This window comes from Saimiri boliviensis, chromosome 2 (assembly GCF_048565385.1).
Source record: "Saimiri boliviensis isolate mSaiBol1 chromosome 2, mSaiBol1.pri, whole genome shotgun sequence".
NCBI classification, from domain to species: domain Eukaryota; kingdom Metazoa; phylum Chordata; class Mammalia; order Primates; family Cebidae; genus Saimiri; species Saimiri boliviensis.
In genome coordinates, this window is record NC_133450.1 from 41,630,714 (window position 1) to 42,128,109 (window position 497,396).

Sequence of the window (497,396 nt, forward strand, 5' to 3'; positions counted from 1 at the left end):
ATTTGAACTGATACATGTTGATTTGTATATGTTCACCATACAAGCCTACAGCACCCTGAAACCAAATAGTTCTAATATATATGTCTGCAGTTGGTATGGTTTTGAAGTTAATGGTTTTTGTATATACTAAAATAAGCAATATCATTCAGGCCCATAAAATTTGCATGTTGATGCTGCAAAACTGTATCTTTTTTTAACATAAAAAATTTTCACACATGTACATATAAGCCATCTGCTAAAACTTTATTGATAAAACCAGTAGCAGCAGTTTTACAAAATTGGAATGATTTTCAGTTTTCATGAACTATCATGAATTCAGTTGCAGCAGACATTTTATACAAACTGGGGCTAATGCTTCTTCTATGTTTCTGTTTTAAACAAAAAGCAATTAGAATTTATCCTCATGCATTTAAATATCTAATACAGAAATAGTGTTTAGACTGCATAAAATATGCTTTCCAAAATCACTGTGAGACTGAACATCTGCCTTAAGTATTATTTGCACAAGAAACACAGCATAATTCTTCTAATCATGAATTTATTCTTTGTCACAGGTAAAGTTTTACATTTTCTAACATTTTCAAAGGGTGTTTCTAACAAAGTATTGACGTTAAATATTTCACTGATTGATCTTGTTTAAACACAATACATAATAGAATAGTAATACATTAAAACCATTGTTATGAAATATTGAAGAATACAAAAGGTAGAAACGTATTCTAGTTTTTAACAATTAAAAAATTTCCACACCTTTTCTTATACACAAATTATCCACTGATAGAAGTAAATTTAGAAATGGGATGGGTCATTACATTCTACAGCTGTTTGTTCTGGTAACAGCTAGAGATACATTCGTGCTTCCTTAATAAGAGACAGCATGAATCAATAAGTCATACTATGAGAAACACAAGGACACCCACATGGAATGTTCTGAAGATTGACGGAAGTTTCTGAAACAAAGGTTCAATTCTTTTGAGAGAGAAAAAAAAATTTTTTCTCTCTCTTGAACCTCTGGACCACATAGGAATTCTCTACTGGAAAACTGGAGGAGGAACTATAATAGAATCCAGCTCTAAAAATGCCAACGAAACACTGGGAGAGGTTCGGGATGGCTTCTACCTTATCACAGAACTGGCCTTCAACAATCAATTTGTCAAGAAATTCTTCTAGTGACCTAGAAATCTACAGGAAGACCAGATTTTATACTAAACCGTGTTATACTTAACTATCCGCCAAAGTGAAATTTATGAAATTAACTACCTTTGACAACCACCAAAACTCAGCAGTCTAGTACATATAAATAATGTATTAAAGTAAGCATAGAATAGAAAAAGTGCATGTTTACAATGTTAATCACATCTGCAGCAGCCAGCTGTGAGGAGAATAGTAATACAAAGCACATTCCCTGCTAAGAACAGTGTACTCCATGTAGGGTAAAATCTCCTGAAAATCTCCTGAAATAGCTACATATGTTCAAAATGAATGAATCATTCACATTTACATTTTTTTCATGAAAGTTCTTCAAGGACACCCATCAAAAGTTGAGATATAAAGGAAAACCAATAAAATATTTTAAAACAACAGAGCTGCACACAGTATGCATATGGTGAAACGTAAATGTGTGAATGTGAACAACTGTTTCAGATGCCATATGAAGACCAAAAAAAAAAAAAATTGAGAAAGAGTCAGATTCATCTTGCACTGTGAACACAAATAAAATATTGCTATGAAATCTTGGATGTACCTTAAAAATGATTTTTTAAATCTTTACTTTTTTCTGGTGATAATAAAAGGGCATTTATACAGAAAATAATTAAGTGAGTGAGGAAAGTCACTTGGGAGGAGAGAGATGGGCAAGACTGATTCTTAAAAAGAAAAACAACAAAGTAGATTGAAGGACTTTTTTGGCAGGGTAAGAATTTTTCTAAGTACTGTATTCAAATCCACTTTGTGGGGTAGGAAAAGCTATTCCATTGAATACTTTGCCTGCACTCAAAGTTAGATTGTTCTAAAGAAAGGTTTGCATTCAACTCAAAGGTTGGTAAACCTACTGAAAACATGGATTTACAATTTGTTGTATGATCAGTGTTTGAAAAAAAAATTAGGACCTAATACTTTATTTCTATCTTCTCAGAAACCGAACAGCTAAAGACCATTATACTATAACTTAAATTCAGACAAATTACTGACAGTCTATAAAAATGGGCCATTGATTGGCAGAGCTCTAAAAGTGTCAATTACTTTGATATGTCAACATAAAGAGTTGATATGACCTTAATATAAAAATAACAAACTATCCTGTAGTCTTCAAAAACACTGTAAGTCTTTAAAAGTTCTGCAAAATGTCTTTCCATCTATCACCCTGTCATACTTATGGCACTGATATGTAGTGGGGTCTCAAAGTGTTCTTTATATTAATGAAGGAATGAATGAATCCTGTTCCTACAACCACCTGGTAAAAATAGGTACAAGAGTATTACTATTCCCATCTAACAGATGCAACAATGAAGGTTTGAAGAAATTGTGACTTGACATTTATTTTAGAGCTCATTAGTGGAAGACTTGATATCAGAACACAGGCCTCATCTATCTTAATCCAATATTCTTTACACAACTAACTATACCTTCAATAATACCAGGTTCTGCAAGTTGTTGCAGCTACAAAGCAAAGGGTAGTCCGAAGACATACAAATGATCTCAAAATGTTTCTAAGATACTGATCATTGGTTAGGCCTCCCCACTCACCCAGTATGACTATCGGTGCTATCTTTCCAACACCCATCTAGTTTTTCATGCAACCTATACATGGGTTATCTTTTCATTCAGAATTCAGAGCTGCTGTGTGATCTATATGCTTACATACCATTTTTAATTGATTTGTACAATTGACTATGACGGGGCACAATCACAAAGCTTCCATTTCTCTTGGCAGGAGTGGTAAATGTAAAGTCATATAAACTAGCAACAGACGATGATTTTCTATCACGGTAATAACATAATCAGCACTTTTTATCAATAGATATTTAACTCATTCCTCAACAAAAGAAGACACAGAGAATCACTAAATTTGGGATCACAAATTTAGTAACCTTCAGAACTTTCTGTTTAGATTCCAATGGAGGGCAACGCTCATAGATAAGGTAACATAAATTAAGAAATTATGAGATTTTTTTCATAATCTTCTCCTCCAATGTAAAACAAGCTCAGTATTACATAGGTCAAGTTTATTCTAGACTAGAAGTTGCCACATTTTGTTTGATGGATCATATAAAGTACATGAAGCTTCTCCTGAGAGCACACACATTAATAAAATTTGCCATAGCAACTGAAACTAGAAAGAAAAGCAAATAGGTCATAAACAATGATATAACCAGACAATGAAATATTATTCATCACTTAAAATAAATGAACTATCAAGCTATAAAAAGACAGGAAAACTTACAAGACCATCCCTAAGTGAAAAACAGCCAATCTGAAAAGACTACATAACTATATGACACTCTGGAAAAGGCAAAACTATGGGGACAGTACGAGGACCAGGGGTTGCCAGGGCTTCGGTGGGAGGGAGGAACAAATAGGCAGAGCAGTGAAAATCCTCTGTATGATACTACACTAACGGATATGTGTCACTGTACATTGGTCAACACCCGTAAAATATACAACACCAGGAGTGAACCTTAATATGAACTATGCACTTTGGGTGATAACGATATTCAGCGGAGGTGCATCAACTGTAACGAATACACCAGTGTGGTGCTCAAATGTTCATGGGAGACAGCGCTGTGTGTGGAGTATAATGAGAACTCTCTATATTTTATGATCAGTTTTGTTGTGAACTTAAAACTCCAAAAGATAAAATTTATTAATTTCTTAAAAAGTGGATCTCAAAGACCAGCTTTTACCTGAAAATGCAGGTCAAATCTTATCCCAATACTATAACAGAATATGTTATAAGACAAACCTCTGTCATAAGAAGGTATGCAAATCCTAATTTCTTGTTCACAAACTTAAAATCTATATTGAAATTAAGTTTTAAAATTCTGGAAAGGACTGTGTATTTCACAATAAAATTGAATTTGCAGCTGCATTTGTATGGTGGCATAATAAAAAACTGTATTATAATTTGGTAGAGTTGTGAATTAATAAAGATTATTATAACCCAAAAGGATATGTGGCAAAATTAGTAAGCTTTGGTCAAGGCATTGGCTATAAGGAACTTGACAAAGAAATACTCTCAACAAAGAAACATGGCCCTAAAATGCAACTATCTTAAAATATCTTTTAATATACATGTTCCTCAATCAGAGTTTTTACTGGCAGACTTCTGATATTCTCAAACATCAAGGTCTTTATTAAACAGGATATGTACACTTTTTTATTATAGACTATGAACTGGGAAACACTAAAAACTTGCTTTCGGTAAGAATTTTTAGGCCATCAAAGATTTTGAGTTAATTTGCATGGACTAAGACATGTTTAGTAGACTTATAAGCAATAAATCCATTGGAAAACTCCTGCTTTAAAAATTGGCTAAGTCTGGAGAAAAAGTATTGCTCCATCTGCCAAGGTAGGGACACTCCCAGTGTTGACCTTTACCTGTTTCATAAGGATGCCCCAAATGTACTCCATTTTTAAGACTAGTTGTAGTCACAGAGAGGTAAGCAGGGCTCTTTGTTTAGATTGTCACCTCTTTATCTAGCAGCTACTGTTTCCATTTCACTCTTTCAAAAAGCAAAGGGTAGCAATGCCTTTGACTATTAAAACACAGAGCTTGGAAGAAATGTGTCAAGTTTGTACAGACTTAGCATTCCAGGTTCTAACTTACTGACTTGCAAACAGCATTCAGTATTTAATTATAAAAGTCAAGAATACTAAATATCCCATTTGATGCTATAACTCTTTTCACTGCTGAAATGGAACACTGCATTTCTTCCCCAGATACTGTATGCACTTATTTTGAATGGAAGCATAGACTGACAAACAAGTGTCAGTCTATTTCTTAATTAGAGACAGGGCAATAACTTTCACCTTCCCTAAATCCTCTGCCTGTCAAAGTGGGAAAGAGACAGTTACCGAAATACATTAAGCCAAAAATTCAAGGTTAATAAAAGATTGTTTACCTGGATTTCTTATCAGAATCTAGTTTTTAAATAGAATATTTAGAAACAAAAAAAAAGTATTGTTGAACTTAAACTGTTTTATCCATCTGCCCTTCTCCAACCCAAGTCTGAAACATTAACACTTAATAAAGTTCTTGTTTTCTTTTTGTTTGGTTGGTTGGTTTTTTTGTTTGTTTTGAGACAGTCTCACTCTGCTATCCAGGCTGAATGCAGTGGCATGATCATAGCTCACTGCAGCCTTGACCTCACAAGTTCAAGTGATCCTCCCACCTCAGCCTCCTGAGTAGCTGGAACTATAGGTGCACATCACCGCACCCGGCAAATTTTTTATATTTTGTAGAGATGAGATCTCACTATGTTGCCCAAGCTGGTCTAGAAGTCCTGGGCACAAGCTGTTCTCCCATCTTGGCCTCTCAGAGTGCTGAGATTCCAGGTGTGAGCCACCACGCTCAACCTAGAAAGGTCTTTTTGAATGAATAAATTTTGCATAAACTAAAACAAAAAAACAGCAACCAGATACTTCCAGGAGGGAAATGAAGTAAACAAAAGTAATGCATAAATATGGTAATACGATGGGAAGTCAGCCTTCTCATCATCCTCAAAACAGTTAACACTGTCACTCAAAGGCATGAAGTATAAACTCTCCCAGAGAAACCTTAAGGCAGCATTAGTGGAAAGCAGTCAGCGATTGAGCAGCTTCATTCTAAGAAGGGCCTCAGACCTCCATGTCTGTCTATGAGCTTGTTCCATAAAGCCTCGAGCTGTTTCACAGGTTCCACAGTGGATATAAATAAGGTAATTATTGTCTATGTGTCCAGGATACTGTTTTGTGGCCCAAGGGAAACAAAAACAGTGGAAGCACCATGGGAGAGGAAACTCCTCCTGAGCCTGCAGGCATCCCCAACGCCCTAAACAAAACCGAAACTGGAACTCCTCAGAGAAAACTTTCTATGATGCAGAGAAAAATCAATGTGGAAAAAATGTCCACAATGGAAGAGGACAGGCCTGGAGTGTTATTCTTGTTGATTCCTTTTTAATGTTACACATAAATATTAGACTTAGAAGGTACTTTATAAAGGTTATATTCCGGGGTGTCCTCCCATTCTTCTTTAGACAGAACCAAGATTCAAGCACAAATTTCTACTTTAAAAAATTTCCAAAGATGATGATTCTGTGACCCCCCTACCCTCATCCCCACCTTGGCAATTGCCCCTATAATGCAACCAAGGCTCACTGCCAGTCCAAGACTTCCTAGACACTTGCCCCAATAAATTCAGCCAACATGTTTCACCTTCTTCCAATACTCATAATAAGGAACTCTACTTTTTATGGCATATAGTTAGACTAACTTAACAATTGTATATTGGTAAGCATTCTTGTATAATGATGACTAACGGCTTCAGCATGTACTCATAACACTCCATAGAGATTTTCAGTTCTGTGTCGGCCCAAACAGCATAGCTCTAGACAATGAATACATTTTGAATTAATGAGAAACAACCTTGACATAATTCTCTAGACTCAATGTAGGGGGATGCTCTGAAATCTATCTGAAATCTATGATTTTTAAGTTCTGTGCCACCCCAAATAGCATAGTGCTAGACAGTGAATACAATTTGAATTAATGAGAAACAACCTTGACATAATTCTCCAGACTCGATTTAGGGGGATGCTCTGAAATCTATCCGCGTGGTCAAAAAGAGAAAGTGTGCACCATCCCCCTGGTTAGAACTTCTGAATCATTGTTACCAGAAATCACTCCACAGCCTTCTCCCCTCCCATCTAACTCCTTCACCTTCCCTACATCTTTAATTATTCTCTACTAAAAGCCCTAGGCTAAAGCGATTCTTCAATGTCTTCATGTTTCTCCTTAAATGGGATACCTAGGACTCAAAACAGTACTTTGGCAATCTGACGATATTAGGAGTGCAGCCTCGCACTTCCCAATCCCAGAATCGTGTTTTGTTTAAAACCACAAGTAGCACATGGCTGATTCATGGCACCTGGTTACATTAAACTGGAAGTGTTTTGCTCCTGAGACTTCTCTAGATTAAATGTCAACAAAGATTTTTCTAAATTCTCCAGAAACTCTCCTCTTTACTCAAGGTTTAAATCACTTGAGAACAAGTGAACATGCTATTATATCAACAAGCCACTCTTAAAAACCATTTTAAAAAGAAGTATCAACTGATGGAATTTCTTTCATTATGATCTCATAAGGGTGATAAGATCTCATAAACAGTGATAAGTCATTTGTTCTGAATAGAGCATTCCAGTCAGATAAGTTTGAGAGCTGTGTTATTAGACTATTTTTAAATGTTTGCCTATCGGGATATAAAATGGATATATAATGTAGGTTTTAAAGAAAGTGTTAGCCATTTTTTAAAGAGTGTCAGTATAATATCACATCATTTATGTTACTTTTTTGGATCAAAGTTGAAATATGTAGTCAAACTGCCATTATCACCCACTCTTTTGATGACGGCAACAAGGTGCCTTGTCCATGTATGAATAGGAGAGCTGGGGACAAGGAGAGGCCTTGTGTGTGATCAAGCAAGAGGTACACACAAACCACCAAGGTTTTGCACTCCCTCCAAACAAAGGCGATAAATGCAAAGACTTGGTTATACCACAGCTGGACACTATTAAGGCTGTTTCCTCCACATACCAGGCTTATCTCTGATTAGGCTGTCCTGATGAAGCCTCTTTATTTACAAATCCAGCCTGGGTTCTTGAGCCTGTCCTTTTTACAGTTATCTGAAAATTGGTTTTCATTTTCTCTCGTGTTATAATAACTTTTGCTAGAAAGAGAAGATACACCTTCAGTATTTTTTTCTTTTTTTTTTTTTTTTTTTTTTGAGACGGAGTTTCGCTCTTGTTACCCAGGCTGGAGTGCAATGGCGCCATCTCGGCTCACCGCAACCTCCGCCTCCTGGGTTCAGGCAATTCTCCTGCCTCAGCCTCCTGAGTAGCTGGGATTACAGGCACGCGCCACCATGCCCAGCTAATTTTTTTTGTATTTTTAGTAGAGACGGGGTTTCACCATGTTGACCAGGATGGTCTCGATCTCTCGACCTCGTGATCCACCCGCCTCGGCCTCCCAAAGTGCTGGGATTACAGGCTTGAGCCACCGCGCCCGGCAGTATTTTCTTTTTCAAGCATGACTGTGAGGAGGAACTATGGAATGCTAACGACACGCCAGGCTCTACGGTAGGCACATGACATCTGTGATTTCGCTGATATCTTTTAAGACACCTAATGAGGTAGGTATTATTTCCATTTTCCAGTTGAAGAAACCAGGACACAGGCTGGCTAAGTAATTTTCTTAAGGCCACACAGCAGTGTTTCATGTAAACCCAGGCTAAGATCACAGTTTGTGCCAACTTCACTGCACTATGCCAATCTCATTGTTTTAGAACAGTTTCATTTCTTTCATCTTTAAATATTTTTCAGAATTCTACAATTTTTAGAAATGTGATAGCTAGTTGAAATGTCTTTTGGCTTATTAGTTCACTCTCCTTGCATACTACTCCCTGGAGGATGCTAAATGCATCCAACACATTTATTTATTATTTAATTTTTCCACTGGCATGCCATATAACCTTTTGGTTTTTATTCTGTTATAAATGGCTTTGCCTAAATGCATAATCTTTGAGACAAAAATACTTTTGCCATTTCAGGATTATCTATCATTTGCTTTGGTCTTAAATAGAATGGAATGTTCTTTAACCATAGTTTCCTCAAAAGTAAAAGGAGACACCACATGCGTGTTCTAATCCTGTTTCTTTATCAGTAAAGAATATGCCTCCATCTGGTTTTATGACATTTACAAATAATCCTTTCCTACTTACTTTTCTGCTTTTAATATACTAAGTCCTCTGCTGCAAAAGGATAGCCAGGTTTTTAGGAAGCCCGCAGAGATGTCCACACTGAATCATCGATTAAATCAAATTGGTGGATATCAGAGAAGCACTTTTATTTAACCTGATGCTAGTTTCTACTTAAATAGTACTTCATCTGGAAAGACAAGAATTTTGGTTCTCCGATAAGATCATCTAAAGCACAGTGACTGCCCAAGAGGTAACAATAATTCGTAAAATATTATGAAATCTACACATTGAAAAGCCAGAAGCTGTGTTTAGGCCTCACTAGCACCTAAGACTATGGAGAATATTGACATTTGATGTCAGTTAATTGTCAGTGAAGGATGTCAGAATTAATAGTGCCTAAAGTGAATGACTATGCAATACCATACTCTTTTCCCTCTCACAAACATGGTGATGATTCTTTCCCAGATTTCATGCGGGTGGAATGCCGAGTATAATACATCCAAAGGCATTACAAATTCTTCTTACGTTAGGGAAGGCAAGACACCCCCACCTCCAACAGTTATGCAGCATCAGCTAAAACAGAGTCCAAAACAACTATGCATCACACTGGGAGCCAGTGAAGGAGAGGGACGGAGAGCAGGTGTTTGGCTGCCTGCTGAATGGTCCATTTAAAAATTCAACAATAGTCAGAGAGGAGCAGGGAGTACAACAGCCACCACCATAATTGGTGAAACCAGCGTTTCTCAATTCAGTGTAAACTCACACCAGAAAAGAAGGCACACTATAAAGCAGATTTCCATAAACCCAGCGCATCATTTAACAATATTATTTTGAAAGCATGCTCTTCAGGCAAAATCGCTGAAAGACCTACTCATGCAACAAAAACCAGTGCTGCGTCAACGTCAAATCTCCCAATGAGATATTAATCATTAGCTAGAAGAAACAGGCAAAAGCAGGCTTTTTTCACTGCAGAACCAACTGATTATCTTTCATAACTCTTTTGAAAACCAAATGTAAAAGCTCAAGTGAAAAACATGTTAAATGCATTTATGTCTAGACTTTGCCAAGAAAATAAGGGAGTGTAAGTGCACAAAATCAAAAGATCTTACTAAACTAGAATTTCAAATCAAGGTAAAAAAATCAGCCACATATTATAATGTATCTTGTCTTCAGTATTTTAGATTTATACAATCAGCTGAGGGTGAATACTGATGTATATTCAAGATGTACATGCATCCTATTTGGTGAGTAGCACCAACACAGTAAAATTATAAAAATTTAAAAAAAAAAGCGTTTCAGGCATTCCTTCCCTTAAAATGCTGCACCTTTCCGTAAACTGTATCATAAGCAGACCATTGGAAGGTAGATGAGGCACACCAATATATTCATTATACCAGCAGAAAACCTTAAGAATGGGTGGGTCTTGGGAACAGAAAATGAAGTATAGGTGATTATTGGGTATCATGAAACAAGGATAAAATTCAGGGCTGTCTGTACAATATATACAGATTTTTTTCAAATGTAAATTTTAAAATGAATGCTGCTATTATGTCACTGCATAAAGGAAGGCATAGCGAGGCTGTTCTACTTCCCTTTAAACACAAGGCATAAAGAGTAAGAGATGTGAAAAGCCGATTCTTTGTGCCGCTACTTAATCGCACTCAGTTCTACTCAATGACTTAGCCACGCTGCAAAGACCACTCAGCAGTTAATGGATATAATGCTGGAAAAGCACTCTGAGGTCTTCCAAAGAAAGGTAGGGTAAAAAACCCACAGGAGCATGGTTTTATTACTTATTCCTAATAACTGAGCAGTCGTATATATGAAACTCCCATGACCTGAAAAGTATTTAAGGTATTAATTTATTTGGAATATTCTCATTCTTCCGTATGAAATCATTTCATTCAAAGACTGAACCCTGAAAGCATAGTAGAGTTACCCTGTGCCCTAGTCTGGTCTTGTCAGGATAACCATTACACACTGTAAGGAATAAATATGTTCTTCAAGTGTTACAGCCTACGCTTACAATCTGTCAAAACGTGGAGCTGAGGAGGAGTTATGTGTTTTTAACTGTACACAGCCATCACTAGCTATCACTCTTCCCACAGACAGGAAAAAGTCCACAATGAAACACAGAAACTAAAAATAAGTGACTGAGCAATTGCTCAGAAGAGCTGCACATTGAGCACAGGGTTAAATGTACATATATTCTTTCCCTATTTTTTATTAATGTCAATTGTAAGTAATTGAAATTAAGGGCCCAGGTCTAAGAATAAGGAAAATAAACATGCACTGCATAAATACTTAAAAGTAAGTAGTAAGTAAAATCCCATGCTCATAACCATACAAGATCAGTGTTCTCAATGGCACATGCCCAGATTGCAACTAGTGACTAATATATGTTGCTGCAAATGCCATAAAAAGTGACAGTTATAGGCACTTCAAATGCTCAAAGAAAAATTTTATGTCATTCCACACAAACTGAAAATAATTCTTCACTCACAGGTGTCATAATATGTTCACTTGGAAGAGTCAGTCAAATCGATATTTATTAAAGACCCACTGTGTGCAATTTACTATGCTCTAGTGATGGAAAATACTCAATTTAAAAACAGCATGGTTTACATGCAGTACATTCAAAATATTAATATATGAGTATATATAATTGAACATAGAAAAAGTATAATCCAAAAGAACACCAGAATCAGAAAAATCAATAAATCTATGACTGAAATAGTTTTGTTTTGTTTTTTTTGTGTGTGTGTTTTCTTCGTATTCTGTAAGAACTTATTGGCTGAGAAAGACAGCATAAAAACCTTAAAAGTTACAAGTTTGAAATTTTACATATTCAAAAGGAGATAAGTTGTCTTAAAACACAGTTTCCAAACTCTTTTCTTGCTTCAAAATGATTCATTTAGCCAAATCTCATAGAAACCATAAAATATAAGATAAAAGAGGTATTTAATTAATACAAATTTATTTTATAAGTGCAAGTTTATAATATTTACTTGTTAGGTAAATAAGTGACTGAGCAATTGCTCAGGTTTCTTTGATAAAGAGAAAAATGTGAAATAAGAGTTTATGGATTAAAGTTAGATTCTTCTATGAGCCTCAGCATCTGATTCATTTCTATATTTTGGAGTTTTTTTTAGTACCATATTAAGAAAATTCTGATTCATCCACGTAAATGGTTGCAAATGGTAACATTTAACAGCTCCCTTGCAATCTCAGGTACTCTTCAAGCAAACAAAGACAGCAGGAGAAGCTTCACCCCATGCCCTGAACCAAAACTTGATCATCTATTGGCACAAATTAACTCATCAGTGGTCTTCACTGTGGTATAACCCTTTCCATATGGACACTTCACTGCGTATATAGGTTTTTAAAATTACAATATTTAAATCCAAATCAAACCACTGAGAAACCCGAAACTCCCACTTGCAATGTCCTAGGGGTCAGTGGATTCTGTTTTTGAAAGCCTGAAACCCTTGCCAGGACACACTGACTTGGTGTCAGTAGACAGCAACACAGGTAACCAAGGTGGACACAGCACACAAATGCAGGTAAGCAAACCTAGGATTCCAGCAAAGCGTGCCATCTGCAGATCTGCTGGCCTTTGGTTTCCTTCATCTCCTCCCAATGATCTTGCTCCTCCTCTCCACTGCTGTTCTGGCCCAGGGCAATCCAGCCAATCATCTCTTTACGCTTCATAGTACGCCTGTTATAAACGGAAATCATCAACGTGACATCAGACAGCTGAAAGAGGGCCACCTGGAAAACAAAGGTCTCCTTATAGACGGGATTGGGTTGACCACGCCGAATGGATGTCTTGCAGCGGGACATCTCTTGACCCACAGAATTGAGGAGAAAGAGTTTTCCGTATGTATCTAAGACAAAAAAAAAGGGGGGGAGTGGGGGGAAGATGAGAAACATTAGTGCTCTGTGTCGGCTAGATTAGTTGTAACATTTATATGGGTTACAAATTTCTCTTTTCAACATACGGATCAGTATCCTTAAGCCTGGTTCCTGCTGTTGGGCACACATCTTGTGGGAATTATTAAGGAAGGGAATTATTACCTTGAATGTCCAATGTTTCATGTGGCTCACTGTCCAACACCCATTGCTGATGTTCACTAGCACCTCTCCATGCACAGCATGTATACATAAGCGCACAGGCATATGTGCAATGGTGTTTGTGGGCAGGCACAGTTCTTCATCTGCGTTTATTTATGTAATAAGATAAATATACACATTTTGCTCTACATGGTTTTTTTCATAGTCAAATTGCTATTTTATGCCTACATTGGAGAAATCTCTTCTCATTCTCTACATATTCATGTGTACGGGGGAGGGAGAGGGAGAGAGACAGACAGACAGGGTCTTGCTCTGTTGCCCATCTGTACAGTGGCATGTTCACAGCTCACTCCAGCCTTGACTTCTGGGGCCAAAGTGATCCTCCCCCATCAGCCTCCTGAGTAGGTGGAACCACAGGCGTGTATCACTATGCCCAGCTAATTTAAAAAATTTTTTTGGAGAAATAGGGTCTCCCTGTGTTGCCCAGGCTGTCTACATACGTATCCTTTGGACCATCTCATCCACTCCCATAGTTTCAGTGACATCTACCAAGTTCATAGGTCTGGCCTAGACTGCTCTCCCAAACTCAAGATCCAACTGAATACTGCACTTCTCTTGAAATCCTACACACATCTCACACTCAATACGTCCCCAACTCTAAACATTTGCTGTTCAAGTGTTCCCCATCCCTGTGAATAGTACCATCATTTACCCAATTATCCAAGTCAGAAATCAGAACCTCATTTTTCACAAGACTCACTTTCTCATTCCCAGTCCACCCAATCAGTCACCAAGTTCTGTTGATTCTACCTCCCAAACAGCTCCCAAACCTCCCCGCTTCACCCCATCCCCAGTGCCTCTGAACTCTGTGTACACTTAAGCTCAGGTCACCAGCATTTCCCACCTATATTACCGCACATTTTCTCACTGACCTTCTAGTCAGGGGGTTGCCAGAGTGATCTCTGTACAATGCAGATCTGGCCACGTCACTCTCACCGATAAACATAAACTAAATCTTCAATGCTTTCCACTAGTCTCAGGATAAAAGCTCAATTTCTTGGTGTAGACTCTCTTCTTTGGCCCTATCTTCTAGTTTCATTGCTTACCACTGCCGCCATTATACACTGCATTCTACTATACCAAACTTCCTGCTTTCCTCCAGCCCAGTTTGTTCTCTTTCCCTTTCTCATCTGTATATGCTCCCCATGCTCTGACATCCCAACTGATGCTCAGCCTCCTATGACTTTTGTTCATTAAGTTCAGTTTGGATATCACTTTATCTGGGAATACATGCTGACCTTTCTGACCTTTTTCCTTCAGTCCCACCAGTTCCGATAACCATCCCACAGTCTCCATTAAAACCTAGTTTTAGCCTGTCTCAGCACGTATCACCAGTATTATCACTGCCTATTTACTCATCTGCAAAGACACAGTTTCCCAATGGTAGAGAGAGGGATTGCCTTATTAACTATTGTACCTCTGATGCCTAGCTCATGCCTACCATGCACTAGACCTGCAATAAATATTTTATAATGAATGTTCATGCCTAGTCAGGCAGCTCAACTTTCTTTTTCTTTCCATCTCAAGTTTTCAAACTTGTACAATGAAGCTAAACCTCCTCATTGTATAACCCCTTCACTAGAATGCCAGAAAACAGTGACTGGCCTTATTATATAAAGGAAAGAAAACAAACAAATTTTACCAACATGATCTCCTTTTGCTAAAATTTCTGAATGGAACCATCATAAAATAATTATCTCCTCAATTACATTTTTATTAAAATCAATTTATAAATGTCCTGACCTTTATCTACAAATTTTACTATTGACATGTGCATACTATTCTCTTAAAAATCAAAATGTTAGGGTGTTTCCCAAATTCAGTCATTCTGTACATTCTGTTCAATGCAGGCAGCAAGCTGATTAGTGTTTACTGCTCATTTTTCCACGTAATGACCAGTCAAACTTTTTAAAGCATAAACACAGATCTCTGTAATTTACTGTTCTCTCCAAGAGCATTGTAAGATAGGAAACAAATTGCAACCTGCAGTTTTCTATGTTGATCTTTTTCTATTCCAGTTCGATGTGTTATTTTATGCACTTATCTGCTGAGAAACACAAGGTGTGAAATTACACATCAGATGTGAAAACACTTCTCTGTCTCGGAAACAGGGCTCTCTACTCTTCAAACTGTTCTACAGAAAAGCTGTCAGAAAACCAGCAATGAGGGAGTGGATTTGTGTTTCTGAAGCTGCATAGCTACATGATTCCTGTAGAAAAAGTTCAATCCAGTCACCAAACTGATTGGGCAATTCTGCTGCCAGGTATAGCAGTGGGAATTGGGTTAATCTTGCAAGCAAAAGCATGTTCATTTCACAAAGAGAGCCATTTTAAGCTTTATCCTGTCATAAGATTATTTTCTAATTATGAGAAAGGCTACTTACTTACTACCAAACCACTATCACTGAAGTTGGATTGCATGTGTATAACTCAGAAAAACAATAATAATAATCTTATAAGCAATCCAGTCTGAAGACACCAGACCAAAGGAAGGAAAATGTTCATTTTTCTACTTCAAAAGGGAAACTTCTATTAACACTAATAATGCACTTACTTCTTAACTTCCAGAGCAGAGGCTGTGCCCAGGAAATTCTTCTTCTATGGAATAGTTGGAGAACATGGCCAGGGTCTTTTGGGGTTCAGTGACTTACTCTGGTGAACACCAGTCAGAATGAATGAAGAAAGACTCTAGCTAAGTAAATATGCCATTTAAATAAGCTCTGTTTTTATCTTTGGAAACTGCTAACAGTGGCTACAAAACAATGCTGAGCAGTATTTTCACTTCTGCTGATGATTCAGAAAGCTTTACAGTATCTTTAGTAACTCACAACCATTAGCCAAACATTGAATGGGTCATAATCCTTTGACAGCCTTGTCAACTACTTTACTAGTCACTTGCCTTTTTCTTGTTAAAGGAAGATGCCACTTGTACTAAAATATTTATAATAGTACATAATCACTAAATTATTATGGCACAAAATATGTTATTTGGAACTCAGAAGGCATTTTTTCCAAAGAAACAACATGGTACCCAGTAGTTAGTTACATAGCCTACACAAAATACCTACCTATTTGCAGCATAATTTTCTACCAATTGCTGAGCTGAGCCTTCGCCTAGGGGTCAGAAGAACTATGATTCTCTGGGATACAGGGCAAGGGAATCAAATTTGACCATTTAACCTTCCCTTCTCTTTTATTAATATGTATAAAGGATTTTAAACATATATGAAAAAAATATCACACATAGTGACAGGATATTTCAAATTTGTCATATATGCTACTAATCTTTCTGCTTGATTTTTAAGAAATAAAACATTGCAATTAAAGGCCCTTTAGTTTCCCTCTTTGATCCTGTCCAACTTCTTTTCTCACCAAAGGTAACTACTATCTTGGATTTGGAATTTTTCATTTTCATGTATGTTTTTAAAATTTTACTATATAAATAGATGCAAATACAGGTGTCTAAAATATCTTTAATAGAATTTTTCACATTAGAAAAATTTAACATTGTGGTTTATGTCTTTCCAAAAATTATTTAATTTTCCATTATTTTATATTATCTCTATGTATACATGTATGTGATTAATTCATTTTACCTTCTGTGTGTAATATTCCAGTGTGTTAATAAATTATAATTCATTTTTCCATTCTCTGAATTAATGGACATTTAACTGTTTATAATTACCAAAAATTTAAAAGATTTCAGTGAACATTTTTCTCTATTTTGCATTATGCGAATACGCAAAAATTTCTCTAAGATATACTAGGAATGAATGGCTGTGCTCTTTACAAATTCTAGACACAAATCTTTGCTAGTTATATTAATTGCAAATAACTTCTACCTGCCTTTCAGCTTCATTTATAGTCACTTGCAGTGCAAATGTTTTAAATTTTGTGGAGTCAGGTTTATTGGTGTCTTCTTTTAAGTTGATGCTTTTTTAAAGAAACCCTACCCAAACTCAGCAGTCTCCCATATTATCTTCTGAATCTTAAGATCTTGTTTTTCACATCTGATTTTTAATACAGCTGTAAATGAGCTTTGCATGTGGTGTGAGGTAGGGATCTAATTTTTTTTCTATATGGGAAGGATTATTCATTAAATAATCTATTGTCTCCTCACTAAGTTGTAATGGCATGTCTGTCAAATATCAAGTTTCCAAGCTTCGGTGTCTTTCACTAAGTCTGAGAATATTTATTATCGTCATTTTATAATATGTCTTGATATCTGCTAGGAATAATCCCTCTGTCATCTTTTTAAAATCTATTTTAGTTATTCTAATCCCTTGCTGGGTTTAATTGGCCGTTGCATATGAATTTTAGACTGAGCTTGCCACGTTCTATAAAAAACAAAACAAGATTAAAAAAACAAATTACCGCAAAAATACTAAGAAACACTTAGGATTCAGATTGTTACTGTAATGGACATATAGATTAATTTGAAAAAAAATTTTGTTTTTACAATATGGCTTGTTCTTGCTAATGAACATAGTATATATAGATGTGTGCATGTGTCTGTGTGTATTTGTATAGTTTCCCTTTGTATCTTTCATAAAGTTGTTTTTTTCTATAATTTTCATATTCATCTTTTATTATCTTTTGGTATCTTAGATGTTTTGTTGCTATTATACATAGTAATGTTTTAAAGCTCCACTTTCTGATTGTTGTTGATGTATTATAACACAACTGATTTTATATAAGAAATATTATTTTACAGATTTTTGTTTATTTTTAATGTTGATAATCATTTTCTGTAAATAATGGCAGCTTCATTTCTTCCTTTAAATCTTTAAATGTATATTTATTTTTCTTTTTCTACTGAACTGCCTCAAGCGTCCAGTATAATATTAAACAAAACTGCTGGTGGGAATGCTTATTTTGCTTCTGACTATAAAGGGATTTGAGGATTAAGAATGATAATTGGTAAAGACTTCCTTAAAATATCCACTGTCAATTTGAGCAAGTTCTTCTCTGTGCCACATTATTAGTTACTGATATTTACTACCACATCCACCATTCTAATATCTTTCCTGGGTGAAAGATATAAATCCTTAAAACTACATTCCCCTAAATCTCTTATCATTAAGGTTCCACTAATGAAAGCTATTTGCAAGAGACAGGAAAGTGGAAGGAAAGAGAGTCCCAGTTCCCTAGAAACAGTTGCAGGTATGTGTAGGCATTAGTAAATGATAACAGAAAAATTTTGCCCATAGTTATCATGAGTAGATGAGAATGGAAAAATTTTGCCTATAGTGATCAACAATCCCTATAAGAATCACCTGTTTTGTATGCACACAGTTTAGAGCCTATTGACATCTTTCCTGTTATGCCTTGTACTCCTCAGCTTCCAGAAAACAGTCTTCTTGATCTTTATTCCCTTGTCTTCCAATGTTTAAACCCAATAATAGCTTCTGACCAAGCTTACCTAGAATATTTGGTATTTCCTGAAAATGTGTGACTGATACAGTAATTGGTAACCTGAACTGGAATGCTGCTATCATAAAAATAAAATAAGAATGGGGATTGGCCTAGAAGTTGGGTGTCAGGTAATGAAGAAACTAACAGCAAAGGATGTAACAGTGATATCATAATCCTTATTATGAGATGGTAAAACTGCCACCGGCTATAACTTAGAATAAAGAACATGTGCCTAATGAGTTTGTTGCTTTTGAAAAAGAAATTGAAAAACAGACTGTTAAAAGTATGTATTCAGTACTACTGGCAGCATTTAGGGGGAAAAGGGGAAAAGTTAAGCTTAGGAAAGAACTGACCAGTATGCATGAAAAAAGAGAAAATACAGAAATTCAGACGTTTTGTGGCTGGAAGAATTTAATGATTCCACATCTCTAAAGAAAGAGATTTTAAAAGGCTTTGAGCCACAAAGGCCCAATAAACTGTCTTAGGTGAATAATGTGATATTGAATTCAGGTCAAATATCAAATTAAGGGTGTGGTCTTTACACCAGATTTGAATTATCTAAGCCATGTGACTGAGTTCTGAAAAATGGAATATGAGAATTGATAAATGTCACCTTCCCACCCAAGCAAGAAATCTCCCATGCTGTCTCTTCCCTTTCCATGGCAAAAATGGAGGCCACATTTTGAATATCATCACCTTAGTAAATAGGGAGTGCCTATATTCCCGAGTTACAGCTTAGGGAAGAGTCACATGACTACTTTGGACTGTAATGCAAAGGAGAAATAAGCATTTGCTGTGTGAAGCCTCTGAAATAGCAGGGTTTCATCGTCACTGCATCATAGCCTAGTCCAGGCATCCCCAAACTTTTTACACAGGGGGCCAGTTCACTGTCCCTCAGACCATTGGAGGGCCGCCACATACTGTGCTCCTCTCACTGACCACCAATGAAAGAGGTGCCCCTTCCTGAAGTGCAACAGGAGGCTGGATAAATGGCCTCAGGGAGCCACATGCAGCCCACGGGCAGTAGTTTGGGGACGCCTGGCCTAGTCTATATTAATACACATCTGCTAAGATTTTTGTCAGTAATGAAAAGTGCATTTTGCCAAAAGTAACTTTTTGTATTTACTGAGATAATCATAATTTCTTTCAAAAATTTTATTTTTTAATCAAAAGCTTTTATTTGCATCTACTGAGATCATCATAAGTCTTTCTCGTAAACCAGTTAATATGGTGAATTACAGTGGCAGATTTTCCTGATATTAAATCGTTCTTGCATTCCTGAGCTAAGCCCAATTTGTTGATAATTAATGGTTTTCTTACTTATATATTATAAAGCTAGGTGGACCCAGTATAAATTGCAATGTGTTTATACTATAAAGTGGTATGAGGAAAGGGGACAGGGAAAGACTGGGAAAAATAGAGAGATCTTAATCTTTTATCTATCTTTTACATAGGAATTTTTGTCCCTTTATATTTATTATGACTACTGATATATTTTGATTTATGTTTATTGTTCAGTTTGTGCTATTTATCGTGCATATTGTATGCTTTAATAAATATTTTCTCTGCTTTCTACTGAATTGATTTGCTTTATTCTCATTTATTCCCCCTATTGGTTTAAAAGATTAAAATTTTTAATATGTTCACTTGGTTTAATGTCTAAAATTAATCAAAATCTCTACTCTCTTCTATTTTTAAATCTCTTAATTTTTTAAATAGACTTTATATTTGAGAACAGTTTTAGTTTCTTAACAAAACTGAGCAGAAGGTACAGAGATTTCCCATAAACTCCCTGCTCCCACATACATACAGCCTCCTAATCTCTTCATTGTAATTCTAGCATTTCTTTTCCTTGAAGCATCATCACTCTAAACACCCAGCTGTCATATGTCTTACTCACAACCTGGGTTTGCAATATCCTCTGATCTCTCCCCAGTGTATTTTTAAAATTTTTTTTAAATTGTGTTAAAATACACATAACAAAATTTACCATTTTAACATATTTAAGTGTACATTTCAGTAGTATTAAATACATTCATAATGTCATACAACCATCCCCATCATCCATCTCCAGAACTCTTTTCATCTTGTAAAAGCTGAAACTCCATAATATCCATTAAATAACTCCCCATTTTCCTCTCCTCCACCCCCTGGCAACCACTATTTTACTGGCTTTTATGATTTTTTTTTTCTACTCTAAGTACCTCATATAAGTGGAATCATAAAGTGTTTGCCTTTTTGTGACTGGCTTATTTCACTTAGCATAAGTGAACCTCAAGGTTCATCCATATTGCAGCATATGTCAGAATTTTTTTCCTTTTTAAGGCTGAATAATATTCCTCATTTGTATATACCACATTTTGCTCACACATTAATCCCTTAATGAACACTTAGGTTGATTCCACATTTTAGCTATAGTGAATAATGTTGCTATGAACATGAGTGTACAAATTTCTCTTTAAGATCCTGCTTTCAATTCCTTGGAGTATATACCCACAAATGGATTTGCTGGGGTATATGGTAATTTTATTTTTCATATTTCAGGAACTGTCATACTGTTTTCCACAGGAGCTGTACCATTTTATATTGCTACCAGTAATAGACAAGGGCTCCAATTTCTCCACATTCTCGTTAACACTTGTTGTCTCTGTGTGTGTGTGTGTGTGTGTGTGTGTGTGTGTGTGTGTGTGTGTGTCTGTGTGTCTGTGTGTGTGCGCGTGTGCATGTTATAGTAGCCAGCCTAATGGGTGTGAGGTGGTAACTCACTGTAGTTTCTATTTGAATTTTCCTGATTAATGATTTTGAGAATCTTTTCATATTTCTATTGATCATTTGTATATCAACTTTGGAGGAATGTCTATGTAAGTCTTTAATCAGATTTTTAAAATCACATTGTTTAGTTATTGTTGAGTTTTAGGAGTTCTCTATATAGTCTGGATATTAGTTTGTTATCCAGTATATGATTTGCAAATATTTTTTCCCATTCTATGGGTGATCTATTTGCTATCTTTTGATGCACAAAATTTTTGAACTTTTATGAAGTCCAATTGTCTATTTTTAATTTTGTTGCCTATATGTTTGCTGTTATATCTAAGAAATCACTGCCAAATCCAGTGTCATAAAGGTTTTCCCTGTTTTCTTCAAAGAGTTTTATAGTTTTAGGTCTTACATTTAGGTCGTTCATCCATTTTGAGTTCATTTTTATGTATGGTGTTGGGTAAGGATCCAACTTCATTCTTTTGCAGGTTGATATTCACTTTTTCCAGCATCACTGGTTGAACAGACTATTCTTTTCCCTTTGGATGGTCTCGGCAGCCTTGTCAAACATCATATGGAGTCTCTCTGCCTTTCCCATATTTATGCAATTTCTGCCTAGAATTTTATTGCCACTTTGTGACTGTACTCCCAATATTAGTCATTTTTACTACCGCTCCTGTTTTTGCTTTATGCAATCCATGCAGGCTTCTATTTACTTAAATGTTAACCAATTTATATGTTCATTTTTCCTTATTGCTTCTTGTTATTTCCAATTGCAATTTCTTTCTTCCTGAAATACATCATTTAGTTGTTTTTTCTAATGAAATATTCTTTCAAATCTGGTGAAAAATATTTTTATTTTTCCTTCACTCAGGGAACAAAATGCTAAGCTGAGTATTACTCTCCCAATGCTTCAATATTCTTTTCACGTTGTCCTCTGGTTTCTATTAATGTCAAAAAGTCTGTCCTCAGTCTTACTGTGATTCCTCTGTAGATAACTGGGTTTTTTTTTAACATCTTCATTGCAATATAATTGACATACCATGTAATATGGTTTGGCTATGTCCCCACCCAAATCTCATCTTGAATTGTAGTTTCCACGATTCCCACATGTTGCAGGAGGTAACTGAATCATGGGGACAGATCTCTCCCATGCTATTCTCATGAAAGTGAATAAATCTCATAAGATCTGATGGTTTCATAAAGGGGAGTTTCCCTGCACAAGTTGTTTCTTGTCTGCTGCCATGTAAGACACGCCTTTCATCTTCCATCATGATTGTGAGGTCTTCCAGCCACGTGGAACTGTGAGTCCATTAAACCTCTTTTTTTTTTTTTTTTTTTTTTTTTTAGATGGAGTTTCACTCTTGTTACCCAGGCTGGAGTGCAATGGCACAATCTCGGCTCACCGCAACCTCCGCCTCCTGGGTTCAGGCAATTCTCCTGCCTCAGCCTCCTGAGTAGATGAGATTACAGGCATGCACCACCATGCCCAGCTAATTTTTTGTATTTTTAGTAGAGACGGGGTTTCACCATGTTGACCAGGATGGTCTCGATCTCTTGACCTCGTGATCCACCCGCCTCGGCCTCCCAAAGTGCTGGGATTACAGGCTTGAGCCACCGCGCCTGGCCCCTCTTTTTTCTTTATAAATTACCCAATCTCAGGTATGTCTTTATTTAAACAGCATAAAAACAAACTAATACACTGTGGTAACTATCTTTTCTTTCCTATTGTGGTTAATATTTTTTTAACTTTGATATCATTGTGAGAATTAAATGAGTTAATACAGAAAAAGGAATATCACCTATCCACTCAAAAAGTTAGTGCCTCATCTAAATTTTCATATAAAATTGCCATGATTCTCAGCAGCAGTGGCTCTTCATACACTATATTTAACAAAAACTGGACCACGATTTTAAAAGAAGGTCATATGTCTCATATCTGTTCATTTTCATTGAGTCTTTTTTTTTTTCCTGCACTCCATTTGTAGAGTGCACTTTCTGAATTCCATTTGTTCTTCACACAAAACATGAGGGAGCTTGATTTGCTTGTTTTTCTTTCCTCTAGTCTCTGCTATTGTGAGTGCCTAACAAGGTTAATATGCTGCCGCTGCTGCTGTTATTATCATTTGAGGTGTAATTATCATGTGTGGCTAATCATGCACATGCTGAGAAGCTGGGGAAGTTGTTTTTAACTGGAGGGAACATCTTAATGATAGTTTTGACGAGGACCATTATACGTGTACATATATGCACAATGCAGAAGGAGACACAGCAAAGATGAAAATGGAGAAAGAGAACCTGTCAACACAATAGCTAACTTTTAAAAAACGTAGCAGTGTATCTGTAACACTAGCTTGTTAACCTCATTTAATAAAGGAAATGTAATTCAGAGGTTAAATCAAATGTTGAGGCCATGCAGCAATTGGCTAGCACGCCTAGGCTAAGAACAGAAAAGAGCTGCTAAATTATTACTGAATTGCTTTCCCATGAAGCCAAATTCAAAAAATAATCAAATGTTTCTCTTACTGCTGACTTTTCCAAAAGCATTTCCAAATGCACATCAGGATTTCAGATGTCTGCTAGACACTATACACTGCTTTTTCACCCAGATCATTAGCCAGGGACAAACCTGGAGATTATCATTTCCCATCAGAAGATTTGTAGACTAGCCTATACCATCTTAATAGCAGTAATAATTTTGAACACTGACCACATGTACTAAATAAGACATGACCTTGAAAATGGCTGGAGTGATATCTGGCACACTGTTACTTGATTTGCACTAAGATAAGTTCATGCTGCTACTGCACTTATATATCGTTTATAAATAGGCTATATATGCTAGTTACAGTAATTTTCAAATGGTCTATTTTATCTTCCTTGGCCTTCCTAATTGATATTTTTTAAATCACAACACTTTATAACATGGGCATTTTCACCAAAATATGATTGCCAGATAGATAAATATATAGAAATGAACTTAGAAAAGAAGAGATGATCCTCCAAATACTTTCCCTTGTGATAGATGTGGTTTATGGAGGACACTACAAAAGATGCCTTCTGGTTCAGATGCTTGGTACTCTTTTTCTTTTTTTTCACTCTGTCACCCAGGCTGGAGTGCAGTGGCACAATCTTGGCACACTGCAACCTCTGCCTCCCGGGTTCCAGCTATTCTCCTGCCTCAGCCTCCCAAGTAGCTGTAATTACAGGCATCCACCACCATGCCCGGCTAATTTTTTGTATTTTTAGAAGAGATGGGGTTTTGCCGTTTTGACCAGGTTGGTCTCGAACTCCTGACCTCGGGTGATGTGCCTGCCTTGGCCTCCCAAAGTGCTGGGATTACAGACATGAGCCACCATGCCTGGCAGTTTCCCCATCTTTCTGATCCAAGGTTGATCCAGGGGAATAGAGTGACATCTTGAGATGTCACATTAATTTTGAAAAAAGTATTACCAACCAAAGAAGTCCCTATCCATGGCTAAGATTCATATTTTATTTTTACCATCTTGACCCAGCTGATCTACTTCAGACCACATTAGACTGTATTCCCCAGTATTTTATGTCTAAAATTTAAAACATATAGAACATTTGAAATAATTGTACAGTGGAGGCCCATATACCCACCACCTTGAGTCAAACTGTTTTATTTTCTCGCCTATCTGTGCCTCTATTCGTTCATTAATCCATTTTAATTGTAACCATTGTTGCTTTTCACCCCTAAACATTTCAGCATGCATTTCATTAGCTAGAGTTGAATACTTTATAGTTTTTTTTTAAGGTAAAAATTACCTATAGTGAAGTGTACAAAGCTCAGTGCCACTCACTGAATTCTGACAAATGCATACATCCATTTAACTCACATCCCTATCAATGCATAGAATAAAAAATTAAAAATTAAAAAATACAGAATATTCCCATCACCCCAGAACATTTCCTCATGTCCCTACCTAGTATATCCTAGCACCAATACCATTCCTGATGCAGCCCCTCCTTTGCTTTTTTTCCCACTACAGTTTTGCTTACTGTAGAATTTCCTATCAATGGAATCAAGCAGCAGATCACGCAGTAAGTTTGTGAGATTCCTCCATGCTGTTGAATGCCTATGTTTAATTTTATTACATTTTATTGCTGAACAGTATTCCATTATATAAGTATAACTTAATTTGCTTATTTACTCTTCTCTAGATGGACATGAGGACTGATGAGTTTTTGCCATTATGAATAAAGCTGCTAGAAACATTCTTGTATGGGTCTTTCTTTTTTCTTTTTTAACCTATAGGTTCATGCCTAACAATGTAACTGCTAGATTCTCAGTGCCTGTTTAGTTTTATAAAAAAAAAAACTTCTATGCCTTTTCCCAAAGGTTGTTCCATTTTACACTCCCACCAAGAATGTATTCTCCACATTTTCACCAATAGTTGGTGCAAATTTTTAGTTTAAGTCATGCTGGTGGCTGTGCAGTGGAGACTGTGGTCGGGGCTGGTGGAGACTCACATTTCTATTACTGCCCCCACTAGCTCCTGTTTTTCACAGTAATGAGCCCTCTCGCCCAGGGATTTTATCTCAGAAGGGGAGAGGGTTTCTAATTCCATGGCTTAGTTCTTTGAAGACCCCAACAGCCGAGAAGAACTTCATTTACTATTTCTTCAATTCCTCTGTCTTGCTTAGGAGGGAAAGTTTTAAAAATATTCAATCATCAAACTAGATCAGGTTGATTAATTCAAAGTTGCATTTTGTTTCATGATATATTTTGAGGCAAAAAAAAAAAAAAAAAAAAAAAAAGAATCTCTAAATGTTAGCCACTGTCTATCTTTCCAGCAACATGTAAAACCTTAACATTATTCAAGAGAAGAAAAGTTCCCAATACTCAGACTCAACCTATTTTCCTTCCCACTCCCCTAAGAACCGCTCTTTAGGTGATCATGACCACCTTGTCAGGCAGGATTGAGGTCATGGAGAAGGTAACTGCGCCTGAGCTGAGAGTCCCCAACACAGGATGTCGCGATACAAGTTTCCCTGGCAGGCGGCGACCGTGTGGGGGACCCTGAAGCAGGGCTCAGGCTGCCTCCGGCTCTCCCTCTGCTTGCAGCTTCCGCCCTTTCCCACTCACAGCTCCATTCCTCGCCTGGCTCCTGTCCTCTCTCCTTCTCCCCCTCTTCCTTCCAACTCTTCTCAGTTACCTCATAAAACTCGTGTCTCCTCATTCTTTCTCTCTCTTGTTCTCTTCCATATGGGAACTAAAAATGTATCCCAAGCTTGCCACGTAACTGTCAAAGTAGTGCGAGTGCCATAATGAAGCGAGACATAATGAAAAACCAAGGCCATCGACATCTAAAGCCCTTGAAAGTCCCAAGAGGTCCCTTTCAGAAGCTCCACAAAGGAACCTTCTACTTTCTCATCCCTTCCTAATTAAACTGGCTTTTCCTCAAGTACCAGCATTCTACAGAGACAAAAAACTTTTGTCTTCACTATTGGGTTTCTGTTTTAATTAATAGCATCACAGCAGCATTGCTTTCTATTACTCCGGTTGCAAAGATACAACATGTCAGTTACATTTTAAGTTATATTGTAATGCTATGCCTATGGCAAACCACGTACTAAATGCCAAACAGACTTAAACTCATGGAATAAAATCAATTTCTAAATTAAGACTTGCCTTTTTTTCCTATTTGGCTTTAAATATTTGTTACCAGAATTTCATCTTTAGCATATTTTCTTTTATATAGATATTTACTAAGACGTAATAGTTCAGTCCTCAACATCACAGTTTTGCATGTATTATAGGTATATAAACATAAAGGATACACTATACTGACTCCCTTTTTATAGATGAGGAAACTGAGCTTGAGAAAAGTTTCATAACTCACAGCTCTTTTTTTTTTTTTTTTTTTTTTTTGAGACAGTGTCTCTCTCTGTCACCCAAGCTGGAGTGTAGTGGTGCGATCTTGGCTCACTGAAACCTCCATCTCCTGGGTTCAAGTGATTCTCCAGCCTCAGCCTCCCAAGAGGATGGGATTACAGGTGTGCACCACAGAGCTTGGCTAATTTTTGTTATTTTCAGTAGAGATGGGTTTTCACCATGTTGGCCAGGCTGGTCTTGAACCCCTGACCTGAGGTGATCCACCTACCTCAGCCTTCCAAAGCGCTGGGATTACAGGCATGAGCCACCACGCCCAGTCAGTAATTTGCAACTATTATAGTAAATGGCAGAGCCTGAGTTCACACCTTCGTTTTTTGGCCTCCAGTTGGTATTTTCTCAAGCACTATGCTGCACCTCTCCTCTGTATTGCCTGGTACCACCCAATATACAAAATAAAGCTTCCTAGCATGGGCTTGAATAGACCAGGACTGTGTGATTCACATCCTCATCGTTCTCTGCATCTCCACCATATTCCTAAAAATTGTTCAGACTTTACCTGATCTCAGAAGGACAGGAAAAGGTTGCCAAAAGTACGGAAGGCAAAGTAGTAAATCCAGACAGATCTCTAGTAAATTCAGAGCTATTTTGGAAAATAAGTTGGTATCCAGCAAAAAGACTCTAGCTATGCAATTAATAACAAGCACCTATTATACATTCTAAATAGCTCTCACCTGGCTCTGAGGGTCAACACAGAATATGGCTGATAAATCCAGTTTATTCTGTTATCCAAAGTGCTGGGGCATTCCTAACTCATTTGCCCTAATGGTTATAATACAAGTTGACTAACCATATTCCCCCATTCAGCAGAGCCTTTGTGGGCTGCAGCACAGTTCAGGGCAAATAAAGAGTGAGAGCCCAAATTTGGTTGTAGGAGCTGACTCTTTTCCAGTGGTGCTCCTAGTTCTGCAGCTGCTGCTGACACATTAGGCCTGAGTCCACTGCCTCTTTCAAACTGCCACAAATTGGATTTCATCCTTCTTTCAATAACAGTTTGGTGTCCATGGTGGGCAGGTTCCCTAGCCCTCCAATCTACTCCCTTCCAGTTTACCTTCCAGACTTGAAAGACTAGAAATTCAACAACATTTTCAGACTCTCTTGCAGCTAGCATTCCAGATACAAATTATATCCTCCAATTAGGTGTATTTGCATGAGGTCCAGAAGGCAGAAGCAAAAGAGAAACCATATTTCTTCCCCCCTTTCAAGCTTTTTTGCTGAAAAACAAGATCATAAAAAGGTAAGCTAACTTTTTAACAGCATGCTCCTAATGCTCAATCTCTAACTTCCTAGATGATTAGAGGCTGTTGAGGCAACTGAAAACAGCAGCTTTTTGAGTCTGGCTTTCTGAACCTTGGACTGCAGCTCTGGGGTCCACCTTGAACTCCTCTTTCCAGGCTCATCTCAGAAGTGGTAGTTCCCCTGGTGAGCCAGCCCTGCATTGCTCCAGGTCTGCCTCCTTTACTTCCTTCCTCTGTCACCACCACAACCATTAACATTTCTTGTGTGTTCACTATGTGGTAGGCACTGTACTAAATGCTTTAAATAAATCATTTTATTTAAGCTCCAGAACAACTCCATCAGGAAGGTACTATTAATATCTTTTTTTTTTTTTTCAGATGAGTTAGCTGCACTCTGAAAAGGGATAAATTACACAGAATTAGATCAAAGCTAGTGGTTAAGTAGCAGGTAATGCTGGAATTCAATCCCAGATCTGCCTTGCTCCAAAGCCAGAGCTCTTTTTCTTTAAAGCTAGAGGGCCTATGACATATTAGCAGGTTTTAATTGCCCACATACATTATGTCGCTAAAAATGCTGTCCATTCTTTTCCTTTAAACAGTATAGACGCACAGACCAGTCTACTTCATGTCCAGATATATCTAGATAGCAAAGAAGTCTGATTCAATAGAGAGCCATTTAAAAATCCAGAGGTATCTCTTTGTGAAAGCTTGCCTAAGCCATAACAAGATCATTTTTACAGTAAAAATTAAAGAACGAACGAAGATGAAAGCAGACAGGGCTTTCCACTTGCCTCTGGAAGGACCAGAGCTAGGAGAACAAACTCACACTTACCAGGTGCTCGGTTAAGAGCGAGGTTTCGGAAATGGCTGCCTTTGATCATTTCCACAGATAATCGCCCCGTTGTGGCATTGTACGAGAGCCCCACCAGCAGCTCTGGCGCCCCTCCATGAGACAGCGACTGCGTGGATGAAGTGCTATCACTGTGAGAAACCGCAGATGGGCTGAGCGGAGACCCTCCACTCTGGAGGGGAAGAACAACAAAGAGTCCATTGGCCCACGATGCACTACTCTCTTTTAGAGAAAGCCGATATTATGTTTGGTGAAACTGTGACCCAATCCCCAACGACTGCCAAAGATGACTAAGGGTGCACTCGGCATGAATGACAATGCTCCCGGGGGGCACAGTAATGGATGAGATCCCTGCATTAGGAGCTGACATATTTGTTTCAAGAGCTGTCTCCATTCAATATTTCCCCTCTAAAGACAAAACGGACAAAGATGTTATTACTAGTGTAAATTAAAGCCTCTAAGATACACGGAGAGCTAATAATACATTTAATATAGACTCAAATTCCCTCCTGTGTAATCTGTGCTTGGATGTTTCTAAGGAACCCCTCCACTCCAGGCCCGAGGTTTGTTTCTGTTCTCTGCAGCTCCTTGATGAATGCAACAATACAGGATATTCTGTGTCTAAACTATGAAAGAAATGACCACTGGACGTCTACCCCCACATAGAACATTTGGCTCCTAGTTATGCTTAAGGCTGTTAAGTATATGCCAGGTGCCAAATTTTGCCTTTTAAAGAAATAACTTACATTACAAATGAGCACTTTCACAACTGTTTGAGAAAAAAGCCAACGCATAGTTGTGGATCTCAGCGACTTGACAGGCACCAAGTGAGCCCGGGAGAACCTGACCTTTCCGTCATGTTTATTCATGGGCACACTTCTCCTGAGCACCTACCCTACCCCACCAGGCACGGGCACTTTGGGAGGAGGAGAGCAAACCTGAGCAGGACACTGATTGTCACTCGAGACATGGGGGTAGGAATCAGCTCTGAAACACCACCTCCTCCACCAGAAACAAGGGCATTAGACTCGGCTTAAACCTTTCTTCTCAATGTCTGAAATCATTTCTTCAAACTTCTGACCAGAAACTCAATAATTAGAACCAAGAAAAGCAATCAAATATTCTGCCCATCTGCAGCAAAGTATCCTGTTTACCAAACCACAGATACGTCTGCAGACCACCCCCACCCGCCCCCAGGCTTTTATGGAACACAATTTGTAAATGGCAGGGCTAGGTGGTTGTGATAGATGCCTTACAGACCCTGCTGTCCAGAAAATACAAATTCAACAATGAAATATTTGCTTACTTCCAAGTGAGACTCACTCCCACTCCTGTGCTTCTGTAAAAGCTTCCCACTGTGGCACCTGTCACTCACTGCTTAACTGTCACTCACTGCTTGCCTCTCCCATCGGATTCTGAATCCGTCCATATAAATCTCTCAGTCCCTGGTGCATCACTTAATGTCTGGCATATAACTATGCTCACCAAGTAACTGGTGAATGAAAGATTTTCACCTGCAAAGTTATTTTCCACTAGCTTATTTTCCACATTCAACTCTGTGCCACCAGCATACCGCACAGGTCCTGGTAAGGAGAAATACGGGTGTTTCATCCCTGTTCCCAAGCTCTATCATGCAGGATCCTTTCTGACCTCCTGTGCATTCTGTTCTCCATCACTTCAAATGTGCTTTATTTGGATATTAAGAAAAAGGGAGACTTCAGCAGAGATGAGACATCATCTGGCTTATGCTTTAAAAGGCTCATTCTGCTCCCATGTCCAGAAGAGTCCATAGACGCAAAAGGAGGAGTGTAAAGACCACCGCTGTGCGGCTATTTCAGTAATCCAGCGGAGAGCCAGGTTCTGGTTATACCTGAAGATACAGCCAATAGGATTTCAGGTGGAAAACAGAAAAGTCGCAGATGACTTCTAAGATTTTTGACCCTAGCAATTGGAAGAATGAAACTGCCTTTAAGCAAGATGGGGAAGACTGCAGGTGGAATAGATTTAGGGAGGCAAAAGTCAGGATATCAAGCTTGAAGATGTTAACTTTGAGACATCATTAGGCATTTAAGTAGACGGATCTGCTACCACTACACTCCAGCCTTTCTGGCTCCTTCGATCTTCCTCAGACATGGCAACCCCCCATCTCCCACACCCTGACTGCTTGCATGTGCTGTTCCCTCATCTGGAACCCTCATCTTCCACGTCACCAGCCTTGCTCCCTTGATGCCATGAGTTCTGGCATTTTATCGCCATCTCAAAGAAACTGTCTCTGACCCTCTAAACAAGCAGCAGCCTCTGTCGCTCTCCTTTCCTACTTGGCCACCACTAGACTGCAGGCTCTCCCGGGACAGAGGCACCACCTGCTTAGTGGTTTCCTGCATCCACTTTTGCCTCCACCATCACTGACAGTAAACATCTCTGAATGAATGAATGACTGGCCCCTAAGCCTCGATGGCTCCCTGATCTTTTTATATGGTTTTCTCAAAGGAGATCTGCATGCTAAATGGCATATAACCCACAGCAGTAGTGGGCTGCCATCCTGTAGACATGCAAATTATGACACCTTTCCTTGAAACCCTGAGGCAAGCAGGGAAATGGGGTATGTGGGAAGAGTATGGGAATATAAATGAAAGGTTTCAGAAGCAGCTGGACTTCCAGGCTGCTATCTCAGTCTGCCTCACCATACCTGTTAAGAACCTTGCCCAGAAAGTCCCACCTCTGAGATTCATCATGAAGCAAAGTAGGGGCAGGAGAATGGATCACTTATCCACAAACCAGAAGGCCAAGCCACCTTCCCTGTTTTTTTCCGGGCCCTCTACTTAACACTGCTGCTGTCTTGTCCTAAAATGGACAGGGCATTTATCCATCAGGTTATCCAGAAGACAGGCATGAAAGACCCATTGTACCATGAAGTGCAAATCACGGCTTACAAGGGTGAGGAGAGCCAAATGGAAAATTAAATTAAGGTCTCTGAATTCACAGACTGAATGTACTAAATCAAGGGCTGACAACCCCAGGTCTTCGAACACACCACATCATTAGCAGCACCATTTAACATACTCACGCTTATATTACTTCTTGGCTCCAGAACCAGAGTCACTTTCATTTCCCCTTCTGGGTGCAGGTGGCTGAGATAGAACAGTTTCTCTCCCATCATTCTCTCTCGGGTCATCTTACGGGCTGCGTACAGGCGGAAGCGAACAGCACAGGCAGCCACATCTCTGGGCTCCAGCTTGGCAAAGGTGACCTTCTCCCTGAAGACGGGGTTGGGCCCTCTCTGTATGTTCGTCCTGCCCCTCTGTTTCTTACCAGGCAGCAGCACTACATGAACTTGCCAGGAGTTGACACCACTTCGGTCCTTATCTGGGAGGCCCTGTGCTCTCATGATGGTCACTGTGAGCTTCTGGCTGGCAGCTCTATATTCAAAGATGACATCTAGTTCACCACACTTTGAGATGGGCTCTGTGACCCCAGATGGCACCTGCAAATTGGTCCTGTCCTGTTCCTGTTGCAGTCAGAGGAAACAATTAGAAATGGAAATGTTGATACCCAATTACATTTGGCCCATTGGTGCCCATTGTATTCCTTCAGAATCCCTGCTTTCTGACTGCCGGTGTATTCCCTCTATATCAGATAGGTCTCTCTATTGGTCTATCTCTGCATTAAACTGTGAATTCGTTGACAGCACAGTGCCTAGCATACAGTGCGCCTTCCTGGGTGTTTTTGGAATGGATAACTAAAGCTTTTATATTTTGCAAAGTGTTTTTATATACACTGCCTCTCAAAAAACACAATTGCCGAGATCATTGAAACCAACTGAGATGCTATACCTAAAATTAGGTCAACAGGCAATTATCCATAGGCAACTTCTCCTTGTGTCCCCAAATACAGATGGTCGAGCCTGAGCCTGTTCTCTACAGGCAAGAGCATTCTACAGACAGGAATACTGATGGGGGTCTCAGGAAGGTGATGCTTGAGTATATTTTCAATCTGTGTGGGAGAAAAGGCTTAGGGCTGAGATTCTCAAACTTTCATGTAGACCTGAATCATCGAAAGATTCTGATTCAGTAGGTCTGGGGTGGAGCTTGAGATTCTACCATTTCTGGGATGTGCGCAAAAGATGTTGATGCTGCTAGCCTCGGCTCTCACTTTGAGCAACAAGGGTTTAGGAGGACACCCCTGCAGCCCTTTAGTAAACGGCAACATTGAGCCTGGAGCCAGCACACGTAGATTAAAATCATAACTCTACCACTGACTAGCTCTTTCACCCTGGTCAAATAGACCATCCTCTCTGTGTATTCTAGCTTTAAAATGCACATGAATATGCCTACTTGCTGGTGTGTTGTTGTGAGGTTTTAATTGATGTGAAAATACCTGGCTCAGACCGGACTCAATAAATATCTATTCCCACCACCGGACTGGCGCTACCAATTCTCAAACACACATCTCTCTACATGAAATGTCACCCTTGGGCAGCAATTTACTTGCAGCCACTCAGATCTGATGACCTTACTGGGAAAACTGAGCTGAACTACGTTTATTATAATGAACCACCTGACCAACAAATGATAAATAATGTCAGTAATAATTTCGTTTTTCCGCTGAAGGCACGATCCTTACCTGTAACTAAACCTTAAACGGATTCTTATTGCAAATAAGTTCTTATTTATGCAATTGAATACCAGACCTTGCTAATTTAGAGATCTCCTCATTTCAAAATCTTAACAAAATGCCTCAAAATGTGTATCCATCAATGAAACTTTCCCACAAAGTCCAGGCAAAAGTTCATGTTCTCTGGGTTCATACATCCTTAGGAAGCCCAGGCCTACTGCTTACTAGCTCAATGACACTAAGCAAGTCATTCAATTCTTTCCTCTTCTATGTTCCTCAACTGTAAGATGGAGATGGTACTTTCTGTGTAGGGATGTTGTAAAAAGTAGAGGACTTGACAGATAGTAGACATCTAATAAATACCCTTTTCTTTTAAGATTCAACTTAGCCTACAAGAAAATTTAGATTTCTTGTAAAATAAGGGAAGCTTCTTATATCTTTCCCTCTGAGCATGCAATCATGCGTGAGTGTTTCTATTCAGAGGTACTTAGTTTAAAGTGATAAAAGTGGTTGCTATAGAGACTTTTGAATACAACTGACTAGTGTATATATATATATATATATATATATATATATATATATATATATATTAGAAGCAAGTCTCCAAGGATTTAGGCCAACTCAAAAATCAAGTCAGAATCTTCTCTCAAACTCCCTTGTCTCTTCCTAAAATTCCCATCTATTTTAACCTACTCTTGATTATCTCTGTATTGCACGTCTGGCCATAAGTAATAATAGCCAACATCTACTAAGCCATTTTCTTATGCCAAGTGCCATCTCAAATCCTACATAGACTATAAAAACTGGCTCTCATACACTTCAGATCTTCTTGGCCTTACCCCATGTTCCATCTTCCCCTAAGGCACAGCCTCTCTGGGCTCTAAGTAGTTTCAGCCTGGAACAACTCAATAAAGTCTTACCTTCTACGCATACAATATAATTCTCATCTCTTATCATTGGTCCCTCTGCTGACACCAAGGCTTAGACAGTTGCAGAATCCTGCTTGACACCAATAAATGTAAAGTCTACTCTGCCCCGTGGTCGAATTTCTTACCAGTTCATACAGCTTCTTGGAGTGTGGTCACACAAGATCAAGTAAAGCCATCCTGAGTGGTGCCGATTCAACTGTGTGTTCTCATACTGGGTCTCCCTTCTTTCCGTTCTCATTCTTACTTCCCTTGTCTCCTACTTTTGTTCCCTGGGGTTGCACTCCCCAAGTAGGGAACAGAGTCTTTACTTAGACTCTGCTTTTTTGAGGAACCCAACTAAGAAACATTATCTTTTTGAATATTTAAATTAATGTTATGAGTATTTTAATATCCACATTTTATGAAGGAGGAAACCAAAGCTTAGAAAGACTGAACAACTAACACACTCCTTCAAGCCCAGATCATATTCCCAGACAAGATTACCCAGGACTCATTCCCTGGCAGTTTGAGTCCAGGGCCTGCCTTAACTGGTATTCAATACTCAAAATCCCAAACCTGATTTTGAACCAGAAGATCTCCTTTCTTCTTCCCCAAACCTTTAGGCATAATTATTTACATATATACATTGAGTGTACAAGATGAAGCGGGGAGAATACGGAAGGTGGGGGTTGGAATCACACTCTCTGTGATTTTCACATCCTTTTAGGCCCCTGCTCCTAATGTTAGTTAATAGCTCTTAGTTTTGCCAGCTTCAATGCCAAGATAAAAATATTTTAGTGAATGAGGATCTCCCTCCAAGTATGCATCAGGCTATCTCTTCAGATAAATGCTCACTCCACCTGCAGTTTTCTGGAGGAGCCTGGGCAGAGTTCCTGACCGTCCTAAGAACTCCTCTGAATAAGGCACAGCTCTGGCCAATGGCTGGGGCTTTGGATGGGCCAGTTCAAGCTGCTTCGCATGAAAACTGGGCTTCGTGGCCGCTCCCTGGGTTGATTTGAGAAAAAATTTGTGAATGTTGGTATTTTCAAAGCAATTAATTATTTCGACACACTTGACGACTGAAGGAGCCCCTCGTGTGGGTACTGTTAATACCACTAATCCATCTGACCTTCCTGCAAGGTAAAAATCTCTTCATTCTTATCCCCATTTGGCAGATTTTAATTAACTTCTCAAGGCCAACCAATTAATCAGTGGAAAGCAGAGATGAAAAGTGGGACACCTGTCTCCCTGTGTGCTCAAAATCACCAGTCACACTCCCATTGTCTTTCCTGCCAAGTCCTGGGTCTGCAGGAAAAAGCCAAAGGCCTTTGCCAGCAGAGAAGAGCAGAGCTCAAAAATCCATCAGCCTAACAGGTAGTCACACTGCACCACCGGTTTCCTTCTGAGACAAAATAAATGATTCCTTGAGCTCTAATATCCTGGACTTTTCTTTAAGATGAGAATACTTGTGTCAAATTGTCAAAACCCATGTAGGTTTAAAGATTTTCTGTCAAATTGAAAGCCTTTCTGTTTTAGTAAGATAGTGTTGATGTCATCTGTGTGGCCTAAAGTAAACAGACCTACAATATGTTCCTGATGCCAGATACACAGGGGAAGACAGAGTTCTCAATACAGCTAAGAGGCAAATAAATCAATTCTTAAAAGGCAAGCTAAGCCTGCAAAGCAGGCAGTTACGGGAACTGCGTCCGAGTTGGATTTGAGGTTCTACTGTGGGAGCACCAAATTACAGTTTTTTCTCAAAATAGACAGGAAGTTGAATGGAGCACACAGAGATGTCTGGGTATTTTTGGAGTCTGAGAACATTTAGTACCCACAGTACTGAGTCTTCTATTAAAGCTCCAGCAGGCAGGTACATGGGAGGTGACCTAGAGAAGGCACCTCCAAGCCTCATGGCACAATCATCAAAGGGGACAGAGCATCACTAGGCAGGCAAATGGTTTGGTCTGTTTTGTTTTGGGGTGAGAGATTCAAAGTATTTTTTAAATGTTAGTGTGTGGGATTTGATATGGCTCAGTAGTAAACTAATCGGTAAGCAGAGTTTTTTTCTTTTCTTAAATGTTTATAAAGTTAATGGCCTTGGGTGGCTCTATATGAAGGGCTGCTTTTTAATAAGCCACAAACCACATATGTGAGCTATCATGTCTGGTCCTCAGCAGAGACACCTACACAGGGGCACAGATGTGCATGCGCACCCCTCCTTAGACACTACCTGTATTATACCAATGTGTTAGCCGTAAGGCTTGGAAACAAGATTTTCTGTGACTTTTTTTTTTACCTTGAGCATTTAAGGTATGTGACATTCCAAGTCCTAATAAGAGATTCATCCTGTTTACTTTCTCAAACGGATGCTAATAAAATCCATTCACCCTCCCAAATTCCTTCCCCTATCCTTGCAAATTATATTGAAGGTTTATATATGTTATGTGACTTATTTCATCAAAATTAATTTCAAATTAGGTATTAAACACCATTCCTGAATGCCTTCCAATGTCACAGAATCATGATAGGAGTGATCTCTCTAATGGAAAAATAACTGTAAAGCCCTGTAAAATGAAACAATTTTGTAAAATCCTTATCACAGTGCCTGGCGTATACTAACTGCTCAATAAATGGTAGCTACTACCATCATCACCTGCAGTCATATCTCTGGATTGATTGTTAGGTTTATTCTGGACTAAGCTTTACTTGAAAAAGAACTTTGAAAATATCCTTTTTCAGAGATTTACTCCAAAAAGCAATGTCAATGGCCAGAGGGCCATTACTGATCAATGCTGTCTCCCAGGCCTTCAATTTAATTCAAAGCTAACAAATATATTCACACTGCAAGATCCACATCATCATACCTTGCATAATTTCACTTGGAAGGCCATTTCATTTTAGTTTAACTTTCAAATAATTTTCATATTCAACTACTCATAACTTAAGATTTGGGGTAAATAAAAATAGACTTCACTTAACTGATACCATGAAGTAAATAAACCAGTCGCCTTAAAGAACTGAAAATTCCATTATTTAAAATTAAGCCTGTAAAAAGCCTTTATATAAAATAAAGGCCTGACTGTTCCTGAATCCATTCTGCGACCATTCTTATTCTTCTTTACTTTTTTTTTTTTCACCATTTTCCCTTTTTTCTTTTTTCCATTTTGAGAGAAATTTATGATTCTTTCATTGACATGTATGGGATTTTGGTCATCTGGAAAAAAATTTATCTCAGCTAAAGGTAATGCTTCCTTTCTGGATTTTGTTTTGTGTTTTGTGTTTTGTTTTGTTTTGTTTTGTTTTGTTTTTTAGTGAAATGATGACAAAGGAGAGTGGGAAGAGGCGGAATCAATGAAAGAATGAAAAACAAATAACTTGCCTCTGGACTCCACATGGAGGAGCTGTCAGTGGCATAGGAATCTTCAAATCCCCGGCTATTAAAAGCTCTCTCCATCTCCAAGCTGCCCTCTGTGGATTGGCGCCTGAGGCTTTGGATCACACTGGACTCTGGGTGAGATGTGCTATGGTGCTTGGCATCCCCCCTCTCACAGGGAGACTGTGAATGAGCAGGGATGTGGTCATCTTCACCATAGGAAAGATTCTCAGAATAACTCCGTTGGCTGGCTCCATCCAAATCTAAATTTGCAATAAGAAAACTATTTCAAATGCATTATTTTTAACAGTTTTTTACCTAGAGAAGTTGAGCAATTGCAGTCACAACAATCGAGACTGCAAAACAGAACCCATACCAAAAACACCTGCAGAAACATACTATCAATACAGTAACAAAATATCCATATAGTATATCCATACAGTATATCCATACAGTGAAGAAACTTGATCCATAAAGTGAAAAAGAACATTATCTCATTAGGTGGGGTATCGGAAGGTTTAATACTTTTTACATGAGTGTAGATAATGTATATTTATGTCAAAAGGATAAATTAGACACAGCACTTTGCTGGAGCTAACCACAAGACTTCTACAATGGATCTAGAAAGCAAAAAGTCATCTAATTTGGAGATCATATGGTCTCCTGACTCTACCATGCTTCTTTTTCTCTTCAATGTCTACTATATCATCCTCTGCTCAAAAAGCTTCAGTGACCCTACCAAGTAAAAGTTTCTCTCCTTGGTCCATGGTCTTGGATTGATATGACCTGAGTTTAAATCCTGCCTCTGTCTTAAGAACTTGGACAATATTCAAATTCTCTGAATCTTTGCTTCTTTATCTAAAAAATGATAAAAGCCATCAGAGGGTCACTGTGAACACATGAAATAACATTCACCTGGCAGCCAGCAGGCCTTCCAGAAATATTAGCCTACTTATCTGCCTGGCCTGAACTGGCCTCATCCAACCCATCCAACCTCATTTTCCACTGCTTCCCAAGTGACCATCGCCTCATTCCTCTGGTCTCACTAGTTTATGAAAATGCTAGCTGTGCATTTCTGCTTACAGTGCCCTCCCAGCATCCTCGCCTCCCTGCCCATACAAAGTGCCACCAACTCCTGAGCCTTCCCTGCCTCCTTCAGCCTCCACACTTCTCTGTTTCAGCACCCCTCACCCCCATTCATCCCTTTCCACTTCTTCCTACATGTCAAGGTTGTCCTCACATGGTCAGGAAAACCTGGAAGGGTCTTCCTGATAAATAGCTGCTCCCACTATTTGCCCCCCACACCCAAAGAGCAGCTGAAGATCTCTTATCTCTTTGGTCTCTTTTCTCCTCCAGCAGCCCCCATCCCCAGATGAAAGGAAATTGCAGATTTAGACAGGACAAGGGAATTGGATGGCAGAGTCTATGTCATAAAGCTCTTACATGTACACTGTATGGTAGTAACTGTTTTCTCTCATTAATTATATATCCACTATTAATAGAATGTAAGCTCCTAGACGGTACTAAGCCACATACATCTACTGCATAGTCTTTAACTGTCAGTGGGTTATCACTAAACCTTCAGAGAACTTTAAAGTCTAGGTAGTTAACAAATATTTACAGCAGCCAGGTATGCAGCAATATGAGTGGTGGCAACAGGGGTTTACCAGAGTACATGACCCATGTATAGTAAGCATTTAAACTTTAAAAATATATTATCAACTAGACCATATAAAAACATCTTCAAGCAGATCCTCGGGGCAGAACTTTAGACTCCTGATTTGGGGTTTTGCAAAATCACAGCAGGCCATTGAGAAAGCCCCCTATCTGCCTTGTTATCCTTAATTATTCAGTCAGACCCCTTGGAAACACTCTCGTAGGCTATCACAAAATTTTTACATCCAGACTTATGGTTATTTGGAAAACATACTAAAAACGGGCCACACAAAATGACAGAACAAGGAAAGATCCACATGCAAAAACCTACAACACAAAGCAGAATTTTCTTCTAAGTCTCTAATTAGCACACCCACTCCTCACATATACAAAGAGTAAGATGTTCTATTAAACAGTGGGTCATCCACCAACATATGTAGAGCCCAGCAGGATTTCAGTGCAAAATTTCACTTTGCCAAGAAATTACCCCCATAAAATTCTCAGGACTTTAAATCCTATGGTGATAATACTAAGATCAGTAATAAGGGAATTTCAAAAGCTACATTAAGCCTTGAAAAGCTATTCATAACTGAAAAACATAAGAACGATATTAATGTAACAAACCATTTTCCATGACAGACAAGCAAGGAATGAATTAGAGAAGCAAATCTGGGGTACAAGTACAGTTGCAAGGAAGAGGAAAGGGAAAGGTGATTCACCTTTCCATAAAGCAGCCTTTCCGTGCCTTGAAATTAAAGAAGATCATGTCACCTTCAGTGCGCGCACAAAAGTAATTGCCTGTTGTCAGAGAAATGTATCCTGGCTTCTTAGAAATTATAGGCCATAACTATGTCACATCAACCAAATTTATTTTAACAGAGAAATTCTTCCACTTGCTTAGTCCATATCCCAAGTTGATGGAATAAAACCCTATCATTCAAATACTTTTTTTCATACTACCAAACCTGTCTCCCCAATCACTACCCAAATACAAAGACTTCTGCTTACCATCTGTGGCGGTAAGTTTTGTGTGTCACTTGGCTAGACTACAGGTGCCAATTAGTCAATCAAACACTAAATCTAGGTATTGCTGTGAAGGTATTTCACGGATGTGATTAACACCTAAAATCAGTTGACTTTAAGTAAAGGAGATTATCCTACGTAAGCAGTCAGTTGAAAGACCTTCAGAGAACTAAGTTTCCCCTGGAGAAGAAATTCAACCGAAGAAATACAGCTTTAGTTCATGCCTGAGAGTTTCAGCCTACCTTTCCCAACAACCTGTCCTGCAAATTTGGGAGCTTTGTATTTCTGCTACCTAGCCAGCCACCACCTTCATATAAGCCAATTCTTTGCAATGAATCTCTTAGGGTACATACACACACACACACACACACACACACACACACACACACACACACCCCTGTATGCACATGTGTCTGTATGCACATGTACATTATGTATACATAAACATGTAATCCTGCTGGTTCTATTTCTCTGATTGAACCACGACAGATATACCATGTGAAACAAAACTAAGTACATATTCTGGAAATAATTGAGCTGGTTTTGATGATACCAAGTTAGTAATATGTAGCTTGTAAGAAATATCCTCAGAATTACTATTCCATAAGCAAAAATAAGGTTACTGCTAGAAAAAAAGAAAAAAAGCCCCAGTAAACGGATTATTATTCTGCAGCTAACCTTTCATGCCTAAAGACCTCAAAGACAGGTCTCCAATCCAGACCACTTAGACCAAAAACCCTATTTAACATTGTCAGGAATGCAGTGACAATTAGCATGTAATAACACTAAATCAGATACACAGGACAAAAGAGAACCTGCCTAGAATATGATTCTAAATAGCCTCACCATGAAACCTAGAATGAGGGAACTCACTTAAGATGACATATGAGACTAACTACCAATAGCTCATTAATGCTTCAGATTTTACTTAGATCTGGCCTTTTAATTTCCGGTCTAACACTTTCGAATGCATTTTTAAAGTGGAAGAACTGTTTCTACAACTAAATTCGATCACACAAAACAAAGTTTTCAGTTGAAAAAAATAGCTAAATAGAGAATAGGCACACCAAAAAACTGCCAGTATTCCTCTCTGGGGTATATGCTTAATCTTTTCATTATGTTTTACCACTGAAAAAAAAATCCACTGATATAAATGAACAGAAAGAAATCAAGCAATAAAAACCATGTAAACATTTCCATGACATTTGGTAACCTAAAATTTGGCCTGTGGCTATTTCTATGAAAACGTTGCTGATTTTCTTCAAAATCTACAGGTATTTCATTCAATGTAGTAGATTTTTTCCTCTTTAACTTTTTCTACCACTATCTGTCTAAAATTCAAAATTACCAGTTAGGACAAGAGATAATTTGTTGCTCATTCCAGGAAGGATAAGGGTTAGAATCGTTGTCAGAACTCTCAGAACATCAGCCATTTGTGTAAATCAGAAGCCAGACACTTGGCCTTTTGGGAAATGGGGCCATTAGCTTTAGGATTAAACAAGCTGTTCTCAGGGAATCAACAGCTATTAACTTTCATTAGCTAACATTTGCCCTCTCAATGGAGAGAAAGGAATGCTGTGATGTAACGTCAGAGAAAGAGAAAAGCCAAGAGAGAGGTTGGGGAGATGACAGTGTCAGCGTCCACTGATGTTGTGGTTTGGTTATATAAGCCCTTTATTTATTAATTTACCTTGGGCTAAAAAGAATGGCAAAAAAAAAAAATTATGTTGGCTTATGTCGGTAAGTCAAACTACATGACGAATAGCAAGTTATTCCTGCTGAAAATTAGAGGTCTTTTTGGTAATTTTACCTTTTTAGTCCTTTATTCTGACTCCTAGTCCTGTGCTCATCCTCAAATCAAAATTTCTGCTCTTTTATCTTCTCTCAGTGTGTGATCCCTCCTTTTTCTCTGCCTGGGTTTGAAAACATGGACCATCTATCACTATGCCCCCATCTGACTGACCACATTCCCAAAAGGAAAGAAGAAAGGGTGAGAGAGCTCAGGTAACTGAGACCAGTCATGAAGGTGGATGGCATAACGTTTTCTCTTGTTTTTTTTGTTTTTTTTTTTTTTTCCAAATACACTTCACAGACTGTTCCCTGTTACAATGGCTGTGCCTACTCAGGGCTCTGGGCATAAAAGAGTCAGACAGATACCTTGACCTTTGCTTGGAAAAGCACAAAAAAAATAGCATACTGTTCTGTTTGCATCCTCTCTCCAGGTTACTTTGGGTCTATGTTAGGGGGCAAGAAGGGCCTGTAACAAGGTCTGCCCACCATCCCGAGCTGGCCACCCTACTTTGAGTATCCCCTCCCCTTTGTGAAGGGTAAACTCAGGATGACGATGCTGGAGAATGATAGAAGACTCTCCGCTTACCCAGTAATTCTCATGCAGGTGGGCTTGTCAAAAACTACAAGGACTGAGGGTAAGGATTCAGGGACATGTGGTGTTTGAAAAAGGTTATTTAACATTATTACACTGCATATTTTTTATTTGGCAGATAAAAATACCTATTCCTTTCATAATACAAACTAACTAGAAGAAAAGCTTCAAAAGATCTTCTGGAGTTATATAGATATATGGAAAACTTATTGTATGATTTTAAATGGGATAATGGCACAGACTCTCAATGTCAGTGGACAGGTATGTGAAAATTTTGTATTTATCAAAAGGAAACAAGATTTGATAAAGCTCAATAAATACCATTCTAAATTTAGGAAGAAGTGGCCAGTAGGGAAGAAAGGGCTCCCACAAACTAGTATCAAGACCCACCCTCTTCTGATCCATTCCCTATCTGAACCTCCAGCAAGGCAGTGCCTTGGGAGGTTTAAAGCAGCCCCTTTGCTCCATCCCACGTGCTGCATCCTGTCTCATTTTCTTCTCCTCTCTGGATTCTCAGACGCAGAGTGCGGAGGATGACTAACTCAGGTGCACTCTTACCACTGGTCATCCCTGGTCTAGATAAAGAAAGGGTGTGAGGCAAAGGATACCTTCACAGGCAGATACTTCTGTGCCATCTTCTTCGTGCGTCGACAGCAAATGGCTGAATTTCGGTTTCTGCTCCAATCCTGTCTGCTTTCCTTTCTCAGATGTCACTGAACGGAAACTCTGGGACCGGGACACGGAAATCTCAAATTGTTTGATCACCTCCTCGTCACTGTCAGAAGATGTGGACAGGTCTTCATCATCGCCAAAGCTGTTGACTGGAAGTAACCAAGAGCCATGAGTTTCCTGTGTGGCCTATGTGCTCAAATACAGAGACAGACTCTCCAGGGAAACGGAAGAGAAGAACATGAACAATGAGTTTGAACGAAGGCACGCTCGAACTGGATAGAAAAAAATTTAAAACACTTTGCAACACGAATTTGAGTCCAAAGAAAAGAATGCTCATGAGGTAATTAGAAATAGAGTATATATATACCTAGAACCCAAGAGAAATCATTGGGGCACCCATAATCATCATAACAAGCCCTCATGTTGAGCCAGGCAGCCCTGCTGATTTGTTATGTTGCTGAAATGTGTTCATAACTGGAAACAGAATGTGTATCAGCTCATTTGCCTTCTATGCAGTTCTAGTCAATGACCCCGGGACATACGCTCTTTATCTCATCTCATTTGTTAAAACACACGTAGCCAATCCCCACTTCGGAGAAGAAATATCTACAACCATGATTTTCCAAAAGCTTTCTAGTTTTGAAAAGAGACTCCACCAGCCACAGTGGCTCACACCCGTAATCCCAGCACTTTGGGAGGCTGAGGCATGTGAATCACTTGAGGTCAGAAGTTTCAGACTAGCCTGGACAACATGGAGAAAACCTGTCTCTACAAAAAATACAAAAATTAGCCAGGCACGGTGTCAGGTGTCTGTAACCCCAGCTGCTAGGAAGGCTGAGGCAGGAGAATCACTTGAACTCAGGAAGTGGAGGTTACAGTGAGCTGTTTGCACCACTGCACTCCAGCCTCGGTGACAGAGTAAAACTCCATCTCAAAAAAAGAAAAGAGACTGTGTGTGTGTGTGTGTGTGTGTGTGTGTGTGTGTGTGTGTGTGTGTTTGTTTGTTTTAACTCATTTAGAAATTTTCTGAATCTTTCTCAGCATCAACAACCCAAATATCCTTCTTTGAATTACTGGTTTTTAAAAAGAAGTTGTATTTTACATATATTTGAGGTTTATTGCATGATGGCTTGGGATACATACAGATAGTAAAATGGTTCCTATAGTGAAGCAAATTAACCTATCTGTCACCTCACATAGTTACTTTTTGGTGAAACAATCGCAGCTGAAATCTACTTATGCAACCAAAGTCCCTAATAAAATAGTTTTATTAGCTATAATCTGCATCTTATAGGTTAGATCCATAGGCTCATTCATCTTGCAAATCTGCTTTGTATACTTTGACGTGCATCCCTATTCCTGCCCACTGCCCCCTGGCAACAGTTTTATTCTGTTTCTGTATGTTTGACCTTTTTCTTTTCTTTTCTTTTTTTTTTTTTTTTGATTACACACACAAGTGAAATCATGCAATATGTCTCTTTCTGTGTCTGGCTTATTTTATTTAGCATAATGTCCTCCTGTTCCATCCATGTTAGGGCAAATGGCAGATCTACTTTTGAATTTTTTTTTCATTGTAAATATAAAAATCTCCTTCCTTTCTAAGGCATATTTATGTACCAGGATTTCTTCATCCATTCGTCCATTGACAGACACTGAGGTTGTTTTCATATCTTGGCTAATGTGAATAATGCTGCAGTAAATGTGGGAGTGCAGGTATCTTTATGAGGTAGTGATTCCACCTCCTTTAGGCATATACCCAGAAGATGGACTTCTGGATCATACGGTAGCATATTGTTCATTTCTTTTCTCTCTTTTCTTTGAGACAGATTCTCACTCTGTCACCCAGGCTGGAATGCAGTGGCGTGATCTTAGCTCACTGCAACCTCTGCCTCCTAGGTTCAAGCAATTCTTGTGCCTCAGCCACCAGAGTAGCTGGGATTACAGGTCTGCACCACCATACCTAGCCTTTTTTTTTTTTTTTTTCCTATTTTAGTAAGACAAGAGTTTCACCATGTTGGCCAGGCTGGTCTCAAACTCCTGGCCTCAGGTAATCCACCTGGGCCTCCCAAGGTGCTGGGATTATGGGCATGAGCCAACATGCCCAGTCTATTGTTAATTTACTTAGGAGCCTCTACAGTGCTTTCCATAACAGCTGCAACAGTGTACATTCCCATCAACAGTGGGCTAGAGTTCCCTTTTCTCCATACTCTCACCAATACGTGTCATCTTTTGTCTTTTTGCTAATACCCTCCTAATGAAACACCCTGTGAATTATTCACTTTCTCCACACCCTCAATACACAAGCACACTGGCCCTCTTTCAATTTCTCCAACAAGCCGAGGCTGCTCCTGCTGTCGAGCTCTTTGACTTTGTTGTTCCTTCTGCCTCCCCCAGTGTTTACATGTCTGGCTCCTTCACATTGCAGGTCTCAGCCTGACTGGCACTTCATTGTACAGTCCTCCCTGAACATCCTCCCTTAAGCAGCTGTCTTCATAGCACTAAGCTTCAGTTCTCTGTTCTCCCCTGTAAATTCCGTGAAAATAAGGATATTACTTATTTTGTTAACTGATGTCTCTTAAGATGTAAAACAATGCCGGTTTCACAGTTAGTAGTTCCTAAACACTTGTTAAATATTGAATGAATTGGTGAATACCCAGTGTTCTAAACCTAAGTGTGTATGCGTATGTGCACACGCACACACACACACACACACACACACACACACACACACGGTTCCCTGTGCTTGCAATACTCTTCTCCAGCCCCTATATAGACTAGTCAGAAATCTAATTCATCACTGAGGTCTCAGTCTAGACATCACTTCTTCCAGAAAGTCCTTCCCTGACCTCTTACATCAGGTTACAGGTTCCTTGCATGTGCTTTAAAACAATTTTCTGTTCCCTCTTGTCAGTGCTCCCTCCCATGCCATAGCATTACCTATCTAACTACAAATCACCACACCTAACCTGCACATACCATGCGGATGAGGAGCACGTCAGACCCCCCACCTTTGCATCCAGGCCCTGTCTCCAGGTCAGGTACACAGCAGACTACTCTGTAAATACTTGCTGAATGTGAATTGGAAACTATAAATAATGGGGAATAATTTTTAATCATTTTATATCCCAAAGTCTCATGGTGATTCCAGAAAAGAATATGATTGTTCATTCACAAATAGGTCCTGAAGATGACTTCTGAATCAGAAGCCAGGAAGGAATAAAAAGCCACACTTCAAGTGAGAGAAAATACTTTTGAACACCAGCCTGGTCAAAATATGTATTCTCTGGCTTGTCTAAGAGCTGACATTCCTGAGGTTCTTTAAAAGACTAGCAATAATAACACACTTACTGAGTGCTCGTTATGTGCCAGGCACTGTCATAAGTGCCTCACACAGAAAACCGCTACAATTATTTCCATTTTTCCAAGTAAGAAAATTGACGCAGAGAGAAGTACACAGCTGGCAGAAGACCACACTGCCAATAAAGAGCAGAACCAATATCTGATTCAAAGAAGCCAGTCGCTAGCACCCATATTTCTAATCAAAGTGCTGGAGAATCAGAGAGAGGTGGTAGAAAGAACTCTCACTCTGTGTACTCACATTAACTAGGGGAGCGCCTGTGGCCAAGTCTCTTAACCTCTCTTATGCCTTGTTTTTGAATCATTTTAAAGGTCTAGAAAGCTCTTTTCTAGCTCTAAAATTCTCCAACTTCAAACTTCCTGCTGGACACGCATCAACATTCAATTTGTTTTTCACGGATCTTCTCTTTTACGGAGCAGCTTCTCCAAGAGTACATCTTTGTCATCTCACTTAATTCTACTGGCTGCATCTAGCACGACAGTAGGACCTGAAAACCTAAGAGTCAGAAGAGACGAGATTTCCCAGCATTACTCCAATAAGCTATTCAAATACCATTCCACCAGAAAACCACCGTGTGCTGGGCATAGCACTCTAGGGTGGGATGGATCACTGCGTCTGGAAAGATCCAGGGACACCAGGAACAAAATGGAACTACTTCCACCTTTAGAGTACAGGACCAGCTAAGTACCTGGGGAGATATATGCACGTGAGGAGTGTTTGGATTAGACATCAATCGGAGTGCTTTCCAACTCTGAGATTCTATTCTAGTGTATATTTCTAGGCCAATTTTTAAAATTTAAGTATTCATAAGTCATCCATTTCAAATGAGTTAGCCAATGCATGAATATTTTTCCACCAATAAAATTAACAATTGCAACTAATAGACTAATAGACGGTCCTTGATTTTTTTTCCAGTGAGCCACTGATCATTCACAGAGCAAAATTCTCTTTGCCTGATATAATAATCATACAGTAGTTACAACATTTCCCATATACTAAACATATATGCCAGCTACCTTCTTGGGACTTTGCATCTATCTATTCCATGAAGTAAGAATTATAATTCTGATCATGAAGTAGGAATCATAATTCTGATCATATAAATAGGGAAAAAAAAGGCAGAGAAAAGTAACTTGTCATAAGGCAACAAATTTCAGAAATTACTAAAGTTGGGACTTGAGCATAGCATCTGTGTCCCTAACCACATTGCATTGCATATCATCAGATTTCATTGCATTGGGAAGCTAGAGCTTTATCTAGCTTACTCTTCATAGTAAGGTTTTGCAGAGGGCTCTCCTGCTTCCACCCTGAAATCTGCCAAGAGTCTGCTTTCTTTGTGACGGATAAAGGAAGAGCAGAGCAGTGAGAAGGGCAGTAGTAGTGTGGACGTGAATGCATAGAGGCTTACTGCTCCTTGTGGGGTTATAAATACATGTGCACGTGCTATTCCAAGCCTCACTCCCCAAGGACCTCAGGGAATTCTCAGTCTAAAAAAGAAACCTGCGATGTCTTCCAAAGGCCACTGAGCAGCAATAGAAGTTAATGGTGGCACTGTGACAGGAATAAAAGCAATCCTTTATGCAGCATTTATCACATGCCAGGAATTGTTCTACTGCCCTGACATGTATTAACTTATTTACCCCTCACAACAACCCAGGGAAGTAGGTATTATTATTATCCTCAGACTATGAATGAAGAAACTAAGACACAATGAGGTTAGTAACTTACCATAGTCATAACAGTCTATAAGCAGTGGGCCAAGATTCAAATCCAAGCTGTCTTGCTCCAAAGTCCATGTTATTAATAGTCCATTATGCTCCCTCTACCATCTGTTTCCCCATGGAAAAAACTTAAATTCTGGACAAAATGGATGCAACTATGTTTCATCACTAGGAAAATAAAATCACATATGTTGGGCTGGAAAAGATTTTTATGAGCATCTATTCCCTCTATTTCACATAGGAAAACCAAAGGCAAAAAGGTGAAGTGATTTGCCCATCATCAAACTAAACCAGGACCAATCTAAAGTCCCCGTGTTCCAAGTCAATGATTTTCCCATAGCATTTTCCAATCTCTCCCCATTAGGTCTTTTTTTCTCATTTAAATTTTGACTCTTGTCTATCTGCAAGATCGCAGCTACTTGCCTTTTAATGTGTTTATGTTAACAACTACGTAGCTGATGTGGGTTTCATTTAACTCTATCTTGAAAATCACAAGGTCTCATCTAAGTTGTGACACTTATTTCAGCAATAAAATGTATTTTCTGAAGGATCGTGTAAATATCAAGTTCAAATCCCTTTCAAGCTAAGTACCAAGGAAATATTACAGTAGAAATTTTTATGAAAATCTTTACCTCTTCATCCAATTAACTTGCTAATGTAACACAAAAGAAGTTACACAATTATCATAAATGTGGATACACGCTGAAGCTGAAAGACTGTTCATTTTCCTCAATCACAGAATTCAGACAGATCTCAGATACCATCTAAACTTCTGCCACCAAAGAGAAGCCTGACTCTCCTGCAATCTTTCTGATACATGTACTCTAGCTTCATCCCTTTATTAACAAACGATCAAGGTGCTACTGTGGACTTGATGCACTGGCAGGCAGTTCATGACAGTTCACTGGCAGGCAGAGAGGTATCTAAAAATGGCCCATTAATATCAAGTTCCTACTGCAATGAAGCCAGAGTGTTCCTCTCTAATTTTTAACCAATTTTTTTCCCAGTTTAAGGAATGGCAGAGGAAATTCCATCTTCATCTTCCAAAGACACAGGATCATAGGGTCTCGGTATGACAGAAACTGGCTGTTGGGTGTAGTATCAGCCATGGCTATAGTGATTAAGAATGCAGAATGTAGAGCCAAGTTGACAGAGTTTAAAACTGGGAGATTACATTTGCGAGTTTGGGGCCTAAGCAAGTTTCTTTAATCTCTCTAAACTTCAGGGTCCTCATATTGATATCCCTTACCTCTTAAAATTGTTGAGAGGACTAAATGAGATAAGCCATGTAAAGGCACTTAGCATAGGTCTGGCATATGATATGCTTTTTAAATGTTTAACTATGATTGCTATGCTCGTCATCCTCATCAGCATCCCCCATCATGTCATTGCCCTTTGTGGAAATCCTTTTCTCCAGCCTGGCATTTATATGCGAAGGAAAGCACGTGTCCTCTCCCAGGGTCTGAATTTGAGAACTCACCATTAGGGTTGTTGCAGTGGAAGGGTGGAAAAAAAGACTCGGGCAGGGGAGACTAAGCTGATAGTGTGGGTTGCACTTCCCACCTTACCTTATGATCTTTCTTCCCAAGCCTGGAGGTGGAGTGCTCTGTAGGAGCTAACAACACTGCCTGGAAGTGGGAAGTGCCCAACACCTGCTCATTTTGTTGCTTCTTTTAAGGAAACAAAATTACCAACTGGCGATGCAAAGAGAGGATTTCTTGAGCCTGTCTGCTGCTACTTTACAGATGGAGAAAAAAATTATAAATGATCAGAGCAGCTCCAAGCTTCTTAATTCCTTCTCTCCCACATAGGAGCAATTAGGTAGAGGCAGGTACTGCTCACATCTTGTATAGACAGGAAGTAGAGACAGGCACGGGTAGATTGTGCTCAGTGGTACGGTCCCTGCGTGCTACTTTCAACTACAATTTCAGAAAATCCCTTAGATACGAGATGTCTCCAATATCCACAGCAAATGGCTGCCCATGTTGGTTGGATAAGGATAGAAATAAGGATAAGAAAAAGCAGAAGGAAGATTGAAGACGACAACCGCCCACATTAGACCCTAGGGAAAATGGCCACATTTCTAAAAGCACAATCTGGCCATGCCTGGACTCAAACAGGTTGGCAAAGAGTTTTATAAATTACCTAGTCTTGCTTTTTTTCTGACTATTCCCTGAGGAAGTCTAAGGTTTCCCAAAGGAGCTTCAATGCCGAGGTAGACGTGGAGGTGTGTAGGGATGCAGTGTACAGGTCAGGCTCTGCACCTTCTTCCATCTGGGCTATTTTGTTTTAATATGCTTTATATTTTTATAATATTATGCTTGGGGGAGAAGGAAGAATCTGTCTGGCACATTTATTAAGCTTAAAAACATTGATATAAACCAACTCCTTCATTCTCCCTCATCCCCCCTCAAACAGAAAAACTAAGGCTGAGACTACTTGAGAGACTTGGGTATGATCAAACAGCTAGTAAGTGGCAGAAAAAAGATCAACATCTGGGCCTCCTACAAACATCTGTTTTGTCACCCAAACCTTGTATGAGATGTTTCGACAACTCCATTTCATATATGAACAAAGAGATGGCACTTTGTAATAGTTAAATGTGAGTGAGTCAACTGGAAAATCTTCCATTACAGTTAGTAAAATACAAAGCACTATACTAGGAAACCAGTTACAATATTGAAAATTTCAGTTCTGATAATGGCAGAGTAATTCAAACTAACCCCTCTACAAGTGAAAATTACAAATTCACAACAACATTTTTTAAGCCAACTATCTGAAGGCATGGTGAGCAAGAGCAGGCAGAAATTGGCAGAGATCCCATTTCTGAAAGATGGGAACACAGATACACATATATATATATTCTACTGATTTTTTCATTGCTCTAGCAGCTACTGAGAAAGAGGTGTTAAAATGTCTAACTTTTATTTTGAAATTTTATTTCTTCTTTTAGTTTATTACTTTTACCTTCATGTATTTTGAAGCCCTTAATAGGTGCATACAAACTTATAATTTTGTGTCTTTTTGATGAATTGACCACTTTGTCACTATAAATTATACTTCCTTATTTTGCCTAATACTCCTTGTCTTGAAGTCTACTTTGTCTGATATCAACATAACTGTACTAGCTTCCTTATGCTTACAGTTTGCATAACTCTTATTTTTTAATTCTTTCATTTTCAACTTGTCTGTGTTTATATTTAATGTATGCTTCTTCTAGCTATAATGTAGTTGGGTCTTGCTTTTTTCAACTGAACAATCTGTACTTTCCAGTGGGATATTTATTTAATTTGCATTTAATGTATGAACATTGTTGGGTTTAAGTATGTCATTTTGCTGTTTTCGGTTTGTTGCATCTATTTTTCATCTTCAGTTTCTCTTACTACTTCAAGTATGTGTTAATAACCTATTTGCTTAGAATTCAATTTTAATTTGTCTATTAAGTTCTTTGGCTATACCTATTTGCATTTTCTTTTGACAGTGATTGTTCTAGGGATTGTGTTCTAAGTGAATCACAGCCTATTTTAACACAGTGTTATATCAATTTACAAAATGAATATGTTGCATTATACAATATTATACACTTTACAATGATTTGTACTTTGCAACAGTATAAACAATTTATTTATACTCTCCTTTGTGTTATTGTCATCTCACATTTAACTTCACACTTTATCAACCCCACAATACAATATACCTTGTATTATCTGTACCTTGACATGTAGTTAATCATAATGATGTGCACTTGAAAAAGAGTGTTCTGCAGTTTTTAGACACAGAGTTCAATAAATGTCAAATAATACTAATCTCTACACAACTCTTACAGAAAGAACATTTCTCAACCCATTTTATGAGGCCAGCATAATCCTAATATAAACACCTTTTAACAAAGACATCACACATATAGAAAACCATATACCAATATCTCTTATAATTATAGTTATAAATAATCCTCAGCAATATAATAAAAAATAAAATCCAGTCATGTATTTAAAGGATTATATATTATGACCACATAAGTTTTATCCTAAAAACGCAAGGTTGGTTTATGATACTAAAATTGATGTAATTCACCAAATTAACACAATAAAAAGAAAAACCAAATAATCATCTCAACACCTACAAAAAGCAATGCTTTTTTGTAAGAATTTATTGTCAATTTCGGATAAAAAATAAAACAAAACAAAACATTTCAGCATACTAGGGATATTTCTCAACCTTGAAAGAAAAGAAGTGTAAGGATCTACTAAAACCCTATAGCTAAAATCAACTATGAGAACTACTTAGTGAATTTGGAAAGGTCATTATATAAAAATCAATTCTATTTTTATATTCTAGTAACAAATTGCAAATGAAATTTTTTAAAAGTTCCATTTAGAAACACCATCAAAATGCACTAATACTTAGAAATAAATTTAACAAAAGGCATTCAAAGCTCTCACACTAAAAGCAATAAAATATTATTGAGAGAAAACAGAAGACTCCATATTAAGATGCTGCTTTCCCTCAACCAGTATAATGATTTAATGCAATCCAAACAAAAACCCAAACAGATACTTTTATTGTCAGATTTGACAGGCAGACTCTAAAGTGCTTAAGAAAACATAAAGGACCTAGAATAGTCAAAATTATTTTTAAGAACAAAGTAGGGGGACCAACATATCTGATTTTAAGACTTGTTACATAGCTACATTAAATAAAGACAACTTGCTATTGGCAAAAGGATAGATCAATAAATGAATGAAGCAGAATCGAGAGTCCAGAAATAGCACCTCACAAATATGGTCTATTATTTTTTCACAATAGTGCCAACATAATTCAATAGGGAAATAAAAGTCTTCTCAAAAACTGATGCTTGAGCATATGGACATCTATAGGGCAAAAGGAACATCAACCCTCCTATCTCACATTGATCATGTGTATGTGTGTGTTTACACACACATACACATATATATGATTTTGATTAATTTATACCTGTATATATATATATACACACACACACACATATATATAAATTAATCATAAATCTAATTTTAAGACTTCAAACTATAGAACGCCCAGGGAAAAATTTCAGAGTAATCTTTGTAACCCTAGGATATACAAAAGCATGAGCCATACCAAGCATGAGCCATACCAGAAAAAATATTGCTAGGTTGGACTTCATCAAAATTAAAAACTTTTTCTCTTTGAATAATATCATTAACAAAAAGGCAAACCATAGACTGAGGGAAAATAAAGGACTTCTATCTAGAATATATAAAGACCCTTTACAACTCATAAATAACACAACCAACAAAATTAAAAACTCCAGATACTTCATAAATTAATGTGTCCAAATGGCCTATAAACAAATGAAAGATGTCCCGCATCAGTAATCATCAGGGTAAGATATAGTAAAACCCTATGTGATATCAATAAATTGGGGACCATTAAAAAATTTTTTTTTTTATTTTTAAGTTCAGGGATACACGTGCAGGTTTGTTACATAGGTAAACTGTGTCATGGGGATTATTTTATCACCCGATATGAAGCCTAGTACCCACTGGTTATTTTTCCTGATCCTCTTCCTCCTCCCACCCTTCATCCTCCCAAGGTTCCCAGTGTGTGTTGTTCCCCTCTTCACGTCCATGTGTTCTCATCATTTAGCTCCTACTTATAAGTAAGAACATGCAGTGTTTAATTTTCTGTCCCTGTGTTAGTTTGCTAAGGATAACGGCCTTCAGCTCCATCCATATTCCTGGTGAAAATGTAAAAATGATAAAAATCCTTTTTAACACTGTTTGGCAGTTTCTTAAGAACGTAGGCCAGATGTGGTGGCTCATGCCTGTAATCCCAGCACTTTGGGAAGCCAAGGCAGGCGGATCACCTAAGGTCAGAGATTGAGACCAGCCTGGCCAACATGGTGAAACCCCATCTCTACTAAAAATACAAAAATTATCTGGGCATGGTGGTGCACACATATAATCCCAGCTACTCGGAAGGCTGAAGCCGAAGAATCACTTGAACCCAGGAGGCAGAGGTTGCAGTGAGCCAAGATTGTACCACTGCACTCCAGCCTGGGCGACAGAGCGAGATTCCATCTCAAAAAAACAGTAACAATAATTTAAACAACCTTTAGCCATATAACCCAGCCACCCTACTCCCAGATATTTTCCCAAGAAAAACAAAGACACATGTTCACACAAAGACTTACAAATGTTCACAGAAGCTTCATGTGTAATAGTCAAAATCTGGAAGCATCCCAAAAGTCTAGAAACAGATGACAGATAAACAAATTGTGGTATATCAATACAATAGAATACTACTCAGAAATCAGAAGGAAGAAACTATTTATACCTGCAACAACATGAATGAATTTCAAAAAGCATTAAACTGACTGGGGGAAAATGGCCAAAAAAAATGTGCATTATATAACTCCATTTATATAATAATCTAAAAATTCAAAATAATATATAGTGACAGAAAACAGATCCATGGTTGCTGGGGGTGAGGTTAGAGAAAGATTACAAAGAAGTTGGAGGACATTTTTGGAGTGATGTAAATACATGTTTTGTTGACTGTGGTATTTGTTTCACAAGTACAATATGTCAAAACTCAACAACTTGTGTACTTTCTGTATGTGTAGTTTATTTTACTTCAATTGTGCCTCAATAGAGTTTTTTTAAAGGTGGCTTAAAAGAAATTCTATATCTCATAGCAGCCCTACCTCTTCCCATGGCGAGACAGAGAAGACCTCCCCTGAGTGACTCGAATATTCCCATCATTAAGTCATTGCTGCATAATTGAGAAAGCTCAACTCCATAGGCCATGAGCCAATAAGCACTTGTCTTCCTGCTGTAAACTAGGAGAGAAGGCTCAGTACCCATGAAACATAGCATTTCTCTACTCCCTACTATATTTACCTGGGAAGTTCTTCTGGCATTCCTATTTATATTGTGAGTTCCTAGATAATGCTTTAAATCCAGCCCACAGCTTACTTGTGTGACCCCACTCTCATATTTCTAGTTATTGGACCCTCTTCCCTATGCCAACAGCCACTTACTAAGGTCAAAACCAACTAACCCTGAATACAGACAATGATATTACAACCTGGGACCTTCTGGTGCCATATTCAGCCCACTGTATTTATGCACATGAGAAAAAGTGTTTACCTATTGTGATGGTTAATATTGAGTGTCAACCTGATTGGACTGAAGGATGCAAGGTATTGTTGCTGGGTATATCTCTCAGGGTTTTGCCAAAGGAGATTTAACATTTGAATCAGTGAGCTGGGAAACGCAGACCCACCCTTAATCTGAGTGGGCACCATCTAATCAGCTTCCACCGTGGCCAGGATAAAAAGCAGGCAGAAGAACATGGAAAATGAGTCTTCTGGTCTCCATCTCTCTCCTGTGCTGGATGCCTCCTGCCCTTGAACATTGGACTCCAAGTTCTACAGCTCTGGGACTCTTGAACCTGGGACCACAGATTAAAGGCTGCACTGTCAGCTTCACTACTTTTGAGATTTGAGGACTCGAACTGGCTACCTTGCTCCTCAGCTTGCAGACAGCCTATTATGGGACTTCACCCTGTGATCGCGTGAGTCAATACTTAATAAACTCCCCGTCATATATACATCCGTCCTATTAGCTTTGTCCCTCTAGAGAACCCTGACTAATACATCTATGTCAGCCCCAACTTGTCTTTGCAACTTTGAGCAGGGATTTGTGTTGCTGATATTCACCTAAGGGATCCACCCTATATCAAAGGCTCCTATAGCCTCTTTGAAGCTTATTTTCTTTCCCCACCAGGCCAAACCCATTCAAGATAAAAGAGCTATCATGAAAGTACTGAGAGGTAAGAAGATTGATTCTCACATAGGGATCACAAAACCCTCAACTGCAGATAGTATTCTAAACAGATCCATGACTGTAGATAGATTCATTGGGCCCTCCTTTCTCACTGCAAGGACTCTCTCAAGTACCAATGTTTTCAGAACATTTGGCTTTGAAGATTACTCTAAGCTGTTTCATCACTGCAACAAGAATTCACCTAGACAAAAGCCAGTGTGAAACTACCAGCCTCTCTGACTCTTTTAAGCTCTGCTCTCTCATTTGTATGCCTACTACAAGGGAATTGCTTGATAGGACCCAAGTGTTGTGTTGTTTTCTTACTATGGTGGCATTTGCATACAAATTAATGGCCAAGACTGTAATTTACTCTGCTGAGAACTGAGGTGACCTGATAATTAAATTCCTGCACATGCAGAGAAAACACAAAACCAAACGGTTGTTCTTGCTTTCTTTCCCCAAACCTCCAATATTTCTCTGTCACTCCAATGAATCCTTACAAGCAAATGTTGAGTCAACATTTTAATTTACAAATTCTCTGATTCGAATGGTTTTTTTTTTTTTAATCCCATTGCCATAGATACTAAAATGAAGGGCCTGGGGTGTGTAAACAGGTTGAAAAAGACCATGAATGGCTCTTGGAATTTTCGGGTGTTGTGAGTTTTTGACTTTCTAGCTGTTCAGTTCATTACCAGTCTTCCCATCCCATGCTGTAAATCACCCTCAAGGCAATTTCTAAAGTTATTGTTTTAGCTCACAATAGAGCCAAGTCAAGCTACAGAGATAATTTCTCTGAGGCAGTTACAAAGTCTCCTCAGCATTGACTCTATAGTCAATACATCCAAATATATCACAACAACTGAAAAGAAATAGACTATTAAGAATAGACTCACTGGCCAGGCTCAATGGCTCATGCCTGTAATCCCAGCACTTTGGAAGGCCAAGGCAGGCACATCACCTGAGCACAGGAGTTTGAAACCATCCTGTGCAATATGGGGAAACTCTGCCTATACAAAAAACACAAAAATTAGCTGAGCGTGGTGGCACATACCTGTAGTCCCAGCTACTAGTAAGGCTGAGGTGGGAGGATCGCTTGAGCCTGAGAGGTTGAGGCTGCAGTGAGCCATGATCATGCCACTGCACTCCAGCCTGGCTGACAGAGTGAGACCCTATCTTTAAAAAAGACTCACTTAACTAAGTAACAGCTTTTTAAAAAGCCATATTGCAAAAAACATCATACAATCTTTAGATCAGCTATTCAGTGGTGGTGTGCGTATACTAGAATAGCAGCTCCCAAATGATTCCCCAATAAAATCTAATAATAAATAACTTTTCTCCGTTTGAAAAAAAAAAACAAGAGGAAAAGGTTTTCTAAATGTGCACTTTTCCCGTAACACTTCCATGCTGTGGATGCCTGTTATCACACACATGCTGACAAGAACAAGCAGGTAATAAAACAAATGAATATTAACAAAGAAACTTGGAAATAGCTAATCATGTTTCTTTCTCCAGCTTGTTTTGTCATGGATATGCACATTCACGGCTGTGACCGTTAAATGGCTTCCATAATCTAGTCATACTTTCCACTGGTAAAACGATTCCTGATTCATGATGAAAATAAATCCATTAAAATTTCATGGGGTTCCACAAAAAGCACCTTGAGTTTTTAGGCATTCAACCACCTAAACAAGCCTGGCACCATTGAACAAAAAATCACCCTAGGTATAATAATGCTCTTTGCTTCATTCATTTTCATAATTGTCATACAGAGTTTACCCTCTATTATTTTCTTATGCACATTTTCTAAGGTTTACGTAGTTGTGACTTCCCTAACATTTCTGAGGAATTTGCAGTCTTAATTCATATTTCTCTAGTGTCCGCCCTTAGCATCTATTATATTGTTAGGAATAAAGCACATTTTTCAATGGTGAATGAACAAAGGAATTTAAAAATGAGTACAATACTGTATTAGGGTTCTGCAGAGAAATAGAACCAGTGGGATATAAATGTGTATAGAAAGATTTGTTTTAAGAGATTAGCTTATGCAATCATGGGACCTGAGAAGTGCCAAGGTCTGCAGTCAGCATGCTGGAAACCCAAGAAAGCCAGTGATGTTATTTCAGTCTGACTTTGAAGGTCTGAGAACCAGGGGAACCAACAGTGTAAGTTCCGGTCAGAGTCCGAAGATCTAAGAATCAGAAGAGCCAATGAGGTAAGTTTCAACCTGAGGGCAGGAGAAGGCTAATGTTCTTGAGAAAGGATCCCCTTTCCTCTACTGTCCAAAAACACCTTTTTCATTTCCATTTGAGATTACATCAGAAGGGACCTTAATGTCCACATTTCTGCCAACAATCAGGATGTGATTATTTAGGTATTCTCTTAGAAGATAGGAGTTTTCTCTGGAGCTCTCCTCTTTTCTTTCTGAACCCTTACCAGAATCACCTTTAAAAGTTCCTTCATGACAATCTTGGCATCTTCTAGCATATACCTCAAAACCTTCCAGCCTCTACCCGTTACCCAGTTCCAAAGCTGCTTTTACACTTTTAGATACTTATTATAGCAGCACCCTACTGCTCAGAACCAATTTAATTATTTCATGCAGCTATAAAAAAGTATCATAGACTGAGTGATTTATAAACAACAGAAACATTTCTTATAGTTCTCGAAGTCTGAAACCAGAATGGCAGCATGCTTAGGGTCTGGGGAGGGGCCTCTTCTGGGCTGCAGATAGCTGACTTCTCCTTTTATCCTCACAGGACAGAAAGAGAGCTCACTAGCTCTCCTGCCTTATCAAGGCACTAATCCCATTCATCAGGGCTCCACCTCCATGACCTAATTACTTCCCAAAGACTCTACTTCTAAGTACCAACTCATCAGGATTAGGGTTTTAACAAATGAGTTTTTGGGGGATGTAAACATTTAGTGCATAACACCCCACAAACACACAGAAGATAATACATTAGAGGGATTAAACTAGCTTAAGGAGGGATGGAACACAAAGAATACACAGTAATCTCATGCATACGTGAAGATCTACAAAACTTAGCCCTGTATTAGGCCATGAGCACAGAAGAAGCTTCAGAACTACAATTAGACCACATTCTAATTTCAACACCATTCAAAATGTCTCCTAAAAATGCTTTTGGAAACCAGAAACCACATTTTTAAATAATTGATGGGTCAAAGAAGAAGCCCTAATTGGAATAATAAAATATTTATAACTGAAAAATAATGAACACATCACATATCATACACTTGTGGGATATAGTTAAAGTGGTACTTAAAGGAAAATCATGGATTAATTTAATGCATATATTAGAAAGCAAAAAAAAGATTGAAAAATTAATATGATAAATGGTCAACTTAAGATGTTATCAATAAATAGTTTAAGCCAAAGCAAAATACAAGGAAGAAATATAAAAGATAAAAGCAGGTATTAATAAAAATATTAATATAAAGAAAACATAACGAAATCAGAGGAGATAAAAACTGCATTTTCTTTTTTTCAGACAGGGTCTTTCTCTATCTCCCAGGCTAGAGTGCACAGCTCACTGCAGCCTCAGCCACCCAGGCTCAAGCAATCCTCCCCCATCAGCCTCCCAAGTAACTGAGACTACAGGCACATGCCACCACACCCAGCTAATTTTCTAATTTTTTTTTTATAAAGACAGTTTCAGCAGGTTGCCCACACTGATGTCAAACTCCTCGGCTTACATGATCCACCCTGCCTCAGCCTCCCAAAGTGCTAAGAATATAGGCACGAACCACCACGCCCAACCAAAAACTGCATGTTTTAATGATAAGCCACTAACAAGATTGAGATATAAAGCTGTATATACAGTAGACCTTCAAAAATCATAAGAGAAAAAAGTTTAAGCAACTCAGCAACTTTAAAAAGAAAAACATAAAACATATAAACCAGTAACCATTATACGGAATATTTAGAAAAAAATTCCAAAGACACCCAGATGGTTTTATACACCTTTTTCCAACATTCAAAGAATAGGTGACTGCTCTTTTATATAAGCTGTTTTAGAAGGAAACCCCCCCCCATATAATTATATGAGTATAATGTAAACTCAAGGAAGATAATTTATGTAATAGATCAATCTCACTTATGATTCTAGGAGCAAATATCCTAAACTACATAGCAGCAAACACAATTTATTTATTTATTTATTTTTATTTATTTAGAGACGGAGTCTCACTCTGTCACCCAGGCTGAAGGCAGTGGAACAACCTCAGCTCACTGCAACCTCTATCTCCTAGATTCAAGCAATTCTCATGCCTCAGCTTCCTGAGTAGCTGGGATGATAGGCATGTGTCACCACACCCGGCTAATTTTTTTTGAGACAGAGTTTTGCTCTTGTTGCCCAGGCTGGAGTGCAATGGCACAATCTCAGCTCACCACAATGTCCACCTCCTGAGTTCAAGCAATTCTCCTGCTTCAGCCTCCCAGGTAGCTGGAATAACAGGTATGTGCCACCATGCCCAGCTAATTTTGTATTTTTCATAGAGATGGGGTTTCTCCACATTGGCCAGCCTGGTCTCAAACTCCTAACCTCAGGTGATCCACCCACCCAACATGCTGGGATTACAGGTGTGAGCCACTGCACCCAGGCTAATTTTTGTATTTTTAGTACAGATGGGGTTTCTCCATGTTGGCCGGGCTGGTCATGAATTCCTGACCTCGTGATCTGCCCTCCTTGGCCTCCCAAAGTACTGGGATTACAGGCATGAGCCACCATGCCCAGCCACAAAATTAATAATGTATTAAAAATAGTTGTCCTTGGCATATACAGAGGATTGGTTCTAAACCACAACCCCCACACACATATATCAGCACTTACTGAAGCCCAGCAATTAGCCCAGCAGAACCCACAAAGACTTGGAACCAACTCAAATGCTCATAAATGATAGACTGGATAAAGAAAATGTGGCACATATACACAATGGAATACTATGCAGCCATAAAAAAAGAACAAGTTCTTGTCCTTTGCAGGGACATGGATGAAGCTGGAAACCATCATTCTCAGTAAACTAACACAGGAACAGAAAACCAAACACCACATGTTCTCACTCATAAATGGGAGTTGAACAATGAGAACACATGGACACAGGGAGGAGAACATCACACACCGGGGCCTATCAAGTGGGGTGGGACAAGGGGAAGGAGAGCATTAGAACAAATACCTAATGCATGTGGGGCTTAAAATGTAGATGACACGTTGACAGGTGCAGCAAACCACCATGGCACATGTATACCTATGTCACAAAACGGCACACTCTGTACATGTATCCAAAACTTAAAGTAAATTTTCTAAAAAAAGAGAGAAAAAAGATAAGTCAACCTTCCATTTAGGGAAGTTTTGAATCCCAGGAATACTATAATTTCTCTTTTCTGACCTATTTTTTTTTTTTTTTGAAATACAGGGTCTTGCTCTGTCACCCAGGCTGCAGTGCAGTGGTATAATCACAGCTCACTGCAGCCTCAAACTTCTGCTGAAATGATCCTCCCTCTTCAGCCTCCAAGCTGTGTACTTTTGATCCATGTGTGACTGAAAAAAACCCCATAAAAATGGACCTGTGCAGTTCAAACCTATGTTATTCAAGGGTCAATGGTACATTAAGAATAAGAGCATACAGCATAGGCCAGGCATGGTGGTTCATGCCTTTTATCCCAGCACTTTGGGAGGATGAGGTGGGAGGATGAGGTAGCAGGATTGCTTCAGGCCAGGAGTTCTAGACTAGCCTGGGTAACATAGCAAGATGCTGTCTCTACAAAGAGTTTATAGCAGTCATACAAAGAAGTTTAAGTATCACGAAAGTCCCTTAAATATAATTAATCTCATTGACAGGTTAGGGATGAAAAACATAATCATCTTAATAGATGTGGAAAATCATTTTCACTCATTCCTAATTTAAAAAACAAAAAACAAGTCTTAACAAACTAGGAATAGAAGATAACTTTCTTAACTAGAAACAGAAAATCTATCAAGCATCACCGTCAACAGTAAAACTTTCGCATTCCTCACAGATAATTCAAGACTAGAATACTTGTTCTCATCGCTTCCTTTTGAGGGGGTACTGGAGGTCTTAGAAGTATTATAGGACAAGAAAAATAAATGAAGTACATGAATAGGAAAGCAAGAAATGAAATTTCTAAAACAGAACTTTCCAAATAAAAAAATCAAGAGAAATCAAAGGCAACCTATAAAACTATGAAGAATTTATCAAGGACACTTCTGTTTCTGATCCAGATGAAGTAACAAGTACCAAATTTACCACCACAGAGACATAAAGCAGGCAAAGATGGGGGCATAAACAATAGTTCTCAAGATACTGAACTCTAGACAACAAAAAACAGGAATGCCTGAGAGGTGAGAAATGAGAAAGGTTAAGTCCTGTGATTGATCAAGCTGGCTGCCTAGAGAAAATTACCAGGCCACAGCTCAGAGAAGAAGACTCAAGAGAAAGCTGGTGGTCTCCCTAATTTGAGAAGATGGAGTTGGATGTTCAGGGAGGTCAAGGATGTACGAGCTCACAAACACAGTATTAAAGAGGAAATCTACCAAGAGAAAGAAGTCTTGAGATACACAGTATTTGAGTGTTTAGCTGAATACTGATCAATACATGCATGTGAGGATTCAGAATCATGGAAAGAATCACTTGAAATGATTGGCAAAAACAGTACACAGGGCGCACTGAGAGCCACGAATAGTGGCTGTTCCAACTAGAATGGAAACATCATTTTTAACAGTGCATCGGATAAACTTTTCAAAAAGATTTGTCCTCAGTGACAAGGAACAATTCGCCCTAGGTAGACCACTACTTTAGCCCTTCCTAACAAAGCTTAAAGCAAGTTCTGAAATGATTGAAGAGTGACCATATAACTTAGCAACCTCCTGGAAGAAAGCTCAAAAATATTTACATATATCTTGCATGCAACAAGGTAAAATTCACAATGTGTGATATCCGATCAAAAATTGGGGGGCTGGGCATGGTGGCTCATGCCTGCAATCCTTTCACTTTGGGAGGTTGAGATGGGAGGATCACTTGAGGCCAGGAGTTCAAGACTAGCCTGGTCAACATAGTGAGACCACACTCAAAAAAAAAGAAAAAGAAAAAAAAAGTTAGGTATGCAGAAAGGCAAGAAAATACACCCATAATGAGTTAAAAGTCAATCAATTAACATGGAGCTGGAAATTACATAGATAATAGTGGGAAAGGACATATTAAGAGTCCTTTAGTTAGTTATAGTCCTATTGTTATAGTTAGTTATAGCCCTATAGTTAGTAGGAAAGGATAATTAGTAGGAAAGGAATATATTGCTATATTCCATATATTCAACAAACTAGATAACAGATTGAACCTGACAAAGAGATGAAAAATTCAAATGAAACTTACAGAGATAAAAATTAAACGCTGTAAAATATACTGATTGGGACTGATGGCAGAACTGGGCAATGCATAATAAAAGACTAGTGAGCTTGAAAACATAGCAATAGAAACCATCCAAAATGAAACACAGAGAAAAATAATCAAAGTAAGAAACATGAAGAAAGCACCAGTGAGCTGTGGGACAATGTCAGGCAGCACAATACATATGTACTAGGAGACCCTGAAGGAGAGAGGGGGCAGAAAAAAAATCTAAAAAACAATGGCCCATATGGTGAAACCCCATCTCTACTAAAAATATTTTAAAAATTAGCCAGGTGTAGTGGTACTCACTCATAGGCCCAGCTATTAGGGAGGATGAGGCAGGAAAATTGCCTGAACCTGGGAGGCAGAGGTTGCAGTAAGCAGAGATCATGCCACGGTACTCCAGCAAAACTCCATCTCAAAAAACATAAAATGGCTCAGAGTTTTCTTATTTGATGAAAATGATAAGCCCACCAATTCAACAGGCTCAACACAGTCTAAGCCTGAGAAAAATGGTGAAAACTCTGTCAAGGTATATAATAAATTCCTTAAAATCAATTAAAAGTAGCCAGGAACAGAACACAAAGAGTGAACACTAATGTCAACTATGGGCTTTTGTTAATAATAAGTATGATGATTAATACTGAATGTCAACTTGACTGGATTCAAGGATGCAAAAGTATTGTTCCTGGGTGTGTTTGTGAGAGTGTGGCCAAAGGAGATTAATATTTAAGTCAGTGGACTGGGAAAGGCAGACCCACTCTTAATCTGGGTAGACACAATCTAATCTGAATAAAAGCAGGCAGAAGAACATGAAAACACTAGACTGGCTTAGCCTCCCAGCCTATATCTTTCACCCATGCTTGATGCTTCCTGTCCTTGAATATTGGACTCTCAAGTTCTTCAGTTTTGGGACTGGGTCTGGTTTCCTTCCTCCTCAGCTTGCAGACAGCCTATTGTGGGACCTTGTGACTGTGTGAGTTAATACTCCTTAACAGACTTCCCTTTATATATACATCTATCCTATTAGTTCTGTCCCTCTAGAGAACTCTAATACAATAAGGTATCAATATCAGTTCATCAGTTGTAACAAATGTACCACAACACTCTAAGATGTTAATAGGGGAATGAGGGCAGGAAGAGGTAAGAGTACATGGGACCTCTTGGTACTTTCCGCTCACTGTTTCCATAAACCTAAAATTGCTCCAAAAATAAATCCAGTTTTTAAAAGCAGAGGACAAAAGGATGTTTTACGTACAGAGGAACATGGATAAGGATGACAGCAGAATTCTCATTTTGCAATCTCACAGTGAAACAATATTTCTTAAATTCAGAAAGAAAAAAACTGACAGAATTCTATACTTAGACAAAATATCTTTCAAAAACGAAGGCAAAATAAACTTTTCAGAAAGAATTCATCACTGTCAGACCTGCAAAAGAGGAAATGTTAAAGGCAGTCCTGCAAGCAAAAGAAAAATACCAAATATAAATCTGGACCTAGCCACCTGAAATCACTATGTGGATAGATACATAAAGATTTAGGTTCTTGTAAAGCATTCCAACAAAGGGTTTTAATGTAGATTTTTTTTTCTTTCTTTCTTTTTTTTTTTTTTTTGCACCCATGCTGTTGATTGCTAAATGTAATAGTCTGATCCCGACCCTGAATAAATGTCTTTAAAAAAAAAAAAAAGACTTAGGTTCTTATTATTTAAATACTTTTTAAACGTCCCAAGTTGTATGTATATGTTGTAGCAAACATATGCTAACTTTGACCTTCTAGTATCTTTCTGTTTTAGTAACAATATCCTGATTTTCTTTTAGAAAACAATCCCTCTCCATATCTCTATGAGGTTTGCAGGAGACTGATCCCACATTCCTTCTTTTACGCTAGGCAAAAGACTCAACTCTGGCCAGTGATAACCAGCCTCGGGACTTTGCCTGAAATGTTAAGAGCGAGCTTCCCCATTCCCATAGCTGCAGCGGATAAACAAGTAGAACATAAACTGGTATCTGCCATCATCTGGGGAAAGTCTGCCTAAGAAATAAGCCAACACAGTGGGAAAAAAAAAAAAAAAAAGTAGAACCAAGATTGCTAGATTACTGCTTTCAACACTCTCCGTGAACTGGAGCAAATCATTCTTGTATCTAGCAATCACTGGACACACTTTTCCAGCACATCACTTTTCACTAATGTGAGCCAGTAAAATCTAGTGTGTGTATGTGCATGCTTAAGCTCCTCTGAATTTGGCTTCTGTCACTTGAGCCCAGATGAATTATCATATAGTAGTGAAGCGCAAAAGTACTTATAGGTGAGAGTTCAGAGATCTCTGTTCAAGATCTGCCTCTGTCAACACATAATTGTGAAATCTGGGCCAAAGAACTTTATATTGCTCTCTCCTCTGAATTCTTGCAAGAAATGCTGTCTCTATTTTTAATGCATTAAAAATGTATTAAATTCATTAAGCATATAAATATATACCGCCTTGTGATGTCTTCTATCTTGACTAGCTATTTAAATCTTTATTAACATTTTATTCACTTAATGCCTTATTTCTTCAGATTGCACGTCCTGTGTTCTCACACGTAGCTAATGCACCCCCTCTTAACCCAACATACACCTAACACACAAAGTATGTGGAAGTGAATTTTTAGGAACTTCTCAGCTTAGAATACTTCATGAATCTATAAGAATATCATAGCCCCATATGTCATTTGTTACTTCTCCCTGATTTCACGGCATTCTGTTCATAATGACGAAGGCACCTTATGCCTTGTTTTTTCAACATTGTAAGTTCCTTGCAGCAAGGTCTGCCTTAGGTCTCCACAACCCCAAGATGGATCACTGTTAGCACACTGAAAGCATTGGCTGAATTAAACTAAACTAGATCAAAATTTCCCTTGACAGCCAGAAATTTTTTTCTTCACTGAAGAAGAACAGAAGTGAAGAGTAAAGGATTTGGAATTTTAAAAACCCAAGTCATGGTCCTAGTTCTGCCACTTGTTAGCCGTGTCACTTACCATTTGTCACTGTACTTCTCTGAGCTTCCATTTCTTCATACACAAATGGGAATAATAATACCTGCCTTGCCTTACAAGGTTGTGTTGAACAAAAGAAATCATCGTAGGCACAAAAGAACTCTAGGCAATGTTTATTAGACATTGTGATATGTTCATCATGTTACATACAATACCCCATTTAAAACTTATCAGAGAAAGCTATATCATTATTCAACAGATGAAGTTACTGAAGCCCAGAAAAACTAAGTAACATGTGGGTGAGCTCTTTCTGACTCTCAAGTACATATTCCTTACATCACACTATCCTGCATGGTCAACACAAAGTATAAATGCCAGGTGTTCCTTTCCTCGGGTTCCAGGGAACTGGACCTCAAAACCAAAATGACTCAAAACAAGTAAGTCTTGGGACCCAAGGAGTCCTTGCTTATCCACAGTAGCCAGGATCAACACAATCATGGAATATGTGCCACTACAATTTTTCCCTTCTATATCAAATGTAGAGGTTGTGAATTGATCACGGCACTCTATCCTGAGTGTGGCCTCGGAATCCAATCCATAAACTATACTCTAGCAGCAGCAAAACCCATCAGAGATCCCTACAAGATGAAACTAGCCACTATGCATGGGTCCTGGAAAAACACCTGTCTATGTCCTGTTTAGAGCTGGCAGAGTGGAGCTATAACCAAGCCCAGAAGCAGGATAGGAAAAGAAAAGGGAATTCTGGGAAAATCACTATGTACAAATCCATCTGCTTAATCCACAGTATTGACTCTATGACATGCCAGGCTCAAGCCTGATGCAGACGTACAACAGTAATCATGAAAAGATCTCTGCCCATGTCTGGCTACAGGTTACCAACATACAATTACAATACCACCAACTCTCTCTTCTATAACACTGAAAGGCTCAGGGGGGCCACAAAGCAGGAAGGAAAGTCAGATTCACTTAAGAAATCAGAAATATCCCAGATGAGTCACTAGTTTAGACACGCCAAGTCCATTGTTGGGACAATTGTGACCAGATATATTTCAGAATTCAGGTTCTTTTGGAATTTAAAAAGACAATATGGTACATGTAACATATATTATTTAATATCCCAGTGGAGTCTGAGGAAACACCTTGTAATAAAATACATTAATAATTAAAACATGATTATTCAAACTAACAGAGATAAGGAAACACTCTAAATGTCCTCATCTCAATTAAAACAATACTAGCAACATGAGAAACATTCCAGTTTTGGATGGTCTGGTTTTTAGAATTCCAGATAAAGGTTTGTGCACCTGCATGAAGGATAATGTTGAAACCATCAATTTAAGACACAAGATAATTATGTGTATCTGATTTCTAGAAAAGACATCCCAAACCATATGTTGATATTTAATAAAGACATGTAAACTTTTCCCCTAAGAGATTATTGGTATTTCAATATAAGATGCAGGATAGAGTCTGGAGATGACAGAGTATGCAAGAAAGTTACCTAAACACAAAGAAAACACAACAAAACGACAGGACCTTGTAAACAGGGGTCCTGCCATGACTAAGCCAAAGGGGTGGAAAAAAAAGCTCACGCTTCTGAAATTCATTTCAAGTGGGGATCAGATTCTCAGAGCATCTGAGACCTGACTGCAGCTCAGAGGAAAAGTATCTAAGAAATACAATAACTTGTTCTTAGTTGTTACATACAATGAAGACTTTTCAGTCCTCATTTGCCATCCTCTGAGCAGAACAGGAAGCCACTGACCAAGTTCCTTTCCTTGTCCTCTATGACAGCACAGCCTCATTTTCCTTTGTTCTCTTTGCTCATCTCAGCCACTGAAGCCAACTCAATTTTTCTGCCATGTCTTGGTATCAGCACTCCTCAGGAATCTACTGTGAGCACTTTGCTCACTGATATGGTGTGACTGTGTCCCCACCCAAATCTTATCTTGACTTGTAGCTTCCCTAATCCCCATGGGAGGGAGCTAGTGGGAGGTAATTGAAAGAGGGTGGGTTTCTCCCATGCTTTTCTCATGATAGTGAATAAGTCTCATGAGAGATAATGGTTTCATAAAGGACAGCTCCCCTGCACAGGCTGTCTTGACTGCCACCATGTAAGACATGCCTTTGCTCCTCCTTTGCCTTCCACCATGATTGTGAAGACTCTCTAGCCATGTCAAACTGTGAGTCTATTAAACCACTCTTTCCTTAATAAATAACCCAGTCTCAGGTATGTCTTTATTAGCAGCATGAAAATGGACTAACCCACTGAGTTTACATGCTCTTCCTGCAAATCTTAACCCACAGCTCCAACTACTACCTCCACAATGATGACCAACAGAGCAGATTCTCCATCCCTCTTTCCTGCACTCTTGACACATGTATTCAATATCACCTCTAGCCTCAGCTTTCTCCATGTCCCCACCCTGCCCATCTCTGCTTCCAGCTATACCCAACCAATTTATGGTTACCTTTTTTGTTTCTTCAGGTCCTCATATCTCTATGCCCAGGATGTCTCTGCTCCTATACTCTCATTTCTAACTTTAACTTCATTCTTCAAAATGCTGTAAGCTTTACCTGCTTTGGGATCTATTCTTCACCTCCCACAGAAAACAAATCTGAGCTTGGGTTCCTTCCCTCATTTTCATTCCTCCTACACTCTGTGCTTACCCCTGTGGAAGCACTTACCAAAATAATCTGAAGCTCTCCCTTTATTTGTATATTCCCCCCACCAGACTGATAGCTCCTTAAAAGTGGAAGCAGGATCCTTCTCTCAGCATCCTCAGAGCCTACATAGCTTGCGTAGTGTTAGCCCAACAGCAGCTGCTTGATAAATATTTCTTGAATGAAGGTGGTAATTAATTAGCCCCATCCTACTATAGTTGGAGTAGGAATTCTAAAAGCATCTAACATGGAAAAGCATCTATCACCATAACCAGAACAGAATGGGTGCTTAACACAGATCTGTTGATTAAATCAGTTATGTATTTCATTAGTCTTTATAAGACTCTTCATTTTGTATGTCATACATACATGGATTAAATGGGCTTTTGTACCCCGGATTTTAGCCCCAATTTTTATAAGGGTGTGTCTTTCAAGTTCCAAATAGCTTACAAAGCTATGCTTGGAACAACACCATTGGTAAGCAGGAGCTGTGTGCACAACAGTGAAACACTGTTTATCAAATTAGTTTCCATTAATTTATTTTCACTTCTTTTCCCCAAGCCTGGAAATTGATATCTGTATCTTTAATAGAATTAAACATATATTTCTTCATTATTTTCTTCCTATTTGTATCCTTCCTTTATCTTCACATTCTTTTTCTCTTAAGTAGATTCAACATCTTAAGAGCTATTATAATATGATAAAAAGATGACCGGAATAGTCTGATGAAATAATTAGGACAAAGTAAAAGTCAAAGCAGTAATACAGCACAAAGAAAGAATTTATACTTTCAAAAATAAGATACTAAATATCTGGGCTACATGTCCTTGAACTACTGCATGCTGAGTTCTGGAATATATGTTAAAACTGGTCATGATCCACGCTGGATTAAGTGGGGGCCAGCAACATGTAAAAGAACCTTCATACAAGAACCTAACAGAGCTCTTGAAGCAAGCTGTGCCCAAAAGATTTGACCCTTCATACTCAAAAACTAACCTTCCTTTTTTTAAAGTTGCATTTTAGGTTTTGGGGTACATGTGAAGAAAGAACATGTAAGATGGTTGCAATAGGTACACACATGGCAGTGTGATTTGCTGCCTTCCTCCCCATCACCTATATCTGGCATTTCTCCCCATGCTCTCTCTCCCCAACTCCCTGCCCCCTGCTGTCCCTCCCCTATTTCTCCCCCACAGGCCCCCAGTGATGTTCCCCTCCCTGTGTCCATGTGTTCTCATTGTTCAACACCCACCTATGAGTGAGAACATGAGGTGTTTGATTTTCTGTTCTTGTGTCAGTTTGCTGATAATGATGGTTTCCAGGTTCATCCACGTCCCTACGAAGGACACGAACTCATCGTTTTTTATGGCTGCATAACAGACGACATACATGAATACTCAAGGTCACTTCAAAGACAGTACTGTCATACCCATCAAAGCCATGAGGCAAACTAAGAAGCTTTTGGGGTAGGACAGTCAACCCTCAGAACAAAAAAAAAACTTTTGTAATTTTCTGGAAGAAAATCCACCCTCAGAACAACAAAAAAAAATTGTAATTTTCTGGAAGACTATCAGTTGGGACAGTTTTTGTTTTGCTTGTGAGGAAGCCTTTTTTAAAAAAACAGCCTTATTGATATATAATCAAGTGACAAAACAATTCACCAATTTTAAGTATACAGTTCAATGTTGTACAGACATATGCAATCATCATAATCAATTTTAGTACATTTTCATCACCTTAAAAGGAAACCTTGTGTCTATTGCCCATCACCAACCATTTCTCCCCCACCCCTGGAATCCCCCTCATCCCCGAGTTCTAGTCAGCATAATCTACTTTGTCTGTATGGAATGGCCTACTGTGCACATTGCATATAAAAAGAGTCATATAATATATGGCCTTTTGTTACTGACTTCTTTCGCATGTTTCCAAGCTTCAGCTGTGTTGTAGCATATGTTGGTAGTTCATTCTTTTTTATAGCCAAGTAATATTCCATTAGATGAATAGACTACATTTTGTTTATGCATTCATCAGTTGATGGACATTTGGGTTATTTTCATTTTTCAGCTATTAGGAATGATGGCACTATGAATATTCATGTACAGGATTTTATTTGAACGTATTTTCATTTCTCATTAATTTATGCCTAGGAGTGGCACTGCTGGGTCGTATGGTAACTCTGTTTAATTTGTTGATGAACTGCTATACTGTTTTCCAAAGAGGCTAAACAATTTAACATTCCCACCAGCAGTATATTAAGGTCCCATTTTTTCCACATCCTCTCCAACACTTGTTATTATCTCTTTTTTATTATAGCCATGCTAGTGGGTACAAGGTGGCACCTCAGTGTGGTTTCAATCTGTTTTTCTCTGATAGCCAAGAATGTTGAGTATTTTTTCATGTGCTTATTGGATATTTGTATATCTTCCCCAGAAAAGTAGACATATTCAAGTCCTCTGCCCATTTTAATTGGGCTTTCTTTTTTCTTTTTTTTTTTATTGCATTTTAGGTTTTGGGGTACATGTGAATAACATGCAAGATTGTTGCATAGGTACACACGTGGCAGTGTGATTTGCTGCCTTCCTCCCCCTCACCTATATCTGGCATTTCTCCCCATGCCATCCCCCGCAACTCCCCACCCCCCACTGTCCCTCCCCTATTTCTCTCCAACAGGCTTTTTATTTTTGAGTTGTAATAACTCTTTATATATTCTTGATGCATGTCCCTTACTAGATATAAAATTTGCAAGTGATTTCTCTCATTCTTCAGGTTGTCTTTTCACTTTGCTGGTCATATCATTTTCAGCACAAAAATTCTGAATTGCAATAAAATCCAATATATCTACTTTTTTGTTTTGTCACTTATGCTTTTAGTGTTATATCTAATATGGTTTTGCATAACCCAAAGTCATGAAGATTTACTCTCAGTTTTTTTTCTAAGTTTTATTCTTTTAACTTTTACATTTATGTCTATGGGTCCATCTGAGTTTATCATATGTATGGTATAAGGGGGCTGTTTCTTCACTGGATATTAATTATATATTCACGAATTACACAGCAGCTCTCACGTCTTTCAGTATCCTATGGGGAACTAACTCAATCCCTGCCCTCACTGCCTCACTCATGCCCTCATATACTCTCTTTCTTCACATTGGCTCATAAACCTGTCAAATAACTCCATTGATTCATGATTGCTAAATTTCTTCCAGAATATGTATTCTTGCTTTGAAAATTTAAAAGTGAGGTATGCTTTTTTTATAGCCAGTAATATTCCCTTTGATGGATAGACTACGTTTTGCCAGTTTCTGTGCTTTGGGCATTAGGCTGGGGAGGAAAGATGTCCCTCATATAATAACTAAGATTTATACATCTATCAGTAATATTATCAAACATTTTATGTTCACTTTGACCTTCAAGAGAAAAAAAATGCAGTTGATATCATTCATAACACAATCTGAAGGTACCCATTCTTATCCTTGATTTATAAAATATTTACACACTTACATTTCAACTGTCCTATGGTTTTTAAGATGTACTCTTGCCTTAATATTTAAAATTAAATAAAATATTTGGTCATTTATTATTTTCTGTGTATTTTTCTGAAATATTTACAAATATTTTTCCTTAAGTTTAGTATGCTAACTAAACTTCAGCGATACCTTAATTTCACAAAATGCTTTTCAAGGTTTATTAAACTGTAATTTATGATCTAGTATTAGATTTGCATTTAATAGTTTGTATATTTCTAAAGTTAGAATTTAAAATGAACCAATTCAGATGGATTTACATCCAAAACAATTAGGGATACAAATTTCTTTCACTTATTGCAATGACACTTCCATTAGCTAAATGGGTCGTAACACAAAAAAAGACTGTGTTTACCAAAATATTTTAGTCCTGAAACAACCACAAGCCATTTCTACCTCCAATCTGATTAAATGATTTTTTTAAATTTGTTGAATTTTCCATAATTGTTTTTAACTAACTGTAGAAGTTCCACAATCTGTCAGTATTGTGTTTAATCAGATCTCCAAAACTTCCGGATGAGAGTTTTGCTTGCAAAACTAATTAGGCATTTAGAGCTAAAAGATCATTGTCATTATTCGGTATCATTATCCTATGTGAATTCATTTTTATAAGCTCAAATAACTAATATATTCATAAATTTAAATAAGGATTTTCTGTGTATTAGGTACACAAAACCATCCTAAAGTAATGAACATTACCAAATAATAGATTCAAAATTGCCACTACCTGCAGGAATCAAGTAAATGATCGTTGATTCTTTCAAATGTCATAGACTAACAGACCTTCAGGATGGTATGCTATTCTAATTCCTATCTTATTGAGAAAGGAATTAAAAACCACAAAGACTAAGTGGTTTTGCCATAGTGAAGAAAATGACAAAATTACTCTAACAGCATCCTACATTTCTATGGAATATTAAATTTTATTAAGATGTTCAGTTGCTAGCAATAATGTCAACATTCTCCCTCTTTCCTTTTAAGCTTCTACTCTTCTTTTGTAACTTGAGTTTCTTTCAGTGTCACATGCTTTTTTTTCACTCAACTTACTGGGTCATTTAATTCAGCATTCCCATTTTAGTCATCCAAGCCACTGAATTTCCTTGTACCCTCTCTAGCCATTGTCAAGGCAATTCACCTGATATTCTGTACTCCATTAAATTCCCTTCCATTTTTATAGCCTGCAAATTGTGCTGCTGCCTTTCTTAGATTTTAGTGTCTACAGCCTCTTGCTTTTCAGGTTCAGATGAAATCCATCTTCCCTGCAGAGGCCCTCCCTCATTCCAACAGTCTTTCAATAGTAGAAATACCTAAAGCCTTCCTCTTTGGGCGAAACTCTGATACAGACACCACCTACTATTAATTCCAGTACAAGGCTTGTTTCCCTGGTGTCAAGGACCAATCAATTGTAAGTTATCATCTTATAAAGATGTTTTAATTTACCCAGAAAGGTGAATTTATGTTGAGTTATTGCATGAATCATAATGTATATTCCCTGTCACCACCTATTCACGTGATTTAGAGCAAGTTCACTATTATATATTCTCCAAATCCCAGTTTCCTCGACACTAAGGAGGGGACTCTCCTGGATTTTCATGTACTTTTAGCTTTAAAACGTGATGATTCTTCTCACATCCAGGCTCACATTTGCCCTTCTTGTTTTAATGATTAGTAGAACTGAAAACACGCCCAAAAGTTCAACTACCTGTTCCCATAGATTAGTAGCTATTTGCCTTTCAAATGAGGTTGAACTATTTTCTTCTACCTTTAAAATATACTGTGAACATCATCTCCATTTCTGAATAGCTCCACAGTGTTTTTCTAACTATAGTGTTTGTGCTAAATGTGAATAGACCTGCAAATTAATGCAGTTTAGCTCATTCGAAATCCAGATTGGCAAGTCTCTTTCTCTGAACTCAACCAAATAGGAGTTAGCTTTGAAGGCATGGTTGCATTTCATATAAAAAGAGGCTTGTATTTATTTGTGCACTGTGGTCTTTCATTTTTTTAACACATGGCATATATTTTCAAAGAGACTTTAAAGCAAACTCACAAAATACTAAAGCAGATTTTAACAGTTCAAAAAAGCCTATGCCGTATAGTTTATGTGCTTTACAAACATCTTATGTAATTCTCACAGCAATACTATGAGGCAGGCACTATTATTTCCCCATTTTATGGATAAAGAAACTGAGGCAGCTAAGTTAGCATGCTCAATGTCACATACGCTTCAATCCCAGATAGTCTAGAGCACATTATTCAACTTGAAATCAAATGATACAGCATCTCTGGTGCTTATAACCAAATGCAACAGATAAATAATGGCTTTGATTTCCTTTCTTTGCAGCTTTTCATTTTATAAATACAAAAGGCCACTGTATGAAAACTCATTTTGTTTCATCAATGCTTGAATTCAATCAATGATAATACACTCATGCCTAATTGAGAGAAAGGTTAAAACCACCTTTGAATGTGATTAACAACCAAATGAAAAATGAAAAGCTTTATACTGTGTAGCAGACTGATCAGAGCTACATTATGCTCCTGGCAAGAAGTGAAACAGGTAGTTCAACTGCACTTGTATGAAAGATAAAGTGATAATAATAAACAAAATGTATAGCACAAATCTAGATGGGATTTGGACTGGTGTAGAGCTGGCCTCTATGTATCTCTCATTTCCCAACAAATTAAGGTAAATTGAGGCCACACTTATCTCTGTACCACTCATCATTCAAAGACATTTCAAAACGATTTCCAGCAGAGGATCCATTGCATTACATCAACATCACAATGGTTGCATTTTCAATATTCTCTAAGTAAGTTCTGTTTATAACACTTTCGAAACTAATTTTTTTTCCTGGCAGGACAATATAAGTCGACACAACTAGCATGCTATTGAAAAGGAATTGATCAAAATAAGGAGTCAGAAAAAGATAGGCCAAATGGCTTTAATCTGAGCAGAAAGATACATTTCACTTTGGCTTTCTATTGAATATTTTCAATAACGGTCAAATTTTCCTGCTGTCCTAACCTCTTTAACAAAGCTAAACATCTCATAGCTTATCTGCGCTATCTCGCAATGCCTCTTTGTGGAAGAAGGTGGGAGGAATGGGTGGTGGAGGGTGGTCAGCTACCAGCTGCTATTGAAATCTGTCAACTGGCAAGTGAAGCCTCCTGATTTGTGAGCAATTTCCAGAAGAAAAAAAAATCAGAACTACCATCTGGGAAGTAGGAAGAAGATACCACTTGGCAAAAATGTTTCAGAAAACACAGGCAAACACAGAAACACACACAAACATATCAATGTGTACACACATATATACACAGAGAAAGGCAATGGACTCAGCTGATAAAACCGTCAATCCCCTCCTACTACATTTTTTTTCCAACTAGACTAATATTAAAAGGGAGGTGGGAGGGTGAGTGACAGAACAACTGGATTCTATTGATAGCCCCACTGCTGACTCACTACTCGGCTTCAAGCAAACCACCTGTTATGAATTTAGGGCATAGTTTATCAATTTGCAAAGCAGGTGTGTGCATTCTCACCTTCCACAAGTCAAGAAGCTCATTTAAATGAGGATTTCAAAGAACTGTGCTATTCTGGGAATAGAACTCCCGAAAGGAAGTGTAACATATCATTTTTAGAGTTCCACATGATCTCCATACACTCATCAAGAATCTTCACAATAAAACGAAAACCACCAGCGGGCATCGCTATTTGCTCACACAGATGCAGTGGAAAAGCCCAACGCCTGTTTCCATGCATTTGCTCACACAGATGCATGGAAAAGCCCATGCTTCAGTGAGAAGCATGGCTGCCCCCAGTACTGGAAGAACATGATTTCCTTTCTATCTCCTTTTCCTCTCACATTTACTCAAGACTTTGCTCAAAAGGGACCACTTCAAAGCCAGGTGTGGTGGTGGATGCCTGTAATCCCAGCTACTTGGGAGGCTGAGGCAGGAGAATCACCTGAACTGGGGAAGCAGAGGTTGCAGTGAGCTGAGATCATGCCACTGCACTCCAGCCTGGATGACAGAGTGAGACTCTGTCTCAAAGGGGGGAAAAAAAGAACCATTTCATTCTGTGATGCTCAGGCTGGCCCTATGGGAACCATTCAGATGAAAAGTAGTTATGCAAAGCTTGCCACTCTGGCCTTATACTGAATTTTGCACAGAGAGATAGAATAGCAACTTTCAGTTTTAAGAAATAGTTCCTAGAATTTAATGTTAAAATATTCCACATTTGTCTTTGATTTCATCTGATAGATTCCACTCAGTTTCTCCTACTTTTTCCGAAAATACACTTCGAGGTACTGTCATTATGCACAGTACTTTCAAGTTCATAGTTATAAATTAATTGTAAATTTTCCTTTACAATTATCTTTTTAGTTCAATTAAAAATAGTATGGGGTTTACTTTTTTAAAAAAAGAATATTTCAGCACTAGTTGTACAAGAGAATGAAATAAGACTTCAGTCTTTCAGAATGGTAACATTTTAATGTCTTCTCCCATTCAATCATAAACCTGTTCTTCTTCTTCAGCCTTTTCAAGTAAAGCTTAATCCTACTTTGACAATTAACACAGAAATTAATATACAAATTTTTCCAACTCACCTAAAAGTTTAAATGAACAGAGGGATTTCATGGTTAATTATGTATAGAGACAGCATAACATTGTAGTTAAGAGACAAGCTGCCTATATTCAAATCTTGTTCTGTCAAACATCAGCTGTGTGATCCTGAGTTTAAATTCTCTGTGCCTCAGTTTCCACTTCTGTAAAACTGAGTTAATGATAGTACTTATAGAATTGTTGGGAGGATTCAATGATTTAATGTACATAAAGCACTTAGAACTCATACAGTAAGCAGGCTTTCAGGAAGTGATAGTGATGATAATCATTGTCATCCCCACCACAACACTGTCCAATACAACCTAGTAAATGCACAACCCACTGTGTTTGAGCCTCTAATCAAAATGTTGCAAGACAATCAATTAAAGGTAGAAGCAGAACATAAATGACTAGTCAGCACATCATATAAAGGCATAATACAACTGAGCAAATTCTGCATTCCAAAACCCAGCCAGGCCAGGAAGGACACAGAGATGTCTTCTCAATATACAGAACCTCAGATGGAATATCACAGCCTTCAGTGACAAGAAGGATAAGGGTAATAACTCTTTCTGGTGTATGAAACTCAGAGGTTTATACTTCCTAAGGAATCAAATCCCACATTTGGCACAACCCCCAGCAGTGAAGAAGTCTGCAATAAAAATGAGCAACATTTCAGAAACATACCGCCTGCACAAAATATAAAGTTCTCTCTGAAATAAAAAGGCTCTTTTCAAGCAGTTTAGGGAAGGCCAAAAAAAAAAAAAAATATATGAGAGAGAACAGAAGACTCAAATTAAACATGGCTGACTAGAGACTTCTGAGATGTGTTTCCAGTCATTCAATGGGCAGGTCAATGACAGTGAAACTTCCAACATAACATAAAACATGCAAGGTCATGGTACTGCAGGAACCAAAGGACAGTGATCAGTGATGTGTCACCTCTGAGAGTATTACCGCAGTACATGGAAGGCTGGATTGAAATACAATGAACAGCCAACTCATGCTTCAGTATCAAAAATGGAATAATCTAGTGAAAGAAGGATAATATTAAACATTTTTATTTTTTATTTTATTATTTTTTATTTTTATTTATTTATTTTTTTTTTTTTTGGAGACGGAGTTTCGCTCTTGTTACCCAGGCTGGAGTGCAATGGCGCTATCTTGGCTCACCGCAACCTCCACCTCCTGGGCTCAGGCAATTCTCCTGTCTCAGCCTCTTGAGTAGCTGGGATTACAGGCACACACCACCATGCCCAGCTAATTTTTTGTATTTTTAGTAGAGACGGGGTTTCACCTTGTTGACCAGGATGGTCTCGATCTCTCGACCTCATGATCCACCTGCCTCAGCCTCCCAAAGTGCTGGGATTACAGGCTTGAGCCACCGCGCCCGGCCAACATTTTTAACAGTCAATGAAACACAGGTAACAACCAATCAGAATATCATCTGGATGTAAAAGTTTTGCTTATACCCACCCCTTTCATGTGCCCTTATATACAACTAGGTCTAGAGCTACCAGCCAGGAAGTGAGGTTCCCCTGCCTCCCCCTTCTTGGGCTCTACTTCTGAAATGGCTACAGCCATTCTCTTTCTTGGTCCTACATTGACACCATTGGATCTATATTCATTTTGGAAAGCATGGCTATCAGAGACGTAACCCGGTCAAGGCTGAATTAGGATGGGAAGCCATATACTGCAGTCACAGATGCTAAGGAGAGAAAACAGGAAAAGTAAGAAGCTCAATGTGCTCTCATGGAACTTTCTCTCATTTTCCCACATATTTTTAATGAAATAATGTAAAGGCTAATTTCAGAAAAAGATAAATTTAAGGCAAAGAGCATTAAATAACAGAGAAGTTAGCTTTACAAATAATAAAAGACAAAATTCTCATTGAAGACATCAGCATCATAAACAATTTTGCAAAGACACAGCAGTGAAATGAGTAAAAAATATTTAAGATATACATGAGAAAAACACTTCTAAGTCTCTGAAAGATCAAGTAGGCAAAAAAAAAAAAAAAGAGAAGTTGAAAATAAAAATGTAACTAAAAGCTTCAGGTACATAAAACTTCATCCCATAAAAGGAAAAAGGACACCTAATTTTAAAGTGTCAAAGTATTTATAACATACTTAGTCTTAAAGGAAAACCAATAAATTACTAGAAGGAGAAGCTGTTTTTCATTTATTCTCAGGTATTCTCTGAGCACCTTCTACATGCTATGCTGTATACTGGCTCTGATGTTACAGTAGTAACCAAAACAGACATGCTGCTGCCTCTACAAAGCTTAGGAAATAGCAAATAAAAGAGAAAAGAAAATGGGTGCTATGATTTGACTGTGTCTCCTCCAAAATCCAGGGGTTGCCAAAGTGGTAGTAGTAAGAGGTAGTGACTTTAAGAGACAATTAGGCCATGAGTACTCCTCCTTAGTGAAGAGGAGTAAGACGCTTACAGAAAAGGTTTCATGTAGTATTCCGTGAGCATGCTCTCTTGCCCTTCCACCTTCTACCAGTGAAGATGGAGCAAGAAGACCCTCACCATACACCAGACACCAGATACCAGTGCCTTGATCTTGATTACCCAACCTCCAGAACGGTGAGAAATAAATGTCTCTTCTTTATAAATTACTCAGTCTCAGGTATTTTGTTATGGCAACACAAACAGATTAAGACAATGGGTAATTGCAACATAGTTTGAAATATACTTTGATATGATAGTTATACGGATCATGGGAGATATTCCTCCCACCCATTGTGATCCATGTGATACTTAAGAAAAAGGGCAGGTGGCTAATCAAAAAAAAAAAAAAAAAAAAAAAAAAGACAGGGACAAAGAGTTACTCCAAACTTTGAGGACTCAGATACTACATGACACGTAATAATTATAAGGACTATAAAAGAAAAGCTGTCTACATTTGTTAATGAAGATAGCAAAGTGTAGCAAAATTGGAGAATCACCACACATAACCAAATAAGGTTTATCTCAAGAATTCAAGGATAGTTTAATATTAGTAATTAGTAGATATCATTTGATCCAATAGAAAAATGTAATTAGAGAAACATTTTTATTGTTATTTCTTTAAAAACAATTTGCAAGTGAGTATGGCAAAGGTGCAGAGTACAAGCTTAATATACAAAAGTCAACTGCTTTCCTATATATTACAACAATAAAACTAAAATAGACCAGCAATACATTTGAAATTTAAAATAGAATACCATTTACATTAGCACTCCCAAATATGAAACACTTAGAAATTTTTTTGACATTTGGGACTGGATAACATAAAAATACACACAAAAAAATGAAAAACTAAAGAAATAAATATTTCACCAAAGGCACAAATCCATGAAATAAATAATAAATTGGACTTCATTAAATTTGAAACTTCTGCTCTGCAAAAGACACTGTCAAAAAAATCATAAAACATGCCACAAACTCAGAAGAAATATTTATGAAAGATATATCTGATAAAGGATTGTTTTACAAAGTATACAGACAACTCTTAAAACTCAATAGTAAGAAATGAACAACCCAATTAAAAATGGGCAGAATGTTTGACCAGATAACCCATCAAAGAAGATATACTGATGGTAAATAAGCATATGAAAATATACTCACCCTCATATGTCATTCAGAAGCTACAAATTAAAACACCAATAAGATACCACTACATACTTATTAGAATGGTAAATACTGGCAAGGATGTCAAGCAACAGGAACTTTCATTCATTGCTGGAGGAAATGGAGCATGGCACAGCCACTTTGGAAGACAGTTTGGCAGTCTCTTACAAAACTAAGATTTTACTGTATGATACATCAGTTGCATATTTGTCCAAAAGAATTGAAAACACATCCACACAAAAACCTGTAGGTGGATATTTACAGTAGCAGCTTTATTCATAATTACCAAAATTTAGAAGCAACCAAGATGTCCTTCAGTAAGTGAATGGATATAAAAAATGGTACATCTAGAGAATGGAGTATTACACAGCCCTGAAAAGAAATGAGTTCTCAAGCCATGAAAAGATATGGAGAAATCTTAAATACATATTACTAGGTGAAAAAAGTCAATATCAAAAGCCTACATACTACATGAGTACAACTATATAATATTCTGGTAAAGACAAAATTAAAGAAACAGTAAAAAGATCAGTGGTTGCCAGGGATTAATGAGGAGGGAGTTATGAATAAGCAGAGCACGAAGGATTTTTTAAAGCAGTGAAAATATTATGTATGATACTATAATGGTGGATACATATTATTACACACTTGTCAAAAATCATAGAATATACAACACCAAGAACAAACCCTAATATAAACTCTAGACTTTGGGTGATAACGATGTTTCAGTGCAGGCTTACTAATGGTAATAGATCTACCACTCTGGCGGAGGAGAATGATGGTTGGGGGGAAAAGATGAAACACAGGGTACATGGGAACTATGTACTTTCTGACCAATTTTACTGTGAAGTTCAAATTGCTCTAAAAGTCTATTAGCTAAAAAGCTGTTTTCTGTAATTTCTATTTTCAGGATAATACACATACATCATGTTTCTTAAATCAAAGAGTAATCGGTAATAAAAATAGCAATTCTTTGTCCCACCTCTCAATTTTGCTCCTCTGTGGCCAACACTTTAAACTCTCAGAGCTGCTTCTTCTGGTATTTACCTTCATTTTTCTAAGTATATTTACACTACTACTTTTCACTTATCAAGTTTGGATATTACAGAATTCCTGTGGTAGAGAAAACTCTAGCTATTTTGCACTACTTCCATTCTCTTCCTTTGTCCAAATATTATATATAAAATTTTTCATTAGTCAACTATGACCATAAAGATATTGTTCATATTAGAGGTGCTTTATTAATATTTTTAAAAGAGTAACAGGAAAAGTTTCAGAAAAATTCCACATTCCTAAGTGGAAAGGCATATTTTTAAAGACAACATTTCTTCCTCTACTTTTTACATAGGATTAACACAATATGGTTTTTATGGGAATTTGATAAAACATTTTCCCATATAAACTTTGGAATAAAACAGCCAAGGCTAATACGTGTTTGAAAATGAATATAGTACCAATCTTTGGTTGAAGATAGAATAAACAGGACATGCTTTGCAAGGTAGCAAAACTATACAATTACAAAATTAAGGATGGAGTAACTTTTATCATCACAACCATCCCACAAAAGCCACCTATAAAAGCTGAATTTAAAAATATACACGACAATTGTTTGAACAAAATTTTGAAGCTATTCAGGAACAACTGACATAGGTAGGTCTTAAGAATCTATGATCTTTGGGAGAAGAAAAGCAATGAAAGTAAACTACGCATTCACCTAAACTATTTCCTTGGGACCATTTTTCAAAATCCCAGCATGAGGAACTAGAGATAAAGAGAACAAGGTAAAGGTTTAGACCAGCCAAAGCAGCTGGCGTAAAATTCTTGGGAGCAGGTAAGCAAAAAAGAGAGAACCCAAAAATCTGAGTAAAAATTTCCCTCAAATTGTTGGCCAATTCCTAAGCTGGCAGCTGGGAAACTAAAAAGCTAAGCAGAGTTTTTATCACCTGTATGTTTTGCGGAAGTCAGAGATTGGAGGTCAAATTTTACTAAGGTGGAGTACACTTGATAAATACTTGGACTTTCATTGAGATCTCCGAGGCACTACATGTTAGTAATAAGAGCCATGCCTATGAATAAAGGCATGACTGCAATAAACCTATCCAAACAAAGCCTAAAATAAGCCCTTTCCAGGTAATCCACTGGTATTCTAACTCCCAGCCAGCAGAAAAAAAAAAAATGGCCTTTTTTCAGAAGGAAGGAAAAATCATCAAGAGTCTCAACAATTTTTGATCCACAATGTTTGCAATTCAGTAACAAATTACTGAGCTTACTGAAAAAACAGCACCAAATGACATAAAACCAAAGAGAAAATCAATCAATGGAAAAATAACCACAAGTGATTCTAACAATGGAGTTATCAGACAAAGACTTTAAAATTATTAAGATTAATATGGTTTTAAAATTTTTTAAGTATATTTAAATAGAAATGTAGAATCTGTTTACAAAGGGAGTCAAATGAAAAATCTTAGAATTTAAGAGTATTCTATAACTAAAATTAAGAATCCAAATGATAGCTCTGCACAGTGGCAGTATCACAGCCAATGAAGTTTATCCAAGGCAGGCAATTCTTGCTAATTGAAAGAATCCAATTGATGAGCCCCATAGCAGATTAGACAAAGCAAAGCAGAAGATAAATAAACTGAAAATGCCTACATAGAAGTATATTTTTTAAAACTATATGGTAAGAAAGAAAAAAGCACAAATAATATCAGAGATATATATGTGTAACAGAAATTCTAGGAGCAAAGGGAATGTGACACAAGCAATAACTGAAGAAATAGGGGCCAAAAATTCTCCAAAATGGATGAAACATCAAACACAAAATCAAGATAAATAAAAAGCAGACCACACCTAAATACAACATGGTAAAACTGCTTAAGAAAACAAAGAGAACTCACAGAAACAGCCAGTGCAGAACAGCATATTACCTTCAAAAGAACAACAGTGAGGCTGAGTTCTAAGTATTCAACAAAAAAATGTCAAAGCTGGAAGACAATGCAATGGTATATTTAAAGTGCTGAAATAAGAAAAGAACTACCAATTCAGAATTTTACTTCAAAAATAAAAGAAAATACATTTCAAACGCATATATGCTAAGAAATTCATAACCAGCTGACTGGCATTACAAGAAGTACAAAATGGAATTTCTGAAGCTAAAGGAAAACAGTCTCATATAGAACAATGAAAGTATGGAAGGGAAGATTGAGTATGTGTGTAGGTAGATATAAAATACTGACTCTTTAACAAGAATTATAATACTCTTCCCATTGGAAAACATCATCTCCTACTCCTAAAAAAAAATAAAAAATTAAAAAATTAAAAAAAGGAAGAAAGGAAAAGAAAAGATTTGCAAAATGACAACTCTTATTGAACCCATTAGAGAGCACTTAGCTTTTAGGGCAATCAAAATAACCCAAAACCTAAGAATAGACAGGAGCCTCCAAAGAGAGACAAGATACTAGAATTTGCTTCCTGAGACAAACACTGGACCCTTGACAAGCCATTAGGAAGAATTTCAGCTAAAAGTTTTAACAGACTGCTAAAGACCAAATATGAGTTAGTGCTGAGAGCACAAAACTTCTAGGAGCTGCAGACAAAATAGAAATGTACACCCACTCACAGACTCTTCTCAACCACCTTCACTGGATGCTAATGAGAAAGACTGGGGGCTGAGGGAGAGACGAGAGAAAGCCTCCCTTTTAGTCCATTCTTCGTAGAGGGAAACAGCAAGCACTGTGGAAAATGACATTACATCTACATTCTTGTCCACCTTTCCTAGGAAACAAAAGATTTAAGCCACTGGGGGAAAGACAGAAAATCCCATTGGCTTTTAGGCACGGCTGAAGACCTCTGCAACTAGGGAAAGGGAATAGGAAAAAAAAATTTTAATAACCTCTACCTCTAACACTGTAGGGTGGCAGGAATAGAGCCTCGGTCCAGGTCATGCGCTATCTCCTACATCTGAGAAAGGCAGGATTAATGAGAAGCCACACCTATGAGAGTCAAGGAGGTAACATCCACCTAAGTCCAAACTTGCACCAGAACAACAGAGACCACTATGCCATTCTACCCACTAGACAAATTCCAAGCAATGCCTTAGAAAACGCTATATAATTGATTTTGGATTTTACTCTTGCCTTCTGGAGTGATTGTCACCATAAAAGCAATGGAATAATCATCCCCTCAAAATGATCAACTCACACTATGTAAATATATAAAAGCATATTTAGAAAAATATTTGCAAGACATGACAGAAACCCTGAATCGGTATTATAATACAAGACGTGTTTTTAGGAGAGGAATTAAGAAGAAAATTTCCAACACAGAAAAAAACTATGAGCAGGGCACCTACATGGACAGCAGGTGAATAGGTTTTTTAAAATCAGAAACAGCTCACACTCCAAGAAAGAATAAAATGTCACCACTTATGAGTGTGAACCTTTACAACTTTGCTCTTTCTCAAGCCACCTGCATCCTGAGGAGCCAGAGGACTGTGGCTGCATGGATCATGCCTCTGGTCACTGCCAAGCAACACAGGTGTGTGTGCCAACGCTGGGGACATGCGGTGCCCCAACCACCACAATGGTCATGCTCGCTTAGAAATGTCTGGCTCGATCCTAGGTGCTCACCAGGAATTTTAGCTAAGCTTTGTCAAGATTCTGTGAGTTTACTCAAAGTCAGGACCAGGTGGACAGAGTCCACTGCTGGCTGGTGAAAACAAATTGGAGAGAGGGAAATGAAAACACGAATACCTCTTTGAGAGTTGAAAGGGAATCTCCATTACCTTCTGTCCCCCTCCTCCCTAAGAAAACGTGGAAAAGTTTGAAACTGAACCCTCCAAAATCGGTTCAACATTTCCAGTGAAAACATATGGGTAACTTTAGGAACTATCCAAAGATCTATAAAAGAATAAAGATGGAGAGAAAGAGACAGAAAGAGAGAGAGGGAGAGGTGTATGTGGTAGGATCACATCTGCTTTCCTAAAATTAGGTGACAAGGGTGGATATTATCATTTACTATATTATGCAAGATACAAACACACACAGTAAATTTGAGTGGGGTGGCTTTTTATTTTTTTTAAATAGTACTTTTACTATTTACTGTGGATGGAAAAGAAATTCTTTAAGAAAATGAAATAATTGAGGCTTTTAAACATTTTAGAATCACTAAAGTTCTTTCCATCCCACTGAAATAAGGTATCACAAAATAAGGGATCAGAATTCAACATGAGGGCTCCATCAAGACTGTCAGGCAAATTTCTTCAGGAACCATTACATGTGAATTATGAAGTGACCCAGATAAGATCAAATTCCTTCATGAATTTAAACCTATCTTTAACTAGTAAGTTGGGAAAAACCTGAAAGTATTTCTTTATTTAAAAAAAAAAAATTCCCTTGACTAAATCTCACTGCCACCTATCTCCAAGGCTTCTGGCAGCATTACTAGTGTTTGATGGGACTGAAGTCAGGCCACCATTTAGAATCAGGTGTCAGATCAGCACTTTTAAATGATGTAGTAGGTAGCTCATCTTCACAGGAGCCTCAGAAGGGGCTACTGCCCGCTCCACTACAACCACGCCTCACAGAGTGCAGTAGGGACTTCCCACGACTTCTATTACACTCTGCTTATTGTCTGATAATACAGCTGGCTAACAAAAGAGGTCTCGCTGTGTTTGCAAATGTATCGCATGAAGAAGCACACACCTGGAAGCATCTCCTTTGATTCTAGACCAAGCTTCACATTTCAAAAGACCATACAGATTAAAAAAAAAAAGTGCAGCAAAATGTGAAAAAAGAAAAATGTGCTTGTTTCACCCTAATTCTGTCCCTAGGTTTGCATAAGTTCTCACATTTAATTAGATGCCATTATCCTCATGTTTCAGATCAGAAAAGAGAGCCTCTTTAAGTAACCTTCCCACAGGTACACAACAAGAAAGTAGCAATGTCAGCATTTGAACTCAGATAGCTCCAAAGACCAGGGTCTTCACACGCATGCTCACTGTGATAAGTCAGAAAATGGGACAGACACGTTTCATGAAAAACCATATCAAATATCTTCATTTCCGTGTTTAGTTCCACATTCCCCAATTCCAAGAAACAGGTACATTCTAATTCTTCTTGACAATCTGCTAAAATGTAAGCTTCAAAATACGATCTTCCATATTACTACAGTGTTGTTCCTTCTGTTCAAGCTTTGGCCTACTCCTTTCTAAGGCACTGTGAAGAAAAACTTCACTTTTCCTTACAGGTCAATAGCTTAAAATTCCACTGATTACAAAGCTAAAAATGTCTCTCTGTAAATTTGTGAATGCTGCCAGAATGAACTATTTGGAAACAGAGTATGCCAAATTTTTTTTAAGTATTCATTCATTTATTCCACAAAGATATGTTACCACCATGAGGGAAGTGCAGATGCAGGGGCAACACCAGTGAAAGGGGTGGATGGAAAGGGAAGTAAAGCAGGTCTAATAGTAAGAAGTACCGTAGAGTGAAAAATAAGGCATGGAAAGGGGATGGGGACCGGTGGGGAGTGGAGGGAGATACCGTTTACATTCATGTCGTCAGGGAGGCTTCTGAGGGGGCACGTTGGAGCAAAGACCCAATGGATGTGAGTAAGCCAGCCCTGGGATAAGTGGAGTTTGGATATTCCAGGAAGGGGAAACAGCTAGTACAAAAGCACAACTAGTGTTTTAGAAGAAGACCCAAAGGTAGGCCAGGCATGGTGGCTCACGGCTGTAATCCCAGCACTTTGGGAGGCTGAGGTAGGCGGATCACCCAAGGTCGGGAGTTCGAGACCAGCCTGGCCAGCATGGTGAAACCCCCTCTACTAAAAATACAAAAAATCAGTCAAGTGTGGTGTGGGGGTGGGTACCTATAATCCCAGTTACTTCGGAGGCTGAGGCAGGAGAATCGTTTGATCCTGGGAGGTGGAGGTTGCAGTGAGCTGAGATTATGCCATTGTACTCCAGCCTGGGTGACAAGAGCGAGACTCAGTCTCAAAAAAAAAAAAAATGAAGAAGAAGAAGATAGCCCAAGGGGACCAGAGTTGCTAAAGCAGAGTGAACAAGGAGAAAGGAACTGAATGAGGTCAGAGAGGTGACAGAGCTAGACGACAAAGGGCCTTATAGCCACTACAGGGGCTCTGACTTTTACTCTAAATGCTTTGGAAATTATTGACAGCAAAGGAATGGCATGCTTTGATGTAGTTCAAAGGGAATGCACTATGTCAACAATAGACCACATGAGAGAGATAGGTGGATACAGAGAAATCAGTTAGGAGGTAAGTTCAATAATACAGGGCTAGGTGGCTCATACCTATAATCCCAGCACTTTGAGAAGTTGAGGCCAGAGGACTGCTTTAGGCCACGAATTCAAGACTAGCCTGGCCAACGTAGTGAGACACTGTCTCTACAAACAAATGAAAAAAACAGCCAGGCATCATGGTGTGCACCTGCAGTCCTAGCTACTCAGGAGGCTAAGGTCAGGGGATCACCTGAACACAGGAGCTCAAGGCTGCCATGAGCTATGATCGCACCACTGCACTCCAGCCTGGGTAACAGCACAAGGCCCTGTTTCAAAAACAAAACACACTCAGAGAATAATGGTTTCTTTTTTTTTGAGACGGAGTTTCACTCTTGTTACCCAGGCTGGAGTGCAATGGCGCGATCTCGGCTCACCGCAACCTCTGCCTCCTGCGTTCAGGCAATTCTCCTGCCTCAGCCTCCTGAGTAGCTGGGAATACAGGCACGTGCCACCATGCCCAGCTAATTTTTGTATTTTTAGTAGAGACGAGGTTTCACCATGTTGACCGGGATGGTCTCGATCTCCTGACCTCGTGATCCACCCGTCTCGGCCTCCCAAAGTGCTGGGATTACAGGCTTGAGCCACCGCGCCCGGCCGAGAATAATGGTTTCTTAAAGCACCGTGATAGCAGTGATGGTAGGAAGATGTAGCCTGAGTCTAGATATATCATTATAATAGAGCCAGCCAGATTTGCTGACGGATTACACTCACAAATACACGGAAGAGGTATGAATAACTCCATGATTTTTAACCTGAGAAACTGGAAAAATAAAGTTGCTATTTAAAGGTAAGCCCAATTGTGGAAAGTATAGGATTTTGAGAGGCGATCAGAAATTCAGATTTGGACACACTAAGTTTGATATATTATCCTTAGACATCCAAGCAGAGTTGCAAGCATGCACTTGGATAATTCGAGCACAGTTTATACACTTGTCAGCATGTGAATGAGATTAGGATGTGATGATATTAGGAAGAGAGATCAATCCTAAGGCTGAGCCCCAGATCATGGTAACATTTAGAAGTCAGGGAGGCACTGGAGATGAAGCAAAGGAGACTAAGAGAAAATGCCCAGGTAAGTAGGAGAAAGAATTTGTTTCCTACACCAACAACAAAACTTTGGATCTCTACAGAATTATTAATAAAACCAGTATTTGATGAATATCAGCTTTCACAAATTTTCTGTTTTTAAATTCCCTAATTCAAAAATTCCTTAAAACAGAGCAGGCCAAAAGGGCAGGCCACTAAGATTCTTTTGGCATGTCCTCCTCAAGTCTTCTACTTTGCCTGACAAAGTTATGGCAGAATCTCAGCAAAATTTAACCTTCCCTCTAACGTAAGTTGTGAAATATTTATTATGAATCTAGCACAGGCAAATCACAGTACTAAACACAGTGGTGATGGGATACAGGGATGGGTAATAATACATAATCCCTGTTCTAAAGAGTCCACAGTTTAGCAGGAGAGCTCAAATATGTACATCACTAATAATGGCATAAAGTTAACGTAGATGAAATCATAGCAGTTACAAAAGCATATTTAGGGGTCAAATACTTATAGATTGACAAGAATCTCATAATCAATGCCACAACTCTAAAGCAAAAATGTATTTGAATTATTTCGGACTCAAATCATGACGACCTTATTAAATATTCTTCAGCAGTAATATTGAATAATACTGCCTCTCTGGTATGTATAACATCTCTCTCATCTTTGCAAAAAAATTTTTTAACAGGAGGACACCTCTTGTGAAAAAGACTTGGGGCTGTGCCATGGAAACCGAAACATCATGACTTCATTTCCACAGCTGGAGTGCCAAAGAAAAGCTCCCTTCATCTTTGGTTCCTGGAGCACGCTCAGGAGGTGTTGCCAGAACACATCAGGAGACACTGCAATAGTTTCACTATTGACAAGTTTTCTGAAAGAGGTTAGTTCACTGCTGCTCTGTACGGTGACACCAGGTTAGCCACACCTGTGCAACCAGAGCTCCAGGACCATCCCAGGGGAAGGACTCGGGTGTCTTGCCTCATATCTCAGAGAAACAATTAACAACTAAAAGTGAAGGCTGACACAATAAAAGTCAAAATGTATTTTCACTTATTTTAGTTCGTTCAGGCTGCAATAACAAAATACCATGAACTGAGTGGCTCACGAACAATAGAAATTTATTTCTCACAGTTCTGGAGGCTGGGAAGTTCAAGATCAAGGTGTCAGCAGATTCAGTGTCTCATGGGCCAACTTCTGAGACAAAGTCTTCTCACTGTGTCCTCATGTGGTAGAAGAGGCAAGGCAGCTCTCTGGGGCCTCTTTTATGAAGGCACTCATACCATTCATGAGGGCTCTGCCTTTGTGATCTGATCATCTCCCAGAGGTCGCACCTCCTAATATCATCACACGGGATTATGGTTTAACATGTGAATTTGTGGAGGAGACACAAGAACCTTCAGATCATAGCACTTGTTTTTTAAGACCTCATTAATGTTGGGAGGAGGTCAAGTCAAGTCTTAGGATGCTGTCTTTTTGCCTTACATCTTCATATGCCAAACACAGAGTGTCAAAAATGTTAAGAACTTTGGCCACATTATTCTAAAATCTGTAATCTAAAAGTGTTTGTAGGATATTTACACTGGTCGTTTTTCAGAAGATGATGAAATACAGTGGTGACAGCTAAGATCAGGTTTATGTTCTTTCATTAAGCCATTCTTTTTCTTCATTCATGAAATTTATGCTATGCTACATACTGGCAATGTAAAGATTATTCTAAAAGCATAAACCCTTCAGAGTCTACAGATCTGAGTGGGTTACTTATACAAAAGTTTAGATACAATATAAAATCTATTTTATTGAGAAATGTAGCATGCTATTGGAACACAGAGGAGGAAGAAGCTAACTGCTAGAAAAAGGCAGGGAAGGGAATGTGCAGAATGCAACAGAAGCTGGAGAAAGAAGACAAGGAAGGCTTCCTAGAGAAAATGCTGCTTGAGATGACTCTCGAGAGATGAGCAGTTTTCACCAGGAAGGCACACATTTGGGGAGAGGAAACCAAAGGTTTTGGTATGAAGTGTACTTAGAATTTTAGGATGCTAGAAGATGGTAGATGTAAATCATTGAAGGCTATGTATCTTTCAAAGGAAGTTGTACTGGAAGGCTTTTTGTACAAGAAGATATGAAATCTGATGCAGAGTTTAAAATGAACATTCTGAGGAGGAAACTCAAGAATGAATAAAAGATGGAAATAACATAAAAATAGAGAAACCAGCTGGGCACAGTGGCTCATGCCTGTAATCCCAGCCCTTTGGGAGGAGGCCAAGGCAGGCAGATCACCTGAGATCAGGAGTTTGAGTCCAACCTGGCCAACATGGTGAAACCCTGTCTCCACTGAAAACATAAAAATTAGCCAGGGATGGTGGTGAGTGCCTGTAATCCCAGCTACTCAGGAGGCTAAGGCAGGAGAATTGCTTGAACCCAAGAGGCAGAGGTGGCAGTGAGCTGAGATCATGCCATTATACTCCGGACATTAATGGAAAAGACCAAGCAGAAAAGGATGCAAAGCTGAATTAAGGTAATAGGGACAGGGAGGAGTTGGACAGCTACAAGTAGCAAAGCCAGAATCACAGGAGCTGTGAAGGATAAGAGATTGAGACGGAGCTGTATCTTACTTTAAAAACAGGATTTCCATAACTGAAATAAGAAAGGAAAATGATTAGTTATGTTTGTAAACATGTATGGGACAGCTATCATCCATGTGAAGGCAGCTGGATCTATGAGCCCGTGGTTTGAAAGAAGTCCAAATTAGAGATGAAGATTTGTCATTGAAGTCATGGAAGGATGCATAAGAGGGAACCAAATTTTTAAGGGACAGGCAGGGGAAGGAGAACGAAAAGGAATGACCAAGTGTGGCAGGGAGAAAACCAGGAACAAGTGGAGTCTACAACCCAGGTGAGGAAAGAGTTTCATGGGGGGAATAGTCAACAATTTTTTTTGTTTGTTTTGGAGATGGAATCTTGCTCTGTCACCCAGGTTGAAGTGCAGTGGCATAATCTTGGCTCACTGCAACCTCCACCTCCCAGGTTCAAGAGACTCTTCTGCCTCAGCCTCCCAAGTAGCTGGGACTCTAGGGACCTATCACGACGCCTGGCTAATTTTTGAATTTTTAGTAGAGAAGGGGTTTCACCATATTGGCCAGGCTGGTCTCAAATTCCTGTCCTTGTGATCCACCCACCTCAGCCTCCTGAAGTGCTGGGTTTACAGGTGTGAGCCACCATACCTGGCTGAATAGTCAACCATTCTAACTGTCAAAATAAGTCAGGTAAAGCTGGAGGAAGAGGGGTGGAAGACCGGTTTTATGCTAAGCCATTCAGGAGGTCACTGGCAATCCAAAAAAAAAAAAAACTATGACCATGGGAGTGATAGAATAGAAGCTAAACTGCAGTGAATGAAGAAGAAGGCAGGAGAAAGTGGAGACTGTAAAATACAGCCTATTTTCCCATAAACTCCTTAAACTCAACCTAGTAATGTCTCAGTCCACTCTCAGAAAGCATAACACCCAGGAATTTTTTCATTGACAGTAACTGCTGAGCTGAATTTCTTGTAGCAAAGGCATGGGATGAAAGTGGAGGCATGCCAACCCCCTTTGGGACAACCACCACAATGAGGAGAATGCCTTGATGTTTTAAGTCAGACACATGTGGTTTTAAAATCCAGCTTCTTTGCCAACTAGTAGCACTGAACAAGCTACTTAACCTCCCTAAAACAATTACCTTTTATTTAAAAATAAGAATAATAATCTAGCCAGGCGCGGTGGCTCAAGCCTGTAATCCCAGCACTTTGGGAGGCCGAGGTGGGTGGATCACAAGGTCAAGAGATCGAGACCATCCTGGTCAACAAGGTGAAACCCCGTCTCTACTAAAAATACAAAAAATTAGCTGGGCATGGTGGTGCGTGCCTGTAATCCCAGCTACTCAGGAGGCTGAGGCAGGAGAATTGCCTGAACCCAGGAGGCAGAGGTTGCAGTGAGCCGAGATCGTGCCATTGCACTCTAGCCTGGGTAACAAGAGCAAAAACTCCGTCTCAAAAAAAAAAAAAAAAAAAAAAAAAAAAAAAAAAAAAAAAAGAATAATAATCTGCCACCACTCTAGATACACTTGATAATATTTCAATGATGATGTACATAAAAGGTCTACCATAAGTTAAGGTTGCAATGTTAACTACCATATATAGATAACCACTATAGTTAAGGTTGTTAAATACCTGTTACTGTATATTTATTATTACTACCATTCGCTATTGAGAAGTTCTTCACCTGAAGTGAGTTACAAAATCAATAAGGACTCTTGGCAAGTCTCTTGTCTTAGGCACTTTCTGTGAGAAAGCACATGCTAGTGTGAGTTTTCCTGCCGACTCTGCAGTCCTTTTACTCTCTTCACAATTTCAAAATCAATTCAAGTATATAGATTTAGTTTGTAACCAAAATCTTCATAAGAACACTTCCTGGACTCACCATTTGCAGAACAGCCAAGGTAAAGTAAAAGTTGTCTTTTAAGACAAAAATATAACTTCCTCATTTAAAAAAAAATCTGTAAGGGTAAATAACTCATATGAAGGCATGTAAGTAGCTCCCACCTTTTTTGAAATTTCTCTATTTATTTAAATGCATGATATAGACTCCTGTGGTAAGGAGATGCTAAAGAAGTCCCCCCCGAGCCCCACATTCTAGTGCCCATGCCTTTGGTGCCCCTCCCCCTTCAGTGTTGACGGCACTTGTGCTTCTAACCAGTAGAATATAGCAGAGGTGATAAGATATCACACCACAATTACATTGCATGAGATTCCTTTTGCTATCAGACTCTAGCTTGATGAAGCAAGCAGACATGCTGGAGAAGGCCATGTGGCAAGGTGGCCTCTGGGACCCCAGGCCACTTCCAGGGTTTGAGGGTGGCCTCTAACCAACAGCCAGCAAGAAGCTGGGGCCCTCAGTCCTATAACTACAAAGAAATCAATTCTGCCAACAACCTGAGAGAGTTTAGAAGTGGACTTTCCCCAGTCAGACTTTCAGATGAGGATGCAGCCCAGCTGATACTTTGATTGTAGCCATGTGAGACCCTAAGCGAGGGATTCAGTTAACACATGCCTGGATTCCTAATCCATAGAAACTGTGAAATAATAAAATGTGTTTTGTTTTAGGCCACTAATTTGTAGTAATACATTATGCAGGAATAGATAACTAATACAGATCCTATAGGTTGATGCGTCTAAAAAGGTATATTAGAGAGATTTTTTTTTAACATGCAGGAGAAAAGCCATAATCTAAATCAGCAATGACAGATGATGAAAAAAGAATCTATTGTGTTCTCTGACTTGTGGCAGACATGGGTACATAAGCACTGAGAAACAGGTGTTTGGGGTCATATGGTGATACATGATATATGTGGTAAAACAAAAAAAAAAATCTAAGCTTTTCCTTGAAACAGGCTTGTAACTAGCATTCAGTGTCAAAGCAGTGGAGAGGTCTATGAATGGCATTGACTCCTCACTGTGGTTTTTTTTGACACCAGTATCTATTCTTTCCATTTTTGGAATCTCCATTGTCTTCTAGTAAATCACCTTTCCTCCACTATCAGGTCGTTTCTGGTAAAGTTCTCTACCCCAAACACCAGAAGTAGCAGGTGACTTAGGCCTGGCCAATCAGAACATCACATTTCCCTGGCTTCAGTGATTGCTAAAGTTTGTCACATAGTTCAAGTCAAGCCACATGAATCAAGCCAATTAGTGCTAATTCCAGAATTTTCTTCTCATTGCCAGAAAGTGGGTTTTTTTTTTCCTCCACTGGATAATAACCTAGTAGGATATAAACCTGGAGGTTCTGGCAACCATCTGAGTATGCATGGAGCTTGAGAATTGAGCCAGCCCAGATGAAGTAGAGATTAGAAACTGGGGATGAAGGGGAGAAACCAGGTCCCAAAGAACATTTGCACTTCTGCATAGAACTCCTCATGAGCCAGATTTACTCCCAGATTCATCCATTACTTGAGCTCATGCCTTACTTTATCTTTGCTTGTCAGAAACCAAGAAATTCCTAATTTGAGATTAGTCCAGTTGTGTAAATAGCATCATTTCAGGGACATAAGCAATATTGCCTCTACATCACTTTACGGCTAAGAATAAATCCAACTTTGTAAAGGCAAATATTAAGGGTAAGAAATCGTGGTTTATGTCCAAACTGATTTAGCAGACTCCAACAGAAGTAACTGCTGGTCATTATGCATCTAAATGCTGAAGAACAGTTTTCTAGATTTCTGAACATGGGTTTTACAGTGGCTACTTTTTGTGAGATCAAAACAGAGTAAAAACTAAGTAGTCCTAGAAGAACCTAAAGTTCTTATTTTGGTTTGGAAATAAGCTCTGATATCACAGCTTAAGAAGATAATGCCTGACGTTTCAACTTTGTTTATCCTCAAAAAATTGAGATAAATAAAAGTTCTCAAAATCATTCCATGAACAACAATATCTCCTATGATGATTCTATACCTGACATCCTTTAGTAAAAATTTATTAAACATTAGGAATTTTCTAGGATAGCAGAAATTCCAGAGTAACAACTGGATGGTATTACCAATGACCAGATGCTAATAAGCACGGGCTTATTAATCAATCAAACACCCAAACACTCCTCACTCCATCCCAGGGCATGTCCACTTATTTTTCTTTATACTCAGAATTCTCTTCTCTCAAATATTTGCACAGCTCTCATCTTCACTTCATTCAGGTCTCTGTTTATGTGCTGTCTCCTCAGAGAGGTCATCCTATAAAATATAGGACCACCCTATTAAGGTAGCATTCATCCAATTAACTTGTATCCCCTTTTCCTGCTTTATTTTTCTGCATGGCACTTTTCATCACCTGACATGTTACATTTATTTGTTTGGCTGATGAATATCAGATATGGGTAAGACATAGATGTCTGCTTCACCAGTTACCTATAATTTCCATAAAGTCTCAGTTTACCTGCAGAATCTAGGTTTTGTGCAATTAAAATAGACTATTTTAAAGATCTATACAAATGCTTAGACAATACTTTCCTTACACTATTGGTCAAATTTTAGGGAAGAAGAAATTATTTCAACAGAGGCAACTTAACACGGAATTGGTTTTACAGGTATTGGAAATCAAATGAATAGGAAGAAGAAGAGGGAAATAGGCCAGAGATCAGCCGCATAAAGCAGTTACCACCCAGAGGGCTGAGGAACCAACAGTGAAGCAGTCAAATTATCAGAAATCGGAAGTGCCACAGAATTGGGCTCAGACATCTGAGGAAGAGAAACTGTCTGACCGGTGTTGTTCCTCTGAGTGCGTTGCAATGGGCTGGTTTTGGATCACTGAAAGAAGTCACAAACTAGAATCCAAACTGCTGAGAGCAGAGTGAAGGGCTGTGCTGGAGCACCCCAATAGGGACAGTGAGTAAAACAGGAATAAAGAAGTCCCGTCTCTAGGGCCGGGTGCAGTGGCTCAAGCCTGTAATCCCAGCACTTTGGGAGGCTGAGGCGGGTGGAACACAAGGTCGAGAGATCGAGACCATCCTGGTCAACATAGTGAAACCCCGTCTCTACTAAAAATACAAAAATTAGCTGGGCATGGTGGCGCGTGCCTGTAATCCCAGCTACTCAGGAGGCTGAGGCAGGAGAATTGCCTGAACCCAGGAGGCGGAGGTTCTGGTGAGCCGAGATCGTGCCATTGCACTCTAGCCTGGGTAACAAGAGCGAAACTCCGTCTCAAAAAAAAAAAAAAAAAAAAGAAGTCCCGTCCCGTCTCACCTTCTCCCATCTTTCAGTGTCTTTTTACTGTTTGGGCATAGAAGAACCTAAGAGAATCCTAGCAACAAAAGAGAATGGTGGTTTGCAGAATTCTAAATGCAACATCCAAAGCAGAATCTAGAAGAATGGATTTGAGCTGAGAGATACTAGTTTGAGAACCAGCACAGATTCCAATGCATTTCTCCAATTTTATCTTCTAGAAAAGCCAAATTGAAAATGAATGGTACAGTGATTGACTCCTGACTATATTATTACTAGTTTCATCTTGTACACTTGGTTAACTTTAATCTGGATGAAATTCAGGCAGTCCATGAACCCATCAAATGTCACTATCAATTTTTTTTTATGTCACGATGTCAATTTCTGCCTAAATAACTTTGTAACTTTCATTAAGGTTTCAAAGGAGCCTGTAATCCTCCTAAAATCTGGAATCACTTCCCCTGTTCTCATTGATTCATTATTTAAACTTGCTATTTAAACACACAGACAGCTTATAATACTTAGATTCTTTTAATGCCTTAAGTTCTCTATTGACTATGACTCTCATGGTGACAGGGAAAAGAAGCCAATCTGAACCACCTAAATATAAAGCAGGGGAAGGGAAGGAAATTTATTCAAGAGACCTTGACCAGGGAAGAAACTATGTAGTTTAAGAAAGAGTGTGGAAGACTGTCTGTCTTCATATATACCACCTAAATAAACTACAGTATATGTGCTCAAAGAGATATTTATATTGCAGAATTATTTTTAATAGTGGAAGTTTAGAAATAAACTAAATGTTCATTAGCTTAAGGATGGAAAAATGGTATATTAATTACTACAATTGACGACCATGTAGCAGTAAAAATAAAACAACTCTACATGTATCTGCATAATTCAAAAATGTAACATTGAGAGGGAAGGAAAAAGGTTGCAAAATAATATGTTTAGCATTATATCAGTTGTATAAAACATGCATGTTTTAAAACATGCAAAATTATGTTGTAGGTAGTTTATGGATACATATGCTTGCAGCAAAAGAACAGAACACAATGGGAATCATAATTTCCAAATTTAGATTTGTTTTACCCCGGTGAGTAGAGAAAAGAAAGAAAACAAAAAGGGCGTCTCGGGAGATTTCAGTTCCCTCTGTCCTGGATGACTTCCTTAAAATAAATCTGAATTAAAGATGACAAAATGCTAAGATTTAGCAAAGTGGTGATTTATGACTCTGTTTTATGACTCTATATTTTAAAACATTTCATAAACTTAAAAACTAGGAAATGTAAAGGGCACTAAGAGCTCCATTAGCAATGACCTAGACCACCCCTTAGCAGAATTAACATGAGGTCAAAGAGATGAAGAACTTATAACAACATTTCAGAAACTCCTCCCACTATAAGGCTCCTTTCAGAAACAAGACTCACTCTCCTCAGGGGGGGATATGGGAAGAGGATACCAGGGGAAAAAGAAAAAGGACTTACCAAAGAAAAAGGAATGGAAGAGGGAAGAAGAGGATAATATCTCCATGGTATTTTTATAAAGAAATACATAAACAACACACAAATACACAGGTAAGAATCTTCCTCAGGAAGAATAAATAAGATAAATGAGGAAAGATCTTATTAAGTTTATAGTTCCTGCCTAGCTCTGACTTCTTCCCCTTTAGTCTGGGTAATTGAAAAAAAAAAGATATCCCTGCTCTTACTTTTTATAGGGCAAGGAAAACTTCTGAGCTTTAAAAAAAATTGTTATTGAATGATTCCACTAAGAAAGAAATTTTTTTTATTCCTTGAGAATTGTTAAAATGGAATTTAAGCTTATCTGGAGGATAACTTGCTTCTAATTCCTCTAATCCATTCCTAATTATGGTACGAATGGTGAAAAAAAAAAAAAAAAAGACTTAATTTTCTTATTTTGAATCTGTCCTTCAAAATGTTCCCCCATTCTTTCATAACAACATCCAGAAGTCAAAATAAAAATTGAATCCACAGTCTGATCATTTATATCCTACGTATTCTAACTTCTGTCCACAGAGGACAGAAGTGATATGCCTGAAATTTCCTCCGAAAATGGCACAAAACTGCAAAATAAGTAACAATGGGAATAATCATCTTCTCACCTTAAACATCAAGGCTTTGAAAACTGCACGTCAGCTGCTAACATGTTCATTAATAACTACCTTTGCTAAAACATGCAAATCAAAATATCAAGAAAATTAACTTTATAAAGCCTGTAGAAAACAGATTCTGAAGCAGTCACAGAATATTAAAACTTTCTCCCTGTACAGTTCTGAATAACCAAGAAACATGATGGCAAATACTATCAAATGAAGGACTAACAAATAAATTTAACTAGGCATGGGCTTACTTTCAACAAAGCACCTACGCAATGAAAAAGCGAAGTTCCAGTATTGTATTGCAAAGGAAGGAAAGGTGGATTGCAATGTTTCACATGCAATAGCATATCCTGTAGAAAAGATAAGGCCTGTGATTTGTGGATCAGCTGCATTATATTATCTGATACCATTTGGTCTCAACTGCCACAAGCAATCCCAGGAATATTGACAGAAGAAAATACCTCCCAGCTAACTGCTTGTTTAAAAAAAAATAAAAAGAAAAGAAAATACCTTCAATCTACAAAGGGTTGAAATCAACCAGCAACTAAGAACACTGTAGGATTTTCCCTTGCATGTGACACTAGCCTGACAGAGTAATGTGGTTGAAAAGTCAAATATCACCATGATTTCAAAGCCTATTGTTCTATATTTTAAGTCATTCTGAGATTGTTTCTAAAGTTCTATATGCCAATGTGCTTGGAACACATTAATTCCATTAGCTGGCTATTTCAGGAAATGGTGAGCATATTTCTTGGAAACAAATATATGTGGTTAAAAAACAGCTTCAAAAAAGCATGAGGTGAAAAACTGAAAACAAAGATGATTTTTAAATGCAATTAGAACTCTTTCCCATCACATATCAAAGGTGCCATAGCTGCTTCTCTACTGAGAAGGTGGTGTTTTGGATTTGAGTCTTTAAACCAAAAAGCCTATCTTGGAATGACACTCTAAGTAGTCTCTCTGCCTCTTAATCATCAGCAACTGCTAAATGAAGTGTATCTATTTTCTCTGTTACATTACTATTGGCAATCAGGTCCTCAGTAAGTGCCCAGAAATGTTTCCATGGTTACAAAAAGCATTCAGCATCCCTCTTGTTTTGGGCCAATTTAGCTTAAAATCTATTGTGGAGAAAAATATGGCACATTCAGAAACATAAAATCAAGATACAACATTATGAAAAGAATTCAAGGTTAAATGGGAAAAGTTAGCTTGACAAGGCTTTTTAAGACGTGCACATAAATCGCTGATTAAAATGCTGCTTTTCCCTAGCGTATCTCCTAATACCTCTCTTCAGCAGACTGCAGAGCAGCCATGTACTATGGCTTACATCACCCCATGGTATAAAGGAACAAATGAGTGCAGGAGGAGTCTTTGAGACTGTTAACCCATCAGTAAAATCCAAAAACAAACCAAAAAAAAAAAAAAAAAACAAAACAGGTGTTTTAATCTCCATACAGCTGAGAGTCCAGTCATATATCCTAGTTTTATAGGGTCCTCAGGGTATTTAAATATTTTGAGGAAAGAGAAATAAGAGCTTTTGTTCAATGGCTAAAAGGCATTTGAAGTAAATTAGTGGGCTATATCACATCATTGAGAGAGAGAGAAATGGAAGTTCCCTACAGGCAATTTAGGCAAGCTCCTCCATCTATAAAGTTGTGAGTGAATTGGGCCGAGGCTGTCTCTTTCTAAGCCCATGCTGCATTCCCAATTCCCACTGCCACCACAGAGCCAGGGCACTAAAAACATTTTTGCATCCTCTGGAAGAGAATAAACAAGTGATACAGGCTTCTGTACAGTCTGAAGGAGACGCCTGTGGCTTACACATGTATATACTTATCTGTTCCCCACAGTGCTTTGTACATGGTAGGAGTTCAATACATATTTGATTGGTTAAAAGGGGCCATAGTATAACACCTCTCTTTATAGAGAAATGCTCCTCCTCATAGCTACTTATACACCCACACCACTCTTTATCATTTTCTACGGCTCTTATTTTCCCTGTGAAATGGAAAGAAGTGGGTGGAATTCAAAGTCATAATACTGTTTTAGGACTAATGTGAAGACTTCCAGGAAGATAAAGTGAGCATACTCTTCCCTCTTCTCTCCTCTAAGTACCACCCTAAACCCTACACCAGGGGTCTCCAAACTTTTTACACAGGGGGCCAGTTCACTGTCCCTCACACCGTCGGAGGGCCGGACTATGCAAGGTGTGACACCCTTCACAGCCAGCGCTGCTGCCTCCACTATCCCAGACAGCGGTATACAGTGTCACAGGCCCAGCAGCGCCTCCAGTGCTGTATACAGGGATGGCGGTGATCAGCCTGTGACACTGTGTATACAGCGTCCTGGACATCTGCAGCAGCGGTGGGCCTCTTCTGTGGGAAGCCCACTGCTGCATGTTTCCCCTATGACAAGACACCTCCTAAAAATAAGACAGCCCCCGTCTTTTGTGGGTAAAATTAATATAAGACAGGGTCTTATAATAGGGGAAACATGGTGTGTAGTAATGTGGGGGGAGACTTTAGGCAAAGGGAGGTTATAGGGGCCATTATGTTGTTGTACATTTGGGGGAGTATGGGGGCCATTGTACTGTGTAGTAATGGTTATAGTGCTTTGCCCTTCTTCCTACTTCTGCTGTTATTTCACACTGCTTCCGGTGATGTGGGGCACCGCAGCCGCAGACCGGATATGCGTCACTTTGTGGCGCCACCACATACTGTGCTCCTCTCACTGACCACCAATGAAAGAGGTGCCCCTTCCTGAAGTGCGGCGGGGCGCTGGATAAATGGCCTCAGGGGGCCGCATGCGGCCCGTGGGCGGTAGTTTGGGGACCCCTGACCTAGACCTTGTCTATAAAACAGATATCAGAAGACTGCAAAGTACAGAGAAGCAGCAGAATGGACAGGAACCTTAGAACTCAAGGAACAACGCAGTTGTGAGCTCCCTGCGTTTTTTTTTACCTCATATATCCCAGACTGAAGCTGAAGAAGCTGGCAACACAAAAATGCCAATGTACACTGACCAAAACAGAAGTCTCAATAAAGGCTTGCTCTCTCTGCCCAAGGACTAGGAAAGGGGCAGCCTAGTAAGACAGAAAATGTTTAGGTAGGAACGGCTTTACTCCAGCCAAACAGCACAGAAAAAAATCGTGTCCTCATCGTCACCCATAACAACAAGACCACATAGGGAACCTAGACTTCCATCCTCACCAATCTGTAACGAGACACCGCAATATTCTCACAAGGCATACCAGACAAGACCAAGCTAGGAACAGGGACTTTCATCCCTGATGCCAAAGGTGAGTATCTCCCACCGGAACAGTGTCACTGGACCATCTGGGAAATCTTGTCTTCCACCCCACCTGGAAGTCATGAGGCATGCCCCCCCTCCCCAATCATGATGTCAGAGGAGGTCTAGTAGAGACCCAAGACTTTCACCAGTACCCAGTGGTAACAAGGCCACCTGCACCTTGGGGTCAGTGAAAACCATATGAGGAGATGGAACTCCCAACCTAACTCAGCATCCATGAGGAGCACCACTTCAAGGGTCAAAGGGGCCAAGAGGCGAACCTGGTCTTCCCCCTCTACTGTAATGAGGTAGTACCCCATTGCATGCCAGAGCCACGTCAAAGACTCTCTTTATGAGATGTCTTTTTCGCAGAGCAATGGCAAAATAATAATTTCTCTTTATATGTTCGTATTCTCTCACACAGGTTCCTTCTTACAAACTACTATAATAGTTCCCCAACACATATTCTCTTCCCCCAGTTTAGCTTCCAAACTGATGCTAAAGTTATCCTTCTATATCAGAGTTCTTTGGGTATCACCCTTGATTAAGATCTTCCTAAGATTTCCAACCATTTACAGGATGGCAGTTTGGCTCCATGTCCCCACTCAAATCTCATCTTGAATTGTAACTCCCATGTGTGGAGGGAGGGAGCTGGTGGGACGTGGCTGGGTCATGGGAGCAGTTTCCCCTATGTTGGTCTCGTGATAGTGAGGGAAAACTCACAAGATTTAATGGCTTAAAAGTGGCACTTCCCTTTTCCATTTTCTCTTTCCCTCTCTCTCCTGCTCTCCCTCTCTCCTTTTGCCAAGTAAGACATGACTTGTTTCCCCTTCACCTTCTGCCATAATTGTAAGTTTCCTCAGGCCTCCCCAGCCATGCAGAACTGTGAGTCAGTTAAAGATTTTTCTTTAGAAATGATCCCGTCTCAGGGATCTCTTTATAGCAGTGTGAAAATGGACTAATGCACAGGATGAAGGCTAAATTCTTAAAACAAAAAAACAAAGACCTTCCCAATCATAGCCTTAGCTCTAGCCTGATGTTTCATCCCTGAAAATGTCAGGTTTGTTCACATTCAGCATTCATGACATTTCCTCCAGTTGGAATGCTTTTCTCCTTCCATTCACCTAGTAAATTCTGACTCATCCTCACAAGAACCTTATCTGATCACCTCTGACAAAATCATCTCAAAAGTTATCACATACATAAGTATAAATTCTCACAAACTTTTTTATAGGATTTGTTACATATATCTTACACATTACAGAACTATTTAATGGAAGACCAATATGTTATTTACCCAATTATCCCTCAGCCCACACATGCTACCCAGTTTAATAAGAATGTCCAATTCAATTTCACAGTGTAAAGTATATAAACTCTATTTTCCAGCTTCCACTTAAGATATAGACAGTTGGAAATAATGCTCCCACTCTTTAAACAACAATAAAATTTAGATGATTTGTAAAATGACATATTTTCTTAAACTTATTAGACAGCTGAAGTCATAAAGCACCCAACTAATCCAAAGTTAAAAAGAGGCAACTTATTTCAAGGAGAAAAAGAACACAAGCACCTGCTTGCAAGGCACAGAAACTAGATTCAAACAAGCTGGTAAGAATCAAACTAATACTTTCTAGTTATTTCTAAAGGCCAAGTGGACTAGCACGGAAGTACAGAACCCATGGGAGTCACAAACCAAAGGGAAATTCAAGCCCACTTAGAAGGTCTTCACAGAGCTCGCCAGGTACTCACAAGAAACACGAGGCACGAGGTGGAGAGTAGGAACAGAGAAAGCTGCTGTCATGATATAGTCATCAGGGAGAGGAACAATAGCTACTACAGGCAAAGTAAGAAGCCCTACCAATATTCTGCTCTTGAATTTCCACTATGAAACAAGAGCCTTAGGCCACTTGGGGAACGGTAGCTAATATGGTTTGACTGATTCCCCACCCAAATCTCATCTTGATTTCAGTTCCCATAATCCCCATGCATAGTGGGAGGGATCTAGTGGGAGGTAATTGAATCATGGGAGCAGTTTCCCCCATGCTATTCTCATAATAGTAAGTTCTTACCAGATCTGATGGCTTTAAAAGGGACTTTCTCCCTTTACTCAGCTCTCATTCTTCTTGCTGCCACCATGTGAAGAAGGACGTGCTTGCTTGCCCATCTGCCATGATTTTAAGTTTCTTGAGGCCTCTCCAGCCCTGTGGAACTATGCGTCAATTAAATATCTTTTGTTTTTAAATTACCCAGTCTCAGGCAGTTCTTTACAGCAGCATGAAAATAGACTAACAAAATAGCAAATCCTGTTGCTTTCAGACCACAGATAAAGACACATTAAGGTGAGTAAACAGAACAGAATTAACACTTCTATCCCTGGAGACGGGGCAAGAAAAAGTCCTGGGGTCAGACCACTAGAGATTCCCCTGTCTCTGGGGAGAGAGGCAGGATTCCTGAGAATGTCCTAACCCCAAGACATAGGAACACAGCAACTGTCTAAGATGGAGGGCACTCTAGATCAGCAGAAAATACAACCTCCAACTCAACCACATCACACTAGCAAACAATAAGTAATGCATACTAACAGACTTTTCCTGGGAAAGGGAAAAAAAGCCTGAAAAGAGAGACACTCTCTGATGCATAGGCAAAAAGAAGAGACAATGTTAAAGATGGAGGCAATATTGACAAAATCATGTAACGTACAAGCCCCTACCCTAAACACAAAGCAGTAATAGAGAATTTTGAAGCCTGTATTGCACTTAGATGAACAATAACAACAAAACAAAAACCCAACTCAAATGCTGACTAAACTGACTCAACCCCCTCACACTAAACACCTTGCATTAGAAAAGACTTGCTCACTTCCAGGCAAAAAATATCACATACTTTTCCTACACATGATGTTCTATTTTCAGTCATAAATTACAAGACAAACAAAAAAGAAACAAACAAAAAAAAGCACCCTGTCAAGAGACAAAACCGTCAAGAAAGCCAAACTCAAGTATGACTCAGATATTGGAACTTTCAGACAAGGAATTTAAAAATATGTGTGGTAAATATGTTAAAAGCCATAATGGAAAGGGGGCAATGTGCATGAATTGAGGAATTTCAGCAGAGGGACTGAAACTATTTTAAAATGCAATCAAATCAAAATGCTAGAAATGAAACACATGGTAACAGAAATAAAACATGCTTTTGTAGACTTGATGCTGTCAAAGAAAATATTAGTAAACTTGAAGATGATATGTTAGTAGGTGCTACCCAAACTGAAATACAAAGAAGAAGAAAAAAGCAATGAAACAAAGACAGACATCTGAGAGCTATGGGATAATATCAAACAATCTAATATTTGTATAACCAAAATAAATATTTAAAGAGATGATCACCAAAACTTTTTCAAAAGTTATGAAAGTCACTAAACCCAAAGACCTCATAAGCTTAGAAAACACAAGAAAAACAAATACCAAAACATACACATGCATGCATGTACACGCATAAACACTCCTATACACATTCTGCTGAAAACCAAAGATAAAGACAAAATCTTGAAAGCACCAAGTGAAAGAAACACACATACATGCAGAAAAATAAAGGAAAAAATTATAGCAGATTTTCTCATATGAAAATTATGCAAGCCATAAGATGGTGAAATGGCAATCTTGAAGTGCTGAAAGAAAATGATTGTTAACCAAAAATCCATACCTAGCTAAAATATTTTTCAAATAATTGAGAAAATTTTTTCAGACAAACAAAAGCTGACATAATTCATTAGCAGCATATACACAATATAAGAAATGTTAAAATGAAGAATGTTTCAAATTGAATAAATGAAGGTAATAAATAAAAATACCTAAAATATTTTCAAATATAAATGTCAAATATTTTTCAAAGAAAAGTTGAGATAATTCATTCATGGCATATATACACAAAGTTAAAGAGTGTTTCATATGGCATAAATGAGGTAAATATAATCTTTTCTCTTTTAAAATTTTGTGTGGTTTTGAGGAGGGTTTTTTAAAAATTATTTTTAGAGATGGGGTCTCACTCTCATACCTAGGCTGGAGTGTAGTGGCACAATCACAGTTCACTGCAGCCTTGAACTCCTGGGCTCAAGCAATCCTGCCACCTCAGCCTTTTTTTTTTTTTTTTGGTCTTATTTTAAACATTCTAAGAGATAACCAATAGTCTAGAGCAAAGCAGTATCAGTGTATTATATGTTTATTGCATGTATAAAAGTAAAATATGTGACATCAATAAAACAAAGAATAAGCAGGAATAATTGAGAGTATACTGTTGCAACACTATCAAACTATATATGAAATAGTACAGTATTATTTCAAGATAGACTGAAGTTAATTAAAGATACATGCATTAGGGATCCTTGGATGACCATTAAGCTTTTTTTAACATGAGACTAGAGTGAATATATAATGAAATCACAAAAATACTCAATACAAAGAAAGCAGAAAAAATTAGGATGAAGAAAACAAAGAACAGATGGAATAAACAGAAATGAATCTAGAAAGAAGATATATTTTAATTCAGCAATATCAATAATTATATTAAATACAGTTAAAATACATCAATTAAAAGTGGAAGCTTGTCAGATTGAATTATAAAGTATGAATCAATTATATGCTATGTAATAAAAACGCACTATATAAAATAGGTTTAAAGTTAAAGAATGGAAAAGAATATATCATGTCAACACTAATCAAAAGAAAATTGGAGTATCTGTATTAATATCAAAGTACAGTTCAGGACAAGAAATATTACCAGAGGTAAAAATGGTATATTATATAATGACAAAGAGGTCAATTCACCAAGAAGATATATATTTCTAATATGTGTATGTACTTAACAAGAGAGCTTGAAACTATGTAAAGCAAAAACTGATAGAAATTTTTAAAATTGCCAAATCCACAATCAGAATTAGAGACTTCAATAGGCCTCTCCTCCCTTAGTGATCAACAGAACAAAATCAGTAGGAAAAAAAAAATTGAGAGAACAAAATCAATAGCAAAAAAAAAATAGAGAGACAAGGTAAGCATTAGAAAATCTTCAAAGCAGCCTCAAACAACTCACAATTTATAGAATACTCTCTCTCCAATAACAGAATATACAACCTTTTCAAGTGCACGTGAATTTTAGGACAGGGTAATAAAACAAATCTTAATTTTTAAAAACTAAAATAATAGAAAGTATGTGTCCAAGCCATAATATAATGAAACTAGAACTCAACAACAGGAAAAGATATCAAATATTCCCAATATTTGGAACTTAACCAACACACTTTTAAACAATCAATGCAGTGAAGTAACAAGGGAAATTAGAAAACATTTTTAATCAAATGAAAATAAAACAAAAGATATTAATATTAGATGCAGCTAAAGCACTGCTGAGAGGGAAGTTTATACATCATAAAAGGAAAGAAGAAAGAACAAATTATTTCCAAAGCAAGAAAAACAAATAACAGAAATCAATGAAATTAAGAACAGAAAAACAACAGAGAAAAATTAATGAAACAAAAAATGAGGTATTTGGAAAAAAACACAAATAGATAGGTAGGTGGATAGACAGATAGATAATCCTCTAGCCAGACAGATCAACAACAAAAAAAGACACTAAATAACAATATCAGGAAATAAAGGGAGAAATTACTGTAAATCCTAACAACATTTAAAAAGTAGTAATTATTATGTCCATAAATTCAACAACATAGATGAAATGAAAAAAATTCTTGAAAAACCCAAAGTGTCAAAAAATCACTTAAGAAAAAAACAAATAACTAGGTTACTCTTATATCTATTAAATAAATTGAAGTTTTGTTTCGAAATCTTCCCACAAAGAACAATCCCAGGATCAGAAGACTTCGCTGAGAAAGTCTAACCAACATCAAAAAATAATGATAATAATTGTATATAAATTTCTTAAAAACCTATAGAAAAGCAGAAACACTTCACAACTCATTTTATGAAGTCAACATTACCCAGAACCAAAGATATTCCAAGGGAAACAACAGACCAATATCCCTAATAAAAACAAATGGAGAAAAATCTTCAGCAAAAGACTAACAAATCAAACCCAGTAATACATTAAAAGAATACCATAACATGACCAAGTGGATTTTATACAAGCTATGCAAAATTGGTTCAACTTTCAAAACATTGTGTAATTTCAACATACTAAACAAGAAAAGTCATACGATCATCTCAATAGATGTAAAACAGCATTTGACAGAATTTAACATCCTTTTTTGTTAAAAACTCCCAAGAAGTTAGAATACAAGGGAACTTCTTCACCATAATAAAGAGCATCTACAGAAGCCTGCATCTAACTGCTAAGTAATAGTGAAAGGCTGAAAGCATTTACACTGTTTAAAATTGGGCAAGGATATTCACTCTCACTAGTCTTTTTTAACATGATAGTAGAAGTCCTATCCAGTGTAATCAGTCAGGAAAAAGAAATAATAGACATTTGATATTGGATATAAGTAAAACTAGAGACAACTGAAATATTCCTCAGCTGATCAATCAACAAAATGGTGCATTCATTCAATGGAATATGATTCAGCAATTAAAAAGGGAAAACTACTGAAACACACAACAACATGGATGAATCTCAAATGCGTTATGATAGGTGAAAGAAGTTGGACTCAAAAGACAACAAACTGTGTAATTCCATTTACATGACATTCTGAAACAGATAAAACAACAGAAACTAAAAATGTATTCACATGTGCCTGGGGCTGGAGTAGGGAAAGGATTGACTAAAAAGGAATGTAGGAGAATTATCTGACATAACAAAACCATTTTATGCTTTGATTGTGGTGGTTACAAGACTGTGTTTATTGTCAAAAAGCACAGAACTATACACTAAGGATGAATTTTGTTACAGTAAATTATACCTTTAAAAAGGAAAAAAGAGACTATGTGTACGTATAAATTTTAGAATGAGATTGCTTCTTCCTATAATAAATGTGGATATTGGGTAGGTTCTCAAACTCTCTCACCATCAATTTTCTCAACTGTAAAGTGAGAATAATATTATCTACCTCTTAACGTTGTTAGCTCTTCTTGTTGCTGTTCCATCTCCTACCCAACACTGTGCTCATTGTTAAAAAAACAGAGATGATCTATGGCATGGTCCCTGCCTTCCTGAAGGCTCCAATCTAGTGCATAAGCATTTCTTGAAGAGTCAAATAAACACAATTGTTTTACTGCCATTAGATTTTATAATTACAAAAATTAGCAAAATCAGTGGTAAGCCAAATTCACATTAATTTCAAATATAGTTCAACCTTTTCAAGAATTTTCTAAAACAGAAATCAAAATTTCAATTCAAATCTAAGAAATTCTACTGCTGGCCCAGATATTTCTAGAATATCTCTACAGACAATTTTAAAAGACTCCAAATTGCAATTATCCATAGTTTATCAGGTTCAGAAAGAATATCAGCTTACCTTATTTTTACCAATTTATTCTAGCATTTCAATGTTACCTTAATTTGAATAAGAATATCAAGAAAGCATTATAAGAATGTGAAATTGCTTCCCGGTATGCCAAGATTTCATATATCTGGATAAAACTTCTCCCTAAAAAGACAAAGCTAATAGGAATCCCGGAAAATGAATGAACTATGAGGTACTCAGAAAAGTCTGCTCTCTCCAACAAGAAGGACATTAATAACCTTGTATCACATAAATGATTCACCAATCTGTGTGACTTATGTGTGCATTACAACTACACATCACGCACCCATACCCAACTCCCTTCTGTCCGTATCATTTAACTCTGTCCCTTATCCAGGTGGAATGTCCTTACTTCAAGGTTGGAGTATTAGAGGCATGAGAAATTCATGCTGGGACACACTACCGCTACTGTAGAGTCAATTACATTTTTTAACATATTCATTATACATTTATTGAAGACCCAACATGTGCTCAGTTCTCGCAGCATAAATCTTTATAGGCAGTTTTTATTAAATGTGTCCTTACCATTCAGAGCTAAAAGAAAATCAAGCTATTCTTATTTCAAAGATTTCCTATCCACTGTCATCTCACATCACGGCTCAGTGAAACACTGTGAGAAGTGTTCTTGGAGTGTTATCAACTAAAAATTCTGCAATAAGTATGGCTTTTTGCACAGGATTTCACACTGAATAATATAGTAACATCTAGAAATTCCTAACCTAGAAGAAAAAAAGAACATTTTACAAGATATTTTTAAAAGCATGACATGTGCACAAGGGGCTTCTCAAACAGAATCCACAGACTCGTTTTCACCATTTCACTTGCTCAGAACTATTGTTTTGAAATATGGAACTCCCAAACATGGATCTTCCAAAGTTTTATATATTGCAAATATTCCTAAGGATTATATCTCTTAACCAGAAGCCAGTATGTGGGAAGGTATAAGAGAGAAAAAAAATAAAATCCATGTAACTAAAAACAAGTCAAAATAAAATAAGTAGAAATGCTCTTTGGGGGAACCCAGAGAAAATGATGACTGGCTAGCTTACCTTGCTTTTTTCCATTAACAGTTTCTAATGTACCAGGGAGCTGGCTGTCAAAGCCATGTTGAAGGCCACTTCTTTGCTTTTCAAGGTGATGCTCTTCCTCAGCAATAGAAGAAAGCACGTGTGGTGACTTGTGGTCATCACTGGCCTGATTGGGCCACTGGGACATTGTGCAACATGAGTCCTTTGCATGTTGGCTAAGCCTGGGGCTTGAACCTTGGGCAGAGTCCTGCAAATCACTATTACAACATGAGAAATGATCCACTTCCAGAAACAAGGAAGTTGCATCCTCTTGACTCCAATCATTTTCTCGTTCTTCATCTTCAAAGTACGTTTCCTGAATCTGAATATCATTTAAGTCCTGATCTAGCTTGTCACTCAATTTAGAGTCTTGTTTGCTTATGTTAACCAGCGAAGCAGATAACATATCTCCTGCTTGCTGGAGAGCTTCATAAACCCGAGATATCCAGGAAGAGAAAGGCTGGAAGAAGTTCTGAGCATCCTGAGATGCCATGGCCAACACCATGGCCAGCTAACTGATGTCTACAGTGTCCACTTGTTCAGTTCCTCCAGTGCTCTGGATTGAATGTGAACTATAGAATAAGTATGTTGAGAAATTAAATTGGAGGTCTCTTAATGGCTGTGAATATTTCACTCTCAAAACTTCCAGCTGAAACAGAGGAAAGAAATACTTACACCTGTTAAAGTTACAACCTCAGACCCATCACCAGATACCTGCAGACAATGTCAAACAGCATTTGGTCAAAAAAAGAGATTATCATGGAAATCTTAGAATAGTTAAATAAAAATGACTATGAAAGTCTAGATGTAGATTATTTCAATGCCTATTCACCTCCATGGCCACGTGGAAAACTTCCATTAGCGGTAATGGGTTATGTTTATGTGGACTGAGATAATTCTATCCCCCACAGATCACCCTTAACAGTGTGAAAAGGATAAATGAATCTTCATTAAGATCCCATTGGGCATGACATTTCAACATACAAAAAAGATCGGATGTTTCATCTACGAATCTGCAGATCCCAGAGAGCTGACTAATAAGCATCTCTCCTTTATGACACTAAAGTTTATACTTTCAAAAGAAATGTGTGTCTGGAATTAAAAAGCTTTAAACAAATCTTAAAATAGGATTTTATATTTTTATGCGATCTCTAGAAGTCATATCTATTCTTGGGGAGCAATCGCTGAAAAACTGAAGGTGGCAAATGGATTATCTAGCTTACTGGAGACATGTCCCTGGAATCTCATTGCTTTTGTCTATGTTCCAACCTCCTGAGGATAGATTGCTCTCTACAACCTTTGAGACTCCTGTGACACACTTCATCCCACAAGATTTGCAGACTGAAGGAAGCAGCTCCAGAACATTAACAGAACCACAGAACACTATGAAAACCCTAGAGCTAAATATTCACACTTTTACATGTGTACATGCATACAAGGTACACATATGCATATGTGCGTATATTAGATGTGTTTATATCTTATTGCTATTACAGTGCTCATCAACAGCTCAAGATGAATGTCACAAATGACTAGAGGGCCTAAGCTCACTGCTTAAACTTAATTACCCAATATTTTGCATAGCAGTAACTTCCTCTGACTAAATCTACTAGCTATCCCTTAGGTTTTAAGTCTCTTGACCTCAGCCACTGCATGTGTTATGACTACTTACCTTCTAAAAATTTCTTATTAGCCATTCATGGATGCATTGACTTATGCAATAAACAAATACTGGTTGTCTGTTACATGCTGGGCACAATGTCAGTGATAAGGTAATCCTGAGGGCTTTGTCTCCATAGAGCCCACCTTTCAGTTCAAGGGAAACTGAGCTTTCTGCATTTTCTCCATATGCTGAATAATTCGTGTGTCCCTCTTTCAGGCTCCTCCTTGTCTTCCCACCACCTACATGTATACAACCAAATCTTGTCCTATGGCTTCCCTTCCTTATTATATTCACCAGCTGGGAGAGTAGGCCCATCCCTACATTTCAATTAATACCTTTTTGAAACTCCAAAATATACATCTCTAGTCTTTGCTCAATTTTTCTTTCCAGACTTTTATCTGTGGCTGTCTAAGCTAGTGATTCTCAAATACTGGTGTGTCAGAACCACCCACTGAGCTAATAAAGAATACGAAGGCCCAGGCTAGTTGGAGGAAAAGGGCCTGGTCTGAACCTTGGGATTTTTGACAAGTACTCCAAGTGAGTCTGACACCCACGAAAGTTTGAGAAATACTGATAGACTCGGATGTCTCACTAAAATCTCAAATTCAGTTCATTCAAACCTAGCGGATCACTTTGCTGCAAGCATTCATCACTCTAGACTCATAACACGGGTGATTTTGAATTTCTCTCATCAACACTCCCTTCTTCCATTCCAAATTCGGTTAGCTTTTGGTCTCCAAAGACTGTCTTTCAACATGTTTTGTACAGTTACCACATTTCCCACACTCTAGTTCCCTCAGATACTACATACCTAGTTCATTTCACACTCTATTCTTTCCCAGACTCAATTTATTCTCCGTTTGCTCTCCATAACCTGATTTTATATAAGGTTTATGCCTGTCTCCTCCTCTAGAATGGAGGCTCCATGGATGGCAGGCATTGTCTTTTTTGTTCTTTATTTTATCCCCAGTCCCTAGAAATGTGCTGAGCACATAGTAAATTCTTGACAACAAATTTCACTAAAAATCATGCATAAAACACCACCTAACACATAGTATGTACTCAGTAACTTTGCTAATGGATAAATCCTATCCAGAAGTGCTAAAAAGATGTTAAATGATGTTACCATGTGAGTTCCCTGCAGAGTAACAACAGTAAGCATCCTTTTGCCATTTGTTCCATCCCATTTCACTACCCAAAGGTTTTTGAGGTTTTTTTCTCTCAAAGTATTTTGTATAAATTACTAAACTACAGTGCATCACAGATTTACAAGTTTCCCTCTGAGATTTCAGTGGCTTTAGCACCCACTACTCTCTTTTTGGTAAATGAAAATTTTTAAGCCAGAAACGACACGTTTTCCTTAATCATTCTTTCCATCATTCTATTATACACAGAAAACTTTGTTGTTGTTGTTATATTGAATTTTTTTATTATTATTTAAGTTCTGGGATACATGTGCAGAACATACAAGTTTGTTACGTAGGTATACATGTGCCATGGTGGTTTGCTGTACCTATCAACTCATCATCTAGGTTTTAAGCCTCACATGCAATAGGTATTTGTCCTAATGCTCTCCCTCCCCTTGCCCCCAACCCCCTGACAGGCCCTGGTGTGTGATGTTCCCCTCCCCGTGTCCATGGGTTCTCATTGTTCAACTCCCACTTTTGAGTGAGAACATGTAGTGTTTGGTAGAAGACTTTGTTTTCATATGCAACCCAACATCTCTGAATTTGGGCCAGCAACTTCTTGTTCAAATCTTCAAATCAGTACAGCCCATATTCTCTGCCTCATATCCCCTTGATCTCTATAATTATATTCATCAAAACAAAAATGAAAAAATTCATTTTTTACCAAAATTGCCATTTTGATGAGCTGGCAATTTTTATAAAAAATGAATTTTGATCACTCTCCTAGTTTTAAAGAAAAAAAGCCATTATGGTTACCTATTACTTAAACTGCAAAGTTGGAGCACCGGAGCTGTCAAAATCACTACTTATTCATGTTTGCTGATACAGTGTTTTTTCAAAATTACTTTGAATCCTTCCAACTTAATATAATCTTCACCTTTCCCTGTTGTTTACAATCCACTTGCTTCACTCATTTCTATGTGGCCAGCTTGACTCCTGGATGCATTTGAATTTCCAAGCCCTACCCTATCAGATAAAGTTCAAATTCTTTACAGTGGCATACAAGAAGAGAAATACTCAAAAAAAAAAAAATTAACAATCAGCACCATCCAACTGGGCTTAGTGCTGGGGGGATCCTAAAGGCCTCCTCCAAAATGTAAATGCTTTAATTCCTGAATCGCTGGGCCTGAGGTGGTCTAGAGGTGCAATAGGACACTGAAAGGGGCTTCAGATCGGTGGCGACTTATCAACCAGCTTGGAACTAATTTCGGGACAACAGCAACTCACAGAGGACCTTTTGTCCTCACTGAATACCCAGCTATGTCTGAGCTATCCCCAGTAATGCTGCCACACTATGAGAACTCAACCTTTCCTTATCACTCCTCACTGTAAAGTCCTATGTGCCAGTCTCACTGACATACTAAGCATTTTCCAAAGTGACTGTGCTCTTTCCTGACTTCTGTTTGTTTTGCCCAGGATGACTTTTCTCCCTAAACTACCTGATACTCATTTTTTATGAGGAAATGTTTATTGCTTCCTCTGGCAACTCTTCATCTACAATCAAAGGTGTGGCCTCAGAATGCTTCAAATGTGCCTTTATGATACAGTGTTTCCCTTGGTATGATGAATATTTGTCAGTCTTCCTCTTCCAGTGGACTGGGAGCCCACAAGTGCTGGGGCTATGGTTATACATTATAGCTGCAGAATCCACACAGGGCAGGGGCTCTGCATATTCCATGAATGAATGAATGAATGAATGAAGTTACCAGTGAAAACATTTGAAGCTAAGTAAACCTGATTCCTTTCTATTTCTTCATCTCTAAAGTGGCATTAATGCACTGGATGACGTCTAACACTTCCTTTCTGCTCTGAAATCCAGGAATTTGCCATTGTGTTGCCACAAAGCATTGTAATGTTGAGGCCGATACAACCAGAAGCAAGATGGCTTTTCATGAAATAGTTCTGTACTTTTTTGTCAACAACTATTGTTAGATGATCCCAGAATAATTGGAAAGAAGTCAAATCTCAGTCTCTATATAAAGAGTGCCCAGTTGTTATACTCTAAAATACTCAAAAAGGAATGAAACTTACAGATAGAATCTGAAAAATTACCTAGTTAGCAACACCAGAGACCTTTCATTTTACACTAAATTAGCCTAAAGCCATAGGGGCTCAGCAATGGCAGAGTAACCACGGAGATATCTTGGTGGCTTAGGTAAATTTAAACTTGATTGGTAGAGCACACCAAGGATAATAATGCCAGATATAGACTGTATCCTACTTCTCTGGTGGCTTTCTTACAGCTAACAAGAAGACAAAGTGGTTTCTGGTATTTTAGAAAATACACACACACACACACACACACACACACACACACACACACACACATAGTCAAAAAGTCTAGTTACCTGGGTTAGAAGGAAAAATACATTTAAGGTCTTGTAATATCTGAGAAAAGCCATTTTTTTTGGAAACAATCATGGAAATGGTTCATGATTTCTCATTATTATGAAAGTGTAAAATGAGACAAAAAAGATGTGGTGTGTGTATGTGTATGTGTTTAACACATAAACTTCTATCACAAACATGAGCTGGGAAGATTTACAACATCTTTGAAGTACTCATAATAAACTGGCAATCTAAGAAATAACCAGTAGCAATTGATAAAATAAAGCCATAAATATATTCTTAAAGACTACTTTTAAAAATTTTTGGTTTAATCAGAATTATATTTTAATTAAGATCACTTTATACATAGGAAATGGCTAAGCAGTAAATATTAAAGAGTTGTGTTTCTATAGAAAGAAAAACTATCCAATTCCTGAGCCACATGTTTTATTAAATATTTTCATTGTTCTCACAGAAGCTAATTGTGAAGACAGAAGTATTTCATACCAGATTAACAATGCTCATAATTCTTTAAGGGCTGTTAGTTAAATCTTTCTAACCGTATTTTCTATCTGATGACAGTTGCTTGCAAGGTGGGGGGACGGTTATAACCTAAGAAGAAATACCAGATTCTATAAGCTGTGCCTTAAAAATCTATGTTATTTCGGTGAAAGCTAACGTGGAAGCCTGTAGGCCTGTGTGATTTTCAAAGGATTCTCAGCTCCTGGAGAGAGTCAGACACATTCTGAGAGACAAGAACATGTTTCCAATAATATGGTCCCCAGGTAACCAAACACCAAATCAAAATTTTATACAAGTTCATCTACTGAAGTAGATGATGTTCATCATTTTTTGAAGGAGAAATCACTTGGAAAAATACACTCTTCTCATTCTTGACCAAAACTCATAGGTCAGCCATAATTAAAAGTTAAGAACCCTGGGTTTATTTCAAGTGTCTTCTCATAGCTGTTAACTTTCTTGTGCTACCTGTAAAACGTTGGTTATTTATTACTGACTTACTAGAGTAGTCATAAAGCTAATTATTTTTATGACAATTATCATGCCTTTTGGAAAAAGACATTTTGCATAGACCTGGTATGAATAAGAAAGCTTAGGAAGATGAATAATGCATGGAGTCAAAATAAGAACTATAAAATAGGCTGCAATTCATCTTCGACATGATTCAAAGGAGTCTACAGGTGTTTTCTGTTAAGAGAAAATTTCTTATGTGAGTTGGAATATGTGTCATTGAAATGAAATCTCTTCTGCAGCATTTGTCCAAAACGTGTTCTAAATGTTGGCATCTCAAAAAATATAAACAGGGACTACTGAAGCTCTCTATGGCAACAATATGGATAAAGTACAGCCATATTGTCACTGCCGGGGCATGAGCAATCCAATAGACCTTTTTACACCGGACTTCAGGGAGGCAGTTAATATAAAATGAAATGTGAAGCTGCCCTTATTCAAAATATACTTTGATCATTAGACACAGAAAAATGAGACAAAATAAAGGAAAGAAATATTAATAGCTTTAGAATCACACAAAACAAGGCTGTCTTGAATTTGCTTCTCACTTACTCCATAGCACAAGGCAAATCATATTAGCTGAGTGGATCTAAATGTTCTCGTCTAGGAAGATGAGATCCTAATAGGATCTCGGGGGGATCACTACTCCCTGTCCTGCAACTCGCCATCGAAATCAAATTAGGCAATGTTTTTAAAGCATCTATGACAGAGCCCAGTATTAAAAGGCACTCAACATCAGGTATTCAATATTAATCCAAAATTCATGTTATTTCAAAAGGTAAAAATATATTAAACTCCTATCATCTTTTCCCTAATGAGCTAATACCACAAGAAAAAAAAATGGCACTACCATTATATCAAGCATTTTCCAAACACTGTACAGTATCCAATGCGTTTGACAACTTATATCAATAAATACTCTTTGTGAAAGATATTGGCCTTCCCATATTATAGTTGAAAAAAGCTGAGGCTCAGAAAGGGTAGGTGACTTGCCCCAGGTTTGTATCTATAACACACGTGAAACCAGTATTTCAATCCTTCTTTAAGTCATCGAAAAAATGCCCTAGATAGTGAAAAAACACTAGAAATAAAAAAGGTGAAGTGATTTTCCTAGTAAATGTGAAGTGTGGTGTTCAAATCCAGGTTTGTCTGGTTCTAAGTTAATTCTGTTTCTAGTGTACCACAGTTGACTGTTTCACTAATGAAACTCTTTTTAAAAATGTTGGCTGGGTGCGGTGCCTCAAGCCTGTAATCCCAGCACTTTGGGAGGCCGAGGCGGGTGGATCACGAGGTCAAGAGATTGAGACCATCCTGGTCAACATGGTGAAACCCCATCTCTACTAAAAATATAAAAAATTAGCTGGGCATGGCGGCGCGTGCCTATAATCCCAGCTACTCAGGAGGCTGAGACAGGAGAATTGCCTGAACCCAGGAGGCGGAGGTTGCGGTGAGCCAAGATCACGCCATTGCACTCCAGCCTGGGTAACAAGAGCGAAACTCCATCTCAAAAAAAAAAAAAAAAAAAAAAAAATGTAAAGTGTTGCAGTTACTTTTCTAAAATAAGTATAATGAAGTTTTTAAAAATTATAAACTCCCACTTAAGTCAAGTAAAAGTTATATTTAAATATATTTTTAAACTCTACCCAACAGACAGCTTTGTATTTGAGCATGATGATTTCAAACAAACTAGGACTGGCTCAATAAGAGTTTTATATTGCTCAAGGTTTATGACATTACAGCAATAGCACATTGTAAGTATTCCTTAGCTTTCATAAGCCCATTGAGTATTTTTGAGTATTTACTATATCCAAGGCAGGGATTTAAACATGCTCTGCAAATACTCAGTGGTTATATAAACACATACAGTCTTCAGCATTTCCAGAGGGAGTATTTAACATGGCTTTAATGATATGATATTTTTAAAGAGACTATCACTGCTCTTGCACAGAAACCCACTTTCAGATACACACATAATAAAATTTTTATGAAAAAAGAATGAGTTCTATTTAACTATATTTGCCTTTTTAAAACCCCAACTAAAATGAGGAAGAATCTCATTTCCATCCAATCTAAAGCAATCACTACAGACCTTTTCCAAGAGGGCATCTGTGTTCCAGGGCCATCAGCATACATCCACTGGCCCCCGGTAGAGGAGATTCTGAATCTCAAATAACATCCACAGTATGAAGCAATATAATTAGGAAGTAATGTAATAAAATCGAAGAAGGCAACATGCAGGCACAATTAATAGGAATTACTACCAGACTATAAGATATACCAGATTACTGATTTTTGTCCCCAAAGCACAGATGGAAACATTATTTGTATCACTTGAAAAGGGACTAGGCTCAAAAATAGGCCAAAAATGATAAAACTAAGGTCACTGTAACTCTCTTGAGATAGATTGAAGAATATTCTAAACATCAGCAATCATTCAGTGTTTGTTAAAGCTTTTTTCTTTTTTACTAATTATAAAAGTTATATCAGCCTTATCAAAATTGGGTTAAAAAGGAAAAAATCGCCTGGTGCCCTGGCTCAAGCCTGTAATCCCAGCACTTTGGGAGGCCGAGGCGGGTGGATCACGAGGTCAAGAGGTCGAGACCATCCTGGTCAACATGGTGAAACCCTGTCTCTACTCAAAATACAAAAATTAGCTGGGCATGGTGGCACGTGCCTGTAATCCCAGCTACTCAGGAGGCTGAGGCAGGAGAATTGCCTGAACCCAGGAGGCAGAGGTTGCGGTGAGCCGAGATCGCGCCATTGCACTCCAGCCTGGGTAACAAGAGTGAAACTCCATCTCAAAAAAAAAAAAAAGGAAAAAAATCATTCACAATCCCTCTACCTTAACACAACTCCAATTATTTTTGCAGATTTCTTTTATCAATTTCCTTGTAATTTGCATAGTTATCATTGTGTCCATTCATCTCCTTTCAGGTCCCAGGTTACACTTCACTTCTCAGAATGTTTCCCCCCTGCCATAATCCACACTAAATGATGCTGCTTAAATATTCTTTCATAAAACCTCTTATTTCTTAACACTTACTGTAATTATAGATTATTGATGACTTATAAAATTATTTCTTTTAATATGTATCGTTCTTACTAAAGAATTTGTATGAGATCAGGGAGTAAGCAAGCTAATTGTCTTTGCCATGTTGTCAGCATCAAGCAGAGTAACTGACTACCACACAACAGGCCGTCAATATTTCTGAATATTTGAATACATAGCTCCACATATGCACACAAACACAAACATTACATACTGCTTCTTTCAGGAAACATTTTAAACACATTTTGCATGTTTCTATAGTCTTTTACGTTCATCGTTTTAAATGATTTCATATTTTTAAAACTAGAGTTTCAATTCGGGCCTCATTATCTTTTCCCAAATTCAAATCTATGAAAGTAACTGTTCTATTAATCATATCCAATTCTTCATATCTCAATAAAAAATATCCAGTATTCTCCATCAGAATGAGCATGTATATAACTTATAATAATTCAGACAAAATAAATTTGGCATTTATTAGTTTTTGATAGGAGCTATGCTAAAGCTTACTTCTGTATTTTCTATTTTTAAAAAATCTATAGCTGGCCAAACAACTTAATAATAAATAACAATAACAATCAGGGGTCTGTTTAGCTCATAATAACTTTTATTTTTTCCATTAAGAGATTAGGTAGACAATGGAATGACACTAAAATAGGTATCAGGCACCAGGAGCCAGTTTCACCTCTGCACTATTTATGAACTCAAAAAGGATGTTTTATCTCCTGGGCTTCCATTATTTCATCTGCAAAACGACAGAATTACACTTGGTAAGTTGTCAGTGTTCTCTGAAATAACATTCTAAAGCAGGATCTTGGGGAGCTACCCTTAGCCACCTCCATTGTTCTCATTACTACTGTTGGTAGCCAAGACACATTTAATTCATTGTGCTTCAAACATGTCTATGATATAGACATATCACAAATTCTAGCACCTAGCAGCCATGTCTAGCACATAGAAGTCACTCAAGATATATTTGTATTGAATCAATTAGAACTCAATTCAGACTGGCCTCCATAAATTAGATTTGCTTAATCAGAAGGCTCACCTACAAAATCCAGGAATGGTTTTCATAAATTTTAAACTATTTGCAAAATGTCAAATGAAAGAGCTTTTTCCTGGGGATCATTTTCCTACCTTTTTCAGAGTCTTAAACGGATCTCTGTTAACCAGTGTCACTTCTATAAACATCACAGATTGCTGAGACTGGTCTGTCTCTGAAAGATACTCTACAACCAACAATCACACAACAGGTTTTAATCTGGTCCCCACTCTGGGATGAGGAAAATATCAATCTTTCTCTAATGAAAGTTTTGTTGATAGGCAGAAACCCATTCCATCACAAATTACTAATTCATTGCAAATGTTTCTTCTAGACCCTAGGACACAGCCTCACATCCTCATTATACTGGCCCCCTCCTATGAATGAACACATCAGCACTCATAAATTGAAAGTATCTACCTAAATCAGTGCTAACAACTGTTTGATATTTTCCTTATATTCTCTCCTCAATTGTTTACACAAGCTTCAAACTAAACAGGTAGTAAAACTGTTCATTACTGAAGTGACTATTGCTACACATTTTATCTTCTTCATTAGTGGTTATCAAAATGAGGTCTCCTGGGGTCCTTGATGACTGGGCTGTTAGAATAGTAATGCTAATAATATGACATTGTCAATGCTTCCGTGTCTGGCAAACATTAATAATCACATCCTCTTGGGATCCCATCAAAAACAGCAGCCTTAATGGGATCTTTGTGGTTGCAAACATAAGTAGGTTACGTGAATGGTACATGATGTCTCTCAGGTCAACCCAGCCAAAGTGACCCCAATCAAAGAGTATTTGAAAACACTCCTTTTACACTTCCCTTTCTACTGGCAGGAAATTTCACATTAGAACTGGAAAGCACTGTTTTCTAGGCATGATAGTGGAGCCAAATGTTTCTTAACTAATTTTACATACATGTGTGACCTATTTTATAGCATTATATATAGTTATACAGATTGTATCTGTTCAGTTAAACCAAAATGCTAGTTATATTTCTATTTTAAGCCAACAATGCTTGTCTGTTGCTTTTCCTTCTCTTCCTCCTTCAATCCTTCCCGTTTCTCACTAAAAGACGTGGAATCTTGCCAAGGAACAGCAGATACCTTGCAGTCTTCTGTTAGCATAGCTCAGTTCATATTCAACTAAGATTTACTATCACCCATAGTGAGTAAGATTCTACTTTCTGATAGAAAAATACTAAAATTTCATTCCAAAAAGAATTTTAATATAAATATGAGTCCTGCAATAGAACAGCTAATGGAAAGGAAAATCTTCCAAGTGATAGGAAAATGACATTTCACATTGGTTTCCCTGTCTAAGCACAGTCCCACATAAGATACATATCTGATTCATTTCAGCTTCTTCGGAGAAATTCTAAGTGGAATTCTTGCCCTAAAATTGTTCTTAAAATTAATACCAGTTTGGTCTTCAACCACAAAACCAAAATAAGAAAAACAAAAATTCAAAAGGACTCTGACATCTTTCCAACATAGACTAATGAGGCACCAAGTATAGTTTTAACAGGCATCAATTGTTTAGGGGCAGAAAGGGATGGAAGGATTTGGGAAGATCAAACACAAACCTTTAAAAAATCTATCTGTTAAACAGTCAAGGTAAGACATTGAAAGCTTCACATACTTTCTGAAGGCATATGCCTTGTAATGTCATGGTTTGGATTTTGAAAAGAAATATTCAAAGGTTTAATGCCCTAAAGCAGGCATCCCCAAACTTTTTACACAGGGGGCCAGTTCACTGTCCCTCAGACCGTTGGAGGGCCGCCACATACTGTGCTCCTCTCACTGACCACCAATGAAAGAGGTGCCCCTTCCTGAAGTGCGGCGGGGAGCCGGATAAACAGCCTCAGGGGGCCACATGCGGCCCGCGGGCCATAGTTTGGGGACACCTGCCCTAAAGGTAGCTTCTCTCCATCACGCTTATTCCCATCAAATGTTCTGCACCTTTGTGGAATGAGAACTATAAATTACTGCTCTGTAGTCAATGCTCACTGGGGAAAAACAAAAAAGATAAACAGTTTTCAATCACATAGCAATTTCATTCAATAAATCTGATATTAAGCCAGGAGCAGTAGCTCACACCTGTTATCCCTGGACTTTGAATGGCCAAAGTGGGAAGACTCCTTGAGGCCAGGAGTTTGAAACCAGCCCAGGCAACATAGTGAGACCCTATCTCTAGAAAATATAGAAAAATTAACTTGGTATGGTAGCTTGCAACTGAAGTCTAAGCTACTTAGGAAACCTGAGTAGCTGAATGATGGCTTGAGCCCAGGAAGTTGAGATTATAGTGAGCTATGGTCATACCACTGCACTCTAGCCTGGATGACATTGAAAGATCCTATCTCTAAAAAACATAAACAAACAAAACTGAAATTATTTGTTCATATGTATCAAGAACTTTTTAAGAGATCCAGAGTAGAAAATCTAAGAAAATAAGATTCAAAGTGTTTTTCAAATTTCAAAATTCATACACTAAATAATACCTGTCATCTTTTCATTAAACCTCAATCAAAAAGTCTGAACTAACAGGATTGACATTATTATGAGAGCTTTTATGAATAAGGTGTTTGCTCCTTAAGTAGGTTTTAGAGGAATATGTATATTTTTAATGGAAGTATATAAATACAGACATGCTTTTTCTTTTCCTTCTTTTAATCTGTAAGACTAAGAAAAGTGATGAAATTTTAAACCTATTACTCCAATAACTAGTTTAAAACAGATCACTCAAATAATTAGTTAAGCGTATAAACTCACAGACACCCACTTCAATATACAAACAGTCATCTGTGTTAACTCATTCTATTCAAACAACACAAAAATCTCTTTTCTTTGCTTCCCACCCATCAACTAATTACGTTTTTAATTTAAGGCATATGTCTCTTTAAAGTGTAATAAACATTATGGGCTTGCTGACAAGAGAAGCACAAAACCCCAATATTCATCTGATAAAAGCAACTTTTACCACCTATGGTACCCTCCAAACAGGATGTATCTTGGAGAGATATTTCTCTGGATGATGCCACCAAGAGAACAGATGTTGTTAATGATGCCAATCTTCAGCACGTGCAGACAAGCACACAGCTTTAAACTTACAAGAAATTTCCTGATCTATAATTGAAAATGATATATTCAACTTCACTACATCAAAAAATCCTTCAAAACTTCCCATAAAGAAGCAGGGAGATAGTTTCACTGTCTCCAGCAAGATGTGAATTTCAGGCCTTCAGAGATCATCCTGAAAACCTTTTGATATGGTTTGGCTGTGTCCCCACCCAAATCTCATCTTGAATTGTAGCTCCCATAATTCCCATGTGTTATGGGAGGGGCCTGGTGAAAGATAATTGAATCTTGGGGGCTGTTTCTCCCATACTGTTCTTGTGGCGGTGAATAAGTCTCACGAGATCTGGGTTTTATAATGGGAAAGCCAACTCTTTCACTTGACTCTCATTCTATCTTGCTTGCTGCAATGTAAGATGTGCCTTTCACCTTCTACCATGATTATGAGGCCTCTCCAGCCACATGGAACTATGAGTTTATAAAACTTCTTTTTCTTTATAAATTATCCAGTCTCAGGTATATCTTCATCAGCAGTGTGAAAACATACTAATACACCCATGCTGCAAGACTGAAGAAACAACTTCTATCAACCAAGTAAAGAGCATTTACTGAGTGTTCCTATGTGGACTACCAAGGTTTACTGAGGGCTGTCTAGAATTCTCAGCCATAAAATTCCATGCTATGACTATTTCAAACATAGAACGGCTCCAGAGTTTCTACTAAAAATAAGACTCAAAACTATATATGTTAAATATATATACCCATATGTTACAGTCTTTGGTAAAGTGAAAAAGCATGAAGGAAATATTCTGCAGCTTTTGAAATAGTGATGTGTGTTTAGGGAGCTCTCAAACTTAGGTGTTAAACATTTCCACAGCAATTCATGCTTAAAGAGAGCTTCAGATTTGTTTTTATTACCATCCTAGCATCACAGAGGAAGCTCAAATGCCCCAAGAAGAATCTGTTTCTAAGGAAACTCACCATGCACCCTTATGTAAATAACTCAGAAAGCAAGGCTGCTCATATTCCAACTGTAAATGTGCATGAATCTGTCAAATGACTTCTAGTTCCTACCCAACGTTGAATCTAATGCTTCCATCCCCAGCAATCAGCTAGCTGTGTAACATGTTAATCTGCAGGGTCAAATTCTCGAGCAGGAGACAATAACCCATTGTCTAGGTTGCAAGAAAACAAATAGTACAGGATAGAGATTTTAAAGGGATGTTCTCTGAGCCAGGGAAACAAGAAAATGGAGACAAGAGGGTATCATTGGAAATGAATTGTCTTTGTTAATAATTTTTCAAGCTGTGTGATGGACATATGGGGTTCATTATATGATTTTATCTCTACTTTCTTGTATGTTTGAACGTTTCCATAATAAGTTTTTTTAGTGAAGATTTTCTTTTCCCAGCCACCCAACCTTAATATAATGAAGGAAACAAAAATACAAATACAGATGGATGGAATGTAAGATCCTATGATGGCTAATTTTATGCAACAATGTGGCAAAGCCATGCTACCCAGATATTCAGTCAAATGTTACTCTGGATGTTTCTGTGTGAATATTATTGCAAATGAGATCAATAATGAAATCAGTGGAGTCTATGCAAAGCAGATTGCACTCCATAACATGGGTGGGCGTCATACAATCCACTGAAGGCCTTACTGGTACAAAAACTGACCTCCCACAAGCAACAAGGAATTGTGCAGCAGACAGTCTTCAGACTGCGAGTGCAAAATTAGCTGTTCCCTGAATCTCTGGTCTACCAACTCACCTTGCAGATTTTAGACTTGTCAGCTTCCATAATCATGTGAGCTAGTTCCTTAAAATCTCTCTTTCTTTCCCTCTCTACACACAACCACACACACACACACACACACACACACACAGAGAGACACATACTGTCGGTTCTGTTTCTGTGGAAGACTGTCCCTAAAATCTCCCTATGGCTATTACAGAACTTTCAGTTTTTCTGCCCAGCAATGAGCAAGATGGTCTCAGCCCTATCTAAAGTGCATTCCCCTATAATGTCCATTAGTCTTTTTTACACCCTTACCATGTTTATAACAATCTATAATTATTTTATTTATTTGCCTCTTTACTTTTGGTTTTGTTTTTCCCTGTCTTCACCAAAAGCACGCAATTTCCAAGAGAGTAGAGACTACATCTCTCTTTTTCACCATTTTATTTCTAGCACTCAGCACAATGTGTGACATGACATAGATTCACAATGAATAATGTTGAATGGGTGAATAAATATTCTCAAACCAAATTTTTCAGCTGGGTTTTTTGGAATTTGCACCCACCAAACAGGTAATGGGCCCATCTGAATTATTACAAGCCTATGAATTTTTTAAAAGCAAAATATAAGATTGATATCAGTTCTTGATTATTCGTGCCTTAATCCAGTCACCAAAGCCAGTTAACACTGCACTGCAATGAGATATATCAAGGCTTGTCCTGATGTTCAAGTAAACATTTATAGTTCCTCAATTTTGAAATGTTTAATGTTATATATTAGGTTGAACCACATGAAACTTCACACCTACAAAAACAGCAATTTCATTGTGCAACATAATGTAACCCATAGTGAGAGAAATGTACACATTATGCAAATAAAGATATTAAAATCAGAAGAGAAAATACCTTGCAACTTGAATTACTCACAAGTGTGCTTCCCACACTAGGTACCACCTTGGGTCTTGTTTTGCATGTGTCCCAGTGGAGAAGGGTGACACAAGAAGCATAAAGGGGATATTTTATTATTATTTCAGGACAAAAAAATATAAAAGTGGAGAGTTTGGGGGATGTAGAGGATATCAGTTTCCTAAAGAGCATTCAATCCTTCATTCTAAAACTTACTTGAGAATTAAGGATTGAAAACTTAATTCTAAAACTAATAGTGCAATTCTAAAGTTTGTAGACTGTCAAAAAGTATCCCGGTAGAATTTACTTTTAATCATCTAATTAAAAAGAAAAGAAGGGGAATATGCACTCTTTTTTTAATTTCAAGATACTTGATTCATTTAAGATTCATCTGAGTAGCACATGCCTAAAAGGAAGCCACTGCACAGACCTGCAGGTGAAGGAACCTCAACTTCAGGTACAGGTAAAAGAAAATTCAGTGCTAAAGAAGACAACAGAATGCCCCATGAAAGAAGACTGTGAATTGTGCTGATTTTATGTTATCCTGAAAAATGGCTTTCTCTGCCTATATTTAATTCATGAACAGTACTAAATACGAAGTATGAAGAAGCTGACGATGGTTATTTACAACTATAAGATGAACACATGGCTAAATGTTGCTCTCCATCTCAAGGAGCCAAAAATAATAATAATAATAAGACCACTCCTACATCCCTATATCAGGCCACTATACTATCTATTTTTATTTTTACATCTGTTTCAGATCCTGATTCACACCATTTTACAAAATTTGTCATTATTCTTCCTTATATGGGCATAAAAGGAAAACAAAATGTTATCCAAATGATTAAGAGAATACTGCAAGACACAGATACGGGACAGTCAGACTCTTCTGTTTTGGCCAAGTTCACCAAAAACTCATAAAAGTCTTGAAATCTTGAATTTAAATTAAAGTTGGTTATAATTTGACAACCTTGAATAATCTTTAGACACCTTTCCTAAATAACTTATTTTTTATTCCCTGTGCAGAAGTCAACTGCTGGTGGTATCACAATATATCTCGGCCAGTGGGGAGGAAAAGCATCATGAAGGAAAAACCTTGCTTGCTCACAAGGTGGACTAAAGGGGCAGAGTTGCCAAAGACCATGGGAACCCACCACATGCATCAGTGTGACCTGGATGTGAGACATGGAGTCAAAGGAGATCATTTAAGAGCTTTAAGATTTGACTGCCCCACTGGATTTTGGACTTGCATGGGGCCTGTAGACCCTTTATTTTGGCCAACTTCTCCCATTTGGAACAGTTGTATTTACCCAATGCCTGTACCTATATTGTATCTTGGAAGTAACTAACTTGCTTTTGATTTTACAGGCTCATAGGTGGAAGAGGCTTGCCTTGTCTCAGATGAGACTTAGGACTTGGACTTTTGAGTTAATGCTGAAATGAGTTAAGTCTTTTGGGGGACTGTTGGGAAGGCATGATCAGTTTGAAGTGTGAAAGAGACATGAGATTTGGCAGAATACAGTTAGGCTTTGTGTCCCCACCCAAATCTCATCTTGAATTATAATCCCCAGAGCTAGAGGAGAAGTTGCTATGGTAACCCTAAGAACCAAACAGGATCCCCATAATCCCCACATGTCAAGGGAGAAACTAGGCAGAGGTAACAGAATCATGGGAATGGTTTCCCTTACGCTGTTTTCATGACAGTGAGTGAGTTACAAAATCTGATGGTTTTATAAGCAGCTCTTCTCCCTCACTCAGCACGTCTCCTTCCTGCTGCCTTGTGAAGAAGGCCTCCCACTCGCCTCCTACCATGATTAAGTTTCCTGAAGTCCCTCCAGCCATGCTGAACCATGAGTCAATTAAAACTTTTTTCTTTATAAATTACCCAGTCTCAGGCAGTTCTTTATAGCCCTATGAAAATGGATTAATACATGAAGAAATTAAGATACTGGTCACTGGAATCAGGCAATTTTTAGTCTGAGTCCTAGCCTTCCCACTTAATAGCTTGAAAAACAAATTCATCTCTCTCATTCTCAGTTTTCTCATCTATAAAATGGAGATTCGCACCTGTTTGTTAAATTGTGAGTGGGAAAGGTACACAGATGGCCCCCAACTTACGATGGCTCAACATATGATTCTTTGACTTTATCTGATGTTCTCAATTTATGATGGGTTTATCCAGAATTAATCCTATTGTAAGTGGAAGAGTGCCTGTTCTTGAATACACTCTCACCTAAATGCAGAAATGAAATGAAAAATATTTGATAACAGCAGTCATTATGGCCCAAGTGTAAAGAATACGGCCCTACCTGCTGGGGTAGCTGAGAAGCCCCTGCTGAATCAGAAGGTAGTTGTTTTTTTGCAGGTAGAGAGAAGAGGGTAATCTTGTGGGGGCACAGGTCAGTTGGGCCTTTCTAACCAACTGATAAAGAGAAACTGCCACATTTTAGCAACCATCCTTCTGAGCTCCAGCTGAGCACCAGCTTTGCCTCAATGTACAAAACCTGTTTCCTTACTTACTCTTAGTACCCATCTTTCTCTGGAGAATCCTTCACCTTCCCATGCTTACTGCTAAGAAACGAAACTTGCCTATTCAAAGTAACTCAGTCCATTTCATTTTGGATTCTTGCCTATTCAAAGTAACTCAGTCCATTTCATTTTGGATAAAGTATCAGTCTTTAGGATTTCCACTCCCACCTTCATGTTCCCTTATATATAGCAGGGAGTGTCTGGGCACTGGTGTGAGTTTATTTAACATGATGTGCTGTTCCTGCTGACTCATACTGACTCCAGGGAAATCAACCTCTGCCTTATAACATTCCACAGCAGGAGTACCTCTTGGTGATGACCCTAGGGAGCACAAGCTATATAATTTGTAAGACAGTGCAAAATGAAAATGCAGGGCTCTTGAAAATCACTAAGAATTTCAAGACTGCAACAGCACATCACTAAGCCAAGGACATGGGCCCTTCTAAGTGCAGGCTTTGTGCAGTAGTGCAGTTGCATGCCCATGAAACCAGGTCTGACTACAAAAGGCCTTGAGTTGTTCACCCTCCAGCCTCCAATGCAGGCCCACCTCATTGCAAACCACAGTATCTCCCAGGCAGGCACACTGACTCATTCCTCTGCAATCTTCTCTGTCCCTGCTCGCACCACCAGGGTCAGGCAAAAATTTCTAAAACAAGGGTTCTCCTGCTCACCAGAGGAACTGGAGCAGCGGCATCTTCTCAAGTTCTCTCTCCTCCAGTACCACCAGTATACTAGCCCTCACCACAGCCCCCGAGGCCAACATGGGACACCAGTGAGACAGTCTCCTGCCACAATTTAAAAAGAAGCAAGCGGCACTCTCCTTTCCGACTCCCTCGGGCGTTTGAATTCCGACCTTCTTATCACAACCGGCCGGACTGAGTCCCACATCTGCCCTTTTTCTCCAAGTCTAGGAAAACACTTCAAAGTCTCCAAGCCTCTTTGTTTTCACTTTTTCAAGTCATGGTCTTCCCTTTCCAGAAGAGGAAAGCAGTTGTTCTTCCCTTCCCTGCCTGGGAGGAAATGTCTCCGTAGCACATTGTCTATCCTTTCTACATGATGCCTCTTAAAATGAAACTGTTTGAGCCAACTCCTAAATTTTGCTTTTCTAATATAAAGTGTTTTTTTGTGGGAGGGCAGCAAACAAAAAAAACAACCAAAATATTTCTCTCTCTCTCTCTCTCTCTCTCTCTCTCTCTCTCTCTCTCCACTCTCCTTCTCCCAAAGCTGAGCTTCTTTTAAAAACTGTTATCTCACTGTGACATTCTTATTTTTAATCATTTTTTCATATCAAAGCTGAGTATTGGCTTTTTTGTTACAACTGGTATCCATCCTTCCCCCAAAGCAATCACTGCCAATGAACAACACAAGAACTTTACATAAAGAAATCAAATAATGCACGTAAAATACTTAGCAGTAACAATGCATGTAAAATACTCAGCAATAGTAAATGCTAAATGAATGACAGATACAAATGATCATTATCTGTGTCATTATTATTATTACTATTACCTATATTGTCAGGAAAACACCATTCCAGTTTCTTTGTCCCCTTGCCTAAAATCAGACAGAATGACGTGTGTAAATTCTTTAAACTTTAAAATATATACAGCCTAAAGGAAAGCAAGGTATTTTTGTCAAGTAAATTATTTTGCATAGTAGGTTTGGAAAACAGCCACTTCTGCCTCTCTGATATTACCACATAATCAAAAAGAATTATTTTATTTTTCAGAACCTCACATATATTAGAGTAAAATGATTAATTCGGTTTCTGATACTCTTACCATTTTTTGATCAACAAAAATGGCAATCTCATATGGTTTAGTCTAAGAGTAGGATGGTCTTATTTGTATTAGGTCTCTTCCATTCATAGACTGAAAGCTAGAGAAGAAGTTGCTATGGTAACCCTAAGAACCAAACAGGATCACAGAATGAGAAGGGGAAAGCGTAGTCCAGACTCATCCATTTGCAAATGAAGACTTAAAGCTCAGAGAGGTGAAGTGAGTTTCCCAAAATACCGTGGCCAATTAGTGGCAAAACTAAGCTCTGTCTGTCTGTACTGGGCTTCTTCCCACCACACCAGGCTGCCTGCCTGCCTGCCTTCTTGATGTTTGTCAAAATATGTTAAGAACATCCCAGCTTCACTGAGAAATCAGTACCCTGAGGATAAGTAAGGCAAATATCAAAGGTTAGACACAATCCAGGGTAGAAGCATGTTTTTCAAAGACTTTTGGTAACAATAATTAAACTTGTAAAAGGAGAAATGTCAAAATTAAGGTGTTTGCTTTTTAGACATTACAATTTGGAGATTTTCCCGAAGAAACTATTTTTAAAGCTCCCTTTACATGACCCCACTCTGAATTTGAGACATGTATTTTTCAGTGTTTCTTGAGCGAACGGCTTTTTTCATGCTTTATTGTTATTGTTTCAACATTATCTTAAAATCTCAACTTATTTGCAAGTATAATTCATAAGTGTCTCTAAAATATTCAGATAAAATGTCAAACAAGACAAAAAGGAAACGTTTTAAATAGCTCTAACCTCAGTTCCTCATACCCATTATAGTTTGCAAAGGAGAAAACATCACCAACTTTAATCTCCCAATTTAAGTAATAAATACAACGCATTAATGAGTGATGTCACTCCTAGCAGCCATCACTGTGACTTGCTATTGCTGTTATGTTGCTATAGGCACTATACTGGTGTCTCTACAAAATTAATTCATTTGATCTAGGTTGACCCTGCAAGAGATTTACTGATAATCCCAATATGCAAAGGAGGAAACTGAAGTTCAGAATGGTTCCATAATTTGCCAAGGTCATATAACTAGTGAAGGGAGAGAAATAGAATCATGATGAATTCTACCTCCATACTACCCCATGACCAAACAGACATCTGTTCATCTCATTCACTTATGTCGCAGCTGGGACAGTAGCATCTAAACCATTCATAAGTCCCAGCTTTTGCATGGCAAGCTCTATTTTAAATATTCCATTCTATTTTCAGAATAAGTCATATGTCCCATGGGAAGTTCAAAAAATGGGGCCACTGCAGCAGCAGGAATGCCAGAGCAATTGCCAAATCTGCAATTTACACCTCTCTTATTATTATTATCTCCCATAGGGATTTAAAAATATGTCTGCACACTCTTTCTTTGATACTCCTCCTCAAAAAGTAGAACTGAATGTCCCAACTTTGAGCCTGAGCTGTGCTCAATGAATAAACAGAATGTGATAAAAGTGGCATCGTAAGACTTCCCAGACTAGGGCATAAAAAGAACAGTGACTCCTCTTTGCTTTCTCATGGATCTCTTACTCCAGGGAAAGCCAGCTGCCACATCATAAAGCACTCAAGTAGCCTTGTGGAGGGTTCCACATGGATAGGATCTGAGGTCATTTGCCATCCTAAGGGTGACCCCACCAGCCACAGTCCAGCCTTCAGATGACATTCTAACTGAAGCCTTCAGATGTTAGACATTCTAACTGCAGCCTTACAACAGACCCTGGTCTAGAACCATCCAGTTAAGCCACTTCTCAATTTCTGAACTTCAAAAACTGTGAGATAATGAATTTGTGTTGTTTTAAGCTACTAAGTTTTGGGATAATTTGTTATAAGCAATATATCACATGCCTTTATTCCTACATTATACCCTTCCTTATAACACGGCAAAAAAAAAGCTGATCTATGGCTACAAAGGCTGCCATATCAATAAGCCAAATATCCTCCTTGGTCCAGGCATACTTATAACACACCAAGACCACAGGATTCCTGGAGGGTACTCTCCTCAAGACTTTTGCTTCACTCAAAAAAGAAAATGTAAGGTTGCTCCTTGACCAGTTATATCATGCCCCATACCTTGTGAGGTATGGAAAAGGAGAGAAATAATCAGATTGCTAAAAAAAGAGCAAAGTTATTATCTGTAAGATAAGAGTACTCTCTTTAAACGCCCTGTGGGATAACCATCCTTCTGTGAGAACATCCTGTATCACAAAGTTCTAAGCTTCAGCAGTTGAAAATAGAATATGTCCTTTAAGAGCAGGAAATCAATTATTTCTTTAAGTGTATTATTTTCCCCCATCAAACTGAAGGTAGTTCAGTTTGAGTAAACAACATAGTATACTCAGTGAGCTTAAAGAATAAAAACCTCCCTTGGGAAAGGGAACATTGCCATGCAAGGTGGGACATGGTCCTGAGCACTGAAAAATCTCAAAAACAGCTAACAAGTGAAATGTCCACATCGTTCCAACATCATGAGACTAAAACACATCAAAGTTCTTGTCAAACAGAACACATTGTTTTTCTTCAAGCATTCCTTACAGGAAAACTCAACAGAGACTTCTAAAGAGCTAAGAAGATGGGAAGTGATGGCCAGAGCCTCTTCCCATCTGCTCCTCCTCGGAGGAGGAGAACATTACTTTCATAAAGATAACATATTCTTTAGTAAAGTCCATTCATCACGTCCACCCTGACCCAGACCACAGCAAGCTGCCAAGCCCAGGAGAATTTGAAGTGTTCACGCTTACCCAGCCCCTTGTGGGTCCCAGTCTTGTCTTTAGAGTGTTTTCTTTTCCCTCGATGTTCCAGGAAAGGAAGGCCTCCTATTGTTTCAAAACACAGCTTCTTGTTGATGAAGAGGAATAGGACGGCCAGAAGAACAATAAAGACCCCAACAGCAGACAAAAAGCCAATGGCTTCAGGCGTGACTGGTGAAAGAACACAAAGGGAAAAAAAAATATCACAATTAGAGTGACCTTAGTTTCGGTTCTAACAAATTATGATCAATGCTACTCAGAATCTTTACTTTTATTAATGAGAAATGACAAATACTCTACAAGTCCTGACTCTGGCTGACATCCCCCAAGACTGTGTACAGGGGAAGAAAAGGACCGTTCACCAGTACGTCCTGCTATGCTGGCCCCTCAGATGAGAGAACTCTCTGCCTTCGAATGTGCAGTTTCTTCTATGTGGAGCACAACTTTTCTTGCTCATATCCTCAGCCCAGTATTCAACTTCAGACACACAAACCACAAAAAAGAGTTCAATCAAATGGATTTATTTTGCATATTTGATGCAAATCTCCAAAAATACAGCTGCCTAAAGCTTACACAATCATCACTTGAGACAAATTTTCAGATGGATATTTCCATCAATATTAGCGATTGGAGGGAAAGTCACTTCCTGGATACATTTTTGCATATCCAGCTGTGTAACAATTTGATCATGGTTATCAACAGCAATAAGAAAATTACTAATTCATGCCATCCATACAAGAAATACAAATTATAGTTTTTACTACTAATATTTTAGAATTTTGGAAGATGAAATTCCATTTCTTCCTTCATCTCCTTCTTCTCCTCCTCATCATCAACAGTGTCAAAAAACTCAGCCCTTTAACTGGCCTAGGTAATACCCAGTATGCCTCAAAGAGTCCTAGCCATTGCTTTCAGCTATGAGTATATATAACAGGGAGACCAGAGCTAGTTCAGAGGTTAGGGAAGAATCCTCTAAGGAAGTAACATATGAGCTAAAATAACATTCAGTAAAGACATCCAGAAATTAACTTGTATAGCAGAGTTAGATTACAGAACAAATGTCATTAAGAATCACTCAAGGGAACTGGGTATATGTGAATGCTTATGAAAAGGAATCTCCTTAGAGCACCTTTAATCACTGGACAGGTTTAATACACGATTTAATAACACAAAGCCTTAATAATATGAAGGGATAATACTCACCTAAACCTACTATCCAGATAAATAGAGAAAAGATGAATAAAACCAATCCTAATACCTTGAAAAGATAAAGAAATATGTGATACCACCTTACTGAATCAAACCTAGTGGCAAGCCAATATAAGAACTAACGAAACAAAAATAGCAGGCAAGATAACAGCTTTATATCTTGTGAAATAATAGCAGTGTCCGCTATCAAAACCAACACATACCATGAAAAATTAATTACATGCACACTGACTATGCCCTCTCCCTTCAGAAGCAGTACCCGGTAGTAGTAGTTATAGGCAAGGGATCAGCAGTCACAGTGCTGGGTTGAAATGACACTACCACTTACTATCTGTGTGACCTTCAACAAATTATTTAACCTCTTTGTGCTCCAGTTTGCTAAACTGTAAAATGAGAAAATAAATACAGCCACATCAAAGATAAAAAGAGGTAACACATGGAAAGTAATCGGTGTGGCACTTGACAGAGTCCTTAAACAGGAGTAAACCATCTTTCTCAACATCACTAACCAACTTCCCAGGGCTACTAAAATATCTAGAAATGGTGAACTATGGGATGGATCAGCTGCTTTGTACTCAATGGGAGCTCTGGATCCCATCCGCCTCTCCTCTCTAGCTTTTAGCCTGTCACTCCTGTACTGTCAGTCACCTTCCCTTGTGGATGCAGCATCTTCCTCATTTGCATGAAAAATGCACCAAGTGTCTCCCATCCTTCAAAATTCCTTCCTTACCACCACATGCTCCACAACCACACCCCTTTATCATCTTCTTTCCACAATCAACCACTTAAAAGTATTTTCTACACTCATCACCATTTGTTTTTTTCTGAAACAGAGTCTTACTCTGGCACTCAGGCTAGAGTGCAGTGGCGCCATCTCAGCTCACTGCAACCTCTGCCTCCCAGGTTTAAGCGATTCTCATGCCTCAGCCTCTTAAGTAGCTGGGATTTCAGGCATATGCCACTACGCCCAGCTAATTTTTGTATTTTTAGTAGAAATAGGGTTTTGGTATGTTGCCCAGGCTGGTCTTGAACTCCTGACCTCAAGTGATCCACCCGCCTCAGCCTCCCAAAGTGTTAGGATTACAGGTGTGAGCCACCACGCCCAGCCTCATCTCTACTTTCTTACCTCTAAAGTCACTGGTATTTACCACTGACCTCCCTGTTTCTAGTCTTGCCCCCTCTGAGGTCCGTTCTCACACAGTAGCCAGAACAATCCTTTCGAAATGTGTAAGTCACTTCATTTGTAAGTTTGTTCAGTTGCCCTTCTAAAGCTTTCTGTAGCAGGTTGAACTGTGGCCTCAAGGACATACGTTCACCACAAGTCTCAGAAGATGATCCTATTTGGAATAAAGGTCTTTGAAGGGGTAATTAGGGTAAGGATTTTGAAACGAGTTCATCCCAGATTAGGGTGGTATGTAAATTCAATGATGAGTGCCCTTATGAGCAAAAAAAGAAGGCACTGAGAGATGAAAGCCCAAGACAGAGATTCGAGTTTTGCAACCTCGAGTTAAGGGTGTGAAGGGTGGCCAGCAGTCACCAGGAGCTAAAAGACAGGCATGGAACAGTTTCTCCCTCGGAGCCTCCAGGGAACCAACCTGCCAACCCCCTGATTTTGAACTACTGGCCTCCAAAACTGTGACAGTAGATTTCTGTTGTCTGAAGCCACCAAGTTTGTGGTAATTTGTTGCAGTAACCCTAGGAAACAAATACACCATCCAATGGCTTCCCATTACCCAAAGGAAAATCCGAATTCCCTAACTCAGTGTATAAGGCCCTTCATGACCTGGATACTGATTCCAGCCTTTATCACTCATTAATCCCCAACACCAAACTCTTTCTTGTCACTGTGTTCACCTATTTCTGGTTCCCTAAACGCAGGTCATACCTCCAGATCATGGCATATTTTAACTCCCTGGGACAATTCCTCCTCTGGCTACTCTGACACCGTGCTTCCTTTGAAAACGTTTCCTGTTCTACTAGACAAGGCTGGATACTTCCACAGTGTATTGCCACCTACTGAACCCTTGACAGCTTCTTGAACCAATTTCAAATGTTAAATTTTAAACTCACAACAACAGGAAGTATGTCTGAGTTACTCATTGTACTCTCAGCAGCTAGCATACGGTAAATATTCAATAGATAGATATACAAGTACGTGATGAGGAAAGACGTTCCTTCTTTGCTGCGTTTACTGCGAGAATGAAGACCATTCTCAGCAATCAGACTGTCGACATTCCAGAAAATGTCGACATTACTCTGAAGGGACGCACAGTTATCGTGAAGGGCCCCAGAGGAACCCTGCGGAGGGACTTCAATCACATCAATGTAGAACTCAGTCTTCTTGGAAAGAAAAAAAAGAGGCTCCGGGTTGACAAATGGTGGGGTAACCGAAAGGAACTGGCTACTGTTCGGACTATTTGTAGTCATGTACAGAACATGATCAAGGGTGTTACGCCGGGCTTCCGTTACAAGATGAGGTCTGTGTATGCTCACTTCCCCATCAACGTCGTTATCCAGGAGAATGGGTCTCTTGTTGAAATCCGAAATTTCTTGGGTGAAAAATACATCCGCAGGGTTCGAATGAGACCAGGTGTTGCTTGTTCAGTATCTCAAGCCCAGAAAGATGAATTAATCCTTGAAGGAAATGACATTGAGCTTGTTTCAAATTCAGCGGCTTTGATTCAGCAAGCTAGTTAAAAACAAGGATATCCGGAAATTTTTGGATGGTATCTATGTCTCTGAAAAAGGAACTGTTCAGCAGGCTGACGAGTAAGACCTTAGAGTTGTCCAGCTACAGAAACAAGATGCCTATCATACCTAAGACTTACTTGTGATACTTCAATGATGCAATAAAAGACCTACTCATTTGGAAAAAAAAAAAAAAATTCAATAGATAATTTGTTGCCTGAATAAATATTGGAACTCTTCTATGTTACAACACGTTGGCAAATGTGCCTATCAGCGAAAACTCTTGGAAAGATATATCTCAAGGGGTCAGTAAAACTCCCAACATGGGATATGATCTATGTTAAGAAAGGTCTTAGGAAAAAGAACATTCATATATAAGCAGAAACATTTGCATTCATAATGTCATTAATTAATGAAACTGTTTATTTTTAAATAAAGTATCTTTTTCCATCATAAAAGCAGTATGAAACTCACTACATAAAATCTGCAAAATATGGAAAAAGACAAAACAACACTACTAAGATTTTGTGTGCTTCCTTTCAGTCACAGCTACTTGGCAAATATAAAATTGTAAAGACTTCACTATTTTGGCTTATAAATATTTTTACTGATTAGAAAGTTTTAATTATTTTTAAAGAAAGTAAAGAAAAATAAATCATGTGTACAGTAGAATGTTTGGAAAATATTAGAAAATATTTAAATGATGATAATGGTCAATCTTAACACCCGTCACTGTTAAGATTTTAGCTTGGTAAATAATTTTTTCTTAACTACTTTTTGTCGTAACTGAGATACTACTGTATATGCTTATATTAATAAATTTAACATAAAAACATTCCCAGATTGAAGGTAATATGAAGAGATTATTCTATATAATCTCCAGAGACACAAGAAAAAGTCTAGAAAATGGCCCTTATGTTACTCAAAATAACTGCTTTTTTGGAGAAGAAACATTTTTGTTAATAACAATTCTTGTAGCAATGGCTTAACTATGGATGGGTAAAAAATGTTTAGGTAAGTCCCAATTTTTTTTTTCATGGAATTATATAGACATTGCTCCATAAATAAGTGTGGTGCTACAGCTTACTTTTTGTTACTGTATGGGCAACGGAATTTTTCAGTCTGTATGCTCCTAGAACTTTTTCCTTTATAACACAAAAATTTTACCAGAATGTATCTTTCTATTAGTCTCTTTTGCTCATTTTTCCTGGAAGACAGATTTCGTCACATATCCACAGTTTTTTTCAAGCTTAGGAGAGTTTTCTTTGATTGCATCTTTGATAATTTCTTCTATTTCAACTGCTCTTGCTCTGTATTAAACAATGTTACTATTTATTCAGCTACAAACTTTCATTTTTCTCAATTTTTTTCCTCTACAATCTGACAGATCTTAAACATTCCCTACACCTATTCATTAAATTAAAGAAGTTAAAATATGCTCATAACCACTCTGCCATAAGCACTATTATGACCTTTTAATATCTAAGTCATAGACAAACAGTGAAGATATGGTCTTTTTCCATCCTTTCAGGCTGGGGCAGGGGTGACGGGTGGGGAACATTAGAAATAAGTTCAAGTCTAGCTAAGGAGAGAAAAAGTTTAGTTCAGTTAGATAAAGGCAAGTTTGGTTATCTCAAAAGAGTTCATGTTTCTTCCAGAATCTGTTAATGTCAATTTAATCTTTTTCTGTGCTTATGAGTACTTAGTGGGAAGTCTAAAGAGGTACATGAAGGACTGCTAGCCATAGCTATGTTAAACTGTAGATTAGATTACGTGCTTTCTAAATAAGTAGAGTGTCATAAAAATGACTCAGAAGGCGGCAGCAACACAAGACTTATACAGGATTGCCAAATCAGGGTTGCACAAAAACTGCCCTGTTTAGACATGCTTAAAATTCCAAATATAATTCAGCAATTCCACTCCTAGGTATGCACCCAAGAGAACTGAAAACGCAGTCATACCTTGGATATGGCACAGATTTAGCTCCAGACCATCACAATAAAGCAAATATCACAATAAAGCAAGACACACAATTTTTTTTTGCTTCCCAGTGCACATAAAAGTTATATTTACACTACACTGTAGTGTATTAAATACACAATAGCAGGATGTCTTTAAAAATCATGTATATAACTTAATTAAAAATACTTTATTTCTAAAATTCACTGATCCCTCAATGAAACATCATCTTTTTGTGTACAGTGGTTTGTCTCAATGTCAATGGCTGTTGAATGATCAGGGTGGGTGGCTGCTGAAGGTTAGGGTGGTTGTTATCTTAAAATAAGACAACAGTGAGATTTGCCTCATTGATTGACTTTACCTTTCATGAAAGATTTCTCTGTAGCATATGATGCTGTTTGAGAGCATTTTATCCACAGCAGAACTTTTCAAAGTCCTCTCAAACTTTTCCACTGCTATAGCAACTAAGTTTATGCAACATCCTAAATCCTTTGTTGTCATTTCAACAATGTTTATAGCATCTTCACCTGGAGTAGATTTTATTTCAAGAAACCACTTTCTTTGCTCATCTATAAGAAGGCGACTTTTCATCTGTTCAAGTTTGAGCATGAGATTGCAGCAATCCAGTCATGTCTTTAGGCTGCACTTCTAATTCTAGTTTGCTGGCTATTTCCATCACATTTGCAGTTACTTCGTCAACTGAAATCTTGAGCACTAGAAAGTCATCCAAGAGGGTTGGAATGAACTTCTTCCAAATTCCTGTTAATATTGATATTTTGATCTCCCATGAATCATAAATGTCCTTAATACCATCTAGAGTGGTAAACCTTTCCAAATGTTTTCAATTTTCTTTGGCCATATAAGTGAGAGGAATCACTATCTGTGGAAACTGTAGCCTTACAAAACTTATTTACTAAAGAACTTGAAAGTTGAACTTACTCCAACGTGGATGTTGTGGTAGCAGGCATGTAAACAACATTTATCTCTTTGTACATCTCCATCAGGGCTCTTGCATGACCAGTTGCACTGTCAGTGAGCAATAATATTTTGGAAAGGAGTCTTCTTTTTCTGAGCAGTAGGTCTCAACAGCAGGCTTACAATATTCAGTAAACCATTCTATAAACAGCTGCACTGTCATCCAGGCTTTGTAGTTCCATTTCTAAAGCACAGGCAGACTACACTGAGCATGATTCTTAAGGGTTCTGGAATTTTTGGAATGGTTAACGAGCATTGGCTTCAACTTAAAGTCACCAGCTACATTAGCCCTTACCAAGAGGGTCAGCTTGTTCTTTGAAACTTTGAAGCTAAGGATTGACGCTCCTCTCTAGTTATGAAAATTCTAGATGGCATCTTCTTCCAATAGAAGACTGTTTGGTCTACATTGAAAATCTGACCTTAGATAGACCATCTGTATAACTTGCTGCTGCTACATCAGTACTTGCTGCTTCACTTTGCACTTTTATGTAACAAAGACAGCTTTTTTCCTTGAACTTCATGAATCAACTTCTTCTGGCTTCAAGCTTTTCTTCTGCAGCTTCCTGACCTCTCTCAACCTTCATAGAATCAAAGAAAGTTAAGGTTTTACTCTGGATGCATTGCCTTAAGGAAATGCAGTAGCTGGTTTGATTTTCTATCCAGACCACCAAAACCTTCACCAAATCAGCAATAAGGCTGTTTTGCTTTCTTATCATTTGTGAGCTCACTAGAGTAGCAATTTTCATTTTCTTCAAGGACTTTTCCTTTGCTTCCACCATTTGGCTAACTATTTGGTATAAGAGATCTAGCTTTTGGCTTATCTTGGCTTTGGACATGTCTTGCTCATGACCTATAATAATTTTCAGCTTTTGATTTAAAGTGAGAGACTCTTCCTTCCACTTGAACACTTAGAGGCCATTGGAGGGTTGTTAATTGGCCTAATTTTAACATTGTTGTGTCTCAAGGAATAGGAAGGTGTAAGGAGAGGAAGAGAAATGGAGGAACAACTGGTTGGTGGGGCACTCAGAACTTACACAATATTTATTAAGTTTAGCGTCTTCCAGGAAACCTAATGCAGCTCTAGAAACTGACACTAAGGAAATGGAGATACATAAACTGCTTGACAAATACATCAAAATAACCATCTTTAAAATGCTCAGTGAGTCACCAGAAAAACAAATAAACTGATGACATCAGGAAAACAATACGTGATCAAAATGAAAAGTACAATTAAGAAATAGAAGCCACAAGAAAGAAGCAAACACTGGAATTGAAGATACAATGTCTGAAGAGAGAGCTTCAACGTAATCAAGAAGAATAAACAATGAGTGAACTCAAAGACAAGTCATTTGAAATTATACAGTCAGAAAAACAGAAAGAAAAGAATGAAAAGAGTAAAGAAAGTCTGTAAGACTCATGAGACACTGTCAGGTGAACCAATATATGCATTATGAAAGTCCAAGAAGGCAAATACAGAAAAGGGCAAAAGCATACTTAAGAAAATAATCACCAAAACTTCCTAAATACTGGGAGGAACATAGACATCCAGATTCACGAATCCCAAAACTCCCTAAATAGATTGCACGCAAAAAAAATCTAAACTGAGTCACATTCGAATTAAATTGCCAAAAGTCAAAGAGAAAGAAAGAATTTTGAAAGAATTGAGAGAAAAGACACATGTCACATTCAAAGGACCCCCAAACAGACTATCAATTAATTTCCCAGCAGAAATCTTGCAGGACAGAAGACAATAGGATGATGTAAGTACTGGGGAAAAAAACTGCAAAACAAAACTATTTACCTGGCAAGACTGCTTTTAACTTTTAAGTTTAGGGCTATATAAGCAGGTTTGTTATATAGGTAAATTGGATGTCACAGGGGTTTGGTGTATAGATTATTTATCACCCAGATAATAAGCATAGTATCCAATAAGCAGTTTTTCAAATCTCACCCTCCTCCCATTCTCTGTCCTTAAGTAGGCCCTGGTGTCTGTTGTTCCCTTCTTTGTGTCCATATGTTCTCAATGTTTAGCTCCCACTTATAAGTGAGAATATGTGGTATTTAGTTTTCTGTTCTGTTAGTTCACTTAGGATAATGGTCTGCAGCTCCATCCATGTTGTTGCAAAGGACATAATCTCATTCTTTTTTATGGCTCTGTTTTATTCCACAGTATACATGTACCACATTTTCTTTATCAAGTCTACCATTGATGGGCTTTTAGGTTGATTCCATGACTTTGCTATTGTGAATGGTACTGCAGTGAACATACACATGCAGGTGTCTTTATGATAGAATAATTTCTATTCCTTTGGCTATATAATCACTAATGGGAATGGTGGGTTGAATGGTAATTCTGTTTTAAATTATTTCAGAAATCACTATCCTGCTTTCCACAATAGCTAAACTAATTTACATTCCCACCAGCAGTGTATAAGTGTTCTCTTTTCTCCACAACATTACCAGTCTGTTATTTTTTGACTTTTTAATAATATTCATTGTGACTAGTGTAAGATAGTGTCAACTTGTGGTTTTGATTTGCATTTATATAATGATTGGTGACATTGAGCATTTCTTCACATACTTGTTGGCCCATGTATGTCTTTTGAAAAGTGTCTGTTCATGTCCTTTTCCCACTCTTTAATGAGGTTGCTCATTTTTGCTTGTAAATTGAAGTTTCTTATAGATTCTTAATATTAGACCTTTGATGGATGCATATTTTGTAAATAGTTTCTCCCATTCTGTAGGTTGTTAGTTTACTCTGTTGATGTGCAGAAGTTCTTTCATTTTAATTAGGTCTCATGTGTCAGTTTTTGTCATTGTTGCAATTGCTTTTGGCATCTTTGTCATAAAATCTTTGCCAGGATTGATGTCTAGAATGGTATGTCCTAAGTTATCTTCCAGGGTTTTTATAGTTTTAGGTTTTACATTTAAATGTTTGATCCATTTTGAGTTAATTTTTTGTATATGGTATAAGAAAGGTGCCCAGTTTTAATTTTCCACATATGGCTAGCCAGTTATCCCAGCACCATTTATTGAATAGGCAGTCTTTTCCTCATCATTTGTTTTTGTTGACTTTGTCAAATATCAGACGATTGTAGGTGTGTGGCATTACTTCTGGGCTCTCTATTTTGTTCCACTGGTCTATGTATCTGTTTCTGTACTAATACCATGCTGTTTTGGTTACTGTAGCCTTGTAGGGTATTTTGAATTCAAGAAATATGATGCCTCCCAGCTCTGTTCCAACATCATACTGAATGGGCAAAAGCTGGAAGCATTCCCCTTGAAAAACAGCACAAGACAAGGATGGCCTCTCTCATCATTCCTATTCAACATAGTATTGGAAGTCATGGCCAGAGCAATCAGGTAAGAGAAAAAGAGTATTCAAATAGGAAGAGAGGAAGTCAAACTATCTATGTTTGTAGACGATATTATTCTATACCTAGAAAACCCCATAGTCTCTTCCCAAAAGCTCCTTGATCTGATAAATAACTTTAGCAAAGTTTCAGGATACAAAATAAATGTATGAAAATCACTGGCATTCCTATACACTAATAACATCCAGGCTGAGAACCAATCAAGAACACAATACCATTCACAATAGTCACAAAAAGAATAAAATACCTCAAAATACAGCTAACCAGGAAAGTGAAGGATCTCTACAATGAAAACTACAAAACACTGCTCAAAGAAATTAGAGATGACACCAACAGGAAAACAGTCCATGCTCATGGGTAGGAAGAAGCAATATTTTTTAAATGGCCATACTGCCCAAAGCAATTTATGGGTTCTATGCTATTTCTATCAAACTACCAGTGACATTCTTCACACGATTAGAAAAAACTACTTTAAAATTCTTATGTTAGCAAAAAAGAGCCTGAATGAAGAAGGCAATCCTATGCAAAAACTAATGTAGTACATCACCATCAGACCTGCCTTACAAGAGGTGCTCGAGGGAATTCTACAAATGGAAATGAAAAGATCCTAAGGAACACAAAAGCATAGAAAAATATAAAACTAACTACTAAAGGTAAATATAAAGATAAACACAGAATACTGTGCTACTGTGATGGCAGTGCATAAATCTCATTTAACACCAGAATGCAAATTAAAAGAAAAGATAGTAAGAATAAATACAACCACAGAAATTTGTTCATAGAAACATAACATAGCAAGAAGCAAAATATGACATCAGTTGCACAAAGTATTGGGGAAGACATAAAGGCTCATACATCAAGACCAAGTGAGATTTATCCCTGGGATGCAAGGATGGTTTCACATACACAAATCAATCAATGAAATATGCCCCATCAACATAATGAACAATAAAAATCACATAATCATCTCAATAGATGCAGAAAAAGCATTTGACAAAATTCAACATTGTCTCATGATATTAAAAAACTCTCAATAAGTACAGAAGGAATTTACTTCAACAAAATAAAGGCCATTTAAGCAAAGCCTGCAGGTAACATAATTTCAACAAAGAAAAGTGGAAAGCTTCCCTCTAAGACCCAAAATAAGACAAGGATGCCCATACTTCTGTCTCCAAAAGTGCTCTCCAATATAGTCCTGAAAGTCCTAGCCAGAGAGATTAGGCAAGAAAAAGAAATAAAAGGCATCCAAATGAGAATGAAAGCAGTAAAACCATTTCTGTATGCAGATGCCATGAGCTTATATGTAGAAAACCCTAAAGACTCTAAAAAAAAAAATTGTTAAAACTAATCGGAGAATTCAGTAGTGCTGTGGGATTTAAAATTAACATAAAAATCAATTGTGCTTCTATACACTAACAATGACCTATACAAACAAGTAATGAGAAAATAATTGCACTTATGATATCAAAAACAATACTTAGGAATAAACTTAATCAAGGAGGTGAAAGATTTATATGTTGAAAACTACAAACGTTGATGAAAGAAATGTTAAAAGATACAAATAAATGGAAAGACATCCCATGATAATGAATTGGAATAATAAATACTGCTAAAATGTCTATACTTCTAAAGCAATCTATAGATTTAATACAATCCCTGTCAAAATTCCAATAGCATGTTTTAAAACAATAGAAAAAAAAATCCTAAAACTCATTTGAAATCATAAAAAACTCTTAATAGCCAAAGCAATACTGAGCAAGAAAAACAAAGCTAGAGGCAGCACACTCCCTGACTACAAAACATATTGCAAAGCTATAGTAATCAAAACAGCATGGCACTCACATAAAAACAGAGAGATAGGCCAATGGAACAGAATAAAGAGCCCAGAGATAAAAAGATACAAATGTGGTCAACTGATCTTTGACGAGGGTGTCAACAGTACACAATTGGGAAAGAACAGTCTTTCCTACAAATGGTTCAGTAAAACTGGATATCCACATGCAAAACAATGAAATTGGACCCTTATCTCATAACATATACAAAAATCAACTTGAAATGGATTAAAGATTTAAACATAAGACCTGAAACAATAAAACTTTTAGAAGAAAATTTAGTTTTAAAAGCTTCCAAATATTGAACTAGGCAAACGAATTCTTAGATATGCCACCAAAAGCACAGACAACAAAAGCAAAAATAAACAAATGGGATTACATCAAGCTAAAAAGTTTCTGCACAGCAAAAACAAACAAACAAACAAATAAACAAATAAAAAAGTAATCTATGGAATGAGAAAAAAATATTTTCAGACCATATATCTGTTAAGAGATTAATATTAAATATATATAAGGACCTTCTAAAACTCAACAGCAAACGTATTAAATAACCCAATTAATAAATGGGCAAAGGACCTAAAAAAATATTTCTCCAAAGAAGGCATGTAAATGAGCAACAAGTACTCAACATCACTAGTCATCAGGAAAATGCAAATCAAAACCACAGTGAGATATCACCTCCCACCTGTTAGAATGACTATTATGAAAGAAAGAGAAAGAACAAGAGGAAGAGGAAGAGGAAGAGGTAGAGGGCGAGGAACAGAAAAAGGGAGAGGAACAAGTGTTGGGGAGAATATGAAGAAAAGGGAACCCTTTTACACTGCTGATCGGAATGTAAATTGGTACAGACATTATGAAAACCAAGATGGATATTCCTTAAAAAATTAATAGTGGAATTACCACTTTATCCAGCAATCTCACTTGTACATACATTTGTAAAGGAATTGAAATCTTGATCTCAAAAAGGTATCTGCACTCCCATGTTCATTGAAGTATTATTCACAAGAGCCAAGATATGGAATCAACCTATTTATCCATCAATGGATAAGTGGATAAAGAAAATGTGGCATATACATATGACAAAATATTATTCAGCCTTTAAGAAGTAAATCCTGCCATTTGTGACAACATGAATGAACCTGAAGAACACTATGCTAAGTAAAATACACACAGAGAAAGATAAATACAGTACTACATGATCTCATATATGTAATACATTTATAATGATCAAACACATAGAAGCAGAGAGAATGGTAGTCGCCAGCAGCTGGAGCAGAAAATGGGGAGTTGTAGTTCAACAAATATGAAGTTTCAGCTACACAAACTAAATAAGATCTGGAGATCTACTATACAATATAGGGCCTATGATTGACAATACTGTATTGTATATGTAAAAAAAAAGTTCCTAAGAGGGTAGACCGTAAGTACTCTTGACTTCATCCCCCAAATAGTGGGGAGGACGGTATGAAACTTTTAGAGGCAATGAACAAGTTTATATCATTGACAGTGATGATGGCTTGATCATTTCACAGGTGTAAACTTATCACCAAACACATGAAGTTGTCTACACTAAACACCCACAGCTTTTATATGTTAATCATACCTTGATAAATCAGTTAAGTACTGTATACCATCCTGCTATGGTAACAACTGAAAAAATTAAGTACTAATACATGCTACATCATGAGAAAACCTTGAAAACATTATTAAAAGGGTCTGAATTTTACATGTGAATTTTATCTCAAAAAAAGTTTTAAATTCCAAATATATTATTTTAATAAGGAAATTAAATAAGAAAAAAATATATTTTTTAAAATTGTAATAATTTTCTTAGATTTTGAGAGTTATTTTCTTCATATTTAAACATTCTGTAATTTATTCAACGTTTAAAATTAAAAATAAAGTTTACATATTATAGGTCATGGGAATTGTAGTCAGCACAATGTAGCAATTAATATGTAACTCTGAACAAAGTAAGCCAACTGCTCTATCAGTACAAGCCACGGTGGCATTTGAGTCTAAACAAAATTAGAGATTCTGACAGGGGAGCTTTAAAGGCATTTTACATCCATATATACAAATGCTATAGTGAAGAAAAGTATCATATATATCATCGGCTATAGATGACAAGGGCACATATGTCAAGAAACTTAAGTGCCATCTGCAGAGTAACTCATCTAATTATTCCAGTAATTACTAAATTGGAAATCAGACGGCTGTGAAGTTTGGTCACATAGTTCATGCTAAAAACTTCCTCAAAGTTAACTGTATCTCTGGCGTGCCACTGAATAGCCCCATCTGTTGATTTTCAAGCAATGGCTCAAGGAGAAGGCACAGCATATACTGACATAAATAGAGACGCTTCCGCATGTCACAGTCACTAGATGTTTGTAAATTTCATTCTATGGTTGGTGAAAGGGTTAAAAAAAAAAGGCTAACCAATTACAGCCATCTGACTCACAACAAGAACTAGAAATACGATGAAAGAATTAAACAGGACTGTGGAGACATGCTGAAAATTTATTTAACAAAATAGTAAGGAGAGAACCAGATAACTGAGCAAAAACATTACAAACAATTAAAAAGTAAAGATTTAATTTCACAGGTATTGTAAACTTTCTGCCACCACTTTGGGAAGTGTGAGGAATCTCATTAAAAACGTGAGAAAAGCCTCAAGTAAATCTCAAATGCCATTTACAGATCCCTCCCATTTTTCAGTATCCATTAACCTGAAAGTTCTCCTTCCAATGAAATAACCTCAATTTCACTCATCCATTTAGAAAGCAGCAAAAGTTTGAAACATTCTATGATGTTTGCAAACAGTCATGCAGTAGAAGTCCCTGACTTAAACCTAGGCTTTGTCTGGATTCTGGTATTTCTTGAGCATGCCTACATCCACATCTAGGAAGCCACATCCCTAAGGACCACAGCGCCTCCCAGGAGAGGCAGTGAACAAGGTCAGAGTAGAGGTGACCGGGGTACAGCACATGTGTCTACCACTCAGGTTGACCCAAGCCCTGACTCCTTTGGTCCCAGGATAAGGAAGTGATGATAAAAGGTATAGCATTAGGTATCAGCAGCTTTTGCAAAACGAGATGTTTCAAAGGCCATTTCAGCAGCAGTAAGAGGTGAGGCCCTAGACCTCAGAATTCAACAGGACAGTGAAGACATCAGTTGGCTACTTTCAGTGTCATCAACAATTTAGGAGGTCACCATGGGGAACCAAAGAGAGAGAGCAAGCAAATGGTGTGAACAAAAGGCTTTGTCTACAGGGTACAACAGAGAGGTTCCCTCAAGACCTCTAGAACTACTCAGCGGGTATTATATGGAGGTTGAAGTTTTCAAAGAGGAAATTAAAAAAAAAATTGGACCATTTCTCTTGCTTTCACCGGCATAACCATAGATACTACAGTTTATGTTGAGATTTTCTTTGCAATGAAAAAAAAGAAGGGGCGGTAAGAAATTACCAACCTTTAAGGACTGACCACCAATGGGTCTGTCTTCTATACAGAGCAACTGAGGACACAAATTCAAAATATCTGCACAATTAGACTCATTTATATATTAGTTGTTTATATAATCAACAAAATTAAATAAGCCACTTAAAAATTAATACAGAACAAGTTACACTGAGAGCTTTAATATTCCTTTTTTGCTATGTGATGCTTCTAGAACTAAAAGAAGAGAAGAATGAAATCTCTGATACTTCACAGCATATTATTTTTCCAGTGTCCTAAATCTAGAGCTAGTTAGGCATTATAAGCACAATAATATTCATAGATATTCATTTTTCTAAACATCTCTGAAACTGTGAAATTATATATATATTTTTTTAAGGAAAATGGGTGGTTCCACTTAAATGTTCTTCCTATTTAATAACTAACAAAGATATGTTAACTACATGTTAAAACAAATTCTTTGGAAAGAAAAAACAGACCTTTCAAAAATAGGAAACAAAGTGGCTTAATGAAACCTAAGTGAGATTTTACCATGTTCCAAAATAAAACATAGCAACATATGGAGTCACTAGCAACCAATCATTCTTCAAAACACTTGAGAACACAACATTTGGGGGTATACATGGGGTGCTATCTTTAATATAATAAAATATGTGTGCTGAAATATGTCCATCATCTGAGAATTAAGTCACCTATCTGCCTTACATGTTTAAAATACATTCTCTCTTGGCATTAACATACACACATACACTTCCAGAAGCCAAAAATTATCAGCAAACTTGCTCTCCTTTCCTTAATACTCAGGTATAGGCTCAGAAGTAGCATTTAATGATGAAAACGGCTGAGATGCACCCAGAATCCATGGAGTCAGTCTCTGAGGCGTCCTCACTTGCCTGAGTTTTTCTGCACACTTCAGCTATTCTTCACTCTCTGCAGACCTCTCCGTTTTCTTTTATCTTCCCAGATGGGGAAGAGAATAGAAAACCAGCAAAAGGTGATTTGTCAGTTAATAAGGCCACACACAGTCAACATTTCTGGATGGCTGGGTTTTCAATGGCATGCTTATGTTGCTGAATTTAATTAAGCAATATAGGAGCCTTGTACGATTTACGTCATTTGCCAAAAAAAAAAAAAAAAAAAAAATTAATCAGTTAGCATGACTATCACTGTATCACTTCAACATTGTTGAACTTAATGACCTGGCACAGTGGCTCATGCCTGTAATCCCAACACTTTGTGAGGCTGAGGCAGAAGGATCCTTGAGCCCGGGAGTTCAAAACCAGTCTGGGTAACACGGCGAAACTTCTCTACTAAAAATACAAAAATTAGCTGGGCATGGTGGCACCTACCTGTAGTTCCAGCTACTCAGGAGGCCACGGTAGGGGGATCACTTGAGCCCAGGAGGTTGAGGCTGCAGTGACCCATGATCATACCACTGCACTTCATCCTGGGCAACAGAGTGAGACCCTATCTTTAAAAACAGAAATACCAAACATAATTCTAGAAATAATTAGGAACATATGCCCAAATAAAAGCATGTTATGTTGAAATATCACAGAATATTCAATCACATTATTTTGAGGGATTGGTTATTGAATCAATGGGGCAATTTAACTTTCACATAAAAAGAGAATATTTTTATAAATGAGAGAAATTGAGAGGTAAGTCTACTTCAGACAGGCAAAAAAAATCTTGGAAGAAAGACATCCGACTTTCTTCAACTCTCCAAAATAAATGCATTTGGAAAACATTTGGAGTGAAATAAAATTTTATTTGTTTGTAACTTTATTTTTCAACTCACAGAAGACTGCCTACACAGTGAGACTAAAACTTGAACAGAATTGTTTGTCACTAATCCAATACCCTTAAAAAGACATACCATTTTCTTGCAGCCTAAAACAAATATTTTTTAAAAGATGATTATAAAACTCTTCCCATTTTAACTCTTGACCCCAAAGTAAGATGTAGAACTGTGTGCTCAAGGACTTGCCTGAGTAGCATATGGGACATCTAGAAATAAGAATATGGAAACACCTATTAAATCCCACACTTCTCAGACAACACGTTTTCTTGCATTCAAAGGTTATCTATGCACAGATATAAGTTCGCCCTCTTATTAAGAATTTGTTTGTTGGGGGCATTCAAAATCTGCAGATAGTTCAGGTGAGAACAAAAATGCATAGCCCTACCAGTCAAACCAATTATCTAGTGTTAGTGTCCCTTTCTAAAGCTCAGGCCACAAACAACCATTTAGGTAACAACCACCAAACAAAACTGTCATATATTCAAATAAAATTGGCATCCTTTATTCAAGTTCCTTAGTAGGAACCTCTTCCTAAGAGGAAGCTTCTCTAGAGTTAATTTCTGGGGACCAAATTAAAAAAAAAAAAAAGTTTTCCAAAACAGATGGGATTCTAATCGATTTTCAGATTTCTCTACTGGAAGTATTTACTGGTTCTTTTTAATTACAAAAAAAGACACCATAAATTGTCTGTTTTACTGTCTGTGCTAATTTCATTTCATTATATACTTGGAGAAAGCTATTATTTTCCCACTGGTTCCCATGGTATTTTTCATTATCAGCTGCTAATTGTCTAGCATTCACATAAGACTGTGAACCAAGTAGGCTGCCGCGTGGGCTGACGTTCTAGAGGAAGCTGAACAGCAATGGGATTCGGCATTGTTATTATTGTGACACATTAGAAAATTTCCACCCACTTGCGTGCCCACATCACTCTGCTGCACATCATTTGCACCCAGAGGGGCTGTGCACTGAAGCATGGGAGGCCATCTGTACCAGGCATTCCACTTGGTGATTATCACTGCACATCAAGGGAAGATTACATGGGGCCAAAGGGTTGCAGCTGTGAAAGCCAGAGGTCTGGCTCCATATGGCAAGCATGAGTGTTGAGCTTAAAACACAGCTATTACAGGTCCATCTAAAAGAGTCCTTTATTTCCAACCTTGAGCACAAGTACCTGACTCAGCCCAATTATTCCCTCAAACTTCCCCCATTTACCTTTCCAGAATCAAGGCCAATTTAGAGACGTAAACAATTTTTGAAAGATGTAAAGAGGTTGGAGGCTTTTAAATAGAATGTAAGATGTATTGCTCCTTGAAATTATTCCCAGTGGGGATGTGGATATCTGGGGCTAATTACATTTGACCTTATAAATTCAGAAAGGGCCAAACAAACACTGTTAGAACAGCCCAAACAACATGAAACATTTTACACATTTAGGTCAAGAGGGAGTTGTGAAAGCTCTTAATTCGCAAGGCAGACAAGGACTATAAAACGGGGACTTTGAGGCACAGAAGGTGGTGCTTTTATTCTTGTGCTTTGCAGGCACCGTGTTACGTCTTGCAAAACAAAGCTCGGGTTTCATAGCAAGCTATGTGCTGATCCCTTCTGCCAGAAAAGTGTGCCTCCATAGGGAACATCCCCTAAGGGTACGGAGGTATCCTCACCAGATTGGAATCACAGGGGGCTAAATTACTCATATGGGTTAAACAAGATCATTCGAATGTTATAAAAAGTGAATGATACAGGATGACTTTAAGCTGAGCCTCACTTATTGCTGCATCTAATAACACTATCACAGTCTAAATTCTATTCTAGGACTTTGCTGGTTAAGAATACAAGAATCAGCTCAGTGTGGTGTGGTGAGCACCTGTAGGCTCAGCTACTCGGGAGGCTGAGGTGGAAGGATTGCTTTGAGCACAGGAGTTGGAGGCTTTAGTGCACTATGATCTTTACCTGTGAATAGCCACTGCACTCCAGCCTGGGCAACATAGCAAACTCCATTTCTTTTTAAAAATGGAAAACAGGCCGGGCACAGCGGCTCAAGCCTGTAGTCCCAGCACTTTGGGAGGCCGAGGCGGGCGGATCACAAAGTCAAGAGATTGAGACCATCCTGGCCAACATGGTGAAACCCCATCTCTACTAAATACACACACACACACAAATTAGCTGGGCATGGTGGCGTGCACCTGTAGTCCCAGCTCCCCGGGAGGCTGAGGCAGTAGAATTGCTTGAACCCGAGAGGCAGAGGTTGCAGTGAGCCGAGATCACACCACTGTACTCCAGCCTGACGCCTGGCAACAGAGCAAGACTCTGTCCGAAAGAAAGAAAGAAAGAAAAGAAAAGAAAGAAGGAAGGAAGGAAGGAAAGAAAGAAAAGGAAAACAAAAGAAAGAAAAAATATATAAGAGAGTTAAAGTTCACACAGAGATGCTCAGTCTCTGTGGACTGGTTCATTCTAACTAAAATAGCCAAAAGCTGAAAGGCAGAGAAGCATAGTGGATATAAAAAGAGTGCTTGGCCGTGAGGAGATTCTGGTCTGGTACACTAACTATAACCAGGGTGATATGAGGTGCTGAGGAAAGGGTTGTGTCTTGCCTTGGAGATGTCAATGTGCTTTCACATAGATGTGTGATAAATCCGAACGCCAACTTTTATACTATAATGATTATTCCTGGACAGGGAACTAGAACCAATCTTGTATCTGGGGGTGGATTCACTTAAGATGAAGTTACAGATCAAAAGATTGCTTGGTGAGCAATGAGTAAGAGCAAGAAAAGCTAGATCTTCTCAAGGTCTATTTCCATCCATCTACTTGGTAGATGACTCAGCTGTCTCCTTCTAAGGACTCTCACTCAGATTCCAGAATGGCCTTTTGAAATTAGAAGACCCAAACCTCTGGGCAGAGCTAAAACTCACATCACACATCCTTATTCTTCAACTTTACTTTCTATATGCCTAAGTCATCATCAGAGTCTCCTGGTTTAGGGTTCTCTTCTATCACTTCAACCACTTTCTCAAAGTTCCACCTCTCTGCTCACCTTGTGGAGTTTTTATGTTCTTCAAGATTCTAAGCATGGTACTGTTCCCACTTTAACAAGGATTCCTTCACATATTTTATGCATTCTTATGGCTTTAGCTGTCACTGAGGGCTACCAAATACGTCACATCTCTAATCTGGCACGTATATCTTCTACCAGGATGTCCTGCAGGATTCCTAACCTTATCAAGCCTGAGACTTCACTCACTCCCCTCTTCAAAAGTGCTCTGAAACATCCCAAATATGCACCATTTCATTCTTCATGCATTGCTTCAGTCAGACCCTTACCATTCAGAGGCTGAATTTCCACAAAAGACTCTAGTTTGAGATTGTCTTCCTCTCCTTCCCCCTAGATTTTTTTTTTTTTTTTAGTTTTTTTAAAAGCCTAGTCTAAGTTTTCAGCTCTTTAACTGCTCAGAAATATAAATTGAGTTTCTGATAGAGAGGACTTAGCCGGACTAAGCTACTTGATAACCTTACAGGATAGTGAGGTTCAGATAGAGATGATTTCACGAACATGGCTGAACACTGATTATTTTACACATATACACTTATGCAGGACGCTGCCAGATCCCTCACAACTCTAATCTATTCTACTAACTCCTAATAGAATTAGATACGTGAGCCACAGGTATGGTTATACATGAAAGCTTCTAGGGCTCTCCACTAAAATTTAAAGCTCAGAATATTATAACATTCAAGACCCTCTAAACCAGCCCCAAACCATCTTTCCAGTTTGGTTACCAAGCACACCTCACAGATACTTTATGCTTAGCCCACTTTTTCTAAACACATCAAGTTCTTCCAAACTTTGGTGCATTTCCTCACGATAATCCCTGTCCCTGGAATAAACTTTCCCCACAGGTTAAGTCCCACTCATGTTGTTAGGACCCTCTGGAAAGTCAATCCCTCTACAAAGCCTATCCAAGTCCCATCTGGCAGAAGGGATGAAAGTACCCTTTGCACAGTGCTTTTTTAAGGTCATTTCATTGCATCACTGTTAGTTTAATCCAGATGTTATCCCCTCTAGACTGTAGTTTATTGAAGCCAGAGATGCCATCTTATTATTCATCATCATAGTCCTGATGCCTTGGTCATAATAGATTTATATGTTACTTTAGTTGAATAAAAAAAATGATAACCTCCAAGATTACATTTTGCTTTAAATTATTTTATGTACAATAACCCTGTCAGTAAACTGTCACTGAATAACAATATGGAATGAGATAAATCTCTGGAAGATTCCACGAGAAAGTTAATTCCATATGTAGTGTCCCTTCTTGGTGGCTCTAACAAGCATGTGGCTCTGCTGCCCTTGCCCCACTATGGTTTAGGTGCCTCACTGGTTCTGGGGCTGTGCTAACTATCAAATGCGTAGGCTGAGAAAGTGATTATCTTAAAGCTGTTCATTTAGAAGGAACCCTGGAGGACTCTGACGCAACCCTTCATTTTACACACACACACACACACACACACAGAGAGAGAGAGAGAGAGAGAGAGAGAGAGAGAGAGAGAGAGAGAGAGTGAGTACTAAAGTCAGAGGCCAAAAGATTTGCCCAAAATACCCAGCAATTCTGCAGCAGAGCTGAAACCAGAGCCCAGGATTCCTCATGCATTCTGACAGTGCTGGCTTTACCATACTCTGCTGCTGCTTCTCCCTGGGATCCTCTTGTACAGAATCACAGCATCCAGTCTTTGCAGCAGTAGTGCTCTCCTCCCGACCAAGAACCTCCAACAACTCACCAAATGAAGAACCTCACTGTATACCACCCTGACTGACAACCATCAGCATCTGCTTGAATACTTCTGATGACTGGGAAGCTCACAGCTCTGCCAAGCAGTCCAGTCCTTCTTTGTCCATATCTTCTGTTTAGACATTCTTTCTCACAGACAAAGCCAGCATCGATCCTGCAAATAGCTAAAGACAGCTCTATGCCTCTCAAATTTTTTCTATAACTTAACAATTGTAGTTTCTTCAATCGTTTCACAAAACATACGGTTGTGACTCCCAATTTTACTAGTTGCCCTCCTTGGCCCATAGACCTAGTCCTAAACAGTCATGTCCTTTACCCACTTTTTGATAGTATTGTTTGTTTTTTTCCTTATAAATTTGTTTAACTCCTGTAGATTTTGGATATTAGCCCTTTGTCAGATGGATAGATTGCAAAAATTTTCTCCCATTCTGTAGGTTACCTGTTTACTCTGATGCTAGTTTCTTTTGCGGTACAGAAGCAATTTAGTTTAATTAGATCCTATTTGTCAATTTTGGCTTTTGTTGTCATTGCTTTTGGTGTTTTAGTCATGAAGCCTTTGCCCATGCCTGCCCTGAATGGTATTGCCTAGGGTTTCTCCTAGGGTTTTTATGCTTTTAGGTCTTATGTTTAAGTCATTCATCCATCTTGAGTTAATTTTTGTATTTGAGTATATTTTTGTATAAGGTGTAAGGAAGGGGTCCAGTTTCAGTTTTCTGTATATGGCTAGCCAGTTTTCCCAACACCATTTATTAAATTAGAAATCCTTTCCCCATTGCTTGTTTTTGTCAGGTTTGTCAAAGATCAGATGATTGTAGATGTGTGGTGTTATTTCTGAGGTCTCTGTTCTGTTTCATTGGTCTATAGATCTGGTTTGATACCAGTACCATGCTATTTTGGTTACTATAGCCTTATAATATAGTTTGAAGTCAGACAGTGTGATGCCTCCAGCTTTGTTCTTTTTGCTTAGGACTGTCTTGGCTATATGGGCTCTTTTTTGGTTCCATATGAAATTTAAAGTAGTTTTTTCTAATTCTGTGAAGAAAGTCAATAGCAGCTTGATGGGAATAGCATTGAATCTATAAATTACTTTGGGCAGTATGGCCATTTTCACAATATTGATTCTTCCCCTCCACGAGCATGGAATGTTTTTCCATTTGTTTGTGTCCTCTCTTATTTCCTTGAGCAGTTTTGTAGTTCTTTAAGTTCTCCTTGATCAGGTTTGCAGTTCTCCTTTAAGAGATTTGGGGCTGAGATGATGGGGTTTTCTAAATATACAATCATGTCATCTGCAAACAGATACAATTTAACTTCTCCTCTTCCTATTAGAATACCGTTATTTCTTTCTCTTGTCTTATTGCCTTGGCCAGAACTTCCAATGCTATGTTGAATAGGAGTGGTGAGAGACGGCCTCCTTATCTTGTGCCAGTTTTCAAAGGGAGGGCTTCCAGCTTTTGCCCATTCAGTATGATACAGGGTGTGGGTTTGTCATAAATAGTTCTTATTATTTTGAGATACCTTCCATCAATACCTAGTTTATTGAGAGTTTTTAGCATGAAGGGTGTTGAATTTTGTCAAAGGCCTTCTCTGCATCTATTGAGATAAGCACGTGGTTTTTGTCATTGGTTTTGTTTATGTGATGGATTACGTTTATTGATTTTCGTATGCTGAACCAGCCTTGCATCCCAGGGATGAAGCTGACTTGATGGTGGTGGAAAAGCTTTTTGATGTGCTGCTTAATTCGGTTTGCCAGCATTTTATTGAGGATTTTCATGTCGATGTTCATCAGAGGTATTGGCCTGAAATTTTCTTTTTTTGTTGTGTCTCTGCCAGGTTTTGGTATCAAAATAATGCTGGCCTCATAAAATTAATGAGGGAAGAGTCCCTTTTTTTCTGTTGTTTAGAATAGTTTCAGAAGGAATAGTACCAGCTCCTCTTTGTAACTCTGATAGAATTCAGCTGTGAACCCATCTGGACCTCGACTTTTCTTGGTTGGTAGGCTATTAATTACTGCCTTAATTTCAGAATTTGTTATTGGTCTATTCAAGGATTCTACTTCTTCCTGGTTTAGTCTTGGGAGGGTGGTTGTGTCCAGGAATTTATCCATTTCTTCTAGATTTTTTGGTTTATTTGTGGAAAGGTGTTTATAGCATTCTCTGATGATAGTTTGTATTTCTGTGGATTCAGTGGTGATCTCCCCTTTATCATTTTTATAATGTCTATTTGATTCCCTCTTTTCTTCCTTATTAGTCTGGCTAGTGTTCTATCTATTTTGTTAACCGTTAAAAAAAAAAAAAGTTCCTGGATTCATTGATTTTTTTGAAGGGTTTTTCATGTCTCTATCTTCTTTGGTTCTGCTCTGATCTTTGTTATGAATATGTTGTTTTTTAACTGATTTATATTTGATAGAAACCTAAGGAGGGTAAACTATTAAATGAAAATACCGAACAAAAAAATTTAGGGCCAGAATACCCTAGAACACAAGCAAATCAAACTAAAATTTTGAATTAAAACATTTCAAGACATTCTTTCCTGTTTTTCTCCTTTCAACTCCCATCTTTAGTCTAGGAAAGCACTCACTAAAATACCAATTCAAAATCAAAAACATTCAGTACATATCATTGACAGGATCACAGTCATCTAAACTCCTGCGGAGATTCTGTTTCAAAATCCCACTGTGAGTAGAAAAACAGAAGAAATATATTTCTCAGTTTATCTGACATCTCTCCGAGCTAAACTTTCATTATTTAAACCTAATGGAGTCCCATTTTGATAACACCACTGGTATTTTTACTAAAGAGACTGATGATTGAATATAGCCTGTTCTCCAATATGGTAAACTAACCTGACGCCACTCCATCAATAATTTAACTGTTTACTGAGCAGCCATTCATGACTGGAACTTGATTTATAACTTCAAGAAGCTTAATAAGTATTCTCAAGGAAGCCTCTATGTGTGGGAAATTTATTCCACACAGAACAAAACTTGAAAAAGGGACTATAACGATCTACTATTATAAAATAAGAAATGGTTTTAAAGGAGGCTTAGTGACTTAGCAAGAATCACTCCAACAACTTGATGGAAAAACATCCCATTATCTACATCTATAAGCAATGCCTTATCTAAAATAAGACCAACTTCTGAAACTGATAATTTATATAATATTCATTGTCCATTTGCAGAAAAGCAGTATATTCTGCCAATTTCTGAACATCTTTCATATTCATAAATAAATCTGCTTGATCGATGAGTAATATTTCTTTATATGTGGCCCAAAAAGCCATGCCAGGCAAAGGCAAGAAATGTCTTCTACCTTTTGATGAATTTCATCTGGCTCCAGATACTTTCCAAAAAGCTTGTTGACTTATATTTAAGATAAATCATTTCAATTGTCCACAAACTAGAAATTGAGATCCTGCCCCCTCTCCACCCCACTTCATTGAGAACTTGTAGTGGAAAGGGTACCTTTGCAGCTGTGGTCATAACAATGGGGTTTGTCCTTTTGGGAAAGGGATGGGGACTGTGGAGGAAGCACTAAAGGGAGCTGCGGAGCTAAGAAGAAAAGAGAGATTCCTTTTGACCAGATAAGGAGAAAAAATGAGTGGACTTTGATGCTGCAGGCAGGTATACGGGAAGATAGAATGAGAAGTATTGAGCAGAAGGCTTGATCTCCTGGAGGACAGGATTGTGCTGGAAAAGGGAAAAGGAGCAAGAATGTCTCACAAAAGTCACTACAGATTCCAAGAAGAGTCCCAGATTGCAGGAAAGAATGAGAGGGCTAAGAATGAAGATTTAGAAAAAAAAAAACATTTGAAACTTGCACCTTTCCCCAAGGCAAAGAATAGCCCCAAAGAGTGAGGACACTGGTATAGACCTGAATTATTACTGGTTTATATAGCTGATGCCTGGATGGTAGAGCTGTGAATCTGAGCCCCTGGAGTCCTTGGATGATGAAGTATTTAACGAGGCATCACTAAGGGTTAGCTAGTGACTGGTAAAGTTCTGGCAGTGGCTGATCCAAGGCAGGCCACAGGCACAGGGAAAGAGGCTGGCGTTTGTGCAACGTGGCTGTGATCACGCACAGGCCTGTTTAACCCCAGAGAGGCAGAGAACCTCACCTTCAACACAGGTAGGCATGTTTGTCTGTAGATCCCAAACTAACACAACAAAAAGAGCACTACCCCTCCCCATGCCCATCCAAACTTTCCCTTAGATCGTAATTCCTGATTCCAAATAAGTGCTCCTTCTGCCCGGGAAAGGGGCAAATATCAGGGTCGCCTCCAAGGTCCAGGAAAATATTCAGTACATTTCATTTCAGTGGAATCTGGAAGGGAAGGCGAAATCTTTCTGTGACCGTTCAGGTGGATCTGCCCCCCAGGCAAGCAAAACATACACACCTTATCAACCATTCTGAATCTCGGTCTGATCTAGGAATAGCCTGTCTGAAGAGCATTCCAGGGAGGCCTGCCCCTATGTGGGTGACAAAAGGGAAACCTGAGAGGAAAGGAAATGGAGAAGGGACCAAGCAAGATCTGAATCTCCAGGGAATCTACTCAGAAAAAAGGCAAGCAGAATAATCATCATTATATTATACTTACATGGCATTTACTATGTGCCAGGCACTTTATGCTTATTTAAATCTGATAAGGGTCCTAAGACATTGAAATTATTGTCACTTAACAGATGAGAAATAGACTGAGGTTTGGAGAATGAGTGATTTATCCGAAGTTGCAGAATGTTGTGTCCAAGCCAGAATTTTACCCTGGCAGTCCGGCTCAAGTCCCCATTTTAATCACTCTGCTATCCTGCCTTACCATAGGTTCTGAGGGCATTTTGTTTTGTTTTTTTGAGGCTAGAATGCAACAGACACTGTCAATAGGGGTTCAGTGGCCGTGAGGAGAGCCAGTTAGCCTGAAAGCAAAGAGAGTGGAATGAAAATTTAGAATCAATAACATGAGGACCTTTAAGCATCAGCCTGAGCCAGTAGATGGAAACAGAAAAAACTAGAAATAAAAGGAATGTCACCTCAAAAACTGAAGTTAAAGAATTCAAAAATATGTGCTAACCCCATTAAAAGGACAATAATGAAAACTATGTAGCTGCAACTTAATGCATCTGTTTAAAATCTGTTTATTCTGTTCATCCTCGGAGATTTCCTCCCATCCTTATAAAAATTATCATGCACATAAACAGTTGACTGCAATAAATATGGTAAGAAACTAGCAATGCCAGAATTTTTTTTTTGTTTTTTTTGGGTTTTTTGTTTTGTTTTTTTTTAAGGAGAAAGACTGCTAAGTCTAAGATTGGGAGTTGAAAAGCCCCCAGATGACATCAGCCTAAATTCTCCTAGAAAAGAATGACAGGAAGCTGGCTCAGGGAACTTTCTCTACGGAGGTGACCCATTTTACCACCAGAGATAGGACTGAGGTGTACAGCAAGGGTCTGGGATGAGGGGCCAGCGGAGGTGCTTGGCCTCTGTCCTTCCGTTCATCCTTTTTCCTCCTCAGACACTGCAATGGACTGAATTCTGTTTCCCACAAAATGCATAGATTGAAGTCCTAACCCCTGCTACTTCAGCATGTCACTGAATTTAGAGATAAGGTCTTAGGAGAGAAGCTAAAATGAGGTCTTAAATGTGAGCCCAGATCCAACATGACTGGCATCATCCTAACGGGAGGAAATCTGACCACAGGCCGGATTTCACGTACACACGTGAAGGAAAGATCGCACTAAGACAGAAGGAGATGGCTGTCTAGAGCCCAGGCAAAGAAGCCTCAGAATGGAACCAACCATGCAGACACCGCGATCTCAGACTTCTGTCTTCCCAGGGCTGTGAGAAAATAGACCTCTGCCGTTTAGGCTTTGCAGTTGCTGGCATTTGTGAAGGCAGTGGACTGATACAGTGTCTTTCGTGAATTGTAGGTATACACAGGAGGATTATTAGCTAGCTGTCTCGCTGAATAAACATGTGCTTCCTGGCCCTAAAACAGACTGCCAGTCAGTGCTTTGGGGGGATTTTAATCCACCAAGAACAGGAGGAGAAAATAGTTAAAGGTCCTCTAGACTTCTATAGCAAAGTTCCCAGGCACCATCTTCCCCTAGTTAATGTCCTTTTTTCATGGTGGTGGTGGTGATGGTGGTGTTGAAACCAAGTCTCCCTCTCTCTGTTGCCTAGGCTAGAGTGCAGAGGTACAATCTCAGCTCATTACAGCCTCTGCCTCCCGGGTTCAAGGGATTCTCTTACCTCAGCCTCCTGACTAGCTGGGAGGCACCCGCCACCACGCCCGGCTAATTTCTGTGTTTTTAGTAGAGATGGGGTTTCACCATGTTGGTCAGGCTGGTCTTGGACGCCTGACCTCAAGTGACCCACCTGCCTCGGCCTCCCAAAGTTCTGAGATTACAGGCGTGAGCCACTGCGCCCAGCCTCATGTTCTTTTCATATCCTTTAGGAATTACCACAAAATCTCTTTAGATTCTATTTCCATGCTCCCTCTGTCCCTTAAATTCATCCTTCTCAGCACCAAGCAAAATTCATCTTCACCTGCTTTTTTCCCATGTCAGTCCCCACTTAACTGGTGTTAATGGTTTCTCCTTAGCTACAATATAAAACCCAAATTCTTTTGCTTGTCGCTTAAAGTCAACCCCAGGTGTATCCCGCTGTGCCCCCATGGGAAGCCTTCTAGTTCAACAGAGTTAACAACCTCCGTGCATTGCCCTGGAGAGAGTGGTATTTATTAATTTCTAGACCTCTGGACCTTAATCCAAACCCCTCCCCAAGAATGCCTTCCTAGTTAAGCTCCCTCCCACCCAATCAACCCTGAAGGTGAACTGTATGGCATTCCCATACTACTTACCTGGCAAATATTTCATATCTGGCAAGCTGGGCAGCTCTTTTCTCCTTTGTGAAGCCCTTGAAGGCCCATGTCTAATGTTGCTTGTCCCCTCCCCACTCATCTCATACAGTGTCTATCTCAGGGTTTTGGGTACGGTGTCATTTAGTCAACACCAGGGAAGCAGATAAGGAGGAAAAGGTGTGAAAACAGAGCTTGCAGCAATCCCCACCCTGTCTGAGCATCTCATTTCTTGAAAAGTTCATTATCCTTAGGTAATTAATTGAGAAATTAAACTAAATTTATAGTCTAGATATGTGGTCTCATTCTTCAAGTCTCCTGTCTGAAACACTGTGTGTGTGTTTTGAGGAGAAGAGGCCTCAGATGTGCGTTAAAATGGATACTCTTCAATGGACTGTAAGCTCCTCGAAGGAGGACACGCTTGGTCATTTTCTCCCTTAGACTTGTGCAAGTGGGTATTCCGTCAATATGTGTGACTGACACATAGACAAATGGATGAATTCTAAGCCTGACCGTAAGCATGGGAGTCCCTGGGGTTTCCCACTGCCACAGTAGCGAGAGGTTTCCGTCCTTCCTCTTCCCTCTAGCTCTCTAACCCAACAAAGCCAAATGCCACATCAGTCTGGGCAGTCTAGCACCTAATGCTGACTTCCATTTCTGCCACTGTAACAACAAAAATAATAATCTCTTATTGAAAATTGTCCCAACAATCTCCAGATCTGCATGGAAAGGCGAGTGGGGCTTCCTTCCCATCCACAGTGGCTGTATGTCAAGAAACTACCCTGACTGGTCCTGAGATCATTAGACACCTTGTCAGCAAATGCTTCAGTAATTTTAACTGAAAAGGCAAAGAAGCAGTGGAGATTGAGCACAGGGAGGAACTGGCAAGTGATAAATAAAATCTAAAAGCTAAGTAGGTCTCAGAGCTCTTATGCACCTTACTTTCAAAAGAATTCCCCTCACAATTGGCAAGGTAAGGAGGTTAATCTTTCCCCAGGGCAAAGGATGGCCTTGTCTTTTCAAGAACTCACTAAACCACTCAACTCTGTTAAACAAGGAGAGAAAAAATGTCAAACTGCAAGGCATGGTTGCCATAATGCTGGGCTTGCTCCAGCAATTACAAATGATAACCAACTTTAAAAATCATGACAGACTACCCCGCTTCAAAGCAAAATCAGTTTAAAGCAAATGTAAACTTTGAAGCTCTTGGAAATAGAATCACAGAGACATCACCACCCACTGGGAAATCCCTGCTCCAGCCAGTCCAGCCTCCACTGAAGCGGGTGATAGCACTGTTCCTGGCACAGTCTTTTTTTGCTGGCTTTTGTTGTCTGTAAGACAAGTTCATGCTTATGCTGGACAGCTGATGAGGAGGATTTTTGGTCCTTCTAACAATTCACCAGTGAGAACAACATGTTCAGATTTCACAAAACAAGGATGCACGGGTAACCCCTTGCGACATGAGGTATAAATGTTGCATTTTTAGAAAACCTGAAAACAGGTTGAATTGTTCAAGAAAGGGAACATGCCAGGCCCAGCAGCCTTGGGCTGACAAAAAGTTGCCCAGGATGGTACCCGGGCTTGTGACCCTCTCTCTGGAAACCTCAAGAGCTAAGGCAATCATGCCAAGGAACATGGCTATAGAGGCAGACATAGAACAGAAGAGGGGACAGGTGGGACAGGGAGCAGAGAGGAAGGCCAGGGGGATGTGGAAAATGAAGAGAAAAGGGACAGAGAAGGTACAACAACATTACATTCTAAAATGCAAACTCTCCAAGGAATCTCAGGGACAATTATGGCAGGACCTCTTCCCTGTTTAATGCCTAATCAAAATAAGAAATGCATTTCTCTGCCATTGCCACTGATGTTTAGTCAACTCATTAGCTGCCTTGTGGCACCAGGAGTCAGTCACCTCTAGCTGATAGAATAATGCTCTGTCCTAGCTCTCCCCTAGTAGCCAGAACAAATTTAGAATGATCTACTATCAACTTTTTCATTTCTACTAAACCATAGTTACCAGTACTTTTTTCTTTGCTGGGAAATCAAGGCAGAAAATGATGACTCCTCATGCATTGCTATGGAAACCCTAAAACTTCCTCTAGAAACCCTCAAAAAGAGGCAGCGCATAACCCCACTCTGACTTTCAATCACGATTCTCTCCAAGGAAGAAAACTGAAAATCAGATGGATTCATTCCGAGTTCCTTTTTCCAATCAAACAGATGGGATTTAGATAAGCTCTTAAAGCAAATTGTGATTCATATATAATAATATGTAAACTTATCTCCAATCTCAGAGGTTTTTTTTTAAAGAAGATTCCAATAATTAAAGCAGTGTCATACAACTGAAATTCCATTAAAGCAATATAGTTAGACAAAAGTTTCTCTGAGCTAAAATATTTACCAACCCCTGGCTGAAGGGTCAGAATACTTGCACCCTTTACTCAACGCATTGATGATTATTTTTAAAACGTACCATTGAAACTTATATGACAAAATTTTTTATGTCCTTATTTAATGATTTCTAAAAAGTGTTCAAAAGAACCTCCTATGTGCTTACCACAGTGCAAAGCAAGATCAAGAACAAACTAACCACAATTAGTAACAAAACATCCTTCTAAGTCTGTCAACTTAGAGCCCACATGGGACACATCCAGATGAAGGCCCTAAAATCACAGGCCAACCACTTTCCCAACAAAATTCTAGGTTGAAGGAAAACTACCATTTGTCAACCCTGTGCTTGGTCAGTTTCACCACCCCAACAACTAGATCTGCTTTCTTACCCTCACTGATATAGATCAGGACACATCAGCTTAGAAAATGACCAAGCTGCCCATTGATCACAAAGCCCCAGTTAGATGAAGAACCAGGCTAGGCCAGCACCAGTGACCAAGGCTTGAGACTTTTCTACCGCAGGCAGCAGAATGGCTCTGGCTAAAAAATGAAACCAAAATACAGTGAAAAGATATGCAAAGACCACAAGGTAGAAAGAAAAGGGAACAAATAAGACATGAAAAGGGCCAGAATGAGGACAGTGTGGGCATCTGCGTAGGAAAAATTAATGGGAGCCATTGTCAGCATGAATCAGCTTCAGTCACTGCAGGGCTTTGAGTTCCTCTATTGAAAGGTCATGCTGACCTCTTGGTTGGAGGAGCAAGGCCATCTGATTGACAGCACCATCCAAACTGCCTGCAATGGAAAGTAGTGCTACCCCCAAGTAAAATTAGGGGGGAAGAGGGAATGGCCAAAAAGAGCTAACTATGGAAGGTGTTGGATATATTAATTTGCTTACCTGTGACAATTATTTTCCTATGTATATCAAAATATCATGTTGTATACCTTAAATTGATGCAATAAATAAATAAATTTTGAAAATAGGAAAGAATAAAAATACTCTTTCGCAAAACTGTACTGAGTTCACTATAATAAAATTGCCATCATGTACCCAAGCCACAAAGTTTTAAACTCTAGGAAGTGTATTGCAAGTCTACTTTGTTTTCAGTACAGGTTACAAACGAATTATACAGAGTAGAGTCATCTTCAAATAATAGGATTTTAGATCTGAAAGGAACCTCAGCGGTCAACTAGAACACTTCTATCACTTGGCAGGTAAGGAAACAGGATTTATCCCAGGTTCCACAAGCTACTGAGTGGCAGAACTAGAATGGAGCTTGCCTCAGTCCAGACCAATCTCTGCCCCCTATGCTGCATCCAACGCTTCTGGATCACCACAATAAAATCTCAATGCAGTGAAATAACTTAATCATCTCCTTAGCACTGGCTATAATGCCATTTAATACATCTAAGCACACGCTACCCACCAGTGCAACTCCAGACCACATCATTTCTTCCCAAAGTTTCCTTTGCATAAGAATGCTTCAATTCTGGTGTTACATGTCAGTTTAGGATTTACACATTCATAAAGCATTTGACATTTTTCGTCATACAAAGGTTTTTTCACAGTGAATCACCGCTTTAACAATAAAAAAGAAACTTTAGATGATTAACATTTAATGGGGACTTGTTGACATGCCATCTACTTTTTAAGCCATTTACATATAGGTACAAAAAGTGTAAGTACAGAATTATTTGAAGAAATAGAAAATAGAAATAAACTAAATGTCAAATGAAAGAAGGATTGAATCAAATGAGAGTTTATATGATTCAAAAAGTAAACAAAAAGTTTACACAATCATGAATGTTATAAGCATAGAAATATCTCACAAACTGGTTGAATGAAAAATTTATATAAAAAAAAGTACATGCAACAAAATCTTTATTTCCACTAAACAATAGCAATATATGAATGCATGTGTGCAAATATATGAGAATGTATATTTATACATACAGACACATACACTTGCATATAAATATACAAATGTGCATGTGTATGGGTGTACATATGTGCATATATACACATATATACAATTTGTGTTAAAATGTTAATTTGGAGAATAGGGAAATAGAACACAGGTGATTTTTAAATATTCTTATTTTCTATTCTTCTATAGATTTTTTTTCTTAAGTAGAAAATAACTTATTTTGTAAATGTCCAAACACTTTGCCATCTAGACAATATTCCACTGTGTCTGATAACCTAACCCTCACTATCCACCCTGAGCCATCTGACTAATGGGAACAGTGCTGGCCTCTGCACACAACTAGCCCTTTAGCTGGGAAGGGGCCACATTCTGAGTGTACAGTCTCCCAGAGACAAGGGCAAGAGAAGGTAAATGTTGAACAGGATACCTTTGCTTTGTTTCTCCTGGCACCTCTTTTGTTTAAGAGTTCATGGGTTGACTAAAACAGCTCTTCACCCTTGGACTTTTGAGAGAAAAATCACATAATTGTTCTAAACAATTCAGGGGTGAGTATAGGGTAGATAGAGGCTGGGAAAACAGGATGAAAGAGTCAGGTTTGGTTGTTCCAACTTTCACACATGCACACATATATTGCTATTGTTTTTGTTGAAATAAAGATTTTGCTGCATATACTTTTTTTGGTATAAATTTTTCATTCAACCAGTTGGTGAGATATTTCTATGCTTATATTTCGTAATTTTTAAGTGAGACCTCTTGCTTCAGATTCAGATACCTTCTTCCCAAAGCCAGAATCTTTGTGAAAGCAGACAGTGGGAAAGGAGCTCGGTGGCTGTCCCTTCCCATCCTCCCCGCTCTCATCTCTGACAGGCAGCACGGTGATTCAACTGTCAGACACTAAGTGGCACATCTTCTTTCAAGGGGCTCCACAGACCACTCCATAAACCGACAGAAGAATATAACAGACAAGTGCCTGAAAGCTTTTGCATTGCCATGGCAACTAGCCTGGCTTTCCCAAACTCACAGGGTCAAAGACATTCCACCAAATAAGAGAGTGTAGCCAACAACACATCTATTACCTTATTAATGCTTTTGTCTATACCTGATCAATGTTTTTACAAAATCAGCCAGTCAAACCTAACTATGACCATGTCACAACTACTACACTGGACTTGGAAGCCTGGGTAGCAAGTTTTTACTCTTAATTTTGAGTGAGCAGAGATGTCAGGCTGGCCCATTCAACAGGCATTTATGGAAATCAATTTCCCCCCATATAAAATGCAGCACCTACATACATGAGGCATGAGCAGTTTCACCTCATAAGTAGATAAGGTCTGGAGCAAGGATGGGGAAGGGGTGTGCGGGAGAGGAGAAGATCTGTGTGCCCCATTTCAAGTCTCCTTTCAGACTCTGATATGGTTTGGCTCTGTGTCCCTACCCAAATCTCATCTCTAATTGTAATCTCCATAATCACTGCATGTTGAGAGAAGGACCTAATAGGAGGTAACTGGGTCATAGGGGTGTATTCCCCATGCTGTTCTCATGATAATGAGTGAGTTTTCATGAGATCTGACAGTTTCATGAGATTTAACAGTTACTCCTTCACACACTCTCTCTCAACTGCCACCATGTAAGATATGCCCACTTCCCCTTCCACCATGATTCTAAGTTTCCTGAGGCCTTTCCAGCCATGTGGAACTGTGAGAAATTAAACCTCTTTTCTTTATAAATTACCCAGTCTCAGGCAGTTCTTGATAGCATGTGAAAACAGACCAACACAGACTCCTAACAGAAATCAGAAGCCTGTAAATGCTGAAGGGGCCACGGGTCCACACTTGGTTTCCAGCATTTGGTGTAGTCAGAAAGGTGAGGACAACCCTGAGCCTTTTCTGAGTAGCAATAGTACCAGTACTCTGGTGGGATGGTAAGAGGGTATCTTAGTTATGAAGGAGCTGAGTGTGCTGGCTGCTGGTCATAGTGCCCAGTGTGTGTTCACCTGGTTAAAGCAGTGTCCACTTCCAAAGTAAAATTATCCTCTGGTCACCACTGACATCAAGCTCTCTAGTCCTCCCATTAATTCAAAAGACACAGGAGCAGCAAGGTCAACTTAAGAAAAGGACACTGTTGGTGGTAGTGCAAACTGGTACAATTTTCCTTGAGGGCAGTTTTCTAATACATATCAAACACCATTAACATTCCAGAGTCTTTGGCCCAGCTATCACACTTAAAGAATTTATTCTAAAGAAAGGATCCTAGATGTATACAGGGATATAGCAAAGATATTAATTGCAGGGCTGTTCACAATAGGGCAACATTGCAGACAACCTGAAAGTTCAATATGAGACAGGCCTTAAGTTTTAGTACAGTCACACGGAGGAATTTCATGCAGCCATTAAAAGGGCTGTAGGAAAACTTTTAAACTACTATACTAAGTGAAGAGTGGGTTTTTAAACATAAAATATAAATGTAGGCATATGAATAGCTAGAAGGCTATACATCCAAATAACAAAAATCATCTCTGAGTGGCTTTGTTGTGGACGTTTTTTTCATTTATCAAGTTGGCTACAATAAAATGCTATTACATAATTTAAAAAATAAGGGAAGCTTTTTAAAAAAGAAATACGAGAAAGAACATATATTGGCTCCATCCTGTTCCCAGAAAAGTATATGCAAATATAAAATAACCAATCGACTTTTAATCTATCTCCTCAAAGAAAGAGTCATGAATTGGACTAACACGCTGGAAAATGGGCTGTTTTCATTCATTCATTCAGTATTTACGAATTTCCTCCTATTTACAACACTGAGGTGCTGCACAGACAGTGTGGAGGTAGGGGAGCCACTGAAAGCCTTGGAGGCAAGAAAGTAACATGAGACCTGCATGTGCATTGGAATGCGCACTCCAGAGGCAGGAAGACAAGTATATTCACTTTCTATTGCTGCTGTAGCAAATTATCACCAACTTAGTAGCTTAAAATGGTACACATTTATTATCTTATAGTTCTGTAGGTCAGAAGTCCAAAATGGGTCTCACCGGGCTAAGAACAAGGTGTCAGCCAGGCTGCATTCCATTCTGGAGGCACTAAAAGATAAGGCATTTCCTTATCTTTTCCTGCCTCTACAAGTGGCTCAAATTCCTCGGTTCACAGTCCCTTTCTCTGTGTTCAAAGCCAGCAGCAACAGCTAGTAGAGTTCTTAGATCACGTTACTCTGACCTCCACGTCTGCTTCCCTCTTCCACTTGCATAGACACTTGTAATTTTATTGGTCACACCTGGACAACCCAGCATGCTCTCCCTATTTAAAGACCAGTTGATCAGCAACGTTAATTACTCATTGTCATGTAACTAACATATTCACAGGTCCTGGGGATTAGGATGTGAACATCTTGGAGGGATGTGGGGCACTATTTGGCCTACTAGAACCAGTCAAAAATCATTACAGTGATCCAGATGAGAGCTAGAAGGATGGCAATGGCAAAAGGGAAGGGGTGGAGAAGGCAGTTCCATCAGATATCAAGGTTGAAACTTCTAGGACTTGGTGGTGGTCAGATGGCGCAGCCTAGCTGCCAGGTGACAGCTGTTACCACTCACAGAGACTTGGAACACAGGCCAAGGACCAGGTGAGGGAGAGAGAGAATGTGATACACATGCAGAACTGGAGGTGCTCCTGGGACATCTGGGTAGACATGGCTCTGTGAACAGGTGGTCTGGAGGGAGGTCTGGCTGGAGAAAAAGAAACAGGAGACAGCGGCATAAAACTCATGGATAAAGTGAGAGATATGAGCAGATCAAGCTGTCTGCTCTGATATGAATCACATGGAAAGAACAGAAAAGCCTGTCTTTATGAATATAAGCATCTTGTACTCAGTATCCACAGGCTTAGAAGCCCTAGATAAGATGTGAGCACCACATGGGTCAGGAAGGATAATTCTCAAGGTGGATTAAGCAAGCTGGCCCCTTCCTTGCTCAATTAAAACCATAGGGGAAAGTGCCTTATGTTTCCACAGCTTTAAAGTACTTCTGTAACTAATCACACCATGTAACTGCCTTATATATAAATCGACCGAGTAAACTATATTATGCAAAGGCTACACTGTATTTCAGCAGTCTTACCTACTTTTTCAGCTTTTTTTAAAAAGGCAATTGAGCAACATTTAAAAGCATATTGAAGCCATCAAAAGTTTTCAGTCACTCTGATAACCAATTTTGAAACTCCTTTGCTATATTACCCTTTTAGAAACACGCATGGAGAAAAATAAGAAAACCAATTTGATCACCCAAACTCAGCTTCTCACAACACATTCTCCAGAGAAATCAATGCTCCAGCAATGCTCCAGCAACACAGTAGAAACAAACACCTAAGATATCTCAGACATGCCTTCACTGTAAATTCAAGGATCAAAGGCAAAAGAAAAAAGTTGTATCAATTTTGGTTTTGCCCAACTACTGCTTCAACAAGTATTCTTTCCTGAAACATTTACAGTCCAGAAACAGGGGGGTAGGAGGTGCTAGGAACGACCCCCAGGTTAATAGCCCTTACACAGCCCTTCGTGAATCTCCCCTCCTCACCTGACGTATACGCATCCTCCCTTACAAACAACATAAACACTTTTCTCTGTTCCTGTCCATCTCTCTGTGTGAAGCTTTATAAACACTTAGAATTTTATTTCAGAACCGTAATTCAAACCTCCAGCGACTCCAACAGGGTTTTTCTGGTCTGCCAAACCTGAGAGGTTAGTGAGCAGGCTTGACCAACACATTTCACACAAGCTGTTCCACCAGCTGTTACCGAGATGCACTGAGACTAGCTAGAAGAACTGACTACGTAAAAATAGCCTGACTGTCTTTACTAGTAATCCGTGGATCACTCTTCCTTTGGGCCTCAGAATGGAAAGAAAAACTGAACTAAGCCAGTGCTAAAGAGGTGAACCAGCAAAAATGTGTTTAGCCTGAGGATTTTTTATAGATATTTAGCAATGTTCCTGCTCCATGGTACAAAGTGAATTTTCCCCTCCACACACAGGTTGTCACTAATGACTATGCACACAAGAAGTGTCAGGCTTATGCCTACTAAATCACCTTTCTTCCTGCAGGAGATGGTGCTTTGGGACGTGCTTTTTTCCATATTTATGTACTTAGCCTCGTTATCGTGCTCCTGATAACAAGCTGTGTGTTATGCCCTAGCCTCAAAAGGAAATAATGCTCAGTTCTTAACCCAGGTTATTTAAAAAATAACCAGACGCCTCAAGTGTGCTTGTGAACAGAAAGGTAGCCAACATCTACAGACTTAAGTCCCTCTAATAGCAAAGAAGCAAGCTCTGCAAAGGAGAACAAAATGTAATTGCCACTACCTGTTTCTGCCAATCCCAGAAGACTGGGCTTCTCACCTAGGTGTAAAAAATCAGGTAGCCATAAATGCCAGATCATGTTGCCATGAGATTTCTGGTGACTAGAGATCACTAATCCTACTACACCCTCTCTTCACTAGGTATTCACACACACAGAAAGGAGGCTGTACATAGGCTTACTTAGCTCAAAGATGTATGCTAAGGTCAAGACTACGTGAAAAGCTGAAAACAAGCACAAGAGATCAAAATTTTGGTTATAGCCTTTTTTCCTGCCAATTGCTCCTCAGCAAACAGATTTCTAGCACCACCTACTTTCTTCAAGCAAATGCCCCTGATGTCCGTTCCTATCTCTTAAGAGGACAAAGCAAATCAATTCCACTGCAGCTCCAGTCAATCCCTTCCTCTCCTTCCCACCTTCAGACTCTGTCTGGCTCTGCCTTTCAACCCCTCCATTTCTTATAACGCTCGGGCGAACAGACCCATAAAGAGGTTTGAACTTGCAACAACAGGAGTCTCAAATTAAGAGAAAATAAAGAGGTTAAATATCAGACTTACACCTATTACAGTTCTTATACTATTTTCAAGGTAAACTAGCTCCTTCCCTCAGAACACCAAAGTTAGCCTGACAATTGTTCAGAACAAGCAACTTACCCAGCTCTCTGTAATTTTCATAACAGCAAAGCAAGTTAAACCAGGCGTGATAGTTCCTTGAGAAAGCTGATTCAATTGAGGCTACCTAATATTTCCCAGAAAAGCACCTCCACCTCCCCTTCTGACACTAGGTTATTAATTTTTTCTAACTCCAGGTCATAATGACTTCTTGCCCTCCTTGGAGTTAATAATATGCACCCCAACTGTGCAAAACAGCAGTCCCACCTAGCAGGGGTCAAGGAAAGCCAGTTGCTTACTTGAATGTGAAACTCGCCAAAGGAATGTTTGCTAAAGAGGAGGTAGAGAAACTGGTCTGACTCACCGTGATAGCTATTAAAACCTTCTGCCTTAATAATTTAATCATTTTTTAAAAAATACACAACCACCTGTTCAATGGCTTTATTAGTTTTGTCTTTATGGGAAAAAAATATCATCCTGATAAATTTGCTGCAAATTATTATTCAATCGTTATCAAACTGTAAGTAATTATTCCCTTTAGGGAACAGATATAATTTGCTACCCTGACTAAACTGTGACTCTGGCCATAAATATTTGGGTTAATCAAAAGAGTTCTTTCTCTTATTTGCGCCTACAGCTCCTACAATGTAACACAAGGATCACAGCTGGGATGCTGATGAAAACAAAATGCCTTGTCTCCTGTGAATATCGTAACCTGGAATAAAAATGCATTACTTCCCAAGTATTCATCATTCATTTTTTCACTGAATAGCTTTACAGAGCCTCAGGCTGAGATGCAGTCATGCTTCCTGGAATTCAAAACCAAGAGGGTCACAGAAGCTAAAAAGCACTAAGCTTTTGCATAGGTAAAACTGTGAAGCCAGAGGCAATAGCTGGGCTGTTACTTTGTGAAAACCAAAAATGTGAAATTATATGGAATGAAAGACCACTGTTGCTGAGTTGTAACAGATATTTAATTCCCCTGCTTCATACAGGCGGAGTCATATAATTACAGCTGAGACATTGTTATAGGATGTCTAATTAGTCTATTTTACCTAAGTAAAAAAATACTAGTATTTTATTTCTATACATTAAAAATAAAAGCATAGAAACTCAGAGTTATAGAAGACCCCACAATAGTAGTTTTTATCTCTGGAGCTAAGAACACTCTCTAATTGAAAGCCCTAAACCCTCTCCTGGGGGGGTGGGGAAGGGAACACACAAACAAAATCTTATAAACATATTCATAGCATATGAATCATGCCCCCTTAAAATTTATCTAAAAAGGCTTCTGAGGTCCTCAAAATCCAGTTAAGAATTTCCACTTCAGAGGTAATATCTGGCCACTGCCTCAGTCCAATTCTCCAACCAGGCCAATATAGAAAAACAGTACCTATTTCACATTATGGCTCTTTAAAGAGTAGAAGGTGCTATCCTTGCAACTGACATTGATTAGACACGATTTTTACATTCTTATTCTCCTGATCATCTGAGTCTCTTCCCAAAGCATGGAAGAATGTTCTGGAAAGTGAAAGAGCATGCCTCGAATTGAATTCTCCTATCACTTATCCCCCGTATCTATATGACTGAACGCTCACCAGCTAGGGGTGTGGTAGAGAAGATGCAAGAATCCAGAGGGCAACTGGCATAAGTGGCCTTCCAAAGCCCTCTGGATCATTCACCACTCCAATCTCAGATATCGTGACTAAATTATATTCCATTGTCTGTCTATGTCCTCTACAGGGGTGGCACTAAAAACTAAACACCGTTTCCCATGAGTTTCAATCAGGCAGAGCACATATTCTGTGACTCTTCACATTAATTTGGGCTGAGTAAACCTTATTTTTAGCCCCAAGAAAGCAAATTTTTTCTAGCATCTAATGTCTAGATTTTTTAGCAGTCACAACTAGACTCCTATTGAGTTGTGAAACCCCGATATCTCCTACACATCTGCTGCTAAGTCAGTCTATGAAACCCCAATATCTCCTACACATCTGCTGCTAAGTCAGTCTATGAAACCCCGATATCTCCTACACATCTGCTGCTAAATCCCAGCACTCGCCATTCCTGGTGACTCATTTATTCATTTAGACCGTATATTTTTATTGACAGCATGCCATGTCCCAAGCATATTCCAGACACATGGCCAGGATTAAGGCAGAAGTCCCTGCCTCATAGAGTTTACACAGTGGTCTTACACAATCTGAACCATGACCCTGGTGCTAGATTTTCCAAGTTTTCCTTTGATTTTACATTCTTGTGAAATCTCCACCTTTTCCTTGAGGGAAAAATACCACCAGTTGTGTGTAGGCCTCACACAGCTTTTAGATAATTCTTTCAGGAATTATCTCTTGCCTTCAAGGTAAGAGATCCTGACTTATTCAATTTGTGTAAAAAGGGAGAGGAACATAATGATTGCATCATAAGATGTTAGAAGAAAATAAGGCAAAAACATAAAATATGGTCAAAATAAAGCCTAACCATGAAATCTTAATAAGAGAATGCATGTTCTCGGCACACATGTTCTCTGTACAAGGAAAACTGTGTAATTAAGCATTTCTAAAAATCTTAGAGAAGAAGAAACCCCCTTTTTTTGTACATTAATTACAATGACTAAGCAATGCTAAATAGTTTCTGAAGTAATCTTGAAAAGTATTTGTTTTCCACATTTTAATGCTAAGAATATAATTAGCTACTTAAAAGCAAATGCTAATACATCATTTTGTGTCCACATTGAACACTCTTTGCACAACACATGATTTGATAGTAATCTATGCCAAGATTTTCTTCTACAATCACAAATTAACTAAAACTGGCCACAGGAATTCCTTTCTTACTGCCAGAAAGCTCTCTTTTCAGGCTTAACACTTTCCAACCTGAGCATAAAGACCCATCCCAGGTGTTAGTAGCTGAAAGGAGGGAAAGAGGGAAGGAAGAGAGTTGAAAAAGCAATTTGAAGAAATGTCTTACTATCAGAATCTATGCTAGGTTACCATGCCGGAGACTGCCCCCCAGTGTTTATTACTTCTTTCTTCCTTAGGAATAGAACCACCAGCATTTAACTAGGCCAATGGCTGTGCCAAATCGAAACGGCGCTTCCCAGCACCTCTAACTGGATGAAACCTTATAACTAAGGATTGGCAAATGAGACGTAAGTGTACATTTCATAGGCAACTTTGAGATGTGTTAAAGATGGTGAAGCAACGAGACAGAAGCAGCCTGGGTCCCTAAGGATCAAGAAGCTAACACAGTGACCCAAAACTCAAGTGCCTGTGGACTTTGCTTACATGATGGAGAAATAAACTAACTTGTTAAAGGCACCGTAATTTGGGATTTTCTGTCATTTGTGGTTGAATTTTGTCTAACTGATAGAGCAAATTTATTTAATCCATACACTATTTCTATCATTTTTCATAATAAGAAACGGAGGAATATTTCTGCTAGGTCTCTCATAAGCAAGAGGGTTCCCTGCAGCGAAAGAAAAACATGGTAGTATAAGAAAAAAAAAAGCACAACTTGGTGCAATATGTAGACAATAGCACCAACTAGATAGTCATAAAGGTTTTTTTTATAGAATTTGGAGGGTCAAATGAATATTCAAACCAAGATTTCATTCAGGTACTTGATTTAATAATGAAAAGGAAATACACCCTAGATGTGAATGCATAACACACTAGTTGGTTAGATCCTCCATTGCTGCTGCTGCTGCTACAAACACTTCTACTCTCCAGTTAAACTGCGATGAAGTCTCCAAGCCTTGATTAACAATTTCATCTGAAAGACTAAACTTTACATGACATAATATGGTGACACCCAGGGATTTCTTTGGTTCTGATGTCTCATATACCCTCAAATAATCTCAACGACCTCCAAATCATTGGAGGCTCTGAGGTGATTTGTTTTAATAATCTCAATAAATAAACTTCACCCAATTTAACCCCACCTTTTGTATTTCTCCATGACCCCTAGCACAGGATTAGGCATAACCAAGGTCATCAAAAACAGTGATTTAAAGAGATTGTCTACTATGCAAGACTCACCACTTCAACTATGTCAAAATAACATCAGTGTCTCCATGTCTCTTTCCTTTCATCCTGATTCAGCATAGACAGTGATCTTTCATGTATAGCACTTTGTAAGTATTAACTTTGCCTGAGATTTACCTTTTAAGGGAAACTATTCATTTCTACAAACAAAAAAGACTGAGGCAGTCACAAAATACATTCGTCATGATCTTAATGAAGAATGTAGTCTTATAACCATTTTTGTCAACACGGTTTTAAAGTGAGGTCAAATTCCTATTAAAAAGTTGGTTTTGAATCTTTATGAAGACATGACAGCGTGATTCCCAAGAACTTTTAAAAAATATATACTGGATAATTAAGTTGTAACAGTCAAACCCTTAAACTCAAAATTCATTTCCATTTGTCTCACATAGACATTTAGCTGTACTGTGTCCCCATGACTTCAGTAGGATGTTTAGAGGCTAACAATAAAGTTTACCTCCAGATATTACTAGGGCACCTATTCAGAAACAACTGTAAAATAAACGGCTTGAAATGTTTCCTCTCGCTCACTGGCCAAAACACAGGAAGGGATTGTCATCTAGTGGTGAGGTCAGGAAATAAGAGATTTGGGGAAGAGAGATTTGAGTTCCCGGAATGGTTGCCTAATTCTGTAATAAACCAAGGAATAGAAATCAATACAATTTATCACCCAGAACAATGCAAGTCAAGCCACATGGCTGCATTTAGTCCTAACTGATACAGTGAATTTATTTAACCTATACACTATTTATATTAGGTAGTGTTCATTGCCATTTTACATAATAGGAAAGTGAAGAATCATTCTGCTAAAAAAGGTAGAGAGAGAGAGAGTTGGTAAGTTGTACTGATATACTTCTTATGAATGAGTTTGGTGCCATAGTTCCATAATTTATAACCCAAATAATTGGAATATTCTTGTGTTGCCCTAATTACCTTCTACATAATATTCCTAAGGGCCATTCTCTTCCAGCCTTCCATGATGAGCAGAAAGAATGTTTTACAAATAGTATACTTCTTTCTAACACTAGTTTCATTGCCACCCATGCAAATTTATCAATCTTTTTCAAGGTAGGTAAATGCAAGTCACAAGGGTTTACTGCACATACTATTTTGTCACTCAGGTACTAAGCCTAGTACCCAACAATTATTTTTTCTGATCCTCTCCCTCCTCCTACTCTCTACCCTCAAGTGGGTTCCAGTATCTGTTGTTCCCCTCTTTGTGTCCATGAGTTCTCATTATTTATCTCCCACTTATAAGCAAGAAGATGCAGCATTTGGTTGTCTGTTCCTGAGTTAATTTACTAAGGATAATAGACTTCAGCTCAATCTATGTTCCTGCAAAAGACATAATCTCATTATTTTTATGGCTGCATAGTATTCCACATTGTATACGAACCATATTTTTTTATCCAATCTGCCACTGATGGGCATTTAGGTTGATTCCATGTCTTTGCTATTGTTAATAGTGTTGCAGTGAACAGACGCATGCATATGACTTTATGGTAGAATGATTTATATTTCTTTGGGTATCTCTTTACACAAGGCACTAAGTTGAGCCCTAAGTATGCTCTTTGAGACTGTAGCATTGACAATTAAATATGTGCCAGATAGTCTCATTTTAGACATAAGAACCCTGGGCCCATTTTAAAGCCAATGAAAAAGTTCATAGAAGAATTTCCTTGGGGTAAAACAGCTAGTATTTTATTGAAGCTAAGACTTGAAACCTGGTCTGTCCGCTGCAAAATTCTTTCTCTTAGTCACTGCACTATGACTGGCTCTTTCATCCCACTTGCAACAGGACATGTGCTTTGAGGTGGTTGCCCCATAGGTGACAGCCTGCTACCTGTCCACTCTCTCTTGCTGGGTTCCCCATGTGACTAATGACAACTAGCAGAGTACCTGGCTTGAGTTAAAGATCATTGAAACAGAAGAGGCCAAACAAAATGGTTCTTCTGCAGCTCCTGAGCCCTTTACTCTAGTCAGCAAAGCTACCAGGGCTCAGAGCAAGAGCTCACAACCCAAGCTGACACCAGTCAATATGGAATACAGACATCTAAGGAAAGAACTGAGAATGAATACATAGACAGGGCAGACCCGAAATTAAATATTGACACTGCCTCCAGAGCAAAGGTTATGAATATAACAGAAACACAGAAGTTTCCTGCTACAGAGAATGAGACTGGGAAAATGGTCCCTTCGCTTATGATGAGTAACAGAAGGCTCCTGGAAGGATAATTTCAGGTACTGTCAGGATGAGGAAGTGGCTCATGGCCTTTGCAATAAAGAGCAACGGAGTTAGACCTGATTTAAAAGGCAATGTGACATCCTGAGCAGGAGGAGAAGGTTCCAAGAAAACCCACTGCTGTAGGAACATGAGTTATATAACAATAATTAAGCAAAACAGGAGCATTTATTCAGTCCAGCTCTAAGTTTTTGAAGGCTTTCTGTGCCAGGTTCTGTGCTAGATGCTGAAGGAACAAAGATGAAGAAGTTAGTGCATATTAGCCAGAGCAGGCAAGAGACAAAAGTAGGTTTAATCATTACATGTTAACTACTAAGCTGGAAGCGGGCACAGAGAACTGGGGGACACGGGGAGGGTTTCTTCTGTCAGCCTGGAAGTCTGAGAAGAGTTAAATGAAAATAATCCTGAGGATCTTTAGTTGCTTAACCTAGTAGTTACGAGCATCTGGAGTCAGACTGTAAAGGGTCACATCCTGTTTCTACCACTAACTGCTTTTTAATTTAGACAATACTGCTACTTAAACTTTGTGGACCTCAATTTCTTCATCTGCAAAATGGAAACAGAATAGCATCTACTTAATGAGGGTGTTATAAAGATTAAAGCTTAAAGGGGAGTCTGACACATCCAGTAAATAATCAAGAAGTCACCTATTTGTATTGCTGAACAGAAAAATAGACATTCATTCAAAAATGAATGAATTCAACAATTTGGGGGTGAGGGAAATCAAGAGGAAGTCATTGTGTTGAAATGGCATTGTCTCAAATGTCTACAGTGCTGACGAGAGATGCCAGTAAATGTTTCTAAAGACAGGCCTGGACCTAGAGATGTAAATTTCAGAATCATCACATGGTTGTAGTCACGGAAATGGATGAGATCATCTAAGAAGAGAGAGGACAGAGAGAAAGGTTAAAACCAAGTTCTTCATCACACACTGGGGCCTGTCGGGGGGGTAGGGGACAAGGGGAGGGAGAGGATTAGTACAAATACCTAATGCGTGCAGGGCTTAAAACCTAGATGACAGTTGATAAGTGAGGGGTAGCAAAGCACCATGGCACATGTAAACCTATTAACAAACCTGCATGTTCTGCACATGTAACCCAGAACTTAAGGTAAAACACATTTTTTAAAAACCAAGTTCTTAACACCTGAAACACTTATAATTCAGGACAGGAAGGGAAACAGCAAAGGACAATAAAAAGGTAGGAGGAAGCAACCAACAAAGTCAGAAGAAAAACAGGTGCACGGTAACCAGATGAATAAGAGGCCAAAGGACCAGCATCAGCAAGGTACAGGCGTGTGAAACAGCATTGTGTGTATGTCGGGGTCCTGGAGCATGCAGAAAGGTCCAGCAGTTCAATACTGTCTGATTATAAATTGAGAGGCAGTGGGAAATGACAACTGAGATATAAGGAAAGCAGAGGGTGATAAAATGTGTATCAAGGATTTGAGATGACTAAATCATCTCAGAGGCCTGGGGAGGTTTTCACCAGGATAGAGTTCTGGCCAAGTTCTGGCATGTCAGACTGCTTTTTCTAGCAGCTATCTGGATGATGTCTATGGGAAGCAAAATAATGTCCCTTCTCCCCATATGTCTATGTCCTAATCCCTGGAACCCATGGCTATGATAGGTTACATGGCAGGGGAATAGTGCAAGTGGAATTGAGGTTGCTAATCAGATGACCTTAAAATAGGGAAATTATACTGAATTATCCAGATGGGTCCAATGGAATCACAAGGGTTCTTAAAACAGGGAGAGGAAATCAGATAAAAAGAACCAGTGAAATGGCAGTATGAGAACTCAACCCACTATTGCTAACTTTGATGGTAGAGGAAGAGGCCAGGAGCCAAGGAAGGTGGGTAGCCTCTAGAAGCCAGAAATGGCAAGAAAACAGATTCTTTCCTAGAGCCTCCAGAGATGACTGCCATTCTGCTGACACCTTGATTTTATCCCAGGGAGAGGAGGACTGCCATGATTTTATCCTAGGGAACTTTGAACTTGACCACTGACACCTTGATTTTATCCCAGGGAACTTTTGAACCACAAACTGCATGATAATAAATTTGTATGCTTTTGCACCATAAGATTCTGGTAATTTGTTACATCAGCAATAAGAAACTAGCACAATGTCCTTACGAAGTAAAACACTAGAAGCAGAGAGCCCAACTAAGAGGCTGCTACATTCGTGATGAAGATCTGTCTTAGGAAAATGGGACAGGGTAGAGTGTCTACTGTTTAACTGTTCTTGTGCTCAGCAACATATCTCTATCACATTTCTATCAGGTCTATTAATGGAACACAGGTATTGCAGCCAAGTTAAAATATATCCCTGTTGGAGAAATACCTACCTAATGAATTGAATTGGAAGCTACTGCAAAGGCAGGTTAAAAGAGTCATGAACCTTTAAGACTGCACCCCGGACCTGTCTCTTCTATGAATCCTCCCCATATGTTGCGTTTAGTCTTAAATCATTTCCAAAAGTTAGGAAAATGTTTTTCTAACTCCTGATTCTCTCCTCTACATTTCCCTGACACCTAGAAATGCTTTGCCTACATGCTTGCAGCACTAATAATTTTCTCTCAGGAGGTACCTTCTGCTTCTGTTTTTCCACACAAGTAATTCATATTCATTGTAGAAAAATCAGAACACAAACAAGAATGTAAATCATCCATGATTCCCACCCCACCCCCCAGAGATAACCATTTTTTTGTATTTTCAGAGCTATCTTTGAGAATGTTATATTAATATTTATACATATTCATGTATTTTATTTTTAAAAGTAGAATCATACTCTTATGAAACATCATGCTTTTCTTGCCAGGCAATATATTATGAATCCTTTCATGAATATAAATAAACATTTAAAATATAATTCTTAAAGGCTACTAAATACTTTCAACATAAGAATATAGCATCATTTATTCACTCAGTTCCCTCATCACTGGACATTTGGCTTTATTTTTTCTTTATTCCCCCATCTTCTGTATTCTCTCTTTTTCTTCCAGGTGCTTGCAGCCATCAGCACCTGTTGCCTTTAGGGCAGCCATGCTACAGTATATGGCTCCTACCCCCATGGTTGCTCTGGGCAGATGCTTTGGTTCCAGGCTGCTATATTCCCCCCCACCCCCCATATGATTGATTACTGAGATCTCCAGGTCCTTCTAACCAGGACACTGGATAATGACACAAAAGTATGTTTAAAACAGAACAACAAACTTGATCTTTGTTAATGTTAATACTGGCCAGCAAGATATATCAATTTGAAAATGCCTTCTTGCCAAAGCTCTGGTTACTAAGACTAAAAGTTCCATACCTTATGATTCCTGATACAGGTTGACCATCTCTAATTCAAAAATCTGAAATGCTCCAAAATTCAAAACTCTTTGAACACCGACAGGACACCAGATAGGTGGCTGAGATAGTGACACCCTTGCTTTCTGATTGTTCTATATACACAAACTTCATTTCATGCACAAAAGTATTAAAAATATTGTTTACGATTACCTTCAGATTAGGTATATAAAGCATATATGAAACATAAATGAATTTCATGTTTAGACTTGGGTCCCATCCCCAAAATGTCTCATTATGTATATGCAAACATTCCAAAAGCCAAAACACTCTGCTCCCAAGCACTTCAGGTAAGGAATACTCAACCTATAGTTTATAGTTCTGTGTTTGTTTATAATTAGAACAGTGTTGCTACATCGTAGTTCTGATCTCATTTGCAAGTGACAAAAATTTCCAACTCAAGTCCCTTTAAGCAACAAAAGTTGTTTCACACAACTTACAATCAGATATAATCAGATCTAGAAGCACACACAGTATCAAGAAGCTGCCGTCTTTGACTTCCTGACTCTGCTTTCAATTGCACTGGCTTTACATTCTAGTAGGAAACACTTCCCCTTAAGGGGTAACTAGGGTTCTATGATCCTAGCTCCAAGTGTAGTAGAAGACAGCTTCCTTCCTCAATATGCTCCCCCTAAAAAAATCTTAGAACTGGCTCTTATTGGACCAGTAGGCTTATTTACTTGTCTCTGAACCAGTCAATCCCTGTGGCCTAGAGAATGAATAGGCCATTGATTTGATTCATCACAAGCCTCCCATGCTGTGTACTAAGTATGGCCAAAGAGACAAGGTACAATTACCAGGAGGGAAATAGATGCTCTGTAAACAAAGCAATAGATATCCATGCAAGGATGGAACTCTCCAAGACAGTGATCTTCAGGAGATCACAAACCCATCTGAGAATCTCAGTATTGAGGTTCTTCAAAAAACTAAACATAAACCTACCATATGATTCAGCAATCCCACTGCTGGATATATATACAAAGGAAAGCAAATCAGTATGTTGAAGAGATAGCTGCATTCTCATGTTTATTGTAACACTATTCATAATAGTCGAAATATGAAATCAACCTAAGTGTCCATCAACAGATGAATGGATAAAGAAAATGTGTCATATATACACAACAAAGACAAATATTTCATGTTCTCACTCATACGTGGGAGCTAAAAAAAAAAAAAAAAAAAAAAAAAGTGGATCTCATGGAGGTAGAGAGTAGAATGTTGGTTACCAGAGGCTGGGAAGGGTAGGGACAAGGAGATGAAGAGAGGCAGATTAATGAGTCCAATACAGTTAGATAAAAGGAATAGGTTCTACTGTTTAATAGCACAGTAGGGTTGCTATTGTTATCAATAATTTATTGCACATTTCAAAACAGCTAGAAGATTTGGAAGGTTCCTAACACAAAGAAATGATAAATGTTTGAGGTGATGGATATCCTATTTTTGAGGTGATGAGTATTTCATCATTATACACAGTATGCATGTATCCAAATATCACATGTGCCCCTAAATATTTGCAACTATTACTTATCAATAAAAAAATAAATCTCAGGGGGAAAAAGCCTTCTGAGAATCTAATATAAGCTCTCCATGGAGGAAAATGAGCACACGGAAACACAAAAGATTGCACATACAATGCATTTGTGAACTACACACTTATTTTCTCCACCTAGGCAGAATATAAAAGCAGCCTTTAAAAGGCATGTTTCTCACTCATTTTTCATGAAAAAAATTAATGGGTATTTCCTGAACAAAGATTGAAATAAATCCAAATTTTGCTCCACAAAAGAAAATCTGCTCAAAGCTAAATTTCAATGAGAAAATTAAAGTTGTATGATTTGGAATTATAAAATGGTTTTCAAATAGAATGCAAGTCATCTTTAATATTTAAACAACTTTGCATTTTGATAGCAACTAGTCCTGCAAAAGAATAATGCTTAAAGACACGCAGCAGCAAAGAATCAAAGTATGTCTTTCACCTTGACAGACAGAAAACACTGTATCAAGGAACACAAGAATGCTCCAAGATGTCGGCTGAATTCATATTGTACTGTTTCTTTTGTCCTCAAACTCATGAGATCATCTTTGGCAAAGACCATATCACGGATGCCCTGATGTCAGCAGTGAAAGGATTAATTATCCATGCTTTAATGTAAAGGCCTTCTAAGTAGAAGCAACCTTCAAATGAGTTCTTCAGCATTTCCAGATGTCTGGAGATTTCTGACCACAGAAAGATCAATTGACCAAGCATAGTCACAATGAACACCAACACACAAGAACAATTTTTTCAGCAGTGAACCTCATATAGCTATCTATTTCCTTTAGAATAGAAATCTTTTCAAAAACAATTGTCCGTCACAGTATGTGTTGAGAAGTAAAAATGTAGACCTAATAAATGTATGTATACACATACATGCAGGTCTAAAACAGAAACCAATGAAGAATTAACTCTTCACTCCCAAATGACTTCAAATGGGTTATTGCTTTAAAAAAATTGTCCTAAACTTGTTCCTATAGTTCAAAATTCAATGTTTCAAAGATTTGATGTCTGTAAACTCAAAGAATTTCTGGCAGTAGGGCGTTTTTTATGTTTCAAATTCATGGCTATGTTATGTATGTACATATCTATATTATATATTATATCAAGTATATGGATGTGTGTGCTGTTTTTAAAAATATGTATTCAATCTTCTTCAAATATAAGTACCTTGAGAACAGGGTCTTCGTTGCCATCACTGCTATATCTTTCTTGGCCAAAAATGTAAAGCCACATTCATCTATCCACTTTACCACCCAAAAAAAGGCAAATGTATTTTGTTCACCATCTGGCTATCCTCATTGTCCTTATGAAACTCAGAACATGACAGGAAAAGAGAGGTATCATGTACTGTTACCCCAAAACTACAAATCTATGAAAAAAATGAGTGGGTTGAGGCATGGAGAGTGACAGGAGCTGTTCTTATAGACTATGTGATTAGGAGCCCAGTAGATACGGCAGGAGTTGGAGGAGATGAGGCTGGAGAAGAAAATGTACATCCTATGGGACATGGTAAGAATTTGGATCTGATTCTAGGTATAATTAGAAACTAGCAGAGGGTATTAAGCCATAGTGTAACAAGGCCTAATTTACAGCATTAAAGGCTTAGTTTGCTGCTGTCTAGAGAACAGGCTAAAAGGGGCGAAGCTGGAAGAAGGGAAATTGCTTAGAAGCCTCCCTCAGTAGTTCAAGAGAAAGATAATGGTGGCTTATAACTGGGTGAAAGCAATGGATGTGGATATGTTTTTGAAATCAACCTGTTGGTATGACTTCCAGACTGGATATAGAGCATGAAGAAAATTAAAGAGTCAAAGATAACCCCAAGGTTTTTGGTAAAGAGTCAAAGGCCAATAACCCCAAGGTTTTTGGCCTCAGCAAACAGATGGTGCCACTTTACACAGCTGGGGAACATCGGAGGAGGAGCAGGTGGTAGGGAGGAATCTGGTGGTGGGGAGTCTGTCCTGAACATGCTCAATTAGAGAGGCTTACTGGACACTTAAGTGAAGATGTTGATTGGATAAATGAGTCTGGATTTCAGGTCAACACTGGAGGTAAAAATAGGGGTCCTAAGAGTGTGCCAAAATGGTATGCATGGGACTGAATGAGATCCCTTCATGTAGACACCATGATTCAGCCACAACATGTGGAGGTTTTGCTTCGCCAAAACAGCAAAAATAGATAGTGTGTCATCTGTGCTTCACTGGACTTCAGAGACCAAGCTCTTCCTTTCATGGGAGTTTTGCCTAGCAAAGAAACTTTGCTTGGTTCTGAGCTTCAGAGGTCATGAAGCTTCTCCAATTCCAAAGTGATTCAACAAAATATTACAGAGAAATTAATGCTATCCCAAACTGAACAAATTGTAACTTTCTATACCCTTTCAAAGATGTCAATAGCTTTCAAATGTTCTTAAAGGGGTTTAAAGAATAGGAAAAATAGGAAAGGCTATCCTGAGAAATCCCAATAATTTCACCCATTTGAATGCTAAAGAAACATGACCTGATTTCTCCAAGACCTGCTTCAAAATGTGAGACTGGCCAGTAAATCTGGAGCTTCTCCAATGGTGTATGGATTATTTTCCTTTGCACTGCAAAAAGAAAGCTTGCAGACCAGGCTGCTGAAAAATCCAAGTTGAGGCCCAGGCTTTTAAACTGGACAAGTCTTTTTCTTATGAAGATCCGTCTTGCCTGGTGTATTTTCAAAATTCATATGCAAGTTTCTCCATGTAACTTTATTTTCTTAAAGTTTTATTTGACCAAAATTAAATAAATACAAACACACACACATACAAAGACCCAAAGAAGAATGATCTTATTTTCTTCTCTTTATCATTTTCAGTTGAGGCTAAAGCTGGTGTAAATACAGGCCACCGTCCATAATCACAACAGAGTATATTTTCTTTAATTTCCACCAATGGGAAATTGTTTAACTTCAAAACATGAAAAGGACAGTAAGTGTATGTCACCTCTCAGTATGCACTAGCATTCTATGTCCCTTACTCCTAATGCCTTACATGATGTTAATTTTTCTTAAGGGCAGTCTTTAAAGATGTAGAATGAAAAACAATTTAGAAAAATGTTTGTGGCCAGCCACCAATCTCCTCCAGTTTACAGACTATAGTCTTTAAAGTATAAAGTAGTCCTCACGTTTCCATGGTGGCAAAAAGTGTATTTCCACAACCCATCATTCATTCATCCTTTCCACAAATACTGTGTGGAACATGTGCTATGTCTGGGCACTGCAGCTCTGGGAACACCGCCACCTGTTGGACAAAATCCCCACACTCATGAGTACACATTTGAATGGCAGAAATAGACAAATTAATAAACAAATATATGGTATATTTGCACAGAGTGACAAAATGCTAAGAAGAAAAAGATGGTTAGGCAAGGAGATAAAGACAGATTTGTCCACAGGGTGGGGATACGGAGGAGGGAAAATTTCTAAGGAATGTCACATTGAGCAAAATCTGGATGAAATGAAGGAGGACCAAGACTCCAGATTCTCTAATAGAATTCATCACCTACCACTCTCTACCTCATGTTCCTATTACACTTTATATCTTTATTCATTTATTCATCCTTGAATGCCTACCACATCCGTGGCACTATTCCTGGAGCTCTATTGTAACTTTAGTTCATTCCGTTTCTGTCTATTCCTGTCAAGAGATCACAGTGATAGGGACTAGATCATCTTCATTCTTGTAGTCCTTTAGTGCTTGTATGTTGGGGAATGATATGTTTGATGGGAAGATGAATGGATAGATAAATGGACTGACAGCCTAAAACCAAAGTACTTCCAGAAGTCAAAACTATTATTCTCCTTGCTACTTCCTGAGTCAATATACATCTTCTCTCGGGAGAAAACCGAGGTTACACAGACTCCTCGTAGAGCACTCAACACAATAAATCAGGTTAGGTCTACTGGGAAATAAAGGATTAGAATAAAAGGAAATCTTTGATTTAAAATGTGGTTCATTATTCAACACCCTTTGCTAGACAGCAAACATAAAGACCATAAACCTTGCCTTAGCTCAATAATTCAAAGAGCTTCCAAACATAGGATAATACAAATTGACTCTTTTGAAATCATACTCAACAAATGACTCATTGGTCATAAGTATACACAACGTCACATTTGTATGAAATGCTGTCAGTGCAACAAAAGTAAGCAAAATAAAAATGAGTTTAGTAATCCTATCCTATCCTCTGATTTTTTAAAGAAGCCCACATACTCCCCTTTTTTCATGCATAATTCTGTTTCTCAGTGCTTAGCAAAGTCTTTTCAAATTAGAGGCAAGGTTTGAAAAATTCTTAGTCCCCCAGCATGGGACACGTACCCAGAGAAGTAACATCAAATATTAACTAGTAATCAAAATTCATTATGAAATGGCATTAACACTTAAAGACACATCACTCATGATGTTAAAAAATTTGCAATTGAATTTCTGCCAGCCTGTCTTGTAAGGTACATGCCAAATGCCTTCCCAACAATTATCTACCTCTATAATCATTTCGTAAATTATGGCAATAATACATTTGTTTCCCCCAACTGCACTTTTTGCACCATGCAGATAATATTCTTCATGCAAACCCGTTTCTGTTATTTTAAAGACCAAACATCCTTTCACCTGAGAAGCGCAGAGGAGCTGGTTTCCTTGGCAACCATAATTTGCTTCCAGTTCAATGGAACATCGAGTTCTTTTTCACAGGTTCACTGCAATGAGTGGCCGATCATAGCTCAGACAGCCCCACTTCCTTTGCAAAGCACTATTTAAAAGTCTGTTGCTAAGGTGTTTTTGTTATGGTTAAATGAACCTCTTAGATATTGATTTTAATACTTTCAATTTTTTAAGCTGCTGTGGTGTTCAGCTTTTTCTTAAACACATAGGACACAGCTCCTCCAAGCCTCTTTTTCATCCACCTTGGCTCTTTCATTTCAACAATGCAAATCCACTGGCATCTTCTTTTGTACATTTTTCAACGGAAAACAACAATTGCCTGGCTGAATGAGGATGGGCTTGGGACAGCACCTGCTTTTCCAACTCTGGTGTGATATAATCCAGAACTTTAACAATGTGAATGCCCCTCTAAATTGGCCAAACTATTACTTTAGACCTACAATACTTAAAACTACCTAAATCGGGGCTGAAGTTCCATTAAAGGAGAGTGCCTGGTTCTGTTTTAGAAGTTCCACTTAGAAAGTAAAGTTCCATTTTAGAAAGTGCCTGGTTCTGACAGTAGATCTTCGAGCCTAGTTAGGTTCTAGTCTATGGCCAGTCCTTCAAAATTCAACCTCTGCAACCATTTCAGGGTTATCTAGTTACCTAGTGGGAATCCTAGGAAATACTTGTCCATCAGGATAAAAAAAGATCTGTGTGAGGAAATGCCCTACAAATTTTAGTCATAAAAATTCAAGAGTGTACATTCAAAGCATTACCTTCAAGTCAGTCAATAGGCAAGAAATTGTTCAATAGCAAGATCCCAATAAAACCACCTGCTGTTGTCAGACAACGAGGAGCAGCTCAGGGGAACATCTGAAAATGAAACACTGAAAGCAAATACAGTATAGGAAAACAACTTCAGAAAGATGGTGGGAAGTCATTCAATACCTAGCATGGAGGTTTATTACCTTGCCTCATCAGTGCTAGTTTCAAGTTTTGGAACAAATTTAAAGACAGCATATGGCCGGGCATGGTGCCTCACACCTATAATCCCAGCACTTTGGGTAGATCATTTGAGGTCAGAAGTTCAAGACTACCCTGGCAAACATAGTGAAACCCCATCTCTACTAAAAATATAAGAATTAGCAGGGCATGGTGGTGCATGCCTGCAATCCCAGCTACTTGGGAGGCTGAGCCAGGACAATCTTAGAACCCGGGAGGTAGAGGTTGTGGCGAGCCGAGGTTGTGCCACTGCACTCCAGGCTGGGTGGCAGAGCGAGACCCCATCTCAAAACAGAAACAAAACAACAAAACAAAACAAAAAAAGAAGACAGCATATATTTTGTAGAAATTAAGATAATATGATGTCACATTTGAAAAAAATAACAGTTAGAAAGCATATATTTATATGGATATGAATGATAGCAAGTAGGAGTCGAAATAGCTATCATAATGGAAACATACTTGTCAAATTTGGAGCAGACAGCTTCTGTTCCATAAGACTGACTTTTAAATGAATGCAAACAGAAACTGAGGACTCACTCAAATTGTACAACAGCCTCTCGATTAAAAAAGCAACAAAACCAGTGTGATGCATGGTTTGGCATGGAGCATGACTAAGGACAACGCACAGCAGAGAATGGTCCAGAGGCAGCTTAGGAAACAAGACACACAGGGACGGAAAGACCGAGGACATCACTAAGTGCTGTCATAACCACTTAATTAAAGGCTCCACAAATATTCTGGTAACAAAAAATTCCTGGCTTACTCAGGCCATTACGAGCTATATTACGTATAATTTGCTTCCAGTTTTACAGTAGTATGGTAAGCTGAATGGTGGCGCCCAAAAAGATACCTCCACACCCTAACACTCAGAACCTGTGACTACAAACGAGAAAAGGGGGTCTTTGAATATGTAATTAGGTTAAGCATCTTGAGATAAGATTATCCCAATGAGTCCCAAATCCAGTGACAAGTATCCGTCCAAGAGTCATACAGGAGAGACACAGAAAGGAAAGAGGAAGACCACGTGAAGATAGAGGTAGAGACCGAAATTACAAAGCCAGGAGTCAAGAAACGCCTGGAGCCATCAGAGGAGGCAAAGACTGATTCTCTCCCTAGAGCCTTTGTGGGGGAGTATGGCCCTGCCAATACTTTCATTTCAGACCTGACTCTAGAACTGTGAGATAACACATTTCTGTTCTTCTGAACCACCAAGTTGTGATAATTTGTTATGGTGGCCACAGAAAATAAGTAGTATGTACACTATATATGATGGAATAGTATCTTTGTGGAGTTTTAAAATGAGAACATGAAGTAAAGGTTGCATGCAGTCTAAAGCACCTTGAAAACCCCTCCTATCACTCTGAAAGTACTCACAAAATTATCCATTATGGCTCATTTTGACTTTTGGGCTTAAAATGACTTGATGGGGCCAGGCAGAGTGGCTCACATCTGTAATCCCAGCACTTTGGGAGGCTGATGTAGGATAATTGCTTAAGGCCAGGAGTTCAAGATCAGCCTGGACAATACAGAGAGCACCCCCACACCTCTACAAAAAATAAAAAAGTTTGCCAGGTGTAGCGGCATGTGCCTGTAGTTCCAGCTACTTCGGAAGATGAGTTGGAAAGATTGCTTGAGTCCAGGAGTTCAAGGCTACAGTGAACCATAATAATGCCACTGCACTCCTGCCTGGGTGACAGAGAAAGACTCTGTCAAATAAAAGAAAGGAAAGAAAGGAAAAAAGACATAAATTGCTGCTTTTGAGTTGAGCCATAGGCACCAGATGTAGAAGCTAGCCTACATTTCAGGAACACTTACCAAAAAAATCCTGTACTCTCAACATTAGATTTTCAATCAGAAAAAGGTGTTCATGACCCAAAGGTACCATGGACCTCAGATTACCAAGAAAGCAATACAGATTTTCCTTCCATCCCTGCTCAGTTTGGAGCAAATATTCATCAAGAAAAATTAGAAAATGAAACTGCCCACTTATCAAAATTGTTTCCTCCGTTTTATTTCAAATTAAATGACCCCATTAAGGTGGATGTTCATCTAATTCCTATCCCCAAAGTGATATAATCTAGTGTTTTCTCATCTTACGGAACCTAAAAAAACACCTGAAATGACTTTAAAAAAACAAACACAAGTTTCCCTCTCCACAGGAGATTCTGATACAATAGGTCTAGGAAAATCTGAGAATCTGCATTTCTAATGAGTGGCAGGTAATTCTTATGATCAGATAAATTCACGAATCACAGATTTAGTCCATGCCATATGTTTGATTCTCCTCAATCTGGCTTGTTGTCTTTTAAGTCTCAAAGGAACACCTTATGAATTCGTCAAGCAGCTAAACCTGGTACACCCAAACCAACTTTGCAGTCAGCACACTGGAAAGAAATTGAGAAAAGAGGAAAGACAGGTAAACAGCAGCCTTTAAAGGCCAAAGGCTGGTCTTGTCCTACAGGGGTGTCCCACCACCTTACTTAGGTGAGGACTGTGAAGTACAGCGATACCCACATTAAATGATCAACAGGCTCTTAAGCTGCAAGAGTGTGGCTGCATACATGCCTCCACCTCAGCACACACACAGTCTCTCATCCTCTGTATTCTTTGTGTATGGTCCTAAAGGTCCTGTGGGCCTGAATCTCTTTGTAGGAACATGACATAAGCTCACTGTCTTCAAGTGATATTTCTAAGAGTTTAAAAAAAAAAAATTATGGAGAAAGGATATTATGGTAGCCAGTCAGCCTTGGATGGAACCCTCTGGGGTTCCCATCCTTCTGTAATCTCTCCTTTTATTGTGCCAGGGTTACCTGTGTGATTCGTAGAATGTGGAAAAATTCATGGCATGTCATTTCCGAGGTAAGCCATAAGGAATACTGCGGCTTCTGCCTCACTCTCTTCTGGATCCCACACTCTGCAGAAATTAACAGCCATATTACGAGAAGCCCTGTGGAGAGGCCCACATGGTGAGCAACTATGGCCTCCAGCCAACAGCTACGTGTGTCTGCTTCCAAGCGGATCCTCCAACCCCAGTGGAGGGTCGAACTGCAGCCTCAGACAGACCCAGAGCCAGAATCACATAGCTAACTCACTTCTAAATGCCTGATACCAAAACCTGTGAAATAATAAAAGTTATTTTAAGCTGCCAACTTGTGGGATAATTTGTTACATGGCAAAAGATAATTAATGCAGATTTTATTAATGAAGTGAATTTTCATTGGCTATAATCACTCATAAGAACATCGTCTTATGTGTATAGTTAATATACACATCTCACTCAGGAAACACAAGCAGGTGTTTTACTGAAAATACTCAAAGCAACCGTAATCCAGAATAAAATGGTCAAATATTTAAAAGCCATTTGCATGATACACTTGAATTCAAGTTTCCATGAACGAAGCAGCTATTGAATGAACTAAATCACTCTGCTCAGCTCACCTCACCTTCAGAGCGGTTCTTTTAGATGTAATGACAAAGGGGACTTGTCTCTGCCTCGACTAGGCTTTTGGAGCAGTAATTCCATGTATTTTTGATATCCATCATAACTTCAAGCACAGGGTATGAATAATAGGCATTTAAAATAGTAATTCACTTCTAAGATGATTTCTAATTTTTAGAATGTGAGCTCCGTGAGGCACAATGTGCTGTGTGTCTCATTTATCATTGTGTCTTCAGTGTCTAGTGGAGCTCCTGGCACATGATAGGCAGAGAGTAGGAGTACTGGGATGGAGGGATGGATGGATGGATGGGAGGGAGGAGGGAGGGAGGGAGGGAGGGAGGGAGGGAACATCCTGAGTTATTTGGTGTAGCTGTTTATTTATATCATTTTGGAATTTTCATATGGGAGCTAGGGGCAAGAAGAAACTAAAACTGCATACTCTAATGCTTAAGAAAGTACTGAACATATAGGAGATGATTTACAAATATTTGCTTCAGGCCATGGAAATAAGAGAAGGAAAACTACACTAAAAAAAAGCTGAAGAGTGAGAAAAGAATCTGAAATAATAAATCAGTGAAAAATCCTTTTTAGCCAATACGCTACAAACAGTATAGAGCCCTAACAAGAATATACATATATACTCGGAAGGCTGAGATGGGAGGATGGCTTGAATTCAGGCATTTGAGGCTACTGCAAGCCATGATTGCACCACTGCACTGCAGCCTGGTTGACAGAGAAAGACTCTGATACTAAAAAAAAGACAGTAAAGAATAATTAAGTGCGGAAATGTACTTTATGGTCCATTGCTTGTCATTCTAAAACGCTCCCGCATTCACCGGTAGATACAGCCCTCTCCTCTTTTCTGAGGAAACTGGCTGTCTCAATTTTTTCAAAGAGTTTTACTTCTTTATTAGCTAGGGAAGCACTAGGTATGGTAATAGACAAACTCCAATTTTCAGTGGCTTAACATAAGAGAAGTCCATGGCCAGGCAGGGTGGCTCACGCCTGTAATCCCAGCACTTTGGGAGGCTGAGATGGGCAGATCACAAGGTCAAGAGATGGAGACCATCCTGGTCAACATGGTGAAACCCCATCTCTACTAAAAATACAAAAATTACCTGGGTGTGATGGCGCACGCTTGTAGTCCCAGCTACTCGGGAGGCTGAGGCAGGAGAATCACTTGAACCTGGGAGGCAGAGGTTGCAGTGAGCCAAGATCACGCCACTGCACTCCAGCCTGGCAACAGAGCAAGACTCCATCTCAAAAAAAAAAAAAAAAAAAAAAAGAAGTCCAGTTGCAAGAGAAGGTAGAAGTGAAGGGGATCTGTGTCACATAGTTTTTCAGGGGCTACACTGATAGAGACCCTGCTGTCTTCAACCCTTAACTTTCAAAGAGACCCAGGGTGTGGACAGTCAGCCAGCAGGTGTAAGAAAAGGGCAAGGCAAGCAGATAATTACACAGAAGGCTGTCATAGGCTGGGCTTGGAAGCAGCTTACAACGCTTCCATCCACACTCCACTGGCCAAAACTCAGTAATATGGCCCTAGATGCAAGAAGATCTGGGAAGTGTAGTTCCTGCCTAGACAGCCACTTCCCAGCAACAACTCCACAATATAATAGTTTGGTGCAAAAGTAATTATGGTTTTGGGGTTTTGCACCAGCCTAATAAAGAGAGAGCATGAACTCTGGAGGACAGCTAACATCCTTGTCCATGAATATTCGTTCGCACAAAGGTTTCTTTTTATTTTATTATACTTCAAGTTCTGGGGTACATATGCAGAACGTGCAGGTTTGTTACATAGTTATAAACGTGCCATGGAGGTTTGCTGCATCCATCACCCCATCATCTACATTAGGTATTTCTCCTAATACTATCCCTACCCTAGGCTCCCATCCCCCAACAGGCCCCAGTGTGTGATGTTCCCCTCCCTGTGTCCATGTGTTCAACTCCTGTTTATGAGTAAGAACATGCACACACAAAGGTTTTAATTCTTTTTTTTTTTTTGAGACAGTCTTACTCTGTCGCCAGGCGCCAAGCTGGAGTGCAGTGGCACAATCTCGGCTCACTGCAACCTCCGCCTCCTGGGTTCAAGCAATTCTTCTGCCTCAGCCTCCCAAGCATCTGGGACTACAGGCGCACGCCACCACGCCCAGCTAATTTTTTTATTTTTAGTAGAGACGGGGTTTCACCATGTTGGCCAGGATGGTCTCGATCTCTTGACCTTGTGATCCGCCCACCTCGGCCTCCCAAAGTGCTGGGATTACAGGCTTGAGCCACCGCGCCCGGCCAGGTTTTAATTCTCGATAATAGCTTAAGTCTTCACAGAGAAGATTGTTCACAGAAATCATGATTTTAAGCTAAAAGAATGATTCGGTTGGAATTTCAGGCATCTGAGAATAGTACTGGGTTTCACTCATCTTTATGGCCCTAGGGCATAAGTCAGTACAGGTAGCTCCTAGAAATCAGGTTATGGAAGGAACAAGGAAGAAATGTAAGGGAGAGGTTTTCGAAGTGGGATCTAAGTAAATACATGATATGCTATTCCGACCCCAACTGTAACAGAAGCAATTAGATGGCAACACAAGTTTCAGGCCACATAAGCGAATGTGTTCACGATTATTCCTTCACCTCCTTTGAGTAGATTTTAATGACCTCCCTCTTTTCATAATTGCTGTGTTTCTAACCTCCCAGAGGTCCTGCAGGTTCAAGTGAAGTATGATTGGGAGCTGCTAATTATAGTAATGAGATATAGGGAAGAATAGACAAAGGGAAAATTCATAAATGTTATATACGTGACAAAAGTGGGCCAAAGCCTTCGTCGGTCTGCCTTCGGAGGCCCAGTGAGAAGAGTGCACTATGTCAATGAGCTTTCTCAAAGCCTTAACTTGTTCCAGCTGTTCAGGCACCGTCACTTTGGTGACTAGAAAGTCAGTGTTCAAGGACACACAGATTGACTCTTTCTCGGTAGCTCCCCTTTATCTGAAATCATTACAACCACTGGCTTCACACACATCATTTCCAAGACTCAAGACTCAAACCAGGGAAAGCCAGCACTCACAGCTCTTCCTAAAAGTTTAGCCTACATGTGAAGTGACTGTTAACAAACGCAGCCTCATAGCATCACGGGAATGCAGAGCAGGCCTCCAAGGTATGGCCAATCCCAGGACTGCATTTCACATTACACTGCACTGCTCCTGTTCAGGCCCTAGAAGGAAGCTGGCGTCTACCTCTGTGGTATGCAGAAGCCAACCCCATATCTAAGGAAAAGAATTCCAGCTGGGAGGCAGGAAGTGAAGGAAACAAGGTAAATTTTGACTTCCTCAGCGTTGATAGTCCTAAATCAAGTCCCACATGTGGCATCATAGAGGGCATTGAAAATTCCACAGAAGGGGGAGACCCAGGGAGAAGCCAAGGATGGATAGTTCCGGTAGTCTCAAGCCATTATTGGCTAATGACAGGGAGTGCATAGGATTTGGCCAAGCATCCAGTTTGAGCAGTATACAGGAGAAAAGTTGGGGTTCAGTCTCCTGTGACTGGCAGTTTGTAGGAATAGACTGAAAAACAGGGCCAACTTCTCTCAGGAATTACTGGCATTCCCTCATGTGGATATCCTTTAAGGACATGAGGAAGCCCACAAAGTCTTCAGGAGGATGCTGATCTACAGGCAGGAAAACCAAATGCCGACACCTTCAGCATCCCAGCACTGGTTACCTTTATGCCAAGCTCCTGCCACTGGCTGGCAGCTAGCAAGAATCATGTTTACATGTTAAAGCTTGTGAATTTATCTAAACAACCACAACAAAGATCTGGCCAGGACAGAGACCAATAAAATGTTGCCAAAATTACCTATAATCCACTTCCCATAATCTTAATCCACTCATTCCACAGTTTCCATCCCAATCAAAAAAATTAATATTTTGTAAATACTTATTAAGAACCTATTTAATATTGATTAAATCCAGCCATGTTCTAAGCACTAAGAATATATTAGTTAACCAAACAGGCAGAGTTGCTGCTCTTGTGGAACTTACATGATATTGAAAAGAAATCCTAATCTACCTTCTCCTTCATCCATAGCCTAATTTAAAAAACACAATCCCCTTCTTTTCTTTCACAAGTTACTACCTAATGGAGGGAGACAGACATTTACCATTGAATGAGGGCCAACTGTGGGACAGAGCAAGCAACATAAAGATGAATAAGGCAGGAGCCACAGTCTACTGGGGGAGACCACAAATTTACAAAATAGCCAGGGTTACAGGTTGAATTGTGCCCAACCCTGAAAAAAAAGACATAATGAAGTCCTAACCCCCATTAACTCAAAATGTGGCCTTATTTGGAAATAATGTCATTGCAAATAGTGAAGATAAGGTCCTATTGGAGCAAGGTGGGCCCCTAATCCAGTATGGCTGGTGTCCTTATAAGAAGATGGTCACATGAAGATAGAGCCACCAGGGAGAACACTGTATGACTACAAAAGCGGATACTGGAGTTCTGCAGCTGCAAGTCAAGGAATGCCAAATGTTGTTGGTAAGAACTGATGTGATTTGACTGTGTCCCCACCCAAATTTCATCTTGAATCATAGCTCCCATAATTCCCACGTGTTGTGGGAGCAATTCTGTAAGAGAGAATTGAATCATGGGGCGGTTTCCCCCATACTGTTCTCGTGGTAGTTAAGTCTCACGAGATCTGATGGCTTTGTAAGGGGAAACCCCCTTCCACTTGGCTCTTATTCTCCCTTGCTGCTGCCATGTAAAAAGCACCTTTCACCTTCCACCATGATTGTGAGGCCTCTCCAGCCACGTGGAACTGTGAGTCCATTAAACCTTTTTCTTTATAAATTACCCAATCTTGGGAATGTCTTTATCAGAAGCATGAAAATGGACTAATACAACAACCAAGCCACCAAAAGCCAAGTTTCGGAGGAAGCGTGACCCTGGAACACCTTGATTTAGTACTCCCAGCTCCCCGAACTGTGAGAAAACAAATTTCTATTGCTTTAAGCCACCCGGTTGTGGTGCTTTGTTATGAGAGTCCTAGGAAATGAACGCCAGTTAAGTGTTATAGCATAGCTAAAAACAGACTTTGATGGGAACACAGAGGAGGAAATCACTTAACTGTACCTGGAATGGGTGGGGAAGGTTTCCCACAGGAGATGCTATTTGCACAGGATCTTGAAATATAATCAGGACTTTTATCAGGCATAGGGGAGAATTCGAACATAAAGGTCTGTTAGGCTGTGCCAAGGATGAAAAGATACGGCCTGTTGAGAGAATGGCAAGTAATTTGGAGGAGCTGCCAAATTATAAAGCACTTGATATGCTCTAGGCAATTTCCTAAGGGGCACACAGAGAAGGAACGGAGGTAGAGGACTACAGAAAAAAGTATAAAGAGTGGACCATACAACTGGGAAGTAAAATCAGATCCAGATTATGTTGGCACAGCAGGTAATAGGAGACTTTTCAACAATTATAAGCAGTCCAGGCATGGTGGCTCATGCCTATAGTCCCAATAATTTGGGAGGCATAGGAGGGTGGATCACCTGAGGTCAGGAGTTTGAGACCAGCCTGGCCAACATAGCAAAACCCCGTCTCTACTAAAAATAGAAAAATTAGCTGGGAGTGGTGGAGTGTGCCTGTAATCCCAGCTACTCTGGAGGCAGAGACAGGAGAATCCCTTGAACCCAGGAGGTGGAGGCTGCAATGAGCTGAGATTGGGCCACTGCACTCCAGCCTGGGTGACAGAGCAAGACCCCATCTCAAAAAATTATTATAAGCAGATGAACACTATGATCATGTTCCATTTTCTGATAAGATATTTCTGACAGTGGTGTGCTAAATACACTTGAAGGATGAAGACCAGTTACGATGCTGCTCAAACAGATCAGGCAGGCTCAACTAACATGTGGGATACAGGGGGAACCTGGAATTATTAAGTTAAGAGGTAGGACAGACATCTAATGAGTGTGTAGGGTGTAAGAGACATGAAATAAAGTCAAGACTACTTAAGGGTACAGACTGCTACCCAGAATGCAGAGTTCCAAAGCTGTCTCAGCCACTCACCAGGTGTTTGAGCTTGGACAAGTTGTTTAACTTCCCTCTCCATTTCCTCACCTATAAAATGGAGATACTATCAGCAAAGGATGGCTGGGAGGATTCAATGAGTAAACATAGAAAGCACATAGAAAAGCCTTCGCACATATTAAGTGCTTTGTATCTGCTGCAGTAGCAGCAGCCACAGGGACACAGGGAGTTCTTGGGCCAGGAAGATAAGGATTGTACTAACATTTCCAAAACAAAACATTTTAAGAGAGCACAGAGGAAGAGATTCATTCCTGAAGGCAAACTAGTATTAGAGCAGACAGAGCAAAGACACACCAGTCAGAAAGGGAAGGATAGATTCGTTCGATGCTGAGGGAGCCTGAAAGTGTCTGGATCATGAGGAGCTATCACAGGGAAATCAGAGGGAAATCAGAAGGCAGGATCACAGAACCCTTCCAAGACCATGCCAAGGAACCTACGCTGCAGGCAACTGGGCTTCAGGAAGCAGAGCCCTTTCAACCAAGGAATTTATGCGGCCCCCTGGCAGCCAGTTCACCTTCTTTTGGTAAGAAGCCTCACACACCTATTGCCTTGATGAGTTGCCTCTTCTCCATTAGATGTCTTTGTAACTTAAATCAAGAGGGCTTGCCTTCCCCTGACCAGGGAGTGGGTACATAGTTCATGCCAGAGAGGCCCTCCCTCCTTCCTGGAATGGACCTGGGAAAAGAGTGATGGAAAGACCATGCAAGGCTGGCCTTCACTGGCCCCAGTGAACGACTGAGCAATTCCTGCCTCAAGACCTTCAGTGCTACCTGATCCCTGCTTTTTCAGAGCTGCTTCCTTCTCCTGCAGGCCCTCCTCTGTTGTTCTAGTAAATTTTTTGATCCAAATTAACAAAAGCTAGTGTCTGTTACAAACCACAAAAGATCCCTTACATCCTAATATAACTCCAATAAATGGGCCTTTCTGGAAATTTGTTTTCAGAATAGAAGGACCAATAAGAAAATAGTTGCCAGGTGTGGTGGCTCACACCTGTAATTCCAACACTTTGGGATGTTGAGGCAGGTAGATCACCTGAGGTCAGGAGTTTGAAGCCAGCCTGGCCAACATGGCAAAGCCCTGTCGCTACTAAAAAATACAAAAATTAGGTGGGCGTGGTGGCAGGTGCCTGTAATCCCAGCTACTCAGAAGGCTGAGGCAGGAGAATCGCTTGAACCCGAAGGCAGAGGTTGCAGTGAGCCAAGACTGTGCTATTGCACTCTAGCCTGGGTGGCAGAGCAAGACTCCACCTCAAAAAAAGAAAAAGAAAAAAGAAACAGAAAAAGAAAAGAGCAGAAATTTAGAGGATGATGCTTTCTGCCTAGCAATCAAAGTCACTGTCTGTGGGTTGCCCAAGGTATGAGGTTGGAACTAGCTCTTTCTTCTATCGCTAACAGAAACTTGAAGCCTGCTTTTATTAATGTATCCTGTATTCAACAGAGTGTGTGATATGCGATAACAGAAATTGTAATACGACCTAGATTTCTTGCCTCATGTCAGTCATTTTATTATACCCCTTTTTTGTGTTTTGGATAGACACCAAGAAACGAGCACTTTTTGGGAAGTGAGCGCTCCCTTCTGAACACAGTTCCACCCTGGGAGATTCACTGATTGATTTCCCTCATCAGTACCACACCATTGATGTTAAGAATAAAGAAACTTCCTCACATTAGCTCATCTGTCTTTCTGCTCTGAGCCCAATAGCTCCCCAGGGCTTTGTTCATCTAGGATTCAGTTTCCAACCAACAGGCCTTCCGGCACTGCCTAAAACAGAGACCATTCTGAAGTCAAATCTGTATTTCCACCAGAATCAGTCATCTGATTCTTTCAGTCTCTTTCTGTGAGCATGGCTGCAATGCTCATGATGCTACATTTGAAATTAGACAAAGACATTCTTCCCCTTACACTGATTCTTTGTACCTTTCAAATTAATTCACTCAACCAGCCCATACTGAGTACCTTCCATGTGTTAGGAACAAATGTAGGCAGACTGTTAGATCCCTGGAGGGAAGTGAATATTATTCATTATGTATCCCATGCCTAGCAATGCACCTGGCACATGAAAAGAGACTCAAAAATGTTTTATTGTCAAAGGAAAAGTTTGCTTCTTCAACAACCATGGGTAAAGTAGATTTTGACAGTCTGTCATAGGGCCCTATCTGACCCTCAAGTATCAGGGTATGTGGAGCGAATGGGGCTCTGGAGTCATACTTCCTGGACTGAAATCCTACCCTACTCTTCTGACTAGGTTACCTAGGGCTAATCACTGCACCTGTGAAAGCCTCAGTTTCTTCTGCAGAATGGAATTAGTAATATGTGCCTCACAAAGTTATTAAAAGAATTAAGTTGGCAGAATACCCAACACAAAATATAAAATAAATGTGACTGCATCTGGACACATGTTATAATCATAAATTCCAGTGTGCAAGAAACATAACTTATTTTCTATAACTCAATTTAGTTTCTGACTTTGAGCCTCCATTCTTCCCAATATGAAAAATAAAACTCGATTACATAGAAAAACAAAGTCTTCTTCATAGCTGTGTTATCTGGAGTTGTCCCCAGTGGGATCCTGTGCAGGCCTCATCCTGTGCTGGGCAGGGACACAACTTATCTCATCCAGTCCCTGGTGCAGACAAAAGGCTTCTTGAATAGCTCCCTGGAGATGTTGGCACACTGAGCAGAGACTGTCCCTGTCACATCTTTCCAAAACACATCCCCCTGTGCTGGCTGGAAGACCCTTTGAGGCAGGGGTCCCCAAACTACGGCCTGCGGGCCACATGCGGCCCCCTGAGGCCATTTATCTGGCCCCCACCGCACTTCAGGAAGGGGCACCTCTTTCATTGGTGGTCAGTGAGAGGAGCACAGGATGCATCCACTTCCTGTGCTCCTGGAGTACTGTATGTGGCGGCATCGCAAAGCGCGGCATCGCTCACGTACAGTACTACTTCTGGTGACACGGGATGCACACATCACGGCTCCAGAAGCATGTCATATGATGCACATCTGGTCTGCAGCTGCGGCGCCCCACATCACCGGAAGCAGTGTGAAATAACAGCAGAAGTAGGAAGAAAGGCAAAGCACTATAACCATTACTACACAGTACAATGGCCCCCATACTCCCCCAAATGTACAACAACATAATGGCCCCTATAACCTCCCTTTGCCCAAAAGTCTCCCCCCACATTACTACACACTGTGTTTCCCCTATTATAAGACCCTGTCTTATATTAATTTTACCCCCAAAAGATGGGGGCTGTCTTATTTTTAGGAGGTGTCTTATCATAGGGGAAACATGCAGCAGTGGGCTTCCCACAGAAGAGGCCCACCGCTGCTGCAGATGTCCAGGACACTGTATACACAGTGTCACAGGCTGATCACTGCCATCCCTGTATACAGCACTGGAGGCGGTGCTGGGCCTGTGACACTGTATACCACTGTCTGGGATAGTGGAGGCAGCAGCGCTGGCTGTGAAGGGTGTCACACCTTGCAACAGTCTGAGGGACAGTGAACTGGCCCCCTGTGTAAAAAGTTTGGGGATCCCTGCTTTGAGATTTCAAGTGTATACTCTCAGCTGGTGTCTGTGCCCACTGGAGGGAGTCACAGGAACTTTGGATGCTCTGCAGTTCCAATCTGCAGAGATCTTCAGGGCTTGCCCCAGCCTAGACACACCTCACTGCTATTACTACCACATGGCAGTACCACCACAGCCCCAGGATCTCCTCCATGAGATCTGACATCTCCCTGAACCTCACCCAGGATGCCATACACAAATCTTCTCTACTCTCATATTTCTAAATCAAATGGGGTGGAACGGATTATATTCCCATGACCCCAGGACTCAGCTTGAGACAGAAATTAAGAAGAGCAGGAAACACACACAGGGAGAGAGGTCTCTCTTGCATGCCTTGTCTACCTCTCTTCTCTCTTTTCCTGGTCAGAAGGTCTATATCTACTCAAAGAGGAAAACCAGGATGAGGTAGGAGTGGGGGGAGGTGGTGAATTACAGGGAAGAATTCAATCATAGAGAAGTATTCTGACTGATCACATTTATTTCCTCAACCTTTGTTTCACTCTTCTATTTTGCATTTAGAAGCTAAGAATTGGCACATTTTCTGCAATTTGCTCCTGACAACTCCTTTGTGGGTAACTGGCAGCTAGAGATGGTTAGGGAAAAATAAAAAGAACCAGAATATTAATCCAGTCATTAACCTCTGACATTATTAAGACAAAAGCACTGAAAAGTTGGAACTTGGGTCCAGGTGTAGAAATCCTCCTTTGATTTAAGGATCTACAGGAAAAACCACGTGTCCAGCAAGTGCAGCCCTAAGAGATGTGGAGCTCCATGACTTTCAAGCAAAGCCTGCCAGGCTCTAGAAGGACAGAAGACCGAGGAGGACCAGAGGGCAGGGAATTCCGAATGAGAGGACAAGCTCTGACCCAGTCCCTGAGCCAAGTGTGTCTATGGGTTCCAAATGGCTTTCATTTTTATTTTACCTCCCAGATGGCTTCTGCTTGCCTCCCTCATCTTACAAATACTGAAATTTCTTTGGTACCTTCTCAACTTGGGGAGCAAATCAGCTGTGCGTGTCTTTTGCTGTGCAGTAGCTCCCTGAATCACATATTCCAGGACTGTTCACTGCTATTTATTTTTCATCTACAGATGGCTTCATAAAAGCCATTCTCCTTATTCTGAATAAAGTCCAAGTGGTAGTTAGATATTAATTTAAGATGCAAATCAGGTTATGCAGGTGGCATAAAATAACAGCAGGCTTTAAGAACCGCAAGTGAGGGGTGGAGCTGACACAGCACCATGCACTGGTTGATGGAAGCACAACTTCCCCCACCCGCTTTCCACAAGACCCACACCTCCACTGTGAGGCCATTTTGCTCTTACCAGTAGACAGTGTAAAGAAAATTCTAAACACAATGCTAGCTCCTTAAATTCCTCTTTATTTCATGCTTCATCCACATCCTAGTGCAAGAGTCAGCAAACTTTTTCTGGAAAGGGTCAAATAGTAAGTATTTTCCGTGTAGGCCATATGGTCTCTGTCGCAACTCCTCATCTCTGCCTGTGTAGTGTGAAAGTAGCCACAGACGATACACAAACAAGCAAGCATGGCTGTGTTCCAATAAAACTTTACAGACATTGAAACTTGAATTCACATAATGTTCACATGAAATCTTCTTTTTTTTTCCCCCAACCATTTGAAACTGTAAAAACTATTCTTTGCTCTTCTTACAAAGCAGTCAGTGGAACAAAGCTTAGAGGCCATAGTCTATTGATCTCTGTCTTAGATTATCAAAACTTAATCAGATAAATCTCAGTTCTAACAAACAACTAATTCTGGTCCCAAGTAATACATAAAAGGAAACTTCATTAACGATTTCTTTTTGAGCATTTGATATGAGAGGAGGGGGATAGAGTTTACATATTTCTTTATAAATAACGCAAAATTATAAAATTCTTTGAGCATCTAAAATGCACAAAGCAAAGTTTTTTAAAAATATTTTTTATTGTACTTTAGGTTCTGGGGTACATGTGCACATCATGCAACATTGTTGCATAGGTGCATACATGGCAGTGTGGTTTGCTGTCTCCATCCCCCTGTTACCTTTATCAAAGCAAAGTATTTTTAAGCATAACATATATAAGTGAAGACACTACTATATGCTCATTTTTTAAAGTGTGACAAGGTCCCTGTTTGGCATATTTTACTGGCCTATGTTGAATGGGCCTGTATTCAGTCCAAAAAACTCTATTTCTTTGTGTAGTCTATAACCCACATCTTTCATTAACTCATTGTGGCCTGATCACCACCACCCATTTTTGGTCTGAATGGGTAGGTGGCCACAGCCAAGTATTTTGTTCCAGAGCAACTGTTAAGGCACAGCTTCATAGTTGACAATATACTTGAGTCTTCAACTTGTCCTCTCTGTGTTATGACTTTAGAAGCATTTCTCAAGGACACTCTATCCTCTTCCCAAAACTCTTTTCATTATGAGTAGGAACATGGAGATGAAGTAGGCAATTATGTGATTAGACCTCACTTCAGTTTGGGGACTCCAGGACAAAGGAGTTTGTACATTACTTCCCAGGGTATAGCCCAGGGAGCCTGTACACCTTGCAGGAAGACCTCTGGTCCAACGTGGTCCTCACAGCAAGGAATGAGTGATGTTCAGGGGCAAGAAACCTTAGCCAAGCCTCACAAAGTCCAAGGCCAGAGAAGATCTGGAAAATTCTCACTGGTTTCTACCCATCCCATCCTCCACACCCACCAAGTCTTTAAAAAATGGCTCCAAAGAGACCAGCTGAGATCTCAGACATGTGTAAGGACAAAAGCAAAGAACAAACTGCAGGAATGCTAAGATAGCCCAGTGCAGACAGAGGGAAATAGTAAACCACACTGTCCCCACCCTCACTGCCAGGCTGGAGGTCAGCTCATCCTCTGAGGAGAAGAGAAGTGGTCAAAGAAAAAAATTCCCAAATTAATATTTACCTAAAAATGCAAAATAAATATATCTTAAATTGGTATGATTAATTTTTTTTTCAATTCAGGGCAATAAAGACTCAAAAATCCAATTACATCAGAATAGTAGGAGTAACATTGATAGTAATGCAAGAGTAGTAGCAGTAGTAACAACAATATAGTAGTAATACATAGTAGCAGCAGCAACAGCAGCAGCAGTGGTGAGGTAGTATTATGCAACAGTAGTTAGTAATGGGGGTAGCAGTAATAGTGAAATGCAGCTAATATTCGTTGAGTACTTTCTATTCGGTAGGCCCTATTTTAAGCATTTTACATAAAAGTACTCATTTAATCATTACAACAACCCTGGGATACAAGTATTTATCTTCATTTCGCAGATGAGAAAACTTAAACACAAAAAGGAACGGCTTGAACCAGAAAAAGATTCAATGAATATTTGCTGAGCTGAAAAGTAAACACATTTATGAAATCAAACATAAGCAGAAAGTGGTTCCCACACAAAATCAGCAAGGTGTGGGCATCCCAAAGTCACCGAAAAAGTTTCTGGGTGCTCTAGATTTGGAAGCCAGAGGGGTGAGCCTTAGAGTGAGAACTTTTTTTTTTTTTTTTAAATAATTTAACTAAACAACAGAGACAAGGATGGGAAATCATCAGGGGCTAAACTTGTTATCAACCCACCTTTGTGATCTAATCATTTCCTCCATTCCTTCACACTAGTTCACAATGGATTCCTTCATTCTTCCTCTGATATAATACTATTAATTATATCAACTTCCACAAATGAGGCTTCTAGAGCCTGTGTTGTTTCTGCCATTCTGCACTGCAAGCAGTGCCCAGGGTTGCAGACTGAGGCAGCCTGCAGGGAGCAAATGTCCTTGTGCCCAGATGGGCCAGTGCTTGGAGAGAGTGTTGGAACCCACAGCTACTCCTGGGCCAGAAACTGCTCCCCAACAAGCCATGACCCCATCTCTTTGGTGATTTGACATCCTGTCATTTGACTGCTTTTTCTTCACGCAAGAGTCCTTAGCGGTAAATATTTATTTTATAATTAAAGTGATTTTAAGTTTTAAAAACATGGTGGTTTCCCACTTAGCCACAGGGAAGATCTGTCATCCCAGTTAGGAAATGAAGTGATTCAAGCGCACAGAATCCAGCCTCTCCCTGAGAAGACCCTGGGCCCTAGATAATCACGCCACCTAGCGGCACGCTTGTTCTTCTGAGAACCTCCCTCAATCTGAAATGAGGGTGCCTCGCCATCAGTTAATTATTCCATCTCACAGACTATGAATTTCAATAAATATACCATCTGTTCACCTTCTGTGTGGGAGTTCAATCATCTTCTTGGCAGCAGGATTATTCTACAGCAATTACCTATGCCTTTATCACCTCTCATTGAGCTGCAGCAGCCATCTCTGTAAAACCAACAAGTTTTAAACCACAGGCTCTGTAGATACCACGGTCTTATATCTAGAACACAGAAAAGATGTCTACACTTAATATGGAGCAGGGGGTGTGGAGAGAGAACCCAGAACCTAATGAACAGGCTTTTTCTTTTCTTTTTTTTAATTTCAAGATGGAGTTTCATTCTTGCTCAGGCTAGAGCGCAACGGCCCGATCTCGGCTCACCACAACCTCCGCCTCCCAGGTTCAAGCGATTCTCCTCCAGCCACCACACCCAGCTAATTTTGTGTATTTTTAGTAGAAATGGGGTTTCACCATGTTGGCTAGGCTGGTCTCGAACACCTGACCTCGGGTGATCCACCCGCCTTGCCTCCCAAAGTGCTGGGATTACAGGCGTGAGCCACCACACCTGACAGGCTTTTTTTTTTTTTTTTCTGAGCTGTGTGGTAGAACTGAGGTGCCTTCACTTTAGGCTTCCAGGTTTTGTGTTAAGGTAACACGATTTGAAAAAAAAAAAAAAAAAGGCCACAGCTGAGAGAGGAGCCACAGGCTATCAGAGGCAGAATCAGGAGATGCAGAATTGGGGGGGGCATGGGACCTACCTCTAGCTCTGCCACTGTGTGACTCTGTGCGCAATCAGGTGGCCTCTCTGAGCCTCAGTTTCCTCTTCTGTAAAATGGGTAGGCTGGAATGGTGACCACTGAACTTCCCTTTGGCTCTGAACTTGTAAGATTCTAGTGGATAGAGAATGGGAGCCTACAGCACAGCCCACGCCCAGATGTACCACTGATTTGCTGAGCTTCACTGAGTTGCTAAGTAAAATTACAGCTAAAAAAAGAAAACATCACAAGCACTCAAGTGGTTTGAATGCTTTTTAAATCTGGATTATTATGAATGATTTTTTTTTTTTTGCACAGTATATGAGAGGATGAAACAAAGGCTTAGGGAGGTTGATTTGCTCCAGGCCACCTCCTAGAAAACGGGGAAGCTGAAACTTAACTCACGCCATTTGGTTCCAGAGTCCAAGCACTTATACGGTGCCTTGGAGGGCTTCGTGGAAAAGCAGAATTTTAGGACAAGGTCTAGAATCAAAGAAAGGATGAAAGGCATTTCAGAGGAAAGCATATGCATACATCTCATAAATGCCCAGCGCTAACTTTACGCTGCTTGAGTTGCAGCTTCTTGTCATCCAATTATGTATCCACACAGCCTGACTATGGCCACGACAATGCTGTATGCTCCCCAAACCACGTTCACTTTCTTTTAGGACACATAAGAACACTAAATTTCCCAGTGTCTTTTTGGGAAGATCAAGAATAGGAACTGGGTTCCAGCTAATGGGAAGTGAGTAGAAATTCTCTACACCATGTGAGTGTCACAATAAAGGCCTGTTTTATACTCTTTTCCTCCTATTCATGCCCTGGACGTGAAGGACTCCAGTACAGCAGGAGCTCACCGGAGTCACCGCACTGCGGAAGGCTTGTGGAAGGCGGCCCCACCTGCACTGCACCATGGCAAAGTGAAGAAAAAAAAAAAAAAAAAAAAAAAAAAAACCCTTTATTTTGTATTCTACTGAGATGTGGGGGTTGTTTATCACAGCAACTGCCAACCAACAGCCTGGCCGATGGGAACAGTAATGGCGCCTTGGTTTTTGTGCTGGCCTGGTATCTAATCCCCTTCCTTCTGAAGGCAGTCCTCAGTTCCCCTTCTCCAGCACTTTGCTGCATCTGAACTTTAGTCCACATGGTTCAGAAAGGGATGTCACCACCTTTCCTCGGCTCTAAAGCCTCTCGGCCCCCACATCAGTCAAACGAGAGTCAGTCCTGAGACTTTTTGCTGAAACTATTGCGAAAGGGAAACCCTTTTTCTACTGAGAAAGCCAAGCTGGGGATCCAAGTCTGGAGCAGCAGGGAGGACACCATGGAGGACAGTCGGCCCTAAAACAAAATTAGCACAGGGAGCAACAGAACCATGAGAGGGCTGGGGAGAGGGAATAAGGAGTGGAGGAAGGAAAAAGAGTGGAAGGCAGAACAGGAGAGAAAAAGGAAGCCACGAGTGGCCAGGGGAGCAGCAGGGACAAAGTGAGGGCAGACAGAGAAAGGAGCATGAGGTGTGAAGGTGAAGAGGCAGATGAGGAGAGAGTAGCAGCTAGGCGTGGAGGGAGAGAGAAATCACAGTGATGAAAACAGAGATTAGCAAGCAATAGCGAGAGGAGCCCAGCATGGGGTGAAGAGGGTGGTCAGAGAGAGGGAGAGTGGGGGGGGGGGGAGGACGCGAGGAAGAAGCAAGAGAGAGGGGAGGAAGCGGAGACGTTTATGGCTGCAGGGTGAAGAAGAAGGGGCAGAGATGCAGAAAGAGGAGCAACTGGAGAGAAAAGGAGAAAAGGAAGGGAAGGAGTGAGACAGGGCAGTGAGATCTTCCTTTGAGTACTTCAGTCCAGCCAAACCCAGACAGCCTCGCCCATGGATGAGTCCATAAATTTTCCATTTATCATTTTAATTGGTGTCCTGCCATTTGCTGTGGATTTTTTTTATATTTTCCAAAACAACCTTAAAAATAGAGGAAAGCAACGTATGTGTCAAAACATGGAGACATAATTATATAACACAGCCAGCAAGAATTGACTACCTTCTACCAAAATAAGAGCTTGCAATATTCAGAGCAGCTCTACTACCTTATCCTTTCCGACTTTACCAGCTGACTTATTCAGTACTATCTTAGCCTCAGATTATACGCTTGGCTTCATTCTTTTCCCTATGGCTCCTTTTATCTTGTTCCCTGTTCTAATAAGTTGTTCTACCTTTATCACCTTTTCTTGATGCAAACTGTCTTGTTTCTGTGTTTCACATGATCATTTAGAATTCTGGAAGGGTCCCAGCTGTTGGTGCCTCCAGCCCTACCTGTCCTCTCAGAGCTGCAGGGTCAGCGACTCAGGCACATTACCTTGAACCCACAGGCCACCAGCCTGAGCTGCTGCTGCTCAAATCAGCCAACATGAGTCAACAGTGAGCTGAAATGCACTGTTCTGAGTCTCCCTAATGTTCATATTCTCAATAGCAACAGCAAGAAACAATTGGTTTGAAATGTGAATCAATGCTCAAATTTGCAAGGGAAAAAAAAAAAAAAAAAACAGGTAAAGATGTACTTGCCACAAAGAGCAAAAGAGATGGATAAATTGCGTGTGTGTGTGTGTGTGTGTGTGTGTGTGTGTGCATGCGCGCGCCCGTGTATGCATGCACGCACATGTCTTGGAAGGTGGACCAAAAGATAAATTAAAGGATTCAGTTCTCAAATGCTCATCAGGGAATAAAACACTCTGGCTTTCTCTAGAGCTAAAGGAAAAATGAAGTAATTACTGGAATTTTAAAAGACAAAAGAATAAAAGTACCTTAACCAAAAGCCAAGGGAGCACTCACAAAACTTGGAGACAAATGTCACCTCCTTTCTTATTACGGAAAGCACAGGGAACTGAAGTTAGCAACAGGGAGTCTCTGCACTCCAGGGACTTATATTTATTTCCCCAGAATATTTCATATCTATTGAAGCTAAATAATATGTATGACATCTGGGTACAAAGTCTTTTAAAAGAGAAAAATCAACCCAGCCCTGCTAAATTTCCTCATTCACCAGCCAACTCCCACATGCAAGAAGCCAGCCCTCTCCCATTCACTCCCAGCACCACAGTTATGAAACTGTTCAATACAGTCCCAGAGGCTTGGTTTTCCCCACCCACCCTTATTTACTAACATATTTACTGACGTACGCAATTTACTAACATACATAGTTCCTGTCAATAGTGGCCTCAGTTTCTCACGATCAATGAATTTCAAGCCTCTATAAAAATCTAGATGCATATAAAAAGATAATGCAGTAAATGAGCTCAGATTTTTCTTCTAAAAAGAAGATTGTATTTCCTATAGAAGTTTGTTTGGTGTGGTTATCATTAAGGAAACATTCTTGACTATATTTAAGACCACCCAACTACTGATATCTGGAACTCAGGGACAAATATAGCCCCTCCACTTTGGTTGGGGCAGTCAACCTGGGTCCTTGTCCCTCTCACTAACCTGTGAAATGAGATGGGCAACTTGAAAGGAAACCCAAGATGCCCTCTCAATAATTCCCAGGTGCCTGCCTCATATCCACAGCTCTGGGAACTCCCCTGGCCCCTCCTTTTGTCCAGGGTGGCAGGTCTCCTTCCACCAACCCAAACTACTCAGAGCCCAGAAGCTCCCAGCCTTTCTTACTCTTTTCACTTCCACCAAAGGTACCCACACAGTCTTGAACATCTGAAACTAAAAGTGAGAGAAGGAAGGCTTGCTCATGACCCTCTAACCCAGGTCAGAGCAATAACTGGCCTCTTTGTGATTTTTCTCCACTTACAAAGGGTTACTCTTATTTACCAGGTCTGGCCTGATTATATGTTCTCAGTGGCTGTGACAAAGACTGCCTCTTTTGATCAATACTTGGATCCAGCCCCTGAGTCCCCTGCTTGACTAGGCTGACCTTAGGGTTCTCTCTCTGTTCTTGCTGAATCCAGTTTGAGCAAGAACACTGCTAAATGGTTGTCTTAGTCTGTTTTGTGTTGGTAGAAAGGCATGCCAAGGCTGGGTAATTTATAAAGGAAAGAGAGGCTGGGCGTAGCGGCTCATGCCTGTAATCCCAGCACATTGGGAGACCGAGGTGGGCGGATCACAAGGTCAAGAGATCAAAACTATCCTGGCCAACACAGTGAAACCCATCTCTACTAAAAATACAAAAATTAGCTGGGCATGGTGGCGCATGCCTGTAGTCCCACCTACTTGGGAAGCTGAGGCAGGAGAATTGCTTGAACCCAGGAGGCAGAGGTTGCAGTGAACCGAGATCACAACACTGCACTTCAGCCTGGCAACAGAGCAAGACTCAGTCTTAAAAAAAAAAAAAAAAAAAAAAAAAAAAAGAGTCATTTAGCACATGATTCTGCAAGCTGGATGGTTCGTGATAGAGCATGGGGTGAGGGCCTCAGACTACTTCCACTCAGGGTGGAAGGTGAAAGGGAGCTTGCCTGTGCACAGAGTACACGACTGGAGAAAACATGGGCAAGACAGAGACAGAGAGAGCAAGACAGAGCAGCTGCATGTGCGGGCAGAGGGAAGTACCAGGCTCTTCTTAACAAACAGCTTTTGCAGGAACTAATAGAGCAAGAACTCAGTCATCTGCCTCCAGAGAGGGCATTAATGGATTCATAAGGGATCCATTCCCCTGACCCAAACATCTCCCATTAGAGCCCCACCTCCAACATTGGAATCAGATTTCAACAGGAGGTTTAGGGGGACAAACATCTAAACTGCAGCAGTCAGTTTAAGGGAAATTTCCCCAACCTTGGCATCTGAATACCCTCTAGTATCTTATAAACCCAGCCTGCCTTCAGCAATAATTGTATCAATTTGGCTTAGTCAGTAACCCCTTATTTTTGAAGTTTCCCCTTGATAATTTTCCATCCACTGACCCGTATCCTGCTCGGTGGTTACAAATCCCCACTTGTCCTTGTTGGAGTTAGAGTACAGTCTCTCCCCTCCACTGCAAGACCCTATGGCAGTGGTCCCTGCAACCATCACCATGCCTCCCTTGAATTAAGTCTGCCTTACCATCTTGACCATGTTTATTAATATTTTTTTCTTTAACAGCTCTAAATGCCTTATTTTATGTAATGACTATCGTGACCTTTCCTGGGTCTCCTACAGTGAAGTCATCCTAAGTCCTTGTACCAAGGCCGGCGAAAAACCTGTGAGAGAGGATTACAAGAGGTGACGTTGTAAAGAGACAGCTGTTAGCTTTATCCTCATCATTGTAGATCTTTAGAGAATAATACAGATATACCTTGTTTTATTATGCTTTCATTCTTTGCACTTCACAGATACTGAATTTTTTTCTACAAATGGAAGGTTGGTGGCAACCCTGCATTGAGCAAGTCTATCAGCACAATTTTTCCAATAGCACATGCCTCACTTTGTGTCTCTGTCACATTTTTACAATTAACACAATAATTTCAAACCTTTTCATTCTTATTATATCTGTTATGGTGATCTGTGATCAGTGACGTTTCATGTTACTATTGTAATTGTTTGGGGGCACCACAAACTGCACCCATATACAAAGGTAAACTTAATCAATAATTGCTGCATATGTTCCAACTACTCCATTGACCAGTCATTCTCCCATGTCTCTCCCTTTTCTTAGACCTAGTCATTCCCTGAAACACAGCACTATTAAAATTGGGACAATTAGGCTGAGCATGGTGGCTCACTCCTGTAATCCCAGCACTTTGGGAGGTCAAGGTGGGTGGATCACTTGAGATCAGGAATTTGAGAACAGCCCGGCCAACATGGCAAAACGCCATCTCTACTAAATATACAAAACTTAGCTGGGCATGGTGGCATGCGCCTGTAATCCCAGCTACCTGGGAGGTTGAGGCAGGAGAATTGCTTGAACCTGGGAGGTGGAGGTTGCAGTGAGACAAGATCACACCACTGTACTCCAGCCTGGGTGACAGGGTGAGACTTTAATCGCAAAAAAAAAAAAAAAAAAAAGCCTCTAAGTTTTCAAGTGGAAGGAAGAGTCACACATCTCTCACTTTAAATCAAAAGATAAAAATGATTAAGCTTAGTGAGAAAAGCATGTCAAAAGCCAAGACAGGACAAAAGCTAGGCCTCTTACACCAAGCAGCCAAGTTGTGAATGCAAAGGAGAAGTCCTTGAAGGAAATTAAAATTGCCATTCCAGAGAACAGAGGCATGATAAAAAAGCAAAACAACCTTACTGCTGATATGGAGAATGTTTTCATGGTCTGGATAGAAGATCAAACCAACCACATTTTCTCAAGCCAATGCCTAATCAAGAGTAAGGCCCTAACTCTCTGCAGTTCTATGAAGGCTGAGAGGTGCAGAAGGAAACTGCACAAGAAAAGCTGGACGCTAGAAGGGGTCAGTTCATGAGGTTTAAGGAAAGAAGGTTTATACTCTGGAGATGACCATAATATAAAAGTGCAAGGCAGAGCAGCCAGTGCTGATGTGAAGCTGCCCCAATGCATCCTGAAGATCTGGCTAAGATCATTGACGAAGGTGACTATACCGAACAACAGATTTTTCATGTACACCAAACAGCCTTCTATTGAAAGACGTCATCCAGGAATTTCATGGCTAGAGAGGTGAAATCAATGCCTGGCTTCAAAGCTTCAATGGACATGCTGACTCTCTTGATAGGGCCCAATGTAGCTGGTGACTAAATTAAAGCCAGTGCTCATTAGCCATTCTGAAAATCCTAGGATCCCTAAGAACTATGCTCGGTGTACTCTGCCTATGCTCTAGAAATAAAACAACAAAGCCTGGATAACAGCATATCTGTTTATAGAATGATTCACTAAATATTGTAAGCCCAATGTTGAGACCTACTGCTCAGAAAAGAATTCCTTTCAAAATATTACTGCTCACTGACAGTACACGTGGTCACCCAAGAGCTCTGATAGAGATGTATAAGGAGATAAATGTTATTTACATGCCTGCTACCATACCATACACTCTGCAGCCCATTGATCAAGGAGGAATTTCAATTTTCAATTCTTATTTAAGAAATACATTTCACAAGGTTACCACTACCATATTAAAACCTTCTGGAAAGAATTCTCTAAATGCCATTAAGAACATTTGTGATTCACGGGAGGAGGCCAACCTATCAACATTAACAGAAGTTTGGAAGAAGTTGATTTCAACCCTCATGAATGACTTTTGAGGGGCTCAAGACTTCAGTAGGGAAGTAACTGCAGATGTGGTAGAAACAGCAAGATAACTCGAATTAGAAGTGGAGCCTGAAGATGTGATTGAATTGTAGCAATCTCATGATCAAACTTGAATGAATGAGGAAGTGCTTCTTACGGATGAGCAGATGAGCAAAGTGGTTTCTTAAGACGGAATCTACTCCTGGTGAAGATGCTGTGAACATGGTCGAAGTGACAACAAAGGATTTAATATAATACAAAAGCTCAGTGGATAAAGAAGTAGCAAGGTTTGAGAGGACTGACTCCAGTTTTGAAAAACGTTTTACTGTGGGTAAAATGCTATCAAATAGCATCACATGCTATAGAGAGATCTTTCTTAAGAAACTGCCGTAGCCTCCTCAATCTTCAGCAAATACCACCCTGATCATCCAGCGGCCATCAGTATTGAGGCAAAACCCTCAATAAGCAAAAAGATTATGACTCACTGAAGACTTAGATGATTTTTGGCATTTTTTAGTAATAAATAAGGTATGTCCTTCTTAAAGCATAATGTTATTGCACACTTAATAGACTACATAATAGTGTAAGCATGACTTTCACACACACTGAGAAATCAAAAAATGTGTCTCATTCAGTTGAGATATTTGCTTTATTGTGGTCTAGAACCGAACCTGCAATATCTCCAAAGTAAGCCTGTAAATAGAAATAAGATCAATTAAGACACTCTAACACAGGACTCTGTATGTTTCCTAAATGTCTCCTTGCTTTGTCAAACCCCCAATGACCAGTGATTAAACATTTATCTGACTACATGTGCAAGGATTCATCTACCTACTAATGTTAATGCTAGGCAGAATACACCTTCAGTGTTCCCTGAATGCCACAAGAGAATGTTCAGTCAGTCCTTGTAACCTTAATAACCGTCATCACTATCTGCCATGCACTTTACATAAATAAATTTAATCCTCACAAATTGAGGTAATTATTTATTAACTATGGGAGGTAATTTATTACCATGGGAGGTAATTATCTATCCTCTTTCCCTTTTTAGCTAAAGAAACTGAGGCAAAGAGAAAGTAAGTTACTCACCCAACATTCTACAACCAGCTGAACCAAGTTTAGAATCCAAGTGTCTGGTTCAAGAGCCCATGACCTTACTCTCTACTCCACTACCTCCTGGTGCCCATTTAGAATAAGGTATCTGTTGACACAATATTAGACAGATAATGAAATTGTGATACTTTCTGAAGTAACAGCACCTAAGAAGGAAGGAAAGCTGAATGTGACTCAGTCAAATAAATCAGTAGAGATTATTTTGCTCAGATCTTTCATGGGAAAAATCATTCCATTATGTTTATGGCCCCATGTCAAAAGAGCACAATTTGGCTTTATTTCCTGTAGTCCTCCGGTTTTTAGTTCGTCCCAAAAGAGAGAAATCTTCTGGAGACTTTTCAATGCTGTACAAAACCACCGATCACATGTATTGACTTTCTGTCCTACAAACAGTGGCAAGAGTGACTTCATCCCCCAATCAGCATGAGCAAAAGCTTTTTGCACTCCAAAAAAGCAATTATTTTCTGTGGAAAAAAAAAGTCAACTTCTTAGGCATAATGAACCCACCTATTAATCTTGTCCTGCTACTCCTACTAATTCTGGAAACAGGAAAGTAGTCACACCTTGTTGCTCTCAAATTTAAAAACAGTGCACATCATCAAAAACAAAGCACTTTTCAATTTTGTCCTTCAACTGGTCAGGCTTTCTTGCAACTGGCAACTTAGGTACCAATCAGTGGAGAACAGAAGCTGTTTATCACTTTAAACATAGAGTTTTTCATTGTAGGGCATATGCCTATCATTGAAGCACAGAGCCCTTTAGTAATACAGAATGTACTTCCTTAACTAGTTGAAGATCTGTGTTTAAGAAAAGAGGTGTGGTAATAATAAATTAACTTTTGATCACTTCTTACAATCCTTAATATTAATAAAGGAAACCTGAAGAGTTTTCTTTTTAATGTTTTTATAAGACTTATTGAGGGCCGGGCGCGGTGGCTCACGCCTGTAATCCCAGCACTTTGGGAGGCCGAGGCGGGTGGATCACGAGGTCAAGAGATCGAGACCATCCTGGTCAACATGGTGAAACCCCGTCTCTACTAAAAATAAAAAAAATTAGCTGGGCATGGTGGCGCGTGACTGTAATCCCAGCTACTCAGGAGGCTGAGGCAGGAGAATTGCCTGAACCCAGGAGGCGGAGGTTGCGGTGAGCCGAGATCGCGCCATTGCACTCCAGCCTGGGTAACAAAAGCGAAACTCCATCTCACAAAAAAATAAATAAATAAAAAATAAAAAATTTAAAAAAAGACTTATTGCTGATGAATGAATTGCTGGGTAGCTCATCACCCCAGATAACTAGTTATATACTTTCTTCTTGTAGTTACTGAAAATCCGCCTGCTATTATTGAAAAATATTCCTGAGCTTTCAATTTGGAGGAAAAGTAGGTGCACAAAGAGAAAGGCACCGAATGGGCCTGTAGTTGTAGAGGATACAGAAGTGGCAGTGATATCCAAAGGATACTGATATGGTTTGGCTGTGTCCCCACCCAAAATCTCATCTTGAATTGTAATCCCCACAATCCCCATGTGTTAAGGGCAAAACCAGGAGGAGAAAACTTGATCATGAGGGTGGTTACTCTCATGCTGTTCTCATGATAGTGAGGGAGTCTCATGAGATCTGATGGTTTTATAAGCATCTGGCTTTTCCCCTGCCATTCATTCTGTCCTGCTGCCCTGTGAAGACGTCATAGGTATTTCTTTACAGCAGTGTAAGAAGGGACTAATACAGATGCTTTGAAGATGTGGAAGAATAGTGGTATTAAAATTAACTATAAATTCCTTATCATGTCACTTGTTTTTAATAGTTCAATCCTGTATGCTCTTGTTTATTACCCTTTGTTCATTCTATTTTTATAAGACCAGTGTATGACACAATGTCTGCCATATGAGAGTGATTTAATTAGACTTGGGTTGTTTTTTTTTTGTTTGTTTTTGTTTTTGTTTTTGTTTTTGTTTGAGATGGGGTTTTGCTCTTGTTGCCCAGACTGGAGTGCAATGGCAGCAGTCTCAGCTCACCACAACCTCCACCTCCCAGGTTCAAATGATTCTCCTGCCTCAGCCTCTCGAGTAGCTTGGCTCACAGGCATGCACCATCACGCCTGCCCAATTTTGTATTTTTAGTAGAAACAGGGTTTCTCCCTGTTGGTCAGGCTGGTCTCGAACTCCCAACCTTAGGTGATCTGCCCAACTCAGCCTCCCAAAGTGCTGGGATTACAGGTGTGAGCCACTATGCCCAGCTTAGACTTGTATTTTTAAAAGGATCACTTTGGCTGGTATACAGAGACTGATTGGAAGGAGGTAATACCAGAGTACAGAACAAAAACAGATTCAAAGCTGTTTCAGTAATTCAATATAATGGCATGCCAAAAGAATGCAAACACACATATAAGGAAGAGGATGAATTTGGGAAAAAAATATGCAGGTGGTAGTGTGGTCAGAAATCACGGATTGGATGTGGGGATGACAAAGAGTAAAAAGTTAAGGTTTCTGGTTTAGTGGATGTTACTGGTATACACTCATAGGGGGAATACTAATGGAGGAGGGGGTCTGTGAAAGAAGATGACAAACACATTTTGGACCTGTTGAAGTTGAGGTGCCAATCGCTTCTCGGCCTTTTGGCTAAGATCAAGTGTGAAGTTGAGGTGCCTGTAATACATCTAAGTAGATATGAGACAAAAGTGACTGGATATACATGGTTACCTCTAAAGCCCAGGCAACAAATGTTTGTCAGTCTACTGTCCACACTGGACTAAATGCTGGGAATGGAACAGTGAAAAAGCCATACATCACCGTAGCCATTGTGGAACTTAGAGTCTAGGTGAAGAGAAAGGCATGCAACAAGAAGTCACCCAAATGCAAAAATGGAGGCTATAAAAATGAAGTATTTCAAAATAGGCAAAAGATAATTACATCAAATGATGCTAAGAGATGGAGAGGATATTCACAGAGCTGAGCTGTCTACTGGATTTGGTAACAAGGATGACACTTGGCATCACGACAAGAGCTGCCTCAATGGAATCCCAAGACAGAAACCAGATAAAAGTGAGTTGAAAAAAAACTGTACAGTGAGAAAGTAGAGACAGTGACTATAGGACTTTTATTCAAAAAGTTTGGCTGAGAATGGGAGCAGACAAATGGAGCATTGGCTAGAAAGAGACATAAGGTCAAGGGGGAGTGATTTAAGATTTAAGATGGAAGATTGTAAATCATGTTTGTATGTTACTGGGAATATTCCAGCAGAAAGGGAGAAAGGAAACTTAAGCTAAGAAAGGAAACTTTGCATGAGCCAAGTCAGTAAGACCAGAAAAAGATATTAAAAACACAAGCATTTTTCTTTGGGGAGGTAGTGATGGAAGAGAGCACCAGGAGGCTTCGTGGATGCAAATAATGTTCTGTTTCCTGATCTAAGTGCTAGTTAAATAAGTGTTTATTTTGTGACAATGTATCAAGAGGTGACCTTATGATGTGTGCTCTTTCCTGTGTGTACACTACATGTCAATCAAGTTGTTTAAAAGTAGAGGATTCGAAAAAAGAAAATAAGAACATTACACACAGAGGGGCCTGTTGAGAGGTGGGAGCTAGGGGAGGGATGGCAGGGGGTGGGGGGATAGGGGAGGGACAGCATTAGGAGAAATACCTAATGTAGATGACGGGGTGATGGATGCAGCAAACCATCATGGCATGTGTATACCGACGTTAACAAACCTACACATTCTGCACATGTACCCCAGAACTTAAAGTATAATTTTTAAAAAAAAGAAAAAAGAAAACTAAAACTGTAATTTCTGCAAGTGCTATGATAGCCTATAAAGAAAACCCTGACAGATTTATAAACAGTTATAAATAAAGAAAAATTTCACAAAGTGGCTGCATGTAAGAATAATACATAAGTCAACAGCACCACAACAAAAAAATTAGAAGTTCAACTTTTAATACACCATTTACAAAAGAAAAAAAATCATAAAATATCTAGTAAAAAAATTAACAAAATATGTGTTTAACCTGCAAGCAGAAAATTGTGAAATTTTGCTGAAAGATATTAAGGAAAAACTAAATAGAACAATATATGTATTAATGAGTAGGAAGATTTGATTTTGCAGTGACTTAATTCTTCCAAAATTGATCCGGAGACTCAGTGAAACTCCAATCAAAACCCCAACAGGATTTTATGGAACTCTATGAACTAATTCTAAAATGCACATGAAATAGTAAAGGACCAAAAAAAGCCAATAGGCATCTGAAGAATAGAAAGGAATGCTTGCTCTCCCCTGTGTCTGGACTTATTAAAACTAGGTAAGCACCTGCAAAGCAACTAAGACAGTATGATGTGGGCACGGAGATGCTCTGACCTGCTAGCCCAGAAACAGACCCCCCACCACATATGGAAGTTTGTTACATGATTAAGGGGCCTATATAATCTGCCATAAAAACTGGGATACTTTAGGGGGAACTATTTATTCATGGTTATGCCAGACCAACAAATACAAACCATCATCAAATTGGGCAAATAAGGAGGCATCCCCAGTATATCTGTGGCAGCGTTGGAGGTAAGCAAGCAGAAGTATATTTTGATGGGAACTAAGACACTTCATCTGCAGACAGAGGTGGGAAATGGAGTACAAATAAAGAAATAAGTGGGGTGCTAGGTTCAATGATGGGCAAGTGGACTGCCTTACTAATTTCATCTTCTCAGTAAATTTGGAAGCAACATCATCAGCTAAGAGTGAATAGGAAAGGAGCCCAGAAAGCTGGGGCGAGAGAAGACAGTATAATTGTTCTGGAGAGTAGAAGGACAAAACTCCAAAGGATAGATGGCAGGACTGCCAGGCAGCGTCAAGGGCTAATGTTAGATCTATGTCAGGAACTTGTAGATCAGTGGGTACAATCATGCATTTTTCTCCCATTACATGTAATTGTTTAAATGATATAATGTGAAATCTAAACTAGTAAAAAAGGAAAATAGAGAAAGGGGATCACAGACAATGAAAATGTGGTAGGCCACAGATTAGAGGTCTGTGGGGTAATAACACTAGAAGCACAAGCCAGGAAGGTGGGACAGGAGTCAGAGAGCAGGCTCCTTAAAACCAAGATGTTGAAGATGCTACCATTTATTGGTGATAAAAGAGCAAGGGACCCATGGAAACAGGGGTTGGGAATATTATCATCTGGGTCCTAAAATCATGGATCATGCAATGTTAGAGCTGAAGTCTGGAGAGGCGAAGTGCTTGTCAAAAGTGCTAAGAGAGAATGTTTACTGAGATGTAACTATTTTCCGAGAGCACAGAGATGAAAGTATGACAGGCACCCTTGGCTGAAAGGGCATCCTTACTTCTTCACAGTTGCAATCTCTCTGTCACTCATTTTATTAACTTGGAGGTCAAGTAGGAGAGACAAGAAAAGGCACACATCTCTGTTTTCATTTTTAAATCCTTACGGAAGCCCAAGAGAAAAATTATTAATAACACAGTTATGCTAGCTGCTCTGGTGGTATTCAAAGGTGGGATATCCTGGCCCTCTTCCTTACAGGCATTTTGAGTATATTAGGACAAATGGACTCACAGAAAGAAAACAAATTAATAGGACGAAGGTGTTGGGGAGAGATATCCAATTCTGTATATAAAAGATTATTCACAGCTTACAGTGGTAGCACCGAGGGGAAGTCTGAGGGTTTAGAACCAATGCTCTCATCATCCTTAATATAAACATTACAAAGTAAGTATGCTTGCTACATAGACATTGCCTCTAGGTAAATCGTCTAATAGTGCCTAGACTACCACTCCAAGCCCTGCTATTTAGAAATTCGGTACCTCCCACAGCAGGTTGGCAAAATTCTTTCTAGCATTCTCTGACTCTTCCTAGTCCACAGCAGAAGAGGGAGAGCTTCGAGTTTATTTTGGATTCAGCACTGATAGGAAGAGAGGCAAGCAGAGGCTGAAAAAAGGATCAGAAATTCAAATTCCTTCAAAAACCCAGGTTTTGGTGTGAATGGTGGAAATGTCTTTCTTTTCTTCTTCCTGAAATCAAAGTCCTTTGGATTTGACCAGCCAGTGTGAGAGATGTGAGGTTGTTTCAAGTGTGACCATGTAGACATGGAGATTGATTTCGTGGCCAGGTACAAGTGGAAATCGAACGCCTTGTGCTTCAGTCACATCCCTGCATTTGAGACTCATGCAAATTAAAGCTGCTCCACAGTGTTTCCTTTCATGCTCGTGATAACAAGTCTACTTCTCAGCTCTCTTTAAAGTGAGATTTCCGGATCAACTCTGGCATTCCCACAAACGGACGTTTACATAACGGAGCAAAAAGGAGCCAAGATATCACTGCCTTTGGCTTGTGGCTTTCTAGGAGAAATGTTTAAAACATACTGAGAATGTTTTAAAGCTTTTATAATCATTTTCTATATAATAATGACTTTTTTTCTTTACGAAAATAAAAAGAAGAGGCAAAGAGGAACTACCTCTCATTCTCCTTTTAAGTTTTTTGCCTCTGCATACCATAATACTCTTATTGAAGCTATCAGATTTTCCTGGGATCCCTGGAAAATGGTGAGTAGAAATCAGCAGTGTTCATACAACCAAAGGCCTTTCTCAGGGCAGGTATATTGGCAGTATGTGCCTATGTGTCTGGGACATTCTGGTCTTATCACCCTGCCTAGTCAGAAACACCCAGAGATTCAAGTTCTACCTACTAGTTTCCCATTGTCTAGTTATCACCTAAATAATTTCATTATGTTTCCACCCAACTACCAGCCTCAATTCTCCTTCTGAGTGCTCCTGAAAGAGTAAATGTTCCCACCCAAACTGAAGACCACAGAAACCACCATTGCAGGAACCATGTGACCCTGAGTACATAGAGCTCCCCAGGGAGAAGGGCACAGGGTAAGCTTTCAACTCTGGATGGAAATGAGGATGCCCAGGAACTCCATGCTTAAGCGTTTGCACACCCAGCCTGGATCTAGGAGTCCAGCACTCTTTAGCAGGGGCTACGGTGAAAAATGGGATTGACTTTTAAGCTCTAATTACCTAGGAAACTTCTGAACCCTTGGGGCCCCAGGTTATAGCTCAGACCTCATGAAGCAGAATTTCTCGGTGTAAGTCTCAGGTGCATGTTTGTTGTTGTTGTTGTTGTTGTTGTTTTTAAATCTCAAAGAGATTCATATACACAGGTAAGGTTGCAATCCATGATCTTCCCCTAGTACAAGAAGTGGGGTCCTCATACTTCACAAAAGATCTGTGTTTCCACCTCCATGCCTGATCCCAGACTTAACTGTAAGACCATGGGAGTATGTGTGACAACCTTCCCTCCCTGAGGGGCAGACAAGAATGTCAACCAGATGCCAAACCATCAGATGCCTGCCATTCACACAAAAGGCAGAGTGCTGCACTCCACCATCCCCCAGTCCCCAGGCTGCCTTGGAGGGAAAAAGACCCAAAGGTCAGCTCCTGAGGAAAACCCATCAACTCCTACCTGCCTCCCCGGGTAGTACTGTCCTTTGATTGGCACAGTTTTGAGACAATGCATTAGGAACAACAGAGAATTTGCTGAGTGGAAGAACGGTAGGAGGTCTGATAAGAAAAACAACCCCTGCCAGGAGGAGAAAAAAGGTGCCTTCTCCTTCAGCTCTGTTTGGATAACCGGTAGGTGAACTCTGAAAGTAAATGACCTGGTTTCTCCAGCTGTAGCCGAGGCACAAGATATTTCTGTTCCTAAGCAACAGACAGATGCCTAGATTTCCCATCCTAGCTCACGCTGGAATAATTGAATTCCCTGTTTCCTTTACGGCTCAGCCCCTGCTTCCTACCTACCTGCAGGGCAGAAACTTGAAATGTGCTGTCCCCTTCCCCAGTTCTATCTCACACACACAGACAATAATTTTCTGAAAGACTCGGTCCTGTTCTTTTTGGGTACAAGGAAAGGAACATAATCTAGAACACCATCTGTCTTCCTGAAATAGCCAATAGTGGCACTATTTTTACCCAGCAATTATCAAACAAATGGAGTCATTTGAAAGAGTCACAGCTGTTCCTCAGTGTTATCTCAGTACAAATATGACACAGCGAATGCTGATTTTGTTTTCTGCTTTGTGCCTCATGTACACCAAGGCAGTGATAATTTCTCAACCTCCCATCAGAACACAAGTCAAAGTGTGTACTCCACAACTGAGTCACTCAGGCAAATTAAAAATCCCTCATTATCTTGATTACATGGTCAGGGTTTTGTTAAATGTGGCTCTTATTTAAAAAGCAAATGCAATGAACTGCATATTTCAGCGTGAGTGCCAGGAAGCTTTTTAATCTCACAAAAAAACAAGTTTTTTTCCTGGTTAAATGCAACCTGAAACAAGTATCAGTATTCCTGATTTTATATGTATGTTAGCATTTTTAACAAAAAAGCGAAATTATGCAAGATGAATCCTACTTTTCTATTATCAACCTTTATCATAAAATCAGGATGATGCCCTATTGAAATAAATATCCCTAGTAAATTAAACACACACTCACACACACATGCATGTGCATGTGCAGACACACATGCAACTCTATCAAACATCTGTCATTCTTTTTATTCACCTGTATCTGAACCCTAGGTTAGAACTAGGTTTGGGAAATTCCTCAACCTAGCAAGACAGTGGTCACCTCCCACAATGACTGCAAAAATACCAAAGACTTGCTTTCCCAGCTTCCTTGGCACCTGGGACAAAGAGGCATGGCCTAGACACCACCGATTAGACATACCCACCCCAGTGTACAGAGATCATCCAGTGTTCCCTCTGGGAAAAGAGATGCTACAAGGAACACAGAGGTCCTGCCATAGCAGGGCTGGTGCAGGCATGCACTGTTTGGTATCAATGGCGCCTGGGGTGCAGTCTGCAGCCTCTAGTGCTCTGCAGTAACAGGAGTACCCACCAACCCAGCTCTGCAGGCTGACTTGGGCTCTGTCCCTGGCTTCATAGCTACAACCTGGCTCTCCAGCCCTCCTAGAAATCTGAGAACCAGGCAGCATCTTTTAAACAATTCATTTGCTGCTTAAATCAACCAGGCCTGGTGTTTATTGCCACAATCAAAAACCTTACATGAGAAAAAGAGTTTTAATGTTTTAACCACATGAAGACCAACAATATCCTTAAAGTTCTGTTACCCTTCAAAATTTCCAATCTCATTTCTAATTCTTGAGGCTCCAGTCTTTATTTTATGTACACCCAATCCACATAAATGTCTCTAATTCCCAAAGATTCCCTGATTCCTCACTTTCAACTAGGAATGTAACCAAACATAGAAAGGAGAAAGTCACAGAAGGAAGATACAGGTTGACACAGCCATTTTCTTATAAGACTATTCCCCAAGGATCAAGAAGCATTACATCTATACTCTAAAGCAGGCATCCCCAAACTTTTTACACAGGGGGCCAGTTCACTGTCCCTCAGACCGTTGGAGGGCCACCACATACTGTGCTCCTCTCACTGACCACCAATGAAAGAGGTGCCCCTTCCTGAAGTGCGGCGGGGGGCCGGATAAATGGCCTCAGGGGGCCACATGTGGCCCGCGGGCCGTAGTTTGGGGACGCCTGCTCTAAAGCCATAACACTGATATCAGGTGACGTACAGAGAACACCTCATCAATTTTGAGCAATGCTTCTCAAACTGTAATCTGCTTATGAATCTCATGCCAATTGTGCCAAAACGTAGACTGGTTTAGTAGGCCTAAAATTCCACAGCTCTAACAAGCTCCCAGGTGATGCCAGGCTACTCCACAACTGCACTGTGCATAGCAAGGTTTTCAGTGCTCAAGTAACTATTCCAATGGCTCCAGAATAAAACTGGCCCAGAGAGAAAAAAATTTAGTGTGTTCTCTTTCCATTTTCTGGATCTCAACTCCTCTACTTTTCCTTTTAATTTTATATTTAGAATAACCAGACTCTAACGTGGCGACACATTCCATCATTTGGCACATGCCTCACACAAAATGGAAAATTTCTTATGTGCAAAGTTTTAGAAGATGTTTTTTAAAAAAAAGATCTTGCTTCATTGGTTCTGAAAATGTTCAAGTCTATAAAACTAGCCTATTTAATACAAGAGCCATTTAGACTTTCAGTTTGGATATTACCGAGAAAATTGTCTATTTTATGGTCGCAAAGAATCTCATTTGGATAGACTCTTTTTTTTTTCAAATATAAATTAAAAGTATAAAGACTTATCTTTGAAGCACCATAATGCCTAGGCATAAAGGTGTGACGACACAAAAAAGAAATATTATCTGTACCTTGTCTGCTGTAAAAATATATTGTGTATGTACAGTTGCTCCTCAGTATATACAAGGAATTGGTTCTAGGACCCATCACCCTCTGCATATATCAAAATCCACATACACTCGAGTCCTGAAGTAGGTCTTGTGGAACCTACCCATACAAAAAGTCAGCCCTCCAGATATGTGGCTTTAGCATATATCCCTGTAAATACTATTTGGTGGGAAAACATCCATGCATGAGTGGATTCACACCATCCAAGCCCACATTGTTCAAGGGTCAACTGTATTTCCCTGTCTCACTTTCCTCTCCTGTACTTCATAGAGTTTTCCATAGCAATGTCTTTAAAAGGGACTGTCCCTTGTCAACATGAACAAAATTGTTTTGCAAAATACAAGGCAACTAGAGTTCATAGCCACCATCCTCTATAAAGCTGGTGCCATCAGCAACTCTTTCCCACAAATTCATCTCCAAGATTAGCCATCATATTTTTCTGAGAATCAATGCAATTACTGAAGGCAGAATATATTCTTCATTACTTAAAACACTGACAACTCCTCACTAAACACATCCAGAATTTCATAATACATAACAAAATTTTCAAAGGCCCACCATCCCATTTTAATACCTCTAGAGACAACTGCAATTACTTACGGTTTTCAAGAAGGCCACAGGGTAGAGGAAGGCATCATCCTACTTTTAGATATCATAACATGTAGTTCTGTTGTTTATATGATAATGGATAGCTTAGACTAATGATCGGAATAAAAAATGATTCAGTAATTGGGGACATTTTGGCACTCTTGTGAATAGTCACCATTTGGGGTGTTACACATGGATTCTCTTCCCACTTTGCTCACTTTGTACCTCCCCTACTCATGTAAGAAAAGGATTTTTAGAATTAAAAAATGCATCTAAATTGGGCTATGAATAAATGTTATTCAAAAAAATATTTGTTTTCAGGTGAATATTCTGAAAAATGTCCATGGCCACTGGACCTGGGCAGTAAGCACGAAAGAAGGGGTCAATGGCAGCCAGGGCTCTGGTGGAAAGACAGTAGGAGAAAAAGGAAAGGTTTGTGAAGAAGCCAGGCAAACCCAGCATGACAGAAAAAAGCCTGAGATGAACCAGGAAAAAGTGCCTATCTATCCTCTTATCCCATTTCATTCCTGATTGGTTGTGGCATGGGGGTTTCTCTTCAGATAATGGGATAAGCCTATAACCCTTTCAGGGAAAGAGTTATACCTTTTCAAGCAAGGACACTGCGAGTTTGCAATAGCAAACATCACGGCCCATTTGAGATTATATACTTACATTTCACAGGTTTTTACAACTCATGGGCTCTCTTTTCCCAAGAAGGCTCTATCTACAAATCAATATTTCAGTTGGCCCATTCTCAGTAAAACAATGACCCCTGAGCTGGGCGTGGTGGCTCACACCTTTAATCCCAGTATTTTGGGAGGCCAAGGCAGGTGGATCTCAAGGTCAGGAGTTGAGACCAGCCTGGTCAACGTGGTGAAACCCTGTCTCTACTAAAGATACAAAAAATTAGCCAAGCATGGTGGCACATGCCTATAATCCCAGCTAGTAGGAAGGCTGAGGCAGGAGAATCGCCTGAACTCAGGAGGCGAAGGTTGCAGTGAGCCGAAATTGCACCATTGCACTCTAGCCTGGGTGACAGGGCAAGACTGCATCTCAAAACAACAACAACAACAACAAAAATAAGAAAATTGAACCTTCTTTAACAAATGATTGCCTTTTATGAAAAAATCAAACAGATAAGGCTAATAAATTTGCTTTTGGATATATCCTATATATGAATTCAATGTTTTAGTATGAGTCTCATCTGTTTTCTTCTTAAAATCAAATTCTTACAATTGTAACTGCTTACCAAGAAAGATTAATGAAACATTTTTACCAAAGTGTAAACAATTTATGCAACACAGTCAATAGAGATTGAATTATGCATCCAAACAGACTAGAGCTAACTCCCCACCCTGAAAGAGAATAAAACAAGAGAAACCATGAGCTGTGATGAGGGCAGTTAAACCAAGGTCTGTATCTCCCAAAGCACAAAACAGAGTAGAGAGAATTCTATACCGGATGTGTCCTGGGCCTCAGCAGCCCAATGCCTTTCTACTCAGTTCCTCTTCTCAGTTACCATGAAAATAATGCACAAGAAATTGTCTTCTCTTGAGAAGAAACGGGAAGGGGCAGGAAAAGCACAGTGAAGAGTTGAGACTGCTGAGACCCAGTTAAATTCAGGTGAACTAATGCAGGGAGATAGCAAACATGTTTCAAATCAAGACTTATCTTCAAATTGGCTGTATTAACAACTTTTAAATATAGATAAGCCAGCCACAGATATGATAATATATTAAGGGGGAAAACTGTAAATAATCCAGATATCCAAAAATAAAGGAAGACCTAGCATAAAAAAGATAAATATTTAAGATGATTGATATCTCAATTACCCTGACTTGATCTTTACAGATTATATGACAGTATCGAAATATTATATTTACTCTAAAACATATGTACATCTATTATGTATGTGTTGGGTTATTCATTATGCATCAATCAATGCTATAGGACAATATGTCAAATGTTTATAATTGTTTTAAAATGAGGGTATGAAGCTGCATACATAGTGTGATTGAAACCATTAATAACTACTATTTACTGAACATTTCCCCTTTTATTTCCAATCTCTGCTACAATATTGCAAGGAAAGTAAAATTGTCCATACATTTTATAGGTAAGAAAATGAGTCTTAAAGAGGGTAATATTCTCAAGATAAAAAAGATTAAATATGGAACATCGATAATAAATTGTAGGGTCAAATAACTCCAAAGACTCATTTTACTAACGATATTGCCTAAAAGCTTTTTTATTGACCAAAAAAAGTTTACTTTTTATTGTTTACTAACAATATTGCCTAAAAACTTTTTTATTGACAAAAAAGACTGAAAGAAAATATGCTATAATACTTTATAGAATGGCATTTATATCCTTTAAGATATTGTGTGTAATGTGGTATTGTTTTATAATTATTGTAGTTTCATGTGGAAAAGTTAGTTAAGGAATCCAGCTCTGATCATAATATAGTAATAAGGATTAAATTTATCTTTCTGCCTTAAATAACTACAACACTGGACAAAATATACAAAATAATGATTTTAAAGAAGCAGGAAAGCAGGCAATGCTAAGTGGTGATCCTTGAGAGAAAGAAAAAATGATTAAAGTGATCCCAACTCACTGCCTGGAGAGCATATCATGGGACAGGGAAGGGGAGCCCAAACAGACCCAGAACAGAGTCTTGCTAAGTTGAATAGAAGCAGATGGAGTTTGGGGAAATGATGGTGACTAGGATTTGTGTGGTAAAGAACTGCAGAAAAGACATTCACAGACAGAGTGCTCTGGAAATCTGCAGAGGATTTCCTTTGAGTCTTTGAGTACAGATCAGCACATGTGTATTAAGAAACTAACAAGGCCAGGGAAAGAACCACCAGAAAGGTACAATCAAAAAATCCCTAGAGCTTATAAAAAGCTGGGAATAATTTATGTTCTCACCAGCCAGTGTGTAAAAAAAAATGTTAATATACAGAGTATAAAATGGAATGCTTAAAGGCTGATTGCCTCAGTAGTAGGGCCAAATTAGCAGTAGATTACAGGATGATTTGTACCCACCTAAAAAGGCTTAAAAGCAAGTTTCAACAAAACTAGATGAATTCAAGCTGGCTTAACTGCCTTCCAGAATATAACCAAAAATACTTAAAGAAATAAAATGAACCGCTATCCAACAATATAAAATTCACAATATATAACATCCAACCAAAAATTAGCAGGCAGGCAAAAAAGAAAAATCTGCAGTGGGAGTCGGAGGGATTCAATAACTAGAAACACACCTAGTAATGACAGAGATTATAGAATTATTAGGCAAGGCAGTTAAAACAGCTATTATAAATGTACTCCAAAAAAGCATATTGAGAACAGAACTGGAAGATAAAAACAGATATAAATCAAATTTATGGAGATGAATAATACAATAACCGAGATGTAAAATACACTGATGAGATTAACAAGATTAGGCATTGTAGAAGAGTAAGGGACATGAAGATACTGCAATAAAACCTAGCCAAAATAAAACACACAGAGAAAAAAGACCTTTTAAGAAAAGAGATTCAAAAACAGACAACATTATGTGTCCTACCATACATATAACTGGAGTCTCAGAGAAGAGAAGTGTAGCAAAAATATTTGAAGAAACAATTGACCAAAAATTTTACCAATAGGAAGAAAATTATAAACCCATATATGTATGGGTTTATAACAAATTAGCAGACTGGGTGGCTTAAACAGCAAATATTTATTTCTCACAGTTCTGGGGGGTGGTAAGTCCAAGTTTAAGGCACTAAAAGATTAGGGTCTCTTTAGAGCCTGCCCCTAGGTTTACAGACTTCATCTTCTCTTGGTAATCTCACATGGCAGAGAGCAAAAAAAGAGAAAGCAAACTCTCTCATGTCTCTTATTATAAAGAGACTAATCCCATTCATGAGGGATCCAATCTCTTGACCTAATTATCTCCCAAAGCTTTCACCTACAAATGCCATCACATCGGGCATTAGGCTTCAACAGGTGAGTTGTGGAGATGCAAGCATTTAGTCCATAGCAGTTGGGTGTAAAACATATGTGGCAGTAAAATGTATGACAACAACACAAAGACCAAGAGAGAACAAATAGAAGTATACAATTTTAAGCTTCTTAAAATATGTGGGAAGCACTATAATGTTATTTGAAAGTAGATGGTGATAAATGTAAAAGTTATACTGTAAACTCAATAGCAACCATTGAACAACAAAAAAAGAACTAATAAGCAACAAAAAGCCTAAAATACGTTAATAAATTTTCATTTAATCCAAAAGAAGGTAGGAAACAAAGCAAAAAGAACAAAGAACAGATAAGACAAACAGAAAACAAATAAAAAAATGGTAGGTTTAAATCCAACCATAATCACCTTCAATGGAAATAGTATAAACTCACCAACTGAAAAACAGATTAGAAAACTGGATAAAAGAACAATACTCAACTATGTATGCTATCTACAAGAAATACACTTTAAGTAAAAAGACAGAATTATTGCAAGTAAAAAAGATAGAAAAAAGATATACCACAATAAAACTAATCAAAATAAAAATGAGTGGCTATACTAAGTTTAAATTTCAGAATTAAAAAAATTACTAAAGAAAAGGATCATTTCATAATGATAAAGGGATCAAGTCATCAGGAGTACATAGCAATCTTGAATGTTTATTCAGATAATTAAAAACTTCAAAATGCATTAAGCAAATGCTGATGGAATTAGAAGGATAAATGTATAAACTATTCATAAGTATTATTGGGTATTTTGATACCAGAACCTCAATAATTGGTTGAAAAAGTAGACAGAAATTCAATAAGGACATAAAACACTAGAAAAATATTATCAATAAAATTAATCAGCATTTATAGAACAACCAACAAAAGCAAAATAAGTATTCTTATAAAGTGCACGTGGGACAATTACCTAGACCATAATCTGGGCAACAAAGCAAGTCTCAACGCATTTAAAAGGAATTATCACATACAAATGTTGTTGAAGCAGAGTTAAATAAGAAAGCAATAAAAAAAAAGGTTTCTAGACAGTTCCCCCAAATATTTGGAAACTAAATACATACTTATAATTATCCCATGATTGAAAGAAGTCAAAGGGAAATTTTAAAATTTTTTGAAATGAATAAAAATGAAGACAAAATATGCCAAAATTTATGCAATGTAGCAAAAGCAGTCCTTATATTATAAACATACAAAGATTTAAAATCAATGCTTCCATTTTAAGAAATTTGACCAAAAAAAAGAGCAAAATATAACAAAGTAAGCCCATGAAAGGAAAAAATAAAGATAAAAGCAAAAATCAAAGAAATATTTTTAATAACAGAAAAAAATGAAACAAAATGTTATTTCTTTGGGGAAAAAACAAATACAATTGATAAACCTCTAGTCACACTGATAAAGATAAAAAAGAGAGAAGGCACCATTCTCAGAAAGGAGAGAAAGGACATCTCTTCAAATCCTAGAGACATTAAAAGGCTAACTGGAATAATTATGAACAACATTACGCCAATAAACTTGAAAGTTAATGAAATGGGCAAGTTTCTTGAAACACATATATTATCAAAGCTACTCAAGAAGAAACAAACCACAAAAATAGCCTAATATCTATTAAAGAAACTGAATGTGTAGCTTTTTTAAAAAAGCCTCCAGGACCAGATAACCTCACTAAGAAATTACAGTAAACATTTTAAGACAAAATATCAGCTTTTCCAAACACTTCAAAAAATGGAAGATTAGGAAATAGCTCCCAATTCATTCTATGAGGTCAAAATTATCTTGAAATCAAAACTAGGGAAAAACTATAAGGAAAAGTTATCTTAATTTTTATTTTTAATTATGTGTACATTATAGTTTTACATATTTATGGGGTTCCTGTGATGTTTTGATACAGAAATACAATTTTTAATTACCAAATCAGGGTAATTGAGGTATCCATCACCTCAAGCCTATAGCATTTCTTTGTGTTAGGAACATTCCAATTCCACTCTTTTGGTTATTTAAAAATATACAATAAATTATTGTTCACTAGCATCACCCTATTGTGCTACTCAATACTAGAAGTTATTCATTCTAACTGTATTTTTATACCCATTAACTATCCCCACTTTATGGCCCCCTTGACACTACCCTTCAGACTCTGGCAACTATTATTCTACTCTCCACTTAAGCAAAGAAAATTTAGAACAATATTTTTCATGAACAAGAATATAGACACACAAAAATCTTAAAATTTATCCAAAGAAACTCAACATAAAAGAGATAATACATAAGACCAAGTGGAGTTTATTCCAATAATACAAGACTGGTTCAACATTCAAAACTCAATGTAATTCAACATATTAACAGACCAGTCAAAGAAAACCATATGATCTTCTCAACAGATGCAGAAAAAGCACTTGGCAAAATTCAACATCTATTTTTGATCAAAACTTTCAGCAAACTAGGAATAGAAGGAAACTGCCTCAACTTTTTAAAGAACGTCTATGAAAAATCTACAAGCAACAGCAGACTTAATCGTAAAAGACTAAATGCTTTCCCCCAAGACTGGGAGCAAGGTCATCCTTTTCAACAGTACACAGTTGTTAAACCACTCCCTAAGTCTTTCAAATTTTTTATGCTGATGTAAATAATATTGTTTTCTATTGTAAATAGTAACATATTTTTATCGTAAATAATATTGTCTTAAGTTTAATTGCTAGTATATAAAAAAATTTATATATTTTGCCTTGCATGTTGTTAGACTCATTTATTAATTCTAGTAGCTTTTATGTAGATTCTAATTCATAGTTCAGAGTATATGGGTCTTCTGGATGTTGGGTATAGAGGAAATTCACTGAAGACAAACTAGCAAAATTCTCATAAACCACACGAGGAAATGAGTCACTGTGAGATTGAATCAGCAAATAAAGAGTTTTACTTCTTCCTTTTCTACCAATATGCCGTTTATTTCTTTTTCTTGGCAAATTTTAATGTGCAAACAAGAAAATCCAGGGAGAATTTATTCATAGAAAATGACGAGTTAATTCTAAAATTTACATGGAAATAAAATGACCTAGATTACCTAAAACAGGATTTTTTTTAAATGTGGAAGAATTTACACTACTTGATTTCAACACTTATTATACATAAACCTACAGTAATCGAAGCAGTGTGATATTAGCATAAAGACAGACATATAAATCAATGAAAGAGAACAGAGACTCCAGAAATAACCTCAAACGTATATAAATAATTTTCAAGAAAAATGCCTAGGTAATGCAACTGAGAAAGGATAATCTTCAACAAGTGCTGTAAAAATAATTAGATGTGCATATGAAAAAAAATGATCCTAGACCCTTAGCTCACAATGTAAGCAAAAATATAAAATGCATCACAGATCCAAATTTAATATCTAAAACTATAAAGCTTCCAGGAAAAAAACAATGGAGAAAATTCTTTTGACTTTGGATTAGGCAAAGATTTCTCATGACGAACACAGAAGGCACTAAATACAAAAGAAAAAACAATAATTGGATTTTATCAAAATTTAAAATTTTTACTGTTTAAAGCATGCTGTTAGAAAAATTAAAAGGTAAGCCACAGACTACAGGAGAATATCTGTAAAACATATATCTGAAAAAGAACTTGCAGGCACACTAAAGAACCCTCATATTGTAATAATAAGACAAACATAATTTTTAAGTGAACAAAAGATTTGAACACACACATTACCAAAGAAGAGGTATAGAAGTCAAATAAGCATATGAGAAGATGTCAACATAATTAGGCACTGGAAAAATGCAAATTAAAACCAACATGAGAGAACGTCTTATAACCATGAGAATGACTAAAATAAAAATAAATTGACAATATCAAGTATTATAGAGGTTGTAAAGCAACTGGAAATGCCATACTCTGCTGGGAAGAATACATAATGGTACAGCCACCATGGAAAACCTTTTGGCAATTATTTTTTCCTTTCTCACCCACCCCACTCTTCCTTTTTTGGCAGTTTTTTTTTTTTTTTTTGTGGAGCTAAATGTGTGTACATCTGCCATATAACGCAGCAAGTCAACCCCTAGGTATTTACCCAAGAAAAATTAAAGCATATATTCACACAAATACTTATACATGAGTATTCATAACATTTTGGGGTTTTTCTTCAGACTACAGAGGTGGTTCCTTTTATTTTGGTAAACCTTAAAGATCTCATTTTGATACTCATTCAAAATACCAAATAGAAAGACCCACTTTCTGAATAATTAAAACAATTTACATTTTAAACATGTGTTTCTGTAGGATGTATTCTATCATCTGAAATATTAATAAGAGCCAAGCATTTCTTAACTAAACAGTAAAGTGATCCTAAGTATTTAATCTTGATAAGACTACCTTTACTGCACCTTAATTCCAGGTATAAAATGATTTAGAGAGCATTTTGACTGGGGAAAGTAAAAAATAAGGACAGGTAAATGATCTGCAGTTTAAAATACAAAATCCTGTCACGTTACATCTCACATGTTTAGAACACCTTCCATGTGCTGAAAAAAAACAATGGCTCTCAGAAACAGTATAATCTAATAATAAGTCATCCAATACATAACAATTTTTAAAACTCCTTATAAAAAAGGAGTCCGTGTATTTACAGATACCGTAGAATCCCTGGCTCCTATGTATATTACTGAAAAATGCAAAAAAATATATCTTTGAGGTATTATGGAAATCCAAATCTTTCCCATCAGACTATACCAGTCACCTTAGTACTGTGGAAATGTTCCATCGATTTTGGAGCCCAGGCCATGAGGCCCCCCACAACATCCCAAACTGTTAAAGAGTCTAACCCTTGAGCTGCTGCTAAGTATTGGAGAATCATCACAGCTTTCTGTGATTCATTTCCTAGTATGCAAATCACATAAATATGGAGAGCAGCCCTTTCTTGTGTGCTCGGCCTCCCTTCCCAGATTGCTTCTCCTAAGAGTTTCAGGCTCTCCGCATCCCTGTGTTCCAAATGTTTCAGAGGGATGTATAGGCCATGAGGCAAACGACAGATGTCCACCCCACCTGAGGCCTGATGTCCAGCAACAGGTGGGGTGCCCCAGAATCCGGAAGTGGCTTATAGTCGGTGACAGAAACACGCTCCTCTGGGCTCAGTAACTGCAGGGAGTGGCATTTTATCGGTGGCTGAGGAACCACAGAAGGCTTCATAGTCCAGCAGATCGGTCACGGTGGGCCATTCTCTGCAAGCCGCACAGTCGGGCCTGTGGCTCTGCAGCCAAATACAGCGGAAATGCCCTCTTGTGGCATCAAAGAGAAACAGGCTGCCTCTGTAAGAGGAGCCCCGACTCACAGCGATTACCAGCACTTCCAAGGCCCACGACACCCGGCAGCCCACCGTCCGCGCAGTTGGTCAGTCTCCGCTGGGGGTGGCTGCTGGGGGAAATCGCAGCGATGGCAAGGCCCACAGTCATGGTGGTAGACTGTGATTTGGCCCTCGACGTGCAAGGCACTGGCTGGTACTAGCCGCCAACCCGCCAGCACGCATGCGTCATGAACCAGGTAATACCAGCGGCCGACCCGCCAGCACGCATGCGTCATGAACCAGGTATGAACCAGGTAGCGAGTGCGCGTGTTGTGGGTGGTTGGCCACATCGTATCTGCGGGCCAGGTTCAAGGCAGTGGCTGGCGTAAGGGCCTGAGTGGAGGGCACACATTCCACCACCGAATTAGCAAGGCAACCGAAAAGGCCTTAGCCTGGCCAGCCGGTGCCTCGCCATGCAGCCCTTGGCTGGCCAGGCTGCTCGTCTCCACCACGTCATAGTCCGCAAGGCCAAGGCAGCCCACGCCGGCCATTACCAAGTACTGTGACAGTGGACGGCCAAACCAAGGCAGGCCATGACTAGCATGGACACGGTCACCAGGCGCAGCTGTCCTTGTACGCCCAGCTCGGGCCACAGTAGCTGCCGGCTACAGCACAGAATCTCCTTTCGGGACAGAAAGGCCTTCGGAGGCAGCGGCGACACACAACGGAACCAGCAGTTCTGGGTGCGGTTTCTGCTCCGCCAAAAGGACCGCTGCCCGCTTCCGCTGCAGGGAATTCAGTTCCTCCTCATGTTGGGCAACTTCAGCCTGTAAGGCGAGTACCTCCTCCCGGGTCATAACGGTTTCCTTCGTAATAGTCAAAAATTGGAAACAACCCCAAGTCTACCAATTGGTGAGTAGATAAACTGTGGTCTATTCATACAAAAGTATATTCTTCCACATAAAAAAGAACAAATTACGAGAACAGTCCACTCAATTTTGAAGAAGAATAAAGTTGGAGGACTGATAACTACCCAACTTCAAGACATGCTATAAAACTACAGACAATGTTAGCATTGGTGAAAGAATAAATTGATCAATGGAATATAACAGAGAGCCAGGAATTAGACCCACATACGAACAGTCAGCTGATGGTCGACAAAGGATCAAAGGCAATACAGTGGAGCAAAGAGTCTTTTCAACAATTGGTGCTGGAACAACAGGGTATTCATTGATAGGCAAAAAAAAAGAAAAAAAAATCTAGACAGACATTTCACCCTTCACAAAAATTTACTCAGAATGGATCACAGCCTTAAACGTAAAACACTAAACTAAAAAACCCTAGAAGATAACATAGGAGAAAATCTAGATGATCTGGATTTGGTGATGATTTTTTAGATGCAGCACCAAAAGCACAATCCACAGAAGAAAGAATTCATAAGCTGGACTTTATTAAAATTAAATATTTCTGCTCTATGAAAGACAAAGTCAAGTGAATAGACTGGAATAAGATATTTGCAAAACACTGTCCGATAAAGAACTGTTATCTGAAATACACAAAGAACTCTTAAAACTCAGCAGTACGAACACAAACAACCTGATTGAAAAATGGGCCATAGAACTTTACAAATACGCCACTAAAGAAGATGCGCAGATGGCAAATAAGCATGTAAAAAGATGTTCCACATTATATGTTGTCAAGAAAAGGCAAATTAAAACAACAATGAGATACACACTTTTAAGAATGGCCAAAATTCACAACACTGACAACACCAAATGCTGGAAAGGATGTGGAACAATATGAGCTCTCATTCACTGCTGGTGGGAATGCAAAATGGTACAACCACTTTGGAAGACAGTTTGGAAGTTTCTTACCAAACTAAACACACTTTTACCATACCAGCAATCATTCTCCTTAGTATTTATCCAAAGGAGTTGAAAATATATGTCCACCCAAAAATTGCACATGAATGTTTATAGCAGCTTTATTCATAATTGACAAAACTTGGAAGCAACCAAGATATCCTTCAGTAGGTAAATGGATAACAAACTGTGGTAAAGCTAGACAGTAGAACATTATTTGGTGCTAAAAAGAAATAAGCTATCAACCCATGACAAGCCATGGAGGAAATTTAAATGCATATTACAAAGTGAAAGAAGCCAACCTGAAAAGGCTACATATTGTATGATTCCAACCATATGACATTATGGAAAAGACAAAAACTGTGGAGGCAGTAAAAATATCAGTGATTGCCAGGGGCTAGAAAGGATAGAAGAATGAATGGGCAGAGCACAGAAGATATTGAGGGCAGTGAAACTACTCTGTATGATACTATAATGATGAATGCATATCACTATACATTTGTCCAAACTCAGAGAATGGACAACACCAAGAGTGAACCCTAATGTGAACTCTGGACCCTGGATGATGATAATGTGCCAAGGTAGGTTCATCAGTGGTAACAAATGTATCAGTCTAGTGGGAGATGCTGATAATGAAGAAGGCTGTACATGTGTAGCGACAGGGCATAGGTGGGAAATCCCTGTACCTACCCTTCAATTTTAGTGTGAATCTAAAATACGTCTACTTTTTAAAAGAGTATATAAACATTGATGCACACAAGAACAATTATGACTCTCCAAAGCATTAAGTGAAAGAAGCCAGACACAAAAGATGACATATGATATGATCCCATCTATACAAAATTTTAGAGAATACAAAACTATTGTAATGGAAAGAAGATCACTGGTTTCCAGTGTCCAGCGGGTAGGAGGGGAGATTGACAGCACAGGGGCACAAGGGAAACTTTTAGCATGAGAGAAATGTTTTATGAGTAAGGTGGTAGTTTCAAAGCTATACATTTGTCAAAATTTATAGGATGGTACACTTGAAATTGGTGAATTTTACATGCAAATTACACTTTAATAAAGCTATAAGAATAGAATAAAGCACACAAACCTCACTTTATTGCGTTTCATTTTATTGTGCTTTTCAAATACTGGTTTTTTTTACAAATTGAAAGTTTGTAGCAACCCTACACCAAGCAAGTCTATCAGCACTATTTTTCCAATGTATGTGCTCATTTTATGACTCTGTGGCAGCATTTTTTAGCAATAAATTATATTTAACCAATGTATGTATTTTTTAGATAAACATAAGTTTTATATGCACTAAGAAAGCAAAACATTTGTGTGACTCACTTTATTGAAATACTTGCTTCATTGCAATAGGCTGGAACTGAATCCCCAGTATCTCCAAGATACGCCTACAAAAGAGTACTATCAAACAGGCTGTGCATGGTGGCTCACACATGTAATCCCAGCACTTTTGGAGGCTGACATGAGCAGACTGCTTGAGCCCAGGAGTTTGAGACCAGCCTGGGCAACATGCGAAAACCCCGTTTCTACAAAAAATATAAAAATAAGCCAGGCGTTGTGGCACATGCCTGCAGTTCCAGCTACATGGGGGTCTGAAGAAAGAGCCTGAACCCAAGAGATCAAGGCTGCAGTGAGTCATGTTTACACTGCACTCTAGCCTAGGCAACAGAGTGAGACGCTGTCTCGAAACAAACAGAAAGGATATTATCAAACAGAACAGTAAAAGGCATCTGTGATTCAGCCATCCAGATATTGCCACAGTTAAGACTTCTGTGCATTAAAATGTTTATATTTTTACCAAAAATATTTGTAAATTTTGTAATTTAATTTTGCAAATTGGTAAGCTTTTCTCACTTAACATATCCTGAACATTTCTGTGTCCATAAAGATATATATATAAAATAATTCATTCAGATTCTTTCCCAGTTGGTGAGCACTGTTGTGATGAATCTCATTATCAGGAATCCCACTCTCCGATCACCACCTTCCACAATTCTAGTTCACTCCTTCCTGGTCCTACATTCCAACTCTAGCAAACTTAATTCTTCCTGGTCCTAGATTCTGTCAATCCTACCACTTTCTTCACTGCCTCTCACCCTCCTCATCACTTTCTTCTTCCCCCAGCTTAAAATGCTATGGTCAGTCTCTGTACACCTCACTTGAATACTTCCTAAACGCTTGCATCTTCCCACTGCATTAAACCCACTTAGCAAAACTACACTCTGATAAAATCCAACACTGCCTATATCAACACAGCTAAACAAGGCTGGATGAAAACACTCTTGAACCAAATAGCCTCACATGAGATTCATGACCGCTAGTCTCAGGTGGATCCTCAATGCAGTGAAGCAATCTTTCTACTTTTCCCTTCTCCATTTTCTCCTACTCTCTTGGCCCAGTGCCTCTTAAACTATGTGTTTTGAGGACTAGATGTTTTTATTTCCAATCCATTATAGTCCAATACTTTTTTAAAATACAGTAAAAATGTTATAGCAATGTCACGTGCTATTAAAGTTTCTAAAAGCTTACCCTCACTTTCTGTATGCATCTCCTGGCAAACCAGTAACCAAGAGCTCCCCAACTGGCCACTTTGTGTGCTGCAATCCTAGATGACAGATCTCAAACTGCCAGCACCTCCCCACCTCATTCACTCTCAGTTGATCACCTTGCTCCCTCCTTCACTAAAAAGGAATGAAAGACCATCAGTTCTTACTGAGATGCAAATGATGTTTACAAAGATTATTACTATACTCCTATAATTGTTTCTCTGCTGCTTTGCAAAAAAATGAAAAATAAAAATAAATCACACCAAAACGAATACAGACTAGAATGGTTTGTTGCTGGTGTTTAGAAAGAAGCAGTTCTGGCAAAGTAGGTCTGCTACTTGTAGCAAACAGTACACATAAAACTTCTGTGCAATCTAGAGTGACTTTTTCCAAAGACTGTTAACTGTTTCAAGGTGGAACCATTGGAACTTACTGAACCACAGTGGAAAAGACAACTATTTAGCCTAACTAAGGTGAGGGGTACTATATATTTCCATGGCAACTGTACATGGGTACATGGACAAGGTCTGTCATCTTTTTAGAGACTTGTTTTATATGCTCCCGACCTTGTCCCCATCTTTTTGTTTTCTTTTGAATGTACTTTTCAAAAAAAAGAATTATCAAATTATTTCAACCTTAGAACCTTAAGATGCCTCCAGATGGATTTATGTTAGTCCTTAGGGTGTCAATGTTTTGCTGCTTATTTAAATACAGTTTGGTTGGAGCCCCAAGCATGCAAATGTCCTCCCCACACTTTTCAGATGCCTTCATCTTCCTGTGAGCACCTGAGCTAGGAATCTCAGGTGACTTAATTTGGTTTTCCAGTGCTGAAGGGGCTACATTGTCTGGGGTGTATACCCAGGTGTTCACCGTCTGGCAACAGGAAAATTTAGGACACAGACACACATATGGAGTTTAAGAGTGGAGGTTTAATAAGCAGAAGAAAAGAGAAAGAAAAACAGTTCTCTCTATTGAGAGACAGGGTTCTTCCAAGCGGAAAAGATGGTCTGGCTATGGATGTACCTGATTTTACAATCCAGCTTGAGGAGGTGGTGTCTGATTTAGGTAGGCCTCACAGATTGGTTTGATCAAGTATGATGTTTACATAGCACACGCAAAAGCTAGTCACCTCACCTTAACCTTATTATGCTAGTGAACTCTCCATGTCTGGCACCATTTTGTCTGCTCTTTACTGTACACATGGCTGGCAGCTAAGGGAAGATGGAGCCAACATGTCTAGTCCCTAGTTGCTGCCCGCATTCACCAGTGCAAGCTCCCAGCTTGGCTGTGTATGTCTGCAGCTTGACTTTACAGGCTGCTCTTTGTTAGATAATGATTTGGAACTGCTTTTCATTAAAAAGAAAAGCCTTACCGAGGACTCCCATACCCTGTCTGCCTAACTGATTTCTTCTTAACTCCTGTATCAGTGCCTACTCTATTGAAAAATTAGGTTTTCATTCTTGAGAAGAAATTTATGGAAGAGTACGTTTCCTATCACAAGTTTACTTGCAAATTTTTTAATTTAATTTCCTTGGTACGACTTAGGCCAAGTAATTATGAAGATTTTTTTTTCCTGGGTATTTCAGAAAGGCTATGAAGTTGGAACAGGCAAATCCTGGGTATGGAAGCTTTTAATTTGTCTACCTCATTTTTTACTTTTTGTAGTCATAGTCTCTGCTTTCTTATTTTAAGACCACTGAAGTATTCCAGGCCCTGTCTTAAACTTAAGAGTTGATGTATTGGTGGGAAGAACTGAATGTTCAAGATTATTTCCTTATTCCACTTTTTTGTAATCTCCTTTTGTACAAATAATAATATTGAGCATATGAATTACTGTTGCTCTAATGATTTAACAAGAAAGGAGAAAGAAAGATCCCAACTTATGGGCAGAGAAGTCTTTCCCTGTATGTGGGAGGTCCGGATTGAAAGGAAGACCTAAGACCACCAAGTTTTATCTCTTAAGTTGTTGCACCTTGACTTTGGGATTCCCCATTTTTTTCTTTTTCTTTTTCTTTTTTTTTTTTAATCCAAGTTGTGCTTTTCCTTCTGGAATTGTAAGTGAACACAACAATACTACCTGCTTACACTGTAAAGTGGATACTGTTACAGAGAACACAGCAGTGGCTTTCTCACTGTTGAGATGATAATGTCTTGTGAATGCATGATCCACAGAGGAAATCCTGTAATTGTACCACTGATGCTGTCTGCTGAAAAATAAATTTTGAATGTTTTTCCCCATGTCAAAAAAAACAATCAGAAGGGACCAAACTTCCTTTCCATATATTCTTTCTTCCCTTTTATTAGAGATGAATTGTTTGTGATTCCATCTCAGGTCAAATCCTCCATTTATGTACAGATTCCAGCCTCTAATCAACTCAAAGATACTGTTCCATCAGTTCTTTCTCTCCTGCGTCAAAGATTTTTCCCTTTCTACTGAATTATTCCCATCAGTGTACATGCTATTATTTCTCCAATCTTAAGAAAAAAATCTCTTGCTCCCACTTCCCCTCCAGCCTCTTGATTCCACTCTCCTTTAGTACTGTCTATATACTCTTTCCTGGTCCTCTTCCTTAGCCAACTCCAACCAGGCTTACCCCACCACTCCATTACATTGATTTCTCAAGGTCAATAGGGAAATCCACTTTGTAAAATCTGGCAGTCAGCTGTCAGTCTTTGAAGCAGATATTTTCTATGGTCTATGTCACATTCCCTGGGCCCACCTCTGATTTCAGCCAAAGCTGCAGAAGGTTCTACGCTCACCAGCAGCATTCCTTAACAGGCATCCACCTCACCTCTCTCTACTTTCTGCCTCAAGGTTTCATTCACAGGAGCTTGCAAAGCCCAGAAGTAGAAAAGAGTTAACACTCTCAAGAAAACCCTCAACCAACAGGGGACCAGACACATGGCCCAGCTTCCCATTTTCTGAGCAGAAAATAGTGGTTGGTGCTTTATATCCTTCTTAAATGTCTCAGTGGAGCTGACCCCACAGTCTACAGCAACCATCTCAGTAACACACCCTTTACTGGCTTTCTTATTCCGCTGTCTCACTTCCCTGCTCTCTCATTCCAGTTCCTGGGATCATCTCTGAAATAAATACTTTGTCCACCATTTCTGCCTTGGAGAACCCAAACTAAGATGATCCTCATTTAACTTATCAACCACATTTGACATGGCTGATCATTATCTTTCTTGAAACAGTTTTTTTTTTTTTTTTTTTTTTTTTTTTTTTTTTTTTTTTTTTTGGCTTCTAGGATAGTAAATACTGTGTGTTTCCTCCGATCTCACTGACTGCTCCTTCTCATCCCTGCTAGTTTTTCCTCCCTTAACTCTGGATCATTGGCCACATGTCTTTCATGCCTAGGCTTACTCCATTGGTGATGTCAAATCACAGTGTTAAACATCACCCAAATGCTGATGACTCCCATATTTCTATCTTAAGCCCAGATCTTTCCCCTGATCTTTAGGCTCCAACACCTAACTGCTTATTCAGTATCTCCAATGGGATGTTTAATAGACATCTCCGACTTAGTGTTCCCAAAACAAAATTCCTGATCTCCACTCCTCCCGGACCCTCACCCGCCCAAACTCACTCCCTCCACAGTCTTCCCTTCTAAATTTATGGTATCTCCTGCCCTCCAGTTCCTCAGGGCAAAAACTTTAGAATGATCTTCAATATCTCTCATACTCCATATTCAGTCTATCTGCAAATCCTGTCCATTCTATTCTCAAAATAGTATGTATGTATTTATTAAATAGTATACGTGCATATATATAAAATATTATGTTGGAGATAAATGTGTATATGTCTCCAAAATCTGACTATTCTCAGCATTTCCACTGCTACTCTCCTGCTGCCCTCATCTGTTGTCTACATTCTACCTAACTGGTGCTACTGTCACCCATCTTTATTGTCAAAGCGGCAGCCAGAGCAATCCTGTTAAAATGTATGAGTTCTATCATATTGCTTCTGTTATCAAAACTCTTCATAGCTTCAAATCTCATTCAAAGTAAAATCCAAAGCCTTCCCACCAGTTTCCAGGGACCATCACATCACATCTGGCTTCTCTAATCTCCCTCCTCCTGCACTCCCTTCCACTCACTCTGCTCCAGGTGGGGTAACCCCCAACCATTCCTCGACCACACCACAGACACTCCTGACTCCTCCTTTTTATATCTCTTTGCAAACATTGTTTGAGTGGGAAGATATAAAATTCACATGTTAATTTTAAATGTCACTTGTCAGAGTCTTTTCTTCAGCTGTGTCAGTTTAGATTTATTTAAACCACTCAGGTTTATTGCTAAAGGACTGGACCCTCATTCATGGGTCTGTTGGATTTTGCTCCCAAAAAATGAAGAAGTAGAAAAACTTTGCCTGGGCATTATAAATGATAAATAAATAACAACATAACTGCAACTCTACTCTTAAGGTAAATTATTTTTTCATAATAGTTTCTAGTAGCTTAATAGTCATCCTATTAAATACATACACAGATGGTCCCCAAATTAGGATGGTTCAACTCAAGATTTTTTTCAACATTACAGTGGTGTGAAAGCAACATGTATCCAGTAGAAACCGTGCTTTAAGTACCCTAAAACCATCCTGTTTCTCACTTTCAATATTCAATAAATTACATGAGATATTCAATAATTCATTATAAATATAGGTTTTGTGCTAGATGAGTTTGCTAACTCTAGGCCAATATAAGTGTTATGAGCATATTTAAGGTAGAGTAGGCTAACCTATGATGTTTGGCAGGTTATGTGTATTAAACACATTTTCCACTGATAATATTTTCAACTTATGATGGGTTTATACACAACCCCATCATAAGTCAAAGAGAATCTGTATACCTCTGTAGTTCCATGTAAAATTATAGTCTAATTAATCCACCAATAGGCGCAAGGTAAGTTTGTTCCTTTAACCTTGCTTAGGAAATTAACTTGGAATCAGATAGCATTAAATAGATTCTGAAAATGTAAACATGCCTTAAGTCACCTATTGACTTGAAGGACTCTTTCTTTGATTTATAGTTAATGAATTATAAAAAGAGACAACTTTCTGGACATCAAGCTAATAATCAATAAATTTATCTCAGTCCTTGTAGATAAAGAACTCATATAACCTTGCTTCCCCATTTCCTACACAAGTAAATGTGATGAGAGAAAAACCTAAGATGCTAGATTTTCACTAATATGAGACAAGCAAAAGAATAAGCCCACAAGTCCTTTCCTATATATAGGCAGGGTGGGAGTGATGGAGATATCCACTGTGCATTCCATGGGCTAAGCAAGTGGGGAAAAAAAGAATAAGCAACAGTTTTTATAAACTTAGGTAAGTGTGGAGAAAAGCACACTGCAGAAAACTGCTGCTCCATATGAATGTATACACACATGTATACACACGATAGAATAACCACGAGTGATGCATATGTTTCTAGGGAGGCAATCGATGTTGGGTTCCTCTCTTTCCTCACTTTGCTAAATTGGTCAAAGGAGTCCAAGGAAACCAGTTTTCTCCCTAAACAAACGCACAAGAAGGACTCCCAGATGGGCTGACTTTCTGGGTTGGCAAACCAAAGCAGTGACATTATAAACATTGAACATGTGAAAAAAAGGAAAGGCACAAGCAAAAGCCAATCCACTTACTATTTCTTACTAGAGTAATAGTGACAAGGGCCTCCAAGAGAGGTATAATCCAAGCACGCGCACGCATGTATGTGTGTGTATGTGTGTGTGTGTGTGTGTGTATTTATAGTATAATTTTTAAAACTAGGTAAATTCAGTATTAAAAAATTAGGAAATGCCAAAAGAGATTTTAAAAATCAATAAAATATATTTTAAATTTTTTCATTCAACAAATTAGCCCCTTTTGAAAAAAGTGGCAAAAGTACATTATTTACAAGATAATCACTAGATATATAAATACCTTAATTCACAGTGGTGTGATCTAGAACTCAAGTTTAAAGTTGCATAATGAATACTAATGATTTCTTTCAATCTTACAAATATATCTGTACCTATATATATATATATATGTGTATATGTGCATATGTGTGGGTACATATACATCAGGGGTGTGTAGTGTGTGTGTGTCTGTGTGTGTATGTACCAACCTAATATATGTAGGCTAAAGTAAGTGTTCTGAGCATATTTAAAGTACGGTAGGCTAAACTATGATGTTTGTAGGTTATGTGTATTATGTGTACACATTTTCAATTTACAGTATCCATATGCATGTATATATAAACACATTTAGACATTAGATCAAAAGTCCAAATTTTATATCCTTGATGAATAAGATGTCCATGAGAAATCCTAATAATTCCAAAGGTAATCACAGACTGAAAGACCTCCAGTAATAAATTGTGATCCCACTACTACTTCCCTGGGAAGCTCCTTAAAAACTGATTCATTCCCTGTGCCTGAGTTTCTCCATTTGCAACATGTAAGTGTCTTCGTTCATTCAAGCTGCTGTAACAAAAGGCCATATGCTGGTGGCTTAAAAACAATAACAATTTATTTCTCACAGTTATGGAGACTGAAAAGCTCCAAGATCAAAGTGCCAGCAGATATACTCTCTGGTGAAGTTCTGTTTCCTGGTTCATAGATGGTACCTTCTCCCTGTGTCGAAGGTACCAAGAAGATAGTAGAAGGAGCAAACGAGCTTCTTTAGCCCTATTTTATGAGGGTACCACTCCAATTTATGAGGCTACTGCCTTCATGACCTTATCACCTCCCATAGGCTCCACCTCCTAATGCCATCACCTTGAGGGTTAGGATTTCAACACATGTATTTAGGGAGACACAAATGTTCAAACCATAACAGGTTTCTCAGAGGGAAATCACCCATCCAAGGAGTCAGAAATTGAATTTCAGCAAGCCTTGCCACCATAAAGTAAACTGTTCTGGGATCCTAAATAAACTTGAAAGGTAATCAAAGACTACAACTCCTAGGCAAATCCTAATGTTCTACTGGGTTCAGAACCAGTGGATTTTAGGGGACATGTGACCAGCTGGGGCAACTAAGAGAGTACTTGTGCCACCCCTCCCCCAACTCCAGGCAGTGTAGCTCACAACTCCAAAAAAGACTCCTTCCTTCTGCCTAAGGAGAGGAGAGAGAAAAGAGAATTTTGTTCTACAACTTGGATACCAGTTCAGTTACAATAGGATAGGGCACAAGACAGAGTCTTGAGGTTCCCCATTCCAGGCCCTAGTTCCTGATCATCATTTTTAGGCAACCTTGGTCCAGAGGGAGCCTGCTGCCTTGAAGAGAAGAACCCAGTCCTGGCAGGATTCAGCATCTGTTGATTCAAGAGCCCTTGGGCCCTGAATAATCTGCAGCAACAATCAGGTAATATGTGCTGTGGGTCTTGGATGAGACTCTGAGACATGCTGGCTTTGGGTTTGATCCAGCACATTTCCAACTGTGGTAGCTATAAGGAGAGACTCCTTCTGCTTGATAAAAGCAGACGGAAGATTAAAGGGGGCTTTGTCTTACAGCTTAGGTACCAGCTCTGTCACAGAAGGGTAGAGCCCTAAGTGGGCCCTTGGGGCTCCCAATTCCATGTCTTGGCTTTTGAATGGCATTTCTGGACCTGCCCTGGACCAGAGGGGAGCCCACTGCCCTGAAGGGTGAGACCCAGGCGTGGCAGAATTCACCACAAGCTGATTAAAGAGTCCTTGGGCCTTAAGTGAACATCTGCAGTAGCCTGGCAGTACTCCCTGTAGGCCTGTAGTGGTGGTGGCCACAGGGAGAGACTCCTCTGCCTGTGGAAAGGACAGTGAAGATTGGGAAAAACTTTATCTTGTAGTTAAAGTGCCAGCTCAGCCACAGTAGAATAAAGCACCATGTAGACTTCTGACTTCAGGGTCTGTCTCGCAGAGAACATGTCTGAACCATCCCAGGGCCCAGGAAAGCTCAGCACACTGAAGAGAAAGATACAAGCTTAGCTGGTTTCATCACCTGCTGATCACAAAGCCCTAGGGTCTTGAGTAAACACAGGCTGTAATTAGGTAGTGGCTACAGTGGGCCTTCAGTGAGGCCCAGTATTGTGCTGGTTCCAGGTCTGACCAGCACAGTCCCAATGGTGGTGTACACAGGGGTACTAATGCCATCTATCCCCCACCTCCAGACAGCTCAGCACGGAGATAGAGAGACTCCTTTTGTTTGGGAGAAAGTAAGGAAAGAGAGGAACAGTCTCTGCCTGGTCATCAGTTCATTCGTCCGGATTTTATCCAAGACCGCCAAGGTGGTGCCTAAGTTTGCAAGAGCCACAGCATTACTGGGCACAAGATGTGTCCTAATGCAGATACAGCCTCAGTGACCAAACACTTAGATGACAACACCCAAGTCCCTTCAAACACCTGGAAAGCTTTCCCAAGAAGAATGAATACAAACAAGCCCAGACAGTGAAGACTACAATAAACACCTAATTCTTCAGTGGCCAGACACTGAGGAGTATCCGCAAGCATCAAGACCATACGGGAAAACATGACCTCACCAAACTCAATAAGGCCTCAGGAGTCAATCTCAGAGAAACAGAGATATGTAACCTTTCAGACAGAAAATTGAAAATAGCCATTTTGAGGAAACTTGATGAAATTCAAGATAAAACAAAGAATTCAGAATCCTATCAGTTAAATGTAACAAAAAGATTAAAATAATTAAATAGAAACAAGCAAAAATTCTGGAGTTGAGAAAATGCAATTGACATACTGAAGGACGCATTAGAGTCTCTTAATAGCAGAATTAAGCAGAAGACAGAAATAGGCAGCATGAAAACAGGCTATTTGAAAATACAGTAAGAGATTTAAAAAATAGAAAACAATGAAGCACATCTACAAAATCTAGAAAGTTGTCTTTAAAAGGCAGAGTTATTGGCCATAAAGAGGAGATAGAGAAACAAAGGTAGAAAGTTTATTCAAAGGAGTAATATTCAAAGGAGTAATAAAGAGAACTTTACAAACCTAGAGAAAGATATGAGTATTCAAGTACAAGAAGGTTATAGAATATCAAGCAGATTTAACCCAAAGAGGACTACCTCAAGGGTATTTAATAATAAAACTCTCAAAGGATAAAGAGCCTAGAAGCAGCAAGAGAAAAGAAACAACATAAAATACAGCGGGGCTCCAATACATCAGGCAGCAGACTTTTCAGTGAAAACCTTACAGGCCAGGAGAGAATGGCATGACATACTTAAAGTGCTGGGGGGGAAAATGACCTTTACCATAGAATAGTCTATCTAGGAAAAATATCCTTCAAAGATAAAGGAAAAATAAAGACTTTCCCAGACAAACAAAAGCTGAAAGATTTCATCAACCCCAGACGTGTCCAACGAGAAATGCTAAAGGGAGTACTTCAATTAGGAAGAAAAGGATGGTAGTGAGCAATAAGAAATCATCTGAAGGTATAAAACTCACTGATAATAGTAAGCACAAAGAAAAAAATATATAACATTCTAACTGTGGCATGTACTTAGTAGGAAGACTATATGATGAACTGACCAAAAATAATAACTACAACAACTTTTCAAGATGTAGACAGTACAATAAAATATAAAGAGAAACAACAAAAAGTTTAAAAGCAGGGAGACAGAGTTAAGGCATAGAGTCTTTACTAGTTTTCTTTTTGCTTGTTTATGCAAACAGTGTTAAGTTGTTTTCAGCTTAAAATAATGGGTTATAAGATAGTATTTGCAAGCCTTATGGTAACCTCCAATAAAAAAAATACAACAGATACACAAAAAATAAAAAGCAAGAAACAAATTATATCACCAGAAAAAGAAATTGCCTTCACTAAACGGAAGACAGGAAGGAAAGAAAGAAGGAATAGAAGACCATAAAGCCACCAGAAAATGACAAAATGGCAGGAGTAAGCTCTTACTTATCAATGATAACATTGAATGCAAATGGACTAAACTCTCCAGTCAAAAGACACAGACTGGCTGAATGGATGAAAAAGCAAGACCCAATGATCTGTTGCCTACAAGAAACACTTTTCACCTATTAAAAACACACATGGACTGAAAATAAAGAGATGGAAAAAGATATTCCATGCCAATGAAAATTGAAAAAGAGTGGGAATCACTATACTTATATCAGACAAAATAGATTTCAAGACAAAAACTATAAGAGGAGACAAAGAAGGTCACTATATAATGACAAAAAGGTCAATTCAGCTGGAAGATATAGCAATTTTAAATATACATGCATCCAACACTGGAGTACCCAGACATATATTAGAGCCAAAGAGATAGGCCCCAATACAATAATAGCTAAAAATAAGGGGGGTGTCCTATTTCAGCACCCCACTTTTAATATTGGACAGATCTTCCAGACAGAAAATCAATAAAGAAACATCAGACGTAATCTGTACTATAGACCAAATGGACCTAATGTATATTTATAGAACATTTCCCCCAACAGCTGTAGAATACAAATTCTTTTCCCCAAGACATGAATAGACCATATGTTAGGTCACAAAACAAGTCCTAAAACATTCAAAAAACTGAAATTATATAAAGTATCTTCTTTTACAACAAACAATGGAATAAAACTAGAAATCAACAACAAAGAGGAATTTTGGAAACTATACAAATACATGGAAATTAAACAATATGCTCCCGAATGATCAATGGTTCAACTGAGAAATTAAGAAGGAAATTGAAAATTTTCTTGAAATAAATGATAATAGAAATACACAGGTCTCATACCAAAACCTGTGGGACATAGCAAAAGAGATACTAAGAGGGAAGTTTATAGCTGCAAGTGCCTACATTCAAAAAGGAAGAAAACTTTCAAATAACCTAACAATGCATTTTAAAGAACAAGAGCAAGCCAAACACAAAATTAGTAAAAGAAAACAAATAATAAAAATCAGAATAGAAATGAATGAATTTTAAATGAAGAATACAAAAGATCAATGAAACAAAAAGTTGGTTTTTTTGAAAAGTTAAACGAAATTCACAAACCTTTAGCCAGACTAAGAAAAAAGAGAGAATATCCAAATAAATAAAATCAGACACAAAAAGAAGACATTACAACTGATACTGCAGAAATTCAAAGGATCATTAGTGGCTGCTATGAGCAACTACATGCCAATAAATTGAAAAATCTAGAAGAAACTGATGAATTCCTAGACACATACAACCTACCAAGATTGAACCATGAAGAAATCCAAAACCTGAACAGACCAGTAACAAGTAACAAGATTGAAGCCATAATAAAAAGTCTCCCAGTAAAGAAAAGCCTGCAACCCAATGGTTTCACTGCTTAATTCTACCAAATATTTAAAGAACCAGTACCAATCCTACTCAAACTATTCCAAAAAATCTAGGAGTAGAGAATCCTTCCAAATTCATTCTATAAGGCCAGAATTACCCTAATACCAAAACCAGACAGAGACACCTCAAACACAGAAAATTGCAAGCCATTATCTCTGATGACTATTGATGCAAAAATCCTCAACAAAATACTAGCAAACTGAATTCGATAACACATTAAAAAGATCATCCATCATAACCAAGTGGGATTTATTCGTGGGACACAAGGATGAGTCAACATATGCAAATCAGTCAGTGTAGTACATCATAACAGAAGGGAGAACAAAAACTATATGATCATTTCAATTGATGTCGAAATGCATTTGATAAAATTCAACATCCCTTCATGATCAAAACCCTAAAAAATGGGTATAGAGGAACATACCTCAACATAATAAAAGCCAAATACGACAGACCCATAGCTAGTATCATACTGAATGATGAAAAACTGAAAGGCTTTCCTATAAGATCTGGAACACAACAGGAACACCCACTTTCACCACTGTTATTTGACATAATACTGGGAGTCCTAGCTAGATCAATCAGATAAGAGAAAGAAATAAGGGCATCCACATTGGAAAGGAAGAAGTCAAATTACCCTTATTTGTGGATGATATGATCTTCTAGTTGGAAAAACTCAAAGATTCCACCAAAAAAAAAAAAATCTGATTAGAACTGATAAATTCTATAAAGTTGCAGGATACAAAATCAACATACAAAAATCAGTAGCATTTCTACATGAAAACAGTAAATAATCTGAAAAATCAAAAAGTAATACCATTCACAATAGCCACACATAAAATTAAATATCCAGGAATTAACTTATAGAAGGAAAAGATCTCTATAATGAAAACTACAAAACACCAATGAACTAAATTGAAGAAGTCACTGAAAAAATGGAAAGAGATTCCATATTTGTGGATTGGAATAATCAATATTGTTAAAATGTTCATACAGCCAGGCGTGGTAGCTCACGCCTGTAATCGCAGCACTTCAAGAGGCCAAGGAGGGTGGATTATGAGGTCAGGAGTTCAAAACCAGCCTGGCCAACATGGTGAAACCCTGTCTCTACTAAAAATACAAAAATTACCTGGGCATGGTGGCAGGCACCTATAATCCCAGCTATTTGGGAAGCTGAGGCAGGAGAATTGCTTGAACAAGAACCTGGGAGGTGGAGGTTGCAGTGAGCCAAGATCATGCCACTGCACTCCAGCCTGGGCTGCAGGGTGAGACTCCATCTCAAAAAAAAAAAAAAAAAAAAAAAAAAAGTTTATACTACGCAAAGCAATCTACAAATTCAATGCAATCTCTATCAAAATACCAATGACATTCTTCACATATACAGAAAAAGAAAATCCTAAAATTTACAAGGAACCACAAAAGACCCAGTATAGCCAAAATGATCCTAAACAAAAAAACAAAACTGGAGGAATCACATTACCTGACTTCAAATTATACTACAGAGCTATACTAAACAAAACAGCATGATACTGGCATAACAGCAGATACATAGACCAATGGAACAGAATGGAGAACCCAGAAACAAATCCATACACTTACTGTGAACTCATTTTGGACAAAGGTGCCAAGAGCATACACTGATGAAAAGATAGTCTCTTCAATAAATTAGAGAAATGCAAATCAAAACCACATTGAGATACCATCTCATGCCAGTTAGAATGGCAATTACTAAAAAATCCAAAGACAATAGATGCTAGAGAAGATGTGGAGATATAGGAACACTTTTACACTGTTGGTGGGAGTGTTAATTAGTTCAACCACTGTGGAAGACAGTGTGGCAATTTCTCAAGGGCCTAGAAATAGAAATTCCATTTGACCCAGCAATCCCATTACTGGGTATATATTCAAAGGATTATAAATCATTCCATTATAAGGACACATGCACACGAATGTTCACTGCAGCACTGCTTTGCAATAGCAAAGACTTGGAACCAACCCAAATGCCCATCGTTGGTAGACCAGACAGGGAAAATGTGGCACGTATACACCATGGAATACTACACAGCCATAAAAAATGATGAGTTCGTGTCCTTTGTAGGGACATGGATGAACCTGGAAACCATCATTCTCAGCAAACTGACACAAGAAACTCAAACACAGCGTGTTCTCACTCACAGGCAGGTATTGAACAATGAAAACACGTGGACACAGGGAGGGGAGCATCACACATGGAGGTCTGTGGGGAGAGAATCTAGGGGAGGGACAGCAGAGGGTGGGGAGTTGGGGAGGGATAACATGGGGAGAAATGCCAGCTAAAGGTGATAGGGAGGAAGACAGCAAATCACATTGCCATGTATGTACCTATGTAACAATCCTGCATGTTCTTCACATGTACCCCAAAACCTAAAATGCAATTTTAAATATATATATACATGAGGGAAATTTGAATTAAGTCAGCCCACTGTATTGATAAAAAATAAAAATAAATACATGGTGGTGGGAAAACTGGATATCCATATGCAGAAGACTGAAACTAGATCCCTGTCTCTTGTCATATACGAAAATCTAATCAAAATGGATTGAAGACTTAAATCTAGAACCTCAAACTATGAAACTACTACAATAAAACATCAAGGAAACATTTCAGGATATTGGTCTGGGCTAAAATTTATTGAGTAATATCCCACAGACACTGTCAACCAAAGCAAAAATGTTTAAGTAGGATTGCATCAAGTTAAAAAGCTTCTGCACCGCAAAAGAAACAATAAACAAAGTGAAGAAATAACCCTATGAAAAGGTGCTCAATATCACTGATCATCAGAGAAATGCAAATCAAAATTACAGTGAGATATCGTCTCATCCTAGTGAAAATGGCTTATATCCAAAAGACAGGAAATAACAAATGCTGGCAAGGATGTGGAGCAAAAGGAACACTGTTGGCTGGGAATGTAAATGAGTACAATAACTACAAAGAACAGTTGGGAGGTGCCACAAAAAAATAAAACTAAAAATGGAGCTACCATATGATCTAGCAATCCCACTGCTGGGTATATACCTTAAAATATATATATATCAGTATATCAGAGAGAAACCTACACACTCTCCATGTTTGTAGCAGCACTGTTCATAATATCCACAATGTGGAAGCAACCTAAGTGTCCATCACAGATGCACAGATAAAGAAAATGTGGTACTTATACACAATGGAGTACTATTCAGCCATAAAAAAGAATGAGATCCTGTCATCTGCAAAAACATGGGTAGAACCGAAGGTCATTATGCTATGTGAAATAAGCCAGGCACAGAAAGACAAACATCACATGCTCTCATTTATTTGTGAGACCTAAACAATCAAAACAATAAACTCATGGACATAGAGAATAGAAGGGTGATTATCAGAGGCTGAGAAGAGAGGCAGGAGGATAAGGTGGAAATGGTTAATGGATACAAAAAAATAGAAAGAATGGGTAAATCCTAATATTTGTTAGCACAACAGGGTAACCACAGTTAGTAATAATTGCACATTTTTAGATAACTAAAGGAGTGTAATTGGATTGTTTATAACATGAAGGATAAATGTTTGAGGGCGTGGATACCTAATTTTACATGAGATGATTATTACACATTGAATGACTGCACTGAAACTTCTTATGTACCCCACAAATATCTATACCTACTAGGTACTCACACAAATTAAAATTTAAGTTTTAAAGTCTACAACAGATTAAAAAAAATAATAAAAACAAAAGAAACCTGGACTCGTGTGTTTTTTTTAGCACTATTTACAATAGCATAGTCATGGAACCAACCTAAATGTCCACAAACAATTGACTAGATAAACAAAATGGGGCATATATACACCATGGAATACTATGAAGCCATTAAAAAAAATGAAATCACCTGGGCACAGTGGCTCACACTTGTAATCCTAGCACTTTGGGAAGCAGAGGTGGGCGAATCAAGATGTCAGGAGTTCAAGATCACCCTAGCTAATATGGTGAAATCTACGCTTCTACTAAAAATACAAAAATTAGCTGGGCATGGTGGCTCACACCTGTAGTCCCAGCTACTCGGGAGGCTGAGGCAGAAGAATTGCTGGAACCTGGGAGGTGGAGGTTGCCATGAGCCAAGATTGCACCACTGCACTCTAGCCTGGGCAACAGAGGGAGGGAGGAAGGAAGGAGAGGTGAGGAGGAGAGGGAAGGAGGAGAGGGGAGGGGATGGGAGGGGAAGGGAAGAAAGGAAAAGAAAGAAATCGTGTCCTTTGCAGCAACATGGGTCGAACTGAAGTCCATTATCTTAAGTGAACTAACACAAAAGCAAAAAATCAAATATCGCATGTTCTTACTTACAAGTGGGAGCTAACCAAATGGCACACATGAACATAAAGATGGAGAAAAACAAAGCTACCATATGAACTCTAGGGACTCCACAGAGGGAAGTACTGAAAAATTACTTGCTGAGTACAATGTCCAAAATTTTGGATGATAGATACACTAGAAGCCCAATCCCCACCATTACACATGTAATACCCATGTAACAAACAGGCACATATGCCCTCTGAATCTATAATACACTAAAATAATCTATTAGACTTGAAGAATTTCAAATTAAACAGACTTAGCTATTATTTTTAAAAACCTTTTAAATAAAAACTGCTAATCTAGGAATTCCTCCATTGCTTCTAAATACATGCTAATGAATATGAAAGCAGTGACACAGGATAAAATCATTTCTTTTTCCTGTAACCAGATTCAGTTGGCTGGGGAGCTGCAAAGCATTTCCTGTGACATGAAACAAAATCCTGGAACATAGCTATAAATGTATCCCAATACAATGTCTGCTAAGAGTAAATGCTCTGTGATTTGCCTTTTTTGAACTTGAATACTATAGCTGTCTCCAAAAGCATCTCAATGGTGCTGAGAGGCCAAACTGCTATTTCCAGATAACCCTAGGAGATCTTGGGTTACTTCCTATTCTTGCTTTTTGCCCAGGGAAATCTTAGGGGATTTCTACCTCACTTCAGTATCTCCTCAAACAAGCCAAATTGGTCACGAGTCCCCCAAACTGGTTCCAAATGACGAAGAACCACAGGTTTCACTTCATTCCATTGCCTTCCCCTCATTGGGTGACTGTCCCATTGATTATTTCTTCCTTTTTACACCTCCATCTCTCCCCTTCCATTGGTTTTTTCTCCGAGCCTATAAATATACTCAAGTCTTCCCTTCTAAAATAAGATACTGTATTAGAATACTAAGCTGCCCTCTCATCTCCTTATTTTCTCCTACAAATTTCTTGATGGAATAGCCTGTATTTATGAGCTCTACCTCTTCACCTCCCTCTAAACCTTAATTATCAGGATGCAGCTACCTCAGCTCCCTTTATGCTGCTTAGCTAACATCAATCTGGAAGCTAGCAGCCACCTTGTCACTGCTGTTTTAAAGATCTTTGTTCATTTCTTACCCTTTCACTTTGTGACATTAAAATTGCCTTCCTGGATAGGCACAGTGGCTCATGCCTGTAATCACAGCACTTTGGGAAGTCAAGGCGGGCAGATCACCTGAGGTCAGGAGTTCAAGACCACCCTGACCAACATGGAGAAACCCTGTCTCTACTAAAAGTACAAAATTAGCAGGGCGTGGTGGCACATGCCTATAATCCCAGCTACTAGGAAGGCTGAGGCAAGAGAACCACTTGAATCAGGGAGATGGAGGTTGCAGTGAGCCAAGATCATGCAATCGCACTCCAGCCTGGGCAACAAGAGCAAAACTCCATCTGAAAAAATTAAAAAAAAAAAAACTTCTTCCTAATAAAAATGAATTTTAAAAAAAGGAAAGAGCTAAAAACAAACAAATAAATGAAGGAAAAGAAATAAGATCATCTTCCTTTGCCCGCTGTGGCCACTCTCTTCCTGGCTTTTGCGTTTAACTCTGGCTCTTCTTTCCTGGTCTCACGTTGATACTTTCATTAGCCTCCTACTCATCAACACTGATATCGCTACAGCTCTGGCCTTTCCATTTCTCCTTGTTCCACTCACTCTCCCTGGGTGATCTCACCCATTCTTGGGGCTTCCCTAAAGACTCTTCACTGATGTCTCCCAAAACTAAAACCACCAACTTCTCTCCCAAGCTCTAGACTCGCGTTTGCAATCGCCCACCTTGCCTCACTGTCCAGAAGTCCCACGGGCATCTTCAATGTGCCCCCAAACGACTCACTACCTTGGCCTCCAAATCTGCTTCTCTTACCTTCTGTCTCAGTGCAATTTTCACCCAACCAGTTGTCTAAACTTGAAAAACTCTATAATCGTTTATTTCTCCCTTATCCGCTGCATGTAACCTATGACATATAACCCCCCGATTCTGTCTCCAAAATGTCTTACATCAATACATCTCCCATGAATTGTCTGAGTCAGCCCCTGAACACCTCTTGCTTGGCCTGGGCCAATAATCGCTAACTCATCTCTCCCTCTCCTCTCGCTTTCCCCTCTTCCTCTTCTGCTCCTGTCCCCTCCTCCTTCTCTCCTCTCTCTCCCTTTCCCCTCCATAATGTTCCCAGGTTAATGACACTTTCTTTATCAGGAGAAAAACCATAGAAATACAGTTAGCCCTGAGGGACTGGCACATCTCCCTAAGTGGGAATGTAATGCAACAGAAAGTGGACTGTGATTTGCTGGCCTAAAAAATAAATTAAAATTTTGTTGGTATATCTGATGAGGCCCTCTGTGATTAGGCTCCAACCCAGCTCATCTTTGTTCATCTGCTAAGATAATTCCTACCCGTGCACCACACTGAGCTACAGAGCATTCCCAGAATCGACCATGGACTTTGGCTACACCACACTTGTGACGGCGCAGTTCTCACTGCCTGCATGCTCTGTGCCTCACCCTTTTCCCGCCGAGAAGGTGCTTTCTTACGGTTCCAGGGACAGCTCAAATATCTCACATAGGTTATCTCCTGACATCTGTAACTCCTCCTGCAAGGATCATCGCTTCTGTTTTAGTCCATTGTGTGCTGCTAAAACAAAATACTACAGACTGGGTAGTTTACAAAGAATGGAAATGTATTTCTTACAGTTCTGGAGGCTGACAAGTCCAACATCAAGGTCCCACCATCTGGTGAGGGCCTTCTTGCTGTGTCCTTACATGGCAGAAGAGCAGCAGAGCATGAATCCGCTCTCGAGTTGTCTTTAGAGTGGTATTAATCCATTCATGAGAGCAGAGCCCTACGACCTAAACACCTCCCATTAGGCCCCCCCATCTCAATAATGTTGCACTGGGTATTACATTTCCAACACATGGATTTTGAGGGGCACATTTAAACTACAGCAACTTCCTTTAGCACTCACACAGAACTCTGGCTGTATTCCTCTCCTAGCACTTAGTACTTGATTAACATACAGTAGCTGTGAGGTCAACTTCATTTTGCAAGAACCCAGCATGGTGCTTAGAATACAGTACAAAAGAAAAAAAACACCCTCAGTAAACACCCTTCTACTGGTAGGGCTGGCTCAAGTAAAGAAACAATTTTTGCCCTGCAGAATCCTTAGGTCTGTTGACTATATCAAACACAATGGAGCATGATGATTTATTGAGATATTAATTTGTACTTCCTTCCTGCTGCTATTGCTACTATCAGCATTTTCCCTTTTCCCTTCCAATAAGATAGACAACTTTTTTTTTTTTTGAGACACAGTCTTGCTCTGTTACCCAGGCTGCAGTGCAATGATGCAATCTTGGCTCACTGCAACCTCCACCTCCTAAGTTCAAGCAATTCTCCTGCCTCAGCCTCCTGAGTAGCTGGGATTACAGGAACCTGCCACCACACCCGACTAATTTCTGTATTTTTAAGAGAGATGGGGTTTCACCATCTTGGGCAGGCTGGTCTCAAACTCCTGACCTCAGGTGACCCTCCTTCCTCTGCCTCCCAAAGTGCTGGGATCACAGGCCTAAGCTACCATGCCCAGCCAAGATAGACAACTTTACGTTTGGAGTTTTGGAGTCCTTGGCAAGAATCACACTCCATTTTTAATGATTTTGTGAATTTCAGGGTAATAAATTGAAGTTTCAAGATTCTTACAAAAGTTCCCATCCAGACAGGGGTTGGTGAAAGAAAGCCTATGCCAAAAGGGAAAGGACAGGAATATTCTGCAGAATATAAAAGGAATGAGTTTAAGGGATTGTGTTCTGTCAGAAACACAGGCCTCATTCCCACCTATGCCTGGGTAGGTGGGAGCTGGGGGAGCTTTTCCAGAAAGCCAACAGTAGATGGACATGGTGCATTGTCTCCTGGAGCAGTCAGTGGATGAAGAGCGGGGAGGGTCCTCTGACAGCCTAGTTGCTAGGGATCCAGTGTTCAGCAGCAGCATATCGGAATGTGCAATGGTCCTGATGGAGCCAACTGTGGGGAGTGGACGGGGCCCCATCCCAAATGTATGGCACTGTATCAGCCTGGGATTTTTATCCTATGGCGTGGGAAAGGGTATTAGTAATAATTGAGATTTAATTTTCCCACCAGTCAGGCAGTGGATTCAATACAGAAAAATAAAAGAATGTGACCTAAAAGAGAATTGTGGTCTAAAATTAATAAACTACATAATGCTCACCTGAATCCCCAGGAAAAGTACAGGATCCCTCAGAGCAGCCCTGAAACAGCTTCGGGACATAAAACTGAAGAACTCTTGCTTTGAACACACATTATCTAATACGTCAAGATGTCATTACAGGGGAAAGGAAATTTCTTGTATATATATTTCTGATTAAAGCTATTAGAAAGTCTTCTTTAGGTGTATGCTATGAATCTGTTCAAATCCTTTTAGTTCAAAAAGCTAAAAGCAGAAGCAATCCAGGGTGACCAATTTCAGCTTTGCTGGATGCTGAGACATAGGAAGGAAGCCGACATCAGGGGAAGTACAGTTCTCACACATGGCCACAAGGTGGCAGGGTGACTCTGCACGCCAGAAGCATATCATCCAATCTGTGGCTGTTGTGGAATCCAGAGAGAACCCAGGAAACATGCAAAATTGAATAGCTGGAAAGCCTGTATCTAGGTGGCTTTTCCACTTAGTGATGGCTTCTCAGGTTATTAATGTACCCATCTGCTAGAGGCAGACCCTCCAAGAGGCTTTGTGAGGCCTTAGCAGCTTTTAGATGCTGATTCCCTGCTCCAAGATCAGCCTCACCTGGGCGGTGGCTCACACCTGTAATCCCAGCTACTCAGGAGGATGAGGTTGGAGGATCACTTGAAGCCAGGTGCTAGAGACCAGCCTGGCCAACATGGCAAAACCCTGTCTCTACTGAAAATAAAAAAATCAGCTGGGCGTGGTGGCACACACCTGTAGTCCCATCTACTCAGGAGGCTGAGGTGGGAGGATCAACTTGAGCCCAGGAGACAGAAGTTGCAGTGACTTGAGATCATACCACTGCACCTCCAGCCTGGGCAACAGAGTAATACCCTGTGTCCAAAAAAAACAATCAGCCTCTCACACTCAGCAGAGTATCATGGAATTCTAATAGGATCAACACCTATAAGGAGCCTAGCCCTGCTCACCAGCACAGAGCTACCACTGAACAGAGATATCATTTGAAACCCCCTCAATCTCCAAGTCCTGTCTTCAAACAGGAAGAAAGACAAGCTCAACGTCAAACTCCTCATCAAATGCAGGCTCAACTGCCTCAGTCAAGTGGGAGAGGCCTTACTATCTTCACTTCCCTTGTTTCTATCAGTAGGGGTTAGTGTACCATCTGCAGGGGAGGTAGGAAAGATTGGAAAATCCAGAGGGCAATCAGAAAATTAGCATGAAATCATGAAGGCAGAAAATAAAAACCTAACTGGATATTAATTTAAGCCCACCAAAAACTTATTCATAGAAGTTTAGAAAATCCTAATGAAAGAAATTGGCCAGGTGCAGTGGCTCAAGCTTGTAATCCCAGCACTTTGGGAGGCCGAGGCGGGTGGATCACGAGGTCGAGAGATTGAGACCATCCTGGTCAACACGGTGAAACCCCATCTCTACTAAAAATACAAAAAATTAGCTGGGCATGGTGACACGTGCCTGTAATCCCAGCTACTCAGGAGGCTGAGGCAGGAGAATTGCCTGAACCCAGGAGGCGGAGGTTGCGGTGAGCCGAGATGGTGCCATTGCACTCCAGCCTGGGTAACAAGAGCGAAACTCCATCTCAAAAAAAAAAAAAAAAAAAAAGAAAATCCTAATGAAAGAAATTAAGATAGACGTAAATAAACGGGTATCAAGGTTGCCTACGACAGAGTGGCTAACGAGCTTGTTTCTGGCCCTCTCATCAATTCTGTAAGCTGCCATGCAACTCTATAGTTGAGCTTCTGTCTTCTTAAAGAAGTTGAGTGAGTTGTATCGTCTGCAATAAAAATCCTAGTGATTACAGCAAAAGACAAGGAAACAAATACAATTAGTAAATCACTCTAGAGAAAAAAGAAAATCAGTGGGAGGTGCAGTAGAGAAGAAAATGGGGGAATGGGGAAGGAATGTTGGGGAATGTCTACAGGACTTCAGAAGGTATACATTCAATACTCAGTTTTAAACTGTTTATGTTACCAAGATAGAAACGTCTCCTATCCGTCTACCATCAATTGGTTTTCTACAGATTCAAATGCCTTTCAAGTGAATGGACTGCTGACATTTGTATGAATTAAGGAAAATGGATTCCTTTTCCTTTGCTGATCTGGGCCATTGCAATGCAGACATCAGAGCAGCCACCAACAGTGAAGTATCACGATCAAGACAGAGATGTAGGAACAAAGAGGAGGAAGGGGCCAGGAGAAATCAATACTCAGGAATTCCATTTCTATGATTTGTATCAAGAATGGGGGAGTAAACACTTGAGCTGACTTCTCCATTACACAAAGATTAGCTGCTCCTAGCCCAGTGGTTTTCAAACTTTAACAAGTACTAGAATCATCTGGAGGCTAGTCCAAACACTGATTGCTGCGCTCCACCCAGGGTTTCTCAATCAGTGGGTCTGATATAAGTTTTGATTGTTTAAATTTCTGACAAGTTCCCAGTGAAGCGAATGCTGCTAGACCAATAACCATACTTTGTAAACCATGGTTCTAGGCCAACAAGAGTAACTTACCGACAGGTGTGGTGGCTCACACACGCTTGTAATCCCAGCACTTTGAGAGGCTGAGGCCAGCAGATCACAAGATCAGGAGTTTGAGACCAGCCTGTTCAACATGGTGAAACCCCATTTCTACTAAAAATATAAAAATTAGCTGGGCCTGGTGGCACATGCCTGTAATCCCAGCTACTCGGGAGGCTGAGGCATAATAATCGTTTGAACCTGGGAGGCGGAGTTTGCAGTGAGCCGAGATCGCGCCACTGCACTCCAGTCTGGGTGAAGAGCGAAACTCTGTCTCAAAAAAAAAAAGAGTGGGTCTTACTCACCTGGGAAATGTAAGTTGAGAAAGACAGGAAAAGTTTCTGTGAGCCAGGTAGGGAAACTTTTGTTCCATTACCTATAGTTTAAAATGGTTTTTTATAGAAAAGTTTTGTTTGATTTTGTTATCCATGCGCTGCTGATCAAAGTATAAACTGGTACAATCTTTCTGTAGGGAAATTTGGCAACATTGTGGTAGTGTGGCTGAGAAGTCTAAGGTGCTGGATTTAGACTCCAGTTTCTTCGGTGACATTTGACAACATCAAAATATTAAATGAAAATATCCTTTGACTCAGCAGTGCTAGTAAACAGTGTAAAATGGCAAATTCGGGAATATTCATGGCAGTATTTTTTGACCTTTAAAAAATCCCTAAATGGCCATTAAAAGGTGACTGATAAAATCAATCATTTTTTAAAAATCACCTTTCATGAGACAACTTTCACAGTGTACCATTTCATGAAAAGGCAGGTCCTTATACACATTACTTCACTAGTCAGTGCTGCTCAAAGTAGCACTCTATTAACTGTTTTTTGTCGTGCTTGAAGATATAAATCAGCACATAGCACTGCCTTCTTCCTTAAAAATGTCTTATCACAGCAAATAAAGCAACAATTTCTCTTAATATCTTCATATGCAAAATGGTTATAAAAGATGAAGATTTATAAAACGGTGAAAGTAAAACAAGTGCTTTGGAATCAGAAATGTTACCAAACACATGCCAGTTTTATGGGACTGCTAGGCCATGTGCCATCATATATTAACACACATCTTTTTCAAACAATAGGTAATTGGAATACAGCAATATGTTTAATGAGTAATTTCAAGACAGTACAATGCAGAGCACCCAGCAGTATTTATATACCAGTTCAACTGGATATATGGATGGGTGATCTTGTATATCAGATGTGAATCAGGGCGGAGCACAATGGCTCACACCTGTAATCCCAGCACTTTGGGAGGTTGAGGCAGATGGATCACCTAGGGTCAGGAGTTCAAGACCAGCCTGGCCAACATGGTGAAACCCCATCTCTACTAAAAATACAAAATTAGTTGGGCGTTAAATACAAAATCACAGGGTACGCACTTGTAAACCCAGCTACTCAGGAGGCTGAGGAAGAAGACTCACTTGAACCCAGGAGGCAGAGGTTGCAGTGAGCCAGGATTATGGCACTGCACTCCAGACTCCACGACAGAGTGAGACTTCATCTCAAAAAAAAAAAAAAAACTACTGGGGTGTCAAGACACTGGGTGCAGAGGGTGGTCATGGCTGGCAGAATGTTGGCTACCAGGGTAATTAGCCTAGTTGGCAAGCAAGCAATTTCTACCTCAGTGTGTGTATCAGCATACAAACATGTTGTGAAGACCAATCACTATGCGCTCCCAGCTTATGTGGATTGGCATGACTATCCCTTGCCCAATGTGGCCCACGTCAAGCACCTGTCTACCAGACCAAAGGCCTTGAAGGAGAAGGAAAAGGCCTCCTGGAGCCACCTCTCCATGGATGAGAAAGTCTAATTGTATCACATTCAGTTCAAGGAGAGCCTTGCCGAGATGAACAGGAGCACGAATGAGTGGGAGACAATTGTGGGCGCTGCCATGTTCTTCACTGGCTTCGGGGCATTCATTATCATCTGGGAGAAGCACCGAGTGGATGGCCCCATCCTTCACACCTTTGACAAAGAGTGGGTGGCCATGCAGACCAAGAGGATGCTGGACAGGAAGGTGAACCCCGGGCAGGGCTTCACCACCAAGTGGGACGATGACAAGAACAGGTGGAAGAAGTGAGAGATGCTGTCCTGCGTCTGAATCTTGCTCTGTCACCTCCATGCAACTCCATGCCTATTTACTAGAAATCTGTTATGCCAATCAGTATCACTGCTAATAAATGACCAGTTTACTGGAAAAAATAAAGAACTATTTAAGTGGAAGAAAAATCTGTAGAAATTACTAGAAAGAAGGTGTGCATAAGGGAGAAAGGAGAGAGAGAAATAAAGAATATGAGTATGAATCAATGAATAGTCAACAGATACGAAACAAAAAAGGAGATGCTTCAACATAAGCCATCTAAAGAGGTCTAAGAAAGAAAGAAGGAAATAGGAGAGAGGTAATACTCAAAGAGATAATGACTAAGAATTTTCCAGAATTAGAAAGCGAGAATTAAGACAGAAAATGTCTAAATAAAAACAAATCTACACCTATATCCATAATGGTTACTTTTAAGATAAAATAAAAAGAGAAATTCTTAAAATCAACCAAAGAGGAAGACAATTTATCTAAAAATAAATTATAATTCTCATCAGTGATAGATGATAAAGGACTGAAAAGTAATGCATTTAAATGTTGGAGGAAGTCCTGTTTCTGGACAAGATGGAGGAAGTGCAAAAAAAAAAAAAACCAAAAAGCTCCAAGAAAAGTCTGCTCTCCGTCCCTCAGAGTTTCTCGCCCTTGGCACTTTTGATTTGGAGCTGGACAATTCTTTGCTGTAGGATCTTGTTTTCTGTATCAGACGATATTTAGCAGCATCCCTGGCTAGAAGTCAGTAACAACCCCCCAGCTGTGACAACCAAAAATGTCTTAGACATTGGCAAATGTCATCTAGGGGAATAAAATTATCCCCAGTTGAGAATCAATCCCCTTAGCTAAAGGACATGGAATAAGACAGCCCTGCAAGACAGAACCCTTTTGAATATACTCATTGTATTTTAGGCAAACACCACAAAAGAACTGCATCTCTCTGCATCCCCACCAGGCACTATGAAGAGCCCAGCTGACCATCCTTTCCTGGCACTAACAGAGCAGAAGTAGCATGCCTTCTCCTCCTCACTACAATGGGTTGGAGCCCTGTTGACCATTCCTGCCCTAAACCAAGACAGCATCAGGAAAGAAGCAGTGACCCTTCCCTTTTTCAATCTCATAGTGACCACAGAAGCCACATGGACCACAGGGACAAGCCCTCTACCACCCTACACTTACTAACTGAAGAACAGCAAAAAGGTAACACCCTACCTCCTCTCAACTAGAGAGTGGGGAAGGATTATAGAAAAGATGGGACTGGATAAAGAAATCTTGTGAATCTGTGTGTGATGTCCTCTGCATACCCCTAAATTGTCTGTGCATGAAATCAACCAGAATCAACACAGTAACGTTTTGGGAACTGAACTATGGTGAGAGATACCATACAGGTTTCAATTCACCTATGGCTAACACACTGACTAGGGCAGATCAGAATAGCAGGGCAAAGGCTATAAAAACTAAATCAACATTCAGGCCAGAGCCCACAAAAGTAAATAGGACGTGAGTTGTGAACTCAAGCAGGTTGACTGCCTCTAAACCAAAGTCTCTTTAATACTCAAAGTGTCAGGATACAATTCAAAGTTATTCATCATACCAAGAACAGGGAAAACCTTAAAGACAAGACAATTGACAGACACCAGCATCAAAGTGACACAAATGTTAGTCACAAGGATTTTAGAGGAGTTATGATAAAATGCTCTAACAAGAAATTATGAACCCTCTTCAAACAAATGGAAAAAACAGAGGGCTCAGAAAAATATTGAAGCTATAAAGAACAAAACTAAAAATAACAGAACTGAAAAATACAATAACTGAACTTTTTTTAAAAACTCAGTGGTAGAGTGAAGGTAGGCTGGGCTCAGTGGTAGAATGAAGATGACAGAGGAAAGAGATCAGTGATCTTGAAAATATATCAATAGAAATTGTCCAATGTGAACAACAGAGAGACAAGTTTAGGGGGAAGGTATGAACAGAGACTTAGGGAGCTGTGGAACAATAACAAAAAAAATCTAACATTTGTGTTATCAGAATCTCAACAGGATAAGAGAAAGAATTCAGGACTAAAAAACTATTTCAAGAAATAATGGATAAAAATATCCCAAATTTGGGGAAAGACATAAATCTAGAGATTGAAAAAGCTGACTAAACTTCAAACAAGAAAAACCCAAAGAAATTCATACCCAGACATATAATTAAATTTTTGAAAATTTGAGACAATAAAAAAATCTTGAAAGCAGCCAGACAGAAATAACAAAGTAAATATAGTGGGATAACAATTCAAATGACAGTGGATTTCACATCTGAAATCATAGAGGCCAGTAGGAAGAGGCACTTTTTCTTTTGTGATATATTAATACAGGCATCCCCAAACTTTTTACACAGGGGGCCAGTTCACTGCCCCTCAGACTGTTGGAGGGCCACCACATACTGTGCTCCTCTCACTGACCACCAATGAAAGAGGTGCCCCTTCCTGAAGTGTGGCAGGGGGCCGGATAAATGGCCTCAGGGGGCCGCATGTAGCCCGTGGGCCGTAGTTTGGGGATGCCTGTATTAATAGATTTATACTTAAATATGTCAATCAGAATGCCAATAACTCTATTTATCATTCATTAAATACAACACTAAATAGTAGATACTATAAAAATGTGGAAACATGTTTTAGCAAACTTTATTTTGCCCAATATAACATATTCTCTAATGCAACTAGCACTGGGTTTATACTGGCTAATTTTTTCATGACAGTTTTTATCTTTTTTCAAACAGCTCTCTAAGCCCGTAAACTTTATGATCAATCTTTTGTTTCTGGTCCAACTGGTGGTGGTGGTTGCCCTAACGTTTCCATGATTGTGCACATGCTTTGGGCCTAACAATACTTAGCAATAGCCTTAAAGTAAGAATAAGGAAAAACAACTTGATCTGTGTTGTCTGTCTCCAAGAGAGCTCAGTGTCTTCATCCTCAGCCAAAGGATGAAATGTCACTGCACACAGTGATCTGAGATGTGTACTCAGATTTATAAGTTTTTATGGTATCAGAAAGGATCCAATTCTCCTTAACACTCAGAACAATCTGTATAACTCTATGTGTTTTTCTTTTCTATTTCTACCAAGTCTGCACCACATTTTCAGATCCTATGATTATTTTGTTGGGGTGGAAGTGGCACATTTTTGAAGTGCTAAAATAAGGCAACTGTCAAGTCAGAATTCTGTACCAGTGAAAATGTCCTTCAAGAACAAAAGGGAAATCAAGACATTTTTAGATGAAGAAACACTTAGAAAACTTGTTGCGAGCATTCCTACTCTAAAAGAATTGCTAAAGGAAGTTATTTGAACAGAAGGGAAATATTATTAAAAGAAATCGGGATCATCAGGAGTGAAAGAAGAGCAATGAAGATGATAAATATCTTGGTAAACATCATAAATCATTCTTTTGAGTTCTTTCAAATGTTTGACTTTTGAAGGCAAAAAGTATGTGTATTAGTTTGCTAGGGCTACCATAGCAAAGTACCACAAACTATGGGGTTTAAACAATTAAAATTTATTTTCTTATATTTCTGGAGACCAGAATTCCAAGAGCAAGGTGCCAGCAAGGTTGGTCTCTTCTGCAGCCTCTCTCTTTGGACTGCAGGTGGCCATCTTCTTCCTATGTCTTCACATGATCCTCTCTCTGTCTGTGTCCAAATCTCCTCTTCTGTGACGCTAGTCATACTGAATTAGGGCTCACTCCAGTGACTTTATTTTAACTTCATTTTAACTGAATTACCTCTTTAAAAGCCCTAGCTTCAAATACAGTCACATTCTGAAGTCCTGAGGATTAGTACATCAACATATGCATTGGGGGCATATACAATTTGGCCCATAAGAGAATGTGAATATAATGTATATCTTAAAAGACTACAGGGGCAAGATAAAGGGACTTACTTGATGGTAAGAATTCTATATTCCATTAAAGTGGTGAAATATTGATTGTAAGCAGACAGTGAGAAGTTGAGTCTGTACAGTGTAGTTCCTAGTCCACTTAAAACATACAAAATATAACCAAAAAAATCAAAACTGTGTAAGTAATTTAAAATAAGATAGAGAAAGGGAAACAGAATAACCAAAAAAAAAAAAAAAATCATGACCAATAGGTCTTGTCCCAGCAATGTACCTTTGGTTAACTTAGAATAATCAATATCATTGATTATTATATCAATGACTCATTTCCAGTGTAAAATGGCAGCCTGAACACAGGCTTTTATCTCTATTGTTGCACCTCAGATTTCTTAAAGAATTTTTTTTTTTAAGGTAAAAACCAACATCGACAAAAGAGCAAGGGAGAACAGTAACAGATGAGAAAGATCAACACATTTTTGGAAGATGAAAAGGATATAGCTAGAAACTAAGTCTCACCATCTTTCTTCACGCTGCAAGGCACCTACACAGGGGAAATGCCACAACAGGAAAGCTGATTCATGCAGCAGAATGTAGATGCCTGTTCCCTCAGAAGGTGGTGAACAGGGAGAGGGCTGAAAACAGGAGAACTGGCAGAAAGGATGTACAGAGAGCCAAGCCTTCACAAGACCCAGCAGCCAACAATGAAGCCAGAGGACTAACCCCTTGCTAAGTGTGATGGATTGAATTATGTTCCTGAAAATTCATATGTTGAAGCCCTGACTCCACTACCTCAGAATACAACCGTATTTGGAGATGGGGCCTTTAAAGAGGTATTTCAAATTAAATAGGGTCATAAGGGTTGGACCAATCCAATAGGCTTGGTGGCCTTACATGGAGAGGAAAAAACACGAGAGCTTTCTCTCCTCTACCCTGCTAAGGACGCAGAGAGAAGGGGTCACCTGCAAGCCAGGAATAGTAAAAGGGACTGGGGTCTTTATTTAGAACTTCAGTTTGGCCTCACCAAACACCAACCCTGCCGGCACCTCAGTCTTGGACTTATAGCCTCTAAAACAGTGAGCAAATACATTTGTGTTGTTTAGGCCACCGAGTCAGTGGTATTTTGTTATGGGAGTCCCAGCTGACTAATACACCGAGTCTACAGGGACCTCTGTTTAATCTCTGGAGAAATAAAAGCAGAGAGGCTGTGGATTTGGAAACCAGGCATGCCTCATAGCAAGAATGAGGTTCTGTACCAAAAATGGAGTATTCAGGAAGAGTCCGTGGTAATAAAAGGGAAGGCTGCCAGGACTCTTCACCTCCTGAATTCACAAAATATTGACAACTAGGCTTATGCCCAGAAGCATTTTCAGGGAGAGAGACAGAGACAGGAAATTGGAATCTTCATCAGTAAAGAAAATTACTGCCTCCTCACCCCAAAAAATACAGCAGGTTCTCAAATAATGTTGTTTTGTTATAACATTGATGAGAACAAAACACCCTGTTCCTGACCAGAGCCACTGTCTGCGTGGAGTTGGCTGTTCCGCCCATGTCTGCAGAGATTTTCTCTGGGTACCCCGGTTTCCTCCCACATCCCAAAAATGTGCACTTGGCCCCAGTGTGAGTGAGCATGGCTGCGAGTGTCCTGAGATGGGACAGCATCCTGTCCAGGGCTGCTTCCCACCTTGCACCTGAGCTGCCAGATCAGGCCCCAGCCACCCACAATCCTGAACTGGAATAAGTGAGTTGAAAAATAAATGGAGAAATAAAAACAAATTATTGTAAAACTTTATAAAGTTTATGATAATTGTACCAATGCACAAAAATAAATGATGACTATGAAAGCATTCAGCAAGCCCTTGTTTGCTTTTTGAACTGTGGGATGCCAGGAAGTGCTCCTGGTAATTTTCACTTTGCAAAACTTAATTCGTTGACTTAGCCCACCACACTATAGACCACTATTACTCACTGATTCACCAAAAATTAGATAATTATCTTACTTGTTTTTATTAATCTTTCTTAAATGTACATATAACTCACATTTATTTCAGTGTTTAATATTAAAGGGTTTGGGGTCTTTATTTAGTGGTTTTTGACAAAAATACACCATAGAAACTTAGTTCGCTTTTGTTGTTGTTGTTGTTGTTGTTGTTGTTGTTGTTAAGATAGGGTCTTGCTCTGTCGCCCAGGCTGGAATCAGTGGCATGATCTCAGCTCACTGCAGCCTCCACATCCCTGGGCTCAATCCATCCTCCTACCTCAGCCTCCCAAGTAGCTGGGACTACAAGCACATATCACCATGCCTGGCTGATTTTTGCATTCTTTTTATAGAGACAGGGTCTTACTATGTGGCCCAAACTAGTCTCAAACCCCTGGGTTCAAGCAATCTACCTGCCTCCGCCTCCCAAAGTACTGGGATTACAAGCATGAGCCCCAGTCAGGAACTTAACTCTTGTTTACATCAATTACTCTATGGAAAAATTGGTTTTGTCATATGTTGTTTTGCTTAAAGTCACAGTTTCCAAGAATCTATCAATGACATTAAGTGAGGACGTACTACATCTACAAATACCAGGAGCTGGGGGCCACAGTGAAATGGATTGCTGAATAATCGCCCTGAAGTGACACAGCAAGTGAAGCAGCCCACAACCCTCCCTTACAAGCTATTTTGGTGCCCCACTCTCAAATGTGAAAGAACCACCAAGGATCACACTTCATTTTTCAAGATGCTAATGGAATAACCTATGACAGAGTAAAAGGAGTTTTCCTATTTTTTTTTTTTTGTCTTAGGGCTCTTTTCTACTTTGAAATTTTAAGGACCCCGAAGCACTTTAGTTTTTGTTTTATTTACTGATGTTTACCATGTCCAAAATTAAAGATGAGAAATTTTTAAAACGGAAGAATATACAAGCACACATTTAATTAGCCACAGGATGATGAGGTCATAGCTCCTCATGCACCCTCTGAAAATTCTGGTGTACATTCAAGAAAATGAGAGTAAAAAAATACATTCTGATTATTATGAAAGCAGTTTTGACTTTGCAGACCCTCTAAAAGTCTTAGGGACCACCATTATCTTGAGTTCACACTTTGGAAAATGCTGGGGTAAAGGATGGGATACAGGAAAAAACGGCAGCCTCACAGTAGGTAAACAGGATGAATTTGGCAAACATTAAAATGCTTATTATAGATAAGCCATCACCACACACATTCAATAGAAAACAAAACTGAGAAATACCTGCAAAAGCAGTTCTTTCCTTCAAGGAGAGTGTAGTCAAAAAAGAAAAATATATAAGCAGTACGAATAAAATGAGTGACAGATTCTGAATGGGAGAGTTGACAAAGATTTCAAAGAGAAAACAGAACAGTGTGTGACTTGGGCCACAGTGGAGAAAAGAATGCTTTTTCATAAAGTGAGCTCAGACTCTTCTCCTTCTATTCATTTTATATAGACCAATTTTCTCAGATAAAATAAAAATGTTTGTCTCCAGGATCCATGTGAGTTCATAAAAAGTGGGATCGTCTTAAGTTGATTACAAATAGTGTTCAGAGTTTCAAAAAAGGGACATGGAATCAAATCAGTCTTTTCCATTAAGCAAACTCTTGAGAGTAGTTTTATATTTTAAACTCTAAGACAATCATCTTAAAGCAAGAATTCAACCAGCAGTCTATCATCGCACAAAATGGCATAATGAAGCAGTCAGTCACTCTCCAGTTTCTAGATTTCTATCACACTCTGTTTTTTGCTCGTTTGTTTTTTGAGACAGGATATCACTCTGTCACTTAGGCTGGAATGCAGTGGCTCAATCTCAGTTCACTGCAACCTCCACCTCCCAGGCTCAAGCAATTCTCCTGCCTCAGCCTACCGAGTAGCTGGGGTTACAAGTGTGTAACACCATGCCTGGCTGATTTTTTTTTTTTTTTTCATATTTTTAGTAGATACAGGGTTTTACCATGTTGGCCAGACTGATCTTGTACTCCTGGCTTCAATCGATCTGCCTACCTCAGCCTCCTAAAGTGCTGGGATTACAAGCATTAGTTACCACACCTGGCCTCTATCACGCTTTTTTAAGGTGCAAAGCAATAGTTTGAAGTGGATAAAATAATTAAGAGTATACAACATAAGCATATTAAAACTTTATACTGCATTCCAGCCTAGGCAACAGAGTAAGACCCTGTCTCTTAAAAACAAATTAACAATTAAAAAAAAAAAAAATAGGTCGGGTGTGGTGGCTCACACCGGTAATCCCAGCACTTTGGGAGTCCAAGGCAGGAGGATCATGAGATCAGGAGTTCGAGACCACCCTGGCCAACATAGCAAAATCCCATCTCTACTAAAAATGTATAAATTTAGCTGGGTGTAGTGGTGAGTGCCTGTAATTCCAGCTACTCAGGAGGCTAAGATAGGAGAACTGCTTGAACCGGGAGGCAGAGGTTGCAGTGATCTGAGATTGCGCCATGGCATTCCAGCCTGGGCGACAAGAGTGAAAAGCCATCTCAAAAAAAATAAATAGATAAAATAAAAAATAAATAAATAGAGCCTTAGAAGTAATATCCTATCCCCACATAATGCCTCACACATTGGCAAGGTATCCTAATAAAATCAATTTTTCTCCCATGAGAAAACAGTTGCTCTTTGGTATCATTCTTCCTCATTTTTCTCACTCTGTGACCTTTACCCACTTTCAACCCTAGTTTCAGAGTGTCAGCCTGACTTCCTATGTTTTTTAACTTTTCCAAAAGTGAGACGATATGTGTGTTTTAATTTTTATAAATCTGTAATGTTTTCATAAAATTAATTCACAAAGCATACTGCCTTCTGCTTCTTCAGAGCTCACCACAGCAGCCTCTTATTCAGACAGACTTTCCCAATAGCAGCTCAAACACCAAAAATTACCCTTCCAGCACCATTGTTTCAACAGTGCAACAGCTCTCAGGCTGGAAAGAAGGGAACAATTTCTTCTCAGACCAAGACAATTATTTCAGGCTTTCCCACCTGCAATGGTTAATAGTAGGTGTCAACTTGACGGGACTGAAGGATGCTTAGATAGCTGGTGAGTACTGTTTCTGGATGTGTCTGTGAAGGTGTTTCCAGAGAAGAATGACACAGTCAGTGGGCTAAGAGAGGAAGACCAACGCTCAGTGTGGATGGGCACCATCCAATTGGCTGGGGGCCCTGCTAGGACAAAGCAGAGTTGGGGGAAAAATAGGGGATTCACCCTCTGCTCTCTCTCTCCCTCCTGGAGCAGGACTTTTTCCTCCTGCCCTTGGACGTCAGACTCCAGGTTCCTCAGCTTTCAGATTACTGGACTTGTACCAGCAGGCTCCTGGAAGCTCTCAGGCTTTTGGCCTCACACTGGGTGTGGTACTGTTGGCTTCCCCAGTTCTGAGGCTTTCGGAATTGGACTGAGCCATGCTACCAGGCTCTCTGAGAGCCACGCCCCTGGCTTCTCTGGTTCTCTAGCTTGCTGATGACCCATGCTGGGACTTTACTTCATGATCATGTGAGCCAATTCCCCCAATAAATCCATTTTTATAGATACATCCTTTGTCCCTCTGGAGAATCCTGACTAATACACCATTCTAATGATATCTAAAGTTTTAAAGAGGAATTGTAATACTCCAGATAAAAATCAAATGGAAGAAGTAGATATGAAAGTTTCATGAGGAGTATAGCAACAGATTCTAAGACAACTTATGATTACCCCCATCTCCTAGTACTCACACCCTTGTTTAATCCCTTCCTTTTGAGTTAAAGAAGAACCTATGATTTGCTACTAGCCAAGAGAATACAGCAAAGGTATGTCATTTGCATGATTCTACTAAGATTTTAACACCATTTTACTAGGAGACTTTCTCCCTTGCTGGCTTTGATGAAGCAAGTAGCCATATTGGGAGGTTCACACAGAAGGAACTGAGGATGGCCTCTAGCTAACAGTCAGTAAGAAATTGAGGCCCTCAGTCCATCAGCCTCCAAGAGTCTGAATCTTGCCAATATCTGTGAGCTCAGTAGTGAATCTGCCCCACTCAAGCCTTCAGATGAGAACCCAGCCCTAGCTGACAACTTGAGTGCAACTGTGCTAACTCCCGACCTACAAAGCTGTGGAATGACAGATAAGTATCTTTTAAGCCACTAGCTTTGTGGCAATTTGTTATGCAGCAATAGATAACAAATATAGAGGAAGTGTAAGAAAAACAACACTGTAGAAAATATGACTATGATTCTAATTATCACCACTAAAATCTAACAATTGATTTTATGCTAATGGACCATTTAGAAAAGATATTGTAATGTGCTTCTAAAAAGTCTAAAAAATAGGGGTTAGGCAAGAGGGGTCATCCTTTACCTTCTTCCTCTGGAGAACCAGGGGAGGGCTGTTGAAGGCAGCTGAGCTGCTGAGGGCTCTGCAAACCTGACACTAATAGAGCTGGTGTGTCTCAGCCAAAATACCAAAGAAGAGTGAAACCAAAGGGAAAAGCAGATTGGCAGGTATGGGAAGTTAAGAGCAAGCACTGGGAAGCAAGAGAGAGAGACAGAGACAGAGAGAGAGAGAGACAGAGAGAGAGAGAGAGAGAGAGAGAGAGAGAGAGAGAATGCCAAATGGGCAGTGGGAGGATCCCAGAGCAGATGTCTGAGACAGAGAATGGCTACTCCCAGAAAGAAAGGCTGGATGGCTAAGGTCAGGGCCAGTGGAGACAAGGTCATTTATGTACAGGTATTACTAGAATATTAAGCCTTTTTAAACCTCAATAATGAGCAGCCAGAAAATTTTCAGGCTTATAAACATCATTGAAGGGGCTTTTATAAAACTTCAGAGCAGGAGGGCATTAACCTCTGACAAGTGAGGCAGGCAGATCACTTGGCATCAGGAGTTTATCGGCCTGGCCAACACAGTGAAACCCTGTCTCTACTAATTTTTGTATTTTTAATACAAAAATTAGCTGCATGTGGTGGCAGGCACCTGTAATTCCAGCTACTCAGGAGCCTGAGGCAGGAGAATCCCTTGGACCTGGGAGGCGGAGGTTGTAGTGAGCCAAGATTGTGCCACTGCACTCCAGCCTGAGTGATAAAGCAAGACTCTGTCTCAAAATAGATAAATAAATAAATAAATAAATAAATAAATAAATAAAATAAAATAAAATAAAATAAAATAAAATAAAACTCTGAAGAGGCGCCCTGCAGCAATATCCACCCAGTGCTTCAGCTATCCTCAGTCATTCCTGAAAGGGGTAGGCCACAGAGCCCAGAGAGACTGCCAAATGCACATCAGCAGAGAAATGCTCAGAACCCTCTAGGCTCTTAAATCAAAGAGGTAGCTGTTGCAGCCCCTTTCAGAGCCCAGCACTGAACTCTCCCAAGGTCTCTACAAGTTGTGTGTGTGCATGTTTCACAAATCCACACACTCATGGTACAAGTATGCTTGCACAAAACAATAAGCATTGGGGAAGAAAACATGATTACTACTTCTATCTAAAATCTGAGTTCTGCACCTTTGGGTGCTTGTCCTACATTCTCTTCCCTAGTCTCACATTTAATTTTATATTTCTCATGCACAAAAATAATGGAATCACTGACTGGGCACCCTGCTTCTGAGAGTCAGATTGTTCTCATAATATGAGGTACACCCTATGGGGAGGGACATGCCATGGGAAGGATTTTACAGCAGATAAAGGGACAGATGTTTATCAATGCATATGATGTGCCAGAAACTCTGTTCCATCTCTTTTACTCCTTGTGATTCCTCAGAGCGGAATAACCCAAAGCCTCTAGGAAGTTAAACAATTTACCTGTTACCCAGCCATTTAGTGTCAGGGCCAGAGTTCACAACCCAGGCACCTCTGGAACCATGCCTGTGCTCTCTTCCACCATACCATATTCAGTTCATCAATCTTTTGAAATTTCTATTGAGCTAAGCCAATTGAATGCCTCCCTGTAATTGCTACTAGATTATGTTTACGGTGCTCTTTTGAATTAAGTATATAAACCAGGGGCATTTTCATGCAGGGTGGGTAAAATCATTTTATGTCTCTTAACCTTTGCTCCATTGTGAGTAAAACTATAGAATGTGACTTATTATAGTCCTAAAGTTAGAAGCCAGAAGACTATATTCTCATAATAATAACAGGGTGATATCCATCCATAAATTTAAACTACCTAAAATCAAGTATGTATAATCCTTAATGGAAGGATGAAAACTGTGCATAAAACTTTTATTTGTAGTATGTGCCTCAGATGCATCTCTAATCTACTAGAAAACACTACCAGTGAGTTTGATTATCATCTTCATACACAGATAATTATTAAATGGCATAATAGGTATCTTATCCATTCATAATATTAATGATAGTATATAGTAGTTAATGACCAAATAATAGTAATAGTAGTTAATGACTAAATAATATCCTAGTGACCTAAAAGGACAAATGTCATCCAAATTTCCTATACTCAGGAGAAGAGAAAGTTTATTCCTCCCAAGAGATCTGTCCCATTTCTATTATAAAACATATAGACCAAGTTCTACATACATTTAGAAAGTCAGGTTGGTCAAGAAAAAGTTTCAATGGGTTTACCAATTCAAAGATGCCATGCTGAAATGAAAACACAGGAATTCTATTCAAACAAGTATGAAATTATTTATGCTGATTTCCTCTTAGACTGTTTTAATAGGAAAATATCAACTGGGTAAATCAGTTGAGAATATTGTCACCATAACACATCTTCATGTTTTTTTCTAGAATTTAACTCTTGCTCTAAAAACAGGAGGAGCAGTTTAGAAAACAAAACAAGAACACACAGACCTTTCCTTCTACACTGTTTATAATTACCCAGGCTTAGTCAGCTCTTCAAACTTAAAACAAGTACACAGCCCATATATGTCAAATCAGTACATTCCCCAGAACTCTGCTTTCTATAACATTAATAATCTCTAAATGCTGTCATCTCTTATTGCAGAATTACTATCAAAGTCTGACACCAGCACAGGAATTATGAGGAGGGAAGTATGCACAGAGAGGAGTGAAGCAACGTGATGTCTTGGATTTGCCTTCAAAATGCTTCTTCCAAAAAGCTGGGGGTAGGGGTGGAGATGGAGGCCACAGGACTGGTGAAATACTAACACTAGTTAAAGCTCTGTGACCTGAATACTGGGGTTCTCTATACTATTCTCTCTTCTTGTGTATATGACATTTTCCCTAATGAAAAGTTTTGTTAACATTGTCACTTCACAACAAAATCAGGAGTCCAACATTATTTATTTCAAAAAATAAACTCAATGGTATTAGACCGTAAAGCCTAGAATACAGAATATCTTGGTGCTTTCACTTATAAACTCCCTCTTCCCCAAATCTGCAGAAGAGCTACAAGAACAGCATAAGGAACTCCTAAATTCACCAAATGCTAACCTTCGGCCACATTTGCTTTCTCTGTCACGTGATACACATATAAATATAAATGCACACATACATGCACGTATCCTTGTTTCCTCAAGCATTTGAGGTGTAGGTGCAGATATCATGTCCCATTTCAACGACAATAAAAATACCAAATTTAAGAAATGTAACACTGATGCAATGCTACTATCCAATATACAAACCATATTCAGTCTCACCAATTATCACAATACTGTCCTCCCGCTGTCACATTTTTTCCTGATCTAGGATATAATCTACAATCATCCATTGCATTTAGTGGTTTCTTTAGTCTTTTTCAGTCTGAACAGAGCCTCAGCCGTCTTTCATGACGATGACGTCTTTCATGACATGATGTTTCCTCGTGATCAGAACCAGGTTATACATTTTAGACAAAATAGATGGCACTGTGTCTTTCTCAGTGCTTCATATCAGGAAGTACAGGATATCAGTTTGTCCTGTTATTGTTTGTTTGTTTGATTTATTTATTTAGAGACAGAGTTTTGGTCTTGTTGGCCAGGCTGGAGTGCAATGGCGTGTTCTTGGCTCACTGCAACCTCCGCCTCCCGAGTTCAAGTGATTCTCCTGCCTCAACCTCCCAAGTAGCTGGGATCTCAGGTGCCCAACACCACACCCAGCTAATTTTTTGTATTTTTAGTAGATACAAAGTTTCACCATGTTGGTCAGGCTGGTCTTGAACTCCTGACCTCAGGTGATCCACCCACCTCGGCCTCCCAAAGTGCTGAGATTACAGGCATGAGCCACTGCACCTGGCCCCACTATTGTTATTATTAACTTTGATTATTTGGTCAAGTTAGTATAGTCCAGGGTTTCCGCTCCATTTTCCATTTCCAAATTAATAACCTTTGGGGAAAATGCTCTTTTTTTTTTTTTTTTTTTTTTTTTTTTTTTTTTTTTTTTTTTAAGGTTAAGAGCAGTTCTTAACCAAGAAACAAAGAGGCGAGTTCTCTGCAGCAGAAAGGGGTCCTAGAGAAACAGGCTGCCCTGAGGGAAACAACAATGTAAATAATTCTGTTCCTCTTAAAATTTTCACAGAACGTTCAGCATCCATGGATGAATCTTACTTGAGTCAATTATTGCTATAATGGTTTCAAAATAGTAATCTTCTAAGTCTCTTAGTCTGTCTATATTTTTTAGTTGGCATCATTTGTAAACTTTTTAATAATGACTAGGTTTAGAAATAGTGTAACCCAAGATTTTCCATCCATTTTCAGCCAAAGTGAAGCAATTTTCTCTTACAGTCTAAGCATCTGAAACCTTGAACATTTCAAGTAACTGTTTAGCACTGATTTCTAACTTGGACTTGCTAAGGGCGTATATTTGATCCCCTACCCCCACCCATTCTTTTCCAGGACTGAGCACTGAGTGGAAATTGTTGATGGAGCAGACAGGATGGGGAGAAAGGAAATTGCAGGTTGCCAGCAAGGAGAAGGGAAGGAGTGGCTGCTGATGGACACTGACTGCAGGGCAGGAACATCAGCCTGTGATGGAACAGGCAAAAATGACACGAGATCAGCCAGGAAGCCAGGAGCACCCAAACGGGGGCAGATGTCTCCTTTTACAATACCAAATGCTCATCAATCACAGCCGCAAAGTCCCATCCATCCAAAAATTGCCCAAGATTTCCAGGGTATAATAGAGTTAGATGTTCCCAGCATTGCCTAAACATGCCTGGCTGTTCCTAAGAAATTATTCTTACAAATAGACACTAAAGTGACTTCAAAAATAAACACCTATAGAAGAAAGTACTAATAATGCAACAAATGCCATAAATGGAATTAAAAAAAGAAAAGTAGTACTTCACTGCTTTTGTGTTCTGGACACAAAATATTATCTGGAATGCTTGTCACTGAGGAAATCATGAAATAGTTCAATACCCAAGTACCACCACTTTACATAACTGGGATCTCAAAATTCCTCATGGTTTCATGATAACTTACTGAAAACCAAGTTGAAGCTCTCAAGTTCTCCTTTTCTCCTCTGGAATCTGCCCTCAAACGGCATGCTATCTAGACATAAGAAGATTTTTTATTGGCTATGTTCTTTTTTGTGAACATTATAAGTTTCCAGGCAAATATTTTAAAAATATCTCCATGTTTTATATATAATTTACATGCTACATTCATATAGAAGGTCTTTCTGGATTCTCTCCAGAAATGACTGGAATAGAACACTTGGATTTCGCCTGGTTTTAGAACCAATTTTTCCCTCAAGGGGAAGTTCTGTGGGGGAGAAAAACAGGGGTTGGGGGAAGCAGTCAGCTATACCCCTAAGGCAATATTGTGCCCAGATTTGATTTATCTTATCCAGGTCGTGTATTCACTGCACGGTAACAAGACAGGACTGCTAAAGAAGTGATCATCACTCTGTTCCTACCTGCCCCTCACCTGTCATTTCCTCACCTGCAGAAGTAAGGAGAAGGACAGAGGAACAGTAGTTTCTGTATCACTGGAACTTGTTAGAAACATAAATTCTCAAGATGCATCCAGACCTACTGAATCAGAAACCCTGGGAGTGAAGCCCAGCGATCTGTTTGAACAAGCTCTCCAGGTAACTCTGATGCATGTTAAACTCGAAGACCTCCTTTTTCACAGTGAGGCGCGGTGGCTCACACTTGTTATCCCAGCACTTTGGGAGACTGAGGCAGGTAGATCAAGAGGTCAGGAGATCAAGACCATCCTGGCTAACACAGTACAACCCTATCTCTACAAAAAAACACAAAAATTAGCCAGACATGGTGGCGCACACCTGCAGTCCCAGCTACTCGGGAGGCTGAGGCGGGAGAATCACTTGAACCCAGGAGGCAGAGGTGGCAGTGAGCTGAGATTGCGCCACTACACTCCAGCCTAGGCGACAGAGCAAGACTCTGTCTCAAAAAAAAAAGAAAGACAGAAAGAAAGACAGAAAGAAAGACAGAAAGAAAGAAAGAAAGAAAGAAAGAAAGAAAGAAAGAAAGAAAGAAAGAAAACCTCATTTTAAAAAATACTGATGTCAGGCTACTTTTTTAAAGCACTCTGAAGTAATTCTAATGTACAGCCAGGACCAAGGACCAGAGCTAACTAAAGAACTCTAAATCTGGAAGAAGCCCGGGGCTCTACAGCTTCAGAATCACATCCATGCTATCAGAAGGTTGTGGGACTTCAAGCTGCAGATGTGGTCAAGCTTTGTGAGAAATTTTTCAAGACACTGACTGAGAATACTTTCCTTCTCTCCCTTTTGACAGTAGAAGCACATAGTAAGCCTTCTCTCCCTTTTGATAGTAAGAACGCATAGTAAGCCTCTCACATTACTTTTGAATAAGAACAAAGACGAAATAATGATCCTCCACACTTTGAAAAGTTTTCAGATTTCTAGCTCTATCTCAGCTGAGAAAGAACATAAGATTGAGCCTAAAAAACTACTCAAGAGCTAAGATGGTCAAATATCATAATTTTTTCATAAACAAAATCAATGGACAAAAGTTTGATTCTTCAGTACAGTTGAATATACCATAGAAGGAAGGAGAAGAAACATTAATCTATATAAATTGGTATGGAAGCATCTCAGTTTATTTTTCTAGGATACTAAATGTATCATCTTAACCACAGCATAAGAAAATAAGTAAGAGAACTAGCCGGGCACAGTGGTTCACACCTGTAATCCCAGCACTTTGGAAGGCCGAGATAGATGGATCACCTGAAGTCAGGAGTTTCAGACCACCCTGGCCAACATGGTGAAACCCCACCTCTACTAAAAACATAAAAATTAGCTAGGCATGGTGGCATGTACCTGTAATCCCACCTACTTGGAAGGTTAAGCCAGGAGAATCACTTGAACCTGGGAGGCAGAGGTTGCAGTGAGCCAAGATCACATTATTGCACTCCAACCTGGGCAACAGAGCAAGACTTTGTCTCAAATAAATAAATAAACAAACAAATAGTGTCTCACGTGTGTGTGTGATGCACAATTGCTGGTAGACACTTTGAACCCCTTTGCCTTTGTTTTTCCTCGATACAGTAAGGCAAATCTTAGGATCTCCTTCTTTGTTGAGTCTTATTTTGTTAAGTAAAGCCTCAACCATAATTTTTTTTGCTAAACACACACACATATGTTACATATCAGATGATGGCAAAACAGCAGAGAGATAGCAACCAGCGTTTACTGAAGGTCACCTGTGTGCCCATCACTTATAAGAGCTATGAATGACAGCCCTGTCCTAATTTAGAGAAACTGAGGCCAGTGCCATGGTCCCACTGCTAGTGAATTCTAGAGAGATTAAATACAGATCTGTTTGACTACAAAAACTCCTCTCTGCACTATCCTAAAGCTGTGTTCTTGCCTGGGATAATCGTTTACAGGAAAAATAAATTATTGCAGAAATGTTAACATCTCATTTTCCCATCTCTCTTCCTCCTCACCGTGGAAAAAAAAAAAAAAAAAAAAAAAAAAAAAAAAAAAAAAACCCTTCCAAAGGGCCTCTGTAGCCAGCATACCACTCACCGTTTTGTTTTTTCCCCTGTGGCCCAGACTGGAGTCTAATGGCAGGGTCCTAGCTCACGGCAGCCTCGCACTCCTGGACTCAAGCAATCCTCCCGCTTCAGCCTCCCAAAGTGCTGGGATTACAGGCCTGAGCCACCACATCCAGCCCATTCACTCATCTAATGAAGTCCCTAACATGCGCCAAGCCTATGCTAGAGACTTTGGATGCTAGGTATAAGGCAGGTGTGACCCGGTTTTACTCAGAACTCCCTTTGAGGCTCCACTAATACGTATCTGGCTTCAGATGCAACTAACTTAACCAGTTTTCATAGACGGGATTCCAATTTCCAAAAGCACTGAGCCAGAAAAGCAGCGGTGCCAATATGCCAAAAGCAGGCCAACCCAGCGCCTTCCAACGCTTCCATTCAGAGTTTCAACCTGATGTCTCCAGGCACTCCTCCCATCGACTGACCATGGTAAGCAAATGCGGTCTCCAGCCGGCCCTGTGCTGCCCGCAGCGAACACAGCCCGTGGGCCACTGGGCAGCCAAGCGCTGCAAGCCACCCTGATCCCCGGAAGGCAGACGCACAAACCCGATTCAGGACTCGAGCTCACAGCGCCAAAAACGCGCGGTGCCTTCGTTTGCCTAGCTCCCTGAAGGCTGGCTCTGGGCCTGGGGGCAGTGCCCGCGAAGGGCTGCGATGGCAGGCCCCGCTGCTCCACAGCATCGAGGGTCCCCTCCGCCTCGGCGCCTGGCGCACGCCCTTCTGCCACATCCCTCGCGGGGCGGGCCGCCAGGGCCACCTGCCCTTCCAAGCCCTGCCAGGCAGCCAAAGGTGATAAGCCGTGGGGGACCCGGCCGCTGCTCCCGCGAGCCAGCACAAAGGCAGCGTCTGAAAGCCGAGAACTTCCCACCCTGGGCGCCGCGGCCTCCCCCGACCCCCCGGCCTCCGCGGCGGAGCGCACTCACTGTCAGTCGCCATGGTCCGACGAGGGGCTGCCGGGCGGCTGCCCAGGCTGGGGGAACCGGCGCCGAGCCTCGCCGGGCGCGAGCTCCTCGGCAGGCCGGGTGCGCTCGGGGGCCGCGCCGCGCACAGCCCCTCCCGCCGCGCGCCCCCGCCGCGCCGCCCCGCGCCCCGCAGCCTCCAGCCCCGCGGGTTCCGCCGGCGTCCCGAGAGCCCAGCCTCCCCGGCAGAGCGGCCGAGCTGCGGCGCCCGGCTGCTGGATCTCCCCCTCCTCGCCTCGCCGCGTTCGTCCCCCACCCCTCCTTTTCCTTCCCGCCCCTCCCCCAAAGACAATGCTCACAGCAACTTGGGAACACGCTCGCGGCCACGCCAGGGTCGCCTCTCCAAGCCACCTTTCCTACAACATTCCCGCTACATTCTTGTGTTCGTGTCACCTTTCCCATTCTCCGCTTCATTCCTAACCTGGAGCTTCTCCTCAACAAGGGTGGGACCCCACGCTCAGCCCCAGCTGGAAGGAGCAAAGCAGGAGAAGAGCTGGGCGTGTGGGGAGGATGAGCCAGGTGCTGGGCATTAGTCCTCCCGAGCAGAAGCTCTCCTGCGAAACCGCTCAACGCCATCCCCGTAGGCTCCAAGGGGTCTGTGCTCTTCATGTCACTCTCTGTTTTGTCTCCAATGTGAAAATAGTTCCCAGCACATAGTAGGCTCTCAGCACATTTCCACTGAGTGGGTGAATGGATGAGTTTATAACTGGATGCCTGCATGAATGAATGAACTAATAAATAAATGGCCAACTAACTGATTGGATGTCCACTGGATGAGCAACTGATAGATGACCATAGCCAACCACAACCCTGCCTCTGACTAGGGATGGACCCTAGAGTAAGTGGACCAGGCCGAATGAATGAGCAGGAGTTGGGCCTCACAGGCCACCGTGGTTCAGGAGGTCTCTGAACTGAGGCTGTCTGTGAATGTCGTATACATCTTCACGAAGTCCAAAAACCAATTTGTGATGGATTATTGGGTTACTCTGCCATTAACAGTAATGGCAGAAAGCACAATTACTTTTGCAGCAACCTAATATATTAGGGGACAGTGGTACATTAGAAAACCCCATCTCCACCACCAGATACTGTCGGCGACCGTGCAGGGTAGGGTAGGCACGTCTGCCGGGGGTCTCTCGACCTGCAAGAGGGTCCCAATACCTGGAAGAGAGCATGTGCTTGAAGAAATATGAAAGAGACAGAGAAGAGAAAGACAGAGAACGGGGATCTGGAGGGCTGATAGGCCGTACCTAAACAGCAAATTTTATTTTTCAAAGGCCAGGAATAAATACACTTTCTTTGCTCTGGTTTACATCATTGCAAGAGGAAATGCAAATCTATACCTTACATGGCCTGTACAATAGAGAAATCAGATATGCAATCAGTGGTTGTAACAGAAGTTCCTGTGATCACAAAGCTTGTTTACATCCAGACTTTATTCCTCCTGGCTGCAGTTATTTCTAGTTTTCCTCATCAGAATATCTTTTAATCGGATTCTCCTTTGTGTACTCCTGACTCAACTTATCTCAACTCCCCCATTCAGGAGTCTCTGAGTCAGGAAACAAAGCCATCCCGTATGGTGGCATTTGCTTTGCAAATATCCCAACAGTTAAACCATTATCTAGGGTACAAGGCAGTCAGGCAAATAAAGAAAAGGTTAAAGCCTATTCTTAAAGAAAGAGTCATAAAAAAGTTAAAAGCAGAAACTGGTTGCTGGCAGGGAGTCACTCGGTCTAGCAGCACCGCATAGTTTTAGGCCCAAACGATATTGTGGTTGATATTAGAAACTGATCATCCATCTTTAAGTTCCTTTTTCCCGATAGCTCGACTGCCTCCAACAGGAAACTGTGTTTGGGATCAAACTCACCGTATAGTGAGACTCACGCCTTTTGCGGGGGTCTCACACGGGAATGTTCCCCACAAGATTCATCATGTGAAGGATCAAATGGCTCAAACACGTCCTAAATTACATGGCAGGCTGGATACTTCTTAAAGATACAATCCATTTTGCCCAGGCACAGTGGCTTAAGCCTGTAATGGGAGGACAAAGTGGGAGGAGGATCACTTGAGCCCAGGAGTTCAAGGCTGCAGTGAACTATGATTGCACCACTGCACTCCAGCCTGGGTGAAAGAGCAAGACCCTGTGCCTAGTTTTTAAAAGAAGAAAAAGGCAGGGCACAGTGGCTCACACCTGTAATCCCAGCACTTTGGGAGGCCAAGACTGGTGGATCATGAGGTCAGGAGTTCAAGACCAGCCTGACCAACATGGTGAAAACCCATCTCTACTAAAAATACAAAAATCAGCTGGGCATGGTGGCAGGTGGCTGTAATCCCAGCTACTTGGGAGGCTGAGGCAGGAAAATTGCTTGAACCAGGACCCGGGAGGCAGAGGTTGCTGTGAGCCCAGATGGAGCCACTGCCCTCTAGCCTGGGCTACAGAGTGAGACTCTGTCACAAAAAAGAAAAAAAAAAGAAAAAAAAAAAAAAAAAAGGCCGGGCGCGGTGGCTCAAGCCTGTAATCCCAGCACTTTGGGAGGTCGAGGCGGGTGGATCATGAGGTCGAGAGATCGAGACCATCCTGGTCAACATGGTGAAACCCCGTCTCTACTAAAGATACAAAACATTAGCTGGGCATGGTGGCACGTGCCTGTAATCCCAGCTACTCAGGAGGCTGAGGCAGGAGAATTGCCTGAACCCAGGAGGTGGAGGTTGCGGTGAGCCAAGATGGTGCCATTGCACTCCAGCCTGGGTAACAAGAGCAAAACTCCGTCTCAAAAAAAAAAAAAAAAGAAGAAGAAGAAGAAGAAAAGGACCGGGTTCATTCCTGTAATTCCAGCACTTTGGAAGGTCTAGGCAAGTGGATGGCTTGAGCCCAAGAGTTTGAGATCCTCAGGCATACGATGTGGTCTCAAGTTTCTCTATAATATAGAACCTGAGCTTCGTTGCCAAGAAGGAAGGGAAAGAGGTGGGTTTGAGGATCTAAGAGCGTGGAAGAGGTTTTAAGGTGCTTCTATTAGAAGGGTGAGAGGAAATGAAAGGGATGAATAGGCGAGAAGAACTTCTGGCTAGTAGTGGGGGCCCTCCTGGAGTTAGACCCCAGAAGTGTAGAAGGCAAGGCAGCCATCGTGAGACCCTGTCTCTAGAAGAAACAAAACAAAAATTAGCCAGGCATGGTGGCGCATGCCTATGGTCCCAGCTACTCAGTAGGCTGAGGGGGAGGATCACTTGAGGCTGGGAGGTCAAGGCTGCAGTGAGCTGAGATCATGCCACTGCACTCCAGCCTGGGTGACAGAATGAGACCCTGTCTTAAAAAATAATAAAATAAAAACACAAAGATACAACTCATTCGATGCACTTGGAGATGCACATTCAACCCAATCAGTAGGTATCACCCTAGCTCTGGGCTGAATGCTGAGAAGACTCAGGAGCAAGGGAGGGTCAGAAGCAGCTCCCGTGTGGCTAGGCAGACAGGAAACTGCCAGAGAAAAGCATAGGAGTCCTCTCTGGTCAGTTCACAGAGCACGATGAGGGAGAGAATATTCTGATCGGGCTCCACATTCTGATTCAGTCCACCTGGAGTAGGACTTAGGGGTATCCTTTTTAAAATTGTGTTTAGCCTTTGTTTTAACACAGGTGATTCTGAAGCACATTTCTAGTTAAGAACCATAGAGACCTGGTTCATTTGCCTATTCCATTTGTAATAGGCCCAAAAGCCAACACTCTTGAAATGGGTTGGATGGGGAAAAGGAAAAATTAAAGATGACCCTGGAGTCTTGAATCTATCTGTAGCTCACAAACCAGGAGGTTAAGCTGGTGTGAGGGCAAAGAGGGTGGGTTGGGTTTAGATTCAGTTGAAGGGTCAGTGGAACATGTGTGAGGCTCCTAATTCATTAAACAAACTGGCTTTTCCAAATGACAAAAAGAAAAAAAATGACAGTTCAAAGTATATGTTCAATAAATGTTTTCTGAATAATGGATAGCAGGTTTGCATAGCACTAGATGTCAGATGAGAAGGGGTTAATGAGCAAGTAGATTTCACCAAAGCAGAGTTCCTAAGCATAGGTAATTCTCTTAAAAAGTTTATTGGTGAAGGAATGAAAGAGGATGGAGAGCTTTGGAAGAGAGCAGGATCAAGATAAGATGGGTTTTGTTTTAAGATAGATTTCTGGACACATATTCAAGTATTTAATATATAAAAGAAGAATTTTCACTTTATAACTAAATTAACTTCTTGGCCCAAGCCCCTATTCCACTGTTAGGGAGTTTGATTTTACTCAGTTTAAGGTAAACTCCATTGATTCAGGCTTTTCTCAGGCAATTCAAAGTTTTCCTTCCCCATTTTTTCGTGGGGTTGCATCTATGTTTGAAAGAACAGGTTGGGTAGCATCAGAAATATTAAGAGGTATCAGGCCCTATCTGTCCTATTAGCATGTACCTCTTCTGCCTGGACCTCAGAGTTCATCAGATCTCCACAGCCAGGAGTATGGATAGCAGCCACCACTCTGTCCTCTCCTCCACACCAAAGCCCCTTCAGGTCTGACTTTTTCTCCCTGACTTTCCTGTTGCCCTGGAGAGGAAAAGTTTGGCTATTCACCCATTCTATTCTGAGGCAACAATGAGATCTCTGGAGTCTCCGGCCTTTTCTTACAAGCCACACAACCATTTCTTATGATTCCCCTACCATGGGGTGGAGGGGAGCTCTGCATGATAGACCACCAACCAAGACATTTATGTGGCATGAGACAAAGATCCCCCAGCCTATCCGGAAGTTCTACCACCTCCCTTCCAATGCCTGGCAATGGGATGTTTTTCTAAGAAGGAGTATAGGATGTTTTCAGCTCCATATAACCGCTCAAGGGTGGCTTAAACAATAGCACACCTTGTTACATATCAAGGGATCCAAAGGTGGGTGGTCCCATGGTTGGTTTAGCACCTCCACAACGCCCCCCATGAGAACTCAGACTCCCCATCTTCCTCCTCAGCCATAGGAAGGCTGCTGCAGGACAAAATCTCCCAAAGCCGGTGGGGGAGGGGTATATTCCTCCTTGTCTGTCTGTCTGTCTCTCTCTCTCTCTCTCTCCCCCCTCTCTTTTTTGAGACAGAATCTCACTCTATCTCTCAGGTTGGAGTACAGTGGTGCAATCTCAGCTCACTGCAATCTTCACCTCCTGAGTTCAAGCAATTCTCCTGCCTCAGCCTCCTGAATACCTGGGATTACAGGCACCTGCCACCATGCCCAGCTAATTTTCATATTTTTAGTAGAAACGGGGTTTCACTATGTTGGCCAGGCTGGTGTCGAACTCCTGACCTCAAGTAATCCACCTGCCTCAGCTTCCCAAAGTGCTGGGGTTACAGGCATGAGCCACCATGCCCGGCCTCATCTCTCTGTTTTTATCGAGAAGGAAATATTTGTAAACACCCTCAAAGGCCTTCTCCACCATGCTAGAGGCACTGGAAGCTGGGAACAAAAACATCTGTTATTTTCAGCTTTCATGGCTCAAAGTGGATTCTGCCAACAAGGAAGAAGCGGAGGAATAACTGCCAGGCCCACCATCAATGTCTGCCATCGCCTTCTCACACCAGGCAGATTCTCATCCCACTGCTGTCCTTCATGACCCTTTCCCTCCCCATGGCTAAGGAAACCTATCTCCTAACAGGCTGCAAAACTCACTCTTGAAACATCCTGCTTTCTTGCAAATCTCTTTGACTTACACTTGGAGCTTGGCTTTTGAAATTGAAAAGCCAAGATTATGGCTCTTTTGGTTGCCTCCACACCTAAGGCCAGAGATGGTAAAGTCTACTTAGAAACAGGGAGACCCATATGATACATGAAATTATGTAACAGGAAGGAAAAATGCATAACTCCATAGCAAGCTAGGACTTCTTCAGTGCACTTACAACTTGAGAGGAAAGAGCCACTGGAGAGGAAAGATCTAAAATGCAAAGAAAGGGCCAGGCACAGTGGCTCATGCCTGTAATCCCAGCACTTTGGGAGGACACAGAGGGCAGATCGCCTGAGGTCAGGAGTTCGAGACCAGCCTAACCAACATGGTCAAACCCCATCTCTATACTAAAACCACAAAAATTGCCTGGCTATGGTGGTGAGAGCCTGTAATCCCAGCTACTCGGGAGGCTGAGGCAGGAAAATCACTTGAACCTGGGAGACTGAGGTTTCAGTGAGCTGAGGCCATACCATTGCACTCCAACCTGGGTAACAGAGGGAAACTCCATCTCAAAAATAACATAATGTAACATAACATAGCACAAAATGCAAAGAAAGGTAAGAACAGGTGTCACTAACAGCATGGCCAGAATAGGCAGAGAATTTCACCTTTGAGAAAGAGCCATTTTCAGTCTCAGAAACATAAGCTGAGGAAGAGAGAATGATATGCAAAAAGATTTCATGAAGAAGGAGGTCAAGGGAGCTCAGGCATGTGATGTGGTCTCAAGTTTCTCTACAATATAGGACCTGAGCTTAGTTGCCAAGAAGGATGGGAAAAAGGGGAGTTTGAGGATCTAGGAGCGTGGAAGAGGTTTTTAAGGTTCCTCTATTAGGAGGGTGAGAGGAAATGAAAGGGATGAACAGAAGAGAAGGACTTCCGGCCAGCAGTGGGGGCCCTCCTGGACTTAGACCCCAGAAGTGCAGAAGGCAAGGCAGCAATTTGGAAGCAGGTAGTGAAAGCAGATGGAAATTGAATTCTAGGTCACTGTGTCCCCAGAATAGCCAGCCACAGGGCTCAGTGGGGGGAAATGAGTGAAGCCACAGCAGGAGTGGGGAAGGAGAATGCTGAGGGGCCCAGGGCCTGGAAACCTTGACAGGTAGGAGGACAGGCTCAGGTGGGCTGGGTGAACGTTAGCTCTTGGGACTGTATACACATAATACAGATCAGGACAGAGAAAGGGCAGGACTGAGCAACTGCATTTCGAATGTTTCAGCTGACCAGGCACAGTGGTTCACACCGGCAATCCCAGCACTTTGGGAGGCTGAGGCAGCAGATCAAGAGGTCAAAAGATCAAGACCATCCTGGCCAACATGGTCAAACAGTCTCTACTAAAAATACAAAAGTTAGCTGGGCATGGTGGCATGTGCCTTTAATCCCAGCTACTCAGGAGGCTGAGGCAGGAAAATCGCTTGAACCAGGGAGTCAGAGGTTGCCGTGAGCTGTGATTGCACCACTGCTCTCCAGCCTGGCGACAGAACAAGACTCCATCTCAAAAAACAAAACAAAACAAACAAAATGTTTCAGCTAAGGGAATTTATGATTCTTACAGGGCTCTTCTAACTTATTTGCTATAATAGTAATTCAGATATCACCATCCACGATGCTTAAGTTCATTTCCAGAATCAGGCAGGACAAAGACCTTTTAAACACACTACTGTATAGAGGCTTTCTGACCCTTGGCTGATGACCACATCCTGCTGACATTATCAACACTCCGGCTATAAACAAGAAATAAGAGCAAGGCAGGGCGAAGGGCTGCCGCCACGTGCTGAGTGGGTCTGCTTCACTGTGGAGACTATTTTTGGTTGAAATAGCTACTGCTTTTTCTTTGTTGCAGTAGGTGAAAATGGAAAAATTATTTTAGCTATGCATGTGGCCTGCGAGCTACTGAGCATTTTATCTGACACCAAAGGAGAGGCATTTTTCATTGTTTTTATAGAACTTATCTTTGACTTTCATTAAGTGTCTGTATCTCTTTGCAATAATATCTACGTATATTTCCTAAGCCTCTTAACTCAGGTACTTCAGAACATTCAAATATAACATTGATTATGGTAATAAAAATTCTAGGACCTTAAAAGTAGCCATTAGATAATAAATAAGATTAAGTTCTGATTTAACTTTTACAAGTCATATAGAGAATGAACAGAAGTAAGACAGGGCTAATCAGGTGGAATTCTGGTCTAAAAGGTGGAAGGTAGGGTCTAGGTTTGATGTTTAAATTTCCAGCAATCACTAGAGAGATTCAGTAACCTAAACCCAGAAAGCCACTGGTTTATGGTTGCCTGTCACCCACTACAGGTTGCCCCTATGCTGTCTGAACATGTACGGGCAAGGTAAGTAGGTAAGGAGTCTATAAGGGAGAAATTTAGAAGAATTAAGTGTGGGAATAACCCGTCTCAGAAAAAAGTAAGAATCTGTAGACCAGGCAGACAAATAGGTCAATGGATAGCTCTGTTGTTCAAAGCTGTATGTGTGAATATCTATTGATGTTTTTTCTTATGACTAAGTAAAGCCTATTTTTTTAAAGTACTTTTTAGGCTGGGCACAGTGGCTCATGCCTGTAATCCCAGAACTTTGGGAGGCTGAGGCGGGAGGATCACTTGAGGGTCAGGAGTTCGAGACAGCTTGGTCAACATGGTAAAACCCCATCTCTACTAAAAATACAAAAATTAGACAGGCGCTGTGGTGCATGCCTATACTCCCAGCTATTTGGGAGGCTGAGGCAGGAGAATCCCTTGAACCCAGGAGGTGGAGGTTGCAGTGAGCCGAGATGGTACCACTGCAGTCCAGCCTGGACAATAGAGCAAGACTTCACCTCAAAAAAAAAAAAAAAAGAAGGACTTTTTAGCGTCATTCAAAAAATAGCCCAAAAATGTATTATCACTTCATTTCACAAGTACACAATTATGGAAATAACACTAACAGTCTCAAGCAAAACACACTCACCCTAGGGTTAAGTATGCTTAGAGGAGGGGAGAACAGGGACCCAGGAATGCATCATCATAAATCTCTCTTCTTGCCAAAGCAAGCCTCGGCCAGCTTTTACCAAATATGAGCCTCAGACTACCTGGTCCAGAATCACCTGGAAAAGTGTTAAAAATGCAGATTTTTAGCCCCCAACCAACACTTACGGGATCTGAAGCCAGCAATAGGACACTATAATCTGCATATTAGCTCACTAGGTATTTCTAACACAGCCTAAAGTTGGAGAACCTCTAGCTCCGGTAGCAGCAGCTGGTCACAGAATAATAAAACTGCCTGGAGACCTGAAATTTCACACCTGGGAGTTTCTGCTTCAATCTTCTCTATCTACAGTCAAAAGCCACTAAATGCTAAGAATTCAGCCAGTAGGAAACAAATTTAGTGTTAACAAACTTCTCTATGAATGACTCTTACTCATATCTAATTAAAGATACCCATTTTGAAAGTCTTCTTATCCTTCTTTTTATCCTCCATGAGGATAGTGAACTGGTCACAATTCTCTACAATTAAGTCCTCGTTTACTAACTGTCTTAGTCTGTTTGGGCTGCCATAATAAAATACCATAAACTGGGTGCTGGTAAACAATAGCAATTTACTTCTCCCTGTTCCGGAGGCTGGGAAGTCCAAGATCAAGTAGCTGGAAGATTCAGTGAAGGTCCATTTCTCCCTGTCACCTGACATGGTGAGGGGTCTCTCTGGGGCCTCTTTTATAAGGGCACTAATCCTATTCATGAGGGCTCTGCACAAATTTGCAGTACTTATGCAATATCCACTGAGATTCAGACTTGTGTGTGGTAGTTAAAAGTGTAGGCTCTGGAGCCAGACCATGTGGCTTCCAATAACATCCTCACCACTCACCAGCTCTGTGATCTTGAGCATCCTACATATCATCTTTGTGCCTTTGTTTCGTCTTCTGATAAATTAATACCCACTAGGAATTCCCACTTTGGGTACTATGACAGATAGATATTCTCAAACGGCCTTCTCATTCCTCCTGAATATACTACTGCAAAAAAATGTTAATACATTCCTGCACTCATCAGAAAGTAGTTGAATCTCCAAGAAGAAAAACAAACCAATTAGCTGAAACCAGAGCAAGAGGCAGCAAGATACTAAGGAGGTGGAGTAGTAATCAATGAAGTGGTGTTGACCTACTAACTCCTGAAATCAGAAGATCCAACTTGGAGCTTAACCTGAGATTCCAAGGGCTCAAAGGACTTTAGAGGTACCAGAACAATAGTATTATTGGCTCACCAAAGAAGCAAACATAAATCCTCTCTAAAGGAGAGCATCCCAAATCAAGTCTGCAGGATTCAGTAAAAGAAAATGTGAGCTCCAAATAAAGATCACCAAACACAAGGATACAAATCACCGTGAGGGAGAATCACCAGAACAACAAATAATAGACTGACTGGTTGAATTACAGATACTGAAATTAATATACAGGATGTAAATTACGCTTGAAATATTTAATGAAATAAAAGATGAAATTGAAAAGCTGATCAAAGAATGAGAGAATATAAAAAAATAGATATAAATAAAACTCTCAGATACAGAAAAAATAAAAAGTAGAAATTAAAAACTAAATGGATGGAGCTATTACCAGAGGAGCTATTAGCTCCTCTTGGCACCACAAGTTTCAGGCCAAACGAGGGCTTCCTAGAAGGTTATACCTGCCTGGTTTCATTTCCTGTAGTCACCCAGCCTGTAAAAATTGTTAGATATATTCTCCTCATTTTATGAAAACTTGGTATCAGAAAAAGTGCTTAAATCCACCGAAGAACAAAGTGATTCTGACTTGACAACTCTGAGGAGTCATTCTACATTTTTCATTTTCTTCTCTGAGGAAATTAAGTTTCAATTATGGAGATCCAGAAACATTATAAAGCACTTTAGGCCAGGCACGGTGGCTCACACCTGTAATCCCAGCACTTTGGGAGGTCGAGGCAGGCAGATCATGAGGTCAGGAGTTTGAGACCAGCCTGGCCAATATAATGAAACCCTGTCTCTACTAAAAATACAAATATTAGCTGGGCGTGGTGATGTGCACCTGTAGTCCCAGCTACTCAGGAGGCTGAGGCAGAAGAATCACTCGAACCCAGGAAGTGGAGGTTGCAGTGAGCCGAGATCACACCACTGCACTCCAGCCTGGGCAACAGAGCAAGACTCTGTCTCAAATAAATAGATATAGATAGATAGATAGATATTTGGTCCTAATTCTATCAACCGTCGTTTTGTAAATGAATTATATTTATAAATATAAGGGATTTTTTTAAAAGTGGTAGCAAGACAAATTATATCTTGTGACTGGTTGGTTCATCTTTATTTACAAATAAACAGGATGATTTTCCAAACATACACTCTCTAAATAAAGGACAGGGTATTTCATTTTTAAATGCAAGACAAAAAGTTTCTGCTGGGAAAATTTCATGAACAACTTGTTAAAATTTACAGAGAGAATACATCAGTTAACCACCTATAATAAAATGGCACAAAGTTAGCAAAAGGAGCAATATAACAATTATGCTACAAGAAACTAAGAGATAAGTCAACTATTTAAAATATGTAATAAAGGCAGAAGAGTTAATCATTTGTGAGACTTTAACAAAATTCATTTCATTTAAAATCAGACACACCATAAGAAGTTCAGGTTCAACAAATCTTACGGGTGTTGCCTTCTCTAAAAGTGATTAAATAGCTGGGCAGAATGGCAGGCAGCTGTAGGCCCAGCTATTTGGGAGGGTGAAGCAAGAGGATTTCTTGAGCCCAGGAGTTCAAGACCAAGCTGGTCGATATTGTGAGGCCTCATTGGAAATAAATAAATAAATACATAAATAAATAAATGTCAACTGAAGCTAACATAGCCCATTTAATTTTTGATGTTAAAGTATTTAAAAATTAGTCTGTAGGTAATGTAATTATATGCAGGTTTTCTTTTTTGTCTTAAATAAGATTTTTTAAAACCTCATTAAAATGCTTGGAAGAAAAAAAGACTAGTGCATACAAAAATATTTTCCTCATAGCATAATCTGTAATTAGCCTGATCAAGCTCTGTAGCTTGCAACCAAAAGCAAATTAATGACATAATTTGATTCTTTAGTGCTTAGCATTTGAGGAAGATCAGCCTCCTTGAAAATCAGGAATTTTTACCATATTTTCAGAAATGCATCAATTTATTTCAAGTCATTAGGTTAATAAGACACTAAATTATGATCAAATAGCATTTGGCTGACTTAAATGAGTTAAGTCATACTCCCAATCTAAGTGGAATCTTGGTACACTAGGAGACAACCTGCACAAATCCAGGGAAGATGGTTCAGTAACTTCAGGGTAAATAGGAGGATATCACCTAATAATTACTTTCTGTGATAGCAACTGTAAGGGATTCTATGCTGGAAAGGAGATATGCATGTTTATACAAGTTTACCCGAGTGCACACCGTTCTTTATGGAACTGGGCAGGTAGGACTCAGGCAGAATGTCATAGTCTTACCTATCTGAGGAGTCAGAGAATGCAATTTGGAGTGTTAGAGTGGTTAGAAGTCAAGATGGGAAATCCCTGAAAGGAGCAATCATAGAGAGAAACTCCAAAATGTGTGTTTAAAATCCCCTCAGATCTTTGGCTGCAAGCAAGGCAAAAATCCTCATGATTCTAGGGCAAATAGCTAGAAATCTGAAAGTCCCAAGCAGGTATTTCAGCAGCTGCCCACCCAAAGGTCTCCTCAGTTCCAAGTTCAAGCCCCACAAGAATAGAGTGATTGTGGCAAACACTTCACACTTTCCTTTAAACTTCAAACAGGCCACACCTTAGATATAAGGACCACTTCCAGGACTAAGGGATTTGCCCTAAAACTAAAGGACCTAGCTGAATAGATCCACCCTAACAAAGCCTACCATCAAGCCCCTATAAGTACATGATGTTCTGTCAGTAATTTTAACTGCCTTATAGAACAAAACTCAACACTCTTTAGAGGAAGGTGATAGAAGCCAGAGTCCCTAACATGTTCTATTATACCATAAAATATTAGTAGACAGGGAAAGAATCAGGAAAATGTAAACCCCCATTAATAGAAAAACAGGTTGGGAGCAGTGACTCACGCCTGTAATCCCAACACTTTGGGAGGCTGAGGCGGGCAGATCATGAGGTCAGGAGATCGAGACCATCCTGGCCAACATGGTGAAACCCCATCTCTACTAAAAATACAACAATTAGCTGGGTGTGGTGGTGGTTGCCTGTAATCCCAGCTACTCAGGAGGCTGAGGCAGAAGAATCACTTGAACCCAGGAGACGGAGGTTGCAGTGAGCCGAGATCACACCATTGCACTCCAACCTGGTGACAGAGCAAGACTCCATCTCAAATAAATAAATAAATAAATAAACAAACAAACAAATAAATAAATAAATAGAAAAATAAATCAGTCAATAGAAACGGATACACTCTTTGGGGGAAGCAGATATACTGATGTCCCCAATGTTGAAACTAGCAAAGACTTCAAGGTAGCTAAATTTGCTAAACCTATAACACCTATAGTATAAATTTATAATATCTATATAATACTACAGCATAAACCTATAGAAAAAATGAAAAATGGTTATAATTGGTGAAGAAATGGGACATTTCAATGTAGATATGAAAACCATGAAGAAGAACCGAGAAACATTAGAACTGAAAAATACTACATCTAAAATTAAAGTTACTGAATGGGATTAACAGCAGATTGAATACAAAAGAAGAAAGGATTCATGAACTTAAAGATAAGTCAAATCATTCAATCTGAAGCACAGAGAGAAAAATTACTGGGGACATGGTAGGAAGCCACAATAACATATGGGACAGTATTAAGCACTTAACAGACATGTAATTGGAGTCCTAGAAAAAAAATCAAGTGATACCAGTGCAGAAAAACATATATGATATACTGCAAAAATCAGCTGCATTAGGCACATCATACAAACAGCCGAAAATGAAGTTAAAAAAAAAAAAACTTAAAAGTGGTCAGAGAAAAAGGGCACATTATACACCAAAAAATGTTTAAGAATGAAAACTTCTCATCAGAAACAATGAAGGCTGAAGACATGCAACAATCCTTAACGTGCTGAAAGAGATGTCTACCTAGAATTCAAAATCTAGCAAAAATATCCTTCAAAATTGGTGAAATAAAGACTCAGAAAAACAAAATCTGATAGAATTCATCTCCCATGGAACTAAGCTTCAATAAATTAAAATAATGTCTCTAGGCTGAGGGACAGTTATCTCAGGTGAAAGCACAGGTTTGCATGAGGGAATGAAGAGAAGTGGGTAAAGTTCCTATGTGGGTAAATGTAAGACCTTTTTCTCCTATTTTTTTCTTTATTTAAAGCAAGAATATAACTGTATAATGGGGTTTATATCATAGCAGTAAAATATGATGACAATATTACAAAGGATGGAAGAGGACAAAATGGAATATATCCATCCCTAACTTACAGGTAGATTTCAGTAAGTCTCATATGTAGATTGTAATCTCAGAGCAAACCCACACAGTCTAATACTCTTCTACTGTGCAATGCTGCTGTCAAGTCAACCTTTTTTTTTTTTTTTTTTTTTTGACATTAAGTCTCACTCTGTCCCAGGCTGGAGTGCAGTGGCACAATCTTAGCTCTCTGGATTTAAGTGATTCTACCATCTCAGCCTCCCGAGTAGGTGGGACTACAGGCATGCGCCACCATACCCGACTAATTTTTGTGGTTTTAGTACATATAAGGTTTCACCATGTTGGCCAGGCTGGTCTTGAACTCCAGACCTCAGGTGATCCGCCTGCCTCAGCCTCCCAAGTTGCTAGGATTACAGGCATGAGCCACTGTACCTGGCCAAGTGAACATTTTTTGCCATTACTTGTTTACGTTATGAAGTTGCAATATTGACGGTAATGTATAGTATCATTATCATTTCCATCAAATCCATGATTAGACTAACAAATCTATAAACTTTTACAGGCTTGCCCTACTCACAACCCCTTCTGAAGAAAGCTGACAGAGTTGGGTCCTTCCCCATAATTTGCCCTGTCCTGAGGTATACAACCCTTCTATACTGTCTGTCCATAGTTGATTGCATCAGGGATCTATGCCCTCGTTAAGGACCACCATCCTTTCAGTTGGACATAAATAAGGGAGGCCAGGGTTGGGAAGGTGGCTCATGCCTGTAATCCCAGCACTTTGGAAGGCTGAGGCAGGCAGATCACTTGAGGTCAGGAGTTCAAGACCAGCCTGGCCAACCTAGTAAAACCCCATTTCTACTAAAAATGCAAAAATTAGCCAGGTGTCGTGGTGAGCACCTATAATCCCAGCTACTTGGGAGGCTGAGGCACGAGAATCTCTTGAACCCAGGAGGCAGAGGTTGCAGTGAGCTGAGATTGCACCACTACACTCCAGCCACAAACAGGGCAACAGAGCAAGCCTCCATCTCAAAAAAATTTAAAAAGGGGCCTGACATGGTGGCTTACACCTGTAATCCTAGCACTTTGGGAGGCCGAGGTGGGTGGATCACCTGAGATCACAAGTTTGGGACCAGCTTGGTCAACATGGTGAAACCTATCTCTTCTAAAAATACAAAAATTAGCCTGGCATGGTGACACGTGCCTGTAATCCCAGCTACTGGGGAGTCTGAGGCAGGAGAATAACTTGAACCTGGGAGGTGGAGGTTGTAGTGGGCCAAGATTGCGCCACTTCACTCCAGCCTGGGCAATAGAGCAAAACTCCATTTTAAAAATTAAAAAAAAAAAAAAAAAAAAAAAAAAAATTTAAAAAAAGGGAGGTCCAGTAGCCGGAATGATCTCTGTCCAGCAGGAAGCTCTATTTTGGATTATAGCTAATAAAATCAATCAGATATTCTTTCAGGGACTATAGAGAACAGGAGAAGTAGCAGAGGAGAAAGTGGGCAGAGAAGTTAGACAGTACATGAATAAGAGGATGCACACTGTAACTACAGGGCAATGGACATCCACTTCAAAAGCAAGGACACAACCCAGCTGTCTAAGCTGCTGGTATTCACTACATGAAAAAGAGCCATTTTTTCCAGCTCTCCAAGAAGCTGTGCCTCTGATCAGTATTAAAATAAGCCTCTAGCATCTAAGATAATGTGAATGTGCCTTTGTTCCTTGTAACTTAAAGGAGGCAGCCCGAATTCATCATAAAAATAAAAATTCAGACCTGCAATATACAGCACATTAAAATAAATAAGTCAGGCATAAAAAATACCACATTAAAAGGTATTATACAACCTGAAGTCTAGGCTTTGACATTTACTTTAATAGAGGGAATAAGAAAAATGTGAAATGAAAATTACTCTATAGTTGTTCAAAAGATAAATGAAAATGTGAATACTTAAGCACCCACAGAGTTCACTCAACGGCATTTAAAAAGCAAGCATCCTTGAAACCAGAATTCAAGAATCAAGGATAAGTTAGGAAGATTAGTAATTATGCTTATTTTCCTGGGCTCTTTACATCAAAATGAAAGTAATTTCTTCCCCATAAAGCTCATTTTTAAAGATACCTTAATCAAAGATATTTTATCTCTCTATACCTGCGTAAATCTTTTTGTCATAACCAAAATAGGTTATGGAAAGAGAATATGTATTGTAGCCAATTCAAGTTGGAAAAAAGAAACCTGGGTCTCCTTCAGTCGTTAAGCCATGAGAGCTTGGTCTCATATCAATCTGAAGATCTGTGTAAACATGTAAGCTTTCAATTATTATGACTTAAAAAATCTCTTCAAAGTCACCACATAATTTCTTTGGTTTCCTTGGCATCCAAGTAGTTTTCAAAAGCTTACTTTCTAGCTGTAATTATTCTGAAGTTTATCATTTGTATTTTTGCATTTCCAAAGCACTCTGCAGTTCTTAATATTTTTTAACAAGTCAGTAAAATAGTTTTGTAGCACTTTAAAGTTTTTAACATAGCTCCCTAATAAACCACTATTCTGAAAAATCTCTCTATAAGAAAAAGCCTCTGCTCACGAATTTGTTCATTGTCTCTCCTTTTGCTTGCAAATGGTACGATTGTGTCTATCTAAGGGCACAAACACTTTAATTGGGTATTAAAGAAACTGGAAATGTTTACCCTCATTGAATATATCTACTCACAGTTAGGAAAACTTTGAGTTATTAAGACAAAGGGGTTATAAACCCAGATAAAACCCATAATAGTACTACAGAAGGAAAAAAAAGACAACATTATGATTTCTCATAGAGAACTTTTCCCGGGGTATCTCTCTTCTGAAAAAATTAGGATACTTTACTTTCAAAGTAAAAAATATTCCCCTAATTAAGTGTCCATACAAGCTGCAATTTCTTTATGACTCCATTTTTTATTCATGGGTTTTAAGATACCCCAAGTAAACCTGGAATATACTACTACTATAATTCTAATTAGCTACTTTGAACAACACTTTCAGATACTGGGATTTCTGGACGTGGTGGGATTTTAAAACACAGCTTATGCTTATATACACTGCCACAACCCCTCTTCTCCCACAAAATGTTAATGTAGTAAATATTTAATACTGAAATCATGCTTTGATCACTTGGCACAGTTATTACAATTAAGTTGGCATGACCAAAACACCAAAAGCATTGGCAACAAAAGCCAAAATAGACAAATGGGACCTAATCAAACTCCACAGCTTCTGCACAGCAAAAGAAACAGCCATTAGAGTGAACTGGCAACCAACAGAATGGGAAAAAAATTTTGCAATCTACCCATCTGACAAAGGGTTAATATCCAGAATCTACAAAGAACTAAAATAGATTTACAAGAAAAAAACAAGCCCATTCAAAAGTGGGTGAAGGATATGAACAGATCCTTTACAAAAGACGACATACATGAGGCCAACAAACATGAAAAAATGCTCATCATCACTGGTCATTAGAGAAACGCAAATCAAAACTACATTGAGATACCATCTCATGCCAGTTAGAATGGCAATCATTAAAAAATCTGGAGACAACAGATGCTGGAGAGGATGTGGAGAAATAGGAACACTTTTACACTGTTGGTGGGAGTGTTAGTTCAACCATTGTGGAAGACAGTATGGTGATTCCTCAAGGACCTAGAAATAGAAATCCCATTTGACCCAGCAATCCTATTACTGGGTATATATCCAAATGATTATAAATCATTCTACCATAAGGACACATGCACACGAATGTTCATTGCAGCACTGTTTACAATAGCAAAGACCTGGAACCAACCCAAATGCCCACTGATGATAGTCTAGACAGGGAAAATGTGTCACATGTACACCATGGAATACTATGCAGCCATCAAAAAATGATGAGTTCGTGTCCTTTGTAGGGACATGGATGAACCTGGGAACCATCATTCTCAGCAAACTGACACAAGAACAGAAAATCAAACACCACATGTTCTCACTCATAGGCGGGTGTTGAACAATGAGAACACATGGACACAGGGAGCGTAGCATCACACACTGGGGTCTGCTGGGGGAAAATAGGGGAAGGACAGTGGGGGGTGGGGAGTTGGGGAGAGATGGCATGGGGAGAAATGCCAGATATAGGTGATGGGGAGGAAGGCAGCAAATCACACTGCCATGTGTGTACTTAGGCAACAATCTTGCATGTTCTTCACATGTACCCCAAAACTTAAAATGCAATTTAAAAAAAAGAATTACCTGGGGAGCTAATTAAAGTGAGGCTAAGCAGGCTCTCCCGTCTTCTGCTGCCCCACAAAGTCTAATTCATTGGAGCAGGAGGTGGCAGAGAGGGGCCCAGGATCCTAATATGGATGGTCCTTAGACTAAACTTTGTGAAATAACTTTGCTATGCAAAAGAAAGAGCTTTCTGCTGAAGGAGGAACTCAGTAGTTTGTTAATTCAAATTGTTAAAAATAATTTTATTCCCACATATTTAAACCTGAAAAGAAATTCATGAAAAAACAAATTAAGTTGGCAATATAAATAGCTTAATAGATAACTAGTATTTGGACTTCATACTTTAATTTTGAAAACTCACTGTTAAACGCAAATATTTTCTATTTGAACTCTGTTCAATGAGCTTCAATTTTATGTTTAAAGCAAGTCTATCAAGTGATTCATACCTTATCTTCAACATATACTCATGAAAAACTCACTACTGTGGCCGGGTATGGTGGCTTACTCCTATAATCCCAGCACTTTGGAAGATGAAGGCAGGTAGATCGCTTGAAGTCAGGCATTTGAGACCAACCTGGCCAACATGGCAAAACCCCATCTCTGTTAAAATACAAAAAATTAGTTGGGTCTGGTGGCAGGCAAAGATGATTTGTAATTTGTCAATTGAATACAGCCTTGACTCTTAGTAGAAAATCACAAACTTGTGTTAAGGCCAGCCACAGTGGCTTGCCTGTAATCCCAGCTACTCAGGAGGCTAAGGCAGGAGAATTGCTTCAACCCAGGAGGCGGAGGTTGCAGTGAGCCGGGATGGTGCCACTACACACCAGCCTAGAAGACAGAGTAAAACCCTGTCTCAAAAAACAAACAAACAAAACAAAAACAAAAACAAACACTACTGCTTAAGTACTGCACTCTGTCAAATTTATCATATAACTCTCATTTGCTTAATATTTTTTTTTAGATAGTCTTGCCCTGTTGCCCAGGCTGGAGAGCAGTGGCATGATCTCAGCCCACTGCAACCTCCATCTCCTGGGCTCAAACGATCCTCCCATCTCAGCCTCCTGAGTAGCCAGTACTACAGGTGCACACCATGCCTGGTTCATTTTTGTATTTTTTATAGAAATGGGGTTTTACTATGTTGCTCAGGCTGGTCTCAAACTCCTGAGCTCAAGTGACCCGCCCACCTCAGCCTCCTAAAGTGCTGGGATTACAGGTGAGCCACTGTGCCTGGCCTTTGTGATTTTCTACTAAGAGTCAAGGCTGTATTCAATTGACAATTACAAAATTAAAAATGCGGATACGGAGTCATCCACAAATACCATTAGTCAGAATATAATCTGGCAGTCTTTCTGGAGCTCAATTTGGTGATAATTAAAATTTTATATAGTTTGACCAGGTAGATTCATCCAACAGAAAAGTCAACCAATATCTAGACACAAAGATCAATGCAATTTTTTGAAATAGTGACAAATGCAATGAAGCTGTTCAGAAAAGAGGTGACTCAGCAGGCCTGAGATGGCTATCCTTATAAAGGTCAGCTTGGAAGGTTGGTTACAATGTTGGCCAACAATGTTTGGGAAGTTCCCTACACTGATATAAAGCTTTCCTTAAAAACCCAAACCTCACTTTGGGAGGCCAAGGTGGGTGGATCACGAGGTCAGAAGTTCAAGAACAGCCTGGCCAAGATGATGAAACCCAGTCTCTACTAAAAATACCAAAATAAAAATAAAAAAATAAAAAAATTAGCTGGGCATGGTGGCGAGTGCATGTAATTCCAGCTACTCGGGAGGCTGAGGCAGAGAATTGCTTAAATCCGGGAGGCAGAGGTTGCAGTGAGCCAAGATTGCACCACCGCACTCCAGTCTGGGTGATACAAGGAGACTCCATCTCAAAAAAAGAAACAAAAAACAGTAAAGAAAAAAAAAACCCAAACCTAGGCTGGGTGCAGTCTTACACCTATAATTCCAGCACTTTGGGAAAATAAGGTGGGAGGATTGCAAGTTCAACACCAGCCTGGGCAACATAGTGAGACCTTGTCTTTACAAAAAATTAAAAAATTAGCTGGCCAGGTGTGGTGGCTTACACCTATAATCCCAGCACTTTAGGTGGTCAAGGTGGGTGGATCACCTGAGATCAGAAGTTCAACACCATCCTGGCCAACATTGTAAATCCTTGTCTCTACTAAAAATATAAAAATTAGCTGGGTGTGGTGGTGCACGCCTGTAATCCCAGCTACTCAGGAGGCTGAGGCAGAAGAATCACTTGAACCAGGAAGCGGAGGTTGCAGTGAGCTGAGATGGTGCCACTGCACTCCAGCCTGGGAAACAGAGCGAGACTCTGTTTCAAAAAAAAAAAAAAAAAAAAAAAAATAGCCAAGTATGTGGTCACATACCTGTAGACTCAGCTACTCAACGAGGCTGAAGTGGCCAGACAGCTTGACCTCAGGAGGTTGAAGTTGCAGTCAATCATGATCATGTCACTGCTCTCCAGGCTGGGTGACAGAGCAAAACTGTCTCAAAAAAAAAAAGGAAAAAGAAAAAAAACGAAACCTAGGTATTTGAAGCTATCATGAAACTGATGTACTATGTAAGCCAGAGCCACCCTTTGCTGGAACTCACCTGATTTTGATAAACTTTCCTTACTGTTTAAGCCATTTTGAAGTGGAGTTTTACTGCTTATAGTTAAAAGTATCTTTCTGGATTTCCACTTGTGTTGGCTTTTATAAAAAGACACTGAAATTATAAGCCTGAGCCCTGTGTTTATGACTCAGAAGCATGACTTACTAACTGTGAATGGGGGCAGGACACTAACCATCTTGAGGTACAAGTGAAACGACAGCATATATTTTATAAGTACAGTTATGGAAAGACAGAGGGCAACTCGGAGTGTTAGCTGTACAATGTCTATAAACTTTAATGATCAGACAGGTTCTAGCAAACAGCTGGGCACATCAAGTGAGGCCAATAATGAATCTATACCCCAACCCCAGAATGTTTACATCCAAGATGCTCCACCCAATGTCCACATAATGAGAAGTGCCCCATCTATGACCAAAAACATCTGATGTCAAAGGAATTTTGTGACAGCATGAATTCTAATAAATGAAAGTTTTATTTGGGTCAGCATTACTATTCTGATTTTTAAAGATTATATACAGAGATATCATGAATTTGATCTTTAACCAAAATGTTAAATCCTTTAATAATACCATGATAGAAAACAGCATGAAGTATAATCAACTGTAAAACAGGTTAATACTGGGTGCAGCGGCTCACACCTATAATCCCAGCATTTTGGGAGGCTGAGGGAGGAGAACAGCTTGAGCCCAGGAATGCAAGACCAGCCTGAGCAACATAGCGATACCTGATCTCTATTAGGGAGAAAAAAAACAGTTGAGCCAAAAACATAATACAGAGATGATCTGCTATTGGCAGCAATTCAAATAACATGGCTCAGTCTCTAACAACAGTATCCAGAATGAAAAGTTAACAAACAGAGAAACATACTCATGAAGCTATAGATTTTTTTTCTGTGAATATCAACTATTCTGTACCACAGACACATTCTGAAATTTACATTATTCTTCTTAAAGGTTTTATTGAAAATAATTAGCATTAAAGTACTGAGTACTTAAATTAATACTTAAATTAGTATTATATACTAATTTAAGTACTAATTGTGTAAGTACTTGAATACTAATACTTAAATCAGTATTATATACTACTAATTTAAATTTATACTATTTAATTTAAATTAGTATTATATACTAATAAATTATAGTATTTATATAAAATATAAATATAAAATATAAATTAGTATTATATACTAATTTAAGTATTAGTATTCAAATACTTACACAATTTATTCACTAGTCTTATATATATATGGACACACATTCATACACATACTACACATACACTAACATAAACATATATATACATTAGACCAAAGGGAGTTTTAAAAAAGCACTAAAGAATATTTCATCAATTGCAGAAGTAGAAAGTAAGTTGTGAACTTCCTAAGTTATCAATCATGTTATGAGAATGTGAGTTTTATGTATTAAAAAATAAAACAAGGCAAAAACTTTGTTCCACTTAACAACATACAAAATAGTGTAATATACATAATAAAAATCCATTATCAGACTGTAGATACAAAATAATCAGTGATTTGCATACAATAAACATTAGTAATTTCAATAAAAATATTTTAATAGAATAGTATTACCAGACTGTATTAGGACTGCATAGTGTCATAAAATGGTATAGGAAACAGTAACGATCTTCAAATAACAGAATTTTTTCTACTATATACTAAATACAAGTTTTATCTCCATTTATGCATATCATTAAAAATGTTAAAATTAAAGAATTCTGATTCTAATTTTTTGCTCTTTTATTCTAGAACTGTGTATTGCAATTTCCAAGAAATAACCTATAGTTTCCCAGAATACTTATTTTTAATACTGGCAATCTTCCTGTTCAATACACAAAATATCAATCTTTTCTTCTGTCAGAAAGCTCAAAATGAAAAACTACACCAGGCTCTTTGTTCAGCGTTTTCTCCTCCTCTTGGATGCAGTGAACTCTAAAGACATAAAGTTTAAGTCAGTCAGATCTAAGAAAAGTAACTGACACTTAAATGATAATACCTAATTGATAATATACATTTAAACTACATAGATGTCTAATTGGTACAACACAGTAAGAATGCCCTCACAGCAAAGACACAACGAAAAAATCTTAAACCTGACATATTCAAGAATTTTTTCTTCAAAATGATATAGCAGTTTAAAACATACTATCTCCATTGAGATAGTAAGATCTCAATCTTATTGCAATATCAATCTACTGAGATAGTGGCCCTTAGTCATTCTAAATCCTAATTAATAATAACAAGTTACCATGAAGTTGTTTGATACGGGTATGCACTCCCTATAATTAGTATAAACCCAGTGTGCTAAACATCAAAGATACTTAGGCCAGTACTAAGAGGGAGAAAATGACTAAGATTCCAATTTCATGTCAGTTAAACCTAGAAACATAACCCAATACACTAGTACCATACATCATTCTCGCTACCAGAGGAGATGCCAGAAACAACACTTGAATAACTGTCCATCTAAAAACAGCACAAACCTAAAGGTCACTGATCATTAAAAGCAAAGAAAGTAATAGAAAACCCAAAAACATGAAAATTATCAAAGATGTGGCAAAAAGAAATATTCCAGCTGTGTGTGGTGGCTCACGCCTGTAATCCCAGCCCTTTGGGAAGCCAAGGCAGGCAGATCACTTGAGGTCAGGAGTTCAAGACCAGCCTGGCCAACACGGTGAAACCCCATCTCTACAAAAATACAAAAATGAGCCAGGCATGATGACAGGTGCCTGTAACCCCAGCTACTTGGGAGGCTGAGGCAGGAAAATCACTAGAACCCAGGAGGTGCTGGTTGCGGTGAGCCAAGACTGCGTCATTGCACTCTAGCCTGGGCAACAGAGTGAGACTGCATCTCAAAGAAGGAAATAGTCCCCACCAGTGAAAAACAAAAGGGGAATGGCAGAAAAAGAAAAATAGAGAAGACAAGGAAAAAAACAAATGAAGATGAAGACAAATTCCTAAGCCAGGCATGGTGGCTCATGCCCATAATCCCAGCACTTTGGAAGGCCGAGGCAAGTGGATTGCTTGAGCCCAGGAGTTTAAAACCAGCCTAGGCAACACAGTGAGTCTCCATCTCTATAAAAAAAATACAAAAATTAGCCAGGCATAGTGTCATGTGACTGTAGTCCCAGCTACTCATGAGGCTGAGACGGAAGGGGAGGATAGCCTGAGCTGGGGAGGTCGAAGCCACGTGTAGTAAGTCATTGTGATTGAACCATTGCATTCTACACTGGGCAACTCAGCAAGACCCTGTCTCATTAAAAACAAAAACAAAAAAACTGAAAAAAGAACAGCAGTCAGGATTAGAAGTACTGAAACACTGTCCAGATGGAAGCAGGTCAGAGGTCTGAGAGAGACATCTTCACAAAGATGAAACTGATAAGATACCTAATCAGTATCTATACCATTCGTTAATTGTATTATCCTTGACTCTGAGATGTCATAAATGATATGACTAATACTGAAATTCTCCAATGGGCCAAAAATGAAAGAGTCACAAGAACACACAGCAAACTGTCATGTTCCTCAAGGGTTCTAAACCTTGATGCACTGTGAGTGTAAGTTTACTTCACTAGTTTGACAAAATTTCATCTGTACCTGTTCCACTCAAACTTTCATTCTCTTCTTCCTCTTCTGTAATTATAGGCATACTCAAACTTAAAGGTTTATCTTCTTTGTGTATATTCTGCATGTTACCTGCAAATATTTAGAAAATATTATATAAAAACAAAAAATATTAATCTTTGAGAAAACATTTTACAAAAAATATCATTATTACAGCATAAAAATTAGACACATAAAAACTGAAATTGTAATGGTAAACATAAATACACATTCTAGAATACCTGTCTTTTTTCGAGTACTAATATATTTGTATTTATACTTTGAAAATAGTCTCTAGTTCTTCTACTAGAGAAAACAGCAAAAGGGAATAAACAAAATTAGCCAAACACAAATACTATATTTAATCTTTATCACACACCACAGGGGTCAGATGTGCAGGCATCAAAGAATAATCACATGTTACTTCAACTTTATTAAATTAATTACAAATGTAATTTTTGAGCTTAATAGCCTTGTTTTTGGATTCAGACATACTTTCTTTTCTTACCACATACGCTCTACAAGATATATTTCTCTCATCCTAATTTGCCATTGACTTTCCATTTTCAAAAACACTAGAGGTTCTCTACATCAACCTCCTGCTACCTGAAGAAATATCCCAATGAAATTTATCAGATATCACTGTCATATCAAGTACCATTTAGCACACAACTTCCATGTCCCAAAAGCAATCCCATAAACACTATTTTTTAGACTGTGTTTTTCTTTGCCCCAAACTTTTATCATTTGATATGTTACATTTTGCTTCTTTTTTTTTTTTTTTTTTTGAGATGGCATCTCACTCTGTCAACCACACTGGAGTGCAGTGGTGCCATCACAGCTCATAGAAACCTCTGCCTCCTGGGTTCAAGCAATTCTGTCTCAGTCTCCTAAGCCGGCACACTGAGAACAGAAAGACATTTACTACAGTAAGTATAACAGAAACACTATTTAAAAATAATAATAATAATAAAGAAACATAAGAATAAAGCACTTTGGCATGAAGCCATTTAGTATGAACTGCCCCACACTTACGTTATTTCTTTTTTCGTTGTTGTTGAGACAGTCTCTCTGTAGCCCAGGCTGGAGTGCAGTGGTATAATCTCAGCTCACTGCAACCTCTGCCTCCCAGGCTCAAGCAATTCTTGTGCCTCAGCCTCCTGAGTAGCTGGGACTATAAGTGCATGCCACCACGCCTGGATAATTTTTGTACTTGTAGTAGAGATGGGGTTTCACTATGCTGGCCAGGCTGGTTTCGAATTCCCGACTCCATGATCCAGCCGCCTCCACCTCCTAAAGTGCTGGGATTACAGGTGTGAGCCACCACACCCAGTCTATTTCTTGACGGAATCATTACATTATAAAACCCAGTAACATAATAGTCATGATGGTGATCATGACTTGTCAGGAGAATATTAAATTATGTTAAGGACACAATGCTCCAGAAAATAAGAGAGCATAAAATATATCTGACTTTAGTGTTTTTCTAATTACAAAAATGATAAATGTAGAAAACAAGAAATATACAAAAAAGAATGCGGGCCTGATGTGGTGGCTCACACCTGTAATCCCAACACTTTGGGAGGCTGAGACGGGTGGATCATGAGGTCAGGAGATTGAGACCATCCTGGCCAACATGGTAAAACCCCCCCTCTACTAAAAATACAAAAATTAGCTGGGCATGGTGGCATGTGCCTGTAGACCCAGCTACTCAGGAGGCTGAGGCAGGAGCATTGCTGGAACCCAGGAGGCACAGGCTGTAGTAAGCCGAAATCGTGCCACTGCACTCCAGCTTGAGTGACAGAGTGAGACTCCACCTTAAAAAAAAAAATATATATATATATATATATATATTTTTTTTTTGAGAAAGATAATAAAAAATAATTAAATTTTTAAAAAGTAAATTTCAGGAAACTTCCCTAGTAACCTGAAGGAGTCCCTAGAAACCCAGTAGTGCCCCCACAGGCAGACAAGCGATCTCATCAAGTAGCTCTCTGACACCACAGCTAGGTAAATCCACAGAGATGGGAAAAAAAACAGCACAAAAAAAGTGAAACCACCAAAGACCAGAGCACCTCTTCTCCTGCAAGGGACCACAACTCCTCAACAACACAGGATCACAACTTGACCGAGAAGGAGTTCGAAGAATTGACGGAAACAGGATTCAGAAGGTGGATAATAACAAACTTTTAAGAGCTAAAGGAACACGTTCTAAGTCAATACAAAGAAACCAAAAACCTTGAAAAAAGGTTAGACGAAATGTTGACTAGAATAAGCAGTTTAGAGAAAAACATAAACGACTTGATGGAGTTGAAGAACACAGCACGAGAACTACGTGAAGCAAACACAAGTTTTAATAGCCTAATCGATCACGCAGAAGAAAGGATATCAGAGATTGAAGATCAACTCAATGAAATAAAAAGAGAAGGCAATAAAAGAGAAAAAAGAGTGAAAAGAAATGAACAAAGCCTCCAAGAAATATGGGATTATGTGAAAAAAACCTAATCTATGCTTGATCGGAGTACCTGAATATGATGGGGAGAATGAATACAAGCTGGAAAACGCACTCCGGGATACTATCCAGGAGAACTTCCCAAGCCTAGCAAGGCAGTCCAAATTTCAAATTCAAGAAATACAGAGAACTCCACAAAGATATTCCTCAATAAGAGCAACCCCAAGGCACATAATCGTCAGACTCACCAGTGTAGAAATGAAGGGAAAAAAGCTAAGGGCAGCCAGAGAGAAAGGACAGGTCACCCACAGAGGGAAGCCACTCAGACTTACAGCAGATCTCTTGGCAGAAATCCTACAAGCCAGAAGAGAGTGGGGGCCAATATTCAACGTCCTTAAAGAAAAGTACTTTCAACCCAGAATCTCATATCCAGCCAAACTAAGCTTCATAAGTGAAGGAGAAATAAAATCCTTTATGGACAAGCAGTTACTGAGAGATTTTGTTACCACCAGACCTGCCCTACAAGAGCTCCCTACACTAAGCACGGAAAGGAACAAGTACCAGTCACTGAAAAAGCAAACCAGTTGGCAAAGACCAAAAATGCAATGAAGAAAATGAGTCAACCAATGAGAAAGAAAACCAGCCAATAACGAAATGGCAGGATCAAATTCACACATAACAATATTAACATTGAATATAAATGGCCTAACGCCCCAATCAAAAGACACAAACTGGCAAACTGGATAAAAAGTCAGAACCCATCAGTGTGCTGTATTCAAGAAACCCATCTCACATACAAAGACACACATAGACTCAAAAGAAAGCGATGGAAGAAGATTTACCAAGCAAATGGGGAGCAAAAAAAAAAGCAGGAGTTGCAATCCTAGTCTGAGAAAATGAACTTCAAACCAACAAAGATCAAAAGAGACAAAGAAGGACATTACATAATGGTAAAAGGATCAATCCAACAGGAAGAGCTAACTAACCTAAATCTATACACCCCCCAACACAGGAGCACCCAGATACATAAAGCAAGTTCTTAACGACTTAAAACGAGATTTAGACTCCCAAACAATAATAGTGGTAGATTTCAATACTCCACGGTCAGTATTAGACAGATCAACGAGACAGAAAATTAACAAGGATATCCAGGACTTGAATGCAGAGCTGGACCAAGCGGATCTAATAGACATATACAGAATGCTCCACCCCAAATCCACAGAATATACATTTTTCTCAGCACCACATTGCACTTACTCTAAAATTGACCACATCATTGAAAGCAAACCAGTCCTCAGCAAATGCAAAAGAACAGAAATCATAACAAACAGTCTGTAAGACCACAGCACAATCAGACTAGAACTCAGGATCAAGAAACACACTCAAACCCTCACAACCACTTGGAAACTGAACAACTTGCTTCTTAAAGTTGACTTGATAAACAATGAAATGAAGGCAGAAATAAAGATGTTCTTTGAAACCAACCAGAATGAAGACACAACTTACTAGAATCTCTGGGACACCTTTAAAGCAGTATTGAGAGGGAAATTTATAGTAATAAACGCCCACCAGAGAAGAGAGGAAAGATCTAAAATCGACACCCTATCATCAAAATGGAAAGAACTAGAGGAGTAAGATCAAAAAAAACTCAAAAACTAGCAGAAGACAAGAGATAACTAAGATCAGAGCAGAACTGAAGGAGATAGAGACACAAAAAAACCCTTCAAAAAAATCAATAAATCCAGGAGCTGGTTTTTGGAAAACATCAACAAAATAGACTGCTAGCCAGATTAACAAAAAAGAAAAGGGAGAAGAATCAAATAGATGCAATAAGAAGCAATAAAGGGGATATCACCACTGATCCCAAAGAAATACAAACTACCATCAGAGATTACTACAAACAGCTCTACTCACATAAACCAGTAAGCCAGGAAGAAATGGATAAATTCCTAGACACTTGTACTCTACCAGAAATAAACCAGGAGGAAGCTGAAACCCTGAATAGACCAATAACAAGGGCTGAAGTAGAGGCAGCAATCAATAGCCTACCAACCAAAAAAAGTCCAGGTCCAGGCAGGTTTACAGCCAAATTCTACCAGACGTACAAAGAGGAGCTGGTTCCATTCCTTCTGAAACTGTATCAAACAATCCAAAAGGAGGGAATCCTCCCTAACTCACTTTATGAGACCAACATCATCCTGATACCAAAACCCAGCAGAGACTCAACTAAAAAAGAAAACTGCAGGCCAATATCCATGATAAACATCAATGCAAAAATCTTCAATAAAATACTGGCAAACAGATTGCAACAGCACATCAAGAAGCTTATCCATCACGACCAAGTAGGCTTCATCCCAGGGATGCAAGGCTGGTTCAACATACGCAAATCCATAAATGTAATCCATCACATAAATGGAACCAAAGACAAAAACCACATGATTATTTCAATAGATGCAGAGAAGGCCTTCTATAAAATTCAACAGCCCTTCAGGCTAAAAACTCACAATAAACTAGGTATTGATGGAACATATCATAAAATGGTAAAAGCTATATATGACAAACCTACAGCCACTATCATACTGAATGGGCAAATGCTGGAAGAATTCCCTTTGAAATCACGCACTAGACAAGGATGTCCTCTCTCACCACTCCTATTCAACATAGTATGGGAAGTTCAAGCCAGAGCAATCAGGCAAGAAAAAGAAATAAAGAATATTCAATTAGGAAAGGAGGAAGTCAAACTGTCTCTATTTGCAGATGACATAATTGTATATCTAGAAGACCCCATTGTCTCAGCCCAAAATCTTCTCAAACTGATAAGCAACTTCAGCAAAGTCTCAGGATACAAAATCAATGTGCAAAAATCACAAGCATTCCTATATACTAATAACAAACAGAGAGCCAAATCAAGAGTGAACACCCATTCACAACTGCTACAAAGAGAATAAAATACCTAGGAATACAACTAACAAAAGATGTAAAGGACTTCTTCAAGAAGAACTACAAACCACTGCTCAACAAAATAAGAGAAGACACAAACAGATGGAGAAACATTCCATGCTCCTGGTTAGGAAGAATCAATATCGTGAAAATGGCCATACTGCCCAAAGTAATCTATAGATTCAATGCTATCCCCATCAAGCTACCAATGACCTTCTTCACAGAACTGGAAAAAACCACTTTAAACTTCATATGGAATTACAAGAGAGCCCACATAGCCAAGACAATCCTAAGCAAAAAGAACAAAGCCGGAAGCATCACACTGCCAGACTTCAAACTATACTACAAGGCTACAGTAACCAAAACAGCATGGTACTGGTACCAAAACAGAGACACAGACCAATGGAACAGAAGAGAGACCCCAGAAGAAACACCACACATCTACAACCATCTGATCTTTGACAAACACAGCAAAAATAAGCAATGGGGAAAGGACTCCATGTTTAATAAATGGTGCTGGGAAAACTGGCTAGCAATGTGCAGAAAGCAGAAACTGGACACCTACCTGTCACCTTACACTAAAATTAACTCCAGATGGATTAAAGATTTAAACATAAAACCTAACACCATAAAAACTAGAAGAAAACATATGTAAAACCATCCAGGACATAGGCATAGGCAAGGACTTCATGACTAAAACACCAAAAGCAATGGCAATAAAAGCCAGCATAGACAAATGGGATCTAGTTAAACTCCAGAGCTTCTGCACAGCAAAAGAAACCATCATTAGAGTGAATCGGCAACCAACAGAATAGGAAAAAATTTTTGCAATCTACCCATCTGACAAAGGGCTAATATCCAGAATCTACAAAGAACTAAAACAGATATACAAGAAAAAAAAACAAACAACCCCATTCAAAAGTGGGCAAAGGATATGAACAGACACTTTTCAAAAGAAGAAATATATCAGGCCAAAAAACATACGAAAAAATGCTCATCATCACTGGTCATTAGAGAAATGCAAATCAAAACCACACTGAGATATCATCTCACGCCAGTTAGAATGGTGATCATTAAAAAATTGGGAGACAACAGATGCTGGAGAGGATGTAGAGAAATAGGAACACTCTTACACAGCTGGTGGGAGTGTAAATTAGTTCAACCATTGTGGAAGACAGTGTGGCGATTTCTCAAGGATCTAGAAATAGAAATTCCATTTGATCCAGCAATCCCACTATTGGGTATATACCCAAAGAACTACAAATCATTCTACTATAAAGACACATGCACACGTATGTTCCAAAAAAAAAAGGTAAATTTCAACACTATAATCATTAACCTCAATTATCCATAAAACTAACTCCCTAGAAGGTCTCAGGTGGGCAGTTTTACTCATTAATGTGTGGTAATCAATAATTACAATTTACTCATTAATGTGTGGTAATCAATAATTACAATTATCAGTAACAAACCATTACTTATTATCAAAACAAATGATTACAGTCAGGCAGCTAGAATACAACGAAGAACAAATTTACTTAAGTGTATGTCTAATCTCAGCTCCAGATCCACACCTCCAATGACTCAAAAGGTAGCACAGTATGGCAATTAAAGAGTCAGGCTTAGATTCAGACACTCATTCCAGTCTCAGTTCTGCTATGGATTATCTAGGAGGCCTTGGACACATGAGAAAAAGTCTGGCAGATAAAAAGAGTTATACAGCCAGGTGCAGTGGCTCATGCCTGTAATCCCAGCACTTTGGGAGGCTCAGGTGGGCGGATTATTTGAGGCCAAGAGTTCAAGACAAGTCTGGCCAACATGGTGAGACCCCATCTCTACTTAAAATACAAAAATTAGCTGGGCATAGTGGCAGGCACCTGTAATCCAAGCTACTAGGAAGACTGAGGCACAAGAATCACTGGAACCCGGGAGGGGGAGGTTGCAGTGAGCCGAGATTATGCCACTGCACTCCAGCCTGGGTGACAAAGTGAGACTGTCTCAAAACAAAAAAAAAAAAGTGTATAACAGTAGCTGTTATCATCTTCATCCATCATAGCACTGGTTATTAGTGATGTCCTATCAACATGCATGTTATATTTGAGGAATGGTGAGCACATAACTGAAACTTAACACAAGCTTAAGTAAATTCCATCAATATACTGAGCACCCATTTATGTACCAAGCAATTATTACAGAAATTAAGTCTCGAAAGGCAGACTAGAGCAAATTCTCCCCCAAATGAAATCTTTATTGTGTCATCATATTTCTCCAACATTAAGGACACGAATATCCTCCCAGATGCTTAGACATTAAGCATTCTGTCTCACCCTCTCCACTGGCCTCCATATTTGGCTCTTATATCTGTTAGCCTTGCTTCTCTAATTTCCATGACCACGTGGCACATGCTCCTTACTCCTAAATCTGAACTACTGCACAGCTTTCTAACTAGTGTTTCTATTTTCAGTTTGCTTGCAGCTACCTACCATTCTACTCCCAGACTGATTTTCTTCAAGGAAAACTTTGGACAGGCCACTTTCATGCTCAAAAGCTTCAGTTGACTCCCCCTCTGCCTACCAACTGAAGTGTAAACTTCTTGGATCCATAGTTAAAGCCTGGTCACAATACAATCCTCAACCTATTTTTCCAGCACTATTTACAGTTAACTCCCCAACATACCCTTTACAATCCAGCCTAAATGTACCCTTCGCTCTATACTTCCCAGGTCCTTTGCCTTTTTCACACCAGCCCCTTTACTTGTAGGAGTCTATGGAATTATGTTTACCTTATGTGTAAAAAGGTCTGTGGATTTCTACTGATTACTAAAGTAACACATGGTTATAAAATCCAAACATTACAGAAATTCATGGACAGTTTCTCATTATACTATCCCTGAAAATTAACTACTGGTAAAACTTCATACACATCTAGATTTCTTCAGTGCTACATACTATGTTGATGTGTGTATGTATATATGTATTTATTAATAGAAATGAGATCATACTTTTTTTTTTTTTTTTTTTTTGAGACGGAGTTTCACTCTTGTTACCCAGGCTGGAGTGCGATGGCGCGATCTCGGCTCACCGCAACCTCCGCATCCTGGGTTCAGGCAATTCTCCTGCCTCAGCCTCCTGAGTAGCTGGGATTACAGGCACACGCCACCATGCCCAGCTAATTTTTTTTTGTATTTTAGTAGAGACGGGGTTTCACCATGTTGACCAGGATGGTCTCGATCTCTTGACCTTGTGATCCACCCGCCTCGGCCTCCCAAAGTGCTGGGATTACAGGCTTGAGCCACCGCGCCCGGCCGAGATCATACTTTTTTAAAAAGGCTTTTCGCTAAGAAAGGTATAGATTATGTTGTGTTTTATTTTTAATCAATATATTTTGGACATATTTTCATGTAATATATAAATACATAGAGCTTTCTTTAGCTTTTTAGTAACTGCAAAGTATTCCTTTGTATGGACTGACAGTTGTATTTACCCATCATACATTTGAGTTGTTTACAGTTTGCCATTTCAAATAATCTTGCAATGAATGTCCTTTTATATTTATGATCTGTACAGAATTCCTAGAAATTCTAAGTTAAAAGGCATGTATATTTAAAATTTTGACATGATTCTAAATTGCTCCATGAAAACAATGTGTCAATTTACTCTTCCACTTAAATTGATATTTAATTTCCTTACACTTTCACTATCAATGGGTATTATCTTTAATCTTTGCTGATCAAATAATATAAAAATGTTTTAATTAATACATCTTTTATGATAAACAAAATTCTGTATTTCCTATATGCACTGACTGTTTGCCTGCATTCGTGATTGCCTATTCATGTCCTAAGCCTCTTTTTCTACTGGATTGTGGTCCTTTTCTTATTCGTTTATAAGAGCTCTTTTAAGATTAGAAATTTTAACAGTATCATATGTGCAAATGGCTTTGTAAGATCTTTTGCCTTTTATGGACCTGAAGGCTCCTTTTTCTGAAAAACTATAAAATCACCTTTTCCACTGTATGGAAATGAACTTTTGATTAATGGGAAACTATGAAGTAAGCATTTGGGTCTTTATTATTCAGGTAATTACTTCTGCTTCAGAGTATTTACAATACCTTAGCTGGATTCATTAAGCCATGATAGAAGATCTCAATTCAGATCATATTTTATAATACTTTATTCTTTCTCATGGGTAATTCCTCCCTAATACCCTGAGAAAATTCAATAACAAATCTCAGCTATGCTATAGAGCCTGTCCTTAAGTTAGTTTCAGAACTTACAAGGCAGTTGTTTTCAGGAACTAAGTAAGATATGATTAACAAAGGAAGTGATATTTCAGAAATTATACCTGTCACACACTCAAGATGAAAGTTCCTTTCATTTAATTTCTTTCTTTTCCTATTTTTGCACTTGTTCCTCCTTTGTTCCTTAACTACATTAAAAAAATTTTTTTCAGGTCTTTAAGAAAGCAGCTTGGTTGCTATGCCTATATGAAGGCTGACTGTTAATAAAAAGTACTTGTGAGGGTTTGTAAACCTAAATATCTTTGAAACTTCTGTTAAAGTGAACTAAATATGGCCTGAGAAGGACACCATAATTCTATATTTGAGTCTTTGTGGACAAATGGCAACCTAGCTTAATAGGTAGACAAGACTGAAAACCCAATTTAGGAATATGTGCCTGAACAATAGCTGAGTCTTGGCCAATCCCAGCGGCGGTACTTCAACCATTCATACCCTGCTGAGTCTTCAAACTGTGTTCAATACGGCAAATGCCAAGCTGTAACCAATCCAGCTGTTCTGTACCTCACTTCTGATTTCTATACCTCATTTCCCTTTTGTTGGCTATAAATCTTCCACCACGTGCTGCACTGGAGCCTCTGTGAACCGGCTGTGATTCTGTGTCTGCATGATGCTCAAATCGTTCATTGCTCAATTAAACTCCTTTAAATTTAATTTAGCTGAACATTTTCTTTAATCACTTCGGAAAAAAACATTTTAATCTACCAGAAGTTAATTTTTGAAATATAACTAAAATAAACAATCTTATGTACTCTGTTTTTGTTCTTGTTTGACTGTAAGTCAGATTTACTAAAGTATTATTAACATACAATAAAATTCACAATTTTTGCTGTACAGAGCAGGTTGGACAAATGCATGGTTGTGCAATCTACCACTGCCGTGAAAATACAGAAGATTTTGGCCCGCGTGGTGGCTCACACCTGTAATCCGGCATGTTGGGAGGCTGAGGCGGGCAGATCACCTAAGATGAGGAGTTCAAGACCAGCCTGACCAACAAGGAGAAACCCCATCACTACTAAAAATACAAAATTAGCAGGGCACGATGGTGCATGTCTGTAATCCCAGCTACTCAGGAGGCTGAGGCAGGAGATCTGCTTGAACCTGGGAGGCAGAGGTTGTGGTGAGCCAAGATTGTGCCATTGAACTCCAGCCTGGGCAACAAGAGCAAAACTCTGTCTCAAATAAAAAAAAAAAAAAAAAAAAAAAAAAAAAAAAAAAGAAAGAAAGAAAAGAAAATACAGATTTTTCCATCACCCCAAAAGTTTCTCTGTGCCCCTGTGTATTCAGCACCTTCCTCCACCCCTAAGTCCCTAGCAACCACATCAACCACATTTTTCTGTCCCTATAGATTTGCCTTTTCCAGAATGTCATATAAATAGAATCATATACTATGTAGCCTTTTGTGTCTGTCTTCCTTTACACAGCACACTAAATTCAGATTCATCCATGTTGTTACGTGTATGGTAGCTCTTTCATTTCTGAGTTGCATTTGGATAAGCCACAGTTTATCCAATCAGCAGTGGAAGGATTTTTAGGCAGTTTGCAGTTCTTGTGATTATGAATAAAGCCACATAAACTTTTGCATACACATTTCTGTGTGAACATTAAGTGTTCATTTCTCTTGTGTAAATACCAAGGAATAGTATTTCTGGGTCAAATGGTAAGTACATGTTTACCTTTTAAAAACTACCAGTTTTCCAAAGTAACCTGGATTCACACCAGAAGAGCATGCAGGTTCCACTTGTTACAAATCCTCAACAGCTTTTGTTATTACAATTTTTGTTTTGTTTTGTGGGGTCTTTTTGTTGTTGTTGCCGGTCAAGGTTTAGCAGAATGTCATTGCGGTTTTAATTTACATTTCTCTAATTACTAAAGATGCTGAACATCTTTTTATATGCTTATTTAATATCCACATATTTTCTTTGATGGAGTGTTTTACCTGCTTCTTCACTGGGTGGTCTGTGTATTTACTGAGTTAGATTTTTTTAAATATTACTATTTTGGATACAAGACCTTTATCAGGGCAGTAGTTTGCAAAAATTTTCTCCGAGTCTATGGTTTATCTTCTCATCTTCTTAACAGTATCTTCTAAAGACAAAAATTGTAACTTTAGGAATGACAATTTATCAATTGCTTTGTTTCATAATTTGATTGTATTTTTTAATGTCATATATTTAAAAATCTTGCCCAATCCAAGAACACATTTTTCTCCTACATATTTTTTCACAAGTTTCATAATTTTAGGTTTCAAATGTAGGTCCATAATCCATTTTGAATTTTGTAGGAGATAAGGGATATTGGTCTTTAGTTCTTTCTTGCAACGTCAGTAAGCTGGAAAGTGTTCCCTCTTGTATTTTCTGAAAGAATCTATATCATTCCTTTCTTGAACGTTTGCTAAAATTTCCAGAGAAGCCTGGGAATTTAATTTCTTTAGCATTGTGAAAGGAAAATAAATTTCGGAACCTCAAAATCACTAAGCTAAACTGAAAAGTCAAGCTGAGAACTGCTTAGGGCAAACTCCCATTCTATTCAGTGTCATCCCTCTGAGGTTCACCTAAGACAAATGCATACCTGATTGCTTCCTCTCCCCTACTGTTTATGTGAAAATGCAGATTCATTGAGCCAGAGTAAATTGTTATATTCAGCAGAAGGCCATCAAAGACTCAAAAAACTTTCTGTCTAATCTACTTCTAACCTGGAAGCCCCCACTTGATGCCTTATCGGACCAAATCTATGTGCAACTTACACATATTGACTGATGTGTCAGGTCTCCCTAAAATGTATAAAAGCAAACTGTACCCCTGACCACCTTGGGCACATGTCTTAGGACTTCCTGAGGTTGTGTCACAGGCACGTCCTTAACCTTAGCAACATAAACTTTCTAAATTGACTGAGACCTGTCTCAGATATTTCGAGGTCTCAGTAGACATAAGACTACACAGATTTTATATCTCTTCTTGCATCAGTTTTGGAAATTTGTGTCTCTTAGTAAATTAATCCATTTTATTTAAGCTATCTAACTTATGGGCATAAAATTATAACTTTGCCTTAGTCACCTCTTAATCTTTGTAAGGTCTACAGTGGTAACCCTTATCTCCCTAAATTTTTGTTCCTATTTTTCAGCAAATTCTTTTTAGAATATTTTTAGGCATAAAATCATTCACAAATCATATAATTTTGTAGCCTCTCTTTCTGATATCGTATCTCCCTTTACTCTCTTGTCTGATTACACTGACTACCTCTTTAAGATCAACATTAAGTAAAACTGTGATACTTCATCCATATTACCATTGAGCATGAGGCAACTTGTGATCTAATATATCTGTGCACACACACATTTGTAAGATTAAACAAATAATCTTCTATTTTATCTAGGGCAAGAGTTAACAAACTATGACCCCTGGACCAAATCGGACCCACTACCTGCTTTTATAGTTTTACTGGACTACAACCACGATTCATGTATTTTGATATCGTCTGTAGCTCCTTTCACATTACAATGGTAAAGTTGAGTAGTTGTGACAGAAACATGGCCCACAAAACCTAACATATTTACTACCTGGCCCTTTACAGAAATGGTTTGCTGACTCCTTTATCCAGAAGATTTTTTTTTTTTTTTGAGATGAAGTCTCGCTCTTGTTCCCCGGGCTGGAGTACAATGGCGTGATCTCAGCTCATTGCAAGCTCCACCTCCACCTCAGCCTCCCAAGTAGCTGGGATTACAGGTACCTGACACCATGCCCGGATAATTTTTGTATTTTTAGTAGAGACAGGGTTTCACTGTGTTGGTCAGGCTGGTCACGAACTCCTGACCTCAGGTGATCTGCCCGCCTTGGCCTCCCAAAGTGCAGGTTTATAGGCATGAGCTACAGTGCCCGGCCAGATTTTTTTTTTTTTTTAAATCAAGAATGGATGCTGGATATTATAAATGTATTCTTTAGTAACTATTAAAATAAATTCACATTTTCCCCTTTAACCTATTTATATGGCAAATCATATTAGCAGATTCTGAATGCATCCTGAAATATGTGTACTCAGTCAAGGTGTTTTTTTGTCTAGGATTATTTTTGATATATGTGATTTAGGATTTTGTCAGTAATATTTAAAAGTGAGTTTAGTCTAACAATTTTCTTCACAATATCCACTAGCATTGTGAAAAGAAGTAGAAAAATCTCCTTTTGAACTATTACTTGATCATACTTAACAAACATGGTATCTCCTCTGAATTCTTAGTGCACTTAAAGCTACTGTTACAGCACTTAATCATATCTGGGACATAGTAAAGGTATTTAACTTCAATTCTCCTTCCGCTGCTTCAGTATAGGGGAAAAAATGCTAAAAGGCTGTTAACTTATCTTCATATACTCCTGCAGTAGTTAGGAGTGAATTCTGTATTAGTCTTTACATACTTACTAATGTTTTTAATGTTCCTTTTTTTTTTACCCTAAGTAAGCCTGTTAATCAAATTCCAAATTTATGTAGGGTCCATATACATTTTTCATACAATTTTTTTAAAAACCAAACTATTGAAATATACACAAAAGTCCTTTCCTTAAGAAAGGTAATTTTACAGATACACTGTGTCAAAGGAAAAGCAAGGACACCTTAATACAGCTTAAAAGAAACATGGTTTATAGAATGCATTACTTATATCTTATTCTACACATAATCACACACAAAAATTACTAATAAAATATGCACTGGATAATTCTAGACTGATTTCACAACTAGCTATTAATATATCATTTTAGACAATTTATTTAATCTGTATATGCCTACATTTTTTTTTTTTTTTTTGAGACAGAGTCTCACTCTGTCACCTAAGCTGGAGTGAAGTGATACAATCTCAGTGCACGGCAACCTCCGCCTTCTGGGTTTAAGTGATTCTCATGCCTCAGCCTCCCAAGTCACTGAGATTACAGTCATATGCTACCATGCCCAGCTAACTATTTTTTTTTTTGAGACAGAGTTTCGCCCTTGTTGCTCAGGCTGGAGTGCAATGGTACAATCTTGACTCACTAGAACCTCCGCCTCTGGGGCTCAAGCAATTCTCCTGCCTCAGCCTCCCGAGTAGCTGGGATTACAGGCATGCACCACCACGCCCAGCTAATTTTGTATTTTTAGTAGACACAGGGTTTCTCCATGTTGCTCAGGCTGGTCTCAAACTCCCGACCTCAGGTGATCTGCCCGCCTCAGCCTCAAAGCACTGGGATTACAGATGTGATGTGAGCCATTGCACCTTGCCTAACTTTAATATTTTTATTTTTATTTTTTTGAGATGGAGTTTCACTCTTGTTACCCAGGCTGGAGTGCAATGGCGCGATCTCAGCTCACCGCAACCTCCGCCTCCTGGGTTCAGGCAATTCTCCTGCCTCAACCTCCTGAGTAGCTGGGATTATAGGCACGCACCACCATGCCCAGCTAATGTTTTGTATTTTTAGTAGAGACGAGGTTTCACCATGTTGACCAGGATGGTCTCAACCTCTTGACCTCATGATCCACCCGCCTCGGCCTCCCAAAGTGCTGGGATTACAGGCTTGAGCCACCACGCCTGGCCTAACTTTTATATTTTTAGTAGACATGGGGCTTCACAATGTTGACCAGGCTGGTTTCAAACTCCTGACCTCAAGTGATCCGCCCACCTAGATTTCCCAAAGTGCTGGGATTACAGATGTGAGCCACTGCACCCAGCCTAACTTTTATATTTTTAGTAGAGACGGGGCTTTACTATGTTGGCCAGGCTGGTTGCAAACTCCTGACCTCAAGTGATCCTCCCACCTAGACCTCCCAAAGTGCTGGGATTACAGACGTCAGCCACTGCAGCCAGCCTAACTTTTATATTTTTAGTAGAGATGGGGCTTCACCATGTTGGCCAGGCTGGTTTCAAACTCCTGACCTCAAGTGATCCGCCCACCTAGACCTCTCAAAGTGCTGAACTACAGGCATGAGCCACCACCCGGACAGGCCTAAATTTCATCATCTATAAAATGACACAATTGATATGATTCCTAGGGTCCCTTCTAGGCAGTAAGATTCCAAGAATCTAAGATAATTTATTTTTAATATCAAATCTCACAAAAATGTTCTCAAACAAGCAGCTAATCCTTAACAAGCAAACAGAGGTCAGGCAAAGTTGTAAATAAAACCCATTCTCCTTTTTTTGAAACTTAGTAAGATTTAAAAAGTTACCTTTGTTTCTGAAAGACATCTTCCTTCCTGCTTGTTTCAATCTTTCTTTCTTCTCTTTTTTCCTAGTTGCTTTGACTTGTCCTTGACCAGATGCAGAATCAGAATCAGAAGAATCAAGTTTGACTTGACGATGCCTTCTCGATTTGGATGCCTTAAAAGTCAGAATCCAATTAACAAATAAATTACAAAATGAATCCAAAAGATAGGTAATTCAGGGAAAGACAAAACATACAATCAAAGATGAGGAAAGATTTATAGAAATATCTGTAATGAAACACTTCATTATTACCCTGGCTTACTATAACTACCCGTGTCATATAGTCTCTTACCTTTATAACATGAAGTTTCCTGCAGCTGTCATCACCATCTACTCACATGGGGTTAAAATGAAGTTGTTCTATTATGTGGCATGGTTGGGCAACAGAGGTGTAACAGGCATATTCTAATAAATGTATTTCCCTTAGGCATTACCATGTGTTCTGAGGAGAAGTACTTCATGTTTGGCTCCAGGTATGGCCATCTGGCTCAAATCTGGCCACAACGAGTTTAACAGCCCCATGACCAGGGTAATTTGTTGGGAGTGGGGAGGCTAGCAGGTGGGGTATGTGGCTAACTAAATGCTACTTTGGAACTGTTTAACTGTTAGGAAGGAAAAATTCTTTCTTGTCTTTGAACCTAAAGCTGGGAACATGCAAAGCTGGAGCTGTCAGGAAAACAGCACTTGACAGCAGTGAAAAGGGAGGGCCAGTCTTAATGATATCTTTGTCTGAGACACAGATATCCTTAGCCAATCCTGGCTAACGATTTGTTCTGTTACATCAGTAGGTGAATTCCCTTACTTGCTTAAACAAAGAATGTTCAGTTAATGTTGTATATGCAATACAGGTATTAGCAAGTCTTAAAAAGCAATCATATCTCTCAGTATCCATGGAGGATTAGTTCCAGGATCTCCTTCAGATACCAAAATCCAGAGATGCTCAAATTCCTGATATAAAATTGTGTAGTATTTGCATATAACCTATGCAAATACTTTCAATCATCTCTAGATTACTTATAATACCTAATGATATGTAAATGATTGTCATATTGTTCGGGGAATAATGACAAGGAAAAAAGTCTATATATATATTTGGTACAGATGCAATTTTTTTTTCAAATACTTTCAATCCACAATTGGTTGAATCCATGGATGCAGAAACCACAGATACAGTATAGTAACCCAAACAGCATGGTACTGGTACAAAAACAGACACATTGACCAATGTAACAGACAGAGAACTCAGAAATAAAGCCACACAACTACAAACCACCTGATCTCTGACAAAGTCGACAATAAAAAACAATGGGGAAAGGACTCTATTTAATACATGGTGCTGGGATAACTGGCTAGCCATATCCAGAAGATTGAAACTGGACCCCTTCCTTTCACCATATGCAAAAATCAAGATGAATTAATGGCCTAAATGTTAGACCTAAGATAAGAAACAGCCTAGAAGAAAACCTAGGATATAACATTCTAGACATTGGCTTTGGCAAAGAATTTATCACTGTCTCCAAAAGCAATTGCAACAAAAACAAAAATTGACAAGTGGGACCCAAACTACAGCGCTTCTGTACAATGAAATAAACAACAGATAACCTACAGAATGGGAGAAAACAGTCAGAAACTTTGTATTCAATAAAGGTCTAATATTCAGAATTTATAAGAAAATTAAACAATTCAACAAACAAAAACAACCCCATTAAAAAATGGGCAAAGGGACGGACGCAGTGGCTCACATCTGTAATCCCGGCATTTTGGAAGGCTGAGGTGGGACTGAAAAAACAGGCAGGTGCATTGAAAATCTGTAAGAATGTTGTCTCATTCCTTAGCCTCAAAGCCAGGCAGCTGACCTCCTATACAAAACAGGAGGCCTGCTCTCTGAGGGGGCTAAATGAGAAAGGCTATAGGCTCAAAGGAAACTGGTGTAGCTGAGGAAGTATGTGAGGCCTCTTACTGAAAATAGAGGGGCTGAGTGAAACCTGAATAAGGAATGGTGAGCCTCCCAGCTGATTATCTCTGTAGGCTCTCAAAACACTGGCAGCCAGGCTTATTTCCCACCCTCCTCCCATAGACAAGGGAATGGAAGATTGCTCTCTAAATAACTAGATCCAAGAAAAAGAAATCTAGAGGTTAAATAAGCTTTATCTCCTCCTTTTGACCTCTCTTAAATAGGAACAGATATCTGAGGATCTTCAATCAGTTTTAAAAAGCCAACAAAATGAAAGAGTTCAAACAAATAGAAAAAAAAATTACTCAGAGGAAATGGGAGAAACCATCAAAAAACTGTAATTAATATCCTTAAACAGAAAAAGTTATTGCATCCTGTGAAAAAATACATTTAAAAAATAAAAAAGAAACACTCAGAGAACAAGAAAAATTCTTAGTAATGAAAAAAAAAATCAGGAGAAATTTTAAAAAATCAATATAATGGTTCAGAAGATAAAGCCTATGAAATCTCCCTGAAAATAGAAAACAAGAAAAAGACTGAAAATAAAAGAGGAAAAATAGGGAAAGTTCAAGAATAGAAAAGATGTAGCAAAGCACATTTGTATCAAAGAAATGATACAAAAACTTCTTCAGAACTGAAAGGTATCAGATTGAAAGGAGGGCACCATGAGTGCCAGGGACAATAAACCAAAAAGATGTATACCAAGTTACATTATATGTATTAAATGAAATTTCTGAACTCCAGGGCAAAGCGAAACCCGACAATCTTCCAAAATCAGTAATACTAGAAGCTGAAAGACAATAAAGAAAATGGCATCAAAATTCCAGGTAAGTATCAGAAGAAATTGCTAAAAGAGAAAAAGTCGAAGACGTTGCCTCTCAAGGTTAGGAATACCAGGGTGGGAAGTGGCAGAGAAAAGAACTGTTGTGCTACATAATCTCTCTAGTATTATCTGACTTTTAAAACTAAGTACATGTATTACCACTTTGATGAAAAACTGAAATGTAATTTAAAAAGCAGTCAGTCAATTACCAAATTACTTTATTAAAGAAATAACTTACCTGAGTGACAACTGAAAAGGCCTTTGATTTTATTTTCGCTAATGATTCAGCCCTTTCACATCTCTGGAAGTAAAATAAACAAGAAGAAAAAAAGTTAAAACACACAAACAGGTGAAAAATGGAATACCCAAGTATTTATTTTCAGAAATATGACAGAATACCCAAGTACTTATTAATAGAAATTAGAGGGTAGGCTAAATGAAACTAACATATATTGGGTATATATTGAGTACACACACACAAACATATACCACATTCTGTCACAGATGTAGCAGGTGCCATATTACCATCCCCATAGCTACAGATCATTTTCATTAAGGATTCAAGGAGGACAATAAGAATGAAAGTCTGGGTGATCAGGCAGAGCCTTGGACTGCCATTCCCTCCTCATCTGCCTATACTCAAAGATGGCTACTTGATTCATCCACTAAGGTGGATGAAACCTCTGGAGGCAGGAAGCAGTATACAGTTTAAGAGTTTGGGCTCTACATTGGTTGAAAGGCTGACAAGAAGTGAGAAAAAGTTTATTACAAAGGCTTTATCCCGACCCTCCACAAACTGAGGGCACCTTCCATAGTCAACCTTTCCTTTCCCTGCAGAAAACTATTATCATCCTCTCTCCCAACCTACACCTGATGTGGCCTCCACAAGGTTTCCAGTAAAGAACAAACTAGCTTTTCACAGAACCATGATTCAGAATTTTCTCTTAAATTTCTTATAATACTTATATACTTACAATGGGTTACAATGCTTAGTATACAGAATCACAGCCATACATAATATGAATTGCAAAGTTTTCTGACCTCTGTTTCTTGTGAATTTCCTTCTGTTTTTTCCTCTCCATCATTAATTTTTGATTTTAAGGATGGATTCTGAAAGAGCAAAAAAGATACATACACACACATACACAAATTTACAATTCAATTTAATTGCAAATCAATTTTAGAAGAGTGAGAATCCATTACTTTTAATAAATGAAAAACTAAAAGATCATTCACATTATTGCAGTACGGTATATACAACCTAACATTAAGATCACAGGTTACAAAATATTCTACAATTCATCATTAAATTGCTTAAATCTTCCTAACTAATGAAAGACAGTGTGAACTTTATGTGGTAGTAAGAAAACTGGCTTATTTTCCTTTCCTTCAGGTTTTCAGAGGTCCTAGTAATACTCTTTGAACAGAGTTTACCTATTAAAAGAGAATCCTGGCTATGCATGGTGGCTAATTCTGTAATCCTAATGCTTTGGGAGGCTGAGGTGGGATGATTGCTTGAGGCCAGGAGTTCCAATTCAGCCTGGACAACATAGCAAGACCCCATCTCTACAAAAAAATTTAAAGTTAAGCTGGTTCTAGCCCTGGCAACATAGCAAGACCCTCTCTCTACAAAAAATAAAAAAATCAGTTGGGCACAGTGGCATATGTCTGCAAACCCAGCTACTCAGGAGGCTGAGGTGGGTAGATCACTTAAGCAGGGGAGGTCGAGGCTACAGTGACCTGTAGTCATGCCACTGTATTCCGGCCAGGGTGACACAGCAAGGCCTTGTACATATGCATACAAAGAATACTAACACATTTTTATATTAAATGCCTAATTCATTTGTAGGACTTAAAAGTATTCAAACATTCTAAAACTTGGCATCTCTCATTAAAATAAATGCAGAGGAATAAAGTTATTTTCTTTTTCCCAAGACTATCATCTTCTTATCAGTTTCCTTGTTTATCTTTTCTAAAATTAAGTTTTGAGCCAGCTTCCTTTATATAATAGAAAGTGAAAAAGTGGCAAGAAATCTTTCTGAAAGACAATATATACATAACACCTGTGTGGCATCTGTGAAAACACCAAAACATTATCAAGACACATAGTAAGTAATCAGAAATTGCTTCCTTTAAAAAAGTTTTTTTTTTCCTGGAAGTATTTACTAAAATAAGATGGAGTAACTGTTTCAAAAGTAAATTTCAAAAGGCTAGCTTTTAGGTTTCCAGGGTAAAAAAGTTTCTCTAGCTGAAAAGGCTAATGGGAAATATGGGTAGCTCTAGCATCAATACCGTCAGTTAAATAAACTAAGTTGACGATCTGTGTTGATGAGACTTGCAAAAAGATAAACCACACCAGGCAGACAATGTGTAAACAGAAAAACACCTGCCCTATCACAATAGGAAAAGCCACCACTCAGGTCCCACTGTCTCTGCTGTCATGCAGCTAAGTGAAATCCTTCTGAATTTTAAGGAAAGTTGTACGTCTAGAATTTTAGATGAAGTTTAAAAATGCTTAAAAGTTGGTAATTAACTCAAAAATTTTTTTAAATGTTAGAATCAACACTATGTCCAACAAAACATATCTGTGTGCAGGATTTCACCCCAAGACTGACAATGTGCAACCCCTAGAAAATGCCAAATTATAAAGACTGTAATAAATCTGTTGTATAACAAAATTACATTACTCTTCTATTTAAAAAAATATATAGACACACATATACACACATATACACACATACACACACACACACACACACACACACACACACACATCTGTAAGGTTAAATAACATCACATACCTAATAAATGGCAAAAGTGGAACAAGAAAACCCAAGCCATCTAAATCTTAGCTTCACAGGATTACAGCCTCTAAAGCCAGGCTGCCTCTCAGCATTACCATCCATGGATAAACATTCATGCATAATGCAATAGTGAGGCACCAAACAAGTGATTACATACCTTTCTGTCTTTGTGCCACTGCTGATGCTCCAAAACTATGTTCTTAATATTGTCCAAAAAATCATCCTTTATCAAGCTGAGGGCTTTATCTGGGTTAGACTTATCAGCTGAAATTACATGCTTCATGTTCTGATAATGATCATGAACATTCAGCATTTCCTAAAAGCAAAAAGATAAGCCCTTTATTTCACTTTTTGAGGAGAAACTAAAAGGCAAAACCAACACAAAACAGTCACCTTCCAAAGTGACTTCCAGTTGACAAGGAATAACATGCTACAATATATTGAAAATAACATAATTATGCAAGCAAAATAGTACAACTTCATTAATACAGAGGTATGGATTCCAGAGGTTTGGATTTATTGACTTAAACTCAACAAACATTAAGATACACTTATGGGAAGACACTGGAGAAACAATAACCGGTAAATATACAATTCCATTTCTAGGATATCACACAAATTACTTGTAGCATGACATATCATTAAATATCACTACTGATAACTAAGATGTCTTTATATATTGTCACATCAAGAATATTTACATAGTCCTTTATGCTTTGCTGGAAATTCCTATGTAACGACTCTCATCCAACCCTCCAGAGAAATCGCAAAGCCTGCCCCTATAAGCTTCACCATTACTTCAGTAATAAGATTCAGGGTTCAAAGAAATAGAGGGTAGGCCAGGCACAGTGGCTCATGCCTGTAATCCCAGCACTTTGGGAGGCTGAGGCAGGTGGATCACGAGGTCAGGAGTTCAAGACCAGCCTGGCCAACATGGTGAAACCCCATCTCTACTAAAATACAAAAATTAGCCAGTTGTGGGGGTAGGCACCTGTAATCCCAGCTACCTGGGAGGCTGAGGCAGAAGAACTGCTTGAACCAGGGAGGTAGAGGTTTCAGTGAACAGAATTTGGACCACCACTGTACTCCAGCACAGGCAGCAGAGCAAGACTTTATTGTCAAAAAAAAAAAAAAAAAAGAGGAAGAAGGAAAGAAATAAAGGGTAATTTATGACACCATTTGTGGCATTATTTATAAATCAGATCTTCTTCCTCCAAAAATCTAGAGCCAAATGTGCAGATCTATGGGGTTAGGAAAAAAGACAGCAAAATACAGGTGGACTTAAGAAAATCTGACATAGGGACCTGGCTCTCAGATCAGGAAAGAACTACTGACACTTCCATCATAGATGGACATTGCCACATCTAAGTCATTCCTAACTCAGACTACTCAATTCATTTCTAGATTTTGGTAGAATCAACACCTGTTCAAGAAATGAGAAACTGATCCGTAGTGGTGAGTGCTCCCATGTGCAGGGTCTGCAATGAGAAAAAAGTGTCCAGACCTGAAGAGCCCCTAACTCTTTACAGTTTACATTGGATGTATGCTCAGTATTTCACTCCATGCAATATAATACAGGGGAAAGACCACCAGTCACATCTAGTTTTTGAGTCTGAGTTCCATCATTTGCTCAATGTATGACAATGGGCAAGTCCCTCAACCTAAGAATCGTTTCACATTTCTACAAAATGAACAAAACCACCACTGTTAAGTATTAAACAAGCTTATACACGAGAAAGTATTCTGTATAATGTAAAGCTGTATACAAAATTAAAGAAACCAGGCACAGTAGTGTGCACTTGCAGTCCAAGCTACTCAGAAGGCTTAGGCATGAGGATGGCGTAAGCCCAGGAATTCAAGAACAACTCAGGCAACATAGCAAGACTTCCACTCTTAAAAACAGTAATAATTTGAAAAAAGAAAGTGCATGAACTTTGAAGCCTTACAGACTCGGACATTCGAACTCAGTGTACCTTATTGTACCTCACCTTATACAAACTACTTAACTTCTCTAAACCTATTTCCTTGGTTATAAAACTGGGGCCAGGCATGGTGGCTCATGCCTATAATCCCAGCACTCTGGGAGACCAAGGTGGGCAGATCACCCGAGGTCACCCTTGTCCTCAGTTTTTGAGATCAGCCTGGCCAACAAGAGAAACCCTGTCTCTACTAAAAATACAAAAAATTAGTCAGCCATGGTGGTAGGTGCCTGTAATCTCAGCTACTCAGGAGGCTGAGGAAGGAGAATCCCTCGAACCCAGGAGGTGGAAGTTGCAGTGAGCTGAGATCGCGCCACTGTACTCCAGCCTGGATAATAAAAGCAAAACTCTGTCTCAAAAAAAAAAATAATAAACTGGGAAAATACCACCTCCTCTGCAGGGTTACTATGGCAATTAATGAGATAACATACATAAAACATCTGGCATAGTTCCAGGCACATGGTGAGTACTCAACACACAATGTCCATTATTATAAACATCATAATTAGTATAACTGTATAATAGACTCAGAAATGAGATAACTTGCTCAAGGTCCTACTTACATAGCAGAGAGCTAGAATTAGAAAACAAATGTTTTGATTCAGTATCCTGTTCTTTTCGTTTTATTATGCCTCTTTAACCACAAAACTAGAACAAGTGGCAGAATCATGACCAGAATTCAGATCTCCTGACATGAAGACTTAATAGCAGTTGCAAGCAGTAGAAGGAAAAGAAGAAAGTATTAAATTTAAGAATTATCAGTGAGAATGGATCCCAGGCTATGCTAGGACAAGAGAAATAGAGCCAGCAGTATCAAGGGACAAAGCTCTCAAAGCAACTATGTCACAAGCCAGAGATCTGACACAGAGCCAGGATAACCTCACAAACTATTCCATTCCTAAAAGCTTCCAGGTATAGGCATTTCATAGCCTGACTCTTCTGATCCTCTTCTCTATTCACTCTACAAGAGTAGACCTTTGTGCATTACCCCAGCTTAAAAGAGCTTAGAATGAAAAACCACATTGAAAAAGATATATTGAAAAAATATTTACATTCTACCACCAAACTAGTCAACAGTGAGAAATTATAATTGGCCAAGTATCTTGGCTCATGCCTAATCTTAGCACTTTGGGAGGCCAAGATGAGAAGATCACCCAAACTCAGGAGTTCAAGCCCAGCGTAGGCAACACAGCAAGACCTTGCCTCTACAAGAAATTTTAAAAAATTAGCCAGCATGGTGGTGTGTGCCTATAGTTCCAGCTGCTACTCAGGAGGCTGAGCTGGGAGGATCACTTAAGCCCAGGAGATGAGGGTGCAGTGAGCTACGACAGCACCACTGCACTCCAACCTGGGTGATGAAGCAAGATCCTGCCTCAAAAATTAAAAAAGAGAAAAAAGAAACTATAACCAACTGGGTTCAAATAATCTCTTTTCATTAGAATATTCCTAAGAATAGGCCAGATACAGTGGCTCATGCCTGTAATCCCAGCACTTTGGGAGGCCAAGGGCGGGTGTATCACAAGATCAGGAGTTCGAGACCAGCCTAGCCAATACTCATCTCTACTAAAAATACAAAAATTAGCTGGGTGTGGTGATGGGCAGCTGTAATACCAGCTACTCAGGAGGCTGCTAAACCCAGGAGGGCAGAGGTTGCAGTGAGCCGAGATTGCGCCACTGCATTCCAGTCTGGGCAACACAGCTACACTCCATCTCAAAAAAAAAAATGAAGAAGAAAGAAAAAGAAAGAAAGAGATGGAGGAGGGGAGGAAGAGAGGGAGGAAGGGAAAAGAGATAGAAAGAGGAGAAAAAGAAAGAAAGAATATTGATAAGAATAATGCCTTGCTGTTTGAAAATGTCCTGTGCCTCTCTTCATGATTCACATCAGCATTTCTCAGCAAATTCTTTCTGGCATCCCAAAATCTCTCTTCCATTCTCCATAATTGCTAGTTCAAACTTTTTCAACTCTCAGTTCTCATGGTACTCTCCTAAAGTTCAGGCAGTCAGGTCTGTTTGCCTTCTATTTCTCCTCTACACAAAGATTTATAAAAATCCATTCTTGGCCAGGTGCAGTGGCTCACATCTGTAATCCCCATACTTCGGGAGGCCAAGGCTGGAGAATCACGAGGTCAGGGGAGCAAGACCATCCTAGCTAACACGGTAAAACCCTGTCTCTACTAAAAATACAAAAAAATTAGCAGGGCATGGTGGTGGGCACCTGTAATCCCAGCTACTCAGGAAGCTGAGGCAGGAGAATTGCTTGAACCTGGGAGTCAAAGGTTGCAGTGAGCTGAGATCGCACCACTGAACTCCAGCCTAGGTGACACAGTGAGACTCATTTTCACTTCCTTTCTTCAAGTTTCAAAGGAAGGCTGATGATATTAAAACATGGGAGTGACCGGGTGCAGTGGCTCACACCTGTAAACACAGCACTTCAGGAGGCCAATGTGGGTGAATCACTTGAGGCCAGGATTTCAAGACCAGTCTGGCCAACACAGTAAAACCCTATCTCTACTAAAAATAGAAAAAATTAGTTGGGCATGGTGGTGCAAACCTGTAATTCCAGGGGGCTGAGGCACGAGAATTGCTTGAACCTGGAAGGCAGAGGTTGCTGTGAGCAAAGATCATGCCACAACATTCCAGCCTGGGCGACAGAGTAAGATCCTGCATCAGGGAAAAAAAAACAAAAACAAAAACATAGGGGCATATAAACAAACATCTGAGTAAATCTAAGATTTGATCCCTCTTTCAATAGTAATACAGGAAAAGACTGAATAGGGCTGAGGAAAAAAAGAATTAACATTTATTAAGGGTCAACTGTGTGTCATATACAATTCAGCACTGTTGAGGCATTACCTCATTTCAATTCTCACAATAACCGAATGAAATAAAGATTATAATCCTAATATTAATGAGGGGGACGTTTAGGCTTTAAGAAAATTTAAAAGCATGACCAAGGTGTCCCCTTACCCCCTCCTTTCCTCTCTATATGCTCTTTTGAAATATCATTGATTTAGAAGCCTGTAACCCTGCACTGAGATATTGTTTTAACCTCAAAGCCATGCTTTTCTACTCATGTTTTAAAAGATATGTAACACTACTTAACCATGCAAAAGATTTTTCTCAATAATGTACACTCAAACAAAACACCAAAATATATTATCAAAATAGACTCACTATTTTCAATGGTGGGTTTTAAAATAAGGGTTAAAACAGGAACTTAGGATATAAATGCATGTTGGATTTTGTTTTTCTTTTTTGAGATGGAGTGTCACTCTGTTGCCCAGGCTGAAGTGCAGTGACGCTCACTGCAACCTCCACCTCCAGGGTTCAAGTGATTCTCCTACCTCAGCCTCCCGAGTAGCTGGGATTACACGTGCCTGCCACCACACCTGGCTGAGTTTTGTATTTTTAGTAGAGATGGAATTTCACTATATTGGCCAGGCTGGTCTCAAACTCTTGATCCACCCACCTCGGCCTCCAAAGTATAGGTGTGAGCCACCGCGTCCCACCATGCATATTGTTTTTTTAAAAAGTAAGTAAAGTCACTTTAAACTCATGTTTTATGACCTAATTAAAGTCAAACAAAAAAGGTGGTCTTAAAACTGAATTCACATATCCTCAGTCTAAGTCCAGTCTTATATAACTTTTTTTTCTCACAGTATTTCAAGATTTGTAACTCTTGATATATTTAGGCTATTTTATTTCTGATACTCTAGAGAAATAGCATTCTAGATGGTTAAAATCATTAGAAAAGTCAGTATCCAACAGATTAAGGTATAACCTCAACATGTAGCTGGCAATAAAACAATTTTTAAAAACTTGCAAGAGCACAAAAGCAAATTTACCTCTAATACATCAGAAGTGATAAGTTTCATCACACGATCACTTGGGTCCTTAAATTCTTCTGTAACTTCAGCGCGGTGAATTTTTTTCTTCATCCGATATGATAGCTATGTAATAATACATGCCATTTAAAATGAGTTTCTTTTAAAGTTTTTTTTTTTTAAGTACTGAAATATACACCAGCACTAAAAATTGTCTGTAAGTAAACACAGATAAAACAAAAGCAGCTGTATGGGTACATTTGTTAAATATTCTCGTTCCAGAGACTATTAGACTTCTTAACTATCCTTTTAGATGCCATGCCACATGCCTACAAATTCAGATAAGTAGAAATTGCCAGCTAATGGCAGAACCAGAACTAGTGCTCCTCCAACCTCGTGTCTCAGTTGTCACAAGATTTAAAAAATAACACTTTATTAGAAGTTTCAACTTTTCACCAAAGAATTTTTAACAATTTTGTACCTCTTTCAGTAACCTCCTCTGACGTCTGAGACATGAGCAAATGCAGATGCCAAATCTAATCTCCTCTCAAAACAATTCACTTAATATGTGGCATCCAGACACAATGCATTTAAAAGCAACAGCTAAATTTTTGTTTGCAGAAAAAAACGTAGAAAATAGAAAATACTTTTCCTATTTAAAAGCAGCTACAAGTCTTGAACACTATCAATACTCATTCCAGTTTCTGTAAATTGAGAGGTTTTATGGACAATAAAGTGTAATTCTACATTTTGAAAAAGACAAATTATTTTAGGCAACATACCAGTTTGGGCATTGCTGTAAAGTGAAATGCTCTGTCTAGTCGTAGCTTCCTAAAAATATAAGCTGCATCAAAATGCTGTGCATTTACTAAATCTTGCTGAAATTTCAAAACTTCATCCCAATCCTTCAGGGCAACTCTGATCTGCAACCGGTGGGGGGAACAGTTGTACTAAATTTTTTTCACAAACATACTATTATTACTAAAATACTGACATTTCTATTTAAATCATATTTAATCAGATAATATTTATTATACAAATATGGTACTTGTTTTACATTTCTGCTAAGGAAAAATAACTAAGTATTACCTTCTGTTTCGGTTGACACAGTTGGGTGTTATACAATCCATATAGCAGATACAAAGCACCAACTCTGATCTGGAAGGTATACGGAGGTAAAAAATATCGCCAAGCCAAAGCTAAAGCTTCTTTTGTAAACATGTTCTTTTCTAAATTTCTCATTCTGCCACTAATAAACAAAGAGAAAATATATGACGACTCATTAAGTGAATAAATAATGAATAAAAGCCAGAAGCATATACTTGTTTAAACGGTAGTTACTAATAATTTGATGAGGATCTCATATCCGATTGTTTCATGATTCAAGCACAAAGAGATAATTTTACACCAAGGCACAGGCAACAACTAGGTAAACATGATGCATCTTCCAAAAACATCAACTTTACTTGCCAAATTGGAAAGCAAGATGGAAGCAGTTTCAAATTATTACTGGTTAAATATTTAAAACACATCATCTTAAAATAATCATTGTTATGTTACGGAACTATATGCATTTTTAATATATAATGAACCTTTTCTCCGACACTTTTAGGGATTTGCACTAAATCTCCTTTGTCCTTGGGAAGCCTAGGTGAAAAAGTTAGAGAAACAGCACAAAGTAACCCACACTCCTAAATGTCCAGAGCACTGCAAGCTCATCAGAAGAAAGGAGGAGCAGGCTAAAACAGCATACTCTAGCATACAACCAAAAGCTTTGTTCAAACATCCAAGAGAGCAACAAGGCTTTCTTGGCAATCAATCAATGAAATCACATAGGACATATATGTGAAAAGAAAATATCTTGGGCACCCAAGATCACTAAGGAAAACTCAAGCTGGAAACTGCTTAGGGCAAACCTGCTTTCCGTGGTTTCAAAGTCACTCCTCTGCTCACTGAGATAAACATCTGCCTCCTTTGGAAAGGCTAATTAGAAACCCAGAAAAATATAATTATTTGTGTAACACCTATCTGTGACCAGTAAGCTCCCTGCTCAGTTCCAGTCTTCCTGCCTTTCCTTCAAATTGTCCCACTTTCCAGACTGAACCAATGTACTTCTTACATATATTGACGTCTCATGTCTCCCTAAATGTATAAAATCAAGCTGTGCCCTGACCACCTCGGGTACATGCCCTCATGACTTCCTGAGGCTGTGTCACGGGCCCTTCCTCAATCTTAGCAAAAAAACTTTCTAAATTAACTAAGACCTGTCTCAAATTTTTGAGGTTCACATATATTTTCTGTGGACATAAATAACATAATGAATAAACTATCTGAAACTGTTCTGCTGTGTTAATAAAAAATTTTTTAAAAAACAAGGCCTTGCCGGGCATGGTGGCTCACACCTGTAATCCCAGCACTTTGGGAGGCCGAGGCGTGCAGATCACGAGGACAGGAGTTCGAGACCAGCCCGGACAACATGGTGAAACCCTGTCTGTACTAAAAATACAAAAATTAGCCAGGCGTAGTGGCACATGCCTGTAATCCCAGCTATTCAGAAGAATAGCTTGAACCAGGGAGGCAGAAGTTGCAGTGAGCTGAGATTGCGCAACTGCACTCAAGCCTAGGTGACAAAGTGAGACTCTGTCTCAAAAAAAAACACAACAAAAACAAACAAAAAAACCAAGGCCTTAAAAAAAGTCAATGTAACAGCCTTCGTACCACTTTGGATAAAACAATGAAGGCACATTTGTGCATATTATAGATTTCTACTTAAGACCTGAAATTAGTGAATTAAAAAAAAAATGTCTGATTTTAAATAAGACCTCGGCTAAAATGAATGTCTCAAAGTATTGATGCAAGTGACTGGTACACTAAACAAATATATAGAACTTTTACTTTAAAAACAGCAACAAACAATAAAGACATGAGCCCTGCAGCCATAAGCTGGGGCTCTATTATATCTGATTACAACGTTGGGGTGGGGGAAAGCAGGTAGTAGAAGGATATTTTGGCTTTTCAAATAATAAATATACAGCCGGGCACTATGGCTCATGCCTGTACTCCCAGCACTTTGGGAGGCCGAAGAGAGCAAAACACCTGAGGTCGGGAGTTCAAGACCAGCCTGAACAGCATGGAGAAACCCCATCTCTACAAAATATATATATATATATACAAAATTAGCCAGGCATGGTGGTGCATGCCTATAATCCCAGCTACTCAGGAGGCTGAGGCAGAAGAATCGCTTGAACCCGGGAGGCAGAGGTTGTGGTGAGCTGAGATCGCACCATTGCACTCCAGCCTGGGCAACAAGAGTGAAACTCCATCTCAAATAATAATAATAATAATAATAATAATAACAATGAATATATGAAAAGAATACAAAATACCTACTCTAATAATGGTAACCAAAGTAATTTCTCAGAAAATTCCCCACTCCTTTAGTGATTCCTGCTTCTTTTTTCATTTTAGGTTTACCCTACTGGAAAATATAAATGTTACATTTTTAGCAAAGTTTTCCTTAAATGCATTTTTCCCCCATGAAGCGGTACAGTTAAATAATAGGATTTTATAAACAAGTAGACACATAGTTTTCAACATCTGCTCTACCATCCCCATACATAGTTTTCAACATCTGCTCTACCATCCCCTATCTTCGTAAGGGTAGAGAAATTACTTAACCCCTTTAAGCCTTAATTTCCTCATCTATAAAACAAGGATAATTATACCTGCTTTTTACAACTGTTTTATGCAATAAATAAAGCTATAAATACATTGCATTTAGCAGCCATTTAAAAAAAATTAGTCCCTCTCCTTTCATTAACTACCATGAACAGCTTCTATTCCTTGCAATTTAAAAACTACAAAGGTAATTTGTTTATACTGGCAGAGAGAAAATGAGTTTTTACATTTTGTTCAGAAAAACATAGTTTTAATCATAAGGTTTAACGCATTCAGAAAATCAGTGATGTAGCCTTTCCAATATTATATGTACTATGCTAAAATAAACAGATTCATCGAGTCACTATCCTCACATAGGTCAGTCTAGTCAAAGGAAAACTTTAAAACGGTAATAATAATGAACATCTGACCAGCCTGGCCAAAATGGTAAAACCCCGTCTCTAGTAAAAATACAAAAATTAGCCGAGCATGATGGCAAGCACCTGCAGTCCCAGCTACTTGCGAGGCTGAGACAGGAGAATCACCTTAAACCAAGAGGTGGAGGTTGCAGTGAGCGGAGATCGCACCATTACACTCCAGCCTGGGGTGACAGAGTGAAACTGTCTCAAAAAAAAAAAAAAATTACTGAGCACTTAGAATGCACTTCTAATACATCAGCTCATTTAATCTTCACAACTACTATGAGGTTTTATCATTGTTTCTATTTTACAGGTAAGGAAACTCAAGTAACTTGCCCCAAGTCACAGTGGACCCTGCAATCAAATGCAGCCAATCGGGTTCCATAACGTATCCCCTTAACAACATTCCCACACTGCCTTTTCAACTATACTGTTACAACAAAATGTGGCAAGCGGTGAGATAAAATAAAAACAGGGTGCCATGGGGGGAAAAATACACGAACAGCATACTTCATCTAGAAGAGCAAAAAAGACTTCCCTGAGAAAGTCATTTAAGCCTAATCCTGAGTGAAGAATAAGGTAGATTAAACAAGATAGAAAGTTGAGGGGGAAAGCTCCAGGCTTAGGAAAAGCCTGGGGAGGGCGAGAAAAAAAAAAAAAAGCGGCTGCTGGAGCAGGAAAGTGAGTGCACGCAGGAGACTGGCGGGCGAAGTTGAAGAGATACGTCAAGGCCATTGAGGAATGGTCACGGCAAGTCAGAGAATTCTAGCGTTATCCCAAAGGCAAAGGACACTACTAGAGAGTAATAAGCCGGGAAGTGACATGATCAAATTTGCACTTTTGAAAGACAACTTTTAACTGGGTGCGATGGCTCACGCCTGTAATACCCCACCGCTCTGGGAGACCAAGGATCACGAGATCAGGAGTTCGAGGCCGGCCTGGCCAACATAGTGAAACTCCGTCTCCATTAAAAAGACAAAAAATTAGCCGGGCGTGGTGGTATGCGCGTGTAGTCCCGGCTACTCGGGAGGCTGAGGCAGGAGAATCGCTTGAACCTGAGAGGTGGAGATGGCAGTGAACCAAGACCGCGCCACCTCACTCCAGCCCAGGCCACAGAGCGTGACTTCGTCTCAAAAAAAAAAAAAAGAGAGAGAGAGACAATTTTGGTTGTTATAGGAAAGATTAATTCAATCTTGAACGGTTTTGTCTTTGCCTGTGTGTTTTGTTTTTAAACGTGAGGCTCTAGAACAAGACTGAAGAAGGGCAAATGACAGTGGCCTGGGTGAGGGTGGAGGCAGTGGAGACGGAGAGCGTTTAAAAGGGAGGCCAGGTAGAGACGCCTATTTGGGAGGAGGCCGCAACAGCCATCAGGGCCCGGTGAGATAGAGCGGAGACAGCGCGTGGCCTGTGCACAGGGGAAGGTCCAGGTGTGATGGAGGCAACCTTCGGGGACTGCAGCTCTTCTCAGCCCTTCCCAAGTGCAATACCGCCGGGAGGGAGGCAACTTCCTACACCACCGGCGGGCAGAGAGAGGCGAGTGGTGGACAAGAAGCACTCACCAGAAGATAGTCCCGAACTTCATGTTTCTCCAGAGCTCCGTGAAGTCCTCGAAGCGTACACTATCCGTCTCCTGGAAGCGGCTGAGTAACGCCTCACAGTCGGTCTGCAGGCCCGGAGGAGTCCCCATGGCTCCAGGAGTCCGCACACCTGCAGCCTGTGGCGGCGGTAGCCCGGAAACCAAACACGGACGTACCCCCCCCTGCGACGTGACGCACACACGCTCCGTGACGCATCATCCGGCACGCTTAGCTCCGCCTTTATCCGGGCTCTTGCTTCCGGTCGTGGTGCTTGCTTCGCGTAGGTGGAAGCGTTCTGCTGTTTTACTGGCAGAGGTAGCCTTTCCCCAGAGCGCTAAGATCCGCCTTTCTATTGAAAAGGTTTGTCTCAAGTGTTCTGTTTGCTCACGAGCGGATTTAGGTTCATTTTCCTTTAGTTTATCTAACTTGACTTTAGTCTTCCTAGCACTGTCCTTTAAAGTGACTCTAGTGTCACATAACTGAACTTTTGAGCTAGTCCCAACCCCAACCCATCCGTACACAAAACCTCTGAGCCACTGCTCCAGCCAGAGCTGGGGATAGGAACAGTCACCTTCTCTCACCTTCTGCTTTATGAACAAGGCTTTGCAAGGGAGAAGTAGTTTCCATTCATTATTCTCAGCTAGCCTGTCCCAGCACGGAACTCGCACCCTATGTATGAGCTGCGATAAGGGCAACTGGGATACAGCCACGGCTCTGTAGATGCAATCTGAAAGGAGGAAAGGAATCCGCAGTCTTTCCATTCTCCAGGCCACACTTACCTGCAATTTAGCCTTTACAACCGAACATGACAGCAGATAGAAATGCTGGCAGCTTGTCCCTCCAGGGAGATACATGGTATGGTTTGGATGTTCGCCCCCTCCAAATCTCATGATAAAATGTGATTCCCAGTGTTGGAGGTAGGGCCTGGTGGGAGGTGATTGGATCATGGGGGTGGATCTCTCATGAATGGCTTAGCACCATCCCTTTGGTGGTAAGTGAGTTGTCATTCAGTTAGTTCACACAAGATCTGGTTGTTGCCGGGCGCGGTGGCTCAAGCCTGTAATCCCAGCACTTTGGGAGGCCGAGGTGGGTGGATCACGAGGTCGAGAGATCGAGACCATCCTGGTCAGCATGGTGAAACCCCATCTCTACTAAAAATACAAAAAATGAGCTGGGCATGGTGGTGCGTGCCTGTAATCCCGGCTGCTCAGGAGGCTGAGGCAGGAGAATTGCCTGAACCCAGGAGGCGGAGGTTGCGGTGAGCCGAGATCGCGCCATTGCACTCCAGCCTGGGTAACAAGAGCGAAACCCCGCCTCAAAAAAAAAAAAAAAAAAAAAAAAAAATCTGGTTGTTTAAAAGAGTCTGGGACCTTGTCTTTCTCTCTTGCTCCCTCTCTTGCCATGAGATGTGCTGGCTCCCCTTGGCTTTCTGCCATAATTAGTAGCTCCTGAGGCCTCACCAGAAGCCAAGCAGATGCTGACACCATGCTTCCCCTACAGGCTACAGAACCATGAGCCAATTAAACCTCTTTTCTTTATATATCACGGAGTCTCAGGTGCTTCTTTAGAGCAACACACGAGCGGACTAAGACAGAAAATTGGTACCAGGCTTCAGGCATTGCTATAAAGATGTGGAAGTGGCTTTGGAAGCCAAAAGGTATCTAGAACAAATCTCAATCAATTTAGAAAGTTCATTTTGCCAAGGTTAAGGATGCACCAGTGACACAACCTCAGGAGGTCCTGAAGACATGTGCTTGGGATGGTTGGGGTACAGCCTGCTTTTGTACATTTTAGGGAGGCATGAGATATTAATCAATATGTGTAAGATGTACATTGGTTTGGTCCAATTAGACAGGATGGTTTGAAAGAGGGGGGCTTCCAGGTTGGAAGTAGATAAGAGACAAAAGATTGCATTTTTTCAAGTCCCTGACGAGCCATCCACTGGATACATAATTTAGTCTGGCTTAGTGAATCTGCATTTTACATGAACAATAAGGCAAAGGAAGCAATTAGATATGCATTTGTCCCAGGTGAGCCCCAGAGGGATGACTGAGTTCTGTCTGTCCTTTGTCCACAAAGAATTTACTTGTAGGCAAGTGGTGAGGGAGGTATGTAGCTTTTTATCTTTGTAGCTATCTTACTTAGGAATAAAAGCTTTTCATCTCTGTAGCTATCTTATTTAGGCATAAAACTTCCTGTTTTATGCCTAAATAAGACATTGTTCCCAGCTTGACTTTTCCCTTGTTTAGGGATTTTGTGGTTCCGAGCTTTATTTTCCTTTCATAGAACTGAGTCATGGGCAGAGGCTGGAGGAGTTTGAAGGGCTCAGAAGAAGATAGGAAGATGAGGGAAAGTTTGCAGTTTCTTAAAGACTGGTTAAATGGTTGTAACCAAAATGCTCCTAGTGCTCTCCTGGGATCTGGGGGAAGAAGGAGCCCCATTTTCTTGGCCACACCCACCTGAGTGGAACTTTCCTCAAGGTGGGCAGGATGGTAGAAGCAGCAAGTCATGGCTCTGACATGTCACTACCACTGACAGACTACTGGTGTTCTTACCAAGATGTAGTAGATTTTCTTGAATAAACATTTCTTCATTTGCTGTATAACTTTTGGGCAGTTTCAGGAAACTGAAATGGTTGTTTTTAAAGTGCTTCACCAGTTATAGTTGTTTCATACGGAGGCCACAGAGCTTTTCATGCTGCCATTCTGCTAGGTGTGCATTTAAAGGCCTCTCTTCAGGTTGCTCATCATTTAGTACAGAGCAATTCACTTCAAGTACGTAAGTACAATTTTAATGTGCTTAATACTATTAAAGAGTTAAGCACCATGCACAATGGGAACACTGAGGAGAATCTCCTAATCCAGTCCCTGAGAGGATAGGCTTTTTTTTTTTTTTTTTTTTTGAAACGGAGTTTCGCTCTTGTTGCCCAGGCTGGAGTGCAATGGTGCAATCTCAGCTCACTGCAACCTCCGCCTCCTGGGTTCAGGCAATTCTTCTGCCTCAGCCTCCTGAGTAGCTGGGATTACAGGCACGTGCCACCATGCCCAGCTAATTTTTTGTATTTTTAGTAGAGACAGGGTTTCACCATGTTAACCAGGATGGTCTCGATCTCTTGACCTCGTGATCCACCCACCTCGGCCTCCCAAAGTGCTGGGATTACAGGCGTGAGCCACCGCGCAAGGCTGAGGATAGGCTTTCTAAAGCAGAAATGAGTTGTGAAGAATGTGGGAAATTAAGGAGATGAAGATGAGATAAGAAGGGTGTTGTAGACACAGAGAAAGAGCAAGTACAAAGGCACAAAGATGTTAGACAGCATGCTAGATTACATCACTGGGACCCAGGATGCAGAGAAAGAAGTTGGTAGAATTTGGAAAAATAGGCAGGAGATCCCAAGGCCTGGAATGCCTTGAGTTGGAAGATTTTTATCCCTGGATTTCTCAGTGCTCTTGAACAGTCTGAGTAAAGGATAACTAGATATTAATCTTTAAGACAGAAAATTCTGAAGAGATTTAGAGACTTCTCTCACTTGGAGCCATTTATTTACATTCCAAGGTGGTAAAGGAAAGTTAAAGACCTGCCCTTTCTCTCTCTTTCCAGAGAAAATGTGATCATATCCCATAGCAATGTTCTATAGAAGAGGATGGGCAGATATCTCAGCTGCTAGATATAAGCTCCACCTCTCATAATTTGGCGGTTCCTCTCCTGTAGTGCAAACTCTACTTGTACATAGAGGTGTATATATGGTCCTTGTCGTATAGCCCATGAGGAATAAAGAAGTGAGGTTCTGGCGTTAATATGCTGTGTGAGTAATAAATGACCTGTTCTCTGGTGTTTCTGTCACCAGCACTGAAACACCAGAGAATATATCATATATATAATATTTATATATAAATTATATTTTATAAATATAAATCATATGACATAAATATTTCTATTTATAAATCTCAACTACTTACAGTTTTGGTCATAACACCAAATATATAAGCATTTGAACTCTAATCTGAAGACAATCAATAGCTACTAAATTTTTTTTTTTTTTTTTTTTTTTGAGACAAGGTATCACTCTGTGGCCACGGCTGGAGTGCAGTGGCATGATCTCGGCAACCACCACCTCCTGGGTTCAAGTGATTCTTGTGCCTCAGCCTCCTGAGTAGCTGAGACTACAGGCATGCACCATGCCTGGCTAATTTTTGTATTTTTTTGTAGAGACAGGGTTTCACCTCCATCTCCCCTCCTAAGTCCCCCATCTGTGCCATAAAACACTGTTGCCAAACTAATTTTTCTAAAGCAAAACTATGATTATGTTATTTCTGTATTTAAAATGTTCTCAATGGGAACAGTAAAATGAATGTAAAACAATAGTTGTCCTTGGAGTGCCAGAGGACTTCACTTCTTACATAATTCATTTCTGTATCTTTATAATATTTTCCAGGGAGTATGATTCCTTCTGTTAACAGGAAAAAATAAATTTAAAATTTAGTAACTAATGGCCGGGCACAGTGGCTAACGTCTGTAATCCCAGAGTGGCCTCCCAAAGTGCTGGAGGTGTCTCACTCTGTCCCACCTCCAGCACTTTGGGAGGCCAAAGCAGGCGGATCACCAGAGGTCATGAGTTTGAGGCCAGCCTGGCCAACATAGTGAAACCCCATCTCTACTAAAAATACAAAAATTAGCCAGACGTGGTGGTGCATGTCTGTAACCCCAGCTACTCAGTGTAACTGGGTAACAGGAGCGGGGCTGCGGGGGTGTCCCAACGACACTCAGTGTTCCCTGATCAAGTGGGTTTTCCCAGGTCTTCGGGCCTCACTCACCCAAGAATGGGGAGAAGGACCCTGGCAGCATGGTGATATTGTTCAAGTAAATATCAGACCCAAAGAGCTTTGCAGAAAAGTGATTTATTAGGTAGAGAGAGAGAAAGAGAAATAGGGGGAGAGAGAGAGAGAGAGAGCGCGCGAGCGAGCGAGCTCCCATGCTGTCCTGAGAGGGGATCCAGAGATGGAGTCCACACAGGTAAAAAGAGAGAGACAGAGGGCTCCCACGCTGCTGTGGGAGGGGATCCCAAAGAGGGAAATCCATATAGGTAAGGGAGGAGAGGGAATTTAACCCCGGGGTTACTCCTGCCCCATTCAAGTTTTCATCCAGTGAGAGGAGCTTTTCCAAACTTCCTCTGGAGTGATTCATCATTGACTCTGATGCTGGATTGGCTTCCTGGCTCGCAACAGAGTCCCTCATTTCAAGGCTTTTGGTAAGCTTTTTAAACGAAGGAAGCTCATCTGGGCTGTCTACACTTCCCATGTGCTGGAAAGTTAGACAAAGAACTCTAGGCTCCCAGATGGGGAGGTGGATGGAGGTATTCTGCTGAGAAGTTCTTGCCTTTGAAACCACGCCCCTTGTGGCCACGGGAAGAGAAGTTAACATAGTCCCTCATCAGGAGACTGAAGCAGGAGAATTGCTTGAACTCAGGAGACACAGGCTTCAGTGAGCCAAGATCATGTCACAGCACTGTAGCCTGGGTGACAGAGCGAGACTCTTTATCTCAAAAACCCCACAGAAAACCCAAAAACCAAAAGAATGGGTATTCTTGTGTTTGTGTATGTATTAGAGGTTCAGCTGAAAAAAAGAACATCCATGAGTTGATCCCTGTTAAAAGTTTGCACTGTGGGTGACACAGATGAAGCACTTATTCTCTTGGCTGCTGTAAGTGCAGCAAAAGATGGTCTTCAGCTGTTAGGCCTTTTTGGGGATTGTCTGAGGCGAAGAAACCCGTCTTACTAAAGGTCATGTCTCCCAGGGGCAGCCCACGTCAAGAGATTGATCAGTGTAGGGGCGTAAAGGCCTCTACACTCCCTGTAACTTGGGACAAGTCTCCTGTGCAGTTCCAGAGCTCCCCATGTGGCTGCTGAAGGCCTTTGTTTGGGCTGCACCTCAGCTGTTTCTCCCTCTGCCTACTTCTGCTCTTTCTCCTCCACGTGTTGGAAAGCTCTCCTCAATAAATTTCCTGAAATCTCCATCTTAGACTCTACCTCTCAGAGAACACAAACTGCAAAGACACTTTGGCATCATTACAGTCTCTTTACTTTTGTACACGTTCAACTTTCCATAATTATAATTGAAGGAAAGCAAAGGTCTGTGTCAGACTATATGTGGCACGTGACAAGTGACCTCTAGGGTTCTGGTTTCAGACTGAATGGTGCCATTCATTGAGCAGGAAATGCAAGAGGAGAAGCCATTTGGAGGACAAATGAGTTATTTTTTGACATGCCAAATTTGGGGTGCCTGCCGGGAGCACCCTGGGCTGGAGACAAGAGATTATCAAGCTGGAGACAACCCTGAAAAGGAAAGGTAATGGTGGCTTAAAACATCTCAAAGGGCCAATAAAAGTTCTATTTAGACTTCAACTGTATTTGCACAAATACAGTTTAATTTGTTGAGTACCTCACAGAATGGGAATTAACTGCTCTCAGGCATTATATACTAGAATATTCATATTACCTAGAGGTCTTAGAATAATATCTTGCACTTACTCAACACTATTCGTTGATTGAATGAATCTCCCTGGAATGCTAGAAAATGGTTCTGTTCCCCATTCGGTTCCTCTGATCATAATTCTTCTCTGGTCTCTGTCACACCTGAAATCCTCTCCCAGCTTGGATCATGTGTGAGTTGTCTTTGCGCATGCAGAGTGGAAGGTTTTAGGACTGATCAAAGATGAGTCAGATGGGAATCATGCCCTGAAGAAATTAAGAGTTTAGTACCAGGAATAAGGCATGCAAAAATTTTAAGGTTAAAAAAAAAGAGAAAGCCGGGCGCGGTGGCTCAAGCCTGTAATCCCAGCACTTTGGGAGGCCGAGGCGGGTGGATCACGAGGTCGAGAGATCGAGACCATCCTGGTCAACATGGTGAAACCCCGTCTCTACTAAAAATACAAAAAATTAGCTGGGCATGGTGGCACATACCTGTAATCCCAGCTACTCAGGAGGCTGAGGCAGGAGAATTGCCTGAACCCAGGAGGCGGAGGTTGCGGTGAGCCGAGATCGCACCATTGCACTCCAGCCTGGGTAACAAGAGCAAAACTCCGTCTCAAAAAAAAAAAAAAAAAAAAAAAAAAGAGAGAAAGAGGTGAGAAAACGAAAGAGGAAGTGATAAGGAAGTTCACAGGAGTGACAAATATTTGCAGTTGGAAAAACTCTAAAAGGCAAAGGCTGATGCAAAGTACCTCCCAGACTGTACCGGTTCCTTTCTAATTTTCTGTATTCGTAGCTCATTTTCTTTAGGTTTTTGCTTTAATATTCTACCAGCAGATTAGGAAGTCAGGCAACAGTTTATCATGATTTCTTCCCAGATTGTTCTGTACCCTTACAAAAGATTTTGTATGCAGAAACATTTTTAAAAATCCATTTCAAAGAGCAAATAATATTATCCAGTCATATTTAGAAGGGATCTCTACATAAAATAGAGTTTGTTAATGTTAATATTTCAAAGATCTTTAAAATTAGATTTGGCTTCAGAGAATCATAGTCTACTTATTTGGCTATACACGGCGTTTCTCAACTTTGTAAAAGGCATACCTTTTGCGATTAATATTACAGCCCTACCAGCCTGCTCTACTCTATGGAGAATCGTCTATCTATGATTATGCACCCATAAGAGCAAAAGAATTATGGCACTCTCATTAAAGGGCACCTCCCTAATTAAACACAAACACGCACACGTGTGATGACTGAGGCTACAGATCAATTTTTACTAGTAAAAAGTATCTGAAACACCTCAACTACTTTTTAAAAGTGTACCTTTGCTTTCTATAAAACTCTGTTTGAAGAAACCATAATGAATTTTCCTGAAGGAAACAAATTAAAATAAAATGTAAAATGTAGTGGGCTGTGGATATGCAGAGGGGAAGTTATTTATTCTAAACAATACCTGGCTTTGTACTTTACATTATGCAATCTTAACATACCAATTATTACAGAGATTAAGGCTCCAAGCATTTTCCATATTCCACACACTCACCTCCCTTCTGTCCAACAAGATTATCTTCTCCCAAAGGATCCTCAATAGTTGGCAAACAATATAATGAAAAAAGTAAAAAGGCCAACAGCCCCCAACAACCCCCCCCCAAATAAAAACAGCACCACATGGGGTAGCTTAAGTTTCGAGATCCTTAACTAGGCATATCTCAAAGTGCTTTATTTTAAATAAGCTAAATCTTTGAGCGCCTTAAGAGGAATATGTTTAAATAGACATGGAAATCCTGTATTTTTTATTAGATTAGCTGTCTAATTTTTTTAAAAAGTATTATATAGCTAACGACGGTCCAATCTGTTAGAATTCAAATTTTCCTATTCTACAAAGAAAAAGCTTCACACCCCAAAGGAGACAGCTCTACAGCAACATACCGAGTCCCGTTCGCCCACGCCCCCCATCTAAAAAACAGTCTGGGAAGCACCACTACGCTTCTGACTTTGACAAGTCCCAGATGACAAAGCCCAGGACTGACCCCGCGTGCCGGGCCCCGCCCGTTCGCAGGCCCGGAGAGGCCAGGGCCTCCCGCATGCGCTCGCACACGTACGCGGAGCTGACAGCAGCCACCCCACTGCACACACGCAGCCACTTCGCGCGGCGGGAGCCCGGCAGCCCCGGATCCCGGGGCCGTGGCTGCGGTGCTGCGCCCCAGCACGTACCGGGGCGTGGCCTGCCCTGCGCCGGGCGGGGCTCTGGAAGTTTCTCCGGTTGGCTCGGGTTTCGCATCCTCATCATGTAGCGCCAGTTGCACCAGGAGCGTAAGGGATGCCGGGTCCCTTCTGCATGCTTGGTATTTTCCCCGCGGGGCTCTGACCGCTGCCGTTCTCAGGCACCTGTCTTTCCTCTCCGTCCCAGAATGAAACCAAGACAAGGGAATAAAGGAAATTCAATAGTACACGGAGATCGGGTGTCTGGGCAGCGCCTTGGAAAAACTATCCATTACAGGTAAGAATAAAAATTATGTCCAAACCTATGAAAGGTGTGAACACGTCAAAGCTCCAGAAGGCGTTCATAGGAAGGTTTATGGTAAAGTGTAACTTTTATCCTACAGGGAGACTATTTTGTATGGAATTTCACTGATTTCACTAATTCTCTGTAAAATGATCTGGGATGACAGGCTCACCTCTATTTAAAGGAACGAAATATGAGCAAAGTAGTTAGTGGAAGACTTTAAAAAGTTTTTACATTTTTTGTTGGTTCCAGCTAGCAACACGTTTGCAAAGGTTTAACCAAATCTTAATGTTGAAAAAAAGAGGATTCTTTACTCTGCAACTTGTTTTAGGTATTGCTGTTTGAAAATTTTGAACTTTTAGATTGTTTCCACAAATCGAGTAATTTTAAGTTCATCTTTTCTGTGTAGAGGTTTCTAGAAGGAAATCAAGATTTGGAATGGTAGTCGTGAGCTTATAAAAACTTAAAACATATCTGTGATGCCATTAAGTCAAAACAGCTCTGGGAAAACCATACCATACATTGATACAGTCTTTTATAGTTTGTGCTTTCCCAATCACTATCTCATTGATGTGAGTTAATGTCTCCGTAACTAGAGATCTCAATCTCTGGTTCAAATTCAGAACCCATTAAATAGCACTGAGAACACTTTTATTCATTTGTTTATGCCTTGCCACTCCTTTTAGGACATTCCTTCAATGTGTTATGTGATCTCATTACTTTGAACTGACATGGAACCCTCAGTTTTCCACACTTCCATTGTCTCTTGTTTGCTATTTAAACAAAGAGTTAACAATGGAGAAAAGGGTATGTTCAACTGGATTGGCTAGCACTTCAGGGTGGTTAGCACTACGGGCTTTGGAGTCACTAATGGCCACCTCAAATGCTCTGAAACCTAGAGCACTTCTCAAAGGCTATATACTGTATAGATATACTCCTCCCTACGTGATACTGCTATGAATGAACTATATATAGCATTTAGACCTCATATGAAGAATAATTTACCCAAGCTCTAAAAGTAGTAAGACGGCAGGCCAAAAATGTAAGCTAAGTCTCCTGATTCTAAAGTCAAACTGAACTAATTTGGTTTGTTTTTAATGATACTGCATTAAACAAATTTAAATAGCTTTATTCATTTTCTCCTATATTTTTATGAAATAGCTACATTTCTTTTATACTCAGAACATACATTCCCATTTTCTGGGTTAGGAGTATAAAAGAAATACAGCTATTTCATAAAATGAGGGGAGAGGAATATTAAGGAGAGAACTATTATAGAAGTATAGTTGCTAGGGTTGGGTTATAAACCTTGGACAAACCATTACGAAGAAATTTGTGATGGTGCATAGAAATGGGAAGGGCTACTTTTACTATTTCATAGCTTAAAGCATTCCAAGTAGCTTGTTTCCTGAGTGGCTGAGCAGTAGGTTAGTACTTGCTTCCTTCCAGTTGTACTGTCCTTTAACGGCGGCTTTCCCTTCTAAATCAATGCTTTCACAAGTCATTTTTCTGAACTCCTGGTCATTACATAATTTGCTCATTTACAAATAGTTTCCAACTGAAGCTAATTTGCTACATAAGCATAATTTTTTGTTTTGTGACCTGTGAATATTAAGCAACTACTTTATTCTAAAATACCTCTTCTAGTATAATACTATCTGTAACTAAATGTTGAAGCACTTTGGGTCACAGTATTTGTGGTTAAGTGAACCTGTCCCCCAAGTATTGTGAACTTTTGTTCCAAAATTTTCATGTAATTTTAACTTTAATCACCGTCTTCCATTTTAAGATAAAAACAGCCACCTAAGAGATCTGCTGCTCAGTTCCTTTTGTTCAGTATATATACCTCAGGGTACAAGACCTAAGGCTTTGGCACTTCCTATGCAATTTGTTCATAAAAATAATTTTCTGTACCTGTAGGTGCAGGAATTCATAGTGATTTTTCAGTTTTCAAAAATATCTTTCTATACTGTCTGATTTTTTAAATGAGATTATGAGTGTAAAAGAAATATATCTATTTCATAAAAGAAAAATACAGGAGAAAAGGAATAAAGCTACTCTGTTTTTAAATGCAGTATCATTAAAACAAGAACAAACCAAACTTTTTCCAAGTTTGACTTTAGAGTTAGGAAACTTAAGCTTACATTTTTGGTCTGCCATCTATTACTTTTAAAGCTTGGGCAAGTTTTCCTTCATCTGAGGTCTAAATTTATTCATCTGTTAATGGGAATAGATTAGAAATCTTCAGAGAAACTCTGGCTTTTGTAACATTATGTGACTATAATGTTGAGACTTCGCTCATCCCATTCACATACTAAAAATACTAACATTTTGTGTTTTAACATTTTAATAGGCTCAGAAATTTAAAAATGATGTTTCTTTTCTAACAACATACTCTTTACAATAAGATATTATGGTTGTTATTAGTTAACATGACAGTTCGGGACTCAACATACATTAAGGTGATAGCAATATGATAAATGTAGAAATAACCAGTACCATGAAATTTTCATAAAGTACTTAAATTGTTGGTAAACAATTTTATGAGTTGGAGGTCTTGAAGCAAATATTCTCAACACTGGAACATAAAAGCTGATCAAAGGGGCCTGGTCCACAGAAGATGTTTATTTGATGTAACAAAACAATACAGTTAGTGTTAGATCCAACCACAAAGAGCAAAAGGAATGAAAAATTTGTACAATGTACATAGAAAAAACAAGATATTTACGGTGACAACTATATATTCCTAAAATAATGCTTCTAAAATTACTCAATTATTGAAATCTACATGAAAAAAGAAGGATGTTAATAGCGACAAAGTGCATAAAATCAAACATTGTATTTTGAGCAAATTAACATACTAGGCAATTTTGCTAAGAATTCATGATTTTTTTTTCTTGTTTACAGTCTGCTCAAAATATCTTTATACCAACAGGGTAGGCAGAACATTTAGGTTTAATATCAGTTACACAATATTAGCATAAACTTCCACAACTACATAGGGTATTGTTTTCTTTTGAGCTGGCAAAGTGACTATAGAAACATCAGATGATTTCTCTGAATTGAGAATTTTACCCAAATAAATGCCACATACCTTCTAGATATATGCGTATCTTTCTATATCATGTAAATGGCTTTACCCATTTAAATAATAAACCATACAGCATTTAAGAATCATTATTATATGATTAACAATGTCATGTTCCAGGTTTAACAATTTCATAGGCCAAAAAAAATTTCTTCTTAAAAACTAGTTTTATAAACACAGAATATATTCCATGAGTAACTGCTGGTATTTTTTAAGAAAATATATTGTGCAATTGTGGCTACCACGTACTGCTGGCAAAGCATTATTGTTTATGTAAAACGTGAAAAAAAAGATGTAAAAATTTTTTCACTGCCTATGATCATGATGAAAGGTTACTGCCTTCTTAAAAAAATTATATTGGCATCTTATTAAAAATAATTCGAAAAAGGGATAAACTCCCTAGCCAAAAATAAATAAATAAAAAGGTGCATTTTTAAAAATGATGCTACTGCAATGCAATGGTTTAAATACCAAAAAACTGAGAAAATGAGCTGTCTGTGATCCAGCATTAAAGAACATACTAAAAAAGAGCATTAATGTAAATTAAGTAGAAAGGGAATAAAAACTGAACTAACCAAGTTTGTGCAGTATTGTAGCCAGGCTTCTAAAATTAGATGTAGAAAATATAAATAGACTGCTTTAGGTAATGAGCCACCAGTGTCCAAAAAAAGGAATGAAATTATGAAAAAGCTCAGTTAACTTGATCCAAAGCTCTGAGTAATTCTTCACCCTGCAGTAGGTTTCTGCTGCCTTGTATAGGAGCATTAACTTCACAATCATAACTGGTCAGCTGTGGTAATCCACTTTCATCCATTGATTGCCCCAGCAGTCTACATGCTAAATCTGAAAAACAAAGAGACACCTAAGTATACATTCATCTAGTCAATGAATATTTATTCAACACCCACACTGCGTTAGGTATCATAGAAAATAAACTTCTGGAAGGGTTTTTAGTCTACCTGGCAAAACCACAACTATGTAAAAAAGTAAGTACAATCAAATGATACTAGTGCTGTGTCAGAAGTATTTACTGGATATAATAAAGGCACAAAGAAGTAACAATTTGGAAAAAGGTGTAATTATGGTGGGCATCGGAGCTCATAGGCCAAGGCAGGAGAATCACTTGAGGCCAGGAGTTTGAAACTATCCTGGGCAACATATTGAGACTCCATCTCTACAAAAAGCAGCCAGGCATGGTGAGGCATGCCTGTAGTGTAAGCTACTCAGGAGGCTGAGGCAGGATGATTGCTTGAGCGTAGGAGTTTGAGACTGCAGTGAGCTGTGATCACGCCACTGCACTCCAGGCCTACCTAGGCAACAGAGCGAGACCCTGTCTCAAAAAAAAAAAAAAAAGTGGTAGTCATAAAAATTCACCAATTTCTTCAGCTTCTATCAATATTGACAGTACATAAACATAGACAACTCAAAGGAAATTACTAAAAATGGAAAGTTCCACCTTGACATTTTTATCCCTGTATTAAGGCCATTAAATGAAATACAATTTTACTTTTTTCTTTTTCTTTTGAGACGGAGTCTCGCTTTTGTTGCCCCACTTAAGAGTGCAGTGGTGTGATCTCGGCTAACTGCAACCTCTGCCTCCCAGGTTCAAGCGATTCTCCTGCCTCAGCCTCCCAAGTGGCTGGGATTACAGGCGCCCGCCATCACGCCCGGCTTTTTTGTATTTTTAGTAGAGACGAGGTTTCACCATCTTGACCATGCTGGTCTTGAACTCCTGACCTTGTGATCCACCCGCCTAGGCCTCCCAAAGTGCTGGGATTACAGGCTTGAGTCACCGTGCTCGGCAGCAACTTTACTTTTTAATCTTGCTAAGGAACCAAAGTCACCCTCACTTAGATTAAAGCTCCTAAATAAAAATGTTTCATGTATTTTGTCTTTGTGATGTTCAAGGTCAGAAAGAATAAACTAACCAGAGGGTATTAAAATAATTGTCTTTTGCTCCATTCCATTCTGTTCACTAGATTTGCATCCTTTTACACGTTTCCAAGAAAGTGATGTAGTAGTTGCATGATCATCTGGCTGCTGTAATAATGTTCCCTATAAACAGTAAAGTTATTTCAAGTTTAGTTTGTTAAACTTTTTTTTAAAACCATAAATTTGAAATCGGTGTAAATTTAATAACATTATAGGCAGTTTCTTAAATACTACCCTAAGTTATTTTAAATTCTTTCTCTTAATATTATGATAAAGTTATTTGCCATCCATTGTGACCAATCTGTCCATAAATACTTCCCAGTTAATTTGGTTTGAAAATATCAGAATGAATTACATCACCATTGACTTATCCCAAAACATAGCAGTTATTTTTTTATTTGAGACGGACTCTCAGTCTCTCACCCAGGCTGAGTGCAATAGCCTGATCTCAGCTCAATGCAACCTCCACATCCTGGGTCAAATGATTCTCCTGCCTCAGCCTCCCAAGTGGCTGGGATGACAGGCATGCACCACCATGCCCAGCTAATTTTTTGTATTTTTAGTAGAGACAGGGTTTCACCAAGTTGGCCAGGCTGGTATAGAACTCCTGACCTCAAGTGATCCATGCACCTCGGCCTCCGCAAGTGCTGGGATTACAGGCCTGAGCCACTGTGCCCAGCCAATAGCAGTTCTTTTAATAAGGCAAAATAACTTAAAGGGAAGAGAATGAGATTGGTGGTGATACTGAGGGTGGTTAAGGGAAAACTTCACTTTTTAACTCAAAATACATTGGAATGGAATTGTTTGGAATTTATATACCAGGAATGTATCCATTAAGCATTGTATTTTTATAGAACAGTATATACAGAGTAAAAAAACAAAAACAAAAACAAACCCAATGTATAACTTCTGATAATGTAACTTTACTATTTGGAAAAAAGGAATCTCTCTCTCTCTCTCTCTCTCTCTCTCTCTCTCTCTCTCTCACACACACACACACACACACACACACGGAAATAGCACATAAGCTAGAAAAGCAAAACCTACTACCCTCATACTTACAATTCCTACTGCTTGAAAAAGTGAACCATCATGTTCAATTTTTCGCTTTCTCTGAGCATTCTGCAAAGCTAGTATCTTTGGATTTAGTTCTTCCTCAGGAACTGTAGTTCTGAAAAGAAAAAAAAATCTAAATAAAAATATAGCTGTTTTTTTTTTTTAAAATACCCAGTGGGCTCTTTTAAATACCTAATTCCTTCGTTTTCCAATATTAAGGAATGTAATATACGTACGAGAACTTTCCTGATTACTAAAGTTGATCACCTTAAGTCAAAGCTGGGCCGAGCCAGTGGCTCATGCCTGTAATCCTAGCACTTTGGGAAGCTGAAGCGGGTGGATCACCTGAGGTCAGGAGTTTAAGACCAGCGTGACCAACATGGAGAAACCCCATCTCTACTAAAAATACAAAAATTAGCTGGGCATGGTGGTGCGTGCCTGTCATCCCAGCTATTCGGGAGGCTGAGGCAGAAGAACTGCTTGAACTCAGGAGGCAGAGGTTGCAGTGAGCCAAGAATGCACCATTGCACTTCAGCCTGGGCAACAAAAGCGAAACTCTGAAGTCGAAGCTTTATTTTTTTTTCTTTTTTTGGTGAGACAAGGTCTCACTGTGTCAGACAGGCTGGAGTGCAGACATGATCTCTGCTCACTGCAACCAAGCTCTGCCTCTGGGATCAAGTGATCCTCCCACCTGAGCCTCTCGAGTAGCTGGGATTATGGCTAATTTATACATATATTTTTGTAGAGACAGGTTTCACCATGTTGCCCAGGCTTGTCTCAAACTCCTGAACTCAACCGATCCATCCACCTCACCTCCCAAAGTGTTGGGATTACAGGTGTGAGTGCCTGGCATTCAAAGCTTAATTTTTAGCAGAACATTTTCTACACTATGCATATCCCTATTTTATAAAACAGAGCCAAACACAACTAAATTGACATTGTAGAGTCGAAACAGTTAAATATTGTCCTTTTATTCCACCTAATATAACAATGTAGTGATATTGTTGGAACTATTGAAATATAAGATCAGTTTCACATCTGTATAGTGTTTTCAGTTTATGAAACATTTCAAGTTCATTAGTTCATTTTAACCTTACTCAGGTTCCCAAGATAGCTAAGACAGGCATATCATACCCTTTTTATAAATGAGAACCCTGTAGCCTATTGGGTAACTTTCCCAAAGTCCTACTGCTTACTAGTTGCAGATATGGAAGTACACTCTGCGTCTCCGTATCTGCACCTCCTCTCCCCTGCTCTTACCATTCTGCTATTTTGCCCTCCATATTAATCTGGTTATCAAACATGAACTATGTATATCTAACATTAATATTAAATAGTGAAGAACTGTTCTAATGAGTCAAGTACATCAGCTTTGTTATACTATTTTGACTTTTCAAGACCCCCCACAACCAAATGCATAATCATAAAGACTCCTTGCTGTTCCAGATAGTTAAGAGTGCCAAATAGGTAAGTGATCTAACTGCTCTTTTATTTTGCAGTTTTCTTTAGTTTTTTAAGAATTCTATAAACCTTGTATTATAGAGACAGGCAGGTTTTAAAAATTCTTATAAACATATATTGTCTTTATGAAATGTAACTCAGTCTATTATGAAAACATCATTGTAGTACTAATAGTACTTAGTATGCTTTTAATGGTTTATCTTTAATCCTAAAGCTTTAAGTCTCCTGGTCTGGTTCAGCACTTTGTTTTATAAATAATTACCTACGAGTTAGGAAAAAACACTTCCATATATTTTTGAGGTTCCTTTCATGAAAGTTTTCATTGCATGCCACATTGGAACTAATGTTTAAAAAGAATTGTTAAAGTGACCTAATGTGTCAGGTGTTCAGAAAACTGGATACCCATCCTCTGTAGCTAACAGTAAATTGTCATTTATAATACTGTATTCATGCATCTGTCAGTCCAACAACCATTTTTTTTTTTTTTGAAACAGAATTTTGCTCTTTTCGCCCAGGTTGGATTGCAATGGCATGATCTCAGCTCACTGCAACCTCCGCCTCTCTGGTTCAAGAAATTATTCTGCTTCAGCCTCCCAAGTACCTGGGATTACAGGCACCTGCCACCACACCCAGCTAATTTTTGTATTTTTAGTAGAGATAAGGTGTCACCATGTTGGCCAGGCTGGTCTTGAACTCCTGGCCTCAGGTGATCCACATGCTTCAGCCTACCAAAGTGTTGAGATTACAGGCTTGAGCCACCACGCCCTGCCCCAACAACCATTTATTGAGGAAGTTCTACACGTTAGGTCATGAGCTAAGTATTAGTATCACTAAAATGCCCAAGACGCTATAACTGCCCTAGTGGAGCTCAGTAAAAACTGAGTTAGTGACACAGTAATTTACAAAAGAACGTAAAGTAGTACTTCTGAGTTCATCTAAAGTCCTAAGATCTTTCCTAGCCTAGGGAAAAGACCTCTCCCAGCACTCTAGGTCAAGGTGAGAATGCTGGGCAGGGAAAAAAAAACCGTGTGCTCTGGCTATAACAGTGGTTCTTTCCTATTGATATTGATACCTGGGTCAGTCTAGGCATAGCAGAGTAGAAATCATTTCCCTCTTCCACACACTTACAAGCTAAAACGTATTTCTTCTAGCTATAGCCTCAAACTTAAAATACGTAAAATCCAGGCAGGGCGCGGTGGCTCAAGCCTGTAATCCCAGCACTTTGGGAGGCCGAGGTGGGTGAATCACGAGGTCAAGAGATCAAGACCATCCTGGTCAACATGGTGAAACCCCGTCTCTATTAAAAATACAAAACATTAGCTGGGCATGGCGGCCCGTGCCTGTAATCCCAGCTACTCAGAAGGCTGAGGCAGGAGAATTGCCTGAACCCAGGAGGCGGAGGTTGCGGTGAGCCGAGATCGCACCATTGCACTCCAGCCTGGATAATAAGAGCTCCAGCGTGGATAATAAGAGCAAAACTCCGTCTCAAAAAAAAAAAAAAAATACGTAAAATCCCCTTGCCAATTATATACAGGAAGTATAACTTAAATATTGGGTCGTGTCCATATGTTTGTCTGAACTAGCTCCATAGAAGTAATGTCATAAGTCATGCTTAGATTCCTGGTGTAGAGTTCAAAAACCTATATAGCCTGCAAAATTTTATATATATATATATACACATACACAGAGAGAGAGAGAGAGAGAGAGAGAGAGAGAGAGCGCTAACGTCCTACAAATATGTAATGAAAAATAAAAGCAACTTTAATATAAGTAACTCTAATAAAAATTTTGAAAGAGGGGCTTTTAAGTATCTGTATTAAATGCTAAAGATGGCAGGCTCAATTTGGAATGTGCAATTGGAAATAACCCTTAAATTAGAAGGGCTTTTCTTCAGATAAGCTTAAAGAAAGAGCTCTAAGAAATGGAAGCATCTGCCAGATGCAGTGGCTCATGCCTGTAACCCCAGCAGTTTGGGAGGTTGAGGCAGGCGGATCAACTGAGGTCAGGAGTTCCAGACCAGACTACCCAACATAGCGAAAACCCAACTCTAATTAAAAAAAAAAAAAATTAAAAAACGAAAAAAGAAATGGAAACATCTAAGTATCGAGGGTAGTTAACTAGTCTGATTTAAACAACTGCAAGAAGTGTATCTGATTACAGAACTTCTCGAGCTGGATTTTATTTTAAAGGTGTCAGAAGACTCTCTTACATTTAGATAGGTAATTTTAGAATTTATAATTATTTTAGAAAAAATACATTAGGATAATTTAGAAAGTTCTTTGAGTGCTTAAGAATTTGTCTTAGAGCATATACGTCAGAAGGTTTGCTATACATTTAGAAATTATGTACTATCACATACATTTTCTTAAAAATAATAAAAGAGCTATAACTTGAATGTTACACATAAATACCTTTGACTCAAAGCGACAGATAACACGTTAGGGCTTCTTGGATGAGACTTTTCTGTCTGTTCTATGACTCCTTTTCCTGCTCTGTTTGGTGAGGCTGTCCGGCTTTGAGTATCTCTATATGGTGATGATGTGGCACTAGTAGTTTCTTTATGTATGTGGGTAGGAGATGGAGATGCAATCAATATTTTAATGTCTTCCATACGGTCTTTAGTCACTGTTTTTAATTCATCAGTGGTGGCAGTGGTCGTGGTGGCATTAGCAGTAAGTTCTTGTATCTGAGTCTGCTGGAATACTGTAACTGTGCTTTGAGGGCTTGCGCTTTCAGGGCTTGCAGAACTGCTTTCTAATGGTGACAACTGATCGAAGGAACGTAACTGAAAGTCATCATCCATTGGGATATAGGGAGCTAACATCTCCAAGTCTAAATCGGTGTCCTTTAAAACAGCAAATACATGAGTTTTTACAATGGCCACACTTTATAAATAAAAAACAAGTTAAAGTTACTTCAGAATAAAAATTAATGAAATTTAATAGAAAATGAAGTTCATATACCTGAGTAGAAAATGGGTTCTTCGCTTCTGTGTCTTCAGCAAAAAGTTTTTCTACCAATTCCAACTTGAATTCATTGACCATATCACTATCCACATAAAAACAATATTCACTGGGACTGTTAGGCTGTAAAAAGAATATGTTTAGTTTTTCCTGAAGAAGCCTCCATATACTTTGCTAGTTGTCAGAATTTTCAAGCTAGATCTCAGAAAAAAACACACAATCAAGTCCATCGTGTTTATCAAATTTTATCTAACTAGGCCGGCATAGTTGTCCATGTCTGTAATCCCAGCACTGGGAAACTGACGCAGGTGGATCACGAGGTGAGGAGATCAAGACCATCCTGGCCAAGATGGTGAAACCCTGTCTCTACTAAAAATACAAAAATTAGCTGGGTATGCTGGCACGTGCCTGCAGTACCAGCTACTCAGGAGGCTGAAGCTTGAACCCAGGAGGCTGAGGTTGCAGTGAGCCGAGATCGCACCACTGCACTCCACCCTGGGCAACTGAGACTCCGTCTCGAAAAAAAGAGAAAAAGTTTAACTAGTGAAAAAAGTGACATTTTGAAGCTTACACTGGTAACAAATTTTGCCAATGTACATATTTCTGACTATGTAATATAACATCATTTCTAAAATTAAAAGAAACATCTTATTCTAAAGAATAAAACCTATTTGGTAATTTACATCCCACAATGGTACCTAACTGACCAATTAACTAGATGCTACATTCACTGGAATTTACCTATGAAATGAGAAGGCACATTCCTATGGCGACTGAGCTACCTAAAAATCTCACAGCTACTGTTGAGGGTAGGAGTAGAGACTTAAGTGCTTTTACCTGCATACACCTGAATGAATGTACATTATTACTATTTTAAGAGTTCTGAGGCCAGGCGCGGTGGCTCACACCTGTAATCCCAGCACTTTGGGAGGCCAAGGTGGGTGGATCACGAGGTCGAGAGATCAAGACCGTCCTGGTGAACATGGTGAAACCCCGTCTCTATTAAAAATACAAAAAATTAGCTGGGCATGTGGCATGTGCCTGTAATCCCAGCTACTCAGGAGGCTGAGGCAGGAGAATTGCCTGAACCCAGGAGGTGGAGGTTGCGGTGAGCCAAAATCGCGCCATTGCACTCTAGCCTGGGTAACAAGAGTGAAACTCTGTCTCAAAAAAAAAAAAAAAAAAAAAAAAAAGAGTTCTGGGCAAGAATCTTAACAAAAAACTATAGCTGTGTATTCTAAACAAGGAATTTTGCTTTCATCATTCTATTATTTTTGTTAGATTTACTTTTGTTAGACAAAAACCAAAATGAATCAAACTTTTTTTTGTGCTAGGTAAATTAAGCAAGCAGGGCATAGCAGATACTCCTTTACCAGAAGGCTATAAGATGTCAAATCTCCTACTCTTAGCTTGCCAGTTTTATTCAACAAATATTTAATTTAGAATTATTTACCACTTATTAAAGCTCATTTATCAAGTTATAGTGTTCAGATCTAAGTTACCCTACTCCTTAGCATATTTTTAAATGTAGGAAGTCCTGAAATGGAATCACTCTAGATTTAGAAATAGAGCCCTGTGTGACATCTCTAGTCTTGGTCAGTCCAGTCTTTAAAGATTATTTTTGTTATGTTTATAGGACAATTAATATCAAGACAGATGCAAAATAAAAAAGACCAGTTACTAAGTATTTATTTTATGTAAGACTTGTTATTTTATGTTATACCTAAAGAAAATTTCAAAATAGTGATGGAAACTGGACTAAACTGGGCAAAGAATTTATACGGTTCTTCCCCATGTAAACCCTGTTAAGCCTGTTGTTACCAGACAGTACTCCAACTTAAAGGTGTAATGGGCCAGACAGGCATGGTAGCTCACACCTGTAATCCCAGTACTTTGGGAGGCCAAGGTTGGAGGATTGCTTGAGCTCAGGAGTTTACAACCAGCCTGGGCAACATAGTGAGAACCCCGACTCTACAGGAAAAAAAAAAAAAAAAAAAAAAAAAAAAAAAAGGTTAAAAAATTAGGCATGGTGGTGTGGGCCTGCAGTGTCAGCTACTCGAGAGGCTGAGGTGTGAAAATCACTTGAGCCTGGGAGGCTGAGGCTGCAGTGGACTCTGATTGCACCACTGCACTCTAGCCTGGGTGACAGTGAGACTCTGTCTCAAAAAAAAAAAAAAAAAAAAAAAAAAAACCCAGCCAGGCGCAGTGGCTCAAGCCTGTAATCCCAGCACTTTGGGAGGCTGGGGCAGGTGGATCACACGGTCAAGAGATCGAGACCATCCTGGTCAACATGGTGAAACCCCGTCTCTACTAAAAATACAAAACATTAGCTGGGCATGGTGGCGTGTGCCTGTAATCCCAGCTATTCAGGAGGCTGAGGCAGGAGAATTGCCTGAACCCAGAAGGTGTAGGTTGCGGTGAGCCGAGATTGCGCCATTGCACTCCAGCCTGGGTAACAAGAGTGAAACTCCGTCTCAAATAAAACAAACAAACAAAAAACCCACAATAAAACCAACAAACAAATCAAAAACGTAACAGGTATAGGCTGTGGCTGCCTTGAGCACACTTAATACAAGTCTAAAATGTCCAAATTCAAGACGTTTTTGTCCTACTGATATAAATAATAGAGAAACAATGTAAGTTTCACCTTTTGGTTTCTATTATGCTAGTTTCTTCTCAAGTTCCTATCTTTGAGCCTAAAACATGTGCTGAGGTCTAGGTTAAGCAATAGCTCTTGCAATAATTTTTAAGTGCTAAAATACAAACATACACACACAAATGTAATTTGTGGTTCAAATTAGTGTTTCAATCAAACTTATATACAATCTTGATTGTTAAAATCTGAAAGCTGTCCCTTTCTGATTATATCATGACACCTACCTCAGGTGAACTTTGTCTAGTGCTTCCATCAGAAGGACTGGGTGGCTGATCCTGAATCTGGGGCATGGTAAAAGAAAGTTCCAGTGACTCTGGATTTGGTTCTAATTTTAATGCAACTTCTTGATTCAGTGCAGGGTCAGCACTACTTCGAAGTGGCTTTGTAGTTTCAGAGGTGGCTAATGGAGACATTGACAAATTGATATTCTGTAATTTTTCATTGGATGAAGGAAGCATTACATCATTATACAATGGTACTTCCTCAAGTTGCTGGTCATCAGTTTCTGTGTCTGCAGGGAAAAAATAACAGTCAATCTAAAGTATACAAATACTCTTTTTTTCACTCAAGACAGTCTTGCTCTGTTGCCCAGGATGGAGTACAGTGACAATCTTGGCTCACTAAACCTCTGCCTCCTGGGTTCAAGCAATTCTCCTGCCTCAACCTCCCGAGTAGCTGGGATTACAGGCACATACCACCATGCCCAGCTAATTTTTGTATTTTTAGTAGAGACAGGTTTTCACCATGGTGGCCAGGCTGGTCTCAAACTCCTAACCTTAAGTAATCTACCCGTCTTGGCCTCCTAAAGTACTGGGATTATAGGCGTGAGGCACCACGCCCAGCCACAAGGATTTTAACATACAAAAAATGTATTCAATTCATCAAACAATAAAATGTTACCAAATTTTCCTTCATCAAAAAGTTTACCAGTATTACAGTATAATCGTAAGTCTGGATTATCTTTCCAATCCACTATTGATACCTCCTCTTAATCTATACGGCATAAAAGACAAAAGGCAATACTAACCATTTTATATATTAAAATGTTCTCTACTTTAAAATTGCAGTTTTCATCTTCAATGTTTGATGTTATGGTATGACTATTTATTTATCCTTTAATGCAACAATGCCTACTTCCAGATAACTCTGCTAAACTAGAGAAAAATCTGAGCAGGATACAGAAATAGCAGAGTAGCCAGGAAAATTTATGTGCAAAGAATAAATGCCTTAAGGACACTTTAAACACAATTTCCAACAATATAAAAAAAGCAAGAATGGTAAGAAATTATGGGGGCAAAATATTTAAGCAAACCAACATATTAGCCTGTAATGTCCAATTGATTACCAACAAAAAATGTTAAAGTAACATTTAGTCGAAATGAGGCATGCAGCAAAAGTTTAGGGAATTAATAAAATAATTACTCACCATTGCTGCCAAAATCTAAAGATATGATTGTGTCTCCAGCAGCTGGGGCCAGCAAAGTTAAAGCATCAGGTTCCTTCTTAAGTTTATCAAAGAGGCTACTTGTATCTTCTGATTCAACTTTGGTGAATAGCTGAGTCATTTTCATATCTGAAGATTCAACCGGTTTAAGGACACATTCTGTTTGTTGAAGGGAGAAAATCAAGTCGTGCTGAATAATACCACTGTCAAAACAAGAGAAATTAGTAATTCATAAATGAGCACTTGACACAATGACGGGAAGGGGAACTGTGAAATGGTCTCTTAAGAAATTCTGCTTTATGGACAGGAACATTTTAAGATTTCTTGAGATGCATGTTCTCTCATGCACAATTTGTCACATTTAGGGTTTTAAAATGCTAATATGAAATGAAGACCCAATAAAATTCACAGTATGCAGCCATAAAAAAAGAATGAAATTATGTCCTTTGCAGCAACATGGATGCAGCTGGAGACCATCATCCTAAGTGAAATAACGGAGGAACAGAAAACCAAATGCTGCATGTTCTCACTTATAAGTGGAAGCTAAACACTGGGTTACCTGTAGACATAAAGATGGCATCAACAGACACTGAGGACTTCCAGGGGAGAGGGGCAAGGGTGGTTGAACAGCTGTTGGGTATTATGCTCACTACCTGGGTGACAGGATCAACTGTGCCACAAACCTCAGTATCACATGATATACCCATGTAACCTACGCATGTATCTCCTGAATAAAAAATAAAAGCTGAAAAAAAAAAAAAATTCCGGTACAAGATATTTTGACTAATTTCAGTTACGAATTTCAGATGTCCAGGCTTGGCATGGTGGCTCATGCCTGTAATCCCAGCACTTTGGGAGGCTGAGGTGGGTGAATCACTTGAGCCTGGGAGCTGAAGACCAGCTTGGCCACTATGGCAAAACCCATCTCTAGGGGGCACAAGAATGGCTTGAGCCTGGGAGGTGAAGGCTGCAGTGAACCAAGATTGCGCCACTGCACTCTAGTCTGGGTGACCTAGGTCAAAGTACAGAAAATAATAATTTGGTAGAAATGTGAAAGTAAAATAAAATTTAGTTAATATTTATAATCTTATCTTCCTATAAATGAACAGAGTATCCAAAAAGAATTACTATTTGTTTCCCAAAAATGTTTATTTCTCAAACTTACCTCACAACATAATTTACACACACAATGCACTGTGGTTGAGAGTTCTTGGTGTTGTATATGACAGTTGCTTGAGTTTCAACCCAGACATATCCACCTCTTTTGGCAAGCATCCTGTACTGTCCTGTGGTGACTTGTCCTTTAGTAAACACTAGGGGGAAAATAAAAAAGAATCATGCAGAGAAAATACTGTCCCTTTGACTTTTCAATTAAATGAACAGATACTGAATGTTGATCATTGTTTTAGAAAACAGATGTGTGTTTCGTGGAATCAGTTTTAACTGCTTAAATTGAGATAGTGTGTCACAGAATAGCTGAAAATATACCCATTTCCTTTTTCAAACCCTCTAAATAAAACTTCTTTGTTGCCAATGAGCTAAGTGAAGAGTTCATGAGTACACAATCTTCAGCGACTGAAATTCCTTTAATGATTTAGGTTGAATATGTCAGATTAAGAGAATAATCAATAACCTTTTTCAAGAAATGGTGATTCTGTAACTTTAAATTCTGATTACAGTTTCCAGATAACCAAAGATGCTTTTTTTTTTTTTTTTTTGAGATGGAGTTGTTTTGCTCTTGTCGCCCAGGCTGGAGGGCAGTGGTGCTATCTCGGCTCACTGCAACCTCTGCCTTCTGGGTTCAAGCGGTTCTCCTGCCTCAGCCTCCTGAGTAGCTGAGATTACAGGTATGTGCCACTATGCCCGGCTAATTATTTGTATTTTTAGTAGTGATGGGGTTGCACCATGTTAGCCAGGATGGTCTCAATCTCCTGACCTCATGATCCACCCGCCTCAGCCTCCCAAAGTGCTGGGATTACAGGCATGAACCACTGCACCCAGCCTACCTTGATGTTTAAATTAATCTACAGGTCCCCATTCAAAGGTCTTGGGTTTCTTTCAAAGGTAAGTGTAATTCAAGCTTAGATTATGAAGGACTCTTTTTTTTTTTTTTTTTTTGAGACAGAGTTTCGCTCTTGTTACCCAGGCTGGAGTGCAATGGCGCGATCTCGGCTCACTGCAACCTCCGCCTCCTGGGCTCAGGCAATTCTCCTGCCTCAGCCTCCTAAGTAGCTGGGATTACAGGCACGCACCACCATGCCCAGCTAATGTTTTGTGTTTTTAGTAGAGACGGGGTTTCACCATGTTGACCAGGACGGTCTCGATCTCTCGACCTCGTGATCCACCCGCCTCGGCCTCCCAAAGGGCTGGGATTACAGGCTTGAGCCACCGCGCCCGGCCTGAAGGACTCATTTTTATGGGCAGGTACAGTGGCTCACATCTATAATCCCAGCACTTTGGGAGGCCAAGGTGGGTGGATCACTTGAGGTCAGAAGTTCAAAACCATCCTGGCCAACATGGTGAAACCACATCTCTACTAAAAATACAGAAATTAGCCAGGTGTGGTGGCGCATGCCTGTGATCCCAGCTACTTGAGAGGCTGAGGCAGAAGAATCTCTTGAACCCAGGAGGTAGAAGTTGCAGTCAGCCGAGATCACGCCACTGCGCTCCAGCCTGGGTGACAGAGTGAGATCCTATCTCAAAAGAAAAAAATAAAATGAAATAAAATAAATTAATTAAATAACCAAGAGTATAATTGGATTGTTTATCACATAAAATAATGTTTCAGGTGTTAGGTACTCCATTTATCCTTATAAATCGCATTGCATGCCTGTATCAAAATATTTCATGTAACCTAAAAATATACATACCTATGTACCTATTAAAATTTTTTTAAAATGATACTTATTACCACATGTGCATGATGTCCATCACCTTCACATTCATTGATTGTACAAATATTTTCTAAGTGCCTATTATATACCAAACACCCTTTTGAGTATTTATGTGAATTCTGAAAATTATGCTATTCAATACTCTATTATATAATATTTGGTTTTTCAAAAGTCTTTGTATTTAAAATGTCAGGAAGTTTCATCTGTGATTAAATGATTCTATTTTTACTGATATTTGTTGCAACAAATACAGAACATAAAATGGTAAAGATCTCTACTGAATAGGCCTGTTAACACATTTTGTCTAGGAAGACTGGTACATTTTAACCAGATAATTAGATGGGTAGCCAAACTGTACAGAGGTTCCAACAGTTAAATAATTAAGAGTATCTCTTGAGTTCTTCCATTGTACTTACTATCATGATGAGTTTTGGTCAGATGATCAGAGTCTAAAGCATGGTAATATTCGTAAATTGAGCGGCCTAAAAGTTCTTCTGGCTCATATCCCATCAATTCGGTAATTCTGTTGGTAAAAAATACAAGATTTAAGAAAAAAAGGGAGACACTGATAAAAATTTTTCTTCTCCCAAGTTAACTGATAGGCATCCATCTTACGGGCAAGTGAATTTTCAAAAATAAAGAGCATCCGCCTTTGCTTACAATAAATTTACACCTCACCTTTAGTAGCTCTACGGTTATTAAATGCAACACCACACATTTCTTTAAGTCTTCTAGGTTCATCTGGCTATTTAACTCTTTTATCCTCTTCACCTAAACTTACTACCTATTTTTATCACATCTCATTATACATACTTTTGGTAACAAGGCAGGGTATTAATAAACAGACAAGAAGTACTACTAAATTAAACGGTAAAAGTTGTAAAAGTAGTCACTGACAGTTTAAAATGCAGATAAAATCTATAACATTATTTTTTCATAAAGCCAAATTCTTTATGGAGTAGCTGTTAAGCCCCTAGGGAATGCCTGACTTTGGGAGATCAATAGCCACTACACAATTCTAATATCAACCAAAGAGTATCTAGACTAAATGGGAACTAAAGGAATTATGTTGGTTTTAGAAGATGCTCTTGTAGTTAGTTTTTGACATCACATGAAATTATAGGAATAATTTCATATAAAACATTATTTCAAATGAAAATAGACTGGAAGACAATCTAGTTACTCTATCTAGCTCACTGGCAGACACTTTATACCTTTATTTAGGACACAGACTAGATCTTACTCTCTGTAACCAGTGTGAAATGGCAACTATGACATGAGAAAGAGAAAGCTATCTTCTTATACCATTCTGAACAGAAATACTCTCATCTGAAGTCTTTCTAGGAGGAAACGTAAGTTAAACTTCTAGATTCTCAGCCTTTAGATTTCAGAGGACTTTCTTACTGAGGTGCAAGCAAACCTTATGTAACATGCTTTATGTCATAAAACCCCACCTAACTACAGGAAGGACATAGGCAAGATATTCTATAAAGGTATAAAAGTAATACTGCTTGTGTTCTTATACTTAAAGGCAGATCTTCCATAGTTTATTGCAAAACAAATACATAAATGAAAAGCTGATTTGCCAAAAACCAAACCAAACTCAACTCAAAACCTTGATTCTTTACAAAGGGACATCTGTAAACACAGCAACACCAGGTGGCAGCATTATAAAGGAAAACTTGTTTTTAAACAAAATCAGTCATATTTCTTGAAACCATGCTTTAAAAAATAATTTTAATTGGTCTTATATTTTTCTATTTAAATAAAATTCCCATGGAATTAAAAACTTTTTCACTATTCAAATCTTAATATGCCTATGTGTGCCTGGCATCATTCTAGGCATGAAAATGCTAAGACAAAACTGAACACATGGCTAATTTTGCAGTAGATGTACTGGTACTACTTAGGAAATAGTAAGATAAATACAGTGATGAGAATCTGTTTCAGGAATCAGAGAAATCAATCCCATCCATGCAAAGGATTGGTAGAATGAGGAACAGCCTCTTATAGAAGACTTATGACTAGAGAGAGACAAAGGAAAGGCAAAACCACTTTCAGGGAAGAGGTACAGTATAAGCAAAAGATGTTAAAAAATGCTTAACATGGTGCAGGTAACAAAGATTCTATAATATGGTTAGCGGAGACAGATCAGATAATGCTGAAGAAGTAGGTAGGGGCATCAGATTAATCAGAATCTTGCTTATATTGTCGTAGGAAGCTCTGATTTAATCTGATGTCAATCAGTGCTTCTCAATTTGAGTTATGGCTATCACTAAGAGATGCCAAGAAGTAAAAGATATACTATATATGCTTTCCCTGAAGGTCAATTTTATACATACTGAAGCAAGAAAGGTGAAGTTAATATAACTTTAGAGAATTAAATAGGTTCTATCCTGTACCAAAGGGGTGGGAGTGTCCAGAAAATATGATCAAAAAGTGTTTTTAATGGACTAGGAAACCTGTGATCTAAAGCAGTATACCACTCAATGTGTTCTGAGGCAGAACTGTTCGTCTTCATTTCTACTTTAGTACCATAAACACAGTAGATACTCAAATAATTTTAAATGAATTATTACTCAGTACAGTAAATAGCAGCTATTTGCAGAATATTTTGGATTTTAGGAGTTTGGTATGTTAGACTTTCTTAAAATTGAGCAAAATTTCTTAAAATTGACCAAAATTGAACAGCTTTGTTCTCAGGAGTTATAGATGTGAGAAGTTCCTGTATAAGCGCTCTAAACCAGAAAGTAACAGTCTGCTGGTCAAACTCAAAACTGTCTTGGTTGATCTAAGCTGCGCTTGGTGGCTCAGGCCTGTAATGCCAGCACTTTGGGAAGCCAAGGTGGGTAGACCATGAGGTCAGGAGTTCAAGACCAGACTGGTTGATATGATGATACCGCATCTCTACTAAAAATACAAAAATTAGCCAGGTGTGGTGGTGCACGCCTGTAGTTGCAGCTACTCAGGAGGCTGAGGCAGAAGAATTGCTTGAATCTGGGAGGTGGAGGTTGCAGTGAGCCCAGATGGCACCACTGCACTCCAGCCTGGGCGACAGAGCCAGACTATGTCTCAAAACAAAAACGAAACAAAACAAAACAAAACAAAAAAACTGTCTTGGTTCATCTATAAGCTGGCTATCTTTACTGTTAACTCCCATCATGATCATTTCGCTAATTTTCTGTTATAACTAGAGGGGAACGCTACTCCCTTTCTCATTTTTGCTCCATTACCTTCCTTTCTCCCTGGCCCCCACCTCTACCTTTGTTACCTTAAGTTTTCAAAAAGTAAAAAAAAAACTCCTCAAAATTGGATGGACATCTCTGTTCCATCACACATTGATATGAATACTGGCAGTAAACACCTTAAAATAGTACTTAGCTTTTCTATATTCATTTTCTTAAAGTTGACACCAGTAGTGAAGCATTAACTGTGTGCCCTAGGCACTCAGTAGACTCCTTTAATCCTTACAACAGCCTTCTGAGGTATGAACTCCCAGGCTGGGGTGCAGTGGCATGATCTCTGCTCACGGTTACCTCTGCATCCCAGGTTCAAGCAATTCTCCTGCCTCAGCCTCCTGAGTAGCTGGGATGACAGACATGTGCCACCACACCCTGCTAATTTTTTATTTTTAATAGAGATGGGGTTTTACCATGTTGGCCAGGCTGGTCTCAAACTCAGGACCTCAGGTGATCTGCCTGCTTTGGCCTCCTACAGTGCTGAGATTACAGGCATGAGCCATTGCACCCAGCCACGATTCTTATTTTATAGATAAGGAATGTGAGTTTTACAATAGTTAAGTACCAAGGCAAGGGCCACATTATAAGTATCAGAGATGCAAGCCATGAGTGAATCTAACATTATGTGATTCCAAAGACATTGCTCTGTCATATTTCCTTGTCCAATGGTGTGGGGGTTTCTTGTCTACTTTATATTAAGTGCTGAAAATTGGTTTTCTCATAACATCTTCAAGTTAATATTAAGAAGAAACTGATGCTCACAGATAAGAACTAATATGTCCAAGATCATTTGGATATAGGCAGCGAAGCCAGGATTTGGCAGTCAGGCTACAGAACCTATGCCCCCTTCAGCTACTGTATTATATAGCCTTACAGTAAAAAATGAGAAAAGCACTACAATAGTAGAGTATATGCTACAAAAGGTATGTATAAGGAACAGTGCAGTTTCTTTTGGAAGGAACAAGGAAAGCTCTACAAAGGAGTAGACGCTCTTGGAAGGTAAGTATGTGTTAGGAAGTGAAGAAAACTTTATTACAGAATAGGAAAGAAAGTAGTGCAAAGGCACTAAAAAAGTGGTCCCCAACCTTTTTGGCACCAGGGACCGGTCGTGGAAGACACCTGTTCCAGGGATGGGGATGGAACAGTTTCAGGATGAAACTGTTCCACCTCAGATCATCAGGCACTAGTTGAGTTAGGTTTTCACAAAGGGTGCACAAACTAGATCCCTCGTGTACAGTTCACAATGGTTTTCCACTCCCGTAAGAATCTAATGCTGCCTCTGATCTGACAGGAGGCGTAGCTCAGGCAGGAATGCTCATCACCACTCACCTGCTATGCAGCTGGGGTCCTAACAGACCGTGGACCAGTACTGGGGGTTGGGGACCCCTGCATTAAGACATTAAAACAGCATGGAGAGCTTTCTAGCTATAGGGTGGTGGGGGCCCCATCAGAATAAGTGGTGACCCTTCCTCCTGATTAATATGGAAAAGTTGGCAAGGACCAGACTATAAATATGTTTTTTTGCCATGTTAAGTTTAGATTTTATTGTGTAGGTCTATTTGTCTTTCAGTCTTTTAAAATGCACATCTTTTTTTTATAAATGAAAATTTACTTCCCTCATCTATTATTTTTATAAACAATTTTGTGTGCAAAGATGAAGGGAAGCATTTGAGGCATTTTTAACAAGAGAATGACATGATCTGATTTTCACATTAGGACACCCACTTTCTGGCAACTTGGATAAAAGATTACAAGGGTACAAATCTGTTGGCAAAAAGGCAGCTAAGCCAACAACTCAAGTCAAAGGTAATAATGAGCTAATGAATTCAGTGGCAGGCGTGCAAGGATGGAAAGGAGGAAATGGATCAAGAGATAAATGTAGATAGTAAATCTGTGAGATTTATAGATCAACTATACATAGAAAATGAAGGTAAAAGAAAAGTTAAGGATGACTTCCAAAGTTTTGCTGGAGTCACGTGTACATGGTGGTGTATTAACTACGATGTGTTATAGTTTTTGATGATGTTGTTTGGGGGCAGTAGTGGTACAGTTCAATTACAGAAATATTTAGTTTACAATACAGAAGAATATCCAGATACAAATATTAAGTTGGCATTAAATAGAATTAGTTACAAAAAGAAATGTGGGAAATAGCGATAGAAACCATGGGCAAGGTTGAAGCTTTTCAGGGAAGATACGTAGGATGAAGAGATGTACAAACACTTGGCTTTCTAGTCCCCAACCGAAGGTAATCTATCTTTGCTCAAAATATACGCTGTATGTCTTTGAAATTCTCTTTTTAAGCAGAGCCCCTATTGGGGGAAAAAAAGACTAATCTTAATTTCTGCATAGCACTTAGTTAAGTAAGTGTTCATAGTACAGAGTTAAGTGTTCAATAAATGTGGCTGAATTAATTTACAAAGTTAATCTAATATTAGTAAGTTCTAGGATGTATCATTCTGTTCAATTTAGTGGAAAGCATAGTTTAAAACTGAGTTTTTTTTTTTTTTTTTTTTTTTTTGAGGTGAAGTCTCACTCTGTTGTCTAGGCTGGAGTGTGGTGGTGAAATCTCGGTTCACTGCAACCTCTACTTCCCAGGTTTAAGTGATTCTCCTGCCTCAGCCTCCCGAATAATGCCTGCCACCATGCCCAACTAATATTTGTATTTTTAGTAGAGACAGGGTTTCACCATATTGGCCAGGCTGGTATCAAACTCCTGACTTCAAGTGATTTACCCTCCTCAGCCTCCCAAAGTGCTGGGATTACAGGTGTGAGCCACCACGCATGGCCAACATTAAATCTTTACTACGGTGAATATTCAATAATGCTGTAGACTAATTAAAAATTTCAAATTCACATTTTAGATCTAATTTACCTTTCATCACAATAAGAAAATTTCATATCCAGGCTGTGTCGACTGAGAAAAGTCTTGCTATCTAAAGGAATTTCAATATTTGATGGGTGAGGAATGGGTTCACAAATCAGCACCAAACAGGTCATAGGCGGTTTCTTATACCCACACTGAGGTTGGTTACTGTTGGTATCATATACATGAATATGGCCTGTACAGTGTAATACCTGTGTATGAAGAAGAAAACAAAACATTTATAAAAAATATATTTACAATGCTGGGGGAAAAAAGCAGAGATGAACAGTTGAGTCTGATATGGCCAGTAGGCTTTGATAAATTTTACTGTTGCTGGTGAGTTAACCTTGTTTTTGAAAATCAATAAATGTTTTTCCTACGATACCACCCATGACCTACTTCCTGCCCAGGTCCTATAAATTACTCTTTAAAAAATTCCCCTCGGATAAAGCCTAGGCTGCCTTTTCATTCATCTCATCATCTGGCTGTTTGATAGTTATTTCTTGCTCTGATGACTATGTTTTAACACTGAACAAAGACACAAAACAATGATTAATAGAAAATTAGGCCCTATCAGGATTCAAATATTGGGTGGTTGGCAAAGCCAACTGATTAGGTAAGGCTGGTACACCAGTGCCACAATTCACATAATTTAAGTTTGTGCCTCAAATTGGCAAATTACTATATGGTTCTGGATTTTGGAGATCACATGCAAATCAGCTGAAAGTATAAATGTTACATATATAAACACCAAGGAACTGTAAACTTTCCCTCACAGTTCTAAAGTTATCTTAATACTATAATGTCTATGTATAAATAAAGTGCATCATCAATCACAAATCATTTTCACTTACCTTCCATGTTGCAGACTTGATGTTCATAGTTCTCCCTCGGCTAGTTAAAGTACACTTCATTCTGAGAAAAAAGCTTCGCTGTGTGTTTTGTTCTTTACCCTTTTTCACAGGGCCTAATGAAAGCATGAAATAAAGTTTTAAAACAAGTAAATATACAAATTTGTTACAATGTAAGTAGCAAAGTACCCAGCACCTAGATCAACTGAATACCTGTTCAATTAAAAGTCTCAGCATGAACACAGTAATTCATTCCCCTTTTACCCACTTCAGCACACCCATGAGATCTGACATACACTACTCAGTAGCAGTGATTCTCTGAGTTGGCTGAAAGATAATCCATATTTGGGATAACAGTTAATCATTCAAGCCAGTAAGCTTAGTCAAACTACAAAGAAATATAAAAATGGTATGAGTTTGCTCTATAACTGTGTTATTGGTACACAAGAATGCCTAAACAAAGAACTTCAGTAAACTCTTCCTATCATTTCCTGAATGTGTTTGCTCGATTTCTAATAAGCATTCTATGTATTTATAGAACCTTTTAAACAGCAACTTTCTTTTTTAACAGCAAATAACGTTTTTACATGTCTTACTTTTTCCACCTTAATTTACCTAGTAAACAAGACAGGAAATTATTTCTACTCTGTTATTACGAGAAAACACCAACAACAGATCAAATGACTTATCAAAAGCTACAGAAATAGGCCGGTCACAGTGGCTCAGGCCTATAATCCCAGCACTTTGGGAAGCTGAGGAAGGACAATCACTTGAGGTCAGGAGTTCAAGACCAGCCTGGTCAATATGGTGAAACCCCATCTCTACTAAAAATACAAAAATTAGCTGGGCATGGGAGTGGGCACCTGTAATTCCAGCTACTTGGGATATGGAAGCAGGGGAATCACTTGAACCTGGGAGGTGGAGGCTGCAGTGAGCTGAGACTGTGCCACTGCACTCTAGCCTGGGTGACAGAGTGAAAATTCATCTAAAAAAAAAAAAAAAAAAAAGATGCAGAAATAAAGCAAAGTCAGAATTAAGTCAAGTCTATTCACTCCTATTCCAAACCTCCTATTACTAAAAAATGAGATCATATTTAGGCGACTAAGGAAATAGAATCTTGCTGAGTATAGTAGTTCATGCTTATAATCCCAGCATTTTGGGAGACTGAGACAGGAAGATCGGGAAGATCACTTGAGGCCAGAAGTTTGAGACCAGGCTGGCCACTGTGGCAAAATCCTGTCTCTACTAAAAATATAAATACTAGCCAGGTGTGGTAGTGCATACCAATAATCCCAGTATTCAGAAGACTCAGGCATGAAAATCACTTGAACCTGGGAGGCACAGGTTGCAGTGAACTGAGAGTGCACCACTGCACTCCAACATGAGTGACAGAGTGAGACACTGTATCAAAAAAAAAGAAAACCCAACAAGAAAATAGCATCTTGATTTCTTATTAAGAAATATATTTCATATTTCAATATTCATATTCATTCATATTTCTTATCAATATTCTTATATTTCTTATCAATCTTCAGTATTCATCTTTCTTATCTTCATTGGTCAGAGTGCTTCAAAACACATACAAAAATATTCATTATTCAGAACCTGGACTAGATATTGCAGGCAATACAAAGGTGAGTAAGACACACTGCCTTTCCTGAAGAAGTTAAAAATGTAGTAGATATAGTAGATACAGTAACGTCAACAGAAACACAATGCAGAGTCAGTACTTGAGACTTATATGCTTTAAAGGAGGAGGGCTTAGAAGATAACTTCTAGTTGGGGGAATCTAGAAGTCCTGCTTAGAAAAAGAGACATAGAATGTCAGTAAGTAGAGATGGGTGAGAAGGAAGAGAATGAAAAGCACAGTGGAAGGAAAAGTAAGAGCAACGTATAGTACAGTTTGTCCATAACATAAAATACACGTAGAAGAGTAATAAGGCAAAGCTAGAAGGGAAGGTTAGGGCTGTACTACAGAGGGCTGTGGATGTCCACATGGAGTCCTGCCTAAAATATTCAACAAGGGCTTTAAAAAATTCTGAATTGGGAAGCACAATCAGTAACTTAAAGAAAATTAATTTAGCAGCAATATATGTTAGAATTATAGAGGGCTGAGCCAGCAGCAGCAATATAAGTGAAAAGAATGGTGGCAAAAGACAAATGAAGAGGTAGAATATTAATACATTTGAAAACTGATAGAAATAAGACAGGAGAAAAATAAAATCTGGAAATTTTAATGCCAGTATATTGAAAGAACACCGTCAAGTAGAAAAGAAACAAGAGTAAGTTTAAATTTAGGCATTGTTAGCTAGAAATGCTGGACTCTTGAGGAACAAGATGAATTCCAGCTCATACTCATTTAATGAAACTAGGAAAGATGAGCAGTCCTGGTGCTGATGCAGGCCATTTGGGTTTACTTAGATAAGAATTGAATTAATTTGCCCGCCCTGGAATGACTCAAGAGTATATTTTCAAAAGATGCCATGAGAGTGAGAGAGAGAGGGAGACAGGGAGAGAGGGAGAGAGGAAGAGAAAGGGGGGGGGAGGAGGAGGAGAGAGAGAGAGAGAGAGAGAGAGGGGAAGAGAGAGAGGAGAGAGAGGGGGAGAGAGAGAGAGAGTGTGTGTGTGTGTGTGTGTGTGTGTGTGTATGTGTGTAGGTGGTGATGGTTGTGGCAGTGGCAATAAAGATTCACATGCAAAATCCTTTGGGTATGTTCATTCTTTCATAATCTATGCTTCAATTATATTGACCTTTGAAAGAAACCCAAGGCCTTTGAATGGGGATCTGTAGATTAATTAAAAATCAAGGTAGGCTGGGCACGACGGCTCACGCCTGTAATCCCAACACATTGGGAGGTCAAGGCAGGCGGATCACAAGGTCAGATTAAGACCATTACGGCTACCACAGAGAAAACCTGTCTCTACCTTTTAGTTTCCCAATGGAACATCAATACTTCATTAACCACATTAGGAATGATTTCAAAAATGTTTGTGTGCTTTAAAAAAAAACATTTGGTTCAACATATATATTTAAACTATATTAAGACTATCTGATTTGGAATAATGCATTAACATCATTACCAAATCAAAACAAGATTTCTTAATATCCATCCATTTATAGTCTAGCCCCAGGAAAGCACTGAGCAGTCAATATAAACCTCAACTCTGCACAATGGAACTCATGTATTAAACTCATTGACAAGCCACTTAGATCCAAAGCATATTTACTCCTCCTTTATACAGAATTCTCAAAAGTATGCATCTATTTTCCAAATTAACAGTAACAACAAAATATTGAATTTTAAAACAGGAGACAGGTCCTGCTGACATGGTGAAAAAAAGACAGTAAAATGTACTGAGAATTCAAAAATATGAAAAGAGCTCCAAAGAGCTAATGAGTGTGGACTCTGAAGCTAGTTCAGCCCAAGCTTTGTCATTTACTAACCAAATAATGTTGGGCAAGTTACTTAGTAACTCTGTGCCTCATTTTCCTGGTAAAATAGAAATTGTAACAGTTAATTTCACAGGGTTGTTGTGAGAAATAAAGGAGGTAAAGGCATATAAAATGGGAAGAACAGTGTCCTGGCACAGAGTTTTCTCTCAATGGAGGTTATCTATTATTATTGTAAATGAGATGAAAAAGGAAACCTTAGTTATGCAAAAAGTAAATTTAAGGTTGTATAATATAGAAGCAAACAAACTTATGCACTTAAATTGGAGAGCAACAACAACAGCAGAACATAAGAAATTTTCCTTGTGGTAACTTCCCAACATGAAGAAAACTTCAATTATGATCAATATATGCTGTTTAAGATGGCACAAATGTGGAAAGACTTTCTTGAAATTGTTTTTGTAATTGAAGAGGTACTTTCCAAAAATCTTGGAACACATGATTATTTTTAATAATTACAGATCAGTATACACTGTTTAAAAAGACAGAAATGTGGACCTTGTTTTTCTTAATTCAAGAGGTACTTTCCAAAAATCTCGGAACACTTATTTTCTTTTTTTTTTAAGACGGAGTCTCGCTCTGTCGCCAGATGCCAGGCTGGAGTGCAGTGGCGTGATCCTGGCTCACTGCAGCCTCCGCCTCCTGGGTTCCAGAGATTCTCCTGCCTCAGCCTCCCAAGTAGCTGGGACTACAGGTGTGTGCCACCATGCCCACCTAAGTTTTGTATTTTTTAGTAGAGACGGGATTTCACCATGTTGGCCAGGATGGTCTCAATCTCTTGACCTCGTGATCCACCTACCTTGGCCTCCCAAAGTGCTGGGATTACAGGCGTGAGGCACCACGCCCAGCACACTTGATTATTTTTAACAATTCATTCCTAAGAATTAAAAGTCTTACTGTCTATTTTTGTTAATATGTGGGCATCCACAATGTAATAACTTTGTAATCAAACTACACAGTCTCAAATTATTGAGAACATCCTAAGAAGTCAATAAGCAGTTATTTGTCTTAAAATTCTGGTGAACTTTTTCTCTTGGGCCTCAGACCTCAAACTGGCACCTCAACTTTAATGACTGTCTAAAATCCTATTATCTGCCCTTGGTATTATAATTTCTCCTTGCCTTAATGGTGTATTTTAATTTTTAACTCTACCTCGTGGAGATCCTCTTGGCTCAGTCTCCCAAAGTGCTACAATTACAGGCTAATTCTAGCACTTTGGGAGACTGAGCCAGGGGGATCACTTGAGTCCAGGAGTTCAAGACCAGCCTGGGCATGGTGGCTCATGCCTGTAATCCCAACACTTTGGGAGGCCAAGGTGGGAGGATGGCTTGAGTCTAGTAGTTCAAGACCAGCCTGGGCAGCATAGTGAGACTTATTCTCTACAGATGATTTTTTAAAAATTAGCTGGGCATGGTGGCACACGTCTGTGGTCCCAGTTACTTGGGAGACTGAGGTGGGTGAATCACTTGAGCCCTAGCAGTCAAGGCTACAGTGAGCTGTGATCATGCCACTGCACATCAGCCTGGACAACAGAGTGAAACTCCATCTAAAAAAAAAAAAAGGTTATTTATAACTCTCTTGGTCCTGATTGTTATTTATTTTTCTATTTTATGTCTCTCACATACACAATTATTTATGCAATTAGGTGGGCTTTCAAAATCAAATTCCTAAAAACTAGAATAACAGTTTTAATGAAGAATAGACGTAACATTTTATTAAACATGAAATAACATTTTGCCTTAGGTAAGTAAAATAGCAAAATTTAATAATTAGCAATAGTATCTGATTATGTAAAACCACCTGTCACATTAAATCAAACAACAGACTTTTCTTACCATTTCTGTGTGTAAGCATTTCTCTCATTTCCTCATGGTCACATGGATGAGTAAAATCAAACACACTATGTCCAGTGAGTTCAAACTGTAAACACATTAAAAAAAAATTAGGATTGTATCATAAAATCACAAAAACATATAGAAAGGCTCCTAATATGTGTGCATTTTACCTGAGTTAATCCCATGTATTTGTTCACATTATCAGAAATGTAAATCATGTCACCATCATCTGTGAGAACCATAACAAAACCATCCAAGGCTTTCAAATAAAAGCAATTCATTTGTGCTTTCATTTCATCTTCAATATCCAAATCACCTAAAAAGGGCACAAGAAAAGGAAAATTAGTTAAAAAGTTATACTTAAATGATATAATATTTAGATGTTTTTATGGTTTTCTCACAGATACTTTATTTAACATATACAGCCATTTAAACAGAGAACAGTCAAAGAAAGAAGCTAGAAAGACTATAATCAGATGTGCCCACGCTTTTCATGATTATTTAAAGTAATGTAGCAAGGTAAACCATCGGAGAAGAGGAGTCATATTTTTTAAAGAAAGAAAGAAAGGTAGATGGGACAGGAGAAAAAGAAAAATTAAAAAAACAAAAAAAACCCAGTATCTTTAAAATTCCTGACTAAAGCTTTAAAAGGAGGTAATAAAAAGGATGTTAAAATAGAAAAGAATTCAGAGTATGTTTAAAAGAATAAAGTAAAACAAATTACAATGCAAAAAGAATGATTACTTCAAAGAATAACTGATGAGAAAAAAGTGAAGTTTGATAAAAATGGCAAGAATTATAGAAAAAATTTTAAAAGTGTACATATCACAACATAATGAGGTATACAAAATTAAAACATTGTGACCACCCCCTAAAAATAATTTCTATTTACTTCTAATTTCTAATTTTCAGGACTATTTATGCCCTTGTAAAATAACTCACCAGCATCCAGAAGTTTCCTCACACGCAAATAGCTGATGGTAAGTCTCATCACAGAAGCCTTATCAAGATGTGAGCTCACATTATGTGGAAGTGGCAACTGATGAGCAAGCTCATAAAAAACTTCAGATTCTTTACTTCGCCGAGATCTGGCTGCATCTCGAGACTTTTCTTTTCGACGTTCAGAACTTATCCTACTTAACAACAACAATAAAACAAAACAAAACATGAGACAGAAAAAGTTTGCCTTAGCTTGAATAAAACTACATTTCTGCTCATCACAGAAGGATTAGAAGATGCCATTTAATTAAATTACATTGAGTTTTGTCTACTAGGTGAATGTACTTTTATAAAGGACAACTATATAAATTTTGGATTATTGCATACATAAGGAACTCTCACAAGAAGTCCCAAACCAAGCTTTAAACCTTTTGGAAGCAGGTGTTTCTCCCCAGCATGTGTAAATGGAGAGTATGCTTTTATTTTTGGCAAAAACTTGAAAGTAGCCTGCATATCTAAGACTGTACTTCATAGTCATTCAAAAGTAGTCTCAACACAGAGAAACCATGATTAAGGCTAGAGAAACTACCTAAAGTTGTACATAATAACTTGAAAATAGGAGTTGTTAGCAGGCAGAACAGTAATAGCAACAAACTGATTTCTACTAAAGTTTCTTTAGACTCCAGTACTTTCTCACTCTTTACCTTACCACATGAACAACACTGACAATAAGCTATAGGAAATGATATTAGCAACTACAAGCCAGTGTACTTGCCTCCTCCCTTAGTAGCCTCTTATCTATTACTAGCACAAGAGGTGCCAAATAAATGCAGGAATATGGAAGAATAAAAAGCTGTGGCACACACAATACCCAGGATTTAAAGGGATAGGTTAGCAAAGATAAAGGTGTCAATACAATGACATATTTTCAGGGAACTCATCCAAGAAGAAAGATTTTCATTGGCACACCAAGCAAAGCTGTCCTCCTTTGCTTAACTGCCTAGTGACATCTAAGAGCTTCTTGAATACCTACAGTTTATTAAAGGCTACCATGTGCTAACATTATTCTGTACTAGGTGCCTAATTCTCTCAGGACAACCTGTATATAGGTTAAATATTGTCCCTATTTTACAAATGAGGGAACTGGCATTCAAAAGGTTAAAAGTAGCCATTACGTATCAAATAGGATTTGAACTCAGGTGTTTTTTCACTCCAAAGTCTTGGCTTTTTCAAACTGTTTCTCTTCTTAATAAAGAATGCTGCTTCTACTTCAAACACTCACATGATCCCCTATGCCCCTCAACTCAATCCTGTTAAATTGGTGCTTGGCCAAATGTTAAAAACAACTATTACAATTTAGTGACCATTGAACAGTATACTAAATAAGGACTTTTAGCTGCATTATTTCACTTAATCCTCCTTACCACCCATGAATGAAGTATGTAATTGTCTCTACCTAAAATCTCTCCTTTCAAATGATTTGCAAATCTGAAAGATCCAACCACAGGAGCAGCAATCTCAAGTAACAGACACAGTTCTCAGCATATGGAACTGTTATAACTCTTGTTATAATATAACACAAGTTGTATTGTGACAATAGTGATACTTGTTTTAGCACTTATCAAGTTTGTGTGCCTGTAGGACTTTTATACTTTAACAAGGAATGTAAGCATGTTATTGTAGTAACTGAACTTTGATACAAAAATTTCAACTCAAGCATCTAGATCAATTTAACTTGGGTACCTTGCAATTTAAGGTGAGCTATTAAAAACTATTATCTTCATCTGGTTAGATAGATGGTGACACCATTACACCATTATCACTTATAACTAGTTATATGAATCTATATGAACCATAACTAGTTACATGAACTAGGATTTTCTCAATGCTATACTGTAAAAAAAAAAAAATGAGTCGCCGAGGCTACATGAAAATGCAAATGCCAGCAGTCTGTAATTTCATTTTTCATTTCACTGCATTGTTCTCTGTAAATGTTTTCAATCTGAATTTAAAAATGTATGACTTGATCTGTGTAAGCAGAAGAGTAAAACAAAACAAAAAAAAATTACAATGTATGGCAATAATACTCCAGTATATAATGGAGTTCCATGCAGTATTCTCAGGATGAGGGGTGTCTAGCAGGTCCCTACTGGCCTTAACGAAAACTATTTCCCTCACTTCCTCCTCTACCCGCTTAAAGTGGTAGGTGAGAGGCAGTGATAGCTATGGGAAGTAGATTTCTATCTGGTTCAAATAAAGCCTCCAAAATAGAATGATAATCAGTTATCTCATGTTAAACCTGAATATTAGTTCAAATGCCACAATCAGTCCAGGCATTCATTGTTGCATAGGCTGGTCTCAAACTCCTAGGCTCAAGCAATCCTCCTGCCTCATCCTCACAAAGGGCTCAAATTACAGGCTTGAGCCATTGTGCCTAGCCAAGGTGGTCAGAATTTTACTAAAAACTTACTATATTTGTTCTAAACCACTCAACTGATGTAAACTACCAATAAATGACTACCCAATGAAACACTTGATTAAAAATTGAAAAGCTTATAATAGCTGCTATGTGCTTTTAAAGGGTATCTGATCAAGCTAACCATAGTAATGGAATGTCTCCAGGCCCTCTGAAATACATGTATTATCCAGAACTTTGAAGATAGCAGTGACTGTCCAAGGAGTGGCAATAAGCATCTAAGAGAAATCCATTATAAATGTGAGGTTAGAAAAAGCGTCTAAGGGACAGTATATTTAAAATCTAGTGCAGACTGAAAATAAGAACATGAGAATGAATTTTGGAAGAAAACCAATCTTCAAGAAAACAACTAATATAGACTTGAAAATCCTGTATTAGATGAAGGTGATAAAAATCATTATGTCCTTTATCACACAATGAGTCTAGACATAAACCAATCAGTGGATCTATAATAAATATTTAATGAAGAAATTTGTATAATATCCTTCATATGTTGACTACTGGAGGTCTTATAACATTTCTAAGTAAACTTAAAGGTTACTTAAAGCTAAAGCTTCCGAAATTCTTATGAGTTTCAGCACCTGAACTGCCCAGCTTTCTGTCTAGTAGTCACAAGAAGGCTAATTTTATCAGTCTTATACCACAGAATTACAGTATTGACCAAGAATTATTTCTGTTAGACCAGGGGGTCTAGGTCCCACAGATATGAACCCTATACTATTTGTTTTACTGCTTACATTGCACAACAAAATACGTGTAGATCAAAAGGAAATAAGTACATTTTCCGCAAGTAAATAAGGTCACTGTATTTCTCTAAATGTTATAAATTGCATCTATTTTAAGTACAGATAAAGTCAAGTTCTGCTACTGCATAAAGTACTATTTTAGCTAACAGTACATTCAAAAGTTTGTTCACCAATATCAATGACTGTTCTAGAACTAATGTTGGAGTATACTACTATCAAAATAGCTGAATCTTTGTGGTACTGTAGTTTTTACATGCTTATTATTTAATATACAGTATGAGACACAAAAATAACAATTATACCTTGAAATTATTTTGTATAGGAAATATATTTAGAAAAATAATTTTGAGCCACTGTCTTATTAAGCTTCTTGTGTACAAAGTTCATGAATAAGCAATGGTTGTTTTATAGAGAATGTCTATTATTCTTCAGATTAAGAACAAAATATTTGGTGCTTTGTAGGTTAGTAAAAATTATTTTTAAAAAGGACACAAAATAATTGCAGGGATTTAAACTCATCTTTCAATGTTGCACAAAAAGCCTGTTAGCATTCCTAATTGTAAAGGTATGGGACTTCAAGAACTGAAGTTAAACTAACTATTCAAAATGTTAGCAGATTATCAGATTTATTTCTAATAAAGTAAATGTACCTCAATTCTATTATTTGGTGAAATAACTCTTTCTGACCTTAAAGGAACAAGGAGGGTTTTGTTGTTTTTGCACTTGTGTCAGTATTTCTACAGGACTGACGTTCTAAAGTGAAATTCCATGATATAAAAAAATATGCTACTGAAATTATTAGCTTTCCAAAAGGTTCTGTGCCCATTTTTGTCTCTGCCAGTTCATGAATGTGTATATCAATTCCCCCATGCACTCTGCAATATTATATATTATGCATCTTTTTAAGCTTATTAATTTCTGATCTGCTGATAGGTAAGAACTTTATCTCATCATTTTAACTGCCTTGCACTTCTTACTTAGGCCCAAGAAAAATGCAAAAAAAAAAAAATGTTCATGTTCATTTTTCAGTTGGCATTTTTGACTGCAGTTTTATTTTGATTTTATTTTAGAGGGAGTCTTGCTGTCACCCAGGCTGGAGTACAGTGGCATGATCATAAGCTCACTGCAGCCTCAAAATAATGGGCTAAAGTGATCCTCACCCTCCCTACCGTAGCCTCACACGCTACTATACCCAGCTAATTCTAATTCTGTTAAATTTTTTTAGAGATGGAATCCATGTTGCCTAGACTGGTCTTGAACTTCTGGGCTAAAGCGATCCTCCTGCGTTGGCCTCCCAAAGTGCTAGGATTATAGGTGTGAGCCACCCAACCTGGCCTTTGCCAGTATTTTTAAATCCAAATACCTATGCATGGTGCTTACTATGTATACAGTGGTATTCTAAACATGTTTCACCTATAATTTCATCTTTATTATCATCACCATGTTAAACATAAGGACCCTAGTTAAATAGCTTACCCAAAGTTACTCCGTTAATAAACCGTAGAACCTGTATTCCATTCAAGCAGTCTGGTGTCCATGTGATGAACATTAGGCTATGCTGTCTCCCAAAAACTCATCCTAATTACCAAGGCAAGTATTCTTAAGTCTAGGCTATTATTATAAAGTTTGAAATTTGCCTAGTTCACATACCAAAGATATAAAGAGGGAATTACAGGGGTTGGCTTCAGAATTTAGGACTTGACCTAAGCTATTCAGAGGAACTCAGGACCAAGCTCTTTCTTGGAGTTTGCTTATAAATCCAAAATCTTGGTTGTGTGCAGTGGCTCACACCGGTAATCCAAGCATTTTGGGGGGCCGAGGTGGGCAGATCACTTGAGGTCAGGAGTTTGAGACCAGCCTGGCCAACACGGTGAAACCTCATCTCCAAAAAAAAAAAAAATTGGTGGGTTGGCGGGCTAGTGGGATGGCAGATGAGGAAGAGGATCCTACCTTTGAGGAAGAAAATGAAGAAATTGGAGGAGGTGCAGAAGGTGGACAGGGTAAAAGAAACAGACTTTTTTCTGAAGAATTGTGATGTATGATGTATGCCTTTGGGGATGACCAGAATCCTTATATTGAGTCAGTGGATATTCTTGAAGATCTTGTCATACAGTTCATCACTGAAATGACTCACAAGGCAATGTTCATTGGAAGACAAGGTCGAGTACAAGTTGAAGATACCGTCTTCTTGATTCGAAAGGACCCAAGGAAGTTTGCCAGGGTTAAAGACTTGCTTACTATGAATGAAGAATTGAAACAAGCTAGAAAAGCATTTGATGAAGCAAACTACGGATCTTGACACTTTTTATAGTTTCTGAAAATTATCATCTGGGGATATCATATATAACAACTTCTAAAGTAAGGTTCTGATATCTAGCCATGTAAATGAAAGATGGAGAAACACAAAGTTTTCAGCCTTTATTTATTTATTTTTATTTATTATTACTATTATTATTTTTGAGACGGAGTTTCGCTCTTGTTACCCAGGCTGGAATGCAATGGCGCGATCTCGGCTTACCGCAACCTCTGCCTCCTGGGTTCAGGCAATTCTCCTGCCTCAGCCTCCTGAGTAGCTGGGATTACAGGGCACACACCACCATGCCCAGCTAATTTTTTGTATTTTTAGTAGAGAAGGGGTTTCACCATGTTGGCCAGGCTGGTCTCGAACTCCTGATCTCAGGTGATCCACCCACCTCAGCCTCCCAAAGTGCTGGGATTACAAGCATTTGAGCCACTGAGCCCAGCCTCAGCCTTTATTTTTATGCCTTTAGTTTTAGAGTGATATTGGTGCGTTTAATTACTTGCCTTTGTATTACCATACTTGAATTACTTACTGAGTTTTAATGACCACTCATAAGACAAAGTACCTTGCAAACCATGCAGTACCTTCTGACTTTTGACTATCTATAAAGAATAATGCAGTGTGTTAGGTATGTTTATGCCCTTATAAGCTATACTGTAGCTGTTTAGTATGTGAAATCTAAATAACATTTTTGACTTGACAGCTCAGACATGTACTTTATATATTTGAAAGTTTTTAGACAACAACTAGTTTACTGTCTAGTTTATTATTAAACATTATTAAAGGTAATTATTATTAAAGATAATGAACTGGGCTGGCTACTATGGCTCACGCCTGTAATCCTAGCACTTTGGGAGGCCGAGGCAGGTGGATCACTTGAAGCTAGGAGTTCTAGACCAGCCTGACCAATATAGCAAAACTCTGCCTCTACTAAAAATTCAAAAATTAGATAGACATGGTAGCACGCACTTGTAATCCTAGCCACTTGGGAGGCTGAGGCAGAACTGCTTGAACCCAGGAGGTGGAGATTGCAGCGAGCCGAGATGGCATCACTGGACTTCAGCCTGGGCAATAGAGCGTGAATGACTCTGTCTCAAAAAAATAAATACAGATAATGAACTCGTTTGCATTTCTTTTGAAGAAGATAAAATACAGTTTTTTGTAAGAATGTTTATCTCTCTTAAAAGATAATTTGTTTTCATTTTCTTCAGGTAACCAAGTTATTATTTTTATTTAAGCAACTAAGTTTCACGTAAATAATGCTGTGTTGGGAGGCTTTTTGAGTTAAAACCTTTTCAGACTTATAACATCCTGTTAAGTTTTAGGAGAACTCGTTTTCCCAGATCAGATTCAAGCTTCTAAAAATAAATGCTTTCAGTAGCAGGAATGGCACTGCTTAAAAAGCTGATGGCAGGTTAAAAATTTGCGTTAGTGTTTTATTAACATATTTGTAAGTACTTCTTCATTGTGGAAATGTGTCCTTTGTGGCTAAACCATATGTGGCTATGGAAACCATGTTTGTAGTTCTGGATATACAGGTTTTGTGTGTATTTAGTCTATTATATTAAATTATTGCCCTTAGCTTAAATTAAGGATTACAATCGCATTTAAGTAGATCACTGAATGTTATTGTTTATTAAACTTACTTTTGTGTGCCACTTAACAAACATGATCTATAAATCAGTGCTTGGGAAAAGTTTACTTTCTTAACCTACTGATACAAGAATAAAGTATGAACAATTAAACAGGTTGATGCTTGAAAAATAAATAAAAATTTAAAAAATTAAAATTAAAAATAAATCCAAAGTCCTAACTGAAAGGCACCTACCAATGGTGATAGATGCTCTCTGCTCTACTGTCCAGCAGCTCTTCAAAGCAAGGTATCCCCTTCTGGTAATGCCAATCATTAGGGGGAGAGAATCAAAAGATGGTAATTCAGTCTCTCCTATATACTCCCAGTAGACTTTATTTGTACAGAGCAACTCTTTCAATATCTAAGTTCAACACTTTGGTATTTTACTTGCTCAACATGTTTGGCAGTCACAGCAACTTCCTTGTTTGTACTCATTTTTAAAGTTCTTCTAACTTGTATTAAGCCAAATTAATGAAGAAAGGCTGAAGTTTTTAAAATATTAAAAACATTTAGATCCATACCTAAAGCTAATGCACATAATACAATGATGCAGTCTCAGGTGAGGTGATTTTCTGGGACTGACTGGTTTTTAAGTGGGAAGGGTTTTGTCCTCCAAAATTTTGTATGATAGTGGTATAAACACCGGAAGGTAACCCTCAAGGTCTAATTCTCAAGATTTTTAATTTCATCATTTTTCACAGGAAAACAAAAGGAAGATTCACCAAGTTCTTGGTATTTTGCAGGACATTTGAAGGAATTTTAGGAACTGAAACACCACTAAACAAATAAACAAAAAGTATAATACAATCAGTACTTAGTATAACAACATCTCACATTTCTGTAAGAGAATTCAGTTACTGTTCTTTTTCCTTAAATGGCTCTGAGCATTGTTTTGCTGTTTGCCTAAAAATGTTTACTAACCTGAGTGTTTTCACATACTTGGGAAGCTTAGATTTTTGAAGGTTCTAGCAAACATTCAATTTGTGTCAGCCTGCCATTAAGATCTACTCCTTATACACAGCTCTACTCTATATTTCACAATATGCTCAGTTAATTTGCATTGATTCTATTTTTATACATCTAAATAATCTCTTTATTGTTTTGGGAAAAAACCCTCCAACAGTTTTTTCCCCTTCTGTTCCCACACCACAGCAATCAACAATACACAAGATAACTTCTGTAACCAAATGGGCGGAGGAGGGGTTCTCTCCACCACCAAGTGAGCAATCAATTCTGCAGCGGACACCAGTTGGGTGTCCTTCAATTCAATTCTAACACTATCTACCTGGAGAAAGTGTCAGATTGAGGGCTCAGTCCCCAAGACTGCCCCTCTCCCCAACATAAGTTCCAAGTCTAGGCCTCAGAAACTTCTGACCGACAGATTTAAAGTTGGGAGTCTCACAAACCCATCTTTGCTGGAGCAGCTGACAGAACTCAAGGATAAGTGTTTACCAGTTTATTACAGAGGCTATTACTAAGGATACAGATGAAGAGATGTGTAGGGTGAGGTGTGGAAGAAAGGATACATCTATCAAGTACCATGCAGTGTGCTAGGTACTGGAAATACTGTATAGTGAGAAGCAGAATAGCCCTTGAGCTTAAATAGCCTCCCACTCCTTAGCATACTGAAATAGTGACCTAATGCTGTATTCCCAAATGCTTGTCCAGCTGCATCATGAAGGACATTCAACATTTCAAATTCCTAGGCCCCACTAGGAATCTGAATCTGTAAATTCTCATTCAGTAGATTTAAGTCAGGATTCCAAAATGGGAGTTTTTAAAAACTCCCAAGATGCATATGATACATAGGTTTGGGAACTACTAGCTGTTCATTATTGCTAACCACTGTTACTCTGCTTTAATTTCTTTCTGGAGCCACCACCATAAAGATCCTTCCAAAGTAAAGAAATCTGGTATTACTGTATGTTCTGATTAAAATCCTATTAAATGTACACAGGACAAGGTCTAATTATTTTAAAAGGAAGCCTCCCTTACCTCGTTTCCTGCCCATCTCTCTATCCTCATCATTTCCCACATTGTTCAGCCACACATTGTAGTTATTCAAAAACACCATACTATTTCCTTTCTAGTTAAATTACTCTACTCCTTCTGTCTCGGGGTACCCTTCCCAATATGTGGCTTGGTAAATTTATGAGAGAAACTTTTTTTTTTTTTTTTTTTTTTGAGACGGAGTTTCGCTCTTGTTACCCAGGCTGGAGTGCAATGGCGCGATCTCGGCTCACCGCAACCTCCGCCTCCTGGGTTCAGGCAATTCTCCTGCCTCAGCTTCCTGAGTAGCTGGGATTACAGGCACGCGCCACCACGCCCAGCTAGTTTTTTGTATTTTTAGTAGAGACGGGGTTTCACCATGTTGACCAGGATGGTCTCGATCTCTCGACCTCGTGATCCACCCGCCTCGGCCTCCCAAAGGGCTGGGATTACAGGCTTGAGCCACTGCGCCCGGCCTGAGAGAAACTTTTAAAGATTTAACTCAAACATCATTTTGTTTCTGTTTTTTTCTGTCTTCCAAAACTGGCCCTCTCTGGTAAACTGATCACTCTAGTTATTTGGCCATATTAATCTTCCTCTACAACCCTTAAAGATTCTTGGGGGCAGGAAACTGTCACACATTCATCTGTGTCTTTGTAGTAGGGATATGCATAGTTTGACTCTGGTGTTAGTATTTGGCCCAAATCTGCTATGACTGATTTTAGGCAAAGGAAAAGCTGACTGCCTTTTCAACATTCTTTTGGGAATCCTTGACTTGTTCTTTATTAGTGCTCCTATTATTATGTCAATTATAATAATTAAGAAGCATATCAATGCTAGTACTATAAACCAGACATATTATTTGAATTTGCTACAGTTATCTGGATATGCATTTTCAAATATAAGCAAGCATACTAGATATAAGTTTCAGTGAAAACTTTATATTCTTTATCTCCCTGTTTCTTTGCACCCCTGGTCTTTTCCTGTAACAGCAACTAGACTAATCCTTTTAACAAGAAATCAAGTCATATCACTCCTCTCTGCTTAAAATGGTGTTTGCCTCATTCGGAGTAAAAGCCAAAGCGCTTCCAATAGTCCATATGGGCCACCACAGTGGCTTCATTACCTCTTTAATCTCATCTTCTACCACTTTGCCCCCTTTACTCATTCTGTTCTAGGCATACTAGTCTCCTTACTGTTCTTAAAACACTTCAAACACACTGCCTCCTAGGGCCTTTGCACTAGTTGTCCCCCTTGCTGGACTACTGCTACGCTAAATACCTATAAGGCTTGCTTTTCCACCCTTTTCAAGTCTTTTTCCCAGTCTCACCTTCACTGAGTTGAGATGCCCTGATTACTGCCTCCATCTTGGTCCTTTTGTCCTGCTCTATTTTTATAAAACCTAAGTATGTATCTTACTTGCTTATTTTATTTTCACCCCACCAATCTAAACCTACACTGGAAAGTAAGTTACAGAAAGGCAGGGATTTTTGTCTATTTTGTTCAATGATACATCCCAAGCACCTATAACAGTTTCTGACACATAAGAAGTATTCAATTATGTGCTAGCTGAATGTATGAATTAGTAAGTTGAGATTTGATCACTCAGTTGAAGTATAAATGTATATTTCTGCAAGAATAAATGCTACAGTATCTGATTATGACAATTAATTTTGTGTAGAAAAACAACAATTTATTCATCTAGCCAAGTTCCTGGCACAGAAAAGCAGCTTAGTAACTGTTAATAAATCAATCATGGAATAAATGTGAACATTGGCAAACATAGGCATTAGCTGTAGGGTAAACATCAGAGCCAGCAGTGTCATTTTCCTGAAGGAAAAAAAAAACCCAGCTACTAATTAAAACAGTCATCCACCAGTGTAACAATGAATATAGCATCACCATAAACCAAGGTAAATAAGAGATCTTGCCAGGAAAGAGATTTAGAGGTGTAAGGAAGAGCTGATAAACTAGAATACTAATTTGCTGAAAAGAGGTTCATGTTTAAGATTAGTTCCCTTATTTTTTTAATCTATACTCATAACTGTTACTGTTTTGACCTAAGCTAATGTGGTCAGGAAAATGTATGAGTTGTAGTTAATGTTCTTAACCAATGAAATTATTAGCCAGGTATAGTGGTGCACTCCTTTAGTCCCAGCTTCTCGGGAGGCTGAGGCAGGAGGATTGAGCCCAGGAGTTCAAGGCTGCAGTGAGCTGTGATCACACCACTGCACTCCAGAAAGACCAAGACGCTGTCTCAAAAAAAAAAAAAAAAAAGGAACATTTAAATATCTTTATGTCTTCCAAAATCATTTACTAACTTTGGTTTCCACAGTCTTTTTTAAGAAAGTGCTGTCATGAAGTTTTCATTAAGTTGACACCTAATCCCACTGGCAATTGTTGCAAAACCAGAATACTTAAAACTTCACATTTAATTTTTAAAAACACTATCTCTATTTAATGGAAAAAATAGCAAAACCTTGACATTTCAAATTAAATATAAATTACATTTTCAAGACAGCTAACAATCTATTATTTTATCTGGGCAAATGTATTTTTAATTCTAATCAATAAACTTTAAAAATAAACCTTTAGGATATCCATATGCTAGAGAACGTTATTGATTTACTCAACCAATATTTCTTGATCAACTTTTATGAGCCTAACACTATTCCCAGAACAGGACACGGTGCAATAAACAAAACAGACCAAGCCCCTACCTCCATGGAGGTTATGTTACGGAACAAATGTATTTTTACAGTGCTTACTGTTATCTAGCAGTACTTATCAGGGTCAATACCTAACTGACAAAACAGTAGTCACAGAAATTGTCTTTCCATTAAACCAGCCACCATAAAATTTCAGGATAAAAGCAAAGTCTACAAAAATTAATCTTTGTTTATACTAGATGCTACAATATAGTATTATATGAAAAGAGCAGGCTATACAAAAAATTTATGAATCCACTTCTATGTGTAATGTATATGTATAAATATAAACACATGTAGCTACACATAAAAAATTCATAGATGCACAGATAAAACCAGAATACAGTGATATACAGTATTAGCAAAGTTTAAAAATATTAACTAGTTCAAGATGTCAGGGTCACAAATTTTCTGTAATTTAACAAAAATTCACCACAAACTGACACTATCTGCATTTGTCAAAAAACTCTGAAAGAAGGTGTAATCTAATTTGAACCATCATATTTCTTTCTAGTAAAGGTAAGTATATCCTACTGTATATCCTAAAGTACAGACTGAATAGGCAATGTAATTCAGTATCTTCAGTTTCTCATGTTAACCTAATTTTCAAATCTTGAAAATTCTGCATTTTATAATTAATTTGAAATTCAAAAAAAGAGATGGTTTCTGAAGAAAAACATTCAGAATGCATATACTTATGTTTCAAAGCAACTAAATTTCTTGTTTTAAATCATTATCTGAATGGCACAGCAACACCTCTCTTAAATATCCATAATTAAAGACGGATTTTTCACCTTCCAATAACCTCGCCAAAATGCTTATTTTAAATGTGATTTTCTAATGCTGCAGTGCAAAATACAGGGGGAAACGTATCGCTGTTTTAAACTGGAGAGTTCATTTTGAAAATGAAATCGATACGAAATAGCAGTAATGTGTAAATTTTTCATTTACATGTTAATTAAATTTATTAAGTAGCTAATACTTTTTCATGTGTTTACCTTAATGTGTTTTGAAATATTGTTTGTAAAAAGAATGTGCTTTTTGTTTTCAGAATATTCCTGACTAGTGACAGAAATAAAATCTTTCCTGATCCAGAATTGGTGTTGATCCTCTCAACAAATCGTTTAGCCCTGATTATATATAAGGTATTGTGCTAGATAAATGAAACAACAAAAAGGTGTATGTAAAGATTTTACTCTAAGATGAAGGTTCTCAAACATCAGTTTGCATCACAGTCCCCTGGAGGAATTCTCAAAACACAGAATGCTGAGCCTTACAGAGTTTCTGATTCAAGAAGTCTGAATGGAGCCTGAGAATCTGCATTTCTAACTAGTTAGTAGGTGTTACTGATGATGATGATCTGGGGACCACTCTGAGCCCCTTTTTCTCTAAGAAAATACTTACACGTTCTTCAAAAATGCCTAAAGAAGTAAAAGAGCAACACTCAAAACTAGTTTGTTATATACTTTTCTCTTTTAAAAAACCTAACTAAATGCTTTACAAATACAGGAAATATATCCAACTTCTAAGACATTAATACTACCACATACTTAGAACCTAGTAATTATGAAATACACTAACTACACTGACCAGACTATTCAATGGTTGACCTGTGGTGTATCACAATCATCAACAGAACTGTCCCCGCCACCCCACCCAAGATATACAAGGCCAAATCCCAACACTGGAAATTAAAATTATAGGCTTGGCTTGTCTGTTTAAAAAGCAATCTCAACATAATTCTGATGAGCACTCTTAGCTGTTTAAAGTCTATGTTTCACCTGTAAGTGCTTGTAAAATTTACAGACCCCTGAGTTCCATCCCAAAATTACCAAATCAGAATCTCTGGGGAGGGAGTCCCTGGGAATCCATAGAGCAACTAAACACTAAGGTGATTAAACCACAGAAATTTGGGAAACATTAGCAGGTCTTAAAGCAAAAGCTTAACAAGTAGGCCAGCAAATTTTGAAAAATGAGAAAAATTTACTTTTAGCTATAACTGTGTTTGTCAGGCAAAACACTGAATACAGTGGGTTTGGCAATACTATGTAAAGCGAGGTACAACTGCTAAGAACAGGAAGTTAGCAGTAAAACTCAATGATAAGCCAGCAAGAACAAGTGCGTGGTTAATAAAACACCCGATAACTTCACCTTAAACGTGTGTGTAGGGTTCAAAGATGACCTAATGAAAAATGTGATAACTGAATTTTTTTTCAGTTCTCTGAAATGTTTTTTAAAGTCACCTATTAATACCTTCGTGAATGCCACATTCAAGAGTTAAGAATCACTGTTCATGGTTAAGAGCTGTGTATCACTGGCTTTCCCTAAATTACCTACTCTATCACTCTTTTTGTTTTGCATTGCTTCCATCTCAGGTGTAAATCCTTTTCTGTTTCCCTTATTCATATGCTCTCAGATGGTAACAGATCTAAGACTAGAACCTAAGAAGGTCGATGACCCTAAACTTTGTGTGTATTCAGAAGAATGAGTCCTTGAAATAATTATTTGCTTAAAAATAATAGAAGATGGATAAATTATAATAATAAAGTACTTATGTAACAGGAAAAAATGTATTATATAAGGGTATACAATAGAAAGCATACCCTAAAGACTTCTTCTATTTAATATTTAGCTCTAAACCTTGACCGTGATGAAGACTCTGGAAACGATGACAAAGGAGCAGCTCTCCTAAAGCAGGAGTCTCTGTTTTCCAACTATACTAATCCATCCTATCCAATATAACCAAACAAATTTTCTCAAGTGACCTTCTGATCCTGTTTCTTTGCTTTTAGAAAGGGTTAGGTAACAACACTATTAGTGTGTGGCAGATCTTGGATTCCCCTTGAGAATCTCCACCCTTTTCCCAATTTTAATATGAAGCCCTATTTTTAATATGGCCTATGCCTTTCCACAAATCAGATGCTCAATATATAATTTTTAATTAAAAGATTCAAGAAATTTGGGACTGTTTTTTAAGAACAGAAGGAAGAAACATGATAGCTACCCTCAGTTAATTTGAAAAAGATGTCACACAAAAGGCAGATCTGGTAACTTATGCAACTCAAGGGAGTAACAGGCCAGATGCAGTGGCTCACGCCTGTAATCCCAGCACTTCAGGAGGCTGAGGCAGATGGATCACAAGGTCAGGAGTTCAAGACCAGCCTGGCCAAAGAAACCCCGTCTCTACTAAAAATACAAAAATTAGCTGGGCATGGTGATGGGTGCTGTAATCCCAGCTACTCAGGAGGCTGAGGCAGATAAATGCTTGAACTTGGGAGGTGGAGGTTGCAGTGAGCTGAGATCGCGCCACTGCACTCCAGCCTGGGCAACAGAGCGAGACTCTGTCTTAGAAAAAAAAAAAGAGAGAGAGAGTAATTAATAGTAATTAAAACAGAGCAGTGGTTTGTTTAATACAGCTAAAGCAGTGCTGAAGCTACATTCTATAAAAAATTTAAAACTGTGTTTTCATTTTGGTGGTAATATAAAAAAAGGCATATTCTAGATCATCGAAATGATCTTTCCACAGTTATGTATACTTGCTTCAAGCCTTCTGTGTTTGAGGCTTCATTTGTTTATGATCAAACTGTTACCAAATGACCACTATAAGGAACAGGGTTACTTTTTTTTAATGCAGTATATAGTCAGCATGAGGTCACTGGGTACATCTCAAAAGTTTGATTATTTTGCTCCAAAAGAGATCTGAACATTAATCCTGTGTTAAGAACCACAGGGGTAAAAAAGAAATTGAGTAGATTGTCTCGTGAGAATCTGTGTGTGTGTGTCTATGAAAATTCTAAAAGCAGACTGGCCAATGCTCCAGTGGTGGTTGATATTAAACAACAAAACTTCAAGAGTCAGTACTTTGCAAGAACCTCAAACTTTAAAGTGCATTGAACTAAAACTTTAAAAATGTAATATGCTATGAATGAATAAATGAACATCAAAAATTGAATGTTTAACTGTGGCCGGAGCCATAAGCAACTCAAAGCTGTACTCAAAAATTGGCTGCACAAATATCTGTTGAATAAATGAATGCACAATAATCTGTTATAGGATGTAGTATAATAGGTGCCTGAGTCATGGTTAAGAACTGAAGAAATTTTTTGAACCATTGAAATAAGTCAACTTAAATTATCCAAGAAAATATCCCTTCCTCCATTCACAGTGAAGGCTATGACTATTTGTTTGACACTATAACCATTCAAATATTTCAACTATTAGTTAGCTACAAAGGCAGGTAATTTCCAACTTTCCTCTTCTAACAAGTTAAAAAACATTTAATGAGATTCTGGACACAAAGAACATGGAAATGTAGTCTTTCTTAATTTCCCCTCCTTTAACATCCCAAATAAATAGCTTTGAGAATGTTTTTCTTCCTTTAGTATTACAACTACAGAAAATTATTTTAAAATAACGGTGGTGCATGGTGGCTGACGCCTATAATACCAGCACTTTGGGAGGCCAAGACAAGCAGATCACAAGGTCAAGAGATCGAGATCATCCTGGCCAACATGGTGAAACCATGTCTCTACAAAAAAATACAAAAATTTGCTGGGTGTGGTGGTACACACCTGCAGTCCTAGCTACTCAAGAAGCTAAGGTAGGAGAATCGCTTGAACCCAGGAGGCAGAGGTTACAGTGAGCTGAGATCACGCTACTGAATGAGACTCTCTCAAAACAAACAAACAAAAAAACCCAAAACATGCCTATACATAAACCAGTATTTTAGTCTGCAAAGGCTAGATTTTCACAAAAAAAAAAAAAAAAAAAAAAAAAAAAGTAAAGGAACGGCCTCAGTAACTATTCTACCACTACTATTTATTCACTGGTGGCAAACAGCCTTCGTTAGATTATCCCAAAGAAGGCTTGAGTAATTCTAAACAATTTTGAAAACAGCGTAACAAATAAAATATTATGAATACAGGGATAGCTTCTACTTAATTAAGCCCTTACTTTGTGCCAAGAGCTGTTCTGAGTGTTTCACATGAGTTGATGTATCATTTCATTCTCATAAATCCTATAAGGTAATTATTCTTATCCCAATAGAGCAACTTGTGTAAGATCACACAGCTGTACTAGTAATCCCAGCTGTGTGATCTTAAACAAGATCACCTTTTTCTTAAGATAAGATGAAAACCCTAACCCATAGAAGAAATACTCAGCTTCTCAAAAGTCATGACAAGAACAGTTTTCTACACTTGGTAGAAAACTATAGAATATAAATTCAAATGACGTGCAACCAAACTCATTGATCATTAATTACAATGGTAGCACTATCAAGAGTCCTGTGTATAATAAGATGATGATAATTTACAAGAAGACAATCAAATACACTACAGTAGAACAATATCTGACTCATGTAATCAGGGAACTCCATTCACATGGCTAATAATGAATAGTCCAAGTAGGGCAAACTGACATTCTTCCAGAAGACTAATATATAAACAATAGAAGAGAGAGGGAGTTTCTTTACATTTTTTAAAATTACAAATTGTATGGATGCAGGTATGGGGATGCTAGCTATCCTCTTTCATACCATACAGACAGCCTGTCAGTGGCAGAATAAGGCCAGCATGCAAAGAGCAAAGGAATACAAGCCAAGTAATATTCAAGACAAAAATCAGGGATTATACTCTGAGATAATTTTTTTTTTTTTTTTTTTTTTTTGAGTGCAGTGGCATGATCTCAGCTCACTGCAACCTCCGCCTCCCAGGTTCAAGCAATTCTCCTGTCTCAGCCTCCTGAGTAGCTGGGATTACAGGCACGTACCACCATGTCCAGCTAATTTTTATATTTTTAATAGAGACAGGGTTTTACCATGTTAGGTCCTGACCTCGTGATCCGCCACCTTGGCCTCCCACGGTGCTGGGATTATAGGCGTGAGCACCCAGACACTCTGAGATCATTTGAGACTCTAGATTTGTCTTTTAAACTAAAGCTAGATTGTGTTAGCCAATAACTGCATTTTCCCCTCTTAAACTAGCTTGAGTTATATTTTGTTACTTGCAATAAAAAGAATCCTAATGTACTTCTCAAATTGCCAGTGCTTCAAATTTAAAACTTTAATGATAATGAAGTTCAAGAAAATTATACTCTAACATACAACTAGGTCAAACTTTCTGTAGGAAAAACAGGCAATTGTATTGAAAGCTTTAAATCAGGCGTCCCCAGACTTTTTACACAGGTGGCCAGTTCACTGTCCCTCAGACCGTTGGAGGGCCGCCACATACTGTGCTCCTCTCACTGACCACCAATGAAAGAGGTGCCCCTTCCTGAACTGCGGCAGGGGGCCGGATAAATGGCTCCAGGGGGCCGCATGCGGCCCACGGGCCGTAGTTTGGGGACGCCTGCTTTAAATGGTCACTTTTTTTGACCCTGTAATTCTACTTTAAAATTATTATTAAGAAAGAACCATGGGGGTGGGAGGCTGAGGTGGGAGAATCGCTTGAACCCAGGAGGTGGAGTTTGCAATGAGCAGAGACTGTAACACTGCATTCCAGCCTGGGCAACAGAGACTCCGTCTCAAAGCAACAGCAAAAAGAACCATGGGCCAGGTAGTGTGGCTCACACCTGTAATCCCAGCACTTTGGGAGGCCAAAGCAGGAGAATCACTTCAGCCCAAGAGTCTGAGACCAGCCTGGGCAACATACAAAACCCCAATCTCTATTTATAAAAAAGTAATTGAAAAAAGAACCATAAATAAAGGCTATTAATCATAGCACTATTTATAATAGAAAAACATTAGATTCAATCTAAGTGTTCCAAATAGGGGAATGACGGGACCTTTAATGCAATACCATTCAGCCTTTAAAAATATTGTAAAATATATAATGCCAATCTAATAATACTTAAATGTTTACTACAATGTGGTAAACATTTCTAGTTAACCCTTACAACAATCCAATGTAAATAATTTCCTTCATCCTATTATTTATTTCCTCAAAGAATTGCAAAAATCTGAGAAAAACAGTGTAATAAAATAGTCTTACAAATTTTCTGATGAACGTGTTCATCATATCCTTTTTGGATAACAGGTTTAATAAAAAGGTAATAATGGTAAAATAGACTATGTCCAAAATCTAGAGAGTATTAAGAGCCATATACTATGTTAAGTACGCAACACTAATATTATCTAATGTAACCATCACCACAATCCTACAAAATTCTAAGACTCCATCCCCCACTATTCAGATGGGGAAAAAAATGTAAATTTTTAAAAAGTAGGTTAAAAACAGTACTCATTCCCTAATTCTACATTTATTAACATACATATGTAACACAGAAATGAGAAAGAAATAGTAGACAGTGATCTCTAGGTAGTGAAATAGCAGGTGAGTTTTATTTCTTTGTGCACCTGTGTAGTTTTTAAATTTTTTCCTTGAAAATGTTTAAATATCATTAAACATTAAAATAGTTAAGCCAAATCAAATGACTGTAAACACACTCAGGGAACTCCTATTTAAATGTCATTCTATCATAAAGCAAAGAGAATAATCAAGCTCCAACCTTACTGTAAAAGTAATAGAATTTAAATATCTGTATCAAAAAATGTCAAAGAAGATTCTATAACTTTTTTCTTACCAATCAATGAATCTCAGAGAGAGAGAGAGAGACAACTAAAGAATTAAAAAATTCTTTTTAATTTTTTAAACTAAGGGAGAGAATGAAAGGATAATACAGGTGAAGTGAAACACAAAGAAAATTTAAGGGGAAACAAGAAAAGGCTGAGATATAGGAGTGAAATGGTTAAAAGAAATAGGTACGTCAGCCTGGGCAAGACGACACAAAAGTTATGAGAAACTCGGAGCTGGTCTGATATAAAGATCCTGCAGTATGTTCTACCCTGGACATAGAGTTCAGCTCATGATTTGCATGGAGATAACATAATCAAAGCAGAAGGACACATCATTTCAGCAGTTGTTTCCGACACTTTTCCTTATTTCCAAACTTCAGATACCTATTAAATGGGTCTGAAAATACGTATCTCATGTTTTCAAGCAGTACTATGTAGTCTTCATGGCATTCAAAACAGTTTAAGTTATGATATATACTTAAGAAACTTTTTAATAGACTCCAGGGATTTCTAAGCTTACTACCATCTAGGGCCATCTTTACCAATGGTAATTTACATTGTTAGTAATGAATTTGATCTCTAGCTAAAGATCATCAATTATGCTTCCAATTATAACTTCAACACTAAACAAATTTTAAGACTTGGAAGCTCAAAATTAGGAGGAATCCTAATTTTGTGTTAGATATCAAATGATTCATTTCCAATACTTAAAGCATTCACATATTCTTCAAAAAGATATTCTCAAAATTGCATGTTATTTATTTCAAGAAGAAGGGGGAAAATCAGTGATCTATACACTGAATATTAATAATGGTCCTTAGATGTAAGAATGATTGTTAAACGAAAATGTTTAAAGGCTGTATAAGCTTCAAAATAATGCTGATGATGTTAGCCTCTATTCAGTATTTCTTATAATAGTTTTATATGCCAAATTTCTCATATTTATATTAAGCCTAAGCCTTGGTATCCTATAGTAAACTAATATTCACAATTAAATGCCCTCTAAAAGTAAATGAAACCACTAAGAAGTCATCAAAATTAAACTATATATCAAGAACCATAATATTTAGCCTTTGCATTCCTAACTATGAACTAAGAACTTTACATAGCGTACAGCAGAAAAATTTAGAAACAGAATTGTGTAACACAAGGAAACTAAATATCAAAGATGACAATATCAAACACTTTTATATATATATTTGCTAGACACTGTTCTAAGTGCTTTACACATATTTATGAGGCAGTTATAAGACAAGAAAACTAAAACACAGAGAAGTTAGGTCACACTAGATAGTAACATAATTGAGATTCAAATCTAGGCAGTCTACTAACTTTAGTGTTTTTAACCATGAGAAATACTACCTCTATAACAACTATATAAGGTACTAGTATGTAATTAAAATACTACTCGAAAACATGTAGAGGTAGGAAATGCTCATAGTAAGTGAAAAAGCAGGATATTAAAGTATGCCAAGCAGCATAATTTTAGCTAAAGAAAACAGACGCATGTGCACATATGAAAATATATGGAAGAAATACATTAAAATATTAACACTGGTTACCTCTAAATGGTAGAATTATGAGCACATTTTTTCTGCATGCTTTTTGTATTTTCCTAACTAGTTAAGTATTGTTAAGATTTTGAATAGTTTAAACTTATATTTATATATTCAGGGACATTCATCGTGCCTTGTTGATAACAGCAATATATTAGAAACATCCTAAATGTCTCAGTTGGGAATAAATAACTGTACATCCATGCTAAAGAGTATGTTGTAAAGAGAATGAAGTACCTCTTGTACCAGCAAAGAAAGATAACCAAGATATAATGTTAAAGAAAAAAAGATAAAATTAAGTAATGTAAATAAAACACTCAGAATCAGGCAGAATATGTACTTAATTTGCAAATACAGAGAAAAGGGTCTATGACAGACACTAAATTAGAGTGATTTCTTGAACAAGCTGGTAGTGGTGAAGGGGATGGAGTTTCTTCTCTATACTTACCTATAGTTTAACAGTTTTTTTTTTTTTGAGACGGAGTTTCCCTCTTGTTACCCAGGCTGGAGTGCAATGGCGCGATCTCGGCTCACCGCAACCTCCGCCTCCCGGGTTCAGGCAATTCTCCTGCCTCAGCCTCCTGAGTAGCTGGGACTACAGGCACGCGCCACCGTGCCCAGCTGATTTTTTGTATTTTTAGTAGAGACGGGGTTTCACCATGTTGACCAGGTTGGTCTCGATCTCTTGACCTCGTGATCCACCTGCCTCGGCCTCCCAAAGTGCTGGGATTACAGGCTTGAGCCACCGCGCCCGGCCCTAGTTTAACAGTTTTTATAGTGAGAACAGATATATGTATTATTTGCACTTTTTTTCAAAAAAATATTTCTTAGTAAGGCAATCTTAAACTCATTGTTATAGACATTACAAACACAGATCACATGCTCTTAGAAGGGCTGGAGTGCAGTCAGTCCATAAGAAACCTAAAGGACAGATCTGAAGTGTATCTAAAGTACCTGAGAAATTCTGCAGCATCTTTATTTTACCACAATACCTTTATGGAATACCTTCTGTAAGGTTGTAAATAGGCCACAATAGTTTAATTTATAGTCTGTAACACTAAAATTATATTTAAATTTGTCTGTCCCATGGCTCACTCTTCCACTAGATTATTAATTTTTTGAAGGCTGTTTCTATCTTAGTCATTGTTATAGCCCTAGCACCAAGTACCTGCACAACAGCTATCATTTATATTGTGTTTATGTGTGATACACTGTTAAGTGACACTCACTCTCTCTCCCCCCACTCCTTTCTCGCTCTCTCTTTATCTTTACAACACAGAAAACCAAGGCACAGAAAAGTTAAGTATTTTACCCCATGGTACGCAGTGGAATTTCTGGCATTCAGGTTCCAGAAAGTGTTCTCTTAACCACTATGATACTCACACACACACAAACACACACACACACACAATAAATGTTTGCTAAAGATGAAACAAGGAAAAAAATACTTTCCACACATTTACCTAGCTGATTTTCTACAGCCATACACAGATGTCTCTCTTAGTAAACTTTTTGTACTCAGTGTGCCGAATATATAGAATTAAAAGGCACTAACTTTTTACATACCTTGAAATATAGGACACTGAGTTACTTTCAAGGTAGAGTCATTGGTTACATAGCTGTGTTTATTAACAAAATATGTTTTCAAGCCTGCTTCTAACAGATACTGTAAATATAAAAAAAGGTACTAAAAATTAAAATTCAAGATTCAAGAAGTTCTTTTTTTTTTTTTTTGAGATGGAGTTTCACTCTTGTAGCCCAGGCTGGAGTGCAATGGCGTGATCTTGTTCAATGCAATCTCCGTCTCCCGGGTTCAAGTCATTCTCCTGCCTCAGCCTCCTGAGTAGCTGGGATTACAGATGCCTGCCACCACGCCCAGCTAATCTTTGAATTTTTAGTAGAGATGGGTTTCTCTATGTTGGCCAGGTTGGTCTCAAATGCTCTGATCTCAGGTGATCTGCCCACCTTGGCCTCCCAAAGTGCTGGAATTACAGGCATGAGCTACCACGCCTGAAAGTTCTAGTGTAGAATAAGAAATTCCCAAGTTTAAGAAAAATCCCTATGAAAAGTAGGACACAAAAGTAGAGTGGACAATGATAACTTCTAAAGAAACCTTTTAAAAACTTACAATGTTTTTCTGCATTCTCTTTGTTCAATTATTCATTGTTTCATTTGTTAATTCAAATACTTATTAAGAGCTTACTGTGTACAGCATGTACCAGTATTCATACCACAAATTTCTGTTTTTACTGTTTTGAAACAGAGTCTTGCTCTTTTGCCCAGGCTGGAGTGCAATGGTGTGATCTTGGTTCACTGCAACCTATGCCTCCCGGGTTCAAGCAATTCTCCTGCCTCAGTCTCCCAAGTAGCTAGGATTACAGGCACCTGCCACCCATGCCCTGGCTAATTTTTTTTTGTATTTCTAGTAGAGATGGGGGTTCCACCATGTTGGCCAGGCTGGTCTCAAACTCCTGATCTTAGTTGATCCACCATGCCCAGCCCACCGATTTCAAATTCAGTCTATTTGAGATTTTGTCCATTGAAACATATCTAGTTTTATAATGCAAAGGGGGATAGTAGGAATTATTTTAAAGAAATTGGCTTAGCATCTGAATTTACAAGACTCATAAGAACAGAAACATATCCAAACCTTCAAAGACTTCAACTTTCCCCTTTAAACCTTATGCTTACTTTTAACCACAGTATTTTTCAGTTGGAAAAATAAATCCTCCCAAACTACTTGGGGGAAAAAAAAAAGGAGGGTGGGGGGAAACACAAGGGACTTGTCCTTAAGGAGTGAAAATTGCAATATTAAATACTAGACACTTTCAAATTAATTTGCCTAAATATATAATGACTTTTCAATCAAGTAAAGAACTACAGTAAGCTATGTTCCATCACTACATTTTCCCATTTGCAAGACAATAAATTTTCAAAATCATACATTGAAATAATCTTCATGGCTAAAACTGTAACCAAGTGAAATTTTAAAATAAAGAAACACTCATAACTGACAATTGAGATCACCAGAACAGCTGAAAGCTAACATCTTGCAAACAGTTTTTAATAAAAATACATTATTTCCATTATTGTTTTGAATCTGAGAACAAATTTCCTAATTAATTGGCTTTATCAACAATCGAACAGGTGTACACTATTTTACCCAAAAAGTATTTCTGTGAAAAAGTACTGGCAGACCAAATCTAAGTAACTAGAAAAACTTAATTCCCATTTTAGAGGTACTTAATCTCCTTTCTGTTAAAGCTTCCACTGGCAAACTAAAGTTAGCTTTCAGTTGGTTAATTATCCACAAACAAGCCATTAAAGACAATCACCTCAACATATTAGATGGCTATTACAGAGAGAAAGAGAAAGAGAAGTGTTTAGAAGGATGTGGAGAAATAGGAACCCTTGTGCACTGTTGGTGGGAATGCAAACTGGTACAACTACTGTAGAAAACAATATGGTGGTTCCTTGAAAATTAAAAAGGGTTACCATATGATCCAGCATTCCTCTTCTGGATATATATCCAGAAGAAGTGAAAGCTTCAAAGAGATTTGCAGACCCATGTTCATAGCAGCACAATAACCAAGATGTGAAATCAACCCAAGTGTGTCCACCGATAGAGGAATGGAGAAAAATATGGTATATACATATAATGGAATATTGCTCAGACTCAGACTCAAAAAGGAAGGAAATTCTGACAAATGTTACAACACGGATGAACCCTGAGGACATTACACTAAGTCAGGCGTCCCCAAACTTTTTACACAGGGGGCCAGTTCACTGTCCTTCAGACTGTTGGAGGGCCGCCACATACTGTGCTCCTCTCACTGACCACCAATGAAAGAGGTGCCCCTTCCTGAAGTGCAGCGGGGCGGGGGTGAGCTGTGGGGGGCAGATAAACGACCTCAGTGGGGCGCATGCAGTTTGGGGGACGCCTGCTCTAAGTGAAATAAGCCCGTCACAAAAATATTAAAACCCTATGATTCTATTTATATGAGGTATGTAGATTAGCTAAATTTGCAGAAACAAAGTAGAATGCTGGTTGCCAGAGGCTGAGGAGAGGGGGAAATTGGCAGTTGTTTAATGGGTATGGTTTCAGCTTTGCAAGATGAAAAAGTTCTGGAGGTTAGTCGTACAATGCAAATATACTTAACACTACTGAATGGTACATTTAAAAATGGTTAAGATGGTAAATTTTATGTTAATGTTTTAAAACTACAATTTAAAAAAAAAAAAAAAGCTATTAAAAAAAGCCGTGAGGTAATCACAATTTTTGTTTTTATGAAATAAGAATGTTTAATTTTGTTTTATAAATTCAGGTTTTAGATACTAGGTTTCTCTAAGGGGATCATGTCTGGCAAGTAGATACAGGTTTATAAATTTCTACTGCAGAAAGCATAAACATGAATACTCAATGCATATACAAAATAGTTAATTCTTGATGTGTCAAGAGACCAAGAGATATAATTATTTTTAAAATTCCAAAGCCTATGGTTCATTTAAACATTCTCACCATATTTTTACCAAAAATACTGAGCAACAAGAAGGTTGGCTTGTCTTACTTTCAAATTCTCTTCCTAACCTTTCAGAGTTAAGCAGAAAACACCACATACACACACTGGGTAAAATCCACCCACTGGATAACTAGTCACAAAGTTTAAAGAATGAATTCTTGATTGGAAACTCATCCAGCCACACATTTAAATTTAGATTATTTTCTCCTGGTTAGGAAACGAACTTATGTTAGATAAAGGGATACTGTACTGCAAGTATCTAAATTTTAAAAAATTATATTAAGAGAAGGCATCTATGAACACACAGTAATTTAACCCAATCTTTAACATCTATGCACAACAATTTTTAATTTCACCACCAAACATCATAAACTATTTTGAGTTCTTCAGGAAAAATACAATCAGTCCAAAGACTAATCCCCCTCAGCTTTCTATACACCACTCTTGACATACAATAGAATGCAGCGACAAACTCTAAACCCTGAGCCCAGACACAATTAGAGCCCTAGACAACGCGTTAAAAGGAAAGACAATGTGTTAAAAGGAAAGACAATGGAAGTTAACAGGTAGAAAGGCTAATATTCTCCAAACTGCACAAGGTGCTCTGCAGTGGACCATAGGAATGAACTCCAATACGTTCTAGGTCTAAAATAACTTGATAGCTCAGTAAATATGTAAGTGTGGAAGAGCGCACTAATATAGACTTCCTACAAATTGAACCACAAAACTCAGACCAGTAAGACAACCTTGAGGCCTTGCCTTCGGATGGAACCTAACTCTGGAGAAACTCAAAGGCAGTTTTTCTATCATATAGGGGCTTTACTGAGAATATTTTATCAACTCATTATCTTACAAAGGTTAATTTTTATAAAATAGTCCAAACTTTGGCATCAAGACAAAAAATGTTTTAAGTGCAGTGTCTTGCACTTAATCTTGCTTAAATGAACAGTAAGACTAGAATACTGTGTATGTTTGACTCTTAGAGTCCAGAGTAAATTCAAAGTATTCTATTTGGGGAGAAAACGCAGGGGTAAGGAATTCTGAAACAGGAGGCCTAGAATACAGAGTAGATCAGATGCTCAAGAAAAATAACTGATGCTAGATGCCAACATAACCCAAGGATGTACTCTTTTGCCCATTTTAGCAGGGAAAAGGTCCTTTAAAGCTCTGGAACCAATGTTAGTCTTTTCAATTTCAGAAGATAGAAAAGATGCATGAAGACACAGAAAAGAAACTAAAGGAAATAGCTGGAAGGACTAGCAAAAAAGAGTTCTAAGAGTTGTGGAAGTTTAAACCACAATTTTAACAGGTAACAATCTTATTTTCAAGTACACAGTGTCACCAAGACTCCTATTCCAGGCAACTAACCGCTTTATATGCATTATCTCATTTAATCTTTACAGTAACTGCTCAGATGGCTGCTATTCCTATCATTTCAAAAGGAGGAAAACAGCTCAGAGGCATTCAGTAACTTGCTCAAGCTCACTAGTTTAGGGCTGGGACCCTTAACTTAGGTATCTGACTCCAGATCCTATGTTCTTAACCATTATATGCTGCTTCCTCAAACAGAAGGAAAATCAAAATAGAATTTTAAGGAGAAAAGTTTGCTAATGAAAGAGCCTCTTGACTTTTAATGGCCAAAATTAAAGAAGGAAATTAAGGAATATCTATTCTCAGAAATTTTACTTTAATGATTCAGTAACTACTTGTTTCAGAAAACTTGGAAGGGGTCTGGCCTGAAGCCTGAAACAGAATCATTACTTTCTTGACATTCCTTTACAAATCTAAAAATCAAAATACACGTGCTATTAAAGTCCAGCCCCTATAACAAGGAACTCACATGAAACGTCCTATGTTAAATCTGTAATATTATAACCATACCCATTTTCTATTCTGATTTCTTCAAGTTCTCCAGGTTTTGAGTTTTCTAGACCTTCTCTTAAAAAGACAAATTTGTTTCCCAAACTCCAACATTGGGAGCTCATTTCAAATGAAAAACAACAACAACAATAACAACAACAACAAAAACCTGCATGAAGAAAATCCCCACCCCTTCAACCTGTTATCTTTCAAAAAACTGTAAATTAGTTAGAAAAGATCAACTATTATAAACAGCATCTAAAAATGCCGAGTAACCACCACTTATTAAGTGTTTAACTTAATTTCTCAGTTAAATCAAGAACTTCTATATTAAGAAATGTGAGTCCATCCAATCCAAGGTTCTAACTTTTCAAATGAGAACATTTTGGAAGTAACAGATGGGCTGAAGAAAATCTAAGAACTCATTTAGAATTGGGGCTGATGAACAGTAGCTAATTTATTTATTCACTCATTTCAAAGCTGCTTCTGATATTCTGAACTGATGAATGGCAAAGAAATGAGTTCGATACTGTTTATAAAAAGGAAGTGATTGGTGCACAATTTAATGCATTGTATTAAGTATGGTTCAATATATAATAAGGACAGAAAACTGGCACTATAGAGAGATAATCTGCCTTAGGTTTACAATATAGCAGCTTCATCATTTCATCAAAAGCACTGTAATCACCTCCGCAAAATAAACTGCAATCAATTCCTGGTAACTCTTGAAATTAATCTAGACCTGTTTGCTCACTTTTTGAATTTTATAAGTGCCTTCTCTGGGGTATGCAAACTGAAACTTTAACATTCTACTGAAGAGGGACCAGGAGAAGGGATCTACAAAACAGCAAGAATATAAACAAGTTTATCTTCTGCTGATACTGATTAGGGAAATTAATCTCTCTCCCAGAAGAGTGGAAGGATTTACCAGCAAAGCCAGTCTACTAACCAAAACTCTTACTCGAAATCTTCAATTCCTTAAAATGATTTCCTTAAAAGTTTAAATACCAAAGTGGACAAAATTGTGTGTGTGTGTGTGTGTGTGTGCGCGCGCTATGAGGGATGGGGAAGTTCGCTCTTAATACCACTGGTCCAAATCACAATTTTTAAATCTCTAATGTACCCCTTAGACTCCAAGGTGATTTTTAAAACTCGGATTCAGTTCTAACCGAGTGATTATTTACTTTAGATATATGTTGAAGGTTTTCCTTTAAAATACTTCAATTCCAGAAAAAAATGAGACAGAATTCCAAAATTTTTGCATCATTTTAGAGCCGCATTTCATTAACTCATCATATGCTTTTTCTTCAATATCACTAAAACTGCCTACATTTAATCAGTCCCTACATTTTCACTATTTCAAGAATGAATGAGGCGTATATTCATTTATAATACCTCCGTTGTCGTGACAGGTGATATGAACACAAGTATCCATTTCTGAAGTTCTCTTTAAAATGTTGCTATTTCCCTAAGTTCCCGTTACTTTGACTCTCGGTCTAGGCAAGTTTTTCAAGGCGATTAAAACAAAACGAAACAAAACCTGCACGTGCAAACTAAAAAGTTCGCATCTTAAGGCCATCGCGGCAAATCCCTTCATGCACAAAGGCAAAGACACCCGCGACGGCTGGACGAGCCCAGGACAAGATCGCACCCGACCACGCGAGCCCTTCGGTCCGGAGCTCCGGGCCGGGAGCCCACGGGGAAGCCAGGACCAGAGTGCAGGGTCCGCCCCAGGGCCGAGTTTTCAATGGAGCCGGAGAGGATGGGGGCGGGAAGGAGCGGAAGCTCCGGGTGCAAACCGCGGCGACCGAGCTGCAGCTCGTTTCTCTTCTCGGGGTTTTCGGGCTGGGTAAAGTCCCCTCCGGATGGGGCCACGGAGCAGGCTGGGTTTTCGAGGCGGGTAGGTGGGCGGCGCGAGGCCCCCGCGGCCGGCGGGGAGGGCGAGCGGGGCTCAGACCCCGGCCCCTGAAAGCACTTTCGAGGCGCCTCCCACCCCCCACGACAAGATGGCGACGTGGGCAGCGGGGGAGCCCGGCCGGCGAGGTTGGGGGAGAGAGAGGGGCGAGGAGAAGCAGCAGAAACAAAAAGGCGGCCCCCCCACCCCGCGAACGCCGAGGCCGGCCCGGGCGCCCAGGGCGGGCCGGCGGGCGGCCGAGGGAATGGGCTTACTTTTTCTTGTCGTTCGCGCCGCTGGCGCCCTCCATGGTGGCTCGGTCCCCGCGTGCCTTCGCGGCGGGCAGCCCCCTGGCTCGCTCCGGCCTAAGCGCTGGCTCCCTCCACACGCGGAGAGAGGAGGAAAGGCAAGTCCAGAGGTGAGGTGCGAGGCGGGAAACCGCTCGGGAGACCAGAAGGAAGAGAAGGGGGCGGCAATCGCCGGGGTCCGGGCCCGGCTCCGAGCCTTCCCTCAGGCGGCTTGTCAGGGCCCAGCCCGACGCGGAGGCCGAAGCGACGGCGAGGGCGATCCTCGCGTCCCCTCAGACGAGGCGGCTCTGTGCACTGAGGAGCCGGAGCGGCGGCAGGGGGCGGGCAAGGGCGGAGGCGCGCTCGGCGCGCGGGGAGGGGAGAGTCGGCGGGAGCGCGCTCCGGCGCCCGGGGAGAGGAGAGCGGGCGGGAGCGCGCCCGCCGCCTGCCCGGGCCGGCGCGCGCTCCTGCAGGCCCGCCTCACCTGAGGTGGAGGCGGGTTCTCCGAAAGCCAATGGCGAGCGACGCAGGCGGCCGGTCCCCACCCCAGCCCACGTCGCTCTCAGCCAATCAGGAGGCGGTCAGCTGAGGCCCAGCTGGGACGCGCTGCCCCGCTCACGTGCTCGTCTGTGTTTAGCTGCGGAGGAAAGAGAAAAGAGCTGGGGGCGCGGCTCGGCCCTGGTCTGGGGACTCGGCGCTTTCCCCTAAGGAAGGCGGTGGCCGGCTTTGGGAGGCGCTGCTGAGAAGATCCCAAACCTGCATCATATTTTCCTACTCTTGGTGCAGTAATGTAAGGCTCCCGCTCTCTTCCGCCGCAGTGCTGGGCAGGATTGCCGCCCAACTCGGTTGAATTCCCCGTTCTAAAAAGCAGACTTCGCTTCATGGCAGCAAGCCCTTCCATGGGTCTCGTTGCTCAGATATGTTACAACGGGGTCTTTCCTTGTTAGGTTATTAACCACGGGTCAGTGTCACCCACCGCACTCTGCCATGGAACACAGGAGAACTCTCCTTGTCCACTAAGTTTTTCTGTGGTGGAGTTTAATTCCTGAATAAATGCAATTACAAATAAAAACTAACTTCTCTTGTTGTAAACCTCAGGGGAAATGAAGTTGCAAGGAAATCTTAAAATCTGAAACTATGTTATGCAGTTACAAATAGGTATAAATGACCTTAATAAGCGTATAAACCAAATTCAGTAGAAAAAATGGCCTTTGGCAACTTTGCAAGCTACTAAATAAAATAATCACTTTTGTCTTTGGAGGCATAAACTTCAAGCCTGCCAGTCTTTTAAAAGAAAAAAAGAAAATATTTTGAGCTCAACCAAGGAGGGTTGCAAATGTATCTCCACTAGACACTATTTTACTTCTCGCCTTTGCCTTATGAGTTTCTTGTTAAAACCTAGCTTTGGGATGTAAATATAGATGTCTGTAGCGGCTTTCAATTGTATTAGCATGTAAAAACAATGGCCTATATACAGGCGTCAAACTCTGACAACAACCAATGTATACAGCACCTCTTTTTAACTGGTCAGTAGACCTATAAAGATATGATTGAACATTGACCTAGCCGACAGGATGTTTCCAGCTACTGAGCGGGGTGAGGCTGGAGGATTCCTTGAGCCTGGGAGTGCCAGCCAAGGGAGTTTCCAGCCTAGGCAACCTAACGAGACTCCATCTCTTTAAAAAAACTTTGATCTTCGTGCCACTTTTGTTTATCAGATCTACAACCCTAAATGATATGTATTATATCTTGAAAAGAACTATGGGAAATGCCTGAAGAGAACTAAAAATAATTATTCATAATTTCTTTTTTAATTATGGAAAGACTAATTCTGTAAATTACAAATCTTTTAGTTTAACATTCTGAAGATACTATGTTAAGAACCCTGGCTCCAGAATCAAGAGTAAGCTTATACACAGGCTTTGAAACTTATTGGCAAGTCATTTAATATCTCCATACCTCAGTTTACTTATTTATAAAATAGATATAAAAGTGTCTACACCACAGTATTATGGATGGTTAGATGAGGTAATATGTATACACTTAGAACAATATCTGGTGCACAGTAAGCACTCAGTAAATGTTAGTATTGGTGGTGGTGGTATTATTATTATTATTTTGAGATGGAGTCTTGCTCTGTCCCCCAGGCTGGAGTGCTGTGGTGCGATCTCAGCTCACTGCAGCTCTTCTCCCAGGTTCAAGTGATTCTCCTGCCTCAGCCTCCAAAGTAGCTGGGAGGACAGGTTCCCACCACCACACCCAGATAATTTTTATATTTTTAGTAGAGATGAGGTTTCATCATGTTGGCCTGGCTGGTCTTGAACTCCTTATCTCAGGTAATCTGCCTGCCTTGGCTTCCCAAAGTGCAGGGATTACAGGCATGAGCCACCATGCCTGGCCTATTATTATTATTGCCCACAAATTTGTGCCTCTGTTAACAGTAATTACTTGGGCTTCTGCTACAGTTTAGCCATTTTTAACTATCCAAGAATACCAATTACGTTAATATAAATCCACGTGTAATTTCTTTTTTCAGCTTTGGAACTGCCAATGGTGTTCTCACCCTCATTTATGAGCATAGCTGCTCATTAATCATTTCTCTTTTCATTACACTTAGAGCAATTCTCTCTGGCCAGTAATTATAGTATATAATGTTTGTGACATCAAAAGACAAGCATTTTGTAATAGCAAACCTAAGTCATTAAAAAAATTTTTGGATCATTTCAAAAGTTTAAAGCACAATAATAATTTGATCAACAAAAGTTATTTTTGAATATTCATTAAATTTGACCTAAACTTAATTTTCCTTTTCAAAAATGTATAAAACATATTTTTATGTATATATACAAATATAAATATGAACATGGAGAGGAAAGTGGCATATACATATGTATATCTGTGTATATACAAATATAAATAACATAGAAAGCGGTAATATTCAGTCAACTAATTTTCATATAATTACAAAGGCACCAAATAGTATCCCCTAATTCAAACCTATTAAATAACAGACACAGAAAAGAAAAATTTCATATGGGATAAAATTTTAAATCCCCCTCTTTACAACCACTTAATAAATACATTTAGGTTATTACTATGTAAGTGTATCTTAACAAACAGTCATTTAATCACCTTCTAACTGTGCAGAACTTTCTGAGTAGCCTACAAGATTAGACTACAAGATTACTTGCAAAGGATGCCATTGACCCCTAGCCCATATTTAGTAGGAAATTGGGCAATGAATCAGGATGTTAGGTAAAACGTGAAATTTTGATTACTACTAAATAACATAGACCATTGAGCCTTTCGGAAGTGAAATGCATCAGATGCACAAGGGTATCAAACTATACAAGACCTAATATTCAGTAAGTGATTCCTGGCCTATTATCACCTTTGTTTCTTTTTCTTTAAGCTTTTCCTAACAATGGCAGCAAAAGCATATTGTTTGGAAGGAAAGTGCTTAGAAGAGGCATTAAAAATCTTTGTTTTTTCCTTTCAAGAATCAAAACACAAAGTATCTGTAATTCTAATACTTTGGGAGGCTGAGGCAGGAGGATCACTTGAGGCTAGGAGTTTGAGACCAGCCTGGGCAACAAAGCAAAACTCCCATCTCTACAGAAAATTTTAAAAATTATCTGGGCTTGGTGGTTAGTGCTTGTAGTCACAGCTACTCTGAAGGCTGAGGCAGGAGGATCACTTGCTCCCAGGAGTTTGAGGCTGCAAAGAGCTATGATTGTGCCACTGCACTCTAGCCTTGACAGAGCAAGACCCTATATCTTAAAAAACAAAAAGAAACCCACACAGAGATACACAAAATAAAACGTATATTTATCTGAGTTTAGGAGGAATATAAATAGACTGAAAATTTGATACTAGCACTTTTAAATTATGATAAATATTTTAAGGTGAATTTACAAAGGAATGCCAAGGGGCATCCAGTTTCCTGTGCAACATGTGAAGAGCTTGGAAGTTGTCACTCCCATTCTCACAACAAGAAAAAAGGTTAAACAGACTAAAATCAGGAACTCTTGTTAGATCTCCCAGAGAACTGAGAAGAAAAAGTATTGGCCTAAAAACTAGAGAAACAGTCAGATGGATACAGAGAATCACAGCTCTTCAGAGAATCACAGTTTACTGGGAGCAGCAGCCCAGGCACAGAAAGCCAGAAGCTGAAGCTAATATCACAGCTGGAGCCAACATCAGTAGGAACAGTTAACGGTAATTGAGGAATTGCTGGAGGCTCAGCGCAGACTAGCTTAAGTGTTTAAAAACTCCAAGGGGGCTCCATCTGAGAGAGATCTCAATACTTACCTCAGTTTCATTTCTAGGAATCCTGTCAGATTCTCACTGTAAAGATCTGAGAAAAATCTGCTCTGCTTTTGCCAGGGAGAAGGGATAAGTAACCATCATGAAATACTCTGAGGGCTCTCTGTTCTTTTTAACAAGAAGCCTCTTAACAGTGTCTTTGTCCTCAAGGGAAACTCTCTCAGAGCGTAACCAAGTGAATCTACCAAAGGCTAACCGGTTTGGGGGAAGGGAAATTACCAACTCTAGTCGGCTGTAGCCTTCCACATGGGAGAAGGGAAATACTCAAGCTCACTAAAAGACTCTTAGCCATAGGACTGTAGAATACTCCCCTCTCCCCTCTCATCTTACCACCACATCAGAAGAGCTCCTGTGTAATAACGGGGCATTACAGCGAAAACAACTCAGACCCCATTTTAAGAGTCTCTAGGGACATCCAAAGACGACATAGGAAGCAAAAACAAGGACACTGTAGGAAATTTTAGCTTCTGACACCACAGCTAACACAAACAGTAACAAAGCCTACCTCTTAACCAGATAAACATGAAACCTCACACTAAAGGCTCATCTACCTAAGTTCCTTTTACCTGATAAAGCATGTCTGGCTTTCAACAATGACGACAACAACAAAAAATTACAAAATATGCTAAAAAGCAAAAAACACACAGTCTGAAAGAGACAAACCAAACATCAAAATCAGACTTAGACATGGCAGAGATTTTTTTAATTTCAGACCAAAATTTTAAATAACTATGATTAATATGCCAAGGGCTCTAAGGAAAAAGTGGGCAATATGCAGGAACATATGGATAATGTACACAGAAATATGGAAGCTCTAAGAATAAAAAGGAAATGCTAGAAATAAAAAACAATGGAACTAATGAAGAATGCCTTTAATGGGCTCATCAGTAGACTGGATATAGCCAAGAAAAGAATAAGTAAGCTTGAAGATATGTCAATCCAAACTTTTAAAACTGAAATGCAAACAAACAAACAAAAACAATGCAAAAGATGGAACAGAATACTCAAGTACTGTGGGTGTGAGACAATAACAAAAGTTATAACTTAACTGTAATGGAAGTACAAAAAGAGAAGAGAGAAAGCGAGGAAAGACGAAATCGTTAAATAATGACTGAGAATTTTCCAAAATTAACAAATATCAAACCACAGATCCAGGCATCTCAGAGAGGACTGACCAGGATAAACAAACAAACAAAAAAATCTACACCTGGACTGGCCATGTGTGGTGACTCGTGCCTGTAATCCTAGCTCTTTTCAAGGCCAAAGTGGAAGGATCACTTGAGCCCAGGAGTTAGAGAGTTGGAGACCAGCCTGGGCAACATAGGTATACTCTGTCTCTACAAAAAATAAAAAATTAGTCTGGAGTGGGTGACATGTGCCTGTAGTCCCAGTTACTTGGGTGACTGAGGTGGAAGGATTGCTTGAGCTGGCTAATTTTTGTATTTTTATTAGAGATGGGGTTTCACCATGTTGGCCAGTATGGTCTCGATCTTTTAACCTCGTGATCTGCTCACCTCAGCCTCCCAAAGTGCTGGAATTACAGGCATGAGCCACTCCACCCTGTCTCTTAAAGAAACAAACAAATAAAATCTACAAAATCTATACCTAGGCATAATATGTTCAAAATTGCAGAAAATCAAAGACAGAGAAAATCTTGAAAGAAGAGGCTGGGGGCAAGGAAATAAGGGAGTGGGAGAAAACACCTTACTTATCGGGGTGGAACAGTAAGAGTTACATTAAACATTTTGTCAAAAACCATGAAAGCAAGAAAAGTGTGAAATGAGGTACTTAAAGTGTTAAAAGAAAAAACTCACCAATCTAAAATTCTGTACTCAGTGAAATTAACTTTCAAAAGTATTGGAGTAAAAATAAAAGTAAAGGAGTAAATTATCCTTCCTTCTTCAAAAGGAAGTCTGACTGTCTCGGACAAATAAAATGGAGGAAATTTGTTGCCAGTTGAGCTGCCTTGCAAGAAATGTTAAGTTTCTCAGATAGAAGAAAAATAATACAGATCAAATAATTGAATCCACATAAAGAAAGGAAAAACATTGCAAAAGGAATAAATGAAGGTAAAATATTTTCTTTCTCTTATTCTTAATTGATCTAACTCATAATAGTATGTTCAGAAAAATAATAGTAAAAATGCATTCTGGATTATTTTATGGAAAAGAGAAATAAATGACAGCAATGTTAAAAAGGATGGGCTGGAGGAATTAAGAATATTATTATAAGGTACTTGTACTACCAGTAAAGCAATATAATATTCTTTGAAAGTGGACTTGGATCAGTCATAAATGTATATTGCAAACTCTAGGGTAACCACTAAAAAGTTTTTTCTGAAGTATAATTGATATGTTAAGAGAGGAGAAAGAATGGAATTAGGTAGAATGCTTAATTAAAACCAAAGAAGACAGAAAATGAGTGGAAGACAATACAAAAACAAAGGGACAGGAGCAAAAAAGAGAATTCCAAAGAATTGACAAAAACAAACAAAAAATCTGAAACAAACAAGCTATTATAGCAAGGTTGCAGGATACAAGGTTAATGTATAAGAGTCTTATTTCTTTCCTGTACACAGCAAGGAACAGTTGGAATTTGAGTTAAAAACACAATACCAGCCAGGCATGGTGGCTCACACCTATAATCTCAGCACTTTCGGAAGCTGAGACAGGCGGATAAACTGAGGTCAGGAGTTTGAGACCAGCCTGGCCAACATGTTGAAACCCTGTCTCTATACTAAAAAAAAAAAAAAATACAAAAATTAGCTGGGTGTGGTGGTGGGCACCTGTAATCCCAGCTACATGGGAGGTTGAAGCAGGAGAATTGCTTGAACCTGGGAGGTGGAGGTTGCAGTGAGCCATGATCATGTCACTGCAATCCAGCCTGGACAACAAGAGCAAGACTCTTTAAAAAAAAAAAAAATACCATTTACATTAGCAACAAAAATTTGAAATACTTAGGTATAAGTCTCCAAAAAATTGAAATACTTAGGAATAAATCTAAGAAAATATATAACACCTCTATATTAGGAAAACTACAAAACTCTAAAGAAAGAAAATAAAGGAATCTAAATAAATGAAGAACTAGTTCATGTTCATAGAAAGGAAATTTCAATATTATTAATATTGAGTTTTATTAATATATTAATATTATTATTGAATAACAATTCAATATTATTATTTTTATAGTTGATCTATACATTTAATACAATCCAAATCAAAACTCCAGCAACTTATTTTGTGGATATCAACAGACTGATTCTAATGTTTGTATGGAAAGACAAAACCAAATAGCCAGTATGGTATTGAACAAATTCAGAGGACTGACACTATTACTCTTTCAAGGCTGAATGTAAACCTACAGTAATCAAGACAGTGTAGTATTGGCAAAAGTGTAGACAAATAGATTAGTGGAACTGAAATGAGAGCCCAGACACAGGCCTACACAACAATAACCACCAAAAATAGCCATTCGTTTTTGACAGAGGAACAAAGGCAATTCAATAAAGAATAATTTTTTTCAGCAAATAGAGCTGGAACAACTAGATATCCACATGCAAAGAAAATTAAATTGAAACTCTGACCTTATTATACCTATCACAAAAATTAACCCAAAGTGGATTCTAGACTTAAATTAAAATGCAAAAGCATAAAGTTTTTGGAAAATGACATAGGAAAAATTCTAGGTTGACCTTACGATTGGCAATGAATTTTTATATACAACACTAAAAATACAATTCATAAAGTAAAAATTGCTAAGTTGGACTTCATTAAATTTAGAAAACCTTTTCTCTGCAAAAGACACTGCTAAGAAAATGGAAAGACAAGCCACATATTAGGAGAAAATATTTGCAAAACACATGTCTGCTAAAGGACTTGCATCCAAAATATACAAAAAACTCTTAAAACTCAACAAAAGGAAAATAAACAACCAAATTAAAAAGTGGGCATAAGGTCTGAACAAACCTTACTAAAGATGTACAGATAACAAACAAGCATATGTAAAGATGCTCAACATTATATGTCATTAGGGAATTGCAAATTTAAATAACAATGAGATACCACCATACTCTTAAACTACTAAGATCCAAAACACTGAAAATACCATTTGCTGGTGAGGATGTGGAGCAACTGGAACTCTTTTATTGCTGGTGAAATGCAAAATGGTAGAGCCACTTTGAAAGACAGTTTGTTAATTTATTACAATGCTAAATGTAGTCTTACCATACAGTCCCACAGTTGCACTCCTGGTTATTTGCCCACATGAGTTGAAAACTCATATGCTACCTGAAAACAAATGTCATAGCAAATTTATTCATAATTGCCAAAAATTGTAGATGATTAAGATTTGCCAATAGGTGAATGGATAACAAATTGTGCTACATCTATACAATGAAATATTATTCAGTAATAAACAGAAATGAGCTATCAAGCCATCAAAAGACTTGGAGGAAATTTAGATGCTTATTGCTAAGTGAAAGAAGGCATCTGAAAAGTCTATATATTGTGTGATTCCAACCCTATGGCATTCTGGAAAAGGCAAAATGATGGAAGTAGTGAAAAGATCAGTGGTTGTTAGAGATTAATGGGAAGAGGGGAGGGATGCATACGTGGAACAGGGGATTTTTTAAGGCAGCGAAACTATTCTGTATGAGACTCTAATGGTAGATACATGACATTATGTATTAGGCAAAACCCATAGAATTATACAACATTAAGGGATAACCTTAATATAAACTATGGACTTTAATTAATAATAATGTATCAGTATTGGTTTATCAATTGTAACAAGTGTACCAAACTAATGCAAGATGTCAATAATAGGGAAAATCGTGAGTTTGGGGGTGGTGAAGAAAGAGAGAGTATATGGGAATTCTCTGTACCTTCTGTTCAATTTTTCTTTAAACCTAAAACTAAGAAGTCTATTAATTAAAAGGAAAAAAACTGAATACCGTTTTAAAAAATTAATTCAAGGCCAATTTCAAAAGAAATATCTTTTTTTTTTTTTACCAAAGTCAAGTTTTCATATCTTTCTGAATAAAGCAAAAGGTTTAAATGTATAAGAATAAGCCTTAATGAAACATCCCATTCACTATACTCTGACTAGAAAGGAAAATGATATTTGATATTTCTCCAACATCAAAGTCAATTGGAATATTCTCAAAAGCCACAGTTCCATAAGATTTTCCATTTCTAGAAGGAAAGACATAACAGAGAACAGAGTTGCATTTTTGAAAATTGATGGAAATACTCTTCTCTGATTCAGACACTTAAAGGATTTCAGCATATTTTTTCACCCATAAAATTAATTTAAAATTGTTAAAATGACCAATTTCAAAAGCTGAAGAGTAAATAGCATAGCTAGCTATAAGTTGGTATATTAATAAACAGAAAAGGACAGGCATAGTGGCTCCTGCCTGTAATCCCAGCACTTTAGGAGGCCAAGGTGGGAGGATTACTTGAGCCCAGAAGTTTGAGACCAGTCTGGGCAACACAGTAAGACCCCATCTCTACAAAAAAAACAGCCAGGCATGGTCGTGTGTGCCTGTAGTCTCACCTACATGGGAGGCTGAGGAAGGAGGATCGCTTGATCTTAGGAGGTTGAGGTTACAGTGAGCCGTGCTCATGCCACTTCATTCCAGCCTGGGTAACAGAGAGAGACACTGTCTCAAAATAAATAAATAAATAACCAGGAGAAGGATATTTATTAAGAATTTGCCTTGCTTGCTTTCTGTCTCCCTTCCCAGATAATACAGTGTGTAAACTTACTTAGATTATATCATTTTATAATTCATTAATTCAATATATTGTGTCCATTCTACTATGAGTCAGGCATATATTATGGTTTAATTTGCAGGTTTGTGTGTCACTGTAGATAGAGTGTGAGCTTCTTATGAGCTGGAACACTTTTATCTTGGCAGCCCCATAATCTAGGATTGGTGCCCAGCACACAAGAACAATCATTTCTTGAGCACCTGCTATATTCCAAACACTGTAATAAGCATTTTAGATATGCTCTTTCATTTAATCTTCATGACAGCCCTATGTGGTAGGAATTCTGGTAATCATATCATGCATCAGTAAGTTAATGGTCAAAGAGGTATGGTCAAATACAAAGCCAGAAAGCTAGGAAGCAGTGGAAATAGGATTACAGACCATGTTGTCCTTTATTCTACTCCAACTACAATAATAGTGTGGAGGAAATGCTCACAGCTATGGAATGTGGAGGTGGGGGAGGTACTGCAGGGGAAAAATATAGTTTATATTTCTGGAGCATCAATTTTAGAATGAGAGAAAATTGAGTGATATAACTACATGCGTGATTTTTGGATATGTTTTACATTTAGTTAAACATTTTTCAAATACAGCAAATGAGCAAATACACAAAAGTTCTCCTGACTTCCTTTGCCTCTTCCTTCTCTCTAGAGGTCACTGCTGTTATCAATTATTTGTGTACCTGTCTAGAGATATTCATTTAGTATACCAAAACATCTGTGTTTAGTGTTCTTTCTTTTATGTACAAATCATAGAATAGTATATGCTTTGTCTATCTGCTGAATGTATTTCATATTACAACATTGTTGAAGATTATTTCTTATAAATTCACATACATCTAATATTTTAAATATTTTATATATCCTACATCTGTATTTAAAAATATTTAAATATTTTGTATATCATACATATCATATTAATAAACATAAAAGGACAGGTATGATGGCTCATGTCTGTAATCTCAGCACTTTGGGAGGCTGAGGTGGGAGGATTGCTGAAAACAAATGTTTAATTTTTAAAATATTATAAAATAAGCATATGTATGATACATAAAATATTTAAAATATCAAATATTTTAAATATAAATATTTTATATGATAAATCAAATATTTTAATGAAATAAATAGATGTATGATAAAGCCAACAAAATCACAAGAATTTTAAAATTAATGTAGCATTCATATTTATAAACAAGTATTTTTAAATTTAATTGCAAATAAAATTAGGTTTCTCTAGGCAGGTTAGCATAGACATTTAATAGCTGGAAAGACAAACTTTTACAGAATGAGAACCTTCAATATTATAGTTTGCTTCAGAAAAACCCCACCATATCAATTTCCTTATCTGTTTGTGAAAGTTATCAACTTTAAATGAAATATAAATAGAGAAAATTACTTTCCACTTATATTCACTATTCCCACCAATTAGAAAATTAGAATTTCTTTTTCCCCTTTCTTCTTACTATCTGTGTAGTGACTATAATGATTTTTGCATCTCACATATCATTTTTCAGTGGCAAGGACACTAAATCTCTTTATCGCAAATGACTAACAATTTCAAAATCCAGTTTAAACCAGCTTTGATGTATCTGATTTTCATAAAAGTGAAGGGTGAAAAATATCCGATGAATCTAAGAATTATCCTATTATAGAATTCAGCTGGTAGATTTTGTCCAAGTTACTGTGACATGAATTAATATTATACAGTTATTTTTTATTTGAGGCCAAAATTTAAATTTGTGCATATGTCTTTACAGGAGAAACATCTTCAAGTGCTATATACAGTCAGCTGAACTCCTGCCAAAACACTGCTGAACAATAACTTTTGTTAATTGGTGAATCTTCCAGAATTTGTGTGCATTTCCATCCAATTTTGTTTCAGTGCTACGAAGAAAACTTTTTCTCATATAGCAATAATACAGACAGTCAGATGATGGAGGGTAGGTGACAGAATCTGAAAATAAATCTTAGGACAGAAGTTCTTATTTCTATAAGCTATTGTGATACAGTCATTCTCTCCAAAACAACTGTGGTTACTACCAGGAAGAAAAACACTATCAAAACATTGAAAATGCCAGTGAACATGGCATTTAAAAGATATTTTTTCCCCTAACTGTTAATTTTCACTACAAGTTGTATCTCTTTTCTTTGGGGATTTTTACTATTTTAAAATGAAAAACTGTAATAGAAGATTTAAAGCAGAAAAGAAAGAAGGATCATACATAGCTTAATATTTATCCTAGCTTGGTTTTCTTTCCATGTGCCCTAAGCCACTGGCAATTCATATTTTCCAAATTTTGGGTGGATAATGTTTTCCCTTTGATTTTTTTTGTGGGTAATGAAGAAACATTAGCTGTTTGGCTCTTATATTGGAAAACTTATAAAGTTTCCTTTGGTTAAGTGTGTCAGAACTTGTCTACGAAGAAGCAGAAGCAGTCACAAGAAGTTGATTAATTTTATACCTGGACTTGCAAAGACAGGTTAGCTAGTCTCTTGTGTGAGTGTAAATTACATGGCAGTGTCAAGTAAGCCAAAGCTTCACAGGATTATCTTATTACAGGGATCATGATATTAAAAAAGTACTTGTGCCAAGTTCTGGGGTGGACCTTGGGAATTTCAGACACTCTCTAAAGTTACCTTGACCAACACTTTCTAGTCCTGACTATACCTCCACCCCTCACTTTTTGTCTGCTTATCCAAGATTATAAGAGACAAAAGGAAGACCATCCAGTGTGTTGTATCTGTGTTTAGACAGACAAGCATCCGGATTCTTGAACTGACTGTCTCTACCACATCTCCCATGTGACCAGGAAAACAGAACATTTTCTGATTTTGCTGCACAGACATTCTCCAAACCCTGTTCCGGATCCTCTTAGCAAGATCTATCACAACTAGGTTCAGGAATGAGCGTTTCCCTCAAGGTCTTGTTGCTATTGGTACTTCATTGATACCTTCTGCTGGAGCAAAGATAAATCCTAGTGCTTGGCTATCCTAGGACCTGCGGAAGGAAATAAGCTGAGAAAACTGTGTCTTGGAATAAGAGAAGTCCACCCTAAAACACTATTATATTGATATAGAGGTGGATACATGAATGTATGCTTATCTTAAAACAAATCAAGCTCACACAAAATGAGTTATTTTATTGTAGATAAATTATACCTCCGTAAAGTTTGTTAGACATGATGTTATCATAAAGAGGCTCACCACCTGTTCACTGTATTGGTCTTCTAATTACTGTTTCTTTCCTTCATGTGATCCTCACCAGACTTACATTTCAACTGTCAATTGGTTGATCACCCAGATTTTGTCTACACTTTAGCCTATGGTTGTTCATCTTGTCTCTGCCTATGGCCCTTCGAATCCTGGATCCCAGCTCCATTTTTCAGTGCTTTATACATCCTGCTTCCAGTACCTCAACCAGAAGAATAGATGTAGCAGTTAACTGTCAGCTGGCAAAAAGGAAGAAAATTCAGGAGGGAATTTAGCTAAATTTCCTCCTGAATTCCAGGAAGAAAACAGCTGAATGAATTCTCCCTGTTCCAGAACGTGGAGGAAAAATGAAATGGCTAGACCTAGATTTTTATATTTGTTAAAAATTTGTTCCTTGCTCTTCCCTGCCCTAGCAAGAGCTATTCCATGTTTAGGGAATGAACGCCACTGAGAGTATTAGCAAAAATACATGTGTCATTGAGTATAAGGCAGATAACTAAGACATACAGCTGCTTCTCATCGTGTATGTGTGGGCATCCATAGACATATTCTTAAATGGCTTAAGGACTTGGAAACTACCTCTAGGAAACCTGAAACTTGAATGTTGGTCCAAGAGGGAGAAGAAATGTTCCATTAGCCTTCCAACTAAATAAATACACTGTCAAGAAGAACATTTGTTGTGTGTCCTATAAGTGTGGGAGAATAACTTACTTTTATTTTAATATGTATCTTACTTTTATGACCAGTATTTCAGTAAAATACATGCTCTATTATGGCAGTGATTTGTCTGTCTTATTAAGTGCTATATCTTCAGTACCTTCTGTGCATATCAGAGAAAAGGAGCTCAATAAATATCATTTTGCTGCTGTCCTAAAAAGAGTTCCATGAGCACTAATGCGTAGAAGCTCTGGAAATAAGGAATGGTGTGAATAAATATCAAATATCACATAGCTTACTTGGAAGCCCAGTGAAACCCATGTTGGATAACTGCTGTATTAAATAATCTCAGAAAAGGGAGAATTAGTGTCCTTGAGAATACTCTTTTATGATACGGTGAAACAAATGTTATTTATGGATCAGTATCTTGAGTTCTTGACCTGTTCCACCATCCACAATTCCGATAACACTTCCTTCTTTATACCTCACTTTTTTCATCCTAAAAATAAGGGATTTGAGCTATATACTCTCCAATTCTCTCCTAGCTCTAACATTTTGTGATGAAGCTTCTTCAAAATAATTTATTTTACACTGCCCTTAGAAAATTAAGACTGAGAAATGTAGAGTATCATAACTAAATAGGTGGACAATTAGAGTCAAAGATTAAATTAGTGTTAAATATTACAAAAATAATTCTTCACATTTGAATTGAACATTTAATATTTTCAAAGTACATCTGCATTCATCACCCTATTTGATTTTTAAAGACACCATGCAAAACTATTTAACATATTACACTAAAAAATAGATTTATGGCATGAGATCACAAAGAAAATTAGTGATAGAAATAAGACTAGGATTCAAATCTCCAGAATCCTGTTTTAGATTTTTTTTTCCTTTTAAATATATATTAAGTTGCCTAGTAAAATATTTTACAAATATTTATTTTGAAAATGTAACAGGGCATTCTGGCTTGGCCAAAACTAAGATTCCAATACAGCTATGGGAACAGAAATAGTCACCTTCCTTTCCATGCACATCTATTCCATTTGATTTGATTTATAAGGTTGCTGATAAGCCTTTTGGGAAAATAACTGGAATTGCATCAGTTATTGGATCTCAGACATACATAGGAACTTACAGATTATGAAGAATTATTATGGAGCAAATAATAAAAGAACCGCTGAATCTCACAATTTGTCCTATAGGGAAAAAGCTTGGTGTGAACTGGATTAGCAACAAAAGCTAAGGGATTGAAGAGCAGTTCTGGGTTTTTTGTTGGTTTAAACACATTAGTGTTTAAGAAATGTTGCTGTGGGACCCTTTAACATAGTTTAATACAGAAGGGAGAAAACTGTTTCCTTTCTTACCTAGCAACTCACTGCTGCTGTGCTATTACAACTTAACAGGGGTTGAGAGCACTGGTAGCTGGAGTGGCTAGCAAGGATCTGTACCTGATGGAGAACATGAACATAGCAGAGGCCAGCAGCAGCATCTAAGTAGAGCTCTAGCTGGCATTTAACTGCACCAGAGCCCAAGCATGGCAGAGGCCAGCCACAGCTAGGAAAGTGAATCACCTGGAGTTCTTAATTAATGCATGCAAGACATTCCTCTGGGATTTTCAAAAATCTTTAGGGAATTGGAATTCCTGCCTAAACAAGTGGGGACTTCTACTAGCAAAATGTCATGCAGGATTAGAGACAATGAGTACTATTTTCTGGATTTTGGCCCTTCTTAAACTATGCTCTTCTAGCTGCTTTCTGGTTAGAAGTTTATCTTAAACTGTCTGAATAATTCTTTTTTTTTTTTTTTTTTTTCTTGACAGGGTCTCATGCAGTCATCAAGGGTAGAGTGCAGTGGCACAATCTGGCCCTTTTGGAATCAAGTGATCCTTCCACCTCAGCCTCCTGAGTAGCCTCAGGCCCATGGCACCACGCTTGGTTAATTTTTGTATTTTTTGTAGAGGCATGTTTTCACTGTGTTGCCCAGGCTAGTCTCGAACTCCTGAGCTCAAGCCATTGCCCACGTTGGCCCCACAAATTGCTGAGATTACAGGCGTGAGCCATCGTGCCTGGCCTGTCTGAGTAATTTCTAAGCTTATTCTTAGTGAGTGATCTTGATTTCAACTAAATCCTATATACCACGCCATTATTTTCTCATTGTATTGCTTTAAAATATTTCCAGTGAAGGCTGCTAATATGCAAATTAAATTTTGCCTGAAATTGAAAATGATACTTCATTAAGTTTCTGAAAAATTCGAACCATAAATATAAGCTATTTTTTGTGTTTGCAGATTTCCTTTGTTAAATTTATGTCTCATTCCCTTTCTAAAAAAGTGGATTGTCATATCAAAAAAGGTTACAGGCTGGATGCAGTGGCTCATGCCTGTTATCCCAGCACTTTTGGAGGCTGAGGTTGGCGGATCATGAGGTCAAAAGATTGAGACCATACTGGTCAACATGGTGAAACCCTGTCTCTGCTAAAAGTACAAAAATTAGGTGGGTGTGGTGGTACACTCCTGTAGTCCCAGCTACTCAGGAGGCTGAGGCAGGAGAACCACTTGAACTCGGGAGGCAGGGGTTGCAGTGAGCTGAGATTGTGCCACTACAGCCTGGTGAAAGAGCGAGACTCTGTCTCAAAAAAAAAAAAAAAAAAGTTTACAAATTTTGTTGACAGTTTTCTTCAGAAAAACATCTGACTTTTGTATGTAGAAGACTTATATACTGTTTCTTATCAACACTTAATTTTCTGAAAAGGCAGAAAATGTGACTTACTATATGACTATATTTTATCGATGGTTTTAATTATTATAGGGAGAGTGTGATAAAAAACTGGGTTAACGTTTTTGCAACCAGTTGATCTGGATGAACAATGCAGTTTAATGCAAGAACATTAAGACATACTCCTTTTAGGTGAGCTATAAACCTTTGTGTCTTCCAGCTATGGAATTTACTCCATCAGAAGTACAGGACACCTGATTCTCCAATGGTACTTGTGTTTTACCAAACAAAACTTTGTAGTAGCAAAAATCGATGTTCTAGTATAATCAGTTCCTAAAGAACTTACAATCATCCCTTCTTGCAATATACAATCATCATTGAAACAACAAACAATTGCCATTAGAAGGGTTATATTGTCAGTAACTTTCAGAAATCTGAATAGAAATTTTTTCTTGTTTTTAATGTGCCAATTAACTGCTTTTTTTTTTTTTTTTTTAGACGGAGTTTTCGCTCTTGTTACCCAGGCTGGAGTGCAATGGCGCGATCTCGGCTCACTGCAACCTCCGCCTCCTGGGTTCAGGCAATTCTCCTGACTCAGCCTCCTGAGTAGCTTGGATTACAGGCATGTGCCACCATGCCCAGCTACTTTTTTGTATTTTTAGTAGAGACGGGGTTTCACCATGTTGACCAAGATGGTCTCGATCTCTTGACCTTGTGATCCAACCGCCTCGGCCTCCCAAAGTGCTGGGATTACAGGCTTGAGCCACCGCGCCCGGCAATTAACTGCTTTTTAATGTTAAGTAACAACTCATACGTATGTCTTTGAATTATTGCTCAATGGCAGTTCTTTCAAAATACTGGATTTTGCTTTATCACTACTGAAATTGCAGCTTAGGCAAATGTGTGAGCATGACCAGGTTTTGTAAGGATTTCTGCAACTTTATAAGTTCCAATCATTTCATCATCATTTGTTCATGTATTCTTAACTAAGGAAGTAGCAGTGTTACATTGCTCAAAATTCTATTTGAAATTTTTGAAATATTCTGTAAGTTTACCTGCTTTATTAAGAACTATTACAATATAAGACACATAGACTGTCTTGAGTTTAATGGGCTTTCAATAAAATCATAGATATTCAGAAAAATGATCTCAATATTTCTTTTTAGCAGTTGACAAAATTAATGATGGGTCAAATGACTTTTGTAGAATTAAATAATAATGTATAAATTATTTTTACTTAATTTCAAAGTCCAAGTCACATGCAATAGCAATGAGGGTCAAACATAGACAATACCCACAAGGTAGCCAATGGTGGCCAACAGACACTCTCACCACACAACCTCAAGACGGAGCAATCCATCTGCCAGTCACAGCCATCTATTCACCATAGTTTTGTACCATTGATGTATTTATACTTTTTTGTGTATTTTCCATAAAGTCAATGTCAATATTGCTCATGTAATACCCAAGAAAGCTCAATAAGAGAAATGATATAAAGAATAAGATATTGTCAGATAGGGATGAACTTTGGAGAACCACAAACCATTATGATATTTAAGAGCTTTTTTCTACCCAAGAATCTATTTTTGCTCTTTTGTGGGCAATATGAGCACAATTCAAAATGCATGTATTAGAGGTACTTGTCATAGGGGAAAAAAATGTCATTTGAAGTTCATGGCAAGTCCTGAAAGGGAAATCATATTAGACCTCTGGGGGTTCTGATACAAAGCCATGCCTTCTGCTGCAAAGAACTACAAACCATTTAAAAAGCAGCTTTATGGGCTATTGGGCCGTAGTAGGGTTAGAACATATGACCATGAGACATCAAGTAGCCATGTAGCTAGAGCTGTCCATTGTGACCTGGACTCTTTCAGACTTTATCTAGGTACTCACTTTACAACAAAGGGGTGCAGCTGCAGCACAGGGCCATGGGGTCCACTGGTTCTGTCACACATATACTAACTATATCCCCAGAAGCCATCAGCCTGATAGGGTAGTGAAACAAACTCTTAAAAATGCATCTGAGCCTCCATCTTGGAGATGATTCCCTGTGAGTTTGGTAGGTACCATGTCCCAGGATGTGAGATAACCCATTATATGGTACTTCTCTATCCCTAATAGAATACAAAAGTTTTGGCCGGGTACAGTGGCTCACACCTGTAATCCCAGCACTTTGGGATTGAGGCTGAGATGGGTGGGTCACTTGAGGCCAGGAGTTTGAGATCAGCCTGACCAACATGGTGAAACCCTGTCTCTACTAAAAATACAAAAATTAGCCAGATGTGGTGGCACGCACCTGTAATCACAGCTCCTCAGGAGGTTGAGGCAGGATAATCACTTGAACCCCGGAGGCGGAGGTTGTAGTGAGCCGAGATCGCACCACTGCACTCTAGCCTGGGTGAGAGAGCAAGACTCCATCTCAAAAAAAAACAAAAACAAAAAACAATACAAGGGTTTGGGAACCAAGGAATAGTATAAGAATGTCCCTTTATATCATCTCTCCCAGGAAGCCTTTTGAGGAATCTGTACTTTCTATCTTTGCTTTGGGTTTTGTGGGTCTGGAGACCCTGTTACCAAAACATATAATAAAATTGCATTTCATGAGAGCACATGGACACAGGGAGGGGCACAACACACACTGGGGCCTGTTGGGGTGGGGAGTAGTGGCTGGGTGGTGGGGAGGGAGAGCATCAGGATGAATATCTAATGCATGTGGGGCTTAATACCTAGGCGAAGGGTTGATAGGTGCAGGAAACCACCATGGCACATGTTTACCTATGTAACAAACTTGCACATGTATCCTGGAACTTAAAAAGTATTACATTTTGAGCTCCAGCTGCTACCTGGTCACTGTGGGCTCCACTTTATAAGAGACTAGCAAGCAAGAAAAGGAATCACTATCCTGGCAAAAGTCATTGTTCCTGATCATCAGAAGAAGGTAGGGCTACCGCTCCATACTGGGGGCAGTAAAGAATGTGTTTGGCATTCAGGTGATCCATGGAGCCTCTCTTGGTTTTCCCATGCCCTTTTGTTACAAGTAAATGGATACCATCAACAGCCACCACCAGAGGAGGGTAATGGTAACTAGAGGCTCAGATTCTTCAGTAATGAGAGCTGAAATTACCCTACCAGGCAAGCTGCCTAGACCAATTAGAGGTGTTGAATGAGGGTGGACAGTGGAGGAGGATAATGAGTATCAGTTATGACCCTAAGATCAGTGGCAGCATCAGAGGCTGTATTCTATCACACTAACCTGTTTAAGTTGTCCAGAAAACATGGGGGAGGTTTCCCAACCAAACTCCTGGAGAAGCAACTCCTAGATGGGGCCAACTTGTAGAAACCAGTGGAATTGCAAGGTATGGTGGTAGGCTTTGGTGGATTCTGTGGTGCTCCATAGAATCTCCTCTTCAGGCTTGGCTCATCTAACCCCAGCTGCTGGGAATATTAACTGATAGCTTGCAGCTGTGTCTCTCTCTGCCCTTTGCCATAGAAAATTACCATGCCAAACTATCTCCACCCCATGACCTGCAACCAAAGCCCAGTTCATGGGCAGGTACAAACGCGTAGCACAATTACCTCAGTCTGAGACACTCAGAAGGGCCATCTCCATTCCAGAACTCCCTATTGGATTAAAGTCTCACTTGCAAATGCACTGGGGATTGGCTTCTCCCACTGCCCAATTTTGTCTTCCTTTCCTCTTTGCAAATATATCTCCTTAGAGAGCTCTCCAATAAATCTTCAGCATGCAACTTTGAATTTCAAGTATGTTTCCAGGAAAGCCAACTGCAGACACTATCTTAGAAAATAATAAAAAATTCCCTGACAAACCAGCTGTAGCAACCTGGTTACCACCAGCTGCAACCAGGTGATAGAAATGGCAAACTTTTATATTTAGTGCAGCACTATTTACAATAGCAAAGACTTGGAACCAACACAAATGCCCATCAATGATAGACTTGACAAAGAAAATGTGGCCCATATACACCATGGAATACTATGCAGCCATAAAAAGGAATAAGTTCATGTTCTTTGCAGGGACATGAATGAAGCTGGAAACCATTATCCTCAGCAACCTAATAGAGGAACAGAAAACCAAACATTGCATGTTCTCACTCATAAGTGGGAGTTGAACAATGAGAACACATGAGCACAGGGAGGGGAACATCACACACCAGGGCCTGCCAGGGGTAGGGGAAAAGGGGAGGGAGAGCATTAAGACAAATAACTAATGCATGTAGGGCTTAAAACATAGATGGTGGATTGATAGGTGCAGCAAACCACCACGGCACACGTATACCTACGTAACACATCTGCACATTCTGCACCTGTATCCCAGAACTTAAAGTAAAATACAAATTTTAAAACATGGCAAACTTTACATATGACATTATTATTGTTAACTTTGGGTAAAATAAATGTTTATTGATTCACTCATGTCTTAACAAATCTTTTGTTTTTAAAAAATGGGGTTTACCTGAATAAGCACAACAAATATTTATAGAACAGTAGCAAAGATTTGCAGAAAAGTGTATGTATTTCTCACTAAGTAGAAAGTTGATGAGATTTTTAGGGGAAAATAGTGTGAGAAGGTGGAGGTGAAAGGGCAGAAAATACATGTTCTTTCTTTCATCTGTTTATTTCATTTGTTTTGTTTTAAAAATAAGAGCTTTGGTTACTTATGGCTAAGATAAAGTATTTGTTGTGTAAATCCTATTTGAAAAAGAGAAAGAAAGATCTCCCTAGACTTAGAGTAGTCTTAAAACAATGTCGTCATTAAACACTTTTGCTAATTTTTAGATTTAAGGCTTACAGGTTTATCATTCATTCTCATAGAATGAGTTTTTCAAATTTCTATCACATAATTATTTTAAAAAATAATTTATGGAAGAGACTGACCTAAACCCAATCTGACTTAAATTACATTCTGTGGTATTTTGGAGGGAGATTACTAAAGGTCACATGGTCTGCGATGGATTCTTAGCCCAGGAAAACTTTACGGCATCTTCCACTTATTAAGTGGAAGCTGTGCTAATTCAGGAAATTCTTTGAATACTTCTTAGGAAAACATCCTCAAAAACACTGCTCTGAGACAAGAGCCTCCAGCACAATGCAAAAGGCCCCTGTCACACAGTCATCATAAGAATTGAGACTCATCTGGTTGTGTTCAAGTGCTTTGGTTTGCAGATAAGCATTCTGAGGCATAGGAAGGTGCAACATAATACAAAATTACATATTTGGTTCCTCTGCACTGGTTCCTGGCACAGAGCTCCTGAAACCCTTGTAATTTCATGAGCCATTGGGGTGGTATGCGCATCTTCTGTTCTAATATTTGGTCACTGACCCCAGTTCCTGACATAAAACTTTTAATCTCTTGGAATTCTTGGGTCATAGAAGCATCTTTTGCTCTAACAAGGTGATGCTTGGTAGGCTCGTAGGTGGGGACTGGCTACCAGAAAGACCAAGCCATGATTTGAAGCTTGAAACTTTCAGCCCCACCTTCCATCCTTCTGGAAGGGAACAGGAGCTGGAGATTGAGTTAATAAACAATCATGCTTATGTGATAAAGCCTCCATAAGTTCTGGGCCAGGCGAAGTGGCTTGTGCCTATAATCCCAGCACTGTGGGAGGCCGAGGTGGGCAGATCGCTTAAGCCCAGGGGTTCAAGACCAGGTTGGGCAGCATGGCAAAACCTCATCTATATAAAAAATACAAAAATTAGCCAAGTGTGGTGATACATGCCTGTAGTCCTAGCTACTTGGGAGGCTGAGGTGGGAGGATCACTTGAGTCCAGGAGGTTGAGGCTGCAGTGGGCCATGATCACACCATTGCACTCCAGCTTGGATGACAGAGTAAGACCCTGTCTCAAAAAAAAAAAAAAAAGAAAGAAAGAAAGAAAGAAAAGAAAAAAGAAAAAAAAACTGAACTTGGAGTTTGGAGAGCTTCTAGGTTGGTGAACACATCCACACATGATGGTAGGGCGGCGCACTCAAACTCCACAGGGACAGATGGTCCTGTGCTTGAGACCTTTCTGAACTTTGCCCTACATATCTTGTCATCTGGTTGTCATTTGTGTGTGTGTGTGTGTTTTGAGACAGAGTCTCACTCTGTCACCCAAGCTGGAGTGTAGTGGCGCAACCATAGCTCACTGCAACCTCTGCCTGCTAGGTTCAAGCAATTCTTGTGCCTCAGCAACTGAGCAGCTGGGGTTACAGGCGTGCACTACCATGCCCAGCTGATTTTTATGTTTTTAGTGGAGACAGGGTTTTGCCATGTTGGCCAGGCTGGTCTGGAACTCCTGGCTTCAAGTGATCCGCCGGCTTCTGCCTCCCAAAGTGCTGGGATTACAGGCCCGAGCCACTGCACCCAGCCTCCATTTGCGTATTTCAAAACATCCTTTGAAATAAATATGCAGTCGTAAGTAAACTGTTTACCTGGGTTCTGTGAGCCACTACAGCAAATTATTGAACCTGAGGAGGAAGTCAAAGGAACCTCCAATTTGTGGCCAAGTTGGACAGTAGTTGTGGGCGACCTGGAGAACTCTAGTTGTGATTGGCATCTGAAGTCAGGGGCAGTCTTAGGAGACTCAGCCCTAACCTGTGGGATCTGATGCTATTTCCAGGTAAGTAGTGTCAGAATTGGACACTTACTTTAAATTATAGGACACCCAGCTGGTGTCACAGAAATGGTCGATGTGGGAAAAAGCCCACACATTTTTGTTACAGAAGTGTTCTGTGAAAGTGTGAGTGTAAAGACGAAAAACTGTTTTCACTTTCCCTTACATCTGGTATCAGAAACAGAGTTTCGAGAGTATAGTAGAAGAAACCGTTTGCTTTTTCCTATGATACAGTAGGATGTCTGTTTATGGCAAAGCAGTGTGAACTCTGTCAGCCTGAAGTTTCTATCAACCAAGCACTTCCTCTCACACTTCTTTAAGCAGATTGTACTGTAATTATAATTGATACTTGTAAACACAATCCTCAGGCAATGAAAACATGAAAGAAAGGTTAAATTATGCTGCATACAGTCTAGTGTAGTATTAATTATATTTTGCTCTACAGTTCTCCAGTCCCAGGAAAACCGGTAAACCTGCATGGTATCTATGGAAACTCCATTACCTGGGTGGTTCTGTCCTCTTATCCTGCTGTTTGGGCTGTCCCCTTCCCATCCCTACCAGCAACTGTCCTTTCCAACATTTCATACAGAAACTGGAGGCAGCTGGACAAGAACTTCCTTGACTTCCTGCATTCCTCTGGACAAATTTATCTGCATCTGCTCCCATCCTTGTCTCTTTCACTCTAGGAAAAGTTATCTCTCATGCTGCCAGCAGCTGATCTCTGCTCCTGTCTCCCATTCTTCAAGGACCCAGAACTATCATTGATCTCCTCTCTCACCTGTATATCAAAACTCCACCCTGATTCTCTCCCCTTTAAAGTACAAACAGGCTCAGATGGCTCCCATCTTATAAAGAGACTTTCGATTGGACAGTCCTCTCTAGATGTTATTTATTATTATCATATTTTTGGAGACAGAATCTCATCTTATCCCCTAGGCTGGAGTGCAGTGGTGTGATCATGGCTCACTGCAACCTCGAATTCCTGGGCTAAAGAGATTCACTCACCTCAGTCTCCTGAGTAGCTGGAGCTGGGATTACAGGTATGAGCTACCTTGCCCAGCCTCTCTGTCACTTAATACTGCATTCCCTTTATAACGAAATCTCAAAAGAAGAGTCTACACTCTACTTTTTCACTTCCCAATCACCACTTAGACCCATTATCTTCTATTCCTATCACTCCAGTAAACTGCCTTTATCTAGCTTTTCTTTTTTCTTTTTTTTTTTTTTTTTTTTTTTTTTTTTTTTTTGAGATGGGAGTCTTGCTCTGTCCCCCAGGCTGGAGTGCAGTGGCATGATCTCAGCTCACTGTAACCTCCACCTCCTAGGTTCAAGTGATCCTCCTTCCTCAGCATCTTGAGTAGCTGGGACTACAGGCACGTGCCACCATGCCTGGCTACTTTTTTGTGTTTTTAGTAGAGATGAAATTTCGCCATATTGTCCAGGGTGGTCTTGAACTCCTGACCATAAGTGATCTGCCTACCTTGGCCTCCCAAAGTGCTGGGATTATAGGTGTGAGCCACCACACCCAGCCTACCTAGTTTTTAAATTGCTTAATTCACAACATACTTTAGAGTTCTTATTTCACTTTACTGGTCTGCAAAATTTGACAATTTCTTCCTCCTTGAAACACCTCCCTTGATTTCTAGGATACCACCTTTGGCTAGTTTTCCATATGCCTCTTGAATGCTTCTTTTTCATTTTCTTCCTAGGGTTTTGCTATTTAGCATTTCATCATCAGCCTCTTCTCAACTTTTCCCTCTCAACTTTTATTATGAAAAATTCAATTTAGAGAATAGTTGGAAGACCTGTGTAGTGAGCATTCATAAATTTGCCCCTTTGTCACTTAACCTTATTTCTCTCTTAGTCACTCCTGCCTCAGGTATCTAGTTTAGAACACTTCTGCGTTCATACTATCTAGTTCAAATGCACATTCCTACCTGGACTCTGGTCCAGCACCAGAGGCTTCTTGAACTCAACATGGTGAAATTGAAGTCATCATTCTAGAGTCACCCTTTATTTTTCCCTTTCCCCTATCAGTCTGTCACTAAGTCCTGTCAATTCTATTTCTTTAACACCTCTTCCCTCTATCCAGTTTCAGGCCCTGATCATTTCTTGTCTCAACTGCTCTTTCTGCAGCCAGGCCTGCTCATCTCTAATTCATCCACCAGCAGCTGCCAGAGTGTGGTTTGTAAGTGCAAGTGTGATCATTTCAATTCCTTGTTTCATCTGTCAGGAATTTCAGATTAAGCTTCTAACCTTTGGCACAGCCCTCCATGATCACTAATGGGCTTCCTCTTTCACCATCCTTTCTCTTGAACTTTAGGAACCAGCTATATAAAGCTACTTAAAATCCTCTGTGTTGATATCATGCTAACTATTCTCACTGGTGTGTTTTCCCTTACCACTTTACCTAATTTTTGTCCTTCTAACTCCCAACAACTTTTCCAAGTTGCCCTTCAGAATACAGTTTAGATATCACCTTCTCTGGGAAGACTTCCCTAACTGTTCGTTCCTACCATCGTGTCACCCCTAAGTGTGGGTGAGATGTCCCTCACAGAGCACCTTCCCATAGCACCTTGTGCTTATTAGTTAATCAAGTGACTTATTTAATAAATATTTGAAGGCTTACAATGTGCTCAATACTGTGTTAGGTGATGGAAATACAACGATGAATAAAATAGGGCTGCTGCTCCCAAAGAATTTACACACTAGTTGGAGAGTTAGGGCAGCAAAAGAAATAACTGTAACAAAGTGTGGCTAGCTCGTGAAAAAAGTATGCACAAAGCATTCTGGGAACACTTAGAAGGGGCATAAGTCCAGGCTTGAAGAGCAAGGGATGGCCGCTTGGAGGAAGTCATCGAAGATATGAAGGAAGAATAGGAGGAAGCTAGGGGATGGGCATGGGTGAAGGAGGGAGTCACTGGAAAGATGAAGAGAGAGGGAGCGTGGCTCAGATGCTGGTTAGTGAGAGCCTGGCTCAGGTAGGGTGAGGAGTGTCCCCCATGTTTGGTGTAGTACCTGACACGGAGTAGGCACTCAAAAAACACTTAATGAAAGAATGAGTGAATGAACAGGAAGATGAGGCTGAAGATGGGGCAAGATTAGAAGGACCTCATATGAAAAGGAGTTTGGATTTGATTTTGAGGTCACTCTACAGGTACTCCACAGAAGAAAGACTTTAAGCAAGACGTTGATATTATCAGATGTGTACTTTGTAAAGATTACTCTGGGTAAGATGAATTGAAAGAGAGTGAGAGGCAAGTCTAACAGCAAGAGATGAGTTAGGAGGCTGGTGTGGTTATCAATGTCAGCGGTGATGATGACCTAAAAGCAGGTCGTGTGGTTAGGATGAGAACAGTGAACTGGTCTGAGAGATTAAGGAGACAGAACTCAAAGGATTTGGTGACTGGTCATCAGAATGATGATGAGGAAGGCATCAAGGATGCTATCCAAGCTTCTGACTTGGGAAATTGTTGCCAGCACTCATTGGGATAGGAAACAGGCAGAGGTTTCTGGAGTTGGGGTGGACTATGGGGGAGATGAAAAGTACAGTTTTAGGCTGGGTATAGTGGTGCATGCCTGTAATCCTAGCTACTCAGGAGGCTGAAGTAGGAAGATCACCTGAGCCCAAGAGGTTAAGGCTGCAGTAAGCCATGATTGCACCATGGCATTCCAGCCTGGGCAACAGAGCATGACCCTGTTTCAGAAAAAAAAAAATTAAGGAAGTGCACTTTTGAACATTTTGAGTGAGTTTGAGGCACATACTGGTCCTGGACCTGTTTGCCCACAGATGCATTTTTCTTGCTCTTTCCTTCCTCTGTCATGCATGACTGGGAGCTGATTTGCTGACTAGAACTCCTAGGCTCCCATGTCAGCGGGCTTCTGGTATGGTTTGGGCAATGGGAGGCCCTGGTCAGGGATTAGAGGACAAGAGCAGGGGAAAAGTGAGAAATTAATCCTCTTCTGTATCCACCTGGGACAGTGTCTACAGTCCTGGATGCATCTTCTCTGCAGCCCCGCCTCCCTCCCGACAGGCTTGCTCCAGCCTTCTCCAGCAAGATCTCTCCTTGTGCTCTAGTGACAGACAGGCTTTCCTTTGTCCCTCCAGTCTAGGGGTGATAGTGGCTTCCTGCTGATGACAGATTCAGGGATCCCTCAGAGTTTCCTGTTTGGCTTCTCAGTGCTCTCTCTTCCCTGTGCAGCGTTAAACTTTCTCTTTTAGATATTCAGGGTAGTTTCTGATTGTCTGAGGAACACCCAAGTGGAGGTATCCAGAAAGCTCCTGAGTGTGTGAGAAAAAGTTATAGGCTGAACGTTATCAACACATAGATAGCTGGAGTTTCTACTATGGCACTTATTTTCCTGGAGGACAATTGTTTCCTTACTTATCTGTGTCTGGTACCAGTATGAGAAATCCTTAAGTGCAGATACAATGTTTTATTTCTGTCCATTTCCCTAGGGTCCACTCAGCACCTGGCACAGAGTAGGTGCCTCATAGTGTTTATTCACTGAAGAAATCAATGTATAAGCCCTAAGCATTGTTTTTAGGTGATATTAATTGGTGGATGCATTTTTTTTTTAATTTTTTTAATTTTTTTTTTTTGAGATGGAGTTTCGCTCTTGTTACCCAGGCTGGAGTGCAATGGCGCGATCTCGGCTCACCGCAACCTCAGCCTCCTGGGTTCAGGCAATTCTCCGAACTCAGTCAACCAGGGGAGTGCCCAATCTGAATTAAAACAAAATCTGAATCACTGGATATTTGTTAACATATGCAGTTTTACTACCTTCAGGATTGTCATAATACAAATAAATGGATAGCAATAAGTTGCCCTCATTATTCATTCACTTATTGAGTAGATAAGAATAATTGGAAATTATTGCAGTTGTGAATATAACTGTGTATATAAAGTGTACTGCTAAATAAACTGAAGACAGCAGGTTTGTTTAAATAGGTTAAACATTCCTCTGACTCTCCTGTCTTAGAAACACAATGAATTTCCCTCGAAATGATCTGCAGAGATAACCTCTGGTGAGGGTCCATATTGTTAAATCTGAGCTAAATAAATCAGGTGGTACACACAGGGCATTATGAAGTGTAGATGTTGGCCTTGGCCCGGAGGAGAATCATCAAGTCTGTTCCTGAGAGTTACAGATCATGTAATTTGCCTCTGTCAGCAAGGTGAGGGGTCATGCTGGACTCAAGGGGCTCTGCATATGTTCAATGCTGCTGAATCTGTGGGTGGGAGGGAAGAAATGAAGCCAATGACAGCTTCAGCTTGTCTTTTGTTTCTCTTGTGGTTGAGAACCCATGAGAAACATTTCCTTCTGTTCCCTACATCAAAAATGAAAATGGCATTGGGAAGGTGAAGAGAGTGGATCCTTGATACTTTTCTTTGAATAGCGGTGACAAACCTTGTGTTTTTGAAACATTTTAACTTTGCAAAGAACAAACAAACATGGGTCTGTCACAAAACTAATAAATACAGATAAGAGAAAAGAAAAGCAGCAAAATAAAATAAACACAAATTCCACTATGTAGAGGCAATCTCCTTTGACAATTTGGAATACATCCTTCTAAAATCATTGCCATGCAAATATACACACTTAAAAGTATCTTCATATTAGACATATTGCTCTATAACTCACTTTTTCATGCAAAAAATATGTCACAAACAACCTTCAATAAATGGTTGTACTGTTAATTGTTGTATGGTATTCCATTTAATAAACTCACCACGATTTCTTTAATCAGTCTCCTGCTGAGAAACATTTGGATCAGCTCAAAGTTTTCACTATTGGCATGTATCAGGCATTTGTAAAAGATATTTTCGTGTAGACTGTGGGAAAAGTGGAGCAGGGATATGAAGGAGCCCAAGAGAGGGAAATGTTTCATGAATTGATATTGTTCTCGGTACATAAAGGACATCAGTCAACAGGAGTGAGGTGAGGAAGGGATAGTGTGTAGTGACAGAAGGTAGGAGAGGGTGAAATGACAGGCATGGACACAGTAAGAGGAACCCAGAAAGACAGACAGAGGGAGAGAGAGAGAATGTGACAAGAACAAACAGAGAATCAAACAATCCTTAAGGATGCTCAAAATAATAAAAAATAATTTTGTGATGATTGCCAAAAAGGCCAATAGCATTTACATCATTCAAGTGATGACATGTCATTGAAGGAAAGAAAAGGGGATTTTTCTGTGAGACAAATTGCCTAAAACCTGAGTGGTGTTTGGTCATCAGGATAGATAAGGAGTAATCTTTTAAAAACTCTGAAACAAAGAGCAAATAATTTAAAGAAATATCAGCCAAGAAAGGCAGTTTATGCTTGTAATTCTAGTGCCTTGTAAGTCTATGCACTAGAGGACCACTTGAGGTCTGGCCAACATAGTAAGATTCCTCTCTAAAAGGCAAAAATAAAAAAATTAACTGGGTATAGTGGTGGGTGCCTATACTCCCAGCTACTCGGTAGGCTGAGGCAGGAGGATCACTTGAGTCCAGAAGTTTGAAGTTGCATCAAGCCATGATCTCACCACTGTACTCCAGCCTGGGTAACAGATCGACAGAGTGGGACACTGTCTCAGAAAAAAAAGAAAAGAAAAAATAATGAAATCTCATTCTACTTTACTTACCACACGCACATGTTCATATCATGTGTTAAACATTGTCTTCTAAAAAATAGCTTAGGGCCAGATGTGTTGCCTCAGGCTTGTAATCCCAGTACTTTGGAAAGCCAAATGGAAGGATTGTTGGAGGTCAAGTGTTGGAGACCAGCCTGGGCAACGTATTGAGACTCTGTCTCTATTTCAAAACGAACCAACAGTTTAGAAAGTAATTTTCTTTAACCTTTACCTCTGATACTTTTAATTATGTGTTCTCTCATTTGATTGACTAGAGTTAAAATATTCTGTAATATCACTTTGCATGACAGCCCCAGAGAAAATGAAAAGGGAAGGAGTTAGCTTCCCTTTTCCCCCACTGTTCTGCCTGCTTCCTGTTTTAGAAAAATTAAAATAAGGTGTGAGTAGCCACTTTCTCTTGAACATATTCTTCCATATAATCTGGGGTAGAGTGAGGTATGTATTTGCGGGGGCTGCAGGATGACCTCTGTTACAAAATTCCTGTGGACATTTCCTTATCTACGCTAGCGGGGAACAATGAAGATTCCTTGTATAATGAACATCACTTATACAGGACACTTATTACGGTAGATTCCAATTTTTATAAATTTCAACTCATATAAAGAGGAAGCCAGCCCTGACTTATCTCATGGACAACTGTGTGGCACAAATGAAATTACTAAGTGAAAGTGTTTGGTCAACTCTAAAGGTCCTTACGAATTTGAGGCCTTTGTAATTGTTGGAACTTTCGTGTACTCTGGCATCTGTAGAATCCATTGAAAGACAGAAATTTCTGCTTCTTTCCCACACCTGGCGGGAGGAGTAGGGGAACAGGCCCACAGATTGCCTTGGCTTTTGTGGTCTCCCAGTATGCTCTTTTGCATGGAAAGAAAAATGAGGCAAATGCTGTTACCTTCATCAAACCTACTGGAAATGGTTAAGTTTCCCTTCTTTTGACTAAAGCAAAACGAAAAACCACAAGATACCTACTCAAGATTGGCTCATATTAATCATTTCCTGTGAGGAACCCTGTCCTCTGTCAATGACACTTTGACACAGAGTAAAGAAGAGAGGGACGGATCATTGCTTCTAAATGCACCTAAGGGCACTTTCGTGAAAGCACTAAGCTGCATGCTCAACAAGTTTAGCATGACTCAGCAAGGTAAGTCTCTGAACACCATCTACCCAGGGCAAATGAGCTTGTCCAATCACAGGACCTACAAGATCAGGGTATAGCAAATCAGACCTATGGTTTGCCGTACCACATATGCAAGTCAGTCCCATCACAGAACACTCCAGGGCCGTGGGGACCACTGTGGATCCTCTTCTCAACAGGGCTCTGTCATGTTACCTTGTATCTATTTGCATGTCTGCCAACCACTTCTACAGCAGGTGCTGAGGCAAACCTCCTCAAAGGTTCTGATTTGGATCTTCCATTTGGAGACGACCGATTCTGTCCATATTCACGGCTTTTCTTTCTTGCATTAGGGACTGATGCATTGCACACACAAATGAGCCCAATCTATTTTAAGTGGGAAAAAGCTCCAACCCTCACTACCAATTACACCCTACCTCATCATTTTTTTTGTTCTAATATTTACAAGTAATTTAGTACTTTCCGAGCATCTGTTCTTTCTGAAAGCATAAGCACCAATATGTGTACTTTGCTTCCTTTGTCATTCTGAAATCTTTAATGCATACAGTTCAGACATCCTATTTGTTTAATATGAGCAAAGCCAACTTTATTTACTGCAATAAATGTGCTTCTTTATTCTTCTGGGAAAAAAAGGGAAATTCAATGCAAAAGACACGTTTAAGGTATTCCAGTGTGTAATACAGAGGCTGCTGCTGAAATATAATACAATGTCAGGAAATTCTGCAATCCTGTTTGGTTTTTGGTTGTGTTTTCATGTTTTTCTTAAATATGGCATTGCTACAGTACAAAGGAGAAGAACATATTTTAGTGTCTGGTACACAGTCTCTTCACTAACTTTGGACCTTTAAAAGTTGGCCCATTCTGATAGTGAGAGGGTTCAAGAAAATTGATATATGTGATGAAATGTACTTTCGTAGCCCAGCTTTGTGTTTCAGAGCTGTTATACAATCAGATTTTTAAAAAAGGAATATCTACAACTGTTCCAGCAGTTCTGGTATATAAAATTTTTGTTTGCATAGGAACTTCATAACCTGCATGATATTACTCATGTGTATTTGTGGGTTTTGCTTTAGATGTGGAAAGGATGCCAAATCTTTTTTCTTTTGCTTTTCGGGGGTTTTGTATTCAGCCCAAAAATCCCTAGCGTCTGTTTTCTTAGGTTCATGGTCTCCTTTAAATTTTACATTTGTATTTCTTTTTTTTTTTTTTTTCAGTCAACTTCATGGATGTTTTGGAATGTCCTCTGTACAAATTCACTCCCCAGTGTTGCAGAGAAATTTAGCTTCTCTTTACCCTCTTCTAGTTGATTTTCTTTCTTGTTTATTTTGAGATGGAGTCCCACTCTCATCTGGGCTGGAGTGTAGTGGCACAATCTCGGCTCATTGCAACCTCCACTTTCCAGGTTCGAATGATTTTCCTGCCTCAGCCTCCTGAGTAGCTGAGATTACAGGCATGTGCCACCATGCCTGACTAATTTTTGTAGTTTTAGTAGGGACAGGGTTTCACCATGTTGGCCAGGCTGGTCTTGAACTCCTGACTTCAAGTGATTTGCTCGGCTCGGCTCAGCCTCCCAAAATGCTGGAATTACAGGCATGAGCCACAGTACCTGGCCATTGATTTTCTTTAAACAGATAGTCTAATAACTTTTCCTGTGATATGTTTAGGCCTCTGAGTGTAGTCCCTGTGGTAAACAGTACAGTGTCTGAAATTCTACACATATATTGACTTCTGACCTCTTTGAAAATGCGATCTGTGAGAAGGCCACACAGGCTTTCGCATGCAAGATGGTTTCAGATTCAACATGATTTCCTAGAAAATAACTTGAACAAATGTAATCATCACCATGTCCTGATACCCCAGCAAAAAGATACATTACTTCCTCTAAGCTGCAACATTTCACCTCCACCCATGGCAGTTTATTATATTGCCCGTTTGTCCTCTCAGTAAATGATGTCTGTAAAACTAGTTGAAATAGTTGAAAGGAATTTAATTTAAAATATACTCACATGTGTTCTCCTAAGTACAAAGACACATAGTTTTAAAAATAAGGCTGAGAAACTCAGTCTTTTCTCCCTTGAAATGTATCAAATACTAAAGCTTTCTACAACATTTTGATCCTAAAAAGAATCCCAGAAAGCCATTGAATCCATTCTCAGACATCTGGACAGACTAGCAGCATTATGCTAGTCTTCAACAAATGTGACCAAGGCTTCTTGTTACAGTTTTGCTTTATTTGTGGCACAATTTTTTTCTCTCTCTCAGTTGAATATATTCAGTTCAAAGTATTGGGTCAATGACAGGTCCCACTTAAAGGAGTAGTAAAAAAAGATTTGTCAGAATACGTGGTGGTTCGCAGCTGTAATCCCAGCACTTTGGGAGGGCAAAGCAGGAGGATCACTTGAGCCTATGCATTCAAGACCAGCCTGGGCAACATAATGAGATCTTGTCTCTTAAAAAAAACAAAATTAGCTAGGTACGGTGGCATGTGCCTGTAGTCCCAGTTACTCAGGAGGCTGAAGTGAGAGGATTGCTTGAGCCCAGGATATACAGTCTGCAATGAGCCATGACTGTGACACTGAGCTCCATCTTGGGTGATAGATCAAGATCTTATCTCCAAAAAAAAAAAAAAAAAAGATCCGCTGGGATAAACTTAATGGGAACAATGACAATATTTTAATTTGGAAATTGTTCTTAGATCACACAATATACTAGCAGACAATAACGTGCAAATTATTATGAAATGATATAAGCATGGCTCTATAAATACTTTCTAATGGTTTCCAAACCTGGCTGTTGTTCTCTCTCTACCCTTCTAGAAGAACAGCTCAGAGCTGGAGATTTCACAATTCCCTTCTAACAGCTAAGCATCGATCCCGTTTGCGATAACCTGACATTATATTCATATCACAATGATCCAGACAGTGGTGCATATTTTGGGAATGGAAAAGACAAGTCATTTAATATATAGAAATTCTTTTCCTTCTTTGGGCCAACAAGTTGGGCAGGCCTATGGCTAAATCACAACTGTTGGGTGCTTCTTATTTCAAATATTTTATTTTTGTCTGCCTGAATCATTTTATGGCTTTTCCATGTCCAAATGTAATTTAGCACTTTCCTATAATTACGTTTTTCCTAACACGCATATTTTTTGTGCTTGCAGTTTTCTACAATTTAATTGCTTGGTCATTCAGAAAATCTTTTACACTTTTAATGCAGATATTCTATTTATGTAGGGCCAATTTATTAACTTTGGTAATATTTTTTGTTGATGCTATTTTGTGAGAACATTACAATTTTGTTTTGTTTTGTTTTATTTTGAGATAGAGTCTCGCTCTGTCCCCCAAGCTGGAGTGCAGTGGCGCAATCTTGGCTTACTGTAACCTCTGCCTCCCGGGTTCAAGTGATTCTTCTGCCTAAGCCTCCCGAGTAGATGGGATTACAGGTGTGTGCCACCATGCCCAGCTAATTTTTGTATTTTTAGTGGAGATGGGGTTTCACTAGCCAGGCTGGCCTTGAACTTCTGGCCTCAAGTGATCCACCTGCCACAGCCTCTCATAGTGTTGAGATTACAGATTCGTGAGCCACTGCGCTTGGCCAAAACACTGCATTTTTATTCTAAAGGGAATCTAATCTATTTCTCTCATTTTAGAGTTGAAAAATCTGAGCCTAGAGAAACTAAGTGAGCTTTACAAGGTTAATAGGTACTGGGGTGGTTGACAGAGTTGAGACTAGACCCTGGATACCCCAGGGCTTTTACTTTTCTTTCTGGGAGGAAGAATTTTTCATCACCTTTGTGTTTTGTCACAGGGCTTACAAAAATCTTACCAGTAATTTAAATGAGTAACCAGCTTCTCTTCTGATTAAGATTATATCAACAGTTTTCTAATGACTGAAAACTTAGTACAAGGGAGGCTTTCTCCTGCTTGAAAGTAGGGACAGTGTTTTCCAGACTCACACTACTAGAAGCCACTGAAAAAGAAGCAACATATTTACATTTAGATGGATATGGTGTTGGGCCATCTAACTTGCTAGTAATCAGTTTGCACCTGTACTTGCAATAGCTATGTTCAGATTCGATTTTCTTTTTCCTGAGAACATCAATAATACAAAGCAACTTTCATTCATCTCCCGACTTAAATCTTGTCAGAACTTTGGGAGGCCAAGGTGGAAGGATTGCTTGAGTTCGAGAATTTGACACCAGCCTGGGTAACACAGTGAGATCTCATCTCTACAAAAAATAAAACATTAGCTGGGTGGTGGCACTTCCTGTAGTCCCAGCTACTCAGGAGGTTAAGGTGGGAGGCTGAGGCAGGAGAATTGCTTAAGACCAGGAATTTGAGGCTGCAGTAAGCCATGATCGTGCCACTGCACTCTGGCATAGGCAACAGTAAGACCCTGTCTCAAAAAAAAAAAAATCCCCAAAAATCTCATTAGAAAGAATTTCAGAAAAAAGGAATCCAAATAACCCCTACTGAAGAATTCAAATTGCATCTGCAAAGTAGATATTATAGAACATACTCTTCTAAGCCATCACTGCCAAAACTTATGTTTTTGTTTGTGAAAGTAGTTCATTTAAGAAAGACGTCCATTTTGATTAGCATCATATCAAAAACAAACTAGCAGGCAAATTAAGAAAGAATGAGGGGTTCTGGGTGCAGTGGTTTAGGCCTGTAATCCCAGCACTTTGGGTGAATCAGCCTCTGACCTGAGGTCAGAGTTCGAGACCAGGGGAGGAAGGTAGCAAATCACACTGCCATGTGTGTACCTATGCAATGATCTTGCATGTTCTTCACATGTACCCCAAAACCTAAAATGCAATTAAAAAAAGAAAAAGAGTTTGAGACCAGCCTGGCCAACATGGTGAAATTCCATCTCTGCTAAAAATGCAAAAAAAAAAAAATTGTCAGGTGTGGTGGCAGGCACCTATAATCCCAGCTAATCTGGAGGCTGATGCAGGAGAATCACTTGAACCCCGGAGGCAGAGGTTGCAGTGAGCTGAAGCTGAAGTCACACCATTGCACTCCAGCCTGGACAACAGAGCGATACTCTGTCTCAAACAAACAAGAAATGAAACAACTAGGGGAACAACCAGTAAAACCACGTAGATGATATAAATGGGATACCATTGAGAGAATCTATGTGGTTAACAGGCAGGATAGGGCTCTCTGACCAATTCGTGTGCTAATCATGATACATGTTATTTCTTCCAAACAGAATCGGAATTAAAGCTCTCAAAAAGCAGCCATTTTACTTGAGGGTGGGAGTGTCATACAGACTAGTGATCCAGATTAATTTATAGTTAGATTAACAAGGTTGTGATCATTTTAGAAAGCAGGAATACATCTCTAATAGGTTTGGATTCATCGTTAGGCTGTTCAGGTATAGGTGGGGTGGGTTAGAACTGTGTTTCCCAAACTTAAGTCATTGGCCGATTACTTTTATCATTTTTGCCACTTCTGATCATCTATCACTTTTTACATTTCTTATGTCATATTTTTCTTTAAGATGATTTAATTTGAGCCAGGCACGGTGGCTCAAGCCTGTAATCCCAGCACTTTGGGAGGCCGAGGCGGGTGGATCATGAGGTCGAGAGATCGAGACCATTCTGGTCACCATGGTGAAACCCCGTCTCTACTAAAAATACAAAAAACTAGCTGGGCATGGTGGCGTGTGCCTGTAATCCCAGCTACTTAGAAGGCTGAGGCAGGAGAATTGCCTGAGCCCAGGAGGCGGAGGTCGCGGTGAGCTGAGATCGCGCCATTGCACTCCAGCCTGGGTAACAAGAGCGAAACTCTGTCTCAAAAAAAAAAAAAAAAAAAAAAAAGGATGATTTAATTTGAAACTTATAAAAAAGACTTTATCACTCCTGTAAACAGGAAACCAACATCACCTGCTATAAATAGATAATAGTTATGTGCTGGGTGAGGTGGCTCATGTCTGTAAAATCAGCACTTTGGGAAGCTGAGGTGGGAGGATTCCTTGAGCCCAGAAGTATGAGACCAGCCTGGGCAACATAGCAAGACCACATCTCTACAAAAAATAAAAAATTAGCTGGGTGTGGTACTGTATCCCCGTGGTTCCAGCTACTTGAGAGGTTGAGGTGGGAGGATCGCTTGAGTCTAGGAGTTAGAGCTGCAGTGAGTTATAATAGCACCACTGCACTCAGCCTGGGCAACAGAGTGAAATCCAATTTCAAAAAATAAAATAAATGGTAATTGTGAAAATAAAGAAAATGAAAACCAATATTATTATATTTTAGTTAAATACCATCATCTCAGAAGACTGTGATTCCAAATCTGCTATCTTTTGGCTGAAAACCAGAAGAGTGTTAAATATGTGCTAACATCAAACTAAGACATTTATCTTGAGGCAATCAAAAGAACTGAAGAAAACCTGGAAAAGGAAAAACCGGCCTCTGGCATGTTGTCTCCTGCCGTTCTCCGCTGCCTCATCACGTGCTAGCTCCTGGGGCCTTCATGCTGTTCTGTTCCACCAGATCACTAAGTTCACTTCTGTCTCAGTACCTTCACACTTGCGTAGGCAAGTTTTTCTCTAGATCCTTACAGAGTTCCATCACTCACTCGCCTCTACTCAAATGTTGCTTTTTCTTTCTTTCTTTTTTTTTTTTTTGAGATGGAGTCTCGCTCTGTTGAGCAGTCTGCAGCGGCACGATCTCCGCTCACTGAAACCTCTGCCTCCTGGGTTCAAGTGATTATCCTGCTTCAGCCTCCCAAGTAGCTGGGATTACAGGAACCTGCCACCAGGCCCAGCTAATTTTTGTATTTTTAGTAGAGACAGGGTTTCACCATGTTAGCCAGGCAGATCTCAAACTCCTGACCTCAGGTGATCCACCTGCCTCGGCCTACCAAAGTGCTGGGATTACAGGTGTGAGCCACTGTGCCCAGCCGAATGTCTTTTCCTGATAGCTGTTCCCTGACTGACCACAGTCAGTAAAGTAGCTCCTCATTGATTGATTGATTGATTGATTCATTCATTCATTCATTTATTCAGCGTGAACTTCCATTGCAGTCTATCTATTTGGCTTCCTTATCTGACCCTGTTCCTTTCTGAATGGCTGGATTCTCTTTACTATACAGCCAACCAAAAAATACAATTTATTCCTCTCTTGTTAGCTAAATAATATTGTTTGATTTATATCTAGGGTTAATTTTTATTTAAAAAACATGTATGCATAAAAATTACAGAAGAATATACCAAACACCTTAAACATATAATCTTCAGGTAATAGGAATTGTGGTGATCTTTATTTCCTCTGTTATACTTTTCTGTACTGATTGATTTTATTCCCAGTAAAATCAATTTAAAATCATAAAATCTGTTTTTTGTAATCATAAAAATACTGCTAGTTCCATTATTACAGAAAAAAATTAGTGCAGTTCAACATAAATTCTCAGGATATTATACTAGAGAGCCAGTAAGAATAAGGGCAAAGAAACAAGCGTTAGGCGGGTAAATTATGTGATGAGAGAAAACCTAGTCTACAAAGTTACCATTTAAATCCTTAACTCCAGGAAGCTATTTCATAAATGGTTTTCTTTGGTCATACAAGATGACCATGGGTCACATAAAGTAATGTTAAAATAACAAATCAGGATTTCTGTCTGACTGATGGTGGGTCAGATATATTTTCCTCCCACGAAAGAAATTTTTTTTTTTTTTTTTAGATGGACTCTTGCTCTGTCGCCAGGCTGGAGTGTGGTGCAATCTTGGCTCACTGCAACCTCCACCTCCTGGGTTCAAGCAATTCTTCTGCCTCAGCCTCCCGAGTAGCTGGGACTACAGGTGAGTGCCACCAAGCCCAGCTGATTTTTGTATTTTTAGTAGAGGCAGGGTTTCACCATGTTGGTCAGGATGGTCTCGATCTCCTGACCTTGAAGTCCGCCAGCCTTGGCCTCCCAAAGTGCTGGGAATACAGGTGTGAGCCACCGTGCCCGGCTGAAAGAAAAATCATTGTATAGCAGGCGTCCCCAGACTTTTTACACAGGGGGCCAGTTCACTGTCCCTCAGACCGTTGGAGGGCCGCCACATACTGTGCTCCTCTCACTGACCACCAGTGAAAGAGGTGCCCCTTCCTGAAGTGCGGCGGGGGGCCGGATAAATGGCCTCAGGGGGCCGCATGCGGCCCGCGGGGCCATAGTTTGGGGATGCCTGTTCCATAGTATTAATAACCTTGTCAAGTCTGTAGCAATGAGCACTTCCTCTTCCTCCACCCAGTCCCCTAACCCCAAATTCTGCTTGGAGCAATATAGAGCACCATAGTGATCTAAACAAAATTAAGATTGGTTAAATTAATAATTCCATTTTCCCAATTAATAATTATTTTGCATTTAAGAAATTGAACCATAGCCCTGTGTATATTTTTAATGCAAGCAAATATTAGTGAAGTAAATGTGTCATCTTCATTTGTGTATTTTGGACAAAAGTTTGTTTTTGCTCAGTGAAATGTTAGTTTTTCTGGCAATTTCTCCTTTTCCCAGCAAAGAATGCTTAATCTCCTTTCTGAAAATGATTCAATTTGGGCAGCAAATCCTACGTCGAAAATTCTTCCCAGATCTCAAATTATATAACTAAACAGATGGCATTCGCATGGCTTTGATATGTCAGGCTGCAATCACAGGACATCCTGAGGAAGCAGCTCGGAAGCCTTCCCGAGGAGAGTGGGAAGATCCCATGAGTGAGCAGGCTCGTGTGGCTGTGGGACTGGGTGAATAACTGTGTTCTGACTCAGCTTCCCGTCTTCACGGCCCAGGAGCAAATTCCTCAGGATCCCGATAGAGTACAAATAATCCTGCAGAAACTAGTGGTACATTTGAATGAATCAGAAAAACAAACAAATCTTTCCCATGGAAGAAAACAAAGTCTCTCAGGGAATGTCATACAGGGAGATTGATTTGGTTTGTGGCAACGTTTGGAATGCCAGGGGCAGAGGGACAACACATTGGACGTGCTCTAATTCTACCTTGGGCTTGCAGCGCGACGGGGCGAACGCGGGAAGAATATCCCTGTCTTCACAGAGTTTGCAGCTTACTGGGAGAGAAAGAATTGCTCACTCACTCAGCAAATACATGAACAAACACACACATGAGAGTGATAAGGGCCAAGAAGAAAAAAAAATGCCAGGAAGGGGGATACAGAGATATGTGTATAAAATTTTAGATAGAAATCCTCTTTTAAAAAAGATGTCATTTGAGTAAAGAAGACCTAAAGGAAATGAGAGAGAAAACCACGTATGGCAGGGAAAGAGAACTCCAGCGACAAGAAACAGCAAGTGCAAATGCCCTGAGCAAGGGAAATGCCTGGGGTGTCCAGGTTCCCATACAAATCCCAGTGCTGCTAAAGCAGACCACACCAGGGAAGAACTGTGCAAGGTGGGGGTTGAAAGCCAATGTGAGGTCAGATCATACAGAGTCTTCAAGTTCATAGCCTGGAATTGCCTTTCCTTCTGAGTGAGATGGAGAAACCACTAGGAGGGTTTGGAGCAGACAAAGGACATGCTTTGGATTTTTGTTTATCAGGATCCGTCTTTGTAGGAAATAGACTGCGGGGCAGCAAGGGCAGAGGCAAGGGGCAGGGTAGTGAGGGTCAGGGAAGAAGCATCTAGAAGGCTACTGAGATAATCCGAGTGAGAGAGGAAGGTGGATTGGACCAGGATGGTGGCAGTCTGAGCAGCAAGAAGTGGATAAATTCTGGATATATTTTGAAGGTAGAATCAATATGTCTGGTTAATGAGAAAAAAAAAAAGAGGAGTTTAGGGTTATTCCAAGGTTTGGGGACTATACAACTGGAAGGACAGAGTAGATCTAGAAGCTTAATAAGAAGGAGGAGAATGTGGGAAGGGCATGTTTGGAGGATATCAGGACATCCATTTGGAATATATCATGTTTGAGATGTCTATTAGACATCCACGTGGAGATGTTGAGTGGGCAATTGAATATACAAGCCTGATGTGCCAAGGACAGATTTGGGCTGAAAATATAGATTAGAGAGTCATCAGTGTAGACATGGCATTTAAAGGTATGAGGCTCGATGAGCTCACCTAGAGATTAATAGTGCATATAGAAATGAAAAGAATATTCAGAGAGTGATGTTCTGTCTGGAGTGCTGCTGGTAAGTACAATGTGGCAAGCTGACCATTGGATTTAGCCATATGCAAGTCATCATTGATCTTTATAAGAGCAGCTCTTTAGAACCTAGGGCAAAAGATTTGCTAGACTGGGTTCAAGAGAGAATGCAGACATTGGACACAGTGAGCAAAGACACTGATTCAAAGACATTTGCTTTACAGGGAAGAGGAGAAATGGTGGTAGTTGGATGGGAAGATGGGATCAGGAGAGGATTTTTAAATGTTTTAAATTGAAGTACAATATATATGGTAAAGATGCTTACCACTTGTTTGTCACTCTGTAATTTTCACAACCAAACACGCCCAAGTAACTAGTACTCATTTCAAGAAAAATAATATTGCTAACCCCCAAGAAGTCTCGAGCCTGCTCCCTCTCAGTAACTGTCCCCACCCAAGGGCAACAACTATCTTGAACTGACTTCTAAAACCCAATTCATTTTCCTACTTTTGGAATTTGCATAAGTGAAATCATACAGTTCATGCTTTTCTGCATCTGGATTCTTTGCCTGTATGTTACATTTGTAATATGCATCTATATTATTGCCTGTAGTTATGGTTTGATCATTCTTATTGCTATATAATAATCTATTGTGAGAATATACCAAGATTTATTGATCCCTTGTACTGTTGCTAGGCAAATGGATATTTTCCAGTTTTACAAATAGTGCTGCTATGAGCATTCTAGTACATGTCTTTTGGTGAGCATATGTATACATTTTCTTTTTCTTTTGATACAGAGTCTCGCTCTGTCACCAGGTTGGAGTGTGGTGGCATGATCTTGGTTCACTGCAACCTCCGGCTCCCAGGTTCAAGTGATTCTCCTGTCTCAGCCTCCCAAGTAGCTGGGACTATAGGCATGTGCCACCACACCTGGCTATTTTTTTTTTTTAAATATTTTTAGTAGAGATGAGACTTCATCATCTTGGCCAGGATGGTCTTGATCTCTTGACCTCGTGAGCCGCCCACTTTGGCCTTCCAGAGTTCTGGGATTACAGGCGTGAGTCACTGTGCCTGGCCATGTATACATTTTATTGGGTATATTTCTGTGAGTGGAATGGCTGAGGCATAGAGAATGCATATATTCAGGTTTAGTTTTCCAAAACGGGTATATCGATTTATGCTCCCACCAGCACTGTAAGAGAGACTTTATCAGTAATAGGGGTGATATTATAATATCTTCATCTGTTACTCCTTTGTCTTACACTTTAATTTTTTTGAGAATTAAGGGAGTGAAGAAGGGTAGTAACTACTAGGCTCCCTCAAAATCTTAAGGATGATACTACTGTTCATAAGGTTGTTGTGAGGACTGACCAACTGTAAAGGACCTGGCATCATCCTGGCCCAGCATATGTATCCAGCATAGGTTAGTTGTTGCTCTGATTTGCAGTCACCCTCTCAGCCTCGTCTACAGGCAGAGGTCAGGGTAAAGCAGTGATAATGCAGGTTCCTTCTCCTCCAAATCCCACTCATCCATCCAGTTTGCTTTATAACATGGGAAAGGGTGAGCACTCAGGATGCCCCAACTCTAATTCATTACCACATGAACCAGTCTAGCCTATTCCTGTTGCTTGTCTGTGAACTCCATGAGAAATCCGGCTGCCACCATCCACCATGCATTTACTTAATTGTTAATTCTGGTATACATGTAGAGCAGTTTCAGAATTGTTAACTTCAAACCTTATGGGAAACAACTTTATTAAGTGCAGTTTTATGTACATTTTCTTTTGCCTTTGATCTTACAGACTCTCATTTCCAAAATAGCTTAGGTCAGCATCTTTTCCTCCCACCTCCTTCAGTGAAGTTGCTTTATAGATTTTTAATACAGTTAGATTGCTTTGTCAGTGCAGTCAATTCTAGGACCCTTGACCTTCTAAATGATCTTTAAAATGTACATACATTAATGTTTACTCTATTTGCAGTGTCATGTATCCACAATTACAGTAACATGTATCCACAATTAGAGCATTTTTGCAGATTTTTATCACGCTAAGAATTCCTCCTGTTTAACCCTTCCTTCTCTTGCCCTGAGCCCTTGAAATCAATGAAATTTTTTTTTTTACTGTCTCCATAGTTTTGCCTTTTCCAGAATGCCATATAATTGTAAACATACAGTATATAGCCTTTCAGATGGGTTCTTTCACTTGGAACTATGCATTTAAGATTCATTCATGTCTTTTTTTTATTTTTTATTTTATTTATTTATTTTTTGAGAGGGAGTCTCGCCCTGTTGCCAGGCTGAAGTGTAATGGCACGTTCTCGGCTCACTGCAACCTCTGCCTCCCAGGTTTAAGCGATTCTCCTGCCTCAGCTCCCTGAGTAGCTGGGACTACAGGCACATGCCACTACACCCAGCTAATTTTTATATTTTTAGTAGAGACGGGGTTTCACCAAGTTGGCCAGGATGGTCTCAATCTCTGGACCTCATGATCTGCCCTCCTTGGCCTCCTAAAGTGCTGGGATTATAGGAGTAAGCCATCATGCCCAGCCCATTCATGTCATTTTTGATTTGATATCTCATTTAGTTTTACCATCAAATAATATTCCATCATCTGACTGTACCACAGTTTATTTTCCAATTCACCTACTAAAGGACATCTTAGTTGCTTGCAGTTTTTGGCCATCATGAATACTGCTGCTATAAATATTGGTTTGCAGGCTTTTGTGTGGATATAAATCTCAAATCAGTTGGATAAATACCTGAAAGTTCAAATGCCGAATCATATGGTAAGACTGTGTTTAGCTTATCTGCCCTATTTAGCTAGCATATGCCACTCCTGAAAATCAGGTGGTGACCACCCTTACAATCATCAACAGCCATCACCATCCATTATTTCACTATTTCTTCCACCCTCAATACAATTTCAGTACATAAATACATCTATTGAGTGTTCCTCCTATACAATAATAATCATTCTTTATACTTTTCAAAGTCCTTTAACATGCATTATCACAATACCTCTAAAATAGCAGTATAGGAGCCAATCTGTTCCAGGCGGAATCCTGGCTCTGATTCTAACCTATGGCCTGACACAGGGAAAGTATCCAAATCTTTTCACCTGTAAAAGGGGATACTACAGCACCTATCTCAACCTACCTGTACATGTTGTGAATATTTAATGAGTGTTTAGAGCAGTGCCACTTCTTGGACCAAGTCACGCTGCTCTTTGAAGTCTTGGCCAAGATTAGGATACGAATCTTTTGATTCCTATTCCTACGCTTCTTCCACTAGAAATGAGATTATGCCCCCAGTCTCTTTCCCCTGCAACCTAGGCCAACATGTGGGCCTTAGTGACATCAAAGCAACTTATCTAACAATCAATTTAGGAAAGGCTCTGGTAATTTTTGTGCACATGCATGTTAGGGGAGGGATCTGTTGATAGTCAAGTAGGATGATCCAATAATCATTGACAGAAATAGTCTTATCGTTAACGAATAAAAAGAACAACAGACTTCATTTTAATGTCTAGGATCGATCAATGGGCCAAGTACTGAAATAGTTTAAAAGTTCATGAATTGAACTGCATGAACATGAATCTGTGCATTTAACTCTATGGGCACAAAATGAATCTGTTCAAAAACAAGTCTGGGCAGTTAACATCTGGTATGTAGCGTTTTCAGAGTAAGGTTTAATTATTTTAAGAGGTTTTAAAACTCTGTATCCTGGCCAGAGAATGCTTATCTGCTCTATGCTAGTTTTTACCTGCTGAGTTTTTGTCTCTGTGACATCATATATTTATTTGCTGCTGTATTTTAGAATGCATTGCACAACAGTGGGAACTGATCTAATAAGGTTAGTCATACTCTGGCAGCCACTGAGCATGCTGGCAATTGCTGAGAAAGTTTGAAGAAAACTATTTCAGAATACACCATAGTTTATCCTATATGGTCAAGTTGACTTTTTATGAACATTTGGTTGCTTATGTAAACACTGAAAGTAAAAAATTCCTCAAGGACTGACAAGCAAAGATTAACATTGTGTTTACAAAATAAGCAAGCACAAAATATCCACAATGCTTTCACACCCACACACACACATGCACACATATATACACACGCATGCGTGCAGAAACACACCTTTGTTGCAACCTGTTCGTTTTGGGCTAGAGGTATGTGTGGGACGTGACTGGAACTATCAATGAGGATCATCAGAATTTCAAATAACTTGCAATGATTGATATCAGTTATAAAAACACTGAATTATCCAACTGATCACAGCTATAGTATAGTTTGGAAACCATTTCTAAATAAAATTATATTCTAGTCACAACAATTTAATAATATAAATTTATAGAGAAATTTAAATATACAAATATTTTGAGTAAATGCTAATTGTGACCTAATGCTTTTAGTAGAGAATAATAAGTAAATTCATCTAGTGTTCTGTTTATAACTCTAATGTAAAAAATAGTTCTCTATTAGTTGAATCAAATGTTTGTACCTTGATTATGGGTGTCAGAGCTTAGAGGTCTTTACTGATTTACACTCCTATCAAGAAAGAAAAAAAGAAAGAAAGAAGTGCAGCATTTATTTATCCATGAGTTCACTTCTTTCATTCGTTCTGCAAATATTCAGCATTTACTATGTATCTGGCATCGAACTTGGTCTGAAGAACAGACAACCTGATGGTGTTTGGAGAACTGAAATAGTTATACTGCAACTGATCTAATATGTTCTTGTTTAAAGTTGAAGACTGAGGCAAATTAAAACAGCCAAACAATTTTGGCGAGTTTTACCTATGTACTCTCATTATGTCCAATCCACCGTCCACTAAACTTCTCTTGTCATTTCTTCCTATTTTCTAACCACTATTAGCTAAAACCCCAACAGATATATTGTCTATAATTGACCAACTTAATTGCATATAAATGCAAATGATCCTAATCCATTCACTTCATCTACATAAGTACAATGTAAGTGAAATAAGTGTGTCATTTAAAAATGAGGTATGATCAGTACTATAAGACAGGGCAAGGGATATAAAGAAAATGAGATCTGAGGTTAAACATTTTCATTTAAAAACATAAAAACTGAACCCAGAAATGATAACAACAGAAGCAGACATTCCTTAGAACCTCTTTCTGCTGTCTATTTCCTGAAATGGGTTTTCTCTAGTTTATTTCATTTTGTATCACAGATGACTATTTGGTTTGATGTGTCTAATTCCTCTGCAATTAGATTTGCAGAACATATTATTTCATTTTAATAAAAAAATTTTTGAATCACAGCCAAATTGCTGTAGGACAAGCAGATTTTGTTTTCTTACAATTTCATTAGTAAAAAAAGTGAGGGTACCAATATTGAAATGTCACAAATATGGAATTTTAAGTCAAACATCTGTGTTCCCTTAAAGGAGAATATCTTTTTTAAAGCTTGGGAGCTTCCATTAGTGAACAAATTACTTCGCAGTGAAAAAAAAAATCCCATCAGTTTTGTTGAAATTTTTTTGTTTTATTGTGGGTTTATTTCATTATTAAAAATAGAAAAAAATGCATACAATAATAGAAGAATAAGAAAGAAGACAATTACTTGAGGCTCTACTAGGCAAATTATTCTGATGTGCTTCACTGAACACATGATGTAACCTGAGCCCATGTCCCTGGCTTGACAGAGCATCTGTTTCCCACAGATGCCTGAAAAACACCCAGCTCCTCTGGATGCTGGGGCGCATTTCTGAGCATTGCACTACCTTTAGCAAAGAGTGCAAGCATGCATCCTGTTTGTAAGGGATGGAAGGATCTAAACAATTGAGTTGTACATACTGTCTACGTATATATGCTCTTCTACCCAAAAGAAAAGTCACACTCAATTCATGGTCGATGGCTGTACAAACAACAAGAAATACCACCTCTACTACTGCAAAAAAAAAGCTCAAGAACCAATATTTCTTATTTAGATGCATTGTAGTAGTAAAAGAGCACATACCAGTACAAAGGAAGGGGCATCTGCTTTTCTTAGTTCTGGGGATTGCTGTGTTTAATTACTTCAGAGGAACACTGATGAAGTGGAAGGCATGTGCATGTCTGTTTTCTCTCCTACTGCATTCACAGCCCTGGCACAGAGCACTCAGTGGATACTCATATAAATATTTGTTGAGTGAATGAAAAGAGAACAACTAGAACTGTGATGCATTTCTAAAACAGGACTAAAACAGGCCATGTGGTTAAAGGAAATGAAGATACTTAGCCAGAGAGGAGGAGACTCAGGGAGCACAATAGTTCTCTTTGTATTTGAAATAAATTTTCATGTAGAGGAAGAGCTAGACTCAATCTGAGTGACCTACGGAACAAAATAAGCGACTGTATAAAGAGGAACATGCAATTAGAGCTGCCCCAAATGGAAGTGTAACCACTATAATAACTCTTGTTAAGGCCTGGCTGTTCTAATTCTTACCTAGTTTCCACATCTTCCTGTCACCAAAGTTGCTCATTCATTCACCCATTAAAAAACGTGTATTTACGTGGGTGAACACTTATCTCCAAACTCATCGAATTGTTTACATTAAATATGCACAGCTTTTGTGTGACAATCATACCTTAATAAAGTAGTTTAAAAAATAACTACTGCCACCAAAAGTCCCCCATGAAAATACATATTGATAAAATGCAATTTAAAAAAATATATAGGGCCGGGCGCAGTGGCTCATGCCTGTAATCCAAGCACTTTGGGAGGCTGAGGCGAGTGGATCACAAGGTCAAGAGATCGAGACCATCCTGGTCAACATGGTGAAACCCCGTCTCTACTAAAAATACAAAAAATTAGCTGGGCATGGTGGCGCGTGCCTGTAATCCCAGCTACTCAGGAGGCTGAGGCAGGAGAATTGCCTGAACCCAGGAGGCGGAGGTTGTGGTGAGCTGAGATGGCGCCATTGCACTCCAGCCTGGGTAACAAGAGCAAAACTCTGCCTCAAAAAAAAAAAAAAATATATATATATGTATATGTATATATGTATATGTATGTGTGTATATATATATGTATATGTATATATATATGTATATGTATGTGTATATATATATATATATATATATATATATGAAGAAAATACATGTTGAGCATCTTCAACATACAGGTACTCTATCAGGTTCTGAGGAAATAACTGTGAACCCAACAAACATGGCCTCTTTTCTCATTCAGTTTATAAGCTGGTGAAGGAAACAGACAAGACAGTGAGACAAATCCTTTACAAATGATCATGCAACTTTGGTGTAATTAAAGTCAGTGGCTTAAACCAAAGTTGCATGATCATTTGTAAAGGAGAGCAAAAAGGGAAATCCTGAATCATGTACGGGCTAGACAGGATGATCTCACTGTCTTTCCAGCTTTTGAGATTCCTAGGATTCTATGCTTTCTCACTGCATTCTCATCTCAGTAAGTGGTCCCATGATGACACCCAGAAGTCATCATGCTCACTCTCCTCCTCATCTCTACTCTCAAGTCACTACTCAGTCTTAATCATTCTAGTTCTAGTTCCCACACTCATATCACAAGGTTGTCCTCATTGTGGCTGGTTGACACCTCCTGAGTCCACATTTCCAGTCTAGTATTGTGCAAATGATAGAGTACAGTACCCCATGAGATCCTAATGCAGTTGGTTTGCTGATCATAGGTTGAGAAATAAGATTCTTCTGTGTGATGGGTTGAATGATGGTCCCCACAAAGATATATCCATGCCCAAATCCCTGGAATCTGTGAATGCTATCTTACTTGGACAAAGTCTTTGTAGACGTAATTAAGGATCTTCAGATGAGATCTTCCTGGACTCCCCAGTGGGCCTTACCTCCAGTCCCAAGTGCCCTTCTAAGAGACAGAAAAGTAGACAACAAACACACAGAGGAGAAGGTAATATAAAGATGGAGTCAGAGAATGAAAAGATGTGGGCACGAGCCAAGGAAGCCAAGGACTCACAACAGCCCCCAGAAGCTTGAAGAGGCAAGGAAGGATTCTCCCCTACAGCCTCCAGGAGGAATATGGGGAAACCTTGATTTCAGACTTCTGGCTTCTAGAATGCTGAGAAAATAGTTTTTCTGTTGTTTTAAGCCACTTTGTGGTAATTTGTTTAGAAGCCCTAGAAAACTAACCCATTATGTTTCTTACCACCCAATGCAAACAGTTCTTCACCCTGCTATCAGGGGGATCTTCCTAAACCTGAATCTGAGCAACTTATACCCCTGCTTTAAACCCATTGTCTCTCTGCAGCCTGTAGGCAGCACTCTCTTTCCTTGTTATGATGCCATGAAAGACTGTTCACTTGTATGACACACTTCCCTAGGGGGACGCAGGTGATGCTCAACTCATAGCATGATGGCGTCAATGCCTCTGTCCCTCTCACTCAAGAATTCATATGAGAATGGAACTGAGATGAAACTTTTACAGGGATAGATACTCTAATTTAATTTAAACAAAATAAAAACAGAAAAGAAACCGCCTTCAGTCTGCTCCTACCATTAGGTTAGTTGGAACACACCTCCATGGATCGTGCTCCACGGACCGCCTGGTGTCACCTGCTGCCTGCCTTCCTCTCTAGCTCCCTCCCTGAGCACGTTTTGCCTCAGCAATGCGGACTTGCACTCAGTGCCTAGGACACATCGTAGTCATTTGGGCCTTTTTGCCTTTGCACATCCTGTTACTTTTGCTTGGAATGCCCTTCCCACATTTAGCCACCTCACAGACTCCTATTCATCTCATAAAGCCAAATTCGAATTCCGTTTACTCCAGGAAGCCTTTTTGCCCACTTAGGTTTTGATCATCCCCTTTCTTATGCAACAATCTTACTGTTTGTAAAATAAAAAGTTTTACTTTATTACACCATATTGTAATTATTTACGTATCCATTTCTTTGAAGGCCAGGCCATATTTAGCTCATTTTATTCCGCCTTAAAGAAAAGAACAAAAGGAAATCCTGCTATTTGCCATAACATGGATGGACGTAGAGGACATGCTGAGTGAAATAAGCCAGACACAGAAAGAAAAATGTTGTATGAACTCACGAATATGTGGATTATTTTTAAAATGAGGTCTTATATACAGAAACAGTGAGTAAAATAATGGTTACTATGGGCAAGGCAAGGGAGGGAAATGGGGCAATATAGGTAAAAGGATGCAAAGTAGCAGATAGAAGCAGGTGTAGAGATCTAATGTAAAACATGAGGACTATAGTTAATAAAACTTGCATTAGGGGTCAGCTATGGGGCTCACGCAGCACTCTGAGAGGCCGAGGTGGGCAGATACTTGAGACTAGGAGTTCAAGACCATCCTGGCCAACATGGTGAAACCTAGTCTCTACTAAAAATACAGAAATTAGCCGGTCTGCAATCTCAGCTACTTGAGAGGCTGAGGCACAAGAATCATTTGAACCTGGAAGGTGAGGTTGCGGTGAGCTGAGATCACACCACTGCACTCCAGCCTGGGCAATGAAGTGCAACTCTGTCTCAAAAAATAAACAAATAAGAAACTTGTATTAGGGATTTTTGTAAATAAGTGTTTTTTAGATGCTCTTGTCACATACACAAAAGTAACTCTGTGAGATGACAGATAGGATAATCTGCTTTATCATAGCACAACTTTCCTGTCTATGTGTTCCATAACATCATGTTATAAATCTCAAATACATACAAGAAAATTTATTTTTTAAAAAATGAATAAACTCATCTTGGTATTCTGAGTGCTTAGCATATAGAAGAAACTCACCACCATTCTATTATTGAATGATACTGATCCAGACTTTATGCTCTGGAATTGGTGAGCATGTTTGAAGGTTGTGATACTTCTTTCATGATAAAAATAACACAAATATTAATATTTAATGAAAGCGTTCATGATTTTAGGAGAGAGGCTTGTGAGAGGTTGTAGAGAAGGTGACAAAAATGAATTCATTCCTTAGGAAACCCAGTTATTAGGCGGCGACACTGGGTTTCATAGAATCGATTTGAGAACTGGGAATATAATGATCTCCTTCATCCATTTCTGGTGACAAAATTGAAAGGGGATATTTTTATTATACACAAAGAGAAACACAAGTAGTCTTGAGAACAAGACAGCATTTCGTCTTCACTTTCACCTGCAGATGTGTCCCGGAACTTGGTCCTTCTAAGTCGCCACTGCCGATGCCCCTTCACACAGCTTTCTCAGCCCTGCCAGGACAGTCCCTTTTCTTCAGCAACAGAGAAGGGTACTGCGGCTCAGCGTTCCTTTGAGAATGGATGTTTGGAATAAAAGTAACGCCACAATACCATTTCCACAAGTGCTCTACGTGGCTTTAAAGAAAGCCTCTTGGTAAAAGTGTTTCCATCCCTGTCCCAAAGCTGGGATTCTGCCTGAGCTATTTTCGGCCTCGTTTCCAGTTGCCGCCGGCCAGTGGCAGGATTTCACACTCGGCTGCCACATCTCATTACCGCCCATTGCGCCCTTTTTCGGGAAAGCTTCTCCTCCCAGGCTGACACACGTGAGAGGCAGGCGGGCGAGACGCTGCCCCTCCTTGCTCCTGCTGGAGGATGCTGCGCCCGTCTGGTGTATTTGCCTTTGGCTAGGCAGGGCCTGCACTTCATCTTCCTGAAAGATAGCCTTTTCTCTTCCTGGGCTGTGAGCGCAGGAGATTTAACCACTTTCTTGGGAAGTTGTAGTCAGAGATGTATCCAGATAAATCCAAATGTGGCAGACTTCTCTACCCTGCTCTCTGCCCTGGGAAGCTGAGCTGCAGGGCAATGTGGAGAGGTTTCCTTGGACACTGGCTTCTGGAGGGACCCAGCCAATGAGGAGCCCCAGGAGGACACTGAAGGGAGCGGGCAGAGGTCAGGTTATATTCCCCGACTCTCTGCCTGTGAGGCTGCCTCTGGCTGGCTGTGATCCTTGACTTCAGTCACTGCCCCTGTCAATAGTATTATGTCTGCACAGGACCCTTTCCTTCTGAGTTCCAGTAACTACCAGCTGAGCCTTGAACAATGCAGGGGTGAGAAGTGCTGATCTCCGAGCGGTCAAAAATCCATGTATAACTTTTGACTCCCCCAAAACGTAACCATCAATAGCCCACCCTTGACCAGAAGCCTTACCAATAACATAAACAACAGTCAATTAACACACAATTTTGTATGGGTTACATATTTCAAGTAAGCCAGGAAAAAGAAAATGTTAAGAAAATCATAAGGAAGAGAACATACATTTATATTACTGAACTGTATTCATTGATATGTAAGTTTATGTTGTCTGTTTTCAAAATGGACATCTGTCTGAAATAGTGAGCAAGCAGCTGCAGACCTCAATGTACGGTAATATCGAGCAATTAAACTTTTTCTTGTAATGCCATGACTTTTCTCCACCTCTTGGGAGAACTTCCAGCATCACTAGTGGCATATCGTATGGACCCCACGGTATTATTCAAGGTTGACAGTATTGTACTAAACAGGATGAAAGATATAGGAGAACTGCAAGATCACTTTTTACAACAGTAAGAAATTTAGTAAAGAGAGGAACTGCTTTCTTGGAGATGATTAGCAACACATAGCATTTTAAGTAGATACTTGTAACATTTGAGCTCACCACAATGGCAACAGGAAGTGGCTACAAAATTATTACAGTAGTACAGTATGTACTACAGTTAATTTTAAGAAGTTACAATTAATGCTGCATCTTTATGTTCATTTACATCTCACAACTGGGAATGGAGCCATGTGTGGTCTGTAAGGGTGTACATTTTGATAAATTTTAACTTTTTATAATAGACTTGTGTATATTTCATGGTAGTAAATGATGAAACAGGCTAGTATCTACAGTACCTAAATATATGTTACACATTCATGACATACAGTATCTAAATATATGTTACACATTCATGACATGTTTTCTTTATTTTTTTCCCAATTTCTAGTCTAAGTGGTTTGTCTGTTTTTCAGATGGTCACAAATCTCCACAATATTTGCATATAAATGAAACTGCTCAGTTCAAACATCTTGTTCAAGGGCCAACTGCATTGCTTCCCTTTCTCCTTTCAGGCCAAGGTGACATCTCTGCTGTTACTTATTGTACTGTTTTCTGTAGCTCTATTATATCTCGCCCACACCTTTATAAACAGTACCATTGTAAATCTTATCCAAAGTTGAGTGTGCCAATGATTTGTTTTTGGGGCTTTTACTTTTAGACTCTAGACTGGAGAGACACTAAAAGTTTAACAGGGATCTTACAGATTTTGATAGATTATTTGGTTTTGGGGAACTGATTCAGACTTTCAATAAAAAGAGGGTCAACTGAAAGGACACAGTGGATTAAAAACACAAATGAAGTCCAATATTTTTTGATTTCAGGCCTTGCAATTTCTTGTCCATATCAACTGCTCCATTTCCTCTACAGAGTATGTTCCTCTGTTTCTCTTGATTCTTCCCTTCATACTCATACCTCATAACTTCAGCTGGTATGTGGTTTTGGCTTGCCAAGATACAGACTTCCTTCTTCACCTCCAACCTGGCAGCTGCCCTTACTAATTAAGTAGATATTATTGGAGCATAAAGCAAACTAATAAGCAAACTTACAAGATTGTAGTTATCAACAACGAGATAAAAACCAACCCAAATTCTTTTTGGAAGAGGCAGAATACAAAGGAGTATTTATAAACGAGGTGCCTGGCTTAAGAGATGCACTTAACAATTTCTATAGAATCAAAAATCATGACATATGTCTACTTATGTACCCATGTCTCAGAAGTGAGAATCAAGTCTTCCAGAGAGTTGAAAAGAACACTGCTGTTCTCAAACATGATACTTAAGGACAACCTGGAATGAGAGGTCCAAGTTTTTTTGTACACAGCAGTTTAGTGGCTCTGCCTCCCTCAAGCTGGTCTGAATGTCTCTGGAACAGACTTGTTTGAACCTGCAAATAGGGATAAGGAATCCACAGCAGCTTCAGTGGTGATCTCGACCACTCACGAGCTTTGAGTAGGCTATGGCAGGACATCTGACCCTTCCTTCTGGCATGTCCAAGTGCTAAACAGAACCTACTGACCAAGACTTTCTTTTCTAAAAGAAGTTTAGTCCACAGGAGTGAACTGGTGAAAAGAGTAGAAGGCTAAACCTGGATTTATGTCAGCCAAAATGACACTTGTTATTAAAAAGATCATTTACTTTATATTTGTTTTACATGAGGAAACTGAGACCCAGGAAATTTAAGTGACCTACTTCTGGTCACACAGAGAGTTGACATACGCTATACCAACTGCTCTTCTTTAACTGATTGCCTGTAATACTGAAAATATTTTCAAATCTAGGATGACCAGGATAGATGAATAGTTTAGTGCTCACAGAAAACCCTTGGAAACTGACTTCCACAGTAGGTTGATAAAAGGTGAGGGTAACCATAAACTAAGACCACTGTCACAGTGAAAACGAGTATTAATAATGAGGCTGGAACATCAGGCATAATGTGGAAATGTCTCTGTAAATAATAAGCCATTGCCAAGAAGTGGTAAAGAAGAACCTATAGGCTAATCTAAGAACTCAGGGGGGCCGGGGAAATAGGTGCCCATGTGACTAAGTCTTTGTCAGTTATGCTTGGCAAGGTTCTGAGCCTCTGGCTACTGAAATATACAGAAGATGGACTCCTCTAAAACATGGAGCCTTAGGCTGAGGTTCATCATATAATTAACGGTTTACTGTTCCCTTTAACGGGAAAAGGGAACCATTTATCTCTCAAATTATAGACCACTGGTCTGTTGGACAGCTCTGAATTATCGAATTATAGGGTCAAGTTTTTCAGTCTAATACCTTGTATGAGGAACAAAGAAGTTGTGGTGACAACTCATTACTTGCTCTGTTCTGTTTTATTTCATGGAAAAAAACAGGTAAGAGTAAAGAAAGTCATTTTAGAGTGCCCATCAATGTCCTCATCTGTCTTACTTTATAAACAAGGGACCAAACTACATAATCTCTTTCCAGATCACTGGTCATTGATGGTTCTGTGTTTGTAATGGCACCACTATCAAAGTTTTGTGTTAATTAAAACTCCAGCCCTAAATTCTAGAAAATAGAGTTGTGTTTACGTTCTCTTCTTTCCAATATATATTTAAATAACTTGTTCTCATTATGCAAAAAACAGGATGCATGCCTCCCATTTAAGAGTGAAAAGGAAGACAAGTTTTTACTGAGGACTTGGTTAATTTTTTTTAACAAAAGCAAATGAATGTACTAACTAATGATTTCCAGGAAGAGCATTATGGCTAAAGCATAGCAAAACTAAAATCTCTCAGTTGATAGTTATTCTTCCTTAATAAATTGAAACATGAAACAACTCCATTAAATAGATAATTTACTCATTCACTTGTTATTTCCTTCTGTCAATGACCCTCAATTTCCTTGCATCAGGCCTTGAGCTTGATATTAGGGGTCAGGTTAATTTATGGTGTTCATTTTGGATATTTTCTTCTCTTCTTCCTCTCCTTCTTCCTTCTTCTTCCTTCCTCCTTCCTTCTTCCTTCCTCCTTCTTCCTTCTTCCTTCTTCTTCCTTCTTTCTTCTTCCTTCCTCCTTCTTCCTTCTTCTTCCTTCTTCCTCCTTCCTTCTTCCTTCTTCCTCTTCCTCTTCCTCCTCTTCTTCCTCTCTCTTCCTCTTCCTCCTCTTCCTCTTCTTCTTCCTCCTCCTCCTCCTCTTTCTTCTTCTTTTTTCTTCTTTCTTCTTCTTCTTCCCCCCTCCCCCCTCCCCCTTCCCCTCCCCCCTCCTCCACTCCTCCCCCTCCCTTCCCCCTCTCCTTCTTCTTCTTCTTCTTCTTCTTCCAGAGTCTGGCTCTGTCATCCAAGCTGGAGTGCAGTGGCATGATAGCTGACTGCATCCTCTTCCTCTTGGGTTTAAGCCATTCTCGTACCTCAGCCTGCCGAGTAGCTAGGACTACAGGCACGTGCCACCATGCCCAGCTAAATTTTTTACTTTTCTGTAGAGATAGTGTTTCACCATGTTGCCCAGGCCGGTCAACTTCTGGGCTCCAGTGATCCTCCTGCCTCTGCCTCCTAAAGTGCTGGGATTACAGGTGTGAGTCACCATGCCTAGCCTATATTTTTCTTCTAATCCATCCTTCCTAATCTAAAAAAGAATAGTATTACGGAAAATAAGATATTTTCTGGACGAGTTAGTGAAGTTCTTTCATAATCAAGACAGTCAATTGTTAACACCTATTCTTAATATTTTTTCATGTTGAAACCAGGTTTTCCATGTTGGCACAGAACTCTATATTGTCGGCGAAGTACTGATCTACATGCAGGGATAGACTCAAAGGTCATCTTTTGGAAAACTTTACCCTAACTACCAGGCACTCTCTAACTTATGCCAACATTGAAGAGGAATGACTTGCTCTCTGACCAGTTCTGAAGGATAATTTTTCTTCTCTCATTCCCACTTTCTCAAATGCCTGGCTAGATTTCCTTTCAGTCAAAAATGGCATCTCCCTACTTATTGGTGTCAGAAAATGCCCTCTGATATTTTCTAAGGCTTTCCTTGAGATGTCTGATATGTGAAAGCCACAAACCAAGGGGTGTTACCTGGTTATTCTTCTGTGTTCCCTAAGTTGAGTTGGAGCAGTTTCTTAGCCACAATGTCTACATATACCTATATGCCCTTTGAGAAACTCAGAATTATATAAGCTGGAAGGCATTCCCGGACTGAATTTTAATGACCTTATTTAATAACACATGCTATATACAGATGAAATTTAATGTTTAAATACAAAATCATGTTTACATACAATGCTATATTCTCTATGTAATAAAAAGAATAATATTTCTGTCATTTGCTTTTCTACTTAAGAAAAAGGCTTTACTCCCTCCTAATCCTCCCAAGTCTGACGTGAGGTCAGGCTGTTTCATATTTGATGCCACTGGGAAAATATCAGGAAGGAGGAACTCATGATGAAGCCACAGATTTAGGATTTTTGGTCTGTGATTTTGGTAAGCAAATTGCAGTATATCTGAGTCATTCTTTCAAATCCTTCTGAGTTTAGGGGGATGGGCCTATTGTTAGGCCACTCTTTGTGACTTAATCCCTACAAAATTCAAGTAGAGGATTCTATAAATCTGTCATCTGCTATTAACTCTGCTGTAAATAGAGGATCAGGTACAGTTTAAGAAAATTAAATTATCAAGGTGTGGAGTTTCTTGGAGACAACAACTTTCTTTTATGGGAAAACATAAGGGTTGTACTAAGAAATTAAATAATATATTTTGAACCTTATTAATAGTAAATTATCCCATTTAGTAATGTTCATTACTTAAAAATTAAATATAGACCCTTTAATTAATTCAATATTTAAGTTGAGAGGAATCACAGAAATAGAGAAAAGGAGGACCATTTTGGCAAGAGCCCATATTGCAAACAATCTGATATTAATACTAGTAAAATGGTTGAATTCTGTCAGTGATTTACTTTCTTTTCTAAATTAAAGCATTATTAAGATTATACACATACTAATGTCCCCTTGATTTGCATTCAGATGTGCTTTCTCAAATGGGAAAGAAAGAAGAGACATAACTGTGAAATTTTAGTGGCAACTTGCTAAACTTTTGAGCATACATGTATATCTGTTCTGCTGAAACCAAAGTATCAGATCATGAAAAAATAAATTTCTTATATAATTTCACATAATGTCACTAGTATAATCCCTTTACTGAGTTATAATTTTATACTTTTAGGCTTTATACAGGATCAACATAGGAAAAGTTTCCTAGAATACATAATTTTATACAATTGCAGTTGAAGACATTGTTTTCCATTTTCTAAGGACCCTGTAGTAATTTATCCATAAAATCAGATTGAAAACTTTTTATTTTAGAAAAATTTAGAAAATTATAGTTTAGAAAAACTAAAAAAATTGGAAAAATTGTATTTCCTTTCTCTAATCAGACAAGGAGTGCAATAAAACTTAATATATAGCCCAATATGTTTCTATTTTTGTAAAAGTCACTAAAAAACTCAAATTAGATTCATCGTCTAGCTGTACCAATTAATTTAGTTCAGGTACTTGGTAACTTTAATTTTTCTTCTTTTAAAAATTTTTTTTTTTTTTTTTTTTTTGAGATGGAGTCTTGTTCTCTGACTGAGGCTGGAGTGCGGTGGCATGACCTCGGCTCACTACAGCCTCCACTTCCTGGATTCAAGTGATTCTCCTGCCTCAGCCTTCCTAGTAGCTAGGACTACAGGTACATGACACCACACTTGGCTAATTTTTGTGTTTTTAGTAGAGATGGGGTTTCACCATGTTGATGAGGCTGGTATTGAACTCCTGACCTCAAGTGATTCACCTGCTAGGATTATAGGTGTGAGCCACTGTGCCCAGCCTATTTTTCTTGTTTTAAAAATTAATCGTTTATTTTTAAATGGCATATAACCATACTGAAATTCAACAATATAAATATGAAATAGATTAAAGTAGGCATTTACATGCATAAATTCTGTGTGGTTGCTTTTTAAATATTCTCCTTATCCAAAGTCATCTGTTTTTGTTTTGTTTTTGACAACATGGGCATTATTTATAAGGCTGAAATATGACTTCATTGATTTTGAAAATAGGGATGATTATAAATAGCAAGTTTGTAAGAAGTCAAAAAATATATACTTTTTTGACACAAAAATTAGAGGTGATCATAAAATTAATTTCTAATTCTTTGCCAAATTGAGCAATAATCAGGAATAAATATTGGCTGCTCTGTTAATGTGTTTATTTTCAGGTCTTTACCAGCATGGTCTGCCTGGCCATTGGGCTCAAAAATAATTATGGACGTAGGTTTTGTTCCACACTTCAGAGTTCACCTTGGTAAATGAACACATTCTTTCCTTCCCATGTCTTGTAGGGAAAATGAATATATTTACATGAAGCAAGTAGCATATTGCCTGGGGAGAGATGAGCCTTGGCTGAAAGATGGAATTAGATTTATGTGACAGCAGCTGTTCTACAATATGTATAGCAATATCAACCAATTTTGATTCTTGAAATAAGTATGCTCACATTTCCTCCTGACTTCCAACCAAAGTTATGCTTAGGTAGGGACTGTGGTTCATAAGGATACTCAATTCATCAATATTAAATGTAATAATTACAAATAAAATATATATGCTACTTTATAGTTTGTAATATAAATGGATAGGCAGTCAGCCAAAAACGTCAAATTCTGCATACGTTAGGATTATATTTGGCTATGTTGACAAGAATAAACAAAGAAAACACACACACATCATATGCACACATACACACAGTGCAAATATAAAAACCAAACACCCCTGGCTGAGACAGGTGGAAAAGCAATTCTCTCTTACCTAAAGAAAATCTGAGACAGGCTGTCTGTTGTGCATGTGGTGGCTCCACAACATCTAGCTGCTCTGTCATCCTTAGTATGTCAAGTTATGGGTCCACAGTAGCTACCTGCACTCCAGCCTTCATGTCTACATTCCAGTTAAGAGAAAGAAGGAGCAAGAGAAGGGCCCACCTCCCACCATTTTAAGGAATCCCCCTGGAAGTAACAACTAACATTTCCACTTGTACATAATTGGTCAAAACTGAGTCATGTGATCACATCTAACTGCAGTGGAGTTCTGAGAGCTGTACTCATTCAGCTGGGTACACTGCTACCTCAAATAAATCTAGGGTTCTGTTACCAAGGAGGAGAGAAGAATGGATGTTGTGCTAGGCACTGTTTTGTTCACTGGATAAAGAGTACCATGTAATGGTTAAGGGAATATGTTTGGAGTCAGACTGCCTGGTTCCCAATTCTGGCTCCTCACGGATTAGTTTTGTCACCTTGAACAAGCCATCTGGTTCGGTGCCTCAGTTTGTAAAATAGGGATGACAATGGAACCTACCTCACAGGGTTATTGATTATAAAAACATAAATCCCTCAATACAGTGCCCAACACATGGAAAATTATCAGTGATCTCTACTAATATGCTTTTTACATATGTTTTCCCATTGAATCTTCATAACAATTCTATGAGGTGCTCATTCTTACCCCCATTTTATAGATGAAGAATCTGAAAGCCATAAAAGTAAAGTTTTTTTTTTCTATGGGCATTCGGTCAATAAATGGCAGTGACTAGATTGAGCCCAAGTCCTTTGAATGAAAATCCTTACTCTTTTCCCATACAGCCTGCTTCATTACTAGATGTCTGTTATACGATATCTTAGCCTGAGCTTTCCAGAAAGCAGAACCCAAGGCAAAATGTAGGCATCTCTAGGTATCAAATGCAAGAGATTCCTTAATCTCCAGGACCGTCCTATGAGAAGTCATATAAACTACTTCATGTCAGGACGGTCAGTGTTGGGGGAAGAAGAGAAAAACTCTATTCACCAGCTCCCGTCCCCCATTGATGAAAATTTTCCTCTATGTTTGGGTAGCAAGTGGGCCTCACAGCATCACATTTCAGCAGCAATAAAAAAGCTCCAGGGTGAATGGCGAGGTGCACGTGTTATGGAGACAAGGCCGGACATTGTCAAGTTGTTCCTGTGCAAAACTGATTGAAGTGTATACAGAGTTGGTTCCATCAAAATAGCTGAAGCAGAAACAGTGTCCATGGGTCTCAAAAAGAGGTGAGGCCAAGAGGATATTAAGAGTACCTAAGAAGAGTTTTACAAGTATGGAAACTGATACTCCTTTAAAAAGTCTTTTATTGCCCCCTTAGCTTGCAGCTAGGTCAAACAGGATATTGCTTAGAGTAATTGTCTAGTTTATGTTGGCCCTTTCAGGTTTAATAGTAATTAAGAATAAACAAATGGAAAAGCACTGTTGACTAAGGTATCATGCAGCTGGAGTTGCCAGATAAAACAGTGAGCACCCAGTTAAATTTGAACCTCAGAAAAACAATGTATAATTGAGTCTCAACTATTTCATGGGCATCTGTTAAATTTGACTTTGAGGTAAACCACCAATAATTTTTTTAGTACAAATATGTCCCAAATATTGCATAGGACACATTTATATTTAAAAAGATGTTCATTATTTATATAAAATTCAAATTAAACTGGATTTCCTTTATTTTTTTCCCTCAATCTGGCAACCCTAATGTTAGTTCATGTGGTCATTTAGTTTTCTGGCTAAGCACCCAGAACTGGCTCTACACGTAAGTATGTACTAAATGTGATTGAAGTGAGTAACAGACATTTTCCACTTAAAAAATATTCCCTAATGGGTTTGTAGTAATAGGAGCTGACATTTTAGCACTTGAATCATTTATTTGTATTATGACATTTTATCTTCAGAGGTTTTAATTGAAATGCAAATAAAGTAACTCAGAAGGGCTCCTCTCATCTCACTTACTACTAAGTTAGAATGGCTTAGTTACTATCTTGTAGCTGTGCTGTCTGGAGCACGTGGACCTGTTGGGTGCTGTGCTAGGGGATGAGGGGCTGGAGAATCATGCCTAGGTTTTGCATTGCTTTACATTTCGTTGGCTACAGCAAGTCAGGTGGCCCCATGGAGGGAGGCAAAGCAGTACAGTTTTCCTGTGTCCAGGAGAGGAGAACGGTTGTTTCTGAACACAATGTAGCATCTTTTCATAGAGCCCTAAAGGATTAGGGAAAACTTCAAATTGTTAGATTTAGATTAGGGAGAATACCAGTGACAATAATAATGATCTTTTATATCATATGGCTCCTTATTTTGTAATATTTTATTTGAGCATTAAAAAAATCCTAGAAGTTACACAAATATAAGTAGCCTCATTTTACAGAATAAAAATTTGAGATTAAAATATTAGGAGGCTTGCTTGAGGTCATAAAAAGCTGCTAAGAAACAGAATAGAGACATAAATTTAGTGACTTGAGATTTTCTGAATGTTTTACATTGATGGGGCTCAAATTTATTCAAACAACAGAGCCTCTAAGTGTTATGGTGTCCCTTGTGAAACATCTACTTAATTCATAAGGCCATATTATATATATACAATAACAAAATTATGAGCACATATGTCGATGTCAAAAACTGTCTGCTGAAATAAATGGGCCACTTATAAGTTTTTCCATGAATATAAATACAGCAACAACCCCATCAGACAGATACTAGTATTATCCTCATTTTGCAGATAAGAAAATGGCATAGAGAAGTTAAGTCACTGTCCCAGTGTCACAGCAAAAAATAAAGATTAGCCTCCAACCCAGACTGATTCCAGAACCCACGTTCTTTAAGCATTATGCCATCATTTTGCCAACGTGGAGGAACAAAACTATAAGAGACATTCAAGAAGAAAAGATTTTAAATGGAACAAAGGTTACATGTTAATTCATGTGTGTGTTTGTGTGTGGCAAGAGGTCTAGCTGGACTCTGGTTTATTTGTGCTCCTGGAGCTTCAGAAGATTTTAGAGTTCAGACTGTCCTAGAACATCACCCTTTTCATTTCTTCATTCATACAATAAGCCTTTCCTGTCAGTAGGCATATTTTTGTGAAAGCCTTAGGGATAGAGAGAAGTCTAAGATCCAGTTCTTGCCTTGGGAAGAGAGACAGGCAAGTAAATAATCACAATACAGTGTGGTCAGAGCTACCCAGGAAAATGCAACAGTGCCATTAGCACACAGAGCAGTGGCAGGCACCTCACCCAATTTGGGGTCAATGAAGAATAACTGAGGGAATGTGACACCTAGTCAGGAGTTTGAGAGATGAACAGATTAGTTCTATGAGGTAGGGGTCGCTAGTGGAGAAAAAGGACAGTCTAAGCTTGCAGGATGGCATCCATAAGAACGAAGCACGACGATACAAAATGGTCAATCAGAGAGTGCCACTTCACTCAGCCATGTTTAAACAATCATGTTAACCTGTAAAACCACCGTTTGCTACCAAAAAGTGATGCAACATCAGATTCTTAGGTCCATCCCCAGACCAACCTCCACAAGCCGCCAGCTACCTACCCCCATAACCGAACATCTCACATCACGGCTCCCAACCCATGGAGCCTGTATCAGACATGGGGGAAGTTTGTGTGTGTGAATTAGGAGAGGTTAACATTTTAATTTTAGTAGTAAAATGTCTTAATTCTCCAGTGGTGCCCAGTGTTTAGAGGAAGGCTATTTTGGTCATTTTTGCTTTGGAATATAGGAGAAAGGCATCTGATGAGGTCTGAGTATAGAAAGAACACCAGGATCTGCAGCAACAGGCTCTCGTTGTCAAATATAGTCCACAGTGTTGTCTAAACTCTTCCCAAGCCTTCACAAAGAAGCAGAGCCCTATAGCCCTGAGGTGGGATACATATGTCAAAAGCTCAGGAGCCAAGTAACACTGATATCATTTTATTTAGCAAATGATGGGCAGAAGTCCAGGGGTTAGTTGAGCTACGTGGGGAAATGATTACAAAAGAGAGTCAATGAGGCCATTTCAAACTTTCTACTTTTTCCTTCATGAACAATTTCACTCCAGCTCTGACCCAAGAAAACACATTTACCCCAAGCATAATCTCCCAAGTTAACGCAACCTACTCTCCTTAGAAACCAGGCTATCAAACCACCTGTTACTACCATAGCATGGCTTTTGGAGAGGGAGGGGGTCATTCTCATTCTCTTTTTCCTCTCTCCATCCTTCCCCAAATGACTCATCAAAACTCTTCTTCCAACACATACAGTGTTCCTCCTGAGATGATTTCTAGGTAATAATGTTTTCTCTGTCTTGTTGCACTTTCTGCCATGTTTGTTCTAGCTCAGTGTTGTATCAGTCCATCTTATTGATTGGCAGCTGCCCCAAGGGCCCTTTCATCCAGCTTTAACTCGTTCCAAAGCATGTGATTGCCCTCCTCTTAGGCAGCTGAGAGCCATTATATTAGAACTACAGAGAGAGAGAGAGAGGAGAGAGAGAGAGAGAACCAAAATTCTGCAAATGACCACCCCAAAATATTGCTCTGTTACTAAAACTGGGAACTTTTCTGCCCATGGTAGATGAGGTTTGAGCAAACAAAGGCGAAAGTTGTGAGTGATGGAGTGAATAGATTAATGCTTTCTGTCATTTCCCCAAGCATCCTGAGGATGTGTATTTACCAGGGTCCCAGCAGGAAACAGGTAGCATTCAAAGTACATGATTAGATAAAGTTTAATGAAGAGAATATATACAAGTGTGAGGGTAGGGTTGAGGGAAACCAAGGGAGGATAGTGAAATGCTCCTGTGCTAGCACCAGCAAAGACTGTTACCATCTCTATGGCCTCCAGGCCTAAGAGGCAAGAGGATGGAGAGGTTGCAGGAACCTGGAGAAGTTCACCTAACAGGAGTTGTAGCATTTGGTTGGGGAACGCAGCCATTGTCAAACCACGACACGGCAAGGAAGAAGCAACCTCTCTCTCCCCTCCTTCTAATCTTTTGCGAGTGGTGCTCACTGGCAAATCTCAATCAGAAACCCAGGAGATGAGCAGCCTAACTGATGCAGTCCATAGAGGTCAACCTCTTGGGGCACAGAACGGGATACAGAATAGATCTGAATCAAGCAAAAGCAGAAGAGTAAGTGCAACATCTACCACAGTCAATGGTTACCATATTTTTAAAATAGCTGGATCTGCTCACATTATGTTAAACACAGTGTGTACACTGAGCCTAACAACGATGGCTAGCAACTTACAACAGGATATCAGGTATACAGCATGACTAAAACCATGCTATATGGTTTTAGTCATGTCTATATATGTTGCAGATGCATTCCATAAAATTTCTGAATTCATCTCTTAAGAAAAACTATGCTTTTTACACAAGTTCCTTAAAAGATTCATAACTACATGAAAAACATGACAGTATGCTCACTAAAGGCTATAATTAATTTTGGACAACTTATAGACTTTGAAATGCCTTGTTGAAATGCCAACATTTCTGACATTTTCTGAAAGAAATTTGCCCAACAGGCAAGACAGAGAATTTTATTGTGGACTAATAGCTATTCATGCAGCATGATTCACCACAACGTCTGGAAAGTGTCTCCTGATTGGGCCCTGAGGTGGGACATCAAATCATCAGAAATTCCTTTTTATGGCTTAGTTGTTTTGTTGTTTTGTTTCTGTAAAATGTAAAAGCCCTAAATGTAAATGAGCATTAATACATCATTCATTTATTTACTTAATTCTTTCTTTTTGAAACATTTATTGCTACTATCTGTTAGACTTGGAGTAAAATCATGAGTGAGACAGTCTTTACCCTCAAGGTGATCAGAGTCTGATGGAGATTGGACAATGCAGTCAGGAATTCCAGAATTGGTTAACACATGCTATGGTAGAGGCATGCACGAGATTCTATGGGGAGAATATCTAACTCTTTCATGGTGGATGGAGAGAGTGAAGGAGGGTGATGAGAATAAAGAAAGACTCTTCACAGCTGACATAATGCCTAAACTGAAGATAAGTGGAAGTGCACCAGGTAGATTAAGTACAGATAGTGTAGAAAAGAGACTGCAGGAAAAATAGACCCTGCCTCATTTGACCCCAAAGGATAGGAAGCTAGAACAAGACTCTAAATTGAATAAGGAAGGGACTTGAATGTTGTTCTAAGGAATCAATGAAAGGTTAAGTAGAGGAGAGGCCTCTAATATCTCATCTACAGAAAAATAATCTTGAGGCAATGCAAGGGATTGGATGAAGAAGACAAAACTAGAAAATGAGTCAGTTAAGAAGGTCTTGCAATGATTTTAGCACAGGCGAAAAGGTGTAAACTAATGAGTGAGAGGAGAGAGGATAGAGAGATTCCAAAGAGTATTTAGGAGGTTACTGAGCATGGCTATTTAATCAATTCACTGTAACCAGGAGACTAGAAGAGAGCATGAATAATTAAAGAAGAAAGATGACTATGATGTCTATGTTTTTGTCTTGGATGATTGGGTAGAGAAGATAGCGTTGAATAAGATGAGGCATACAGATGGAGGGGCATGTTCACAAAGGAAAATGGTTAAGTTTTATCTCACACATCTTGAGAAAAAGTGTGGAAGAGAAGTCTGATAGAGGCGAATATGAGCGGTAACTAAAGCAGTGGGCCAAGAAGAGCCCTCTCAGAAACTATGTGGGTCAAGCAGAGAAGAGGTTGAAAGTCTAGTCTTTTAGGAAGCACCTATATTTGAGGGTCATATTAAGAAAGAGTCAATAGATGAGAGTCGGAGATTTTTAATGAAGCAGTGGTCTACACTATCATGAGCTACATAGACAGAGCACACTAATCAGGATACATTTGGCTGCAAGTAACAGAATAAAAGTGGCTTCAGTCATTATAAATGACTTATCAAGTAGTCTGACGTAGGTGGTTTCTTTCTGGGCTCTGTGACCCAGCAATGTCATGGAGGATCCAGACCTTTTCCGTTCTTCTGTTCTGCCACCTTCAGGGTGTAAAAAACTTCTCCTTCAGGGTCACAGCCTGGACATTACAAGCAAAAAGTTTGCATGTGAGAATTTGCTAAACAGAAATCAAGGGGATTAGAGACAATAAGGCTTTCTTCTTTTTCAAGGAAGAAAATATTTTCCAGGGGACGGCATTAGATTTCCCCTTATGTCTCACTGACCAAAGGTCCTTGCCCTTCATAGATCAATGACTGACAAAATGAAAGGGGTTGCTGTGACTAACTTGAGCTCAATCATGACCCATCCCTGAGAAATGGGCAAGGATGCGAAAATAGGAATTTTCAATGTCTCTCTCCTACAGGAGTCCAGTTAGTATAGGACTGGGGAGTGTCCACTGGATTTGGCAATTAGGAGCTTACTGTTGGCCTCAGTGAGAGAAATTTCAGTGGAGAATGAGTTCGAAAGCGGCACTAAAACCAGATTTCAGTAGGTTACAGACTGCATGGTAGTAGGCTATAGATTGTTCTTCAACTAAGTGTAAGTATGTTTATCAACCATTTTCTGAAAACAGATTTTTTATGAATGGAGAGATGGCAAAGGTTATTTGTGGGTTCAGGGAAAGAAAAACCAAGAAAGAAGAAGTTAGAACATAAAAGACAAACTTTTCCCAATTCATCATTTGAAAAAAAAGTCCTTCCTTTGGCAAGGAGGAGAACTTTCTCCACATTTTTCTAAATTTGAATGTCTTTCATTGCTAGTCTCAGCCACAGAATGTAATTTTTAGAAGTCTGAGTCAGCAACAAGAAAGAGAGGCTGTTCTGAACCCTGAATACAGTCTTACTATTCCACAGCTGTATACAACTAGGGGACAAATGTGATTAAAAGGTTTCTATAAAGAACCTAAATTAAATTAGCTCAGAAGAGATTCAATTTTGAATTCCTTCCAGGATTTTTGATAGAGGGATTATGGATTTTATTTTTAAAATAATGATAAGGTGGAAAGTAGGGTGATACATCCAATTGAATAAGAGAATGGATTTTTCTATTAAAGGCATGCACTGTATATTTTTCTTTGGCACTTAAGAATAGTCTGTGGGCTGGGTGCAGTGGCTCATGCCTATAATCCCACACTTTGGGAGGCCAAGGTGGGATTACAGGTGGGCAGATTGCTTCAGCCCGGGAGTTTGAGACCAGCCTGGGCAACATGGCTGAGGTGGGAGGATCACTTAAGCCCATGAGGCAGAGGTTCCAGTGAACTGAGATCATGCCACTGCATTCCAGCCTGGGTAATTTGGTAAGGCCCTGTCTCAAAAAAAAAAAAAAAAAGAACAGTTTGTGTGTGCCTCTATGAGCCTCAAAATGCATCTTCTCCTCTGTCTGCCCATTACTGAGTAGAGTGGTAGATAGCCTCCTCTTCATATCGATAAACTCAAGAACAGATAATATCAGTGATGTATTTTCTTTTTTGTTGATGAGTTGTGTCTTATGCAGCTGTGGTCATCAGAGTCTTAACTTTTGAGCTTAAGAAAATGTAACGCAGTAGGAGAAAGGTTGTGTCTTGTACATAAATTTGCTGATCAGAATACATAGAGGACAACCGATGATCTCTTTTCCTGGTTGTATGGCACTATTTCTAAACATGCATTTTAGAGAAAGAGTCTTAAGAACAGAGAAGTTAAATACAGGGTAATCCAGTCTGTATCTGGCTGGCGCCTTCTGAATTGCTCTAGCCAATTTGGAACAGAATTCACTGTGGTTTTTACCAACTTCAAGCACAGAGTATCAGAGATGAAGGATTTAAAAAGTCCTCTGATTAATATGAGAAAACAGAGGTCTGGTAATCTCTGTCGGATCCAGCCCCAAACCAGACTCTGCAGCCTTTGCTCTACTCTACTTGTTGGCCTCACTTTTACAATATCATTACTTAATTAAGAGAAAATCCTAGGAAAATCTTAAAATCTAAATCATTGCCAAGCTCTCTTTTCAGGCATAAAAAAGACCTTGCAGCTTTTGTTCTACGCAGTGACAAGCATCAAGCTCAGAAATGCTTTGCATGTGGGGAATTGCTAGAGGAACTTAAACTGCGATTTGCCTATTTATCCAATCTCTTGAATTCCTTCTTATTTTATGGAAAGCTAAAGAGTGTTTCATCTAGTTCCTGTACCTATACTTTGTTTTTCTTTTTCTTTTTCTTCGTTTTTTGAGACAGAGTTTTGCTCTTGTTGCCCAGCCTGGAGTCCAATGGTGTAATCTCGGCTTACTGCAACCACCGCCTCCTGGATTCAAGTGATTCTCCTGCCTCAGCCTCCCAAGTAGCTGGGACTACAGGCTGCTACCACCACATCCAGCTATTTCTTTTTCTTTTTCTTTTTAGTAGATACGGGGTTTCAGCATGTTGCCCAGGCTTATCTCAAACTCCTGACCTCAAGTGATTTGCCTACCTCAGCCTCCAAAAATGCTGGGATTACAGGCATGAGCCACCACACCTGGCCTTATACTTAAACTTTCTTTTGATAACAGGCCAAAGGCTTGATAGAGTTCTTAGCTGTAAGCAACAGATATCAAACTCTGGCTAATTTAGGCAGCAAATGGAATTTAATGAAGGATATTGGATAGTTCCTACAGTCTCTGGAAGGGATAGAAATCAGGTTTAGAGGATACACAGCCACACTGTGCTGAAATCACGCCTATGAGCACACATGGCTGCTGCGTGATGGGCACTGCAGATGGCATTCCTAGCATGGCCAGTGTTGGCCCCTGGGTGTGGGTGCTCTCCCTACCGACTCTGAAAATTGGATCTAGCCGTCATTCCATTACCAGGCAGGATTTGGTTTAATCCCCTCTTGGATCTCTAGTTTCCAATTTAAAGTCTGGGGCAAGGACATCTGATTGGCAGAACCTTGGTCACATGCCAGTGTGCTAGCAGCAAAGGGGGCAGGAAAAGCAAGTTTCTGGCATATTCAGTTTCCACAGTGGGAGGTTATAAGGTGAGTGGTTCTACACAGCCAGTACAAAAGACAAATGTGGACTATAGTCATCTGTGTATCACAGTAGTTCTATTATTCTATTATTTATTGTTTTGAGTAGATAATATATTTATACATTGCAAATTTCAAAAGATAAGAAAAGACAGGCCGGGCATGGTGGCTCACGCCTGTAATCCCAGCACCTTGGGAGGCCAAGGTAGGTGGATCACTTCTGCTGAGGCAGAAGAATCACTTTAACCTGGGAGGCAGAGGTTGCAGTGAGCCCAGATCGCACCACTGCACTCCAGCCTGGTGACAGAGTGAGACTCCGTCTTAGGAGTAAAAAAAAAAAAAAAAGAAAAGACAGTAAAAAAAAAAAATACTTTCCTCTCTTCTGGCTCTCAGACATCCACAGAGACTCTCTTGTATGGTAGATTGGTTACTGTCACCAGTATTCACTCTCCCCCTCTGGAGGAGCATTCCTCTACCCTTTCTAGGCAGACTTGGTCGTGTGCTTTGCATAGTCAGTAAATTATAAGCATAGGTGACCTCATCACTTCTGGGCAGAAGTTTTAAAAGCCAATTTCGATTTTTGCCTTATTCTCTTTCCTTCGCCCATGTTGACTGCCAATGTTCCAGATGGTGCCAGACTGAGATCCAGAGTGCACTACTTGATATTTTCGCACCCTTTCCATGATGCTTTGTGGCCAGAGGGGGTACCTGTCATGGACAATGTCAACTAGTTCCCTTGTCCTCTGGTTTCTGTTTGGGTTCAACTAATGAGAGGTACTGGCCAGATATCAGAGGGCAGAGGAGAGCAATGTTGGGATATTTATTCTTTTGCTCCCTCCCTTTGAGGTCTCCGTGGGCTGGTTGCATTCCCGCATCAAAGATCTCCATCTTCTGTTAGGTGGCATCTACTCTCTCTAGGTTCTGGTCACTGCTGTTGCTGGCCCTGGGTACTGCAGCATCTTTGTCAACTTCCCTGAAACTTACCCTCACCTTTACAAAGGGTACCTTTACTAAGCTCTCCTAAATGACTTGAGTATGTCATTTGTTTCCTACCAGAATTTTGACTAATACACAGAATGAAGAACAACTATCATGAGAAGACCCTTGCCGCAGCCAGCACTGGGCACACAAGAACACTGAGATTTCTGAGTTATGTGTTACCACCCCAAAACCTCACCTATCCTGACTAATATGCAATGTTTCTAGTGTCTTATAATACAGTTATATTTTAATAAAGAATTGGTATCCCAATCAGTATAGAGCTTTACTAAAAATATACCTGCTCAGGTTTTATTCCTGGAGAGTCTAATTCAGTAAGTCTTAGGGAGAACACATAGTTTCTATTTTTAATAAGCTCCAAACCATTGGTTTGGAGGATTTCCAATATTTAGAATATTCCTGTATTGGCCTACGTTTTTCAGTTAAGTTTTATGACTTGCAGAATATGGGAATACGTTAGAGTTCTCCAGAGAAACAGAACCAATAGGATGTATGTGTCTGTACACACACACACACACACACACACACACACACACACGCACGCACACACAAACGGGGGGAGAGAGAGAGAGAGAGAGAGATTGATTTAAAAGAACTGGTTCATGTGATTATGGAGTTTGGCAAGTCCAGAATATTCAGTTCAAAGGCAGTCTGAGCAGAACTTCTTCTTGCTTAGGGGAAGTCAGTCTTTTTCTGTTCAGACCTTCAACTGATTAGAAGAGACCCACCCACATTATGGAGAACAGTCAGTTTTGCTCAAAGTCCACTGATGTAAATGATAGTCTCCTCTAAAAACACCCTCACAGAAACATTCAGAATAATGTTTGATCACATAGGTACCATGACCCAGCCAAGTTGACACATACAAAAATTAACTATCACAAGGGATTATGTGGGCCATGGGTAGGATTAAATCCACAGCATTGAGGAGAATGGTAATATTCTTTCATTGGCAGAAATATAAAGAAAAATCATATATATGTCTGTGTCTGTCAATGTCAGTCAGATTGACATCAGCTAAAATCTAAGTAAATTTCCTAGGTTCATTAGATATATATAATTTTCTTTATAATACACATAGAATAATTGTACCTGTATAATTAAAATATGGGCTTTGGAATCAGACAGGCCCAGTTTTGAGCCTTGGCTCCATCCCTTACTTGCTGTGTAAATTTAGGCAAGCTCTTGAACCCTTTGTCTTTGGTTTTCCCATCTATAAAATGTTTAATGTTAGAATTCAATTTTAAAAGGTATATGAAGCACTTAGTTCAGTACCTGAAACACAGTAGGTGTTCAATATGGTTATTACTAAATATATATCTTCAAAAATATTATGTGTGCAAAATTGCATTTCAGTTCATAATCATTTGAAAAGGAACCAACCACTGTGGAATCTTTTAGATATGTTTTCTTCAAAGAATTGAGAAATGATAGTAATGTAACTCATCACTTTCAGACTTTTATCTGACACCCATGCACCAGGAGAGCGTTCCTGGAAGTGAGGCAGAACCAGGGGCTTGGCTAAGCGGGAGGGAGAACAGCTCAGATGACTTAGCATGCATAAACCTTATGTCTGGGAACAGTTTCAGATTCAGAATAGTTGCAAGGATATATTGGCAAAGAACCCTTCTCTTCTTTAACTAAGTACAAATGACTCACTTCTAACCTTAATGAGAAAAATGAGAAAGTGTGAGTCCCAGCATTGGCAGGAAAATCTACATACATCGTCTTCCACCCTTCAGCAATCAAACCTGGGATGCACTCTTCATATCTAAGCTTCTCCTTGCAGAGCAGAGAAAAATGCTACTGTTGAACCAGGGATAGATTCTGTCTAACCTGAGAAAGGGGGAGAGAGATTAGCGGCAATCTTGTAGCTAACCAGAGCTATCTACGGGCCTCCCTGGATGCTACATGATCTTTGCTTCACCATTTTAGTTATTTGCAATATTTCTTCTGGGCAGCTACAAATACTCTGAGATCATTAGTCTGTAATTATCACAAACTGTATCTTTGTTAAATTGATTTAATCTCATACTGCTTAAAAGATGATGGCTCCAGAACAGCAGTCTTCAAACTTTTGGAGTAAAATTCCATAGCTTCCTACAGTGCTCTGCTGTAGCCAATAAACATGTCTCCCATTGTTTAATGCTCTCTTTCTCTACATTCTGCTTGGCTCTACTTATATTACCTAAGTCCTGGGATATGATATCAAAAGGTTCTGGTTACAACTACTTTAGATCTTTTGAGTGTCTGGTAGTCTTCCAAATGAATCTACAAAAAGCAGGATTTTCAGAAAACACTCCGGTTTCATGTCATATTGTTCTTAAAAGTAAATATATTAAACAATGAGCACAGGAATTTAGTGCAAGAGATGTCAGCTGGTTGTAAATATTTCACAACTGTATAATATTCTATTGTATTTTCAAAAGGTAGCATTATATTTTTGAGAGAACTTCGTTCTAGAAGCCTCAACACTCCATTTGTTCTTATCGTTTTCAAGGGTCTTTCTTCTGCTGCTCCTTTGTTTTTCCCACTATCCATTCCATCAGCAAAGATAATATGGCGCAGAAAAAGGAAACATTGGTGGGTGAATTACGAGGGCAAGGAAATCAGAAGGACTCAGCTGTCATCACTCTCACGGTGTAACATTTGGACTCTGTTAACTATGGCGGATGCTGTGAGACACAATAGACTGGAACTAGGTCACCTTTAAGTCTCTCAAGCTGTATGACCCTAAGGACGCCATGAAGTATGTAAACAAAGACGTTATCCTCTTCAAATGAGGACATACCAGGATTATATCAAATACTGTTTCATCCAAGGTTTAGGGCTATCCCTTGGTGGAACATAATTCTATTGTTATTTTGGATAAATGGGTATTTACTGACATTTTAAAAATAAAGACTATTTTGAAATATGTAAAAAATATAGCAGGTTAATTTCTTCTAGAGCTGTCTCTTCTGCATTTTTTGTTGTAGTAAAAAGCACGTAAAATTTACCATCTTAATCATTTTTCACAGTGTTAAGTAAATTCATGTTGTTGTGAAACAAATCTCCAGAACGTTTTCATCTTGCAAAACTGAAACTCTATCCTCGTTAAATAACAACTCTCCTTTTCTCCTTCCCCCATCCCCTGGCAACCACCATTCTACTTTTTGTTTTAATGGATTTGACTACTTTTGATACGTCTTATAAGCGGAATCATACAGTATTTGTCTTTTTCGTGAGTGGCTTATTTCACTTCGCATAATTTCCTCAAGGTTTACCCATGCTGTAGCATGTGACAGGATTTCCTTTCTTTTTAAGGCTGAATAATATTTCACTGTCAGTGTATACTACATTTTTGTATCCATTCATCTGATGATGGACATTTGGGTTGCTTCCACCTCTTGACTATTGTCATAGCCCCATTTTTAAAACGTTGCAATTTAATTTAACTCTTACCTTCTCATTCCCTCTGGTGGATTTAACAAATGCAATATCATCTGTAAGGTACATGTTCCAATAAGAATGTAGCATGAGAAGAGAGTTGAAGGCAGAATCTGAGGGAACCCAGTTCCTTTAAGATGCCAGGAGATGGATAAGAAGGAGGATAATAATGAAGGATCAGTGGGAAAGAAGAAGCCCCAGGGATAGGAGTGCTTCCAAGAGGAAGTAGACAAATGTCAGAAAGCACAGGAGGCCAAGTAAGGTAAGTACCAAAGGGTGTTCACAATAACAAGGCTGTTGTGATGGTTTGCAGTTTCAGAAGAGGCTAGAAGGCTGAATAGGGTGAATGAAGGAGTGAGTGGGAGGTGAGAAGTTGAAGGATTCTGTTGGAGACCACTCAAGCAGTTTAGGTGTGACAAGAGGAAAGAGACTGGGTGGGAACTAGAGGAGGATGTAGTGTTTTGTTTTGTTATTGTTTCTTAACCTGAGAGAGACTTGAGAATGTTTAAATGCTTGTTTCAATTTAACTATTGTTGCATAAAAAAAACTATCCCAGCTGGGCGTGGTGGCTTACACCTGTCATCCAAGCACCTTGGGAGGCTGAGGTGGGTGGATCACTTGAGGTCAGGAGTTCAAGACCAGCCTGGCCAACATGGTGAGACCCTGTCTCTACTAAAAATGCAAAAATTAGCCAGGCGTGATGGCACATGCTTGTAATCTCAGCTACTCGGAAGGCTGAGGCAGGAGAATCACTTAAACCTGGGAGGTGGAGGTTGTAGTAAGCTGAGATGGTGCCATTGGACTCCACCCTGGGTGACAGAGTGAGAGCCCATCTCAAAAACAAAACAAAACAAAAAAACCCAAACATTCCCAAACCAGATGGCCTAAAAGAAAACATTTTATTTTGCCCCATGATTTTGTGGGTCAGGAATTCAAAAAGGGCTTAGCTGGGTGGTGCGACTGAGCCACGTAGTGTCAGCGGCCATGGTTGAGACTGGAGGATCTTTTTTTTCCAGTGGCTGCTTCACCCTCACATGGGGTGCTTTGGTGCTCTGTGGCATCTCTGTCCCCTCCCAGGCTTCTTACAGACTGGCAGTCCCAGTATAATCACACTCCTTCCATGGCAACTCACTTCCAAGAGACCCAGGTAGAAGCAGCAAGGTTTCTTTTGACCTAAACTTGAAAGCCAGAGAATATCACTTCAGTGGATTTTTTTTTTTTTTTTGGTCATGTAAGTCATTAAGGCCTGCATTGATGGATTCAAAAGGAGTGAAGGAACAGACTCTATCTGTTGAAGATTAAGTCAATAGAATGAAGTTTCTCAGGTAGCTGAGGTGGCAGGAGCGGATGAGACGTTTGAGATTTGAAACCACAGACAGGTAGACTGAAAAGTCTGAGGCAAGAGGAGAGAGCTCTTTTTATGATGCTATAACCTTCTACAAACCACACACTCAGAGGTAACTTGAGGACACTTTTCAGGATGCTGCAAAGTCACAGAGCTCTACTACTTTCTCCATGCACCTGGCACTCTCTAGGAGGAAATTCAGGGAGTTAGGGCACCGTTGCTAAGCCAAAGGGCACTATAGTGTTCACAGACAAGTACACTAATGGGCCTACTACTGTCTGCACTGATCTTTAACTCTGCCATCTCAAGTACAAGCTGAAGCAATCTCTGCAGTCAAAGGTCTGTCTTGTTATCTTTACCCATCTATCTTTATAAGTAATCAGTGATTAACACTTCCAATGAAACTGTTGTTCTGCCTCTTTGAGAGACATGCAGTGAATAGTCCCTGGAGTTAAGCTCACTACTCCAAACTACTTTATCTACTAGCTGTGTGTCCCTAAGGGTCACTTACTTGAGCTCAGCATCAGGTTCCCACCTGTAAAACAGGCACCAAGAACCATGCAATAACCTCAAAGGGTTGTTGCTGTAATAAAATCATTATTATAAAGTGGCATGTAGTAAGCTCTCAGTAAAGCTAAGGTATTTTTATTCTTTTGTTTTTTTGAGACAGAGTTTCGCTCTTGTTACCCAGGCTGGAGTGCAATGGCGCGATCTCGGCTCACCGCAACCTCCGCCTCCTGGGTTCAGGCAATTCTCCTGCCTCAGCCTCCTGAGTAGCTGGAATTACAGGCACGCGCCACCATGCCCAGCTAATTTTTTGTATTTTTAGTAGAGACGGGGTTTCACCATGTTGACCAGGATGGTCTCGATCTCTTGACCTCGTGATCCACTCGCCTCGGCCTCCCAAAGTGCTGGGATTACAGGCGTGAGCCACCGCGCCCAGCAGGTATTTTTATTCTTAAAACTGTTACATCTTCAAATGAGCTCCTCGGTTTCATTTTTGGGCAAGAAGCAGTTTAGACCATTAACATCCAGAAGCATTTGCTACATGCGCTGGAAATCTTCGTGACTCACTCTCCACAAATGAGGCCCTTTGTGCAGGAGTGGAATTTTACCTTGTGTGCTATCCAAATTTTATAAGCTTCTCCAAGGCACAGCTTACAAGGAAAAAGTATCTTGGGCACTTAAACCAGATAATGAAACTCACTGAATCGGAGGGCTAAGAAAGAGACTGAGCATCTTTCTAGTTTGTTCCTACCTACACCATCCACACGTGAGAATCTGCCTTTCTGCAAACAGCTCATGGATCTTACCAACTCCATCTCCAGTTCCCTTCTCTCCCAGCCAGCCCTGCCCTCCCTCTACCCTGCCAGGCTCCTGGAGCCCAGTCTGGTCAAAGTCAGAGCCCTGGGCCTCCTCTTGCCCAGGAGCCAAGTTGGAATAATGGTGTTTATCAGTCTTGTGTCATATTTTAAAATGAGCTATGACAACAGAGAACTTTGACTAGCATTTTTATAAATATCATGAAAGAAAATCTTCCTTGGGCCAGTTTCAAGAATGTGGGGCATTGGGTCAGTGAACAATGATGCAGAACGGATTTGATCTCTTTGTTTGGGCTGCCGCCGGATACCCATGGCTGGTTAGAACCACCTTACTGGTTTCTTAGCATTCCCTTGCTCTTCCCAATATTCAGCTCTCTGCAGTGAGGGTCATTTCTGCATATGACACTCTGAGCACTCCCATATCCCACCATAACACTCTGGACTCCAGGCTAAATAGAGCCTGACCTCAAAGTTTCACCTGTGGCCTGCTCTCAAGTCCTGCCCTTGCTGTGAAAGTACAAGTGGATCCTTTGGACCTCTTCCCTCCAGCCTGTGCAGGAGGCCTCTTCCTTCTCCACATGCTAGAAAGCATTTCCTGACGGACTCTTCCATTCTGACACTCTCCACTATCCACAGCACCTGACCACGCTTTTCCAGTTAACTCACTCTCATGATAACTGAGTTCCTCTGTACCCTTTTTGGATTTTAACAATGGACTTCCATGTAGGATTAGGGTTTTCTGATCTTTTTTTTTTCTCACTGAAAAAAGAAATGAAGGAGCCCTGATTCTAGTTCTTAATCCAAAATGATTTTACCCGGGCTATCCGGAAAGGAAAGTGAAATGATGGTGGGGAGTCGGGGGTGAGGTGGGAGAAGTGTGTAGGTGACTCCAGCATCGGCGATGAAGTCACGGGGACTCTACAATCAACACATGATGATAGGTGTTTGTCTCTGGGTCAGAAGTACCTCAGGAGCTGGGTCCATATCTGTTTTATAAATTATTACTTTATTATTCTTGTACATATTACATAGCTGAGGCAAAAAACTACAGGTCAAATTTCCTATTTGATCAGTCATTCTAACAGAGAAACTGCTTACATTTGTCTCTCTTTAGGTTCCTTCGGGTTCACAGTGTTGTTCAACAGTTTTAAAAAAAAGTATCACTTCCCCTCCTAAGGACCCTTGGTAGATATCTTTTCCTAAATGGGTCCCCATGAATTTTTAATCCCTCAGATATGCTGTAAATTTGTATATATTTGTGCTTTATACATAAAAAGAGCAATATTGTTCTGTCCCCTGTGTAAGTGGTCCCTAACCTTTTTGGCACCAGGGACTAGTTTCATGGAAGACAAGTTTTCCACAGATCATGGGGAGATGGTTTCAGGATGAAACTGTTCTACCTCAGATCATCAGGCATCAGTTAGATTCCTATAAGGAGCACGCAACCTACATCCCTCTCGCGTGCAAACAATAGATTTCGCCCTCCTCTGAGAATCTAATGCCACTGCGGATCTGACAGGAGGTAAAGCTTGCTCACCTGCCGCTCACCTCCTGCTGCGCGGCCCATTTCCTAACAGGCCATGGACTGTACTGGTCCCTGGCCTGGGGGTTGGAAACTCCTGATCTACGTAACCAATTTTCGCCCCTTAGCGGCTATATCACCCCTGTTGAGAATATATGGTCCAGACCAAACCAAGACAAGGCAAGTAGTTTATGAAGAAAATGCTGGGAGTGGGAAAGCGAGACAGGGACAGAAAGGAAGCCAAGATAGAGGAATTGGGGCAGGTTGCCACTGCAGGCAGCTGGACTCCAGTCTCACTGGGGTTTGCTGGGAAGCGGTGAAACACCCACCTCCAGGACATCTTGCCTGAGGGGCCAGGTACATAGCCAGAAATTCCCATCAGTCATTGGATGAGGGTTGCTCTTAGGGGAATAGACATTCTCCAGCCATTTTATTTTATCCAGGCTTGGGCAGAATGGGCCGTAGAGGACAGAGAAAGCCCTCAGGCAGGGTCATGGGGGCTGGCAGCACCTGGGCTGTTAACTCAGGGCACAAACAGTGATAAGTGCTGGAGATGTGGTGGGGGGCACTGAGATTTGCTTCACTGTTGTTAATGTTCCTTGTATTGCCTGGTCCCATGATATACTGTTTTTACATAGCTACAGTCACAACTATTGGAGATAAAATTTTGTACTGTACTTTTTTCACTTGAAGCATTTTTTCAGGTTGATCCAGTTTTCATAACTTTTAAAGGTTACATAATTTTACCTCATATGCATATACCGTAATTTCCGTAACTATTTCCCTATTGCTAAACATTTTATTTATTTTCATTTTTCTGCTGTTGTGAATAAATTGCTAGGGGGGTGGGGAAAACCTGGAAGGCACAAATTAAAACACAGCAAATTGTCTTTAAGTGATAGAATTATAGGCATTTTGTTTGCTCTGTCTACTTTCCTGTAATTGTCTTTATAACAGGAAAAGTAACATTTTTGTGCCTGAATTTGGCTAGGTTAGATAGTACCCAGTTGTTCAATCAAACACTAATCTAGATGTTGCTGTGAAAGTATTTTACAGTTGTGATTAGTGTCTACAATCAGTTAACTTTATGTAAAAGAGATTTTCCTTGATAATGTGGATTGTTTTGATCCAATCCAGTTGAAAGGTCTTAAGAGCAGAATTGAGGTTTACTTGAAGGAGAAGAAATTCTGCCTTTGACTACAGCTCAGATCTGACCTGAGCTTCCCGCCCGCCCTTCCTGATGACCTGGTCTGTGAGTTTGGGCTGACCTAGCCATCTTCCACAATCACATAAGCCAATTCCTCACAGTAAATCTCTTTTATATATTATCTGGCAAAACCCTTAATGATTCAATAAGTTCTCACTGCTCCCCATCAAAATACTGTAAAAAACATCTTAAAGCATACAGTTGTTTTTTCTTATTTTGCTTTTTTTTTTTCTTTCCAGGATTGAGACTTCTGGAAGTGGCATGACCATATTTAATTAACATGTACATTCTTTATTATAAACCCCAAACAGTTGGTACAGTGAACCCAGAGCCAAGTTAAAGGTGAGCCAGATGGGCATGCAGTCAGGTATCAATCTAAAATGGGTCTTGAAACATCTCTGAAAATATAAGAAGATGGAGACAAGTGTGTTCAACAGGCGTCCTCTCAGAGGGAGTACTGTTTGTGATTAGAAGGATAATCTAGTAAATTACTTAGGCTGGGGCAAGAAGACATGAAAAGAGAATGCTTAAAAAAACGTTTCTGGCTAGTGATGGTGGTTCATGTCTATAATCCCAGCATTTTGGGAGGCCGAGGTGGGTAGATCACCAGAGGTAAGGAGTTTGAGACCAGCCCGGCCAACATGGTGAAACCTCATCTCTACTAAAAATACAAAAATCAGCTAGGTGTGGTAGCACACACCTGTAATCCCAGCTACTAGGGAGCCTGAGGCAGGAGAATCGCTTGAACCTCGGAAGCAGAGTTTGCAGTGAGCTGAGATTGTGCCACTGTACTCCAGCCTGGGCAACAGAGTAAGACTCTGTCTTAAAAAAAAAAAAAAAAGGTTTCTAAACTCTCCTCTAAAAGTAGTGAATCCAATTAACTATAGGAACTTTTTCTTGGTTGGAATGTTCCAGTTTGGGACCAGAGCTGAACTGCAATGGACAACCAAGGAGAGGCAAACCTCTATTATAACGGTCCATTTACCCCCATGAAGCCCTTTGCCTCCCTTCTAAAAAAATTTTAAAAATATTTAAACAAATGCCTGCTCAATGAAGTGTCAAATAGTAATCTAGTTGGGTTTCCCACTTATCTAGGCCATCCCTATGGACCTCAAATTGATACCTGAATTAAATTTATTAACCATGTGCAGTGTATGTTTACTGTCTTGGAACAGTAAGGGGTAAATTTTATGACATTTTTAGAGTTTGGGGTAGAGACAGTTTGCATAGTGGTGGGAATATGAGCTGCCTAGATCCCAGAAGGTCCCATAAATGGTGTGGGGTTTCAAGAGCTGTTTTGACATTATTCAAGCAATACATTTTGAATACCAGGCATTATACCAAGTGCTATGGGTACAGAAGTGAGAGAGACAGTATGGACCATCCTCCTGATAGAGACGGCGGGGGAAGGCGGAAGTCAGCAGTAATTGCATAGTGATTACATGTATAATTACCTAATAGTGAGCACAGTAAAGGAAACACATATGCTATTATGAGGACATGTAACACAATGAATAGACCTAGACGTGTCAGAATAGCAGAGGCAGCTTTGCAGAAGCAGGAGGTGTTTTGGTGGGACTGATGATGAAGCTGCCTTTCCTACGCTGCACGTGAGTCCCTGAATTAGGTTAGGCGTGTGTTTGTGAGTGTGTGAGTGTGTGTGTGGAGGGGGTGGGAGGGAAGAGCAGATAGGAGATAGGCTGAAGAAGTTATGCTTGTGGCTATTCATCTTGGTATTTAGAAAGACCATTTAATCATCTCTTAGCAGAATAGCAGAAGGAAGACACAGGAAATATACTAAAAATATGAGTAGCTTTCCAGTCCCTCAAATAGTCCTGAGTCCTTAGTAGGTGTTTATTGAAGACTAAGTGAGGGGAAAAATTGCCAAGGTGCTGATGTATGTGTCAGATACTATAATAAGGTGCCTTACACAAACTTCTAAGCTTGATCTTCCCATGATAAAAATCATTTTCCCAATAGAAATATGAGGAAGCCCCAATATAGAGATTTTGAAGAGCTGGCTCCAAGTCATAGAACCTAGCATAAAAGCTAGATGTTTGCTAGAGCTACAGTGGAAATAAGAATGAAATCAGGCTGGGTGCAGTGGCTCACGCCTGTAATCCCAACACTTTGGGAGGCTCAGGTAGGCGGATCACTTGAGGCCAGGAGTCTGAGACCAGCCTGGCCAACACAGTGAAATTCTCCTGTCTTTACCAAAAAAAATTAAAAAATTAGCCAGGTGTGATGGTGCACGCCTGTAGTCCCAGCTACTCGGGAGACCAAGGAATGAGAATATCGAACCCAGGAGGTAGAGGTTGCAGTGAGCTGAGACTGTTGCCACTGCACTCCAGCTTGGGCTGGAGTGAGACCCAGTCTAGGAAGAAAAAAAAATGGAATCAGGATCATTTTGGAAATTAGTTTGAATTCTTATACTGTATATTAATAATTCCTATGGCATGTGATGAAATTAATGTTTATCTGCAGATTGTTGAGGAGTTTCTCATTTTTTTTTTGATCCAAGAGTATTCAGAGCAGAGTATACGATTAACAGAAATAAATACTTGAATGGGACATTTTATAATTGGCTTTCAGAGTTTTGTTGACAAGCTACCTTCTGTTGCTCTATTATTTGTATTATTATTATTATTATTATTTTTGCCTTAACAACAACTGTTGCTAGAGGTTTTTAAATTGGTTTTTGGCCCCCTGTTTAAATAGAATAAACTCCATGAAAAATGTCTTTAATCAAAGAGATTCTCTGTTTTTAGTGTCAGTTGCGGTGGCTCATGCCTATAATCCCAGCATTTTGGGAGGCTGAGGTGGGTGGATCACCTGAGGTCAGGAGTTCAAGACCAGCCTGGCCAGCATGGTGAAACCCCGTCTCTACTAAAAATACAAAAATTAGCCAGGGGTGGTGGCGCATGCCTGTAGTCTCAGCTACTCGGGAGGCCGAGGCAGGAGAATCACTTAAACCTGGGAAGTGGAGGCTGCACTGAGCCGAGATCACCCCACTACACCCCAGCCTGGGCAACAGAGTGAGACTGTCTCAAAACAAAAACAAAAACAAAGAGATCCTCTGGTTTTTGTCTTGCTGGATCTACTAAGATCTGACCATGGTGGTTATGGACAAGTTAGTATGAGATATGCTTTGACAAATTAGAAGATATGCTTGACATTTCCAGTAAGGCTGCTGTGCTATATGTTTAGTGCTTTTATTTGTCTGTGATAAACAAATAAATAAAATAACTATCTTGGGCTTCAGAATTCATCCTCAAAATATTCCTCTGAATTAGGAATTCTAGTAAAAGTTACTGGCTGCAAATGACAGACACTGACTGTGGTTAACTTCAGCAGAGAAATTCACTAGAAGGATACCTGTGAGCCCAGATAATCAATGTCAAGCCCAGAGAACCAGGCTTGACAAACAGAAACCAAGGTGGCTTGGTTACAAACTTGTAGCCAAAATCATGCTACAGGAAGGGTCTGGTTAAAGCTTGCTGCTGACAAACAACATACAGCACTCCTGGCACCATCGCCACTCCCATGATTCCAAGATATCCATCCTTGCATCTTGGAGTCACCTGCCCCAGATTCAAAATTCCAGGTGGAATTCTACTGTACCTGGCAGGTCACACTTAGGTTCCTGCCCAGAGAGTAGGCAGAGGGGCTTTTATGGCTTTCCAAGTAGATGGCACAGCTGGAAGTAGGTAAGGCATAAAACGGAAAGAGGCACTCACTCTCCTGGACTTCTGTTTTTAAACAATGAACAATTTTTATAAAGAGTAAATTTCAATTTTAAAGATACTCAAATTCAGTAAATATTTCATGTATGAACTAAAATTTACATGCAACCAACAAAAATGTGACACCATGCAGCTTGCAATCTGTTTCATTGTTTTAAATTTCAGAGACAAATTCAAAACTCCTTATGGTCAAACAGGATTGAAATAACTCACATTTTGTTTCTTCGTCTGGATAATTGCTATGTTATTATTGCTTATTTCGAAACAGTTTACATGCAGGAATGTGTAACATCCCACAGGCTGGAAACACAAAATGTGTTGAAGGGAGCTTGGATGATTCCCACCTGTCTCAAACTTACTTTCAACAGGAGTGCCCGTGGCTGCGTCCACTAGGTCAGTGGTAACAGCAACTTTAGCAATTGTTTAGAGCTTGCAAGGAAGAGTGCTTTATCAGTGACACCGTTTAAATCATCAGCACTTGCTGTTAATAAGCAGCAGACTGACTTGGAGTCGGTTTTATTATTGTTTTTAAATTATCACCCCATTATAGCCAGTACTTGCTCTTTCTCCTCTGCGTGCACTGTGGGTGGACCATTACAGGGGAAGCTGGTGATACACATTGATGCCAGGGACACTGAACCGGAGACACAGCAGAGGGAAGGACACGCGGTATTATCTATCCAACAGATCAACAAAGATGAAGCAAGACGGCTTCCTACTAGGGAAGTCTTAGTGTGGCTCATTGTTATGCCAAAGCCTCCTGTTCAGGATCCAGCAGGAAGGTTGTGAGCCGAGGGCCCTGTGGCCCAGTTAATTGTCCCTGGCTCAGCCCTCGCCAGCTGCCTCGGAAATGAATGCCTTTGGCCATACTGGCAAGAGGGACAGGAGAGTCATCAGTTCAGTTCACATTCATTGCTCCTGTGAGAAAGACAAGAAAAAATACACAGTCTGCCTGTGGTGTGTCCTCATCTTGTGAAAGATGGGACACTACTGACTAAAATCAGATTCCCATCAGAAAAGCACATCTTCCGCTAATTAGGCACATTAGCTTTGTGCAAGGTCGGGTGTAAAATAACTTTCATTTCGCTCATTTCAGAAGACAGGGCAGATGAGGGCAAGAGGATATGCCCCACATAACAAGGGCTATTGTTTGGTTTTCCAGGAAGCCATGGCCTGAGCAAGGCAGTGGGGTTTTCACAGCTGGACTCACCCCAAAAAGATGATTTTATAAATAGTGTTTTTGTTTTTCACCTTTTCAACTTCATTAGAAAGACAAGATTTACCTAACCCTAACCTTAACCCCCAGATGAATAGACGTAACAAATTCCCAGACATATAGACTTGGCAATGACTGCTTCACCCCTGAACGGTTGCTTTGCATTAAGCGCTTCTGACACTAATGTTCATGGTTAAGCAAACACATTACTAGGAGAGAAGAATGGCTCTGTCAGCCTGCCCGGGCCACTCAGCACAATGGGAGCTGCAGCTGCCCTGGATCTCATTAAAACAGGGGCAGGGAGACACAGTCCTGCAGACGCACATGGGGATTCTCTGATTCACAGACCTTTGCTTACATATCACACACAATCAGCATCAAACAGCGGACTTCAAGAAATTCCTAAGAAAGAAAACTTTACTGGTTTTTAACAAGCCTGAAATATTTGTGTCTCTGGATTCTCTGCCATTTTTCTTTTTCTCTTTGGTTCTTTTCTCTTCACATGAAAATATTCACATTTGCAAAATGAGGTGTGTTAGAGAATCGGATGATTTCTAGAGAGAGCTATGTTTGGGATCATTTCTTAATCTTTTCCATCATTGCTGGTTCCTTGGAGTGTCTGTGTTCACATTAGCATTTCTGTCTGGAGCTATGAATTATGCTGTCAAATGGAGTTTCAAACTGGGTTTGTTACCTGGATACCCACAAATATGCATGGTCTGTTTGTATAAATCTGAAAAACCTGCCTTGTCCTTAGGAAACCAGGCCATTCTGCATATTAGGAAGGGGACGGTGAAACCAGGCTTCCGTTAGTTCTCTGGGCCAGTTGGGGAACAGTGCCTGGATAAATAACAGTAAAAGGAGTCCAGAGTCTATTCTTGACTGGGGTGGCTGTAATGCATTCACAGGGAGGTAGACGTCTCTGGCTGGAGATGCAGGGCTGAGCGTGCCATCAGACATCCCTAAAGGCAAGCTTAAGACCACATCCCATCTGCCTACAATCATAGCAGTCACTATCCCCTCCACATGGTGCACAATATGCCACAGAACAGTCCAGCTGTTAAAGCACAGGCCAGAAGCAGGGACCGAAGGAGACAAGAGCAATGCAGACAATGGAGGGATGACAGGATTCTGCGGCTCACGTCCTGAACCATCTGCACCCAGAGCCCACCAGATCTACTAGGAGAAGTTTCAGCCATGCTTCTCTCATCAGACCAGACTCAAGCATTGGCATCTGACAATGTCCCCCATATGTCATTCTCACTTTTTTCAAAGCCCACTTCCCCCCAACCCACAGCCCAACCTGGAGAAGCCCACTGTGAGTCAGGATGATCATGTCAATCTTGGGACTCCTGGTGGCACTATGCCCAGCAGCATCCTCATGAAGAAAAAGCCCCCAGTGGCTTCCTGTCTCGAGACACGCTCCCCAGACGGCAGTTGTCAGTTTCCATCACCCAAACCCCTTTAGGCCAAGCCCACTGAGACTGGCTCAGAAAAAAAGGGAGGGGAGAGAGGCAGCTGACG

The 497,396-nt window shown here is 39.2% G+C and overlaps 3 protein-coding genes, 1 long non-coding RNA gene and 4 pseudogenes across 9 annotated transcripts; 4 read left to right on the forward strand and 4 right to left on the reverse strand.

The window, feature by feature from the left end:
• Window positions 1-226: 226 nt before the first annotated feature.
• SYT16 (synaptotagmin 16) lies at window positions 227-284,971 on the reverse strand. Of its 3 annotated transcripts, none has more exons than XM_074393152.1 (7): window positions 284,871-284,971; window positions 134,734-134,913; window positions 43,826-44,038; window positions 38,162-38,418; window positions 32,328-32,768; window positions 29,243-29,432; window positions 227-12,837 (listed from the first exon to the last, which is right to left on the reverse strand). In XM_074393152.1, the coding sequence occupies exons 1-7, from the start codon at window positions 284,881-284,883 to the stop codon at window positions 12,524-12,526; spliced, it is 1,608 nt and encodes a 535-aa protein (XP_074249253.1). In that variant the 5' UTR covers window positions 284,884-284,971; the 3' UTR covers window positions 227-12,523. The 3 variants fall into 3 exon arrangements, with proteins under 3 accessions (XP_074249253.1, XP_003924461.1, XP_074249252.1); XM_003924412.3 differs by lacking the exon at window positions 284,871-284,971 and adding an exon at window positions 111,641-112,307 and having other exon boundaries at window positions 134,734-134,821; XM_074393151.1 differs by lacking the exon at window positions 284,871-284,971 and adding an exon at window positions 111,641-112,307 and having other exon boundaries at window positions 12,584-12,668; window positions 134,734-134,821.
• LOC101046593 (large ribosomal subunit protein uL6 pseudogene) lies at window positions 138,103-138,754 on the forward strand (annotated as a pseudogene).
• Window positions 233,232-247,446, reverse strand: LOC101043832 (adenylyltransferase and sulfurtransferase MOCS3-like; annotated as a pseudogene).
• Window positions 265,612-266,134, forward strand: LOC101046901 (cytochrome c oxidase subunit 4 isoform 1, mitochondrial pseudogene; annotated as a pseudogene).
• A 22,137-nt stretch (window positions 284,972-307,108) lies between the features above and the next one.
• Window positions 307,109-342,644, reverse strand: SNAPC1 (small nuclear RNA activating complex polypeptide 1). 2 transcript variants are annotated; one of them, XM_003924411.4, is made up of 10 exons: window positions 342,454-342,644; window positions 337,908-338,067; window positions 337,601-337,741; window positions 336,840-336,944; window positions 331,173-331,331; window positions 329,253-329,321; window positions 328,450-328,512; window positions 325,398-325,548; window positions 309,515-309,613; window positions 307,109-307,849 (listed from the first exon to the last, which is right to left on the reverse strand). In XM_003924411.4, exons 1-10 carry the CDS (start codon window positions 342,579-342,581, stop codon window positions 307,815-307,817), a joined length of 1,110 nt encoding a protein of 369 aa, XP_003924460.1. In that variant the 5' UTR covers window positions 342,582-342,644; the 3' UTR covers window positions 307,109-307,814. The 2 variants fall into 2 exon arrangements, with proteins under 2 accessions (XP_003924460.1, XP_010333441.1); XM_010335139.3 differs by lacking the exon at window positions 337,601-337,741.
• Window positions 342,645-351,176: 8,532 nt separating this feature from the next.
• LOC141583529 (uncharacterized) lies at window positions 351,177-366,806 on the forward strand. Its single transcript, XR_012516181.1, has 2 exons — window positions 351,177-351,438; window positions 366,497-366,806. It is a non-coding gene; the product is annotated as an uncharacterized LOC141583529 (long non-coding RNA).
• On the reverse strand, window positions 353,774-411,735 carry HIF1A (hypoxia inducible factor 1 subunit alpha). Of its 3 annotated transcripts, none has more exons than XM_003924408.4 (15): window positions 411,652-411,735; window positions 382,123-382,313; window positions 381,351-381,496; window positions 381,181-381,265; window positions 375,898-376,010; window positions 375,053-375,255; window positions 369,355-369,461; window positions 367,210-367,357; window positions 366,027-366,247; window positions 364,825-365,111; window positions 361,945-362,067; window positions 361,393-361,826; window positions 357,527-357,635; window positions 356,461-356,587; window positions 353,774-355,375 (listed from the first exon to the last, which is right to left on the reverse strand). In XM_003924408.4, exons 1-15 carry the CDS (start codon window positions 411,684-411,686, stop codon window positions 355,224-355,226), a joined length of 2,481 nt encoding a protein of 826 aa, XP_003924457.1. In that variant the 5' UTR covers window positions 411,687-411,735; the 3' UTR covers window positions 353,774-355,223. The 3 variants fall into 3 exon arrangements, with proteins under 3 accessions (XP_003924457.1, XP_010333439.1, XP_074249254.1); XM_010335137.3 differs by having other exon boundaries at window positions 382,123-382,316; window positions 411,652-411,733; XM_074393153.1 differs by lacking the exon at window positions 411,652-411,735 and adding an exon at window positions 409,504-409,841 and having other exon boundaries at window positions 382,123-382,316.
• LOC101045441 (transcription initiation factor TFIID subunit 13 pseudogene) lies at window positions 387,123-387,809 on the forward strand (annotated as a pseudogene).
• Window positions 411,736-497,396: the final 85,661 nt, after the last annotated feature.

Excerpts from the sequence above, each read along its gene's own strand:
- SYT16 (XM_003924412.3), bottom strand. The coding sequence starts at position 112,163 with ATGGTGTTGGCCATGGCATCTCAGGATGCTCAGAACTTCTTCCAGCCT. Across the intron at positions 38,419-43,825 it reads AGAAGTATCTGCCTGTGAAG|ATTTGGATGGAGCCAGCCAA; the intron begins GTATCCTTTGCC and ends TTGCAAATTTAG. Across the intron at positions 29,433-32,327 it reads AGCCAAGAAGTAATATAAGC|AGTGGAGGGTCTCCGCTCAG; the intron begins GTGAGTATGTTA and ends CTTCCCCTCCAG.
- SNAPC1 (XM_003924411.4), bottom strand. The coding sequence starts at position 342,581 with ATGGGGACTCCTCCGGGCCTGCAGACCGACTGTGAGGCGTTACTCAGC. Across the intron at positions 336,945-337,600 it reads TTACAGCAATGCCCAAACTG|CTATCATATCGGATGAAGAA; the intron begins GTATGTTGCCTA and ends ATTATTACATAG. Across the intron at positions 325,549-328,449 it reads CCTTTTCAGTTGTCACTCAG|GCATCCAAATCGAGAAGGCA; the intron begins GTAAGTTATTTC and ends CTGACTTTTAAG.
- HIF1A (XM_074393153.1), bottom strand. The coding sequence starts at position 409,607 with ATGAGCTCCCAATGTTGGAGTTTGGGAAACAAATTTGTCTTTTTAAGA. Across the intron at positions 366,248-367,209 it reads TGTGTAAATTATGTTGTGAG|TGGTATTATTCAGCACGACT; the intron begins GTAAGTTTGAGA and ends TTGTTTTGACAG. Across the intron at positions 361,827-361,944 it reads AGAACCCATTTTCTACTCAG|GACACCGATTTAGACTTGGA; the intron begins GTATATGAACTT and ends GCTGTTTTAAAG.